The sequence below is a fragment of the Haemaphysalis longicornis genome, unplaced genomic scaffold, assembly GCF_048455015.1.
Source record: "Haemaphysalis longicornis isolate Haplotype H1 unplaced genomic scaffold, Haemaphysalis longicornis Haplotype H1 scaffold_4, whole genome shotgun sequence".
In the NCBI taxonomy this organism is placed as follows: domain Eukaryota; kingdom Metazoa; phylum Arthropoda; class Arachnida; order Ixodida; family Ixodidae; genus Haemaphysalis; species Haemaphysalis longicornis.
Window position 1 is genome coordinate 78,589,413 of NW_027526361.1, and position 535,487 is coordinate 79,124,899.

Below are 535,487 nucleotides of genomic sequence, written 5' to 3' on the forward strand. Positions count from 1 at the left end.
TACACCTGTGCAGCTATCGTCAACTCCAACAGGTAGACTTTTTACAGAGCGAGCTTCTGCTGACCATATTAACCATACTTAAGGGGTCTCTCGACATCGTCGGAGTTTCCGGTGGTTGAGGCATCTACGGTCGTTCCCCTATTAGTGACTATTCTACTTGCCCATTCATCCGCACTCCCATAAACCAAGGATGCGAGGACTAAAATTGAAGCTCGTGGAAATAAGCTGAGAGTAGTCATACAATGCAGACCTGTTTTATTTATACGACCTTTCAATACCAATTTCCATATGCGATTGATTATATACTTTGCATCTCCTGAGCATCTTTCACAGGATTTCTTCTAATTACGGTGTGAAATTAAAATGTCGTCACCCGTATAGCACACACATTACCGACCTCAAAAAACGTACGCTCTTTCGTGGAATTGTTTCCTTATTTTGCGTAAGTCGCTAGCTGGCACCACTGCGGCAATTAAGAAAAGTTCTGTTATGATTCAGCGTCTAAGCGTCCAACGACGCGAAATATCTAAGGAGACGAAAGGCCCAACAGAGGATCTTCCGTCTCGGTGGATTTTCTATCTCATTAGACGTTCAGTCTCGATTGGACCTTCTGTCTCAGTGGATCTTTTGTTTCGGAGGATATTCAGGCTCGATTGAATCTTCTTTCATAGTAGATCCTTCATCCCTGGGGATATTCAGGTTCTCCCGTATTATATGCATGTCAGAAGCATTCTACAATCACTTTAACTGCCTAATTAAGTAAAATAATAGCGAGATCCTCTGCGTTTCAGATGCGAATATACAACTTCACCTAAATACACGATAGTTTAAATTTAAATGCATTCCCGAATTACCCTTTCCACGCGGTCAGGAACTCTAATTCCGAACAACCACTTTACAAAGACGAAAAGACAAGTTTACGAGATATACGCTATCACTCTCGTATCGACTGGGGAAAGCCCACAACAAAAATTTCTGCGCATGCGCAAAGTTCTCCTTTATGCCTGTCTGTGCGTCTGCGCGACCGTGCGAGATGTTTTATTTACCCCTTAGCCAGAACGCGCCAACCACCTATCTAAAATTAATGTTGTTACGGGTGAACTCAAGGCCGTTCTCGACGCATTCACACGCTCAGTACTTCAGCAAGCGCTACTGAAATCGGGGAACATTCACTTGCTCAATTGTGTACGTTGCAATCTTAATATATAAGTTAGGTGTCTTTGCGGAAGTGCACAAGTCGCCTTTAAACCATCAAGGTCATTTCACACTTTTTACGTGGGAGCCTAAGTATTTATAACACTCAGAAATTGTCCCATTCTACTGTGCAGCCTTTCGATCCCGCCCAATACTGTGCGCTATACCGGCCTTACCAGAGTGAATGGATAAAGTCTCGAAGTCTGAGTTTGGTTCTTCGGTAATTGTTCACCTGTTTTAAGGAACTCAGCAAGTTCAATAAGGGCGGGAGTTTGACCGAAAGGGCGACAGTGCAGTAGAGTTATGCCACCCTTCTACAAAAGCGTTGCTCTCGGGCCTCAATTTCCCAGCCATCGACCATTACGGTGCTGGTACGGCTTCTCGGGGAGAGCCTATCTTGTTCTTTATAGCAGCTGCAAGACGAAGCTTCGCGAATAATTTCTGCGCACTTCGTGTAAAAGCTGAAAGCACATATATGTGGTAGGATTGGGGCAGTGCGTTTTAAGGGGTCTGTGGGACGTCAGAGCACGTATAAGTGGTTTGACGGGCAGCGATACGGGCGCGAAAAGTGTTCGCCGTGATGTTGGCTGAGGGTTGCAAATAACGCCTAATTATACAAGCATTCAATGTGACGAAGAATGTGATTTATTTGGAGAAGAGGAGTATGCATTCTCAACAAAAGGAATGACCATAAACATATGCTGTCCACCTGTGCCGTTGTGCCATACACATCACCTTGTGTATGGAGGTCGAATAACCTTTAGGGACACCGAAGTGATTTGTAAACGTGGATGGATTACTCGCGCAAATTGTAGTCTGAAGACCCTAGGACAAGTTTCGACAACTTTGGGTGCGCTTACGCGCCGATATTTACTAGAAAAGTATATTTCAAAGTGCTGTCATAATCTCTGCATCTCCTTTGCCGATTTTCTATGACGTTTCATATAAGGCATACTCTTGTAGGCTTAGCTTGACTGCGCTTACGGCGGCTAGCCGACCCTACGAGTCACGACAGTCCGTAGCCTTCCCACGGCGGGTCGTCGCAATTCATTCGGTCGGTTCAAAATAAGCCACGAAACGAATATTGCTCGGAAGAGTCTGGCTTTATTGAGTTAGTTTGTAAGAAGTCGAAGGCAATGTATCTCGACGGTTGGGCACATAGAATGCGTATATTATATTCCGACGCTTCGCTGAGTTCGCTTCACTGTAGCTGTAATTTATTTACCCATGCAACAGGTACGCTTGTAGATAATGTAAGGCCTATAAAAAGTGGAGAGGATTCAGTGAAGTTATTGTAGGCAATAAGCGAACAAAATGAACCAGTACTCTTTTGTATAGCAAGATAAGGGGAATATTTTTAGTTCAGGATGAGCTAGCACAGAGGTCAGCATCACGACCGCGTATTTGCAACCTTTTTTCCCGCCTAAAGTAGGCAGTCGCTAGTGATAAGATATTTGTGGGGGTTTGGGGGACTCAAAGAAGTTTTTCTTTTAGCTGCCTACATCAAAACTCTCACTGAAAATATGCTTGCGTGAAAAAGTAATTTATATCTCTCGGTAAGACAATTGCCGCTGGTATAAACAAGAAGCGTAATTGTTGCTTTGTTTCGTGCTGGGATGTGGTGTTTTCTGGAATATTTCGCAGCGAACTGTTAAATGTGTACTACATTTGCACCATGCGGTTCTTGTCTTTTTGAGATACTAGTGGAGCGCCCCATAGTATATTTTTGTGATGGGATTGTAAAGTATGTAGAAGTGCCGCATGACTGACCAGAATGCGGAGCCCCCTCACCCAACTAAGACCATTTATTGCGAGCAGGCTGCGTTGGTGTAGAGCATTTAGGCGGTGAAAGTGACCAAGCAGAGTGACTACACCAGTTGGACACGTGTGTCTGCTTGCTGAAGTTTTGATGGGTGCCTTATTGTAGCTGATACCGTGTTATTCTTCTTGTGTAACTTCTAGCTTTTGTATTCTAATATAAGTGCAAGTTTTACTGCAAAGCAGTATACCTTTACGAGCCAAGGCTCATGTCATGAACGTCGGTGTTAACAGAAAACTCTCGAACAAATAAAAGAAATTGCTGGTACCGCCAGGAAGCGAACCTGGACCCGAATGGAGTAACGGAGCCACAGCCCGTCGTCTTACCAACTAATTTACATCCACACGAGGGGAAAGTAATACAAACGATGCACTCAAGGAGCACAATGGCTGGTCTACCTATAGAAACTTTACAAGTCATCATCGTTGATGCCCCGACATCACCATCATCAATGCATTCAAGTTCTTGCTCCAAAAATGTCATAAGTTGTTTGAAGTTTCTCTCGTGGACGTTAGTTGGTATCGAACAATCATCATTGAGATGGTTTCCCATAGGAATCTTCGACCTCTGATGAAATCGAAGTACCAGATCTCTTGGTAGTGTCCGGAGTAGAATTTCTCGTAGCATGGAGCAGTACGTTGTAGGGCTCGTTCCCAGGGCTTTTAGGCTTTGGCAAGGAACGTAAATCTCGTCATAGAGTTTCCGCAATCTCTCCATGTCTGAGCATCAAGCGACCGGTTTTAATTCGATCAAGGCTTCCATATGATCTCGTACAAGGACTGCCTCATCTCCGCACCGTTCTTTCAACAGTGCTACCGCGTCCTTGTAGCATTCCTCTTTCGGAGGCATTCCTGATACTGCGGAAGCAGCTTTTCCCGTTAAAAGGTTGATTACATACTGGAATTTCTCCGTAGGTTTAGGTTCGGGGTTCGTATGAATCGTACTCTCAAACTGGTTCCAGAATTGGAGCCATTTACGTCGATCGCCTTCGAATTTGGTCCATTCCAGGGTTGGTAGCTTCGCTCGCGTGGCTACAGGCCCGGAGGGCGGTAATCTTGTCTCAGAATGTATAATACCAGACTCACCGCTCGGATGGTCTCGGGAAAGGAAGCAAAGCTCCGGCATAATGTGTACGCTTTTGTCGTTGAAGGCTGCTTCTTCAGGTGTTTCCGCTGGAAAGAGGTCGTCGGTGGTGTCGAGATAAATATCCTCGTCGAGCTTTTGGATCTGTCGAAAGAGGAATTCTACCCGCTCCAGAGGAATAGCCATGTCCATCTGTGTGGTAAGGTGTCCATTGCGGAGACCTTCTTCGACGTTCCGAAATATGCCATCCAGCTTCTCCCGCATCGTGTTTCGTCGGCGTAGCTTTCTTTCAATAGAGGTCATCGTGGGTCCCAAGGATCTGGTCCGCCGGAGCTGGAGTCGTCGTAATCAGGTAGCGGTCCCACTGCTCGTCGTCTCCGACGTCAATTCCCGGGTTTCGGCACCAAATCGCGGGAATCTAAGCGAAAGGCAGCAGAACGATATAGTATCATGAGCAAAAACGTCCATGTACTTCTACTGTACCGCATGTTGATATGCATTAGGCGTCATAAATAAGTCCGTATGCATTCCTCTCCCTCCCATAGCTGTCCTCCAGTCCTCACTGCATCTTTTATTTGGAAATCTATAGTTTCAATAAAATTGAACACTTTATAAATGTTTGTCACCCATAGATCTCTCTTCACCATTCGCCCATGTAACACTCTACAATTATACAGTAACGGACAGCTTTACTTGAAATGGCGGGCGAAAGAATGACAAGGCTCCTTGCCGATTCTGCACAGATTCAATTATTGATTCCGCTATCTCTCGAGCGGCTTTTGTCGGCACGTTTATTCTCATCTAGCTTATTCCCATCAAGCTTAACTGGAATCAAGTTTTGTAGTGCGCTGGGTAATTCAACAGGATAAATTATGCGTTGATTTCAAATAGCATGACTAGTGGAAGAAGTTTGTTTTTCTAGCCCGTGGGTAATTAGCGAAATGTGATTTTCTGACGCCGATGATCCCGTGTATTTAGTGATGCGACCAGGCTGTGTGTGAGGAGGAACCCAAACAGATTACGCCCTGACGAATTGCAGTACCCGAAAGGAAACTTTATGGTTTGTTTTAGTGACAAATGATATTGCTGAAATTGACAAGAACACAACGGTTCAATGCGCGCACGTGCAACAGATTGCATTTTCAGAAAAGTGAGTCCTGTATCCATAAGACTAACGAAATGGTCAAAACGGTCAGTTAAGTTTGATGGGGACAATTGTATGTACCTGAGCCAAACCCATCGCTATCCGGTTTATCCGAGTGATCACACTAAACCTATATTATTGTTGGACCTTCCGTCTCGGTGCACGTTTCATCTCCATGGACATTCAGGCTGGATTTGAATTTTGTCTGGATGGATCTTTCTTCTCGGTGCATACTCAGGCTGAACTGGATCTTGTGCCTCGGTGGATCTTTTCTCTGGCTCATCACGTGACCGATAAGGTCTTCCGACTCGGCCGATCTTAGGCCTTGTTGAACGTTCAGGCCATAAGCGTCCTGATAACTCGTATAGCGCCGTATTCACATAGTCCAATGAGAAATCTTTCATATATTTATAATAAATTAGGCGATATCCCTAGGAGCATAACAGCTGAACATTGGTAACTTTGTCAGAAGGCCGGAGTTTGGGGGTGGGGGTATGATAGGGGTAATATCAGTGTGGATATCAGTGTACGTAATATTCCGCTCTTTACATCATGTAAGACTTTCGCTATTGTCATTTTTTTCGTAAACTGTAGCAAACTGTCGGCGCGCTTTGAAAAGCTTACACTTCTTGGTACACATAACATTGTACTCTATTATTGTATTCACAATTTTTGTGTCTCAACGCCTTGGGTAAAGAATTGACTTGCGTTCGCGATCTCACTGCCATTAGTTCACTATTTCCATTCACATGAGCTCCGTAAATGCCGTAAGTTTTGCACACTTACGGAAACATCGAGTGAATGTCGAAAGTATGTTTCAAGATTAAATTTCTCCTCTAGTAGTGAAAATAATCAGGACAAGATTCTTACTATACTCGAGAACAGTAAACACCACAACATTCACCAAACACCGCAGGAGCGTCGCCAATTTTGTAATTGGTTGCGCTTCTCATAAATTTGGGTTCAACACAGGGACTGTAGGCATTAAGATATTTTATTAATTTCCAAATGTATATTCGCTGAAATAGCACAAATACCTGCATTTTTGTTCTCCTTTACTCTCCTTCGACAACTCCTTCGACAGTGTATCTATGCAGAAAACGTGTGGTTGTTAACAGTACACAAGTGCTTTTGGGCCTCAAAAGCTTAACCGCGCTGCTTAATGTAGTGCTTCCAGGATTTTTTTTCAGAAATTTTCCCCACATCCTGCTCATTTATCCCACCTGCCAAGTGAAGCTACCGAATGCAGTGGCAGCCTCATGACTTCATTTTCTCGCGCCATGGTCGCTCTGTTCTTAACATCAACCCCTTGGCAGGAGTTTAAAACAGGGGTTATTCACCGGAAAGGCGACTGCGCGACGTAGATTTCATCCGCTGAGAAGGAATGGCCATCAAAGCGTTGCCAGCGATATTACCTCCTGGACAAGATTCCGCGAATAATATCAAACGGTAGCTATTCTGAGATGATCTGCTGGCAGATAACTAACGTCTTACATCACAGCAAGCCCAGCAGTGCGTCGCGCACAGAGCTTTTGTAGAAAAATGCTACCGACATTTTGAAAATTATCCAACAATACACCGGCACCCTTTCCAGTCACCCTAACATACACGAACGTCTAATTATAGGGAAAAGCTTTGCTTTATGCGAATCAATTGCCAGAAGACCTTCAATTTGGGGGAAAAGTCAGCAATATTATACCAAAATATGGAGGCCCATATATATATCTATAAATCTCTATGCCACAAGTGTATTTTAAAGTCGGCTTGCCTAATATATAGAAGTGCATTGGCTGCAAACAAATTACCAGGGGCATTACCACAGTTCTGTCTTCAAGTATGAAGGATATGTGAGGCATTTGTTTTTCGAAATGAGCCAGATCTACCCAACAAATTTGTGAAACAAGGGAAAGTTTGTTACCTCAGATTATATGGCTCTTATATGGCTTGTTTTGAATGTCAGCTAGCAGAATTTTACGGCCAGAAGTGATCGCAAATAGGCGGTGAATTTGAACAATATTAGGATGGTAACTTATTTCGCTCGTGCTAAATTACAAGATTCAAGTTAACGCGGCATTCTTGTAAAATTTAGTGCAATCGAATTCCAGGAATGGTACGGTGGAGGTTTTGCAGAAAAGGCATTAAGAATATGCAAAATGGCTTCAAGGACAGTATAACTATGGTTCCTTTACGAACCCTGGTTGCCCAGTGTGCCACCGCAGCGACGCGATCGCCGACCTTCACCACTTGCTGTGGTCCTGCCTCGCCTTGAGGCCGACCAGACTGCGGCACCTTGCGGCGACCGGCCTCCGCGTACAAAACGCCTCCGCATACGTCGCATGGATAAATGAACGCCATCATCGTTCACTCCTTGACTTCATCCGCGAAGCGAACATTTTCATTTTCATCTAATCACCATCACCTCATAATCCCATATGTATGCCCTGTGGCAAAATAAACGTTCATAAAAAAACCATGGATGAAGTGCAGGTGAGTCGTCTTGGCAGCAATGGCATTTATTTTGGAATTCTTCTGTCGGATAGTTTTGTTGGGCAGGCGTGAAGACACTTATAAAGTGAGCAAGCTCTTGTTGGCCTTGGTATAAATTTCGAGAAGGCTTCACAAGAAGGGTGGTCATATCTTCTTCTTTACCTTCACCCTAATGAAGTGGCTCATGTCCACAGATAGGGGGGATTTGCTAGGGCGTATAAGCAGCGGCTAAATAGTAAATTAAGAATATGGTAAATATGGGAGTAAAAAAATACTAACAAACTTGCTCCGACGGGGCTGATGAGATGAAATAATTATTTCAGATCGCTGTTTCATTTCGTTCACTTGTTCATCTGTTGACTAGGTCGTGGACGTCCGGGGACAGATATTTCGCTGATCTCTGAATTGCCGTCTGAATTCATGATAAGCCAGCTCCGAAAAGCAAAAAAAAAAAATCAAAGCACCTCTGAAAACACCCACGTAAAGATCTAACAGACACGCCAAAAGTGAACTTCAATTGGAAAAATGCATTTGGCTTAATTTGACCCGTGCAACAGCAGGATCTGACTCATTTCCGATACGAACTACGATCTGCGTACACGTTTGCAGGGCATTATCTCAAATATTTTCTTTCAACCTGTTTTATGAGTACAGTTGCCGAAACCTTCTTGTCACTGCAGTTCTACTTGACCTTTTTTCAGTTTGTGGATTTGACTCATTTAGAAAAAAATTCCCCCGCATTTCCCCGAGGGGGAGAATGTGAAAGTGCGAATGCACGGTTGTCGGCCCGCTTGCGGCGCTTGCGCTCGGCCCCCGCAGCCCACCGCCTCGCCGCCTTCTCTTCCATCTCTTCCATCGGGTTTGTAGTATCACGTGTACACCACGCAGTTATCAAGCCGCTATAACACCGCTGAGTCGCCAACGCACGCCGCTGACGACGTAGTTTGAATGCGTTAAAGATATAAGGCGCGTCACTAACACTGATATCAGCGTCGCGTCCGTGGCTTGGTCGGTAGAGCGTCGCGCTGCGGCCGCAAAGTCCTCAGATCGAAACCTGGCGCCGGATGCTGTTTCTTTTTTAAATATAGAGGAGCACTGCGGACGCCGCCGCCGCCGCCGGCGGTGGATGGTTTGGGGTCGCTTATAAACTGCATTCGCACTTAAAAAAACCCGCCTGATATGTATGCATACAAATTTAGCGCTATAGACACAACCTTGTTTAAGCTGGCTTCACTGCTGCACGCATTTGAATCGCTAGCGCATCGCATCTGATTACGAGTTTTGATCACAGCGAAAGCGCTACGAGGCAACCTGTGCCGATGTCGGCCTAAGTTCGTGAAGCCCGCTCTGTGTAGGGCGCTTTACGAATTCTCATTCAAGAAGCCTTGTTCGCGAAACCATCTGCATTGTCGAGGATGCGACTAGCTTGCACTAAGTTTGATTCCCAACAGAGCGAAAGCGCAAAGTGGGAAAGCAATGGCCAGATGTAACACCTGTCGTTACCCCTTTTAGGTCAAGGTCGTCAAACGGGACATTTTGGCAGACGTATAATGAGTGTGACGTTACTAGTATAAAAATGTATAAACCAGTATAAATATGTATAAACCAGTATAAAAATGTAGCGTTATACCTCAAAGCGTAGCCTTCTACATACGCTCTGGCATGCAATTTCTAGTTGCCACTGCTAATCTAGAAAGGTGTCATATGGCCACGAACCAGCACATACTGAAAACAGTTTAACGAAAAGGGAGGATCTGCAAAGTGTATGAGAACTTCAGAAAAGGGAATAGCTCGTTTCCTACATGATCATCTTCATTACGAAAAGGAAACTGCTTTTCCTGACGATGATGGTGGTCACTGTTGAGGTGACAGTAATGATGCGAGGTTTCAAAGGCTTGCCTTGCTTTTTGGATTCCTAAACGTATGAGGCAAATGAGTCCTACCTTGGTGCCAGGGTGTGTACATGTCAGCTCCATTCAGTGCAAAACGAACATTCAGACATTTTAGGCAAAACACAAGTGCAGAACGGATGATAGCAATGTTATTTTCTGTAAAACTGTATGTCGGTTTGGTTTTATGAAAGGAAAATTTAAAACGTCATATCTAAGAAAAACCGCATCTAAATGAGGCTTCATATATACCCGCACACAATAAGATGGCTGTCCGGTGCTATAGGGTGCAGGAGCGCTGATTACGTGGTACACGTGAACAGTACAGAAAAAGAGAAACGTTTCTCGCCTTGCCACTGAGCCGTGCACCGGGCATTCTGGATTAGTAGCCCACTGCTGTCGCTAACTGTACTACGCAACTTATTAGTGCCCGCACAGATTAGTATTTATTAACCCTATCCGTGCTTCGCTGTCTTTGTCAACAAAATCCCTTTTGCCTAATTGAAACCTAGTTTTCAAAAGACTCCCTCTTTATAATTTCGCCTCCTATCAAAAGTGCTCTCGAACATGGTGCCTTTGGCATGACAAGCGCTACACACGTGCACACACACGCGCGCGCAATCACACACACTCAGACACACACGCACGCACACGCACGGACTTGCACAGGCACACACACACGCACGGCCGCACACTACCCGCCCAAATTACCTTAAGGCAACGAATGCTACAAAATTAAAGACACCATGTACTGGAAATTATGCTTGCAATATTTTATGGTGCCGCCGTAATGTTATTCAGAATGGCTATGCGCAACAACAGTCGTTTCTTATTTCTAGCACCTAGCCCTCGCAGGCGGGAACCAGTAGTTTTGATTGCGAAAAAACAATGTTGCCGTGGCTAAGCAACATTAAACCAAGTTAGCCGGGCCAAAGATTCGTTTTCGCTCCAAGACCACGCAGTAAACGCATACAAATAGCGCCGCGTTACAAAATACCGACGCTGCTCGGCTCAGTCGGCTCTGTAGGGGCGAACCAGCGGATAACTTGGGTGCATCCAGCGCCCCCTTTTAATATTTTCTGATGGCTCCGGCCATTACTCTTTCCCTATTTCCCCTCCGCCCATCTCCCCTGACAACGAACGAGCGGTTAGACGCTTTCCATGCATAAGCGCACGAAGTGCACGCTTGACCTTGGTCGACCTCTAAGGTCAGATTGACGCTGCGAGGTACGAGTCATTTGCTGCGTTTTTACCCAGGTTAAAGAGGTTCCGTTTTTAGAGCTTCAAACATGGTAATCCTAGAGTGTCCCGAGCAATAAACTACTGAGCAACTCCGAGGCAATCAGACCGACAAACGAAGCAGTAGGCAACAAGCCGAAAATTCGAGTTTATTACTAACATGACAGAGATATCTCGTAACTAGACAAATAATACACCTTAGATAAACAACGTGGACTTGGGCAACACGACTTACCGCCGTGTTTAGAAGCTTAAAAATAGCAATACCGGGTTGATGCGCAGCGACGCCATTACCGTTGTTAACATGGGTCGCTATCACAGTCGCTTGCCAAGTGGCAAGGTCGCAAAAAACAGTTGAAGACGTTAACACTTCCCTCAACAACATGGCTCGCTGCACACACAACTACATCTTTCGCCACGGTTTACGTGGACCAAAGCACAATTCTTATGACCGGGCGAAACTTTAACGTAATGTGCTCCCTTTTCGCACTTTAATGAACATACTGTTGTTGTGTAGTGGAATGACGATAGACACTGCAGTAATTACGCAAAAAAGAGACAGAAATTGCAAAAAATGACATACCAAGGACATACTTACCTTACTCGCGGAAACACCCAATGATTTGATCGTTCCAACGCGTAGAATATTAGCTACCCGTGGTCTAAGGACGACTGCGCTTCTGACTCGCTTTAAACGACCGATACAAAACACGATTCTCTTTTAGGTTATGGCATAATAGTAAGAACCGAAACTTGTTTCGGTCATTCACTCATATTAATTTCTTCCTCAGATATGTTACAACTGAAGAACCTTGTTGCTGGTTTAATGTAGATTAAATAAAAATCTAATTGCATTACACGAATTCTTCATCAGCCGAGAGAATACGAAGCGATGCGCTTGACCTTACTTTATAACCCAGGAATTGCGGTATATTGAGGTTATTTCGCTTTATTCAGGGACTAATCAAAATTGTTAAAATATTCAAAATATCTCTTTTCAAGACGGCACATAGGTTTACTAGGATGGAACACAAATATCTGACGAAATTTCTTCGTCCAGTGCTGCAGCTCAATATCGAAGTTACACTATCTCGATGTAGCAGAGCCGAACAGACCATTTAGTGGCTTCTGCCCATATTGCAGTCAAAGCCATAAATAACACCTACATCTCCCTGGTTTGTCATAAAATTCGCTGAACACATAATAATATTGAAAGCGATGTGTGTTTCATCAGAAACGTTTTAGGACTTCACGTGTTACTTGTCGGTCAGTAAACCGTGCCCATTTAAAACGCGTGCTTACGCATTTCCCAACACACAGCCACCCCCTTGGACGAGCAAATTCGCATAAAAATATTGATCAAAAGCATCAAAGCTCACAATAGCGCTTTTGTAACCATACCCGATCACGTACTCGTATATGGTTACGTACTTTCCACCACCCCCACCACCTTGATTCCCACATGCTTACCAACTGTTTACACGGAGTGAGCGGTATTTCTCTTCTGTTTTTTACACAGCGGCAGTCGCACCACCTTGGTCACATCACCGTGCTTGACTAGCTCGGTGTGCGTGGATGTCAAACATCGTGCTTCGTCCTTACTTTTCACTGCTTTCATAGCCTTTTAGCACTTCGTGCACATTCTGGCTGCTTTGTACTGCTCCTTTTTCTAAATGATTTTGTGCCGCCGCTTGATGGCGTAGCTTCGAACCATTTACAATTAACGTTCATTGTGTCCACGCTGCCTTCGATGTTCTCATATTTCTAGAGCTCCTTGTACAGACAGGGGTAGCATTGGGGGACCATCAGGGTGCTTCATAATGATTGTGTTTTGTGCCGTTGGCTGCATCGCACCTCTTCTCAGGTCTGCCGGCGTGCATCTGGAGTTAAAATCACGTGTGGGCCAAAGAAGTTTCCATTAAATCAACCGTCTCCACCGCTAAAATATACCGTCAACAACCACCAAAAGGGCAAGCATCTCGGTGCCGGCGCCTGTGAAGGAGACTTCTTTATAGATATTTTGACATCATTTGGCGCTTTCCACCGCCCGTTAGCTTTGTTTTATGGATTAAAGTCTCGAAATCATAATGTCAAGTTCACCTTAACGACTCCGTTCACCGTGGTTTCTTAGCTCACCATCTGCTTTAAAATCTGTAGGAGATGAGCCTGTCTGAAAAAACTGTAGCAGTAGATAAAAGCCCTCAATCAAGTGTCCTCTAAAGATTTATACATTGACAATCTTGCAATGTTCGCCTCACAATATGTCTCTGGCTAGTCGTCACGGGCAGAGTGGGTGTCAGACATGTCGGCCATGCATGTCATCACAACTTTAATGCTTAACAAATTGAAGAGTCTGTAGCTGTAGCTCAAAGGGCTCGAAAGTTGCGAACTCGAAACTTCCAAGCCACTTGCCACGCGAACTGGACGCCGTTGCCGCACTGATTCGAGGTCTCGTAGAGGCGAAGAGTCCCCAGGCAGACGCCTCTCGAAGCACAAAAAGTGGTGCCAAAAACACTCACAAGAAACGGTCTTCGGAACAAAATGTTTCCGTGCTTGTGGGCTGTTGAGGATGCCAAGTTCTCAGTGGGCCAGCTTACACTAAGGCAAAGGCGTGAGCAGGGACGCCACTGACGTCGTGAGTGCACTTTGTTTCTTTCTGCAAGAGCACGACGTACGGGGTGGGTCCCGCTTAGTTCACACAATAGTCTGGCGATACTTGAGAGGTGGCGGCACAACAACGCAGTCGCTCACTTCGGTGGTCGACGAGGCCTCGCAGCACAGTGCTGGGGAAATGGGGACGGCGGGAACAGCCACTGCTGTGGTCATTGTTGTCGCAGCGTCCGCGAGCTTGACCCGACTCTGGTTACCATTCTTTGGTTGGTAGTCCTGCGGCGCTGTCCGCCCAAGTATTGCTTTCTGAAAAAAATACAAAGCAAAGAACGAAAACCATGTGAAAAAGTTATAAACGGAAGCAAGACATCGAATGACAACTGGAGCAACGTAATTGATGCTGCTTGTGCAACCCATTGCTTCAGCACAAGTTTTTCGTTGTGTCGTTCACTACTTGCAGTAAGAAGACAGTTTGGTCACTGGTTGCGGGAAGACTAGAAGTAGAATTAGAGCCTTCCTTTCTGAGTTCGCACTTCCCGGGTTATACTGTTTCTGGTGTTGTATTTCTTGCTTTTTGTATTATAGACATTATAAAACTCCCCTAAAAGCGTTAGTTGGTATAAAACTTGGTTATTACAGCTTTTAGACGAAGAATAGTCAATGCAGCATGGATTGTAGGCGGGCCAGTTGGTACATGCTTCTGAGATTAACAGCGCGAAAGAACGGGAAAATAGAGGAGTAGGCTAACACAGCGCTGTGTTTGTCTACTCCTTTGTTGTCCCGTTCTTTCGCGCTGTTAATCTCAGAAACATAGTCAATGCTTGCTACTGCAGAGAGAGAGAGAAAACTATTTTTTGTCTATTATCGCAGTGGTTGGGGTGGCATCCGTCAGCCGCCTCCGTCCAGGCAGCTGCTGGTAGCACTTCGGATGAAGGCCACCAGGTCCCGTTGATCTTGGTGATTGCAGGCGGTAGCCAGCCACTCCTTAGTGTGATGTGTTCTGAGTGCTGAGGTGTTAGTGCATTCCCACAATATATGTTCTTGGTTAAGTGTGGCGTTGCAGTGGCTGCACTGGGGGGGTGGGCTGGTGGTGCCATGCCTTAGGCGGTGTAACCATGCCGGAGTTTGTAGTGTGTTTGTTTGTGCTTGTCTGAGTAGTGTTTGTTCTTCTCTGTCCAACAAAGGATGTGGGGGTGGATACTCCATCCTCTCGTGGAGGTACTGTCTCATTTTGATACGACGTTGGGGGTGAGATTTCAGGGTACATACATGGTCAGCGGGAGCCCGGGTGAGTGCTTCACGGGCGAGTTGATTGGCTCGTTCGTTCCCAGCTAATCCCATGTGCCCAGGTACCCAGTGAATTCTGGCCTGTCCTCTTCCTGTGGCTAAAAGTTGCAGTGCAGATGGAAAGGTGATTCCGCTTGCAAGTAGGTGACATGCCTTCTTGGAGTCCATGTAAATATTTGTAAGTGTTGTGGGTGTCGTCGTTTGGCCAATTGCGAGTGCTATGGCTAGCATTTCAGCTTTTTCCGGAGTGGTGCAGCTGGTGTGCATCGAGCATTCGTCTTCTTTGAGGTTCGTATAAGCTATTCCACACATAGGTCCTCTCTTGGCTGCATCCGTGAATATGTGTTTTTGGTGGGGATCTCTGACAACCTTCTTTGAATAAAATGCCGCTCTAATTTGTCGTCGAGATGGATTCCTTTCTTTGTCCATGTGCCGTGGGATGGGTGCCACCTGTATGTGCTTGAGGATGTCTTGCTTGATGGGGGTTGTAGTGACCTGGGTGGGGCTTGGTTGGTATCCGAGTTCTGTGAGTATAGCTCGTCCCGAGTGAGTGCTGTTTAGCCGTATTAGTTGGTTGTGACGATGCATGGTTATAATTTCTTCGGTGGTATGGAGAGTCCCTGTGCTGAGAAGCTTCGTTGTGCTGGCGCTGAAGGGAATTCCTAGGGAAAGTTTTGTTGCTTTCCTGATTAGTGTATCCAGCCGATTTTCTAATGTTTTGGTGAGGTTTATGTAAGGGGCTTGATATCTGATGCGGGTGGTAATGACGGCGTCCCTGAGGCGGATTAAGTCTCCTTCCTTGAGCCCTTTATTTCTGTTTGACACTCTTCTCATCATGTGTAAGGTCTGCTCACACTGCTGTATGATTTGGCTCACCGCTCTGTGTCCTCCACCGTCACTTTGTATGTGGAGGCCCAGAATTTTTATGGAGGGCTTGGGGTATATGTCGTGGTTTTCGTGGCTTAGGTATATGGTGGCACTTTGGACCTGCTACTGCAGAAAAACTATGCCAGCCGGCATTGGCCAGATTTCGTGCTCAATTCTACAGAAGTTGTGTGGTTGTTATTTTTCTTTCTACTTTGCTTTACTGTCTCTGCAATGACATCACCGCAGTTCGTTGTCCACACCATACGGAACAAGAAGGTAAAGCACGTGGTTATAGAAGCTCCGTGTTTCAAAGCAAAGAAAAAAATCAGTGTTGTATGCAACGGCGTTCTGCGGAACGGCGTTTCTGGAACTAGTTCCTTTTTGGAGGAACGGAGGAACGCCACCGTTCCATTAAGGGCCGGTGGAATTGTAACGATAACTCGCTAGGTTTTTGAAGGAATGAAGGAACGGCGTTCCTTCTTCAAACGTTACATCGCTAGGAATTGGCTGTTTTTGATGCCAGGGCTCGAGTACAAAAATCCACAAGTCGATACTGCATTTCTCTTCCTATAAGCTAGCCAATTTGCCCACCCTTCAGCGGGACTTGCTTTCTCAAAGGTCAAATAAAGAATAACCACGCAGCGGGCCGCAGCTTGTCTGGAAAGGCCAGGATGCGCGTCTGGCGGATAGAATTGTTCCCTGCCGGAGAAAGGGTTCTAAAGCCCCGTTTACAATTACCCGACGAGGGCGCGTTGAGTCGGAATAAACAGGTTTTTCGGACTCAACCCTGCCATGTATAAGCGTACGGGTGGGTCGGAGAGACGTCGGGGCGAGTCCAGTCGACTCGGAGGCAGGGGGTGGGTTGGCTCGTTCGTCGGGCTGAGTCGGCGGGCCGCGGGGAGCAGAATACCGTATTTGCGCGTTTCTAACGTGCCCCCAGTCGTAGCACGCGGATACGTTCGAGCAGGAAAATTCGAAAAAAAAAATTGACACTGACGGTACTGCGCAGATGGAAAAGACATGACACCCCGTACCTGAAAGATGGAGATTTTATTTGACGTGTGCAGCTGTGGAAGCCAAAAATGATTGTACTTCATAAGATTGCTTCTCCAGCTCCTGCTGGAAATAAAGTCATAGCGGGAAACACTGACGCTGTTTCCGATTTCAAGTTCCTTGATCTTCATTATTCTAGGAGTTACGGGCTCATTGCAGCAGCACAAAAAATGTGCAACAGCTGACGAAGGTACGTGACATGCAATTAAGGAATTAGTGCACCGAAATTCACTCACTGCTGATGGATTGTTTGTATTGGATTGAGTTCGATTTTGCGGGGACTCCGTGTCCGTTCCGCATGGCAACGCTGCTGGCTGCTTTAGAGCCTATTTCGGTTTTTGAGCCGGATTGTAACACGCACACAAATATTAAAGCTGCCTTTAAGCAAAGGAGAGTGCGCGTTAGAATTGTGAAAATACGGTCAGCTCCTTTTCCGGAAGCCCTGCCACTCCCCTCGCCTCGATTCTTTGGACGTGGTTCATTTTAACGCTGGAGGGGTAGAGGTAGCTGAACCCGCCCGTCGACTCTACCATTTCTCGTCGAGTCCATGTATCCGGGGCTAAGTCCGAGCGGCGCGTTAGGTACCTTGTGGAGCCACCGTATATTGTCAGGGGTAATTACCGCATTAGTGCACGCAAGCCGTTGCTCTCGCTGTGAGGTCATTCAAAGGGTCACCGGGATTGCAGGGTCACTCACCGGGTCTTTGGGAATTGTTTGGGATTGAAGGTTTAGGCCCCTTTAAGGAAAGCGCAAGCTCGTTGTCGCCAGTTGCTTAATCCCGATGTTTATTCTATCATGGATCCCATACAGTTCTATGCAAGACAAGGCGACCAACGACATAAAGACAGGGCTGGCTGCACTGAGGGAGCCATCCAGCGCAGATTTTGCCGCCTCGCCTGTGCCCGAGGACTTTTTTTCCTTTGAGCAGCAAACACTTTCAGCTGAGGCGAAGGATAAGCTGTCGCGGTACCTGCTCGTACCAGTTGACTACCCGCTATCGCAGATGAACTTCGAGGGACTGACCCCACTTCTCTTCAGGTACAACCCGTCAGTACCCTCAAGAGCTTCCCTGGAACGGCTCTTCATTATTGCCAACGAAGTGTTGACGAAAAAATAGGTTCGTCTATCTGGCTCCAACATCGAGATGCAACACTTGCTGAGTTCAAACAAGGGGCTCTACTTAGTTGCGACTATTCTCTTCCACTACAACACGTCAGTACCCTCAACCGCTTCCATGGAACGGCTCTTAATTATTGCCAGCGAAGTGTTGACGAAAAAACGGGTTCGTCTGTCTGGCTCCAACATCGAGATGCAATACTTGCTGAGTTCAAACAAGGGACTCTAGTTAGTTGCGGCTATGCGTTCGGGCAGTTTTTTCCCACTAATTGTTTTCACATTTTTTTCATTCATTCTACATTTGTGTTCTCTTCTGCCAGTTCCTGTAACTTTGTTATTGAGTTAACTTTTTTCTGCTTGAAGAACCAAAGAATCTGTCGTTTCTGTACCACGAAACGTGTTTTCTTGTTTTGCCATTACTTTTGATTTATTTGAGATTGTTTAAGTTATTTTATAGTGTCACACTTTGTGTCCGACTGTGGTTTCTACAGTGTAAATGCTCTAACGCGCGTGATTAGGCTCCTTGTTATTTCCTGTGCTTTCCCCTTATGCGTATTTCTAACCACTGCAACTGATTCGTGCGGTGGATCGACATACTTGGCTATCTTTGGTTGATTCCTTAATCTACTACCATGATTGTGTTCGGAATAATTTGTAATTCTTGTGCGTAGATTTTGTGTGTGACTACGCTGTTGGCTTTTCTTTATTTTTTTTCTCGTTATCGTTTTCGGACCTAAACTTGGATTGCGAACCTCGTACTCATTACTTTTTCTGCTGGGCTTTGTTACTTGCAAATCTGCGCTGTATGATCCTCAAAGCGTCACCTTTGTAACCTCCTTACTGAATTCCCTGCAAATGGGCTTGTAGGGTATTTTAAACAAACTATAATATTAAATCAGTATTCAATAAAGGCCGATGTATTGTACCTTTCGATGTGGTTTCTAGTGCAAGACATTTATTACGTTCCTGCATGCGAGTAACTTTCTACTTGCATATCTGAAGCCCAGTAACCTCACTGCACATTTGTAAGACCAAAGTGGGAAGTGTCATATGTGTTACGCTTATAGTATACGAGCATCAAAATCGCAGTTATACATGTGTGGAGTTTGTCCGGTGGTCCCTGGTAAAAAAAATCGTCTAGGAGCCTTTCTTAGGATTCTTTTTGTCTCCAGATCAACTGCTGCCGGTGGTGTTCATATTCCTAAAATATTCGTAGTTCAATGGGAGTTTTAAATTTCTCACTTTATTTCGCCTCAGGAATCCGACACCATAGTTTAATTTGAAAAATGAATGGTGACGTTAATGTAACGACACGGTTCAATGTTCGAAGTGCAACTGGAACGCGTTCCTTTCGCATAGAAGGAACTTGTAACGGGAACTCGTTTCAAAATTGAGAAGGAACGAGGAACGAGTTTTCGTTCCTGTTTTAGAGCAGCGTGTACAACACTGGAAAGAATGAAGCTAAAGGGAAGCAGGAATGTCAGCCAAGCTGTGACTTAGTTTTCTATTACACATGTGGGAAAGGCGAACAATTGAAAAAAAAAAACCGAAAAACAGAGGAAGGGTAAGCCCAGATCGTCAGGAAGTGTGCCCAGCGCTACGACACTACAGATGTATTGCGGAAGTCGTCAACAGAAGTTTTAAACAATTTTGTTGCACCTCATGTATTTACACGTACTTTTCTAAACCACCTTGATGACACGTGTACAGTCGCCAGTGAAAATCGTACGAAAGGCCACGGCTGAACAGAGAGAAATGGCTCCTAGAGGAAATGCTGTTACACTATAAACCACAGGGGCGTACCCGCATGGTGCCGAAGCGTGGGATTCTATTCACGTTCATGTTATTATTACACAGCCAGTATTTCTGCGCCTGGGAAAATCGACCACCAAAACATGCAGGCTTCATAAACGTCTTGACAACCCCACCTTACATTCTTTATTCATAATCCCTAGCACGAAGAGGACGTCCAAAGGTTCTACGTAGTATTTTGTAAGCCGTTCAGCCAAGAAACTAGCAAAAAACGAAAAAAAGCTGCTACCATCCACTTAGCTGCTTCGTGCATCTTTGTGATGGCATATACTTCTCCAAACCTGATGACACCATTGCATTGTTCACATAATCGGGTGGCATACAATGACAATAAAAGTGTCACCTCAGAGTGGCAATGAACACAACAATTTGCAGCCGCCTTAAATGAACTTTATCACAGAAGCTACTACAGATCTTTTACAACACGAGGACCCGCGCTAAGGAAGCCGTTCCCATTCGTTCGATGGCTAGCTAATTTTCTGTTTCACGCAGCTTACACAAGGCGATCGTGGTGACGTATGTTCAATATAAAAGCAATTTGGTTGCTGTTGGTTTTTTTTATAAAAGTTCGCGTCTGTTAACCCTTTAAACGTACTTTGAATTTTCATATGAATTAAAAAATCTAAACCGTCATGACATGAATAATAAACAACGCATAAAGTGCATAGCGTGGTCTCAAACATGACGATAGAAGGAATAAATAAGTCTACCGAAGTAAACTAACGAAATTTAGGTGTAAGAAACTCACTTAATTGCATTCCTCCTCGTTTCCTATCTCATTAGTTCAGAAGAACAGCTCTTTTAATCCCCAACAAAAAGGAATACTTCACCGCCTATTTCCCGCTACTCTCCAAAGTTATGCTTCATTACAGCGGATGTTACAGGAAACTCGCCACAATTCGGGTCAACGAAGGTTCGGCGAAGCGGTAATGCTCGCCTACCCCTTTTCGTCCTTTTCTTCCGCATACGCCGCCTTTTTATACTTGTTTCATCTTCGCCTGCATCCACTTTCACCCTCAAGAAAAAGCACGAGGCGAGGCAGCCGCAATCAGTCGCGATCCCTGGCGGCACCCAGACAAACTTCCTGCTTTCTAGCCTCTGCACTCGTCCCGGGTCCAGATCCACCTTTTGCTTGTTTCTATAGACCCAACGTCCATCGAATTCATTTATTCCTGATTTTTTTTTTCATTGTCTTTTTCTCGTTTTCTTACTTTCCCTGCACTTCAGCTTCCATCCAATCTTGGCCTTGGTCGCAAGCTCCCCGCTCATGTTTGGTCGCAACGTTATTCCTTATTTCGACCCCCCTTTTTTTTCTCTGCCCCTGCGCTTCGGAGGCTCCTGTATCTGTTAAGCAGCGCTCAGCTCTCGCTGCATTCGCGTTTGTACCGACCAGCGAAACGATCATTTTGTGCTTCTGAATTCGCCGAGTGCACTCTTTCACTAAATGGTTTCCACTGCCGGACACGATGCCATTAGTCCCCTTCGGGCCGAATGCCCTTCCGCATTTGCCGTCCTGCTGACCAAAGGCAGCACTTTGGTGTTCTTTAACTTGTATGTTTTTCGGTCGGCTTGAAGCTCAAGGCGGACAATATTGATCCTTTGTGTGGCTTTCGTTATTTTCCTTTAAGACTGGCGAATTTCTTTTTGCAAAGTCTCCTTTTTATGTGCCGGAGACTGCTCTGGTTCGACTTGGCTTTCTCGCGCCTTGATTGTGTGCGAATCGCAGCATCTCTTGGTGTACGCGTCAGTGCCTGAGGACGGCAGTGTGTTTCCGCTTCTTTCCTCTTTCTTGCTTTGCGTTCACTCTTTTCGTCTTCAGCCTCCCCCTCTTCTCCTCCCTAATCCTCGCTTCGCTTTTCTTCTGGATCGTACAGTATGTACTAAGGTCGCTGAGCTGCTACAATTGGTTTTGTATTCCCGCCGCACAATGCTTGTTTTGATTGTTTAAATAGTTTAGTTTGTTTCGATTGAGCCCTAAGCTGCGAGGTAACTAATTTGTACCTGACAAAAAAGAGGAAGTTACATAAGCTGATGATTTAACTTAAATGAAGAATAAAAGGAAAGCCCCTGTCTACAGGGCTGTGTGGTGAAATTAATGTGCAATGACTCTTTAGGATCTCGCAACAATGAGATCATTTGCCTTCGGTGTCAATCTACGTACAACACTGATTCCGATAGGCGAGGCCCCATTAATTGCGCACACAGAATCGCGAAATTTCTTTCCTAGTCTGATTATGCGAATACGGTTTTTCGGAGTCACATCGTCCTTGGTTAGGGCCAACGTTGCATGCGCAACGCAAAGGGCATGGGCCGAAGCGTTAGCAAGGATGCACTAAGACTATAGACAGGAAAGCCGGTTCGTATATACCGTAGCATTCATACGACGCACGCCCCGGTTGGTTGCCCTTTAGTTCGCTTGTAAGGTAGCGTGATAAGGGACTGGCGTAAATCCTTCACGTGAACAAGAACGCCCTCACACTCATTTTCATTGCACTCTACTCAAACCAAGTGTGAAAGGTTCGTAATTTGTTTAGATTATATCACAGTTTAATATATTCCATACTCAAACATAAGCAACTTTGTGTCAGAATTTGTATGCCTTCACATCAAAACTCCCATGCGGAGCTAGCCCAGGGCAAAACGTCTTTGATATGCATGAGAATCCTCTCAGTCTAGATTGTTCTACCGGCTCTTCCTCCTTGTTCCACCATCGGTGCTGATGTTTTCCCATCTTGCCGACACTGAAGCCAATTATAAAACAGGTGAGCGGTGCACTTACACAGGAAAACCAAGAAAGAAAGTCGAGAAAAAGTGCTGTCCTGCCTTAATTAAGTGCTGTCCTGTCTCTCCCTCTCTCTTCATCCCTCACTGCCCCTCTCACATCTTTCTCTCTCCGTAGGTTTAGTTCCGGCTTGCTCAACCTATCTTTCTTCCACTTAAAAGCATCAAACAGCGACTCTTGGAGATATGAAAGCAGCCCCACATATGGGGTAATGTTACACTCTTCCATCTTTACTTAAGACTCAAACTTTACTTAAGACTCAAACCTGTGAAACTTAAAGTAAATCCCGTACAGAATGCTTTCTCTACCAGCGGACGTTGATTCGACCAGCGTGTCTAGGTATACACTTTTCCCTTTGGGAGTTCGAAAGTACCATAACCATTCCGCGAGAACACGGTGAACAGATCTTCGAAGAAAAAGGGAGAAAAACATGTAGGACATACTTCGCTTTCCGGGTCGGCCTCGTTCCAACCTTTCCACCGTACGGCCTCCGACGGCCTGTCGTCTTCCTTCAGCCGTTCCTCGCTACCGTTGACATCTGTACAGGAAAGCGCAGAAAGAGCGAAGGAAAAAAACAACACCATCTGGAATAAGCCTCCCTGGGAAGCGGGGAGAAACTTACTCGAGCGGGACACAAGTGTTGACTAGACGACACAAGAAAAGGAGTAAAACAAACGAAACACGGGACAAGAAATCTGTTTCCCACCAAGCACGACAGCTTTTTTCAGCGCTGCTGTCTGTAATTGCGACTGCTGCGGACTGTTCTTGCGCGTCGTAGCATTCAATAAAAAAAACCTCGCCTGCCACATAGCAAAGGATTTCTTGGACCTCGCCAGGCCTCCGGAAGAACGATTACGGAAGATGGACAATTCCTTGTCTTTGTTCATTCCTTCTCTTTGGAAGTTTGGTCGCCTTTTCTTGATCGTTGTAGTTTTAACGCTTTCCGGAAAGTCACTAACTATTGCTTAATTTGTACGCAATGCGATTTTGGTGTCAGGGCAATCAATTATTTTCTCGCTGTAAAGATGATGCTATAATGGCTAGTGTAGTGTGGTTACGGAGCCTACTGCTTATCCTGCCCTTACCCGTTCCCATACAAGGATGAAGATGCCATGAAACCAAAATACAACTTTGTTCTATTTGAAAGCACTAGCCTTTCGTGGTTAATTCAGACTTTTTCTGCCCAAAAAAATTTTTTTTTAATTTCTCACCAAAAGAACGCCTAAATACTACTGTAAAATTCAAATTTCATGCGGAAGTACACGGGGCGAACCGGGAAGGGCTATTCGGTTAGATAGGAAAGTGTCTTCGGACGACGTGCAACCAGCTGCGTGGCTGAGTTATGAGCAGTGAGTGGAGCTGCTGACCAGCTCCGACCTTCCACACCAGCGACGATTGGTGGAGAGGGCACGGATGGCCAGCATAGCCCAAGGCATCCCGGACTAAGGAAGCCTCCCACCGGGCGGGTGCCCTAACATCAGCACCTGGTCTCCAATAAATTTATTCATCATCATCATCATGCGGCAGTGATGTATTCTGGGCAAGAGTGACGTATTAAGGTCCAGCACTAAAGTATAGTTAACAATGTGTCAACTGCACGTTAGCACTCAAGTGATTCGAACAAACGAAACTAGATGCCCCCACTACAATCACCCACTAATGTTTCTTGGCAGTGGTTTACGTCGGCTGCTGCCGACAGCAAAAACAAGATTATGTGACGTCATAGCAACGTCTACGAAAAATGGCTGGGGAGTCGCCACTGTTGAATATGTTTTTGTTCATGTCTCCATTATATGGCGGAAGTTTGTATTAAAATTGGCATAATAGTTATCTGGCCAGAGCAGTCTTTTAAAGAAACCAAAGTTGTGCCTTTTTTTTTTCATGGCCACTTTAAAAAATGCGATTTGGTAGTGCGATTGTGTTGTGCGGAGTCCCCATGACAAGGAGACAACTGTGAGATAAATTTTTTGCCCCTTTATTCCTGGTACGACAAACGTTCGTCTTGGTGGCCAAACTACCCCAATTGTCCGTGCTGCTTCGGGAAGCCTGTAATGCAACTGCTTGAAACTTCGATCACCGGTATGTTTTAAACGCCCCAGTTAAACATGCCGGTGAACGTATATTTATGCGACAGCGACGTTTGACAAAAATCAAGAGCACAGCGGTGTTTTCCACTGCACAAAACCCACTACTTTTATTGAGAAAGCGCCATCTGTTCTTCGGAGGAGTTACACGCCTCTGTGGCAAGTGGCCCCGCGTGCTTCCATTACAATAACCCATGGTTCCTCTCGCTGGAAAGCTTTGAAGTTTCCAAACAAGCATTTCCAGTAAATTTAGCCGCTTATAATGTTTGTTACCACAAACGGCTACCGTTATGCACGCATGGTATTACTTTTTCTTCGTAACGAACTGTAAACATGGCTTAAAATATGAACGTTTATAATGCAGTCCAACATCGTGAACTCGAAGTCCAAGGGGATAAAAAACCTGTTCAAATTACCCGGACTTCGAACGGGCGGGGGTCTCTGATTGGCGGTACAGCGCACGCTACCGGTATTAGAAACGCATGTGCCATAAAGTAGGAGGTATTTTACGTCCTTTGGAGTGTACTTTCCATAATTCCGCTGTGCAAAAGTATGGCATACAAGAAAATACGGCGCACGACAGTGCCCCGCTGGCTCACGAAGCGAGCACGCGTGGCTTATGCCAGCTGTTTCAGTGTACGCAAAGCAAGCACTCGTTTACTCGTTTGGGAAGCTGACGAGGCTAGTGACGCATCGAACTTTGGCCTTCGGCTCCGAATTTCACCAAACGTAGTCTGTGCAGATGGGCAATATTGATCGAAATCGGACAAGGTTCGAATCAGCGAAGATTTTCCCCGTTTCAAGTACACGTCAGTTTGCCGAGACCAATGGACCAGTTTGAATTATCCGTTGGTTCAAATTACGTGACTTCGGATTTACGTGGTTCGAATTCACAGTCTTGTGCTCCACCGCACTCAGCTGAAGTTCTTTTAACTGATTACTTTACTTGTTCCATTACACTGCCTTGTCGAAACTCACTCTAACCAGATAGAAAGGGGATCATTCTATTAAATCAATATAGACGTACGGTAGAGTTGTGTTTAGTATTCAAGTTGTTTAGATACGAGCCTAGGCTTTAGTTACGCAGAGAAACACGAAGGCGGAAAGCTGCAAAATATTTTTTTCTACATTGAGGCTGATGTCACCTTTAGGGTCATTGTTTTGAAATTTAGGACGACTGTTCTTACAGCCGAATGCTCAGCGTTTCTTGGCTTAAAGCACAATGCGGGCGCGGCGCCTTTTCTTCAAATGATAAATGCGTGCGGCTACCATGCTGCCTGTCTGAGCGCCGGTGATGTTGTACTTGTGCGCTGGTTTTATAAACTGCAGCCCCTATCTCAGTGTCTTCCTCTGTAGTTATACCTTGCGCTGACGCAACTCCGAGCACTGAATAAAGCGGTGAGCTACTGCTACCCCGTCGTTGCGCATTCGTCATTTCCAGCCGCAACAGCTTTGGAAAAGCAACGCACCCGAATTTCTTCATTATTTCTAGAAGTACTTTACTGCCAGCAGCCCTGAAACACCACCTTTTCATCTCTACCATGGACTGGCTCTAGATTGATATATGCGTATCTCTCCTCCGTGTTCAGCTCACAAATATACGCAGTCAATTGAAAACGAAAACAAATGGAACAAAGACACGGACGTTCACCACAAAGCTTCCCCAGCAATTATTCAAAACATGCGTTCTGATTTTAATTAGCGGCGCAGCTGTTGAGGCCATTATTATTATCACAAATGTTTTAAGTTTCTTTTTTCTCAAAGTAGAGCGTATTTGCCCGCATTCGCTGCAAAAACTTACCAAGGACGACATCGGGGCATTTTTCTTCGCTCTGAGGACTGCGAAGCTTTAAAACGCCGTCCGGATACTGGTGCAGAGGAGCAATTTGCCTGAAAGAAAAGAAATAAGCAAGCGTGACGGAACAAAATGCGCGGATCATGCTTTTGAAAATGTGCGCTAATCTCGTTATATCCAGAAACAGGACTCTTTTTAAAAATGAAGCGTAATTTTGTCGCATGCAACTCGTAAGACAATGTTCTCCGGGTACCCGTAGCATTCGAATTCTACCTATTATATGTAATTTACGAACAAATTTCCGAGGAAAACACCTGCTCTAGGAGAAGTGACAGCTTTGACAGAAATATTCATTCTGCAAGGTATGGTGCAACGTGGTTGCCAAAAAGGGGATAAGGGATGTCATAGAAGAATGAATTCGAATGTTTGCAGCTAACAAAGTTTTTGTTCCTTATCCTCGCTCACATGTTGGCTGCTTTTGAACCTCCACACGAATTGCCGGTTCGCCTTCGCAAACAACCATCCTACTGTTGGCGTCGTTCAACTTCAAGCAAGTCCGACACGGTTCCATCTGCTACGGTCCGGTGTTAGCATTTCATATCTTCCTCATTACCACTGCGTTATTTGTCAAACTTTTGCCAACAGTGAAGGAAAGTGGCTAAGAGGTTCCGTTGATGCTTTCGTTCGCAGGCCACCCTGTATCTTCCCGTTTTATACAGCGCGCTCCCGCGCATTTGATGTTTAGGAATAAGCAGGCTCTGCACGGACATAAACACCCTTACTTTTATTTGAGTCCCACTTTTTAAAACTGTCTCAAACTATTTCTGTTATAGAGTTTGGGCACAATAAGAAGGTTTGTGCCATGCAATTTTCTCTAAAATTACGCGAAGAAGATGCACGCGCGTGCCTCCGGTGATATACCGTGTCGTCAACTGCTAAAGGGAACACAGGTGGTGCGGATGGCCGTCGCTCTGCAGAGTACCTGCCAAAACTGAGACGTAGAAAATAGCAGACACAAAAGTCAGGAGGCTGTGCCAGAGAAATATGCTCGATCGTCTTTGCTGCAAAGAGGCCGCAGCAAGCATTCTGCTAGCTTCGCGAAGGCGCCACCTTCTCCGTCTAAACGTAGACAAAACTGAACATTATTGCAGACATAACGCAATATAACGGCACAGTGATTCTCCTAACTAATGATTAAAGGTTTTTATGAAAGTTCATTTGCCTTTCACTGGGCTTAGAACATATAAGCACCGTTAGAATTGTGCTTCCCTCTGGATTTTGTATGTACAAAACACTGCCTAAATTTCTTTCGACTATGTTCAGTACCGTAGTAGATCAGGAGAAGAAAGAATTATTCTCGAAATCGTAAACCAGCCATACACCGAAATGGCAATTTTTATAGTTCTTTTTTTGTGTGCGTTTCCAGTTCATAACGACAATAATTCATTGCAGCAAACATGAGGTATTATTATTGGAAAAGAACGAAGGCCTGGTTGTCCAATTCTGTTTTTCTCACTTTTGTTCATCCTTATGTCAGATTTTTTAACTGCTGGTCCCAACGTTAGAAACAATGCGACGATTCACAGAAATATTAGAACGCACACATCAAATGGATTATCTCAGAATTCAAGTTCCTTCATGCAATCGACTGTATACAACTACACTGCAGAGTAAAGACCCAAGTGTCTTTGTTATCAGTGTCGATTCTTTAAGATCTAGGAATCTCGCCACCCGCTGTTTTTTTTCCTCTTCCTATTTTTCATAATTCACATCTCATTCACGTGCAAAAGATTCATGCATCTCGACATGCTTCCATATAGGAAGGTTTCGCAGGAGTGGTCAAGAGAGTTTTGATTCTTTTTTGTTTCGCCGGTAACGTATTTTTGTGTGAAATGTGAAGCTGCGTCTGCATGCAATTTATAAAATGTTGCCCATTTGGTCAAAGTTGCTCACTTCAAATCTATTGCGAACTCCTCACTAAATGTCTGCTGATAACCTGAACTCGCATTCCCTTTGTACCTAAACTCTGCTCTTCATTAAGGGACCCTGTCACACTTCTTAAAATTTTTTTATTCTAAATCCTAAATGCTTTCATAACTTATTCAACAAACACATGCAGTACTTAAAATAGGAGGTGTCAATGTTGCTCAGTCAAAAATTACTGATCTATGTTCATGAGATAGCTCAGAATCTTGCACAAGAAATTTTTCTCCCTGTCTGGGTCTTGGCGTTCTTCTAGCGCTCGAACTAGGTCATTACAACGGTGCATCGGGTATTGGTCGGCTTTGTTTCACTTGCACCAATAAACGCCTTTGGATAGCCACTGGAAAAGCCACAAAAGCAAAGCATAAACGGATGGCGGCTCTGCTGCGAGGAGCAAATAAGGCAATGCTGCTCTGTGCTGGAGAAAAGCTACCACTTTCACAGCAATTGCAGACGCGAAGTAAAGTTGAATGATCCTGTCTTTTTGCAAGTTGTAGCAGGGTTAAGAAATAACGTAAACGATGTTATCATCATTACACATTTCTAATCAAGTTAATATTCGTAAGGAGCGCCTTAACAATGATGAAGAATGTGAAAAAGGTACTTACAGTTCATCGTCCCCCTTGACCGGTTCCGCTAAACAAAGAAAAACAAAATTCATAATAAAACACTGATCAATTCTTGCGGTGCGGATATTCGATTTATTCCCTCTCTCATTACGTGCGAAACAGTGCATAGATTTTTAAATGAAATTTCCGCTGCAGCCCTAGAAGCCACTGAAAATGAGAGTACTTTGTCGCGGAACGAGTGCAGCTAAGAGTAGAATATTTCGCGTAATCTAATAATCTATCCCAAACGTGGGCGAAATATGACTTTATAGTCAGTCTTCGGGAGTCGGGGAACGGGCGCCGTGTGCGAGATAAATTGTTGCTTAATTGTCCAGGATTTTGCAAGTGGTTGCTTGAGGTGTGTCAGGTCTTGTCGGATTTGTTTTATTTGTAACCGCGGGTTGTTTCGCGGCTGTACGAAGTGGTGGCACATCTAAAAAGCATCCCGTGAATAGTTCGCGGAGTAATTCACGGCATCGACCAAGGGACCACGCGAGATCAACTACACACCATTATTGCTACGATGGGCCACACATCATCAGCGCCTACGTGACAGAAGGTTCAAGTTCCGCAGTCATCACCTTCAAAGGCCTGCATGTCCTCTTCTCCTATAACGAGCGCATTATTCTCACGCGATGCCGGCCTTCCCGGAAAACCATTCAATGTTGCTCGGTCCCCGTGAAGATGTCAGTCCGTACCCTGACACAACAATCCATGCGTAGCGTCGCGTGAAGTATCCTGCCGCCGACAACGAGTGGTTGCCGACGTGCCAACAAACTGGGATGACCACCCAACAACAATCCGAGATTGCCGCAAGAAGCTACTACCACCACCGCCTCGTATTGGTGTCCTAGTACGAGGTCTCACCTCGCACAAAAGAACACGCTATTCTTTGAACCACCAGCAGCGACAAGCGCCAAGGACTGCACAACCTCTCGCCCAGTCTCCCCCCGCGTCACCTGGTCGGCAGTCGCCGCTTTATGACTCACTGCTGCCTATGAATTCTCACCCCTTTCTGCACGTACCGAGACCCACCCACCCCTCCCACTGGTGCACAATATGGTAGTCGAACAGGAAAACGCAGAACTCTGCGAGAAACTCAGCGAAAATACTAAGAACTTCGCGCTTCTCGAACAGTAAATAGGTGAGCTCCGTGCAAAAATACAGCCGTCGACACAACTGCCTCAAGAAACCATACCAACTGATCCTACATCTGAAAGCACTACCATAACTTCTGTTGTTTCACCCATGATTGAGGACCTCAAACGATGAGACATGAACTCGTTTCAGAACTGGATTTTTTTTTTGGTTTCTGTGTATGAACTTGCTTCAGAACTGAACACGAAAATTCAAGTTGCCAACATTCGCATTGCTGTTTAAAAAATTACACAGAGGAAAAAGCGCGTTGCCGCACCGGAAATTGCAGAGACGAAAAAGAGACAGAAAACCAAACAAGGCTCTCGCCCACGACATCCCAGAAAGAAAAAAGTACCAGTCAAAGATGATGGGCAGCTTTCTTCCTCTTCATCCAGAGCCTCGACCCCACCCACCTTCCCCGTATGGCAATAAAATTGTCACTCATATCATGGCAACAAATCACCACTCCCTAATTTCATTCAACAACACCCACCTGATATCGTCACCTTACGAAAAAACAGACACCACCAACGTAACCATCTGGGATTATACAATATGCACCACAGACACCTTTGCTCGCATGGCCATCCTCGTCCGCACCGAACAAATGACCCATCAACACAACCTCCCCGCCAGCATCAACTACACCTACGTGGAGGTTACCCCCGAAAAAGACGCAATCAAGCCAAATCGACTAAATACTTACTCTGTAGACCACGCGCTGTCCTCCTGTCAGAAATTGACAGATTCCTCAGAGAAGTAAAACTGCGCACCAACGGCCTTAAACTAACAATACTAGGGCAGCCTAATGTCATCGCATGATGTGGGGCTACCTTTGCAACGATCGATAAGGCAACCAACTTCATGAAGCAATCCAACAGCATCGTATTCATTTGTGTAACTACCTAGACACACCCACGCGTACTGGCCGTAGCGTCTCCCGCGATAATTCACCCGCCCTAACCATACCTTGTAACATCAAGAATCAGTAATGCACCCCCCTCAACGAAACACTAGTCAGCGACAATCACATTATATAACTACGAATACCTCGCCACAAAACACAGGCAAAGAATAGGGACAGCCGGACATACTCATTGGAAGTCCTTCACGAAGGATCACCTACTCAGTCAACAAAACAGATTCGAAAAGCGTCCACTCAACTTATCACGACATTCGCCAATCACACAAAAGAACTTCCTCTCACCGAAGACAAACCAGCCATTGACAATCACCTAAAACACTTACGGGACGTCAGATACGGCATTCTCAAGGGGTGGAAAAGACAAAAGACTACCCAAAACTACGCACTCGTATAGCCCTGCTCACAGCTGAAGCAGACGAAAATGCTTGACAAAACTGGAGCCAATTCCACAATCATGACGCTTGAAGAACCTGGAACCTACTCCCGTGCGCCTATGGGATACAAAGAATAAAAAGCCTCGACTGCGCACAAGCCTGATAGATTAATACATATCCAGCCTGGAAGAGACCAAGACCCTTTGCAAGAGCCCCAGAACTGATTCGAGGCTCAGTCCCTGACACAGTCACAGCTGCTACCCCAGTACACCGGTTAACCGAACCCGGATACCCCTTTCGCCATACAGAATATTAACGCCACAATAGACGGCCTGAAAAGAAACACCACTTCTGGACAGGACAATATTCTAACGAACTTCTGCGCAATCTGGACCCCACCACCGCACAAAATCTACTCACATACCTGAATGAACACTGGATGAACAACACTCTCCGGCCACTGTGGAAACATGCGTATAACACCAATCCTCAAGCCTAATAAACCCCTCACACTCAATACTTTCCCCCTTCTCTCACGTCGTGCATGGGCATATCGGTATATGGGCATATGGTTCACAGTCCTCTCGCCCCTTACATAAAGGGAAACAAGTGCGTTCCAACCACCATGTACAATTATCCGTCCCATCTCTCTACCAAACACACCCTGCTAGAGCTAAAAGAAGACATTATACGGAAACACTAAATAGCACAAATATTTTATTGTTGAGTTCGATATAAAGGGACATTCCATAATGTCACGCACCCAGCCATCCTACAGGGGCTCGTTACTATCAACTGCGAGCACAGACTTAACAGCCACATTGCGACATTTCTTACCAACCCAACCGCCACGGTGTGCATCGGCCATCTCCGATCTGACACTTTTCCAGTCATTCTCAAAGAACGCCTTAAGGCTCCGTTATTTAGGTCTTGCTCTTACCGTGAAGGACATTCCACCACTGCTCCAATATATTGCGCATCTCCGACATGCGTTCTAAGCGGACCACCTCAGGCTATGGACACCCACTGGCTACATTGGAGATCAAGACGAACCACTTAAAATGGCAATCGACACCACCAAGCGATATATGCAATTCAGAGGACTGGAGTGCACCCCCGAAAAGTTCTGCTTACTTACGCTCAGCAAGAGAATTTTCCACAAGACTGCGTGCGGTATATTAGGACCAGACCAGTATACAAATATTCACCCTCTCCCGAACATACCCAACTTCGAATGCTAGGCCTCATAATATCTAAACATGAATCCGGCTTACAAGCCCAGGTCTACTTACACTGCACACTCAACCAACTCGTGCGCATCATCTACTGCGTCTCCAATCTACGGTACGGACTTCAGGGCACACTTTACTCTTGGTTCACGCCGTTCCCATCAACAAGATAGTGTACGGCACACCATGCTTGGCCCTCACAACACAAGAAATACGGCAACTCGACGAAACCATACTCCAGGTTTACAAAACCGCTATGGGCCTACCAAACAGACCGGCAACCAAGAGGCTTTTGCAACTAGGGATTCACAACACTTGGGAAGAAATACAAGTGGCCAAACAAACACATCTCAGATACAAGGACTCAACCTCACGCCCACGGGAAGAGCAACACTTCTTCACCTGCACTACAACGTCCCATTACGACAAGATGAGAAGATTTGAATCCCATTAAACATTCGACACCACATCCGCATAGCTACCCTACCCTGAAATCCGGTTTAAAAGAGACAACGACACACAGCACGAGCTCTTTTATTTAAAAAAAAACTCCCACCTCCCCTCCCGGGAACCCCTGTGTAGATGCGACGCATAGGGGGTTCACGTTGCAGCGTTGGACAGCGGTGGAACGGCGCTGGAACGATGGAGCGGAGCGGAGCAGGCACCGCGTTTGATAGCGCGCATAACGGTGAGGGGACGCGCCGGCGCCAGTGCGTCTGCCGAGGCTATGAGGCAACACAATCCAACACAATCCACTTTAACCCAATCCAATCCAAATTCAATCCAATCCAATCCAATCCAATTGAAGGCAATCCAAGCCAAGCCAATGCATTCGAATCCAATCCAATTCCCCTCGCGAGAGTGTTCGTTAAGCGGGATTCACACGACGGAGAAACCCTCTCTTTTTGGCCCGCGGGACCCGCTCACGTGACCGGTTTTAGGCTCCGCCCCTCGGTGGGGATAGCCCGCGGTGGCTCCGCGAAAGAAAATGCCTCCGCATGTTTTCGCTCGACGGCGGCGGCCCTCGGCGGAGAATGGAACCTGTTCCTCGGCGCTGTCGTCTGCTACTCACTCCGCCTAGCTCCGCACGTGTGGATGCGCCGCCAGGCGGGATAATCCGGTCACGTGCTGTTGACGTCACATATCTGTCCGCCTCCGTGAGAGGGTTTCTCCGTCGTGTGAATCCCGCTTTATGGGAGAGGAGGGGGCTGAGCGGCGGAGAGCGCAGCTCACGCGGCGAGGAGAATGGGGGAGGGGCGGACGCCGACAACAACGCCGAAGCCGGATGCAGGGACAAGGCGAGTGAATGAGATGCAGTCGCTTCTAAAACCATCACCACTTATAATGCACTCGGCACACAGATGCATCACCCTACGCCTCCTGCCCCCTCCTTCCCCCTCAGTAAGCACATGCAGCCCTTGTGGTTAACACACACATTACTGGCAGCGGCGACCATTCTCACCACTTCCCACGACACTCCGAGGAAGTTGTCATCACTCTTGCAGCCAGAACGGGCGAGGAATTCATTACTATCATCACCCACTCTCAAACCGCCTGCAGGAACTTTCTAATTGACCGCATCTCTCAACCCGCACTGTACCTTTTTAGACAAGCTAGACGATTACCAAAACTTCGTATCATCTGTTCACCAGGCCACCAGTAGTCGCTCGATGGGAATGAGGCGGCACGCGCCGCAGTCTGTGCCCTTACTCACCGGGCCATTACCCCAGAAGAAAAACACAACGGGCGATCCACCTCAAAGCCAGCACCACTCCAGACACGCACCGAAATCTTAGCGCACTACAAAAACGACCGCCGGCGCTTCTTATCACCTCATCCACAACCTGCCCGCCACGAAGGAACCACTTTCCGGTGCCTACAAACCAATTTATATCATCATAACACCCTACTAAACGCTATGTACCGCACCCAAAATCCTGCCACCTACAACTTCTGCCCTGTTGCTGGCACCCAATGCCATGTGGTATGGCAGTGTCAATAGACCCCTACTTTAACCCCATATCCCGTATTACCTATGAGCAGTGGTTGGAGCAGCTGACCAGCTCCGCGCTCTCGGACCAACGCCGACTTGTGGAACGGGCCCAGACGGCCAGCCAGTACGAAAGAATCTTGGAGCTAACGATGCCTTTCATAGGATAGAGGCCCTGAGAATATCCTCCTGCTCCTTACTACAATAAATGTTTGTATCGCTCTCGCTCTCTCTCTCTCTCTACCTCTCTACTAAGCTATAGCAATAAGTGTTAATTTCTTAGATTCACCGGTGTTTCCAAATAAATTGCACGTTTTTGCAGACTCCCCAGTATATCTTCGGTCGTCTGATACAGAGTAGGTTTTTGGAATTAATGTTACTGATGCAAACACACAACACAATTATAAGGATTTCCACCTAAGAAGCCACTAAAAGGGTGCGATGAATTTTTTAAGAACTAATTTAACGGACGGAAAAGGATAATAGGCAATACTAACTCCTGGCCAAACTGCTGGCTTTAGAGGTTTCAAAATTTGGGAGTAAATTCCTATTATGATGTGAATAATTGGTATGACTGGATATTTTAAAATTTCATCCCTGACAGAGTGAAAGTGGCTCAAATATTTTTTTATGAACTCTCTGCTTGTGTCGCAGGTCCGTTCCTGTGTCGAACTCGTTTTCACGGCTATGGCAAAGCTTTTGAATGTCTAAAAACTGCTTTTCGAGGTTCTGCCTAACCAACCAGAAATCGGACTAAGTGCGATGTATGGTAAATTTCGTGGTTTTACGGATTCCTCAGTATGCTGCTGGATTGTTCATATATTGAAATTTTCTTTTCCAGCGTTAAGCGCCCCAACGCCCACGAACAAATCTCCAGCTTTCCTCATAACAAGCGCATAAAAAGGCAGCGCGGAAGGCAGGGCGATTTTTTGAAATTGCACCCCTAGGAGGTGAAAAAATGGTTAAAATGTGATATCACTACCCAGCACGGAATGCTGGACCTGCAGTCTTGACCTTTAGGCGGTACATTCCTATTCTGGAGGATAAGCTCAATGTAGCTTTTTCGTTTTACTGGAATTCTAAAACAGCCGCTTGCTTCACTGAATATGTAAACGAAAAATGAGGCTGCAGCCGTCCTTGTCACTTTTTTAGGTGTGAGGCCTAGTAAAAATCACTTTCTTTTTCAAAATGTCACTTTTTTTTGTTTTATCCTTTGTTAGATGTGGAATTTTTCGGACATCATTTTGCTGAAAAAAAAGTTTTTTCCTATATAGTTTCTTTCAAAAGATACATAAAAAATGTAAGCCCACTAGCCGTTTACGAAACCGAAACTGAAACTGAATGTTTTGTGTGCAACACAAAGATGCCCTGGTTTGGAGTTTTTAGCTTGTTATTTACAATCGTAACACGTAGAAAAATGTAATAATGCTCTGATAGTGTTTTTAACACTTTGTTTCTCAATTAAAATCAAACTTCTCGGAAGGCAGATGCGCGATGTTTCGCGCGTGTTTACATTCTGGAGCCTTCGTGTGCGCGACAAAGGCAGTTTGGATTGATCTGTGAATGCTCTTACTCTTAGTCGCTTACTTTTTTACTTACTGTCAGGCAAAGTATGGGGAAGTTTAAACACGAGGACATGCAAAACGAAAAACCAAATACCAGAAACGAATGATCTGCCGTGCATCGCGAAGGCATCCAGTCAGATCACTGACACTGCAAAGCAAGTTAGAAAAAAAGCGAAGTGCCACACGAGCAAAATCAGACACGATAAAGACCCAAGAAGGAAGCAGCTACAAATGTGGGAAATGTTCGCACTCCTGATCATGCTATGTAAACGCGGCACTTGCTATAAATCTTTTTGTTGATTTTCTCAGACATTACTTTTTGACTATTTCTCCACATGCGAACAGTCATAACTTTTTCGTAATACATAATTTTTATTGAAATTTGGCACACATTTTTGTCACATTATTTGGTGTGCAATGAACCTCGAGGAATCAAATCGAACCAAAAGTTTTGATATGGCCACCTTTTACACCAAAGCACGCCCGATTAAAACGTTCAGTTTTTTGGGTGTTTCATCACTATGCTTCGAAGATTTGTCTGATCTTATTACGTTTGGTTCATTGCACAGACCAAAGCCTTCCCTATACCACTACCAAAAATTGTGTGTTTTCATGGAGTTAAATTAGAGTCATGAGTGTTGGAGTGAGAGCCACATTTAATACAATTTTCAAATAAAAATATATGTATATACTAAAATAGGACATAGTTTACAAGGCTCCCATGGGCCTAAAAAAGTGCGCTTTATGATATAAACCAAAAATCTGCGTGGTTTATCTATTTTTAAAAAGCTTGCCCCACCACTAGGCCTCATACCTTAACGACCTCTCGTCTACGCCCTAACACCTGTCATGTTCTTTTCCTCTCCTCTCGAAATAACGGTGATGGGGTTTTCTTTTGCAATTCAATTCAATTTTGGGGCTTGGAACGCTGGTGCGCCATAGTCTGAAAGAGCGCGGGACTCTTTCAAGATTCGTTTCAATGCGTCGTCTTTTTCTTCGCTTTCTACCTTAAAAACCGATGTAACGCATTTTTGGAAGCAATAGAATTCTTGTGCTATTCTGCGGTTAGGTAGTCCAGCAAACACTACGGTCTTTTAAAATTGCTGCCAAGTCGCGATGTAAACGTGGTTGAACATTGAAGCCACTGATATCACGACTTATAACACGTTTGACGAGGCGCAGCGTAAACGTTTTCAATAGAAAAACAGTATAGTGTGCAATTTAAGATTGAGCATTCTTTTTAAATATTCACTACCTCTCGTTTTTCCACTCCCCTTACGCCCTTCCCTCCCCTCTCGTACCTCACACGATGAATACAGTGGAGGTTCTATCAACTTAAACTTTTCTACGTTGGCTTCGCTGGCGCACTTTCAATTGCTGGGAGAGCCCGTAGCTTTTCCAGTAACCCGCTCTTCCTGAAGGAGCCCACGCTATTTGTTTTAAATCTGTGACAGATATAGTTGATTAGGCCTGCCCATTTACTAACATTTGTTTGAAGATAGCCTTAATAAAACACGGATTTCAGCCGTTTCTTATACCAACCCGCTTCTGGTAGGAGCCCCATGTATTGACAGCAGGCTCAAATCCCCAGTTGTGTTAAACTCCACGGTGAAGTAATTAGTACAGGCAAAGAATAACCCAATTTATGTAATACCTATAGGTATATTGGCCCACACGGGTATCGCCGGGTACTATCGCTATTATATATATAATGGTGCTTGATTGCACAAACAGCCAGACGACCCGTTTTCGCACGGACCGCAATTACCAAGTCCGCTTTTTTATGACACTTAAGTCGTTACCAAAAATTTTCCTGCATTGAAAATAGGCGCGTCATTTTACTGAGCATGCGCCTCCACAACGTTTTTCTCTTATCTACAACTAAGCCAAACCACGATTTTTTTTTATCGAACGCACACATTTGGGTAAAGAAAAAATTAGAGCAACCAGACTCCTCAACATTAAGCCCCGAGAGACTCGGATCCTGGGTGCATGAATAGTTCTGCGTGGAAGGCAACGAAAATCCCGTTTTTATTAAGTTACGGCATTCCTTCTGTTATTCTTCTCTTTGGCAAGCCCGCCGACGCACTCGCCACTTGCGGTGTCGTGAACCACGTGGCGGGTAGTTTAGCTAATGTGTTTGCTTTCTCCTTCGTTCGTGTCGCACGCAATAACTCATATCGCCTGCTCTTCAGTGGGAGGATGTTTCGCTGATGCTCCGCCAGTACAAGACGCCGCTGTATGCGCCCTGTAATAACGTGCGCTTAAATATGCCTCATACTTTCAGCCAACGTAATATAGCTACCTGCACTAAGACATGCAGACGTGCTCCCCTGGCAGAAAAAAAGCACTGACAGCGACAAGTAAAGCAAAATACAATTTTTCTTACTGTGAGGGCCACCTCCACGAAACGCGCAGGGCCTACTTACTCAGGCGCACCTTGAGTTGCAACATGTGCACCTGCCGCAGGAATTTTATGTATATATATATATATATATATATATATATATTGTAGAGCGCATGCCACGGAGGCGGTAAAACAGAGACGACTAGACCACGTAGCAAGGCTGGTTTATTCCGAACGCCCTGGGGTCTCTATCTACTAATGCCAGGGGCGCGCGAGCCCTCCGGCGGGTGAGCGCGCCCGTGGGCCTGCGTCACGCTGCTGCCGTTGGCACTGTGGCTTGCCGCTACAGGGCTCCCCCCCCCCCCCAAGAGAGGAGCTGGTGTGACGGTCTGATGAGCCCAACGTACATGATGGTCACAGTGGTGTGAAGCCACAGTGGGAAGACTCGTAGGGTTGATGTCGGCGGCGGTGACGTATGCCGGCTTCAGGCGCTCTAGGGCTATGTTGTCGTGAGAGCCATTGATGTCGATCACATATGTTGACGAGTGTCGCTCTACCACAGGGAAAGGGCCAACGTAGTGTGGTTGCAATGGGCGGCGCACGGGTCCGTACCGCACAAACAGATGGGTTGCATGTTCAAGGTCCGGGAGCACATAAGGTCCTCTGGGTTTTCGTTCCCGTGTAGGCTGCGGTCGAAGGTCAGCGAGGATCGATCTCACCGATTTCACGTAGTCCGCGGCGGAAGACGCTTGAGACGGTACCTCGAACAGCTCGGCTGGTAGTCGAAGCTGGGTTCCAAAAACGACTTAAGCCGAAGAACACGTAAGGTCAGTTTTGAAGGCGGTGCATACGCCCAGAAGTGTGAGGGCCATGCGCTGTACCCGCTGTGTTTGGCAGTCGTGTGCTGTGAGCGCGGCCTTAAGTTGGCGGTGAAAGCGCTCGACGAGTCCATTTCTTTGTAGCCGGTACGCTGCCGTGCGGAAACGAGACGTGCCGAGGAGGTGAAGGAGCTCGGCGAACAAAGCAGCCTTGAACTGCCGTCCGCGGTCGGTGACGATGGATGATGGGAATCCGAAGCTCGCTACCCACGTCGACACGAATTGTGACGCTACCGTGGGCGCGGAGATGTCGGGTAGCGGTGTGGCTTTAGGCCAGCGTGTGAATCGGTCCACACAAGTCAGTAGGTAGCGCTAGCCTTGGCAAGGGGACAAGGGAGCGACGAGGTCGATGTGCACGACGGCGAAGCGCTGATCAGGTTGTAGGAAGGTCTTCGCCGGCGGAACTGGGTACCGGTGAACCTTTGCGCGTTGGCATTGTGCACAAGCGCGGACCTAGTCGCAAACATAAGCGTTCATTCGAGGCCAGACAAAATGAGCCGCGATGAGTTTCTGCGTGGCACGAATCCCAGGATGGGCCATGTTGTGCAGGGCGTCGAAGAGCTCGCGACGGCAGGTTTTGGGTACGAATGGTCGTGGCCTTCCGGTCGACAAGGCTCAAACGATCTGCTGTCCGTCGAGTGTCACGTCTTCGAGCTAAAGCGCAGTTAGAAATGTGCGAAAACGCAGTAGCTCCGCGTCGTCTGCTTGAGATCTGATGACGCGCGGGTTGAGATCTGATGACGTAGTGAAACTTGCGTTCTTGGGAGGCGATGCCAGACAGCGCGAACTGTGACACGGCCTTGAGGAACCAGATGGCCGGGTTGTGTTCCCAATACGGCGGCAAGTGGATAGTCAGGGCGGCGATCTCGTTGCCGACTGCTTGCGGAGCTCGCTGGTCCGGGTCGTTGTTGGACATGGCTCTACAACTTCGCTGGGTGGGATATCACGTCCGGGTCACCAACTGTAGAGCGCATGCCACGGAGGCGTTGAAACAGAGACGACCAGACCACGTAGCAAGGCTGGTTTATTCCGAAAGCCGTGGGGTCTCTATCTATCTATCTACTGATGCCAGGGGTGCGCGAGCACTCCGGCGGGTGAGCGCGCCCGTGTGCCTGCGTCACGCTGCTGCCTCGGGCACTGTGGCTGGCCGCTACAATATATATATATATATATATATATATATATATATATATATATATATAGGAAATGAGGGGCTCCGTGAAATAAGACAGAAAATAAGGGTTGGCAGTCAAGAAAACCTCGGAAAGCAAAGGGGAGGTTTTGGTGGGTTATAGAAAGAGATGAAGAATTTTTTTAGTCGAAAAGAATATATATATATATATATATATATATATATATATATATATATATATATATATATATATATATATATATATATATATATATATATATATATATATATATATATGTGTGTGTGTGTAAACGGGAGAGTCGGAAGTGGACCTGGAGGAGCCCGAATGGGGAGCATAAAATTGAAATGGACTTTATATTATGCGATAACCCTGGCGTCGTGCAGGATGTGGAAGTGCTAGGAAGGGTAAGGTGTAGTGACCACCGTATGGTAAGATATCGAATTAGGCTAGATTTGAGGAGGGACCGCAGCAAGCTAGTACAAAAGAAGCCGATAAATGAGCTAATAGTAAGACGTAAAGCAGAAGAATTCAGGATCGTGCTGCAAAACCGATATTCAGCTCTTAACGATGAAGCCGAGCTTACGACACAGGAACCCAGCGACAACCTTACACTCATTATCACGGAGTGTGCAGTAGAAGTTGGGGGCACTATGGATAGACAGGATACTATTAAACGTTCACAGGAGACGAAAGATCTAATTAGGAAACGGCAAACTATGACAATCTCTACCGCAGCTGACAGAATATAACTAGCGGAGCTTTCGAAGCTAATCAATGAGCGTAAGACAGCTGACATACGGAAGTATAATATGGAGAGGATCAAATACGCTGCAAAGAACGGAGGTAGCCTGAAAGCAGTGAAGAGGCGTCTTGGCGAGGGGAAAATCAGATGTATGCACTTAAAGATAAGCAAGGCAATGTCATCACAAATAGGGATAAAATAGTCACAGTGGCCGAGGAGTTCTATAGGGACCTGTACAGTAGCCGGGACATCCAGGATAATGCCGAACGAGACAGTAGTTCAGAAGAGATAGACATCCCATCAGTAACGACCGAAGAAGTAAGGAAGGCTTTGAAAGAAATGAAAGGGGGCAAAGCACCTGGTGAGGATCAGATAACAGCAGACCTCTTGAAGGATGGCGGAGAAATTGTACTTGAAAAACTGGCGAACCTGTATACACAATGCCTAATGACCGCAAGTGTACCGGAATATTCGAAGAACGCGAACATCATCCTAATCCATAAGAAAGGCGACATGAAGCAATTGAAAAATTACAGGCCGATCAGCTTACTGTCAGTCGTCTACAAGGCACTTACCAAGGTAATCGCCAACAGAATTTCTGCAACCTTAGATTTCAGTCAACCTAAAGAACAAGCAGGGTTCCGTAAAGGTTATTCAAGAATGGACCATATTTACACCATCAATCAGGTGATAGAGAAGTGCGCTGAGTATACTAAACCCCTATCTATAGCCTTCATAGATTATGAGAAAGCATTTGACTCGGTCGAACCCCTAGCAGTCATTCAGGGATTACGGAACCAGGGGGCAGATGAGCATTATGTAAGAATACTAGAGGATATCTACAATGGGTCCACAGCTACCATCATCCTCCATAAGGAGAGCAGTAAAATACATATAATGAAGGGTGTCAGACAAGGAGACACAATTTCTCCAATGTTATTCACAGCAAGCTTACAAGAAGTATTCATAGCGTTGGATTGGGAACAGGTGGGAGCAAGGGTTAATGGCGAATACCTCAGTAACCTCAGATCTGCTGATGACGTTGCCTTGCTAGGTAACTCGGGGGACGAATTGTAAAGCATGCTTTCCGCACTGAACGAACATAGTAGAACCGTGGGCCTGAAAATTAATATGCAGAAAACTAAAGTAATGATCAATAACCTGGGGACAGCACAGCGGTTTGAGATAGGTGGCGAGGCAGTGGAAGTGGTAAGCGAATATATCTACTTAGGCCAACTTGTGACCCCAGATCCCAACCATGAGGCAGAGATAATTAGAAGGATCAGAATGGGGTGGGGTGCATATGGCAGACATTCTCAGATAATGAATAGCAGCCTACCATTGTCGCTGAAGTAGAAAGTGTATGAACGCTGCATCTTACCGGTACTCACCTACGGGGCAGAAACCTGGAGGCTCACTAAGAGGGTTCAACTTAAATTGAGAACTACTCAGCGTGCAATGGAGCGGATAATGATAGGTGTAACATTAAGGGACAAGAAGATAGCGGAGTGGGTCAGGGAACAAACGCGTGTTAAGGACATGTTAGTAGAGATTAAGAAAAAGAAATGGACATGGGCAGGGCATGTAATGCGAAGGCAAGATAACCGCTGGTCATTAAGGGTAACTTAGTGGATCCCTAGAGGAGGCAAGCATTGTAGGGGGCGGCAGAAAGTTAGATGGGCAGATGAGATCAAGAAGTTTGCGGGGATAAATTGGTCTCTGTTGGCACAGGACCGAGGTAATTGGAGAATAATGGGAGATGCCTTTGCCCTGCAGTGGGCGTAGATAGGCTGAAGATGATGATATAATCTTAAACTGGTTATCTCCACTGCTGGACGAAGGCCTCTCCCAAGGATCTTCAGCCTCCCCTATCGGGTGCCTGAAGGGCGATAATGTGATTGTATAATCATTGGGAGGTTTTAGCGAACGTACTCAACTAGGGTCTCTAAATCCTTGTTTGGTGAGGAAATGCTGTTTGTGTCCCTGGAGGCTCACCTAGCATGGTTGAACCTATCTATTATAGCCTCCCGTGGTATCCGGCGGCGTTATATACAGCACCAGGCAGCATTTCCAACCTTGACCAACGCTGCAGGACAGCGCTTTGTGGCAAGTGGATACAGCGCGCAAGGAGAGCAGCAAGGCTGCCCCTGCGCCTACTCTGCCTCGAAGCGCTTATATATATATATATATATATATATATATATATATATATATATATAATAGATAGATAGATAGATAGATAGATAGAGAGAGAGAGCGAGAGAGAAAGATAAAACTCACAAAGCGCGCAGAAATAGGATAAGTAAAGAGTCGGCTACACAACAAGAACAATAAGAAAGAATGTTTACTTAGGTAGCGGCAACGGGACTTGCCTTCATCAGAGTACAGTTACACGATTTTACTGTCACAGACATTTGGAACACATTTCTTATATAGATTTGCAGAAAACTGTGAGAAGGATCGGAAGATGTTTCGAAAACGGAGAGGATGCATGCAGTCGGGCTAAGCCTGCGTTACAACAACAACAACATCAAAAGAGAAATGTAAGAGGGAGAGAAAGAGGAAGGGGTCGTATGTACAAGGCCGCGGTCAAGGTTGCTCCAGGACGGGGCAACGTACCTGGCATAGGCTGCAAGTGCGGAAGACTAGACAATTCAAGACAGTTTTTTAAGTTTAGAAAAATCACTGAAAAGCACAAACGTTCCGAATTGCACGTTTCCGCTCTTGCACAGTATTTCACCACCGCGGTGGCTCCCAGGGGTCTCAGAATCAGAATAACGCCTGCTACTACGGAACTTTCTCCGTTCAACATAAAAACGTGGAAACAGGTACTCGATAAGGCCTATTTTCAATTAACTGAAATAATCCTCAATCACTATGAAACTACGGCGCATTCCCTCCGAAAGAAAGAGGAACTACTCAGTCAGGAACTAAGCAAAAGAGAGTTGAACCTTTTAGGCAGCTACGAATCCAAGAAGGCATCCGCCATATCCCGAAGAAAAGCCCCCAAATTTTACCGAGATGAGATTTCTAACACTGGCCACACGCCTAAGAATCCAACGAGTTCCAGCACTAATAACTTCCCGCATTCTGACAATACAACCGATGATGTCCCTACTACTCTAATAAATGCTTCGACTACTGCACCCCAACAAGCTCTGTTAAACACCAGTACTAACAATTTTCCCTCGTATGTCGTCACAGAAGAAAATCTTACCGGGAATGTAATGAACCTTTCAAGTATAACCCCCTCCCCAGTTCAGATGAACGTATGGTCAAAGGGCCTAAAGTTTTGCCCGGCCACTGGTGGTTTTGAAGAATTTCAACTTTTTAAGGACTTAGATAACTTCGCCAGAAACATGACGCTACGATAATACTTCTACGATCACCCTGCGACGGAAGAAGCCTGCAGCCCCTTACCTAGCTATAAGCACTGGACCCCTCCCACACAGCGTGATAGTTGCCTCGACATGTACATCAAAGCTGTCCAACCCGATGTACGAAAAGCATACCAAACACAGATTTCTTTCCGCCATAACATGACTGTCAACGAAAAGAAAGCCCTAGAGGAACTCGCAAGCTGTCCCGACATAATTGCCGATAAGAAAGGCGCCATCGTAATCCTTGAAAAAACCGACTGTTACCGAGGCCAATAAGCAACTATCAGTATCGACGTCCTACAAAGCACTACCCAATGATCCCACTCAAGACTATAAGCAAATCGTCAAAGATAAAGTAGGTGAACTTGTTAAAAATAAAACAATAAATGAAACCGCGGCTCGTTATTTGATCCATTTGCGCCCAGTAGCCGGTAAATTCTATCTTCTGCCTAAAATTCACAAGGTGAACAACCCAGGGCAGCCCATTGTTTCTGGCATTGGCACTGTTACCGAAAACCTCTCGCGCTATGTCGATAATCTCATTTACGACATCTCAGTGGCTAAGGCGTTGCGCTGCTGAGCACAAGGTCGCGGGTTCTATTCGCGGCCGCGGCGGCCGCTTTTCTGATGGAGGCGAAAAGCAAAAACGCCCGTGTGTACGAGATTTCGGCGCACGATAAAGATCCCCAGGTGGTCAAAATTAATCCGGAGCCCTCCACTACGGCGCGCCTCATCGCCTGCGTTGCGTCGGCGCGTTAAACCCTACAATCAATCAAATCAATCAATCATTTGCGACATTCCGCCCAGCTTTCCCTCCTTCATTACGATACCAATGACTTTATCTCAGACATCTCAAAAATTTAAATTCCTGATAACTGCCTCCTAGTCACCCTCGATGTTGCGTCCCTGTATACTAACATCCCCCATGAAGATGGCATCACCGCTGTATCCCTTGCGTATGAGTAATCATCGTGCGACAAACCTATCGATTCTTCTACTCTCCAAACTTTCCTTAGGCTTATTCGTGAACTTAACAATTTGAGTTTGACGGTGTTCATTACGTGCAAGTAAAAGGAACGTCAATGGGAACTGGAATCGGACCCAACTACGCCAATATCTTTATGGCTGACCTGGAATCAAACTTTCTTGACACTCAAAACTTAAAGCCACTGTACTATAAAAGGTATATTGACGACATATTCATGATCTGGCAGCACGGTGACGCGGAGCTCCTCCCCTTCATTGAGGCATTTAACCTAGCCCATCCTACTATATCGCTTGCTCATTCCTATCCGGAACACAATGTAAATTATCTGGACGTCACCGTTACTACTTCCCAAGGTCGGCTTCAAACTAAACTGTTTAGGAAACCGACAGACACGCAGCAGTGTTTGCACTTCCAAAGTAGCCATGTAAGACACTGTAAGACAGCAACACAGCCAAGCCCACCGTTTTAGGAGACTTTGCACGTACCAAGCCGACTTTGACTCAAACTGTGGAGAACTCAAGACCGCCCCCCTGAATAAGAAATACCCGGAACAAGTTCCCACGTCGCTATTGTGCGAGCCAACCAATTAGACCGTAACGAAATCTGTAAGAAAAAAGCCCCGAATGTTAACCCGCAAACAAACTTAGTTCTAACCCACTCAGCCTCTGCTCCAAGAGTGTCAACCGTAGTAAGAAAACATCACAATATTTAAATTCAAAGTGAACGCTTAAAAAGCATATAACCCGAACCACTACGCGTTGTCTACCGGCGTAATAAGAATTTAGGCGACTTTCTTACTAACTCTCGTATCAGCCGATCGGAAACTACTCGTTGCAAGCCTTGTAATAAACCTCGATGTAACGTATGCCCACACATGACCACCACACAGCGTACCACCAGAACGGCTTCAGACTACTACGTAAATATAAAGGGTAACTTGAACTGTGACTCTGCTAATGTCGTATACCTTCTAGAGTGCACTGTTTGTAGGCAGCAATATATCGGCCAAACTGAAACGCCCTTCCGAACACGATTCGATTGATTGATAGTGGGGTTTTAACGCGCCGACGCAACGCAAGCGATGAGGCGCGCCGTAGTGGAGGGCTCCGGATTAATTTTGACCACCTGGTGATCTTTATCGTGCGCCGAAATCTCGTACACACGGGCGTTTTTGCTTTTCGCCTCCATCAGAAAAGCGGCCGCCGCGGCCGGGAATCGAACCCGCGACCTCGTGCTCAGCAGCGCAATCCGAACACGATTCAATAATCACCGCTCTCATGCAAAAATTTGCCCTTATTTGTCCCTGTCAAGACATGTTAACGGTCCCGGTCATGCATTTGAACATCTTAAAGCAACAATTTTAGAATCCGCTTTTAAAACCCACCATGACCGCGAGGTTCGGGAATCTTATCTCATTTATAAGTTTGAATCAGCGACTCTTGGTAGTATTGAAAGTTCCGGAAAAATAACGTGCTTATCTCTCGATTAAAATTAGCCACTTCATAATTTTTACCACATTCTTCATTAACCCTACCCTTGAGTTTCCCATCAGAATTCGCAGAAACTCCCCAAATACAGCAGCTTTATTACCCTAATCCGACTTAACAATGCGATTTGTCCTTGGGAAGGAGGCGGCGTCTCCCCACGACTTAGAAATGTTTAGCCCTTTGTTATATATGGACCCTACCTATTTAATAATAATAATAATATAATAATAATCTTTATTTCATGTTCCAAGTAGTACATGAGGGGGCGAAAGAAAAAGCTGCTCTTGGCAGCTTGACCACCTCCATCTCCCTCCTGTTCTGTTGCTAGCTCTTGTGCAATGCTCTTTTGTGAACTGTGTGTATTCTGTCCATCCGAGGGGAGCACACCCAAAACACATTCTTCGTTTATGCCTGTATGGATCCCTCCGAACCAGTCTCCCAACCACTTAATACCTTATTGTATACTTTTACCTTCCTTTTGAAAACGCGATTGTCTAGTCTTCCGCACTTGCAGTCCATGCCAGGTACGTTGCCTTGTCCTCGAGCAACCTTGACCACGGCCTTGTAACTACGACCCCTTCCTCTCTCTCTCCCTCTCTTTCTCTCTTTTTTTTTCTGTTGTTGTTGTAACACAGGTTTAGCCCGACTGCATGCATCCTCTCCGTTTTGGAAACATCTTCCGATCCTTCTCACAGTTTTCTGCAAATCTATATAAGAAATGTGTTCCAAATGTCTGTGACAGCCAAATCGTGTAGCTGTACTCTGATGAAGGCAAGTCCCGCTGCCGCTACGTAAGTAAAAATTCAAAAAATTTCTTTGTTATGGTTCTTTCTGTGTATCCGACTCTTTACTATATATATATATATATATATATATATATATATATATATATATATATATATATATATATATATATATATATATATATATATATATATATATATATATATATATATATACATAAATACATAATATTATAGCATATAAACGAAATGGAACAAGCGCTATACAATCTTTTGATGCTTTATCGGCTGATAAAGCATCAAAAGATTGTCTAGCGCTTGTTCCATTTCGTTTATTAGGAATTCCTTTTTCTAGGCCCCAAAGACGTTGCACGTTACATATCGAGGCTTCTTTTGCTTCAGCCATAATCTACTCACACTTCCGCCTTGACGGAGCGGGTGAGAGAAAATGAATAAAAATAAACAAAACGAGTGCCGTCAAAGAATTTAATGACGCTCACGGGAGCAGTCGGATGAGTCGTCCGTATTTCAATTTGTTCGGGACTGTTCCTCTCTTCGTACAACGCTGACTTATGAAGCGGCAAAAGAAAGATGGTTCGGCTCGACGGGGAGAGCGATTTTGAAACACACCGGGGCCCTGCAGCAAAGTAAAGGAATAAAGGCAAGAATAGGTTCAAGAGCACACGAAGCAAGGACGATTGAACGAGTTGAATGATTTGGTTTTAGGAATTTTTTTGGTTTATCCCTCGCAAAGAGCAGGCAGTTCATTCCGAGAACGAGGTTGCGCGTCGTACATCAATGCCAGGCTAACGCTGTTCCAGCCTTGCCGAAGTAGGGGCGCAATCCAAAGCAGCCGGATGCTTACAAAAAGCAGTTGCGAAATTTCAGCAAATTGAAAACGTCAAACTACATTTCACGAGGAAAAGCCTGTTACCGAAATGTAATGACTGGGATAAAACTTACGCAGCGATGATTTGCGTGCTTAGCATGCAGGTAACTCGTAAATGACGAATTTCAGCGCAAAACGTGAGCACGGAAAATGGTTGAAGCGCACACGTCACAAGAAACTTAATTTACTATTTTCTGGTCCGTAAGATCGTAATACTAGAACTTTAGTGAAAGCGTACGGCGCGTGACTAAAGAAATCACGATACTGCATAAACGAGAGTACCGGTATTTCTGGTAATACTCAAGACTGATAGAACATCCTAGGCGAAAGCCGCGAATGAAGAGGGAGCAAATTTTGGAGCCATTCATGTGAGCGTTATTTAACGCTTTACTCCCAATAGCTGTGGAAACTTAAGAAGAATAAAATTTTCTGATGAAATCAGCTGAATAGATACGGATCTTGACTGCCTCAACTTTCGGTTCGGAAAACGCAGACCGTTGCCATTAAATGTGGGTATATTATTTCCCTCAAGAGCAAGTATTCTGAGCAGTTTTGCTGCTAGCTCTGCTGCCGAAAAGAAATGCTTGTACTGAAATGTCACCGGAAATATTACTACCCGTGGTATATCATCCACAAAACAAGCAGTATAAAAAAATTCCACGCAAGCGCAAAGCGGTAACGAACACCTTCAGACTCCTGGGGGCCTACAAATGCCTCAGCATATGAAGCGATTGTTCAGTGTTCTTCTTCTTTTAATTTTCAAGTTTAAATAGATGTTTTTTTCCTCTAACCAAATGGGGAATTTCGCATCGACCACATTATGGTATATTAAAGTTTAAGATCAACATTTAAAGTCACTACAGTTGTTCCTTGGTCAATGTTTGTTCCTTGGTCAATCCTTGTTACTTGTTGTTCCTTGGTCAATCCTTGCTTTAGGAGACGGTGCAAAAACGTGCGCACTTTACAGCACGCCCGCTTTATAATCGTGCCCGATTAGCAGGGTAGCATGCCAGCATGCCGGTGTGCTAGCATGCCTGAGGAATGGTTCTGTAGATTTTGTAACTGTCAATTTTGGCTCGAAATACTTTGCGACCGCACCCTGAAGGTGACGCAGCGGCCTCCTAAAGAATTGTCAATGGGCGAAAGGATTGCATAAGCAACTCGCGCTTTCTATCCCCGCATTGTTCACTGCAACCGGCCACCCACGAAAGCAGTCGCAATGGCAATGCAACTGTTCTCCTGAAAGTATTGGGAAGAAACGGTCAGAACAAAGACCCGTAATAGTGTAAAGGCTGCGGCCATTGTCGAATTATTGTTACAGGTTGCTGCGATTTTGCTGAGAATTCCTCGCGGTCGGTGTAACAATCAACCGACTCTACGTGTTTAAGAACACACTTCGTTCTCTTAAATGAAGGTGATGTTCCATCATTATTCAAGTCCCTGTAGTTCAAGAACAATGTTTACGTTTTAGCAGGTTATGCACGCGTTAGTGTAGTGCAAGCAGTAGTTAAATATTATAATAAGTTACAATAGCTATGCAAAACATCGTAGTGTACATATAAGTACGGACCAACGCACGAGCCGCACACTCCCCTACTTGCAGTGTCTCCAAATTTTCTGAGCATATCTACGTGTACTTGAGGTTTCGGTTGGAATCAATACTTCCTGAATCGCGCCAAGTTGTTGCCCCTGACTTGATAACTGCACGAACATTTTCTAGCAGCAACACTCTTTACAATTCCACACAGCCACTCGGCATATTTAACCGCTGATTCCGGTCAGCCTTGCTGCTGAAGGATGTCATTTGTTCACAAAGGACTCTGGACGTGAACTAGGATTTTACTCTTCAGCACCTACGGGAGCTGAACACTGCAACAGTGGCGACTCCCTGTTCTCCCACGGTTGCCCCTTCGAAGAATACATAGTCTTAAAACATGCAAGTTAACTTAAGTAAGAATGGATACTGACGCTTGTGTCGCTCCTTGGCACTGCGGTAGCGTAATAGCAGAGTGACCAGGAAGGCGACGGCCACCAGTCCAACGGCGCAGGCGATAAGGGCGACCAGAACAGGGCTCAAGCTTCCCGGCCACACGGGCTCGGTGAGGGACTGGGAGCCGGCCAGCGTCTTTGCTCGTAGCAAGGTGAGGGCACTGCGTCCCTTTGCGGTCACGGCGTACAGAACGAGAGAGAGTCGTGCACCGCTGCTCAGTCCGCTCACTGTCCACGAAGGCCTATCAGAGGCGTTCACGTGCAGCACGCTTCTGTTGAACTGGTCCAGCACCTGGGTAGTCGAGCAAGATTCAACTGTCAGATGTGCCACCGAAGATTTGCTCAAATCTGAATTAGAAACTCCTTCACTACTTCTTAATTATTTTTTCCTTTGATGCTCCCAGACAAGAAACGCTGCTAGGTTTTACATTAGTAAAGGACAAACTGTGTTAAAATAACGAAAATTCGCACAGTGCCCGCATGATATCTCATATGGAGTGGCCAGACCTTTTAGTTATTCCGCACATTTTTAGCTACGAAATTACACTCCCTGCATGAAACATTGAGCGAGAACTCCACTTGTAAAAGTCCCATGTGGCCGTTCGTTGTAAACTGTGCTGACTGCATTCTTTTTCTTTATTAAGCATTTTCGCCATTGTTGTGTTCTTAAGCAGGCATGCTAATATTCGGCATTACGAACACGCATTTTCGTTTTCGAATAGCGATGAAGTGAGAATTTCGTACGTTATAAAAGAATTGGATTGGTTCTTTTATTTTGAGCGGCAATTTTTAAGGAATGTGCATGATAATGAAACAAAGGTTCCGGAAGGGGAACAAAGAACTGTCGAGAAGCCAACAGAAAAAATTGCACCGGTCCTAAGTTCATTGTTCATTTCTTCAAACACCCTCTCGTGCACCTAAATTGTTATCGGTTTGACGCAACACGCAGAAAATTTCAATAGGGGGTGTTTCCCTAGCGACGTATTACGCTTGTTTGAGACTTCGCACACGAATTGAGGCTTTTCAGTACTTTCATTGTCCAGACACATTTAGTATTACCCATAGTCATTTTGTCGCAAGAAATGTTCCGCAGTAATGACCTCGCTTGACAGATGCGTAAGCACGTTAGAGTGTGTAGCCAAAAAACGAAAAGAAGCTGAGTTGTTTCGGCCCCAGCGGGTTCATTCCGCTTCTCACCTGAAGTACGTAGACTGGGGGCATTCCGCCGTCATCTCCCGGCTCGCACTCGACTGCGAACGCGCTGGCCGTGCGGTTTTGGAGGCTGCAGTTACGCGGGGGCTCCGGGTCTCGCGCAGGAACCAATCCAAAAACGCACGGCTCGCGCTGAGTGCCGATCTCGTTCGAGGCCCAGCACAGAAGCCGCTGAGCTAGGTCTTGGGGAAAGCGGCGGGGCACCAGCGTCACGTGACTCGAGTGGCCGGAGGAACTGAAGTTGGTCAGCGTTTCATTGTCCAGGCGCCAGTGAAATGCGGAAGGAGCCGGCTCGGACTCCACCTCGCAGTTTACTCGGACGGGCTGGTTGGAAGCTGCTCCGTACACTTGAAGTTGGCCACGGCGACACACGGGGGCATCTGCAAAAGAGTGAGTGAGTGAGTGAGTGAGTGAGTGAGTGAGTGAGTGAGTGAGTGAGTGAGTGAGTGAGTGAGTGAGTGAGTGAGTGAGTGAGTGAGTGAGTGAGTGAGTGAGTGAGTGAGTGAGTGAGTGAGTGAGTGAGTGAGTGAGTGAGTGAGTGAGTGAGTGAGTGAGTGAGTGAGTGAGTGAGTGAGTGAGTGAGTGAGTGAGTGAGTGAGTGAGTGAGTGAGTGAGTGAGTGAGTGAGTGACATACAATGCATTCACGCGCATGAAACTCACACTGAAAGTTAAGGAAGAGCGTGTTGCTGGCAGCTTCTCCTTGGGAATTCGCTGCGGCGCAGCTGTACGGCCCGCGGGCGTCCAGCCGCACCTTCTGAAGCACCAGAGATCGGTTGTTGACGAGTACGCCCCCGGGAGCGTTGGTAAAGAGCTCGCGACCGGCGAAGCGCCAGGTTACTTCGGAAACTGGCGGGTTGGCCTCAACCACGCACTCGAGGTAAACGTCTTGACCTTCGCGAAGCTGAGAGCGCCGAAGACTGGAGGCCAACCGCAGTGTCAGCTTCGGAGGGACTGCATTGATGTTAAGAAAACAGAACAGTAAAAAAAACGTCAAGGCAACCAATGGTATCAAGTTAACCCTCGCTCAATCAGTGAAGGATAGTCTTATTGAGAGCAGTTTTTTAAAACGTTGCATTATGTTACACGATGCGCTGTCAGCCAATATTCGAAAGACATCCAAGTGCATCGGACACTCACAGAGCACCTGGAGTCGGAACTCGGCGAAGATGTCGGATCCAGGTATGAGGTCGTTGTCTGCTCGGCAGCGCAGGAGCTGCCCGTGATGCCTCGCCGTGGGGCGCAGTGCGAGCCACGAGAGCGTCACGTTCCCATCCAGCGACTCGTTCTGACGTGCTCCTGTCAGGGCTTGGTCACCCAGAAGCCAAGTGATGCGCGACCGCGGCCGTGAGCCTACGGCTCGGCACGACAGCCATCCGGTCTCCCCGGCCTCCAATGTCGGGCTCACCGCCTCCACGCTCACCTCCAGTGGGCGGACTGTAATGTGCAGAAGAACAGAAGCCACCTTTAAACAGAGACAAGTACACTGGTGAAGGTTCCATCTCTTGGGAAGAGTGTTAAAAGGATAAATTCATGGCATTTTACCATAAACTGGTATTATAAGGCGTGATTTCCCGAAATATCCCGTATGGCTGTTCACTCGAAAGGAACTGCATAGGTCAGGTGATCATGAACTTGTTGCAGGTTATTGGTATGCTTTTTTGCTATGGGAGAAATCGGCCAAAAAAAGGCACTCGGAACGCGGATTGCAAAACTTACAGTCATTATACTTTGGCCGTGCAACGTCCGAGACCAACAGCTTCTCGAATGCGCTTCGAGTACGCTGAACGGGTTAATTGAATACCAGCCAAACAATGTGATTGTGCTAACTATATAACATACCCAGCACAGACAAGCAATGCACAAGTTGTGACCCCATTGATAGCTTTTTTTTTTTTTTCACGAAAGCTACCACCTGCTATAGCTAGTTCCCGGTTTGTTGTTATCGATGAGAGCATTACACCTGTGCCTGCGGCGGCTCAGTGTCGCTGGTACAGTCAGCTACCTCTTGCAATATATCGGAAGACTTGGGTATGCCACGGATATTATTTTGGGTTTTCAGTAGTCGGACCACCATAACTTATCAATTTCAGTTGTAACAGCAGCTTGTGGTTTCCAATCCTTGGTAATCCTATTGGAAAATATTGTGTTCTAATTTCTGAAATAAACTTTGCAAAATTTGATGAACCGGTTAACAAGAGCGTGTCGTCATGTGTTGCACTAAATATACAAAACTGCAATGAAGGAAGGCACGCAAGAGAGCGTTCAAAGTGGACGCACAAGCAGAGACGTACTCTTATCATCAATCCCTTTGTAGTTACCACAAACACATCGTCGCCAATTAAACACAGTAATCACAGCTGCTTCATAGAACCGGCGGGCGCTTTTCTGCCAAGCCCTACTTGCGAATTCCTGAGAAGCAAGCTCATAGCTTTCCGGCCCAAGACCCACACAGCGTAGCTTCTATGAAACCTTCTTCCTCCTAGTGTTCTTTTCTAATTCATATTTTACGGCGGCAGCTTGCGTTCTTCCCAACATTAGAGCAATGATTATTTTATTGGTGCACAACAAGGTAAAAATTGCCGGATATAAGCCGTATCAGGGACCAAGAACGACATAAGGCGTATATTTTTAAAACTATTATTTACGAAAACACAAATAATTATTACAGTGTACAAACTTTAGGTACACGAAATAGTGTCAGTTATCACATAAAAAACGGCACTGGCGGATAAAGAATGTTGTCGTCGTCTGAGAGAAAAGAAGGGAGCATTGAGAGCAATTACGAAGCTTCTAATGTTTTCGTTATCACTTGATAATAGTACAGTATCACCTCCATTGTTAAATTGCATTTTCTTGGTATACCCAGGATGCTCTAAAATACACAGGTTATAAAAGGAGCGGGAGCCCATGATTACTAGAAAGTACTTTCAAACCTTCGAAAGAGTTTTTTACTTTGGCTTATAACAAAATGAAAAGGCACGTAACATTTCTTTCAGAATAGGTAGCGAACTACAGTTGCGCTCCACAACAAATAACTGTAAGTCACTGGTCAAGCACTGTTCTGCCTGAAAAAAAAAGTTCATAATAAAAAGAACACGTTTATCGCTGATAAATCACTGCAGTGCTCTTTGTCGTGTTAAGTTATGTTAAACTTGGTTATTCATCACGCTCTTTAAATAGGCGAGCAGTGCTTCACTTCTGTTTCTCAACACAAGTTTCTCACATGCCACTTGTGGTGTAAGACAATGACTAAAATTTCTGCTCTATACCCGAAGCATCAATAGCATTTAACCTTTTAGCTCGGATAGAACGTATGGAGAATCCGAATCTAATACATTGAATTCTGTTTTGGAATATTTTTCCGATGAATTCTCAGAACATTACTTGGGCCCATCGCAACGACCAACAAGACGACCCGGGTACACCGCTGCGCTGGCTTGGAAACAAGTGGCGCACAATGGATAAAAAGGAGTGGCACAAAATAGCCACAGAGAATGTGTATAAAATAAAGAAACGTAAATGGCACAAACCGAACTGAAATGAAGGAACGCCAGGAGGCAGTTAAGGATGAAGGTCATGGTCCGATTACCACCAAAGCGATTGTTCAAATCCGACTTACGCCAATCGCGAAAGTAAGAGAAAGGAACTGGGCTGTGCGGTTGGAGAAAGGGCGGGGTGCTGCGGCGGAAACAACATTTTGTTCGTGAAAATCCCAGCATCTTGGCCTTACGTTTATTTCTCTTCGGGCTAGGAACAACTTTTTTTGTGACGCCGGTTGGGTGCATCTGGCGCACGAGCTTTCCCAAACGGACCTGTTTAGCAACGGTATATGAGCACGGTTTTCAGTTTCCCGTGGAAAGTTTTTGTGTGTGTGTGTGCAAGGGGAAGGGGATTTTTCGGAGTTGCCCATTCGCTCCGATGTAATTTTTAACGCGCCACCTCGCTTTTTTGTTGTTGTTGTTTTGCATGACACTTACTGTAGTGAGTTCAGGTTACAAAAGCCTCAAAACACGCTTTACAGTATGCTACAGGAAGAAAAAAATGCGGCAGGGAATTCGGTTCCCAAATTTATAAGAAACACCAAGAAAGAGCGAACGAGCGCAAACATTGGCAGCAGAAGCCGTTACCCTCTAGTGCACCATCGGATTGCTTCAGTGAGGTTTACGTATTGACTGGGGTTATTTTGAGCTTCGCTACCAGCATGTTCTCCTAATGTAAACACATCCCTGTGAGGTGGTCGTCTCAATTTCGTAGAAAGCTGCGAACGCTAAAATAGAAAACATTTGGAATTAGAGTTAGTGTATGCCTTCCAAAATCGGAAAAATTAATTGGAAAGCAATTAGATGATATATAAATATATATATACATGTGTGTGTGTGTGTGTGCGTGCGTGCGTGCGTGCGTGCGTGTGTGCGTGTGTGCGTGCGTGCGTGTGTGTGTGTGTGTGTGTGTGTGTGTGTGTGTGTGTGTGTGTGTGTGTGTGTGTGTGTGTGTGTGTGTGTGTGTGTGTGTGTGTGTGTGTGTGTGTGTGTGTGTGTGTGTGTGTGTGTGTGTGTGTGTGTGTGTGTGTGTGTGTGTGTGTGTGTGTGTGTGTGTGTGTGTGTGTGTGTGTGTGTGTGTGTGTGTGTGTGTGTGTGTGTGTGTGTGTGTGTGTGTGTGTGTGTGTGTGTGTGTGTGTGTGTGTGTGTGTGTGTGTGTGTGTGTGTGTGTGTGTGTGTGTGTGTGTGTGTGTGTGTGTGTGTGTGTGTGTGTGTGTGTGTGTGTGTGTGTGTGTGTGTGTGTGTGTGTGTGTGTGTGTGTGTGTGTGTGTGTGTGTGTGTGTGTGTGTGTGTGTGTGTGTGTGTGTGTGTGTGTGTGTGTGTGTGTGTGTGTGTGTGTGTGTGTGTGTGTGTGTGTGTGTGTGTGTGTGTGTGTGTGTGTGTGTGTGTGTGTGTGTGTGTGTGTGTGTGTGTGTGTGTGTGTGTGTGTGTGTGTGTGTGTGTGTGTGTGTGTGTGTGTGTGTGTGTGTGTGTGTGTGTGTGTGTGTGTGTGTGTGTGTGTGTGTGTGTGTGTGTGTGTGTGTGTGTGTGTGTGTGTGTGTGTGTGTGTGTGTGTGTGTGTGTGTGTGTGTGTGTGTGTGTGTGTGTGTGTGTGTGTGTGTGTGTGTGTGTGTGTGTGTGTGTGTGTGTGTGTGTGTGTGTGTGTGTGTGTGTGTGTGTGTGTGTGTGTGTGTGTGTGTGTGTGTGTGTGTGTGTGTGTGTGTGTGTGTGTGTGTGTGTGTGTGTGTGTGTGTGTGTGTGTGTGTGTGTGTGTGTGTGTGTGTGTGTGTGTGTGTGTGTGTGTGTGTGTGTGTGTGTGTGTGTGTGTGTGTGTGTGTGTGTGTGTGTGTGTGTGTGTGTGTGTGTGTGTGTGTGTGTGTGTGTGTGTGTGTGTGTGTGTGTGTGTGTGTGTGTGTGTGTGTGTGTGTGTGTGTGTGTGTGTGTGTGTGTGTGTGTGTGTGTGTGTGTGTGTGTGTGTGTGTGTGTGTGTGTGTGTGTGTGTGTGTGTGTGTGTGTGTGTGTGTGTGTGTGTGTGTGTGTGTGTGTGTGTGTGTGTGTGTGTGTGTGTGTGTGTGTGTGTGTGTGTGTGTGTGTGTGTGTGTGTGTGTGTGTGTGTGTGTGTGTGTGTGTGTGTGTGTGTGTGTGTGTGTGTGTGTGTGTGTGTGTGTGTGTGTGTGTGTGTGTGTGTGTGTGTGTGTGTGTGTGTGTGTGTGTGTGTGTGTGTGTGTGTGTGTGTGTGTGTGTGTGTGTGTGTGTGTGTGTGTGTGTGTGTGTGTGTGTGTGTGTGTGTGTGTGTGTGTGTGTGTGTGTGTGTGTGTGTGTGTGTGTGTGTGTGTGTGTGTGTGTGTGTGTGTGTGTGTGTGTGTGTGTGTGTGTGTGTGTGTGTGTGTGTGTGTGTGTGTGTGTGTTTATATAGGTATTACCTGGCATAGATATTATAGATAGCACCTCATTACATGGTACGGTACATTAGAAAGCCACATAGGACATGACAGGTTTCTAGGGCAGTGTCATGATGCAATACTTGCGTTGAATAAATAACATCTCATCAAACCCAAGAAACTGTACGAATATGTAATGTCTATGTTGCTTCATGTGTAATGGCGCTGGGCACACTACGACGAAATCGGACGACTTTTGTGGTCATACCCACAAGCGATTCTAGCTGAATCAGGAACTACTAGCACCATTGGTTGTCCTTTTGAACTTTCTTGTCGATATTGAGCTTAGCATGTTTTCTAAGAATGCCTAGATGAAAGGTATTTTCGGTTGCTGTAAGCCATTGCACACTTATTCTTGATGGTTGCACTTGAACCTTACCCGCATTCGAGAGAATTGAACAGTACCTAACAGAAACAGTTGTTACTGAAATTACTTTGTTCCGTGAGAGTGCGTCGGTTCGCTCCGTCAAGCCGAATAGAGCAGTCTATATATTTAAGAGCGCTCACGGCGGAAGCCTAAGCAACACCTGCACAATTCAGAAGCAACCTCAGAAGGCCAATCAAGAACATCCCGCTTGTCGAAAACCAACTAAAAAATAATAATTCGCCTGAATGCCTCACAGCACCCCATAACAGTAGTACCCGTTAATGAAAGCCCGAAATTTTGTATTTTTGTGAACGCACAATACCCTCGAAAATTGCAAAGAAACAATCTTTTTTCTTATTTTTTTTTAGAAATATATTTCAAATTTATTTTGAGACATGAATTCTAACGCGCATGCGATTTTTCGGGCTATTCTTCCGGAAAAAAAGTGCGTGTTAGAATCGGGTAAATACGGAATTTGGAAAAGCATATTTTAACCATGCATTTATCAAACAATGTCAGATATTTTCTTTTGATGGAACAAATGTTTTTGCCCGTAAATTCAGCGCCTGCGAGGACCGGAATAGAGTACAAGTAACGCCCACTGAACGACAATCTTCCCCTCCCTGCACGAAAATACGCTGTACTCGAACAACAAAAACAAAAGGCAAAGGGAAACTTTCCACCGTGCAGGGCTTTTTCGTCCCCAGGTGCACGCTTATTACAAAATCTGTTTTCCCAATACCATTAAGGAATAGACAGCTACTCTTATGAAACTTGTTTTATCGACAGACTTCCGGCTTTTATTATTAGATTTGCATAAAAAACGCCCAAACCAGGTCTTACCGCCAGTGCTGTGGACGGATGTTTTTCGAGATGCTCTTGTAAAACATAAAAAAAAAATTCCCCCGCATTTCCCCGGGGGGGAGAATGTGAAAGTGCGAATGCACGGTTTTCGGCCCGCTTGCGGCGCTTGCGCTCGGCCCCCGCAGCCCACCGCCTCGCCGCCTTCTCTTCCATCTCTTCCATCGGGTTTGTAGTATCACGTGAACACCACGCAGTTATCAAGCCGCTATAACGCCGCTGAGTCGCCAATGCACGCCGCTGACGACGTAGTTTGAATGCGTTAAAGATATAAGGCGCGTCAACACTGATATCACCGTCGCGTCCGTGGCTTGATCGGTAGAGCGTCGCGCTGCGGCCGCAAAGTCCGCGGATCGAAACCTGGCGCCGGATGCTGTTTCTTTATAGAGGAGCACTGCGGACGCCGACGCCGCCGCCGGCGGTGGATGGTTTGGGGTCGCTTATAAAGTTTATTCACACTTAAAATGCTGTGGTTTAGCTTTCGTTGACCCTAGTTGACAGCGAAAGCTTTACTGCCGCTGCACGAGCGACCATCGCACACGGCTGTGCGTCGCACGTGGCGCCCTGGCCTTCCTTCGTGGCGCGCGCTTATTGCGGCGGCGGCGATCTCCTCGTCCTTCTCCGCCAGGTGGCGACACGAGTCCTGCACACGTCTCCGTTCCCTCCTCACCCATTTCTCACCTGCCGCCTATCTCTCCCTGCCATCGGGCCGCTGTTCCATGCCGGGCGCTTCAGGAAGGGAATGTGGTTTGACTTCTAGCTCTCAAGGTCAAAACTCGTCACTCCGCGAAGACTGCCCGAGGTAGCGTAGTGTAGCTTTCGCTACAGAAACTTCGTCTGTTCAGCAAGTCTATACTTGGTCTGCCACGCGACGTTTGGAAGGGGAAGTCTTTGAATAGATTAGGCCTCCTGGGATTCTTAACGAGGTCTTCTGATTTTAATGCCCTCCCTTTTTTTAATTTGTCTCCTACATCACAACAAATGCTTCCGCAGCACTGGGATTCAACGCGGGATCTTATGTAGCGGCACAATACCTCGGCCATTAAAGTTACTGCGGCGTTAACCACCAATTAGCCGGTTACGGAAGAGCGGGAACTTTGAACTTGAAAGAAAAAAAAAACATCTCAAATTTATTTATAGGCAGTAGACGGAAAGTTTTGTAGACATGTTTACACTTGATATAAACACGGCGGTAGAACGACGTGACACTTAGTTGGCCCGAAGTACTTTGAGCACCCAGCCATTGAGTGATGATTGTGAATGCTATTGTTCTACGCGTACTTCTCATAGCTAACGTCAATATTTAGCCGGCCCTTATGACGTTTTGTTATTCAATCTCAGACATTGCTGATACTTAACGGAAATTTTCAGAGTGCTCAGAATTTATTTTTAGCGTTTGTTCTTTGCATTTTCGGGAATAGGGGGGCAGGCAAGCAGTGCAACCTTTGAAGCACTTTAGGCAACAATGTTAAGCTTGGCCTTAAAGGAGTACGTGGCACGGGCATTCAAATGTCAACAAATATTCTTGCACCCGAACCACCTCACTCTCCGCTTCACCTCTCCCATCCACCGTACAACTTCAGTTATTTTTCTCAAGCTCATTTTATACGTGCTTCATGCTTCGTCGGCACGTGGACGCATAATTTCCGCCAATTATCTTATCACATTACTCTTCTGACTACTGGCTGAAAACTTTGAGAGAAATCCTCGCAGGAAGCTGTCGGTAGTTGCTGATTGAAGGTTTAATAGCCCTTTATGTAAGCAAGAAAACGTTCAGACTCTGGTCGGGCGGCCCGTAGCTAGCCGAGGCTATGAGACACGCCGTAGGGGGGGACTACGTATTAAGGTCAAAAACTGGGCTAGTTGGTATACCTTCATGATTAACCAGCGCAAAGTAAACGGGACGAGAGTCGCATTGCTCTAAGCATGGTTGTTACCTTAAGTTTAACCATACAAGTGTTCTGTTAGCACACGATGACACGCGCACGAGATAAATTTCGGAAGCCTTCTTGATAATAAAGAAATGTGACACGTGCATTGGCCGCCCTCGGTGTCACGGCTAGATATTGAAGTTGCTTATCTCAACAGTACTTGAGCTTCAGTTATCTGTGTTGTGGAGAGTGTGTTCTCCCGCGTGGTCTACGTCATGTCTGCGGAATGGAGCCCAGGAAAACATTACACCAGGTTAGCGATGACTGGAATTCGAACGCTCGCTTTGCGTTTGATCTTCGCAAGGTGGAAGGAACCGCAGTATATCCGCTATGAGGGCCATCCTATATTCAGTCACACCATGTATTAAAGACGCACTGTCAGCATTGTTTTGGGATTTACAAGTGGATCCGGAAAATGATGGTTTGAGGGGAATTAAGTTCGCTTCACTCTGAAATGAAATGCCGTGTGCCGATGCCATGATTGAACGAATTGACCATGCCCCTTTCAACCGCAAGAGAGAAGGAGAAGGGACGACGCGTAATGCGATGCGAAGGGTGCTTATTTTCGAGAATTATTAGAAGACTTTCGAGACGGCCCTGAATTAACGCATACTGATTTTTTTTTTTTCGAAAAGTATGAAAGAAAGTAAGGGAAGCGGGAGGGTACAGATGCCGTCAGAAGTAATTGGAGCACGGGAGCTGTGGCCGAACCGCATAGGAGCGCCGTGTAGCTACACCGGCGCTAAACCAAAGGAGCAGAACACGCATGCGCGCCTGCCGACGGTGATAGCCAATCTGTACTTCTCAACAAACTTCTTTTAACGGGCCTCGTGCATCAGCATACTGGTCTCAGCGGTGGCGCTGATAGCAGACGCGGTATCTGGCAGCGTCGCTCACACATTTTTAGCGTACACGAGCTGGTGAAGAAGCGTCGCGATCGCAGGTATTGAAAGTGACAACTTTCTTTTCTAATATTTTAAGGTGGGTCGGGTATCAGTGCCATCGCTGAGTCCATTATACTGCGAACATCACTCGAAGCCGCGTTAAAAGGAGTGGGTTGAGAATAATTGAGGGGCCAACGGCGCGGGAGGCACGCATGTGTGTTCTGACTTTGGTTTACCGCCAGTGCAGCTACACGGCGCTCCTACGCGGTTCGGCCACAGCTCCCGTGCTCTTGACGGCACCTGTACATCGTACCTATAATTGTGCAGGCGAAAGGTAAGCATATTTGAAACATAGAAAAAAGCGCTGTGAATGTTTCCCACTTCAGGCATTCATTCACACACTTTGGCCGTTATAGGGACAATGTAGAGGGCAAGCAATAAGCAAAACAAATTCACAGCATATCCACGGGGTGAATGATGATGAGTGGGCGAAGCTCCTGAGGGGAAATCATCGGTAAAACCGTGACTCTTCAGTGAAAGTTCGCCCACTACATCTGTGTCCGAACGTAACGTCTAGAAAGTCTCGCTTAAACCGCGCGTCGGCACCTTGGGGCTGAGCTCGACTGATGCGTTTTGCAGACGCCTCACGAGCTCTCACTGCATCGGGGTCTGCCTGCCGATACGCGCGCTTTCTCGCCGCTTCCCGTTCTCTGACGTTTTGGAGATCCTCTTCGCGCCGCAGCCGTGCCGCTTCGCGTACGGCAGGGTCCTCGCGCCGTTGCCGTGACGCTTGGGCCTCTCGTTCTCGAACGCTGGGATCTTGGCGGCGTCCTCGCGCAGCCAGACGACACGCTTCGGCCTCTCGCTCTCGTACGGCAGGATCTTGGCGGCGGCGTCGCGCAGCTTCACGGAGCGCTTCTGCCTCGCGGGCTCGCTCTTCTGCAGCCTTATCCATCGGGCGACTCCGAGCGCGCGCCAACAGCGAACGGATTTTATTACAACGCTCCCCGCCATCTAGTAAACAATCCAAGAACTAAACTAGAGGTAGCCACGCCATCTAGTAAACAATCCAAGCGCATCTTTTCATCATATACAAGTACCGCCATCTAGTAAACAATCCAAGAACTAAACTAGAGGTAGCCACGCCATCTATTAAACAATCCAAGAACTAAACTAGAGGTGGCTACATACATACGTCGAGGATGGACAGACCCACGCCTTAAGGAGCTTCGCCCCTAAAAAACCAGAAAGCCATGGATTTAGAATTTGGAACCCTTGAGAAGCAGTACCAATGTTTGCACGGTGTCTGAGATGTTGTAGTCTTGCGGGTTGTTTTCGATAATCGTTAGAATAAGAGAGTAAAATGTGTGGGGCCTGGTATTATTCAATTGGGGGCTCTTAGCTTACGTGAGTTAGAACACCTTCCTTGTATGTTGGACCCAACTTGACTGCTTCTTCCCAGAAAAGCGGGGACGGCCAACCTGCCCTGACTGGGATTATAATCAGTGGCCAATAGCGCGGAAACTATGTACGCCAATGTGTTCCCTATTCTCCACCTCCAAAATTAACGAACTTAGCACCGTAGACTCACGATAATTGAAATTCGGATAATGCACACTTTCGGTTATTTCACACAAACTTCAAAATTTTAATCGGCCCGCCAGGTTTTCAATGTATTTTAATGCAGCCGAATTCAGGCTACTCCACCGAGTAAATTCTTTGAATTGGTATTTCTTGCTTGTTTTCGGCGAGAAATATCTGCTGCGTTAGCACCTCTAGCGCCCGAATTGCATCCTTATATCCGAAAAAAAAAACACGCAGAAAACTCTCGCAATAAAATGGCTGGCATTGGTGGCATCGGAAACTTTGTTTTCAACTGTCATGAAAAAAAAAAGAAGCACACAATCGTTGGTGATTTTTTTTTTCAAAGTGTGAATAGCACTTCAGTATAGTCTGTAAAAGTTCTATTATTAAATATACATGAATGTCTTATTACGCCAGCACTTGGTATATTGCCCCGAGTAATATTTATGAGTACATCTGATATTTAAAGCTTGTGGTAATTCAAACAAAATCCTGGGGTCCCTTCGAGTTCGAATTATCGTGAGCCTACTGTGCCTGTGTTCATATTTGTGGTATCTGTACCTGTCTCAGATTCAGCTCCTAACAGCGATCGCGGGCCATGGGCACGGTTAAAAATCCCGCGTTTAAGGAAGCTGTGATTCGTGGGCATATTGATACGCCCCATCACCGCGGAAAGTAATCGCAACGTTTCTCCAGTGTATGAAGATTTAGTCAAGCGTGACTGTTGGAAAGTAATTGCTCAATAAAGAAGCTTGATTGCTTATTGGATTGTGCACCCGTCTTTTTTTCTGCGCCCGTTGGTCGTTTTTTGTTACGTTCTTTCCCCAGTGAGGCTTAGTTAAACGTGCAACATTGCCTGGTTAACCTCCCGCCCTTCCCTTCCCCTAACAATTACAGCGAAGTTGTTTACCTCTAATCTTTTTTTCATTGTCCGCATGCGTTCATCGGGATGATAGGCGGGACGGGAAATGTCCGCGAACAGAACCTTCCCGTATAAAGAAAACCAAGTTGGAAGAGAGGGCGCGGCGTGTCATCATCCAAGGCGCGGGAAAGAAGGAGGGTGTCCGGCGTGGAACACGACACAGACGCTCACGCAGGCGATCACGTAGACACCCCCAGGAGGTGAGAGGCGGTAGTTTTGTGCACTCCTCCGGGCTTTGCCCGGGTCAACCGTGTGTCGTGAATGTGTACAACCCAAAGACACCGAAAAAGATTCGCTGATAATCCGGCACCATTTGAATGGTGCTATCAACCAATTTTTCCCTCACCGCTTACCACTCTTTATCTCACATAATTTTCCCTGTCAATTTCCCTGTCTCTCCAATCTCTATCCCCTCTCAATAGTGCGCCGACTCTGTCATCTAACCTATGTTTCTAATTCAGTAGCGCGAACTAATCACTGGAAACATTTCCATCCAGTCAGGTCAACAACCCGAGCGTCCGACAAACGTCCACGCGGGAAACTCGCTCTGGCAGTTTGGAGGAGTGTGTATAGAATAAACCAAATAGATCTTTTTTGTGTTTGTGGACCTGCTACTCACAGTTCATGTCGAGCGTGACGGAGGTGGTGAGCGGGGCGGTGAGGTTCGAGTTGGAGGCCTGGCACACAAGGACGGCCATCAGATCCTGGCGGCGCAGCACGAAAGGCCCCAGCGCGCTGCGCCGCACGCCCGGCCGAGGCTCGGAGAGGACGGCCTCAAGGGGCACGCTCTCCCGCCACCAGCCAACGCTGGGCTCGGGGACGCCTGCGAATGGGTGGAAGGGTGATGGTTGGGTATGGGAGAATAAGACAAACGGTGCACCGCGCAGAACGAAGGCTGAGCATTGTAGGGGTACACAAATTGGGCACTAAGGGCGCTATTTGTCTTGCCGAGACATTAAAAGCGTGGACACGCACTAGCTAAGAAAGTCTAGAACAGTAACGATGACATACGGAAAGAACAGCAGAGAATCAAAGACAGCCAATGTAACCAAAAAAGAAACAAAGCTGATAGAAACAAATAAATGCAAAAAAAAACAGAAGCTCAAACGTCGTTAGAGATGTACAGGGCAGATGAATTTGAGTTTAATAATCCCAAGGGCAGTACTTTGCATTTTTAGGCTAGAGCAGATTGCTTGAGAACTCAGAGCTTTGATGGACAGTATCACAATATAGTGGGGTATGTGCGGTCTGTGGAAAATAAACAGAATCTATACAGCACATAGGGCTGGAATGTATGTGTATCTATACAAATCTGCATGAGGGAAATATTAGACTTCCTGAGGCCATAGGATTTGAGGGTAGTACACAGCGAGTTGACGTGAACGGCGTCTAGACTATTAAGAGAAGATCAGAATGCTGATGAACGTAAAGCAGAGAGGTCAATATTTCCTATAGGACAGCTTCCACCTGTAACGGAAAAAAGTATTTTGAGCCTGCCCTAAGAGCAGCGTATAATTAAACGAAGAGTATAAAACATATATATACTAGTTTCTTTGTTAAGATGTCACGTCATTACCCAGTTACAAAAGAGATACCATCACCAGTCATTCAACCAACCAAGATCAGCGTCACTGAAATGATTTAAAATAACACCGTAGCCTCCATGCTGCTCCACCAAGCTTCAGCCAGACTAAACTCTGTTATGCTTTGAAACGAAGGCTCTGCAACGCCATGTCTCGCAAGGCCATTCATTGCGTCGCAATGACCTTCAGCTGCCAGCGCCAAAGTGTGGCAGGTGTTACGTCATGCCACCTGATCCACTGCGGAGGGGTGTCGTAGCTGTGCTAGCTCGGAGCCTCCCCGCTGCGCTGCCACGTGAGCAAGCCAAGGTTTAACGGCTTGTTCGCCGGCGCTCGTTTGCTCAGTCTCGACATAGACCGCGCGCATGCTGAGGCCTTCGTACGTGCGCTTCAGCGCAAGCGACAGGCTGAATCCAATCACCCAGTAGCGCAACCTTCATATAAATGTGTGCATAGTCATTGAAAACAAGTGAAGCAGACATTTTTTTCTCTCCTAAGTTATTACGTTTTCTTCCTCTCCTTGTGCCCTGTTATTTACAGAACATTTTCTGTCTTTCCTTCCCCATTTTTCGGCGAGTAGCATGTTGGTGCTTAAAGCTGCAAACATCAAGGCTTTCTTCTCTGGTGAAGAGATTCTTTTCTCTCTCTCTATCTTCCTCAGTCTGAATGAAAGTGCTCTAAACATTCACTTCAACAGGAACTGTCCCCGTAAAAGAAATTGCTCTTTCTAAGGAGGCTCTCAGAACAGATAACAAAATATTAAATAAAGTAGTGAAACCCCCTGGCTTAGTCCCTCTTTATTAAATCAGGCAGTAAACGAACCATGATGAGAGGTTAACAGTTGAACGGTACGACAAGCTTATTGAAAGGATTAAGGATGCCTTTTTATCGAAAGGATTAAGCGGTACCAATCTTCGCCAATCTCCGTAAGTATGTTTGACGTGACAAACATGCGCCGTAGCCGTAACTAGAGAGTGATGTGAGCAGTGCGATTTCGATAGTGAAAGTGTTGCCACGATTACGCTGGAGTATTTTTTGGGGGGCCAATCTTGGTCAATCTCTTTATGTCGGTATTTTTGTCGTGACAAAAGTGCGTCGTGGTTTTAACTAATGGGCGGTCGCCGTGAGGCACGAACTCCTGTGCGCGCGCTCAAGGGCGCTCTTCTAAGTTTTGTTAACTGCCGGGCGGTTGCCGCTAGGCCCGCACACGTGCACGCGCTCGGCAATTTCTTGTTAATTTTTACTGAGGACGCAAACAAAACTATTTGCTAAACAGCTTGGCTCTGAAAATACGAAAACAATGCTTATAACTTCCAACACAGAAACATAAATGCAGAAAAAAGATCAGCCCAGAGACGAAGCTACGGTGTAGGTTCCACTTGTGGCGCAGCTTCCCTATGTGGTCCAAGGCTTCAGAAACAGCAGAGCTTGCGATCCATCTTCCTTCGTCGAGACCCGGCTGTTGCACCTATGGATTACCAAACTTACCGCCAAAAGGTTTCCATGACTGGCAGGCCCGGATCGTTTTTTCTACAGGCTTTCACATGTCTCCCAAAGTAGACCATGTTAGCACGCGCTATAATCGGCGGAAACGGGCTTCGCGAACTTGGCGTGAACTGGCCAAGACAAGAACAGGCGAGAGATCATGCCATGAAATCTTTCCAGGTGTTCTCGAAGGAGAAGTTGGACGATGCCGGGTGCTCGTCACGAGGCGCATGCGAACGTGCGATTGCTATTTTTTTCGAGACCCCCCCATAGTGCAAACCCACGCGAGAAGCTGGACGATTCCAGGCGTTCCTCACGATACGCATGCTCACTAGCTCTCGGTATATCTCTTCATGTACTGTGTAGCCAAAAGCTTAAACAGCTCTGCTGTTGAGGGAAGCAAAAAGAAAGGAAAGTCTACGGAGAACCGTCCACAGTTCTTAGTTCTTCTACTCTTACCAATGAGGCTAATTTGGTTGTTACGCAGTGAAAAATGGAATTGACCAGCTCAGAACATCACACCCAGCTTTAACTGATTGTACTCGGGACGGTGGCAGCAACATTCAACCGGTACGACAATATGGACACCACCTCGTAATGATTGTAAGACCATTAATTTTTTTTCGTTCTCTCTCAAATTATTCAGCCTGTTTTTTTTTTTTCATTTTCTTTTCTGCAGGGGCATCACAAAATGAATGATCGTCAAGGTTAAAGCAACGGCAGCTAAACTTAGCATTCCTTTATACCGAAGGAGAGTGATTCGGTATCCGTATTTAATGTTACGCCATCCCATATACCCCTTCAAACCTGAAAAAGTTTCCGAGAAAAAGGAAGTGCGCGCTCGTCTCTTATCATTCCCACTCCGTCTCCTAGAATAAGAGGTCGTGCACTTCGCATCACCTGCATAGAATTAAGGTTTTTTTTAATACAACCACAACTCTCGGATACCAATACCTGCTGTGATGGCGTTGAAACGCTAAGTCGCACAGATGGAGTTGCATTAAATTCGCTTTGAGTGAACCATCTCAAGCTGCATAGAACGACGCCACCCAAGATATTGAAACCGCAGCCGCCTTATCCTCAGTCGAGTCAAGCCAGTACGCTACGATAGCCACAGCTATAGTCTGGTTCGCCTGACAGGAACACAGTGAATAGGCAAGTGCTGAGAGAGGTCAGATAAAGCAAATAAGGAGCCATTGAAAGCGCAGCACTTCAAAACACGTGTCTCCTCAGGGTAAAAGGACGAGGCGCAAGACACTAGTGGCCCGCCCACAGTCGTCCCGAGGCCTGTAGGCGGGGAAAAATGGAAAGGCACAGCCCTGACAAGTAGGGCGATGGAAACGCCCAAAAGAAAGACCGGCCGGTGTGACTGGTTGCTGCGGGCGGGAAACAATGGGTAGACGGCTTAACGGGTCTTGCGCCTCGGGCAGGACGATTAATTGCGAAGCCCGAGACGGTGACAGCCGAGATCTATTCAGATGCGGTCCCCGACTTGTGTCCTGCGGTGGCTGAGGGGTGGATCCGTCGGGGATCCCGCGCTGACGTTAGAGCACGCTGGGGGAAAGCACGGGCAGAAGTTGGCAGTGAAGAACCGAGGTAACGGTCTTCACAGTGTAGAAATATAAAAATAGCACAGACCTTTCGCAGCTAGCTACACAGCATTTTACGCCATGGCTAATGTAGGACGCGTGTGGGGGAAGAGAGGAATTACGTAGCTGTACATTTTTACCGCCGTAACGGAGGCCTGTTCTTGAGGAGATGAATGCAGAAAAGGAGATGATGGCAAAGAAAATTATAGTGTGAAGTCAAAATGATTTATAAGGCAGCGAGCAGCCCTCTTTAACGATACCGAATTCTTACGTAGTGTTTACTTTCGAACAGCTTGCTCTGAGGCGTTTTTCTTGTTTCCCTCTTCGAAAAGTCCTCGGGGTGCACGGCGCGACCCTTGCTTGAGGCACTGTAGGATGGGTACGCCACTACCCTTCACGCGCACTTGTCTTTTCCCGTCCCCTTCGCGTCGCTCGCCCGTTCACTTTTAGGCGCACACAGAAAGAACTCACGCCGTCTCCGCCACGGCCAGTTCCGGGCGTTGTGCCGGTCTATTGTTCCTGCCGTGGCAATGGCTGTTGAAGGGTCCCGCGGAAGCTCTTTGTTTCGCCGCAGCCTGTTCAGCTTCTCAGAGCAACACACGTAGAACACTAGCTACCTCTGAAAGGACCTCCCTTCTACACTGCAATTAGCCACGCGGTCACCTCCTCTGCCTCGAGCACCGGCCTATCTTCGTTAACTTTTTATCTCATTTTGCATCGAGGGAGAGTTTTTTTTATATTCTCGAACAAACTGTTAAGTCATACTGCCATAACCAATCGCTCTTTCAATTTCTGAGCATAGCCAAATGGACAAAAGAAAGCAAGGATTATTGGTTTCGATGGTCACCCGAGGCGTTTTAATTCGCAGCATTGTTTACCGAGTACTCCCACAGCCACTACCGTGTAACGTCCTGCATTTCTAAAAAATGTAGATTTTCCGTAAGTAACACCTGTAACTGTTGTAGCAGCGTAATGGAGATTATTGGTTGAGCAGATAAAAAAAAATATAAGAAGAAAAGGAAAACAAAATTTTGCCAAAATTTACGTAAAAATAAAAAATATCTATCTATATCTCTCCCCGCGAAACCTAACAATAAACAAGAAATTCCGCGAACAAAACGTACAAAATACCAGTAAAAAATGGCGAAAACAGTAATAATATGTAACGCCTTTCATTTCCCCCAATCCACAATTGGCGAAAAAAAACCTTGATCTCTATATAGCGTAAATTGAGATAATTGGTTGGCCAGAGTTTTTAAAAGCCAAAACACTAAGAAAAGTGAAGAATAACAGTTTAACGAACATTACCTGACAAAATGAAAAATATGTATCTTATACTTCTTCTCCAAAATCTGAAGAATAAAAGAAAAGTCCGCAAAAGAACGTTGGAACAAGGAATAAAAAAAAAGCGCAAACGGACCAACTCTATAGCACGCCTTCCATCTTCGAGGACAGAAATTTAATTAGTGAAGTAAAGGCACTTTGTGGCTAAAATTGGTATACGTTTACATCATTGGCAAAAGAAACAAAGGAAAACTTAAAAAGAATAAGATTATCGAACGTCTATCGCTACTCATGACCATATTTGGCTGTTAAGAACTCACCCTAGACAAGCGGCATAAGAATGCACCGCATGAAAAGGCAATTCTCGGGATTTCTGCGGATATTTTCTTGTTTAATTGTGCGCACAGGTGAAGAAGGGACTGCTAAGGTCCTGTTATGTGGTACGAAAAAGGCAAACCTTTGAACGCTGTTCAAATTTCAGTTCGCTCGGACTTTTCGAACAATAAACAGTAGAAAGTTCGAACTACTGTTCCAACTTTCCACTCCAGTAGGTTGACGCAGTGTTCCATTTCATGCTCTAGCGCGGCAGAGTTTACATACATTGTCAGTATTGCTCATGTGCCCAGACTTCGGTGAAGCTAAAAGTTCGTCAGGTGTCTTGCACTATTTCTTATCGCTCCACTACTAAGTGCTTCATAGAAGCTCCGACGCGTAGAACTTCATTTTTATATCGTGTCTGTTTTTCACTCCGCCGCTCTTGGGCGTGCAGCTCCGCAAGAACATTTTACATACACTTTAGACACCTATGCATTGCGGCCGTTACGACAGCGCTCAGCCGTAATGTACAAAAATATCGTTTTAGATGCATGTTCTGTCAACACTGCTTCATTTTCTAGCTGTGGTAGATTTTTTTCTCGTCTTCCATAGGTCATTTTTAAGCTACATTTAAGAGCTTCATTTAACGTACCATCAAGATCCTGCGGTCTGAATGGAGACGCCAAGCTTGTGTGCATCGGGAGGTTCTTATTCCGCACGTTTGAAACAGGACACACATCTCCTCGCACCAACGTAAACTGCGTGCCTACCACGTCTCCGCCTACCAAACAACGAAGTTTCACTGGCTGGGGTTGCTGGGAAGATTAAGGACCTTGTCTACGCCGAGGACGCAACTGCTACAACGCAACGTGCCCGTCGTAAGTCAGGTAACTTTGCCTCTGCACGTAAGCCGCGTTCTTTACCTTAGGACAAAGTTCGCGGTGCCACCGAACGAGTCCAGGCCATTACAAGTTTCTTTCGTGCGTCAGGTTTCCCGATACGTTTCCAGCAGGGCAAGTGCAAGATGTATTTCCGATGGTGTCAATGTCTTTAACCAATGCAACAGTGAACGATGCGGCTTCCTTGTTATACGTGTGGCCTCCTTTATGTGCTATCATTCATTCCGTATTTTTCCAGCTAACAAAGAGGAGGGCTTCGCTGTTTTAGCTTTTAGAACTTTTATTTCAAAATCCAGGGGTGCCACCCTGCCGCTTCTCTGAGCGTATTGCTCTTCTGCAAAGAAACTGTGCACAGGTTACACCTTCCCGCTCTTGTGAGGGCAATCGATAAGAGCAAGAACAATTCCTAACACGTCTTTTTAGCGCTGAAACGCAGAAGGTTGACATTCCAATGAAAAAATACGCTTCTTCAGATTACAATACACCGTAAGAATTTGAGTTAGTGGGATTTGGAACTCTGATCCTTTTACCTGCAGTCAACCTATATCCTGCTTTAAGGGACGCCCAATTTGCAAAACATGGCGTATGCATTGGGTCTCGTATCGTGCCGGTTATTGATGATTTAGTACTGGCTCATTTGGATCGTCTCATTCACGCCTTGCTAAGTGACAAGGAAAGTGCTCCGCTTTGTTGACAAAATTTCAGTTGTTTTTAACTGTGATGCTTAAGCCATTGAACGTGAAAGCAGGAAGGTGCTGCATTTGTTTTACGATGACATGTGCTTTCTTGTCCTGGGGCACAAACTCCGAGGCAATGGCCAAGTCATATTTTTAGTCATTTGGTTTCCGTTTAAAAATGTTGGTATCTGTTGGAGCTATGATCCCAGAGCACACACACCACCTCTGCCTTTCAACTTGGCGCCCTTAAACTCGTTAAACGAATTCTAGCCTTGATAGGCTTTTTAAGAATGCTTTTGAAACATATTGCCCAAACTGTGTCACGGAGGCGTTCACCCAACAAGCCCAACAATTGCTGAGTGTCGCAAAACCTCACCACCTCCTGGTGACGGTGACAGATTGCGTCCTGACAAAACTGCGCTCCAAGCCACCACCTTGCAGAGTGCAGACCGAGGGTAGCTGGGATACCCCACGTACATACGTTACAGCACAAGCTGAAAAAAGGTTGCCCAGATGTGTGACGTGAATGTTGTGTTTTCTTCCCCTCACAATCTTTCTAAGCTATGCAAAATCACCGAGCCGAAGCCAATCATCGGCGACCTTTGGTTGAATAAGCAGAAGGCGTAGTTTGCTAAATTCCTTCAACGTGGGGAAAAGTGCCCGTTGGCAGAACCGGCAGATGTGTCAACGATAGGCTGAGGGAGCACGCTAACAATTTAAAAATTCGCGGGAAAGGAAACGTGCGGAAGGGTTCATGGCGAGCCATTGTTTGAACTGTAAGGACTGTTCGCCAGAGTTGCAAAACATTTCCGTCGTTAGGATACCCAAAACAAAGCTGTCAGGTGAAATTGTGGAATCGGAATGAATTGTAACTCTTGGTGAGGCACGCGTAAGCATGGTCAAAATCACATTTTCTGAAAAAGAACTGTTTCTACACATGTGCAGACGAGACACTGGTTTTAGGCTGTCTAGATATTGTGGTTCCTTCGCAACAAAAACCGTCGGAAGTTCAGCGCACTCCTCGTCGAGCCTTGTCGTCCCTTCTCCCTTTTTGAGCTGTTTTTTTCTTCGGTCGGTATAATCATCACCTGTATAATCATTTTTAAGCTCACTACTCTCTATCTCTAAATGCCAGTTTTCTGTCTATATTCTTGCCTTTCCGCCAGTTATAGGTTCAAGCCAACTCTAAATTGCATTCTGTGTTCAATGCTATTTATTCTTATAATTTGCTACCATTTGTGCCACTCCCCTGAGGGATGTTATCGATCTCCAACTTCTATAGAACTACAACAGAGAAGGTGCAGCGCTATGGGTGAATAAATAAAAAAAAAACAAACAAACAAACAAATAAATAAATAAATAAATAAATAAATAAATAAATAAATAAATAAATAAATAAATAAATAAATAAATAAATAAATCTTGCAACAAATTTATGCAACCATTTTTGAAAAGAGCGAGAGCCTGGTCCTTCTACGTCTCAAAATGGCGTTGCGGTATCAGCGTTCTGTTGTGCGCTAGGTAGGAGGTTAAAGGGCATATGATTTATTTATTCATTCGATGACCTATTAATCTTTATTTGGTAATAAGAACAATAAGAACTAAAAGTGTGCAAGCATTAGAAACCACCAGCAACTTGCTAAAAAACCCGAACCCTTTTCTTGAACGTGAACCGTTGTCACGTATAACTTATTGATATGAGCGAGGCGCGTTGATAAACAACCGACTGCAATAACTTATACCAGTATTTGGCAGTAACTAGTTACTAGTAGCGCCTTACCGGTAACTAGTTACTTTTTTTAGTATGTAACTGTAACTAGTTGCTTTCAAGTTAGAGGAACTTGTAACTGTAACTCTGTTACTTTTTACACAGTACCTGTAACAGGAAATCCCTTACAATCACTCCCTACTTTAGAAAGAAAGTATCCAACAGCAACACTCGTTAAAGGCTGATGTAGAGTTCGCGCTTGCCATTTTTTCGGATATTTTTATTTTTTATATCCTCTCCACCTTTCACCTTTTCACAACACGGCTCCCCTCGCGGTTTAGGAAAGGAGGCCGCTTGGAGGATTATCTTCCCTTGAGAAGACTTAGGTAGGAGGCCGGTATTTAAGGTGATTTCTTAAATCTGTCACAGTCTTCAGTCTCGCGAAAACAAGAAAAATTAAAGGAAGTGGCAGTTAGACCTCTGAAAACGGGGAAGCTTTCGGATGTCAAATTCTGTAAACAACTCATCCTAAGTTATTATGGCTTTTGCGGATAAATTTCCCGACACCAAACGTGCGTGAACACAAAGGTTGATTCATCAAAATGAGGTGTACGTAACGATAGTTAGAGTTCGACATGAGTGTGCCCCCTTTCAGGTCCTCTTCGTTAGGTTTTTACAACGCGCAGTTTTTACTACCCGCATGCCCTCGTGCATTTCTATTAAATAAACTCTATCATTTGGTATGTGATAGTTACGGAAAAGTAACGACGTTACTTCTGCACCGTAACTGTAACTGTAACGAGTTACTTTTAGAAACTGCGTAACTGTAACTGTAGAAGAGTTACTTTTTTGGCTTAGGTAACTGTAACTGTAACACTGTTACTTTTTGCTGGTAACGTGTACATGACCCACCTATACTACCGCCCCATTTGTATGCATAGCAATGCACCTTGTGGTCATGACCAGGCTGCTATTCGAAGCGCTATGTTACTTACAATTCAAGTACATCGGCACTTCAGATTGTTCTATTCGTTTTTTTTTATTCAGTGAATAAATTGAAAGCCGCAAAGGTGCGGACTAGCACCTTTGAAAACAAAAATTAGCTGCGTATTGAATATTCTGAGGACCCTGACTTCACGTGATCGAAATAAACAACGTTCATATATACAACGTAGATGTATTCGGCACTAATAAATTCACTGTACTTCTTGAATTATTCATGAAGACTTTCAGCCATACGAAAATTATTAAACGTGCTGTTGCAGTAATACCCCAGTCCACCCGCGTTGACTGTGTTGATTTTCCCACGGACCAAACAGATGCACTGAAAGCAAAACGGATCGGTAGACGATAGTGATTGAAAGGTAAAAAGCAATCGTCAGCATTCGCATGCTAAACCGCTGCTTAGCGGCAAGAATGTTCACTTGAATTTGGCGCCAGCTGCAACAGAATTTCTTTTGAATTGTATAAGATTACAATAAAAACTAGTAGCCCCTGTGTCATTAAAGTCACGTACGGCTTTCCAGGGGTAAATGGCATTGCTCACAGTCTAGAAGAGAGAAAGACTGGCTTTATTGTCTGAGGTGACATCAATGCCCTTGTGGGAAAGCTGAGGGACCTGCGTAAAGGGACGGATTGAAGAGTAATCACGGTTCAAGGTTACGAAGGCGTTGCAAAGTTTCTTGATGTCGCAATTCTCTGGAATTGGCGGACTATTTTAAGGAATTCTCCACAGCAAACGCAAGCAAGTAGAAGTGAGCTTACCGCCCTCAACGTCGCAGACGAGTGCCAGGCTGTCCCCTTCGTTGTAAGGCCCGATAAGGCTGCGCAGGGCTTCCCGATCTCCTCCAGCTTCACGAATAACCGGAGTTCCCGGAGGTTCTGCATTCATGAAATCGACAAAGTCAGCATTCACATAATGTGCTCGGGTGAGCAATTTAAAGCGTGAAATCGTAACGGCATCAGTGATGAAATGTGTAACCCATTGCAATGAATATTCTTGTAATAATCTCAATGCGTAGGAAATTAGGAGCCTATATTTGCTGCGGGTCATTTGCGTTTATTCAGAAGGGCAGGAAGAAAACATTCTCAGTGACCTATTATCGATTATTAGCTATTTGGCATGTAAAGCCCCCCAAATATTAAATAATATAGCAGGAGCGACGACCAATGGGTATATCAGCGCCTTATCACGGTGTTCACCGATAAAATAGGCGAAAGTAAGCGCACGCGACTAAACTACCTGTTGTGGGAGCGTCGCCTGCTCCGCTGTTCTCCTCGGCAACAAACCCCCTGTTTTTGTTATCCTGGAAGGCCGTTTCGCGACGCAAAGGTAGCTAAGCAGCGTGGACCAAAAGTTTTTTTTATTTTTATCAGATTTGTTATTTATCCCATTATACCTCGCAGCGGCGTAAGGCCATTCCGGGCATAAAACCGGTCCTGTTTTACTTTTATTTATCTTTTCAGTGGCATTTCTCACGCTGTTCGGGGCACGTAATTTCCCAAAACTACCGTTTACACGCTTGTGGTCACTGCGCAGACTGTGGCCCCTTTTCTCATCTATGCTCATTCCATCCAACCATTCATAAAGTCCCTCTGAAATAAGGCAGCAGTGAATGCTCGACTGTCTCCTACCACACTCCCACGCGATTTGACCCTCGCATTTTTGTTCCCTTCTTACTATGATCAGCTTTTGGTACTCACACATATCTAGCATTAGATTTCCGTTGAAGTCTGTGTACCCGTCTAGATCTTCAATGTGGGCGTTCATGTCCCCTACCAATAGTTCCGCCCCGGAACTATTCAAATCCTCGATGTCCTTTTTTAGACACGCCACCAGTTTTTCCGTTTGTTCTTTGCTATCCTTACCAGTCCACAGGTAAAACATCCCTAAGCCATCTCCCTACCCTCAACTATCCCTTTCACCCACACATGTTCTTTAAAGCCTTCTTTCACTCTCTTACAATTAGCCCCCTGCCATATAAACATACCTACTCCTCCGCCTTTTCGCAATCCAGCCATCCTGATACAACCTTCCCATACATACTCTTTGATTACCGGAGGTTCTTCCTAGTCCCATAGGTGCGTCTCGGTCACAGCGTATACCTGGATATATTCCTCTTCTAGTTGATTACTAATCTCCATCCACGTCTCTCTTTTCCTGCCCCCCTGCATGTTTATGTATGCGATCTTCAGTTTCCCCCCTCTCTTCTTACATGCCTTCGCCGTCCCTTTCGTTTGCCTGCACCAATCTGCACCGACCCCGCTATCTCCCTTGATCCTTGCATTTGTCTACGCCATCTTCGCAAAGGCCTGCGGCACCCATAGCTCGGCAAAATTGGATGCCACTCACTCACACTCACTCAAAACAATATATTTATACTAAAGCACTCACTCGCACTCACGCTCGCCACTCCGCCCTCACCACTCGCTCTCACTCACACTCACGCTCGCTACTCCGCTGTCACTACTCGCACTCACTCGCGCTCACGCTCTCCACTCGTGCCCAGCACTCACACTCCCTCGCGCTCACGCTCACCCCTCCGCCCTCACCACTCGCACTCAATCGTGCTCATGCTCAAAACTCGTCGGCACCACTCGCACTCACTCGCACTCACGCTCACCACTCCGCTCTCACCACTCGCACTCACTCGCGCTCACGCTCACGACTCCGTCCTCACCACTCGCACTAACTCGCGCTCACGCTCACCACTCGTCATCACCACTCGCACTCGCGCTCACGACTCGCGATTGCGAGTTCCACTCGCGGTGAGCCCCACTCACCACTCACGAGTGCGAGTGCTCTCACCACTCACGAGTGCAGGTGCTCTCACCACTGACGAGTGCGAGTGCACTCACCACTCGCAAGTAGTGTGCCCCGCTCGCCACTCGCGAGCGGCAGGTGCACTCGCGCGATGTTCGCTGCTTACCGCTGTGAGCGCCGACCCTCGAGCTATTCTTCGCAGCAGCTGCTCGCTGTAGTGGACCACCACAGCGAGCGGCTCCTGCGAAGAATAGCCAACACGAGTAGAAGCTCAAGGGCCGGCGCTCACAGCGGTAAGCACCGCACATCGAGCAAGTGCCCCCGCCGCTAGCGAGTGGTGAGCGGGGCTCACTTTCTTGCGAGTAGTGAGTGCACTCGCACTCGTGAGTGGTGAGAGCACTCGCACTCGTGAGTGGTGGGAGCACTCGCACTCACGAGTGGTGAGTGAGGCTGACCGCGAGTGGAACTCGCACTCGCGAGTGTTGATTGGGGCTTGCCGCGAGTAGTACTCGCACTCGCGAGTGGCGAGTGGGGTTCGCCGCGAGTGGCACTCGCACTCACTCGCACTCGCACTCACCAGCCCACAACGATGGCGAGGCTCACTCACCACTCACTCATGAGTGGTGAGTGGGGGGGTGTGTGAGTGCACTAGTGAGTGAGTTTGCCGACCTATGGCACTGGCACCCCTGAAAAAGCCACAGTTCGCGCCGCGTGTCAGGTTCCGATGGCTGCTCCCACCTGCCCGCTGAAATGAACTCTGTCACGCTGGGACGCCCTTTTCCGGCCCACCCATCGGACGTCCCTGTTGATGTCTACAACAGCGAAACTCAGCTCCTTGCCCAGCTCCGGTATGTCTCGGTTTACCCCTACAACTTTCTTTTCCACATGCACCCCTCTCCCAGTGATCTCGGGTACTCTGCTCACGACGACCTGCACATGTGGGCACAGCGCCCGAAGTTCCTTCACCCCCTTTTGTAGTTGCTTGCGCACACCCGCACCCGTTCCCTGCAGAACGTCATTGGTTCCTCCTGCAATAATCACTAGGTTCTGCCGCGGCATGTTCTCCCACATTTTATTCTTTGCCTTTTCTAACACTACCCTGACCGTCTGCCCGGTGAACACGCCAATCTGCACTCTCTCGTCCTCTGTCACCCATCCTCTAATCTCCATCTCTAAGTAGCGCATGTTGGAGTCCCCCGCCACAATCACCATGCGCCTTTCTTCCTTTCCCTGGCTGCCCCTGGCGCTTGTACGGGATCGGTTTCCGGCGTGGCGTCTTTGTCCTTCTCGGGGTCAAGCACTGCCGACACACCTGCCTCGTAACCTACGTCATTCTTTCTCGGGATGTCACCCTTCATCGCAAGTTTGACCTCCATTTGCGCCAATCTCGCTTCGAGCGCCTTCCTCTCCTTTTGTTCATCTTTCAGCTCATCCTGTAGCTCGCGTACCTGAATCCTAAGCTGCCCCTTTTCTTCCTCGAGCCGGTCGAGGCGGGACGCTAGCACACACACTCTGCACCTGAAGTGCTGCCCTTCCGCGTCCTCGACCGACTCGAACCTCGTCTCCTCGAGCGGGTATTCGAGCTCGAACCCCGTGCACACCCTACCCGGCTTCTTCGGAGGCATGGTTCTGCCCGTCTGAAGATGCCGCAAGCCCCTTTTCAGCACATTTAACGAAACGCTAGAACAGGTAAAACAACATAACTACATCGGGCAGGTGTTCAGTGCTAGTCGCAACCACGAGAAAGAAAATAAGTCAATCTTAGGCCACGCTGTGTAATCATTTCTGGCTGAAATGTGTTTTGATGAATGCGTAACTTATTGTGTTAGATAAATTTGAAAAAGTGTGGTGCTTGCCAAAATCTGTTCTTTGCCAGAGCAAGACTTGCTTTGACTAAGACATGCTGTGACAAGCACACACACACTGACACTAAATAATTTCTTGCGGGTAATATCAGCTCGCATACCCTAAATGCAGCATTAGAAAGCAGCTTTGGTTCCAAACTCAGGTATATTACAAGGATATTTTTCATCACCCTCACTTAAAATTTAAAGAATGCAACGTGCTTTGGAAAGTGCACACAGAAGCAGCCCTCCGTTTTTACAATTTCATTTTTTTTGGGGGGGGGGAGGGGGAGAAGAGAAGTTAAATTCTTCGCTCCACAAGAAAGCTCTCGGTTTTCAACGATTGTTCACCACCACCTTGAGGTATAAAACCCCTCCAATCGCGCACTGCTAATCTCGAAAGAATAACCTGTTCCGGAAATTTAGTCCTGGTATTTCTTCTAAACGCGCAGTTTTAAATTTTACCAGGTCCTCTCGCGCTCTAATGCTCTTCCTTTTTGTATGCCGCTATTCCACAGCGAAACCCTCCTAATAAACTTTGGGATAGAACAAAAACCAGAAAAACACGCTGTCTTCTCCGACCGCGCCGTCGTAGAATATTCATGCCTCTAAGCTAAGCCTACCTAAGTCCATACCCTCGGCTGCCGAGGGTGCAGCTCGCTAGTGTCCCTAATGATGTACTTCGCAATTGCTCTTGAACAAGAAGCGCGGTGCAGAGATTGAAGAATAGCCGGGAAAAGATGGCGAGTTCTCATTAAAGAAAATCGTTCTTATGAAGTAAGTCCCGAAGCCACGCTCATCAGGAAGTTGCGCGCAAGGTCTGTTGGGCATCCGCACTTTGAGGCGCGGAGATGTGTCAGTACCAGGAGAAGAAAAATCAGCAACCAAAATTTCGAACCCAAAACTTCCGGAAAATAATGATGCAGAGGACAAAGTGGGGTGGCGAAAGTACCGATATCGAAATCGAAGAAAAAAAAACTGGTGCTCCAACTTCCGGAACTTTGCTGAGAAACTAAGGTTGATTGCTTAGAAAAACTGCGGTTGCCGTTGAAGTTTTTGTTGCGTCCGTACTTCAGGGCGAACTTACTTACGCCGGAAGCTGCGTGCTTCAAGTATGTATGGAATGTAAGGCTTTGTTTATGAAATCTACTTCCTGCTTAGAGTACTCAACTGGGAAGGACTTACTTGTACCTTCTTCTACATATAATTGGGCGTAGCTGGTTTTGTGCAGGCCTGCCATTACAACAAGAAAATCAGAACAATATTATGGGGCAGTTTAGCCTCTATAATTTCAGCTCGAGCACTTGCCTTTTTGCCCAGAGGGATTGTTATTTCAAATTCTTACACCAACAAAAACGAAATCGTTTCTAGTTCGCTGGCGCCACTGTACAAAAACAAATCCACCAAGTTCTAAGATACCGAGTATAAACCACCACCAACTTTACTTTGTCAGGGTATAAACAAGTCAAAACAATGGAGGAAACGTTTCTTGTTAGACGCTTCAAAAGTAAAATGCATATCTTTGGTAAAACGCGAGGTACTACTCGACGCCATCCAAAGAACTTCTTTATGAGGCGTCGTGCAAGAGCACCTTGCTGCTTCAGCAGCAATTCAGAGACGTGCTAGTTTCAAGAGGGCGGCGAACAAGAGATACGTGCTAGAAACCAGAGGAGCCAAACCCGAGCGAGTTAGCGCTCTTCCAAATCACCTTGGGTAATAGTATTGTTTATTGTTTATTGTTTATTGGGTGGTGCCCACCAACAGCACTAGGCCTTCTTGGGTGGTGCACACAAAAAGGACAGGGCGACACACAGATAAACAAACGGTAAAACATGGAGACTGGTTATGAAGTGCAGGGGTCACAAAGTACATAGTACCACCGCACACGCGCGTGCTCGCAGGCACGCACACGCACGTAAGCACGCACGCATGCGCGCACGCACACACACACACACACACACACACACACACACACACACACACACACACACACACACACACACACACACACACACACACACACACACACACACACACATACACACGCACACGCACACACACACACACACACACACACACACACACACACACACACACACACACACACACACACACACACACACACACACACAGACACACACACACACTCAATTTATACATTTAAGGAATTAAGATTACAGTCAGGTACATTAGCACGCGCTGAGACAGGGCTTGTGACAAGGTATACTACAAAGTACATTGGCATACACACAAGTTCAGTACAATCCACCGTCGTGACTTACTGGGGAACATGGATACTGGAAATAAGTAAATATAAAGCAAAATTTAAATGTATGCACGACACATACGCTCGTGAGTGCAAACAAAACATACATACACGCATGCCCACGCGGGTGCATGTGAAGGTGAACAAGTGCAGGCAAATGCGCACGTGCATGCATGCACACACACGTGCGGACACACATACATAGGTACACGGGAGTATGTGTAGGGAAGGGAAGGGAACGGAAAACACGAACACGAGATAACTTCTATACCATACTGAATGGGCAACAGCGGCTTCAAATGCATGCATTTTTCAGGGCGCGTTTAAAAGAGTTAACATTGTCGGAAAAGACGTCCAAAGATGCACGAAAGTCATCATTAAACACACGTTGCACACGGCACACTGGAGACAGCATCTCTGAGGTGGTCACATCGAAGCAAAGGTGGGGTCGGAGAGCTCGAATTGGTGCCCTTAGCCGAACAGCTGCAGCTGCTGCGTATCTGGTCCTAGTACAGAATCGCGGCCTCTACTTTTGTCGCTCTGCTTTACATAGAGCAAAATAAAATCCACGATATTCGTGGTTTTGAGGGCTCTTATACTCATGCAGGATCGATATAAGGGATTCCGCTATATAAACAAGCAGACAGCGTGCTTTTTCTCTAAAAAAGGCAATGAGCGCAATTACGAAACCACATACCTCGGTTTCGGTAATGACCCTTGTGCTTAGGGGTTTTGCGGTGGTCTATGCATAGGTTTAAATCAATATTGCTCGTCCGCGCAGCTACAAAACGGGACTGTCGGGCGCTTGCACTCTACGAAAATATCTCATGGTACGCTCCCCATAAACATCGTAAAGGTGAAGCAAAGAGAGGACGAAGGGAAAGGATGGTCGCAGAGATGCGGCGGATAGGGGACGGTACATACACATTGTTTAAGTGAAGCTTACACCAATTCAAACATTGGTGGCTCCTCAGGAGATACCGAGCAGCCTTAAAACATTGCCTTTGTGACAAGTGAACGGTATCGCATAGCTGTCACCAAAAAAGTAGAAAAAAATTAGTTTACTGAGAGTGCACACGAAATAAGAATGTTTGCCGGCAGTTCTTTTTTTTATTTCGTAAACGCCAAAGATCGCTTATTTCAACGCGAAGGCTCACCATAAAATTGTAGGGCTGTTGAAAATACATTTATATGCGCTGAGAACAACTCCAACAATAAAAATGTCAACTTTTTACGGCAGTTTTGGGCAGCTTAATCTAGTTATTTCTATTTCTTAAAGCTGATAAATATACAAGCTGTAAATAACGTGAAGTCGATTTTTATTCCCCGGGCATATTTTATGCGTGCTACCGAGTATACCTTGGTCCTCTTAACTCCTCTGCATTGATTTGTTTGCCCAGCGTTATGATAATCTGAAAAGTACAATGCAAATTGACATCGATCGATTAGACCCGCCAAATAAGATGGAGCCCTGTTTGTTTTGTGTAAGGGTCACGGGTGCTGACCAGAGCACCGGAATGTGTTCTTTGCGAAATAGCGAGAAAAAAGAATACCATCCAAATAATTTTGCAGTCTCATGCATACACATATTAGCCGTTTATATGTGTTATAGAAAGAAAACAGCTTCAGTGCAGCTGTACTTACTGCTATTTCGTAAAATATAGTTCAACTCAATAAACATAGCTAGTGCCTGTATGGTTACGGCGCACAAAAGGAGTGCGGAAGCGCACAGAAAGAGACTTTCTGAATGAGGGGCCGTTCAAAAAGGGAACTCTATATAGTGCCATTTTTTATTTTCACTGTACGGAACATTCCCGTTGGGCTACAGGATAATACGGGACATGTGAATGGAAAAAAAAAGCGTGAACAATCACAGACCAGAGGTAGATTGCTCGGGAAGATCAAAGAGAAACTAATGTGAGCTCTGCACCGTGCAGGCGAAGCTCTATTTTTTCACCGAACGACAGGAACGCTGGACTTTGAAACTTTTCAGTTTCAAAGGCCACCATAGGCGAAATTCGCACAGCGCTGGGAAGTATTTGAGCGGGACGTCAGTTTCGAAAATTGTCCTGCTCCTTTTTTTTTCGTTGCCTTGGCGAATTTATATTTTGAATCTATTTCCAACAGATCTCATCCCCGCCGTCGTCACAACCCCCCCCTACCAACATCATCGTCGTCATCATCATCACAATCACTACCATCACAGTCATATTCGCTAAAATTACTTGTATTATAATACACATCTTAATAATATTCATCAACAGCCCATTTGTGTCTGTGGCAAACGAAGGTCTCTCTTATATCGTACGGAGGTCTCGGCTGAATACTTGACAAGTATTGCGAGATTCTGGCCTACTGAGGCAGTGCTGTTGTGTCCCAGGGAGCCGTGCTTTTACCTATTTAGTTAAGTTTCACCATTGGCTCGAATAAAGGTTTTTTTTCTCTCTCTGTCTTACTGGTACCCGGTTCTGTTATTTTTCCTGGACCAGGTTGCACTCCAAACGTGAGTGTAAACGCAATCGCACCCACTGCTAAAGGTACAAACAATGCAGCTACGCAATACATTCGATTGCAGTAAAGTTGCAACGGCATATTTGACTAAAAGAGCACAAGTTGTTTGAAAAAGTAAAGTATTCTGCAATGCGCCATTTTCTGATACCTCAAGTTTTATGTTATAAGTTAAGACAGGTGCCGCCCCACTCATGTGCCTGTTTTCGGGAACACCTCCCGACTGTAACAAGCTAGATTGTAAAATTCGTCATTAGAAACACGCGCAGACCGGCGATGGCCTTCACAACATCTAATGAAGCTCCGTGATGTTTGTGGCCGAACTCTGGTAATACTTTTTTGTGTGTAGTCGCGACGCATATACCTAGTATAGCTTCGACCCTCACCCTTGCGGAGTCCGTGGATGCAATGAACTGGTGGAATAGAGAGTTGTGCAAAAGAGATAAATTGTGCAATAGCATGCCTCGTACGGAAGTTTCCCGTAAGACAGGTTTTGAAGTAGTAGAACAATAAGAAGGAACGACCCCCAATTGGCCGGAAGAAAGCACGACAGAAAGTTATGTACCGGTTGCCTGCAAGAGCGTTCTATACGTGGACGTTAGTGAAGCCCAATATGGGTGATAAAAAGGCCCGAAACGTCATCAGGAGACGCAAGGTATAGTGAGCACCTATCTTCTTTATTTCCACGTTAATCAAATTGCACCTATTTCTATAAACGGCACTAGCAGATGGGGCACAACTAACGGGATCGACACAAAGGGCTGACCGGCAAAAAATGGGTTATTGCAAACACCGTATCTGATATATATAGATGTCGCTTCATGTCACCTCGTTCTATCCGCGCTGTTTCTCAAAACAACGAAGGTGGACCAACCGGCAGAGTGAACTGTCTGAATGCTTGCAGGTTTCTTTCGCGTGTGCGCGGGTAAAGAAGAGCCCCCGTCTGGTTCCTAAACGCTGTTCGCGACTAAAAACAGAAACAGAAAACTGTTTGGCACGCTCTCCATCCCGCATAAGGCGAGACGTAGTAATCCTTTTCCCCATGGCATCGGAAGAAAAGCTGAATGACACCGGATCCTATTTCCGCTTCAAGTTAGGGAGGAACGGCTTAGAAAAGCAGCTGTCACTGTGAAGCAAAATTCCACTACGCCGCGTAGGGAGCAACATCTTGATTCCCGTTTTTCCGCGTAGCACTATTACCTAGACAATGGAAAAAAAAACTTGAACTAAATTTTTTATAGTTATCTGAAAACATTTAAAAAACTGCGGAACAACAATGTTAACAATAGCAGAGAAAAGGCTGCAGTTTTCCGGCATAGGGTTTTCCAATTGCAGTACTTATGAGCGCTAAATCCCATTTTGAAATGTCCTCAAATTCAGCATGGCGCGAAACGCCGTGAAAAACACGGAGTGGTAGTGAATGCTCTCTCTCATTACGGTCGCATTGGGCTGTTCCGCTGGTTTAAAAGATAGGGAATGTTAGCGGACCTGAGATGGGAAGCCTCACTCAAAAGCCACAGAATGCAGTGTAGTGGAAGTTGAAATTGTCTCGGCTGCACGCCCGACACGAAGCGAGCACAAATGTTGTTGTTCAGAATGCGCTCACTGCGTGGTACAATTCAGCCAGAGGCGAAGGGTCACTTGTGGCCTAATGTTCCCTTCCCACGCTCACCCATAAATGCGCTTCCGTGGAAAATGTAACGACATTACGCCTCGCAAGTCATTTAGCTCTATTGGCCGCACGTGGCTGGCAGCACTAACATGCGTAAATTGCGGAGCAAAAGTAAAAGGGGCGCAGAACCGAAAAGCGCTAATATCGTGTCGACAAAACGACAGGCAGGTAATAAAAACTATCAAACATGCAAGGAGAAAGAATTCATCGGTGAACCCGCAGACGCCCTGAAGGAATCAGACAAATAAGCTGCGTTGAGGCCCCCTTCCTCTCAATGGTGCTTAAGTGTCTTTTGCTGTGCTAACCGGCTTCCAGGCCCAAAAAGACGAAAACGAAACAAGCCAAGGAAGGCTTAAAAGGCTTCAGGAAACGTCTCTCACCCGGGCGAAAAAAAAAGCGTGTGCGCTCCACTTCCTGAAGGTCGTGCTCAGTGATATAATGAACGCTGCAGGGCACCAGATGCAGCTCTGGCAGAGAAATTCCTCCTACCTCGGCGCCCTAATGGGTTTTGGAACACAATATGCGCGCACGTTAATGGCTTAAAAATTTCATTCAGTGCCCGCTTCGGCTGGCCCAGAACACCAAGCTTCAAACCTCCCTTCCTCTCCCTCGTTTCGCTATCTGGCTACAGCCCCATTTTTTGTGGGTGTGAACCCGCAAAGATTTTGTTCCGCGCTGCGGCAATACAGGTTTCTAAATCGCTTTCCCATTTTTTTCGCAATCTTTTACGTCGACCTTGCGCCATATGGACCCAGATTACAAGCTTTAACAAGGCTTACAAGGCTTATGCTGGCTGGATAATGCACCTGTATGCTTTTATTTGGACGAATAAACTTCTTATCTTCTTATCTTACTTTATCTACAATACGCAGATTGACACCGATATAAAGACGGCCGTTATGCGCAAGCTGTTATGAGGGTATGAGAGAGCAATAAAAGCGGCCTAACGCTTTCATGCAAACGTGTCTTGTGCCAAAAATGGCCTTCCCAGGGAACTTCGAATACGATGGATTAGGGTTACAGCTTTTTCTTTGTTGGACATACGGGGGAACCTGAAACTTCGTATTTCCGTTGGATCGTTAAATGAAACCACTCTGGAGCACGTCGTCCGCCTCTTCATCAATTGCACGCCTCTCGGTAGGGGCGTCTCTGTGAGGTCCCTGAGAGTAAGGCGCGCGGAAGCACGTGTTGTTATGATGACTGACAGTCGACGTACGGCGTGTGACACCTTCGTAACTTTAAAGGAAAAAAAATCACTTGGCCGTGTTGTGTTGCTGCCTATAGCAAGCCCCAAAATTTTCCGAAGTAGTAAAGGCGCAGTGGCAGGAGAAGGGCAGCATCCGTTTACTACAGGCTGCCAGGAATTGGCTAAAACGGCACTGGCAACGACGGGCTAGACGGACTCACCGCCCCCAAGGCATTTGACACAAGGCAAAGAACAAAGTCTTGCCTGGTAATGGAAACAGAGAGGGTATTTCGTGTCATTGTCGACGGTGTACACCGTGAAGACCAGTAATAGACATCGAAATTGCAGAAAAAGATGGTAAAAGTACAGAACAACGTGAAAAGGATGACCGCCGGATAAAAGCATGAAGAAAGCTCAGCATGCTGGGATATTGGTTTGTTCGGCTGCAATTAGTTTATTTAAGAGTTGCTGCAGGTCAATTTTGAGATGAAGAATTAAACCTCGAAAAAAAACTGACCATCGGCACTGCCACAGTCAATGATAGCGTTGTGATGTGAAGGAAAATCCAGAGCCAAGATGTCGTCGACAGAGCATGAAGAGAAGGCGATGAGTTGAATGACACATAAGACGTCCTGCATAAGCACCTGCTCCGTGCGCGCGCCTTCTGGTTTCATCAGGAGCGCTGCTGCAGGGCGTTAGGAGGGTACAACATACTGTGTCGAAACCGTTTTCATACGGTGCCGAATCCTTCGTGGTGGGCGTAAATTTTTCGGAGTGAGACTTGCACACTGCAGAGTCGGTTTCTACAGGTGCATGGGCGGAGACGTCGTCTAAAAGTACGTCAAGCCCTATCAAGGAAAAAAAATTACGCTTTGGTCAGTTCGATGATGACGCCTTTGTTTCCTTCAGAACTGCGGCGCCTAGTATTCCGCTTGTCGAGTCGAGGGACAGCGATGTCCTGGGGACAGGGAACGGCGCCGTGGAGACGGTGAATAACGGCTGGTGGTATCGCAAAAACCGACGCCGTAAAACGTCAGGAAAAAACAGTTGCAGGTGTTGAATACGTTACCGCGACACATATGACGAGTTGCATCATGCTGTGGTGGCAGTAGCGCGCCACATGGCAGCCGTTAGTCAGGAAAAGCAGACGGCGCTGTCGCCCTGCTTGAGCCAGTCTTCGGCGGGGTGTGAAGCTTTAGGACGTGCCGGTAGTTTTTCTCTACGCGGAAGGAAGCTTCGGTACCGAGGTCTTCCTGCGGCATAAGCCTAGTGTCTTCGCACGACTTTGACAATGCGCTTCGTGACGACATTCTCGACAGATTCTCTTGTGATGCCATCAATGCAGGTTATTGGCCTGGAAATGGGCAGTGTCTCCCCGGAGTTCACAAAGGTGAGAAAACCGCTGCAGGTGTTGTGTATGGAATGTTGCCAGCTGTCAGCAAAGGGATCATAACAGCATGTTCGCGCGACCATGAGAGTGCGTCTCCCACTCCCTGTTAAATGGCCTCCTTTGCGAAGGGGAACTTTGTCGTCACAGTGGAACAACGTTAACATGGACACAGTAAGCAGTGACAAACAACATCCCTGGCATTCTTACAGTGTCACGTATTAGACCTGTACGTATTTGAGAAGCACTAACTCGGCCCTTTACCAACCCTCCTGCACTTAACGCCAACCATCGGTGTGTAAGAAACCAGGGAAAAGTGGCGAATGAATTTTCTCCGGTCCACCCTGTGCAAAAGGTCGCTGTGTCGCATCTTGCTCTTTCCTTAGCTTGTTGTGGCCTTGACACAGAGTTCTGTCATCGGAAACCGCTTGAGGATTCTTCACCACCAGCATTCGGAATCAATCCCTGCAAATTCCATTGAAAATGAACTTAATGGTTTCTTCATCCCTCATAGTTACGCTCACTCTCTCACATAAAAGATACATAACATCATCAATGGTACTGCTAGAGTTATCGCCTGCGGCTGCGCCCGTTCTTGCAGATCGTACTCCGTACTGAAGGGCGGTAAGATAGGCAGACAGAAAGATAGGTCGGCAGCCTAAAAGACCAAAGGAGGCATAGGGTTATAATTAGGTTTTTTTGTTCTTTTTGTTTATATATATACATATATATATATATATACGTCAGAAGATGATGCAATGGGCCCAGTGAAAATACCGTAGAGCGAACAGACGAACGGGTAACAAACAAACTTTATTGACGTTTCGGCCTGGGACAGACCTTCGTCTGTCCCAGGCCGAAGCGTCAATTATATATATATATATATATATATATATATATATATATATATATATATATATATATATAATGTAACGTGCTGGCGGGGCCAATGACTCGAACGATGGTTGAAGATGGTTGAAGGGTGAGCAACAATGTATTTACAGAATTTGCAATGTGGGCATCACAGCGCGCGCTGCGACCCAGCCACATCTTCGGCGTCCTCGTCGTCTTCTGTGGTGAGCCATGGCAGTGTGGCGCATTGGCCACCTAGGTGTCCCGTGACATTACCCCCCCGGTCGAGGGCGACCGTCCCAGTCGCCCTCCACCCCGCACCTCCACCACTTGTCAAGAAGACAGCTGACACGCCGGTAGCTGGTTGAGGTTGTTTAATTGCAGGAGCGAAGCCGATGGATAACGCAGGTCTGAGCGTTGCAATCACCAAGCGCGTTTCTGGCGCATGCACTTCCTTGGGTTCATCGTCTTCCCTGACACCTCTTTGGTTCATATCCCCTTTTGTGGGTTGAGCATAATCCTATATTGGCTATGCTGATGAGGCACTTACCCCGATGTCTTGATGGCATGTTGCGTCTATTGCATATGTTCATTACCCTTGCTACAATATATATATATATATATATATATATATATATATATATATATATATATATATATATATATATAGAGATACGGGACGAGGGACTCGGTAAACATACATATCAAGGTTGCAGTCGTCATTGCCAGTGCTATTCGGCTTTTTTCGAAATATTTAATAGGGCCGAATGACGTGTGCTTGTCACGTTTCTTTGATTCATTGATAAATAAGCGAAAATATAAGTCGAGAAAAAATTAGCCGTTTTTCCGGGAGCGGGACTCGAACCCACATCTCCGCATAACCGGTGCGGTGCGTTAACCAATTACGCTATCCCTGCAGCGGCTTCTCTCTCGACTTTTAAAGCGGGGGTTTATATTTTACAAGAGCTCTGAGGCCGGTCAACTAGCGCCGCCCCTCGACTACCGCGGGAGACGTAGAACGTCTTCTTTCCCAGCGGCCGCCACGTAGAACGTGGTCGGAGGTCGGGGTTAGCAATTGGCATATCCGAACTGCTGGAGCCAGTGCCTCGTAATGCATGTAGCAGAACAGAGAGATACGGGACGAGGGACTCGGTAAACATACATATCAAGGTTGCAGTCGTCCTTGCCAGTGCTATTCAGCTTTTTTCGAAATATTTAATAGGGCCGAATGACGTGTGCTTGTCACGTTTCTTTGATTCATTGATAAATAAGCGAAAATATAAGTCGAGAAAAAATCCGCCGTTTTTCCGGGAGCGGGACTCGAACCCACATCTCCGCATAACCGGTGCGGTGCGTTAACCAATTACGCTATCCCTGCAGCGGCTTCTCTCTCGACTTTTAAAGCGGGGGTTTATATTTTACAAGAGCTCTGAGGCCGGTCAACTAGCGCCGCCCCTCGACTACCGCGGGAGTTGACCGGCCTCAGAGCTCTTGTAAAATATAAACCTCCGCTTTAAAAGTCGAGAGAGAAGCCGCTGCAGGGATAGCGTAATTGGTTAACGCACCGCACCGGTTATGCGGAGATGTGGGTTCGAGTCCCGCTCCCGGAAAAACGGCGGATTTTTTCTCGACTTATATTTTCGCTTATTTATCAATGAATCAAAGAAACGTGACAAGCACACGTCATTCGGCCCTATTAAATATTTCGAAAAAAGCCGAATAGCTCTGGCAATGACGACTGCAACCTTGATATGTATGTTTACCGAGTCCCTCGTCCCGTATCTCTCTGTTCTGCTACATGCATTACGAGGCACTGGCTCCAGCAGTTCGGATATGCCAATTGCTAACCCCGACCTCCGACCACGTTCTACGTGGCGGCCGCTGGGAAAGAAGACGTTCTACGTCTCCCGCGGTAGTCGAGGGGCGGCGCTAGTTGACCGGCCTCAGAGCTCTTGTAAAATATAAACCCCCGCTTTAAAAGTCGAGAGAGAAGCCGCTGCAGGGATAGCGTAATTGGTTAACGCACCGCACCGGTTATGCGGAGATGTGGGTTCGAGTCCCGCTCCCGGAAAAACGGCGGATTTTTTCTCGACTTATATTTTCGCTTATTTATCAATGAATCAAAGAAACGTGACAAGCACACGTCATTCGGCCCTATTAAATATTTCGAAAAAAGCCGAATAGCACTGGCAATGACGACTGCAACCTTGATATGTATGTTTACCGAGTCCCTCGTCCCGTATCTCTCTGTTCTGCTACATGCATTACGAGGCACTGGCTCCAGCAGTTCGGATATGCCAATTGCTAACCCCGACCTCCGACCACGTTCTACGTGGCGGCCGCTGGGAAAGAAGACGTTCTACGTCTCCCGCGGTAGTCGAGGGGCGGCGCTAGTTGACCGGCCTCAGAGCTCTTGTAAAATATAAACCCCCGCTTTAAAAGTCGAGAGAGAAGCCGCTGCAGGGATAGCGTAATTGGTTAACGCACCGCACCGGTTATGCGGAGATGTGGGCTCGAGTCCCGCTCCCGGAAAAACGGCGGATTTTTTCTCGACTTATATTTTCGCTTATTTATCAATGAATCAAAGAAACGTGACAAGCACACGTCATTCGGCCCTATTAAATATTTCGAAAAAAGCCGAATAGCACTGGCAATGACGACTGCAACCTTGATATGTATGTTTACCGAGTCCCTCGTCCCGTATCTCTCTGTTCTGCTACATGCATTACGAGGCACTGGCTCCAGCAGTTCGGATATGCCAATTGCTAACCCCGACCTCCGACCACGTTCTACGTGGCGGCCGCTGGGAAAGAAGACGTTCTACGTCTCCCGCGGTAGTCGAGGGGCGGCGCTTGTTGACCGGCCTCAGAGCTCTTGTAAAATATAAACCCCCGCTTTAAAAGTCGAGAGAGAAGCCGCTGCAGGGATAGCGTAATTGGTTAACGCACCGCACCGGTTATGCGGAGATGTGGGTTCGAGTCCCGCTCCCGGAAAAACGGCGGATTTTTTCTCGACTTATATTTTCGCTTATTTATCAATGAATCAAAGAAACGTGACAAGCACACGTCATTCGGCCCTATTAAATATTTCGAAAAAAGCCGAATAGCACTGGCAATGACGACTGCAACCTTGATATGTATGTTTACCGAGTCCCTCGTCCCGTATCTCTCTGTTCTGCTACATGCATTACGAGGCACTGGCTCCAGCAGTTCGGATATGCCAATTGCTAACCCCGACCTCCGACCACGTTCTACGTGGCGGCCGCTGGGAAAGAAGACGTTCTACGTCTCCCGCGGTAGTCGAGGGGCGGCGCTAGTTGACCGGCCTCAGAGCTCTTGTAAAATATAAACCCCCGCTTTAAAAGTCGAGAGAGAAGCCGCTGCAGGGATAGCGTAATTGGTTAACGCACCGCACCGGTTATGCGGAGATGTGGGTTCGAGTCCCGCTCCCGGAAAAACGGCGGATTTTTTCTCGACTTATATTTTCGCTTATTTATCAATGAATCAAAGAAACGTGACAAGCACACGTCATTCGGCCCTATTAAATATTTCGAAAAAAGCCGAATAGCACTGGCAATGACGACTGCAACCTTGATATGTATGTTTACCGAGTCCCTCGTCCCGTATCTCTCTGTTCTGCTACATGCATTACGAGGCACTGGCTCCAGCAGTTCGGATATGCCAATTGCTAACCCCGACCTCCGACCACGTTCTACGTGGCGGCCGCTGGGAAAGAAGACGTTCTACGTCTCCCGCGGTAGTCGAGGGGCGGCGCTTGTTGACCGGCCTCAGAGCTCTTGTAAAATATAAACCCCCGCTTTAAAAGTCGAGAGAGAAGCCGCTGCAGGGATAGCGTAATTGGTTAACGCACCGCACCGGTTATGCGGAGATGTGGGTTCGAGTCCCGCTCCCGGAAAAACGGCGGATTTTTTCTCGACTTATATTTTCGCTTATTTATCAATGAATCAAAGAAACGTGACAAGCACACGTCATTCGGCCCTATTAAATATTTCGAAAAAAGCCGAATAGCACTGGCAATGACGACTGCAACCTTGATATGTATGTTTACCGAGTCCCTCGTCCCGTATCTCTCTGTTCTGCTACATGCATTACGAGGCACTGGCTCCAGCAGTTCGGATATGCCAATTGCTAACCCCGACCTCCGACCACGTTCTACGTGGCGGCCGCTGGGAAAGAAGACGTTCTACGTCTCCCGCGGTAGTCGAGGGGCGGCGCTAGTTGACCGGCCTCAGAGCTCTTGTAAAATATAAACCCCCGCTTTAAAAGTCGAGAGAGAAGCTGCTGCAGGGATAGCGTAATTGGTTAACGCACCGCACCGGTTATGCGGAGATGTGGGTTCGAGTCCCGCTCCCGGAAAAACGGCGGATTTTTTCTCGACTTATATTTTCGCTTATTTATCAATGAATCAAAGAAACGTGACAAGCACACGTCATTCGGCCCTATTAAATATTTCGAAAAAAGCCGAATAGCACTGGCAATGACGACTGCAACCTTGATATGTATGTTTACCGAGTCCCTCGTCCCGTATCTCTCTGTTCTGCTACATGCATTACGAGGCACTGGCTCCAGCAGTTCGGATATGCCAATTGCTAACCCCGACCTCCGACCACGTTCTACGTGGCGGCCGCTGGGAAAGAAGACGTTCTACGTCTCCCGCGGTAGTCGAGGGGCGGCGCTAGTTGACCGGCCTCAGAGCTCTTGTAAAATATAAACCCCCGCTTTAAAAGTCGAGAGAGAAGCCGCTGCAGGGATAGCGTAATTGGTTAACGCACCGCACCGGTTATGCGGAGATGTGGGTTCGAGTCCCGCTCCCGGAAAAACGGCGGATTTTTTCTCGACTTATATTTTCGCTTATTTATCAATGAATCAAAGAAACGTGACAAGCACACGTCATTCGGCCCTATTAAATATTTCGAAAAAAGCCGAATAGCACTGGCAATGACGACTGCAACCTTGATATGTATATATATATATATATATATATATATATTATCATACTCATCATCAGCCAGTTTGAGTAAAGTGCAGCGCGAAAGCCTTTCCCAAAGATATCCAGCCACGCCTATCCAATCCTAGCTCAGTCCATGTTTATCCCCGACATTTTCGTAGCTCATATCACCAACGAGTTCTCGGCCGACCCATATTGCGTTTGCAGTGTATTGGCAGCCACTCTGTCAAATGGACGGTCCACCTGTTGTATTTCATACGCATTACGTACCCAGCCCATTCCCGTTTACTTCGCTTAAGTTGGACTAGAATGTCGTCCGACCTGGTCTGTTCTCTAATCCATGCGGCTGCTTTCCTGTCCCTCAGCGTAACCCCAGCGTACCAACTCGCCCAAATGTTGATCCTTCCTCAGCGTAACCCCAAGCATTGGGCGTTCTATGGCCCTTTGTGCCGATCTAAGTTTCTTCTCAATTCGTTTGGTAGAACTCTAACTTTCTGCCCTCCGAAGAACGGATTGATAAAGTAGAAGCTTTTTGAGTGACAGAGGAAGCTTACCAATCAAGATGATGATGATGGTTGGTGTGTAATGGCGCCAGGCCAACAAGGGCAAAGAGCACCAGAAAATAAGTTATTTATTGGTTGATGAAACTGTAAATACTAAAACATCCGAGTAAAAGAAAAAGTGACGCAAAACAAAAGACAATGGAGATGGCTGGTGTATAGGGCCAGGATGATTACACGTGATATGACAAGAGCTGCAGAAACTTTACCTCAGCTAAAACGTTAAGAGCCCGTTGACTAGAAAACATTGGTTCGTCGGCTAAAAAATATGATGGGTGAAGTGGAATGTGTCGTCTGTATAATTTTTGAAAATGTTTGTGTCGTGTCGTGTCATGTGCCTTGCATGTGATTAGTATGTGGACTGCGGATAGGTCCCTTCCACACCTGCTACACATTAGTCGCGAAGATCAAGTGAGCAGGTGGGAGTGTGGTAAATGTGTGTGTCCTATCTTCCTCCTGGCCAGGGCTACTTCAGCGTGTCTGTTGTGTGAGTCAGTTGTGTAGCGTCCCCTTTGTGATTTTATTACGTGTAGTTTGTTGTCTGTTTACTCCAGTGTAATTTCCATGTGTTACGAAGCTGTCGTCTGATGTGTGAGTTTAGGTCGGTGTAAGGTACTGTTGTTGCGTCAACTGTTGCCATGAGAGCAGCAGCACCAGCCATTTGATCAGCGGTCTCAGTGCCAAGGATCCCACAGTGACCTGGTACCCAGCATATAATTATTTCTAAATTTGAAACATATGTAGTCATTATACCCTTTAAAAGAACATTGACAACATAGTTTTCAGATGACCTTACTTCTGCCATGTCAATACTGCTATGAAAATTCATTGTTTTATTAACGCTAAAATTTGGTCCGTGCGCAGCACAAGAGACAGCAGAAGCAGTTTTCGACGCGGTGCGGAAGAATTCTGCGCTCCTGTAGTTGTCCTGCGAGCACTGGAAGTGCTGCAGAATTGCACTCCTGGGTACTCTATTTCTTTTAGTTGCGTGAATGACAAGTCGCATGATATAGGACGAAGATGCCATAGTGGAATAAAATTATCGATGGGTGCCTTGTGCTTATCCAAAAGGGGCACATTGATTCCAGAAGCCTCCTCCCTCACTCTGAGAGAGAAAGGTAAGGAAATAGATGGCCTGTTTAAAAAGAGTTGCACTTTTGATGTATTATTCATGACAGAATTAAACGGATGGTTGGTGAGATACACGATCTTAGATGGAAACAGCAAGTCAATATACTCCCGCTGGTGCCATAGGCACCATTTGTAGCACTCGACATACAGACTTCCGACAGGGGTAGTGCGGAAAGCACCGCACGAGAGGCGAAGGCCAAGATGCAGCACTGGGTCGAGCAATTTCAGTGCTCTTTTTGTAGCCGACCCATACACGACACTGCCGTAGTCGAGCCGAGACTCAACCAAGGCTGTGTAAAGGCGCAGCAGGAGCAATTTCTCGGCCCCATAAAAGTGATGTGAGAGGACCTTCAGAATGTTCATTGTTTTTAAGCATTTCCATTCAAGCTGTCTGATATGCGGGATGAATGTGAGCTTTTTGTTAAATAAAATACCTAAAAACTTGTGTTCCTTGTTCAAAGGAATCGACACGCCGTTAAGAGTGAAGTCTGGGTCCGGGTGGACCCCACGCCTACTGGAGAACAGAACACAAGAGATCTTTGCAGGATTAAGAATAAAACCATTATTGTCTGCACCGCCGGCAAGTTGCTTGACGCCGAGCTGTAATTTACGTTCGCAGATTGACATATTACATGATTTAAAGGTAATCTGGACGTCACCTACATACATAGAATAATAGATTGTGGGTGGCAATGCCTTTCCAAGACAGTTTATCATACCTATAAAAAGAGTGCAGCTCAACACTTCACCTTGTGGCAGATCATTTTCTTGCACATGAACCTTTGACAGGGCAGAACCAACTCTCACACCAAAGGTTCTCTCCGACATATAGCTACAACGAATGTTCAACATGTTGCCCTCAACGCCGATTGACTTCAGGTCACTAAGGCTGCCGTACCGCCAAGCGGTTCATACGCTTTCTCGCTGTAGAAAAACAACGTAAGACAAAATTGTTATTACATGAAGGCGTCCTTGATATATGATTCAAGAGTGACAAGTTCATCGTTCGTAGATCGCCCCTCCCGGAAGCCTGCCTGGCAGCTCTTGAGAAGACCATTGTACTCCAAGAAGTACACGAGTCTTCTGTTGATTATCTTCTCGAGAAGCTTGCACAGGCAGCTTGTAATGGAGGTGGGTCGATTGCTTGCGGGAGTGGGAGGGTCCTTACCCTCTTTCAAGAATGCAACAACTATGGCCTCCCTCCAAGTCTTTGGAATGTTTCCGAAAGCCATATCTTGTTCTAAAGGTGAAAGTGTGTAAAAAGAGTGTCTGCGTATAAGGGCTGTATCATTGTATGTGTTAATTTGTTAGGGCCTGGAGCTGAGGATTTACAGGTACTCAGAGCACTCCTCAGCGCATGAAGCGAAAACTCGGAGTTATAGGATGGGTGGATCTGTCGCTGCAACGTAGAGGCTTCTTTTTGGCTGAGAGTTTGTGCTTCATAAAAGTGTTTGTGCAGTGTGCTCAACTGTACACGTGTTTGAAGGCGAGTGTGTCAGCCTGGTCTTCCAGTTTGTCCCCTGCTGTACTGACCAGGGGCCGGCTGTGTGTCTGATGTCCTTTGAGTTTTCGTATACGTGTCCGGCCTTTGCGTGTGTCGGTGTATGAGTATATGGATGTTAGGAATGACCGCCAACTATCTCGTTTTGCCTCACGGCGCACTTCTTTTCCGAACGCTTTGCCCATTTGAACAACGGGACGTTACCCGACGTGCGTACCGACTAACGATACCCCACGCTTGTAATGGGCCTCTCGCGCCCACCTACAGTTCTTATTCCGCCACAGCCTCCTGCGATTGCGCGGGGAACCAGAGGCGTGAATAATGGACTTTTCGGCGCCGTCGAGAATGTGCGCCGTGAGCAGTTGAGCGGCTTCGTCTACGTGTAGGTGTCTTATGATTGTGTAATGTAGTTTGGATGTCTCTGTAAATTTACTCCAGTTAGCTCTTGCCACATTGAACCTGTTCTAGGAAGATATACTGCATAGGCCTTTACCTATATCTGTTACTGAGGTGGGGAAGTGGTCACTGCCCTATGGGTCAGTGCCCACAACCCACTCCCGACAAGGAAAGAGAACTGCGGAGCCAATAGCCAAGTCAAGAAATGAGTATGTTGTGTCCTATGTTATAGTATGTAGGATGTTTCTTGCAGAAAAGTCATCCTCCAGAGGATGTTAAAAAATTCTCTATCAGGCGACTTTTGGCATCCGTGCGAGAAGTGCCCCTAAAAGAATTGTGTGCATTAAGGTCGCCGGTGAGGATTTATGGTTCGCGCAGCTGGTCTACCAGCGCCTCGAAGTCAGAGCTCAAACGTGCAAAATCAGGAGGAGTGTATATGGAGCATACCGTAATCAAACTATTAAATATTATTGTTCGAATTGCTACACCCTCAAGGACAGTTTTCAGATTGACAGGGTGGCATGCTAAGGATTTCCGGGCGATTATGGCCACACCACCAAAAGAGTGCGTGCAGCCATACCTGCCCTTTCTGAACACCATAAAACTATTCAAAAAATTTGTTTGCTTGGAATTGAATTGTGTTTCCTGAACAAAAATGAACCTTGGCTGATTTGCATGGAGTATTTTGTATAAACCGTCAAGAGTTTTAACAAGGCATCTGCAGTTCCATTGAATTATGTTTTCTATTCCCATTATGAAGTGTTCGGAGCTACTGGTGTGTGTTGTTTAGGTATCGTCTTTTGGGGCTTGGACTCTCGGAGAGGGCTTTTTCGGCCTGTCTGCAGGTTTGGATGCAGGGACCCGTTCCTTCCGCTGCGAAGCAAACAGGAACGGTCCCACGTCCATCTCATCCTCGGATGTGCCAGGAAGCTCCATAGATCAGGCCCAATGGACTTGGCTGCCGTTCGGGTAACTTTCGTTTTCTGTGCCGCTACCGCCGAAGGTATCGGGACCACCACAGGTGGCACGGGCGGTGCGGTAGAGGTGGTCGCCGATGCGGGACCTTTGTTGTCCATCTCCTCTGCATGCTCCAGTGGAAGCAGGGAGATCGAGGAAGCAGGGGCCGGAAGGGCATAGGTCCAGACGGTGGCTGTTGCCACCACAGCCACTGCTGGCTCAACGAGCGGTGCGGAGGCGGTTTCGGCTGCCCGAGGCAACCCAGGGGGGACCATGGCGGGACCATGTCCGACTCTCGGTACTGGGTCCCCGCCGAAACCAGACGCCGCTCCGCCCCCCGGGCAAGCTGCGTCGGCGTACCTCCCCGAGGGGAACGAGGCGAACCTCTTCCGCGCCTCTGGATAGGTGATTATTTCGGTGACCTTGATGTTGATGACTTTTTTCTCCAGTCAAGAGTGGGTTGCCGAGTGGGCTCGGTGCTGCCGAGTGGGCTCGGCAGCACCGCAATGGACCGAGCATAATCTTCCTCGCTTCTTTTTGGTGCAGTTTCTCGGACTTTGGTGCCTACAGCTCTCGGAACCACCCGGTGTGCGCGTCGCTTGCCCTGCCACGGTCGACACCGTGGGTCTGCCGTTCACGGGCCGTCTTTCGACATGGAAGGCGGACGAAGCGGCAGCTACCCACACCGAAAGGCCACGTGCATCCAGATCTACGCAGCTGCCTCACTTCCACTGGCCATATCTGGTGACATCTTGGCGATGCCGCACCTATCTGGAACCCGGGACGTCCTGCACAGCGCATGCGTTCAACCTGGATATAAAGCTCGCCCGGATCGTCGCAGCGTTCAGTGGGCTCGGCAGCACCGCAATGGACCGAGCTAATCTTCCTCGCTTCTTTTTGGTGCAGTTTCTCGGACTTTGGTGCCTACAGCTCTCGGAACCACCCGGTGTGCGCGTCGCTTGCCCTGCCACGGTCGACACCGTGGGTCTGCCGTTCACGGGCCGTCTTTCGACATGGAAGGCGGACGAAGCGGCAGCTACCCACACCGAAAGGCCACGTGCATCCAGATCTACGCAGCCGCCTCACTTCCACTGGCCATATCTGGTGACATCTTGGCGATGCCGCACCTATCTGGAACCCGGGACGTCCTGCACAGCGCATGCGTTCAACCTGGATATAAAGCTCGCCCGGATCGTCGCAGCGTTCAGTGGGCTCGGCAGCACCGCAATGGACCGAGCTAATCTTCCTCGCTTCTTTTTGGTGCAGGTAACAAACCGCTATTGTCTTTTTGCTAAGCGAACTAGTTACCGTGCCCTAGTTGTGCTGCCGAGCCCACACTGGTTTTGTACTTTTGCTTATGACTGTACAAACGCGCTTGTGCAGCTTATTTTGTTAGCTGGCGATGTTGAGACGAACCCTGGGCCTGACTCCCCCCACTCTTCTGACTCTGACGACGTTTCATCGCAAATGCTCAAGGCACTTAAAGAATTGCAATCTGGTCAGTCAGCTATGTTAGAGCAATTAAAAGCGATTCAGACAACGCTAGTGGAGCATGAAAAGACCTTCAGAGAGATGAAGGAACGGCTAGATAAGATCGAGTCAGACCATGCTTCCCTAGAGACTATGAGGCCGCTACTGACGGGACTGCAGTCGGATGCTGATAGCAATGCTCATCATATAAAAGTGTTGACGGCTCGAATCAATGACTCGGAGAACAGATCAAGGCGCAATAACCTGGTATTTTATGGGCACCAGGATACCCAAAACGAATCGTGGGAAGAGTCGGAAAAAATAGTAATTGAGCACTGCAATCGTCTCCTTCAAACTACCGTTCAACCCCGTGACATTGAAAGGGCCCATCGCATAGGCACGTTCCGCGCCGGAAATTGCAGACCAATAATAGTTAAATTCGCGCATTTTAAAGATAGGGACCATATACTGTCACTTAGCAGTAAGCTTAAAGACACCGACTTCAGCATTTCTCAGGATCTCTCCCCTAGTACTCGCCTTGCCCGTAAGCGCCTAATTGAATTTGGGAAAACTCAAAACTCGAGTTACAAGCTACGCCATGAAACACTGACCGTAAACAAAAAAACCTATGTATTTGATCATGCTTCAAATACGGTTGTCGAAAAGAGTTCATAGCAGCCAACAAATAAACTACGCGGGCCACGTCCTTCCCATCAGTCGTTATCATTTTTGTCAACCAACATACGAAGTGTCATTCCGAAGCGGGATAAGCTATGCGACTTGATAAATTCCTCATCGTCAAATATTGTGCTACTAACAGAAACGTGGCTTAACTCGTTAATCGATGATAAAGAAATATTGCCATGTCTCCCTGACTTTGACATATTTCGCAAGGACCGGGATAACAACTTGCGCGGTGGCGGTGTCCTGGTAGCCACGAAACGCGACCTACGCTGCGTGCGCATCAATATTACATCGCCATTAGAAATTGTTTGGCTCTGCTGCCACGCATCCCACCCGCGCATCTTGATTGGAGTTTGCTATCGCGCTCCTAGTACTGACACTTCTTTTGCACGTCTGTTTCATGAAAATTTGAACCAGCTAAGAACGACCCACCCAAACAGTCCTATATTGTTATTTGGCGACTTTAATTTCCCTAGTATAAATTGGTCTGATACTGCTTCTATGTCATCAAAAAATACCCCCCCTGGCGAGTTTATCAACACGTGCCTCACCTTCGGATTGTCCCAACTGGTCACTCAGCCTACGCGTGTTACCGACCACTCGTCTAACATACTAGATCTTGTCTTAACTTCACACCCTGAGAACGTCTCCCCTATCACCTACCTGCGTGGCCTGAGTGATCATTTGGTTGTGCACGCTTCATTCTCATGCAGTTTTCACACAAGTAAAAAAACCAGAAAAACACTTACGTTGTACGATAAAGGGGATTACGACAGTATGAACCGGGACTTATCAACGTTCTTTGAAAACTTTGCAGCCAACTTTGCGCAGCGCTCACTTGAATCCAATTGGCTTCTTTTTAAATCAGAGATGCAACGCCTAATACGCCTTTATATTCCTACTAAAACGATTTCTGAACGCCCGAGTTCTCCGTGGTTTAATACATCCCTTAAACGCTTAAGCAATAAAAAAAAGCGATTGTTCCGGGCAGCAAAGAATTCTAACACGAGTCAAGCCTGGCAGAAATATTACGCCGCTGAAAACGATTACAAAACCTCAACCGCCCACGCTAAACAAAGTTTCTTCTCTGTCACCTTACCCTCTATGCTACGCACTGAACCGAAGCGCTTCTGGAAAACTATTAATCCCAGTGCATCTAACTGTGTTTCGCTGTGCGATAGCTCTGGACTCCCTACCCCGGACCGTGAAGTACCAGATATATTGAACAACGCATTTAGCGCGGTTTTCACGCGTGAACCCTTGAATGACCTTCCCACTGTCCCTTCTTATGATCACCCCCCCATGCGGAGTGTTATGTTTGAACCACAAGGCATAGTCAAAGTAATTGACTCGCTGAAAAATTCATCATCTGTTGGTATTGATGGTATAAATGCTAAAGTGCTAAAAAACACCAAACACGTGAGCAGCTTGTTTCTCTCACTCATTTTTCAACAGTCTCTGAACACAGGATCGGTTCCCTATGACTGGCGCATCGGTAAGGTCATCCCAGTATTTAAAAAGGGAAATCGTTTGAGCCCTAATAATTACCGTCCGATTTCAATTACCAGTGTCTGTTCTAAAATCATGGAGCATATATTGTATTCGCACATTGCCAAATTTTTGAATTCCGTCAATTTCTTCAATCCTAATCAGCATGGTTTCCGTAAAGATCATTCTTGCGACACTCAACTTGCCATGTTCCTTCATGACGTACATTCATGCCTAGACCGCAACATTCCAACTGATGCAATCTTTATTGATTTTGAAAAAGCATTTGATAAAGTCCCACATAATCGCCTACTGCTAAAATTGTCGCGGCTTAATTTGGACCCATTAGTTTTGAATTGGATAAACGCATTTCTAAGTGACCGCCAGCAATTTGTCCACGCCAGTTCGCATACATCATCACTCACGCACGTGCTCTCCGGTGTTCCCCAAGGAACCGTCCTGGGGCCACTTCTTTTTCTCATATACATAAATGATCTCCCCATAAATCTTACGTCGAAAGTCCGTCTTTTCGCTGACGACTGCGTCATTTATCGCCCTATAAGTAGTAGCTGTGACATATCCGCATTACAAGAAGACCTATTTCGCGTGCAGGATTGGTGCAATAACTGGCTGATGTCTTTAAATATCCAAAAAACTGTGCACGTTTCCTTCCACCGCCGCCGCAATTTTGTGCAACCTAAGTATACTATTAACAACATTGCTATTGGTTCTGCTGACTCGGTTAAATACTTAGGTGTCCATATATCCCACGACTTAAACTGGTCCTGTCACATTAACCACATAACGAACTCGGCTAACCGTGCTCTTGGCTACCTGCGCCGCAATCTTGGCCTAACCCCTCCCTCAATAAAATTACTTGCATACGTAACTTTCGTGCGGCCTAAATTAGAATATGCAAACGCTATCTTCGATCCTTACCAAACTTATTTGATCAACACCCTCGAATCTGTCCAAAATCGAGCCGCTCGATTTATTTTGTCTGATTACTCCCGCTATTCAAGCGTTTCAGCGTTAAAAGCAGAACTTAACCTTCCTACACTTCAATCTCGCCGCAAAATAGCTCGACTGTGTCTTTACCACAAATTCTTCCACTCGCAACAACTTAGAAATCAGTACATCCAACTAGCCCACCGTATTTCCCGTACTAGTCACACCAATGCAGTCTATCCGGAACGTGCCCATACTAATACATTTCAACAATCATTTTTCATAAGCACATCCCGAGACTGGAATGACCTACCTGCTGCAGTTGCTACAATCATTGACCAATCTCGTTTCAAGCACGCCATTGAAGACGTGCCGCCATAATTAGTGTACCCCTTCTGTTGCTGTCGGTACGTTGTTGTAACCCCCCTTTCTAGTGCTGTATCATACCCACCCCTTATATAGAAGTGCCGCTATAGTTACTGTACATCGTCTGTTGCCGTTACAATGTTGTTACCCTTTTTTTCAAGTGCCGTGTCATGCCCACCCCTCATGTAATGTCCCAATGGGACCTTTGAGGAATCAATAAATCAAAAAATAAATCAAGTTTGAACATCTCGCAGGTTCGCGAATATGCGGCGTGAGGTCCGTGACAATTGATCCAGGGAAGTTGATTTGAAGTGCCGCTAACAGTTAGATGATCGTGTTGCGCGCACTTTCCGCAGGTTAGTTAGCCCCGACACGAGTTAGTACCATGCCTGAACCACTGGAACTTGTAACAGCGCCGTGGATTCGGGATGCACGCACGGACGGAGCACCAGATGAAGCCTGCATTGATGTGATCAAGAAGAATGGGCTGGTGAAATATTTGGATTATGTGCCTAGTGGGTATTTTCTGGTTATGTCTTCTGGTGTTAATGCGTCGAACTGCCGTCACACCTTGGTTTCGCAGGCCTTCAAGGAGATCGGCCTCTGTCTCGTTTGCCAGATCTGGCTTCGAGATCATGGCCTGTAAGATGTTGAGGCTATAGTGGGGCGTGACCTTGATGTCCAGATCGGCAATTCGGTTTTGGCTGGGGCGTTTGGTGGCCTGAAGCTAGTTGGTGACTTCCACAAGGACTTCACCAGTGCGTTGTTTCTTAGCTTTGTATGACGGCCCGATTTCACTTTCCAGAAATTTCTTAATAAGGAACGCGGACTGTGAAGTGACAGGCTTTTCTTTTTCGGGGGGCTCAATGACTAGGAAACGCGAGTAGTTGTCAGGTTTAGGAACAGAGATACTAGGAAGAGAAGGGAATGCTACTTCGCTGCGGCCCCTTTTCGTGAACCGATCACGTTTGTGGGGGGGGGGGGGGTTGAAAATACCATATGCTATAGTAGAAAAGCAGGAGACGGGGGTACTTTGTTCGCCCGGGTTACCCTGATACCCAGAGAGGTCCTGGAACTCTCTGCCTGGTAAACAAACAGGAAGCCATCCGCCGGAGCTTGACATGGGCTCCGACAGCCACCGTTTGAGGTTTCTACCCTCCACCTTAAAACTCATTACCACGGTCGATTACAGCGTGAGTATGGGGGCTCACGGTCCGTGGTACCGCCAATACCTTCACCATGATTACTCTAGGTGCCCCGTGCGGGGATTTACCAGTCAAGATGTCGGAGTTCTTAGCAAACGCAGCCCACCCCATGCTTATTTTGCAGGCAATTTCCCGTTCAAGGTTTTGATCAGCAGCTATGGCTTGCCCAAGATATATGTCTTGGGACACTGTTTCTGAGGCTTCATAGCATACCTAGAAGTTATGTGCCTTGGCCTGCTGATTCAACATTACCTTGACTTTTTTCGTGTTCGTTTTTAAGCCTGGAATCATACTTGCTGAGCACAATCGGTATAGCATGCGCTGCAAACCCGTCCTGCTCTGACTGAACAGGACAATGCCATCTGAAAACCCTGAATGGCTGAGGAATTCCCCATGGAGGCACAATCCGGTTTTCCTCCATCGAAGCTTTCTGAACACATCCTTCAGACAGGCTGTAAGTAATTGTGCCAGTATTGTGTCCCCTTGACAGAGCCCCTTTTCTATAGGTAATTTACAAGTTCTCTGACGGAGCAGTATAGTTCCCATACGCCCGTCGTACATAACTTTGAATAGCGCAATGTATGCCTCGCCAACGCCGTGATCACGTGCCGTGTTTATTGCTGCTGAAGTGGGCACTGCGTCCAATGCATTTTTATAATCTACGAATGCCATATACAGCGGTGCGTTACACTCTGAGCACTTTTCGATTACCTGGTTGATACCAAGAATATGATCTAAAGTTATGGAGCCCTGTTTGAACTCGGCGTGTTCTCGTGGGTGTTGAAAGTGGAAAGTGGCACTGCTTCGATTAAGAAAAACCTTGGTAAATAATTTGTAGGCAACGGAGAGGAGGCTCATGGGCCTGTAATTTTTCATCTCTTTGGTATCCCCTTTCTTATGTAGGACAACTAAGGTCGCATTTTCCACTCCTCTGGCACCCTTATGGAGCTCAAGCACTGCGAGAATAGGGCTGCAAGCTTTGTTAGCACAACGCTTGCTTTGAGGCGCAATATATCAGACGTAATCCCATCATCTCTTGCAGCTTTGCCTTTCACCATTGTTGGGATCGCTGTGCTGCGATATATATATCCGAACATGTTAGATTTTTCCTCGACTTTGTTTCTTTATTCCTGTATCCTACAGAAATGACAATCACTGTGATGAAATGCCGGGGGACGACGAGCAATAGGTGACCGATCGCGCAGCTGCAACGAGTGCGTGCAGAGAATAGAATCGGGCCGGGGATCAGTGGACGCCTGTGATGCGCTGGGCTGCATAGCGCTGCCCTGTGATCATGTCGGGTAAGAACCTGGGTCGCAACCGCTGCTGGGTCCGTGAGCTGTCCGCAGCTGATCACGACAACTCGTGGGCTGGCCGTGCCTGGAACTGGTGACGAGCTGGGCGAGAGAGCGCGGGTCCGGATTCACCTGGAGGTGCAACCCTCCGTTCACACACTCTGCAACGCCATCGAGCCGTGACTGATCTGCAAGGTTGACGATGCCTGCCCGATGTCCCGTGCCTGAACGCGACATGGCCTAGAGCCGGTCATAGAGCCAGTTTCGCCGTGACGTCCCCGTGGACCCCGCGCGCGTCGGGACTTCTACACCCCGAGGAGCTGCGACAAAACCCCGCAGGACGTTTTCTTTGATTTCTTGCGGACATTTTCCTGTTAGCCTCTTACCTCTTTTAACGTCTATATCTTTAGTCTCGGGTCCTTGCTTCCGTGCGCTATCTTCTGCTTCTTCTTGCGTCGTGCATAAAGCACCGTTTACTCGCGCACGCACTGGCCACTGACTCGGGACTTTCACTTAAATCCTGGCCAATTCATTACAAAAAGTGGCGAGCCTGCCAGGATTTCTTAACATCCTGTGAAAGGGGTGGGTGAGCCACGAGTGTGCCTGTAACGTTAACTTCACCACAATGGATCTGGAGAAGTTATGGCAGTGGGAACTCAGCTTGGACTCTCAGGACAAGAGCTTAGGGCATGGATAGAAAGCGAACGTGCTGAGCAACGCGCTGCTAAGCCGCCGAGAGAGAAGCCAGCCGAGAAACCGCTGAAAGAGAGAAGGAAGCTGTGGAGCGACCTAGATGCTGCAGAATGGGAGGAGGAGCTACTACTAAAGATACGACTCCAAGAGGGTGGTACCAGCCAACCAAATATCACCCCGGGAGGTGACGTTGTTGAAACGCCGCCTCTAATGAACCCGCAGAAATTACTTCCTCGTTTTGATGAGGAGCGCGATGATTTGCACGCGTACCTGCAATGGTTTGAGTGTGTTGCAACCGGACAGCAGTGGCCTCAGGACAAATGGGGCCTAGCTGTAATCATGTGCTTGAGCGGAGAGGCGCTTACCATCATAGGCCATATGACCGCCGAAGAGTCCCTAGATTATGTCAAAGTCAAACGGACGTTGCTTCAGCGTTTTCGGTTCACCGCCCAAGGTTGCCAAGAAAAGTACAGAAAGGCGAGGGCTGAGGATGGCGAAACCGGGAAACAACTAGCAGCAAGGCTTACTGGTTATTTTGATCATTGGATAGAGACGGAGAATGTGCAAAAACATTTGAGGCTCTTCGTGATCAAATAATCGGAGAACAATTCATCCGCTGCTGCCATCCTAAGCTCGTCATCTTCCTGAAAGGGCGGGACTGTAAAACGCTAAACGACAGGGCCGAGGCTACGGATTGTTTTGTAGAGGCACAAAACCTCTATAGTCTTGGGAAGATTTCCTAAGACGTCCGCGACAGGACAAAAACCACGGCCGATTCGCAGAAGAAAGTGCCACCTTAATGCTTTTTGTGCCATCGTCCGGGATGCCGAGCTCAAGATTGTCGTTACAGCCATAAGGATCTAGCCAAATGCGCTACTTGTGGTCGCCTTGGTCACAAAACCGAAAATTGCAGTAACCGTCCCTATGCCAAAGAGCAGGTTGCTGCTTGTGTTGTGACTGAGCCTCGAGAGCCCCAGAGAAATGCACGGAACTTGATGGGGACAAGCACAGGGGTCGTAGTGTCGGGCCTCCTCGGGGCGTCGCCGTGCAACCGTCTGCTTTCTTTGAGAAAGGAATGCCAGTAGTTGAAGGCCGTCTACTTGTACAACCTGTCACCGTCCTTAGGGCCACGATCAGTAATACCGTCGTTGTTCGACGTCACCTGGTCGCGGAACGCCATTTAACAGGAAAACCTACCTGGGTACTGTTCATTGAAGGAACGGTTAATAAGCTACGCGATGCCAACATCCACGTCGAAACACCTTACTTTGTCGGTGAGGTTAGGCTGCGTGTATGGAACAGCCGAACTATGACCTCGTGCTCGAGAACATTCCCGGTGTGAGGGAACCTCATATGCCATGTCCCGACTGGCAGATCAAAAACAGCGATATCCCGAAAGCAGCCCTTACCGTAAATGCCCCAGAGATACACTCAGACGTGTTGGTGTCTGCTGTCACCAAGTCAAGTTCAGCGAAGGCTGCACCGTTAAAGGTACCCGAAATCAACTGCGCAGACATCACAAGGCAAGATCTGGCCAGGGAACAACACGGGCACCCAACTCTCCGACGTTGTTTCCGCAAGTTTGGAAAGGATTTCGCCTCAAGAAAAGGACAGACATATTCTTCCGTCAAATCAAATGACGACTTGTACCGTCATTACAAGCTTTCCACGGCCAGAGCGTTTAAACAAGTCGTTGTCCCCAAGAAGCTGCGGGAGCTGATCCTTCGAGAGTCCCATGAGAGCATCATGGTGGGGCATCAAGGGGTACGAAGGACGACCGACCACGTTCGGCAAGAATTTTACTGACCTGACCTTCATGGAGACGTACAACGTTTCATAAAATCTTGCGACTTGTGTCAGAAAACAACGCCGAAGGGAAAAGGCGGAGTTGCCCTTTTGGGGAGCCCGCTATTAATTAGAACACCATTTGAACGGGTTGCTGTCGACATAATCGGTCCATTATCCCCCAAGTCCCAGAAAGGAAACCGATACGTGCTCACACTTATCGGCTTCTCTACCCGGTACCCGGACGCCGTAGCTCTCCCAGCGATTGACTCAGCACACCTCGCTGAGGCCCTGATTGAGATATTCTCCCGTATAGCAATCCCCAAGGAAATCGTCACCGATCAACGGACAAGCTTTACATCATAACTTATGCGAGCAGTAAACCATTTACTGTCAGCCACGCTTCTCTGCATTAGTCCCTATCTTACCATGGCAAACGGGCTAGTAGAAACGTTTAACGGAACCTTGATAACCATGATGAAGAGATTGTGCCAGGAGAAACCCCGGTCGTGGGACCGATATCTCGCGCCACTACTTTTCGCTTACAGAAGTGCCCCAAGGCAGCCTGGGCTTCTCCCCCTTCGAACTTATCTACGGACGACACGTACGAGGACCCTTAACGTACTCAAGGAACTCTGCACAAAAGATAACATAGATGGTGAAGTCCGGACTACCTATGAAGACCTTGTCGATCTACGAGACCGAATTGAGCAGACGTGCCAAATTGTCCATGAACAGCTTCAGAAGGCTCGAGAAAAACAAAAGAGTTACTACGATTTGAAAAGTCACCCGAGGAAGCTTTCCGTCGGAAACAAGGTCCTCATCCTGCTGCCTACCGATTTAAACAAACTACTCATGCAGTGGAAGGGGCCGGTCGAGGTTACCGAAAAGAAAAACGACGTTGACTACGAGATCAGCTCGGGCGGAAAGAGGAAGGTCTTCCACATAAATATTTTAAAGCTGTACGAAGAACGGCAGCCCTCACCACCTCTTCAAGCATCAGTTGCCACTAGAATTGATGACGCCACAGATACGACGGACGAGCTTAACGAAGAAACAATTGTCGACATCCTACCCACTCTTCCACTTCATCAGACGCAGTCCTGGAGAGACGTCAAGTATTCACCTGACCTCGATGCAGACCAAAGGGCTGAAGTGCAAGACATAATACACGAGTATAGCCTGATCTCCGGACCTGCTCGGGAAAACAGACCTTGTACAGTGCCCGTGAACTTAACGTCCGACAAGCCTGTACACGTTCCACAGTACCCGCTCCCGCTCGCACTTCACGAGACGATCGAAAACGAAGTTCAAGAACGAAGAAATTTTGGACATGGTTATCATTAAGAAATCCCGGTCTCTCTAAATGCTCCAATGGCAGCTATAATGAAACCTCACGGCAATCACCGGCTTTTCGTTGATTTCAGAGAACTCACTAAAGGCCTCGTCTCTGATTGTGAGCCAAATCCACGCATAGACGTCGTTCGTGCCCTCGTAGGCAAGAAAAAATTATTCTCCAAGCTCGACTTCACAAAAGGCTATTGTCAGGTTCCAATGACTGCTGACCGCCGCGAGAAGACCGCCTTTTCGAGCTTGTCATGGCTGTACCATTTCCGGTATATTCATTTCGTATAAAGACAGCGCCAGCCGTGTTTGCGGGTCTGATGAGGGCAGTGTTACGCGGGCTAAAGTACTTCCAGTCCACCACTACTTCGATGATGTCATCATTGCCACGGACCCCTATAAAGAGCACTTAGACACATTCCGTTAAGTGTTTGAGAGAATCAAAACGACCAACCTCACTATCAAGCCTACCAAGTGCGAAATTGGAAAGCACACCATTTCTTGTTTAGGACACCACATTGGAGAGTCTAAAGTTCAACCCCTCCTGAAGACCTTGGAGAAATCCTGGGCTCCAAGCGGCTAAGTACGAAGAAAGCAGTACAGTCCTTCCTGGAATTAACCGAGTACTACCGGAAATTCGTCCCCAACTACGCCGCCCTAACAAAACCACTCACAGACCTTGCGAAGAAGGGGCAAAGCAACACTGTGTGCTAGGGCGACTAATAAGAACATGCCTTCATAACTTTGAAAAATCTACTTCCGTCCGCATAAATTTTGCAAGCTCCTGATCTTGCCAAGCCCCTCATACTTCGCACGGAAGCTTCCAGCATGAGCCTAGACATAGTTATCCAACAAAGTGGCAACAAAGATGTCTTACAACCTATCGCTTGCGCGAGCTGCAACCTGTTGCCGAGAGAGACGCGCTACTCCACGCTAGAGCGCTAGTGCTTGGCTGTTGTTTGGATGGTACACAAATTTCATCATTGTCTATATGGAAAGCCTTTTATCATACAGTGTGGCCACCAGCCGTTGAAATACTTGCAGTCAGCTAAGCACTTCAACAGCCATGTATTGCGTAGGAGCCTGCTGCTCCAGGAATACTCCTTTACCGTTGAATACATCAAGCCATCCAACAATGTAGAGGCTGACTACATGGTAGAGTTTAATCATCGCCTGACCCCTCTCTTTTGCACCCCTCTCTTTTGCACATAGTGTGTGGTATTGAGTTGTTTTTAACGCGTAGTTGTGGTCCATTTTTTGTTTTAGTGCATTTTTCTATACCCTTTGTGCATGTGCCCTGCGGTGAAGTGTTCCGCTAGGGCTGGCTGTGGTCGTGTGGACTGTTCGCAAGGACTTTTCTATCGGTACAACAAACTTATCCCAACTCCACCCTGTCTTTTTCACTCTTGGAATAGCTCTTGCTCCCCAACAACTTTCTTAAACTTGGGATCATTGTGATGAAGTACAGGTGGACGACGAGCAAGAGGTGACCGATCGCGCAGCTGCAACGAGTGCGTGCAGAAAATGGAATCGGAGCGGTGATCAGTGGAAGCCTGGGACGTGTGACGCGCTGGGCTGCAGAGCGCGGACCTATGATCTGTCGGGTGAGAACCTGGGTCGCAACCGCTCCTGTGTCCATGAGCCGTGCGCCGCTGATCACGACAACCCGTGGGCTGGGCGTGCCTGGAGCTGGTGACGCGCTGGGCGAGAGAGGGCTGTTCCGGGTTCGCCTTGAGGTAGAACACTCCACTCACGCACGCTGCTACGCCATCGAGCCGTGACTCATCTGCAAGATCGATGATGCCTGCCCGATGTCCGGTGCCTGGATGCGACGTGGCCTAGAGCCGGTCATCGAGCCCTCTCACCGTGACGTCCCCGTCGATCCCGCACGCGCCGGGACTTCAACACCCCGAGGGGCTGCGACGAAACCCCGTAGGACGTTTCCTTTTCTTTATTGCGGACATTTTCCTGTTAGCCTCGTGCCTCCTTTAACGCTTACATCTTTAGTCTCGCGTCCTTGCTCCTGCTTCTTCTTGCGTCATGCATAAAGCAAAGTTTACTCGTGCACGCACTGGCCACTGACTCGTGACTTTCACGCCAATCCTGATCCGATTCATTACAATCACCTCATTCGGCGCTATAAAGCACCTTCAAGTACACGAAAAGCACTGGCCATGAGGACTGCACCATTAAAATATATATATATATATATATAAATATATATATATATATATATATATATAGCAGAACAGAGAGATACGGGACGAGGGACTCTGCAACCTATATATATATATATATATATATATATATATATATATATATATATACATATATATATATATATATATATATATATATATATATATATATATATATATATATATATATATATATATATATATATATATATATATATATATATATATATATATATATATATATATATATATATATATATATATATATATATATATATGTATATATATATAGTCCTCATGGCGGGTGCCTTTCGTGTACAGTGCTTTTCGTGTAACCGAAACCGTCGGCACCAAAATAAAAACATAAAAAATGGCACGTACACACGGGGCTGTCGGGCTTATAACCAGACTTTTATTGGAGTGGATCCTACACAGGCCATGAACCACTAGTGCTTCCTGGACAGGGTGGATACAAGGTGTTTAATGGGGGCGGGGGCTTCTGTACGGGGTGTATATACATATCTGATGGTCATCCTCATCATCATCTTCCGTCTCTTCGGCTCGCGGTCTTTCTCTTCATGTTCGGCTGAGCGTGTGTTCCGCGACAGCTGCTACGCCTAATAAACATCTTGAAGCACCTGTCCTTCCCGGTCCTTACAATATATATATATATATATATATATATATATATATATATATATATATATATATATATATATATACACTCGACATCAGCACTGACACCGCTCCAATAACAGGGGCTGAAATTTGCAGTCTGCAGACAGGAACCAAGACCGGAGGAGTCGTTAGGGGCCGACGTGCATACACACCGCCGAAGGGTTCCAACGCACCGTTGCGAGGCTAGCGAAACAGAAATATCGACTAACGCTAATTACAGACACACGTGCGAAAAGTAAACGAAACCCCGGAATAAATTTATTGACCGAGACGGGCGAGCAGTCGGAAGAGGGGCTGGCTTACGGTCAGGAGCGAATGCAGTCCCACTAAAACCATTCTCAGGAGCGTTATTTATTCTGTTCCGCCTTTCGGCTTGGCTCTTCGAAGAACCCTTGAGGGAAAGGAGGGAACACGATTTCCCGTCTGCGTGCATTATATTGGCCGAGCAGCGCGCGGACGAAGGAACCTTTCCTTTTGCTTCCTGTCTTCCTGGAACAACCCTCACGCGCGCAACTAGCACGGCCATCCTCTCCCGAAAAGCTGCGATTTCCACCGGCGGGGAAGGTGCCGAATAAAACCGAGAAACGCCCTTTGATGGATGACGTGCGTGCCACTTTCCGAATCACATTACGGCAGCATTAATCACGAGCCGAGCGAGGTGTTCACGGCATGGATTGCGCCGGCGCGATTACCGGGCGAATCGTCTTCCCGGCGCTTCACAGTCGGCTTGGTCCCTCGGCGGACATCCTTCCGCAGGGGCATCGAGTCTTCAGCGCGGAACGGCTTCCAACCAGCTAACACGATCCGTCTACCCGGTGTGTATTGCCACCAAAGCGAACGCACCGCTCACCATTCAGCGCCCCCTGCAAAACAGCGTTCGTCAGGAGAAAATGCCCGATTAGGTCTGTTCGCAAACATTAGCCAACCATGCTGTTTCAGTCGTGCGCTATTGACCAGGGAGCGATGCCGATATTGAGAGCCCACCTCGTCCTGACATTCGACTATTGCGGTGAAGGGCGTATTCTTTTATACTCTTTGTCACCAAAACCTAATTTCGTTAATGGAATGAATAAACACCGTTGTCATAAACGGTTCTGTTCCGTAAATCTTTCCTGCATTGACGAAAACCCAGAAGAATGAACACACTCCAGTCCCTGCCCGCAATCGAAGCGCACGCACACACACGTACCTGCGCGCCAAAGCTCTCGCTTCAACATGTACACGTGCCAAGTTTGTTGCTTTTACACTTTTTCTGGCGATGTGAATAATAAAAAAGAAATCCCTATGTTGGTTTGCTTTTGTCTCCAGCCCGTGGTTTTCTCGTCACTGTTGCGTTTCTACGGCAGGCGCTACTCTTGCGCGCCGGAAAACGAATTGAGTTCCGTCCATAGTCAATTTTATTTATACACCAGCCCACAAAGCAGATAACCGGAATTAAAAACACGAAGTTCAAAACCGCTGCAACATTGTTCTCCTCCTTGAGTTATACGAAACACAAAGAGCTGCCAGCCGGAGTAGATAGAGGTGAATTATGCAGCTAGGCACTCAATATCAAGCACCATAACTGAATTCGCAAAACACTGGAAGAAACAAAAAGTCAACGGCTTACCACACGATGCTACATTACTTAGTGGGAAGCATTCCAATAAAAAGTAAGACGCACATATTTTATAGCAGGCAGCGAAATGCCGTTTTGTTCGAATTTGGAGACAGCGTAGACAGTTTTTCTGATGAAGAATGCCAACAAGGCCTTGCAACAATACGGAAATTTACGCTGCACTGCTAGCTTCGCTCTTCCCTCACTTCTCCGAAGCCAAAGCCGAAACTAAAACGAACCCTCGCATATAATAAGAACCGGGCTGAACGAGGTCCTTCCATTTCCAGAAAACCTAGGTTCCAGGGAATTTGGCTCAACAAGCTAGTCTATAAGAGCTTTACTTTGGGAAATCATATTCTGAGCCAGTTTCATTCTCCTAGTCTTTCCTTCATGTTCCCAGGAACACCGTTTAAGTGATCTCAGTAAGCACTCCTCGCTACTTCTGACCACAAAAAAACCTATATGCTGTGCCTGTGAAAACTGCGTGCCTGAATGCCGTAGGGCATCCTTTCGCAAAAAAATCTGTATACCACCCTTGTAAGCGCTATTAATTCCGATGTTTCGGGGGACATAAAAGGCACCTCGTGAAAATTATGCCATGGTTCAAAAATTGTATGGCCCCTCTCCCGTTTTTTATCTAAAATAACCGCCAGTGTTTCCACCTTGTCGACATGCTGCACTTGAGGAGCTGAGCTTATCTGTTAATTTTGTTCAAAAAAGAGGCACTTTGAAATTGAAAGATGGGAAATGTTGTTCCTGTGATTACTGTTTCGATTTTGCAGGATGCATTTCACTGAGAAGAACATAAAAGTTTTTGGGTGTTTTTAATGTGGCTGCATTGTCATGTAACCGGTTGTTATAAAATGTTTTTCCATGTCCACAAAGCACATAATACAATTTTCCTACACGTGTTATTAGAAAATGTGCCGGACATATTATTGCGCCAAGATCCTAAAGAGTTAAATAGCAGTCATATTACAAAAGTCAACTAAAGGAGTGTATGTATAGAGAGCGTAGCCATTGCATGCTTAGTTTTGTGTCGGATGTGCGCGGCTTACAAAATTGCAAGGCATTATACGTTAGATGGCAACCAGAGGCGCTTTGTGCCTGCATGACACAAGGACAGGAAAATCAAGGTTGTGTTTGTTCCTGCTACAATGTTTTGGCTGATAATTCTCCAACTGCGCATGCGACTCATTTATGCTTTGATAGATGTCGGTGGGATTAAAAAAAGGAATGTGTTGCAAGCGTGGAACCAGAAACCTCTGATGCGAATTCTGCAGTCCCTAAACTTGTAAATTAGGTTAGTGTTTAGAGTGGGAAATAATAATCCAAAGGAATAAAGCCTACGATTACACGACAATCACAAAGAATATCAAAAAGAAAGGAACACTGTGGGGAAAGGACAGCACACAAATTAAGTTGAGAAACAGCATAACATTCGAGACTAAAGTATTATAGAGTTCACTAACTACCGTCCCACGAGCCGGTTACTGTGAATTACTTGAGTAATGAGCAATGGAGTCCTTACCCCAAACCGGTTAGTGTCGCTTTCTTCGCAACGTGTCTTGTCCGGCGCCATTATCGTGAACAGAAACAAAAAGAATAGAGGTGCACTCTACGTTAACCCGTCGCCAATCGTCACTTTAGTGAAGAGCGGATGACGCAGGAGTCGTCCGCTTTTAAATAGAGGTGTTGGATTTTGCTCACCTCAAGGGCTTAGGAGGAATGACGTGGGTTGTGACGGTGGTTCTCATGACTTTGGGCTCGTTAAATTGCACGCCTCCTTTGTCTGTAGCTTGCACTCTTCGTCATCATGTTTTGTTCCGCTCCTACTAATAATATCACTCCTGTAAAGTATTGCGGTGGCGCATTTCAGGAGGGGAGTAAAAATGACGTCAGCGGGAAACGGGAAAATTATCACAATTATTTGGCGATTGAAATACGGTGAATATGCAATGACGTCATGGTCCGCGTCGTCGTCGTCCTCTTCATCGCCATCATCATCATCATAATCATCTGGAATGCGTCCACTGCAAGACGAAGGCTTCTCCCAAAGATCTCCAGCCACATCTGTCGAGTGCTAGCTGAGTCCACCCTCTCCCCCGAAATTTTTGTAGCTCATCCCTCTACATTGGCCGGCCCCTATTGTGTTTGCGGCCAATTCGCAGCCACTTCATTAGGGATGGTTCACCTGTTGTCCCTCATGAAGTTGAGGTGAGGGACAACTCACCGTCACTGCATTATTATTTGATCGGAAATCGATTTGTGCCATTTATATTTTACATTGAAAGCGTTGGCCCCCTAAATAACTGGTCCTCCGGAGCTTGTATTGTTTTGCTGTGTTTTATAGTATTCCTGTTTTCTTTGTTGTCTCTCATACAGTGCCGAATTTGTCTTGTCGCAAACTTGAATTTTATTGCTTGGTACTTGCACTACTCGCACTTATGGCAAATTTCTGCTGATCTCAAGCTCCGACATTTTCTGAATGAACGCAGCACACTATTTATGGTGCTGCTAGGATGTCTATGGTTCTGCATACTGTTTATGGTGCTCGAGTGACAGCAGCCTGTCTTTCTGCAGGCGACGTACCAGCAATCCAGCATTCTTGGTTTGTTAACAAAGAGCACACTGAAAGACCAGCAAAAATGGGCCGCCTGGCATTCGCCGCCAGTGTTTCACAACGTGATGGGAGAACTGCGTCAAATTTTAGGGTCAGCTTGAGTGAACGTTCTTCGACGTGCTCATCACCCCTACACCTGCGGGCGAAAAGGCCTCGGAACCTTGCTGACTAAGATTAGCCTAGCAGTTTCACTATCGGTTTATCACCCTGGCGGTAGCTTCTTGACAGCTAATTAAGGGTAACCCGAAGAGCGAGCTTTGTAACATTCTTCGTAAATAGGTGCCTTTGCCTCTTTGTAGCTTGGTTACGGGGGAACTATAGCACCCCGTGCGAAAAAAGATCCGCACACTCTAGAGGTTACATGGGTCCGCGGCTCCTCCCCGGGCATGTGAAGCCGTTGATACCGAGTTTTACCTAATGAATGTCGCAGCTACAACAGCGTGTGCTTATTTCCGGAGTTATGCTTCGCCAAGGTATACGCACGTAGCTTTAATGAACTACCAAAACTTCTGTCCTTTTGTAAGTTCAGGCCTACGTGTAAGCTTAAGGACGATCACTTTCATCGACCCGACGGTAATGTGTGCTGTAGCCAGAGAGGGGCGTGAGCCCTGCGAATATACCGAAGAATTGTCTCTGATAGACTCGCTAAGACATGCAAACAAAACAAAACGCACGTTGGATGATGTTGACATTCGCCGTTAAACAGGGCCTTCGTTTTGACTCTGCACAAGTTTTTCCCCATTTCATTCCTGGGGCTTTATACCACACTTTCCGCAGGCCAACTGAATTATAAAGAAAAAGAGGGCCTCTGATAGTCGCAAAGATTTGCACCTAATAGAGTACGAAAGGTAATATTTTTTTTAAGCTATGAGACAGCTTTCTAAAACGAATCAATCTGAGACCTTAAGGGAACGCGTTTCTCCTAAGCAAACTTTACGTAGGGCAAAATTTCATGTGTGCACATTCACAAAGTGGTTATAACGCGTTCAGACAACACTGATCGGGTTTTGAATTCACAGCGCAACAAACAAGGATGAGAGAGAAGACGAGGCACACGGGCGCCGACTGTCACCTAAGTTTATTGATGTGACATTTGGCATACAATACAGCAGTTATTGTGGCAACAAAACTAAGAAAAGGAAACATAACGCACTAAAATTATTCAGTGAAACTGCAACGGCAACATTGTTACCATTCGGTTGCGAACTGCCAAGATAGGTGTTTTTATTTAATGGCCCATAACACGATACAAGAGAAATGTGCATATTTTTTCTTCGTTTGCTATTTTATAAGCCTCAATATACTCATTCGCGTGTTGCTTTTTCTTTAGTAATACGGCGCAATTGAAGATAAGTTCGCGTAGGTTTTGAATTCAGAAATATCAAAACTCACTCTGCGCAACCATCAACGATGGCTCGTTGGTTGTCTAGCGACTTGCAGGTGCCATTTTATTATCAAACTTAAAGCTTGTTAGCCACCAAATGAAGTTTAGGGCAAGAGGACCATGATTAGTGAGAAAACGTGCCGTCGCTCTTCATGTTGCAATTTTTCGTTCTCTTATCCTATGAATAGTCATAATTTTCTCAAGAGTGTACTTGGCTACTGTGTTGGAGTTTTGGAAGAGGGTTCGCATTCAGTGTTATGGCAAATCACACTTTATGAAGAGTTGGCAGAGGCAACAAATTCAGTACCTTCCACTCTGTGAAGAAGGAGGACATGCAAAGCTGGGTGCAGTACAAGAGTTGCAAAAATTAAAACTTGTTTGTTTATAATTTTTGATTGAGCATCCGTTGTAGTTGATTAGCTTAATGAAACCTTTAAGGAATATAGTTTTATTCTGGTGGACAAACATGGGGCTGTCCCTTCCCCTCCCGTAGAAGGGCATGTATTGACACCAGACGGTATTTCACAATATTTACAATTTTATTGTGAACTATGAAATCATTCACGGTAGCTAAAACTAAGCGCAATAATAGAGTCGTTTTCCGTACTGATAATAATTTGCTCTGTTTCGCAACAGTGTTGATAAAACAAGAGTTCAAGCCGTTTTCTGTAACCATACCCCCCTTCGTGGACGGCTATAAATTGACAGCAGCCAGGAATTCTGTGACGCTTGCAACTTAACTGTGAAATAATTTGCTATAACAAGTCAGTAAAACTCGGCGTACCGAGAGAGTCGTCTATCGGCTGATTTCTGCATGATTGCTAACGATACCGAACTTAGAGAGAGAGAGAAACTCTTTATTAAAGAGGAAAATGCAGAGAGGTTTGCCGACATCAGTTGACGGATACAAAGTATTCAGCAGAAAGGCGACTTTGCCGCAAGATTAAATTTTGTAGATGACTTTTTTCACACACCCTCTTGAAGCAGGCAGTTTTCTCCAGAACTTAGCCTATAACAGCTCCAGTGGAAAAAGCAATCAAGTTCTTGGTGCTTACCGCGCCGCAGCTAGACTTCAGCCATGAAGCACGCCTTAGTGGAGTGCTCCGCATCAATTTCGATCATTTGGGGATCTGTAATGTGCGCCGCATTCTTGACGCACGCTCGTTTTCGATTTGGTTTTCTATGCTACTCGTCTCTCTCATTGTGGGCAGTCAGCGCTCAACCTTCTCCTGTGCATCCATGCTCCACTCCCTTCGCTCCCTTGAAGCACCTTCATGATTCGCCGTTACAGAAACCGCTTACCGCGGCAACCACGTGGAATCTCCATGTAGAAGCTGCCGTTGAGAGCATACATTAGCCACGCAAAACCTTCATAGATTTATTTATTTTCTGAAAGTCACTCCCCCGCGAGGACTCATCTGCTACGTTGCACGCGCTTCCAATGGCCGCCAGCCCTTGTAAGGCAGCGCCGTCTGCTTTTCTTGCTTCGTGGCACTGCGGCAGTGGGGGCACCAGACAGCGGGCTCTACACGTCGTTAAATCGCGCGCACCGAACACTGCTTTCATCTAAAGTTTCCTTAAGCTTTTCTTGCTTCCCGGCACTGCGAAAGTGGGTGCACTAGACGTCGGGCTCTACACGTCGTTAAATCTCGCGCACCGAACACTGCTTTCATGTAAAGTCTCGTAAAACAAACTTCCTCCATTACTGCGCATACCTCGAGAGTTTTGCACAGTAACGTGTGTTCTTAAGTTTAAAAAGGTATTGCAGACTACCTTGCGGAACGTTGTGCCCAAGTCTTCCTCACAAACCCCACCCCCTCCACCCCTTGGTTAGAGCAAGATTCTCGTAGTAATTCGTCTGAACGGACACATGATAAAGAACATTAGTGTTTTTTTATTCTAATCAGCTCTCGCTTTCCCGTTCCTGCACTATAGAAACTCATTCATTATATTCCGAAACTCCTTGCAGAGCCCATTCAAAAGTAAAAAATCTGGCTCGTGTTCTCTCTTTCTTTTCGTACCAAATTTCAGAAACTTGCAGGGCAGTAAAACATGTCTCCCAGTAAAAAAGACAATAACAACAGTGTATTCGCTACGACAAATTGATAAAAAGCCTAACAAAAAAAAAAACTTCGTTATCCTGGGATTTCGTGGATTTCTATTCTCAGCAAGGAAGATGCTCTTCTCTCTCGATGCTGAACTATTTTGCTACATGCCATTCAATTTTCTTGAATTTACTTTCATGATACACAAATCACTCTGGAAAAGCGCTGCAGTATCTGACTGTACTGAGAATTGCCTGAAGGTAATTTTTCACCCCGCACTCCATTCTATATGTTACTAACCACGTCTGTACGCGCGTTCGTCTTATAAAAATTATGATAAATGGCGAAGTATTCTCAATAGGGAGAAGCCTGCTCGTTTTTAGTCACATATCCGCTACTCTTACTCTTCCTAATTAACGTTGTTGTTGTAACACAGGACTATCGATTTAAAATGAGAGATATTGATACTGGAGCTCCTACATTCGTAATAATTATATTTCGGAAAACAACCAGTAAACTTACATACCGTGCTCGCACAATGAACACATGCGTGACCTGTGCTCGCAAAGCGCGCTAATTACATACCTGGTAGCGAAAAGCGAAACAAGGCGGGAATTCACGCGCACAAACGCAAGAAAGAAACTGTGTAATTGGTATTAACGACAACGAGGCGTTCCATTACAGGCTTAATGAATCGGACGGAACAAAAAAAAACACATATTACAGAAAGTTAGAGGAAGTGGGGATAAAATTTTAAGCTGGAGGTCATTCAAAAGTGATGGTGGGGAACCGCAACGAAAAAGAAACTAATGTGTTACATCCGTCCCGATTCAGCGGCCAGTTAAGACCGCCGGAATTGATATTCCGTTACTCCGTTTCGTGCCAACAGATGAGCATGTTTGTTGGAAAAATAGCTCCAGGAACTGTAAACCCTTTAGGCGCTTAAACGTATCGCACGTCGGAATTTATCTGTAAAAAAGTAGCCGTCGCATTCTTTTCTGCCGTATTTGCGTAGTTTCTTTCATGTTGCTTCTGTATGGTAGTTTACTCCGCTCAATACTAAACCGCGCAGTAAGTGCCCGAAGAAGACAAAATTCAAACCAAGTGTTCAGGCATTTTGTTCCCGAGGCGAGCCTTGGTAAAGAAGGGGTTGGTACTACCTGTGAATTTTTAAAAGTGGGGCGGCATTCTGTTCACAGGATAGTACTTTGTTATTTGTGGCTGCATCCGACGTGCAGCCGCCGTGTGTCGGGACTCGAACGCCCTCGGCTTTCCGTGTCTTAGTTGGCTAGGGAACCTGTCGGGATGGAGGAGCTAACGCGGGTCAGGGTTGGCTGCTGTGCTCCTACCACGCAATAAGAGAGAGCCAACGAAAAGGAGACCCTCAGCGCGGAACTACAGCCAAGGAAAGGCACTTGGTCTGCCTCTTTCCCCGACTACTTGAACGGAAGAATTTCGGTCTGTCTGTATGTTTCTCTGTCTGTCTGTCCGTGTAATCAGCCAGCCGGCCAAAGTGAAACAGAAGCTGCAGAATAGGTTTATATAACCACAGCCAAACCTGAACGTATAGGTCCGGTGGGAATGTTCATACTTGTCAACGTTTTTGAACAAGAACAGAACACTACGAAAATATGAGGTGGCAAATCAATACATAACTGATACTTGCAGCTTTCCTTTATCAAAAATTCATGAATGCTTGATTTTTGCGCTAGCAAATAAAATACTACATCAGCTGATGAAACAAAATTAGTCCGTCGCCCGCTGTTGCCCACGCCACTATAGCTTCTGGCGGCACTTTAAGCAATCAAACGCCAACCGTTATGAAAGGTTCCACTATATAGGTTCCACATTCCGGCTTTAAATGTCCGTGGAGAAGGGCAGCGTGCTTCTCTAAACGTTGGAGCAGGGCGGCTCGAGCTACGCACGTCTCCGCCGTACGGCAGCGCTGGCATCGAGGCACCTGGCCTAAAGCTATGGAACGCGGTAAAGATAAACTGACTTGAGCAAACCTCTAACGGGTTTACCTTGTAAGGAGCGCGACGAAAGAGGTGAGCGGGAAAGCGAAAGGAGGCATTTACTTGGCAAATGTCGACGAAAGACTATATCAATATCTGCAGGAAAAGGAGCAGATACGGGGCCAATTTTTGTCGGCTGAACACCACGATCTTCAAAGAGTATGAAGCCAAGAGCTAACGCCGTGGACAAAAACAATAAGAAAGAGCAAATGATGTGTACCCTTCATCTCACAGTCAAGATCGTTACAATAAAAACTGTTAATCATGCATGTTTTATACGAATATCGTTCTACAAATTTACCCGCACCAATACATACCATTCTGTTTTATCGCTCATTGGTACATAATTGACCCTAAACCATAAACACTAGGGAAGTAATTCTTGAAGACAACATCTGCTGCGTCTGTGTTACGCAAAACAAAACTATTCGTTGCCTAATTGTGCACAAACTGCGAAACTGTGCGTGGAGCCACATTTCAAGTTTTTCAGCCGTTTCTTTGCACTACATCGGGGAGCCGACAGGGGAAATTCCAGCTCATTCGACTGGCTTTGTGAGGCACCCTCCAGAAATGCGCTTCTCTTGTCGTCGTCTCCGAGCCCGAAGCTCACTCGTCCCTCACTCACTCGAAGCTCACGTTTTGAACGTAGAAACTTTGAGCAGAGGTAGTGACCCTATCAATGAGCGTACATCGCACTGCGCTGTATCCTCTTACAATTTCCCGCGCAATGTCTTTTCTTTTTAAAAAAAACACCAAGCGAACAAAAAGTGAACAACGATGAAAATGATGGTGCAGCGGAAGGTTACGCAACGGGAAGCCACGTGCACCCATTTTGAGCGTCACTGGGAAGACCGTTAGAGCGATCGGTTGGCGAAGCGGCTTTCGGCAAAACTTTCCACTTACTAATGGCATGCTTAGCATGCCTGACTCGTGGCACATACGCCTCATTTAGGTTCTTCAAGTAAATCCGTCAATTAAGATTTTTCGGATTTGAACGACCTAAACAAGCTTTGAGACTCAGCAGATTAGGTTTATACACACATGAAAAAAAAAATAGAGGGAATTTGAAGTATGCCCATTTCGTAATGCAGTGGCAGTCCAAGTGGATATCGAATAGGAGCACACTTTTCAGCCCACTAGCAGCCCAATTCTCTAAAAAAGGCCGTCTTTTCGAACTCATGTGGTAGCGCTGTGCAACCGCAAGTGTTACGGGTTGTGGCGCTGCTTTGAGGGCCGGAGACAGACCAAAAACCATTGTGAGGGCCGGAGACAGAGCAAAAAAAATGACACCACCTTCAGGCGAGGGAACCCTCAGTTGACGCGAAGCATTTCGGAGGTTCCGAAACGTTCACGAGATTGGGTATCCGAATAACGGAAAATAACGGAACTCCGGAGGGCGCAGCGTGACTCAACCAAAGCAGCAACTGAGGGAGCGGCGCGCGGACCAAGTTTATTATATAGAGCAGATGGAGTGTAGAGGAAGAGACGAGAGAGGAGACGCGCATGCGCGCTTATCGCGCATCTGCGATGATGAGTAGCGCGCGCACTATCGTACATCTGGCGTGGAGAGGGTGAGTGGAGGAGCAGCGCGCGTGCTATCGCATAGCTGGTGGGGAGAGGGGGAGAGGTGCCGACGGACAACGGACGGCCGACGGACGACAGAGCCGAGAGCAAGATATGCTTTGCATCTAAAACCACTGAGGGGAGCACTGTGGCAAGGGCGCAAGCCGACCTGCGGCACTGTAAAAGCGACACGCAGTATTGCGTGTCGCTTTGCGCCCTTGCCCCAGTGTTCCCTTCAGGGGTTTTTCCTCTGTCTCCGGCCCTCACAATGGTTTTTGTTCTGTCTCCGGTCCCCAAAGCGGCACCCCAACCCGAGAACACATGCGTTTGCATAGCGCTACCGCGTTGTTTCAAAACGACGACCTCTCGTTTTAGAGAATTGAGCCCTACGTCACTGAAGCACAAATTTAACACCTAACACCACAAAAACGGCACGGGCATAAAGAAGTCAATGGTGCGCCATCATCCTTGACAGACCATTCTGTGGCGTCATTTCTTGGAACGCTGCACCTCGTAAATATGAACCCTGACCGCAAGCACCTGGCGGCGCCAGCGCATTCTTACCGCTGCTCAAATTCGAATTGATCGCTCCCGCACGGGCAGGCCGAATATTGTTGCCCGGCAGTGTTGTCACTGGCCTTCCCAGCGCTGTCACCGATGTTGGGAATCAGCCATCCCGTCACTGTCTCCGCTCTTGGGACTGGGCCCTCTCACCGCAGCACCACTCTTGCGACTGGCCACCCGAGCGCAGTCACCGGTGCTGCGACATTGCCTTACTTCGTCCGCTATCGACGCGGCGCAGAGCAGAGCGATGAAGTACTCGAGCCCACGAAAAGTTGAAGCAACATTTATATGCAGTATTTACAAGGGCAACAAAAGCGTTACATGGCTAGCACAAAGGTGACAGCACGTGTAAACTCGGTGCCTCCGAAAAGTGCCGCCGATAAGTGACGCCTGGTGGTTTTTATACTCCCGGGAGTCCGTTGCAGCCGCGAGCGGTTTGAATCACTCCAATCAGGATTCTCGCTGGCCGAAGTTTGAAATCCGACGAATGGAGGCGAAGCGATTACATCAGCCGAGCCGCTCCGACGGGGAAAGGGAAGGCGACGCAGTCTTCGTCTCAGCGGAGCCGCCTCCAGGCACGTAGCGGCATGTCGGTTGCCGGCCGTTCGCCCGATGCATGATTCGGCCGAGCCGCCATGACGAGAAAAGGAGAGGCGACTGTGCGGCGATGCAAGTTTGGGCATGTCGGCCGCTGGCGGGTTCGTCTGGTTTGTCCCGCTCTCGACGCGTCGCCCCGTGCAACGAATTTGGGCCGGGCGCTCTGGTACAACAGCAGTCGAAGGTTGCACCGCAATCGTGAAAATGTCTCGAGAAGCTGGTCTTTCGGCAACGGATGATGTGACAGCGGGGAATTTCTAGTTAACAAACAGTTTACGCCGAAGAGATATGCAGCTGGGACTCTCGCTACTGTGGCGGCATTCTATTTCTATATTTTCTGGTGTGAATATTTAAACACACTTCCAGCTTTGAAATATCAGGAAGCATATAAAGGTGGGTCAACTTTTAAGACTATTTTTCTATAAACACGAATCAGTAACACTTTTCATATCGGTCATTTCCTGAAAGGAGGTTTCGCATCATTAAACCGAGACCCCATGTGCGGTGCCCTATCACGTTCGCTGCTCCTATACCTAATGCGTAATAGGCTTTACATTTTTTTGTTTGGTGAACTGAATCTATTTCTCTGTGGTGTTACCTGTACCGTTCCTGAATGGCGTTTTCGCCAAGTGCTTCACTGGTTATCAACTTCTGTAGGACAGGATGACACTATTAGATTCTCTCACATTCCCGAGATTAGATAGCTCACCAATTCTCTTAGAAAGACTTTGATTTCTTTCTTTTATACTGCGCGTGCGGTTAAAAATATTTTTGTGAGGCGCACACAATAGTCCAAAAATCGTGAAGTTGCCTAGGTCAGGCAACGTGAGCCAAGGATCCCGTTCCAGGAAAGGGAGACTGCAGTGCGGGGTGAGTGTCGGAGAGGGGCTCTGAGAAAGGGCGAGGGATCGCGCTCCGGGATATGGGAACAGCAGCCCCAAAGGAGGCTAAGCCGCTTCCGTATGTTCAGTACGATCCACCTGGAGAGGTCAAGGCATTGAAGCGAGAGAACAGGATTCTCTTGACGGTTGCGAGCGGACAGAACGAGCATGGAGGGTAATCTCGTCAAGTGTGGACTCACATAAACACGTTTCTTGCTATGGCGAGTGAACCGTACGAGCTCCGCGGGTGCTGTTCAGGGTAGCGGTCAAGTGGTTGAGGGTGGGTTCGAAATTTCAGAAGAATGTCCAAGTGCACACCAACAGAAGTTTTGTCGCCTTCACATTCATAGAAAGCTAAAAGCTTATACCTAATTTTTAAGTGTCTGGCGGCCTGTTCGCGCGCTCCGCACGAAAGTTTCGCATCGACGATGAAGCATTGGAAATTATCGCATTGCTTTTCTCCGCCAGCTATCTTCGCTGGTCCTTACTGAATTCTTGCCGGCCTCGTTCACCCACGATATGACGGACACTTTGGTACACCGAAAGTACAGCTGTATTATAAAAGTCAGTTTATAGGTTCCTCGATGGCAAAGACATGTGGTTTTAAATACCCCTCATTGTCACTGTAGAAAGTTTACTGATATGCCTTATATATATTTATGACTCACTCAGCAAAAGAGTACTGCGTAATATAAAAACAAGTCCTTATAGCCGGGAGAACTGTTTCTAAAACGATATCTGATTGTTTAGGAAGCTACGGTGCCTCAAAAAGTGTTAGTTGAGGGGCAACTCAACATTTTAAGCATTCATATGGGGAGCAAACGAAGAGCCGTCTGTGCGTCTGTAATTCTTCATGTCATAGTTTCGCTACAATACAAAATTCTAATTTTAAAACGCTCTAGGGTCTCCATACTTTGATGTTAGAAGCCTATTTCCACCTCAAAATATCTTCCAAGCCATGCACGTGTGGGGAGTAGTGAAGCCGTATTAAAGGAGCTGGGTGTATTCTTTCATCGGGATACAGGGGGGTCCTATATGGAGGTATTTATAAAAATGGCCTTGCACCATCGTACTTTGACACCAGAATTCTTATACTGCTTCTTAAAATGTCTTCCAGCCATTCATCTGCGTAGGATAGTGAAGCCGACTGTGAAAAGGCTGGTTGTATAGCGCTCTTTAAGGATACCCAAACCTTGATTGTGGTATTTTGATATGACAGCCTAGGGCATTCCCATTTTCGTAAAGGACTTCTGATATTTCCCCCGACAAACTATATTCTCCCCTGAGCACCTATGTAAAGTTGTGAAGGAGATTTTAGTGAGAACGGTATTTTGTATTCTACAGCTACATGTGGACCTGTATAACGCCATGCGGTCTTTATAAATTCTCAATAAAATTCCCTACGGCCTTACTGATTATGTACAAGACCACTTATGTGGCGTATAAAAAACACCCGGGCCATCTCCACTAGCGTCAAACCTTGAGAGGGGTGACGCATGCAGTGTATAAGTGTATTCTTGGCGCCTTGGTGTTTTCGCCAACGGAGATGAAAACGTTGGGGGGTAGAGGTATACAGCTTTTCCCTTTGAAATAGGAAGCTCTTTAGCGCGAAGCGTAAGCCACTGTCCCGGTGTTTTAGTACGTGTAATGAAGCGCTCCAGCGCGAGGCGTAAACAAGTTTCCCGGTGTTTTAATACCGTGACTACACGAGACGACGATTACGACGACCACAGGAGACGCCAACAGTCCCAGGCCCGAAGGGGCATCGCCCCTACAAGCCTATTCCCAACAATGCATCGGCATGCACTCGCAAAGACGGCTTTAAAGGGGCTCGGTGTGCAGAAGAGCGGCTGGTGCTTCTACTCGACAATTCTCCCGTAGTCATCATCATAATTATCATGTCTACGCCCCCATTAATGGCAAAGGCCTCTCCCATGGACCTCCAATTATCCCGGTCCTGTGCTGACTGCGACCAATTTATCACCCCAAAATTCTTGATCTCCTCCGCCCATCTAACTATCTGCTGACCCATGCCACGCTTTCCTTCCCTAGAGATTCACTCTTTTACCCTGTTACTCTGACCAACGGTAATCTTGCCTTCACATTACATGTTCTGCCAACACCCATTTCTCCTTCTCAATTTCTACTAATATGTCCTTAACACGCGTTTGTTCCCTGACCCACTCCGTTCTCTTCTTGTCGCTTAATGTTACACCTATCATATTCCGTTCCATTGCTCGCTGAGTCGTCCTCAATTTAAGTTGATTCCTTTTAGTGAACCTCTCAAGTAAAGTGAAGCGAAGAGAAGTTGAAACCCTCCCGCAGTAAGTCTCAGCAATTTTATTTCTCAGTGAGGGCTATGAAGCGCGCAAAAATAAATGTCCTAAAACTAACTGAATCACGTATAGCGTTTTACACACCACCAAACAACGTATGCATGGATGCTCCAGTGCTAAGAAAAAAACTTTTTATGTACGCTTGGTTCGCGTGCTCTCTATGAGAAAAATCATCCCCTATAAACACCACCCTTGCAAAATGTACATGTGAAGCGGGAAAAACTGTGTCTTCAAATATGCACGAGAACAAGTTGCACGCATTTCGGCTGTGACGCGAGCGGTCCGAGAGGTTGTACTCATTAAAGTATCGGGGTAAATAATATCAACCATTTCTGCAGGCCTCCTAAAAATAACTCAATACCGCCTTACAAGCCAAAGGCCCGGCACCCTAGACCTTTCTTTAACAGGCCATAATTGTACTAAGTCAGCGCCCCTTACCGAAATTTTATTTTTCTTAACATTTTTGGCTGACTTATTAATTACATCCGCTCCGATACGTGCCAGCGCGTTCGCAAAACGATTAATTATAGATTCAGCTGGGAATTCCTACGAAGAGAGGAACCGCTCAATCTTGCTCGCGGTGAAAGCAGACCAGTGTTATACAGGTTTGGAGCGTTTTGAAATTTTTTTAACCTCGTTTCTCGAATTTAACGATCCGGCTTCCCATCCCCCATTTTGGCTTCCCCAAGAAGAAGCAATTTGCATGCGCCGTCGGATACTGGCCTGAGAATTTCTCTTGGAAAGTTGCACGTGCCGAGTCACCTTTTCCTGTTTTTACTCGAACACCGACAGAGTCATTTTCTGCTCCAATAAAAGTTTACCAAAAACCAAGTAAGAACGACTTGAGGTGGCTGCGCCTCAAAGAAAAGTTTTCCGATGATGATTTCTCCCAGTGAACGAATGCTTCATTCGGATTGGTCCGAACTTTTTACACATACATAAGTATTTTTGTCTTGGCTTTCTTTCTCGAATAGCTATACACGGTGCGCGATGAATTTTTTTCTAGTCGTTTACGATGCCGACGGAGCAGGGGTAGCAGGAATCCAAGGCGGCGCTTTAAAACCTCCTTTTTTGTTAATGATGCACACACAGTGTAGGTTAACCAGGGAAGCATATATTTTTCTTTAAGCTGAATGTGCACCTTTTTTAAATAAACATGCTAACTAAACAAGACCGATAGTATATAACTGGACAAGTCTATGCCAAATTAACACCATAATGTTTGATCATGAAGTAATCTAAAGGGCGGAAATTTTCTCGGTGTTAAAAGGTTTTAAATATCTCACAACTTTTACGGTATCCATGAACTTAACTATACCTGATTACGCTGTAAGGAACCATTCGTGTAATCTTTGTGACTGGTGCAGTACAATTCATTAAGAGTGTTTGTGTGTTCTCGTTTTTTTTATGGCAAATGGCAGCATATTTCGGGAAGCCGAACTGGGTCACATGACTGTTCTGGGAAACACCTCCAAATACTTTAAGATTGAACGACGCAAATTTTATTACGTTCCGTGAAAAGTATAATTGCTGCGCAGGAATATTTGTTAATAATATTCTACACGAAATTGTTCTAGTTTAAGTAGTTCGCATTCACAGAAACATTATATTTGTCCATACGCCAACAGTCATTTTTTCGATGCGAAGGTGTCCCTAACCGAGACGCTGCTAATACAATGCGAAATAAGCAAAAGTGAATAGAAAGGTATGAAGGTTGGCTGGGCTAAGAAGCAGAATTTGCGAGCAGGCTGAGGAAGATAAGAACAGGTGAAACAGTGGCAATGGGAGTAAACACATGAACGCACTTTATTCTGTCCGTGGTTGCAAACGCCAGCATCGGCCGGTAGCGTACAGAAAAGGGAGCTCATCCTTTGTTGCCTCTTTACAATGGATTACCACAACGAATGGCCTGAATATAGAACAGAGGTGTGTGTATATCTTCGAACACAACTAAACCAAGCAAGCGAGCGTGCGTAAACTCATTGTACACTTTCTGTATATCCCGTACACCTGCTTTCCTAAAATTTACAATGACTGCAAAACATAAATGAGGGCGAATACTACTACCCATTTGTATTTTGCGGTGTGAAGCTGCCTATGTTGTTCCCCCAAACAAAATCTTCGAGAAGCTTTACATCAATTTTTGCGTGTTCGTCAACAAAACAGCCCCTAACACTCCATGAATGTCGTAAAATACTTCTCCCCTTAAGAAACGTCAAAAAAATCTTCACTGAAGTAGTAGGGGTCAGCTCATTTCTAGAATACAAATACCCAATATATCTATAATTAACAAAAATGTGGCCGACGTGAACTAAAAAACTTACCAATGACGACCAGTGAAGTTTCGTGATTGCGTGTGCGGTCCTTCCGAAAGTCGACCCGGCAGCGGTAGACACCTGAGTCTCCGACGGCCAAAGCTTGAAGCCTCAGGCCCGGTGCGGGCTGCGTCGCAAAGTAGGCACGGGGACCCCAGGCGATGGACGAGTGCCTCGCCTGCGAGACGTCTCCGCGCCGGGCGTCCACGGAGTACACGGGCGTGGGCAGCGCGTCTTTGTACCACAGCACCAGCGCCACCGAGTCATTGTCCGGAGACAGGTCGCATGGCAGCAGCGCCTCGCCGCCCGCCAAGGCCGTCACGTGAGCAACTGCGTGGGGAAAATGTGAAAAATCTGCCGGTTAGGTTCAACACGTCAGTGGTATGAACATGTCTATTCGTGATTCGGTGTTTGCGAAGAAAGAGACGATTCGTAAATGTGATTTAAGACGTTCACCGCGCATATGCTACATGAAACAGCAGTTAAGTCACTGGATTACTAAATAGAAAATTAATATAAGTAAATATGACACATTAAAAGACATTTTTTCACCTGGAACGTTCGCAATTTCCAACATTTTCCACTATACTCTTTGCTCGAAATTTTTTGCTCCCAAAAAAAGACGGTTTACATGAGCTTCATCTTAGATCATAGTATTCCTGTGCGCCTGGCGACACTGCTCTCGGATGAACTCGTAACAGGAATCTCGAAATTTATCTCAATAGACCGTAAAATTATCTTGTGTGGAGGCTGTGCCGCTTGTTCGTTTCAGGCTAACAGTTTTCCAAGTGACGGAGATTAAAACCCCAGCTCCATCTAGCGAACGGCGCTTTGAAAATGTGCTTCGTCAAGCTGACCTGCGGATGCTGATCCTGCTCGTGCCCCGGTCGTGTGGACATGGCTATGCGGCATTGATTGCGTCCCGATTGAGACATTTCTCCTGTATTCCCCACCGATTGCCGACTGTCACTCATTCCGTGTCCTGCGTCTCTCAGCTTTCGTGCAGTAAGGTCGATTCGATGTGGGCCATCGAAGGCACGCACATGCGGTGTGGTCCGGTGTGGTACAAAGCACGCAAATCGGAAAGGCATGAGAACCCTTCACCGTAAAAGGCACCCAAAACTCCCACATTAATAATTGGTGGCATGAGGGGGAGTTAATTGAATGAGGGGAGCTCACACACCAGAAACGTTCGGGCAGCAACATGGCTCCCATACCCCACACCGCAGTCATTGACGCCTCAGGGGCCTAGACGTGGCCTACGCAACAGTGCTCGTCTACAACGTTCATCGTTGAGCTTTCTGCACCAACGACGGAACCTTGAAGGTTAGGGTATACACGATAATGCAAAACATTGAAAGCCGCTTCCCTAAGTGGTTGTGCTCGCTCGCTTTGAACACTCCCTGGTGTAGTGTTCTTGACACACGGTCCACTTAGGGCTGTTACGTAGGAACGAGTTCCTTGCTCACGTAACAATATTTTGTTCTAGGACCTTTCTTGAAAGGTTCTCGTCTTTCACAGATCGACATCACTGATTTAGTTCTTTTTCGGCTGGCGACGACGCATGCCAATATGTTAATACACGAGCATGTTCATTTTTATATGTCACGCTTAGTTGATTTACAGGGTGCTAACATACGCCAAACACGAATATTCACAGTGGGGACAAGTAGGCTTACACGCCAAAGAAGAAATGAATTGCAGATCCATTGGTGGATGTTCAAGAATGCGTGGGCATCTTTTCCCTCTCTCACACGAGCGAACGTGAAGCTCGACCCGTGCGCATTGCTTCGCCTTAGAAGTCCAAAATGAGGCGTTTCTCGACTGAGCCTCGTACACCCTGGTAGCACTGCTTTGCACTCCCACCGTATCTCTGATCACTTTTTGCTCACTTGAGCAGCAGCATTCGCTGCCTGTTCCTCCTTGGGTTGTCCACCGGTATCAAAATTTCGTCGCCGTCATGTTCATTCCGTCCTGTCTTGCTGCCATTCACTGGCTGCATGCACACTTCGTTTCAAAATGCGTACAGACGGCGAGGGGAGTCACTGAACCTGCTCAGACGGCGTTCGAGCGACGCATAGGCAGAGGCAGGTTGCGGGCAATGAATACTTCGACTTGGCGTGCCCCTAACAACGTCGGCCACGGAGCAAATGCAGCGAAACCACATCTACGGTGCCGCTGAATTCGCCCTGTGTTCCCTCTGTTTCTACAGCAAAGCTGTATAGCTCTACCCCCACCCACCCCCAAACGGTTTCATCGCAGTGGGCAAAAATGATCTCTTTGGGCGAAAACGCTAGGGCTCAGAGGCCTAAGACGCCGAGCCCATGCGTCAGGCTAAGCAGGCATGCAGCACAGAGCTCATAATTCGTTTAAGGAAACCACAAAACAAGCATCGAAACCGTTTATGGGTAATAAGGCTCCTAGGAACAATGTAACCTCCGCCCCCCCCCCCCTATGTTCTTGTAAAGATTACGCAGATTGTCTTTGAAGGCCAGGCAGGACTAGTGTTACTAAATAGAGCAGTTCTTGACCAAGACGTGAAGCGAGCGTCAGGCTAGGCAGAACCCAGCACTTGCCGCCGTAGAAGCCGAGCGTAGTGTTAGTAGATAAGGTATTATAGTACCGCCACTGAAGCACGCAAGTCAGCAACGGCGGCCATTTTGTAATTCATAACGGATGCGAGAGTGCTGCATCTACAACGTCGCTGTTAACTTCAACCGGGTCGCTTGTAAACAGCACTACCGACCATTCAGGAAAGCGTCATTTTTGGAGACACTTCTTCTGCTGAAAAGCTGCTACACGCGTTCTTTGATTCGCGTTCAGAACGACGTCAGTCGCGCGCAGCCGGTGTTGCGACCAGGAGGGCCGACCCGAGCCGAGCTCCGTGGCCTCCGACATACGAGTGGTGGCGTGTATGATGCGAGCCGCCAGCCGCTGTTGCAGCCGTGAAGAAGTCCAGAAGCCGTAGGCTAACGTAACTGTTTACTTCACAGCGAGAGGTGAGCCGAAGCCAAAGAACAATGCCCCGACGGGCGAGGTTACAGTACAAGACTCAAGCAGAGTGGCAGCATGGAATCGCTGCTCTAACAGGAATGAGTTACAGCGCTTGGGCGGCTTCTATTTATACCCAAAAGCCGTAACGGTCAAAATGCCAACAAGCGGCAACACGCCACGAACGTCACAGACACACACAACGCTCTTTCGAGAGTTCGTGAGTCGTCGGTAGCCTCGGCGCACGTTGAGTCCGAGAGAGGGGATAGAGGAGAACTTCGCTGAGATCGCGGGGCCTCTGTGTCCTTGAACGGGTTGAGACGCGCCTCGCCGGGCCGGCAACCGTTGAAGTGTGAAATGCGTCGATCGCGAAGCGTCTGAGCCGGCTTGTCGAAACTTGAATGAACATGGTGGCGCCTGACGGCTGAAAGGCGCACGCAGTGGCTTCGCCGCACAGCCGAGGAGTGATGCGGGAAAGTACGGCGGCACTGGTCGATTCGTAACACCGGCGAGCAATGTGGACAAGCTAAGCCTACCAGATTAGACCAACGAAAACGCACAAACAACAGAACGGCGGCACCCACGAACTGTCGCAATGTAAACAAATGTCACGTAGTGCGAACTGACCAATGATCATGACAGCGGCGCAGAAAAATAGTATACAAGATTGCCGGTAATCTGTACCCTTCTCTAGTGACACTAGCCGAGCGGAAGCGACAAGCCCGCCAAAACGACATAAAACTTTCATACCCTCCCCCATCACCATTTTTAGCGGTTTGCAATTGCTTTCCTGGAAATCCACTTTCGCATGGCGGGATGGCGACCACTTTTTTTCTATGTTGTGTTCTGGGGACGGATGGAGTGAAAATTTCCTTCTGCATGGACCACCTGTTGAGCATGCAAGTAAAGGGATTTCGGTAAAAAGTAGCAACTAGGTTTGATGCTAATTGAGTTGCGTCCTTTTTTAGTCCTGACCGAAGCTGTTTGTGTAGTGGTGCAGCCCACTAAGAAAACAGAAAAACTGATAATGGCAAAAAAAACAAAAAAAAAACATTTGGCGAAGCTTGCACTAGCCGCGCAAGGCTTGAACAAAGCGAAGCTGCCGGATTTTTTCTACATGAGCACTGAGTGACGCATCACCACGCATTTGGGCAAGTTGGAAATTGTTAATTTACATGTTCCATCGTCGCTTCGAAGTGTGCCAGTAGTAGTCATCGTCATATGCAAAGATATCGTTGTGTTCCTCATGGCAAGCATTACGCGCGCGGTGGCGCTTCGGGACAGCTGGAGCGCAACGGCGTCGTGTGCGTGCACGACGCATGCGAGGAGTTGAGTCGCGTCGAGGTTCCGAGGAGCAGGTGTAACGCCAGCTGTGGCGCTGCTGGTTGCTAGGCAACGCGTGGCGCTCCAAGGCGGTTTTGCTAACTTTTTTTTTACACCTCCACTTTAAAAAAAAACATTTTAACGCTTTTCGACACAGAAGGTCTCCGCTTTGAGGAAAGCGTATAGAGCCCCAATTGCTGGCGATAAGCTGCTCGATACGATTTTTTCCTGATCTATGATAAAGATGCTTGGGCGATCTGTAACATCACTAATCCTTTCTTTCCCCGTATGAAGCAGTGAGAATACTTTCTTTGATATCGACACACTGCGTTAACAAGTAAATGTGCAGGAAAAAAGCTAGTCCTATAGGTGTCCTCCCGCATCACTAGAGTGCAGACAAAGCAATGTTTCGCTTCGTGTGTTAGTCCGTACGTCTCGCTGCACGAGTTCGCGGATATGTTCAAGGTGGCCACGCACACACAAACATATATTGCCTAAAAAAGCGAACAGAGAAGTAATTCCCCGATCGACGTGTAATCCCTCCGTAATAGCCGAACTGATGGCAATATATAGTGACGAAGCGGGGTTCGTTTCCTGAAACCGTCTCAGCTGGAAATCCCGAAAGTATTGTACAGCGTACACAGACGCCGACTTGTGAGATTGTCGATGGTGTGCCGAAAAGGTCGAGAAGGGCAGCTTCAGCGCATCTCCTTTCTTTCCTCTGCAGTTAGAGAACGTATATAAAAGTGCATTCCTGGATGCAGCTCGCCATTTGTATCGTTTTTTTTTTCTTATCGGTTGAGCAGCTCGCTAACCACCTGTGTATCGAAAGACTCGAGCAAATTGAAGGGTCGGTATGTCATAGGCCACGTGATAAGAATCTTCCCTTCAGTTTGGGGATCATCCGCAATCATCCATCTCCCGTCGCAATATTCCCTCGCTCTTTCTCGTTATACCCCGGTATCGTCGCTTCCCAGTGGTGTTGCAGCCTCGAACATGCCGGCCGCTCACGAAGCGGTGCTTCGACGGCTTTAATAATAATCGAACAGGCTCTTTCGCCGTCGGCGCAGATAGCGTGGTTCCAGCGGGACTAGAACCTTAAAACACGAAAATAAAAAAAATTGCGGCGTAGAGGCTGAGCCTCAAACAGACGACCGTGGAACGAGCTGTAGTGGGAGCCAGAAGGCAAAAAAAAAACGCCATGGAATCTCGCCAGGGGAAGGGAACGAAGACAAACTGGGGAACCGACGGAAAATAGCGTTTTCTTATCACGCCTGGAAATCAGCCTTTGGTAGAATCGACCAAAAACCAACAGAATGCGCACTCCTCCTTCTATCTTTTTTTCTTTCTTGTGAGGATGTCGCCCTTTGGTACGAGCGTAGAACGCCTCGCCATCTCTTCTTCCGTAGTTCCTCTCTCCCTCCCTGCCCGGGCATTTCATCGGTTTCTCAGAGTGAGTGCAAAACCCCGAGATAAATGAGCCGTTCTGGCCTGCTTTGGTGTGGCACGACTTGCCCTTTTCGCGCTGTTTACACTGCAGCTCTTCATGTCTATCTTTTTTAGAGACGATCGAAGGGGTTACGCTTGTTATCACGTGCCGCCGTTTTTGCCCCTGTTTTCGTTCGCCTCTTCATCGACGCCATCCTGTGGTTGCGGAGGGTGTCGAGCGTGCCCTGGTCTTTCAGACGCATCGCTTCGATAAGAACGACCATCCCTTTCCCAACCAACGATAACTTCCTCCGTACTTTTCTGTTCATGGGGCGGCGCGCGTACCTTTTATCCCCATCAAGCGTTTTTGTCAAGCATTGTTTCTCGATTTTTTCACCTTCTTTTTACAGGATTTTGTTCCTCCAATGCGGCCACCGCCAATGGCGAAGGAAATTTTTCAGTCGTGTTTGGGGGCGATCTGTGTTTTATGCTTCCCATGTACCCTCCGATTACCTTACATTTATAGCTGTTTTTTTTTTGTTTTTGTTTTTTTTGGCACTCTTGCGAGTTGGCTGCATACACCCGGCGTCTCGCGCGACACGCGCGGCAATCTGCCTTGCGAAAGGCTGAAAATATGGTATTTTTGTGAAGCGTTCCGAAACATGTAACCGCTATAGAAAAAGAACGTGACCGCGTAACCAAGAAAACAAAACAAGCGCTCAGGGTGTTGCTTCTTATAGTCGAGGGACTTTTCTGAGCAAGATAAACGGTGAGAACTAAGTCGGTTGATTTGTCATCGGCCGTTCGGTCGGCAGGTTGGTCGTCCAACAGTCGGTTTGTTGGTCAAAGGAATTAATCAGTAAAATTACGGGAGACCCATGTGTGGGTCACCACCCTGTTCAGGTTATTCATTCTATCCACAATATATTCGTCCACATACCGTTGCTATTGCGGTGGCGTATCTTTAAACGGAAGATCCTACAACTCAAAGCACTGCTACTGGCGCTGACAACATCGAGTCACCACTTTGGCACATAGTCACCAAAAGCAATACCGCGATCATGATTATGTCCTAGTCTAAGCTATCTGTAGAGTGCATGGCGTGTATGTAATGACCACAAGTCCCATGCTTTAGACGGTGGTTGAAGCTCCGACGCCTGTTGCAAGTCTCAAATATATTTAAAGACGATAGTCTTTGTTGGGCTACCCAAATGCGAAAAACACTGGCCTTGTACCTGCTCGCTTGTTTGCAAATGTCGTTGAAGCGGGATTGCCGTCCACCGCCCTGCCACGTAAATGTCTCTCCTCTCTTCCTCGCTCCTCCAACGATAAACACGGTGGAGGTTTGCTCAAGTAAATTCAATTGCCTGTCGTTCCACTGCTCGCGCGCCATCTATTGAAACCTTTTGTTACTGCTGTACTTGAAACGCCGTCACGAAGTCCAGACTTGCCTCCTGCTCTCTTTGTATTTTTGTGTCCAAACTTTTTTTTTTCAACGCGTGTTTACTATTTGCATCCCAAGGCTCGAGCAAATATTTATCTTCAATTAAAACAGCACCGCGAGTTAGAGTTACGCACTGCCGTTTTGCTTCAAATAAACCTGATGTTTTCTTTTTTGTCAACAATGCTGTCGAGTATGAGGTATGTTTTCCAATTGATTGGTTTGGAGACGTTTTGCCTATATAAACCTCTGGTTCAATTTTTTTTTAATCGTTTCGCGGTATGGCTGAATGGATAGGATCGATGGACGGACAGAAGACCAGACAGGCAGAGAGACAGACAGACAGACAGACAGACAGACAGACATACAGACAGAAAAAAAATCAGATTAAATAACCTAAGATAGACTATCGCCATTATTACTTTGTCTGTCAGTAACTTAGTTCACCTCCGGCCAAAGTAAAAGTATGGTTGAACACGGAGCATATACAGGCAGCGTCCGTCAAACTGCCAAAACTCCTGGCTTGGCTCATATATGTCTGCAATGTAAGGCGCAAAGGAAAATCAGGCATATGAGATGGGAAATTTAAAGTACATAATCAAGGGTCCCAAATACATGTAGGGCTTTTTTTTTACGATACCAAGAACAAAATACGCATAAAGAAGCGGTGTCGAAGAGAGCCGAGTTGAATGCAAGCCCTCAAAGAGAGCTCATCTTGCGCTCTTCCATGCCGAGCGAAAAACACAAATACAGAATAGGACGCGCACTGTTGCAACAGATGTCGCGCGAGCCGTCCAAACGCGCAAAAAAGCAATTGAACAAACTACCATTGCATTCATATTGGGAAGGGCGAAAGCGGAGGGAAAATCAAAAGTGGGGGATGAAGGGAGACAGGAATGCCAGTTTCGTATCAGGGGCGCCAAGCTAACGTCTTTCGACGACATTTGTCACAAAGCAAGCAGATACGCGGCCAACTTCCTTCTTCTCTTCCACTTTACCATCCCGTATGAAAGCAATAACGAAGCGCATTGCATTAATTCTCGAATTTGTGAAAGGTTAGGTGCAGTTTGAGGTGCGAATAAAACAAAGCAGCTTGGACGAAGCGGGAATACCGGTGTTGCGGTAACGATCTTCGCTGCGTTGGCGACGCGTGACGCGTGGTTGCTAAATAAGGGATTCGCAGACAAGTATGCGCGTCAATGCTTCGTCTCCCCGTGCTGCACACGCTGAACTGGCGAAAAGAATGCGCACCATTGCCAGAAACGGCCAATGCGTGAAAAGAAACACATTCCGCTTCCGGCCACGAGAGTGAACGGACGCAGGATGGATGCTCCGTCAGGGGCGGCTACAGCGGCCAAGCAAGGCCGCGGAAACTGGACGTTTGGAAATGGAAACGAGGATTTTCAGGTTACGCTGCCTACCCTGCCAACAGGTCAGAGTGTTGCCAACACTTCATTTTTACACGGAGATCTTTGGGCTCGCCCATATCGGGTAGAAGATTTTCGCGACGCACTGGCTCGTCTGTCGCTGCTCCCCGAAGTTATCGCTTTGGGGGGTATCAGATGAGCCATGTGTGGGCCGTGACGTTTAGCCGCGCTGAAGATGCGAAGAAATTGGCCGTCGAAACGGAATTTAAAGTGAAGGACCGTCGGTGTTTGGTGATTGACCCTATCAACCAGGACGTGCGGATGAAGTTGCACTGGCTACTTCACAATGTACAGTCGGGGACTTAATTTTGCAGACCACGCGAGCGCGTGGGAAAAGCCACCGATGCGCGCTCTGGAGGCCCGGCGCCTGTTGTCGAGACCGGCGCGGCGCGCATGCGCGTCCTGTTTTATTTGCAGGCACGCCGATTTTCTCGCTTCCTGCAGCGGTGCTGCAATGGTCACTCAAGCACCGCATAGCGACGCCTTTGTAGCATTCCTTTCTTCCCGATGGCACATTTGGGGCCTAACGTGAAGATTGCGAGGGCTTTGGCGTAAGTGCTGCTCGCGTCCTGATAAACACTTGCGCGTCATGTTTTATTTGTTTGTTTTGTGCTTTATCGTTAATTGACGATGAGACTAGCGGCTTGCGAACGGCGTCCACGAATAAAGCTCGTACGAAGCACAGTCTCACGGTACTGTACTACCCACGACGAAATGCCAGCTATATGAATAGCGAACCTTTATTCGCCTTGTTTATTGTGTTATTTGGTCACTGAACATATACTCCAGCTCGCTATCCGCTGCCCATAAAGTAGGCGATTTGCAAGTTTGATAAAAGAAATTATTTCGATGTTTCTGCTGCCTACTTCATTACTTAAAAATGATAGATATACGTACTCACATAAATTGTCTGTTCGCTCTGCCCGTCGCATCTATAAAAATGGCACCTCGGGCTCCCATTGAATGCCGTAGAATTATTCGCTACTTTTGAAAAGCTGTTTTTCAAAGGGACATTTTCCGGCTTACTAATAGGCCAAGAGATGCTGTTAGCCGAGGAATTCATTCCTACTGGGATGAATTGCTTTAAGGCCGGAGCAATTCTTCAAGGTCGGCTTGCATTGATTGATTATGAGGTTTTAACGCGCCTATGCTACACACCCGATAAGGCGCATCGTAGTTGAAAGCTCCGGATTAATTTTGATTACCTGGAATGTGTAACATGCACCGAAATCCTGAACACACTTGAGCATTTTCGCTTTTCGCCAACATCAGAAAAGGGCCACCTTGCAGATGCCCAGCGGAGCGGAAGGACAAGGTCAGCAAGAAAACAGGAGGACAAGCTGATTGTTTTTCAGTGGTTAAACACCCGTTCCTTAGTGATGGTTAAACAGCCGTTCATTGGTGACAAAATGCCGTAGGTAGCAATTAATATTACGGCGAAAAGTAGCGAATAAGTTTATGGCCTTCTTGGACGGGAACCACAGGTGCCGTTTTGAATAATGCCGACGCGCCGAACGAACAGACAATTCATATGGGTATTTCTTACAATCATTTTTAAGTGAGGAAGTGGACATTAAAATAAAACAGAGGATTTCTTTTATCAAACTTGCAAATCGCCTACTTTATGGGCAGCGGAGATCGAGCTGGAATATATGTTCAGTGGCCAAATTACGCAATAAACAAGGTGAATAAAGGTTCGCTATTCATATAGCTGGCATTTCGTCGTCGGTACCACGGTACCGTGAGACTGTGCTTCGTACGAGCTTCATTCGGGGACGCCGTTCGCAAGCCGCCAGTCTCATCGTCTATAAACGATAAAGCACCAAACAAACAAATAAAACATCACGCGCAAGTGTTTATCAGGACGCGAGCCGCACTTGCACCAAAGCCCTCGCAATCTTCACGTCAGGCCCCAAATGTGCCACTTGGAAGAAAGGAATGCTACAAAGGCGTCGCTATGCGGTGCTTGAGTGGCCGTTGCAGCACCACTGCAGGGAGCGAGAAAATCGGCGTGCCTGCGAATAAAACAGGACGCGCATGCGCGCCGCGGCGGTCTCGACAATAGGCGCTGGGCCTCCAGAGCGCGCATCGATGGCTTTTGCCACGTGCTCGCGTGGTCTGCAAAATTAAGTCCCCGACTTTACCTGACGAGGATGTCCGGCTGGCGTTCGCTCCGTATCGCAAGGTGACTGAAATAACAAAACAGAGATGGAGGGTGCAAGGCGTGACCGACAAGGGCTCTACAACTCGCACGGTGTCCCTCAAGCTGAAGGCAGGAGTGAATATCGAAGATATCCCACATCAGATTCGAGTGGCGGGGGATAACGCCCTTGTGGTGGTTGCGGGCAGGGCGCCACTCTGTCTGCGCTGCCACTCAATGGGTCACGTGAGGCGAGAATGCCGTGTACCCAAGTGTACCGTCTGTCACCGGTTCGGACATACTGAGGCGAACTGTGTGCGCACGTACGCGAAAGTTGTAGGACCCACAAGGAGCGACGAGTCGTCTGAGTTCCTTATGGACGAGGACGAAGCGGAAGAATCTGCAATGGGGACTACCGAGAATACCATCAAGCAGGAAACGCCCACCCACACTCGTGTTGAGGAAACTCCCCCAAAGGATGCGCAAGCAACCATGCAGCGCCAAGGTCAGCTTCTGCCGACACCTCGGCAGGAATTCGAGGACGCCACATCAACCGCGGGAACCAGTGGTGTGCTCACGGGAACGCCGAGTCAAACTGGGGAAGTGAAAGAAACCACCGGAACAACGACCGCCAACGTTGTCGCAAAACGTCCCCACGGGGACGTGAGCAACGAGGCAAGACGCTCTGGGGAACGCAACACGGACGAGCCACCACCGAAAGCGACACCGCTCAGACCACCGACGCTTCGACACCCAAGTAGGAATGTGCCGCCGAGTAGTCCACCGGACGAGCAGGCCAGGGGGGGTGCACAACCACCGTGACACTCAAGTGCTGCGTAGTTTCGCCGGCTAGGGACCCGCGGACAGACGAGGAACCAGTTCAAGGCTCGAACTGATTGTGAAGTGCTTTTTTTCATCCTTATTTCTACCGCGTTATCACGGGTGTGTGTGTGAGTGTGTGTGAGGGCGTGCGCGCGCGCGAGAGTATTTACGTAAGTGCGTGGAATGGACTACGCCTCAACAGCACGAGTCGGGAAGGCCAAGAACTACAGCCCTACATTGTGAGTCACACGCCAATGCATTTGTTTGTACGGGAGAGGTACCGCGCATTTGGTACAACTAATGACCATGAGCGCTAATTTCCAGACAGCACTACGTGTAGCAACGTTAAACGTTAGGGGTCTTGGGTCTAGGAGTCGGCAATGCCAATTAAATCGTCTATTTCAGGACAATGAGCTACACGTGGTTGCTGTACAGGAAACTAAAATAGAGAGCGAAGTGCATACCGATAGCATGGTGTCGTCTTTCTGTGCACATTATAATGTGCGTGCGAGCCACGCAGTGGGTACCTCCGGTGGTTGCGCCGTTTTTATTAGTAGGGACCTCGGTGTTGTGGAACAGGCCGTTGTGGGCTGTGAATCTGGTCGTCTGCTTGTCGTAGACTTTGAGTTGTCTGCTATGTCTTGGCGGCTAATCTGTGTGTACGCCCCAAATAATGAAGTTGAGCGAAAGGTGTTTCTTGAGCGCATTGAACAATACTTAAATACGGAAAAAATAATTATTGTCCTCGTTGATTTCAATTGTTTGCTCCGCTATAGACCGCGCTAGAAATCGGCCTTTCAAGGACAAGAGCGAACTTTTTCTAAGTGAATTGGCACATGATTATAACTTAGAAGACATCGGACAGGTATTGCAATCCGGCGGGTGACCAACTTTCACGCACTTTCAAGGGGAAAGGAATGCACGGCTTGATCGGTTTTATGTACCACTGGAACTGCTGCCAAACTGTAGCAAATATGACGTAAAACCAGTTTCCTTTAGTGACCACAGCTTAGTCATGTTTGAAATCGGAAAAATCGAACGAAAGGCATGGTTCAACTGGGACTTGTGGAAATTCAACGCTCGGTTGCTGAACGATGCACGTTTCGTAGAAGCGGCTAAAGAAAAGATGAACCAGATACTCACGGCTGAAACGATAACCATCGCGGCTGCATGGGAGGTCTTTAAAGGCGAGATAATGACTTTGGCTATTGAAAAGGGTTGCATCCTTCGACACGAAGAAAGGAAAAAGGAGCGAGAACTGCAACAATTGCAGTTCCTTGTAAGCCTGGAAGGAATTGAGCCCGGTAAATTTAGTAAGCAGATAAGAGAAGTCAAGAATCATCTGGAGGCATTAGACGTAGTACGGTACAGAGCAGTCGCGATAAGAGCGCGTTCTAACCAACTCTGGATGGGCGAGACGCCCACCGAATGCGCTTTAGCTGATGAAAAGAGGTGCGCCACCAGAAATGAAATAAAGACAATATTTTTTGAAAACGAAGTACAATGTGAAAATGACAAGATTAAGCAAGCATTTGTATCGCAATACAACAAATTGTTTGGTCAGAAGAATCGCCTAATGGAAGGATTCGAAAAAGATTTTCTACATTTGATGCCAATTTTGAGTAGGGATATTAAAAACCGCCTTGAAAAACCCATATGTCTGTCTCAAAGAAATAGAGAATGCAATAGACGAGCTGTCACCAGGAAAGTCGCCTGGGGCAGACGGGTTCGGGGCGTCATTCTATAAAACGCTCAAATGCCAGCTAACCATTATTCTAAACCGATTGTTTGTTGAAGCTTATGAGTTAAAACAAGTAGCCCCTTCTTTTCGGGCTGCGCATATGGTGCTAATCCCAAAGACAGATGATCAGGAGAAGCTGCAGACCGTTGAGGCATATCGGCCCATTAGCCTTACCAACGTCGACTACAACATTTTTATGGAGATTTTAGCGAAACAGATGCAAAGTGTGATTAAGGGATTGGTAGGGCCTCATGAAACCTGTGGTATACAAAATCGATCCATAAGCACCAACATTCATGTCGCACGAAGCGTTTTGGAATGTGTTGATGCATTCGCGGGTCGAGCAGCGATGCTACAGCTGGACCTGGCGAAGCCGTTCGACCGAGTGACACATGACATATTATTGCGTATATTGGAGTATGTAAACGTTGGCGACGTGATCCTGCAAGGGGTCAAAATAGTGTACACAGATTGCAGAACACGAATCATTGTAACAATTCCCTCGCAGAACCCATTCAAGTCAGATCGTCTGTGAAGCAAGGTTGCCCCCTTGCCCCGCTGCTTTTCGCTTTATATCTCCAGCCGTTTTGCGTGCGAGTAATCAAGAACGAAAATGTACGAGGCTTTAAACTACTGGCGGCTGAAGTGAAATTGCTTGTGTACGCGGACGACGTGGCTGTGTTTTGTGATGACAGGGCAAGTCTGCTGGAAGTCGTAAGGGTAGCGACCGCATACTGTGACGAAACAGGATCTGAAATCAACTGGCGCAAATGTCTGGGCTTCTGGCATGGCGCTTAGGACTGTACGCCCAAAAAATTTGCTAACATCGAGTGGTCTGTGGTGCCGGGGAAATACCTGGGAGTCCCGCTGAACCATTATCGTGAGAGCAAGCAATACTGGCTCGATGAAACAGAAAAGATACAGATCTCGCCCCTGCCGCAGCTTGGCAGGGGCGAGATCTTTCGATGTTCGCAAGGGCCGCCGTATATAATGTTTCTCATTGCCAAAGTCTGGTATGTATTAACTTTTTTTATGTATGCCCAGAATGTGACTACAAAAGGTGAACCGTGTGTTTGCCGTATTTATTTGGAACTCGAGTTGGGAGAGTTAGCCGTACTAACTTGTTCCGCCGTGTGAAAGACGGAGGGCTCGGTCACTCCCATTTGTTTTTACGGCAATTAGTGTCCCGTTTTTGTTTTGCCAGAGACCAAAGTAATGACTTTCTGAAAACAGTTATACAAGTGAGATTAATGAATTTCATTCCAAATTTTATAGTGTCTTCTGTTAGCGGCCCCCGACAAGGGCTTAATGGATACCTCAAGGAAGTGACAATGGCATTCCAAATGCTACAAAGCCGATTTTCGTTTCAATATTTATCCGCAATTACAAAAACAAATTGTACAGAGACTTAGTCGACACAATGCTACCGGTACGCCTTTACAGAACCGTGTATTCCCAAGCACCAGGGCAGGACGTTCTTAAGCAGGTTAAGAGAATGCCAGTAAGATCCACTGTTAAGACCTTCTTCTTTAAACTCCACACTAACACATTACCGGTAAATGCATGGTTGCAAGCAAAAGGCTTTTTTGTTCCTTGGACAATTAACTGTTCTTTTTGTAAAAAACCAGAAACCATTGAACACGTTTTTTTGGATTGTTTGGACCCAATATTCTTTTGGGACGTGCTGCAAACAACACTCAAAAAAGAACTACCGTTAAAGCCGCACGGAATAAGGTATTTGCCCGTCGTAAACGACGGAGGAATTCCTTATGACATGTTCATGTGGTTAGGCCTTCACAGCCTATGGAAGACTAGGATGGGTGTACGCCATGCTGATCTAAATGTCCGGCCGGTACGCGAGAACCCCATTGAAAGTATGGTGCAAATGAGAGAGCTATATAGTATACAGAGCCATCCGCCTGACTGGGTGGCGTGGTTAAATGACCTCGCTTCTTTGAAAAGATTTTAGTGTGACAATCGTCAGCCGGGTTTCAGCTGGCGACTTTTAACCAGTGTATGTGCCTTTTGTTTGTGTATGTCTAAACGGGCATTTAATAAAAAAAAGCGTGAAAAGGAACACGGCGGCTTATGAATTATCGCGGTAGGTATGGAAAGCTTAGTGAAATGGATCTGCTACTTCTGCCATTTCCAAATTCCCACAGGCTCATTGGGTTTTCGGCTGAAAAGGCTATGTCCTGCATAGTTCACCTTTAATCTTTAGTATTAGTTGATTCGCAGCACACTATAAGCATGCAGGTGATTTTAATAGTGTTTACTAAGTTCCGTGCTTGAATGGTGGAGAACTGCGGACAAGTAGAACACGTTCAGAGAACAAGCTCCGGCATGGGCAGGCAACGTTGACGTGAAGGATGCTGATATACCAATCGCAACACAGTGCACAGATAAGTTGGGTCCCGTTTCTAGGCGAGGTGAGTTGAATTTTGCATCAGCAGATATGCAAATCTTACGTGGACGTCAATCTTGCTTGTTAATCGGGAAAAGATCTACTTTGTTCCCCCGTTGACAGCCCCCGTGCTTAAATGGTGTAACCAGCTGAAAAATAATCTGGTTTTTCTTCAATTGTTTTTTGGGTGCACGAATGACTGAATTTCCATAATTACTTTTAAATAACACCGCAACAATCTGGCATCCACGCGATCATAGGAGGCACCCAGGACGGATTGAAAATATAATTTAACAGCGAAGCTGTTTAGCAAATTGCAATTTTTCGTGTCTGCAGTTAAAAATAACGAAAATTTTCGAGCACGTGCACGTGAGAGCGGGCCTCGCGAAGTATCGACAAGAACTTATTTTGCACCTAACGAATACCCACGCTGTTAGATTCACACGTGCTGCTCCATAGGCCCTAGGCATATTCCAGCACGGGACGACACACAGTGAAGTACAGTTTCAGGAATGGTGCTGAACAAAGAAACTCTTCAGCCACCCTGCCCACTTTGCCCACGAGGCGGAGAGCTCGCTGTTTGATGTATCTAACATGCGGTACAAAGGTCAGTTGGCTGTCAAAGAGCCACCAAGATGTGTCGTCGTTGAAAATTGAGGCGAAGTAACATCCTTAACAGAGTATTTGAAAGGCAGGCAACCGGTTTTGCACGTGTAAAACAACAATTTGCTTTCTCATGCGTTCAATAAAAGTTTGTTCTGTTTGCTCGAGCGACCAAATGCATCGACGTCTTTTTGCAAATTGTTGTAGTAACTGATACACGAAACGTCTTTGAAGGTCTTGATGTCTTCCGCGTAGGGTACAAAAAGTTGACCGCTTTGTATCGGCCGAAACATCCGTGACAAAGAGAACAAAACTGGACATGGAACACCCCTGCGGCACTCTACTTAAGGCAGAGTGGTGAGAAGACTGCTCGCCGTTAATATTTACGTAACAGGTTCGTCCGTGCAAGTAAGTGATTACGGATCAAGAAAGGAGTTATCTATTGTCAGAAAAGGAGTTTAAAAATTGACATGTGGTGACGGACAACATCAAAAGCCTTGCTCAGGTCAAAGTAGGCATTATCGAGCTGCCTTCTACAACGAACCGCTCGTGACGCTTGCTGCATAAAGGAAAGAAGGTTAGTTGTTCTGGAACGACCACAGATGAACCCGTGCTATTCGGAAAGTAGTATGTCGTTAACACTCGAAGACAAGACATCCTGCAAATGACAGTCCAAAACAGCTTAGACGCCGCACAAGGACTCGAAATAGGCCGGTAGTTCATAGCATTATCTTTATCGCTGGACCCGCCGCGGTGGCTCAGTGGCTAAGGCGTTGTTGCGCTGCTGAGCACGAGGTCGCGGGTTCGATTCACCGGCCACGGCGGCCGCTTTTCTGATGGAGGCGAAAAGCAAAAACGCCCGTGTGTTCGAGATTTCGGCGCACGTTAAAGATCCCCAGGTGGCCAAATTAATCCGGAGCCCTCCACTACGGCGCGCCTCATCGCCTACGTTGCGTCGGCGCGTTAAACACCACAATCAATCACCTTTATCGCTGGTTTTAAAAGCATGGAAGAGGGAGTGATATCTTCCAGCCTCAAAGAAAAGTAGCAGATTTAATTATGAAATATGGCCGTTAGTATAGGAAACAAAACTTCCCCAAAAGTGTTTAATAAATATTGCAAGTCAAATGCGGTCAGGGCCGCATGAAAACTACGGTTTGAGGCACTTGTCGGTTTTGCGAACGTTATCCTCACGAATTCGGGTAATGCATAAATTACACGACGCAAAATTGGAGTTGGACAGAAGGTCAACGTCACCATTTAGAAACATAGAGCTAAACGTTTTTGCAAAGGCATTCGCAACATTTTCTATACGGTTTCTATCATCATCTAAAATGTTGACTGCCCCATTACGGCAGATAAGGAACAAGCGTACTGGGGGAAAGTTTTCTGGCTACGTATAGCAGTGATATTTATCCTGGCTATATAATCACACCAATCACGATCATACAGCTCTTTTCACAGGGTGCTATAATACCTAAACTCCCGTTTCGAAGCTTTATTAGGTGCGCCGCGAGTTGGCCTGTGAGCGCGGCCTTTACTTTTTAGAGCCTTTCGCAATTCTGTAGAAAACCCGTCAGGAAATTTAGATTTATCGCAGAAACGTTTTGGTATGAAAATCCCCATTTCTTGCTGAATAACTGAGGAGCGTGTCAACTTGGTCTTCAGCAGAGAAAGCTTAATAAGTAGGAAACATCAACGTTACACAAGTAGTTATAAAAGGCAATGTAATCTCCACCAGGAAACGCAGGTGAAGAATAGTCCGAACCTCTCGAGTGCTGCGACACATACGGCACGGAAATATAAAGAACGTCAAGTTGTCAGGTCGGGCCAGCAATACATCCTATAAAGAAACAGTAAGACAGGGCGCGTTAGAAAAACGAACGTCCAAAACATTACTACAGAGCTTTTCACAACTATTTCTCTGTTCTATACCGGTGAGAGAACGTCTAAAGGTCTAAGCTTTTTGGGCGACGTAGGGATGATTGTGACTAACAGTGCCATAATACCGGTATGCACAAGGAAGAACAATGTCCCCAGAGATTACAAGTGTACTTTCTCGATAAATGTTCGCGATACCCTCCAGCGATGCGATACAGAGCGGAAATTCGGCATAGTGACTGGATGGGGGCGTAAAAAATTTTGCACCACTCCGTAAAACGAAGACGATGGTTCTACGCAAAGCTTTCTAGTGACAAATTCTTTGGATGTCATCTAAGTTTTCCAAACGGTGCAGTCGTGTATACGCCGGCTTCATAAGTGTGGGACCAAGGTTCAATTCCGGCAATGAGAAGCTTTTTTGTTTACTTTCACTTAGACGTTTTGCCGTTACAGACACCTTCAGTGAGAATACTAAGGCTTCGGTTTAAAGGTAGAAATTAACGTGTTTGGTTTTGCGCCCGCCGAAAACTTCTACCCACAATAATTCCACAGTTTTCAGGTTCGCACGACGAAGGGAATTCAACGACTTGTCCACAGCAATGAGGTCTCGAGCACCGCAATTTTCGGACGTGGAACTTTCACGGACACTACGAAAGACAGCATAATTATCAGTAAAATAATCACTAGACGATGTTTCTTTAGGCAGCTACGTTTCAGTGAGGATAACAACGTTGAATGCGGACGATTCTAAAGAGTGAAATAGCTCAGCAGATTGGTCCTGCGACCACGTACATTGTTGATGTTGATGTTAATATAAGCAATAATAATCAATCAATCAATCAATCAACCTTTATTTTCGGTGCCCAGGAACAACCCTAGGGTCTTGGTACTGGTACACCATACAAAAAAAAAACACTAAAATTAAGACAAGACAACACACAAAAACTATATGTATGACATAAACAATAAAGTAAAAATAGTTACAGAAATCTTAGAAAGCAAAAAGGAAAAAAAAAAGAACAGAAAGTCAAAAAAGAAAAGGCAGGCTTAGTGTTGCAAGCCATGCCACTCGGCCAGCGAAACGTTCAGTAGATGTGAAAAATAGGAACTATACAAGCAAATATTGAATCAACATGACATAGAGTATACGTATGTAACCAAGGTTTTCTAACAACATATTAGGAAGTTCAAAAAAAAAAAAAAGGGGGGGGGGGGAAAAGCTTCAGCATTACCAACACTGACACTAAAACGTACAAATATTCAAGCAACACAAAACAAGAAAAAGTGAAAAGCAAGCAAGAACAGTTTGCACATAATACATAGGGTATATAAATTTGGAATGACATAAAGGACTTAAGCTACAACAGTTTTCAACTCATTAGAGAACAAAGTAAAGGAGCTCTGGAAGATATCAAGCCGAACAGAATATTCATTATATGCACATTGTATTCGGCAGATGGACGAGCGTCGGCTATTTAAAGCAACTGGTCTGAAAGCTGGAAATTTTCTGAAAAGTTTATTTGGCAAATTGACATTGATAAGTGTAACCAACTCGTCACACAAAATATTACCATGAAGAAGTTTATAGAGAAAGATAATATCAGCTCGCATTCGTCGACACCGAAGGGAAGGAATGCTTTTCAGAAGAGACATGATGCCGTTTGCGTCGTCTTGCACATGACGGAAGCGGTGCTTAAAGATAGAAAGGAACTTATTTTGAACCCTTTCGATACGGTCACTATTGGACTTGCAAGTTCCATTCCAGACAACAGACCCGTATTCAAGAAGAGGTAAGCAGAGAGCCGAATACAACTTTAAGAAAGGAAGCGGACCTTTAAACTCTCTAGAATACCTGCAAACAGCACCCAGACAACGAAGAGACCGACGGGTAATTTGTGCAATGTGGGAAGAGAAAGTCAGAGAAGTATCAAATAGTACTCCCAAGTCTCGAATTTCAGTCACCCTCGGCAATACAGTGCTTGCAATTTTATAAGAGTATTGCAGCTGTTGAGTTTTTCTACTATAGGAGACAACTTTAGTTTTTGAAGGGTTCAAGATAAGGTCGTTTTTGGTGCACCAACGATGGAATGACGCTATATCAACCTGAAGAGAATTACAGTCCTGAACACTACGCACTTCTCTAAAGATTTTTATATCATCAGCGTACAACAAAAAAGAAGAATTTTGAATGGCAGAAGCAACATCGTTAATGAAAATGGAAAAAAGAAGGGGACCCAGCACGGAGCCTTGGGGTACACCACTGGTTGCTTTGTACCTAAATGATGTTTGACCGTTAACACTTACATAGCAATATCGCACCTTGAGATAACAACGTATAAGACCCACCAACGAAGCGTGTACATCTAACAGAGTGAGCTTTGCAAGCAATAACGAGTGGTTGACAACATCAAAGGCTTTGCTCATGTCACAGTAGACCACATCCAGTTGGCTTCTACCAACGATTGCTGGGACAGCCTGCTCCATGAAGCATACAAGGTTCGTGGAAGTTGAACGACCACGCATAAATCCATGTTGATTAGGAATGAGGACATGTTTAAATGAGAAAGACAAGACCGTATGAAGAGATAACTCGAAAATTTTAGAGGCAGAACAAAGCAGCGAGACAGGCCTATAGTTTATAGCATCAGTTTTTAGGCCTGACTTGAAAACAGGGAATACGCGAGAGATTTTCCATGAGCGAGGAAACGTTCCCGACCGGAGACAGTTATTAAATATTGAAGTGAACACAGGAACGAATATATTTGCATATGTTTTTAGGATTGCAGCAGGAATACCATCTGGCCCACAAGAAAGCGAGGGCTTGAGCCGCTTGATGCTGGTCCGAATGATGTTCTCGTCCAGTTGTAAACAACCGGAGTTCTCGCCCTGGTGACAAGGGGCGCTGCTGTTGTCACTACCACCGCTAATCCCAAAAAAAGAAGAAAATTGACGAGCAAAGCAGTCGGCCACCTTGACAACCTCATCTCCGTTTGAGTCTAGAAGACGAATAGAATCTTTAGTTGTACTAGATCTAGAATTAATGTATTTCCAGAAGGCTCCAGGTTGGTGAGTTGCTTGAGTTTCTACCGACGCCAGGTACGAAGTATGATCACGTTTGTGCAATATTTTACATAGGGCACGTAGGCGCCGGAATTCCTGAGCAAACTGGTTGGCACCAGAGCGCTTCATCTTTCTGTGCGCACGTTCCTTGAGTTTCAGGGCATCCCGCAATTCAGAAGAAAACCAGTGTGGAAACCTGAACCTCCTCGGTAAATATTGCAATAATAATAATAATAGTAATAATAATATTAGTAGTAGTAATAATAATAATAATACTTGACGAAGACGACGGCGACGATGATGATTATGATGATGATTGTGGTGGTGGTGACAGGGATAACACTGTTGTCGTGGTCATGTATCTGTACGATTGCACTCGCCACCTTCCAATATGTTTCAGAGCTTAGACTTTCCTTTTGGTTTTTGGTTTGAACTGTGTTTGGTAGAACCAATGTGCAGAATTTCGGGCTTCTGTGGGCATATAAGGCTAATGAGAGAAAGTTTATTTGTCGTCTTATAAATTATTAGTACTGTTTTTAATCTTGGCAGCACCAGAAGGTCGCAAACCTTGAGGAAAACCAAACTGTTTGTATTAGTACTATTATCATTCATTCATGACGAAATAATGGCGGAAGGGACAGTGAGAGGTGGCACATTATACATAGCGTGTGCCTCAATGGCTGAGATGTGTGATTAAGCAAAGAAACCCGCAACGCCATGATTGGTTTTCAGCTGTTATTTCTTTTTCTGCTTCGCCCGCATGTTGGTTCGAAGGTCTTCAGACTGCAAGTCAAGCACCGAAGAACGCTTCTAATTATATTTCCCGCTCCCGAGAGGACTTGACTCAACAAGGTCAACCGTGTTCCTACTAGACTAACTCTTCAGTTAATGGCGCGTGCGGAGACGCGCCTGGCTTGACTACAAAGCCTCCATCGTTGGCACACACCAGCAACGGGGAGCAACGGTGAGGCAAGGGTGCTGTCCAAGTAAGGAACGGGTCGCACAACGGGGGCCATTGTCCCGCCCACAAAAGCTGTGTGAGTGCACGAAGGCGGCATCACCCTGCCTTAACTGTGTGGGCAGAAACGCACAAAAATCGCGAAAGGTTTGTGTAGGCAAAACTGCAAAACGCACTTCGATCGATCGATGATTTTTCCCGAGGGCCACGTGACGAAGAGTAGGGGGGAAAACAAGGGCCGAGCTGGACTCGTTCCAACACACGAACGGCCTCGTTGTTTTTGTCGCTAAGTCGCGCAGAAAGAGGCTCACCTCACCTCTGCGCCGACGCCATCAAGGCGTGCTTGCTTTCCCTGACACTTCCGCCTTCCACTTTTTCCTTTGCTTCTTCCACTTCTTCCTGTTTTCGGAGGAACGTTCTTCAGGCCGTTACAGGGCGACGCCCCCGTAGGGTGCACGGGACACTATCCCTGCGTGGGTCGTCTGTTATCCCGGAAAAACTTTGTTTTCCCTCAAGACCCTCCTTCCCACGGAATCTTCCTCCGCTTCCATTTTTGTCAGGCTGGTTGCTAGGTTGCAACCCGGAGGAGCTGTGGAGCTCAGGGTGGTAGTGGGAGTCCATGGCTGCTTGCTTCATTCTTCAGTGTTTGCATAACTTGCGATATTAAAATGTCAAACTTCATTCCGCCTCTTTATTGTCAGCTTTCCTTCTTGCGTTTCATATTTCGGGTGAAGCAGGCGATAACTTCGGTCGCTGGTGTAGTTTAGTGTTTCCATCTCTGTCTTTAGCTGGTTGTTCGGCTTGAGGGTGAGAGCCGCAAACACACGGGTAATTGTTTTCGCGAGCTTGCGCGCTTGACATCGCACCCGATTTTAACGTGGCAGCCTTACAACACGCTCGCTTTCTCCCGTGGCTCTGCGAGCGCAACCGTCTTGTGCTTGTTTACGGTGCACGCTATCTTAACACATTAGTCGCGACCTTCGTTTTCAGGGAAGGCGACAAAAGCTTGCAGTTCCATCAACACTACAGCCTTGTCGAAGCGTTTCTAGCGACTCAAAGAGGTCTATAAGAGCCCACGCTTCTTCGCCCTCATTTCCCTACGGTTTATTACATTGAATAAATGTACAGGGGTATTTTTTTGGCTTGTGCATGTCGCCGTGTGGGCAATTGCGACGCATGTGCGGTCGACCACAGATAAAAAGAAGAGAGATGTTGCAGAAGCTGCCAGTTGCGAATTGTCAGATTGTGCGTAAGCATTCTTACTGCAGCTCATTTTGAAAATACCCTCCATAATACGAGTGGGAGGTGTACCTGCGACGTCGCTCCTAATTCGTGAGCTTCTCTTTGAGGCGTCGCACAACCGCACCGCTGCGCGCACACGTCCGCACTGTCCCACACCATCCAACCGAGTAAACCTGGCCGTCACGTGAGAGGACCTGCTGTAGGTGCGACTTCTACAACGACCGTTCCAGCCTGTCTCGCCTTAAAGACGGATGTTCGGACAGGTTTTTCGCAAATGCCAAATAATGCTTACGCTTTAAAACAAAATGTTTTTTGCAAATTTCTCTCAAGTGGGTGAGTTGGTTCATGATCGCTAATAACTGTGTCATCCCAGCACTGTGTCTACTGTGTTCTTTCCGACCTCTCTCCGTTCTTCGTTCAAGGTGCCCTTACTTATGCGTTAGCAAAGTAGGAGGTTTGGCCGTCGAACCCTGGTATTCCTTCTTATGAAGCGGAAATTGTAACCTCTAGGCCACTGCTCCTTTTATTTACGCAGCACATGTAATACCCTACATTTTTTCGGTGTTCATTTTTTTTCGGCATTGTTTTGAAGCATTTTTGTGCTGACGGCGACCGTACTATTCCAACAAACACCTCTGCCATACCACTCTGTACGAGAATGAAAAGCATAGATGCGAACAACTTACCTAACTAGAAGCTGTGGGCGCAGATTTTGCCTATAAAACCCTGTTTATCACCAGGTAAACATCGGCCACATTTGAGGCAGACAAGTGCGTTACCAAGAGTGGAAGCATTGTTTTAATAAGAACTACATCACGGTATTCATTTTTACTGCAAGAAATTCGAGCTCCTGCATCTGGGCTGAAAAAACGGTGTCGGCAAAAGACATGGTTTCTGATGGAGGCGAAAAGCAAAAACCCCCGTGTGTACGAGATGTCGGCGCACGTTAAAGATCCCCAGGGGGTCAAAATTAATGCGGAGCCCTCCACTACAGCGCGTCTTATCGCCTGCGTTGCGTCGGCGCGTTAAACCAAATACGCGAGAAGAAAAAAAAAACAGACAAGATGAAATAAATTATGGGGCAAATAAGCATAACCGGAAGAAAACAGGAGGAGAGAATAAAAAATAAAGAGAATATAGCCGCGGAGAAAAGATAAGAGCACAAAAGAGGTTTTGTCGCTCGCGTCCATCAACATGACAACGCCACGGTCCAAAAAAGTGTGCCGGTATTAGAACATGCTCTCGTCGCATGCAGTCGCCCGAATACTAGCTCCGCTTAACGCAAACTGCGGTTATCAAAAGTTCTGTTTTTTTTGTTCACGTCCAGCGACAATTTTACGCGTGGGTTTATCTCATTAATTTTGCTGGAAAACATGATGCTGCCTCTTCCGTTTATCCTGACGAGCTAAGAAACGAATAAAGCTTTGACATCAAAAGACAGGTATTTTCGGGTGTACACTGAAACCCTTGTAAACCAGCCTTGTCGGACAGCTAGTGTAACATCTATGAAGACTACTTAAACCTTCCTCTCCTCTGACACCATAGGAAACTAGCACGATTAGTTCTACTCCACAAAATTTACTATTACAATCCGGAATTAAGAAGTCAACTTTTCTCTGCACCTTCCTATATATCGTCTCGAACTGATCACCTACATGAATGGTTCGTTCCACAGTGCCACTCTAATTTATTTTTCTACTCATTTATTCCAAAAACCATCACTGCATGGAACCACCTCCCCGGCTCAATTACTAGCATAACCGATTCGTCTGTATTTAAAAATGCTATAGAAAAACACTTTACTAATCCGCATTTTTGTTTTGCTTGGTTTTTTTTTTCGATTTTTCCTGTTTTTGATATCCTTTCCTGTGTTTGCATTGTGTAATTATTCCACTCGCTTCTGTAACGCCTTCGGGCCTTGAAGGTACAATAAATGAAATGAAATGAAATGAAACCAGTTGAAAGATAGCCCACGGGACAGGAATATATCAAACCCTACAATCAATGAAATAAAAAAAAACATGGTAACTGCGCAAGCAACTTGCAAAAAGGCTATGTTTTGCTGTCGACTCGAGCAGCGCCAGTAACTGCACCCTAATGCTTTTGACGGCATACATCCGGTCAATCTAGCCTAATTGACGTTTAACAGCGATAAAAATAACCGCCATCCTGTCCTATATAAGTAGACAGCCAAAAAACTAAGTTAATCTGCCAGTTCTGTGTTATTTTTAGTGCTGCTCATTATCTACTCTTGTCTGTATTTTTCTTCGTGCTAGAACTGTTGCGTCTTGCAGCCGGTAGCGCCCACGTAATCAGCAGCAGGGACGTATGCGCTTCTGATGCCGTTTAGAAACTTGTGTGTTTCAGATGTTCACGTAGTCTTTGTGGCAAAACATTTAAGGATCAGGCGTCCAGCTTTCCTAAATACAAGCACACCCAACGCGTTGATGCATGCTCAATCCAGTCACCAGGGGGTTTTCTGAAGGACGCCAGTGTCGAAGTATAACAGCCGGCACGGTTCTAAGGAGCGTACTCTTTACGCGCGTAGCGCTGCCAGGCTGAGCTGACGCAGCTTAAAGTTCATCTTTCTTGCAAGCCCAATGTTAGCAAGCATAAGAACCACGGAAAGAAGGCGGCCATGCCCCCAAAGGGCAGGCGACAACCGCGGTGACACTGTCCTTGTGTCCACCACAGATCCAGCCTCCATGAAGCCGTGCGCTCAAGTAGCGTGTCCTTTCTCTTGACGGACACGATAAGCTCGTTCTCACTGGACTCCCGAACACGGTGTCGAGCATCGACTCGTGCTTGCCGAATAACGGGACGTTGCCGTCGGAACAGCCGGACTACCTCGCCACTTGGGTGCATCGCTACCAGGCCTTGAAACACGCGGTCGCAGTGAACCCACGCTTTTCCGAGGCTCCTTCAGTGGTTCTTCTTCCGGGAGGTCAGCGCTTCACTTCGTTTTTGACCTTGGGCGGTGCGTGAGGGGCAGCTTCGCCTTCATTCGCCTTCGCCAACCCGGTGGAGGCAGTGGCAGCAGTGGAGCTCAGTGAGGCCAGTCACGTGAAGCGTTGCCAAGGCTACGGCGCAGCTGCGATCAAATGAAGGTTAAATTGCTGGCCACTGCAAAACTCGGCTCGATCAGGTCGGTAAAGCGTTGCTTTAAAATCACGAAAAACAAGGGGCGAAAAGAGGTGTCGGGATGATGAAGCAAAAAACAGCAGCTCTCACGCTCTTCGACTAAGCTTCCTACACCAGTCACGCTGCCGACGTGGCTTACATCACTGCTACAATTTTCTACGTCACATCGTTCGCTTGTTTCGAAACCTGAAATACATTAGCGTTATATCTCCAGAGAAATGAAATGCGACAGAAAATGAAACAGGAAGGACAGTTAATATCCGCGATGGTGCTTCATTTTTCCATGAAAAATTACAAATCAGCGTCCTATTACCTTTCCAGCCCACATCGTAGAAAATTCTTGCACCGTTTTTCCGAACGCGACATTCAATTCAAACTCGCCGCCATGTATGGAAGGCAAACGAATTGAAAAGCTTCTACAAGAACCGGAACACTTTTGTCTGCATCAGCGTCACTGGAACGCGACATTCAATTCAAACTCGCCGCCATGTATGGAAGGCAAACGAATTGAAAAGCTTCTACAAGAACTGGAACACTTTTGTCTGCATCAGCGTCACTGGTACAAAGCCCACTTCCAGGATATCCCGACAAAACAACATCGCCCAAAATAAAAAAAAAACTAATCTATTCCTCGTACAACAGAAGTTTACAAAATCTTTCATTTTCGAATGCATGTCCCCATCCGTATGGTCCCTTGTTCATATTCCAAGCAAAAAGGGCTGCAAAAAAGGATACCTTACACGTCGGCGTATTCGAAACCTTGCTTATTTTCGCACACGCAAACACTCTGCCAGTTTTCATACACAAACACAAGTACAGCAAAGAGCTCATGGTGCTAAGAGTTTGCTGTCCCAATTCACCCTTTGTGAACTTTTGATCAAGTTTTGCTTGAAAATGCACCGACGCTAACATTCGTTCGATTCAAGTTTTCGGCGGGGGTGCACGTGAAAACTCATAAGAGAAAACTTAACCGGTGCACCTGTGGGTGACGTCCTGCCTCCTTAGTTGTAGCGTGAGGCACGAAAATCGAAACGAAAAAAGTGAAAAAGTGCGTTCCTTTTCCGCAACCGAGTGTTTTATGTTGGTTAGATACAGGAACGTGCAAAAAACTAATTCGTTTTTTCATCGTCGGTCTTACTAATGGCCGCAGGGTCCCACTCCTCACGGCAATTTTCGTTTTGCCACCTCCTCCCTTACTCCACCACCTACCCAATTTACTGTTGTCGCATTTGTATTTGCAATTGTTGTCACACGCAGGCCTACTCCTTTCAAGACGAACATTTCGGCGACGTTGTTAAACTTCCTTGCTATTTCCCTTCGTGTCATATCGGTATACACTCAGGGGGATCATCTCGAGCGTTAATTATTTCTATTTAATGCCAAAAGTGAAGTTTAGGCAGGGCCGAAGTGAAGTAAAAAGAAAACTATGCATCCCAAAGCTTTTAGTGAGACGAGTTTCCGCACATGGCAGTCTTTCTGAAAAGCTTTGGACTGAATGTTTGGACTTTAAAGAAGGCGCTTTGAACAGTAGGCCGGTCAGCCATCAGGCCAACGATGTCTTTGAAACCAGCGGCAGAATTCTTCGTTATAAGATTTTCAAACTACGGCATACAACGTCCAGCATCGGCCGGAACCTTTCTGGCCGGCATGCGTGCAACAACTCCCAATATCGTAAACTGGATATAGCGATCGAGCGAAAATGCCCATCGTGGCGCCTGCCACCAGTACCGGGATAAAGCTGGAGCATAGCCGCTTCGTCTCTTGTCAAGCCAAGCAAACCCACTTATGAAGACTGGCCAAGATTGGCCAAGAACAACTCCAGCGTTCGCCGTAATCGGGGCAACACTTGCTCGGAACGAGAAATACACGTCATAGCGTATGCCCCTCCAAGGTGATGTCCAATGATTATCACTTCCAAAAAAACGAAAGAAGCTAACACTTATAGCAGCAAAGATTGAATAAAGGTCATTGCGGCGGCGAAGAAGAAGCAAGTCGGTTGCAATCTTGGACGTGAACCTTCGGGACTGTCGTGAAGGTTGCGTGCAGCTTCTCTACCTTCAGTTCTTACGCGTTAGTGCGAGCTTTCTTCATTTTTTTTTCTGTCGCTGACTGTCATTTTGGGAAATCGTTGCCACGTCCTCGGAAACAAGCTGCAGGAAGTGCCAGAAGGCATTGCCAGTTGCTGGAAGGTTTCTAACTTGCTCAGAGTGTAAGCATGGTTATTATTCTGGTAAACACTGCGCTGGTGTTTCTGAGAAGGCAATGACCCGCAGAGGAGCTTGAAAGCGAGATAAGTGGCGCTGTCGTCTGTGCGTGTCAGAAAAGAGGAAATAAAACGGTGATGATTCTCTGCCGAGTTCTGAGTTCTTTTCAGAGTTGATAAAGAAGGCAGAGTTTCTGCTATCCTTGAAGGTTCCCATTGTATCGCTCCCGTGATGGTTGAAGAGAAAGAGACCACTGACGCCCTACAGAAGATGGTTGAAGCTATGGAGGGCTCGCCATCTTTCTTGTCAAAAAAATATGGCGAGATCCTCACTTCTGCAGCTTCCAGCCAGGCCCCATTGAAATCGCTGGAGCCTCATGTACAAATTCGGGACACCAAGGTCTCGCAGCAAGTAGAAGAGCTTCAGTTTCTTTATGCCACCTTAAATGACCACGAGCAATAACGCTAGACTGTGCAATCTTGAGATTCAAGGCTCCTCCCATGTGTCCAGACGAGGACCTGACTGTGGTCATTCGTGACTTCGCTGGTAAGCTCGGAATTTAGCAGAACGGAGTTCATGTCTAAGCTATCCACCGGCTTTCGGCAAAGCGAGAAGTCATATTGGTTGTTGTTGTTCGATTTGCATCGTTAGAGATTAAAAAAATGTATGTCTTGCCCCAAAAAGACAAGTTCATTTTCCCAAAATAAGGTGATTCCCTTGACTTTCCTAAATGACAACTTGGCGAGCAGGAACATGAAGCTTTTTTAAGAAGCTCGAGAAAGAGGAAAAGAAAAGAGCTACAAGTATCTCTGGGGGAACCATGGAAAATATTCGCTAAGAAATCCCAAACCGCTTCCCATCTTCGTATATACAGTAGCCGCGATTAGACCGCATCATTTAAATATGAATAATTGTTTGTTTTATTGCACTAACATTGACGAGTTTTCTAGTTTATCAACTCTAACCAGTGGGCACCCCTTTTCCTTTTTTCCTGTAAGACTAAGTAGTGTCAGGAAGCACCAAAACAAATTTTTGGCGATCGTAACAATGAAGGCTTTCTACTAGATGTAATAGAGCTAACATAAATGAATCTACACTCAAAGCTTTTTTCGCTCTTCGAACTGAATAACTATTCTTCATATCCATTTACACGCCCAGTAGCAAGGGGTGGAGGGGTACTTGTTTGCGTGCGCAACGAAAAGCCGGTGGTTTACTTGCAGCTCTTTTTTACCGCTGCGGAATGATTGGCTTAGATATTGCTGTGGCTACGCCTGACATTGTGCTTTTAGCCGTGTACAGACCTCCTGCACAAAATGCCAGTGTTTTTTGTCTGGACTTCACAGCTTTATTTAATCAGTTGCTATGAATTCTATTCTTTTTCAGTTGAAGATTTCAATCTTGGCAATTTGGCGTCCTCGACGCCGCTCGTGTGTGAATATCTTAAAAATGTGACATTCAACCTACCATATCCGCATCCACAAGGGAAGAGTACCCCGGTGACAAATTTGTAACGTCATGTCCTGACCATGTGAACATTAGAGCACCAATACCTGACGTCACGGCCGCTGTTATCAAGCAAAAACAGGACGACCATTATTTCGTTGGTTATCTTTTCTGTCCGGAGTGGAATAGGTCACCCCTTACTGCGCATCAGCTGGTTCTCCTTGATATCGCGAAATTTGATAAATCCGTGCCTGGTTTTATTTAGGAATATTTTTTACAGAAGTTTACCTTTAAAGAAGTGCATCAGAAGTTTATGGAAATGTTTAAAGAAATAAAATAAAAGCCATCAAAAACAATGCTAGTAACAAAACGAAGTATGAACTGGCCTTGGATAAGTTATTAAATTTTGCAAGCTATCAAAGCAAATGACGCGCTGTGGCCGCGTTGTACGCGTTTTTGTAATCCCTAATTTCGATATGCGAAATAAAGTAACAGCTCTGTTGATGTCGACGAAACGTTCGTATTGTAAGAAATCATTCTACAAGAATCGATTCTGCCCCAGGAAAGCTTGGATGGCAATTAACCATTTACGGTACCGGAACCCAGAACTATCGATTGATGCAACTATTTCGGAAAACTTCCGCAATTTTGGTCGCTCCATGCATGACTTTAATAGCCACTTTTCGAAACCTCCAAACAGGTCGGAGGTTTCCCCCGTTGCAGCCCTCCGTTCCTTAAATTGCAACGTCTCTTCGGCATACTTACCTCCTTTTTCTTGTGTTGACTTGCATGACATGATATTTAGCCCCAGTTCAATAATAGCACCAGGCATAGACGGTGTTGGCGTAATTGAACTGCTGCGAAACTTCAACGTTATATGGAACGTATTAATCTTCACGCTCAATTCCGTTAAGGAGCATGGTTTTATCCCTAATGAGCTTAGAGTCGCCCTGGTCAAGCCGCTTCATAATGGGGGAACCATTAAAACGATTGAGAATTACAGACCGATAAAGACCTGACTTATATTGCACAAATCTTAAAAAGCATCTTTTTTGTACAAGGAGTACTTTTCTTGAAAAAAACCTTGTCAGAATCTCAGTTGAAGATGTCCTCAGTTAAAGATGTTAAAGAATCTCAGTTAAAGATGTCCTGCCCTCAGTTAAAGGGCAGGAAAGAGTGCTACAACGCTTTTAAAAGACTTTTGTGACATTATTATTTATTCTACCTTCGACAATAATGAGGTCTTCCGTGCTCTGGTCCTGGGTACCTGCTGAGCATTCGACTCAGTTTTTCATTAATTATTGATTCAAAATTTTCAACTGTTAGGTTTTCGGCCCCCTTTTCTTAAACTTTTAACAAACTACTTTCATAAACTGCTGAAATAGCGAGGATAAACAATTTCTGGAGTTCCAAGGTTTTTTTTTGCAATCAAGGAGTGCCACTGGGGTCTATTTTATCACCATTGTTGTTTAACGTGTATGTCAATTATTTGTGTTATGTCGCAACAAGGAGTCGCCGGTTTCAGTTTCAGTATGCAGCCACCGTTCTTGTGTCTAATCACTCTTTGTTATTCAGCGATTCAATCCCTCCAAACAGATGCAATTGCAGTTATGGACTGGTATTCCATAACTATTTGTATAAACACGCACAAAAAAAAACAAAATATGTCTGTTTACACAATCATCACAGTAATATTTACTACACGCCGATTCTACTTCACAAGTTAATGTGCGGAAATTGCAACTGAAATCATTTTCCCTTTTCGGCAAGTGTGAAATATCTAGGTGTATATTCTGTTAGCGGCATGGCTTGGAACACCGAGATGACCTACGTTTGTAACAACCTTAGGAGAGTATCTTGGGTTTTATACAACGTACCTTCCTCCATGCCAGTCCGAATGAGCAAAGATGTTGTGCACTCACGTGCGTACAGCATTCTTAGATATGGGATATCTTTGTTCTACCATTGCTCTTTCGCCTGGTGTTCCAATATAAATTGCATATTAAAAAATGTTGTTCTCAGCGTTGCCTACAATGTAGATATCCCCGTTAACGGTGATTCCTTCACTTATTTCAGTCTGCCTACATTTGATGCTCCATTTTTTCAAACGATTATCTTAAAACTTCTGGTGCAGCTCTTTTTTGCCCGCTTATGTGCCGATGCAAGCGTTCAGGCCGCCTTGCTACCAAGTTTTAGTTCCTATGTTGTAGAATTCATTCTGTCCCCAAAATTTTCAGCTCCTTACCCGAGAAGATATATATTTTTAGTTTAGTCTCTACGTGGCCTAATACCGTAATACCTTACCTGCGTAAGAACGTTTCTGTTTTGTCTCACTAATGCCATTCATTGCGTCTGCGGACTTCCGGGTCCGGCCCGACAAGCCTTGCATCGCTTGGGCTGACGCGATGTTGATTTGTATATTTCAAGATATAAAATAAACAATTACTATTACTATTATCACCCATCTGGTGTAGCAAGCTGAGCATTGCTCAAGGCTGTTCTTTTAGGTGTTATTAAAGAATAATCTCTGTCTTTTTTTATGAACGGAATAGTGCCTGCATTGAACCCTGTCCGTACGCAGTTTTGAAGTCTGGTGACACCGACTTGATGTTTTCAAAACCAGTCTGTGATACCAAAAACCGTGTAATACGCCGCACCGAAGTAATCGTTTCTATAGTTCATATGGATAAGGTATTCGTTGCGAGGAAAACATGTTTTCGTCGACCCCTCTGTAGTTTGGCTACCCTGGTCGCCCAGGCCAGGGTGTGGATGACGAAGCTGGCTCAGTTTTAGTTTGTTTGAAACGTTTATGTCCACGTGGCTTTCGGCTTACGCAGTGCGGTGGAAAAGGTTTCAGGGGAAGGGAAGAATGTTGTGGCCCAGGGACCATCTGGTTCGGTCCGTCAGGATGGAGAACGAAGGCGACAAATGTGCGCAGTGTCTCTTCCTCCTCGCGACGCGCGCGATCAGTGAGGTGAAACCCCTTGCGGAAGCTTGTATTAAGGCCTGAGTGGCTCCCGAGAAAGTAAAATTTGATCTCGAAGATTTCCCTAAACAGGGCACATCCAGGTGATACAATCAGATATCGCCGAATGTACAGCTTCTGGTGCAGTTTTCTTGAAGGGGGTCATCCCGGTATACTTTCTAATCTAAGAACAGCGTTTTTAAGATGCCTTCCTGCTCATGGCGTATGATTACTTATTCCTTGCGGGAGAAGCTGTGACGCGCGCTTCGGTACGTTTTGTTGGGTTTGCAGGTGTTTCAATAAGGACCACCCCTTTCGTTGGTTGCAGGCTTACGGCGGCACTCTCACGAGTATACTGCCGTTGTCCAAACGTCTCCTCGGCTCCCAGCACTTCCCAGCACCCTATATACCTTGCACCTTCCGCGGCTCAACTGCTGCGCCCACGCGACGATCTTCCCAGAGCTGTCTTTACGGTGTCGTTTGCAATGGCGTACGCAAAAGTGAATTTCTTCGGGAGAGGACTCGGCGGACCCCGAAGAAAGAGCAGAAAGGAGATCGAGAAAGGACAATGAAAGAAATAATTAACGAAAGAAAAAGTTAAATCCTGAAAAAATACACAGTAAAACTAAAAACAAATTTATAGCTTCTGCATGCCGTAGGCACAGTACGTATAGCTTTCTAGTTGTTTGGTTTATTTTGTTTTTGTTTTTCTTTGGGGACTTCGCAAAATGGCAGGTCGTACAGCCGGTAAAAGGCTTGTCTATAACACAGCGTTCGTACTCTCAGCCCTATCCTGCGCCGCCGGAGCGGGATTTCAATAAAACTACTGCGGAATTCTGAAGTCTTAGCCTTTCGCTTTTTGCCTACGACAGGTTTGGAACGAGTATGTTTCGGCAGTTTTCGGATGTAGCTGGTTGAAGTTGAAATCGCTGTATAGACAAGCGTTTTACCGGTTGTAGAGCGAGAGCCAACATGGAATACGCCGCTCTTGGTGTGTAGCTTGAAAAAAGATAACTATCGCGAATAGTTCTATGATAGTAGGTAGATTTAGTGGCCTCGGCAATTCTACAACCCCGCCGGGTTCCAGTGTATCAAAAGGGGGTATGAATGAGGTTACGCATCCCCCCGGAATAAATCATTCGCACCAGAGGGTCTAATCATTTATTCTGAGGAACGAATAAAACAAAATAAACGGGTAGTTTTCAGATAAAAGCTTTCAAACTAAATATGGTTACGAAGTTACCCGCCTGTCCCCCCTCTCCCGCTTCCCCCGCCAAGAAAATTAATGTCACCAGTAATGCATGAGCGAAGTTTTCCTAAGATATGATTAACTTTTTTTTGCAATCAAGACTTCCCAAAAACGAGTGGCCGGTTTACATACCTTCGTGAATACCACATAAAATTGTGCAATTCCGTACTATTTGACGCTAAATTTAGCGGCCCTCATCTTTTGAGAACACAAACAGGCCACCTCAGTTTTTTTTTTCTAGTTTGCCGCAGCGGATTTAACTCTATCGACGCCTTTTCTTTCTCCTACACGTCTATGCCTCAACCCTGAGACGATTCACTCTTGGCGGACCAAAAAACTACGAACAAAATGTAACAACCGCTATTCGCGAACAGGCGGAGCAGGCCGTCTGGCGGAAAACGGGAAAGCACAAGACCTGCTCGCCCAAATAACCTGAGCAGACTGTGGGCGTCATGAGTAAGGGAGCCAACTGCTTAGGAAGTCGCTCAGGCAAAGTGCCGGTGCTATTCTCGAGTCGCGAAAGGGCCTATTTGGCCCTCGCCGTGTGCGCTCTTGGCTGATCTTGGCTTGGCTTGTTCTTGGTTTGGGTAAGCGGCTGGGATGGGCTGCTGGCAGCGGGCGAGCACGTCGGGAGCCGAATGAAAGCGAACGTGCAGGGAAAAAAGATGACGCCCAGGTGAATAGCAATCAACTGGAAGACAACGAAAAGAAAGCGAACCTTAAGAACACGTCAGAATACTGAAGATGCAGAAAAAAACAAAACAAAACGCCAACCCACACGCGGCGAAGTGGGTGTGCTGGAAATAAATGATCGATGTGACACGAGGGTAAAGAAAAAAAACTTCTGTGAGTAAAAAGCGTGAAATCAAAGCAGCGGAGACTAACGACCGTTTGACGGTGGGAAATAAACCAGGGTGTAAAAGAACGAAAACATCTATAAAAGTGGTGAATTTTTTTTTACATCTGAATGCTTCGGGTATTTGTCTTTGTAGTGCGGTGCACATCTTACAACTGATCGGGCTGTTCTTAGGTGATGCGAGAAGAAAATAGTCCTGAATCGTGGGAGAGGAGAACCCTTTTCTTGTGGGAATTGGTTTTTTTGCTCCTCGCCTCATTCACTCTTTCTTAGTCGGTAGTTTCTCCTTGACCTATCATACCGCTTCCCCGTCCTTTCTATCGGAAGGAGGAATCGTGGGGTGCTGAGGGGGAGAGATCGGCGCCCTCCAGGGTTGGTAACCGTCTTGTTATAGTGCTGCCCCTCCAGTTTCCTTTGTATATTTGTGTTTGATTGTTTTTGTTCCCTCCTTCTTACTTTCCCAACTGCGTCTTTTTCACGTTTCCTGAGTTTTGCAAGCACTGCGCTCGGGGCCCGAATCGGTTCGTTTTTCATTCACGCGTTCGTAGGCAAATAAGAAGATTGCTCCCCCGGGCCCGGCACTCTCCGCCTTTCTCCGTGAGACCATCTGAAGCCCCGAGCGAAGATGACGGCGTGAGACGATAGAAAGGGGAGATGGGGGAACCGTTAATTCTCAGCTTTCCGCGGGATCATGAGCCCTGGTAGGACAGAGGCGCCGAAGACGAAAGACACGAGATGGGTGACCGGAACCAGGGCTAAGTCTCTTTCTTCTATCCACAAGAAAAGGTCCTACCTTCACTCGGAAGCGCAGATGACTGATATTAAAGTGCTATTACTTGCGTTCTTGTTGAGTACAATCTGAATTGTGGAAGGACGGTATCTCACTTGAAAAAACGCTAATCCAAGAAAAGCAAAGTGTCAGCCATACGTAACCACGGAAATCTATATGTGTTGATTGATTGACCGTACGGTTTAACGCGAAGACGCAACGCAGGCGATGAGGCGCGCCGTAGTGGATGGTTCCGGGCTAATTTTGACCACCTGGAGATCTTTAACGTGCGCCGAAATCTCGTACACACGGGCACTTTTGCTTGTCGCCTCCAAGAGAAAAGCGGCCGCCGCGGCCGGGAATCGAAGCAGCGTCTTCGTGGTCAGCAGCACAACGCCTTAGCCACTAAGCCACCACGGCGGGATAAATAGATTTGTTGCTTTTCGTCCGCCAGCGTTTCGTCCGCCGGCCGCCGGCGGGTCGTCGCAATCAAGGAGGTTAAAAAAAATTGCTTGGTCGCAATTCGTTCGCTTAGTTGAAACGAAGCTAGGACACGTTTGTGAATGGAAGAATGTGCCTTTCTTTACTTGGTTTGTTTGTACACTGTATCTAGCTCCAAGTCAAGGTCGCTTCAGACAAGCGCTGCACAAGCGCACATGCGACGCTTCGCTGACTGGTACGCCAGTAGGAAAATATAAGGCCTCTTGAAGGCGGGAGAAGAGTCAGCGAAGTCAATATAGGTACTAAGGAAATAAAATCAACTGATATTTTTACCGTACAGCGTAAAACTAGGGCGCGGGAAGCACTTTTTTGCGCTGGGCGAACAAGCACAGCGGTCAGCAGCACGACTACGCATCTGCGAACGCTTTTCCGTCTACGAAATGCAATTGCTAGACGTGAGCTACTGTGGAAATTCGGGCGACGCTTACTGCACGATCGCAGTACAACAAATAGTCACCTAAACTGCTTGAAATGCCAAAACTAAATAAAAGTGTAAACCGGCTGTACAATATATACCCTATATTAACTAGGCCTTCGCGTCCCGCTCCGTGGCTCAGTTGTCTGGGGCGCTAGGTATGTCACCGCAAATGTTTTGCAAGTTACGAGTTCGAATCCCCGTGGGTACGTGCTTTTTTTTTTGTAAGTTAACTTTTTTGTTTTCCGCCGATGTTTTCTATATTGAGTTCACCTTTTTTTGGGCCGAAACGTTAGTGGCTACACGAACTAGTTCACAAAACGCGCGCAGGCTGGCACTGGCGCGCTAGCTAGTTCTCGTTGGCGTGCTGTTGCCATAAGCACCGACTGCTTGCAGGCAGTGGGCACAGGCCAGAATGAACAGACCCTTGGCCTGGTGCGAACACGCTTTTTACGATACAGGCATGAGGGAGGCAAGCTCCAAATATGGGGGAAAAGCGCATGACATTTGGGCGTCTGTGTGCTGCGGGTACGCGGAGGGCGTTCATGCACTGCGTAGGTCTGGCTAGTGAATGCTACGACTACAAGCCGTCCTGGGAGGCTTATCTTGTGCATTTTACAGCCGACAACATGGCAGAAGCGCGGTACGATGATTACTGAGATATTGAGAATGCCCATCCAACAACGCCATTGGTTATGTTTTACAGAACCGAAACCGAAACCGAAACTTGTGTGATTGCTAACCTTGGGCATCGTCCAATCACGGCGCCCCTCCTCCCAACGTCACAGCCTTAGTTGGTGCGGCCGCCGCAAACCGCGCATGGTAGTTTTTCTTCTTTCGCGCTTTGTAAAATAATTACCGATTTGTCAACCGGATAAACGATGAAAAGTGTGCTAATTTGAGCCAGTCTACGCAGTTCAAGCAAAAACGGGAGCTTGACAAATTCACTTCAGTGTCCCTTTAAGGAGTTGGGATAAACTTAGAAGGGCTGTGGGCATAACATATGAGTAAGAAAGCCACGGTTCTGGGGAAGCATTATGTTGTTGGCATGAAGGAACAGATTTAGCTGTACTGTGGTTAGTTTCTAAAAAAGGGTGTAATTAGGATCAATATGGATATCTGCCGGAAACCACATGGATCATTTGGATCCCCGAATTTACAAATTTTCGGCGTTCAATAGTTTCAGCAAACGTGGCTCAGGGTGAGGTTCAAGTGCATGGCAAAAAATGGGACATAATGGAGTGCAAAGCACGATGATGCTCTACTTTTAAACCTTCAACTGGGTGCTGCAATAAACGGTTGCTTTGTTAATTGGCAATCGACTAAATACTTAGAAAAATTATTCTGTAGTCGCACAAAAATGTATGTCGTATTGAAATTTACTGGCAAAACTTGGCTTATGAGTGTGGGTGGGGAGAATCTTTCAAGGTTACCATCAACACTGGTGAAGTATGTGTTGAGGTTACTTGTCACTTCAGCCGTAACGTCATCGGTGAAACTACATTTCAGTTCAGTTCAGTTCAGTTTATTTCCCAGAAGCATCTGGACGACTTCCTGGCTAAAAGCTGCTCGAGCAGCTTGACAAAGGCGCAGGAAGCCGTTACAAGGCATGGAGGACGGACCACGTAACACAGATGTAATCATAAGTAACAAAAAAACAAAAACAAAAAAACAAAAATAAAACACGATTTCAATTTAACAAATCAGTTCTACAAATTTCATCAAAGAAAATCAAAATTACATGAAGGAAACACAGATTAGAGAAACAGGCCACGAACAGAAAGAATAGTTTACATTGTCAATAGGAGATTCAAGCACACTGTAAATAAAAATTAAAAATAATATGCTAGAAATATGTAGGAAAAAACATGATTCAGAACACAGTGCATAATCGATTCCAAACACACAGTAAACATACAATAGGACAGAAATACAGAAGTAAAAACCAGTTAGGTTCAGTTACAATAGCCCTATTCCTATTCCATTTGCCCTATTCCTATTACGTCTGTTATGGTCTTCCACAACAGCTTAGTACTGCCCTTCAGCTTTGCGAATACTTCCGGGGAATCCTGCATTTTTTTTTCCTCGTCGTCGCAACAGACATAAATAGACATAAATTAATAAATAAAAAGTCGCAGCGGAAAATGTAACATTTATCCCGGCTTTTCTCACGTTCCATTCGGCAAGCCAGCCCTGCTCACCCGAATCGTCTGCGATTGATGATATTGAGTTTGCTTAGCAGACAACCCCCATCCCATCTCAGTTTTGCCTTTACTAACTGTTTACTTTACTCCTTACTCCTCAATTATCTGTACTAACTGTTCCTTGTTCAATATAGTGGCGCAAAAGTGCAAAGCTAGTAGTAAAACAAGAGTTTGGAGTTTACCCATCGAGTGCAAGGAAATGCAAGTTTTGTTGCGGGCCCAAACACCGCGCAGCGACCGGGTTCTCGTCTTGCGGCTAATCCTACTTATTCCTAGAAACAGTTTCGCATAGCGCGTACCCTCATACGGCACCAACCGCGCGAGTAAGCTTCTAACAAGCCCACACCCGCGTTAATACAAAATCCTGGTTTATAATTGCGGAAAGCGGCATGCTAAGCTGCCCGACTAATGAAATTTTGCTGCACAGTTGCGAAACAGGACGCAGATGTTGAAGGCTGAGTTCGGGGGGAAAATCCACACCAGAGATGGTAAAGTGGGGAGAGAGCGGGACGAAGCCCAGATTTCCACTCTTCATACGCAATCAGGCGGGACACCCGCAGACGGAAATGCGACGCCCCTCCCGGCATGTGGTGGCGGCCGGGAGAGTACAAGTGTGGGCGCGAGAACGACGCCGATTCGGGCTCATTTCTCCGGCCCATTTGAGCAGGGCTATGGAACGCAGAACCTACAATTACGCGCCGGAGGGGAGAGCACGGCGTGCTGTTTCCCCCTCCCAGCACGGGCCGCCTAAGTGAAATCGATCCGACGTGGAACCTCCCTAGCACGTGCGCTGCCGGCCGGGGATCCCGGCTCCCGCTTCCTCTCGGGTTCATTCCACTCGCTACCTTTCTCACCCTGCGACCACTCGTCTACAGGGCGGCACACCCGGAAGCCGCGTTGTAGCATCCCCAGGCTGCATGCATTCTTAGAAGCGTTGGAGGGTTTTTGGCGGGCTGCTGATGCTCAATCACCTCGCTGTGAATGAAACACGCAATTTCATTTAGCTGCCTACTGAATATCAATGCTTCAGGGAGTAAATGGTGCTTTTCTGCCTAAAGAAGCGTCGCGCGTGTAGAGAAATTCCTGAACAGAACAAAAAAAATGTATTGCATTGTGTTGTGATCAAGCCTGATGATTTCGTTGCACCCAGTGAATTCGCTCTAAACGGGTTTACGTTGCTTTGTTGTTTCTTTGTAAGGGGAGTGCGTAGGCTACACTTTGCGGGAAAATCCTCCTAGTTCACGAAAAGAAAATACACCCGCTTTGACAGGGAGATACTGACCAGAAAATTTAACGACGGCGTTTATCCGTCTGCTCATCGAATGCCACAGCCCTTTTACAAGCGACAGAGACGGCTGATCTCCTTGGAGTAGGTGCGGGGGGAATAAGTGAACCCGACGCTTTCGCGGTGGTGTTACGTGGCAGAAATTCGATACACTCGGAAGCCCTCGCCTTTGCGATGCATGAAAATACAACGCTGACGGAGTTGACTATGCACCCGCCGCGGTGGCTCAGTGGCTAAGGCGTTGTGCTGCTGAGCACGAGGTCGCGGGTTCGATTCCCGGCCGCGGCGGCCGCTTTTCTGATGGAGGCGAAAAGCAGAAACGCCTGTGTGTACGAGATTTCGGCGCACGTTAAAGATCCGCAGGTGGTCAAAATTAATCTGGACCCCTCCATTACGGCGCGCCTCATCGCCTGCGTTGCGTCGGCGCGTTAAGCCCTACAATCAATCAATCAATCAGTTAACTATGCACTTGAAAAAAGCCAACGCTAAAAGACCTAGTTGTATAGGAGAGTGGCTTACGCATCTTAAATTGCTTTAAATACGAAGTTCCGCTTCGGATTTAAGGCAATTTTGTTTTCATTAGATAGCTTTAAACACGTTCCGAGGAGGTTTGTCTCCAGGGAATAATGACAAAAACTGCAAAAGACATGCGGCATTTTTGTCTTTTATTCCGCAGAAGTCGCAGCGGGCGCTGTCGGCCGCCTCGGTGAAAAAGGAGTAGATTTCGTGAAAGCTGCTCTGAACCACCGTCAACAAAGTAAAGTTGGCTGGGGCCGAGACATCTTACACATACAACTGTTGAGGAGTAGATCTTATATTAAGAGGCAGGGATTAGAAAAGCCAGGCGTATTTCATTGCTATCGATACTATAATCATACGTGCGAAAGCAGGGAGCTTCCTTACTCCATAAGCCCTTAAGAGCAGCATCAGGTTGGTGCGTACGCTCTCGTGACCTGTCCGGGCAGCATCGCCTAACAGCAAGTTGCTGATGATTCCGCTGTGACTTGGCAGCCACTGGAGTACGATGTCTTGACCATTGAAGGCAACCTGATAGAATGTGCCCCGAATTTTCGTCACCAGTTGGGGGAGAGCGTCGTGGCGCAGTGCAGATCACAAGCTTTCTAGAGCGCCTTTGCAATCTAGCAAGACGTACCACTCTTGAGGAGTAGCAGCAATAATGTAGTCTAGAGCCCCACGAATGGCTACAAGTTCGGTAGCTGTCGACTTCGTGGTGTGGGCCACGCGGTATCGAATTCTGGTGAAATCTGCAGGCACAACCGCCGCTCCTGCCGAACGGGATGGCATTACTGAAACATCTATGTATACACGTTGAGTGCAATAGGCAACATAGAGAAATTCGTTTGAGACGAACTTCTTCCACTGTAGCTTCCTTGCTGCACCTGACTGTTGGCTTTCCGTCCTGTTCCTATGTCGTTTCAACCAGTTTTTCATGGCAGTTATGACAAGCTGCATGCACTGCGCTGGCGTCGCTTCTGGCACAGTTAGTATAACGGGGATTGAGACCAGCTGACTGCACCAAGAAGGTTGAACACACCAGCTTCTGGTGTTCTCCGCAAACAGAATACCAGATGTTGTGGAGATCCTAACGACCTTCAAGGTATTGTGAATAATCCAAGAATGTAAAACTGCCCTCCTTTTTCTGAGGGCAAGTGAAGCGAGCGCTTTGAGCAAACTTTAATGCTCTGAAGAGTTCGAAACCTTATTGTTATAGGCATAGTTTAACAAAATGAAAAAAACTGACGTGTAAAAAAGTGCGAGCGCTTTCAGCAAACACTAAAGCTCTTGAGAGTTTGTCACCTAGCTATAGGCATAGTTTAACAAAAAGAAAAAAAGTCCTCTAGAGTTCAACTATCGTGGCCTCTGAAACTACCACAGCGAGAATATCGATATTTGTTTTCCTGCAAAAACTGAGACGGTTCTCACTGTTCGAGGCCATTCCCTTTCGGTATCAAATAGTAGTCGCTGAAGCAACAACGGATTAAAGTGTTCAAAAATGTGCCCCTGGCGAATATCCAACAGCCATTTTTTTTTTGTTACGTGCACCCGCGCGAGGCGCAGAAACATTATTCTCAAGTTTGCATTGATCGCGGCTGTACTAAAGAGATTTTTATTGTAAGAGGAAGTAAATATAAAGCAAAAATCTTGGAAGGAATAAAGATGAAGTATAACCACAAATGTCACCAGTAAGAGACAGTGGGCTGGAAAACATCTCGCTTAAAGTACGCGTTACTCCAGACGTTTAACCCTAAGAGCAAACGCATTCTGTAGGAAGAAAAAAAAAGATGCTTGGGATCTCACGTCAGTTTCCTTTTCCTTTCTTCGGTAAAAGGCAATACAAACTTCGTATGTGTTTCATGTGCTCCCAGGAGAGTGTGGGGGAATTCACGCTTTTGGAACTTGGGTTGAGAGGGACGTGGGCAAATCAAAATGCCGTGTAATATGCTTCAGGTTATGCATTAGCGCTCATGAATTTCCAGCAAAGGGAAAGTTGGAGAAAAACCTTTCAGCTTGCACTTAAGAGTTCTATTCTGTCTCTTTGTCTCTGCCTCTCTCTCTCTCTCTCTCTCTCTCTCTCTCTCTCTCTCTCTCTCTCTCTCTCTCTCTCTCTCTCTCTCTCTCTCTCTCTCTCTCTCTCTCTCTCTCGCTCTCGCTCTCTCTCTGCGCAGCAGAATAATAAGGTGCCCAGGATAATAACCACATGACCTTTTTGCAGGCGAAAGCTGGGGCGTTCATTTAAGACGGAAAATAAAGTATTGCCAAAATAATTGTCTGAAGAGCTGTTTCCTGTAAGAGATAAGTTACAGTGTAAGCGTACGCAAATTAGGAAGCTGCCGGATAAACTTCCTTGTCTATTTACGAGCCGTACTCAAAATCTCGCCGGTTGAAAAGGTATGCAGACTCTGAAGCCTACAAACGCACAATGGGAACCTGCTATTAAGGATAGACAGGCTGGGCTGGCTTAGTACTTAAAGGGGAAAGGATGATAGAATAGAAGTTTTATTCAAAAGAGCGGTTTCTACCAACACAATGATTCAATTTTAACGCGAAGTGCCACCAGTTAAGCTAGATATTAGAGAATACAGATGAAACACTGCGGGCTCACTAGCCACTTTCGTACCGGGCCCTTATGACGTCACATGGACGTTTTTTTCTGCGGTCGGTGGCCGCCGAACCAAGCCACCGCCAGGAACCATGACTGCGGTTGAAGTGGAAGCTACAGTTGTGTTTGATCGCACCACGTCAACGCTAACGTGCAGTCAACGCACCGGAAAACTCAGCTTTTGGTATTTACCGATTATGTCACTGCCGACGTCGTGACGCACGAAATTAAAAGTTGTTCATTGTTTGTTATTTCTTCCGCGTAAAAAAACATCTATTCAAGTTGGAATGAAGCTGACTTAGTTACAAACAAATGGTTCTTCAGCTGCACTGCAGCTTCATGGACCGTAAACCTGAAGTCTGGAAGATTCATTTGGCAATGCGTCAAACTTATGAGTGTGTTCCGAGAATTGCCTTCGGCGTTTGCAAAAAGATGGAAAAAGTGTTTGCAACAAGTTCAGTTTAGTGCAAGTCACATCAGGATTTCCTTCTATCGGTTCAATATGGTATCACACGCTTATCTTTGTTCGCCTTTGTTATAATGTACTTCCTATCAATATGCTCCAAGTGCTATACCGAGATTAGTCCACAATTTATGCGTTTCTAAAGCATCGCAGTTCTGATACACTAAGGCAAAGCTTCCAAGACGAACGCAAAAAGGAGCGCAAGGAAACTTTTTGAAAAACTTTGGCACCTCTTTAGCCATTACTAAGCCCCTTCTGCGGCACAAAGCACTCATTATATGCAACCCAGACACACTTCATGTTATATCAACTGTAATACAATGTAAGTATTGAGAATAAAACCGTGGAGACAAATTTTGTTTCCCTTGCGGGCTCGAAGAAATAGAAGAAATACAAGCATGGTCATCCTATAATGAACTGTTCCATCAGAAGTACATCTCCACTAGTCGTGGAGATGGAACAAGGTTCGCAATGATGAAAGTATTATTTTCCTTAATATTCGTGCAGATACTGTATTCCACACATGTCCCACGAAAGCTTTTTTTAATAATTATCTCCCTTAAAAATTCTGTCTCGTTCACGCTCAAAATCTATCAATACTTACGGCTTCAGCACTGTTTCAGCACTGTGAAAATTCAGCACTGTTTCAGCACTGTGAAAATTTTATTACCTTCTCGAGATTTACGACTTCTATGTGACTTCTATGTGAAGTGTAGAACTCACTTTAAGAAGTAGTTGTCCTGTACCAACTTTCGAAATGTGAATTTAGATAGTAGTGCGCGTCGGAAAAACGGCCGTTTTGTTGGGTTACGCTACTAACGCTAGTTACGCTAGAATTCAGCGCTAAAATGCCAAAAGAATACGATTTCATCTATTTTTACGACGAATAATTACGAACTGGATATTTAAAAGGAACAGCAAGGAGTTGCCACTACCTAAGGTATTCCAACAGCGGCAACTTGACTTCAGAGAACTGTTGTGAAATGCGGTACAATTCAAGTCTGTTAAAGAAAAATACAGTATGATTGTATGTAAAGTAACAAGATTGTGTTCCCTTGTGGTAGCTCATCTTTACACATTTTTGAAATACCCAGTGCCCCCAGCTACCCTATTGTGATTTAAACGAACTGGACCAGCCATGGTTAATTAGGCAGAGTCACTTCCATTTGCTTAGTTCTGATGCCAACATAGCGATATTTTTGCGCAGAGTTTCTAAATCCGCGATACAGAAGTTTACATCTCAGCTTAAATATATATTTCCTGTAAACACGAGGCTTCGTTCTGTAGCCTGCTTATCAATTTCCCGCTGTTCATCCCCGTGAAATGTCTGTTGGTGGTTTGGTGCTTATCTTAAAATAAACGACATGTTGGACGACTACCACAGTCTGTTTGAGGGGTGAAGCTCCTCTTGCCCTGTCCCATCCCTCGTTGCTGCTGTTAACGGCACCATTATAATGATTGTGGCAGGATCCCCCTAGGGATAGGCCGACCAAAGATTAGCCGAAGAGGTCAAAACGTTCAACGCGTTCGTTGCTACCCAACAACGAGAAGAGGAAGAAGAAGAGGTTGTCGTTCGTCGCCTGCGAGCTCAAGACACGTAGAGGGGGTACGCGACACAAGACGCTCTGCAGAAGGTGACGGCGAAGGTTGCTAAAATGTCACACACTGAATTCGCCAGCTTACCCGTGGAGATTCTCATCGTCACAAACAAGCCCTACATAATCACCAAAAACATCGACGTCGTCGACGGGCTTGTCAACGGAGCGGTGGGATGTCTCAAGCTTTGCGAGAGAGGAGTGTTGGTCTTGACGCCGCGGCGCCCGGTTTCGATCCCACGACTCTCTGGCCGGGACGGGAGGTACGTGGCGCAATTCCCACTGCGCTACAAACAGAGACGCGAGCATGGCTATGAACGCGCCTTATATCCGTCACTCCTTCAGATGGTGCGCTGTCAAGAAGACCTATAACAATGTTTCACGGTTTCATCGATAAGCCTTTTAGCTTCGCCGCTCTCATCATCATTCACTTCGTGGAGATGACGGTATTTTTCACTGGCATTCTTAGAAAGTTCATAAAAATTTCTCAGACGTTCTTATTTTTGCTGTTCGTATTTTCTCTGAAGCACAAATCACGAGAGCGATCCAACAATAAATGCAATCCCGATATCTCGCGTGTCTTCTGGTCCCTTAGATCCAAATGCCTTGTCAACACCACATCAAAGAACCGCAGAAGCCACCAGAAAACTAAGGACGACTAGCGAGGACTAATGACCTTTTGGGATTCAAAGGGCGAAGCGGAAGAAAATGAAAAAGATAAAGGGTACCGGTTCACCAAATTTATGAAACATCCCCCTCGCGAGGGGCACGATCAAATGCAGAGCATTTTCGGGGGGCGCACGACGTTAAGTAGGTTGGGTTACGTTAATGTTGTTGCAGTTGTTGCTGTTGGTTGTTATTGTTGTTGTTGTTGTTATAATTATTATTGTAATTAATGAGGAATGAGGAGTCGTAATTAAGTGGTCACGTGACATCATTTATTATCTGGTTCGAAAGAAATTGACAGCGAGAGCGAACGCCGAGAACCGCCCCATCACGGCACGACCGCGCCACGACCACGTCACGACTACGTCACGATCACGCCACAACTGTTGTTGCTCCCGCGCCAAACTACGACGCATGCGCGCCCCACCTGTTGCTGAATGCGATCCGAGCACGCAGAGAACACGCGAGGAGCAGCGGAGAGCAGGCGAGGAGGAGTGGGGGGAGGGCGCACCTGGAACGGCTGTTGCAGACGAGGCCGCGCGCTCCCGTTTGACTTCGGCGCCGCGGAGCGCAGCCGCGGCGGAGAGGAAGCAGACGACGCAGGCGACGCGCCTCCGTTGTCATAGCAACGCGGCGAATGAGCAGAGAGCAGTGGGGGTGAGATCAAGTGCGAAACGCGAGGAGCAGCGGAGAGCAGGCGTGGAGAAGTGGGGGAGAGGGCGCACCTGGAACGGCTGTTGCGGACAACGAGGCACACCAACGACGGGTGACATCGTGAGTTAAAGAAATGCTCTGCATTTAAAATATGGTTCAGAAATGTTCAGAATTGTCAACAGATGCTAAGGATTCTTTCCAGCCGCTCGGGTATACCATACGCCCTGTTAAAGTCGGCTGAACCATTTCACGAAGCCACACTGCTGCGAAGACGTTTTATTAGAGGGCAAGGCGAGTAATTTGCTCCAAAATAGGGATACACCAAGTCCTTTAAAAGTCGACTTCGCTACTACGCACAAATGTATCGCCCCCGGGAGCTGTCCTGTGGCTCTTGTTTTGCTAATGCGAAACGCTTAAATCTATGTTTAATCGAGCGCGTTGTGAGGTACAAAAATCACAAAGAAATCCAACCGTACAGAAAATTGAGGTGCGAGCCGGGGGGAGCGCGCCGGGAAAGAGAAACAGCAGCGGCGGAGGAGGGTTCTTAGTAAGGGCGACAAACCCTAGAACGCTTTATACGACTTTTGTATACGTCCCGTGCGTGCTCAGTGCTTCATTCCACATCGTTATGGCTGACGACACATCAGGTCCTTGTCGGGAGCGGGGAAGACCGAGAAAGTACTCCATGGCGGGAGAGGATAGAGCATCTGGAAATGCGACTCGTCGTAACCGCCATCGGAAGGAAACGGCTGTGCATGCAGCTTTGGCAGTGGCCGGGCGAGAGCAACATAAAAGCTCAACACAAAGCTCAGCAGCATATCAACAAAGGTCCAACTACGCTTTCGTCTTGATTTTCTCCGAAAAGCACCTGCCGTTACTTTAGTCAAATATTTTAAGTGTACTGTCTTATCAAATCTGAGGCTACGAATGATACAACTTTGTCTAACAAGTATTGAAGGGTTATGTTGGACAATTAGGTTTTTATTTTAGATAAAGAAGGCTTACCGCTTTTTCTGCGGTGCTCTCCTAAGAATGTTTTGGCATTAAAACTACAGCGAAAGGTACAGCGAAAGCGGCCGCGTTAAAGCTGTAAAGGGCCGCTACAACGAGACGTGCTTCGAAATTTCGGCGGACGAGCATGGTAATATCCTAGAACGTCGCAATGAGTGCTCGCACTAATATAAAGGAAAAGGGGGTATAGAAAAAACGCAATTAAGCTAGGGACAAGTATTCAGCGCACGAAAGAAAAATAGCTTGGTGCGCTATCCAGAATATCTTTCAAGTCGGGTGCGCAGCGTATCCTTCCCCCTCCGGGTTAAATCCGCTGCGAGCCGCGCACAGACACGACGGCGCCCCCGCGCCGTTCCGACAGCCCGAGAGCAATAGCGGTAACTAATAGCGGTAACTAATCGACCGTCCAGGACGCGCTCATCAGGGCGTCGCAATTACTCTCCACTTGTTACGTGTACATAGTGCCACTCCATGGACCGCGCAATTCTCGGCTCGCCCAGCGGTCGTCCGAATTCCCTGTTGTCCGTTAGCCAGTGAGCTTTCTGTACAATGTGGGTGAACCGCATTCCACGACTGCTTGACGATGGCGCGAGCGCCCGCGATTTTCGAACTCGGTCCCGGCGGACGACAAGCGCTGATGGTCAGCATTTTTCACTGCGCTCGGCCATAAACGCGAAAGCTCGTGTTGGTGGTAGTGTCACCGTTATGCTTTGAAAATGGCCAGCGTTCGCCCATTGAAGTGCGTGTGTCTGTGAAGGGCATAGTAAATGAGAGCGAAGGGGACGAGCGACGATGGGCTGCGGCTGGAAAACACGCTTTTTGAAACTTGTGAAATGTGCGAAAAGGGTTTTAAACCTGAGATATTATAATTGTACATTTGTGTTTTTAGTAACTCTTTATTTTAGTATTAGTTTTTATTCCTCCAGTCTATGCTTTATCCGGTTTGTTTTCTTACGTATGTGATTCTACTGATGAACTTAAAAAGAACATTTTGTCTATATCTGGCAGCAGGATGGGACTGGGGGTATAACATCCGCCATTGTTTCATGCATCAATGAAGTGGAACTGTGCTTTAAGCGTTTCATCTCCATATGGTCAATTCATATGATCTTTTCCTTGTTAATATCGTTTGAAATTTATCTGCCCAACGCATTAACTTCGTTATCTCCTGGAGGCGGATTTCGCGCTCTAATCGTTCGCTTCTGACAACCTCAGTCGTTATGGCCTTTGTGTTCTCCATCGAGTACAATGTTTTCACTCAGAAACAATGCCCGTCTTCGGCAGGCATTGGTTCAAAAAGGGGCGCATGCGCTGAGTAATCATGCTTTGCTTACTAATCGTTTCGAAAATATGTTCCCTCTCTGTTGCACTGATATAAATCCGCGTTCTCTAAATGCATTTCAACTTCCAGCATTGAGAGAGAGAGAGAGAGAGAGAGTAAACTTTATTTTGCGAAAAAAAAAAGGGGAGGAGCACGTGGTCGGATTCCTCATTTCAGGATCCCGTTGGAGCTTGCTGCCTTCTCCGCACGTTCCACCAGCCGAAGCTGAGTGTCGCTGCTGGAGCTGGCCAGTTCTCTCTCCCACTGCTCATAAGAAGGGTTGGGAATTGGCCGAAAATTTGGGTTTTTCTGGCAGGCCCAGACCATGTGGTAGAGGGTACAGATCTCGCCGCACTGTGAGCATGTGGCGCTGTAGAGGGTGGGGTTGATGGCGTGAAGTTTAGATAGGTGTGGGAACGTGTTTGTCTGCAAAAGCCTGAGTTTATGCTCCTATTCCTTGGTGAGTGACAGGTGGGCAGGAGGATACTCTTGCCTACTCAGCTTGTAGTGCTGTGATGCCTTGGTATGGTACTAGGGGATGAGTCGCTTGAAGCTAGTCGTCTCGCGGTGTCCGGTAGGCTAATTCTCGGGCTGTCGTGTGGGCCATGACATTGCCGCGAAGGGACGAGTGGGCAGGCGCCCAAACCAGACTGATCTTGCGTTGAGGGGGTCGCCGGAGAAGGATTCTTGCAGCTGGTCTTGATATTCTTCCGCGTAGGTAGCTTCTGCATGCTTCTTGAGAATCAGTGATGATTGTATCCGATGAGGTGTGGGCAATGGCAAGAGCGATGGGTGCTTCTTCTGCTTGGGTTTTGTTGATTCCAGTAAGTGTGACACTGGCGACATGCTCGGTGCATGTGGTGACGACAGCTGTCATCGTATCCATGCGAGCGTAGTCGGCAGCGTCCGTGTACACAGTTGAACCACTCGGCCGCATGTGATGGAGGCCGCGTTTCGGAAGAAGTTGCTAGGTCGCCTAACGCTGACAATAGGAGTGGAAGGAAGCATAATACGTTGCCACTCGACATGTGTGTGGCTCCTACAACTGTTACAGCCGAAGATAAAAGCGTAACGGTGGGTCTATCTTTTGGCCATCGTGTATCCGCCTACCTCTATCAAAGTGAAGAGTCAGCAGTTTCACAGCCGGGCATATCTCCGTTCGCAGCCACATGACGCGCCACAGCCAAAAGGGAAGTTAAGCGGGCACATACCCCGCTTTCAGCCAAAGGGAAGTTTGCGTCCAGGTTCTGGTTTTGTGTATGTAATGCTTGTAATGCATTAGATCCACGTATTGCTTGAGCGATGGCGCCATGCATTGAAAATTCCTGGTTCTATTACAGACTGTAATCGAGAGCAGCCCTCCAAAATGTTGTATTTATACTTACATTGTAATTATACAAAAAATTACCCCTGAACTGTACAATCAAATCCCCCCTTTTCCAGGTACCAGACGCGCGCATTATTCACGAAGACCGCCAGGGCTTGCTGCTGTGACGTGGCCGGCTCAGTCACTTCTTGAGCATATTCAGCTGTTGATTGTTCGATTTACGCTGTCATAGAATCTGTTCTTGGCATAATGCTTGCTGACAAGTTGTACGCTACATTGTGCCCTGCTCTGGAAAGGTTCTCTTGCCTAACTAACAAGCGAACTTCTTCTGGAGTGCTTCGGGAACTTAGCACTGGACAACGTGCGGGCTTCGATCGAGGTGTGGGCTGGTGTCCTTGATTTTCGGCCCTTGTACTTGTATTCACCTTAATATTTGTGTACTGTCGCATCCCTTTTCAGCGCCTATCAGGTGACCGGCTATCTTTGAGGCTTGGCACGACATAGCTTGAGATACCGATTCCGTGCTACGTTAACTAATGGTAGACATGGGCGGAGTGTCATACTACGTGCTGTTACTATTCCGGAGAAGCTGGTGGGAGGTCGAGTTAGGAATAAACGAAAGAAAAACGCACGCATTGAGAGCATAAAGCCGTCAGAGGCGTCCCACCGAGGTAGAAACTTTGGTTGATATCACGTTCCGTTTTATTTCCCAGCTCAACCAGTGCCTACGTTGTCATACGCCCCTCAGAACGAGCTCGTCGTTTCAATTCTAGGGCCAGCGGAGGTTTTCTGTGTATACATGGAGCCACTGTCCCTTCTGAATTTTGCACCAAAAGCCTCTGTGTAACGTTGCCTATCGTGTCAGTCGAAATTGGCGAAACAGTCACTTTAGACTTCATATGTGCTCCCTAGACTTCATATGTGCTATGAAGTCTATGGCTAGACTTCATATGTGCTCCCTTCTTGAGCAGTGTCCTGTCTGACAGCTCCGCTTGGCGAAAATCATAACACAATTCATAGGATTCGTCAAGTCTTGGCGAGGTAGCGCTTACATGTCTTCATGTTTTCTCGGCTCGGCCCCCGCCTGTCAAGCTAGAGCAGCGACGTAAGGAGGAACGCCCGCTTCTGCGTGGAATATCACGGATGAGTGTCCGAACAAGGCGTCACTACGGTTTTCATAGAAAACTGAGTGACGCACCAGACAATATTATGCAGGCGGCGTTGCTGGATTTCTTGCCAGTTGGTCGTACCTCATTCCTAGGGCTGGTAACTCAGTCGTGCAAATCTGGGACTCTGCGTTTTTATAGAATATTTGGTGGGTACGTCAATCTTCAACCTGGGACTGCATGCCTATGTCTCAAGCAATGGTGGGCCCTTCTTCAGCACACAATTCCCTGCAGTACCTTCGCACCTTAATGATTTTCACACTCTAAGATATGAGTTTTGTTTTGTTAAAAACTTATTGGTTGGCTTTATTACTATTGTCATTTATTTCCTTGTGTATGTAGGCTAACTCGCGTAAAAGGCGACAAGAACGCTTTTGAAAGAGGCTTCATTAGGAGATTAGAAGACGCGAAACAGGAAACGGAAAGAACGGACTAAAAGGCCGCACTTGGCGGCAGTGGTCACTCACAATTTGGTCGAATATAACAAGGCAGTTTTCAAGGGACAGAAATCCTTAACGGCGACGGTGAAGCAACGGAAGAAAATCAGACTTGAAAGCCGCCATGACTTGTGACATACACATTCACGATCTCCACAAGCAAACAAGAGGAAGCAAGATAACGGGAAAAACAGAAGGTGCGCATTCAGAGACGAGCAGTGTAACATTACGCACAACATCGACGAGCTAGTAAAAGTAGCAGGACCGTTCTAGACCAGGCTATATGCGAGCGACGTTAAACCAGGAGAAACTACTCAGTGTTTAAACTTAGCTTACGACGTCCCACTACTAACTAAGCAGGAAGTAGTAAAATCGATCAAGGGCATGAAAAGAAGAAATGCTCCAGCTGACGACGGTATAACCGTGGATCCTTTAAATGAGGGAGGTATATTGTACTGGAAAATATTGCTGTACTTTCAGATTTCTCAGGTACTCTAAAAGTGCCCATAGCCTGGAAAAACGCCAACAGGATACTGATTCACAAGAAGGGAGATACCAAACACCTTTAGAATTACAGACCCATCAGCTTACTCTCGTTTGTACACAATCGGTTTACCGAATGGTTCACAGCACCAGGCACAACCGGGATTCCCATCAACCCTGAAAGCAGTCTGGGTTTACGATAGGAAACGCAACAATGGATCGCATACATGTGGTTCCTCAAGTAATAACAAAATCCTCAGAGAAAACTAAACCTCTTTACGTGGCATTAATAGACTATGATAAAGCGTTTGATTCAATAGACACCGCAGGCGGGTTGAAAGCTTTAAAGCACCAAGTAATAAAGGAGAACTACGCAAAAATCCGAGACAACATATATGACGGATGTACGGCAGGATAATCCTTCACAAGCAAAGCGACGAATTTCCGATGCGAAACAGTGAGACAGGATACCATCTCATCAAAATTGTTCGCTGCATCTGGAGGGGTATTCTGGAAACTTGATTCGGAAAGAAAACAGGATTACTGATAACCGGAGAATACTTTAATCATTTAAAGTTTGCGGATGACAAGGTGTTGCCGAGTATATCTGCGCAACAACCCCAATAATGATTGAAGAACTACAATCAGAAAGCTTCGCTGTGAGGCAAAAATTTCAATGAGATTAAAGTAGCGATTACAAACATGAACAATGCGCCCCCTTCAGCCTAGGTAACAGAACACAAGAACAAGTAGACGAATATATTTGCGTTTGTCGGGCGGTCAGTGCTGATTCCAAGCACGAGAAAAAAATCCGGTGCGCAATGGGAATAAGCTGGAGCGCATTCGGCAAGAACTCAAAAATAATAAACAGTAAGCTACCTCTATCCCAAAAAGAATAGTAGGCAACCAACGCATGCTGCCGGTGATGACGTATAGAGCGGAACCTTGGTGCCTTAACAAACAACTGGAAAGCAAAATTATGTCGGCGCAACGGGCCATTGGGCGAACAATGATAGGAGTAACACTTAGGGACAGAAAAACAAGCTTCCTGGAAAACTCGAGTAGAAGATGTAATAGTTCAAATTCAAGAAAACAAAAGGACTTGTGCTGGCCCTGTAATGCGACAAACCGAAAATAGATGGACCACGGGGGTACCAGAAGGGATACCGAGAGAAGAGGCCAGAAGGAGGGGAAGGCCGTTAACTCGATGGAGAGAAGAAATTGAAAAATTCGGAGGCCAAGCAGGGTCTCAGATGGTGCAGCACACGATCGGTTGGAAGTGAATGGGAGAGGCCTTGGCCATGCAGTGGACGTAAATATACTGTCGCCGTTGATGATGGGCTAAACCGGATGAAATGCTCAGCAAAAATCACTCTAGCGATCACATTTATTTAAAAAGCATTCAAGGGATATCACGTATCAATTATGTCAGAAAAAACACAAATATACCTTTAATGTAGCACTCGATAACACTTCTGAAAGGGCAGAAATGGCACAAGAACGTGTCTGTTCCTGCAACTGAGGGTAAACCCTGATACGTCAGTTATTTGTTTAAGGCTTCGCAAAAACCGTCGTATGAACCCGTCGTGCTGCTAAGACAAATTTCGTCGTTTTAGGACGTAATTTTCAGTTTTCACGGTCGGAAAAGTTCTTGGCGGCTCATCTTGTGGAAAAATAACAGGAACGTTGCTCACAGAAACTTGAAAGCTTGTGCTAAAGAAACCAGGCGTTTCTCGAAGTTACGAAGAGAGAAAAAAAAAAGGAAACTGAGATTGCTGGATGGAACCATGGGATTGCTCTTGAGTGCTTCGCCTGCTTAATGGACGAACATTCTTTGTCTCTTTTAGTCTTCTCATACGCGCCGCTAGATTTCTATTTGATGTTTTTTGATGGCTCAGAACCATCCGTGTTCGATGTTTTTTTTTTTCCAAGTTTTGTTTCGATTTTGCCCGTTTGCGTTGCATGCTACCTTTAAACTGCACGGGTTTATGTATTGCCGTACTTGGGACTTATTCATGTGCTTTTTAAAGGGAGAACATGGTTTAAGATATACGTACACACGTAGATGAAATAGGGAAAATACAAATGGTGCAGTGGAAGGCGACAGAATATTATAGAGCGCTCTTTTCTTTGCTTCCTTGACGTCCTTATTATAGGGTACAAATATTTCGAGTATTGTTTTTCTAAGACACGCTTGGTTTGCTTCAATAATTTCTTGTTTTTTTTTGTTCTTACCACGTTCCTCCTCGTCCGCTGCGCTGTAAATCATTAACCTGGTGATTTTTCCCTGCAAGCGATTATCTTTTCTTAAACTTTAATGCTCTCTTTTGGATTCGCACCGGAAGTTTTCCTATATGTATTTACTATTTTGTTAAATTCTGTTGATATTCATAATATAAACGTAGCTCACCGGTGACGTTAACAACTTAAAACGTTCTGCAAAGTTTGAGGACGCGTACAACCGCACCCAAAAGAAAACATAACTGGGCGATATGATGCAGGTTCTTTCGTGGTACTTAAGAAAGTTTCGCCTAACTAATTTGCATTATTAGGAGGGTCCAAGTACACCTGGCATGTTCATCTCAACGGGTATGCATTAGATTCAGGATAAATTTGTACTTTTAGCATCATCGGTATAAATGTGTACTTAAAGTACTTATAGAATAGAAGCATTGTACAATACACGTCCGCCGGTACGTGCTAATCTGTGGGTATGAGAGAGTGAGAATAATTTTCATCCCTTGTCCGGCTTTCCTTGGCCTCGACTGGCTGCCTTCGCTGGGGTCACCAGCTTTAGCTGGGTGATCAGGTCTGGGCTAAGAAAGGATCGGCTCTCTACTGCTCGAAGGTGGGGTTAGGAAGCGGGAGAAAATGTCCGCTGCGTTGGCATGCCCATACTTTGCGGTAAAGCCAGCCCCGATGAGGCTCGCAGTATGCGGAGGGGGGATATTTTTTGGCGGGGAAGATGAGGATGTGGCGGGTAGGCTAGGGGTACGTGTTCTTCTGGATCAGCCACTAGTCTAGGTTCACCTCCGAGTGAACCTAGTCTACTCTGTCCTTGTTTGCGTGTTGACTCTTTCATTGATAGATCGATTGATCGATTGATTGATTGATTGATCGATCGATTGATTGAATGATTGATTGATCGCTTGATCGATTGTTCGATTGATCGATTGATCGACTGATTGATTGATTGTTCGATTGATCGATTGATTGATTGATTGATTGATTGATTGATTGATTGATTGATTGATTGATTGATTGATTGATTGATTGATTGATTGATTGATTGATTGATTGATTGATTGATTGATTGAAGTAGTTGAATGATAAAATGGGTTATTTAGAAGCTTTGTGAACGTTTCTAACACACCTGTGCTGGTATTTGAAACTCTGTGGATAAGCAACACTGTGCTTGACTTCAGAGTATACGCGCAATGGCTTCACGCACAGATTTATTGTGGTTGACCCACCTAGTGACTGGGCCCAAAAAAAGCCCGCGAAGTTCCCGCAATGTTCCCGATTCGCGCATTCCGCGAAGACATCCCAGCAAAAAACAAAGTGTGATTACCGCGGTTACGCGACAAAGCCTTCGAAGGAGGTGTCTCAAGAGGAGAAGTGGGTACACTCCTCAACCAAACTGAAGAACCAACACAGGGTCCGCTGACTAGACGTGAAAATCTTTTGTTTGGCTTTTCCATCCACCCTACAGGCTGCGTGAGGCCAAGGCACAAAAAGATGCGCTCCGCCCACGAGGGAAGCGAACAGTTAGACAAAGCAAGCGAAAACCGCTAAATCTTAGTTCACTCGTCTTGACGGAGCGAGAACTGGGATTTTTCTGTCGCCCCAACGGTGCCGCAATCCGCAACGACAAGTCTTAATAAAAGTGCGGTCGATCCCCGCCCACCGTTTCTTTACACGCCCTTTTCCCCCGATCGTGTCCAGACTAGCGCGTTTGTACGTTGGGGCTCTTTCGTTTCGTAGTTTGCGTTTGCTCCCAAGACAAAAGGCTAAGCTGTAAGCGCTGCTTCCCCACCACCGAGAATTTCGAAACCAGGTTGTCGGTAACCACCACAGAGGCAACGACCTCGGCGCCAAGTGCTTTGTTGTTATTGTTCTCTTTTACTGGTGCCGTGCAAATAACATACAAGAGTAAGCACGACGAATTTGCCCGGAACAACACAAAGGGAGACGTTCCAAAAATGCCGCCGACCCCCTCCCCCTCTCACGATTCAAACTGCAGCGGAGAGCGCAGCTCTCATTGGAATTCCGTCGCTGTCAAAAAGTTGTCGCCGCCCCGGTGTGAGGTGGGACGTTTCTACCCGTGTCACGCCAGCCGAGACGGCATGGCAACTCGATCGAGGCTGTGACCATGGCGCTAAGGGCAAGACGACGCTGTGTTGTCCGCCCTCCTTCAGTCTCCCGCAGTACCGCTCGGCTGAAAGCTGCCTGTCTGTCGTTTAAGTCCAGGGCCCTTTAGGGTCCCGGCTTCTCATCGTAGCTCGCTGTCACGCTATCTAGCCATCGCCGTCAAGATGCGTAATAGGCCCAAACAGAGACCCGTGGCGTCACGGGCCCGGCTTGTGGTCGTAGCTCGTCCGCTGTCACGCTATCTATCCACCGCAGTCAAGCGGCGTCACGCATCCAAACAGCTGCTTCAAAAATGTGCCGCGTGTCCCACCATTCAGACTTCCAGCCAACAGTGAAGAGACATGAACAAGGGGCTTATATGAGCAGAACTGCTCGAAACTCCTGGAATCGCTGGCACTGGTCATAGCAGTATTCGTTAATTAGCGCAAATAAAAAAACTGCAGGTACATTTATGCAAAATGTTTGTTATCAATCGGCAGTCCCCGTGTTCATGTAGTTAAGAATGCTAGTTGGGTTGGTTTTTAAGGTAGTACGCGGAAAAACGTGGCTTCGGAAAACAAACAAAAATGACGTGTTCAAAACTGCGCAGCACGTGCGAGATGAAAGCAAGCACAAAAAGAACGAAACTTCCGCTCGCGTTATTACAAGCAGGGGGCGCACAGGCACTGCGAAGGCGGGAAATGTGAATTGCATTTGACAAACCTCCGTTCAATTAATCAATAGAGGAGTGAGGTAAGGAGACGGAGAGCGGAAGGGGTGGTAGCAGCGAGCTGTGGTAGAAGGTGGCGGTGAACGGCGCCACACCCCATTATCGCGAATCACTGCTCTGCCCTTCCGACAGCTTTCACGTTAAGTGTGACGGCTTCATTTTGTTTCGCATCTCTTTCTTACACCGAGCGGAGCGGTTTGTTCAGAGTGTCACCTTCTCGGAAGAACTACAAAGAGATTTCCTCGTCATTGCAAGAAGGAAAGGCTTGCGAAACAGGGGAAGTGTGCCTGCGTGATTGATTGATGCAAAAAAGGTCAGCGGAAAGAAGTTATATATTCAGTAAATCTGAGGAACGACCCCACTCTCCCGCTGCGAACTTCTGTGTCAAGTGAAGCTGATTTATGTTTCGGAAGCACTACTAGTTTACCAACTTGGATTTCTCTTTTTGGCTGTGTGAAGCCCTTTCTCAGCTGGTGAAAGGAAAAAAAACGTTGCAAAGGTCGGCGTCAAGCAAGTCTCCAGTTGGTAGTGTAGCCAATGCCCTATCCCACAACCCCACGCCGACACAGGATGTCCTCTATAATCAAAGCGTTGGGTGTATTGTCTGCGGAGAGCGTTCTGCTACAGGTCGTGCCGCGCGCGATGCATGCTGGCGCATGAGGGGAAATTCAACATTGCTCAAGACTAGAACCTTTACGTTGACTTTAAATTTGGAGCAGGCGTCTAAATGGACACAAAATATTTTCTGGCTGAAAGACATACTGCATGTCATACTTACTAAGACTATTTGTGTAGTAATTAAGGTATTCACGTGTTTAAAACATAAGCTATTTCTTTATGTTGTCCTGCTAAAGACCTTGTAAGACAACAATTACATAAACTGGCTATATGTCTGGGATGCACCGATACCCAGAGTGACAGCCCTCGCCATAAAATATCCCGATGTAGCTATGCACTAGTGGTCACATTTCACCCGTTTCAACAAAATAAACAAAAATCACGTTCTCCAAGTTAAGCTGGGAACGTTACTCCGGGTTATGGTTTAGGGGTTAACGCGCTGAAGCCGGTATGCAGGGCTGAAAAAGTACACTAATTTATTCAGGGCAAATGCGTGCTGTTCTGCGCCGAAATCAGGTACTCGAGAGCGTTTTTGTCTTTTGTTTCTGCCAGCGAGCATCCGCAGCAAAGAATCGCACTTGCGCATTCAAATGCTGTAGCAAAGCACCATGGCTATTACAGGGTCACGCCGAGTGGCGGTACCTAAATAACAAAGCTCTTTCTAAAACTCCGTCTACTCGTAAGCTGCTTCCCAGAAACCGATTGGATACCGTAAATCCCTATTTTGTTTAAACCAAGCATGCGTATCATATGAGTGAGCGTCTGTGCTCGAACGCTATCTGCTTGTCCTTAACAGTACTCCCAAAAGGAACGCTAGACGAACAAGTCATGGCACGTTATGATAACGCAGTCGAGCAGGCAACTAGGGAAGCGAAAACAAACTTTGTTTCTGGTGATGCCACCGGAAATCACATAGGTACAGTGCACCTGCTCCTTAAAGCATAGTGCAATGGCACTCTTGTTGTGCGGGCAATTTTTGTGAACTTTTCTTTTGTTCGCGGAAATTACCGCTCTGTTTCTACAGTCTAATTCCGCTGCGGTGTTTAGATTTTTCCATGTTCTCCAGAAAAGAAATAAAAAATTAATAACGTCGCGAACAAAAACAGGAACAAGAAGAAGGGCCATTTGTTCCTTGCGAATTAGTCTTGTCTACTGGGTTACTTGCTGGTTTGTGCGTACAAATCTTCACGAAAATTTCCTCCTAACCACGCAGCTCCTGCGGTATAATTTAGCTGCCGCTAACCACGGCTGACAGGGAAGAATAATTCTCAATTTTCCTTGCCGGAATCCTCCGACGTCTCACATTTCTTTCCTAGTGTGCAATCTCGGTTGGTAAACTGAGAAGTCCTAGATTAATGCGGAAGAAAAAAATTTTCCGCGCGAAAAACCTTTTTCCTGTTTTTCCGAGGCCATAAATCTTGCAAATCTTGAGTCGCCGTCGTTAAATTGTTTATTTTTGCGCGGAAGTTTTATTTCCAAGAACCGCACATGCCAAGCTATCCAAAACGCCTCGCCTGGAGTCCTTTCGTGAAGGGTAGTTGCTTGAGACAAAAAAAAATGCTTTTTCGGTTTAGACTGGAAATTTGACGCATTATTTTTGTTTGTTTATTTCGGTAATACGGGAAATCTGTGTGCAGCTAACCTTTGTTGTAATGGCATAAGGGTGAAAATGTGAGCACGTTCTCTTTTTTCTGTCTACCTTTTCGTACGTTGGGTGGATACATTCACTTCAAAAACATAACTACATAAAACGCGCAACATAGTTCAGGGTGAAACGTGTTTGCTATGTGACACCACATCCCGTGCCGTGTATATTTTCGGTGCTCTAGACGCGTAGTTCTGGCAACGCCTCGGTGCACGTAACTATAGAAAACAATAAGCCTTCAATATGAAAGAGAAAGAAATATTCGCTATATTTTAACATACAAGTTGCACGTACGCGGCCTCGTGTGTGCATCAGTGGCGACGTTATAAAAGCTGTTTCGGCTGATTTTCGGTCGGTGAACGTTGTGAAGCTCCAATAAAAAATTTACCGTTGCAATTGTTTTTTAACTGCGGAGTTGTTGGGCTGGCCATAATGCGAGCTGCGTCATTAAAATCTTCGGATTACAGTTACTCCCGCCGTTTACCGAGCACGTGAGCACGCACTCCGCTAGGAGCGCCGGCGTCGTCCACGCTTGCGCGTAGCGCTCGCAAAAACATACCAAGAAAACAGTGAACGTGCGTCCTCGCCTCAAAGGGTGATTCCGAGTCACTAGATCCAACGCGTCAGTAGATCCAACGAGTCATTACATCCATTCGTGGACCTACTGACTCGGTGGATCTAGTGACGCGTTGGATCTAGTGACTCGGTTGGATCTCCTAACCCGTTGGATCTAGCGACGCGTTGGATCTAATGACTCGGATGGGTGTATCGATCCTTTGGATCTTATGACTCGTTGGACACGACTGACTCGTTGGACACGATTTAAGTGACACGAATGGTAGTGGTGGCCCGATCCAAGTCCAACAGTTCTAGGCAAGCTCCCCCGAAGCCGGCACCATGTACGCCCCTTCCGCGGTTCCCATGTGCCGAGAGAAATTCGGGGAGGGACAGGTGGCTGACCCGTACGGCGAACGTCCATCGAGATTCAGAATCAAACATTTGAGGAACAAAAAAAAAATAGAATACACATTCGTTTTGGGGGTATTTTTACAAGGCCTTTTCGCTGCATGAATATACGATTACACGCACAGTTAAGCACCCGCATGTTTCATTGCTGATCGATTTCGGTACAAACAGACGTAGGTGATCCAGGAATTGATGATAGAAAAAAAAAGTAAAAAGTTGCAATCAATTACAGATTTTTTTATGTTAATAATATTTTCTTTATCCCGTCATAATCATAAGTGCACTGAATTTCTTCGAAACGAATTCTCCAGTAATTGTGTATTAAAGAGGGTTCCTCAATCGCGTTGTATTGATTTGTCTTTGGGCAGTGTCTCAAAGATTTATTTTTCTTAAAACGTGGTCTGTTCTCTTATTGTAATATTTACGCATAATTATCAATCTGCATATTTTTAAACGATTGAAATTGTAGGTTCGTTCCTAAGGATCGTTCCTCAACCCTCTTTCATTTATTTACCTTTCTTGTAAATGTTCTTTGAATAGCAGCGCTAACGACTGAAACGAATTACTGAAATTGTGAATTTGTGACGACTTAGTTATGCCTTCTGTTTATTTTAATTGCGAAATGAATGCATATATAATTCACGGTTGAGACCTAATTGTGGCCTGTACAAAATCAGTACCACTTCAATGGTGAAAAAATCTTGCATTCAATTCGTTCTTTCTTTCACACTTAGGCATTTAGAGAGTGCAAGTACATCAACTGGTTATTCGTGGATGCTAGTAAACAAAAACAAACCGATGAGCACAACGACCCCCCAATCCCGAGAGATACAAGCACGCGCAGTTCCTCCCTTTGGATGTAATGGCTCGTTGGATCTAGTGACGCGTTGGATCTAGGGACTCGGATGGATCTCTTGACTCATTGGATCAATTGACGCGTTGGACCTAGTGACTCGGTTGGATCTCTTGACTCGTTGGATGTTCTGACTCGGGCATCACGTGACCTAGTTGATCTCCTGACTCGTTGGATCTAATGACCCGTTGGATCTAGTGACCATAAGCGTCAAAGGGTGGGCACGAGAAAACTCGCGCTACAGACGCCCAGTTCGCGAAGGCGGCTGGCGTCGGTTCTACTTCATGCTGACGCGTTCCACGTTAGAAGAAATGTGAAAGCCTGCGGACAAACTGATCCGGCCCCGGCAGTAATGCATGATGAAAACGACGATATAGATGGGTATGATGATGACTGCTACCTTCACAGTAATAAAGTGGCGACGTAACATGTAAATAAACAATTTCAAACCTAATGCAATGCGTGGTGCGGTTTCGTTCAGTGCTTACAAAGAAATAAATGTGCAACTCCGCTCAGATTCAAGCCCGGCGCGACTTAGTGCAACCTTCGCAAATTTCTTGTTCCTGTTTTCAGCTGGATAGCGAAAGTTTTTGTTTCACCTCTGTTTCAATTTATCCTTGTATTTCCTTCGCAAAAACAATGAAAAGAAAATGCTGGAACAAAGGCCTGAAAGCAGCCGGCGTGACGGGGGCCAATGTAGACTTATGAAACAGTGAGCAAGTAAAAAACAAAGTAGAAATATCGCTTTGCACCATGAAGAAGCATGGCTAAAACAAAAAGAAGGAAAACATTCAAGTCTTTTTTTTTTACTTTTAACCGCACAGGGAGAACTTTCGTGGCATGGGACACAGTGTTGAACAGTCATGAACCAATAAAACGCAAACACGAAAATATGAGCCAAACACACAAATAGGGCCATATAATTTCGTGCAAGTGAAATCGTCGCGTGGCAAGGATTGAAAACGTTCCTTCCCAAATATATCCCTAGCGAGCCATTATTTTATCTCCACTGTCCATATTCTTTCATTTTACGTGTTCTGGTTCAGGAGAAGCAGGTGAAACAGTACCTAAATTCAATGAGCGATTAATTCAAATTTGTTATGCATAGTTTTAACCATGTCTAGCCCGTGTTTCGTCCTGCAAAACGGAATCAACCTCAAACCAATACGTGTTTCTGAGGGTACTTGAGGGTACGTCACTTACAATCTCACCAGTGGCCAATTTGTAGCGCTTATTAAAGCACAGCTATATACAGGCATATGATGCGACCTAAACGAGGGTTAGGTTATTGCTGTCATTAAAATAGCACAGTGGTTTAATTTTTTCTAGGGCACAATGTTTGCCTTTTTATCCGGTCTACCTTTTTTCTCATGTGTGTGAATTTTGTGGTTCTGTTTTGTATCACAATAAAAATATTGGGGCATGAACATTGAGAAATTTTCGTGGTGAGAGTATTTGTCGTTCTTAACATTCATTATTTTGCCCTAAATGATGCTGCAAATTTGAGAGACCACTGCGTTTTGTAACCGCTCTGTTTTGTTCAATTGGAAAGCACTCTGTCCCGGTGGGCCGAAAAGAAAGTAACCCTGTTATTGACGTTCCGGAAAGGGTAATACAAGAAAGCCAGATGAGCGCCTGGCCGTAACGCCACTGTTTGGAGGTAATTACTTTCTGGCGCTCGTCTGAACCTCACTCCGAGAGAGACCATGTCATACTATACTTGGGTTAACGTTCCGCTCTTCGTAAGGTTCCGTTTCACTTTTAGTGTGCTTTTGTGTCGCTAGAGCATTTCTGTAGGGAAACTGATCATCCACTTTGTTTTGGGGAACACGAAAATGTATCCGGAAAGTTAAAAAAAGAAAATAAGAAGGCATTCTCCTTTTGTGTGTGTTGTAATTGTTTTCAGCACTCTCCACAACATTCGTAGAAAAGCAGGAAAACGTTGACGTGCTGTTTCCTGTTGTTGCTCTGCTTAGAGAAACACTTTGCCCCAGACGGTCTATTGTAGTCTGAAACAGCATTAGTACTTCCACCGTGCCGAAAAACACAGTTGGTTTGCTGATATAAAAGGAAATGAGGGAGTTGAGTTAGTAGATCATAGGGGTTATCGGGTTCCCTAAATAGATCAACTTATTATTTAAACAATCAATTAATTTTTAATATTGATATTTGGTAATGCAGCCAACAATGCGATCAACAAATAAGCTTATCAAACATTGATTGATAGTAGTGTTTAACGCAAGCGGCGCAACGCAGGCGATGAGGCGCGCCGTAGTGGAGGGCTCCGGATTAATTTTCACCACCTTGGGGTCGTTAACGTGCGCCTAGATCTCGTACACACGGGTGTTTTTGCTTTTCGCCTCCATCAGAAAAGCGGCGGCCGCGGTCGGGAATCGAGCCCGCGACCACCTGCTCAGTAACGCTACGCCTTAGCCACTGAGCCACCGCGGCGGGTAGCTTATCAAACATCAACAGCCTGTTTACGAGCACTCAGGACGGAGGCCTCTCCCTTCGACCTTGAACTGCTCTTGTCCTACGCTGCCCGAGTGTATTCTTTCCCTCGAATGTTTTATTTCGTCTCTTAACCGAGTTGGCCTTCCCGTTCGTGTAGTGCCGTCTCTCAGTATCCATTACGTTATCTTCGTGGTCCACCTGTTGTCCGTACGTCACACTAGACGGCCAGCCCAATTCGATTTCTGTTAACATGAAAGTGCTTTATTCTCGGATACACCAATATTTAGGTGACGTCATATCTGTCACGGAAGTGACGCCACTACAACGAAGCAAGCGGCCAGTGAAAGTGCACCCCTGCACCTGGGGTATCCCTGCGGGGAAGCAACATTTAGTACTAAAGATGTAAAGGGTGAACCCTTGCACACAGTGTTCTTCTTGCGGGGAAGCCACCTTTAGTACTAAACAGTACGTTATACTTATGGTTGTTCCTTTCAGGGTTTTATATTTTAACACGAAAGTGTTTTATGCCGCGATACCCCAAGATTTCCGTGACGTCATATCCGCCAAGGACATTACGCCAGTACACCTTTGCCGAAGCGACCCGCCAGCAGTACGTCGCTCGCCGAGCACACCTAGAAGACAGCCGCCGACCCGCAAATCATGCTCAGCTGCAGATTTCGCTGCACATTTCCCTTTCGTGTTTTACTGATTCCTATGGCAAAGGAATCAACAACAGTTATTTTTCCTAATTTGAACTATGATGCCTTCTACTCGAGTTTGCTCCCTGATCCATGAAGCTCATTTACATTCCCTAAGTGTTGCTCATCATTATTCCTTCGACGGCCCGCTGGGTCCACATAAGTCTGCTTTTTAGTTTTTTAGTAACGCGCCAAGTTTCCGTTCCATAAGTCATCACTGGTTACACGCATTGAGTGTAAACGTTCTTTTGAGGGTATGGGTAGCTTACTTACCAATATTGCAAGTGCTTCCCGTGTGCACCTTAACCTATTCTTTGTCTGCACCGGATTTCTGTCTCGCCTATAGGATCAGAACTGACAACAGGTCCATGTTAGTTACATTCTTCTACTTGTTCTAGTTTTTCGTTACCTATGCTGAAGATGGCGCATTCGGCGTGTTAAAATCAGTGGAAAGCACTTTCCGTCAGTAGATGAGTGGGAAATCGCACAGAAACCTCCCAAATATATAAAGAACAGCACAAGTACCTACGTTATAAAGATAAACAAAATAGTACACGCGGGATCTGGTTGCGTGTGCGAAAAGAATAAAAACGTTGCCGTTATAAAAATGGCAGCATCTCCACTCCATGGATGATGGCGAGGGTGCGGAGTACGGGGACTCGAAATGACATCCAAGTTGCGCCCCGAGGGACATCCGATTTGCCCTCCGACCATCATTAGATTTGAGCAGTGAGTTCCACCTTGATTATTCCCTAGATGAAACTGCATCTCACGGCTGAAATCAAATGTCGCTTGATTTTCGCTTCATGGTGTTGTACGCACGGATTGACGCGGACGGACACTGGGAGGTCCTAAGTACTCCGCAACGTTACACGCCAGACAGTAAGCCGTTTGACTCTAGGATACCAACTCATGGTAGTAGCTCAATGGACAATAAAGAAAAAAAATGGTAGTAGCTCAATGGGTAAGACGACTGACACTAACTCTCTCTGGGTCTATCAGACACAGGCTCGAATCCTGCCCGTGCCTGTGTTATTTTTTGCGATTGCAAATGCTATGCGCACGGGCGCCTACGGACATTGTGCTGTCCTAAAGTGCTCCGCATAAAAAAAAATCCGAGATAATCGTGCTATAGCGTGATTGGACTCACAAGTGAAACGCATGGTGACGGGAAGCGTCAGGAGTAATTTGAGGAACAGCTTCAACTAAACGCACTGTTCGGTGAATTGGTACGTGGCTATAATAATAGGTTTAGAGCAGCGACGGGGACCAGCCCCGTCACGTTACCACCCTTGTCTGGCTGTGTCGAAGGTGCCATGAATACCAAATACATGTTCGGTTCAATTAAAGGGCTGTGTCGTCCTGATGAACAAGGATAGCAATGTTGTCGCGAATTTTAAACAAATAAATGAGGTGTTCAGGAAGATATTCAAGAGTGGCGACTCCCCAGCCGCTGTCCGTACATTTTTCTATGACGTAACTTTTCGGGTCGATTGGCGCCCTGAGGCATAAGCCTTCACCAAAAACAGGATTGGTAGATTGTAGTAGAGCCTCTAGTTTTATTTGATCTTATCACTGGAATGCTAACTTGAAGTTTAGTTGTTGATAAAAATTTCATAGTGCTAGGCCATATTACGTCACAACTGCCAACATGACGTCACTACTGCCCATATTACGTCACTACGGCAACAATTGTGAACCTTTTTGATAGTTACTGGTTAAAAACGTCGTTTGTGTTTGGTATGAAGCTAAGTAATCTGCAAAAACCTAGTGTTTTCTAACTGAACAAAGTTTTTTTTCCTCTTCATAGCCCTTCTAAACCTTTCTTTAGGAAAGACAAATGCGAAGATCGCGAAGAGGAGTTCATATCTTGGAGCGGACGTGTAACACCGAGGGAAATCGTCGGTGATCTGCCACAAACGGTAGAGAAGGTCCCAACAGCCTGGCAGGGAATACATAGTCCACGCCTGTAAGAGTCGTGTGTTCACCTGCATAATTCAGGGGGGCAGTACGCCGTAGAGAAAAATTCATGCCCCAGGTCTAGCCACTATACTCAAGGTACGGCATGGCGGGGCAGCAGAACAAACATTTTGTGCTTGATAGCTAGATGATGATAGATTATTTTTCGGAGAATAAAAAGGATAATTCTGACGAAGATATTTTGTGCTTGATAGCTAGAAGAGGAGAGATTATTACTTGGAAAAAATTATGGATTACGGCCCACGCCTCGTTCGCTACGCACAAAGCGCAGAGCCTGCGCCGTAATCCTAGGTTCTCTCTTTGTGGCATGTTCGTTATCATTGTTAAGTCTGTTTTAGTGGTCGATTAAAAACAGTAGCCCTGCCTCCTTTCTATTCATCAAATTATTTTCTCGCAGTTGAGGGAGAAGAATACCATAGGAAGTTCATATTTGCGAGATTAGGGACGAGCAAAAAAAGGGGAAAAACCAATACGACCCTGTTTTTCCTAATTGCACTAAAAGGAGGCGGTCATTCCTAATAACATAGCAGGTGAGGTAACTCTCATCAGTCAATATTTTGCAAGGTGGCCGACCTGCTATGGCATTGGCCATCGAGCGGACATTTGCCCACAAGCCGGCGTCATCAAGTGTAAGGCCTGTGGCATCCTGCTAGACACACCAGATCAAGAACATTCGTGCAACCTCTGTTGCGCCAACTGCCAGGGGGAACATCCAGCGGACGACCCCACATGTCCAGCCCGCGAACAAGCTGACTCCGCGGCATCCAAGGCGGCGTATCTCAAGAGAGTCCAGGCTCGAAAGAAATACGAGAAAAAGCCCGAAACGTCCCGACAAGTTACTACAAAGGGTGAGACCATTAACAAACACGACAAGTATAGGAGCCAGGGAGCCGGCACATCACTGCGGAAACAGCACACAAGCAGAATGCCGGTGAAGACAACAGCTGTGGCAAGCCATGGCAGGAGTGGCAGCCGCGCCTGCACTAACGGTAACCGGAGAGCACGAAGCCTCAGCCTGCGAAGAAAGCGCCGCTCGGTGAGTCGGTCAGCCTTGCCTCCCATCAACCCCTCAGTGCACAAAAACACACGCAAATACACCACACCCACATGGCAGTCAGACGCGTACAAACGAGTGCTCCTCTGCCCAAAGCCAAGCATTGCTGAGTCATTGAGACGCATTCCCGACGACACACCCATAGCTCCGCCCACTGAGTCGCAAACCGCGGATACAAACATAATGGACACTAGCGAGGTCCCCCCGATCCAGAATAGCGAAGAGGAGTCTCCTCGCCGAACCTCTTTGACACAAAAGCGCGAACTGGACAATCCCCCCAGCAAACGACAGTGCGCTGTCGTCGTTAATAACCAAGAACTCGACTTCTCGGAGCTCAAGACCCAAATCAGTGTAATCACCGCTCAGCTAGAGGCCGCCACGAAAGCGGCAGAGGAGTTGGAGAAGAAAACAGAGGCCCGTTTTATAGAGATTGAGCAGAAAGCCGAACAGTCAGCCTCTCAACTAGCCCTAATGATGGAAAAAATAGAGCAATCGCTGAAAGCCATACAGCAATCGCAACAGGACATCCAGAAACGCTTCGATGGCCTGGAGTCAACACCCTCCTCGGCACACCGTTTTACGTCACCCCGCTGGCATCCCTACGCCTCAGAGGCCAACCAGCGCCAGCGCACTCTACACACCAACAATGGGGACAACTAGACCACAGGTGACCTCGAACATTTCCCCCCCACAACCGTGTAATAACCCATCTGATGATATTCTAGTTTGGCAATGGAACTGCAGGGGACTTTCAACCAAAAGAGGACTGCTTCTCCAACACCTGCAAAATGTTTCACGCAAGCCCGACGTAATACTCCTACAGGAAACAATGACATCGGCACGTGTCCCTGGGCACAAAACATTTGATACCACGGACATACGGGACAACACATGCAAGATAGCCACACTAGTAAACAAATCACTAACGGCCACCGAGGTGCACGCGCACGCCGACGACAGCCTGCACACCGTAAGTTGAAATTATACCGCAGCCTATATACTAAAAAACGGAGTAAGCCGCAGACAATATTAATAACAAACCTGTACAGTCCGCCGCGGGCGTATGGAGCAAACTTCAATCGAATATTTAAGAATATTCCAAATAAGCGCGTTGCGCACCTTATCGGGGGTGACTTCAACGCTCCGCATGCGGCATAGGGGTACAGCCACATCACTGCGAAGGGACGTAAACTCGACGCGCTTGTCAACAAACACGGGTACACTCTGCTCAATGATATCAATCAACCTACCAGAGAAGGAAACTCGGCCGAAAAGGACACAACCCCTGATCTTACCCTGTTCAAAGGACAGTACACATGCCAGTGGAGCAACTCCCACGAGTCACTTACAAGCGACCACAATATTATCGAAACTCGCATCCAAGTAGCCAACCTCAAGCGCCGGAGAAAACAAGTCAAGATTACAAACTGGCACAGCTTTCGCTCACAGCAAGCGGAAGAGTCACCAGTCAGTTTAGACGAATGGATAAACGAATTAAACGAGAGGCTCGTAAAATGTACCACCATTGTTCAGACAACAGAAGAGCACCCGGACATCGACCCTCATCTCTTTCATCTCTGGGAAGCCCGGAGGGGACTCGTGAAGAGATGGAAGAAGAATAAGCACAACCGCAAGCTCAAAGCCAGAATAGCTAAACTATCTGTTGCAGCACAGCAATACGCTCAATCTCTCACACGAAACAACTGGCACTCACTGTGCGAACGTCTCAGTGGGAGACTTGGAATGCGCAGCACTTGGGCTCTCCTACGGGCTCTCATACAACCTAATGAGACGAAGGCGGATGAAACCAACGCCGTCCTCCGTCTCTTGCATCAGCAGGGCGTACAGCCCGATGGGCTGCTCCAACAGCTCGCTGCCAAATACCTATCTGCCGCAGACGCGCCACGTTACAGTGACTACACTGGACTCCAGCCAGACGACCAAGAAATCGAAGCCGACATCACGGTAGCGGAAGTCCGAGCAGCGTTACAGCAGCTAAGGCGCAACACTACTCCAGGTCCCGACAAAATCACTTACAAATTACTCCGCAACCTAACGGACAAGGACTGCGAAACACTAACGGGGTATATCAACAGCGCCTGGCAGACAGGGCAACTCCCCTAAGCCTGGAAAACAGCGAAGGTAGTCCTCATACCAAAGCCTGGGAAGAAGCTTAGCTTAGACAATCTCCGACCAATATCCGAATTCTTGGTAGTGACGAAGCACACGGCGCATCAGAAACAAGAACTGCACATCACCATAGAAGGCAGACCAATTCCCCAACGCTCTCACATCAGGGTTCTGGGTCTCACAATCCAGAGTAATGCCAAAGCAACTATGACCATTCGGAAGTTGCTAGATCAAGGGACACAGGTGATACATATGCTACGCCGCATAGCCGGTCGGCACAGGGGAATGCGACAGGCCGACCTTGTGCGACTCAGCGCAGCGCTCATTGACTCCCGTATATTGTATCACCTCCCATATCAAAATCCCACGAAGACAGAGCTCGAACGCATAAATGCAGTTCGAAGGAAGGCCTTAAAACAAGCACTGGGAGTACCGCAATATACATCGACGCAAGCGCTCCAGGCCACCGGAGTCACCAACACACTGGAGGAGCTCCTAAGTGCGCAGCGCCTAGGACAGTTCCACCGACTCCATAGCACCGACCAAGGCAGGGCCATCCTGCAGGATCTTGGCTACTCTGCGGACCCACCATCATCCGCATCGCAGGAAAAAAGATGCCTCTCCCTTGAACACCGAGCACGCATCACCATCGCTCCCCTGCCAAAGAACATGGACCCCGACCGACATGCTGAACGGCGCCACATCAGGACCAACGTCCTCTCGAAAACGCTGCAGCGCCTCGGCCCCGTCAAGTACGTTTACTACGTTGACGCACATCCTGGGGAAGATGAGGGAGGCATCACGGCTGTCGTCGGACCCCTCAACTACGAACTAGTCACGCTTGAATCAGATGTACATGATATAGACGACCTAGAAACTCGATCTATTGCACGAGCCATATACGCCGCTACCACCCATATAGTTCGTCCGCAAACACCCATCATCATCGTCACCGATTCGCAAGCCGCCTGCAGACAATTGATCAGAAATAATCTGCACTACCGCACAGCCCGCCTTATCAAAGACGCGCTCGACTACAAACCGTACAAGTTCCACATTATTTGGACTCCTGGGCACGAGGGTTTGGCAGGAAATGAGCGGGCACATACGCTCGCCCGAGCAACTATTTACCGGGCACCTGAACAGCTCTCATCAACCTCAAGCGGTACACAGCCGTCCTTAAGTGATGCACAGCCGTCTTTTAGCCCGCGCGAATACCTCGAGTCTTTTCGAGCGCAACGCAAGGTACATCCCTCCCCGCATCGTACACTCACAAGGCGGCAGTCCGTCCTCCTCCGACAGATTCAGACAAACACATTACCCACTGAACATCTCACACATCGCTTTCGAAATTTACCCGGCACCCCTACTTGCTCGTTCTGCGGAGGTTACCCAAACATATTCCACACAATATGGGTCTGTGATCGACATCCAAAGTTGACCCCCATCCCGAATCCAACTCTAGCATCCTGGGAGGCAAGTCTGGCTGACCCCAGCGCTGCGACACAGCTCCTGCTGACGTCCAGAGCGGAGGAAGCCATGTCCACGGCTTCCCAAGACGGCGCCCTGGACTAAGGGTGCTCAGGAAAATAAAGTTTACTTCCTTCCTTCCTTCCTTCTCACATCGCCATTAAAGCTTCACAAAAACTTTAAATATTGCACATAATTACGAAACGATAAAAATAATGGCAGCGGTGCCAAATTATTACCCTAATTGCAACAACGCGCTCAAAAACGTGCAGTAACAAAGATTGAAACAAGGCCTCGTACGCGCAATAAGTGCCCATTATAAACGCCCGTTCCTAAGTATGCGGAAACTAAACCCGGCATGCACTGAACTAATGAAGAAAATAAGAACTTATTTTTAGCAGTCATGAGATGTTTAAATCAGCCTACAAAGATATTGTGGCCGGGCGACGTGCTATCAAAGTCACTGCAAATTTAGCAATACTGTTCTCCTCTAAATATTTTACTGGGATTTCCCACTCAATTTTATCTAGAAACAACGATTACGTTTCATTGAAGAAGAAACAGGCCAAACACCTGTAGTGACGATACAAACCTGCGCAATCTGGATTCAGTGCAAAAACTATCACGAAACTGCGAGAAAAGCAACAGTCCCAAAAATGGCATTACAGCATTCTGCGAGCTCCGTAGAGTAATGAGATTGCTGCTGGCCCGTACGGCCTCGTGGGAACATACTAGCTCCAAGCGGAAAATCTCACCTCCGGGAGGCGAAAGGGAATGCCGTAACACAGTATGGTTTCTTTTATATATATATATATATATATATATATATATATATATATATATATATATATATATATATATATATATATATATATATATATATATATATATATATATATATATATATATATATATATATATATATATTGAAAGGGGGTTTATTGGCTGGTAGGTGCAGACGGTCGCAGAGGTCCAGCACCACAGAGAACGAGAGAGCCGACGAACGCTCACACCCAAAGCCGCGCAGACCGAGCTTCTTCTTCGTTCACACGAGCGGCTGGTTGTCTGCTAGCAACATGGCGATGTCCGATGGCACATAGCCATTACAAGGGATTGTCTCCAGTTCCTAATTATTGCAGCCCGCGTTACCTCATTACAACTACCCCCCGGGGAATAAAGCGCCATCCTGGCGTGTCACGGGGAACACGACACTAGGGGATCATAATACGGCTTCAAACGCTGGACATGAACAGTCTCTTTCCCGCGGCGACGGAGGTCTGAGGAAGTTGTCATGGGCTCTATGACGTAGTTCACCGGTGACGTCCGTTCGAGGACACGGTAGGGTCCGTGAAACCGAGAAAGAAGCTTGGTACACAATCCTGGTGTGGTGGAGGGAATCCACAGCCACACCAGAGATCCTGGAGAATACGTCGGGTGGGTAGCTCTGTCGTCGTTCCGAGATTTTTGATGCAACTGATCTTCAGTCGTAAAGGACCTTGCAAGCTGGCGGCATTCTTCCGCGTACTTGGCAGCTTCAGAAGCTGGGGAGCACTCGGAGCGATCCGGTCGGTAGGGGAGAACCGTATCAAGGGTACATGACGGCTCGCGACCATACAGGAGGAAAAAGGGCGAGAAACCTGTTGTGGCCTGAATGGCTGTATTGTACGCATAAGTCACGTAGGGCAGCACAAGGTCCCAGTCGTCGTGATCCGCTGAGATGTACATCGACAGCATGTCGCCGAGGGTGCGGTTGAAGCGCTCAGTGAGGCCGTTTGTCTGCGGATGGTACGCTGTACTTGTTCGATGGAGAACACGGCACTCAGCGAGAAGGGCACGAATGACGTCTGAAAGAAACACACGTCCTCTGTCGCTGAGGAGCTCACGAGGCGCCCCATGCCGCAGAATGAAGCGCCGTATGATGAAAGAGGCGACGTCTCGTGCTGTGGCGGCAGGCAGAGCCGCAGTTTCGGCATAGCGCGTCAGGTGATCGACGGCGACGATAACCCATCGGTTGCAGGAGACTGTGTTGGGCAAAGGTCCATACAGGTCTATACCAACACGGTCAAATGGTTTCTCCGGGCAAGGAAGCGGCTGCAGTGGACCCACCGAGCTGGAAGGCGCAGACTTGCGACGCTGGCAGGTAGTACATGACCTAACGTACTTGCGCACAAAGGTGTACATGCCGCGCCAGTAATAGCGGAGACGGACACGGTGGTATGTTTTTAACAAGCCAGCGTGGGCACACATGGGGTCGGCATGAAGCGATGCGCAAATGTCGGTGCGAAGGTGTCGCGGAATTACGAGCAGCCACTTCCGCCCTTCGTTGAGGTAATTCCGCCGGTAGCGCAACCCGTCACGAAGCGTGAAATGCATAGCTTGTCTGCGCAGGGCCCGAGGCTGTTCAGTACGGGAGACGTCCGAGAGCAAGGAGATGAGCAAAGCAATCCATGGGTCCTTGCGTTGTTGAGAGGGCATGTCAGTGAAAGAGAGAGGGGACACAACAGCGTCGTCAGGCAGGATGCAGGCATTCTCTGGTGACACTGGAGAACGGGATAAGGCATCAGCGTCGGAATGTTTGCGGCCAGACCGATATATGACACGTATGTCGTACTCTTGTAGCCGTAAAGCCCAGCGAGCTAGCCGTCCAGACGGATCTTTTAGTGTGGACAACCAGCATAGCGCATGATGGTCTGTGACGACGTCGAAAGGGCGGCCGTACAAGTAAGGTCGGAACTTATCTAGTGCCCAAACTATGGCCAAACACTCTTTTTCCGTGACGGAGTAGTTTGCCTCAGCTTTTGTAAGGGTACGGCTAGCGTAGGCGACAACGTACTCGTCAAAGCCTGATTTTCTCTGAGCAAGCACAGCCCCAAGACCAACGCCGCTGGCATCAGTATGAACCTCAGTGGGGGCGTTCGGGTCGAAATGCCGCAGGATAGGTGGCGACGTAAGAAGCTTCCGCAATGTCGCGAACGCGTTTTCGCAAGCAGGGGACCACGAAGTGAGGTCTTTAGAGGTACCGGACAGAAGCTGCGTCAATGGTGCAACGATGGTCGCAAAGTTGCGGACGAAGCGCCTGAAGTAAGAACAGAGTCCGAGGAAGCTCCTGAGGGCCTTCATAGATGTCGGCTTCGGGAACTCCGCAACTGCCTTCAGCTTAGACGTGTCAAGTAGAACTCCATCCTTTGAAACGACGTGGCCCAAAATAGTGAGCTTGCGAGCGGCGAAGCGACATTTCTTCAGGTTGAGCTGCAGCTTTGCGTCGGCAAGACAAGTTAAAACGTTCTAATCGGCGTAGATGTGTCCCGAAATCCGGAGAAAAAACAACGATGTCGTCAAGGTAGCACAGGCATACTTTCCATTTTAGTTTGCGCAAAATGCTGTCCATCATGCGCTCGAAAGTGGCAGGCGCATTACAAAGGCCGAACGGCATCACATTAAACTCATACAGGCCGTCAGGTGTTATGAAAGCCGTCTTTGCGCGATCAGCCTCGGCCATAGGTACCTGCCAGTAGCCGGAGCGCAAGTCGAGCGACGAGAAATATTCGGCACCCTGCAGACAGTCGAGGGCGTCATTATACGCGGGAGAGGGTAGACATCCTTTCTAGTTATCTTGTTGAGGCGCCGATAGTCGACGCAAAAGCGTATCGAACTATCCTTCTTGGTCACAAGGACTACGGGAGACGCCCAGGGACTGTTGGAGGGCCTAATGACGCCTCGCTCAAGCATCTCGTCCACGTTTTCATCAATGGTACGTCGCTCTTTGTGGGAAACGCGATAAGGTCGTTGTCGTAGCGGCGGGTGCGAGCCAGTGTCGATCGTGTGTTCGACTGTTGATGTTTGACGAAGCGGAGCTTTCAAGCAGTCAAAAGACAAGCGAAACCGATGGAGAAGGGCCAGCAGTTGGTCGCGTTGTGTAGGCGTGAGATCTCCATCGATAGCCTCATTGAAAACGTCGGATGCTAAAACCTCTGCTTCGGATTTAGCACTCAATTCTGCGACATGAGTGATAATAGGAGTATCGTCGGGAACATCGATGACAGCACTTGGCTCGACAGGCTCAATCCACCCGATAGTCTCGCCCTGTAGCAGCGAAATTTCATCCGAGGACCAGTTATTAACAAGCATGCGGCTCGTACCAGCATGGGTCGTTAACAGAGCGGACGGCGTAAAAAGCACGGTTGTGTCAGCAGTGCACGCACAGCACAGGGGCACGAAAACCGAGCAGTGCGGCGACATTTTTGCATCTTCGCTGACGACCAATTTAGCAGCAGTTGCCTCATTATGGTGCGGGTCGCAATCTGGTGCAAGTTCAACTTCCGCACGCGCACAATCGATGGCCGCGTGCTGACGAGCGAGAAAATCCCAACCCAATATGAGGTCATGGGAACAAGTAGAAAGCACGATGAACCCTACAATGTACAAAACATCCTGGATCGTCACTCGCGCCGTGCACGCTGCAGACGCATGGACGTGCTGCGCGTTTGCAGTACGTAGCGCAAAGCCATCCAACGGCGTCGTCACTTTTCTAAGGACACGGCAAAGGTCGGCATGAATAACTGAGACGGCAGCGCCCGTGTCGACTAACGCCAATGCACGTCGATCTTCCACAATTACGTCTATAACATTTGAGGGCGAAAAATGAGGCCTTGGACAGTTCGCTGGTAACGCAGTTCTTGCCTCCTGAACTGCGTCAACTAGTTTTCCTCTTCGGTAACGGTTGGTCGGCGGCGCATGGGAGAAAGAGACCGACGACGAGGGGAGGACGAGCGACGGGTAGCGAAAGTGCGGGAGTCAGAAGGTGCAGCGGTGAAGTCGGACCTGTAGGAGACTTCGCGTGGCGATCGGCTGCTAGGGCCATAAGTAGGGGCTCCGATATCGTCGTTGGTTGGCGTCAGGCGTCGGCGGCAGTATCGGGCGACATGTCCGGCACAGCGGCAATTGAAACAGATGGGACGGTTGTCCCACGTTCGCCAGGCACTGCTGGATTGCCGCGGAGGCCGAGACAAGGGCGGCGGCCTCATCGGTACAGGGTGTTGGTAAGACATGGGGACCCGCTGAGGGGGGACACCCACGGCGTCAGCGTACGTGACGATCGGTACCGGAGTCCTTGCGACGCTTTCGGCATACGGCAGCGGGGTGGTAATGCTCAAGTTATGACGAGGAGGCGCAGTGGGAGTCGGCAAAATGGCGTCAGCAACTTGCTCTTGAATTACACTGCGGAGTGTTGGCGCCAAAGTAGACGAAGGCTCCGGGGTGTATGGTAGCAGGGAGAGCTGACGGGCGACTTCTTCCCGCACTATCTGCTTGATCTGCAACAGCAGAGAAGAGTTGTCGGGGTCACGGACCAAGCTCGCTATGGCGTCGTCTTGGACAGAGGTGCGTCGTGTGCTCACTCGCTGTCGACGAAGCTCGTCGTAACTCTGGCAAAGGTTCACCAGTTCAGCAATGGAGCCCGGGCCTCTCGCCAAGAGCATCTGGAAGGCACCCTCGTCGATGCCTTTCATGACGTGCTTGATTTTCTCAGGGTCTGTCATAGATGGATTCAGACGCTTGCAGAGGTCCAAAACATCCTCGATGTAGCTCGTGAACGTCTCGCCGGTCTTCTGGACGCGGCCGTGCAAGCGTTGTTCGGCGAGCAGTTTCCGCACAGCGGGACGGCCAAAAGCAGCAATTAATTCCGTCTTGAAGGCCGGCCACGCGTTTATGCCGGATCCGTGGTTGTTGAACCACACTTCGGCGAGACCGGTGACAGAAAAGCTGACGTTATTGAGTTTCATAGCGTCATCCCATCTGTTATGCGTACTCACACGTTCAAAGGACGCCAACCAGTCCTCAACGTCTTGCTCCTCATTGCCGTTGAACTTGGTAGGTTCACGTTCACGGAGAGCGCCCGCGCAGATGATAGCTGGGCTCGGAGGCACATGGGGCGTGTCGTTACCGCCAGGCATGGCCGTTGGTATGGTGCGGCTGCGTAGTTCCAGGGCTTGGTCAGGGACGCCGACCGACGCGGACCGACGTGATCCTTGAGCTTTAAGGGGATTACTTCAGGAACCCAGCCGGGCGTAGCTGAAGAACCGCAACCTCCACCAAAATGAAAGGGGGTTTATTGGCTGGTAGGTGCAGACGGTCGCAGAGGTCCAGAACCAGAGAACGAGAGAGCCGACGAACGCTCACACCCAAAGCCGCGCAGACCGAGCTTCTTCTTCGTTCACACGAGCGGCTGGTTGTCTGCTAGCAACATGGCGATGTCCGATGGCACATAGCCATTACAAGGGATTGTCCCCAGTTCCTAATTATTGCAGCCCGCGCTGAGTGATACACAACGTTTACCTAAATCACCAAGGATTTATAGAACGTGACGGGTTCGAACGACGTGACACACTCCCATTACTAAGATGGAGTCGTCAGCTAGCTGCGCACTCTCACATGTATGGCACAATCGAATTAGCCTTTGGAAGAATATAGCAAGCTATCAGATTGCGTATGATGGGCTCATACTTTATGGCGTAACGATTCTACGTTTTCGCTGAATAAAATAGCACCTTCCGCGTAATTGTCGTCTCGAATCAAGGTAAAGTGAAGACGCATTATGAGTCCAGTATAGTGCGTGTAATTTGTACTTCTTTCGAATGAACCATATTTCATCTGCGAAGGAATGGCCTGCCAACAACATTTGATTGTCCTTATCTAGTGTTACATATTTTCAATTAGTGGTGTTCGATGCTCATTGAAATACGGCTACCCGCAAAAAATTTCGAATGAATCTTGGAGGTTTACAGGGTACAGCTTACTCTTTAGTAGGTTTTGCGGGAAATAGAACGCGCTGCGGCAAACCCAACTTTACTGCGAACGGTCAGCACAAAAGTACTGCGTAAATTTTGTTTTTTCCAACTTTTCCAAACACAATTATATAACAGTTGGCAGCTCAGAGAACTGTATATTTTCACGGAGTTTTATTTACTTGTCGCAACTGGATAGTTCCCTGTGAAGTTGCAAACGTTACAGAATTCCTGTCTGCTGTCAATACATGAGTACGTACTAAAGGCGTACGGTTACAGACAACTACGGTAACTGTTACTCTACCAAGACAAGAATTATATGTGAAGTGGCCGCTTCGACGATATTACCGTTCCTTCTAGTTTGTTAACCACAGTTCAGTTTGTACCTTCGTCTAAAATTCTGCGTAACCTCTGTGTTCTGCACAAGCAGCGTCTCTGGTCATGAAGCTTCGCAGTGCCGAACAGCTCATGATTTTGTTTAGATTTGAAGAAATCGACTTGCCTCGACGCGAAGAAATTGTGCAAAAGTAACTTCAGAACTGTTGGATTTTCTCAGTTTGAGAAAAGAATGACCGTGATCTTCTTCCCTGAAATTGGCGTTGTAACTCGATCTCTTTTCTTGCAAATATACGGCCGGTTTTTGAAATAGCCATTACCCACTCAGCGACACCAACACTTTGCAAAGGTCTCATTAGTGCAGCTACATTACTTTAAAAAAAAGCACAAAAGCACCCCTTTTAATTCTATGTCTCTATCTCCAATGCTGTATATATACAGAACCAAAACACGAAAGCATACCCTTTCTTCTATGTCTATACCCCCAATGCCTGTAATCTGCAGAACCCCTGAATGGATCAAATATTGAGGGAAATTCCACAGAGCATTCAGTTAAATATCTTGAAGCGTCACGAAACCCTAGTTGCATCATTATAACATCGACTAAAGTCCCCTTTCGTGAAGACGCCAATGTATAAAGGACAACCAAGATTACACAATGCATGCAAAACTTTTGCACCGAAACTTTTCTTTAATGTACATACCGTGGCGGTACACTCACAGATGGATGCGCACTTGATTACATAATTAGGATCGCTGCGACTAAGTTAAATAATTTCTCACATGACCGCTCCCTTCTGCCTTTTCCCGGCCTCAGCTGGGACAACGCTGAATGCACTGAGAAACGCGGAGGCGCTAAAGGGGCCGCTGAGATTTCACGCCCACAGCCGCGCTCACTATCACTAATTATTTCCAGGGATCACTGTCCCGGAAGCCAGACGCCGTAGCTGCCTGCATGCGGCCCTTGGCTTGCGTGATAGCGCGCGCTGGGGAACAATTGCGATGCGAAAGTCGTGGCGTGTGCAGAGTCGCTTTCCACATCACACCAGACCCGAAATGAGCGCCGGCAGGAGCTCCAATGGGCACCGGGGCGTAATGTTAGCTCTAAACTATGGCGCCACGGGCCGACCAGCGTGTGCGAGGCGACTGGGGGTCTGTGGATGGGGAACTGGGCTGCTGGCTGCGGCGGCTGTAGCTTTGATTCAGGGAATCCATTCGCGCCGAAAACTGGACGCGATTCAAAATTTAGACCGCCTATACACTGGCTCAGAATCACTTTTATTCCTCAGTTGGAACGGCTGTACGGCTAATCTATAGACATCTCGAAATATTTGCGCTAGCGTAGCTCAAGCAAAAGAAACATCATACGTATCTGTGGTTAGATATTTCCCACATGTCAATGCATTTGAACTCGGCTGAACGTTCTATGAGGTTGATACACTTTAGAATATCCTGTATTCATCAAGAATGTTAGATCTGCGCTTTAGGACTCAGATACTATTTTCTTGCAGCCCTGTGATATGTCTGAATTCGTGTGGGTTATTTGTGTCTTGGTTAACCTCTTCAATCCACACAGCGCACGCTTCCTTCTAGCCTAAGAGTCTGTTAGGTGCCCATTTGTTCTAAAATATTTTTTCATAGTCCCTCACCTACGAATGGTTACTTCGCTCTATATTAGACCTCCTCTGGCGCACTTTCTGTAGGGCTCCCTAGAGCAATGCACGGGCCTGATTTTAAGCCCCTAGCCCGGCCCGAGCCGCTTTCTGAAGCCCGAGCGGGACCCGGGCCTGTAACACGTATCCTGGGCCCGGCCCGCGCCCGTGTGTCTATAATTCAAGCGAGACCGGGCCCGGCCCGGTCCAGTCGTCTTAAGCTCAGGCCTGGCTTGGGCGCGGTCATTTATTTCTAAGCCTAGGGAGAAACCGTATTTCCGTGAAATGGCCCGGGCTTACACGATGAAAGAAATCTGCTGATTAAGTTTGGTCGAAGGCCCTTCGCAGCGGGCAATCAGACAGCACCCATGAAACAAAATGCGAAAATTTATGCTTCAGCAGTGCATGTGCTTTAGCTTCCCTCGCCTTCAGTTCCCGCCGCAATGGCGTTATATTTATTTATTTATTTATTTATTTATTTATTTATTTATTTATTTATTTACTTATTTATTTATTTATTTATTTATTTATTTATTTATTTATTTATTTATTTATTTATTTATTTATTTATTTATTTATTTATTTATTTATTTATTTACTTATTTATTTATTTATTTACAGATACCTTACAGGCCCTTGGCGAGGGCATTGAGTAAGGGGGACTAACAAAGGCATGAGTACAAGTTTAAGAAATACCACAACTAAATGCGTAAAAGGAGCCAGGAAGCAAGCGCGAAACATAACATGGAAACTAGAAATAAATATCTATAAGTGAACATGACATATTATCACCGAACCACATAAACGTCAACTAAAGGCACACAGCATTAGAAAAACTATACAATATCTGTAACTGGCCTTGACAAAACAATGTAGCATAACAAACACGAAATGTCATAACAGCGCTTACAGGAAATATGAACAGATTGTTCAGATTAGGTTTTACAAACAAAAATGAACCAAGAAAGATCAGTGGGCAGAATGATCAGCAAAATGACTTTCGCAGAGCACAAAAAATGCCATATACCATCAAGAACAAAGTACTAAGACCTTAAGTTATCAACTGAAGTGCAAGACGAATTTGTTGCGGAAGGAAACTGGGTTGGGGTCTGACACCAAGTTATCGGGAAGATCATCCCACAACGTGATGGCTCGAGGCAATGCGGATGCGGTAAAAGAGTTGGTTTTACCGTACATGCGGGAAAAGCTAAGCTGGTTGTGTAGTCTAGTTGATAAGTAGGAGGGTAGTTCAATAGGAAGTCTGGTCATTTTAGTACTATTTACGTATTTATGAAAGAGGCATAAAAGAAATATTGCGGCGAGTGGCTAATGATTGAACGGAAAAATCCCTTTTAAGTTGAGTTACACTGAAACAGAAATTTTAGTTGTGAGAAATATATCGGACTGCCCCATTTTGGACTGCCTCGATCACGTCAGTTAAGTAGTTTGGTAAGGGGACCATATTGGTGAGGCAGATTCGAGTTGAGGTCGGACAAAAGTTTAGTAAGCCAATTTGCGGACGTTAGCGGGGGAAGAATGTAGGTTACGACGTAGGTAGCCCCGAGATCTTGTGGCATTCGCACAGATATTAGTAATGTTACAGGATTATACATTAGAACCCCGCTGTTACGTCCTCCGGACTAATGGCAACCGGCTTCTTACGACGGATCACCGCGGTACCGGCAAACTCCCCATAAAAACAATGCATTAAAAACCTCAATGATATGACGCTCGGGTGCACGCGGTCCGCTTCATACGACGGACCTTGGCGGGGATATACCGATGATTTTATACTTTACACCGCTTCGCCGCCTCGCTAAGATCTTTCTTTTTTCTGAGCCCCCATTTCACGCTGCTTTATGTGCAGAGGCCCACCGGGGGGCCAGGCCACTTGCTAGCAGGCCAGCACTCGTAAGCGGGAGTTCACCTTCGATGGCCCAACGCGGCAGAAGTACGCCAACGCGCCAACCGTGAGAAGTCGAAGTTCGCGTGGCACGCCGACCGTGAATTTGAAGCTCCCATCGAGCCGCCGACGAATCCGAAAACATACGACGCAACCACATGGTCATGACCGAACACGCGCTTTCCCCGCCCGCTCGATCCAAGCTTCTTCCTTTCACGACGCTTTCTCTCGCTAGTTCTCTGCTGTCTGCTTATCAGTGTCTTCCAAAGCCGCGTTGTCACTCCGCTCCTTTCTGTTCTAGGGTTATTCGGTTAACGCTCGTCCGCAGCAAAGGTGGAGAAACGTATACGCTGGTACCGCCATTTTGGGTAGCTCGCTGGTTGCCGCAGAAAGTCACTGTAGCAAGACCGCGCTATCATTTTCACCGCAAAGCAGTTTACTCGCGAACTGTGAATCATGTTATTTAGTTCGCATTGCTAGGTCTTGTGGGAAACGGAAATAAGTATGCGTTGAGTACTTTGACCCAATAGAGGCTGCACGGAACTGTTCAAAGGGTGTCTCCACCCTGTACGGGAATGTCATTTTTGTTTTCATCTCCGCTTTGTACTATCGTTCGTTTCGCTTAGCCTTGGCAGTTCTACAGTCGTTTTTACCCCTCTCAATTTGCTCGACCACTTCGGCCTAATCTCGCTCGCGCAAGGCGCGGCACTGGCGGGCTATCGCCGGACGTCATGGGTGTCTCATAACGCGCGGCGCTACGCTGGCGGGTTAGCTCGTACTCTGTGGAGATAGGGGGCACAGCATCGGCGGTTTTTAGATGCGGAGCATCTCTTCCTCGGGGGGATGTCATTTGTCCGAGCCCTGACCACAGCGCCTCTGATGATGATTGTTGCAGGATGCCCCTAGGGATTGGCCAACCAAAACCTCCATCACGAGATAGCTTCGCGTTCAACCACCGTCGTCATCTTCCCGTAGAGGAACCGCTGAAGAAGAAGCAGAAGAAGACAAAGCTGCGAAGAGGAGGGCGTGTACGTTGCTCTGAGCCGGTGCACCAGCGTCAACAACCTTTACCTCACCAACGCTTACATGCGAAGCATCTCTTGCTCGGGGGCATGTCACGTGTCCGTGCCCCGTCCGCAGCGCCTCTGATGATGATTGTGGTTGGATGCCCCTAGGGATTGGCCAACCAAAAAATCCATCACGAGATAGCTTCGTGCTCACCCACCGTCGTCATCTTCCCGTAGGAGAACCGCTGAAGAAGAAGAGAAAAAGACAAAGCTGCAAAGAGGAGTGCGTGTACGTTGCTAATCCATCACGAGATAGCTTCGCGTTCAACCACCGTCGTCATCTTCCCGTGGGGGAACCGCTGAAGAAGAAGAAGGAGAAGAAGACAAAGCTGCGAAGAGGAGGGCGTGTACGTTGCTCTCAGCCGCTGCACCAACGTCAACAACCTTTATCTCACCAACGCTGACGGAGACTGCCTATTCTACCACAGAGACGACAACATGGACAAGAACATGATTGACGAGTTTCAGCGCCTCGAAAACCACCGCCTACTCACTGTCACACAACAGTACTTGGGTCCCTTTGCCACCGGTGTGTACCCGGACGCGGAATTCCCTCTGGCGCTACTAAACACCATATCACTCAACATAACGGCAACACAACGGAACCATACGGAACCCCCATGTTGCTTCGCATCCTCATCAGGGTTCCGCACGGGAAGATGCTGTAATGTTTTTTGAACTTGGGACTTCACCTAAAGGTTCGCAAATCACGCGATTACGCACTAAATATAGTAGTTTAAATAGGTTCTTAGCCCAGTTTTTCGCGTGAGACCGTCGCTAGGCCGGCATTTACTCGCACCGCGGTCGTACCACATCCCGCTAATACGACGCTTTCTCGCAGTCCCTTGAAAGTCATATTATCGGGGTGCCACAGTAATAGCGCGTTTTCTTACGTCAGAGCCACCATCACCTTTGTTGATCAGATTCTTGGAAGCATGACGCGGTGGCCTCGTGCACAAGTTGGTATGTTGAAATTTTTAATGCCGCGTTTCAATGCACGATTACTATAGGTGCGCTTAAGTGTTTTACCTGCAGTGGTTGCTCAGCGATGCTGTATTTCCAGCACGCGAGTTCAATTCCCGGCCACGGCAGCCGCATTACAATGGGTGCAACGTGTAATTACGTAGTGCAAAGCTACAGGTTGTCTGCAATAACGTCTGCATTCTCTGCGTTGTAATCGCATTTTTGGTATGTCATGCCCAGTATATAAAATCTTGGCGTCGCACATAATATTTAATAAAATACGCGCGCAATGACTATCATTCCTAGCAAGGACATTTTTAAAACGATGCGTACAACAAACATCTTGCAGTGTGGGGAAGTAAACACAGAAAATTTTTTAATGTTCTTTTTTTTTCATCTCACGTGCTAAATATTGCCGGCCAGGCCCATGGCTTCAAGGCCAAGCCCGGCCCGGGCCCACGGCATTGAGTCCGGGCCCGGCACAGGCCTGCCGAAACACGCTTCGGGCCACCCGGCCCGGCGGACTTAACTTCAGGACGTCACATCTACCCGATTATGATTATTTTACCAAGTAATAAACTAAGGCACACTATTACGTATTTTTGAGGGGTGCCCTACAGCACTGCACGGGCCCGCCCGGTTTGACCCGAAAACCCAAGCCCAGGACGGGCCGGCCCGGGTCAGCCCACGTTTTCGGGTCAGCCAGGGCCAGTGCCGGGCTCAAGGTCACCCCTCAAAAATATATAATAGTGTGCCTTAGTTGATTACTTGATAAAATAACGATAATCGACCAGATGTGACACCCTCAACTTACGTCCCTAGACTTTCTCTGGATTACTTTCACTGTTTATACAAAACAAGAGCTTTTAATGTGCCCTGTAACAGTATCTCCTTTACAAAAGAATACAAAGTCACTGCCTCGTGTCGAATTTGTAGGAAAGGCAAAATACTCGTATAAAAGCAACAAAATACTTTTTTAAGTTGACGACAAGCACGCAATTTAAATAGCATTGAGCTCCGATCTACTCTGTAGACCGAGGAGCGCGGGTGCTTATGCGGAGCAGTAAAATATTCATTTCTCGTTCGAGATTACGTCCGGAGGTTTAGCGAAAGCTGCAGACCAGCAGTTTTGCGTTTTTCGCGCAACACGAATTTGGGCAATATCTTTTACTATTTCGTACACAAACAAAACTTCTCGAAATAAATAGTGCGTCTTGTATAGGTTTTTTCTATCTGAGTGGATATTATCGACCAACTTAGGCTGTACGGAAAGATGGAAAGGGACGACGTCGTTATCAAGTATTCAACAAGTTTGAATTTTTTTGCTTGGTTGAGGTTAGCTGGTTTCGCTAGCCAGCACAGTGCGCAACTAATGTAGAAGTCACTATCAAGACAGCCGCCTGGGAAACAGCGCTTTTCGGCCCAGTATTTTTTCCAAAGGAAAGAGGACGGGGCTGTCTCCGCAATCCAAGAGCTGGGGCTACGTAGAAGAAAGACAATAAAAAGAAATGTGTGGGGTCAGAGATTTAAAAATAACTGTTTTGAGACTGCTTGAATTCTCAGCACGCGTGCTATGGGGGCGCCGGATTCTTCGCTGGCGCACTTCTTTTTATCATGATGGGCCGGTACCCTCATCTGTACGTTCCATCTGTTGGGATCTCTACAAGAAATGAGCAGTATTAATTCCTAATTTCAGATGATCGCGCTAATGTGTGCAGCAACTGATTTTAATTAACAGCTTTAGCCATGTTCGACCGTGCGTATGGGCTATTTGTTTCTTCATTCACCTCTAACATTGTGTCTTTCTATTTTCATTTCCAATCGTTTTTTGTTTATACTCGCCCTGAAGATTCGGGAAGGTAGTGTGAACGAGATGTGCCTCTCGGCGTCGTACTTTGAAGCCGCTGGCTAACACCGCACTTGAATTCAATATTGTAACCTTGGGGAGGGAGATAAAGGCGTCACTTGACTGTGCAGAACACCATAAGGACGAATGACCAGTGCCTATTTCAGCTAACTTTGGATGTTGAAACGGTGGTAAATATCGACACCACATACTCAACTCATTTCGCTGTAACGATTTTCCCCCTTAAAGACTAGTTTGGGAGTGCACTTTAGATAAGAGATACTATAGCATTCTGTAGCCTCAGCGAGTACCGTATACTAAAAACAGGGGTAACATTGGTTGCACGAATATATTAAGGCTAGATCTTCACAGCATGTCAACGTATCGGTGTAAATAACATCATAGAAATCTGGGCCCTTAGCACTGGTTATCGAAGTAAGCGGTTTTGGCAAAAACTCGAGCCTGACTAGTGTATTTCCTTTAATTCTGTTGTACAAAATTTTCCCGCCTTTTCGGTTAGAGCAGAAGAAAGTGCCGAAAGGACCAAATGGGAGCTGTCGAGTAAATGCTGAAGCCGTTTTAATATACAACTCCCTGCTGGGATGTCGGCCTAACTATACACAGATTTACATTGCACGGAAAACAGCAGTTTAGCTGCCATATAAGCAGTATGATAATTAAGTTGGAATGTCCCTGAGCGGTTTAATGAATACTTCAACAAATCCCTATATCTCTATACAAAGCGTAATCTAAAAATACCGCAACGCCCGCTTTACTGCTATACACACAAACGTTCTGTTGTCAAAGCTTTTTTCAGAAAAATGTAAGAGATCTCGCACGGAAAATAGGAAGCCATAGATCTTGGAACAAAATACCTTCATGAAACATTATGTACTTTTAAAGAAGGCTATGAATTGATAATCTTTAAACTCTGCTTTGGTGCTGTGCGAAACTGCAACGAGGAGAAGATTTTAGCGGGAAAATTTAAGTTTTTTATCAAAGTATGGAACGCTTATGCGCGTTTTATTGACAGCATTGTCATAATCGGCTAAAGTGCGGCACATCAAGCATCCCAGACGGGCAGGCGAGTTTTCTCATTCAGTCCACATAGCAATGTTAAAACATTGGTATAAAAAGTTCCCCGCAAACCGCGTCGCACGCAGGATTGTAAACCACGCGTTTCTCTTGAGCGAAACGCAGAATAGACCCGCCTGCCGCTCGCAAACACTGCCTTACTGTGTGGGAACAGTGCTTACCTTTGTCTTCAAGGCGAAGAGAGATGCATTGGGGAGCAAAGAGAGAAAAAGAGGGAAGAAGGAATAAAAGTTAGTTCGAGCGCTCAACAGATAGCACTGCTGACTTCAGAACACCTCATTTGTACACAGCATCTCGTAAAACCTTAATATCAATTCGACACAATAGTCAAAACTTAAACAAAAAATAATATTGCCTTCAAAACTTTCCACTGCGATAAATGAAGACACTAACAGAATAAGGCCACAACTCCGTAAGCGCTGTGCAGTTTCCTTATTCTGCCTTCATTGCCTCTGTCTTTTTGGGGAAAAGCAGTGAACGTTAGGTACAAATTACCGACTCCCATGAACGTACACGTTACTATGGCATCAAAAATAACTCGAAAATACGCTTTTTAAATCGAGCTCACACATGGGACACAGGCGGTGCTACGTGCAACGGTCTGTAATAAAAAAAGAAGCAGTTAACACGAACATATTATAAGCTAGCACTGGGCTCTTTATATTGATGGTAATTTAGAATATACAAAGAATAGTGCTCTGAATTTCAATATTTATGTTGGTATTCATTTTCTGCCTGAGGGAAAAATATCCAATTATTGCATTTTTCTCTCTCTTTGTTTATTACCAATTTTGGCGTTCCCCCGCTGTAACTAGTTGGGCGTATTGGCTCGGTACCATCGCCATGTCTCATAAAAGATGTTCGTCTGAGATGTTCGTCTCAGCGGATTTAATCAGCCACAGTATTGGTGCACTTCCAGGAGCCATTGGGTTGGCTACGGTCATCTGCGGAGCTTTTGTACGGTTCTAAAGAAATTTTTGCTTCGATTTTCTAAACGCTGATTGATTAAAGCAAATTTGAAAAAGAGCAGCCACTTTTAAACAGCCACTTCTGGAAGGTTCTCCGTAAACGGAGTCTGCGCTTACGTAAATTTCAGAATTCAAAAATACACAGAAAATTCGTTTCAAGTTCGTTAAGACTTTTATTATTCGTTGCAATGTCTCTCCAATGTCTCTGTGTAAAAGAACCGAAAATGTGTGACGACTGCTTGAGATATGCAATGACACCGCAAACGGCTGTTAATTTCTCAATTGAGCACATCTTGATCATGAAGAAATATATATTGGCGCTTTTAAGTGCAATGCACTTCTTAAGCGACCCTGAACCTGCGTCCACCGGCGATGTCCGCGCACGTGGAGATGGGCGCGCGCAGCCTGGCCGCTGACATGGCACATACCCACGTGGGGGATTGGTCAGGAATCTCCTCGTCTACCTTGGCAACGGGGGGAGATGGGCGCGCGCTGCCTGGCCGCTGACATGGCACATACCCACGTGGGGGACTGGCCAAGAATCGGGCGTGAGAAGGGCTAATGCACCTGCTTAAAGGAGTACTGACACGAAATTTCAAAGCTGAGATCCGCTCTAGCAATCAAGTACAACGACAATACAAATAGGTGTCTGTGAATAAATGCATCTTTCTTTCTTTGTAGTTGTGTGTGTGTATGTGTGTGATCTCTCTTTCGCGAACATTACCGAACCGCGCAAATTCAACTCGTGCATTCGCACTTTCACATTCTTCCCCTCGGGGAAATGCGGGGAATTTTTATTCAGCAGGAGCAGCAGATGAGCTGCCTAATTGAAAACCACACCGATAATAAAATCGTACCGCATTACCGTCGAGCAGCCTATCCGCTTTGTTTTGCATTAAAACATGGCGACTCGTACGTGCTAATTCTCCTCAAGGCAAAATTATGTTAGGCTATTTTTTTCTATATAGCACGGACCTTTGACAATGATATTGCCAAAATAAACAGCTTAAGGGGAAAACTTTGTACCAAAGGATGGTACAAGTATTTTGATGTCGGTTAACATCATGTTGACGAACGTTTGGCGGAAGAGGATTCACGCCATGAAACTTCGCAACAGCTTGCTTCTATCCCAGATTTATCGCGAAGCGTGATGGGATTTAAACTACGCAAATAACGACGAACTGTAAAGCCCGTGCTGTCTATGTCGCTCCTTGAGCCGAAAAATATTTCACTTTCCGCCGAAGCCCGCGCTCTCCCAGAGGAACCTACTGTGCGCACTTGCTGGGCGTCGATTTTCTTTCGTATGCACCGCTCTAGCTTCCCCATCTATGTGTGCCATCACCTACGATGCCACCTCGAAGGCACGTCTCATCAGAACGCACCCGGGCATGCCCGTCGCCGGTTTTCCAATGTTTCGTTTCTCGTTTCTTGCTTTGCCTAAGCGCTTCTATCATTCCGGAAATCGCTGGAGCGCAGCGTTCCTTTCTTGAAAAGGGAGTGGGTCGTCATTCCTTCAATACGAGCGCGCCTGCCATTGTCGAGCGGAAAAGAGGCGACAAATGCCGCGTGTTTAAATGGACGCTTATAAAGGGAGAAAGCAGAAGGGCGTTCCCTTTCAGGCTTTGCTCCAAGCCTGTTTACCAGTTCGATGGAATCGGAAACTTGTTGTCGAAATGCAGGTATGCGCGCTCTTGGAACGAATAAGGGAATTCAAGGGCGGCTTAGGAAATTTATTTACCTTTCTTCACCTTTGTTCTTCTTTTCGCTACCTGAGCTATTGCGATTAACGCACTTTATGCAATTTTGGGTAATTAGGTAAAGCAGTAAACAAGCAGCGTGCGGTGACGGACTGTTCACAGTCTACCTGAATAGGTGCAGTGCAATTCGATCGCTGCGGCGATCCGGAAACTGGGCGAAGGGAGTCAAACAACCCCATTCGTTCTTCAACTAAGCGTTACTGCTTTCGCGTTCAGCACATAGTAAGGAGTGCTTAGGTGTCCTACAACTCTTTTGTTGTGCTTGGCACCACTCGAGCCAAAACCATTTGTTTTTGCTGCGCTTTTCCTCATCGTTTTTTAGACGCCGTTTCTAACTCTTTTTTTATCGTTTTTTTATAAACAAGTTCAACGTGTATTTTTATTAATTTATTGGCTAAGTGCGTTATGTAAAGGGGAGGTTCGAAGTAAGAACAGCCCATGATTTAACTTCAGACAAATTTTTCCTGTGTCTTCCCTATCCGTTGCACATAAATGGCTGCTTAGGTGAGTGTTTCCGAACTGAAGCCCGCCTAAAATACCACAGCATAGCAGAGAAATTCTCTTTCTTTACGAACACACGTTTTGTTTACGTCTGACTGCACCTGTATTTATGTTTTGCGTTGAGTATACCAGGCGTTTCCTTTCCGCTGAGCCAACGCCACCTGCATTAACATTGCCTGACGCGTCGCGCGCTTTTGAATGGGAAGGGTAGGGACGCTTAGTTCAGGCACTGATCCGCTATGTGGCGCGTGCCGGCGGACATCTCGCCTTACGTCACAGCTCGAGAGTCGCGAACGCTGCACCCACTTCTACGACGTGTGTCTGTCAGCTTCCCTGTTGGGCTTCAAGGGCCGTTTCGCTTACATCTTATCCGCGACGGGGCGCTAGTTCTGTGGCGCACTGGGGGATCTCGTTCAACGTGTCGCTCGCTTCATTATTTTGCTGCATTTTTCCAAATATAAAGACGGAGGTGGACTGAAATAGTGTAAGAACATACTGATTGTCGGGTAGACATATAGCTAACAGAAAAACGATATTTTCGAATGGGGCAGCCATTATTTTTCTGATATTTTTCTTTCTAGAGTATGTAGAGAAGAAAAAATTGCGTGCACGTTCTTTGTTCAGGCGCTCACTTCTACGATTACTTCCCAATAATATCACGTGCTTGTAAACTCCAGAAAATTATAGGAAACAAAAGGATAAGCAGCTGGGATCCCGCCACGCTGTCCGGGCGCTTCTACAGTACAGTCCTCAATTTCAGAAGTGCGTACCGATGCGCAGTGCGAACAGCGAAGTCAAAACAATACCTTAATGCGGAGGGGATAGAGGTGGGATGCCTCACTCAGAAAATTTCAGGGCCTGTGATCCGAGTAGATAAGCGCGCAAAGCCGGCATCAGCCTGCGGCAGCGCAAGGGATTTTGCTTCGTGACAAAGGAAGTTTTATCAGTGACAGACCAAGACAGACAGGCATGGTGAAAAACAAGAAGGCGTAGGAGCGCCGCCTCGGGAACGCTAAACAAACTTTCCACTAGTTTCCGAGAAGCGGCGCTGGCTGGCGGACACGAAAGCACGCTGGAAGGCTACGGAGCGGGGAAGGGTAGGAGAGAGCAACAGGAGAGTGGCTGTTTGGCCATTTTTCACTCACGCGTTAGGCAATGTTTATACAGGCGGCGTTGGCTGAGCAATGCTGAAATGCATAATGCACGCACCAGATTTCGTTCGTTTGAAAGTTGTCGCATATATTTGCATCGTGTTCACGTTCTTTGTCCTGCGAGAAATGATTTTGGCAACGGGAACTGGAAATCACTTCAAAGAAAAGCCAGCGACAAAAAGTCAACGCCACAACGGTGAACACAAAAAGGAGACGCAGAAAAATCGATACAAGAAACGTGCCTTTGTTCACCAGTACATGTTTGGCATATACAAGGTTCAACAGCATTTAACTTTTCTTTTCATATAGCTCCCGGCGTCACCTGTTTAGTGGCAAGGCTTTGCAACCCATAATAACATACCCATTTACCATTAACGCATGCTGTCACGCTCATCGTTTAGCACGCCTCTGTCATTAATTTGCAGATCTGAGACGTTGTTTCAGTTGTAGCTCCAATCTCTTTAGAAAAATAGCTAACAACGATTGACGTCAGAGATGCTTCTAGGCTAGCAGAGCACCTTGAAACGGGGCAACAGCGGTTTGTATACGTTGCCTTAATCTTGCACCCGCAATAGTACAGACAACATTTTGTAAAATGTATAAGTCGGTCTTTTAGCGCATAGCATACAGGTGTTGCAGTGGCTGAATTAGCGATCAAATAACCCAAAATCATTATTGGAATTAGGGGGTCAGCTAGACATTTTGTAGGCCAACAGAGCTGAGTTTATCAACGTTTTACACTATATTTGGAATACCTAATACAAATTGTTGTATTACCGGTGCTGCATTCAAGAGCTTTATGGTAATACACCATTCGGGGAGTCAGCGTCTGTACACCGTTCAAATAAGCCCGTGTGAGCTACCTACAACACGCGTCACTGAATATGCTCTAAATGAAATAGCAACTAAATGTGCTCAGTCATTGCTGCAAGCGTTAACCCCACAGTCTTTCATTTATTTACTTAGATTGATTATCAAGTTTAACGCGCCGACGCTACACACGCGATGAGGTGCGGCGTAGTAGAGGGCTCGGAATTAATTTGGCCACTTGGGGATCTTTCACGTGCGCCGAAATTTCGAACAGACGGGTGTTTTCGTTTTTCGCCTCCATCAAAAAAAGCGGCCGCCGCGGCCGAGAATCGAACCCGCGTCCTTGGGCTCAGCAGCGCAACGCCTTAGTCACTGAGCCACCACGGCGGGTATTTATTTAATTTATTTATCAATACTGTAGGTCTTCTGCAGACCCATACAGGTAGAGGGCATACAACATCGCAGGTATCTAATAAGATGCAGGGTCAAAGAAATCAATATTTTTAGAAACGATACGCGGAACAGCGAACACTTCTTCATTAACAAGTACATCAATAGTACATTATCTACGTTGGTACAGTTCACGTACACGAGAAAAAAAGTGTACTAGAAACCGCATGCTACACATGACAAAAAAAGTTGTACAAAAAAAAAAGTACAATGCAACACTGCAAGGCACTTTTCGCGCTATTGTACCGAAGATATCTTTACAGGCTCCGTTAGCTTCTCCACAAAAAAAAATGCTCTATATTTGTGTTATTTACAGCTTCGATTGGCAGCGCATTCCAAGCGTTAACAGCGCGAGGGAAATAGGAGTATTTAAACGCGTTGCTATGCTCACTCAAGGGCCGTATGCATTTATCGTGGTTTGTCCAACTAGAACGGCGGCCAGGCGGATGAGTATTGTAGTCTTTACGAATTTTAATGTGAAAGTAAAAGAGGAGATAAAAAAAACACCAGAGAAGCAACATTACGCCGGCCGAACAGAGTTGCTAGGTGCGCTTGATTGCGCATGTCAGTTGCACTGACGTGCGAAGAATATTTTCAATGGAAAAACCTCGGAGCCCTATTCTGCAAGTTTCTCCCGAAGCTACTTTTGACGAAGGCCCCACACTACACTTCCGTATTCTAGAATGGGTGCGACCAGGGCTTTGTAGACGGTCAATTGAACGGGTGGATATGCTTTGCTCGATTTCCTGCGGAGAAATTCTAGTCGTTGAAATTCCTGGGCGCATCTATTGGTAATGTGCTCATCCCACTTTAAGTCTTGTGCGAATATGACTCCCAAAAATTTAGTTTGTCGAGTTGATTAATATTCAAGCATTTAATATTGCACAGAAAAGATAAAATTCTTTTTTTCCGGGTCAGGCTGATAAACGCGGTTTTAAACAAGTGTACTTCCATCCCCCACATCTCGCACTATTGGGCAATGTTTTATAAAGAAGAATTGAGCATTAATTGACCATCAATACTGCGTATTGTAGTGTACACTAAGCAGTCATCTGCGAAAAGTCGCAGTGTTTTGCTTGGTTTCTCACAAGAAAAGATCTCATTAGGGTAAATATAAATAATGTTGGACCAAAAACAGACCTTTGGGAAACACCGGAAAAAATACTAAGGCAGCCGGAATCTGCATTGTTTAAAGTTACATACTGGGTACGGCTTCATAAGTAAGCCGAGATTCATGCTATTACTTTACTGTTAATATCAGTAGAGTAAAGCTTGGGTATTAATTTCGAATGAGGCGCACCATCAGACGCTTTCGCAAAGTCTATGAAGATAGCGTCAGCTTAAAGTTTGGAGTCAATTATGCCAGCAAAGTCATGTGTTATTTTCCCAAGTTGCGTTACCATGTTGTTTTGGGTACAGCATATTGTTAGACACTAGGTAATCTATGATGGCTTCGTTGAGGATATGCTCCGTTAATTTACAACAGCAAGTAATAATAATAATCAATCAATCAATCAATCAATCATGTTTATTTACGTGCCCAGGAACAGCCAGAGGCCTGAGTGCTGGCGCACGGGTAGTTACATTAAAAACAAAATACAAGAAACATATAGCAAGAAACAAACAAGCGACAAGACACACACAAGTTGAAGTAGTGAAGATGACAGAAATAAAGCACAGGCGGAGCCTGGGTACAGGTAAAAAAAAATGCCTATGTTGTTCTGCCTGTCGTAAAGGCCACACGACAGGCAGAGCAACAAAGTTTGAGAGTAATACACCAAAAACAACGGCAAGAGTGTAAAGACAAATGATAAAACGAACAAATGACAGTTAACAGTTTCAAAAATAGGCAACTATCAGTTGGATAGACAACCGCAGAGAAACCAAATTCCAGAAAAAAAGAACGACAGACATATATATCATAGGTGTTAACATACTGTATTCAATACCGCTGTACGGTAAATTGTAAAGGATTTCTGAAAGATGTCAAGGCGTTCAAAGAAGCGGTTGTAACAATTCTGTATTCTGCGCACAGGAGAATGATTGGAGTTGCGCGCAGCGGTCAAGAACGGGCGATGCGACCTGGTGGGCCTTTGTGGTACACTAAACTCTAAACAGTTAAGCAGGTCTGCGCAAGAAAGGTCACCATGAACAATTTTGTGGAGAAATGTAAGGTCTGCACGCATACGTCTGCAGTTCAAGGAAGGGATGGAAGGGACTACGGGTAAGTCAGAATCAGGCTGAAAACTGTGATTGTGATGACGGTGCTTAAATATGGATAAAAACTTCTGCACACGTTCTATTAATTCACTACTAGATTTAGAGATGCCGTTTCAGGCAACAGAAGCATATTCTAACTGTGGTATACATATAGCGTTGTATAGCATTAGAAATGGATCTGGAGAAGAAAATTCCTTTGTAATCCGACACACATTTCCAAGGCTTCGGAGTGCTCGCCGGGTGATGAGCCTAATATGAGGAGAAAAAGAGAGGGTACTGTAGAAAAGCACCCCTAGGTCCCTAATCTCTTCAACCCTTTGCAGAGGAGCTCCCTCAATACTGTAGGAAAACAGCAGACGGTGGGTTTTCCGGCTGTAGGTGACAACCTTTGTTTTAGTGGGGTTTAAAATTAGGCAGTTTTTCCTGCACCAGACCGATAATTCCGACACATCCCTCTGCAAGGCACAGCAGTCCTGAACACCGCTAAAGTGCCTAAATAGTTTCACATCATCAGCATAGAGAAGAAAAGAGGAGTTTGTTAACACTGTTGACACATCATTGATAAAGACAGAAAACAATAATGGACCCAGCACGGACCCCTGGGGTACACCACTTGTTGCAGGGTAAACACTAGACTTTTTGTAGTTAACATCTACATAAAATGACCGGTCAAGGAGATAGTTGGACAACAAGGCAACAAGGCTTGCATCTACACCGGACTTAGCAAGCTTGTTAATTAATAACTGATGGTTCACCACATCAAACGCCTTACTGAGGTCAAAATAAATAACGTCCAACTGGCCGTTTTCACAAACTGCAGCCGAAGCCTGTGTCATAAAGCTTGCAAGATTTGTGACCGTCGATCGACCCGAGAAAAAGCCGTGCTGATTTGGTATCACAACGTTCTTGACGCAGGCAGCAAGAACTTTGTGCAGAGCTGACTCAAAGAGTTTTGAGGCGACACAAAGGAGTGAGATCGGGCGATAGTTAGAAACGGCTGACTTATCACAAGACTTAAATATTGGAAAAATTCGAGCGATCTTCCATGCACGAGGAAATTTACCTAAAAGTAAGCAGTTATTATAAATGGAAGTTAAGACAGGCACAAAAATGTTGCCGTAAGCCTTCATGAGGGCTGCTGGAATTCCATCTGCACCACAGTAAAATGATGGCTTCATCCGTTGAAGGCTATCATTAACATTTTTTTCATCAAACATAACTGTGTTAAAATTAGAGTTAATAAACGATAGGCGTTCGTCGTTGCCATCTGGCAGTTGAAAGACAGAATGAAAGTACTAAGCAAAACTGGTGGCAACATCCTCAACCTCTTCATCATTGGAATTAAGCAGGCTAACGTGTTCTTTAGATGCCTTAGAACGGCCGCGTACATACCTCCAGAATTCAGCCGGTTTCTGAGACGCAGCAGCCTCTAACGATTCTATATAGAGCTGGTGGTCACGCCGGTAGAGGATTTTACAAAGTGAGCGATATCGACTAAACTCCGCTTTCCACTTGTCAAGCCCAGAACGCTTGGCCTTTTTGTGGGCGCTGTCCTTAAGTTTAAGCGAACTTCGAAGTTCTTTAGAAAACCAGTGGGGAAATTTGGAAGGAACAGGCTTAAAACAAGGGATATATTTTTCCATGCCACTTCTGACGATTTCGGTAAAACGTCGAACCTGTTCGTCAACATCATTGACATCCAAAACACTAGACCATTCAGCAGATGAATAAAAGTGATACAGCCCAGCATAATAACGGTGGCCCAAGTAGTTTTGGATATGGGTCGATGCGCGTACACAAGAAATTTATTAACACTTATATGGATCGGAAATATCCTTGCGCGTAGCCAGTCTGTCGGAACTGCACCAGTTCTGACTGAAAGCATAAATATTGCAATGTTGCCGCAAAACACTTAAATTAACTTCTAGTGCCACACAATTAAGAATAACCATTTAACTGAGACGTTGCCGAACATTTTCATGTCGAATCCCTCTAGTCGGCTCGTTCCAGAAGATCTCGCTGACGTAACTGTTTGCCAGTTCCGGGAATGTCTGGCAGCTGTAGGGTTTCTCAGCGCTGTGATTCTAAATCGACTCATCGAAGTGCGAAATGACGCGAACAAAGCAAATAAAATTTCACGCTTCCGTGAAGCGCAGGCGGGATGGGCTCGGTGGCCCAAGAGCCTTGAATTTCCCGGCGATGAGTGGAACCCTAAGGACCAAGTTTCCAGCCATAAGTGGAAGGAGAAGCCCGCTTAAAATCGGGTAAACGCGCAAAAAGAATCCGCTAGACCGTCGTAGATCGATGGTGAAGACGAAAACGGGGACTTCGGGCCTGTGCTAAAATCTTCGCATTGCTAAAACGGATGCTTTTTTTAGTACGACAAATATCGAAGCTTCTCTGAGGCGGCAATGACGTCACGGTTGAGCAACATTCGCAGAAGTAAAGTTTTCCTCTCTTGTTGCATAGATTCTGCAGGGCGGAACTTAAGCAAAGGAAACTAGGAACTAGGTGCCGGCGATCTGTCTTTCTTTATTCTCAACAATAAACGCATTGATCATAGCCTCAAATTATGCAAATAAACGGAAAAGAGGCAGCATTTCAGGCCAAATGTGCACAAGCGATATACGGTTAAAGAGAAAAAAGGGGGCGCAGCTGGACCACGGACAAAATAAAGGCTGGACACACACGAGCGCTGAAAAGTTTCAGCAGTCGTATGTGTACAGTCTTCATTTTGTTCGTGTTCTAGCTACACTGTCTTTTCCCTCTTGCTCATGACTAACCAACACGCCCAGATAACCGTATTAGTTATATAACGCTGTGTCCTGGTGTAACCTAACGAGGGTATTATGCGTGAGGACATATGTCAGTGACTCAGCTGCTCTTACCCGTCGCGTAACTAGTAACAATGACGTGTGAGCCCATAATCATCCTGCGAACCCCCATGTAAAATTTTCAGAAACTAAACACTTTGATTGATTGATTGATTGATTGATTGATTGATTCATTCATTCATTCATTCATTCATTCATTCATTCATTCATTCATTCATTCATTGATTGATTGATTGATTGATTGATTGATTGATTGATTGATTGATTGATTGATTGATTGATTGATTGATTGATTGATTGATTGATTGATTGATTGATTGATTGATTGATTGATTGATTGATTGATTGATTGCATAGCCGCCCGTATTTACATGCGTGGTGCAACAGCAGTCCTTCGCGAAACCTCATTTTCGCAGAGCCCACACCCCACCCGTGCCATCAACGAAGCTTCCGACAGCCTTATTCATCTGCCAGCCACACTGCTGACAGGCAGCACAAACATAAAAACACAAACTCTGACCACTAGCACAACTCTCGTCGTTGTGTGCGACGACCCTGTTCAGTGACTGTCCAGTGACTGACCCTGGTCAGTGGTGGCAAACGCCACCCCTCCCTCCCTCTATCATCTCTCCTCTCCACCATTAACCTCTTCAATAACCACAAACGGGGCCCACACTATACCTTTGTTTGTAACCCTAGCTGTGCTGGTTTGGCAGGGTAAATGTTTGCGGCCTGGGTAGAATATATTCCCTTGAAAGTATTCCCTACTTCTTTGGCCTACACCGGAGCAAGGCCACTCGGGTAGTATTATTTCATGCCATTTCATTTACTTACTTCATTTTACACACAACGCGCCATGGTGTTCGTACCCGTATCTGTATGACTGGTGTCGGGTTCAAGAATAAGATACGTTATAAAAAACCAGCGGGCAAGTAACAGCTTAACCAAAGAAAAAAAAACATTTAGTATAGAATATCAGTTTGGGCATCACTGATGAAAAAAACAGTATTTTCGGCTGCAGGCAGGGGCTGCTAATGTTTATTTGCCGAGTTAAGTAGGACCAATTAAGCAATTAACACCACGTCGCACCCTGCACTGCTCTGGCAAGCCACTTATACATGATCTCCCGATCAAATGTTTATATATATAGCTTAAGTATTCTTGTCGGTATCCATTGTTTTACCGTTTCGCCATCCTGGCATGTTCTTTTACACGGTCGTGGGTACATGCGTAGAGTCTACCGACAATGTATTTGTTGCCTTCTTTTTGGGCGCGTGCGTTTTTCTCCCTTGAGTCTTCCGTTCAGCCCATTTGTTGAAGAGAGAAAAAAGCCTTCTTCGCACGGCACTGGCATCTGTATTAGAACATTGTAACATCTGCACCTAGCCCCTGGCGGAGGCGGTTCCACCGGTAACATTGTTTATTAATTCAGGTTAAATAAGCTAACCGCAACGATGAATGTACTTCTCCTTCTGTGAGTTTTCCACTCATGCTCAGCGCTTTCTACCAGCTCCACGTTAAGACTTATAATCCGAAGCCGTGTTTCAGGCAGCGATGGACTCTCACATTGGAGAATTTGCAAATAACACTCACTAATGGTTTCACAACAAAACAGTCCGATTCAGCCCTTCCACCCAACATTACGTGTGTCATCAGCTGAGGCTTTGCTATTGTTTCAATTATGACTGGAACACAAGCTTTCTGGCCAGGCTTCCCTTTCAGACTTCCTATGCAACAGCCATGCCCCTAAGCATAGGTTTCACTGATTACGTTCTGTTTAGGAAATTACTGGCAGTTATTCAAGATCACGACTGTACTGACCGGTCCTCTAATTGCATTCTCAGCATGCTCACACAGCGCACTGTCTCGAACGGTGATGGTTTCCGTCGCAAAACTTGGCCAGACTAACATAATTTCTTATATCTGAGCTATAGGGAATGCCACTGTAGCCACCATCACCGAAACAAATGAGAGTCATTCTCTTCAGAAAGCGTTATTTTACAGAGCGTTGGACGTTCACCAGTTCACAGACACATGGCCGCCACTCACTACAAAGAACTGCGCTTCCCTCTGACGGGTCAACAAAGGGGGATTCGAGCGCAGTCCAGACGACGGAATGGACTATTAATCTCGTTTCAGGAGGTGCGGGAGTAGCGGTTGGGATGAGCAGGCTTCGGAAGAATTGATAGAGGAACGAGCCGCATTGGCCCCGTTTGAATCCGACCACCAGGCGGAGAACGACGAAGCTCTGTGAAAGGGAGATGGAAAGAGAGACGAAGGAAGTTTACCGGATTTTGTTTTTTCTTCAACAAGCCCAAAACGCCGCTGGGATAAGACGGCTACGGAAGCGAAGATAAACGAATGGGCTCGAATAAGCGAACGGTTCTTGTGCCGGAAGAACGCGTCCGGCGCTGGAGATGCTTCCATCTCACGAGTACGTGTTCAGTTCAATGAAGAAAAAAAAGGGAGAAAGCCGGACTTCCTAGCTGCCGTCCAACACCCGCTTTCAAAAGAATCCCGGGGCGATTTCTTCCGCCATTTCGCTCGTTCAGAAAATGGCACCGCGCTGATGCGAGCTGACAGGCCCGATCGCACCCCGCCCACTTGACTTACATTGAACCGTGGGTGTCTCCGGAGATTTTGAGTAGCCTTCCGATCCTGATTCCGCAACTCTCAATAAAGCTGCGGGGCTTACCCCGGATTGGGCGAGCGCTAACCGGAAGGGTGGGAGAAGCTGTCGTTGCTGTATACGCAGTCTTGCAAACACACTTCGTGCATTTTATTGTGGGCAGGTTTCTATATTTCGTCATGAAGGTACGCCTCTGGCAAGTACTGGTTTCATAAGAAGGAAAACAAATGGAAGTATATACAGTGTCTTGCGCACCTTAAAGGTAAAAATCAATTTGGTTCGGGATAGCTGTAAGCGGCTGATGTCAAGTGCTTGGAGTGTTTGTTACCAGAAGAAAACGCCGTCATTTTTGTTACCGAATTTGCTTGCCAGAGAAGCGATAGGATGCTGACTATAAACAACTTCGCCGAGGTCGCGTCACTCTCGCGCTCCCGTGCGTCGTCCTGTATTAATGAAACAGACTAGAAATTTTCTGACGCTTGTATAAACTTGCGACCAGAAACGTCAATGCGCACATTTGGGTTGCTTTGCTCCGACCACGTTCAGACGCATTCAATAAAACACACATTGAAATAGGCAGGTTGATATTGCTTTCTGTAAGTAGAACGTCACTGGACTTCGTAAGTTTTTTGAAGAGAACTTTATTATTAGCCTACACAGTGCTATAGAATATTCAGTGAGCAGCCCAGAAGCAGGGAATTGAGTGCCCCCTTTTCAGCGAGTATGGGGAAAGTAAGGGGCAAGCAGAATAATAATAATTGAAATGTTTTCTGCCGTACAGAACGACCACCGCGAAATATTATGCAACGCGCAAGCAGCAAGTATCCTCTGAAGGCGAGCATCTGATGTACGCTGAATCGTTGGAAGACACACCACCGCCGTTTTCTTAGCTGGACGTTAAAACTTACACCAAGGTGTTAGCTAGGGGACCGCGGAAGGTACTACCTTATTATTAGGGTATGAGGACATTGCGACCCGGTTAGGGCCCCGTGCTGAATTTAAATAACCCGGCGTCTTCCTTTTTTAAAACTCTCATAGAGAATAGGTATAATGTAGATTGGGCTCTGCTTATAACCTTAGACGTATTACGTTATAAAGTATATCTTCTCATCACAAGAGGGTTATATGTGACAGTGAAGAGCATTGTTTAGCATTTTGAAATATACAAATGTACAGATACGGAGGCAAGGAGAAGCCGAGTGATCGCTGGGTTCTCATCGCCTTTTTAACTGCGTCCTATAAGCAGCAAAATAATACAGTGCTGAGTATTACTAAGATCCTACTAGCCCTGTTCGAATCTTTAATGAAACGCATAGTACTGCGCGAAAACAGACTTCTAGTGCCCGGTAAGAAGTGGCTTAGAAAATAAAAGCCAATGTTGTTGAGGTAATACGCTTACGAACGGGCAGAGAAGTTAGACCAAGGCATCAGCTTAAAATCAAGAATGCACGTGTGCTTGGTGAACAGAAATAACAAAATATATTCAGAACCTGATTTTTTTCAACGCACTATAGCAACGAAACGAGGATGGAGGTGGAAATGCTCGGAATATATATAAGGCTAGCCAAGCCGTACGTCATTGCCAATTTAAACTGGCATAGAGAGGAGGCGCAAGATGAGATGACTTGCAAGGTCTAGCAGTGTGCTACATTACGACAAAAACAAGGATTGCAGTTGCGCTTACGAATGTTAAGCGCACTCACCGGGCATGTAATTCGCATGGGCAGTGATCCGTAGAGTGTCTTTTCGCACATCAGTGCCAAACACGCAATTGGACGTGTTAAGTTACCGGTCGATACAGCCGGTTCTCTGAACATCCATCCCCGCTTTTCACAGGACGATGAATCAAAAGAAACGGTAAAAAGCCCATCCAGGATCTTCTCCGCCTGTACCCGAACTGTACACTGCCAAGAGCCTCACATCGCCGTTTACAAAGTTACCATAGCAATGTAGTTTGTAGGGCCAGTTGGTTTGGCATGGTTTACGTTTCCAAGAGGTAGAGCAAACTTCAAACTTTGAGTCACACACGTAGACGGAGAGAGTATTGTACGGACTGCCTCTCTCGATGAGCATGTTTATTTTGCGGTTTTAATATTTAAAGCAACCTCTAGGCTTGATGAGACGTAAATAACTGATACAAGTTTTACTACAGATCACATCCACTTCTTAAAAATAAACACTAAAGCATCTACGTCTTAAACAAGACCTTCATGCCATTCTTACAGCTTTAATATTTAAGCATGGAGGGTTGTTTCGGTAAGTACGAACCAACGCACTCCTGGTGCCAGCCCGAACATACCTTATCTATTCGCCCGCTTCCAATCCTCCTCCTCTTTCTGTAGTCAGCGGCAAATAATCCCAATAGACAGTATGATCTATGGGATTGTCTAGTCATCCGGGCTCGCCTCTTCACCTTCCTCCCCACTCAGCTACGTACCCCGCTTCGGCTTGTGTGGCTGCTCGTTTGAAAAACAGCTTGTACTGGTCGCTCATATCACGCGCATGTTGGAAATGAGCAACCCCGTTAATTAAACCATGAAGTAAGCGACTCAAGGTTTTAGAAAAATAAATTACCTCACTCACTCACTCACTCACTCACTCACTCACTCACTCACTCACTCACTCACTCACTCACTCACTCACTCACTCACTCACTCACTCACTCACTCACTCACTCACTCACTCACTCACTCACTCACTCACTGTATGGCGTAGGCAATCATAATATGTCACCTAATTACAACAAAAACTATGTCGTTTAATTTAAGTGTTAATTAGAACTACATTTTAGACACTCCAACCAGCTCACGCAAGTACAGTCATGCCGACACATTTCAGGCCATCCAAGCTGTCCTGGCAAAACTCGAAACGACGTTTACAAAAACTGGAATTTGGACACGAACTCACGCGTAGGCTCCGACCATACACTCAAGTAAAATAACCTCCCACCAACGACTGCAACCTCTGCAAACGGCATGCGAGTTGGATTTCACCGAAATGAGGGCCGGTACCCTGGCGTTTAAAGCAAGTGCAAAACAGAACACGGAAAGACAGCTCCAGTAATTAGCTAGCGCCATTGTGCTCAGCGCCTAACGGATGTCGGCGAAACGGATTACGCATACTGTGGACCCGTTCCCTGTTTCCTTCTTGCCGAGGCATGCTGCGACGGCCTGTCACATCCCTGGAACTACAGCGTGAGCCGAACTACCAGTAACCCGGGATTTCAGAACGTTATATGTTTTATTTAGACCAGCCAAGCATGCGTTGTGTGCCCACGCGCTTCTAATGCTTTACCTTTTACGTTTGCGCTTTCAAAATTGCTTGCCGCGATCAATGCAAACTAGTTCATTTTTGCAAAGAACATAAAATTCCCGCATTGTCGATCAAATTTATGCGGCGAATGGTATACAAGTCGAAATCCTTATTGACAAGTTAGCAAAGTTGCGAGTAACTTTACATATGGGAGAGCGTTTTGGTAATCCATGTGCTTGCAATTTCTTGCCGCTGCAAAATATGGTCTCAGAGGCATCGCAGTAGAAACGCAATATGTAATCTTTACAAAATAACGTACTTTACTTTACATTCCTTCCAATTTTTCGAAAGCTGCTGCTGTGATCTTTCTCGGAAGCGCCACTGAGATTCTTACGACCCCCCCCTCACCGACCCTCCGACCCTCCAGATGTTTCTTGCCTCTACAAGTACCGGATCCTCGCCTGCACGGCAGCGTTTCAAAACGACTGCTACCCACCTCGCAGTCAACCAGGTCAAGATGTCGCTTCCAGCCAATACAGAGGTCCAGTGCATTCTCGATGCCAGTATGGGTGACGTGCCCGTGGCGCGAGTCGAGTATGGGGACGTGGAAGTCACTTTGGCAACACTTTCCATCAATCTGGCAGCAACGCAAACCCAAATTGAAAACTTCATCGCCCCGCACTTCCTTCGGTCCGCACCCCGGGAATGTGATTTGCGGATACGACAGCCGCAACGAGAAGACGACATCGTTGATTTGCACCAGAGACTTTAACTTCGATCACCGAAAGCCAGCCGGGAAATCGGTGGTTACTACTAGCTTTCATGGAAGATGTCGATGACGCGCGTCTGCATAGCTGTCACACTTCCCACTCATCACTTCCTCCTATAAGAACTGGTGAAGCGATAAAGCACTTGTTCGCCAGGTGATCGAGGCGCTGAACGTTCCTGTTTAAGTCTCGTATTGATTAACGCACTCCCGAATGCTTCGCTTCACGTATATTGTCCAGTATGCGTGGTATGCGCCAGTTTAAGCGACGAGTCTTTTCAAACGTCTGTAGAATTTCGAGGTTCAAAGCGAAAGTATTGCATTTCTTTTCTTTCCTGAGGGTACAGGAACGTTAGAATATAACTTCTGTTAGTCAAATGTATAAACGGCGATGGCGTAATTCATTATTCAGACTAAACGATTGAAGCCTACAAAAACCTCCCTGGCGCTTTATAAAAACTTTTGCAGAGAAACCGTTGTTAAAAGCATAAACGTTGAGGCGCCGTTTACAGCCATTTAAATAAACCGAATAACTAGAAGAAAAAAACGGAAGGATGGCAGAAGCTATGGGAACATACGAAGCGAGTTCTTTCTCGGCATTTAAACTTAATGGAAGGAAAACGAGAATTTCGACGCTATGCGGGCCACGGGAAACGTCCGATGGCTGCCGCCCTACAGCTCGCGCTGCCTGTACAAACAAACCGCTTCGCTTGGAAGCCCCGCTCCAACCCATGGGCAGACAGATGTTAAGCGTCGGCTAAAAGAGAAGCAAAATTGCGCCTGCCCCTACCAGGCATAGACAGAGTGAAGTACGACCCAGTTTCTCTTTCCCTCTCGCACTGCTGCACTCAGCCCGGTCTTCTCCCCTTCCTTTTATTTTCATTTTTCTGTATGGGCCACTCCTTGGCTTGCTGCAGACACAGGGTTCTTGCCAGATTACTGTCGGGATGCCCGAGAAGAAAGAGAGGCTGATGTCGGCTCCGCACCGCTTGTTCCACCCGTTCTCTGGGCGCGCGAGCTCATTTCGTGCAGGGCGCCACGAAGCCCGAGAGGGCGACGGGTCGAAGCCAGGCGCGCGCAAAATGTGACGCGCCTCTCTAAACGCGATCCGTTGCTTATTTGCCGGATTCCGCTCATATCTGGGCCTAAAGATGCGGGCGAGGAAGCAATTTGTTGCCGACTCTGATTCCTACGTTTAACTTCACTGCTGCGCGATGAAAATGAAGTCAACAACAACACAAAATGAAACGGAAGGTCCCAACTCGTAACTGAGGTTGGCGGGAAGGATATGATAGATACTCAATAAACTTACGTTACAAAAAAGGAAATACGTTTTCCACCAGGCGCCCGAACATTACTTGACATTTTTGTTTGATAGCGAACAGTGTGGAATAGATGATTTTATTTTTACAAGGAGGCCAAGAAGCCTTGTTTCGGGATATGTGAGCTGGGTATGGGAAGATGGTTAAAATAAAGCTTCTTTACGACAATTCGTGCGTTCAATTGAGCGCGCTGGGTCTGATACGCGGCATACCGCACGCTCGCTGGTAGAAGTGGCGAAGACTCTCTGAGATAGTAATCAGTCATCCAGGAACCATACAAGGCGTGACTCATGAAGAGGAATGCTTGTGGCGCCACAAAAGTTTATGAAAACATTTGCGCTGGTTTTGGAACCCAAATACACCATCAAAAACGGCTGATGATTACTATAGTCCCTAATGCGAAATATGTGCGCAGTGCGAACTGCAGTCGTCTCGGTCACGGCTGCTGCGTCTGAGGAAGCGATCGCGTGATCAGCGAACACATGGCGGCGTGCGCTGCTCTGCCGTTATCTCGTAGGGCGTTGCCGCCGCCGAGCATGTTGTTGTGAATCGTCTTTGAACCTTCCGCTCACATGTCACGTGGTTCGGATGAGGCACACAATGAGGAGGACAAGAAGCACATCCACCGGTTGCCTCACTCGTTGTTCAGCCCTCAATTCTGAGTGCCGTAGTGCGCTGAGGCAGCGCTCACTCGTGGGTTCTTTTGACGGCAGCGATGGTAAGCCTCTGCATCGGCTGCGTGACCTGAGTCTCAGGAAATGAACGTATATCATCGTGGAGCGCAAGACAGCACAAGCTTCTGTGGCCTTATCTCGCAGCACGTCGCCACCGCCCAGCATGTCTAACTGCCTCCCCCTGCATCGCTGCCGAGGAGCCTCTCGTGCGGGCTCAGTATACTGCCATCCCCCCCTCTCCCCCCCCCCCCCTTTCGCCAGGCTTTCCTGCGCAGTTCTCTTTCTGTCTTCGTTCCCTCAGTTACGACACCGACGACGATGGGAGTGTCGACATGTAATGATAGTTTAAAAAACCGGCCGGCGTTATGGACCAACAGTACCAATAAATATGTCTCGAGAAGTAGGTGGTATTTATCACGGGACGGCTAAAGCAGAGGAGCTCACCATTTCTGTTTGCTCCAGAACACGTGCGTAAATGTTCTGACGCGAAAAAACAAATTTTGCACTTTCGCACCTCACATGGATTTCCGAACTTGCCACTGAAAGTTCTCTATGTCTGGCAGGCCCGGATCGTTCTGTCCGCAGGCTTTCACCTCTCTCCCAAAGCGGATCGCGTTAGCACCCGCTAGAACCGGCGGCAACCGGCTTCGCTAACTCCGCGTCTGTAACGCGAGCTATGCGGCGCTCCCTATTTCAGGCGCGGGTGCACGTGAACTGCTTTCTTGGCATTTTTCGCGAGCTCATCAGGTGGCGCCAGCCAACGCGCAAGCCTGGACGACGCCGGGTGCTTCTGACGAGACGCGCGCTCATGTGAGCTCGGTATTCTTTCTTGATACTTTTTTGCAAACATATTTTGCAAACGCCACCGGACTAAGCTCAAGCATAAACAGCTCATCTGTTGAAACAAGGAACATAAGTTGTGTAAGGGACATCGGACGCGGCTCAAACAATAATAAAATAGCGTGTTGCTCAACCATTCTGCAAATCAGATATCATTGTGTCTTCTTCAACTGGGGCTTCAGAAAAATGATCGAACATTCAAAGCTTGTTTATGCCGTCTGCGATTGAAATCGTTGTCCCGAGCTATCGAATGTTGCTGAGTTACAACGTATAGTGGGGCTGAATAACGTATGTACCGGGTGTATACAAAATCGTAGCGCTTAAGTTTTCAAACGAAAAAATTGTCCTATATACAGCCAAAATCAAGACATGACGTCATGGCTGAACTCTGAAGTGAATGTGTTCGTCTTTTCTCTTTTCTTTCTCAGCCTCTCCTTGTTTTAGGTTCTTTTCTCCCCTTTACTGCTGGCACATTACGTAATTTACAAATCCCGCATCGCTTTTTTTTCCCGTTGCTGAGAAAAAGATTTCAGGCAGCGTCAGACCAATAAAGGGAACCACTCGACATAGAGAAGAGCGTTTCTTTTCCCGGAATAAAGCGAAAGGCAGCAACAGCCTTAAGCGTCACTCCGCAAACGCTCGGCAGGAGCGTGCGGCCAAATGTTTCGGAAAAGATTTCCTACCGCGAACTCGAGCAAGGACGGCTAGCCTGGCGGCGAGTCCAGGACGCGCCATTTATTATCTAAGCTGGCATTCCACCCAACGGGCTTCGCGAATACTTGTAAGCTTGCCTTAAGTGCGTGCATTTGTTCCTCCCGCCTCGTGTGATGCATCACGCCGTAAAGGACAAAACCACCAAGTGGTGGTCTTTTCGCGTGTTTGCAACAGCACGAACTGCCCGCTGGGTTTGCATTCGTCGTGTCCAGGAAATATAACTCCGGTATGTTCGTTTGTTTTTCGTTAGAATGGCCTACAGGAGTGGCGCGCTCCAAAGATTGTGCTGATCTCCTCAGGACGAGACCATCGCCCCCGTACCCCCGTTTCAACAAACAAAATGAATCACCAAAAGTAGACACAATGACAATCTTACCGGGTCAATAACGCCAACACAAATCTCTGGCATCCTTTTCCCTTGTTTCCACATTTTCGCCTCGTACGTTACTCGGCAGCAAGTGCAAAACCCACTGTGAGAAAATCACTAGCCACTGAACACCTACTTGGGACCAATTAGGCCTACGCTTTGACGCTGGGGTCGCCTCAGAATTGTGTTTAGTAGCTTGCCCAAGCAACATAACATAACTGTTGTCCGCAGAGTGCAAGGTTAATGAGTGCATTCAAATACAAGTAACAGGCTGAGCTTTCATTCTGAGCGTTAAGTTAGATATCCAAGCGGCGGCTATTGTAGAAATGTATTGGAGCCAGTTGTGGCTCCAAAAGCCAGCAGGCGGCTATAGACCTTATGCAAAAACAGGCGCCCTCTTGCGGAAACCGCGTGTGTTTCCGCCATGTTGGGGGATTCCCGGATCTCCGGATACCGCTGTGTACACGATAGCCCGGGGTCAGCGAAGCGCACGTCGGCATTTATCGTTGTCCAAGATGACCAAATACTGCCGTGTAGCTTGCTGTGCACAAAGATGATACGAGGATGACCACGGAATTAGCGTACACATTTTTTTTTCTCAACGGAAGCATGACCTGAGTGCGTGATGTCGCTGGCGGGTGTCGACTTCCCTTCGCGCAGTAATATTATAGCCAGATCGCTTGCATAGTCACGAAACAAATAATATGTGCAGGACTGAAAAGGTCCCAAAGTGAGCTATTTTCTAGCCGTGTATTTGCCGCGGAGCACTCCTCCCTGCTGGTGCCATGAAGACAAAATGCAAGTTTGTCTTATTCGAAAGATTTCGTGTTTTATAGTGCCCCCAGCGCTTGTCCGAATGCAAACGATGCTTTATTCGAGAAATTAATCAATATAGGTAAACATTTTGATTTTCCCGCTCAATCGTGCGTTTTCGTGGTCACAAATGACATCACAGGAACCGACCGCTCTGCAGCCTATGATCCCTTGATTCACGCATCCGCCGTACAGGGTGGAGACACGTATGCGCTGGCGCCGCCATTTTGGTCCACTCGCTCGCTGCCGAAACAAGTCATTGTATCAAAACCGCGCCAAAATTATCGCCGCAACGGGGTTAACTGGCGAAGTTTGAATCATCGTATCTGTTTCGCGTTGCTGGGTCTCGTGGGAAACGAGAACAACGCTTTGTGCACGTTGACCCAACTGCAGCGGCACGGGACCGTTCAAAGGGTGTCTCCACCCTGTACGTTGGCGCTGGCACTGAGGTATTCGCGCGTTTGTATACGTTGTTGAACCTAGATGGCGCCACCATACCGTGGCGTGTCGTTTTCTGCCTTTTTTCGTTCTGGGAGAAAATGGTTTCGTGAAACATAGTGCTCGCTCGACAAATATGTTCACGTAAGACACCGTCGCGTCAATCAATCGGCCAGTGTCGTCTGAGACAACCCCAAAGCCCCGCAGTTCTGTGCAGCTAAACAAACATAGTGCGCGCAGTACCAACAACAGCAGTACGAAGCGGTACTTCTATGTTTACATGTGCTTTCGTAACTTACACTTACCACTATTCTTACGGCTTTAAAAAGAATGTGCCCTAAATTTAAGCGCAAATAGCTCGTTCGGCAAGCTTGTAAGCTCTGCCTAATTTGCGTTTACTTTCGCCGGCCTCCGCCAATCGCAGAACTGGCTCGAATGACATCATAGGTTCTGTTGCGGGAAATGAGCTAGTGGGTCGTATGGCCATTCCCTTTTTTCCTAATTATGTAGCTTATTCGAGCGAAGTTTACGTTAAAAGTGGTGTCAGTATGATTCTAACGAGGCAAGCTTTTGAATGAACCAAACTTGTGTTTTCTCTTCATGGCTCCTTTAAGGCGCACTGCATCAGTCAGCTCGTACTTTATCGTGAGTCTGCCGTTCGTGCTTTGCGCGCCCGAATTTTCTTTTTATTCTGGACGTTCGGTAGGTTTTTATGAAAGTACTACGCATTCTTTCGTTTGCTAAACGTTACAGGAGATGAGGGATCCGCGAGAGTTGCAACCTTGATGTAGCGCCATGAGTAGCGCAAATAACGTATGTAGTAATTCTGTGTATCGGTCATCTACCGCTTGTCGCCTGCTGTGCGACCGTAGCCCATTTTCCCAAGATCAAATTTTTCGAGCGGAATTTTCTAAGTGGTAGTTTACACCCAGTTTTGCTGTCCACGGCACGAGCAAAGGACGCTAAGCGGTCGCCGCTAGGCACGCGCACACGAGCGCTCGGCATTTTCTAGCTCTTTGAGGTTTTCGCAGTTTTTTTTTTTTTTTGTTAGAGCCTTTGTGTGTACTGGAGATGCTCTGCGGTCGCCGCGAGGTAAGCGCTCACCAGCGCTCGGCAATTTGTTGGTAATTTAATTATTCATCGGCCATTTATTGGCAATGTTTAACGCGTTACACGCCACATACGTTACGCGCTACACATTACGGCCAGCTACAACAGCTCCGCTATTAAAAAATGTCAGGTATGCAATTTAGTTTGTTAAGCGTTTCTTTTTTTCTTTTGCAGGTTTCCTCTGCGTCCCAGAGGATTTTTAGCGTATCGCTATATCGCGAGTGCCCCCCTCCCCTATTTCAACCTCAGGGCAGCCCGCAAGTTGTGAAGCGTTTCAGGAATGACCTCCGGAGAAGCCCGCAGGATACGAATCAACACGGATGTACGTCCGATGTTTGCGTTCTCAAAGCAAAAAAAAAAAAAAAAAAAGAGGGAATAAACGCGACAGCCTCCAACAGCTTCCCTGCGGTTGCCCCCCGTCCTCCCCCCCTTCCGACTGCTTTTTCGATGCATAATGCGTATTTACGAAGTCGCCCGCAAATGTGGGCCACAGAGAAAGGTCCACAGATCACTCGTCGCTCATTTTGCTGCGTTTAAATCAGAATATAAAAGGATCGCCAAGCCGAGAAAGCCCCTCACCCGCTCCGTACCAAGCAATCCCGCAACCGCCATCTCCCAACATGGCGTCGCGTACTCGTTTCGTTTTTCTTCCGGTAGATAACGACACTTTTGCATAAGGTCTATTGTAGCCCACTGTGGTGCAAGCATACTTTGCCAAGCACCAGCGCCTCATTTACCTTAGATGCGCTCTCAACCACCTGTTTTATGCTTTTCTTGTCATGAGCGTACATTTTCTGTTCGACATTACCCCAGGTGGCAACGCTGATGTAGATATTTCGACAACAAAACGAAGCGGGGAAAAATTATGGTTAATCCCTGTGTCATAGGAATCGGTAAAACACGAAAGTGAAAGGCTGCATCGCAGGAGCAGTTGAATGCTAAAAGAACCTCCTTCATGTGCGAAAGGTTCACGAGCCTGACCCCGCCAGACGAAGTGACGCCGACACTCAAGAAACAAAAAACTAGCCGGTATATTCCGGGACAACAAAACCAAAAATGACGTGCACAGAAACAGCAGCTTTAAACACAACGGTCATGGAAACAACGCCACAGCTGAGCCTTTCCTCAATTCACGCGCGTCCCCCGTACACGAAGGCGCTGGCATCGAGACGCCAACTGTAGGAGCTCATTAGCGTCATGACGCGCTACTTCGCTTCGCCTCTTCTAGACGGCCGCACCATCTGAATGAGTCACAGGGAAGGACATAAGGCGCGTTCGTAGAGCTGGTCACTTCACTGCTCATGGCGCAGTCGGTAGAGCGCCACGTTCCTCCCGTCGCAGCGAAAGGGCATGGGCTCCAATCCGGGCGGCGCAGCGTCAATTACATTTTTTCTGGCGATATCACTTCCGTGACGGATATGACGTGCATGAGATCTTGGTGTAACCGGGCATAAAATACTTTCGTCTTAAAAATGATCATCGTGCCAAAACACTCACTCAGGAGATTTTTATCCCGCTAATTCTTGTGCTTTGTTTTTTACTATGATTACCTAGAAAATTCATTATTGCGCATATGTTCATGGCAAATCTGTAAATATATTGCACTGTATAATTATGTATTCTGTCCCTGAAAATATTTCTGCTACACAAACGTTTATTATTTATTAGCCTTGTTTGTCGTATTTTTCACCTTATCTACTGTACGAGCGACTGCATCTTCTGTACCTTTTTATATCAGATATCTGCGTTTACTAACAAGAGGTCCCACTACAGTGTTTACTATGGGACCTCTGTTTGTGTATTGTGTTGTATGACATTCATCAGGATCCAATAAACCTTGTTTCAATTCAGTTCAAAACATTTATCCTATAGCTATGTGTTGTCTAGATGTCTGTAAAGACAAGCAAGGATTACATAAATGAACAACTCTTGTACTCGGAATATTGAGTTCCACAAAGGAGAGTATTTTTGTTTATACAGACACCACACTCGAACATGTTGCAGAATATGGCTCGGGAACAGAAAACGCAATAGAGCATTTCAGACACCCTAAATATTGCGAGCAATGCACATTAGAGTGCGTAGTGTGCGTAAACGTTAGACTGAACTTTATCAACAACGGCCACACGAACGCAGAAGAAAGCCTTGAATAAACAATGGTTCACCAAAGGGGCTCTCATTCGCGTACACACCCCAACCACGACCAAACTGCTCTGTTACACTTTTCATAAATTCGTATACACGTGCGCATTCTTGGAAACTGGCGTCATGTTTTCTGGCTGAAAATCTCAAACGAAAACAACAACCCGCAAAAACAAGCAAAAGGCTACAATGTGAATAACAAAAACAGATAGCAAAGGCCCTTGAATGGCCTAAATCCACTTAGGGAGATGTAGGAAACCACTCAGATCCGGCAACATTGAGTTTCTCGCGGTTGAAGTCGCATATTTGAGACTCGTGCCTTCATACTGTCTTCATCTTAATGGGGCCGGAGAGGAAGCCCACCCTGACTTCAGCACGCAGCTTGGAGCATACGGAAACACGTAGTATACTGTATAACAAAAGATGGACAACATGCGCTGGCGCCGTATTCTATATGCGAAACCAGTTCGTGTCTCGCCTGACGCTGGCGCCCACTTGGCTGCCTCCACGGCCGAGGCTTCCTCTATTCAAGAGTGGCCGCTTGGTGTTTGAGGAGGATGCTTTCCCTGGAAACTTTACTCCGCCGCTTCTCCCGCTATGAAACCTAGGCTCCTTCAAAGCGCGCGGGTGCCTCGAGTACTAAAGTGAGGGAGTGGGGAAGTGTGCCTTATATAATTGGCTTCATTTGTGAACCAAGTAAGACGAGCTATTTGTCATTTTGAACTGAAGCACCCACGTTTATCCGCCTTACTAGAGCCGAAGTTTGTAAGGGCTTCTTAACGCGGTTAACGCGGCACAATTTCCGGCGTTCATAGGCTTCCATGTTAGTTGCGCGAGGCGTCATATCACGTCGAGTTAGGTTGGAACGGCAAGCGGTGGCAAACTCTCGTCCCTCAATAATCCAAACGCCCGCCGGGCTGATTTGCTCGCGAAGAAAAGGAGCAACGCCTGGAAGAAACTTCCGCGAGGATATGAAAAGGGCCCTAGCGTCGTCGGAAAAAAGTTAAAGAAAAGTAAGCAAAGCGATGCAGTGACGATGAAGTTACAATATAACAAAACAAAAAGAAATGGTAAAAATGGTAATAATGTATACCTTCTTGTTCTCGTCCTGTTTCGCTCAACCTTCCATTTTACCTCACTCCTTCACGCGCCCACGTGTATGCTTTGCACGTTTGGAGAACGCGCGTGGCATGTTTGCTTCCCCTGGGTTTCGCTCCATCCCACCCCCCTCGCCTAGTGTGTGTGCGGGCCTCAGGGAAGAAAGGCCCCCGAATCCGCTGTGCATTCCCTCAAATTCTCGCGCCTGTGGAAGCTGGTCGCAGACTCCGCCACCAGCAGCGTAATCTAATCACGCGGCCACGTCTTGCGTGCGCGTAAACTGTAACGAAGGCCCCAGCCTTCTAAGCTTTACGCGAAGCAAGAGAAGTGAATGAGAAAAACAGTCGCCTGTTACCTTTGTTTGTTTTTGAACGAATGGATGCACACGAGGCGTCGGGCACAGCTGCCCTGCGCGATGCATTCCTGAGGCACGAAATTCGTCACGGCGTCGGAACCAAGAGAGAGGTGCATTGGTAATGACGGTATGCAAATCAGCCTTCCTCGCATTCGGCGCCAACAATGTTCTAGCCCGAAAGGGGGTTGCGGCAGTGAACCCACGCGGGACATGTGGAAGACAATGATTCGCTCCGAAGTCTGGCGCAATAATCACTTAGGCCTGAATTTTCCACTTCGCAGTGGTGTCTTACTCCGTGTGTTAACGGGTACTTACAGGTATTCCCGTTCATTTACTGGTTCCGCTATATTTAGCGGAAGTCGATTCACCCCGCTAATCTAAAGTAGTTTTCATACGGTAGGACTTCGACTACCAATCACTAGGGCGAACAGAAAGACAACCTATATAATATTCTGAAATCCGCCCAATCGAAGCTTTTGACCCAAAGTGAGCTTATCTGCGTTGAGCAAAGCCTTTTTGCCGGAAACGTAGGTTTTCTAAGTGCGTAAGCACCAGCAGGGTCCGTCTGTTGTAGTTGCCACGCCGCCGGAGCGGCGCGCTTTACCTACGCAAGACTGGATCGCACTAGCAGAAGAAGCTTGGAGCGCAGCCGAAGCACAACATAACGAAATACATGCCTGCTCACGCTCGCGACTAGAGTGGGGACCTGCAGCCTTTTTCTTTAAAAAAGCCCGCCAATTCACCCTATGAAGGTGCGAAGCCGTACAGGATACCCACAACAATTGCCCATGCGACGTCACTTGAATTCCCACAGGTGGCTCTACAACCAGTGAAACCAGAAGCAAGTCGAATGCACTTAACCACTATCTTTATTACTTCAAAGAGATATCCTTTCCTAAGGTTAAATAAATGCACAATTCATTAACGGTGCTTGGTTGAGTTTTATTGGTGAAGCACATGAGTGAAAAGCTTTTATTGTATAAAAAAAGTCAGCTCAAACCCGGTGTTAGACGATGTCACTTCTCCTCCGTCTGTACCGCCCCCGACGGAGGCGACGAGATCGGCGACAGATTCGGAGAAGTGCGATGCCATGCGTCTGTGTGAGCTTCCTTTGATTTTTATAACTCTTAGCGCATGCGGAAGGCGCGCACACGGCCGCTACTCGTGCCGCGGGTGGAGCGCACACCTTCGCGAGAGGTCGCGCGACGCTATCACGTGGCATTCAGCGAGAACGCAGCCGGTAAACCCGCAGATGAGTTCGATGAGTGCAGCGTCTGTCTCCCCCGTCTAAATGTGGGCTCGTAGCTCAATTGGTAAGACGACGGGCTCTCTTTCCGTTTCTCTATTCGCTCCAGGTTCGATTCCTGGCGGCGCCAGTAACTTCTTAAATTTCTTTGCAGAAGTTTTCTGTTGACACCCACGGTCGCGACAGAACCCTTTGGGGGCAGAAGTAAAAAGCTTCGGTTTAAAAGAGAAACATGTTGCGTAGTCAACGGGGCCACCGTCAATAACAGCTTCGACGTGGCTGCGCCGAAGTAACCAACAACTACGCTGCACTGTCCTTGTGCATGACTTCGCGAGTTTTCATAGACGCTACTTCTCAGGTTACTTTCGTCTAGAGTTAAAATGGACACGTAAATTTTTGAACCGCTTACTTCCGTGTCCATGCTAAATATTCGCCGTTTAGTTCCCGTAAATTATTATTTTGCTTCCCACTTTCGAAAGTAATCTGCTAGTAGAGGAGTATGTACTTCCGCGGCGAAAACTGTTTAGTGGACTATTAGCGCCTCACGCGACTACCCAAAGCGGCGCCAATTAGAATGCTTTTTTTTGTAGAGTACACAATCATATTTAAAGTATTGGGTTCTTTACCAGCACCACGCTCGCTTTGGTCCTACACATGAACCATCAAGAATGATCATTTCACGTTTTCTGTGGATACATAAAAATTCAGCTCATTTTAGGGGAAATGTATAAATGGTTAATCAGTCCATGCCATCCCCACGCCAGACCCGCACTGCGTTATTCATCGCTAAGTGCATGAAAGGATAGAGGAAAACATGGGGTAGTTCACACTGAATATGCGAGTGCTCCCTCGAAGCACGTTCCTTCCTCCATGCTTTCTGGCTCCTGTCGTCCCGAAGCTGCGCGCAAAATCTATTCCCCACACCCATTAATTACTGATGCGTTTCGCATCTATGGCTCAAAAGCAATTCCTTCTAGCCAAGAGGTCGGTTTGAACCCCGCCAACTTCCCGAAATACCACTGTACATGAATTCACACATCCACCAAAGTCATACAAACTCCTTCAGAAATCTCTTCAAATTCCCTCTCAAAGAAGAGTTCTGGGGGAAACTTTAAATTCAGAAAAGAAATCCGTACAGAATTACAACAACGTCTTCGGGCGATTTAATCACGACGATCCCTGTCGCGGCACCCTTCGCGGCTATTCAATCCTGCTTAAGAATTTTTGGTGAGCCCATTACGTTTACAGTTGCGTTAACTAGTGTGTATGAGCCGATGAGTTGACCGTTGCGCTAGACTGTGAAGCCCGTGAGTTGCCTTCAGCCCTTTCCGTCATCTGTCGGCAGCGCTTCCAGAGAACATTACGTGGCCCTGAAGTTTCGCGCTCGGAATTCTTTAAAACCTACTCGAGAGGCTTTCCCATGTATCCTAGAGAACGGTTGCGAAAAACCCGGCGTGTTGCCATGACGACACGCACGTTAAAGATACCCAGCTGGTCAAAATTAATCTGGAGCCCTCCACTACGGCGCGTCTCATCGACTGCGTTGCGTCGGCGCGTTAAACCCTACAATAAATCAATCAATTAATGGCACCACGGCAAGGTTGCGCGCCCTTTAACAGGCACGTTGTTAAATGGGCACGATGCGAACGGACATACTGATGAAAACAATAGTCGATCGTATTAGCGACAAAGTAATAGGGTTGAGTTTATATTTATTTGGTTTTTATTTTAGTTTAGTATGCCCTAAAACACAAGTCTATAACGCATAGGTCATACAGGGGAGCAAATGCGGATTGTAAAGGATAAAACATAACAATACATGACTGCAATACAATACGATAATCAAATTACCCACTGAAGAACAAAGCTGATGACTGCATTGGTTGGCACAAATGCATGGCTGTACTGTGTACATAAAGACAACAATATGTCTGTGAAAAACCCGACTGACGATCTTCTATAATTTACCCTACATTACGCGGAAAGCGCTTCTGAGTCAGTCGCAGAGCGTTAGTATTTTAAGTGAAGACATTCACTTTGATGAATTGATCGGTGTTAGACGAAAGATAAAATGAACGGTTTACAAACTTCATGTTCGGTACTGCATGACGATGATGTTAGAGAACCTACAAAGTCCAAGAATTTATCTACGCCTTTCGCGAGGTGGTAAAGAGATGGTACTTTTTATGGGCGTAATGCCCCCTGGGCGGGGATAGTTAGGCGAAATTCAAGGGGAGTTAATTATCGCTGTTTCGAGTGAAGTCTCTTGGATTGAATATGGGGGGGGGGGGGGGGGTGCAAAGAATAACGTAAGTTTAGATTTTAATGCTGTGAGGATCTCTACAATATCAGATTTAAGGCTGTTGGTGACTTCGATAAGTCGGCGCGTGCGTAGGAAAGGGCGCAATGGCCCTCAGCAATTAGCGAGTATACGTAAAAATTTCACCTCCGCTCGTTAGTTATGTGCTCACATATATATTTGTTCGACGTTACGAATCGCAGCTTAAGCGTTGTTTCAAATATACTACCCAATCCTCCCAAAAACATGAGAATCTCTCGGCATGCGCGTTCACTCACTTTTGTTGTTATTTCCGTTTGTCATCGTCAGTACCTAGTTGCAGTCCTATATATGTTCATTTTTATTAGTAATATGTCCTTATCGCTAGTGATTTAATGGCAGATAACGCCGCCATCACCAGCCAATAAATGAATGAATGGGTCAGCCCATGCTGGCAAGTGGGTGCTATAAATACGAAAAAAGAGAGAAAGAACAAGGAGTGAGCCCTGCGGCATTCCTATTCGGACTGCTGTGACCGGGAAAGTAGAATTATTTCCACACCAGTACTCAGTGCAATTACCAAGAAAAATATCGGATTTAAGTTAGTAACTTCAGTTCATTGGACCCCTGTGCACGATTAATCCGGAAACAACGAAGCCAAGCCTGAGCACTTTATGGGTGCCTTTCCCAGGAGGGATTACAATTCAGAAGGAAACGATTTGCAGGAAATCCTGCACACCACCTATAGTATTTAATCATATCCTCGCATTCTTGAACACTGTGCCACCTATTTTCTCTCATGTGCGCATTTTATTTCATCGTAACACATGCTACTAAATTAGAAAATGTAACTTAAAAGCACTTTATGTTTCAATAATCGCTCGAAAGGCGTGCGAGTAAGAACGTTTATAGAGTTACCCGTAATTATCGGATTTCATTAAATAAAATACGCCTGATATGATCCCTTCAAAGTCAATTACAAAACTAAAAGTGTTTCAAGGCGCATAGCTTCGCTGGGCACCATTGAGCAAGACATTGTAAATAGCTGGAAACGAGAGGTAAATGCTTGCGTGCTCCCGGCCATTATGAGCACGGGGTATCCGTTAATTAATTGGGGCATATGTTAATTACGGATACCCCAATGACTTATCCCTTGGTATTAGTAACGCTTGCCTGGTTGTAAAAAAAACGAGGTTAAAAATAATCCCGTAACAAGATTAAACAAAGGTGTTTTTCCTCGAGCTTCGCTCAGCTGAGCAGTATAACTGAAAGCTAGAAAAATGTAAGCTCGCTCTGTTTCAGAATTTTTTACTCGCTCTATTTCAGAATGTACCGCTTACTCGGAACTCGTCCAAACACATCTGCTTCTGCTCCGGACAACTGAGGTATTCGCTGTCTCTCTCAATAAATACTTTACAGTTTATATCTTACTCGTCTCATCTCCCCTACCACAGTTCGCCTCTCTCTCACCCCCTATCTTTCCCGTCTCATTCAGCCAGCTTCATTAAAGAATCTCAATTAAGTAAATGACGTAGATAGTCGTCGCAGCTCTTCCCGTTTGTTTATTTTCTAGATAAAACGCTAAACAGCAGCAGTAAAAGCGCACGCCATTAACAGCCAGGAATCTCCTCCGAGTGCAGCGCTTCACAAAATCCAATGCGCCCAAATAAAAAGAAGTACGCACAAAGTGAGGCTAGAGCACGAAGTATAATGGGAGCGGCAGAAAGCAGATCCCCAGCACCCTCATTAACACCGCTTTATTGCCAGCAAACAAGCGTGGTCAAAAGCGAGGATCCGCGCTCCCTGCGCGCACGCCACATTTGCACAGAAACAATGACGGTAATATTAGAAAGCTAAACAACCTCCAGGAGGACCGCGGGGGCGAGCGTTTCGTTACAAGGGAACCAGGTGCGCTGGCCTGGTGTATACGCGGCGTCTGCTGGCTGAAACAGTGTAGACGAGAGCGGGCTGGTAACACCGGGCCGGCAAGGATGCATGAATAATTAAAGCGTTCATGACGCGGTCGTTGTAATTACTGCCGAGCCTGGGCCGGCGCCGACCGTGATAGCACTGAAAACGCCTCTTCTACCCCATGGCTGCTGCGTCAAACGGGCTCCGTTGGCCGCCGGATTCTCAATACTGCCACGGCGACGTTGCTTACTTTTACAATTACCGAGAGTCACGCTGTGATTGAGACGTAAACAGCTACATACTGGACACAAAATACAATCCAGACATCGGTATCCCGTCGTGGTTACCGTCATTGTGACATCTATAGGAATAACAAGTTTGGTCGTGCGCCTGGGGTTCCCAGGCAAAGGAAACGTAATACATGCTATCGAGCCACTTGCTACTGGATGTTACGAAATGAAGTAGTAAGAGGGAAGCACAAGACGACTGCTATTGAGGGCTGAATTAACGTGAGAATGAAGATACTACTTCTCTGCTTTCCTTGGGGATAGTTTCAGCGCTGTTCGAGGTATGTCGGATTGATGCGGCGGCTTCGAAGCTGTATCTGTAGGTGTTCACAATTTCCTAGAGTAAGCGAGGAACAGAAAATAAATTCTGCTGAAAATATCGCCAAAAAAGATAGTACTTCTTATCAACTTACTTCCAAAATACTTAAAAATCGTCACCTCCAAACAGTGCACTCGGGGACTATAGGATTGGGCTTTCGTCTGAGAGACAACAGAATTTTATTATTAAATCTCTAGTTTTTCTCTAGCTTTGACAATCAACAAAACAAAAACAGAAATAGAGAAAGGGTAACCTTGAGTAAGAAAAAAACTACTCCCCTCAGACCCGAAAACATGTCCGTGCAAATAAATGTCAATCTACTGTTTCAACTATTCTGCCAGTGTATTGTTCCAAACATAAATATTATCAATTTTAAAACTCAATACAAGCTACAGGGTCTTGCGTGAGGTCAACCAATTCCCTCGCGGCCAATGGTGTGTTTAGACCTGCTATTCAGCTTAGTTCTTAAAAACGCCCCCAGTCAAAACTTCGTAGTATTATGCTACATTGCAATCGTCGCCAATGTACAATGTTTGTGTTGGTGTAAAATAAATGCGGCACGTTGTGCAGTGCTATTTTCTTTATAGTTAGGTCCATGTTATTTTATCGCCGCCAGAAAAATAAGCCTGCAGTGTTGGGGTAATAAATAGCTTTGCAGTACTACAATGCTGGCGGCCTTTCTGGGCGGGGAGGGTAGAGGGAGTGAGGGGGGCAAATAATTGGCCATCGTTTTGCAGGCTTTTTTTTCCAAGGTTTCAAATGTAAAGATAAAGACACCCATTAAAGCGGTCAGTCCTAAACACCGTAATTTTTTCTCTTGCATAAAGAAATACCCAATGAAGCGAAAATTTCGATGGTGAGACTAGCGCAACTGCACAGCTACAACAAAGCATGATTTCACACGCACGCACGCCCATACACAAAAACAGTCAATGCGTACCGCACCTGCTTTTATCCCGTAACATACATGCACTGGGCGGGACGTTTGGTGTTCCGGGATCGAGGTAACTAAAATGCAACTCAATAATGATCCAAAAAAAGTGCTCTAATGTTTCGTTTAAATTGTTTTCGTCGTCAGATAACACCAGGTTTTGGCCTGCCAGAAACGGTGGCTAAATAATGTCGCATTTAACTGTTGCTTCGGCATTTGGCCGCCACGTGGGTAGCCGAAAATGTCATTGGATGATAAATACGGGCACGTTGTTTTCTGCTTAATTCCTCTTTACTCAGTAGATGAATCTCGAGAAGAAACGACAGCGCTCCCCCGCCGGGCAAGAATAGGTACCTTTATCTCCTTCATTACCTGTAACGAACGGGGAGGAAATTATTTCAAGAATGCACCGGAGATCTGTTCGTCCAATGATTGAAAAATTCAGGGAAGGTTACCCTCACGCGCGACAGTTTAATAGCGAAGCTCTTGTAGGTGTTCATTGACGGAAACAAAGTTGAGTTCTATATCGTTGCGGTGTAGTGGTTGACGTCGGTTGCATGGCATTTCAATAACCTTAGGTTTAACAAGGCTAGCGTGAGCTCGCCGGTTTAGTCGACGTTTTCGTACGCCACTCTGCAAGCGGGACGTATTGTCTCTAGCGGATGCTCTGCACGCCAAGCCTCTCGAAGCGCGGCCTATTCCTCGGACATGATAACTATCCGCGGAAGGGCCATTTGGATTCAGTGATGACCTACAGCAGCTTCGACATTCAAGTCGCGGCTCTTCTACGTACACAGAACGCATGCACACGGCGACACGAGGGCGAACGAATGAGGGGCGTACGCTACGACGTATCTTTCTCGGTTCGAGCAATTGTTGTCATGATAGAGCGGACGCCGAAGTTATTTTTTTTTGGGGGGGGGGAGGGGGTTGGGGGGGGGGGGGGCGAGCAATGTTGGACCATCTACCTAAGTCGTTACGCTTGGCTTGACGAGCGTACGCCGGAGGCAAGCGTTCACGAGCGCCTCAAATTTTCTTGGTATCTTTAACTGCGGACACCATATACAAACGATTTGCTCAACAGCATCGCTGTTAAAATACCAAATAAACTAAACAAAGACTACCTTCCTTTTTAAAACGAAGCTTTCTCCTTCTACCCCCGAAGGTTTCTGTCGCGACCGTTGGTGTCAACAACAAAGCTCCGGCGTACAGGTAAAAGAAGTCACAGCACCACCAGGAATCGAACCTGAAACAAATAGCGAAACGGAGCGAGAACCCGTTGTCTTACGGATTGAGCTACGATCCCACGCGGAGACGCGATAGGCAGACGGTGCACTCACCGAGCACATCTGCGGGTTTACCCCCCGCGTTCTCTGAATACCAGGTGAAAGCGTACAGACGATGTCTCGCACCGCTGTGCGCTCCGCCCAAGGCACGTGTAGCGGCCGTGTGCGCACCTTGCGCATGCGCTAGAAGTAACAAAAATTAAAGGACGTTCACACCAATGCATGGCATCGCACTTCCCGTCCGTCTCTGCCGCCGATCTCGTCGCCTCCGTCGGCGACCGCAGAGACGGAGCAGAAGTGAGAGCTTCTAACACCGGGTTTGAGCTTCCTTTAAACTTTCGACTCATGTGCTTCTCCAATACAACTCTACCAACCACCGTTCATGAATCATGCATTGATTTAGCCTTAGCAAAGAATATCTCTTTGAAGTAATAAAGGGTGCGGTTAAGTCCGTTTCTCTTGTCTCTGGTTTCACGCTTTGTACAGCCACCTGTGTCAATTCAAATGACGTCGCACGGGTGATTGTTGTGGGCGTCGTTTACATCTTCGCTTTCTAACAACGTTCACAGGGTGTATTGGTGCGCACTTTTTTCCTAATACCTATGCGCCATTAGAGCCCACACTGTAAAGTGCACTCGATCAACGTAGTAAGAGCCCTCCGTCAATTTTGTTTCCTCTTATCCTCAGCTTGGCCGTCCGTCACGACCGGGAATAGAAAAAGCTCCCGGAAACCTGTCCGGCTGACCGCTGCTCCGTGCCGTTTTCGTCAAGAAACGCAACAAAAGGGGAGAAAAAGCCGAACTCTGCTGAGCTGGGTGGACCGCTGTCTTTTGTGTCCAGCTCTATGGCCACTATCCAGCTGCGCGTTTGGAGCTTTGATATCTCATTGTAGTTTTCTTGCCGGGTCTCCTTGACCTGTATGCCACTGCAGAAAACCTTCGATTGGTACTAAAGCGAAAAGGAACTGCTTGCCTCGTTAACAACCTGAATGTTGGGCTTTTCAGCAGTTTCGTACCTTTTTTAGAGCACTGCGTCCAGCAAGCTAGGAGGAAACCGCGTTTTTGTAAAGAGACGTTCGTGCTGGCGGGCACCCAAAAACAACGTTCCTTCCTGGTACCGTATAAAGGTGCGAACCTCAAAACCTACTACAAAAAGAAATGAAGCGAAAACAATGATTGCACTACAAAAATAACAAACACAAAATTAATTAGGGACGATGAACTGAAAAGCTTGCAAACAAACCATAAAAAACTGCCTAGCTGGCATTGTGTTATAGAAGCGTCACCGGAACTTTGCGAAACTTATTTCAGTTTTTATCTTACCTTGGCATTATAGACAGCTCAGGCAGACTCAACATAGCCGGTATTGAATATTACATTGCACTGTACCCACCATATTCCTTTTTTGTTTGTTTGAGAATCGCTTTGTGCGCTACTTAATTAAATGGTTGTTCTATCTTCGTTCTCCCTGGAGGTCAGTTCGGCACGCAGGAAGCGCTAGCTATCGCCGGGCCCTTCGCAGATAATTATTCCGCCCCTCTCCCAACAACAGCAACGCTAATACAGGCACGAAGCGGAAAATTTTCAAGAAATTTAAATTTTAAGTTGTATTGCGTTCTTGAGGCATCGGTGGCCTTGCGTAATTATAATAAAATAATAGATAGTAGTATAGTAAATTACCTCACAATGGAGGCACTCTTGCATACATGAGCAATTAAAGGCACGGGAGATTGTGCTCCATATCACAGTTTTGGAAAATGTAACCCAATGTTATAGGGAAGAAAGGCAGATATTATTATAAGTGTACCGATAATGTTGCCGCGAACCATTCATTCTGTTCGTAAAGGTTTGTTTTGTTTTCACCATCCGGCGGCTCCCGGCTGTGTTATTAGCGTTTCAAACAAAGTTCATGGATCCGTTACTTTATTTTGAATGCAGCACGGGCTATCTTATTTTGATAGGAAGAATGTTTGGTCCTCGCGTTACTAGCCTGGAAGATTCTTCTTTGATCTCCAGGGTTGTCGTTGTAATTTGACGTTTCGAGAAACAATCGCGCCGAAAGATTAACACTCCCAGGGCAGCCGCCGCTGTATTCGAGTCACCGACACTCGCCTGCGCACGTCCCTTTGTTGACTGCTGCTTCGCCGCCTGTGTATTCTTTGAGTTGTCAGGGGAGCACAAGTTCGCTCCAATAAACTTGCTTTTCCTTCAAAAGACACGTGCGTCGTCTTTGGCTACGTGACAATATTAACATTGACTTTGGTTATTTTCTTTCTATCTACTCAGTCTTATCTACTGCCGCTCTTATTCACAAAATGCCATCAGCATTTCAAAAGCATTCTACTGGAAAGAGAAGGCACTACCAGCATGTGCGCCTAATAAGAAGTCATAGTATACAAAAACAGTATGCATCGAGTCCTGACGTATAGCGAAAATTATTGCGATTTACGCAAGACAGTAAAAAATTAGGGTTTTTCTCCGTCATCTAATGCTGATGAACTAACCTGTGTTATTGACCTTTCGGAACATCACAACAAAAACTGGTGCGCTAAACATTTTTAATTTCACTTTCACAGGAGGCAGCTGGAGGCGGTAAATCAGTGCACACGTCACCAAGGCAAAAAAGATTTAGTCGTCCATAGGGTTTACGAGGGCATATTTACTGCCCAGGAGCCGGGGCTGTAAATATGGCCTAGGCTTTCATCTCTCAGGAAGGTCGGACTCCATCAGCGGGAGTGACGTTTTCAGAAACCCAAGGAGCTGCTTTACGCGCAACGAAAGCGTAGCACGGTAGCGCAGGCATAAAAACGAAGTGAAGGCAGCGTTTGTTTTACGCCCGTGATGGCGAGCTGGGCCGCATCAGTGGCGACGCGATAACGCGCAAACAGTGCGTGCCTGTCAACGCTCCCTTAACGTTTACGACTGTCTGAAAAAATGTAATGTGCGCCACCGCTTTCTCTCCCGTCACTTCTTGCGATACGCGTTTCTGCTAGACTATGTTTTACGCCACGGATATAGTATCGTCCGGATAACGCTTGCAGCATCGGCGTTCGCTCGTTTCCATCCTGCCCGAGACGCAGCCGCTGTTTCAAGAGCAAATAAAACGAAAATAAAATAAGCGGCAAAAACAATACTGCGTAGCAAACACCGGCATTGTCATATTTTGCAGATCTGCCATAAAAGCAGTGGTAACGGAAAAGGGCTGTTGCGAAAATACAAAGAATGCTCTCTATGCAGTAGGAAGGCGGGAGATCCCGATTATCATAACGTTGGGAGTACTCCGTTATAAAGCTACAAAACGCGCACGAACAAAGTACCACATAAGTAGAAGTTACTACGGGGGCACTATCGTGCAAGGAAGATGTTTGCTTGGCGCAGTCAGTCAAGTCAACAAAACGTGTGGCGGCATCGCGGACGGGCAAGGCACACATACGTTTATTTACGGGAACTTTATTAAATAACTTGGTGTGGATTAAATACACTTTTACGTTACCAAATGCAGGCCGAAACATTCTGCCCCCGCACAAAGCACTCGTGTCAAGCAGGTCTTCCTTTTTTCCTCTGCGTGCTTTCCATTGCAACTCCAAAAGCTGTTCGAGCTGCAGCATTAAATTTTTATATAACAACACCTCCTTGGAACTGGAAAAAACATTAGCATTTCTCAAGGCGCATTCCGGGGGAGAAGCAGGAGTTGCTGTTGTGTATAGAATAACTATTGAGTCATCGGGGCTTTTTTTTTTTCTCACCTTGCCAATAGCGAAGAGGCTTTCTGTATATTCGCGGCGGTCGCTTTTCTGATGGAGGCGAAAAGCAAAAACGCCCGTGTGTACGAGATTTCGGCGCACGCTAAAGATCTCCAGGTGGTCAAAATTAATCCTGAGCCCTCCACCACGGCGCGGGCGCGTTAAACCCTACAATCAATCTTTCTGTATGAATATTTTGTTTATTTGCGATGCACTTAAAGGTCACCCTTTCAGTCAGTATGCTCTATTTGACGAGAACGTCTTGTGAAGACAAATGTCAGTAAAATTTGGTGTAGTCATTCTTATTCTACAGATTAATTCACAATACTATTTTGTGAGAAACAGTTGACCTCGTTTGTCGATAAAAAACTCAAAGGGTCTATAATATTTCAACAGCTTCGTTTTCGCAATTGTCGCTGGTACTATTTACCTGTGTGTGGCGGTTGCGCAGTATTGGTTAAATTCGTCTCCTGCATTTTCCCCCTAACACTTATACTTAACAGGCAAACACTCTTTACAGAGAGCCAATCTAACCTCTCCATGGCAAGTCGCAGTCGCACAACCGAGTGAGTCTCAGGTGTCACATTCTTCTGAACCTCAGAAAAGCAGAGCTTCCCAGTTACACTACAAATGCAATAACCAATTCGCGGTATGTTGGTCATCGCTTTAATACTGAAAAGACGGTTCCTTCTTTGCTCCCTTGCACGGCGGACAGGCACCGTTTACAGTGTACACTGTAAACGGTGCAGTGTACACTGTAGTTCCCAGAACAAATACGTCACCTTGAAGGGCCCGCGATTTCATCCGATTATTTTTAGTTTTGGATGTACTTAAACATATATTGCTAGCACCATTTTTTTTTGTTGATAAAAAACTTTGCTGACTGTTCTATTTGTTTTTAACATTTTGGAGGGTAAAAAAAATAGAACAGTTATTGCTGTTCACTTATTGTTGGTTCGTTTGTATTTCATTGATCGAACTGCTGAGCATACGATATTTGTCACTTGAAAGTTATTATCTCTTGCAGGCACGGAATGTGGTTTGCATGATAATGCTGATGAGAATTTTTCTTAGTAAGTATATTGTTCCTCAATGAGAACAAAATGAAAACTGAATTCCCAACACCCTGTGTTTATTATTAAACGGGAAGAACGAAAACGCCCTAATTCTTTTTTACAAATTCTCAACAGGGCTTAAAGAGTGAAACCGAGATATTTGTTCGTAATTAAACAATTTTTCACTAGTACTAAGCTCATTAATCTTGCCGAGACAGCAATTTTTCAATCTCGCTCTTTCTTCTCTTGAAATTAGAAAACGACCGCGAAACCAGAAGATTTATTGAAGGGTAAAAAACCGGTGCCCACGATGTTCGTGAAAGTAATTATTTTTAGGAAGCATATAATAACTTAATTAGCGCAGCCAGTAAGACAAGACAGATTCAACATTTGCTGTTTTTTATATATATATACTGGCGATGTTTCCAAGACATTTTATTTTTGGCATGTAAGCATATGTGTGTCGAATCTTCCTTTGACGCCTATTATTTAAGCCCACCTAAATTCACGGGTTCCATTCAGAGCGTTATATGGAGGCCTGTACCACTTCGGGCAATTGCACGAAAATAATGACAGCCCTACAAAGCCGTCCGCCCCACAAAACCCAGTGGAAATGTTCATATATTTCAACGTGTTTTTTTTTATTGGGCCGGAAATCGTAAGCTTGCTAACAGTTAGCATGAATCCTTATTAGTTGCATGCCAGAGAGCCACAACCGGAACTTTAGTTTCGTCTTTTATTTGTCAGCAATGCCTACCTGGAGGTGCAGTTTTGGCGTAGATTTTGGGAAGCATTGTCGAGATGATCCAGGTAAATAGGAAGCATATGGCTGCGGCAAACAGTTGTTAATCTTATGAACATAAAAATGTTTTAAAACAATTTACCTCTGAGTTGGCTAGCATGAGAAATCTATAACCACGCTCGTTGAGTTGTGTTTAGTTGTTTCTCACCTTGAAAGTGCCGTTAGTTCACCTTGTAAGACAGCTAAGGAGATCTATGCATTCCGGTTGCAAAAAAAAAAAAGAAAATCGAGACGTAACTGCCATTTCCGGGAATTTCCTTTAAATCAATTCTCATACACGTTACATGTCATAATGATACAAGGCCCCATAAATCGGCCAATGGAGTATACCATGCAGCTCACGGTTGTGGCGCCCTTATATCTTTCATAAACTCTTGTTCTCTGCGACAGTTCCCGTTAGTCATCGTTTCAAACTAGGCGTTTACAATGACAGACAGGGATCATCCTGTTTCCCCCAAAAAACCAACTTGCCAACTGAATCGTCTCAGAAAGTCAACAAAATACAGGTGTATGAATTTCAACGTTGATTCAATGCAGAGATGACTACGGGCATGGTATGAAGTGCTAATCAGCAAGGCAGGCAGGACGAGCATATCTCTCCCGAAAACCGCATAACTTGAGTCATCGTAACGACGACGTAAGGGCATCCCGCGCCGCCTTGCGGACAACTGGAGGAAGATAAAACGGAGATGCATAAACAGACAATAAAAGAACAGAAGGTAGACAAAAGAGGTCAAGACCAAAGAAACTAAAAGAACCGCACAAGCGCCCAGGCGCCGCCAGTGACATAAGACCGTCTGGCAATCCTCCTTTGGAGATGGCCACTCCACAACAAGGCGGCTCGGAGGACCGTACTGAGATATTGGGGATAACGAGGGGCGGGAAGAAACGAGACAAGTGGCGCTCCGTGTGCACTGCATTTCTTCGGCGGACAAGCGGGCTGAAGAGGGACGATTCGTAGGAAAACCGGACCGTTCCACGGAGCGGCCAAGACGATTTGCACGATACGGGGACGGGGAAGTTGCGAAAGGGAATAGGGGCAGCGACCACATGTGGGGCTGCTCGTGCTGTCGTGTGCGGCCGTCGTTTAGGGACCCGCGTCACGGTCCCAATAATGGCGGGTGTAGTCTCGACAGGCCACTTGTGATCGATAGCTGAGGGTCCACTCCGTCTTATTGCCTTTAGCTTTCCGGCCTGCGATACGTTCGGCGGTCAAAAAAAAAAGTAAAAGGTGGAGGTCAAATGAAAACGATAGGAAGGCCTCTTTCAGAGTGAATGACCGACGGAGAGCCCGGTCTATCTTTTTTCACCCTTTTCTCTGTGTATGTATCTGAGGCTCCCTTCAATTCCTCCACTCCTACACCCATCCTTTCCCGAAGTGGTACGCCTCTTCGCCATCCCATGTGGTCTCTGCGCACATGATCCATAAAGTCCAGGGCTCGAAGCCGCATTCGGAAATTGTTTGGAACATGAATAACTGTTGGAACAATGTTTGGATGTTCCTCGTGTCGGTCGGGTGAAGCGAGAACAAGTAGTCCACAACTGACAGAAAAAAAAACACGCCTTAAAGCAACGGTATAATATGAGGGACAGTTTTTGAGCCAATCTTGCATGGTACAGCCTTTTTATCCACATCGATAGTAACGCTTACATAAATATATATTTGACGTAATAAATCTTAGAAAAACGCGTCAAAAGAAGTAGCATTAGGAAAACTGAGAAATCTCCCCCCGGGGTATCAGGCAATGTTTGGCGCATTATAACGGAATAGTTTATGTCCAAAAAAATCACAACTTCATCATCATCTCCATCAGTGATCCAGCAGCAGCGTAGTGATAAGGACGGGAGCGACGAAAAGCTTCACCGCACATCGGGAAGAAGGTGCTGCTGCGACACCAAGTGTGTTTCCGCTCAGCATGTACAGTCATAGACAAACGAAATGCGAACACGTAAATAGGAACCAGAGCAAGCAAAAATCTTACCTTCTCAATAAATAAAAATATTTGCTCTCTCTCTCTCTCTCTCTCTCTCTCTCTCTCTCTCTCTCTCTCTCTCTCTCTCTCTCTCTCTCTCTCTCTCTCTCCAAATAAGCCATGCGTCCAGTTCATTTGCATAAACCTAAATCCAAAGAAATGGAAACAAATTTGTGTGTTCCAGTTCATCATTTTGTTACAATGCTTTCTTTTTGTCCATGACATGCAGTGCGAACAACTGACAATCGACGTACCGCCAACGTAAAAAATTTCTACTGGCAGACGGCACTGGAAGTCCAAGACAGATGAATGAATGCAAGGATGGGATAAGAAAATTTGGCGGCAAAGAGTGGGTTCGGACACAGGTCCGCACAGGATGGGAAAGTTGTCGGTCCATTGAGGAAGGTTTGTCTGTGTCCCATCATCCCCATAGTTACGCCGTCTGCCTTAATAATGTGTACAAACGCATTCCCTCACTTATTCAGCCCGCACGCACGCACGCACGCACGCACGCACGCAGGTGAAAATCGGGTTTTCTTCGAGACGGATTTCTTCGAACATTCTCTACCAAGTACCCCCCCAGCCACGACCGTATAACACCCTGCATTTCCACAATAATGCAGATTTCGCCAAACTTCCACCTGTAATCCTTATAATAACGTAAGTAGAGATAATTGGTCTAGCAAAATTTCGTAAAAATAAGGAATAAGAAAATATAAAAAAAAACATACGGAAAATAGCGAACCGAACCCGACCAATAATGCAGATTTCGCGGAAGTTCTGCCTGTAATCATTGTAATAGCCTAAATGGAGATATTTGGTGCGACGATATTCTGCCAAAATAAAAAAACGAAGAAAATAAAAAAATACTCAAAACAGCAAACCGTACAACGCCCTGCATTTCCACAATACTGCAGATTTTGTGGAAGTTCCCCTTGTAATCGTTAAAATAAGCGGGAATAAAGATAATTGGTTGGGCAGAATTTAGAAAAACCAAGAAATGAGCTCTAAAGAACTCTCAGTCAAGACAAGCGGGATAACAACGCTATGCACTACTAGACAATTCTCTGAATTTCTGCGTATTCTTGCACAGAAGTCAACCAAGAAATAGTGCCCGCCGTTCTCGCGCCACGATTTGTATGACCAGTTGTATTATTCGTATATCGCACTAGTTATTACTGCACTTGGCACGAGCGTGGGCGACAAAATGTCACCATAATAAAATTTACCAGTTTATACGCCCAATCCGATGACGACCAAGCTGAAATAGTATCAGCAAACAATGGATAACGACCGGAACAACTAGGGGAAGCTGATTTAGAGCAGCCGTAGACTCGATGAGCGGGCGGGTCCGTCACCCACTTCTCTTCTGTCCACACCAAGGCTGTGTGTCATTTCTCTGCACGTCGAGGCCCGGGCTCAGGAACTCATCATCGCGTCGGGAACGGGGCCATCGGTCAAGCCCTCCTCTGCCCTCGCGAGGCAGCACAGCAATAATAGGGATCCCTCCCGCTCTGTGCAATACTGAGATATTGAGTCGCCGTAGTGATGTATATATATAGTACACTTAATTCGAGTCACGCTGGCTACTACCCCCAAGCGCAGGAAACAAAATACGGTAACATGAATACCTGAGAAAATAAAGGGAAAATAGCCCCGCCGGTAGCGTAGTGGTCATCACACCAGACGTGTATTCTGGAGGTTGTAGGTTCGGATCCCACGCGGCAGGCATTTTTTCTCCCCTTGATTTCCGTCTTTCAAAATTCTTCACCTGTTTCAATGACCTACTGCATTATCCCATTTTCTTCCGGAGGCATTCTTGACTGCCAACGTTTTATTTCTGTCTTAATTCAACGAGCCACATTCGGAATGCTATGCAAAGTGGAAAAGAAATGTAAAACCTACTTTGGGTTTAATTTCGAATCGTGCGAACAGAAAGTGGGGAAGTGGTGAGCGTTTCCCATTCGTAGCTCACCTTCGCGTATTTCATCAAAAATAATTGCTAGGAGGTCTCCTGTAACACTGTTCTCTCTGAGTCTCTTATGCGAAGTTGTCTCTGAAACATGTCGCGAACCTTCAAATAGGCCAAATGCTTTGTTACGAAAAAGAAAGCTGTACGGGGAACTATGGCGCGACGTTATAAACTTATCGAGTGCCTCAAGTCTTGGGGGCATCTTCAGCACGAACATTACGAAAAAAACAAGCTTTCTCGATACCTGTCAACATTGTCCAACTATAAAAACACCGCTCACTCATCGCTTTCCGCGTAACAGCTAAAAATTTGACTCATCAGTAAGAGAAAGTGCATGCATGTCATTGCCGTGCAATATATTGATAAGGATTTTATAGAACCTTTCCCACCTTTTTTGACTGCACCTCGGTCTCCCACTCATCTTATTTCCTCGTATATGCTTTTCCTCTGGTTAACCTTCTCGCCGCCCTAACTCCTCTTCGTGTCCCTCTTGCACTTCCCTTCTTCATCTGTATTTCTCCATTGGCCTTCCCTTTCTCCCTTCATGGCTGCATTTTTCTACTTCTTAAATCCCATTCTTCTGGTTCGGTTTCTGCCGTCTGTTTCTCACTCTCCCTCCTATTGTTTGCTTCTTCTGAACCATATGTATAAAAATTTCAATTATGTAATTAAAGATAAAAATTAAAAATAAAAAAAAAATAAAAAAACTGCAATTAAAGATGAGTTTTCTTCCGATGCAATTCCTCCAGGCATATCCTGTTACAGCTTTCGTTTTTGCAAATTGGACGGGGCGTTTTCGTTTTTCGGTTGTGAACCTGGCCATTTTTCGTGCATGAATATGCACTCATACAGGACACTGGGACTCCTTGGATGAATGCTAAAAAGTCCAAGCACATCGAAGCACGTGCACGCACGCACGCACACACACAAATGCATGCACGCACGCACGCGCACGCGCACACGCATAGTAAAAAGGGGCGCACTAAAAACATGAGCAATTTAATTCGATGTTTCAAACGGAGACCATCCTTCTTCAAGAATGAGTAAGACATCGTACATTACAGCATGGTTATACACAGTTTTGACAATGGAGGGAAAAATGATAAACAGGAGAAAAAAGTACAGAGAGAAGGAACGGGACGGAAGTAAAGCGCAGGTCACAGCGAAGCGGGGAAATTCGGGGAGTTCAGCGATTCTTAGGAGCAAGGGCGTCAAGTTGATCAGAGGTTAAATCCGCCCAGGTAAGTGCAACCCCAATATATGTTTCAGATTCATGTTTGAAACAAGACACACTTACGATCTCAGGAGGCCGCTATTAGTTTCTTAACTAAACCAACCATTGCTTCGCTTCCCTTAACCATCCATTTTTGACATCTCATTTAACTTTGTTCTGTTCTTAGTCACCTCAAATGCTAGGTGGTAATCCTGCATTTGTGCTTTACCTACACTCAAGCAAATACGGTATTCCTTCATCGGGCACCATGCGTTATCATAAGGCGGTCTCTTGAAAAGTGTTCCACTGGAACCTGGCGGGTTGCGTCACGAAAGTTTGTTTCTTTCCTTTCGCATTCTTTTCTCATTTTCTTCTTTTAAGTGCAATGCACTTTATAAGCGACCCCAAACCATCCACCGCCGGCGTCGGCGGCGGCGTCGGCGTCCGCAGTGCTCCTCTATAAAGAAACAGCATCCGGCGCCAGGTTTCGATCCGCGGACTTTGCGGCCGCAGCGCGACGCTCTACCGACCAAGCCACGGACGCGACGTGATATCAGCGTTAGTGACGCGCCTTATATCTTTAACGCATTCAAACTACGTCGTCAGCGGCGTGCGTTGGCGACTCAGCGGCGTTATAGCGGCTTGATAACTGCGTGGTGTACACGTGATACTACAAACCCGATGGAAGAGATGGAAGAGAAGGCGGCGAGGCGGTGGGCTGCGGGGGCCGAGCGCAAGCGCCGCAAGCGGGCCGACAACCGTGCATTCGCACTTTCACATTCTCCCCCTCGGGGAAATGCGGGGGAATTTTTTTTTCCTTTAGCACATGTTTCAAAAAAGGCTGTCGCTGTATTTTTGTAACTTCCGCCGTCTACACTACCAAAAGAATAAAATTGCCTTCCTCGAAAAGGTCATTCTTTTTTCCCTACACCCTTAAGCTGAAATCAAGTTGAATAAAATTTTAAAACTAGGGAAGCGTTATTACGACATAGATAAACTTTAGCGGGAATTGTAAACACCGCCAGTACGCGCTCGTAGACGTACGGGGTTATTCCCCTTTCTTGCGTGCACCTAGCGGAGATTTGAAATGTGACAGTTTCGGAAATTACATGTCGTCCCGTCTACAAGGGTCCATATTTCACCTGTCAGGTAAAAGAGCGCCCACGACAGTGATCCTGCCGCGTATGCCTGTGCAAGCATGGTTCACGTCAAAAGGCAGGCAAGATATGTGTATTAATCATCCGACTTCGCTGCGTTATCGCACTTGCACTGCTCTGGTTGTGCAGCGGTGTTGGCAGTAAGCAGAAGAAAGCGGATGAGGTTTAACGGGTTGAGTTCGAGGTATATAATTCTGCGGCGAAATGAAGGTTAAATTCTAAAAACTCAATTCCGCGGTGCCGCGGCTGATTGCAGACGCCTCGCACTGTTCAAAATAAAGTACCCGTACCGAACGTGTGTGAGGTTCACTTCGACATTTCTTTGCTGATTTCTATCATTTTGTTCGCTTTGTGTATGAACGCGTTCTAGAGCTACGCCTCAGCGTTAAAATTCCGCATGTTTAGCAATTTATGCTGGGTGTACGCGCGAAAGTTAAGAGACGCGCCAAAGGTTAGAGATAAAGAAAATGTCCAGAACAATACGAGTGTTCTAACCTCGTTGAGATCGCTGAAAGCGACGGCTGCACTAACGGGAAAACAACAAATAAATATAACGGCTATATTAAATTGATTTTCAAAGCAATGTTGCTGTCAGTTCTTTACAAACCCATAAAAGAACCCTAACAGACCACGATATTCTGACGTATTCTTTATCAACTTCAGTGCGCCCTGTATTCATTGCTTTGAATGATATTGTCAAATGTTATTTTATCTTTGATCGTTTGTCAACCTCGTCTGCTGTACCGCGAGAGGCTCCTCTGAAGCCTTTATATTTTCGAGAGAATTCCGGATGTTTTTCTTTCATAGTGGAGCAGAGAACTACGAAAGTGACTGCCGAAAAAGTGATCAAATTTATGATCACGCTTGCTTAAGACTAAGTCAATAGCTTCAAATCGCGAAAGTCGCGACAGCAGGCGCTACTCTACATTGGCCATGCCTCGCAGGCAGTAACATATCTGTAACAATGAGTCGCTATCTTTCAGCAGAGTGTTCGTAACGGCCCTGCGTCTTAGGTACATAATCCTCAAGAATAACCCCTAAATGATAAAAGGTGTAGCCTTCCCGAACTGAGATGGACGAAAAAGAAAAAAAAAACGGTAACTGCACGTACCATGGAAACGCTACAAAGTACAAAGGAAAATAGACAACCCAAAGCCGCGTGAACATATCGCTGGAATGTAAAAGGAAAAACCAGGTCCCTTCCCGGTCTTCTAATATCGCAGAGCATGCAGGCGAGGGCTTTAAGCCTCACGGGGGACGATAAAGGAATACTGGCTCGTGCATAACACGATATTATCGTTTTTTTTTCCCTCTTCGACGACATAACCAAACACAAAGTATAACTTCCAGTCCGAGAAAAACGAGGTAGATAAAAACGAGAACCGGAGAGTGATAAGGGGAAAGTGACCAAGAGCCCGTGACGGCGGCATAAACCAATAACCAAAGAAAAGGCCCCGGAAGGAGGGTGCAGGTTTTGACGGTTGACTGCGATGTTGGCCTGGAAAGAAGAGAGAGTGAGGGCGGAGGGGGACGAAAGGGGAGGGTTTCGGCGTAGCAGCGCGAGACATTAATATTGGAAGTCATCGGCGTAAGATCAACAGTGGGATGAGAAAGGGGAGGGGGGCCGGGAGTGGTTAGGGCCAAGGGGCCGTGTCCTCGTAACGAGCTCCGGTCACGACAGCGAGTCCCGGATGGGCATGGCCAGACAGCTAGGATGAAGCGGGGCCCAAGGAGAAAAATATACCGCGAAAAACGTGGCGGGAAAATAATTCGCATGCACAAAAAAGCGCGCGAAGATGGTGGGAGAAGGCAAAAGCGATTGCGCATCGGCAGCGCGGAAGGATGTGTGAAAAAGGAGCGAAACTTGATGGGACGAGGGAAAGGGAGATGGCATGTGGTTGCTTATGGAGGGGCGTAGGATAGATGCTAGAGGTTGAAATTTCCGAAAGGGAGGCAATGGATTACGCGGGAAAGTAAACACAAAAACGGACACCAGCGGTCCATGAACATTGATCAAAGAGCGCTCTTGATACTTTCGGTTTAGTGACGCACCGTCAGGTGATTAATGTTGTGCGCACCCGCCACGATGGCGGTAGCCTTGTTCGTAGAGGAGCGTGAAGATGTTACATGGTTAAAACAGGCACCAGCAAGATGTTGCGATAGCCTCCCTTCGTCCCTTTTGGCTAGTTTGTATCAAACGCGCTTCTATTCATGCAACTGCAGTTCGCGACTAGACAATATCGATCACAAAAGTGATCGCGAGTGTTAGCAACAAATATGTTAGTTTCTGACGAAATTATTTTCGTAGTCTAGCGTGTAACCTATTGATGCTCTTTAGTTCGCCCACAGCGCGTGTTTTATTGCTTGTTCGATCACGCTTGCCTGAATATTCCACGGAGCAAGGAATAATTCATGTTGTGTTATTGCTTTCAAATACGCTGAAATAGTTCGTACCAGCCGTGGTGGCAGAATGCCTAAGGCGTTGTCACTGGATCGACCCCAGGCTGCGGTGAGCATTTTTGTGAAGCAGATAGAAATCAAAAAGAGCCTTGTGTCGAGATTCCGGGACACATTAAACAATCCAGGAGGTCTAAAATATTCTCAAGCACTCCACTGTGCCACGACTCACACATCAGGGGTAGCCGCCGCGCTTAAACCCAATTGTAGCTTTTCCAATACTTCGCCAGAAGCGATGAAACGGTGTCTGGAAAGTTATACACGAAGAACCGAAATTCAGAGGGAAAGTCAAGCATTATCAGCGTCCTGGCACGCGCCCTGAACCATCAATTCAGGCCGCCCAGAAAACACGCTAATGTTCGACTCTTTCTCGCTGTCCACCTCGAAAGTAATCGAATGAAGAGGAAAGAGATACCCTCGTTACACCGTACCCTATATTTGCATCGGGCCAGATAATACCGAAGAAAGTAAACGCACTAACACACCTGCATTCTCTTCCTTGCTCGCGTGTCTCGGCGCATGGCGATAACTCACACACGCACGCACAAAACAGTGTTAGGCAGAGTCTGACTTCCGCGCTAGGCAACAGGAACCTCTCGCTTGTGCCACCTCTGCCCAAGCTGCCAGCGCTTAATGGAGCTGGCGAATCTCGTAAAAAGAGAGGAGAAAAAAGATGAGGGGTGCACAAACAAACGCAGGATGCATCTGAGAGGCGTGATAAATGAATGCTCCACGTTGCTTTCTACGCATTACGGTGTTTTCCCGTTCTATCGGAAAGGCGTATATCACCCGTTATCACGACCGCTTGATGCCCGTTGTGCAAGTCTCGGCGGGCCCGGTTGCATGTCGCTGCGCTGGAAACTACCGCAAGCGCCGCATTATTCCTGGAAGCCAGAAATAAAAACCTAACGAAAAGGTGTTTTATTTGCGCACACGCGACTTCACCGATCCGAGCACAACAAAAAAAGTAAGGAAGCTCACAGTAACGCGTAAGACTTGAAGATAGTGAAGCCGTACGCAATCTTCACGACCATCACAAAAATGTAAGTCCACGCTTGCAGAAGATTTGCGTCTTCGCTTGAGCAACGACCGTTACTCATCATTGTAGCTATATGTGTAAGCTTCTTTCATTTTTTTCGGAAATGATAATTATTTAAAATCACCTTGGACGAGCGTACGCTATGACGTGTCTTTCTCGTTCCGAGCAGGTGTTGGTATACGATTACGGCGAACGCTTGAGTTTTTCTCGTTCCGAGTAAGCGTTGCCATGATTGCGGTGAACGCTGCAGAGTTTAGTTTTACCAGGTAAATCTTGGCCAATATCCCTAAGTGGTTCCGTTGGCTTGACAAACGTGCCCCGGGATGCTGAACGGTCCCCGCGAGGCACGCACACACGAGCGCTCGGCATTTACTAGGGGTTTTTTCCCCTACCGGGCAATCGCCGCAATTTTGGCCAATCGGCCTAAGTGGATATACGTGGTTTGACAAACGTACGCAGGCGATGCTGGTCTGTCGCAGATACGCACACACGACCTGTAGGCATTTTCTTGGTTTTGTTAACTGCAGGGCGGAAGCCGCGAGGCTCGCGCTCGTTTGCGTGCGCTCGGCAATTCCTTGGTATTTTTAAGTGCGGAAACGGAAAATTAAAATTTGCTAAACCGCTTCGCTGCTTTAAAAAAAGGAAACGAGAAGAAGGATAAACCCGCAGGCTGCCTCTGGGTGCGTCGTTAGTTTCGAAAATAAGTAACCTTAGACTAAAAATTCGATATGTTTTGACTAGCATACGTTAGATTGGAAAATCATGTGTTTACATCGGAACGAGTGGAAATGTTTCGTTACATTACCAAGTACATCAATTATTGTATTCTGTCTGCTGCAGTCATTATTATGTACCGCTCGTCGTACTGGGTTCACACGTGCCGCTAAACTGCTAAGCAAATCAATATACAGTGGCCATATTTTACTGTGGCTAGGGCTTCTTAACTTTTATTTTGTTGCCGCTATACAAATTTATGCACAAATTTCCGCAAAGCCCTCACGAAACTGACAACACAGCGAAAGGGTGGATGCGCGCCATTTTGCGGCGGGCCGCGCATGGTGATACTCACTGAGCATGCGAACACGTGACCTTCAGATCTAAGCAGCGTGCTTGGGAAAAAACACAAAGAGCAGTTATGTGCGCAATGTTTGAACACGGAGCTCTGCTTTGGGGTCTTTTAATTTTGGTGCACTATCTTTTTAACTGGGGAAAATCTACATCGGTATACTTTTTCGCTTGTGGGAGGGAGTCTCTTGCTGCCTGCACGTATTGGAGGCGGCGCAGTATAACCCATATTTTGTTATTGCGGCGCCCTCGTAGTTTGGTTATCTTCACACAAATTTGGCTTGTTCCACCAGTTAAAGGTCGTTTGAATTGCAGCGAACGTTTCGCGAGAACCTCTTCTACGATTTTTATGTTCGCTTGCGGGTTTCGGGGGAGTAAAATGCCGCTGCCATGTGCGCTGCCATGCACAAGTATTTCAACAGGCAACAAGCACTAACATCATATTTACGCGCAAAGCGACAGGAACAAGGGCGAGGGAGATTTGTTTATTAGATGTTTTTCAAAGCCTTTCACCCAGACCTTTTTGTCGGAACAGAGAGGGATCAGGTAATTTAACAAAACTTGTTGGAGGGCTAGTTGGTTTATGATTCTTAAACATATTACGCAAAAAACCAAAGACGGTACATAAGAACGGAGGCAGGACGAGCGCCACAAAATAGTTCCTGCGTTTTTGCAGCCGCCCCTTTCCATAGGGGCGACTTCCCGCGCAAGCCGGGTGAACTTCCCAAGCATTGTAGTACCACACAAGGGCCGAGCGCGAGGCCGGGGAGTCGCTTGTACCTATTTTACCGGTAGGTGCGCGGCAGCACCAAGGCACACGAATGCACATGCTACCTTCCGCCGCCAAGGTGGACGCTCAACTTGCAACCGCCTGTGGTAGGACATGCCGCCAGACTCTCACCCCCGGCAATACCGCAACGCGGCATGGTGGCCGGGGGCTCAGCCAGATGAACAAGGGTCAGGGGCACTCGCAAGGGTAAAGACAGCTTTCCAGGCTTGGATTCCCCTTTCAAGGGTCTGCACTCGACCAGGGACGCCTGTACCCGTCAAAGAAACCGGTGGGTGCCCGGCGGTACAAGGATTGGAACCCAGTAACTCCCGCATACGATGCGAGTACTGTACCTCTGGGCTATCGCTGCGGTCGTCCTGTCTCCTTTCTTGTGTACCGTTTTTGGTTTTTTGCGCTAAACTTATTTAAGGGAGGAAGAAGTGGTCAAGCGTCGATATTTCACGTTGAAACATAACCTATGTTTGCATCATCGTCTCTTTAGTGAGTGGCGCTGTTAACTCACGAGATAAACCTTTTTTTGCTGACTTTGCATTCTGGTAACAGAAGACGCATGTTTCTGTGGACGACATTGCCGCGTGTCTCCCGCCTTTTTTCTAAAAAGAAGCAAAGCAGTAGGTGTAAGAATATTTTAACGATTATCTGTCTAATCAGAGACAGATTAATTGTTTTTCGGAGAAGTAGTAAACGAGAGAATAATGGTTAACATCTTAACCACTACCCGCAATATATCCAAAGTTTTTGAAGGTGACTCGTCCAATCAGAGCGTGGCGGCCAAACAGGGGTGTCATGTTTCTCAGTGGGGGTTCGCTCGGTCGACGAGCCCTGCAGCTCCCGGGCAGCGGCCATTAGCGCCGCTGCTCTCGTTTCCTCACCATCAATCAGAGAGCTGTTGCCGGGTCAGCCGCCGGTATAAACGATACGGTTCACGCCGCCAGCGACTGATGACCGATTGAACGGGAGAGCAGGGGCGAAGGCACCATTGGAAGCGCAGGTTGAAAAACGCTCCATTGAACGACGGGTGAAGAAAACGACATCATTGGCGAGTTTTTAATGCGAAGCAATATATGTGTAACCCCCCCCCCCCCCTAGTTTTCCTTCCGGTGACGCCGATTTACTCGGCGCCGCTGTAGCGATCCTTCTCGCCAACGTCGTTCCCGGCTTTCACGATTGTAATTACTCTCGCCACCTCCGATGCATCTTTCTCAAGCTGCGCAAACGGATGATAACGGCAGTAGCGCCCTTACCAGGCGTCACCAGAGCTACTTGCCTGCTTTAAACACCGACGTGAGCCCATAATTCTTTTTCAGCATAAAAGGCTTTCCGCGCGACAATTTGGCTCGTGTATTTCACGCCTAAGCACGCACCCATAACGAGTTGCTGCTTTATGCGTGCACTGGTTGGGGTAGAAGCAGGGGGCCGTGCATGCCGCTACCGATGACATGAGCGTTGTGCAGTTCGGGTTTGGGTTGGTGTGTTACATAGACAGCCTACGACGCGGGACGAAAACGGACACCCACATGTTTGTCCACTAGAATAAAGCTCGAGTCCCTCCAGGTTTTACCTTTCTATGGATAGACGCGTGTCGTTCGCTGGACAGGGGAACAGCCGGAATCGAAGGAGCTTCTGCCTGAACAGAAGCGCCAATGGGTGCCAAAACAATAGAAAGTCGCTCTCGCCGCCGCTTCCACCTCAAGTTCCAGCTCGCCGAGTAGCTTGGAATCTCTCCCGGATAAGCAGAAACGTCGACGCGAGCCACTATTTCTTGTTCAGTTTGAACGGCTTTCAGAGCGACAATTTTGGCGGTGCCTTTCCCTTCTAAACACTCGCACATAGCTGGTTGCCGGTTTACCGGACACGAGTTGGAAGTGGACAGAAGTGTGGTGGGGGCGTGTACGCCCAGATGTGGGCTTCATGCCCTCACTGATGACATGTCCGTTGTGCTGGCGGGAGGTCTAAATGTGTGTGTTTACCGCGCGAATGCGAACCTTCCGGTGTCGTTAGGGGTCTAGCGGATTGGGTTGGTGTGTTACGCAGTCAGTAAGATGCCCACCACGCAGAACGGACACAGACAGCTCCATGTTTGTGCACTAGAATAACCATCGAGCCCTTTAAAGTTTCATTGGGCTGAGCAATTACAAACAAACGGGTTTTGGTTTATGCATTTTGTGTACTGGGTCCAGATTCGCAGGCCATCCTTCTTCACAGAGTAGAAGGGCACTAAGTTTTTACGTATACTTTTCTCTTATTTTGCGGGGAATTTCTGTTTTTACAGGGATTCCATGATCGGTGATTCATCAGCGAATGTTGATTAGCAGATTTCGTATCTAGAACCATGCCACTCCAAAAGCAGCTTTCAGCGTCGGTGCACTGCCCTGTACAGTCGTAAGGCACACATAAAAAGGAAGCCAAATTGTTGTGTTTGAAGCGTCGAAGATGCCTGAGCTATCGGAAACGCGGTATTGAATGGCACCCGATTAATTTTTACCGCCTGGAGATCTTTAACGTGCCCCGAAATCTCGAACACACTGGCGTTTTCGCTTTTAGTCTCCATCAAAAAAGCGGCCGCCGCGGCTAGGAATTGCACCCGCGTCCTGGGGCTCAGGAGAACAGCGCGTTAGCCACTGAGCCACCGCGTCGGGTAACGGAACACAAGGTGTACATTCGATTTGTGTTTTGTGGAATAGCATTCAACGTTTGGGTTTGGGTTTGGGACTCGTTTAGCAACCTGGATATCGCCTCCGTCTCTGTGAAGCTAGTGAAAAGAAAAACAAAGTACATGCTGCTTGGCTGCGCCATTCACGCAATATACTGCGAAAGCAGAGTACCTAAAGCGTTATACAGCATTGCCCAAAATTCAACCGCACGTATGTCCTATTGTGTCCGTAGTATTTTGATACATAGGCTGCACGGTGCACACGCAGTATTCAGAGTCAGGGCGAACATTCTCTTGTAGTCGACATTCGTCTACGTGCGTTCTAAGTAATTGATTGATTGTTTTCTTATTATGTTGAAATTGTTCTCTTCTATTAATAAAGAAAAGATGGGGAGGGTAATCGCACTAGAGACTGCCTTTTAACGTTCTCCGCTATGACGCAATGCCGTAGTGCTTGCGCGCTTGCATGCCAATATACTGCATAAATAGCACATTTCAAATCAGAAAGAATCGCGTGAAGAATAAAATTCGCTGGAAGCCCCCTAAACGTGCGGCCTGAGCCTCTACAACTCGCAGAGCTCAGAGAAACCGCGCCACCCACCACTTCCTCCTTCTCCGAGCATTCTGTCTGTGCGAGCGGAGTTCGTGGCCGCTCGAGCGCGGTTCGTTTAGAGCGCTGGTCACGTACCGGCTAAAGCGTCGTCCATTCTGGCGCCCTCGGGCCCAATGGCCCTGAGAGAGATCGCCCACGAAAATAGAGCCAACTTGCGATGCCGCCGTGGATGCGTCACGTCCGATGGTGGCTTCGCAAGCTCGCCTTCGCTGCTCTGTCATTTCGGGGCGGACTGCCTCGATGACGAAACGACTCTTCGCGCGGACAGCTCAGCCATCAGTTACTCGCCGTCGACGAGTCGACACGGAAAGGGAGCTTGTACCGCGGCGCAACTCACTCTAGAAAGGCGTCGTCGGCGAGATGATTGGCGCACATTCGTTCTTGGAGGCAGGAGGAAAAAGCAAGTGGCGGCGATGAAAGGGCGCCAAAAGGTGAACCAGGTGGAGCTCTCACTGAGAGAATATCTTTATGACATGGAATGCTTCCTGGAAATTTATTTTAACACCTCCAGCTTTGCTTCGTGTTGTTATTGCGGCGGTCCCCTTTCCTCTGGCACTAGTACGGATGTTGAAATTTTCGACCATGCAGGGTAACGGTTAAATTTTAACCTGTCTCTCCCTCCCTCCCTCTCTCTCCCTCCCTCCCTCTCTCTCTCTCTCTCTCTCTCTCTATATATATATATATATATATATATATATATATATATATATATATATATATATATATATATATATATATATATATATATATATATATATATATATATATACATATAGGGAACGAGGGGCATTGAAGATGGTTACCAGAGAGAAATAATACTTTGGAGAAGGTAGCGGCCTCAGACCTCTGCCAATGTTTCGACAAGGGGACTTGTCTTTTTCAAGGCATCAGGGTTCATCTCAGGCACACTGTTTTATAGATCCAGATTGGATCTATCTGGATCTGTAAAACTCTGGCAGCCTTGATGCCAAGGTAGCATAAGAGGGTTTCCCGCCAGTTACCCGCTCATGACAGGCTGTAGACGTTCGAGTCACGCCCCGGGGTTCGAAAAGAAGGTCCCTTTCTCCCCGTATAGTCTGAGTGGCGCTGGCTACCACCCTCAAGCGTCAGATACAGTTGTAGTAAATAAAAATACCCCAGAAAGTCAAGGAGAACACAGTTGCCCAGATAGCCGAATTGGTAAGGCATTCGAGATCTAACCGGAAGGCGTAGGTTCGGTCCCCATTCTGGGCGCGTGTTTTTCTTTCTTTCTTTCTTTTTATGTAAATAATAAAAAAAATATATCTTCACTAACCGTCAAAAAAATAGTCTAACCATTCCCCTATGCCTCCTTTGGCGTTGTAGTCTGCCGGCATTTCTTTCTGTATATGTATATATATATATATATATATATATATATATATATATATATATATATATATATATATATATATATATATTGTAGCTCTTCTGGTTCAATGAGCGGATGATGTCTCGAAGGGTTGTGTCATTGGCCATACTTGTTAGGGCGCCAGCAGTACCGGACGGAGTGCCGTTCACGCGGTTGAACTGCCGGCATCTCTCTTACAGGGATCGCTCGATGGCTGTTGCCTCCCTCACGAAGTCTTTCACCGTGCGAGGAGGGTTTCGTACGAGACCTGCGAAGAGCTGTTCTTTAACGCCGTGCATCAGGTAGCGCAGCTTCCTCGGCTCCGACATTTCAGGGTCAGCCCTCTTGAACAACCGCGTCATGTCCTCCGTAAACATAACCACAGTTTCATTGGGTTTCTGGATCCGCGACTCCAACAGCCGCTGTGCAAGGTCCCGACGGTCTGTGGTGGCGAAACTTTCCAGAAGCTCCTGACGGAATTCTTCCCACGTAGACAACCTCGCCTCGCGGTTCTAGAACCACGTCCTTGCACCCCGTTCGAGCGCGTAGTAGACCTCACGAAGCTTTTGGCGAGCGTCCCACTGGTTGAACGTTGCGACCCGCTCAAACTGCTTCAGCCAGTCCTCGACGTCCTCAAACACCTCACCGTGAAAGATGGCCGGAGTACGAGGCTGTTGGAGAGTTACCTGGGGAGTAAGTGCTTGCTCCATTACTTGAGCTTCCGAAGCCTGACGTCTAGGTGCCGTGAAGTCAAGGCGACCGTACTCTGGAGATAGTCCGCGCTTGCGACGGCTAGCCCGATGGACAGGTGTGTGGACAGGGCTAGGCCGTTCCGGGCTGGCCGAAGGGGTCCTTTGCATGGGGTAGTCGTACCCCGCACCTACACCAGTGTCGCGTACTATAAACACGCAGATGCTGAGCCGGGGTCCTTGAAGGAGACGACCGGGTCAGTACAAGCAGCCGGAGTCTCTTTAGTGGGATAGCTCGAGTACAGGGTTCCACGCGCAGCGCCAGAGCTCTGAATGACGATGATGAGAGAGCACGCGCAGTCAACCACTTCTTCGTCCTCACAGTCGTCTCTTGGCGCCGATGAAACACGTGACAATATACGATAGAGAAGTCACATTGAAAAAATAACAATATTTATTCTAACGTTTCGAACGGGGGCCGGCCCCTGGTCGAAACGTTAGAATAAATATTGTTATGTTTTTCAATGTAACTTCTCTATCGTACCGTTAACCGTATAGCCAGGAACTTTTTCTCTTAACTATATATATATATCTATATATACATATATATATATATAGCTGGTTCATAGGAGCGCATGGGCGATCATAAAACTCTTCTATCCTTCTCATGTTGCAGCTCGGCGAGACACATTGCCTTGCAGTAGGCCTGGCCTCCGAGGTTTAAGAGCGAGGAATAATATTTCCCCAGGAACGTTGTTGCCGCCGGTCGCCACTGCTGTAGCAGCCATAGGCCTTATACAAACCTACCAACACGGAGCGGCCATAGTAGCTGCGGCGCGAAGGAGGCAAAGCACCGTATGGAGAGGAGCAATATCGCGCTCGCGAGCTCCCCACCGTGTCTGAGCCGCGGATGCGGACGGGAACGGTGCTCAGGCAAATTAGCTCTCCTAGAGCCAACGATTCGGGGCGTCTCGCAGAACCCGAATAATCGCTGCTCGTTTCGCGATACCCACGCCGTCGGACGCACATAAACGCCACAAACCGCGCCGGACATCTTTTAGGCTTGTACCCTTTAGCGGCGCGCGCGAAACACCGCTCTGCTTGCCGGCCTTGTCGGCTTATGCGTAAACAGGCATAATGTAAATGCGCCGAGACCGAGTTAGTTGGAGGACATTAATTGTCCGAGTCGGTTTTGATGGTGTAGTAGACCTGCTGTTCAGTGTGCTTAAATGTGCTGCGGGGCAGCGCCAACGCGTCGGAAATAATTTTGTTTCGGCGCTCCGGCAGGGCGCCTCACTGAGCAAGGTATTAGTGAGCGCTCAAAGAGGGAAAAGGCGGGAGTTAGTCATTATTGTCCCGGCTAAGGCTGCTTAAAGTTAATAGGTAGATCTGAGCTTACATGCATCCCTGACTTTGAACAAACTTTCACTTTCACCGGCTTTCAAACGACTTTCGCCGGCTGGGCGAGAACCCAGTCGGTAGCTCCCCGAAGACACCGTTTCCACCTGCCTCGGGCACCCGCCACATCAGTCTTCTTCGCTTCTTCCTCTTCGCTGGGTTTTCAACGCGATCTGCTTCCTGGCCACCCCATGCGCACTTCGTCCTCATCGCTTCTGGGCGCCGACCGCCGTCCCCGTGCCAAGCGCCTCCTCACACTGGGATCTTTTTATGCAAGATCTATTGTGAAAAAACGCGGGTGTTGTTGTTGCCTGGCGTCTAGAGTGGCTATTAAATTCACATTGGTCGCAACGCCTTCCATAGCCAGTCGTCAGAAAAAAAAAACGCGAAGAACAGGTGTCCATCCATTAGCTACGACGAGTCACATGGCTGCGAACTGAACACAAAGAAACAAGCGCGCAATTCAATGAGAAAGTTAGAGGCGAACTGGTGACAAGAAAACACGAAGTAGATATTTCGGAGGCACAACGAGCGCGAGGAAACTACCAGCACCGGCATGGGTTGGGTCGCATCAGCAGAGCAATGCATACGAAAGGACGTTTTGCGGGAGCGTACTTTGCTGCTGTCGTTATCGCTACTTATTTAACTATAACGATTTCATTGCCCTCGTAGGCCACACCTCGTCTATAACACACGCTTCTATGTCGAAGTAAGCAACGCATGTGCTTCATCTACCTTAAGCCAGCTAGAACAGCCGAGATATGGTGGCGTTGGGAATGCATTCCGGGGGCCCTGGATTTGACTCGCATCCAGAACAAGATTGGTCGAATTCGTCTTTATACTCAAGTACTTTATTTTTCTTCCCTTTGCATCATCTACTACTTTGGTGCCATTTCTCGCTTACATGAGCCACCGGTCTTTCGGCATACCAAGACTTCTAAGGCTGCCGCGTTAGAACAGAAATTCTCGTCTTTATCCCCTAATAATGATTGATGGTGGGGTTTAACGCGCCGACACAACGCAGGTGGTGAGGCACGCCGTAGTGAAATGGCTCCAGATTAATTTTGACCACCTGGAGATCTTTAACGCACGCCTAAATCTCCTACATACGGATGTTTTTGCTTTTCGCCTCTACCAGAAAAATGGCCGCCGTGGCCGGGAATCGAACCCGCGTCCTCGTGCTCAGCAGCACAACTTTATCAGGGCAAATTAATAAACCAGAATTCGTTGTCACAAGTTGCTGGGTAAACGACAGGGCAAGGGCTTTACAGCCAGATTCAGATTTAAGACTCCGTTGGGTACACTAGAAGCATAGTGAGACACAGAGAATAAGAATGAGTTCTACATTTAGTTACGTTGAACTACTATATATTTGGCAGCCTTTGAAAAATCCCCAGGGGACGACGCCAATTTTTCTCTATTTATTTTTTCTGTAGAGGTTGGCTCGAAGAAACGACTTAGCGCTCCATTACTTCCGCACTAAAGAACGCGTCTCGGCGGATTGAGGTATCGCCACTCCGCTGCACTCTGCCCGCAAAAAAAGCTGCCTGGCAACGCGTGATGACAAGCTCACCTCATCAGCATTGCAGAGCAGTGACGCTGGGAGGCAACAGGGGCAGCCTTCGTGATCGTCTCTGCTATTTTTATCTCCCTGGCCGTCTGCGATATCCGCTCCTCTTTGTCTTTTTTAACATCCTTGTCAGGGAGCGTGGGCCGCATGACAACCAGCGCTTGCGCCTCTTCGTCACGCTCCAGTGCAGTCTTTTTCCAATTTCGTTTTTGCAATATAGTGTACACTTAGAAGAAAACACCGATTTACGAAAGACATTGGCGCGTTTGTAGCGTAGCTGACTGCTCCTTATGCGCAGTTCTATTTGCTGTTTATCCCCTCTATGTATGCTTTGTATTCAGCATTTCCTAAAATTGCCTGTGGGACGTGCCACGATGCCCTTCGTATACAAGCGGAAGTTGAGCAGAAGCTCGACAAAATTCTTTGCGTTGAATGTTTTCAATTTCTTTGTCGAGGAGAAAATTCCAAATAATTGCATCGATTCCCGAAGTTGCTGTCTGAGTGAATTTTTAGCGTTCTCCGCAAGCAAATATAGGAAAATCTGAAAAATACAAAAGCGTAATGATTTGGCGCAGCTCGCTATTCTAGCGAGGGAATGTGGTTAAGACAACATGTGTTGGTTTTTTATTCCGATCAAACCATTGTCTAAAACCAAATTTGACGTTAAACATTTGACCATTTTCACAAAGCTACTACGCCAGGGCTGGACGTTTGCTCAAGTGTCTGGGATGGCAAATTGATCTAAACGGCCCACGGTTCTCGTACGAACGAATTTGAAGCACGTCAATTAGCGAAGCATTAGGCAAGATCAGGTTGGTCAGCCAGTTTATACAACAAAACACTACGGTCACGCACAGTTACGTAATCGAACGCCAATGAACAGCTCCCACAAGCTGGTGAAGACAAAAAATACCAACCAACTGTGATCTTCTTACTGGCGAATGATACGCAAAGGAAACAGAAGAAAGCGCCCGCAACGAAAGCGTGACTGGAAACAGAAGTGTTCACCGATCGAGACAAGCGCTACGTTCTCAAAAATATGGGGCGCCGCTTCCAAACGCTTGTGGCAAACTGTTCTAAAGCAATCAATTCGTGTTATCATTTCCTGAATATAAGCTCTGAGGCTCCAGTGACGATTTAAAACCATTCTAATGCGTACGCGCCCCTGTGTTGGCCACGTTCGACACATCATTAGAGATAGCGTTTCCAAAATCAAATCTGAGCACATTTCGAAAGTGTGAAACGGGCTGAAATTTGCTGCTAAGTGCGACCTGCCATTTTTTTCGACGTCTAATAAGGTACAGGGGCTGCCGAAAACGTATGTATTACCGGGAGAAACGTATGGGCGCTGTGTATACTAATCTGTTTTTTTTTTTAAAGACAATAGTCTTTCTTGGGCTACTTAACCCCAGAAATTTCGGTCTGTCTGTCAGTCTGTCTGTCTGTATGTCTGTCTGCCTGTGACTCGATTCAGCCTCCCGGATAAAGCAACGTAGATATTGCGCAATAGTCTTACATACTCACAGCCAAAGGTAAACGTCTGAGCCCGGTTTATATGTTCATACTTGTCAACTTTGTTGAACAAGAACAAGATATTAAGCAAATATAAGACAGGAAATTAGTACACAAGGGATAGTTAGTGTTCCTTTATTTAAAAATTCATAGATGCTTGGTTTTTCGATAGCAAATGATATTCTACATCTACTGCAGAAAACCACCGCCTGCTGTTGCCACGCACCCACGCACCCACGCACCCACACGCACGCACCCACAAAGGAGTATTGGCCAGGGCTAAATCGGTTGTTCCACTAGCCAGGTTCCACGTGGAGCACGGCCACGCGGTTCTATAAACCTTGAAGTCGGCCGCCTCGATTCACGCGTGTCACAGCCGTACGGCAGCGCTGGGCATTGATGAACCCGGCCTGTAGCAGTGGAACGCGGTAAATTCAAATTGCCTGGAGCAAACCCTTGGTGTATTTACCTTGAGATGAGCGCGACGGTACAGGAACAGCATGATAGGTGAGCGGGAAAGCAAAAGGGGGCATTTCCCTGGAAAATGTCCACAAAGACTATCGTCTTTTGACGACATTTGCAACGAAAGGAGCAGATACGCGGCCAATTTTTTTGTCTCGAAAGCAGTACCGAAATCTCACAGTGCACACCCAGATTTTACAGTACTCGTTCTCGCGAAATACCGAAACAAAACACTGCTTCGGAATTTTTTGCTTGAGAACAAAAAAATTTTGGGGTTCTGTGCTCAAATTTAATGCAATTGCGCGCACCAGAAAATGTAAAACTCGTTCATCACTTGTAGTAGGATATGCCTCAACCGTGAGAAGAAATAGCCATAAAATAAAAGAATTTGCCATAAAGATGCGGAAATTTATCCTGTGAAAACTCGAAAACTAACGCAACATACACATGACGGACATTGGCTAAAAGAGGGGCCAATCCCAATTGGTTGATAAACATAGCTGGCGGACATTTAATAAAAACATGACTACTTTCCCCTAACACATGGGCGTACCCCCGTGCGGATTTGGTAAGAAATAAACAAGGGCTACGCTTACCACGTTACCCTTAATTTTGCTGTTGTTGAGATGATGCATTTTGTATATTGTCTGGGAATGTTCTGCTTACGAACAATGGAAGGCGGGATTTTTTGTGCTTTTTTTTTTAAGTTTCTGCGGATGGTTTAATTAAACGGCATCCCCAGCATTCTCTCTACCATGAAGTTGGCTTTCTTTCACTGGTCGTCTACCAGCAGTGAAGCACGCTTCGCAGGAACCTCAAAGTGGTGTTGGAGAGCGTCGCAGACGTGGGAGGGTCGTGCTTAGAGTAAGTTTATTATACATGTTCCAGAATACACGCGTGCGCAGCTCATATCCAGTGTTCATGCGCATGCATGGGCTCTTTAGGCTCCAGTTTTCAATTTCACGCGAATGCATTAACCGGTTTATTGAGCAAGAAAAGCCACGTCGCCAGAAACGCGGAAGATACATTTTCATTGGCTGGCAAGAGCTGGCTCGTAAATTGTTTCGGCGGCCATGAAGCTCCCCTTGGCTAATGAGAACGCTGGTTGATGTGCAGCACAGGAAGGGGGGACGCGGGTATGATATAGGGAGCCCGTGAGCCCTCAAGTCGACCTTTAAGGTTTAACGTCGTCATCGGTACGCAAAGCTCGTAGAAACGGCGGTATGACGTTGCTTGGCATGTCCCTAGGCTCGACGCTAAGGGTTATTAACATTAAACCTAAACATACACCGTTAGGCTCAAAAGCCCACCTGGACGTCTATTATTGTGAACAGTTGCCTTAAACGTACAGTCCGCATGATATTGTTTGGCACGTCGTTTCGCTCGACTTAATGTTAAGCCTAGGCATACGACGTTAGGCTTAAGGGCATACGTTGACGTATAACGTCGTAAACCGGTACCAATCGGAAAAATATCACGGGAGCTTGCACTCACGCGCAAGAATGGCGAAGACGGTAGCAGGTGAGCCTTGCCGGACACATGTTTAAGTTTGAGTATCGTTGTTTATTTGCCTAGTTTCGGTGCTACTAACCGTCGTCATATGCACAAAAGTTGTCGTCGTCTTCTTCGCCGCGAGTGGGGGATTCCACGTCATCCTCAGCTTTGTAGACTTCGACTAGCTCTTCGTCATCGACTCGATGCAGCGGTGCCGGGATCTGCAAGTCGTCTCGGGAACGATTGGCCCGGTCGTAGCCATGTCTCAAATTACCCATAATAGCTTCCAGAGAATGCGGCGGCCGCGGTGACCTCTACCAAGGAGCGTGTCTTTGCATCTTTAGCAATCGAGCTAGCGTTTGGTTTTTATACGCGCTTTAGCACTTGACAAAAGCGCTGTAGTTTTTCTTTTTTTTGCTAAAGCCAGTGCGGGAACCGAGGACTATCAGCAGTCCCCGCGGGCAAGCTCCCAACAGTGTTTGCACTTTCTTGGTATATTTTCCTGCAATACCGAACATACGGCTTGTACAACGGCTCCGCTGTTTAAATGAACTCATTTTTGTTCGTGTACTTTAAGCTACAGGTACTTGTTAACGTTGCATTGCCTCAAAACGTCCGCAAGGCCTGAGCTCGTGAGCGCTGGCGCACCTACGACAGGTATTGTTGTTGCTATGGCAAAGTCTAGCATGTCCACATAGTAGCACGTAGTCGCAATGGTACATTGTCAATGGCTTTGTAAGAAATATGTTCCCTGTACTCTGAAAAATTACCCAAAGTGAAAATGATGATGATATAGAGAGAGGGCCGCAAAATGGAAGGAGAGTACGTCATACGGAGTACGTACTGCGTCAAACGGAGTACGTAGGTGTCCTGGGAGTTTTTTTTTTTTTCTTTTCAAGTGACATCGTACCCAGCGCCAAAGAACTCAAAACGCATGGAAGGCTTCCAAAAATAACGTCTCAGAGCCCCTTTCTTTGACAGCAATGAGATGCACCCATAACGATCTTTGTATTTCGTACTTTGTTCTCTGCACATATCCTCCGTACCCTTTCCCAGACATCAATTCTCCAAACTTTGATCGCGGGTCATCTTTTTCCGGATTAAAAGTAACACAACTAGTTTACTATTGTCTCTTCCTGCCTGTCCCCACTTCTCTTCATAATGAATTGGGAGTTGTGTGGAGGACGTCGTTCAATCAAAACAGAGAAACGGAACGCTCATGGAGAATTAAATGCCTGCAGAGGTTCCAGCATTCCAAAATCTGTTTTACAGAAGCGAAAATGCGAAGAAAAAAAGCGGGGGTCTAACGAGCGCATATTCACAAAAACGAAAAAAAAAAGGAGACGAAATACAATTCGGCGGAGGCAACAAATCGCACAAGTGCGGCTGCAAAGGCTGCATCGCAGCGCAAATCGAGCTTATGAGATAAGGCAAACCCATGATAATCAGCATGCTTGCCCTCCACTCGTTCCTCGTAGTTATTTGCTCGTCATTATTTGTAGCGCCACTGCGTCTTGTTAGTTGCTGCTTTTGTCACGCGTTTCGAGTGTCCGAAGCAACAGAGAGCCATTGTTGGGGCACCAAGCAACGCTACTATAGAGGAGGCTTCTGCTGATTCTTCTTTTCAGATTTCTTTTTCAGTTCCCTCTGTTGAGCACTGAGCCAAGGCAAGCCATAACAAAAAGAAGAGGTGGGGTGGCAACTACACAGGAAATGAGCGTACGCGAGTACTCGGTCGTTGACGTCCACACGACCGCATAGAAGGAATTGTTGCGGCCTGATTAAGCTGCTGCCTAACGACGTTGTTACACGAGGCTTCTCTAATTACTCTCTTTCTCCCTCCATCGGACCCAGCCCGGCACTCTGTCTCTGACTTGCGCCGAAGCATTGGGCTCTTTCAACCCGAGCGCGAGGAAAAAGGCCGTGATAAAAAAAGAACTTGAATCGCGAAGCAAGAAAAGCCAAGCTAATACCTAAGCGCGCAGGATGACAAAAGCTAAAGGAGGCGTATATACACAAAGGATAACGAGCAACCAAAGGAAGTATTGGAGAACGAGAAGGAAGAACAAGAGCAGAGGAGCGGAGCATCGATAGAGTGGGTTTCTCTTTAGAGGCACGAAACCCGATAACAGCGCGTGTTCGGCCGCCTTTGTCGATGCGTGACGCGGGGGGTTATTATTGGCAGGTGGCGCCTTCGATGGAGCTTGGTCGCCGGTGCTCGCCCGGCCGTTGGCAGAGAATAGCCCTGCGACAGACCTACCGGCCGGCTGGCTACGGGCGGGCAAAGAAACAAGCTCGCGGCGTTTCGGACGTAGCCATGTACCTATTGAAGGAAAAAAAAAACACTGGGGAGAGAATAAGTCCCTGGAGAGTACCGGGCACACGAGTGTGCGCTCAAGCGCTGCTAAGGAGCGCTGTTTAAGGTGCTTTTTTGAAGACCACTGTCAGTAGGCGAAACCACGGCGTGCTTTTACACCGAAGTGGCATTTGTTTGCGTGCGCAACACGGCTTCTGTTCCACCCTCCCCTCTCCTATTCGCGCCACCATCACCTCATTCCGGGACGTGCGGGAAACACACCTCCTCCCCCCTGCGCCGAGCCGTTCTTCGTCCAAAGCTCGTGTGGCAGCGCGTGGCCGAGCGAAACTCGTTAGCAACTCAATGCGCGCTGGTCGTCGATGCTTTAGCGCGTTTGAGCCGGCAGCGATGAAAAAAAGGCAGTATGAAGTTGGGCGAAATAATAAATTCAACAAGCAGGAGCTGCGGTGACAAAAGAGGAGGAAGAAGAAAACAGCGGAAGATGGTGGAAGTTATTGAGCGGAACGATCGCAGTCGGGAACGAAGGGGGCGTAGTAACGACTGCACCGCAAAGAGAGAGCGGGAGAGAGAATAATGTAAGGTGCGGACACCCTCATTACAACTGATCGATGCAAGTAGAACGAATGCTGCTACGTCAGAAGGTGAAAGGAACAAGAAATGAGCCGCGGTTCGATGCCACGCTGGTGTTGCGCTGCAAGGGAAAGGCGGCAAAGGCTCTCCAAGGGCACTGCTAACGCGGAAGAAGGAAGAACAGTATACACACGCACAACATGCAGTCGTCGGGGGTTCACAGGGCGGAGGCAGCGCATTCGGGCGCATATCTTAAAACGTTCAATGAACTGACAAGTAAGCCTACGGCCGGTGAGAAAAATCAACGAGTTAACAGAATGTGAGGCTGCCGCGGGGCGGGTAGAAGGCTGAAATAGAGGTATACTTGGTGCGCATTTTGAAGTATTCTGAATTCTTTTCCTTGAAGAAGAGAGAGAATGGCTTCTGCCATTATGTTTCCGTCACACCATGTGTAAATTTAGGCACGTAGTTTGTTTACTACAGTGCACGAACTTACACTGTATTCCACATTCAATGCGGCAAATCTGCGGTAAATTTGCAGGTTTTGGGGTGGTGCTAAAAAATGAACCGGCGAAAGAAATACAAATACCGTACAAGGAGAGCTACTCCCTACTCCTTCGTGAAAATCTTGGCTTTGCACGTTCAGCACAGGTGCGCTTTTACGGACCGCAACTTCTCTCTTGCGAATTGATTTTTTCTGACATGCAACCTTGCGGTGTGCATATTAAATGAGATGGAACCGGGCCCAACCGTCGGTGATTGCGAAAAGAGAATAAAGTGTGGTTACAGCGAGGTGCTGGGGTAAATCGTAAAGCGCTAGTCCTGTCCACTTCTTTTTTATCGTGTCCCTGTTAGTTCGCGCTGTTCCCCAAGCTGCAAGTACACCAACTCGCCCAACTCGCTACCCTGCTGCTGGGGTAAAACAAAACACCTATGAAGGGCAGGCACGAAAAAAAAATAACAACATGAAACCGGCTCTTAATGTTCCGAAAGGCCTGTTCCGCACCAAGTACTAGTCTATTGCGAGCCAAGAAAAATTGGATAGAGTTATGTTGGTTTTTTTTTGTATGTCGTAGATGTCTTGATTAACAGATATAACTAAATTTTGAACAGATTTTCGTATAATAAAAACACATTATACATCAAATTGCTCGCAGTGGGGGTAAGCATGTGAACTGTTGGTACTTTGTAACTCTTCCCAAACCTCTAGAAATACTCCTGGTTGGCTAAAGACACAATTGATTTTATTCAGGGCGATTATTGTTCATTCTAAAAACAGGACATCCCTCAATTATAAACACTATCCGCTCGCCCATCCCTTTGGCTCGGTTTAACTGAACTAACCCACCTCCCTTTGAAACCAAGAGGTTGGGGGTGGTTGCTGGTAATTGGATTGAATTGGAAAAACTTTATTGATCCCTGCAGTGCGCGCTTTCGCGCGTAGACTGGGCCTACGTTGTCGTCGTGGCGGGCGTGTGGCACGAATCCCCGCTTGCCGTTTCCGGCTCCCCGGTTTCCTGGTAACAAAATTTCAACATCATATAAGGCTAAAGAAACGCGCACACAAAGAAGAGACATATTAATGTTTCCTTTATGCAAGAGCCTGGCGTGGGGGATTGAGCAAAAAAAAAAAAAAAAGCCGTTCCACTCAATGTGAAAGCTGTCGGAAGTGTAGAGCAGTGATTCGCCATAATGGGCCTTAGCGCCGTTATCCTCTCACTGCTACCACCAAATGCAATTCAAATTTCCCGCCTTGGCAGTGCTCGTGCGCTCCGTGCCTGAAAGTGCGCCAGTGAGAGTTGTGTTCTTTTTCTGCTTGCTTTTCATCCCGCACGTGCCGGCGGTGCACTGCCGCTTTTTTTTCGCATACTATCGTACAAACTAACCCAACGAGCGTTCCTAACTAATTGAACTCGGGCGCTGCCGGTTAATTACGTATATTTTGCCGAAAGTTTACCTACAGTTTTTTTTTTTTTTGCAATACCCAATGGGGACATGACAAGTGCCAGCGGTTCACGAATTTGGAACGCTTATGACAATATAAACTGCTTGGCCTTCGAAGCCTCTGGGTTACGTCGCGACGACAGCCGCTACGTCGGAACGCCGTGTGTCTCTACTTGGGTCCAGCGAGCGAGCTACGACGATAAGGCGAGCTCCTAAAATGCTCTGCACTTAAAACGCAGGTGTTGCCGTTGTCTGGCGTATAGAGTGTCTCTTAGATTCACAGCGGTCACAACGCCTTCCGTAGCCCGTCGTCAGTAAAAAAAAAAACACAAAGAACAGGAGTCCACCCATTTGTACTCCTGTTCGCATGTGTCCTGTTCGCATGTACGCGTGTGAAACGTTGGTACTTTGCAGCCCTTCCCTAACACGTGATTTTATTCAGGGCGATTATTCTTCATTCCAAAAGCAGGACATGCTTCAAGTATCAACACTATCTGCCCAGGCCCATATATTTTGCTCTGTTTAACCCAACTAACCCACCTCTCTTTGAACTCAAGAGGTTGGCGATGGTAGCTGACAACAAAATTCCTACATCATATCTAGCTCAAAATAATGTGAATACAAAGAAAATACAAGTTAAAGCTTTTTTATTATTTTAAGATACCACGTCAAAAGGCACGTCATCACCATTAAAGATCCAAAAGAAAGACCGCGAATAATTCCTGTGCTAATTCAGCATGATGCGAAAGCAGAGTTTTTTTAGCCCATCTTGGGCGACTGAACGATCATGTGCGGCTGCATCGCATCATCTGCGTATCGTCGGGTCCTCCTCGTCAGTTAGGTCTTTCCTGTCATTTCTACAGCTGATTGAGTAATTAATTTTACGTTTTAAAACGCCGGCGCAACGCAGGAGATGAGGTGCGCCTTAGTAGAGGGCTCTGGATTAAATTTGACCACCTGGGGATGTATAAAGTGCGCCGAAATCTCGTATACACGGGCGTTTTCGCTTAGTGCCTCCATCAGAGAATCGGGCCCCGCAGCCGGGAATCGAACTCGCGCCCTCGCACTCGGCTGCACAACGCCTTAGCCACTGAGCCACCATGGCGGGTCATTTTTACAACTGACCTTTGCAGCATGTTTCATGGCGAGGGCGGAATTACTAAATGGTAACCATGGGAAATAACTCTAAGCCCACGGTGCTTGTACCCTCGGAACAGTGAGTATTGTTGTCAAAGAAGGCGTACCGTTATGCCATGGTAAGCGAGCGACCATCATAAGCTTCCGTAAGGGCCTTCTTCCCTGAAATACGGCATCATAAACAGACGAGAATCGGAACGACCACACGGAGACTCTTGGTAACGGATGGTAGTTGGGCGTAGGCGATCCGCCAATTCTTGCAAGAGGAGCAGCGGGTATAACAGACACACGTGACTGTGCCGAATAAATGTAATTCAGCTGAGGCCACGCCAATGGACACCGCAGACATTCCTCCCTTTCGTCTGTCCCTTCCCTCCGCTTCTTTTTCTATTTTTTTTCTAAGACGGCCATTCTACTGATTGCCTGCGAGACCACGAGGAAGTGCGGGATATTGTGAAAACATAGCAGAAACTACAGAGAAAATGTCGGCGCGATGGTCTACAGAAGAGGTCGCGGTCCGAGACACCATCGTCGTACTGCCATTTATTTGGGCCGTCTTCCGGAACCACTTTTACTGCACCCCATTATCTATCTTCCCCGGAACGCACCGGGCAAGCCTGCATCGCTCGTGTCGGTTGAGGCAGAACTTTTTTTTTTTTTTTTTTTCGCTGCGCCGTCTTTGGCGCCTCGCCGAAGCCCGCTGCTTCAACCCATGGAAACGCGTTCACGCACTTGCGGACCGCCCTGCGTTGCGGATACGGGCTGCCTGCCGACATCAGGAACGTTGCATGGCAACAGAAAATGGTTGAGCTAGAAAAAAGACTGAACCTGGCTGGAGAAATCGCTGAAAAAAATTTATGTTGCATTGTTCTCCCGGTAGCGGATGGCACTGCAGGGTATGTAAGCGTTGCAATGGTGGCGTTATCGAGTCGGCGCCTTCGTACAGCACTGTCGATGCGAGCGGGAACAGGTTTTAGAAAAACGGGTTATGATATTGTGGGTACGCGAAAACACTTAGATAAAATCATCATCATCATAGCTTTGAAAGATTCTGCGGCGGCACCCAACACTACCGTTACCGTGCTGCTGCCGTAAGGCTTCGATGCTTGTCGACAATTCCTTGTCAGGGCTAATTGCCGTCGGCCTCTGGTCAGTCGACTTTACCTCTCTGTTTCATGAGATTGGCCTCACTCTTACGTTGTCCAATGAGAGAACACACTCTTTTTGTAGGTTTGAGCGAACAGATGCTTCCTGAAAGCAAGTCAGCTAGAAATATGCCACATACCCAAAATGAAGCTGTATTAGCGCACGTTCGACTGATAAAAATTCTAACACGAACCTCCCCCCCCCTCCCTACCTCATCGAAATACAAAAGCTAAATTGCCAAATATGCAATATTAGCGTACTTTTTTGGAAAATTCGGCATGATATCCTCATACCTCAAAAGAAAACAATGTGAACAATACGTATATATACAAAATTTTTCCACACATATTCACAAACAGATCGCCGAAATGTGACGTCCTGGCGTACACAGATTTCTTGCTGCGGTAAATTCCATCAAGCGGCGTGCGTGTGGGCGAACCAGTTCTTCGTGAAAGCAGACCCTCATTGGGCGACCCAGGTGGCCACAGAGCTCAATCCTACACTCGATGCCTGACTTCATTCTTAAGCGTAACAATGACCCTCGTTGTCGAGGCCGCACCAGGTCATGCCCAAATGACACAGACAGTTCACAAATTAAAAAAAAATCAAAATCAATTTTTGTGTTGCTAAAACAGCCAAACCAGTTGCTAAGGCCAGCAAAACCAGGAAGACGATGAAAGCTGAAGTTACAAATTAGGTATTACAGTTAATCAAGGCTGGTTCAACGCTTTGTCCCGTCTTCCTTTCGCGGTTTTCATCGTATGCTTGCGCTGGAAACCCTTTCAAGCGATGCTCGGTGTTCTTATCATCATCACTTTCGATCAGTGAATTCTAACAACCTGTCATTTATTCTCGGGGTTACTGATTCCAGTGTACTCGTAGAAATCAACAGTGGATGCAGCCGGCTCCCGCGGTTTGACATGTTCATGAGCACGGAGGCCTTCGTCTCAACTGCGACGCTCTCCTGGCTCTCGTGTTCCTGCAAGCAGTTTGAAAATTCCCGCCCCACGAAAGAAAGCACGCACTGCACAGATAACTACTAAACCGCTCTCTCTAAACTGCAGATCAGATAATGCGGCAAAATTATTAAGCGAAATTTTCGCACCCATTTTCCCCATCCATCTTAACCCTCCTCGCCACTCTTTCCTCCTTTCTACTTTTGTCGAGACTGCCCACAAACCTCTGCGAGGTGGTTTTGCGAAGTGAGACTACTACATCTAGCGCAATGGAAACAAAATCAAATGTTGGCGCACCAGTGCATTGCGGGAACGGAAGCTACGGTACGGAATACACCATATGAAATCCACATGAAATTCTCTTTCTCGGAGTCTCTCATTGATCAAAAGGAAGAGAGTGAAACAGATAAAAGGAAAAAGCCGATAGATCTGAAAACGATGCTACGTTGAATTTTCACAAGCAGTTCTTCTTTTTTCATGCCTTCCTTATACATATTCGACCTGACTTTTTCAAGCATTGTTCAGGGAAAGTATCTTATTTGAAGCCTATTCCAGGGAATGAAGAGTTCATGGCATAAGTTTTCGTGCACGGCGTATTAATATGCAAGGCAAACGAAGAGCGTCTTGCCTGAACGTCTTCGGAGACTGCGGTGCTTTGATGGATAGCCGCGTACGGAGCCTATATTTTACCGTTAACTCATGTTCCACCAACGTTGATGAGGAGTGAGTTTCAAAGCAGTTTATTTTCGCAAGACCTCCTTTTTATCTTTCTCCTTTTCTGTGTAAACTTCAGGCATAACGCATGTGCCGAAGAGAGCTTCTGAATTATTTTATTGCAGCTCTCCGTTTTTATCGTATTAAAATAAAGCCCCGTGTAGAAATATGCGGCATTACCGCTAACTTAAATTGCTAAACTGGAGGAGCTCTCCGACATTAAGGGGGATATTATAGGGTTAGGCGAAGTTAGAAGGGTAGGAGAAGGCTTCATGGAGCTCACTAGCGGACACATTCTGTGCTGCCGAGTGCCCCAAGAGAACAGAGAACAAAGAGTGAGATTTGTAATCCACACAGAAATTCCAGGAAACGTGGAGAAGTTTATCAGCATCAGCGAGAGAGTCGCGGAAGTTTGGATGGAGCATAACGAGCTATACAGGTTAAAGGTAGTGCAGGCTTATACGCCAACAACCAACCATGATGATGAAGCCGCAGGTAGCTTCTACGAGGACGTCGAATCAGCAATGAAGAAGGCAACAACACAGTTCACGATTGTGATGGGAGATTTAACGCAAAGGTCGGTAAGAGGCAAATGGGGGGAATCTCAGTGGGAAGCTGTGGCATAGACAATCGCGACAGTAGAGGAGATTCAGTGGTGGGATTTGCAGCGAGAATTAACCTGACGTTAATAAACACTTTATTATACAAACGAAAGAATAGGAAATTGACATGGAGAAATTCGGATGCTACAACAAAAAACTAAATTGACTTCATTTTAAGTGACAACCCAGGTATTGTGCAAGTTGTAGAGGTGCTAAGTAAGATTTGGAGCAGCGATCATAGGATTCTTAGATGCAAGATAAGCTGAATCTCAAAAGAAAAAGGAGGAAACTTGTGATAGCTAAGACATTCCGCATAGAGTCAGTCAGGACGAGATAACGGGAGTTTATACAAAACACATTTACGCTTCTAGACTAGCAGAACGAAGTCAGTGTCGACAAGATGAATGACAACCTAACATCGGCAATCAGTGAATTAGCAGCAGTTGTGGTAGAAGAAACATGTAGGGATCAAACTGACAAACTAGCTACGAAAACGAAGGAACTAACAGCGAACGTGAGAACATGAAAGTGTCAAGTACTGCAAATCGCATTAAATTAGCCCAGCTGCCGAAACTGATTAACGGAATTAAAACGAACGACATTCGTGCATATAACATGGCAGTGATCGATGAAACGCTGCGAATAGGGGGATGCTTGAAAGCAACAAAGAGAAAGCTACCAATCGCAATGACAGGATGCATGCCCTCAGAGCCGAGTACGGTAACATTACGCACAACTTCGCAGAGATAATAAAGGTAGCACAACGGTTCTACACCAGGTTGTATGCCAGCGTCGTTAGACCCGAAAAAACAGCTGAGAGTAAAAGATCAACTTGCGATGGCAACTAGTAACTAAAGAGGAGGTAGGAAAGGCTCCCAAAGGCATGATAAAATGAAGAGTCGCAGGTGACCACCACATAACCGTGGAACTTTTGAAGGAGGATGAAGATATTGTACTGGAAAAGCTTGCGGCACATTTTGGAATGTTTGCAAACTCAAAAACTGCCCATAGCCTGAAAAACGCCAACAATATTCTGATTCATAAGAAGGGACACCCCAAGGACCCCAATAATTACAGCCCCATCAGCGTACTCTCAGTTGTTTAAAGCTGGTTACCAAAGTTACAGTTAGTTGCAAAGGTGACAGCCTGGATTGCCAACAACCCAGAGAGCTGGCTGGGCTTAGAAAAGGATACTCAACCATGAATCATATCCATGTTGTCAATCAAGTTATAGGAAATTGCGCACAGGGCACTAAACCCCTTTACATGGCATTTATATACTATGAGAAGGCGTTTGATTCAGTATTCACCGCGGCTGTGCTAGAAGCACTAAAATACCAGCGATTAGAGGAAACCTACATAAGACTTCTGGAAGGTATATATAAGGCATGCACGGGTAGGATAACCCTCCACAAGTAAAGCGACCAATTCCCGATCCGAAAGGGAGTAAGCCAGGGAGATACCATCTAGCCAAACTATTCAGTGGCGTGCCGAAGCGATTGAATTGTGCATAAAAGCTGAGCATGAATACTCAGCCCGGCTCTAGGAACATTGACGCCTCTGTTATCGTCCATGAGAAGCGGGAAGAGGCAAATTACGCCCACAGAACTATTTGGACGAGAACTTCGGCAGCGAGAAACCTTGACGTTTACACTTGGGGCGCTAGGTTACAACCACTTTGCCACGCATTTACTTTAGTGCGTGAGCGCAAGGTTGGTCAATAACACGAAAGCTGTGTGCGTACTCTGAAGCCTAGCGAGTATTACATAGTCCTAAAGGAGCACATACGCGGACGGGTACATTCGACAACATATTCTTAAACGTAAATCAATCAATCAATCAATCAATCAATCAATCAATCAATCAATCAATCAATCAATCAATCAATCAATCAATCAATCAATCAATCAACCAGTCAGTCAGTCATTCAGTCAATAAAGCAATATTTTATTCAATTATTCAATTTATAGAATCTTCAATGATTCGTTTATTGAACTGATAAATGATTAAACCTCCCAATCAATCAATAATTTTATTAGTGTGCGAGAAATAGTACCGCCAAATACACCAAAGCTGTGCGCGTACTCTCAAGCCTTGCACAGTTGCATCGCTACAGAGCAGTGCGGTAGCGCACACCTGCGGCACTTCATCAGCAGAACATTTAGCTGCGAAGCACCTTATGACCTCGCAATGGGCGTCCGTCATCCGACGGTGTCTCACAAGTTTTCCGTTCTTCATGCGCAGTGACTACAGTGAGCTACACGAGATGGCGCTACGCGAAGGCACGAGGACGGCGAGCTGCACGAGCGCGCTACGCGCAAACACGAAATAACATTCAAATCACGCAAGCCGTCGTTTCACCGTTTCATTTCGAGCCAATAATCACACCATCCCCACGCCGTGAACAATGCTGAGGGTGTGAAGCACTGGGACGCGACTTGTCTTGCGTGTGGCGTTTATTTACAGTGCACTTACTGCACCCCAAATCATTTAATAAACTTTGAGGGTATCATCGTACACGGGCGATAAAACTCATTCACACAATACACGCAACTTGCATCCCAGTGCTTCGAACCCTCGGCATCGTTCACTGAGTGGATATGGTGTAATTTTTTATTGAGTCTGGTGCACACGCGTTCAAGAGAACGCGTAAGATTCATTCTGACCCGCTTAGTGACATAAATGAACCGAATGAGTGCTTCTTGGGCGCCTGGAATGTACCTGCCTCATATGTCCCATGACTTTTTTTCGTTGGATTTATTAATGCGAAGCTTTATTGACGTCACTAATGCCCTTGTACGCCAATACGTCCTGCAGGAAACCCAACTTACTCTGAAGATAATGAAAGAAAAAACTATTCCCCTGGCCGAAATCGAACACGGGTGCCTGGCGTTATGAAGCCGGCATCTATCGGATTGCGCCATTTAGGCATGGTCGAGTGGTTTGGAAAAATCAGAAGACAACCATAGAGTCCATTTCGAGAAGAATGGCGTTGCAATGAGTGACGTAAGGCTGTTGGCTCCAAGACATTAGGCCTAACTTCCCATGTTGAGTTTTTGGACGTTAGGTTGCCTAACATCATATCCTGAAGTTTATTACCTCAAACCGGCACCAAATCAAAAAATTGCTCACTGAACGCCAAGCAACAGGTGCCGAATCCTGCCGTGCACCCCAAACCCAAGTGGTAACATTTCGCAATGTGGCCTGCGCAGCACACCCGAGAGTTTCTGTGGGTATTCTAGGAAATGGTGCGTGTCTCCAGAGTAGCACTACTCGCAGTGCTGCATTGGCCGACTAAATAATCCATCCCACGTTGTGACGTAAGGCCCAACGTCCTAAACCTCTAAATGGGAAGCTAGGCCTAATGTCTCGTGGCTAACAGCCGTACGGCACGGAGAGCAATTCTATTCTTCTCATGGGCGATTCTTTCGTTGTCGCCTGAGTTTTCCAAACCTCTTCGACCATGTCGAAATGAAGAAATCAGATGGACGCCGCCTTCATAACGCGAGTGACCCAAGTTCGATTCCGTCCGCGTGAAGCGTCTTTTTTTCTTTCACTTCACTCATGGCCATTCATCATCATCGTCAGAGAAAGTAGGGTTTCCTGTCGGGCGTATTGGAGTACAGGCACGTGACCTTGACCGAACGAGTGCGAACGCGTCTCACCTCGGCTCCGTGAAAATGCTTTCTTTTGGTGAGGAAGAATTTTGCCCAGGCATCTAAATTTGTGAGTACTTATTCAGTTAAGTCTCCGGCACCGTCCGGTGAAGGAATTTTAAAATTCCGACCATTTTTTGGCATTTTACGCCAGTTTAAAGTTTTGAAGCGGTCGGCCGCCAGCTAACCCTATCGAGGCCGTGAGGCCTAGCGACGACTTCGGCCGCCATGCCAGGCTCCACGATGGCGGAGGGCGACTCGTCGTCTTCGCCGAATGCACCGAGTGACATGGAACTGTCATCGGACGTCAACCGCGAATTTGTGAGTTGTGGCGCAGGCCGCACTGTGGTTCGGGTGCGCGGGACTTCGTGCGACGAGTCGACGTCGGGTCCCTGCGCCGGGTGGACGGTCGCCACGCGACGAAGCCGTCCCAAGGAACGAAGCCCGCCTTCCTCAACAACAGCATCGACGCCGGCTAATTCGCAGCGAGCCGCGCAAACCGGTAAGCGTTCCCATCTTTCGAGAGTGCAATTCGCCGAGAAAGTCAATAAGACCGTCGCAAGATCAGCAAGGATGCCGCGCATGCCCGCCGAACATGAGAATTTTCTCATGTTCGTGGTTAGGCCTAGAGGCGGCATGGTCATCAAGAACATCGAGCCCCTTGCGTTCAACCGGGCTATGGCGGCCGCCGCCAAGGTAGACTACAATGCATTTAAGACGGATACCACATACCCGAACGTCGGACAGAACATCTTGGTAATCAGTACCCCCAGCCAAGAGCGAGCAGTGGCCTACGCCAACGTCAGAGCCATTTTCTTGCAAGGCAGACAGTATGAAATTTACGCCTACAGAGCGGCACCGGAGAACACAGCGAAAGGCCTAATTTATAACATCTCGCAATCATATTCCCAAGCGTAATTAGAAGAGTGTGTCATAAATGAGGCAAACCCCACGGCAATTGCAATCAAACGAATTGGAGAAACGAGAACGGTCGTTGTTCTCTTCGAGGGCCAGCGCGTCCCCCAATTTGTGAACTTCGCCGGCTACATGTCGCGCTGCAAGTTATACAAACAGCACCGTGAAGTCTGCCGCACTTGTGGTCAAGTAGGCCACCGCAGAGATGTCTGCCCGCGCCCGAACGTGACTATCTGCTTCGCCTGCAAAATCGTCAACCCCCCCCCCCCCCCCCCCCAAGATCATGAAGCACACTGCCAGCCCAAGTGCAAGCTTTGTGGCGGGCCGCACGCTTCGGGCACGGGCAATTGCCCAAACAAGTACAAGACTCCTTACATCGAGAGGAAGCGGGAACACGAACGCAAGATGGAGGAGAGCAAGATGGCTGCCAGCAAAGGCAAGGTCACCTTCTCGAGCGGAAACTTTCCACCGCTGGGAAAGCAACAACAAGGACAACCCGGTCAAGGCCGCGATAAGAGCAAGAGCCCTGGCCGGAGCAAAGAGAGAGAGCACAGCGGCACCAGAAGACCTCCTCTCTCAGGAAAGTCATGGGCAGCCCTGGCTGCAAATAAGCAACGTCTGCGCACTGCGTCAGCCGACGCTAAAGGTCACCAGACGGCGAGACATCCCTCCTTCCAGAGAGAGGGAAAGAAGAACAACACAGAAGTTGCCGAGCTGAAAGCGCTCGTCAACCAATTGCAGGGGACGATCGCAACTCAGCAGAAAATGATCGAACAGCTCGTGCAAGCTGCAAGGACACCGCAGCTGCAGCAGCAGCAACAACCAATCTTCGGTGGGGCAAAATCCGGAGGTTGGCAGCTGGGACAGGTCCCACAACCCTCAACTCTAACCCCTCCCAAGACAACTGCGCCGGTCAATCTCCAACCACTGGCCAAAATGAGGAAACGCACAGTCACCAGCCAGCAAGGTGACGAAGAAAGCGAAGACACCATGACGTCGGAATGCGGCAACGTCATCAACGAAGGCCGCGAAGATAACAACATTAATTACGGCGCCCGGATACGCAAACAAGGACAGCGTGTCGATAGGCTCGCGGGTCAGGTAGATAGGCTCGCGAGCCAGTTCCGGGCCCTCGATGCAAGAATGACCACCCTCGAAGATAGGGTGAACAAAGGCTTCGCCAGATTGGAACAGCTCATTGTAGAGAGATTAGGCGGCGCAAGCCCCGGGCAACAAGAAGAAACAATGTCTCCTCATAATGGCCCCTACGCATAATCTGGGCTCCATTAAGATATGGCACTGGAATGCAAATGGATACCTTAACAGACGGGCGGCACTGCAATTACTGATACAATCGATGATTTCACCTCCAGATATCATCATGATACAGGAAACACACATGGAGGAATCTCCAAAATTGCTCGGTTATCGCGCTCACGCGGTACCCCCCAGCAAGAGACCGGCCGCCAAGGGCGCCGCGCAAGGCGTGTGCACTTTCATCAAGAAAGGCATCACCTTCGTCGAGGGCGGCGACCTCTTCGCCAAGGAATCAATCCTAGAATCGTGCACCACCGAGACCGCTGTCGGCAAGAAAAGAAAAGGCACCCTTCTCGTGGTAAACGCATACAGCAATCCGCAACACCGCAGCCAAAGATTCCGCACCATCTTCCAGAAAATACTCCAGAAGGCAGCGGGGTCGCCCGCGGTCGTGGCAGGGGACTTCAATGCTCCACATCAGGAGCTGGGGTACCCTCGCACTACGGCCAAGGGCAAATCACTCCTCGAAGAAGCAGAAGCAATGGGTTTCACCTTGCTCTCAAATCCGCAACAACCGTGAAGAATTGGCACATCCACCGCCAGAGATACCACCCCGGACCTGGCCTTTGTCCTCCTCCCGCAAGGCGGCAACGTCACCTGGGAGAACACCGGCACAAATCTCGGCAGTGACCATAACATCATTGAAATTATCGTGCCCCTGGGCATGCCGGTATCGAAGATCCCGCAGCGCAAACAGCGCCTTACTGTCTGGAACGCCTTCCGATCGCAAGCACTGGCGCCGGAAATCGAGACTTTGGACGAATGGACCAGCCAACTGGCGACAGCCGTGGCACGGGCCACTGAAGAGATTGAAGGAGATGAGGACCTCCCCAACCTGGACCCCAAATTAGCACACATCATAGTAGCCCGCCGCTCGCTGCAGCAGAGGTGGAGGAAACAAAGTCAGAACAGAACCCTGCGCAAGCGCGTGGCCCAGCTCGGTCGAGAAATCGATAAGTACAGCCGCCAGCTATGTGCGCAGCAGTGGCGTGCCGTCTGCAATGAGATGGACGGACAGCTTCACGTCAGCCGGACGTGGAAGTTGCTCCGACACCTCAGGGACGAAACGCAAAGCAAATCATACCAACAGCACCGGCTGTCGCAGATTATGCACGCCGCCATCAAAGAACACGGCGAGAGCGACGTCTGCAGACGCCTCAACGACAACTATCTCCCGGCCACGGCTCAATACTGCCACCCCGAATATCAAGGACCCGACAATCTGGACCTGGACGCTGACATACAGGAGTGGGAAGTGAGGCAAGTGCTTCAGGACCTCAACTGTAAATCGGCAGCCGAACCAGACAAAATCAGTAATAAGGCGCTGCGAAACCTCAACGACACGGGGATCGCAGCGCTGACAAGGTATTACAACCGCTGCTGGAGAGAAGGATTCGTGCCCAAGCAATGGCGCACGGCCCTCACGGTTCTCATCCCCAAGCCGAACAAACCCCCGGGGATCGACAACCTCCGGCCAATCTCCCTCACCTCCTGTATAGGCAAAGTGCTGGAGCACGTACTGAACCGAATGCTGGGCTTCAGAGCGAAGCTCAGCACGCAGGACGCGATGCTCATGATCCACAAGGACTTGCTGGAAGCACCCAGCAAGGTGGATAACCGCGCCATCCTCGGATTAGATGTCAAGAGTGCTTTTGACAACGTCCTCCACTCAGCCATCCTCAAGCAAGTCGAAACGCTCGGTCTGGGCAAACGCACGCACGCTTACATAAGGGCCTTCCTAACTGACAGAACCGCGCGGCTACAAGTCGGCGAACTGCAGCTGGAAGAACGCAAGCTAGGCAGCATGGGCACACCACAGGGAGCGGTGATCTCGCCCTTCCTGTTCAACCTAGTAATGATTCCGGTGGCCCGCGCCGCCTCAGTCAACTAGAGCACGTCCGCCACACGATATACGCGGACGATGTGACGATCTGGGTCAAGGGAGGTCCGACCGGCCGCATCGAGGAGTGCCTCCAAGCTGCCGTAAGGCAGGTAGAAGAAGGTCTCCGAGGCACCGGCCTCCACTGCTCTCCCCAGAAGTCAGAACTACTGATCCTCCCCCCATCGGGACGCAACCGCAATTCGGCCGAAGCGGAAGCTGCGAAGATCAGCGTCCAAACGAGCGACGGCGCAGACATCCCCCGGGTATCCGAGATCCGGGTCCTAGGTATGCACATCAACACGGGCACGGGTAACCACGCTGCCCTGACCAAGATAACCACGAAGATCGGAATCGCCTCCCGGCTAGTCAAACAAATCACCTCGAGGAGATCCGGGTTGAGGGAAGAGAACCTTCTCCGACTTCTTCAATCCTTCGTGGTCAGCCACGTTGCCTATGTGGGCGCCTTCCACAGATGGCAGCAACACGAAAAAGACAAGATCAACGCCGCCATCAGAAAAGCCTACAAGTCTGCCCTCGGCCTGCTGGGATGCACTAGAAATAGTGCCCTAGCCGGGCTGTGGGGTGCACAACACCTTGGACGAGATCAGCGAGGCCCAGCGCATCTCTCAGCTCGTCCGCCTGGGCACTACAACGACGGGCCGGAGCATCCTCCAGGCTGCTGGCATGAACCCGCTAGGAACCGCGGAAGACGCAGACGGCCCCCCTCAAGGGAAGATCGACCGACAGCTCCTTCAGGGACTGGTCGTTCATCCCCTACCGAAGAACATGCACCCCACCCACGACGTGGAACGACGCACAGCCAGGGCCAAGGCGCTGGCACACACCTACGGAGACGACCGCCATGCTTACTTCGTGGACGTCGCTCGAGTTCCTCGCAGACGACAGACGTACGTGACTGCTGTCGTGCGGGCCAGCAGCGGACAGCTGGTTAATGCCTGCAGCGTGGAAGCAGATTCGCCGGAGCAAGCGGAAGAAGTCGCCATTGCTCTGGCCCTCAAGAGCGCAAACGGGATAGGGACGATCCTGAGCGACTCGAAATCGGCAATCACGAACTACGGAAGAGGGAGAGTGGGCCCGAAGGCGCTCAGACTTCTTCCCAGGGGACTACCAAGCCATGTGTACCTCCGCTGGTTCCCGGCCCATATGGGCCGTCTTCCCGGAGGAGTACCGAACCGGAACGAAGAAGCGGACGTCGCCGCCCGTGAGCTCGCACACCGAGTGGCGACACCCCCCGATCTTCAAGTACGGGACGGGCACCTCTCCCCCAATGACGAGGAAGATGCAGAAGAAGACCAAGACCCTGTGCTCAGCTACGGTGAACTATTGCGGTGGCACCGGGAACAGAGGAGGACCTTCCCCCCTCCGCACCCGAAGCTCACCAAGCAAGAAGAAGTGACGTTACGCCGGCTACAGACGGACTCCGTCGTTACCCCGGCCCTTGCGAGACACGTCGATCCCGGGCTCTACAAGAGTGATCTGTGCAGTGTATGCAAGACGGTTCCCGCGACTCTCGGACATCTACTGAGTGAGTGTAGTGATAGTGACACTAGCAACAGCAGTGATGGCGTGAGGCCATGTGTGCCGGATGAAATCCCGGTGGACTTCATGGGCTTGCTTCGTTCGGGTAACCACGAACTGCAACGTGCAGCCATCCAGCGGCTCGAGAGGGCCTTGGCTAGGCAAGAGCGAACGGAGGAAACTCCTAGTAGTTCGAGCCCGGCCGGCATCTCTTGAGGTCTAGCAAGACAGGGACCCCCTGCCCTGCGCGGTTTTGGGGTGCTCCCGCACGCAGGGATTATGAATAAAGTCTTTTCTCTCTCTCTCTTGGAGTACAATGGCATCAGGAAAAACAATAGAACTTCGCTTTATGATTTCCTGCAAGCCACCTTATTATGGCCGGCTCTTGGATTGCACGTCAACCGCGATTGTACGAAAGATATGTAAAATATCTCGTTTTCTGGTTGAAGACCACATCACAACGCGTCCGATACATCAGAAGTCACGTAAGATGAGGCCTAGAGTCAGAGGTGGCTCGTTTTCACGTTCTCCGGTATCTGCACTGGTCGTCGACGCAGTACAAGCTTCAACAATGAGTGCTGTGATTTCTACCAGGCGCGTGGTCTGGGCACGCTCTCATCACTGGCGATGCCGGAGATTCTTCTCCTCCGTTGATGCTCCTCGCCTTGTCTGGGTCAGAACACCACCATTCGGAGCGTGAAAGCGGCCAGCCGTCCCCTATTCGGGGGTAGCAAGGCGCGCTCCCTTTTATTTGAGGCTCGCCGACTCGTGGAGTGTTTTGGGGAGGGGGGGGAGGAGCTGTTTGCAGCGAGCAAGTACATCAACGGGCTGTGAAAGGGTGGCCCAAACTGGAGAGAGACCATCGATCCAGAGGAGGCATCATGCACCAACGCGTGGCCCAAACCAAAGATGAACAGCGCAAAAGAGTGGCGAAAAAAGCGGCAACATCTCACAGGCGCAAAGACGGCAGGAAAATGCACACAAACGTGAAGCGAAAGAAAGTATATTCTTGGCCCTGCGCTACAAGAATGGACGGGCCAGAGGCGCCATTGATCGAACAAAGTGAATCGCGAGCACGACAGATGATAGCAGCGCTGCACTCTCCGCAAGATGACTCCGCGTTCCACGAGGAAAACGGCCAACATACGAGACCTATTCGCTGCCCTTTCGTATCCTCGACCGTCCGTTCGGTTGCGCTGTTGTTTTGCGCACGGAGGTTTTGCGATTCGTTTCCCTAGTTTTCGTATCGGCCCGGATTGTTGAATTTTCGCGAACGCCAATCTGTAAACGGGCATCTAGCTTATATTGACGACGAGCCGTGGACTCCGTGCATATTCGTCCTTCTCGAGTGAAAGGTGCTCTCGCTTTGATAAATACAAGAATATAAATTGGAGGCAGCTCTAGATAGTGCTTAACGACCCAATTGATTCTCGATTTAGCCGGCGTGCAGTGCATTTTGGCACGATCTATCGGGCTAGCCTGAATAATGGCGCTTCTCTGACATCCTATGGGCGGGAAATGCGCAGAGTTCGCGTAGAGCGGTCACATAATATCAGCTACTGTGCGCCAGAAAGTCACAATCAGCAACAACGGCTGCGAACATTTATCGCAGCGCTGCTAACTGTTGATTCCAGAAGACATGCTAATTCGGACTCATTAGTAAACTTGGTACGTCGAAAATACACGGTCTATCTTTACCAGGAGATGATAGACAATAAGGCTTATGAATGGCGCAAAAATGGGCGATGGGTCAAAGAACAAACTATAAGGCCAAGCAAGCCCTGTATTGCCGCCACATTTGTGTATTGGCGCCACAGAAACGTTTTTAGGGACATTTTCTCTTGTAGATGAGTAATTCCGGCACGATAAATGAAGGATAAGTGAGCTGCAAAGCACCTTTCTGCAAAATGTGCTCTTTTATTGATGCTTAACAGTAGCGCCATCATGCGGCATCAGCAGAAACTTGTGATCAAACGGGGTCCCCCAACAAAGAACACGACAGCAGTGTAAACGCGGGTATGTGTCGGCCTGACGTCCGGCCTGTCGCTACGTTTTGAGTTTACCGCCGTCAACGGGCACCCACAGGGAACGTACAATGAATTTCTCGTAGTCCGGCATGTCGTAAGGATCAGCGTTACGTCTACGTAACGTTACTATATTGGCCCAAAAAGGCTTATTGGCCAAGTCCCTCATTTATAATAACAGGGAGAAGCCAAAGCAAAGCCGAAGCCGAAACCGAATGATGATAATACATTGAGGACGCATTCTGTCCGGCACTATAGCTTTCGAACTTGCTCGATCATAACATGGCCTCAGGTTCTCTCGAATTTTATTATGATAAAATATTACGAACATCACTGACCTATTAACAATCAAGCACAACATTCGAATATTCTGTGTGACATGAACAATGTGGCATATTAATTTCGAGCGATATATCTTCACTTACGTTGACGCGCAAGTCTTCACTCTATTGTCCCAATAGCAGACATAATTTGCCCGATAGCCTCACTCAACATTTTTTTCGCACCAATTGGACGTAACTTCGCGCATTTGTGTTCTCACGACCTGCGGTGCACAGCATCGGGTGTGGTAACGTTACACATGCATCGCTTGCCGAATAAGGCTCCTCGCGCAACGCCATGATAACCCAGTTCTCTTGAATATGATCTGTAATCCTTTTAGTTATTGCCATTGTTAACGTTAGGTTTAAAATGTTACATATCTTAAAACACTTTAAGATATCTTAAAGATATCTTAAAACAAATGTGATGTATTCTCACAAACAAGACAGGATTTTTTTTTCCTTTGAGGCGTGGGCTTCCTTGAGTGCAGCGGCATTAGATATATAATTCTGCGGTTTCAGCAAGGGCGGTCAGAATTGTAAAATGTACAGTTTGGGTCCAAACGGCGCAGGCCACTACGCTCGTCCCCTACTCTGGGGAATTCCGTCATAACCTCTCAGTGGCAGGTTTCCCAAAGTCGTTCAGTATGAAAGAAAGATTGTTCAGCCAGTTTTCTGGCAAAAAGTATTTACTTGCACTGGATATTTGAACCCCTGCTTTCAATTGTTTGGGGCCAAGCTGCAGTCGCCATGGACAGAACTTAGAACCAAAACTAGGCATGCGCACATGGGCTGGTCAAGGCGCATTCCCCAAAGCGTACACCCATGAAAGTAACTGGTGTCAAACAAATTGCCTCGTATCTTCAAGCACACATCGTACAAGCAATATGGGTTGGTTCATCGCAAACACGGACCGACATGAAACGTTCGAAGACTAATTTCAGTTGCCCACGTTCAGTTGTTCAAAAAAAAAAAAAAAGCTGCAGCGAACGATGAAACTTGCTCCTTTGCCTTACAACTCAAGAACCGCGCACGTTTTGATATATTCATCGCTAGCTGTTTTACAGGGGTTATTTAGTATATTTAGAAAAGTTGGATGCATCCGTGATGATGATGAATGAACGTTATTGGTTTGAATCGAGGTGCTGATATGGGGCGCCCGCTTGGTTTCAGGTTGGTATGCGTGAAATTTTGAGAAAATTTGGAACGAAGGTTTACTTGTTTGCATGCTTAATTTTAGTTGTTTGCATGTTTAAGTTAAAACGTATTGATGGTTCTGCTCTTAGATATTTGCATGGGAGACCTTTAGAAGAAAAAATTCCTGCGATAACGAAGTGATTGTTGAGAATGTCGATAAAGTAGTTAAATTAACCTGAACAGCCTACTCTCAACTTTCGACTGCAAATAAAACAATGCCGCCTTATTGCAGCTTCCCACACCCCTTTCCCGACGCACGAGAGGAGAGTGGAAAATTTGCAGGTCGAACAGTTTGAGCGGTACGTCAGTCAGTCCGCAAATTTGTATTAATAACTTACATTTGCAATTGCTATTTACCTGCTTGAATGCCCGCTATTTGATGTAGCACCAGTTACGACATTCTGAGGCTTTGTTATGCAGTGCTTCTGTTTAGCCTTTGAACTCTGGTGGCATTCTTTGCAGGACGTCTGCAATTTGGGGGCAACAGCCATATTGGTGAAATTTCACGGCATCACCGATGGTACTAACGCAACTGTGTACCCCGAGGCGGTTTTTCGATTAGGGTCAGACGTAGAGGTAACGTCTGCTGATTTTTAAAACTACATTGCGGTTCCGAACCGTTGGCAGAAGATTTCCCAGCTAAAGCTACTTAGGTCCGCGGGGAGGTTCCTGCTGGAAATCCCCGTGGCTCCGTACTTGCAGGTTTCAGCACCACGTGACGCATCAGGACGGGGAAAGAACATTTGCGGCCCGTGCTCTGTCCGTGCAAGACTAACGATGGACGGTGCTGAAACCTCCATAGGGTCGTGGGGCTTTGCACCATGTGCGGGAAGCATCTAAATAGGCGATTTTTGGTGACTACACCAGGCAATGATCCTGCGTTGTGACCAACTTTGCGCTGCGAGGGAGGTTCAAGCGACGTGAAGAGGCAGAATACCGGCCTTATGCAACCTGTAAACCTCTTCAACTTTATTTCTGTACACCTCCTACGCTGCAATTTTGAGCCCCTGTTTGTCCGGCGCACTAATGATGCCACTACTCTACCTAAAACTTCGCTATTCACGGGTTCAGAATTAAGAGTGCCTAAAGCCGGCGTCTCCGGAAACTGATCCTTCGCAGCGTCGATACACTGCGTGAAATGATTCTTTGAATGATTATTTGCGTAGCGTCTATACTCGGGCACATCTTAATAATGGCAACGATGATGATAATGATGATGATGATGATTGATGATTGCTATTGGTTTCCCCTTTGTAGCGGGGTGATGACGTGTCATGTTACCAAAACCAGCGGGTTGATGACGTTTCATCTAACCAACGGCGCCGGGGCAACCGAGACTCCGCCGGCGCCTCATCACCCGAGCTTGCTGTTCCTCCGCGCGGTGCAAAGAGTGCGTTACTGCGACTGTTAAAGGAAGCTTTCAATGTATTATTGATGGCGTCAATGTCCGAGTATAACGCACCGACCGCAGGAAAGCCAGCTTACGCGAGTGGCTTGACAAAACAATAATGATAATGGAAGGCACATGAAGCGCATAAAAAAAACTGTGGTTGATGAAATGTGAAATTTGTGGCGAAATCTGAAGCTGAATATGAATTGGGGGTCGGCGGCTGTCTTGTGGGGGTGCTGGCGCGCGACGCCCCGCAGGCAGGTGGCTTCGGCAAAGGTATACTGGCGTAATGTCTGTGACAGATATGACGTCAGTGAAATATTGGTGTATCCCAGCATAAAAATCTTTCGTGTTAAAATATAAAACCCGAAAACGAACAACACTAAGTATGACGTAGTCTTTAGTACTAAAGGTTGCTTCCCCGCAAGAAGACCCTGTGTGCAGGGGTGCACCTTTCACAGGCCGCTTGCTTCGTTGTACTGCCGTCACTTCCGTGACGGATATGACGTCATGGAAATCTTTGTGTAACCCCGAATAAAACACCTTCGTATTAAAAACGCTTCCTGTGGTCAAAATGGTACCTGGGTTTCTACCTTTATGAAGCCGAGGCCTATCCGATCACGCCTTTCCGATATCCTCGAAACAGCTTAGATTTTGGACTTATACTCAGCTTGCACGGGAGAAAGCTTTGGTTTTAACGGTCTTTATTTTAATAGAGGTGCTTTGGTTTTTTTTTCAGCGTTACCAGGGACCTTTAAGTGATCCATGGAGCTTAGTCTACCTACAAATTCTTGCACAAAAACTAAATGATAAAAGCACATCATGTCTAGCATTAAGCACAATCCCATTCTAAACACGCGCGAGTGTTGACGTGGCTAGTTGGCGGCTTCGGCGGAGTGATACTCTACATGTGCTGTTGCCGTTCTTAACTTGCACGCGATTTTTATTTTACTAAAAAAGCTGCGCAAGACATTGTGGCAGGGAACATACCCACTAACAAGATCTACACAAGAACTGAGGGCACGTGACGGGTCCGGTATTGCAGGAGGCTTACCCTAAAACACTTCGATCTTTACGTAACCAAGCCATCCTCGCTGATACGCTATGTGCTGTTTATCTTTTTCCTGTTTTTATTTAAAGAACCACACCAGGCACTGGACGTTGGAACCATCGGGGAGCCTCAGAGCTTGGGGACATCGATGCGTAGTCTAAGCCGTGCGATCAGCTTTTCCAACGGAACCTCGGTGGGTCTGCTGTAAACAAGGTTCACGTTTTCGGCGAATCCGCTCGCCTGGCCTCAGTAAGGCGCCGCATAAGCCGCTTAGATTGCGCGACTAGCGAGACAAAGGCAGAAGCCAATGAGCAAATCCTCGAGGGGAGACGGGGATCTCGAAATAGGAGGCTTTCTTTTTCGGATGGCGTTTCTTTTAAACGGCAAAAGAGTACTGAGAGGGGACCAAATTTTGAGCTCCTTGCTTTCTCAAGAAAGAAAAGAAACTAAGGAGAACCAATGGCCAGAGGTAGTCGGGGGTGCGGCTTACACTTGCGCAATACTTAGCTCTGCGCAACAGAGTAAAAACAGAAAACAGAGCCGGTGGTGTCCCGTTCAGCACTGCGCTAAGCCACAGCTCTCTAATCATGCGAAAAGATCAATCCCCAAAGGACCGCTCGGATATACTGAGCTTAACACTGAACAAACAACCTGGCTAAAAAAAAACAGAGGGAACTCGGGAGAAGTTGTATAGGAGAATCAAGTAAAAGAACGTTTTCCCTGACTTCTATCTGCCTGTTATTGAAGAGTTGGTTTAGAGCGTGTTGTTTCACCAACCAGACCCTCATACATCGCAAAAAATGGGAAGACACTCCTTTACTGTATATTCTTGCATCTCTCACGTGCTATGCGTTGACTTCTTTTGTTTTTTTAAGGGCAAACAGCGCATGCGACGTGCTATGTATTAAAGGAGTTCAACTCTGTAATCTGACCATTAAAGGTAAGAAAAGCGTCGTGGTGTAATCTTCAGCAAACCGAAACAAAAATACAGCAGGACTATCGTTGTTAGTGCTGCGATTTTCAGCGTCACCGGTTCCCGTATACCGTCGTCGTTTCTTGCTCCGTCTTTTCGCGACGTTTTGAATTTCAGTTTGCTGCTTGAGCAACGTTGCCCACAGCTTTGCTGCTTGAGCAACGTTGTAGACACAGGTAGCTTGACTATGCCCCCGCACATTTCTATTGCGTTCGGTGAACGCCGCCGTTGCCGCCCCGCTGCTTCTTCGGGCGCGACCGGCTGAGCCTCCAAGTCGAAATATTGTTTTGTGTCCGACAGAAGGCGGCCATGCTTTGCTTGCTTCATCAACCTGGTGTTTCCATGGTCCGTTAGAAACACGGCAGCAAGGGTTTAGCTACTTTTTAAGAATAGATCGCAAAAACGGCTTCGGGTTTATATTATCAGTTCCTCTAACTATTTACTATACATTTATTGAACAAATGAGTCACCCGAAAGCAATCTTGTATTCGTAGCCCCCGGCGCCGGATCCACTGTGATGATTCACCCATGATTTAAACGCTCGCGTGTTTTTCCTCAATTACGAGACAGCGAACTTACACACAAATGAGCTGAGATTTGAGTTGTGGGTGCGCGTGTGCGCAGCTCTGTGCACAGAAGCAGGATGGTTATGATGCGCGTAAGAGAGAGAGATGGGGGGGGGGGGGGGGGAGAGAAACGTTTGATTGATCCGCTGAACTGGGAGTGGTTCCCTAGTCCGGGAGCCCTTGAGGGGAGCAGAAAGCCATCGCTATAGATGCCAGGAGTTGCTGCACGTCCAGATGGCCGCTGGTCATCGGGTTCTGGCCTACCTTGGGGGTGGGAAGAGGGGGTCGGAGACGAAGTGTGGCATTGGGTTCACACTGTATTATAATATGAGGGAGAGGTCCGGGCTGTGAACAGATCTGGCATTCAGCATAGTATTGACTTGAAAACATACGATGCCAGCTAACTGGGTGAGGAAATGTAATAGTTGGTGGTACGAGGTGAAGACACGCGTGATGACAAGCGGGTTTAAGCGAGAGCGTCTCTTCCATACTAGCATTCGGCGTGTTGCTTCCAACTTTGCGTGCCGCTCTCTTCGCGAGGAAGATGCAAATTCACGCGATTTGTTTTTGCCGGGGATTACAGTAATTAAAATGGACTTTAGATTTGTAGCGGAAAGTATCCACAAAGGTAAGACAAGAAGGAGTATTCTAAAAGCTTTCAGCCTAATAGCCCTGATTTCCCACTACGTGCTTCTGTTATTTTCCTCGAAAACCCTTCAACATTACGATAAGTGCTGTTTCAACCACGGCTACTGCCCGGGTCGCGATAAGAAAAAAAAAATCAGTGGCGCTTGCACTCACGCACAAGACTGGAATGGCGAAGCGTTTATAGGTGACCACTAACGGACACAAAGTTGTGTTTTAGTATTGTTGCCGTGACGTGGTGGCCGTCGGCAGCATGTCATTTCAATTACCTTATGTTTAGCTAGGCCAGACTGACCTCGTCGTTTTGGTAGGCTTTTTTGCACGCCACTCTGCAAGCGCGACTTATCGTCTCTTTGCCCACCGTGCCTCTCGAAGCGCGGCCTTTTCCTCGGCCATGCGAACTATCCGCTGCCGGGCGACGAGGAGTCATTGATCTGCTGCAGCAGCTCCGACATTCAAGTCGCGGCTCTTCTGTAGTACACAGCGCATGCGGACGACAACACGAGGACGAACGAACGAGGGGCGTACGCTACCACGTGTCTTTCTCGTTCCGAACAAGTGTTGCCATGATACGGCGAACGCTGGAGTTTTCGTGTGGCTATTGTTGGCCAACCTCCCTAAGGGAGTATGCTTGACTTGACGAACGTGCGCTCGAGGCACGCGGAGAACGCTGGAGCGTTTTCGCTTTAGCCAATATTGGCCAATCGTCCAAAGTGGACATGCTTAGCTTGACGAACGTGCGCTCGAAGCATGCGCGCACGAGCGCTCCGCATTTTCTTTATTATTTTTTTTTATTGTGAAAGTTTGCTCTGCAGCATAATACACTAACGATTTGCTCAACATCTTCGCTGTTAAAAAGAAACCGACTGCAACTTGCGTTAAATGGTGCCCAATGTGCAGTTAAGTGCGAAGTTATCTGTTAGTTCTCTAAAACGTTTAAAGATACTCCCCGCCATGTTTTTCAAACCTTTTGTTGCCCTTCTTCTAATTCACTTTATAGTGCATTTTTTGCTCTTTGTTCTCATTTGTGTTCTCCATTACGTCAAAGCTCTTTCTACGTGTGATCTTGAACTGAAGCGAAATACATCAGGAGCTTTCGTGCTGTGATGGCGACCGCCTAGCAATCACCAACGACTTCATTACTGCTACACCCTGTTAGCGTCTCTTCCTCCATTTGCGTTTATTCGTATTTTTGCGCGAATTACGCTTACAGGCAGACTGGCCGCAGTACACGCGGCAGCTTCCCCACAGTCACAGCTTTGCTTCTCTGCGCATGTTCTAGTCACGGGCCATCACGTTCACCAGGCTACTTCTCGTTGTCCCTTACACATGGTGACGATTTCGCGCAGTGGTAACGCATTTGGGAGCGACCAAACCCCAAATGAGCCTTAAGGCCCGTTCACACTTGCGACTAGAGCGAGAAAAGTGACGTGCTTTCTGTCGCTCTTGTCGCGTCGCTCAAGTCGCTGTTGTCGAAGCGACAAGAATTGGTCGAGGCAAAACGACAAGAGTGACGGGAGCTACGCGACAACAGCGATTCCGAACAGCGGCCTCAATGGGTTTTTGTTTGTTTATTTACTTTATCGCTACATCGGCACTCATTTTGTTCCTATTTGTGTTCACGACGACAACGGTAACGTTTTTGTTTGATGAGACATCTATAGCTTTGACCTTGGTAACTGTTTCAATTTCGGCTCTTTTCTTTTTTACGTTATTGGCCGTCGCTCTTCCAGGCGGAAATGCCAGCTTTCGCGTACGACGCAGCAAGTGCAAACCGATATGACCTCCCCTTCAGACCCCTTTGACTCTAACGGCTGCTGTCGGAGGAACACAGATCATTACGTTGCGGCAGAAAGACGTGTAGAAAGGTCATTCAAACGGGTGGTTACGGGCAGCGGCAGCTGTGGGTAATGAATCGTCAGTGCGTCAACTCTTTCCGCCCATTTACATGACGGCTAAAGCCCTGACCGGCTGTACCTAAGTTCACTTACCCTCTAGTTAACGTCATCTCAACATCCCACGTTCAGAGAGAGAAAAATGGCGCCAACTAGACTGCAACTATAGTTGCTTCTTATTGCTCCTTCATCGTCGAATTTTTGAGCCCAGCAAGCATTACTGTTTCCACTTACTAGCTGTGTTTGCCACAATTTTTCCACTCGTAATTCCATTTGCGATTTCGGTATTGCTTTGACTTTGGCGTCGGAACTTCGAGACAGAACTACGTGCATGGTCGCCCTTCCGCTTTGTTGTTGACAAGTTCAACAGGCTTACATATGAACTCGCAGTGAACAGGTGTTGTGTAGACAAATAAATGGGCGTCTCTGGGTGTCAGGTGGCATAACGCGGGAGGTAGATTTAGTAAGATGATAGGGGGAAAAGCCATGCCAGCTACGGAGAGAATGCAACCCCTCAAAATGGTTTGTGTACCGAATAAATCTCCGTTGTGTCAATAATGCGGGCTCCGCGCATCCGGTAAACACGAGCAAACTTCAAAAGGAAACGGAAGACCGAGGAAAGCAATGAAACAGGAGAGGCTGTAACATGATGTTCGGGCAAATGTTTCCACTGACTCCGTCTCAGGTTTCCTGTTTCTGTGCGACCGATGCACCAAACATCGACCTAAAATAGAGTGACTAAGCTACATCCGTACCTTTTGAAAGATACGATTTTATGTGTGAAGTGCGGAATTTGTATAACACACATGCTTCAAAGACCGTATCTGCGTTTATGTTGGCGTTTTACCAGTTTTCTTCCCGTTAGTATTTAGTTAATCTACAGCCTCTTCGATGGACATGCTAGTTTTTCGGTGATTGCGTAATTCCGTATCTGACCATCCCATTCTCTTGTTCATTGTAGTCCGATGGCTGACTGCACAACTTCCGCTTAGAACTGTTTGTCCAATGCTTGTTGCCCTCAACCAGTGCCTTATGCCATCTTTCAAAGAATCAGTCGTTCCGTCATTAGTACCGGTGCTCACTTAGACGATTAGGTGCTATTCTGGCGATCACGTGTTCTAAGCGAAGTTTTTTCCAACGTGCTCTTTTCTGGGTGGCCCAAGGCATATGCAAATAAATATGCATATTTTCCTTGCCTCGTTTTCTACCAAACTGAGAACTACACAGAGGATAAGGCTACAAGGCATCTTCCTCCCAGTACGTTAGGAATTGGAAAGAAGAGCAGTTGGATCGTCTAGATGCGACTCGTCACTTCATTAGAAACTGACAGGAGGCCCGAAGACGTGATCTTCCTTATTCCTTGGTATCTTTAAGATTTCGAGCAGATAGCTAATGAATCGAGTGAGGAGTTGGGAGACGAGTCCGGAGAAGAACGATGGATGTACAGCTACTATATTAAAAAAAATGGACGTTGGGTAAAGTTTGGACGAGCAGTTAGTGGGCGTTTTCATGGCCAAGCAATGCTCTTGTGGAGAAATGTGCAAGAGAGTAATGCCTAGGCTACACGGCAACTTTCGAGTGGCAGTTGAGCGCTCGCCGACAAGTGCGCCCTACGTATTTACAACGGCTAACTCGATAGACCTTTGGTTCAACAGCGTCCCGAAGCCTTTGAAACGACCATGTAGCACAACTATGAGATGAATCCCCACCATGATGATTGTGCCACAAAGTCAGTCGTAATTTCTACCCCCTCATCAAGCTAAATTAGCAATTTATGAATAAAAATTAATAGAAACGGTTTGTCCGTGTTTCTGCCAGGGTGCTGTGAAGCACCATGAGAGAAACACGGACAAAGCATTCTTACAACATAAAACGTCACGAGGGATGTTTAGAGCTTTCTAACAATGTGAATGTGTAAGCGTACTAGGACCTCCTGCTGACCCGCTGTTGCACTTTCTGGCGATTTTACCGGCCGAACCCGTCACCACTGGCGCCACCTGTTCGCCCCGCGGGTACCTTTACCTGTCATGGCTGGTGGTTTTGCACGTGTTGCAGCGGCTTCCCTCGTCCAGCGAGCGCTGCGTAACCCTTTCTCAGATACTCCATCCGCCCCTCCTGTGAAGCCGCTGTTTCCTGTCGTGCGATATACCTAGCTCAGGCCTCATGCCTCGCGGTTTGATTTTCTGTGAGATTGTGTATACCCAACAACGGTTTTTACAGATAAGTTGTGTATGGCTAGGGTTCGAAGGTCTTGAACCAGCGGGAACAATTAACTCGGCGGCATGTGTTCAGCGTATGAAAAAGAGGCACGAAACATTAGAAAGGTCTTAGTTTCCTCATGTCTTGATAAAACACGGCTTCCATTGCCCTGAAAAAATTGTCTTCCCATCAATGCCCTTGGGTTTACAAGTGAAGCCGGCTGAAAGCGGATTGGTGTAATCTCGCTCTTCGGCCTTTTAAAATGGCTTTCCCACATTGTCTTTTAAAGGCTATCGACGGAGGGAGTGTGGCTACAGCCCCACTTTATACTCCTCTCCACCGCCGTCACCTCTTTCCCAATCCATGTACATTCCTTGCCCCCTGAAATCCGCGCCCTCTTCTGCGGCCACCTGTGCAGCGCCCTAGAGTATGCGCTGTGATTGGCGGATTCGTGGTATAATAAAATTCCATTATGTCTACCCACCAATATGGTGTGGCCTTAGTCTGCGACGTATGAACGGGGCGCCATGGTCCTTATAATCAAATGTAGCAAGTCATACATTAAAATTAAGTGCCCTACTGGCTGACTGACTGAGTGACTGACTGACTCATCAATGCCCAGCCTAAACTTGTGGACCTACAGGCTTGAATCTTGCGGCGTATATTTCTGTCATGGCGTAGGGGCTCACTTAGGGGGTATTTTTTACAAATTATGCCCCCAGCATAACACATGGGGAAAGTACGTTTACGTTAATTAATTATATCTCCCTTGCCCGTTCAGATATCGAAGTGTTTTCTGCTGGTATATGTGGCTGGTAAGTAGCTTTACAATTTTTCCCAAACCAGCCGTGCGAATCTTCATTTGTGATTAAAGTGGGTCTTTTTAAAGATTCTGCGATATTCTTTCATATATTCATATATCCAATCGGTTTTTCCTGATAAATGTCACTCATACCAATGCAAAAAATAAAGTTTAAGGATTTTGCCCTGAGATACCGCTAACTAGGCGAACAGTTTTTTTTTTCTTTTTTCAAATAACGCCTGTCATGGGCATGAAAGGCCTAACAGGAGATAACAACGCCCAGCCAAACTGCTGCTTCTAGTGGAATCGAATTTCAGGAGTACAATTTAATTATAGTGTACGAGGTTTATATGGCGAATTTGTTTTTAATTGTAGCCTTCAGAGCGTGAAAAGCACCAAAACGTTTTCCACAAACATTTTTATCACAGGCTCATTTAGATATCGAACAGGTTCTTGTTGATATAGGTAAAATATTCAAACGTCTAAAGACTGCTTTACAAGAATTCTTCGATAATAGCAATTTGGTAGGGAGCATCAGAGTTTTAGGAGAATTAGGACGCTTTTACAGATTTCTCTTAACTATTCAGTCCGTTGACGGAGTTATTTCGTTTTTGATTACAAATGCTGCATGTACAAATCTCCAAAAAAGAATTTCAAGATATTGTCATGGGACACATAGGTGGGCAATACCCCACAGCGTCATTACAAAAGACGAGTGACGACGACAACAAAGAAGGGGCTGGCGGACCCTGCGCTGGCTATCCGATCGGCGCCATGTAAATAATTTAAATTGTGTAACGTAGCGGCAGAGCAGATGAGACGAACCATGAAGTTGAACAATCAATTTACATTTATTACGTGGCGCCGATCGGATAGCCAGCGCAGGGCACGCCACCATCTTCTTTGTCGTCGTCGTCGCGGGTATTTTGTAAGGACGCTGTGGGGTATTGACCACCTATATGTTCCGTGGCAATATTGTCCTCATTATCATATACTGAGGCGAGAAGGATTACTAAAACTACAATGCTCAGGAAGTCATACTAAGTTTAATTTTTGCGCGTTCGAATAGCGCACGTCCTCTCCGTGCACTCTCCGTCACCACACGACTGCCGCAGGAGCCCATGTTATTTAATATTCAGCTCCGAGTGATGTTTATTCGTCATTCCTACTGAGATAACACTTCTCATGGGTAGGACGAGAGAGAAAGAGATAGAAATAAACACTACTGACATGAAGGATTAGAACGCGTAGGGCGCCACCCTAAGTGCCACGACGACTTCAGCCGCCTGAGTAACGATCTCCGTCTGGAGCTGCCGCCCGAAGGGCCGAACGCGTCCATCCACTATTCAGGGAAACTAATAGGGTGAGTGGGTCTTCTGCACTAGCCCACATTTGGCGGAGGACGGTTGCAATTTCATCGTAGTGACAAGGGCACACAGTCGTTTGAGCACACTATCTTGGAACAATCTCTTTCAGAATAGTTACAACAAAAATAAAATACCAGCTCCAGTCAATTTTCGTAACCGCATGCATCCGGTAGAAACCGTAATATTTACAGCAGGCTGGAGTTCCGAATTGTGGACACATCCACTGTCAGCTAATCAATTTTAACAAGTAAGAAATAGCTCCTCACGTGTCACACCCATTGGTGTCATTAGTATAGTGGCTTACCCGGGGCTCAGTGGGTAAGGCGTTGTGCTGCTGAGCATGAGGCCGCGGGTTAGATTCCCGGCCGCGACGGCTGCTTTTCTGTTGGAAGCGAAAAGCAAAAACGCCCGTGTGTACGAGATTTTAGAGCACGTTAAAGATCCCCAGATGGTCAAAATCAATCCGGAACCCTCCATTACGGCGCGCCTCATCACCTGCGTTGCGTCGGCGCGTTAAGCCCTACAATCAAATCATCAATGGCTTACCCTGGCAGTGCCGGGTACTACCGCTAGACCCCTACATAGCTAAGCCCTAACATAGTAAATCCAACCAGAACCGCAGCGTCGCTGGACTTGGCTCTTCACAAGTCAGAAGGGCATGATATTTTTTTTTGGATCTCGCGCGTTCCATGAAACATGAAGATCTAAGACTTTTCCTTTAAAAATTTCTCGCATACGGCTAGTTCTCAAAATATTCGGTCAGTGTCCGCTACCCGCTGGTTTCCGTGCTTTGGTGCTACGTGGGACGAAAGTATCGTAGGCTCTGCACGGCCCCGTTTCCTTCTCCTCTTCTTTCCGGACCCCGTTATAAGTGGTATTTGGCAGCAATAATTAACCTAATTGGCCGCGTACTCGGTATCGCTTTTTCAATTTCTTTGCCGTGCGAATGCGTTTTTGTGGAAAAACTTCAGCAGGAGCAAGTAGCAGATTTATGTGGAGAGAGCTTGAACCGATTCCCTGCGCAATGTGCCTTAGAGGAAACTTTAAAAATAACAACAAAGCAGGCTTAATTGACCAGGGCTACTGTTAGCGTAAATGGGATTCCCGCCCGTGTTGAACGACTGTCGTTCTGTTCACCCGCGAGGGAAAAAAAAGAGGATGGCAGAAAACCTACCAGGGTAAATTCGCTGTATTCTCTTTCGGCAACATCTCTCTGCTACTGTCCTTCGTGCTCTTGCTCGCACATAACACCGCCTCTGATAGCCCAAAAATGGAACCGAACCTGACGAGGGGCGGACACGCTACAGAACTGGGGCGACTATCTCCGACGAAATTGTGATTGATCACCTCGCGCCCTGTCATCCGCCTGTTTCTTTTTGGCTCCATTTCTCTTTGCGCGAGCATTGTGTTGTTTTATTGCGTGCTGGGTAGAAGCAACGTCTTGTACTCTCGACGAAAGAAATACTGGAAAAAGTAACATTTGTGCTTAGCAGCAGGTGTAAGCAGTTTCAATACACCGAGCTTTTGTAGCAAGAATAAAATAGTCGGAAAGATCGAGACCCCTCGCGGTGGCTTAGTTGGTATGGCGTTCTGCTGCTGAGCCCAAAGACGCTGGTTTTACCCCTGCAGCGGTGGCTACTTTTCCGATGGAGGCAAACAGCGAAAACGCCCGTATGTGGAGATTTGAGGTTCAAGATCAACGGGTAGTCAGCATCAAGCCGGAGCCCTACCCTACGACCCGCCTCATAGCCAACGTGTATCTGCGGCGCGTTAAACACCTTAGTATGAGACAGGAAAGATCGAGGCAGAATTCATCCTTAGGCATGTTCATGTTTGCGAATGCGGTTAGTATTGTATTCACGCCGGCGGATGCGTACGAAATGACGTTACCCCTACTTGACCCCTGAGGTGGAGTCAACCATGGGGGATAAATGACAACTTCTGTGCAGAATTAGGGGTAAAAACTCCCACTTCGTATTTTACCCCTATTTAACTGCTGTTGCGGCTTGAACATCATACATGACCACTAGAGGTGGCCGCCACTTTACCCGCCGGGGATCAACGCTAACAGCAGAATTTCCAGTCTCGTGCGAGTGGAAATGCTCACACAGTGCTTGATACTAACGGAGCATTACATAATTACAAAGGTGTATTTGTAAACGCTTACTCCCTGGGTTCTTTTTTTTTTTTTCATGTCGTGCGAGTCCCAAAACTCGCACAGTGTTATATACACTGAGCGAATCGCACACCCACAATGGTGGATTGAGCAGCCTATCCCTAGTATTTTCTGCTGTTTGAGAGTCTCCAAACTCACAGGATATGACGAATATAGCAGTAAGCGCCTATAGCCGCTGATGATTGTGCCAGAGGTCAATGCCAACGACTGGGCCACTGGCTGATATCTGTGGTGCAAACACCAGTGACGGAATGTTAATCCCCACAGTCTGCATCATCCCTGGCAAATAGAGTTCGACATCTTATTCCATACACACTTTGTATGGATGAGGCAAGATCGAGACACAACAGTTCTTATCGTAGGCGAATTTAATGCTGACCCTGCCAAACACAATCCGTAGGTCTGGTTTCTCACTTTTGACCTGGATAATTTTAAACTCCATTTCACAACGATACCCAGCCATCCACACAGTCAGCCAAGCTTGGATTTGCTTTTGGCAAAAAAAAAAAAAGAAAGCGATTGTCACTATCTTCAATTCATATCAATAAAGCATTGCTAACCTCCTTCACATGTGTTATGGTATTGTAACAGATTCACTGGACATGGATTTCGCAAAGCTGGAGTGGCGTTTAATGTTTTCTCGTACTCTTCAATATTTTTGGCGTCGACGACAACAAAACGCTTTAGCCCGGCCACCGCATACTGCTACGCCTGCAGAACTTCATTGCCCAACTATGGCAAGCGAGCGAATCAGTCATTAGTTTTGCCTCATTGTCTTTACATTCTACTGCGTCTGACTTGCATAAGAATCGCGCTTTTATGTGACTTTTTTACACAACACTTCTGCTCCGCAAGAAAGTCATACCCTCAATAGGTTTGAGGACACCTTTTATAAAGACAGGTGATGTACGCTGACAGTAACCATTGATTTGACCATGCGTGACGTGCCAAAATCTCGTTGCTGAAGTTCCCTAGCATGCGCATTTTAACTGCTAAGCTGTTCTTGGTGAAGGCTTTCAATAGACGAAATGTTGTAGCGAGGTCACAGCGGTGGGGAGAGAGCATGCCCTAGCCAGGAGGAGGGCAAGCACTAAGCACACACGCGGCAAGTTAAAAGAATGCTTGAACAAGAAGCCTATACAGGCAAAACTTATCTAAACTACTACATCTGGCGGCAATGTTTGTACTTGTCAACGGTGTTGAGCAAAAGAAAACATCAAGTATATTTGTGACAAGACAGCACTACATAAAGATATTTGGATGGCTCTTAAATAAAGATGCTTGATTTTTGCGATAGGAAATAAAGGCATGCGCCGTTATAAAAACAAAAAGTTCCCGAGGCACCACCTGGTGGCAGTGTTTCAAATTAAAAATTATAAAAAAGGTTTTACTATAAGCGCTAGCAGTGGAAAACGGCAAAAACGAATTAGCGCGAACTGGAATCGATCTGGCTTTGGGAGGTTCTAGGAAGCTTAACTTTGCGATTAGGGAAAGCCACGTAACTTCGCTGTTAACATCAGCGTTCGCGACGTTAAGAAAATAAAGCTGGGCTATTTTTGTGTGCGTGGAAAAAGACATTTCTACCACAACAAAGCCGAACTAACAACAAAAATAAGAGGCTTCAGGATATTTTTTTTTCTTTGTAAGGGTAGGTGGCTTATGCCGAAAGAGGCCGTTCCAATGCTCTAACAATACGTGACGTGTCGAAATCTCGCCCCTTCTCTTCACCGCAGTGTCTCCGACCTCATTTGCAAGCCGAGAGAGCGCCTCCACTCATTATCATCCAAGATCCCTATGCGGTAGGGCAAAGCAAACTCCATTATAATACAACCTCACACAGGGGATAGCCATTTGAATATATCAGTTAAGATGGCGCAATGTACGTTGATTGCCTTACACGGTCTGCAATGAGCGATTACGAGCTCTAGGCTATGCATCTTAGTTCATTAAAGACAGCCCGTTCGCATGGTGGTTGTGCGCACGGGCCGTAAGGTGATTTCGAAGTGGTTGACTTAAACGAATAAACTGACAGCTATTATACTCCGTTTAAACACTGGCTTTCAGCTGTCATAAAGGATTTTTAGTGCATTCAATGCCGATAAATCTACTTCCGTCCTAAGGCAAATTTCACCGCGGCTCCAACGGTTTAGTCCTCAAATGCCTAATCGGCAGCAGCTGATTTGTATCCCCTTTTCTAGGACTCGGGGACTCGTGATGAAATGTGGGACTTTCGAACTTGCTTTTGTCTGTAGGCGGGGCGAGAAAAGAGAATGAAGCAATTCTATTAACCTAGCAGAAGCAGAGTCACTCGGCTACCTGTGTAAAGAAGGCCACCATGCTACTCTCAATCTAGAGTTCATTTAGTCAGTCAGTAAACTTTATTGATGGGAAAGAGGAGGGGGGATGAAACGCTGATTCCTTCTCCTTCTCTATACCTTTCGTTTATGACGATACACAACTTTGTGAGCGGACGGCCTAATTGCTGTGATGCCATCAAGTTTGCAGCTAAAGGGAACAAGAACGATTTGGTGAGTTGCTCTTACCTCATTGAGCAGCAGATTTGAGTAGGGGCCTTAATCATCTTGGGGTAGCGCAATAGGAAGAGGATTTGACGTTTTTTCGCCTTCCCGTCCCGTTTCTTTTTTCCCCAGCCCGATTTTTTCTTCTTTCTTTCCTTAGTAATTTTACTCAAACCCAGCACAAAAAACATTCTACAGTTCCTTTTTGCCGTTGTCTGTTATCTCACCTTCCATTGTATCGGTCATTGCGAGGTAACCAACAACAATAAATTTTAATTTGCTCGGCAGGAAGGTTACGCGAGAACGAAAGAAATGCCTCTTTGTTGAGGAATAATGGTCCCCAAGATGGGAGTCTCCTCCTTTTTTAATCCGGCTAACGCCGGAGGAAGACCTCCGAGCAAATGAGAAAAGATGGGCACTCCCCGTTGTCACATCTCCGAGGGGCGTGTGCTTTCCAGCCTGCACGCAAAGCAAGCAAACACTTCGCCCAGCGGAGCGCCGGAAAATTCATCAGCATTGCGAATGGCCGCAAGGAATAGCTTTTATCAACTCCCCGCCCTCTCAGCTTTTCTAATTGCTTGACTTTTCGGTTAGAGCAATTAAAAGAGGGGTCATAACGAGAAACACAAATCGAAAGGCAGCGAAACTCGATTTGTGCATTTGGGTATTACGACAAACAAGAAGATTAACAGAAAATCACATTTTTTGCGCAAAAAAAAAAATTGCGAATCATCACACTGGTCCTCCATACATTTCCCGAACATAATTTTTTTTCCTCACAGGCTACTTTTTAATTATGTACAACTAAATTGCGGCTAACCTTATAATACCTCGTTCATTTTTGAGGAAAATAGAGAATATTTGTTTAATGGCGACGGCGCTATTCCGTGTACGTTGAATAGATCGCCCAGAACATTGACTTTCTAAAGAGTTATTCCTTGCACAACGCATTTGATAATTAGCTTCAATTCCGCGCGGCCACCCTCCCTTACGCATTACGGCGTACCTCATGTTGGTATTCAGATTTTTCACTCATATTACAGCTCGCTTCAGTTCACCCTTTGATTATGGTGTACGCTAATTTGTACACGCCAAGCGATGGGTATTTTAAGCGCGAAGCACTTTAGGGGCCCGGGTTGTGGTCGTAGCACGGCTGTGGTATTGGCATCTAAACACCGCGGACTCGCGGCGGTGCGAGCCGAAACAGAGGCTTCGGGAAAGATCCCCGTCGGGAAAGATCACCGCTTCCCCTGGTCGCTTGTTATATCCAAAGTGTTGGGGGTGATGTTTGCGCTCCGCCGATGCCATGCAGGCTGAAATAGCTATGCCGCAGAAAAAATAATATAAAATACACAGATACAATATAATATAATAAGATATAATATAAAATACAAACTTTAGGATACACAAAAATATAAAAGAAGAAAAAATCATGAATTAACGCAGTGATTCCCGAAAAATAATGAAAACTCAATTCAATGTCCATGTATAGGCTATTTCAGGGGCTTGGACGCTCTCTTGACAACTTTGGTATCAATGCCAGGCTGATACTGAAACCACTCAAGAGAGGGGGCCACAGCCCCTATGGCGAATCACTGCTCCGCACTACAGCTTTCACGTTGTGTGAAACTGCTCTTTTTTTTTTTTTTAACAGCCGGCCAATACTCCAAGTAAAATGACAAATGGGTGCACCAAGCAGCGAAAAAATTTGATGGGCGATGAAGCTTCGCCTTTAAGCGTGTAGCGCGATAGCACTATCGGGCCCCGTACGCATTGTATGAAAATTTTCCGAGCGGTGAAAACTTTTCCCTCCTGCTCGCACGCCACGCACACTGCTCAATTCATGCCTTGCGCTGTTCTCGCAGGGGGGACTACATTTTTTTTATTCCAGTCGCATGCTAGGCCTTATCGTTGCAAAGATAAGCACATTTGGTCGCGCTGATTCGTCGCCCTGATGCGTTGTGGTGTTCGATTCTGGGGGTTCAAGCGAGTGCCGCGAGGTGGCGCCATGAGCGTTCTTACTCACCTCGATTTTTGGTCACGGGGAACACCGATAAAGACGAGAATTTGTTGCGACAGATTGCACTTAACACTACGCGTTAAAACCTACGATAATCGGTTGTGAACCAATTGGCAGAGGCACGCCTAAATTCCAAGGATGCCGCTGTTAAACATACCTTAAGCGTTCCCTCCGTAATTTAGCCAGTAATATTACCCACACAATTGGTGACTGGTTTCTAAATGAGGCATAACGTGACCCAGGCCCGGAGTCACTGTGATTGGTTCACTCACCCGTGGGCTTGTTGTTCCATTGTGCTTGATTGAATGGACCCACAATTTTTGTAAAATGAGTAGAATCATTTAGGGAGACGATTTAAACACACCTTCAATGCCTGACACCCCATACATTTCAGGAGGCGAATAAGCCAGTACTGTTAATGAAATCTTGAAATTTCTGTACGTGTGATATTGCTAGAATGATAGAAGAATTACAAATATTGCTCGAGTTTGTCGTGCCTCTCGTCTTTCACGGAAACCGTGATTGCGTAGTGGTGTTAGATAGTGACAGTGTTATGGTAAATGTAAGTGATAGCCGTATAATTTTACAAGCAACAATTCTACAAAGTTCACACAACAGTGCTTCTCGCAGGTTCTATAATGCCAGCTGATGTAAGGCCACCTGTGTCACGTTGCTACTAAAAAAATTACTGCCCTTCCACTCTGTAAGAAGGTTCACCTGCGAAGCGTCCACGAAGTGCACGAAAGAAAACGTTTGTTCGTAACTTGACATTGAGCATACTTCCTAGCCAATTAGCTTGCAACTTGGAAGGATCCGAGGTTCAGTCTCGTGGACAAACTAGGAGCTGTCTATTTTACTTCCACTGAGTAGGCATCTAACTGTTGTGTAACACATCAACCCAATTCGCTCGACCACTGGAAGAACACCGGAGAAGTTGGAATTGGGCCATTTGATGTCCACGTTTGAACTTTCCGTCAACACAACGAATGTGTCATCAGTAAGGGCATAAAATTTATAGCTTCGTGTGCACGCCGGCCACCGGTTATATGCACGGGCTTAGAAGTGACCAAAAAATGTCGAAAATGTCGCTTTAAAGTCTCATTAAGCTGAACAAGTAATATTGCCCCAAGTCGGCGTTGAAAGCGTGAAAGTTGCCGTTTATCCGGGAGGGATTCGAAGCTGCTCGACGAGCTGGAACTAGAGGACGCAATGGCGGCGGCAGCGGCTTTCTATTGTTTTTGCGCGTACTCATGCATCTGCTCGGACCGACGCTTCTTCAGTTCCCGCTCTTCCTCCCAGCGAACAACATGAGTCCGTCCGATAGTGAGTTAAAGCAGGAAGGCCTCGAGCTTCATTCTAGCGGACAAACATGTGACTGTCCGTTTCCCTCCCCCAGCGTAGCCATCTTACAGTCAGTACAACACACCAAACCAGAACACGACCACTCGATTACGGAGGACAGCGGACAATACGCATTGAGCTTTGAGACTTATACTTTTGAATCACGAACCAGCACAACGGGCATTATCAGTAGCGGCATGGCTGTGTGTGCACGCCCCACTTCTCCTCCCACCCCGCAACCCACGCACGCATAAATGGTCAACCTATGATACGCGCGGAATACACCGGCAGAAATGTCGCGCGGAAAGCCTTTCAAGTGGAAGAATTATGTGCTCACGCCGGCGTTCTCCCCGGGCGAGTCGCTCTTCACATTTACTCGGCGAGGTGGAATTTGAGGCGGCCACGGCGGCGGTGGCTTTCGGCCATTTTTACGCCCATTCGCGCTTCTCCGTGTTCCCCGCAATCACCTGACAAAGGCGTGGCGGCCGCGATGACTGCGCAACTTGTGAAAGAGTCGTTGGTGGCGGCGAGGGGAATAACTGTTGTGATAACAATTGGGAAAGACGGGTCGGCGGTTGCGAGGAGTAGCCTCATGGCAGCGCCGAGTAAATCGGTTTCACCGAAATGAAAATGAGGGGGGGGGGGGGGGGGTAGAACAGAGGGTGCCAGATAGTTCCTCAATTTTCAGAGGCTGCACACAACAAACACATCATTCGAGATACGTCGTATTTGGCCGACAACAAATTCAAATGGCATCAACGGGAGCAGTCAGTGCATCCCCGCACTGTTCGAGGCTCGCGGACGCATAGCCTCATGTACGACGTCGTGGAACGGCGTGTTTATAGGGGCCAGATGGCTTTCGACCCTCTCGCTTTGCAGCACTTTCAGCAGGCTGCTCGGTGATAACGGAACGACCAGCGTTACGGCAAAGAAGTGAGAGAGTAGCGGCTCCGAACAATTAGGGGAGCCATAAAACGCAATATATACTAGCACCGCGCATCGAAAAAAGGTTCTTCAGAATACCTTCGCAGTATGGCAGGTATGAAAACTGCGTACGCAACCTTTTATACTATGTGACTTTAGCGCATCCTTAAGAAGGCCAAACGCGCTTCCGCGTGGTACACTCTACCAACTCCGCGGAAGTAAAACAATAGACCGAGCAGACAAAGGTCACGCTTGCCCCCATTCTCATTTAACGACTCTTGTAACGGGTTATCCGCCTCGTATGACGCGAAAAACAAACACTTCCGCTGTACAAGGCCACGCGCCGGCCTCTGGTCAGTTGAGCGCGCTGATTATTCAGTGCACTAAAGTCCAAGTTAGGTCATGCCCAGGAACGTCCTAACAAGAAACGTCCCTTAGCGTTCCTTTGCTAACTTCTATTTGTCGCAAACGAATGCACCTGCTTCGCATTTCCGTGAGATGTCTAGCTAACGTCACCAACGGAATTTGGCGGCGTATTTCTGTGACCACGCATTTTGGGTGAACTTTTCCTTTGTCTGCATTTAGCCTGTGTGCCACGGAGTGCTGCTGTATTTTACAAAAAAATGAATGTCGGGAACCTCTACTTGCGAAAACTTGCTCGTCCACGCCAACTTAATTATTTTTTTAAGTTTATTGACACCACCATCGAAACATCTTACGGTAACGACATCTGCTGGACAGTTCCTTGCGACAGAACCTCATAAATATTTACGCCCACAACTGATCGAAAGCCTTTTCCTAAAAAAGGAGGTGCACACACTCTTTGCAGAGTCACTTTGCCGTATATTGTTTTGCTTTTTCGCCGTTCACGACTGGTGTTTATAATCAGGTCCCAAGCTAGTCAAAGCTCGCGCTGTGTTTATTATTGGTCAGACTGCATGTAATTATGCGGTGCTGTAAATGACGCCCGTTTGTAGGCAACTGTAACGAGCCAGGAACTGAGGACGGGCAGTGTACAAGGGCTGTAAACAAGGTTTGCTTGCAAAGCGCGGCCCGCTGGCGTCGGCATGTTTTTGCGAAGGGCCACATGCTTATTATATGTACACGCACTGAATAACAAATCATAACTTAGCCATACACGCTAACGCGGAGGTCCCGCAATACGTGTTTATGCATATACACGGTAGGGGTTTGTTTACGTACGTGACTTTCCAAGCAAATTCGCAGCATGGGTGGATACTGTTTGCTGGAACAGGGTAGCGCCTCTTGCACGAGATAGCGGGGGGAGAAATAGGGTGCTTAAGCTTGTTCGCCAGATTTTATGCAAGCGAGCCTGCACGACTAAACGTTCTTCCCCAACTCCAGTGCTCAAAACACTGCATGTAGATGTTGCCTCGCCGTGCTCGAGAAAACATGGCATAGTGAATTAGCTCGCTAGTAAATGTTCTTACCCGCAATAACATTTGCAAAAGTTAGTCCTTCATGCTAATTTGTATCATATCGCTGGGTGGATAATATCTAAGTTGAGGATTTCATCAGCCGTTGTGTGAGGAATGACGATATTCAGACTCAGTATATAACTGCTCAATACCGATCCCCATAAAAAAAATACCCGTAACTCACGAGTCCTGCTTGGTGGTTATAGTAACATCAACATCGGCCCACCGTCCCAAGCAGAGATCGAAAGCAAGCCTTATACTGAGTTTGTACCGAATGAACAGCAATGCGCAAGTTTGAAATGTAAGATATTTGCGCAATCTCTCTGCATTGCCTCTCACCCAGTATCGGTATCCGGCACAGTAAACAAACAGCTAAAGAGCCGCAAAATTAAAGGGACCCTGCAACACTTTTGATAAATGCTTTCACTCTTTTCTTCGCGTCTGGAAGTACTGCGAAAGATATAGCTATTGCCAGCACGGAGTGGCACTGCGTGATTTGCTCGTCCCACCAGATACGCGATCCGTTTCTGCTTTGTTTTTGTTGCTTTATTTTTAAAGTTGCTGTGGAAAAGCGTTCATTGCTGCAACTGAAGGAAAACCGGCCAACAGCCGCTACATGGCCTTAGTGACGTAATTCGGGCGGTCGAAGAACGTCAAGACCAGGACAGAGATAAAAATCTTTTGAGCGAGTTTCCTAGTTATCTGAAAGGCATAGAGCAGTAATTATTGGCTGAGGTACTTTGCGATGTCCTAATCTAAGTACTGTGTGTTTTGGGTGACTACGTTCTGCAAGCATTTAAGATTTAAAAAAAAGTTGAGAAAGTGTTGCATGGTCTTTTTACAGTGCGAATGGGACCAAAAACCATTTTCAGAAAACTGCCAAGTTCCAGCTTAGCCACACGTTAAAAGGCCGCGACCGCTCAATGTTTAAAGGTATACAGTGACAGCCAGCCTGCATGAGATGGACGATTGGAATAACTGGCGGTTCCGTAAATGTCTGTTCTCCACTGTATAATTGAATCGTGCTGACATAACTCGATGATGCGAATGGGCTAGCGCGGGAGCCGTAGAAGGGCAGAGATGTGCGCGAAACAAACTCTAAAAGCAAGAAACGCAAACAAAAACCGACATGAAACACACGCACACGAACACGCGGGCATTGGCGCGCAGGTCCCACTTGGGAACGCGGACAAGCTGTCGTACCGGACACACTGACCGGCACCACAGCGCTCATCTTAGTGCCCCATATTATTTTCGTTTGTGTGATAAATTCTCTAACGTTCAATTTCAAGCGCCAAAAGCACCTTGTGTTTCCATACTCCTCGCACGTGAAACGATGTCACGTCAAGGCCGAGATGCGGGCAACATTTACATGCGACGGGTGCGTGTACGCGTATAAAAGAGATAGAGAGCGAACTGAACGGAAAGATCATCTTGTTAATGTTTGTTCGGGTGATCCCTGGCATCTGCTTTCGGAAGTAATTAACCGCCTCCGAATAACTTCCTTGAAAACTGGTGGGTACAGCACTTGAACCCGAGGATGCAGTAGTGGCTCTCATTTGTGGAGGTGAAAAAAAGAAAGTCACAATATTGTGGCGCTAGTTCTGACCACAAAATTTCTATGCCATTCAATATCAGTCGTAGCCCTCCGAACAGGGCGTCGGTCATGCATCCCTGGTGCAGCTTCGTGGCGTTGAAACACAATTTGAAGTTTTTTGTGGTTGGTTCTTGATGCGAACCCACTGCTTCGCGCAGGAATCCTCCGCATCAATGATATTCTGTGACTGTTCACCATCGTTTTATTCGTACAGAAATCGCTCCGTGACAGCTTCGTGATCCTTCAGATTTAAAGGCTGAGCTTTCCTGAGCGCGCATCACATTCGGGCTGCCAACTGCAACTCAGCTTACGAAAAATCAAATATTTTTTTTCTCTCTGATAGTCGTTTCTTGTACACCTCATTTCACCACTTCATCACGCTCCTGCGACTAACAGTCTAATACCGATATATTAGTCTAATCCACAGCCCGAGATCCAAACCCTTTCTTCATTCCCACTATGAAAATGCCCTTTGCAATTACAACAAGCAACCACTGCAATAAGAAAACCTAAAGAAATTCTCCAGTTTCAAGCCTCGCACCGGCGCAACGAATGATGCCGCAGATTTACGTTCAGAATCGCGTCTACATTGCCGACCACTTCCCTGCAAAAGCTAAGCCATCAGATTCCTTGCACACGTTATCATCCTCTTTTCCTCTTTTTAACGTTCGCTGCATCGCGGGTTCTTCTTTCCCAGATACTTAAACACGCGGAAAGCGTGGAACCATCCGCGGGCCTCTAAGGGTCAGCGCGAGCCGTAAAAGCCTCTTTCTATGGGAACTCATAAAAGAGCAGCGAACCTTGTATGTACAGCCAGAATCTGTGGGGTCGACATGGAAGCGGTTCCCCCTGATGGGATAGATAACGTTGGCCACACATATGAGCCTCCTCTAGAAGTAAGCGGTCAAGTGCTTCGCCCTTTCCGAAAGGAATAAGGAAGAAGGAACCTCTGGCAAGAACCACAGCACTCGTTCCAGCCCTTCCGCCTGATAATATAGGCCAACGCGAGTATGTGAAAAAGCTACAGCATCACCCATCCTAAGCTTCGTTATTGCCCATTTCTGGTGTGTTCGCGGTCCTTTCCTTCTTTCTTGTTCTATAGGGCTAATCAGGAAGCTTCAGGAAGAGAAAAACCGCTCGTAGAAGCAAGTGGGATGCGCATTTTTTTCCTTTTCTGCCCCCGCAATCGTGCTCGGCTGCATTCCGTAGTCATTTATCACTTGCGAAGCTCGGAACACGGAGCTGGGGGCTTTGCTAAAGTGGCAACGTTAGCAGTGTAGCTGGGAATAGTTGACGGAACGCTTCCGGGCTACTAAAAAGCACATGATCCTGTATAAAATTGGACGACAATTGAACTTCTTTCGAACGGGATTTCGGGGGCTGCTGTCAAGCTATTTTTATTGCGATGACATATGGCTGGAAAATAACCCGAAAGCAAACTCAATTGCAACGAAAATAGGAACTGGCTGTGGAGTAACCATAGGAGTAACCTCTGGAGTGGATATATCGGGGGGGGGGGGGGGGGGGGGGGGGGGGGGCAAATGATTTTACGGCGCTCTCTTGCCAAGTTAAACCGACATCAGCGCAACCATAAAAGCGAGCCCCTCCCATTCCTTCTACAATCACGGTCTTCTCCAAGCCATAGTTACTGCACCGGGTAAGCTGTAGGCTCCACGATAGAATGAGCAGTGTCGATTAGCTACCTCAGACTGGCCTTCGCATATACATCTCTGTGGTTCCTGGTTTTCTACTCTAGGTCTCTCAAGATTGGTTTAGATTTCCCAACTAAAGCCCACCTGAACGTGGCTTACACCCCGACGTTCTTCGACAATGGTACTTTCTTAATGCTGCAGGGCGAGCGGCGCACTGCCAGTTTTGTGACACATACAACATCCTAAACTTGTGTGACTTTATCCACAGGTGCCCTGCTTTCCCTAAACGACGTGTTCCCCTTAATTCCCAAATTCAACCCCTCTTCAGATCAAGATCATCTCGACCTACACAAATAGGAGCCCTCCGCCCTTGAGTGTGTAGCGAACTACACGCGATTGTGACTGACCTATTCGAGGCAGGGAGATGTGGGCTGCTACTACGTGTACCCGGACACAGATTAGTAAGGAGGGTTACAACAATGACTCAAACTGTGAACAGCAATCGTGAAACCTTATACATTGTTTCTTTCCCACGGCACCCACCCCCAAACTATCCATTTAATGATTAATCTATTCTCCGACTCACTTTTTCTCCCGCTGCTTCCGTTGTACTTTAATTCGTTCTCCTCCACGTGATCACTTCGCTATTACCTCAGTTCATTCTCCGTTGCATTCCCCCTTTGATCACTTTTATCCCCCTGAAAAGATGCATCCTCCGATCGGTTAAGCCAACGTTGCAAATGGCAACAACGCCTCCAACTGCCACACCGGCGGCTAATAGCTGTGTTCTGAAATAAAAATGCTGTCTTGAATATGGGACACCTGCCCTGCTATGTTGTTACGTTAGGCACCACACCTACCAATGCGGCCTAATCAGCTCTGCTGACCTGCCAGCGAGGCTGAACAGAAGAGCGCGAGGTTGCGCTCCCGCTGGAAGTCTTTCGTCTAAGTACCGCTGTAACATGTATGTGTCGGTGGTCATATACCAGACCACATTTGCGTAAATAAATGCTTGACGTAACAGTTTCCTGGGTGTGAGGGGTAACGCCGTGACGGACCTCCAACATTCTTGCTAGAGGCGACGTCTGGCGGGTTTGCGCCCGCTACCCCATACGATGTCTGAAGGCAATCACACCGAGCAAGCGCCTATGGCAGGCTGGCATCAAATTGAGAGCACCCCGCACCTACAATGGAACGCCGCGGGTGCCGTCAATAAGTGGCTTACGTTATCAGCCACGGCCGAGTCGGTCCAATCGCTGGGATGCCACTGCTCAACTCCCGAATTTCGTTGGGGTATTAGCGAGCACTGCCCCAACGTAATTTATAAACCGTCAAGACAGGTTCACAATTTGAGAACGTTATGTGGAAGTCATCTCACGCTGGTCACGGTGATTCCGTCACAGGGAAAAGTATGCAGAAAAGGTGTTTCTCCAGCGGACGCGAATGCAGACGATGTATCGAGGAACTGACAAGGTTAGTCGAGCTAGACTTTCTCGTCATGTGGATGGAGGGGCGTGAAAATTATGCGCAAAAATATACGAGTACTCACCCAAGCGGGCGCGCACAGATTTGAATTGTGGTGATTTCATGGAATGGGGGATTACAAGCAACGGAGCATGACAAAACGAAATTTAGAAAGCGGCTACAACTCGTGCCTTAAATAATACAAGCTTGCACGAACGTTTGAGGCCACGGTTATAACTTTGGACTTACGGCACAGTCTTGGAGATGCATCAAACGAATCATAACTCCTTACAGAAAAGGGCCACTCGATTCTGGACGTGGGCTAAAAGTACCCCCATAAGGGAGGGCAAACGGAGAACTGACCACGTTGTTTGTTGTTGTTTTCGTCATCTTCATCGACGTTGTCCTTCTTGTCGTTCTTGTTGTTCTTGTGTTAACTGTGGTTATTGTAGTCGTCCTCGTCGTCGTTCTTGTTGCTGTTCTTTTTGTAGCTGTTGTTTTTCTTGTCGTCATCGCCATCATTATTGTTGTTGTTCTTAATTGTTGTGATTGTTGTTATTGTTTTTCACGTCGTAGTAGTTTTTCGTGTTGTTGCCGTTGTTGGTGGTGTTGCTAATGGCGTCGTCGTCCTCGTTAATGTTTTTGTTGCTGCTGTTCCCCTCGTCTTCGTCGTCAGCTTCGTTGTTGTTGTTGTTGTCACCCTCGTCGTCGTCATTGTTCCGTTGTCGTTGTTGAACGCATTTTCATTTAGAAGCGAAAGCCAGATGTATTGGGTGCTCATGGCCGTAAACAACCCCAGGGCCACCGTCGCAACATCTACTGCGACGGCGACAAGAGCAAGGTCTACGAGATGACAGTCGCATAGCGAAAGGTCTATGCACTCGCGAAAATTGCTTCTTTGAATCGCTGATTCCCTCGGGCCTTGCCTGACTAGTGACGCCTTTCTTACATTTCTCTGGACGACAAAGCCGAGGTGGAGGAGAAAGACGACAGAACGATTTTTCGGAACTATGCGAGGGGAAAACAAAATGCGTCGAGAGCACCTCTGACAATGAGAAAGGGGAGAGAATGAACAACAAAATAGAAAACAAAATTGCCCCGCCCATCCCGTGCTTACGCCGCGACTGCTTGAGCTTAAGAACTATGAAGGCCGCGGGGTGCTTTAAAGTTATCCATTTTATATCTACGCGGGGACTTTTTCTCTCCGCTATTTTCGCGTATCTATTTTCTTTCTATTCAAGAGACCTCGAGAGAATGCTCTGTGGAGTCCACTTGTGTCTGAAGAAGGCTGGCTGAAGTGAGCGCGACGAACAGTGAGGCTTTTGAAGCCAAGTCTGGCTGTTATTTTTTCTCGGCTTCCTGTCCTCCCTTTTTGCTAGTACGAACGTTTTGTGCGTAGTAAAAAATTACAGAAAGGAAAGTAAGGCAAGACAGGAAGATTGTGAGAAGGACGAGAACATTTCGCAGGGACGGTTCGTATGGAAAGGGTGCGCGTATTAGATTCTCGAAAGCGTACGGATTCAGAGATTAACGTCAAAGTGGAGGCCCGGATTCCCTCGTCTCCTGGGGCTCTTCTACACTGAAGAGCCTCTTCGGCGCGGAGAAGCCCAGAGTACATTGCCTTCGTTATCGGCTGCGGGGCACACTCCCGTAGCCTTGGCCCGTCGGCGGGCTGCCTTTGTAGCCTGGCAGCCAGTCTCATGTGCGGATTGAAAGAAGTCGAGTTTGGCTTGTTGATTTCAAAGCCGCACTCCTGTTTTGGCTTTTGAAGCATCACCGCATCTTCACCCCATCGCGTTTTCTTATAGTTCTATGTTTGGGGATGCCATTGCCGCATTGAGGGGTTCCAGAAGAGGGTCGTTTTGTCAAAGAGTACGCACTAACGCGATTAAAAGGCCCACTGTCTGCACGGCTCAAAAAATAAAATGGCATAGTTCGTTAATGGCGTTCCTGAGTTAGGTTTTCTTTTGTGCATTTCACGAATGACGTTTGCGTTCTGGGCGCGATCATTTTAATGCTATTCAGAGACGGTGGAAGTAACAAAAGTAAGATTCTTATGGATGTAAGCGCCTGAAAAGCGGGCACATGCCGCACTCGCTGAAGAATCCCTTTGAGAGGAGAGAGCTCGCACTTTTTTTAAAGCCGTGGACATTTTCGTTTAAAGAAACGTTTTAAATATAACGGGTAAAGATAGAAATATTTAGGGGTATATGCAAATTTAAACTATCATGACCAACGTTAGCAAAACGAGGGGATTACACTGCTCGGGGTTTCCTTTTTCTTTCATGTAGATGGTATTTCAGTTTTGCCATTTATTCCGACGATAACACCACTTTTCACAATTCTGTAAAATGCATCGTTCGTGAGTTCCTTGTTGGATAACATTTCCCATTTCCGTCAACCATGTTAAACTATCACTTTGTTACATGTGTAGCCAGCCTGTTAACCACTCGATGTATTTGTCGAACAGAGACCTTTAGAGAACAAAGATTTATATTAATCTGATAAGTTGACAATTTGCCAGAGCTAATCACGACAGACAGATGCAATGTTATTAATTATAAAGCCTCTTCAAACAAGCGTCACCAACACAAAAGAAGGGGCCACCGGACTGGTTCGGCTTCTTTAAGCTGGTTATCATGCTCGTGAGAAGTTGAACCATTTTGTCTTCTTTTTTGCTAGTTTCGTAGTTTCGTCTATGTCGTAGGTTAGTTCGTTTCGTCTATGACTTTAGAAAGGTTGGATCTCTGCAGAATGCTGGGTCTACAGTAGATATGTTTTTTAAGGCCGCCCGGAGTACGCCCCAACAATTGAGTGGATGAAGTTGTCCTGCGATGTATATAATTGACGTTAAATAGACTTCAGGAAACTAAGAAAAGAATAAAGGCAATTACTGCTTTAGAGCAGCCGAAGCGTCCTCTTACATTGGGTGGACACAGGGACCCCATCATCGTTCCTTTCGCGCCAACATCTTCACGCTCATCTGATCACTTTTCCTCGTCATTATCTGACCATACATTTCAAACTATTCGCAGCATCAACATAAATCATTAAAAAACACGAATGCTCGAAGAAGTCCAGAAGAAAACACCGGCTTTAAGCTGGATGCACATTGTGGATGTATAAGGCTATACACAAGCCGTACTAACAAAAAAAGAAAAAAATGCGCCGTAGGCGTGCTGCGGATAAAAGTTTGGCCAAGCTCAGCTGCAGCCCCAACCCCGAAGCACCCTGTATAAACTCCGAGTTTGCGACTGAAAGCGAACCACCAAGCCATTCAAGACCCTAACCAAAATAAATGGATGCTCGTCACGTACAGACATGTGGGCCTTCATCGATTCTTGGTGCGACCATGGGCATATAAAAAGGCTCATAGCCATAGCTTTATACAGCACGTTGCCAAAATGACAGCGGAAATGGCAGGTCATATTGCCGATAGCGACTCAGCTATACCTAAACTTGTAGCGCAAGAAGGGCCCTTCCTTACAGTGCAGACGGCAGCTCAATGGCTAAGCCAAGGTTAATGCTATGGCGGCAGCCCCAAAGAAAAACCTTCTTGGGCGCCTCGAAATGAGTTTTCTGTCGTAGTTTCGTGCAAGTCTCTGATGCAATTCACATAAAGGAACGCGCGTGTTCTTGTTTCTCCTGGCCGCAGATCCAGCATCCGTGTGAATGCATAGGGCATCATGACCTGCCTGCGGGTACATTCTTTTCGTCAGGCGACCTTGCCTGTACACTCTACCATGTTCTGCCTATTGCAGGTACTGTAATATATCGCCGTTTCTTCTAAGGCCTGAAGCCTTCGGCCATCTGCCGCACAACCCTGGTTTAAACGCTGTCGTATGTGCGGGCCCAAGGCGCTATATATAAGCCCTCAAATAAAGGGACGTCCAATTGCATTTGCTTGCGTAGCGGTGAGTCAATTTCGCTCCGACCCTCATCTAACCTTACCTAATCTTACCTAGCCGAATATAACCGAACCTAACCTAACAAACAGAACCAGCCATGTAAATCTTGCCAGGCAAGCCTTAAGAACACGAACGCCGTCAGACAATGCTCAAGCGATGGCTGTGGCGCCGGGCGGGAACGCTGTCCAATGTCACTCCATACACTGCGCTGTTTAAAACAAAATCACTGGCATACAGACGCAGAGTATTGAATATGCTCATTTACAGAACTTCGGTCTAGATAACCTGCTTGTCGTTTAGTTTTAACAGTGGTGGCATTGTTATAACTAATTTGGCCCTCTGTCTTCAATATCGATGCAATATCGATATTATCGAGGCAAAATGTACAGAATGCGGCGTTATTGGCACTTACCGGACACTATAGCAGCTACTGAAAGCCGGTGACTCTATCCTTTTGTGTGTTTAAAGAAACTAGAAACTGATCGCTGCAAGAAAGCATTGATACATTTGTATTGTGCTCTTATGCTTGAGGGCTCGCTGTGTTCGAAATGCCAGAATGGTTTGAGCCTGGCAATTGTTTGCGAACCGCAATCATGCTGGCGGTTAGCGCTAGCTCACACAAGACGCAGCAGGGGCCGGCATTGGGGTGTACTGGGTGCGCAGCGTCTGCGCACACAAAGCAAAACAACCTCCGCTCACATCTCAAATTTAGGCATGCCCAACTGTGCAACAGGATAGCCGAAAAGGCCCCCAGAATGTTCCCGAGAACGGGACATAGTCATGCAAAACCCCAGCAGCAGTGCAAGGTAAACGGTCCGTGACAGCAGCCTGTCGTTCGTGTTTGAACAGTCTGTCTTCCCGAAGGCCACGCCGGGGAGACAACAAGCTTCCTCCGGCACGCTTGCTTTGTTTTCGAAAGTATATTTTGTCCCATGTTTACCCCCACTTTCTTTCTCCGATTTGCGTTTTCCACGCGTTAGGTTTTCGCCGTCATGTTTGAGCAATGGCCCGAGCAGCTTTCGACTCCCCACAAGCCCACGGCGAAGCTTTCACCGATAACGAGAGGCCCGTAGGCTCCCTCTCGCAGCTTTGCCATTTTTAACCCTTTTCAACGTCTTCCCTCTTCCTGTTTAGCCTTTCTGTCTCGTACTCATCGCTTAAAATTGTAAACTTCGCACTTTCTAACGACAGGTCTTAAGTAACTAAGGAGTAACTTTTCCTATTGGCCAGTTTATGGACCAAACGAAGCAGGCAATGGCAGCTGCCCATCGCATCAGCGCAAGAGTACACAGGCTATAGGGGCGAGTGCGGTGCTTTATGTTTCCTTGCCTTCGCATTTCTTGTGCTCCCTCGATGAATAACTTCCATGTCAACCCACTTTCCTTTTCGCTATAAGCATGGGCAGTTTGCTGCCTCACCTCCGCAGGCCTAGAAGGAAAAGAAACAAGCGTTGCCGTTCATCATTAAACCTAAGTTTCCCTAATAAGCCATTTTTATCGAACTTCCATCCGTTTCTTCGAAAGCTTCGGCTCCCACATTTGTGCTATGTCTTCTGCTTCACCGAAATATATTGAGAGAAACCGAAAAACACAAAAATTTCTACCTCCAATTCAAAGTTTTTTTAATGCGTAGTATTCGGTGCCGAGTACCCCCACAGCCATAACTGTGTAACGCCCTACCGTTCAACAAAAACGCAGATATGGGGGAAGTTCCACCCTTAATAGTTATAACAGCGTAAATCGAGAAAATTGGTCAAACAAAAATATGAAAAACCAGAAAATACGAAAAATAGAAAAAAATAGCGTAAAGTGGTGAACCGTTTATCGCCCCCCATTTCCACAAAAATGCAGACTTGGTGGAAGTTCTACCTGGAATCGTTATAATAGCATAAATGGATATAATTGGTCGCACAGAAGTTTGAAAAAACAAACAAAAGAAAAAATAAAAAAAAAATAGCGAAAAGGGGCGAACCATGAAACGCCCTGCATTTCCATTAAAATGCAGATTTTGTGGAATTTCTACCTGTAACAGTTCTAATAGCGTAAGTACAGATAATTGGTCGAACATAATTTTGCAGAACCAAGAAAAAAACAGAAAAATAATGAAAAGTGGCCAACCGTGTGACTCCTTGCTTTCCACAAAAGGCAGATTTGGCGGAAGTTTTGACGGAAATCGTTATATTAAGTAAAATAGAGATAATTGGTTGAACAGAATTTGTTAAAAAAATGGCAGCATCTACACTGTCTGGATGATGGCGAGGGTGCAGAGTACGGAGACTCGAAATGACATCCAAGTAGCGCCCCGAGTGACATCCGATTTGCGCCCCGACCGTCATTCAATTTGAGCCGTGAGTTGCACCTTGATTATTCCCTAAATGAAACTGCCACTCAGGGCTCAAATCGACTTTCGCTTGATTTTCGCTTGATGGTGGAGTGCGCACGGATGGACGCGGACGGACACTGGGAGGTCCTAAGGTACTCCGCACCGTTACAGGCGAGGGAGTAAGCCGTTTGACTCTCGGGTACTAACTCATGGTCGTAGCCCAGTGGGTAAGTCTACTGACACTAACTCTGTTTGGTCTACGAGACAAAGGCTCGAATCCTGCCGGAGCCTCTCTAAGATTTGACGATGGTAAATGCTATGCGCGCGGACGCGGACGGACATTGTGCTGTCCTAAGGTACTCCGCACCTAAAATTTGGCTGTAAAGACCTCCCACTACACACGCGGCCTAAGAATGCCACACATTAGTAAACAATGCTCTGAATTTATGCAATTTTTTTCTAAGCGTGAGAGCCAAGCATGCGTCTTTGGAAATTCTTCTGTAAGAGTCAAGCCCCACCGCCATTGCGTCGGCAGGGCTCTGAATTTTTTGTAATCGCTTGGGCGTATGCTTAAACATCGCAGATAAGAGGAAACTAACTTGCTACTGCAGGGCTGCCGTTCTAAGTGCTCTAGTTGAATGTTGCACTGCAATCTTATAGTGGGGACTCTCACCGGGACATCAGAAGAAAAAGTTGAATGGGAGCAGACATATAAGGCATTCATCTTTCCCAACAAATCAACCAGAAAAAAAGGTGTAGTACGCCCTAAATGAACTACTACTCAGCGGTACACAACTTTCCGACATGTGACTATTTAAGCCCATTTATGATACTGTAAATTATACGGTATTTAACGTGGTGTTGAAGGCATGCCTTTAATTTATTGTGGTAATCACAATGACATCGCTGGAAATGTTCTGCATTGTTACGGCTGAAGTGACTTTCGTCTGAATAAGAAAATTCGTCATAGTCCGTAGGAATATTACTTTCCCGAAATGTTTGAAAATTCGTGGTGTTTGTAACTGAGCTTGCTTCCTCGCAATAAATGCTTTTCTTTGTAGCTAGGCCTCTTTTTGCACCGGGTAGGTCAGCAAGATAAGTTGCCCTGCTACTGTTGCGATACTAAGGGCTCCTAAACACATTATTTACAGGGTATGTCAGAAGCAAAATTCTTGAAACTTCGAAGAAACCATGAAGATAAACTAACCCTCCTGGGTATTCGCAAGGTTGGACAGTTAAAGCCTCACCCCCGATTCGTTCTACGGCACGGCCTTCGAGTTATGACGACGGTCGTCACGCTTGAGGGGTTATGATATCTTGCAGGGTAGTTATTTTGAAGGGATGGATTGCGACTTCAACGAATTTCTTCCTCCTTTCAGGCGGCAAAACTCGCTAGCTTTTCAACTCTTAGCGCCCTTGAAGCCTGAACACTTACAGTGATCGACTTTTAAGAACGGGGCATGGTTTATTTACTTTTCACTTTCAAATGCTATCACGCTGTGACAAGAAGAACGCCGTAATGGCGCAGCGTCCTGCGTGCTCATTGTGCTACCCTCCAGCTGACATTGGTTTCCGTACCTTTTAGCGCTGCAGTGATTGGCTGAAGGCATTTGGGCCACAGAATAACTAAGTTTTTAACTTCAATATCAACGCATTGGAACTGAAAGCCAAAAATGCTGCTAGAATTGCTAGTTGCTTTCCAGGGCCAGCCAATCGCGCAAACTATTACGGAGTCACTAGCCAAGTGCGAAAAAGTAGATGGTGGGTCTTTGCTCCTGCCTCTTCTATACCTTATTATACTGCTTGTTTGGATTAACTTTGCGCTACAATCGGCATGAGTGTCATTTACACTAGGCGAACTTTCAAATGCAGTGCATAGTTACTCAGTATAAGAACTCGCACAGCAAATCTGATCTGGACGTACAGTAATCACGACGCAGCCCTCGTTACGCGGATTTGCGTCGACACGCGCCTTTTTCGCAGACACCTTCGGCTCAGAGGTACTTCTCACCTCCTTTCTCTCTTCTTCTCTTTACAGTTCGAGCTGAACCTGTCATGTGGGAACACTCACTCCCATATATATCCCTATTTATTAGGGCGCACGAGGCGAACCACTCAGCCCCTAAATATTTCCCGCGCTTCCTGAGGCACCGCTTCGGGGGCTTTTCCGTCAAGCAAGTCGGCGGGAAAGCTCTCCCGCCGCCTCCTCATCTCAACTTCCCGGATCCCCTACAGCCTCCTCAAACAAGACGCAGCTCCCAAAAGAAGCGAAAGTGCAGCTTCTTCCATGGCTGGACGCGTTTCCGCGCATCAGAGGCGCCCATAAAAGGCTTCCCACTCCCTCGCCGATGTACCCGAGTTCACTGCGCGAGCAGCGAACCAGCCAGTCTTGCGAAGGCGTCTGCTGTGCATACACGCACACACGAGAGTCTCTCAACGGTTGCTCTTGTGCCGCCGTCCTTTAAGAAGGGTGCTAGAGCGTGACCAACCGAGAAGGATTCTCGCCAAAGAGGCACAAAAATTACAGAGGTACGGTGACATCGTGGAGCAAAAGGCCGGGGAAAGAGCGCGAAGTTTACGTAAGCGCGTCGAGCATGCAGCTCGTGAAGGGAGAAGAAGAAAGGTTCTAGACTAAGTGCTTGAAACGTCACACGTTCATCGGGATGCACTGGAAATAAGTACATGTAAGAGGAGTGGTGGGGAGCGCACGAATGCCTCCAGGGTGCATAATTACGCGTCCGGGCTTACACATTGCAAGACCAATTCTCGTGCTGATGAAATTTCAGCGAAAGTACGCTAATGCTCTCAAACACCGTTTGCGCTTAGATCTAGACGGGGTGTCGTGTGTGCCTAAATCAGGCTCATCAGGTGAACGCCAGAAGGAGGGGAAGGTATACACCGAGTCTATGCCGGCATTGCCAGGCGTAGCTCTTAAGCGCCGTTTGCTGCAGTTAAGTGTCATTTCAATACACCGAATGCGAGAAATAGAGATGAACAACGGAATGAACAACGCAGAATGAACAACGGTGATAGTAAGGTTAACGCGAGAAGGAAAGCGCAGGAAGGTGCAGCGGAAACATGGAGATGAAAACAGAAAACACACCTCTGCATGCCTCTCTGCGACGCTTAAAAAGGCGATTAAGACAAAGGAGAACTCCGTTTAATTTCAAAGAACTAGGCTTCAGTATTTCGTTCACCTTCATTGCAGCCGCGAAAGGTGTTTTTCAACCGAAAAAAAACGCAAGAAGCATCGAAACATTTTCAAATTTCGCGCTACAGGAACGTGTTGTGGTCAGGAGTAGCGTCATGTGGAGCGGCATCAAAACACCATTTTCAGTGTATTAACTGCCCGTTAGCATTCAAGTTAGGCGATCCAATGCAAGTAGAGGCCTCACTACCATCGTCCAGTTCCGTGTTTAACGATGGGTTAGTTCGCCGTCCGCCAATTCCACAAACAAGATTCTGATACGTCATAGAAATTGCCTAGGGACTTGTCACTGCTTGAAATCGTTTCTTAATACAGTCGAACCTCGTTATAGCGAACACTGATATAGCGAATTATCGGATATAGCGGTATAAAAAGAAGTTTGTTTAGTCGCGCTTCATTTTTATGCACCTATTTTTTTTATAACGAAGCCGAAACCTCGTGAGCCGCGTGATATCGGCTATGACGAAGAAATATTTGGTTTCCGCGACGCTCAAAACTCGACAGCTACCATATTGAAAGCAAAATTTAAAAACGAAAAAATGTCAGACAGAACAACCATCTTTAGTAGCTTAAGGCGCTTTATTGCATAGACACTGAAAAACTTCATTCCGCTCATACTGTGAAAAGGCACAAGGCGAAGGCCACATCCTCGTTCAAGTAAACAACAAGGCCGGCCTGTTTTGCCGAAGGAACTTTGTTCTGTTGTAATTTCACGTTCTCACATTCCGGTCTGTTTAGTTTGAAGTGCCACAAGGGTACAGATAATGAGTACCTCGCTTAATGTGGGTTCCAAGCTTAGAACAATGCGTTTTTTATCTAGGATGGTTCCGCAAGCCTGATTGCCGATTTACCCGCCGCGGTGGCTCCGTGGCTAAGGCGTTGCGCTGCTGAGCACTAGGCCGCGGGTTCGATTCCGGGCCGCAGAGGCCGCTTTTCCGATGCAGGCGAAAAGCAAAAACGCCCGTGTGTAAGGGATTTCGGCGCACGTAAAGATCCCCAGGTGGTCAAAATTAATCCGGAGCCCTCCACTACGGCGCCCCTCATCGTCTGCGTTGCGTCGGCGCGTTAAACCCTACCATCAGTCAATCAAATCAGATTGTCGGTTGATTATAGCCTATTTTTACCTCTACGGTTATAACGAATATGGGATATAACGGACTTATTTACTGCCCCGATAATACTTCGTTATAACAAGGTTAAACGGTGTCTTCATCATTTTTTGTCTGAAGTTTGCGATGAAATTGGTATGATTGTTATCCGCACAAAGTCACCTTTGAGATGAACTAAGCTTTCATTTTTTTTTCTACATTGCCCATTTTCGAGAGATGGTGCCCGAGTAGCGCGCCGCCTTCCGTTTCCGAGCGGAGGTCTTTGTGCGGCGACTGCTGTGAAACACCCACGCGTCACCCGATCGCTCACAGCCGTGGCCTCCGTGCTGGCGAGACAGTCGCGCTACACTCCGCTCATTTTGCCATGTGGCGCACAACACCTGCACGCGCCAGCCAGTCACGCTACTCACATTGTTCTCTTAATAATAATGCAAGAAGAGAGTAGGGTGTTAGAGTAGACATATGCATCTCTTTTTCGCATTTTCTGCCTCGATTTAGTGCACCTGCTCTCAAGTTCCGCAATGCAGTATACCGTAATCGTCAGTGCCCTTCCGTTGTTTGCCCGATTTGATTTCACTGTTTCTTTTAATGCGTAGCATTCTTTACCGAGTACCCCCCCCCCCCCCCCCCAGCCAGGACCCTACCATGTAACGCCCTGTAATTCGACTGAAATGCAGATATGGCGGAAGTTCCACCAGTAATCTTTATGGTAGCGCAAATGGAGATAATTGCTCAGATAGAACTTTTGAAAATCAGAAAATAAGAAAAATAGAAAAAAAATTGCGAAAAGCGGCGAACCGTGTAACGCCGCGCATTTCCACAAAAAATGCGGATTTGGTGGAACGTCCACCTCTAATCGTTATAATAGCGCATATGGAGAAAACTGGTCGGACAAAATTTTGGAAAATAGAACAAAAATAGGAAAAATAGAAAAAAAAAGTGATAAAAGGGTCCAAACCCGGTGCGCCCTGCATTTCCACAAAAAATACAGATTTGGCGGAAGTTACACAAGTAATCTTTATAATAGCGTAAATAGAGATAATTTGTCGACCATAATGTAAAAAAAAAAACACAAAAATCTGGCTGTAAGGAACCCAGACTCGACAAGCAGCGGGAGCGTGCGGTGCATTAGTAGAAAATTCTCTGAATTTCTGCAGATTTTTTTTTTACTTTTTTATGCATGTGAGCAGAATTCGTTCTCATTTGCTGAGCTTATATTAAGTTACAGCCACTTAAGGTATTATATTTCGCAAGATTCGAAAGTTAAGTCTAACACACCAAAGAACGGGACACACCACACAGCCGCGTTCTGCCAAGTTTTTTTTTTGTAAATCACGTTCGTCTGGCGCACTAGCAATGCACTAAAAAAGACGCCGTGCGGCCCACCCAGCTGTTTTGCAATGGTTTCGCGTGTCCGGATAACTTGTAACCTTGCTATTCCCTCCCGTGGGCTAAACTTCCACTCCAATGTCCATTCTACACACAGGAAAAACTAAAACGGGTAAAGCCTCTCGGTATTACGTTTTCTCCAAAGCTTGTTTTTATGAGACTAAAACACCAGGCTCCCTTGGTCGTCAATGCACCCCGAGGGGGTTCACCGACGCTCCTTGAGCTTCAAACTGGCAGTAGACCAAAAGAGCTTTCGCTGAGGCAGTGCGAACTCTTCCGGTATCGATTCCCACGTGACGTCAACGCCCTTTAGGCGGGAGGAAAAGTGGCAGCAGAAGACGGTGTCGCCGGTTAGAATTGTTCACCTTGCGTGCTCTCTAGCGAAGAGACCTTCGCTGCCCTGAAGCCGTTTTCAATGTGTCGGGTAGAAAACAAAACAAAAAAAATAAACTGCTCTATTTGGAGCAAGGTGAACTTGGGACGATAAAATCTGATAAGACAACACTCACGTATCGTCCTGAACCAACTCGCGTAGATCTCATACATTTTACTCACGGTACACACTTTTACTCACAGTAGACACAAAATTGCGGTACGTGTAGTACCTAAATTCTTTTTCCAAAAAAAAAAAAACTGGAAGAGTTTGTGCCGAAATAGCTTGACAAGGCCGAGGACGGCTACAATGCGACGATACGCAGCGCAGCCACTGGGATAAAACTTTCAATGCAGTTCCGATGCAGTATCTATGTCGCGACAGTTTTTTTCTCATGGCTTAGCGTTTTCACGAGGGTGCTGGTTTGGGCGTGTTGGTAGAACATGGCAATTTATTGAAGCGCTAGAACCACGGGACAAGCGAGTCGACACACACAAAGCGCTCTTGTGTGGGTCGACTCGCTTGTCCCGTGGTTCTAGCGCTTCAATTCACTAGCCTTTTCTTTGTCTCATTATCTCCCTTTGGTTTAACTACCTCAAGACAGCCAAATTAGGCACATTATTCGCCCTGAGAGCTGCGCCCCCGACCTCAATATTGGCGCTGTGTGCACTTGTATCGCTCAGCTTCACACACCCGCGAATCGAATATGCTAGGTTAGAGCATATATGTTCATACGTAAATTTGCAACTTGATTGAAGCAATTTTGTTGAACTTACCCGGAAAAGAACCGCATCATTTAATCTCCCTCTAAGTAACGCAAGGTCTACTTTGAACACCCCTTATTCTCAAGGCCATAGATCGGGCATTCTTACTAACCACGACTTCGTGCGACGCGTTTCTTTAAAAATGTACAGAGTACACTTTGCACGTATGAGACGGACGCAGTACCGACATTGGGAATGAGCACTCTTTTTTCCTTTCACAAAAACTAAATTCGAATGTCTTCCACTGCACGATGGCTCTGAAATAGCCGCCAACCAAACAGAATTGCACGCCCTGTCAGGCAACGTGTGTCGAAACGGACGGTGTCGAAACGCAGTCTAGAGATTGTATCCACGGATATAGACAGGACACTGAAAGCGTTTCCCTGTCTTGCGTCGGCGCGTTTTCGACGGGCTGTCATAGCCATGGTCCAACCTGCTGGGCACGTTCATGCCACATAGGTCAATATGCTCGTCGCAGAGCGTGCGTCAAAGTCTGCGAAAGGGTGCCAGACTGTATTCTAGGCAGGGTGTCGGAACGAAACGAACACCGAAACCGCGAAACAAAAACAAAAAAGACATTTTTGGCCGGAACGAAAACGTAAACCAAAACGTTATTTATGATGTCGCTCAGAAGAAAACCGGAAAATTTTCGTTTCGGTTTTCGGTTCGAGTTGAAAGATCAGGTTTTTCAGCATTTATTTCCGTTTCCGTGCCGCGAGGTGGGAGATTGCCGCCGGTTTGGTGGTATATAAATTCGCGTTTCATTTCGCTGGCAACAGCTTTCTTTCGGCAGGCCTAGTGCGTGCTTCCCTACCCTCTCCGACTGTCGCAATGCTCTAAAACTCTCTAAAGCATTATACGTCTGTCACGATGGTCAGTGCGCAGCTCTCCGCGTGATCTCCACCCGCAGCTGGCTGCCCGTCAGACGTCGCGGCCGTGATTATTTATTGTTTGCTTAATAAATATTTGTTTGCTTGTTTCTTCATTCGTTTACTCATTGATATATTTTTATATTACTAAATAATTATTGGTATAGCGTCATGCCCCTAATGCATTCTTGTAAGGGGGTGCTATAGAATAATAAACGCACCCGCCGCGGTAGCTCAGTGGCTAAGGCGTTGCGCTGCTGAGCACGAGGTCGCGGGTTCGATTCCCGGCCGCGGCGGACGCTTTTCTGATGGAGGCGAAAAGCAAAAACGCCCGTGTGTACGAGATTTCGGCGCACGTTAAAGATCCCCAGGTGGTCAAAATTAATCCGGAGCCCTCCACTACGGCGCTCCTCATCGTCTGCGTTGCGTCGGCGCGTTAAACCCTACAATCAACCAATCAGAATATTAAACGCAATAATTCAGAAAACGGCGAAAAAATAAAAATGAAACAGAAAAAGCCAAGTTTGGGCCAAGTTGATTACAGCAGCCTAAACTGATTGTAGTGGAAACAGCAGATAACAGCGGCACAATCAACGAAACCAACTACTGGTCATTCCGCGCTTGCACGCAACTGGTGCCAGAGAGCAGCGGAAACTCAGTTCTAAATTTTTCTTGAGGGATACTACGATACTACGATATCGTTATGTAGCATTACGAAACATTACGTCTTAAAGACGATAATCTTTCTTGGGCTACTAGAACGGCGAAATTTCCGACTGTCTGTATGTTTATTTGTCTGTATGTCTGTTCCTCGAATCAGCCGTCCGACCTAAGTTAATGCAGTGGTTGAACGACATGCTTATATACTCGCAGCAATTTTTAATCACTTAAGTCAGGTAGCAGTGTTCATACTTGTCAGCATTGTGGACCAAGAACTAATTGTTACGCCTATCTGAGTCAGAAAATCAATACATAAGTGCTATTTCCACTGTTCATTTATTAAAAATACTAGGATGATTGATTTCATGAAAAATACAACCAGGAAAATACAAATGCGGTCACCCGCGGAACCCCCAGCGGCATTCTAAGAAGTCAAACGGCAACAGTAGCAAAAGGTTCCGATAGATGGCGCGATGAACGCGCGTGGTGTAGGGCGGGTCGATTCGCGCGCGTCTCCGCCGTACGGCGGCGCAGGCACAGAGGCTCCCTGGAGCAGTGGAACGCGGTAAATTTAAATGGAGTTGAGCAAACCTCTAGCGGGTTGATCTTCGCAGGAGCGTGACGGGAGAATAATAGCGTTAGAGGTGAGCGGGAAAGAGAAGGGGGCCACTTCTTTGGCAGAGGCGACAGACTACTACCGTCTTACGACGATATTTGACGCTAAGTGAGCACACACGCGGCCATTTTTTTTTTCTTTGCCTTCCGGAGCTGACCCGGAACAAAACTTTTATTTATGGAACGAAACCAAAATTGCAACGAAAAACATTGCGTTCCTACACCCTGATTTTAGCGCATGAACAGAACTTCGAAACACTATCCAGGAACAAAAAATACAATAAACCGCCGCAGTGTTCGTATACTGAGCAGTTATAGGACCAGCTTGCACTTTGCCGATGATAGTGCAGTGTACCCGGAAAGTAATGTTGTAGCTACAAAATTGCAAATAACTAAGAAAACGTCTTGGGAAGGTTTCAATAACAATTTCAATCTGCTGTCAGATAATCACTGGCAAACGCCCCCCTTCCCGGAGTGAGTATGCCACCGACGAGATCAGATGCTGTTTGTGCGTGTGCAGAAGTCGTACTGAAGATTCCATCCCTCATGCCTGGCATTACTGACAGGAGAGTGAGTGAAGTTCACTGCAGGAAACAGCGCTAATGCGCCATTTACGAATTCGTTTCAAACAAACTCTGCTCTGCTGCTTATCACAAGCGCAGTACGGCCATAGCAGGTAGTTTCGCACTACAAATTGTCTCCGGTACTGGTGTAAGGTCTTCACAAATTTAAGAAGGGTGTAGCCAACTCAAAAGGCAGCACCGGAGTAATCACTGCCGATAGCACTACCCCCTACTTATGACCCAGGCTGTGATACTTGGAGGATGAAACATGGGCTCCTCGGCAGGTATATAAATACACACCTCAATGCCGTTCTTCCAGTTGTAGTTATATGTTCAGCTTTGTTAGAAACGCTCGATAAAAAAGAGTGAGCTTTAAATCGCCTCTCGGGTATACCAAAATGGGAGGCTGCAATGTCGGGCAATCACTGCCACTTCCCTTGTTCGATCTCTAATGGGACCTCGAGAGATAACTACTTTGATAAAGGCACTTGAACATTACATTGTTACATGTGCTACAACTGATTTGTGACGTCTTCCCCAGTCCCCTTTTCCATCCCCTACCCACATACTTTTGTAGCCTCCTCTCTGCAATAAAGCCATTCATTTATTCCTGCTTGTTCGATCGCGTGGTCAGGCAACCGCTACGAAATCCTCGGCATTTCCATCGTCGGGCTCTTAGACATCAGAAAATAGTTCCGCAGAGAACTTTTTAACATTACAATTTCTTGAGCCGCCTTCACCAACGCAGGGCGTCAGTACCGAGAAGAATCATTGACACTTCCGTAGTCATCTTTCTCAACGCAGGACGCTGGGTGAATCAGGTGAACCACTATAGTGGCGGTAGGGGTGGCGGATAAACTTTCATTATTAGAAGGGCGGACAGGGTGATGGGTAAGGAAGAGTTAGATCAAGGGCAGGCCACGTCTGGGGGTTCCGAAGCTGTCCCCACACCTACTCCCATACTACTCGACCAACATGAGCTGGTTTGAGAAGGACGAGCCGGTGAGGGCCACCTCCCAAGTCTCGTGAGTAGTGTCGTGCGTGTCGTTGTTATTCCTGCGCCGTATTTCGTCGTAATTGTTACAGCTGTTTTTGTCAACGCTTGGGAAGTCGGCGTCCGAAGCAATCATAGTGATTACTGCCATTGTATTGGAAGAAGCACGCTATTGGAACAGCGACTTCGTATCATACGCATGTTTTCTTATCTTCTTGTTTTCTTGTTAAAAAATAATTGCTGTTGTCATTGATTACCGTATGAAGTCCCCTTATGTCCCCGAGGCCCTGAATGTAAATAAATAAATAAATAAATAAATAAATAAATAAATAAATAAATAAATAAATAAATATATCATTGCCCAACGCGGCACCAGAGTATTGTGAAACAACCGCTACGCTTCACCGCTCGCTCTCCTTTCCGCGTGGTGGCCCCTTCATCCGATTAGCCGGTACCATCCGATTAGCCTGTACCGCTAGACCGTGACGCAGGTTGCAGACAGCAGGGATTTGTTTCCCAGCCTTCACAATCTAGTGACGTCCGATGTGATATCCTTCGGAGTGAGCAACGTTATGGAAGAGTGACCAAGCTATAAAGCATGCCTAGCGCTCTCGCGCTAAAGCCGGCGACCTGACAGGCACTGTTATACAGCCGCCATTATATGAGATGACGGAAGTGGCCACATAGGTAAACGAAAATCTATCATAATATACCCGTATTCTTTGTGCGCGGCGTTTGACGTGGCTGTGCAACACACAGGGATTGTGTTATTCCGGTGAGCGACCTTGGACGCGCGGTTTGAACAAACGTTCAAATCGACGATAGCTGCACTGAAATCCAACACGTGCGATCTCCCGGCAACCCGTTAGTCTGCGGACAGTTGTTTTTAATTTTTCAACGCCTACCTTATGCACCACCCGTGGTGCCATACTCCACTAACCAGCAAGTCCGCACCCTAGCATTCTTATTTTCCGTCCGGTATGTGCGTATGCTAGAGACCGGTACTACTAATGAATAGATTGAACGAAGTGTGTACATAGGCTACCTTGAGGTAGTGCCATTGGTTTGATTTCCAGCTCTTAAATCCTGTGTTAATATCAACTGTTTGTGATCTTATCGTGCAGTCAAGTTATCTATTCTATTATTTTGAGTTTATTTTACACAATTGATTGTTATCTGCTGTGTTTTACATATACGAAAATTCTCTGCACGAGGTCAAAAGTAAATTTGATCGGCTCAGCTTTAAGCCTGACCTTTATTTCTATGAAAAATTGTTGACTTACTGCATATACCAACGACCAAGTACCTAACCAGTTGAACAAATAGGTATTCGTATTTAAGAAAATGAACATTTATTCACTCACAGATTTCAATCCATAGCGTAGTTTTACAAATCACTTAACCCGAACATGCACGTATTTTTGGCCGCCTTCTTCCGCTTATTGTTGCCGTGTTCTAAAAACAGAAAAAATAGCGAAGAAGAGATATAAAACGGGAAAACGTTCGACGCTTACCTAGGCGTTGAGTAAAGCTAATGGAGTAAATTTTCTTCTACATTCGAGCAAGGGTGTCTGCTCAAGCACGTACAATCCTAAAAACTAATTTATTTCTCTCTGCCAGTTTCTGCACGCACATCGATCAAGTAATCAGCGTCGGACCGCGCTCGGACATTCAATTTCTCGGACAACTGACCCCAAGGTCCACGGCGAAGTCGCTTCAATCAAAAACAAAAAAGAAAAAAAAAACCTGTGGGGTGCGGGCCTCGGGAGGGATGAATTATAGCTGGCAAGGAACCATGACGAAATTTGATTTCCCGCTCTTCCTGCGCGCAAATGATAAAATAAAGAAACCGTAAGATGAAAATATTCAACTCTAGTCATTGGGTTTACGATATTTAGCGCTTCATCTACAACACGGTCTGTGTGGTTTTGTAGATGTTTTTACGAAGTTCCGCGCGTTTTCTTTGCCGAATACTGGTGAAACGAAAGCGTATTCGAGCGTACGGGGTATCTACACGTCGTTGCACTAAACGCGGCTCCTACGGAAGTATAGAACCGGAAAAGATTAAAGCTGAGGATGTGGAAAAACGAAATCCTAATACAAATTAAGGCGTTCGCGTGGAGCAGCCCAAGACAAATAAAAAGACGCTCGCTTAAAAGATGTTTCGCACAGGGGCAGCGAAATCGTCGAGAATAAAAAGCATTAGTTCCTCAGACGGATCCCCTAGCGACCCACACGCACGAAAGCACCAAGAAACACGCAGAAAGTAAAGGTAGAGCTAAGTGAAAACGAAAACCTGGCCCGAAGAGATTAAGGAGGGAGTGAGACGAAAGAACGAAAATAAAATGAAATGTTTAGGCGTCCCGCGAATAGAGGAAAGAGGAGGGGGCTCAAACGACAAAGGCGCGTGGGGCTGAGCGCTCATTCGCCGACTTTCGTTTTTCGCGCCATGCAAATTAATGCTAATTTGAGAACTCAACGCAAACCTCTGGTCCAGAGTGTTTCGCATACGGCCATCTGTCTTTGTTGCTCGCGAGTCCCACTTCCGCACCAAACTGGTGTTGTTGTTTTTTTTTTTTTTTTTGTAATCTTTCCGCTCTACGCGTCGGCGAGGAGTCTTCAGCAACGAGCAGCCACTACAGCGCCGACAGCAGTATGCCTAATCTTCCAGAAGTTGCACCAGTGAGGTGGCTTATCGTTTCCACCACGAACACCGGCAACCAGTCTACTCGCGTACCAAGCTAATTAGCCCCTAAATCCCGCTGCCCCGAAACCTTCTTCACTTTTTAAACGGATTAATTAAGGAAGCATTATAATGCAGGAAAGGAATGTACAGCTTATTTGAGGAGCACTTAGTATACTTACCATGCGCGAAGGGACGATCTGAGGTCCGAGTTGGAAGAATGGATTATTAGAGGAGGGGCACGAGGGTAATTCCAAGGAAGATATTATCTGCTTCGGACATAATTCTTCCTGGGTACTCTTAAGAGGTTTTTATTCGGATTGGATTAGTCTTAGTCGTAGCGCTGTGTAGAACTAGCATCCGCAGCACTCTCCTATGCCGCGTTTAGGTGAATACAGGGCTACTTTCTGAACTGTGTGGGCATCCAGTTCATGGTAGTTTACATGAGGGCGATATCCATTGTCATTGGAGGGCGGGGAAAATTTGAGGCATACCCAGCTTTCTCGCTCAAAATTACAACCTCTCGAGAACCTAGAAAAACCACATGAGGAACATGATATTTGGCATAAAGCTAGAAGTCAACGTGAAGACTAAAACGCTAAAAGAAAATTTCAGGTTTCTGAATATTTTTTTGTGTTATTCGCTGTCAAATCTGACTCGCCATGCATTTCTATGGGATAGTTCCCATGGCTCAGGAACCCAGTCGCGCAACGTGCGCGACTTGAAACTGTGCACAAAGCAAGTATTCACCCCAAATATTAGCTGTGCAAAATAACTTTTCATTTCGCTAAAAAATTGCAGAGTAACCACTGTTGAAAGGACTGCCATGAGCGGGAAAGCTGGACATGTAAAATCCAAGGTAGAACCAGCCTGGTAAGATGGTGGAGCTTGGTGAGCGTGCAGATTTGACAATCGGAGCAACGAGGAGGGGCGTTGTGTGCAAACCATCTATTAAGAGCTTGTAGTTTGCAGGCCCCTTCGGCAAATACTTTATTCGTAAATATTTCTCCTGCTCGAGGAAGCGAAAACAGGGCATGCGAAGTGGCCTGTAGTGGGCACTGCGTCAAGGCGATTTTTTAAATTGTTTTATTCCCCACACGCACCAAACCGTTGCGGTTGTTGTGGACGTGTAATAAGCGTGCCCTTCGAAATATGCAGTGGCTTTCCCCGCTGTCTTGTTGTATTTAAAGCAGGGAAAAAAAAGCCTAGCAAATGATGGCCTCACCTTTAACACAAAAAAAGAAGCAGGCAGGAGGAAAAAGGCAACACCGTACACATAACTACGCCGTTTGAAACGCGATACTGATGGTGCCAATATAGTCACTAAACTTGGAGGAGTTTGATAGTTTGAAACAGCCGCAGATGCTGCCGCCCCGCGTTGTGAAATAAAGTTTTGCGGATGTTGGTGTGTCAACTGATTGGTTGGGCTGACATACCAAAAATATAATACAAATATACTACAAGTAGGTATCTTGAGATTTATGCTTTTTTTTTTCTGTAGAGTAATCAACTTAGTGAGGTCGAAATAGTTTTACATGTTCATAAATTGGTAGCACTGCTGCGGACGCAAAAAAAAAAAATCCTTGAGATTCCACACAACAGCGTTATGTTCGCTGGTTCACACCCATTCCTGTTTACGCCACTCATTCTTGTTTACACCAGCCATCTTCATTGCATTTCGTTTCCATTCCACGTTTTATTTTTACTGAAATGCTTTATATTTACGGCCGCTTCAGACTCGTGAAATGACTTTTCTTTAGCACTCTTTGCCATTGTCGGCCTTGCGCCATAAAATCCAATCATCATCATCACCACCAACACCACCACCACCACCACCACCACTACCACCGCCATCATCACCATCATCATCCTTATCATCATCATCGCCAGCACCAGCATCAGCATCGCCATTTCAAAATTCACTGTTTCAAAATTTATTGATTCTTCCAAAATTCATTTTTCCACGAACTATGCCCGAGTGAAACCGATTACCCGTCAACTTGATAGACTGCCGTACCATTGCATCATTTATGAGCATGGTTAAGGAAACTTCGGCATGCGCACGGGCTTACATTTTCTTGCTGATATATTAGGCGTGTTTCTGGGTGAACTTGGTGGACACCATGTACTGTAGTTACGCTTTTTCTCCCGCTTGCTGTGATCGGTCAATTTACGCGTAGTGAAATTACGTGTTTATATATGACTGGTGCAGTTTTTTCCGCACATAACGTGCGCTTGGCTGCTACTGTAGGCAGCACTGCTTTACTTTTTTTGTTGCCTGTGTACTATCACAGAATGCGTTTTCGTTTGTGCAACACTTATGTCCGACAGTTCTTTCGCTAGTTTTTCGTTGTTCTTTTTGGTGCAGTCCCATTGTAGCAAACTTTTTCTAGGGCCGAGCGGGCCATATGTATTCCTGTCGCGCGTTGTATTATCACCTTGTTTGTCTGTTCTTCCACTATTGCCTAAGCCAGTGTTTCAATGGCGGCCATAATAAATAAATAAATAAATAAATAAATAAATAAATAAATAAATAAATAAATAAATAAATAAATAAATAAATAAATAAATAAATAAATAAATAAATAAATAAATAAATAAATAAATAAATAAATAAATAAATAAATAAAAAAATAATTAAATAAATAAATAAATAAATAAATAAATAAATAAATTCCAGTACGCCCAGGTGCACATGTGCACAAATTTACCTGGTTGAGACACAAGCCAACATGTTGTTAAACTGCTTTATTTCACGACGAAGACAGCGCGCTGATCACCCCCCCTTGGTGACCACGGCTACAGTTCGACTGTCATGTACCACGAACTCTGGAGCAACGAGCCTAGAAGGAAGGGTGCGAGATAAGTGTTTACGTCATATTTTTGAACATTGTTATTGGATGTGTCTTTGTTTATATGTCTTTCATGGCGTACAAAATCAGTTGTAGCTCAGCGCATGCCCTGTCTTGTCTTCCTTGTGTGTCGTCGTCTTTGTGCCCTGTTAACCCCTTCATGACGAACTCAGAGGTTTACGAAATGGATCTTGCAATTTTTTTTCTACTCCGTCTTGTGTAGACACAAAAACAAAATCAATCCAAGCTTGCTTATCTTCTCGTACCACCAGAAGCTACCGTTTTCATAATGTTGTTATCCGAGCGTGCTCATCAGACTCAACTCACTATGATGGCATGGCTTGATATAACATTCGCTTTTCTCTTATATGGCTCCCCAAACATGGCTTGCTCGACTCCTTACCATCCCGGGTAGTGAACGTCTACGACGCTTCGTGTCTTCTTTCTACGTTGTTAGGAAAATATACTGCGGAGACAGTTGCTGTCGAGCCGGTAGTGAGAGAAACATACAATTTCTAACTATGGCTGTGTGCAGTTTTTGCATGTTCTTGATTTAATTCGTCCAGAACGACCTCCACCGAAGTGCCGACAAGCCGCGCAAACGGCAGTCTACGGCAGACTTGCACTGATCAAATCGTTCACGTTTTATGGTTTCGACAAGGGAAGAGAAAGTCTTAGTTCTCTATGTTCATTTTGCGCGCACGTGTTCACGCGACATTGGGAGAAATTCTCATCCGGGAGTACTTGATTTCTTGTCGAAATTTAATGAGGAAATCCCGTTGCCTTGGCTCACAATAGGTAAGAACGCCGCAGCCGCTTTTGTTTAACCGAAACGCAATAACCGGCCCTCTGTCGACTCACTTTTGGGGAATGCTTTTGATAATAGCTGGTAATCGGTTCATTTTAATTTTAGATCTTTATACGAACGCGTTTTATATTTCCTACAGCACATAACACATATTTGTAGGTTTTTCTTTCCGGCTGCTCGTTATTTGTACGTTAAGCCTTCGTTTTTATTTGGGGGGGGGGGGGGGGTAGAGATATCGATTTTGAGCTTGTTCCTGTATCTGTTCGCCGACGTATCCCTTCCGACGCGTCTGTCTGCCTGTCTGTCCCTCCATTCAGCTACCCGGCCAAAATGAAACCGATGCTGCACAATAGGTCGATATACCCACAGCCAAACATAAGGGCTAAGTCCGGTGGCAATGTTAATTCTTGTCGACATTGTTGACCCAAAACAAAATCTTGCGCTTACCTGGGGCAAGACATCAATGTATAAGTTATGTTCGCAGTGTTTTCTTTATAAAAAAAAACACCGATGGTTGATTTGATGAAAGATAAGTCCAGAAAAATACAAAAAAAGCGGTCGCCCGAAGTTTCCCTAGCGGAATTTTAAAAAAATCAACGAAAAGTTCCACTAGATAGTTTTCCCTTTCCGCTTAGAACAAAGGTCGGGTAACTAGGGTGCCTAGATTCCCGCGCGTCTCCGCCGTACGGCAGCGCTGGCATCGAGGCATTCGGCGTGGAGCAGTGGAACGCGGTACATTTAAATTGACTTGAGCAAGTCGTTAGTGTGTTTAGCTTGGGAGGATTGAGACGGAAGAGGAACAGCATAAGCGGTCATCGGGAAAGAGAAGGGGGACATTTGCATGGCTGGGGTGCCAGACGACTATCGTCTTTTGTCAACATTTGCAACTTAGTTAAAAGAAACGCAGGCATTTTTTTCTTCCTTTCTTGCTTTTTTCTTCTCCGCATATTAACGCATCAACAGGTGACGCCAATATTAACGGATTCGTTGTGGCAGCTTGCCCTATACTCGCAGAATCAATCTTCGGGACGTGCTTTTCGAAAACGTTTTCCCGCGGAGGAGGGGTCTAAAAACCATATTTTGGGTATCCAGGAGTCGGCGGTTCAATTTGACATACGAAAATGCATTTGGGTTCATTATTATTAGTACGCTTTATTACTGACTAATAAATAGCTTATCGGCAGTACGCTACTAAACAATTTCAGGGTTAAAGTGAGCAACGAATGTTCGCAGCAGTGAGGTCACAGTGAAAACTGTGTCTGTAAAACACAATGCCAATTAGAATTAGAATTCCTTGCGTCACTCTCGTTGTGGAGAGCCGAATAATCTAATGCAAGTTCGTGAGGTCAGGTAACACAAAATATTCGGCTATCAAATTTCGTTTTGTCCACTTAACCGCGCTAAAATATCTACGGTAAGAGTGAACGCTCGTTTCTACCCTCGGTATCGGGTGGATTACATAATAAAAACGGCACTCAGAACCTTCTTTCCGGAGGGTGTTTTTAAAAACTTGGGTAAAAACACGCATAAGGAAGCGTCGTTCTGAGTCCTGCACGGTCAATATTGCTCAGAAATTCAAGCCAACAAAAGAAGTCCAACGGGTTTGGCCTCAAGACTTTTCTTGATTCGAATTGAATAGCTTCTGAAGCTAGCAAATCGATTTAAAATGGAAACGTAAACCTATAAACTCATCCGTCACTCGAAGTATTGCTGCACGTTGTGTATTATGCATGACCTGTGCGGCCAGACAATCTTTTGCACTCCTTGGAATCCTTTCAGGAACCGCTATGTTTCTACCAGAATGCGATAGATAGTGAGACGCATGAAGTTACGTTGCAGAAGATATAACAAAAGAAGACTAGGAAGAAAATAGCTACAGAGAAAAAAATATTGCCACCGTCTGGGTCCCACGTAAGGAGGACAGGTGCAAGGAATCCCTCTTCCGCTGACGTAAGTGGTTTCGATTCAAATTATTATTTTTCTTTTTTAAAGTATTTCCAGCTGCCGGCCGAAAATCGCTTCAGGCTCGGTGCCAATCTCATTTCTGGACTCGTGAATGTTTCACAAGCTTGACTCAATAAAAAGAACCTTCCAACGAGCACTTCTTCATTTTTAATGAGGAACGAAATGCGTTTTTATTGACCCTATCCTGCGTTTTAAAGCTTTCTTCGACAAATTTTTTGGAAATTTTGATTCGTTCCAGGTTACGGGACGGCCGTTTCGTAATGTATTCTGGGCCTTCTTCCGGTCTTTCAATCCGGCGTGAGGATGAAGAAATTGGGAATCAATATTTGAATTGTGAGGCAGGTTTCTAGGGTACAGTATCAGATGACTAATTAAACAACCGTGTAGAATTGTACAATCAGTGACCCTGACGAGAGTGTAGCCCTGCCGTGATGCGAGCTCATTCGCAAAATTACGACATAAGACCGATTTATTCTCTCAATGATTACATGATACTAACGGCGGGCGCTAAGTGTTTCACAAATAAAGCGTCTGATTGTTGACAACATTAAGAGCATGCGTCTTCCTAATGAGAAGCACATATATATTGCCACGCGAAATGCAGCGCTTATTTATTTCTTCCTCAATTTGTTAAGCATATCTTGTTCCGTGCAGTGCGCGTGAGTAGTTAAACAGGTTATGAAACAGCCCCTGTTGACTCTTTGTTGCACAAGGGGATAAAGGGCTAAATAGCAGGATATCTGGGGCACAGTTGCGGAGCGCGATGGGACACAAGGCAGTTCGAGGGATCAACTATCGCAGCAATGCTATAAATTGGATCCGGGTTAACGGAGTGGTGTCGTTTCAATACAGCATATAGCACATATTTATGCGCTCTTATAGTTTGCTCTTCCGTACATGTAGTTCTGCAGCGCTGCCTGGGGAGGATAGCCGGGATCTACATACGTATGTTGGCGAACAATTTCCGGTTTAAAGCCCTGATCGACTAGGGTGCGTCGATGCGCGTGCTTCGACCACTTGATTGACTGAAGCCATAAAAAATAAGGCGGTGTGTCCATGACCAGAGCGAGCCGTTTATCCTAGACCAAGGAAGCCTCTCCATGGGTGGAGGCACGAAGAACATCCTCCTGCTCACCAGTATAAGAAATGTTTGTCTCTCTCTCTCTCTCTCTCTCTCTCTCTCTCTCTCTCTCTCTCTCTCTCTCTCTCTCTCTCTCTGATTAGTCAACAGTATACAACGGGATCCTGCGGGCTTCTATGAGTTCGTGTTCGAGGGAATCTGAGGGAAACGCGAGAACAACCTTCGTCGACACAGGTCTTTCCTTTTCTGGAAAGGTTTTGTGGGGACGACTGGTGTGAATTCCAGTGACGTTAATTACAATGACTCCTGGCGCTCAAGATTCGTAAGTATCATCGCTTGATATTTGATTTGTGAGTATTGGACAACTGTCCGACTGCTTTAGCTATGTTAGCGCATTGAGGACGAGGCGACGGGACGGTGACCTCGCAGATGAACAACAATCCTCCAGTTTCCTTCTCGCGTGAGCGACGCGCCGGCCTAGAGCGTGTCCATGGCCGATATCCTGGCCCCAGGCGGGATGAGAGATCGGATACTAGACACGACACGCGGATACTAGACACCCCTCGTCTGACGCAAAGAGTGTCTTGTATGCGCCGGTCCTTAGAAGAGCGCGATGTTTTCGCGCGCGATTGCAGGCGGAGGCCGCAGCGGGTTCCCTCCAAGAATCGGGATCGGGGTCGTGTAATTGAGTGGAGAAGCGCAGCCCAGTTGATACACGTTAACGTGAGGTCTGGCCGCTATTGCGTGGTATCGCGGATGGAGGCCGAGATGTTTACTTCCAATTTGGGTCCGTCCAGCATCATGCACTGTGGAAGAGTAGGGTGCTAGGAAAGGGGGCAATTAATTGAATGCAATATTTCTTGAGTGGAAAGAAGGCGGCAAGCTGTCAGTCCCGGTAAGGTCATGATTCTTCTCGGGTAAAGATGTGCGGAGAACAGGGTCAAGGAGGGAGGGCTACACTTTGTTTCGTAAATATCTGCCAGCCAATTCGCAAAGGGTAAATATACCCCAGTTTTCACCACAACAAAACTGAACAGAACGCAGCGCAGAATACGCAGGCACCAACTATGCACAAGACCATCAAGTACCGCTTCCGAGAGGGGAACTTGAATGTTAATGGCTTCAGACATAGAACAGATATTTTTTCTCCCTTCGTCTGATATTTCTGCCCTCTTAGCATGGCTCGTTCCTTCCCCATCATTACCATGCCATCGTTAATCGATTAGTGGAAGAGAAAAGGAAATAATGAGCTTCCATTGACCTCACTGTTTCAGCACTGTACTCTGCGTGATCTCACAAATAATCAGTCCTGGTATCTCATCGTAAACAAAACGCCGTACGTTTATCTGCTCTTTCGGGATCGCTATGCGCCTGGGCAATATGAACGAGTGTGTTTGGGAAGAGACGTGCGAGAAAAGGTCGCGCCCTTTCTGTATATCCAAGATGGGAGAAGCAATAGGATAGCTCCAGTTTCGCCTTGCGAGGTGCCGCGAGGGGGCTTGACGGACGGCCGTGTTGCTGCTTGGTGATGGGATCCAGGGCCGTGCCCTCGCCCTACATAAAATGACACGGCCTGCGTAGTTAGCGACGATGAAAATAGAGTGGGCTGGCGCATTCGTCCAATACGCGCGTGCTCTTGGCTTCTTATCTTTCGCCCGGATCGCTCTTAATTGCTTTTTTGTCACTTTACGTTCAACTGAAAGTGTGAAAACTTTATTTAGCCGCGTCCCTCCTTACACGTGCTGGAAGGAGTGTCGGGGATATCATCTCTGTTTGGCGGGTGAAGAAGCGGAAAGGTATTTGTTTTATAGGTCGCACGCCTATTTTTCCTCCGCCATCTATGGCCATGGGAAGGAACCAGGCTATCATCGCGTCTCTTCTTTTGCGGCGGTTATGAGTGGCACTCAAGGCTTGGCGAACGTAGGCTTATTGGCGTGCTTTAGCCGAGATTCTATAACGTTGAGTTCCTCATATTTTTCGTTGGGATATTGAAAAATCTCATTCAACGCTTCTTACTTAATTCATTTTATTCGCCCTCCTATTCATTTTCAGTGTATTTCCCCCCTTTCTTTGCTTTTTTCGTCTCGCTATGTTCGCCCTATCTGAAGTCGCAAGACCCGCCGTACGTGGGGCGAAGCCCGTCAGCATTCGTTAAAGCTTTCGCTGGGGGCAAATATGTTTGCGTACAACGTATGACCGCTAAAATGAATTTAGCGTGCCTGAAAATGCCGGGGAAACCCTTATTTCGTACGCGTAATAAGCAGCGTCGGGGAAAAAAAAGCAACTTTGGTACTACCGACCCGCCATCGCGATGCAGCAAAGAGCTCGTGTCGGAATAAACAGGTGGAGTTCCCAGTGCAAAGATTCCGGTTATATTCATACATGGGGTTGTTTTGTCAGAAACTTGATTTGCCGACGAGGAAAAGCCCGGCGAGAGAAAAAAAAACATGGAGTTACTGAAAAGGACCGCAACGTTTTAATGGGACGCATATCACCGCAAACCAGGGCAGGTTTTTTTTAAATAATTTTTCCGCGTCCGCTTTCGGCGTCTATACATTACTTTGAATCTTTTTCAGCTGTCATTGCAAAATCACTCCTGCCATTATGAAGAGCGTAAAGACGACGTATTTATATAAGCCAAACCTCTCGGCTTTCTTCTTAAATAAAGAGCTTTCTCTTTCTCTACAAGCAAAACTTTTCCAAACGACTAAAACTGATGTCATGGCTCTTAAGCGTCAACATCGTTCAGCGCAGAGTTAATATTGAGCATACTAAGTGTAAAACACAAGCTGACAGACCAGAGCATAGCAGCGCTCCTTTAGCAAAAATAAATATAGAACGTTTTTTTACGAAAATAAGTAAAAAATTGCACAGAAATGACGTTGATGAGAGACTAGATATAAGAAGGTTATCAACAATCAATGCCGGCGTGAGCTGCGCCTAACACAGCAAAAATGAAGGAAGCATACACTAGTGCGTAGGACTTGAAGGTAGCGAAGCTGCACGCAACAGTAGCGTTTTTTCTTCTTTTTCGCCTCACGGCGTTGTTTAAGCCACACTGGTGTACGAAGGACCACAGCTGGATGTTCCTCTTCCTCAATCGCACACGATTCTGCATCGCATCTGGCCTTGTGGCCTTCTTTCGTGGCGCGCGCTTCCTCACCTTCCACTGCCACGTCCCGTGGACGGGTCCCGCGCACGTCTCCTTTCCTTCCTCGCCTATCTCCCCCCTTCCGCCTGTCCAACCCCAGTGTCGGGCCGCTGCTCCTTGCCGGGCGCTTGCGGAAGGAGGTGTGGTTTGACCTCTGCCGCTCAAAGGCAAAACTGGTCACCCCGCGAAGACTGCCCGAGGTAGCGTAGGGTAGCTTGCGCTACAAAAAACAACAAAAAAGGTCCCAGTGCACCTAAGTCTTCCTACGTCCTTTCAAGGCGGGAGCCTATAGCGACTATCGAAGACTTATTCACAGGTACATCGTACTTGCCTGTTTCTTTTTTGGCGCAGGTTACCCCGACATACGAGCTGGGCGCAATACACCCGACAATTTTCCCACAGTGAGAGCGCTCCTTCGCGTTCACCAGTCCTACCCCCCTGACACCCCCCTGACACCCCCCTGACACCCCGTTCACCCATCACTCGGTGCGCACCAGGCTAATTCCTGTTTCCCCTAGGGCAGGGCCCCGTTTTAGCGCCGTGGTAACGCTGCTGGCTACTGCTTCCAGAGACCCGGCTGAAATCCCACATGATCCCTTTATTTTCTTTTTACCGCATCGGCCGTTTTGGGGCCATTTGTGCCGACGATGAGGACGACTACGACAATCACCTTTTGCGCTTGATGAGACATCGAAGTGCTTCGCCTTATTACACATCAAATGGCTCGCGCTGTCCGCTCGAGCCACGTTTCGCAGGTCACCCCACTACCACCAGGCGTGGTGAAGGTGGCCTGCGCAACTCGGTGTAATTCGCTCACTGCTGTAAGCAGCGGCTGTGGTCTCACTGGTCAGTTGTTGGAGTTGCTACAGGCGTTGCCCAGTTTAACTTTGTTGTGCTTGGCCATCGACACATGAGCATGGACATGTGTCGACGTGTGTTGGAGCTCGTGGAAATGAACTCATAGTGGTCATAGCATACAAGTTCATTTTAACGATCGCTGAGGGTAGGTGTGTTTCTGCGAATCCATTAATTGTAGGCTTCGCATCCCCTGAGTAACCTTCGGAAGGGCCTCTTCTAATCATAACAAAGCTGGTATCCAGTAGGCACACACGGTTCGTAGGATGCGGGTAAGCGCTAAAAATTTGATGTTCCGAGAAGTAAACACTTCCGAGGGAAAACCGCAAAGATTGCGGAAACTTTCAGAGGTGATTAAGCTTCATTAGCCAATTAGCCATCGACGCTGTACTATTGCCTCAGCATACGTTGTGACTCCTGCACATGGAGCAGCGCCATGCATTGCTATGGCCGAAAACCTTCAAACACTGCTCGGAGAAAATGAAGCCATCTGGGTATTTCACGAGTGTAGCCTAATCGCATATCACACTTCTGACGACATGTTGTCGCTATTACCCTAGCGTCACCTTTCAGTCCCATGCCAAGGATGAAAGCAGCATCCGCGGACACCTAGCGAATCGCGATAGCCCCTCTTTTAATTGAAGCCTTTCACTTGACTCGGAAGGTAGACAATCCAGCCTACAGAATAGGCAAAATATGGCTCACTGTTGCCGACAGCGCGAAGGAAACGAAAGTAGCGTAATTAGGTAAAAGAAAATGGGTAAAGTTCGGTCCTATTGGTTATTGGACCTTAGGACTCTGAAGTTCAAGACGGGCACTCATTCGCAGCGTTACCATAGCACGATGTCTCTAACTGAATAAAATGGGGAGTTTAGTGATTGTGTTTTCGCCTTCAACATAAAAACGTGCGTTAGAGACATAAATAAAAGCTCACGTGAGCAACTTGACCATTTTATTATAGAAGTAGCAATTAGGCCAGCAGCCACCTACTTCCCTGCTACCCTTGCTACAACATCTTCGTAGCTAAGCGATTCGAAAGTGAGCACGTTGCAACCTACAATACCACCAACGGAACGAAAATCTGCAAACCACTTAAAGTGCAGCCATGAGGCTACACCAGGGAAACCTATACAGCTTTCTCAGAAAACATCGCAGTTAAAACGAAATTCGTCTTGGTAAAGGATGTATGTTTTTCAACTGCGAAGTTTTTAGGAAGGCTGTATAACTTTCTATGGTTGCCGTACAGCTGCATTTGAAGCGGATGTCAGAATTTCCCTCCGCAGAAACTTACTTAAATCTTTAAATTTCCCTTAAACTGGTCGATTAGTACTAAACCTAGTACTTTGCGCGTTTCCTTGTTTTTTTGCAACGTGGGCGCGAAAAATAGCAGACTTCGAAAGAAAAAAATTATGGCTAACTTATAAAGAATGACCTCTGTTTTCTTGAACTGATCACGCAAAACTGTTGTGGTACTGCAGGCGGCAAGAAATATTTGATTAATTATTCACAAGTAGTCGAGGCCCTTCCGTGCCTGTATAGAAGTACACATTTAAAACAAGTCATACAATACAAATGCTTCGTAACGTGTTCAACTGGCCAGACATGATGTATTTAATTAAAAACACTCGAAATTCAAATAAAAAAGCATACAAGCATCGGAATACCGCACACTTTTACAATGTACGCAAACAAAACAATTTTTCGAGCAAAATAACGAATTTGAGTTCTTTGACACACTTTGCTAGCACACAAGAAAGTACCACACCGCTGTTGAAATTTGGAGCAACCTAGTCCCCCTGTATTTAAAGTTTACTGGACCCAAAGCCCGAAATTCTATCAGGTCATGACGACCCGAAACATCGGTTAGTGCAAACAAAAAAAAAATGGGTAAGTGCAAATCGGTAAGTGCAAACAAAAAAACAATTTCACCTGCTTATTTCTCTCCGGCCAGCCACCTTTGAGGCCAGAACTGGAGCCTCCGACACCCTATAATGCCTGCAGCTGTTTGGGACAAAGAGAGAACAGCGGAGGGAATCCAAGCTCTGCGCGCACATGTACGAAAACACAAAAATGGCAGTGACCAAATGAGCGAAACAAGCGGCGTGCGCCCCGGGCTCCGCGGCGTGTCGAAGCTGGTTTCTCCCGATAGGGAGCCTACAAAACACGGCGCGAAAGCTCCCAGACCACAGGCAGAGCAAGTGCCAGAGGACATCCGGACAGCGACCACTCCATCGCTCCCCGACACAGAGGAACGTATCGATCCTCCCTGGACGCCGCAAGCTACGCGAACGACGAGCCGCCAGGGTGGACAAAAGGTGCCGGACATGAGCGGTGGCCCTTGGGCAAACCTCTGAGAATCTGACCATCGGTGCACCCGCTATCCTGCATCGGTGGAAAGAGGAGTCTAGGAATAATGCATACAGCGCAAATGGAAGCAAGAGCTTATTGCAGAAGCTTAGTCAGCCCGCCGTGGCTTGTCGCCGTATTCAGAGGCCGAAGAAAAGAGGTATTTCGGAAACAAAATGCGGGAATTCTCATCATCGAACGTGACACGCTATCGCCTGTGGAAGCATGTATGCATAGTCGTGCCCACGACTTGTTGCTGGGACAGGAATTGAAAAAGGGAAGGGGGGGTTGGGGCTAGGGGGCTCTGCTCGTCGAATCTACGCATGGGCCATGAGGCGAACCACAGTGAAGGGCTATGAATTATTCTATAGAACCCGAGCATTTTAACGTACAGTCCAGCCTACACACTACCGATCTTGTTTCTTTTCTTGCTTACATCAGAACAATATTTAAGGTCGTTGCATAAACTGATTGCATGTGGTGGCGCTCGAGCGGTGGGAGCGGCTCTTGCTTATTCCTGCTGATCTTGTTCCTGTGTGCTTCATTTTATTGCTCTTTTGCACGTCTCGGCGTTAATTACGCCGTTGCGTAGCTCGATGACCACTAAGCCGAGCATGGATATCAGTAAAAGTACTTGTCCCATCTATTCTCTGAAACTGTTGCACGACAATGAAGATGATAGAAGCTTTACGCCTCACCAAGGCACGGAGATAGCAATAGAGGGTCAGGTATGTCTGCACCCTCTGCAGCTACATTGCTTTCGGTAGCTACATGCAGCAGCCGCTACGCCTAGCATGCACGACGACCCTCTGTAACGGTATCCTATCCTAGAAATACTCCTTTTTTAGGGGTGAAACCTGTCACGGGCTGTGCCTGTCGGCGTCTCATGTCGTCGCAGCATCACGTAGTTACGGTACTAAAAGACGGGGACACTCGTTTGCCAACGCCTTGCGATAGAACGTAACCTGTACTAAAGGAACACACCGGGACACTCCTTTTCCAAAGCCTCGCGCTCGAACTTTTCATCTGTTCGGGAAAAACGCGTATGAAGGGGACACACCGCGACACTCGTTTTCCAACCCCTCGCGCTGGAACGCTTCGTGCTTCAAAGACACGAGACTTACAGCAAAGTTTTATACCTCTACCCCACAACGGATTCATCTCCGTTGCAAAAAACGTCAAGGTGCCAGGAATTCACTTATAAACCGCATGCTTCAGCCCTCCCCAGGCTTCATGTTCGTGGCGATGGCCGGGATTCTTTTTTGTTTTTTTATTGATCGCCGAGCAATCGTTTGCTCGGTAGCTGTGTTTCGCAGGTTTCACATTATGAAAGTACGAAAGAGGGCGTGCTTCGATGTGCTTCGACGAGCACGTGCTTCGACCACAGCGCTCTTGTGCTAAAATGACCGCACCGCGCTAGGAGTTGAACCCGCAACCCCGCGCTCTTTTAAAAGTGAATTTCTTTCGTGAGTAAGACCAGAGTCCTTCAATGCCTTTCTGGTCATGAACCTTCGCCGGCACGCTATGGGAGAGCTTCGTACGCTGCCGCGCCGCGACGCTGGTGTTGATCGGAGGGCAGCCGGGGGCGTGGTCAGAGCGCGTTTGGCAGGGAACAGACCACGCAGTAAGATAAAACAGGCGGTCGCCGCCTTATCAGCAGTGTGCTTTCGCTTTATGTGTCGTGGGCCGCTCAAATGGACTTATCATTTTGTGAGTGGCGAAAAAATTTGGTGCGAACGGGCATGCTGTACTGCGTTCCTGCCTGCCGGTCTGGCTACAGAGCAGCGGCGGCCGCCCGATGCCCTCCGAGATGCGGTGGCGCCACCAACGGTAGCCTTTGTCCCCGTACAAAACTTGGCCGGGAGTTTCATGACCAGAGAAGCATTGAAGGACTCTGGTAAGACACTGCTGCGGATAGAATTCGAAAGGAAATTGCATGCTGGCGTAAAAGAAGAACCGTTCGGAAGAAATCTCAGGACATTAAATTAAACTCTTAACCCAAACAAGTTAGCATTCTTATATTAAAAATGAGGGGCAATTTTGCCTGCGGCAAATATTTGCTTTTTGGTGTATGTACGGTCATCGACAAAACAGACGCAACAACGAACATTTCATCAACAACACACAAATTTCTCAATTGCATTTCTTCTATTCAAAATATTGGGTGTGTCAGAGACAGAAATAAGGTGCCCTTATATCTATTTTGTAAATGCACCCAAATAAAGCTAATATTTTACCTCTACCAGACTAAATTTCCACATTTCGGAAGTGCGTGCGTGCGTGCGTGCATTATCGCAGGTTCACATTGAGATGGTCCGTAATAACGCCAGCGGCACAAACCCATAAAAATGGTATTCGCAGCAGCTAGTGTACTAAAATGCGGAACATTTGAAATGAAATTCCATTGAAAAAGCAGCTACTCATAATCAATTACGGACCAAAACATTGAGCGATTGCATGCAATTTCGCCTATCTCTTTCTTCGACACGCTGGTTTTTTTTTTTTTTTTTTTCTGCTGATAGAACGCGGGTGTTCGAAAAATTAGGTCGTATATTGAGGTAATATCAACCCATTTTTCTCTAGTATGAGCCGCGTAATAGCGGAGCTGCAGCTTCGAACCGGTAATTAAGCCGCAAATTAGGCTCTCTTTTAGACTGCAGACGTTCCGCGTTCAATCTTTAACACTCTCCCATTTCATCAACAGTTTCTTTTCATTCTCGAAATACTGAAGATCTGATTAACCGGTAGACAAAAATTGCAATAAATAAATGTTCAATTTTGTATCAGTGAACAAAGTAAACTGATTTTAGAAGCGGCCACTGATTCTCCCCAGCGTCGAAAAAGTGATGAAAAAGAAACCCTATAGAAAGTTTGAGGAAACAAAATGCCGGATGCCGGAAATTACCCTACGGTTCAATCAGTCCGCTCCGCGTCAGGGTTGTTTCCTTTATCGACGCGGAGATGCGACAAAGTTTGCAGGAAACGAGAATGCGTACTTTCTGGAATGCAGCGAGAGTAGAAGAAAAAGCAGAGCTTACGATAAACTCAAAATTGAAAACTTGGTCGGGTATGCGGTTGAATAATCATTTCTGAAGCCACCGCCGGAATAAAACCGCACTGTTGGAAAAACGCACGGTGAAAACAAATTGGGTTGGGGAATGGAGGCGGCGGTATGATAACCACGACACGCATTGATCGAGAAGGGGTCATTAGGAAGCGCACCGAACCCGGATTGCGCGCTAGGGCGAAGGCGCGTGCTTTCGGAAACAAGAGCGACCGTTCCCTCTAGGGTATCGGGCGCCACAAGCAGGCGAATTCGGTCGCCGTTGACTCAGGGCCCGTCGCTATGCGACAGAAGCGAGTGACGTCGAACTCAGTTCGGTCGACGCCAGGGCAGCGAGCCGCTAGGGAAGCGGATGGCGGTGTTCACGCTAGGCCTAACATCGCGATAACAAAATTAAAGCGTTATTCATTGAGGAAAACGATGGACGACTGGAATATAGGTGGTTCGGCTTCAGTTGAACCTGTTATTTTGACCAGCTGTGTCTCCAACCGGTGTGTGAACCAGTCGGCTTAGTTATCCGTGGTTGACGAATGGTGCCGACGCATAGGATTGATCGCACGACTTGCGAACAAAATCTTAGTTTGCTGTCATGACAGAAATAAACGCCCCTTAAGTTCTAAGGTGTGAAACTTGTGGAGAAACGGTGAAGCCCCGCCCTGCTATTTCGTCGAAGAGGAGTAAAATCGGTTAAATAGAAGCTTGAGAAATATTATAAGTTAACCCTGCGGCCCCGAGGCAACGTGGTCATGCTGTTTTCAATTTTTGCAGCATAACTGTATCCCAGTCGGAAAGAACGACAAGAAAAAGTTCTGTAGTTGGTCGTATTTTTGCGTGTCGTACTCTTGTCTTGTCGTATTCTTGTCGTGACGAGATTCAGATGTTCTGTCGTGTGTCGTACTCCTGTCCTGATTTTTATGTTCCGTCGTGCCGAATTCCTGTCTTGTCGTGACCCTGATGTTCCATCAGTAGTTGCACATAGCTTTAATGTTATCGCCAATTGTGACGAGTAGCGTAAAATGGCAGTTCTGTTCTGACTACAGGAATGTTTGTCGTTGAGAAAATTGACTTTGTCGTTACGACAAAATGTGCGTCGTAACAACAGATGGCTTTGTCGTAACAACAGGACGTATGTTGTCCCACTAAAGCCTTTGTCGTACGACAGGAATTCGTGTTAGGTTTCTGCGGTATTCCTGTCGTGATTTGAGATAGAGCTTTGTGTACAGAATAAGCTGCTATTACCATTATAGGGTGTAGCCGACTTTGCACAGCACAATGAATATTAAGATGCCTTGCTCCGATCAAATAGAAATTTTCGCTTTGCGTAGAAAGGCCGCCAGTCGTAAAAAAAAAAATGAAACTTCGCAGACAATGTTTACGACAGATTATAATCGTAAAGACAGGGGAAAGACGCTACTAGGTTTTATACCAAGCCTCTTAGCACCGGTAAACTTTTTTCTAACCTGTTTCATGCCCTAATTGTCGGACCTGTATCGCCGAGGCAACATGTGAGAAACTTTGTCCCAAATAGCTTTTCCTTGCATTTAAATCGATTGATTCGCTTAGACCAATTTTTCTATTATGCTACCAAACTGTTTCCACCAGCTTATGCTATCGCAAACAGGCGCACTAAGGCAATCCTATGGGTCAGGATCGCCACAATACACTCGATTGGCCAATCTATGACACCAACAAAACGCCTTCGGCGAAGGACAGCGACGATCACGCAATTCTACTTTAAAAAATGCGCATAAATTCAGAGAATTGTCTACTAATGCTTAGCATTGTTATGCCGCTTGTGTACAGCGTGAGTTCTTTACAGCCAAACTTTTTGTTTTTGTAAACTCTGTTCGACTAATTATCTCTATTCACGCTAGTACAACTATTAGATGTTTTACTTCCACCAAATCTGATGGCGGCAAAAAGCAAAAACGCCCGTGTGTACCAGATTTAGGCGCACGTTAAAGATGCCCAAGTGGACAAAATTAATCCGGAGCCCTCCACTACGGCGCGCCTCATCGCCTGTGTTGCGTCGGCACGTTAAACCCTACCATCAATCAATCAATTACTTTCACCAAATCCGCACTATTGCGCAAATGAAGGGCGTTACATGATTCGCCATGATCAGTATTTTTTATTTGTCTTATTTACTGGTTTTTCATGGTTCTGTCCGACCAGTTATCTCCAATCACGCTATTATGACCATTCAGGGCGTTACTTCCCCCCAAATCTGCACTTTTAGGAAATGCAGGGCGTTACGCGGTTCGCCATTTTTCCTCCGTTCTTCTATTTTTTTTTTGTTATTTCTTGGTTTTTCAAACTTCTGTCCAACGAATTATCTCCAATTACGCTATTATAACGATTAAAGGTGCTGCTTCCACCAAATCTGCGCTTTTGCGTAAATACAGGGTGTTACACGGTTGGCCATTTTCGCTAATATTTCTATTTTTCTTAATGTTTCAATTTTCGAAATTCTGTTCGACAAATTATTTCCATTTACGCTATTACAACGATTAGAGGTCTTAATTCCGCCAAATCTGCATTTTTGCGGAAATGCGGGACGTTACACCGTCCTGGCTGTGGGGATACTCGGCAAAGAATTCTACGCATAAAAGGGGACCTGCACTGAGGCACTGCGCCACGCAGAACACCCCGATTGCATTGCGCCGTGCTACAGGGATGAATAAACTTTGGATCGAGTCTTATCCTTAACGTCGTCATTCGACAAGATTTCGTTGTCGGTGGCTTGCATTCATCAATAGAGGGAGTTGTGGGAAAGCTGAACCACAGGATTGTCTTAGAGAGTGTGGCGATCCTCCTGATATACAGTAACGTTAAACAACACTGTTTGTGTTACGGAACCTCTTTAATTCGTTTAGGCACCTACTCGGCTTTAGCGCCTTTAATTAGATAGCGGCGTAGACAAGCGGCCGCCCAGGCCCATCTTCGTGTTCGAACTGTTGTCGCGTGGAACTGCTGACGCTGGCCGGCAAACGCTGATGATGATTGTGAAAGGATGCGGATGATGATAGTGGTGCCAAATGCGGATGGTGGTGCCGCCACTACAAATCTATGAGACGCTTATTCTTCGTAGTGTTTTAGAAAAAGCCATTTTCTTGGAATACCTCACTGCAAACCTTAACAACTTGAACGCCGACAGTGTGTTGGCCGCCCTAATGGGCGAAGTTAAATTCCACCCACAGTTTTCTATGCGTAGCAGCTGCAACAGTCAGGCATTGAAGCTCATTCCCCTAGCAACGCCAATTTACGTGGTGGCAGGTAGGTTACCATCCTACCTGTAATACTGGCTCTACTCAAATCTAAATCAGTCGCAGGATTACCTATTATCCCCATCCCTCTTCCAGTGATTTCTCTTTCTCGCGTCCTGCCCGCACAAGTGAAGGAATAACACAATAAAAAAGCGGAACACTTTCTACGACCAGCATTGGAGCAGGGCACATACGTGCCATCAGATCTAAGCCCATCACCACCACCATGTAACAAAACCGCCTAGCCGAGTAAGTAATTGTGGAGGTAGAATCACCTTGGGGAAGTTGCGGGCAGCTCTTATCATTAGCAGTTCCGAAATATCACGCCCTACCGCGGAGAAGATGGAGGTCACGTCCCTCCAGTTTGCTCATCTGGCCTGGTGCTTCCCCCGCAAGTTAGCGGTCAAGACAAACGCGGGAAACAGCGCAGGGACTACGTGGCAGCTCTCCTAACCCAGGAGGAGCATACGAAAAGCAGGAAACAGCAAAGATCGACTTTCTTCTGGACGCAGGACTGACTAGCAGGAGCGTCTGATCCCCTTGGGCAAACTATGGACGTGCTTACCGTACACGCAGGTGGCCTGCTCTGCCTGATGAAGAGATGCTTTCGGTTATCTTTGTGTTTTCAAGAGCGGCGCCAATTGTTATGGTATGTTGATTATCCGTCCCTCTGTCTCGTAGGCTGAGACACGCCCATGCTAATAAACGAGCAAAGGCCAAAAGGTGCGCGTGCACGGATGATCGCACATTACCAGGCAGTAACGAGGCTAACAGGGGGAAAAGAGGATACAGGGGAAGCTAAAAGGAAGTGGCAGCGGTAGGATGTGGCCATGTACCGAAAAGGAAGGCAGAAAGCAGGCCGCCTAGCCCGGGTATCACGAGCCAGAAAAAGAAACACGTCACGATCACAGGCTGAGGAATTTATCGATCTTAGTCAGACTAGAAACAAAAAAGGAGATGGGAGCAAGCCAGGCAGCGATACGGATAAAAGGATAGTGTCCTCGCTGCCGCCTCTAATTGGAAGCCACGGCTGGTGGGATCATTACGGGGGTTCTTTTATTGGGTGCGATGGATAGCCGCACGGCGGAGACCAAGGAACCTCTCAGCGCCATTTATCAGGCATTGGCGCCAATGACGCAGCCGAACAGACAGGTGGTGGAGAAACAGAAAGAAAACACGGAAACGCTGAATTAGGCTTGGGAGAGCACTCGACTCGGTCTCTCCTCTTTATTGCCAAGCGCGACCAGCAAGCCACTACCCCTTCCTGCCAACGCTTCCTGTCCGGCCGATGGTAATGATCCGTGTTGGAACAACACAAGAAATGCACGCGGAACGATGTACCTCCTCGCGAGGCTGGATGAAGGAGCCGCTGAAAGATAGGGAGATTGAGAACGAGAGGGGAGAGGAAGGGTTGGGAAAGGACAAAAAAATTCGGGACCGAACCATTTGTCTCGAGCTCCGTGGTCACGTGTTCCGCATACAAAGGCGCCGAAAGGGCGCTGGGTATGGTTGTGCTACGGTTGACAACGAGATTTTCCTTTGCCTCCGTGCAATCCTTGTACTGCGGGACCCGGGGAAGGAGAGGAAAAAGAAAGCGATCTCAGCCCCTCGCAAAAGACGTGGTAAGAGAAAAAGTTCGAGAAAAAATATATGTGTGTATGTAAGGGCCATATTTCTTCATTTCCTCCCCTAACCTCTCCCGAGAAGCAAAAATCGAGGAAGTAGAAAGGCAGCCCCGTTCGCGTCGTTAGCGGACGTTATCGCTGGAATTCCTCGGACCTTTTTCTGGTCGACGCACTTAAACGTTCCTCGGATCTTCAGCTCTAATTAGCTCGAATTGCGCGCGTTTAACACGAAACACGTCGAATCTTGCACTGGCTTTTCTCGGGATGTCTTATCACACTTTTTTTGTCCGCCAACCGCTCCATTCACAGACGGTATTTAGCGGCTAGCTCTGCCAAGCGTAGATAAATTTGTCTCAAGGAGTTCTGCTGTCCAAGGGATTTAATTGCATTTGACACGACAATGGGAGCAGCCTATACAGGCTGAAGGTTTAAGATTCGAGGAAGGTTAAGTTCTCTCACTTCTTGTTTTATATCAGACCTGGGTATGCCAAGTAATTATTTAGTCCTTTTGTGTACTTACTTCTTTTTCTCAGAGCCTTCTGCATGGCCTGATAATGTCGAAGCCTGTTTGCTTTACGCTTGCATATGAAAAATCTTTCCCTTATGTTACTAGCTAAGCGCAGCTTGCCTTTGCTACTTAGTAGCGTGTGCGATAAGAGGGCGCTGGCATCGGCGCAAAGTGAGCATGTTTCCATAGCCGGCAGATGGTAGCGGAACAGGGTGGGTAACGGGGAAAAAGGGGGGGGGGGGGAGGGGGGGGGCTGCTGAAAGTTATTCTCGATGCAAAAGTAAAAGTGGGGATTGGGACAACATGTTTTGAATTATCGACCTCATCAAATTGGAAAGAGTATCGATTACATGAGCCAATTTGTTCCAGAAGAAAGGGGCGCCCGCCGGACCCATCTGCGCTGCTCGGCATGGTTTATTCAAACACCTCGGGAAAACTTGGTGGATAGTGGACGGCCCCGCGAGCTTATAAAACAGTTTAAGGCGTACAAAAGCGGAAATTCCTGTAATAACCAGAGCAACAAGCTCGTATCGGCCGTCGTATAACAATTACTCGGAGTTCTTTTGATCACCTCCTTAAGCGTTCACAGAGCCATCATGGCTGTCTGCTGCGGAATCGATGGCCAGGCTATTTATCTGCCCTTTGAACATTCATACGTCACTCATCCGCTTCTATTATCGGCAGGGTGCGAATTCCGCAGCAAAAAAGAATGTTCCTTCTAAGCCGCAAGCACGCAATTGGAGGGGGGGGGGGTCGCATTGTTACGTTTTATGTCGCGACAAATGAAGAAAAAAATGGGGGTTGTTAAGCCACAAACTGTAACGTAAAAAAGGAGCACCGCCTCAAAGAGCGCGCCGCTTGCACGGAGGCAAAGTAAATGCGGCTTGATCAATGAACCAGGCGCATGCACTTGAAGCAGAGAAGACGAACGGCGCACTGCGCCCCTGAGAATCGGTGCTACATCATCCGGCGCACTCCATCAGCTGCATCCCCTCCTCCAGCCTTTAATAGCCCGATGGGAGCTCGCTGAGAGCCAAAAAAAGCTGTAAGGAGCGCGCAGGTGGGTGAACGTGTCGAGGCAGCGGACTCGGGCTCCGCTTGATTGACACTTGCCGAAAATTTAGTTCGTGCAAAAGAAATATCCATGAAATCGAGATTAACAAGTTGACACGAGAAGTCCGTAGACAGTCACTGAAAAAATGTTTTTGTTTTACTGCTAAAACACTGAGGTGATGGTACAGCCCATTTACTTGGAACAATTTTCTTAGCCCGTGTGAGGAGAGAGACCTTGTGGACCAAAATTGGGTTTTTGAGTAGATATAAATTGGCGCTCAATATAATGTTTTGATTCCCCCGCTAACATGCTGTCTCGTGCAGGGTAATGCGAAATCAAAGGTCTAAATATTGCCACCAAATTTAAAAGTTTGAGAAATGGCGGTGCGTATATACAAACGTCTCGTTCACTATTTACTTTAACTTTCGCCGGGCGGCTGAATCGAGGGAGCGACACACAGACAGACCGAAATTTCTGCGTCTAGGTAGCCCGAAAAATATTATCGTCTTTAATAAGACGCGGGTTAAGTGCCCGCACAAATTAAAAGAACACGTACTTGTAACTGCGCGGTGCGGCAATCTGCTGGCCAGAATATGTAGTGCGAAAACTCGCGACCAATGCTTACTCAGCGGCATCTAGCGGCGCCGCCGGCACATTCGCGCACCCTCTTGGCAGTCTGTTACGGGGGCTTGCTGTGGACTATGGAGGTACCCCGTCTCCGGTTTCGATACTAAGAGCCCGGTTTCAAGTTTGAGCGACTTCACTTTTTTTTTTAATTTTTGCTGCTAAAACCGTTTCCCACATGATACATGCTCAGGTATGACACCCTTAGATCATTATGCTATGTATCGACGATGTCAGCACGGGGATTTCGGGGGCCGAGACGGAGAAAAATCGACCATAGGCGCCGGTACTAAAGCAAAGTTCCGGCGTCAATATCAACTTTCCTGTAAATGAACCCAATTTCAATGCAGCGACGTAACAGGACGAAAAAAAAAAGGAGCGTTTCCAACACGAGTGACGGCAATAAGCCGCGCTGTGGCATCATATTTCACCCGTTCCGGGATTTTGGCTCTCTTGATGGCGTTTCCGGTGTATATCATTTGTCTCGATCTCGACACTCCCGCTAATTTTCGATTCAGCAGGCCTTCAGTTATAGTTCATGAAGCTAAGGGACGCAGAAGTGGGTGTATATTTATAAGTTCGACCAGAGCGAATCTATTAGCGCGTGGTCGTAGTTGACAGCATTGAAATTCCCGCTTACGAACGACAGCTGTGGTGAAAAGCGATCAATTTTGACACGGCCACCTTTTTATCGGTAGCCGTGTTTTTCGACTTCTTCATTTTAGCGCGCAAAGAGAGAGATACATGCTCGTTTATAAACATGAGCGTTGGCGATAGGAATATGTCTCACTCCAAGCAACAAACAGCAACACCTCGGCAATCCTTCTTATGGTCAGGTACAGCATAAATGGACCCTTTACTGAAGAAATCGCTGAAATTCGCTGCTCGACCGAGAGCAAGAGAGTTGTATTGGTTGTATTACAGATTATTTCATATTAAATTCGACTGGTGTGAAGAATGGACAAACACTATTCAGCGTTTTTACATAAAGCATCGCAAACGTCGTCCCACGTATAGCATCTAACATGCGTAAACCAGGTGGTTCCACGAAAAAAAATGTCATAAAGTCATGAATTCGATAATAACGTGCGCTGCATATTTAGACGGGGAACACGGACAGTGAAAAAGACGAAACCATACGATGGTTTTGTTAAGCTACTTTAAAGCGGAAGTTTTGGTATGTCCCTCGATTCCGACGCCCGGCGAAGGTTGAAAAGGACGTTGAACAAGACGTTTATATAGCCACAGCCATTTCTAAATATCTAAATCTCGTGGGAATGTTCACAGTTGTCAACATTGTTGAACAAAAACAAAACATTCAGGATATTTGAGGCACAACATCAATACATAGGCAAAATCAGGAGGCGGTCTCAAAGCCTTCAACCCAGCGTCCGGGCTAATTGTGGTACTAGCGCCATATTCTGCCCTGGTGAGCCTGGGGACACATTATTGCGTTATTATTACCATAGCAACGCCGCCGCCATGTTGGCCTTGAAGGAGTTATAATTGTCATGGCAACAATGCGAGGGGGCGCAGCTTGCGTGGAGGAGAGGTGATGAGAGGAGTGGAGGAGATGCCGCTTTGATTCCGCCCCGATCCTCCCCCCCACCCACCCATTCGCTCCTGGCAAATGCCGCTCCGCTGCCCCCGGAGACCGGCGCGCAGCCAGCGCAGCTACTCTGCCCGGGGTACGCCGCTTGGATAGTAACGACGCCAGCTCGAATATCACTTGAACACTTTATTCGCCTTACGTGCGCGAACGCGACGTGCGGCGAGAAACACCGGTGCCCAATACAATACAGACAAGGTTGTCTGTCATCAAGCATAGTACACGCACGACACAATCCTATCAATCCTTCAGCTCAGCTTCACGGCATACGAACGAGGTTCTCACCTTTTGCTAACAGCACTCAAAGAGACTTCGCGTTACCATTCATCCTGGTGTTCTTGGCGTCCTTTTGCAGCACCGTAATGTCCGAGGGAGCACACACGAGAAATCTTTCACTACATCACACACCCTGCGGCCTCGCCGCCTCGCCGTGCGGTAGCAGCAGCTGCGGTGACCGTTTTCGCGCGTGCGCGCCCCCAGTCGCGCCGGAGAGAAGCGGAAAAAAAAAAAAAAATGACAGGCGGGGGGTTTTCCCAGCGCCACTGCCTCTAGGAGCGCAATAACAGAACCGAAACTAAAAAAAGTAACATAGGCCTGGTAATATTTACAATGTCCTTTTATGAAAAATGACATGGATGCTTGGTTGTTGCGATAGCAAATGAAATACCAGCCACTGTAGGAATGCAAAAACCGCAGGGCACTCGGATAGATAGATAGATAGATAGATAGATAGATAGATAGATAGATAGATAGATAGATAGATAGATAGATAGATAGATAGATAGATAGATAGATAGATAGATAGATAGATAGATAGATAGATAGATAGATAGATAGATAGATAGATAGATAGATAGATAGATAGATAGATAGATAGATAGATAGATAATACGAGGATATGGTGGCGCTTCCTGGCAGTGGCACTGGGCGCGCAAATCCGTGGGTTTCTTAACGCCACTGCCTGGTGGCGCCACCAGTCTCGCCGGAACTATCCAAAGATAATGCCGGCGAGATCTTCAGGGCCCGGATTGTATCCCATTCTGATGTGAAATTAAAGCTCTTGATCGGCTATTGTCTTCAAATATCCAGAGTTCTCTTATCGTCAATGGCTTAAAATCCTTGGTCAACATAGTCAATTTTTCAAATCTTCAGCCTAAGACACAAGCGTTGAATTTTCATTTCATATACCTGGTTCCCTCGATTAAATTAGTCGCTAAAAAGCTTCATAGTACCATGTTTTATTGTCAGTTGTCTTTTTAAGTGCAGCGGTCGATCAACCTTATGTTTCTGAGCGTGTTATTCTCGCCTGCTCTAGCGATGAGCGACAAGGATCACATTTCTGCGTCATTCGCAACCTAATCAACACCTGTCGATTTGTTTTAATATAGAATCTTGGAGTGTCGGACAGTTAATCAGCAGAATAAATAGTTAGGAAAGAATCTGTGGCTCTTTTTGAAAGCCACTGAACCAGCGATATGCTATTGATGTTCGGGCCACATCGAATGAACGCATTGGCTGCTTGTCCCCATTGCCACATGTTTTACTACACAAATGAAGTTATTCGATTTCCATATTTTTGTATAGCGGTCTACCTAGCTTATCAACCGCACTGTTTTGTATATGGCTTTTTCTTTTCTTTTTTGCTAGGGCACAACTGAATTAGTATGTTGAGGTGCATTGTATGTTTATGTTTTTGTTTTGCCCTACGCATAGGTCGGGTTTTAAAGCATGTGGGCAAGTAGCAGCGGGTTAATTGTGTTGGCATTTACTTTGGTGTTGCTTTTAAATGCGGAGCATTTCTTAGGCTCGCCTGGTCCTCCGTCGTTGATGGCGGCGCCGTCCATACTCACACTGCGCATGCGCAACTCTCCTCCTTACACCCACAGCTCCGCGATACTACACTATAAAAAAAGAAATAGTTAGCGGCGCCCGGTTTCGATCCCACGACTCTCTGGCCGCAACGGGAGGTACGCGGTGCTCTCCCACTACGCTACAAATCCGGGACAGGAGCAAGTGCTACGAACGCGCCTTATGTCCTTGACTCATTCAAACTGCGTCAAGAAGCTACTGATACAACGAAGGCACGCGAAGCTTAACGTCAACGGAAACGACGAACTTAAAACTTTAGAGGGGGATGCTGAATTTCCCGTGGAAAAGCTGTGGCGGGAAGCGCCACGCGCCTTGCAGCTCAACCAGCCCCGTCCGCAGTGCCTCTGATGCTGATTGTGGCAGGATGCCGCTAGGGATTGGCCAACCAAAGAATCCATCACGAGATAGGTTCGCGTTCAACCACCGTCGTCATCTTCCCGTAGGGGAACCGCCGAAGAAGAAGAAGAACAAGAAGACAAAGCTGCGAAGAGGAGGGCGTGTACATTGCTCTCAGCCGGTGCACCAATGTCAACAACCTTTACCTCACCAAAGCTGACGGAGACTACCGATTCTACCACAGAGACAACATCGACAAGAACATGATGGACGAGTTTCGGCGCCTCGAGTACCACCGTCTACTCACCGTAACACAACAGCACTTGCGTGCCTTTGCCACCGGTGTGGACCCGGACGCGGAATTCCCTCTGGCGCTAGTAAAAACCAGATCTCTCAACATAACGGCAACACAATGGAACCACACGGAACCGCCACGATGCTTCGCATCCTCATCAGGGTTCCCCACGGGAAGATGGTGTAATTTTTTTGCTATGATTCATACGTTTTTATTAACAATTTCGAAGTCACTTAAACCTCCATGGATTTCTTCAGTCACACCTCTTACCCTCATTAGTACATCAAGGAGCGTTTTTTTTTTTGCGATACTATCTTTTTTTTTTTCAGTTAAAAAAAGGACTCATTATGAAGCCCTATCACATTCCGAAAGCCAATAATCTGAAATCAAGACTTGTTCTTAAGCATGGTAAGACCACCTTCAGTCAACAAAAATGTTTTAGAACACTGCCATAACATTTCCGTCCGCTCGCCTTCATTTAGATAACAAAGCCATTAGCCTGCCGGCAATTGCCAAAAAAGTCCTGCGTCAAGGCAAACTAAAACTATAATGTAAAACTCGTTATCGCGGCATGTTCATGTTCATGATGAAACTCTTGCGTCGGCGCACGGCTCATAAGTCTCGGGGGATAAACCTGGGCCTAGCCAAAAAACGATAGCTCGGCGTCCTGAATTAAACAGCGAACTTTGGTTTCTTATCGCAACACTAACCTGAATACGTAAATAAGTATTAGGTGATGAAACGAGCACCTTTCCTTGCTTGCTTGGGTTGTTCCGAAACTTGTTATGCATATGAGCGAAGACTGGGAGTCTCTGTTGCGCAGGAGAAAAGGTCATTTGCGTGCGACGTTGCATCTAAGAGCGCCTAACGAAGCCGTCGTTAGGTGCGCTTTGAGTGGCACTTTTCGAGGCGAGCCCTACAAGGCCCATTGTCGCCTGGAAGTTGCCAGCTCTTTCATCATCGGCCTATTCACCGCTGCCTAAACCAAGGAGGCGTCTTACCACCGCGTTTCTCGGTAGTTTTCCCCCGCTTAGTATGTGACGAACGCTTTGCCTCAGCGCAACAATCTGCTGAAGGACCGCTGTAATGACCATAGTGCAAATAACTTTTGAAGATGGTTGTTTTTTTAAGTGAAGGAATGCAGGTATACGAGGCTATTTTGTGCGCTTGAAACTGACTAAAGTCGGTAACTAGCTAAAGCCGTTAAGTTGAACTCAGGTTTCCCGAATTTGTAAGTGCTACTTTTGTTATCCATTTTGAAACAACATAAAAAATAACGCTGTTACAACTCCCAGTGAGGGCACGTTAGGCTTACGGTGCATACAAAAAGGAAATTGCAATAGCCGAAGACTGATATGAATGCAATTATCAATCGTTACTTTAATTTGCTTGGCTAATGAAATAAAACACATGAGTGTCTACAGAGATGACGCGGCTTAGCTGAGCAATATTAATTGGCATCTTTTAATCTCATGCTAATTGCGGCGGGACTTTATTGGAGAGAACTTTCATAAGCATGGGATTTACGTACTATACAGTAAAAAAATTAACAAAAAATAGGCGCTTTTGTCCAATCGTCATCAATTTGATCTTCAAAGCGTATTCGGAGCATTTGTGATTGGTCTTTGAAACGCCATCGAATCGAGAATAAGCCGGATGCTTTCATTGTGTTCTCTTTGTAGTTCTCCCCGTGAAGTCCGCGGTGTTTACTACGCAAGGGGATTGCGTAAGAAAAATCGACTGCCGTAACGGAGTGAGCATTTTTGAAGTTCTCACGCTCAAAATACGCTATTTGCACGATTCTAACGCGATCCCGATTGTAATGCGCCAGAATATTTACTTGAAAAAATTTGAAAAAAAAATTGGTTTGATTGGATTGAATTGAATTTTTTGTGGTGTTCGTGTACAAAGCAATGCTGCTGGCCATTTCGAAGCCGGTTTCGGCTTTAGGGCCGATTTCAGCGCGCGCACAAATTCAAAGCCAACTTTCAGCCATAAGAGGCGCGCGTTAGAATCCTGCGAATAAGGTACAGCAGTACAGTTTTAGAAAGAGGCCGAATGAAACAGTTGTTTCTCAAAAACGGCGAGTTCCGCAGTTGACAAGACAATATGTGTCGCTCAAAAGGTTTCTGCTTTGAAGCCGCTTCACTTACAAGACTGTCTCCAAATTTTCGCTGTTGAGGACTAACCCCAGTTTATTGCGTTTAAAAATGTCTCAAAATTTATTTGATATTATTCTCTGATCCCTGCATCATTCGAGTTGAAAAGAAGAGCGCTGAACACATGAGTGGAGACAAGCGAGAAATACTATCTCGCAACACAACATTATATTTACAAATTATTAAACACCCCGATTTCTCAATAAAAGCTTGCAAAAACAAATTGATTTGTTTTCGTTGCCCGTCAGTATGAACAAGGGCAAGGATGAAAGCTAAACCACCTTGCTTTGTTCCCGTAATCCTCGCTGCAACCGCTCCAATAACGACCAAAAGTTGCTCCTAGAAAAAAAAAATTACCCCGCCGAAAACAATCAATCCGAAACTGGGCCGGCGTTACCCAGTCGATGACGTAAACAGCCTGAGCATCATTAAAGATTCCTCCGCGTGCTGGTATGTGCGTATGAATATTCATGAGCGTCCGAACAGCACCAGCAGCGAGGACGAATGGAAGAGAGCAATGCATGCCGGGGTGGACACAGAGGTACGAGTTCATCCTGTACGGTTGGGACCGAGCACGATCCCATAACAAACAGCTCCGTAATGAGGCGCGTCGGACCTGCGGACACAATGATAAGCATCGGAATCGGGCGTCCACGCCACTCTTTTTTACGGTAGGGGGCGCAGCCAAGGTGTCGTGGCGAAATACGCAGTCGCTTATTTCATTAACGGGATAATCGCATGAGCGTCGAGTTTTGCCAGCGAATTTGTGCTGCATACCGATGGGCGTTGCGGACGTTTGTGTGGTCTAGTGAGTCCCTGCTGGACGGCTCCCAAGAAACAGAAAACCGACAGTTTTTCCCGCTTTGGTTTTTCTAAATAAAATGATGAAAGGAGCTAGTAAGTACAATTACACGTGGACAGGGCTTCGGCGAAATCGCAAAGATGGTGAGATGGCCAAGACGGACAAATAAATAGATAAGGCGGCACGTGTACAGGTAAGCAGACGAACAGCCTTGTTGGCGATGATTCAATTATCGAGCAACTTGTCCTCAAGTGAACTGCGCCGTTTATCCTGATAATTGATTATGATTCGTGACCTCGCGTATGGCTGTGTTTGTCCATCATGGTTTTTTTTTACCCCTCTTCTGGGTGGCACTTAGCACATCCCGCCATATTTGTTCACTAAGCTCCCCGTTACAAAACAAGGACTATGAAATCCCGTTTGTTATGAAATGACTTGATCAAGTAAATTTCTCGGCAGGATGGGGTGCATGCAACTTGCATAACGGCAACATTGTTTTATTTAGTTTACATCCGAAGCTCTTTCCTCTTTTGTGCTTGCGTTACACGCAAAGGTTTGTGCTTGAAGCCTTAGAATAAGCAGATTTTGTTACTAACCTGCACCAATTTTCAATGAGTGACCCATGTGGGGCAGACAAGGTTGAGTCTGAAGGTTGCACCAAATTGACACAATTGAGCAATACGAGCAAAAGTTTGAGCGAGGCCGATTCCGGATTGGCATGACACGGGTTAGCAGATACAATGAACCAAACAAACCGATTCTTACGGGACCACATAACTCGAAAAGATTGCGGCTATTTACACTGTCATTTTCACTAAAGTATGCGGCTTATTCAAAACAAAAATGTCACGAGATCTTGATTTTTGACAGCTAAAAAATAGTACTCGATTTCACCTAAAACTAAACCTCATCTTTGACAACATAGTTTGCGGTACACTATAAAAAGCTCACCTAGACATTGCTTGCTCACAAGAAATGTTGCGTTAACCTCCTTTTACGCGTCGCTTCATCCAAATTCAAGGTTATGAATTAGTTGTCTCTAATAACTTCAAGTTGACTTCAACCTTTTTTAGAAAATGTAACGTCCTTTATGCACGCTAAACAGTTATCATTTACAATACAACGCAATTAGCAAACACCTCTGTATGACTGTTCCGTTACCTCTGCATCACTGCAAAAGTAAGGAGTGAAAGCTATTCTGCGCTCTTTGATTGTTCTGAAGACTAGAAAACGTTGTGTAACTCGGCAAAGTTCGCGTCAAAAAAGAAGCTCGATAGAGCGTGTCTGCAGCGGCCGCTTTTTTGATGAAGGCTAAAAACGAAAACACCCGTGTTTTTGAGTTTCGGCGCACGTTAAAGATCCCCAGGTGGTCAAAATTGGTCCGAAGCCTTCCACTACGGCGCGCCTCATCGCCTGTGAAGCGTCAGCACGTTAACCATCAGAAGCAATGACGTAAAGAATGTCTGTTCAAACGGAAAATACGTGTAAGGCGTTTGGGAATCTTACATCAAATTATGTAACCAAACTTAACCCTTGCAAGAGGTACTCAAACGTCCATATTAATAATATCTGTGTACTAGTTAGATCGAACAACATTCCCAATCCTTGTTTTTACATTTATTGTCGCGCTGTATGAAATGCAGAACGTATAGTTTTGCAGTTCACGCGTTGCCTTTGTGGCTGAAACAATGCTCAAGTTATCAACAGCGATGTTTGAAAGTCGAGCGCATGATCAGTGCCTTGCGCTGGCGCTCGCAGATGCATGAAATGTCGCCAGCGTCCTATCTCTCAAGCCCGGGCGTGCAGGCATTGGCGTGGGAAGAGACGACACAAAGAAAATAGGGCAACTGCCAGATCGAACGGCCGCGTCCGCAGGATGTGCCCTGTTGGGCCGCGCAGAAGCGTCCTCCGCTTCCCCTCAAGTTGCGAGAAGATACAGTCGCATAGTGGCTGTCGGCCCACTATTCTGACGGGTGGCAGTATGTGCCATTCCTGGATTTTATTTTTCCCGTTTACCTGCTGTACGTCTGACCTTAACCGTACGAAAGGTGCTCTGGCTGTACACGGTCATATAGTTCTAAACTTCACGAAAACAGTTTTAGTGCTTCCTCTATCCTGTGCGGTAAAATGTGGCAACATACACTTAAAAAAAATTAGGCCTGCTTATAACATATTTTGTGTTTCTGATGCATTGGGAACAATCCCAATGCTTCCTTTGAAGACAAAATCAAGCTCTGCGCATGCCGTATGGCGAGCTTAACGTGGTAGGCAGTGGATCCCGGTGGCGTTTGGTTTATCCAAAAAGGCCCTTATAAAAAGCAAACTTAATTGTTACGGGCTTACTTGCGTGAGGTCACGCTATTCAGCTTGTGAAACGGGAACTCGCCAAGAAGTCCCATGCTTAAAGGCTTTTACGAGATCCTTACTCGTCCAATATTAGGCTGCCTTTGTCGTTTGAATTTGTGAAAAGGAGCTCTACTTCCTGGCTTACACGAGAGAACAATATTTACCTAAGTTATCTGGAATGGGTATCACCATGAAGTAGGTATGTATTTAAATGCATTTAGGCCTTCGCCGCCCCCAGACGAGAGCAGTCAACTTTTGTTGTCTATGACTCGCTGCTTGGGACACAGGAGTCAAGTTCAACTTCAGTGTTTGGAGCATTGTACATGGTACAATAACAAGGCCTGCAGTTAGCGAGGAGGAAGAAAAATCGTAAAGATAAGATTATTTGTGGCAATAACTGATCGCAGAATATCACATGGTCCAAGCCACCAAAGTTGGTCAGCCCTTCCTACTGAAGTGATAATGGCGACTTGTAGCTGCTAAACTTGAGAGGCATTTCTGATACCTGTGGAGGATATACCGTGCCTCAAACTTGTTTAAGGCGTAGTAGGAAATTATGAAATAAATCTAGAGGTGGCGCACGCTTCCTCACGTGCTCTTTTATTGAACCCCATAAGTCTGATGAAGATGTAATTGAGCTCTCTATTGAGAACAGAGTTTGGAAAGAAATGAAAAGGAAATACGTGGACTGAATTTTGCGAGAGCTGCTCGGATAACCTCGCTGTTGTTATGGCAAGATTTTCCGGCTGCTTGGCTCATGCGTTTCCCTTTTGAATCCACAAATGCAGCACGGTAAGTTGGGTCAAGTAATAGACGGGTCTCACACACCGTACACGGTACCATTGCCCATATTGCGGAAAAAATACTTCTACGCTAGGACAGGGGATTCATCTTACATTCTCGTCTTGTTACTAAGCGTCAATGACACACTGATTCCTTTGCCATAGAGCACAGCCTGTAATCAAGAGGATTATTGCTCTATTATCGCCTTCAATAAAGCTCTTCGGACTTGTGTAGACTGTTGCCACGGAGAACAAAAATTATAACCCAACGGGATCTCGACGCTAAATTGCGCCCATTTTCGTATAAATCTAAGCGGAGTAACATAGTGATATTTTCTATGGTTACAGTTTTATCTGAGAAAATTAACGCTCTTCAATTCGTTTTGAGAAGCTCATATTTATTGACATGCGCTTTACAGCCATTTGCTGAACGCGTGGCGGCTGTGGAGCAGCGGCTTATTATATAAAACAACGGTTTACTTATCTACGATAATCGACTCATGAAAACGCATCTCAGTTATGGAGCCGTCTCAGCGGACGAACTTGCTGTCTGTAATCCGTGTCAGTGTATGCACCGTTATACTCGAGTTGGAGCAATTTTCTGACAGCGCCCCCTCTTAGGAGCCCATTTAGTTGAAAGTGGCAAGTCAACCGGGACCTGAGGCAATTTCACCGTTTCAGTGTGAGCCAACCATTACGAAACCTCATGTCAAGCTTAAAACAATCGTCCTCAAACAGCGGCCCCCTTTCTACTGCGCACTCGACCATGGACACCCTAAGTTTGCATAGTTAATGAACTGGAGAAACGTAATTTGATTTGAGATACATATATTACCGAATGTGTCGCAGACGCGGCATAGGACAACGGTCATCGCCGAACTCGGTAAACAATAGCTCTCGTTTATACTCAATGCGCTCGAATTGTAGGCGTGCATGGCCAGCGTCGTTATATAAAGGAACGATAAATATTTCTGGTTTACTTGATCTCGGCGAATTCAATTTTTTTCAGGGTTATATTCGTTATGATCGATGTGACAAGGCAAGAACTGTCATATATGACCTACTAGCGACAGCTCTTGAGGTACACCTACGCAATCACAGGGATTATTCGAGGCGAATATTTTCTGCTATATGTTCTCTAGTTGTAATTTTATGACGAAAGAAGAAAATACTGAGCGTGGGCATGCGCCGTGTATCCGTATGCGGGTATTTGCTTGGGAAAGGTGTACCTCTAGATATACTAGTAAGGTCCAGGAATGGCCATTTTTGATCAATCCTACGTGCTGACGTGTGCCACAAGGCATGCATGGGTTCGCAAGTATCTAGCGCAGTAACGGCCGGTATTACTGGGTTTCCATTGACAATTGCAAAGAAACCTAGAAGACATGATAAATTTCCCCTCTGCCTCCTAAGCCGAAAAACAGGACACAAAACTGGAATACAGAACTTGCAGTTGACACTTCTATATCGAAGTGGACTCATGACCGAGTGGATATGGTTTCCGTTCAGGGGCAAATAGGTGTGGTTTTCAATTACTTTAACTTCCGAAGTGTCAAGAGAATTTGCATTTCAGATTTGCGCGCAGCAGTGCATGCGTCCGTATGCTGGTGACGGATACTCGGCGAAGGACACATGTCATGCACACACCGTCACACACGCGCGCCGAGAGGAAAAGTACCCTGTGTAATATTTAATGAGCTGCTACCCTAGTAAATAAACTTAACAATAAACTTTTGTACCGGCGACTTACGCTAAAAAACGTGTAAATTAACGACAAAAAAATCCCGGGCAATCTCCACTAACGTGAAACCTAAGGAGGGGAGAAGCCTGCAGTGTTTAAGTGAATCCTTCGCGCCTTGGCGTTTTTGCCCACGGATATGAACCCGTTGGAAGGTAGAGGTATACAGCGTTGGTTGGAGCACGAAGCGTTCCAGCGCGTTCTTTTAGTTCTTTTAGTGCGTGCTACGTTCTAGCGCGAGTCGTTGGAAAACGAGAGTCCCGGAGTGTTACTACCATGACTCCGACAACGACGAACGACGACGACGACGACAGGAGACGCCGACAACCCCAGCCCCTAAGAGGTTTCGCGCCTAAAACTATTCAGTTGTACGGTTTTGTTACCTGCGAAGTAAGTATATTGTTACGTTTTTTATAGCAAACCTAATTACCCAGTACTGAAGACACGATTTCAAAGTAGTACCTCATGATATTACCCGGATTGTCAAAAGCTACATCGCACTTGTGCTTTAAATTCTCGTTATTCTCTCAGCAATAAAGAAAAACAGATCAATAGTACGTCACTGCAGTCAATCAGAACTACCAAAGTAGTACGTCGCTGCTAATTTGCCTTTCACAAGGCGGTCAATAGCACCTTCGGTAACGAAAGACAGTATTCCTCATTGAAGGTGATTTCTTTCTGTTTGTGATTTTACGAATATATTTGTGAGCATAAGAATAGGGTCCTTATTGCTTAGCCAAGAAGGGTGCAGGTTTGTTCCAAAAGCAAGCCATTGGTTTGATGTATGGTAATTTTTTGGCAGGATTCATTTTACAACGTATTTTATGGCCAGAGGGCACCACAACTACTTATGAAACACATATCTTTCATTGGCCCACATTTTTTTTCTTCTTTATGATGTCCTTTCTTTTATCTCCTAGGGCAATGCTGATTGGCCCCACTCAGCCTGCACCACTTGATGAAAGCAAGGAATCTCTATAAACTAACGCAGGAGAAACAAACCGCAATAAGACCCCAGTGCTTCTTTTCCCGTGCTTAGTTTGCGCAACAAGAACTCTTCCCGTTCATTGAAGCATTCTTTTGGGTAAAAAGCAAAGCAAAAGAAGAAACTGCGCGCCATCGAAATTGCCCCGTAATTTACATCCCCTTACCACTGAAAATAAAATCCCCGCATAAAAAAACACCAAGGACAGAACAGTAACTTTCGTTCATTACGTTTTCATCAAGGGTTCCCTTCCCCGAGGTGACAAAATAACCACGTCGTTAACGAGCCCCGCAGCGAGAGTAACCGCAGGCTCGCGGCAGATAGCACGAACAACCGAGTCAAATAGGCGCCTTACGAATAATATATACGCACGAAACTGCGGCTACCCTGCCCTGACTCTGATTATCGCCCTCCATCACGGCCTCTACGCTTACTCATTTTCCCCCCTCGTAAGTGTTCACCCTAGCCACCGTAGCAATAACGGATGAAGCAATGCCGTGATTTTTTTTGTCACCCAACTGAGTTTGCGAATAAGGAAGCCTGCCTTCCACCTCCCCCCCTCCCTTCACTCTTTCGTTCCCAACAAGACCGTGTCTACAACCTAGGTCTCATAGCTAGTTCCCGTGCGTGCGTGTGTGCGCGCCTGGACCCCATGTGCGAGATATCCAAAGAGGAAGCCAGAGGAGGGAGCGTGAGTGAGGGGGGCAGATGTAGCGGAAAGATTCAATTTCGGGGAATAATTCCGCACCCGGCTATAGTAAATAGAGGGGGAAACCGTGCCAGGATGGAGCTCATTATGCAGTTCTCGGGGTAATATGCGTCCTCCTTGCACTTTCCTTTCTTGGTCGCGGCCTCTTCCGGCCTCCTCCACCCTGTGGCGCGAATGAGACTGCTAAGGGAGTAAGAAGAGATGAGGTTCTCAGCGATGAAGAGAAAGAGCCGCTTATGGCTCCGCAAGGTGTCGCGTAGCTCGCTAGCGCCCCCGCGCGCGGCGTGGTTGAAGGCTACGCAGAGCGAACGTTCAGGAGAGCGGACTCTGGCTCGACAGCACTGAGTGCTACGGTCGTAGCGGTTAAACTGCGTGGGAACAAGCTATTCACGCGCCGCACTTTAGAAGATTGGGTGAAGCGCCCCTTTTTTTGTCTCAATCAGCTTCCTGAGGGTGGATAAGGAAAATAAAGTCCCTTCACTGTCGAATATGCATGAAGACGGAAGTGCAGAGGGAAGTACTCATGGGGGATGGGCTCATTAAGATCCGCCCATATCTATCCTTTATTACTTGACTGGCGGTTCACTCTGAAATCTCTGTGGGTTAACGTCACGTCGTTTCTGTGAATGATAAAGCGCCCTTTCTGTATATCAGCACCGCTATCGCGATATTACCTAAATCACCAACATCTACTTTTTGCACGAATTGTCGGATTCCGCGCACTCGAATTCCTACTTTTGTTGGTCGATAAAATATAAACGTCTGACGGTGCACTCCAAGAAACCAGTAGGGTAGGATCGGTGCTGCGAGCTTTCTTCTTGCGACTGTTTTGCCCGGCCCTGAAATGCTATTGCTACATGAAACGCAAAGAAGGGAATGCGGAATGACCAGGAGGGCAGTTATGGAAATGAGGTGCAGTCCAATTTGGAAAGTAATGTAGGGAAAAAAAGGGGGCTGACGACGGAGAGAATACACGGCGTTAAGTTCAGAAACCATATTTCTACCAAGATTCGCTAATGTATAAATGAAACCGAAACAGAAAATAAACGCCGAGCTAGGCGCAAATGATGGCCTGAGAAAGCGCGAATATTGCGGGGGTCTTGCTCGGATGACTACGTTGAACTGCTTCGAGCTTAACGATAACGTCCCGTTCAGGTTGCCGCGACGAAACCACTTCATTAGGTTCGAAACCAATTTCCTCCGCACCTGGGCCTCATCACGTAGAAGAGCTCCACCACCATGACGGAATCATGGCCCGATATCGATTTGCGCGCGTCTTATTTTGAGTGATGCCGGGATGCGTTAAAAAAGAAACTAGCACTGCGGAGCTCCCTGGGCCCCGCTTTCAGAAAACCTGAGTGTAATTCGCTTAGTACCAGCTGGCCCAGTGGTGAAACTCGTGTGTGTGTGTGCTCGTTCCCGTAATGATAATGATCATTCCCAGTAATGATAAGTGAAACGAACACATGAACGAGCCGTTGAGTGATTTTTATGCTACTTTATCCCCTAACCTTTCCAAAGCGCTCACGAGTTCGCTGGCAAAAGGACATCGGTACAACGCCGGGGGGTGGCCGAGATTTCTGCAGCGTCACCCAGTGCCCTAGCTTTTGTTGCGAGTTTGCAAGTTAGCGATTGAAAGAAGAAAAACTGCGAAAGCAGTTCGGGAAATGTATTAAGCGGTTGTATACGGCCGCATGTATTTTGTATCGCTTATTTCTTGTATTGCGGCACTTGGTTCAGACGGGAACCATATGAGTATTATCCGTAGCCAGCGTGGCTTCAGGTCGGGACAGAGTGCGCGGCGCAAAACGCAATGATCGTGTCAGTGGCTAAACTTAAGAAAACGTGGTCTCTTTAGCATGCAAATGCATTTAGGAGAACCCAGCTGATCTGCTCATTTTTTGTACCCGTCTTTGGACATTATAAGCACGGATCTCAAAATGAAATGCTTCTGCCAGTTCGCAAATCTGGTAATCAAGCCCTGGCTCTCGCACTTCTGAGGCAGGATTCATTAACCCTCAAACCGAAATTCTTTGCTCATAAAAAGTTTTAAACTGCTTGGTCTAGTATGCCCAAGTCACGGGGATCGTCATAAGGTCTAAGCAGGCGGAAACACAGTTTATTATGGTAGTACATTTTGCTGCCACTGGAAAAAGTAACACGTGAAAAAGCAGCAAGTATTGCTGCCAGAGGCCCATGGTGACACAACCACAAACAAGTACGTGACACGCTCCCATGTGGGGGACTGGCCAAGAATTAATGACATCTGCACGCAACATATAAATGCTGACCTGTTGTCTTGCTTGGTAACTCCATTACTTGCTGTATTGCTCAGATCAAGACTGCATTTCATAGTTCGTACAAGTCGACGGCTTTCGTCCAACGAAATTTCTACTTTATGTCCTTCTGGCTGTCTCCTTAATATCGCAGATTATCCGCTTTGATCCACAGAACCTCACAGTCCTGCGACAAGCCAGATCTGTTGCTTAACGTCACCACAGCCTTTTCTTGTGAACCATCTCCAGATTTCTCAGCGCTCCTCCAGATAAGAGCATCAGATGAGTGTACAGCCGTTTGCCGTGCATGTGGCTCACAAATACGACAGATACGCTTCCTTCATGCAAGCCATGTAGGAGTATCAGCGAGTGGAAGGTTAACGACAGACACGGAGAGAGACTAAACCTAACTTCTGGGTGAAATCAAAGGGTACGCCAATTCCCACCAGGGCTGGGAATTCAGAGATGGGTCCGAAACCACGTTGACGTGAACGGGTAGAAAAGGGGACGATAGGTGTTGGACAAATAGTAAACGGACGGGGATGGAGAGGGAGGCGAGTTGAGCGACCAACCATTTCAGCATTTGGGGTTTTGTAGGGATGTGTACGCGGGTGGAGGAGCGGATTAGTTTCTATGTGCCTTTTCATTAATTGTTTCGTTACCGCAGACACAGCTAATCTAGTGCTCTTATCTAATTGATGCGACGTCATCTAACAGTGCAGGGCGCTCTTCTGAGCCGCCGTCTTTTAAAGGTGCGGATGACGCACCTACGTGTCCTCCGGCTCGGCTTCTACCTTTCACTCTTAAAGGCGAAGCACAGACATCTATTACGCTTTTATTTTATTTTATTTTCTGAAGGAAATGACATTTGCGACAGAAAGCAATAGCGGGACGGTGACACTACACGCATCAATTTCCACCTACTCACGATGGTTTAGTACCCAACCAACTTCTGCACACACGTAGCTTTTTCTTATAAGAAAAAGCACCACTAGCATTCATGAATCGAATCAACGACCACGTGCTGCACATCGCGAGGACCCAGCACTAAGCAACCAAACTGGGGAATACGGAACATCAATTTCGAATGCTAACGACACGGGCAGAAAACATCGAGCGCTACAAAGCGAATGAATCGGCTCGTTTTGTGTAAATTAATTTATTCCCGAATGCAAGGTAACTCGCTATTGCAGCGGCCCTGCTTCGGTTGGCTGCGCCTCCGTTTTAAAATATGCGTCGGTGCTTCGGCCGTGAGAGAACTAATGACCGAATCAATGTTCTCAAGGAGAAGCAAAGAAAAAAAAAATAGCCGTGACCATCGATGTGCTAACAAATTTAATTTAATTACAAACACACAGAAAATGATTTGCATTTCTCAAAGTCGAGACAGAATCGCCATTCGAGCTTGCCCACGGGTGAGAATGAATCATTGAATATGCTCAGTGGTACAGATCGTCCCTGGGGTCAAGGTTGCCGCCCCCACTCCACCTCTCCTTTTCCCGTCTCTGCGTTTAAGTGGATACGCTAACAGATAAGGTACTTACAAATTCTGCAAGAAAAGGGTATCGCACTCCAAGTCTCAAAGCCTAAGGCTCATTCGTTTGATTTTTCTTTCTCTGTTTGTATCCTTTCAGGCTCCGCGCATAATTTCCCTGCAGGGCCTGGTTGTTCCGGTGGTTTCATTTTATGCTTACTTGAGCTTCTCGCATGGCGTGGGGAACAGAATTATCGGCTTCAGCGAGCCTTCGTTACGGTGAAAGATTTGATGAAACGCACAACGACAACGCATACGTTAGCGCTATGGAACCTACCAGTAGGAGGCTGCCATATGAAAAATACGTAGCTGAACGCTCCGAAAACATATTACATTGTAGCCGAGTGTGATTTCGGCACGGCAAGTAATGCGTGCTCAGCCAACACGGGCGCCAACTTTTCTCCCCTCTCGGTATTTTATTTTCTCCCTTTTCTCTAAATGGCACCTTTCTTGTCCGCCGCAACGTAGCATTCTTTCAGGTGGATCGCCCATTTCTCCTAGTCCTCCTCGTTCTTCGTCTCTTTTCTTGCCTCTTCTGGAAACCACATAAAAGTTCACCGATCCATTCGTGTACTCTCTCTTTTTTCATCTTTCTCCCCTCGCCACCGACCTCAATTTGAAGGGAGCGATTTGTTTCGTCTGCCGGATCCTCCCCCCACGGTCTCGCTTCACCCGCTGCACCCGGCTTGATTCCTTTTTCGTCGTGCGTGTGTGGCCAGAAAGAGCATTGATTTCAGTTAAATCGATACGCAATAAAACCCGGACAGAGGACGTCTCCCCATTTTTCCCATTTCCCTACATATAGCTTCGCCGCTGGATCTCTCGCTGCCACCACCCGGGAAGAAGCAGCAGCGCCGGGGGACGCGCGCAACAAGAAACGGGCGAAGGGGAAGAAGCAGAAGCGGGGAAGATGTTCCGAGGAAGAATGTTTGGCGGGGGCAAAGGGGAAGAGGCGGAGGGTTTCGTATATATTACTTTTGCGCCATGAATATGCGCTCGGGGGAGGAATACGGCGCCTCCCCGGTCGCCCCTGTTATTCTCCGCTTAGATCTATCAGACCGATTGGGAGGACGTATATTCGTGGCGCGAAGCTCTTTCCAGCAATCTCCTCTGCGCACGAAACGAGGTCGCTGCTCAGGTCTTTTGTCGCAGTTTCAATGCCTTCATTTGCGCCCCCTTCGTCTGGGATCAGCAGGGTTAATCTCTGTATACCCACCAGCCTTTTTTTCTTCCCTTCATAGGCCCGGGTCTACGTACATCTGTGTTCCTGGAGTGAAAAAAAAAGTTTTGTTTCTACTTGCCAGTTTTGCAAACGAGATTTGAAGGTGCCGGAAAATAAGGTCTGGGGCCAGGTATTGGCGGAAAAGGCTGTACTATCTGTCTTCAATTTCCAGTGATCCAGTGTGTGACCATAAGTGAGTGTGCTGTCACACCGTTTCATCAGTAATTAAAGATTGCTTCAAGAATGCTTTTGAATATTACAGTTTTTTTTCGGGGGAGGGGGCTATGTAAACATGAAAATTTTGGCCTGTGTGTTTGTCTATGTGTCTCTCTGCCTCTCGGCTTGCCTGGCACGGGACTTTACATGGGAAAAAGACAGTTAAAAAAAACGGATCACCCCGAACTACAAATGGTCAAAACAGTACACGACTACTACACTTCAGCCAGGGCTCCGCATGCCCACATTATTTAGCGCAAAAGAAAGCTCACCCATGTATGAGACAATATAAAAATACACAACTAAGGTTAATAACGTTCTTTTGTTTACGAATCGACGTTAATCAGTTTTTATGGTAGAAAATTAAAAGAAAAGCTCGAAAGAGGTGTCGAAAAAAATGGGGCAAACACCATCGTTAAATCAAAAGAACTGGAGAGCAAGTTTGTGATGTGCCAAGAAAAGAAAAAAAAATGTCCCAACAGATGTTGCGTGGTTCATGAGAACGAGGAAAGACGGCATTGTTCAAAGCTCCTTTGCATACATCGTTGAGAGGATCGAGTGAGGAGGAGAAGAGCGTGAGGAGTGGGAGTGGGAGAGAGAGAGAGATAGAGAGAGAGAGAGACAACTTTACTACGAAAAAATGTGAGAGTGGTTCCTCAGTGCAGGAGCCCATGTGCTGTCCAGGCTGCGTAACCCTGGTCAAAAGCAGGAGCTGGTCCTCAGGTCGACAGCTGGACAGCAGTATCTCCCAATGCTCATGGGAAGGGGACGGGCTCAGGAGCGAAAGGTCGCAGTTTTTTTTTTGCAGCTGAATAATATGTGTCGGAGTTCCTTGTTCCTGGCAGAATTGACACTTATCAGAGTACTGTGAAGGAAAGGGTCAATGCATACGGATGAGGCGGGGAAAAGTGCCTTCTTCAATTTGTGTGAGTGTGATTTCTTGGCTTTCGGTCAAAAATGTGTGAGGACTGGGGGAGGTCTGTCTCCTGGTTCGGTAGTATTGGGTGATTTCTTGGTAGGTGAGGAGAGGTGTGGAAACAGCCCCGGTCTCAGCGGCTCGGTGAGTGAGGTGTCAAGCCCGTCGATGAGCAAAATTATTGCCCGTCAATGCAGAGTGGGCGGGAGTCCACACAATGTCCACCCGATGGGCAGGCGGATGTTCTTTCAAAAGTCGGCATGTGGCGGGGGCCACCCGTCCCGACAAGAGCCTGCGGCAGGCGGCTTGCGAACCGGTCAATATAATCTTGGAGGTGGTTTGAGTAAGGGCGAGGGACCCGCCGCGGTGGCTCAGTGGCTAAGGCGTTGCGCTGCTGAGCACGAGGTCGCGGGTTCGATTCCCGGCCGCGGCGGCCGCTTTTCTGATGGAGGCGAAAAGCAAAAACGCCCGTGTGTACGAGATTTCGGCGCACGATAAAGATCCCCAGGTGGTCAAAATTAATCCGGAGCCCTCCACTACGGCGCGCCTCATCGCCTGCGTTGCGTCGGCGCGTTAAACCCCACAATCAATCAGTAAGGGCGAGCGCAATAGCTAATTCTTCAGCGTCCAGGGAGGAAGTTGCCCGGATTGAAGCGGTGGTGATGAGGGCGTTCTTAAAGGTTACCACTGCCACCATAATTTGGTCATCTCGGTAACTGGCCGAATCTGTGTAAATTACCTCGGATTGGCTGGTGTAGAGCTTTTTGTGAGCTTTGTTTCGGGCTTCTCTACGACCAGGGTGGAGGTCCGGGTGCATATTCCTCGGAATGGGGCGCACAAAAATGGACTGGCGCCAAGTGTCCGGGATGGTGACCAGGTGGGTCGGGTCAGGGCATGACCATTGAATATTTTGAAGGACCGCCGCGCGGTCTGCTTTGGTTTGGGCAATTCAAGGCGTTGACTGGAAAGGTGTCCTTCGATGAGCTCCTCTATGGTATTGTGGAGCCCCATGCTAAGTAGTTTGGCCGTTGACGTATTCATCGGGAGACCCAAAGCTTGTTTTGTTGCTTTGTGATGAGGCGATCAAGTTTGTCGGTGTCGGTTCGAGTTGGGACAATATATGGCGCGACATAAGTGAGGCGGGAGATGACAAAGGACTGAACGAGCCGAAGAGTATCTTTTTCTTTGATGCCTTGGTGCCGGTTGGTGATGCGACGAATCATATGTATTACCTGATCGGTCGCTTTACTGAGGTTATAAAGTGTTTGGTCGTTTCTACTGTTGGCTTCGATAGTAAGACCCAGGATTTTCAGGGCTCTAGCCGGTGGAATAGTGTGTCCGACGAGGGTAATAGAGATTTGGTCAGGGTCAGAGTTGAGGCTGTGCTTATAAACTATAACAAATTCTGACTTTAGAGGAGAACAGCGGAGGCCATTGGGTTGGGCATACGCGTTCACTGCGTCCGCAGGACGTTGAAAAGTTTCTTGAATGCCCCCGAGGGAATCGGTGCCCGTCCACAGCGTGATATCATCCGCATAAAGGGCATTTCGAAGGTTGAGTATTTGCTCTAGGGCAGCGGGCAGGCCAATGAATAGGATGTTAAACAGGAGGGGAGACAATGCAGATCCCTGGGGCGTGCCGCGTCTGCGGAGTTGGATTGGTCTAGAGGTGGTATCCCCTAGTTTAAGGATGGCTCGGCGATCTGTGAGAAAGTCGGCGATGTACCTGTAGGTTCGTTCTCTGCAGCCAGTCTGATTAAGCCGACAAACAATCGCCGCGTGGGTCACGTTATCAAATGCCCCTTTAAGATCTAGGGCAAGGATGGCTCGAGGGGAGTGACGGGTGGCTGGTGCGATTATTTCTTCCTTAAGTTGAAGGGGCACATCTTGGGTGCTGAGGTGTTGACGAAATCCCTACATGGAGTCTGGTATCTGTCCAGTATCTTGTAAAGGCTGCTGGAGTCTCTTGAGGATAATGCGCTCCAATGCGTTTCCAATACCGGAGGTGAGTGAAATCGGTCTGAGGTTGTCGATATGTGGGAATTTACGTAGCTTGGGTATGAAACGTATTTCAGCAGTCTTCAATTGCGAGGGAAGCTTCCCAGACGACCAGAACTCATTGAAATGAGTGAAGAGGGTCGCTTGTGCTTCGTCCCCAAGGATGGTGAGGACCTTGTTAGTAACCTGATCGGGTCCAGGAGCGCTGTTTTTCTTGCGTTCTTCCAAGGCAGCCCTGAGCTCATAGAGCTGGATATTATGATCAAGGGACTCGTTGGTGGTGCCTGTGTATGCTAGCGGAGAGTCAGCTGTATCTCTTTGTAGGTATTTCTTTTGAAGGTCCTGGATGAGTTGGTCGGGTGTGCCAGAGTACGCGTGTATGGTGCGGGCCATGTTTCGGTTCCATTCCCTTTTGCTGGTGAGGGGATCAATTAGGTGGCGTCGTAGGTGCAACGTCTTGCGGGTAGCAAGAGTGACTTTCAAGCTGTCGCACACCTGGAGCCAGTTTTCTCTGCTCAACTTCTGAACGTACTCAGCGGTTTGTTGTGAGACCAGTGAAATCTTCGTACGAAGCTTTCTATTATGGCGCTGACGCTTCCACCTGCAGGTAAGGGCATGGCGCGCTCCCATATGCGAATGAGCTTTGCGTCCATACTTCGGGTTTGGTAGGATGTGGCTACAGTCTGTGTGTGAGCTTTAACATAACGCGTGAGGTCTTCTATCCATTCCATAAATGGTTGGTGAGGGTCTGAGGACTGAATTAGGCGGAATTCCCGAAATGCATCCCCATTGATTATACGGGCGAATCCGATGCGGGCTTTGAAATCCCGGTGTCGGAGGAGGAGGTGGATAATGTCGTAGTCCAAGCCCAGATTTATTTTAGTATTATTACATCTAACATCACGTTGTCCCGATAACAAAGAGAGGTGTGGGCTTGTGTCACGACATGTGCTAGTCCCTGTGCGGGTCGGCGTGTTGGGATCATTCAGGACGGTGAGCCTGACGTTTTCGATGGCTGGCACCCCACGCTGCCTTTTTCTTGTGTTATGCTTGTACCCCCAAAGCTGGTGTAGAGCGTTAAAGTCCCCGAGTACAAGTAGTGGACACTGCGTAGCGAGGTTTAGTGCTTCCTGAACTGTCCTCTAGATCTCGGGTCGCCTGGTGGAAGGGCGACCGTAAATGTTAAAAATAAATAAATTAGATGCTTGATGGAAGGGGAGAGGATCTCCACAAGCGTGTGTTCACAGCCGTCTTGAAGCGTGAGATGCTGTATGGCTGCAATAGAGTTACGAGCTAAAGTAGCTGTAACTTTCTTTAAGGGATCTTCATAGGAGAGGTACCCCGGGAGCTTTGTGGGTCCATTTGCTTCCTGTAATACTATAATATCTGGTTGTGGGTCTAAAGTACGTATGTACTGTTGTAGAGAGGCTGTTTTGCCTCGGTAGCTACGGCAATTCCATTAAAGGATCGCCATGGCTTGTTTCTTAGAGGGTGTCGCAGCTATCTGGAGGCGGGTGGCAGGTCATGCCATCTACTGCTCGAGCGTATGGTACTGCGCTGCGATGGGGACGGGAGCCACAACCTTCGATTCTGTCTTGTCTAATGGTTCCTGCGTCTGTAGGGGTTTCATAGAATATACGCCAAGGGCAGCGGCGCAGATGATAGTATCATCTTTCCATGATCTTTGCAGCGAAACATGCAGATACGTGGTCAAATATGTGCTTTTTCTATGTCCGTGTCATATGGCAGCCAACAGAAGGCAAATGAAGGACACGGCAAAATGCTAAGCAATCGTGATGCGTGCGTGAAACGCTCGCTATTCGCAGCCTTACTCGCGTGAGACTGATCCGGACATCTTTTGTTTTTTCATGACAAAATAAAGCCAATTCCGGGGAACACCAGCTTTGAAAGTCTTAAATGTACCCGTTCGTTGTCCCTCTTCAGTGTTGCGGTGAGCTCGGTTATCTGTTAACACCAATCTCAAAATTTCCACAAAACCGCTGCGAGCTATTTCGTAAGAATACTACGCGACACCCTCCAAGCCGTGGCCTGGAGATTATGAAGAATGTCCATTTCCCCGTTCTGCAGTGGTTTTAAAACAACGGATATTAGCAGCGCCACCACAGTAGCGTGAGCAGCGCGTTGGGTGTGTGTGTTGTCAATTTGGCCTGCGAGCGCCGACCCCGCTTCATCCAGGACCGTTCCTTCCCCGTATACGGCATCCTTTAAAAGCCGTTCTAAGTCGCTGTGCCGCGCAGGGAACAGGCACAGTCCCCAGACACGCTGGCGTATACCGGCTACGAACAAAAGCGTTTCCTAGTAGTGAGTGAGGGAATACACTTAAATTAACAAGCGAGGAGGGGCAAGCCGCGAGCTGTGCAAAAACCCCTGGTGCTAACTCTAAAAGCTGATACAAACGCATAAACCCTTAATAATCACACTGAGACGCCATGCCAGAGCCCCACACTTACTCACGTTGGTGAGTGTTTTCGATGACAATTTCATGTTTATATTATACTGCCCATATACAGCACCTTATTCCTTACGCACATAGGAGATAGTGAACGAGATCAAGGACTTTAGTCCCCACCCATATGCTTTCATGAAGGGGTCTGCAGCTGCCGTAGGGGCTTCAATATTAGTTAATCGCTAGATGCATTAGTGGTCAGGTATTGCGTATGCCTTGCCACTTTATAGCCTATATAGTCACGACGGTAGTCATGATCTGGATGATGACCTGCTTCTAAGGACACTCTTTACGTCACTGAGCAGAAAGATGGTGCAGCAGTGGCCGCAAAAAGGAGCGGGATCATGATGCAAAATCAGATGCCGTTATACTCCTACTCGCGGTAACGAAAAATATATCAGCTCCTCATCGAGCTCGCTACTTTAGAGAGCGGTAGGATATATACCACTCTCGTAATGCATCCATTAGTGCCAATCACACGAATCCATTTATTGTTTGCGAAATCCCCATGTGATGTTTCCCGCATCTCCTACGCGTTCTCCTTCGAGAATTCGAAGGCGCTGTTGTTTTTTTACACCAGAGAACAAATAGGATTACAATATTTTGTTGCTTCTAAATTACGGCGTTTTTCTCAAAACTGGCGCAGCTGCCGAATTCCAAACACGTCCGCTGAAATCTGAGTTGGCTAAAATTTGTGAGAGCATTGAAATAGATGTCGCACCATAAAGCTCAGAAGTGCACTTAAAATGTGCTAACGAGATATGTGCTAGTTTGAAAGAGTTTTTATTTGTGAGTTAGTATCATTATTGTAGCGCTTTTATGTAATAATTATTAAACTTAAAATGAAACTTATACTGAATACGTTTTGTTTGTTTGAATGAACGAGTACTAGACTTTCGGTCTTTTTCTGTAGCGCGTACTTTGTCGTTTTCTATATTGTTTTCTTGATCTACCACGAGCATTCGTATTGTACCAACTCATAGCATAATCCAAGTTTTTTTTCTTTCTGCACAAATAGCACGTGCCATCTACTACAACTCTCGAACAAACGCCCAAGCAAACTTTGGGGGGAGACTCCAAGAAAGAATAAAAGATAAGGAAGAGTTATGTATAATAACGATGCATAGGCGCACACAGCTTTTCTTTTTGTCTAATTCGCAGCGTAAAACAGTAATCAATCAGTCTCGTGTAGCCCCGTCCGAGACCCTTCAGTGTGTACAACACAAGGGCCCTCGAAATGCTGTCGCACGGGGCCAGTCAGCGTGCGGATGGTACACAGGGAATTCTAATCTCCCCAATCAGGGCCCGCCGCGCTAATGAGCTGGCAAGGCGGTTCACGGTAGGCCCTAAGCGGCTGGCGTATTAAAGGCTGCAGCCTCGTCATCCCTGCTCGGCCGCCGTGGCTTCGTTACAACGCCGCGCGGCCTTGCAGGGCGGCACTCGGGCCGATAAGGGCTCTCAAAGGAGAGCCGCTGCGAGCTGTAGATCCAGACTCTCTCCTTAGCGAACAGGTGGCCGGTGGGCTGAGATTCCCAGTGCTAAGACGCTCTGCGTAGGCGCTACGTCTGCCATCCCTGTATAACTATACATCCAGATTTTTTTTATTATCCTTTCTGTTCATGAGTTAAATTGCTAAAGCACGTTTTCTAGATCCATATGCAATACGCGGAAGAAAAACTGAGTGATTAGGGTATTATACTAGGGAAACGAAGCGTGTTAATCAGCGCATAAGCCCGTCCTTTCAGACATAGCGGTTTGGCAAAGCCTTTTGAAATTAAACCGTCTGCGGGGCATGTAGTTTTTTTTAATAAATTGAAGCTGACTATTCGACGTCACTTTGCACGCCCAAATGAGTTAGCGTCTAAGACGTTGCAGAAATAGTGTGTCGTGGCTCCCGGGTTCTTTCGCGTGATTTAAAAGCGATCGCAAAATTTAAAAATGCGGATATTTTCGAAGTTCAGTCCTTCGTGTTTGCTCCGCAATGGTTAGGCCTTCCTTTTTTTTTACCGCAGAATGACATAAAAGCGAGTGCGCCAAGTATTATGGTCTTTCAGCAACTTTTTATTACAAGTGAAACGTTTTCAAATTTTGGGATTTAAAGCGCTATCTTCACCAGGCCTATGAGGCGCGCCCCAGTGAAGGTCTCCGGATTAATTTCGACCACCTGGTGATCTTCTACGCGTGCCGAAATCTCGACACACCGGCGTTTTCGCTTCTCGCCTGCATCAGAAAAGCAGCCACGACAACCGGGATCGCACCCATGTTCTTGGGCTCAGCAGCACAATACCTTAGCGGCGAAAGGGAAGCATCATCATTGCGTACATTATTTTGTTTGATTTCTAGGACTAGATTTAGTCTACCTTTAAGATATGTTCTTTGCAACAGCTTTTTGTTTCTGCCTGCATTTTGTGTTTGAATGGGACGACGAATTAAAATGCTGTTTTTCGGCCGCGATATAATGGGTCCGCGGAAAACACAGTGTCCCAGCAATACCAAGCAAAACTGATCACTCCCGCGTGCCCACAAGAATTATTCGTTTTACTTTTTTGTTCAATGCGCAATAATTTACGAGAGAGCCTAGACCAGGCAAGAAAAATTTTAAAAATATTGCTCATTTTACAAACAAAATCTCCCCTGGACTACAAGTTGAGTTGAAGTGGGTGGCTAAGGAATAATTTAGACCGCCCGAGTAAGTCCAATGCGCGCCAAAATATCGACACACCTCAGTGATCCTTTCTCCTTTACATCAAAGAAACAGTATCCTTGGCTGTAATGAAACCCGATGTCTTTTGGGCTCGGCAGTGCAACTTCTTAGTCACCGAACTGCTTCGAAGTATACAGGAGTGAAAAACGGAGTGGAAGTCCGTGAGTTTGCACATGACATCTTTTTTTATTCCAAGGTGAACAGCATAGCTCTTTGGATGTACGGTAAGTCCGCAATAGCAGATAACGAATCAACCCGAAAGCAGCATTCTTAATGCGATGGGATCATGTTTATTACATGCGAAACTCGGTATCAACAATGTTCTTCCCACGCAGTTGTGCAGTCGCTACCCACCCTGAGGGCCCGTCGAGGGTTCGTATAAGTTTTGGCGGCAGCAGCAGTAAAGAGCTGCAAGAGAATTCTGCGGTGTACAGGATTGTAGCGCACACTCAAAAGTGGAGGACATGTCCCCGGGAAGGAAGAAAAAATATATGAGCTGATATCAAAGGTTGCGCAATTGATTTTTTAAGGAAACGACATAGCATAGCCCGCCTCAGAAACAAGTGTAGGAAAGGATATCAAAAGACCGATTTGAGATAAATAAATGAATGCCAAATAAGCGCATTATCATATCTATCGGATATAGTAACACTTACTTTACCATGCAAACAATTATGTGCCTACAACTGCAAGGGCACATGCGAGGAAGCTAGAATTCAGTAATGTGCATTAGAATTATTTCTAAAAACTAGCACAAATCTCTTCAGGCAATGTCAGAGAGAGCGAGTGTGCCACGCTCTTTAGTAAAACTGGTGAGACTCGTCCAGCAAAGATCCCGGGCTCATGTTATCCGATGGATGATAAAACTGCATATAAAATTATGATGATGATTATGATGATGATCGTTATTATTATGATTACGATGATAATGTACACCTAAGAGCAGAAGTCTAAGGACCACGAAAGCAGCAATTTTGAGTTATTTCTCTGCCGCACGCCATCCCGGAGTACTATGTGCGGTAGTTTCCATATGTTCAATACTTATACAACATCTCGCATGCATTCGACAGTTTGTCGGGCTGCTATAGGAAAAGAAATAACCTAAAATTTTCATTGCCCTGGTCTCTAATTTTTTGAGCGTGGCTGTACATGCATACGTAGAGTTATTAACAGCAACCGAGCCAGTTATGCACTTCGCAGGAAAGTCAATAAAGCTTTGGTTCAGACGCTTTTTGCTTTCACTTGCTTTTTCACAGAATTTCCAGGCTTCTTGCTTTCCTCAGCGCTGCACAACGGAGGACGGGAATGCACGAGACAACCAGAAGTTTATTTGATGCTCTGCGCTGGCAATCGGTATACGAAAATAACACTCTGTAGCATTACACAGTTCACCCACGCACTGCCCGCAGTGCCAGTCCTTCGCCGTGACTTTCTTCGTAACTTCATGCGCCGGGATAAAGCTTTGGTTCAGACGCTTTTTGCTTTCACTTGCTTTTTCACAGCATTTCCAGGCTTCTTGCTTTCCTCAGCGCTGCACAACGGAGGACGGGAATGCACGAGACAACCACAAGTTTATTTGATGCTCTGCGCTGGCAATCGGTATACGAAAATAACGCTCTGTAGCATTACACAGTTCACCCACGCACTGCCCCCAGTGCCAGTCCTTCGCCGTGACTTTCTTCGTAACTTCATGCGCCTGGATAGACTGACGCTGCGCCCGTCGTGCCAGCCAAAGGAAACCTCGCGCTTTAACAAAGATCAAAGCAGTATTCCCAAGTCGGAGCAAGCTGCGAAATCAACGGAGAATGCAATTCCGGATCCCGTGTTTAAGCTCTTGAGAGTACAGCTCCTGACTTGTTGTATTGGGAATTGGGGAACAGCACAGACATGCACTTCCAAATGTTTGGCAGCAAATGCTAGTGCCTCAACTTGCAGTGATGCTCAAGAGACCCCAACGTTCCCTTAGAGAACAGGAAAACCTACAACGTCTGCATCACCTTCTGAGGCTGGGCTTTGCTCTGACTACTTCAAAAACAGCGCAGAAACGAGGACGTAAGAAGTGACAAACAAAAGCGCTGTTTGTCACTCCTTGCGTATTCGTCTATGCGCTGCTTTTGACGTAGTAAAAATGTGCACCACTTTCTAAAATGATTTACACCGTTTTTGACTATAACTAGCACCCTTACACCCCAGAAAAAAAAAACACCAGAAAACACGCTTTTAAAGGGAGTTTTCTTGTGCTTCCTATGGTTTAAGGCTGCAAGTTAGAGGCAGTAAAAAATCCCTTTAAGGATGTAAATCAGATTACAGTGCAACTAGCGCAATATAAAGCTTTAGTACTTTGCTCTGACTATACCTATCAGAGGTGACGTGGGCTACATCGAAATGGCTACACTAGTGAAGAGGCGCCTCTTGTCTTGTTAGCTTTTACCACATCGTGAATACTGTACTCCTTGACAGAATACTGAAAAGAAGATTAAATTTTGTTATCGCCATTTTATTTGCGTACAGTTCTTGTGAACCCTATCAGCCATCTGTTGCCCACAAAGAAAGCGCACCCAGCGTACAAGGGAATGTAACTGCTCGTTCTGTGTGCTTCTTTGTCCACCCAGTTTCACCACTCATCATTGGTTGCATGATGAACTGTTACCAATGTACAAGTTTACTCGACAAGAAGGGAATATGCAACGTCGATTTTGCAGCATCTTCCTAGATTTGTTGACATGAAAATTTTTCCTCTTTTAGGTTAAGTTCCAATGTTGATCAGCCTTCCGGTGAAATGATATTCAAATTTCAACATGCCCTCTTACCTGGCTAAACAGGAGTTGACCAACGCGCGTATCTATGAATCGTATCTACTTGCGGATCTAGGTGTGAATCTTCTCTACGAATATACGTACGTATCTACGAACACATCGAACTTTGCGTGTTTTTGCCCGGATATCGAAATAGCAATTACTAATAGCATCTTACTTAAGCGATGTTGCAGTGACTTATAAGTTATTGTTACGCGATAATCTCACTGCTTCGATTTCCGGCTCTGCAAGCGGTATTTTTCAATGAACAGAGAGATGAGAGAAGTCATGTGTGCAAAATGTGAGCGTGCAAAACAACGGCATGCCTCATAGCTTCGGCGAAGTTTGTTCCATCTAAAGCAAGCGCAAATTCTGAGGCACTCTCATGCTCACAAATCACCTGCAATTTCTTCGGAACCATGCGTTTACGCAAGCAAACAATTTTCGCCTAGCAAATAACAATAGCATAAACTATATAACAGCAAAACAGAGCACACGCGTAAGGAAAGTTTAAGTCAACGTATTTTACTGCAAGCCAAAAAAGAGAAAACAAATTATTAGTGGCACAACGAATACAGTAGGGGATTTAAACATACACCGGCTCCTCCACTTGGGGAATATTAGGGCGTTACTGGAGGATGAATAAAAAAGTTTTATGCGAGCCTCTTTACGCTTTCACATTGAGACAAATGACGCCAAGCGCGAAGCTTAAAGGAGTGAATGCCAAAGGGAGCGGGTTTACTTAGGCTGGGCTTAAGTGAAAAAGTCCGCTTTATTTCACGTATTTTCTAAGAAAGCAGCTAATAAAATCATACACCGCCCCCAATAGAGTGTTTGTGGAAATTCACCGCTGTGCGTCTGCCGTCTCCGTCTGTAGATTCATTCATCGTACGCATACACTGGCCATTCTTGCAGGCACGCACAAGGACACTCGCATGCAAAGAAGACACACACACACACGCACGCACACACACACGAACGCCAACACGCCTGTTGCACTTATTGCGGGGAGCCGAAATTGTGACAAATGGAAGACAGCCGATATGCGGCTGCAGCAAGCGGGGATTCGTGTGTCTTCTCTCGCGCGAAGGCCTTCTCCTACAAGACTGGCCACTTTATCCGGCGTGGATTCGGCCACTCAGTTTTGCAACATCAGACTCTTTCTCAGGTTCCCGTAGCTAAATTATTTAAGTGTACAGGGCTTGCGAAAGCCAAAGCGAAATGTAAATTGGGTGAACAAGCTTTAGTGTTTTTGCGAAACAGTTAAAAATTTGCAGTGAACATTGGACGAATAAATCCCACTTTAAGCCGGCGGGGATGCGGTGGCTACGAGCCCGGATTTTGCAAAGACTCGCCGCAGCGGCCACCGATCACAAGAACGTGAGTGCAGCTATACGCCACTCCAATTATTGCCGTTGTCTGGCAGGAATAGGTAAATAGACCAATATGGCTGCTGTTTGTAGGTTTGCGGCAAAAGTTTTCGTTTCTCCGCGGCTCAGATGTCGAATGCAAATGTTCAGAGACCTCACATAGCGCTAGATTGTGTCTCAGAAATAAAAACACAAACTCGTTTCGGTTGCTGACGCAACGTCTGCGTATGCGCGTAGATTATGCGGTGTTTGCGACAGCAGTCATTTAGCGTGCGATGGCAGCCACACGTGACTGCATCTCTGCTTAGCAGTCCACGCCAGCAAACCGCAAACTGTGTATGGGAGCACAATAACTCAGGAAAGAAAGCGAACATTAGTCGCAGCGCAAAATTAAAAGGGCACATCAACTGCACTTATTTGGAGGTCAAAGCTTTCAAATTTATAAATACTTAGAAGCACTCAGGTGTCTTGAATTATTCTTGTTAAAACTTGCTGTTTTTATTGCTATTTTTATCGCGGCGGAGACGTTTGTCGCTAGCGATCATCCACTATGCCTCGATGGAACACCGAATCATAGCAGCAAATTTAAAGACCAAACTAACGACAACACTCAGATCGTTGCGCAGACGTCTGGAGATCTGATGGGTCATACGGTATTTTGAGCAAGACGACAGGGTTTTCCATAAGCCTGAGGTTGTAGTTGAGGGAGCGCTTACAAACGGGTGCTATTTGAGACTCGACCAATCCCGTTTGGCCAGCGCTCATGCACCGATTCAGGTAAAATTCTCTGAGCTTTCGACATGAAGCGAATAAAAAAATAGAACCACCCTTTCTTGAAGAAGGTTGGTTTAAAGGCTCCTTATGGGCGAGGCACAACTACTACAAGAAAACACGTTTGAAATGACCACTTATAAAAGGACCAACGCGGAGTGGCTGTTCTTTTTAAAATATCATCGGATGTCTCTGAACTTGAAAGAAACTTCTGTAATAGCCCCAATGAATGAATCAACGAATAGATTTCGTTGGAAGAGGACACTCAGAGACGACAAGACCTTTCAACACAGCCTATCACAATCTCCGTGTTCTAACGGCGCTTTGTACACTCTAAAATGAATTGGTAGGGTCTTTGAAGGTATGTTTACTTCCCTACTGACGGTGGTTCTCGGGAAAATGTATGCCGTTAAAGCCCTCAACTATTCCCTAGAGGGGTTACGTGTTTGGCGATAGAGTAAAAATTTGATTTTGTTGCACAGAGGAAATTGTAGGGTATTTCGAATAAGGTCCAACAATCCAAAAATGCGCGATTCTTTTCCTACAGTGCGGCTGGAAAACAAGGGAGAATCCTTTCGCTATTTACAACTCAAATACGCGCATTTATAGGCATTCTGGGACAGTTGAAAACCAGGAGGCGGATTCAAGCAAACCATAGGAATAAAAATCGATTTAAGCTTCCTATCGGACCTGGCAATACATGGCAAGCAAGTGGAAGGAGCCAGAGATGCCTCCAAAGTGAGATACTGGCCGGTCAGAACAGAGGTAAGATTGAATTCGCTGATTGTAAATCACCAGCATGGCATCGCTTACTGTATTCCTCCCTGTGAACGGCATATTGCGATGGCCGCAGCGTTGTTTAAATCTCGAAATATTGGGTGAACAAGCCGGTGCTGTTGGGAGCAAGTTCGTCAAACGCCTGTATTTGCAGTGACATTTTCTCGCGCTTCAACGATATTCTCCGTGTGTTCTCGCCAAAGGCGCAATCTGACGCGCCTAGTTCCATATGAAAGCTTGTTGACATACTTCTCCAAACAATGTTATGAGTGACGTTTCCGTATTCGCACTTTATTTCTGTGATTTTTGTATTGCGAGAGAAGCTGGGTGCGGCTGTGGGAGACATTTATAATGCACAAAAACTAACAATCGCTTTATCCAGACCGCTATTTCGAGACCAGCATCCCCTCTCACCCAGCTCTGTCATCTTCCGTAGATAGATACTATACCTGGGATGCAAAAATAAATGAATAAGATAAAATGGATAAGGTATGCGATTAAAATTACTCTCCAAGGCGAAAATTTCGTGCGGTATGATCCGATGCTCCAGCGTTAAAACGAGAAAAAAAACCATCAGCAAAATGTGCCAAGCTCCATATGTGGGATATGTCGACGACCTTCCACAAATTCTGGTAAGATTGGGTGGTATTGCCCTTTTCGGTTAGTCTCCCGAGAAGGTATGTATCACGTGTCACGCGCACGTCGGCGTTGGTCGAGAGCAGCCACTGCGTGTATTCTGATGTTCCAACTTCTTGTCCCGCCGCAATACAAAGCCTATATGAAGTTTTCCTTTGGAGCCTTGGCTTTCAGACAGAAAACAGTCCTTTACTACAGAAAGCCGCAAATACAGCTTATAATCCGCGCTGACTCGTGCCAAAGGGGTCTGGGTGGATCCCTAGAACATCTTAATGGCGCATTCGGTTGGCAGATTTGATTGATTGATTGATTGATTGATTGATTGATTGATTGATTGATTGATTGATTGATTGATTGATTGATTGATTGATTGATTGATTGATTGAATCTTTATTAACATTTGTCACATTATTAGCATTAGCATTTTTATTAGCATTTGTCATGTTCAGGAGCGCTCTTGAAGGCGCCGCCGTGTACAGGTTGCCGAAACTCAGCCCACCAAGTACGTTCGAGTGGGGCGGCAAGAGCATCAGCGTCCGACTCGGAGCGCCGCCTGCCGATGCGACTTCGAAGCGAGAGCGCAGACAGGCCAGAGGATCACGTGACACCGGCCTCATCGTAAAAATCACGTAGTGTTTGTAGTGGCCGGGCTCTCTGCGCGGTGGTGTAGGGTGCCCACTAAACTGATATTGTGTAAACCGTTCGGTTGCGGAACAATATCTCCGGCTCGGATCAGGAGTGGCCTCCGCATAGACCATACAGGACCAGAACGGCCAATCAAATTGCCCAAGCCGCTGATGGAGGTGAAAAGCGAAAACGCCCGTGTGTTTAAGATTTAGGTGCACGTCAAAGATCCTCATTTGGTCAAAATTAATCCGGAGCCCTCGACTACGCCGCGTCTCATCGCCTGTTTAGCGCGGGAGTGTTAAACCTCATAATTAGGCAAACAAGTATGGGGAGACGTGTGCTGGTCACCTACATGTGCGCCCGTCATTGCGGCAAAGGAAACACGACGACTGATATGCCGAAAAAAAGTAGTACAGCTCTCCATGTCAAAGAAGAGACGAACACAACGAACAAGTTGGACCAAGCAAGTGGATGACATTCTTTTTTTACTTTTGCGGGAAAAACCTGACTATACCATTCATTGCTGAAGCTCCCAAGTTCTTTAGGAGCATGGTAGGTTGTTGGTGCATCGTTATTTTTTTTTATCTAAATACGAAAATGCAGTTTGTTGATAAACCGTGCTCACGAATTGTTTTGAGCGTACCGCCTGATCAAGCACGAGCATGGTTGGTAGCTGGCCTGGACAAGAAACAAAAGCGCATGGAAGCGTGATTAAATTTCCCGACGACGCAAGACGCGTTGAAAGAATGCGTTGCTCATGCTTATTGACAGCTACTTGAAAGAATGAAACATTCTTTCTTAGAGCGTTGATTTGGTGTTGAGTTTCCTAAACTTGAAACAATATCTTTTTTTTCACTGCTTTAGTCCACAGGCACTTATGTGCAGTTTTAAAATATTTCTTTTTCGCGAATGAGTAATGCAGGTGGCAAAGAACAAGAGAAATAAAGAGAAACCTCGGGTAATCCCGGATCAAAAAGGATCCGATTTCAAATTCCCATTGCCACTCAAAAACTCCATTCATAGGAAAAGCTGAGTATTTTTTTTTTCATCTTCGCTTCTTTCATGCCTGGTTATGTTCACCCTAACCATTATAAACTTACGAGTATAAAACACAAATCCTCTTAACCCCTTATATTTTTTGGGTGTCGAAACCGGCCTTTCGAGCGCCTGGAAAGCAGTTCAGGATAAAAAAAAATGGGGGTAGAAATTCAGCACACAGCGGCCAGAAATCCGCTGCTCCGTATATTCAAATACCATTCGCAGAAAACCTATAACTGGATGTTAGCGTTGCAAACGTCATCTGCCCTCAGGCAGCTTTCCCGGCGCCTACCAACAAAAAAAAATAAAATTAGCAAAGACACGTCATTGCGATAGCCTTTAACGCTCCCCTTCAGCCTCAACGTTTTACCGGACAACAGCAAAAAACAGGCGAGTCAGTAATCATGATTTTGCCACTAATAAAATAAGCAGCTAATGATGCCAAACTTACGAATTGTACATGAAGAGCGATACTTCGGCGGCGGTACGTTCGCTCAGTAAGAACAGTTCTAGCTTTGTAAAACGTTTCTTTTTTGGTGCTATAGAAAGAGAAGACTCAATAATCACAGGCGAAGTTTGTAAAATGCGAAAAAAAAGGAACCGTTGTTTAATAGTTCGAGTGGGCTGGGATAAATCGTAGTGGTTGGCCAAGTACTCTAGACATTTTTTTTATTACAGGAGCTTCCTTTTATTGTTACCAAAAAAAGGAAAAAAAAGAGAGAAGTGCGTTGACCAGCGGTGTTTCAATGGAAACTTCTCTAAACATTTACCTCGCGGAAATTTTTTTAAAACATTCCTTGTTACCTGTAACGATGTAGGTCTGCATAGCCTATGTTGTTATCGCTAGAACGTCTCCGAAGTAACCGAATAGCTGGTCACCCTTGATGCTCCTCTTTGAATTAATTTCACTTCATGCCTCCGCCTCGATTCTTTTTTTACGTCGTGTCCATCATTCTCAATGTTCTCGCAGTGTTGGTAGCTACGTTTCAATGTTAACAACTAGATGTATCTGTTCAGGCATGTCTAATATATACAAAGATCCGGCAGGTTTCGTAAGGTCCGGCAGGTTTTTTTTAATTAGGTTGTCTAGCATTGGGTGTTTCTTGCCTGCATAACGTTTTGGCGTGCCATTTTTGACGCGCATTTTATGTTCCAGAGTGAGCGCTGTTTAAACAATTATATTTGTCACCGAATCGGGTATGAACACTAGGCACATTGAGGCTCAGAACTTTCCCCCGTACTATCACTGTGGCAAAGTTCGTGCATATCAACTCTGCATAGCACGAAAAACTCTTTTTACACGTTGATAAAAAACACAAGTCCAATGCGAATGTTAGCAGCTCTCTCTTAATTAAAAGTACAAAATGATTTTGTATAAACGAACACAATATTGAACAGCCCTTCACGCCTATTCAGATTTAGGGGTGCTGTGTCGAAAGTGGGCATGGTAACGGCAGAAAAAGTGTCGATGAAACCATTTCTCACTGTTTGAATTGCACCTCGGGGGTGAACGGCGGCCCGCTGTTATGCGCGTGGACAGATTCTTAGAAGAAAAATCAAGATTTTGATTTGGTGATATAGTGTGGTTAAAAGTTTGAGAGACGAACGTTCGTAACGTGCAGTTATGAATCAGTATTCTGGAAACCGTTACGTTAGGAAAGATCTGGTGTATCGCTCTTGCCCATCCATTGCGTGAAGGTTAAAACATTTTGAACTGGGATAGATCCGATTGGGGAAATTACCGCTACAGCGTCTTGTCGCACCGGTCCAGCAGCGGTTTCAGGTAGTTTTAGATCCAGCAACACTCACACACCGAACGTACGCGGCCGATAAGAGTGTCTCTGAACAGCCAATTTAAAGTATTTATTGCACCTTATTGCAACTTATTATTAGCGAGCCTTGCTCTGTGGTTCGCTTCCATCTGGGTTGCAGGAATGACAGGGTCCTCACCCTTCACACCATTCTGCTTCCCGCCCTGCTCGCGCTAGCTTCCCTATCGTGTACTTCCGCCGTAAGCTGGGCCCTTCGTTCGCTCCGGCAACACACTACATCGCGTAAACCGGGAGCGAGAGCATAAAATATGTGCTTAAAAGAGGCTGTCACGCTCTATAGGCACGAATCACGCTGATGACCTCCCCTTGACGCTCCCGATGGCACTGCCATCACGTAAAGGGCCATGAAACCAAAATACAAAATAGAACTCTATTCAAGTTGAAAGAATGAGCGTTTTGTAAGTAGTCAAATCTAGTTATTAAAGGCTATTTTTAACTAAAAAACGCAAGAAATATTGGGCAACTTTCACTTTTGCTCCACGATGACGTAATAAGGCAAGGGCGACGTATGATCGGCCAGCACGAAAGATATTTGCGTGAGTGCTTTAACTGCACCTTCGCTCATTAAGGTGATATGATGAAACCAAGCCAGATGCCTGATACTACAATCGACCAGTCATATTTAATAGTGGACAATTGCACAAACAAGATTCTGTGAGGCCATAGAAAAATCGCCGGAAAGGGGCTAGGAGTCGCCACTGCTCTGTTTAATATCTCGATTATTTGTCTGAAGGTGGCGATAAGACTGGTATCATTGCTATAAAGACAAAGTGGCCTTTTTAATAAACTGAGATTATGTTTTGTCTTCAGGGCTCCTTTCGCTGCGCAATCTTTCCGAGTAGTTTTGGTCGCCTAGCTCCTGTCTAGTCCACCCAGTCGACCACTTGACAAGTGCGTCTTGTTCGCTGTAGAAGGATGCTTTCAAAGTAAGTAAAAACGCATGCAAATAAAGTCATACTACTCACATCATGCATACTCGCTGTACATCAAACGAGGCAAACGATCCCACCTAGCGAGTATATTCACGAAATTCAAGAAGTATATGCTTCCCATCACTTGAACATTCCTAGGAGAGGCCTATGTTTCCTTCGCGTCATATGCTAATGTCGCTCCAGGAATGGCTTTATTGTAGCTCACGGCACAAAGTGTAGCTCTTACCTTATTCTGCATCCCTACAAAAGGCAATACCGTTGTTTCCACTTGAAGTCGAATTGCAGCAAAAGTTTCGACTCCTTGGAAATACAAGCTCAGTATAGTCTGAGCAAAACGACTTGAAGTAGCAAGATACCACATCTGAAATTTCCGCCACAGCACTGGGAAGAGCGATCGAAACACGACGGTTTTGCAACCGTAATTTGGGAAAGGGCAGCCATTACGGCCAAGAGAAAGTGACGTCACAGAGGGTGCAGCGGACGGCGCAACAAGCGTGCGCACGCGTGCGGGCGCACTTCAATAAGCGCGCAGTGAAACTCAAGCGGTTCTCAAGCCGCCTGCCCGTGCGACGGACAGGGCCAGCGGCGGTGTCTCTTCGGCTTCAGATGTGCTGGCGCGTAACGTCGGCAGTTGCAGAGTCATCTGGTATGGAGCTTTTTTCAACGTCTATAATTTACTAACTAGGTATTTAAAAAACCAATTATACGTGCCCCTCTGGATTAGAGGTACGTACGCGTGTTCAGAATAAATGTCGCCAGTGTGACGCTTCCCAGTAGTTCACCTCTAAGTCCCTATACATGAGAGTATTTCTAGGGCTCAATATTGATGTTTTTTTTAATTTGTTGGAAAAGAATATGTTGGCGAGGAAGTTGGCACTCGCTTAAACAAGACATACCACGTGCAAAAATTGACGAATACTCCCCAAAACATAAGTAAGGTCTTCATCTGTTTTTTTTTGTCAACTTTTGCCCTGTATAGCATGCTTTTAACTGCAACGGTGCTCCTTCAGGCACCACACATAATAAAAAATAGTTGATCAGTACTTGCAGAGATTTCAGAACTAAGCCGTTACGCAAGGCGGGCTTACAGAAAAAAAACCTTACTAGCGAAGATCAAAACGGCTGCCCGCTTCTATGCGCACAGACAGGTTCTTATAAAAAAAACCAAGGTTTCTCATGTTTCTGCCTGACAGAGGTGCAATGGACAGCGCGCCCGAGTATGATACTGCTTTCAGACGTCTTTTTACAACACCCTCATGCATCCCACGAGCACGTAGCAAGTTATTTTGTGTGAAAGCCGTGCCACTCCCTCCTAGACTCAATGGCACCACTATGGAGACGTTCTTCCACGGTGTCGTTTTTCCAATACGACGGAGCTTCGCAATGCACACTCCTTATCAAGCCAACGGTGCGTGAAGATGGTGTATCGGCATCCCAGCCGGGCAACGCAGTCCATCCGCTGTTGCCGAGGTAACCTCGGTCCCGTCATTACCAGTTATGTTCCGTACTAGGGAGGAAAAGTCCCATTTCTAGGTTTAGAAATGTGCTATTTTCAAGAATTTTCCCGCAGGTTTCTCATGAATTCTCTGCAAATTTATCCGCATTTTTTTTTGCGTCTGCCACACCTTCACTGCGATTCCTGTTCGTTTTCGGGTGTTGGCCAGCGCCGGCTATGTCTACTTGACACAGATCTCCGGACGATATGCCGTTCTGACCAACAAGGTTTCAGCGTGAACTAGTTCCACTGTATCTGCTGCTCAACAGCATTTGACTAAACATTTTACGTTTTGTGCCAAACAGCATGCTTACTTTGCATGCTAAAGTAGTTACTTAAAACTGCCCGTATCAAAAAGAACGAGAGGTTGCTTTGCTGTAGCGATAGTTCTACCTCCGCGCCGGGACTGCTGGCGCCATCTCTTGTTGGTAGCACGCGGACTAAGGCGCACCCAAAACACTTCTTGTATATTGCCCAGGAATGCATGAGAACAGGTGAGCCTTTCAGCCGCCGTCACTTCATGCTCTTACTCATGAAGTATTCTTTTCTCTATGCTCCCTTCTGTTTTACGAACTGAAATGGAAAGTCTTCGGTGCTTGTGGCTTTCTGCACATGACTTCGGTTATTAGAACATAAATCCGTCGAAGTGTTCACGGAAATTTTGAAAAGAAAACAAAGTAATAAATGATGCGAGGTCCGGTTTACTGACCTATTTTTTTTTTCTCCCCGACTCTCATAATTCCCTGCGTCTATTAAAGATCTCGTATTTCTTTTTTGTCCAGACCTACAGCGGGAAATTCTCTAGAAGAGAGAAATTCCCCGCACCGAACAACACTGTTATAACCCAGCGACAGGAGTTCGCCATCATGCGCACAGTGTGGCATGGCACGGACTTCTCTTTTTTCCCCATCACAGTGGGGCGCCGTGAATCCTTTCACATAACGGGAGCCCAAATTTACTACCTGCACCCACCCCTGCTCCCCTGCAGTATCCAATTTCACATGACAACAAGCCTTGCAAATATCTTCTGGCGCGGGTTTGAATCCTGAAATTGCCTTCCGCCTTCAAACTAATAACGGCAGAATACCGCGCCGCAAAATCAGGGCGTGTCTACTGGCTGGCTGGGCAGAGATGAGGTGGTGGGCTGCATTGACAAAGCATGACGGCAGCCGAGCCTGCCGCCTAGCATTCAATACCCGTGCAGACGGCATTGGCCGTAACAGTGAAAGTTTTCTTACGGGAAAAAAGATGTACCAAAAGGTATCCTCCCTTTAAGTGCCTAAGCCTGAAGCTACAAATACTTAAAAATGAAAATGGACTTGCGGGTATGTGCTATTGACGGCGCTGAGCCTTTAAAAAGCAAAAAAAAAGCGTCCGTTAGAAGTACACATAGAAAGCAATCATAAACGTTGCGGTATGAGACCATCTTGCTCCTGTACAGCGGGAGAGCCCAACCTCCGTGGTTTATCTCCGTCTTCATACACAATTGTTGGTCTCTTGGCTTGCGAGAGACATTCGTGATAGGTTTTTGCAAATCTATAAACGCACTTCTAATTGTGCCGAATGGTAACTTCAGCCAGACCATCATTGCTTAAAATTCATAAACATTTTTCGTACACACCAACAGTTATTTTTTGTCTTTGTTAACCACTCGTTCTGGATAGAAATCTACTTCGAAGTCGCAGATTATAAATCCATCGGACGTTCTTCCGCGACAGCTTCAAATACTGACAAAACTTAAACGGAAAGACGTTATGCACCACGTTCTTTTCGGTAAAAGTGAAAAGCACATTCACCACACTCACACCTAAACTGGACGGTACTGTGTCCAACAGTGAGATATTAGGCTTTTAATTATTAGTTTGCAGTAAAAAATATTTCATTCCACCACTATGAACACCGAAAATAGCAGTTTGCAGCAGCGGAAGCTAAAGCACGCGAGAATTCCAATCGATTAACGCGTTTTCGCACCGGCTTTAGCAATCATTTAGTCGGGTTGGTACAAAAGGGGTTATTATTTAGCCGTTTCCGTTCAGGTTAAGGTGGTCCACGCCCACACATTGTAAAGATAAACAGTCTTTGAATGATTACTGCTTCGGAAAATTAGAAATTAACACGAATACTCATTCTAGGGGAGCTGCGATGCTTTATTTGCAGTAAAATTCGCAATCATTTCCGACCGAATTCTGATTTTTATACGTTGGTTTTTCTATATAAATTTCCATTTTAGTGAATAAGTGGCACATAATTGCTAAATTCTTTAGCTCGTAAATAGGTTAGGAAGTGGAAACACTTATCAAATTATTGAATAGCGCAAGGGTGGCATTTATTTATATATTTGGCACCCCGTATAATTCCTTTTTACCCCATGAACGTATTCGTTAGTTCCGTCCACCAATAGTATTGCTTTACTTCTCAGAAAGAAAATATACTACACGCTTGGCAACTTCAAGAAAGTTCATCGTGATCTCAATCTGAGAGCCAAGGCGTCATGAAACCACCCTTTGGCCCAGGCATTTTTCATGCCCGCCCATTACATCACATTTCAGCACCCTTTCTTTTCCTACAACCGTTTCACGATCGCGTAAACAACGCAAAGGAACGTAGCGGCAACATAAACATCAACAATAGCAGGCTGAGAACGCTACCTTGCGGTACACCAAAAAGAAGCAGAAATGCGTCTGTGTCGTCAAAACGCAATTGAAGAAGGTCTCTCACCGGGTGAAGACGCGGCTGCGGCGATGCCAGCGAGAAGCGGCAGCCAGCAGCAAAGATGTATCCCCGAGTAACTTTGGAGCATGGTATCCCAGCGGAACGCGCACAGTATCCCGGCGTCGTGTCGAATGAGCCCGGTGCGTGCTAGCGGACGACGGCGGTCGGCCGCCTGGCGGACCGAAGACGAACCTGGGCCTTCGGGGGCCCGCGTTGCCGCTCGGTTCGAAATAGCGCCACCGGCCGCGCCAGCCGAATTTGTGGGCCTTTCGCCGGCATCGATCTGACCTCTGCCGGCCAGAACTGGAGACTGTACGGGAGCCGGTTGACTGCTCCTTTTTTTTGCGTCACTCGAAATTAAACTTTCGGTGGTTGCGCCTGCTTTTGATATGGCAATCGTGTAGACGTCCCCAAAGACGGGGAGGCAAAAAAATTTTAAAGCGAGGAAAGAAAGAATTGCACCACGCGCCGCCGAAAGAATATCGCATGTCGCGCATTTTCGAACTGGAAGTGTGCGCTCGAAAATAAGCAAATAGGAAAATAAGCATGTCGAAAATGTATCAGAAGAAAAGAAGGGGAAACAATGCAAAACATAATCAGGATTAACTGTCTAGACAGGTCGCTTTGAATTTTTAAAGGGGAAATTTCAATAAACGGTGAGCGAAGAATAAAGTGGTCTTACAAGGCTTTAAAACGAAGTTAATGCACCTCTGGCAGCATAACAACAAAAGCCAGAAAATTTAGCTGCCACTGAAAAAGAGAACTGAACTTTTCCGCGTTTCAATTAGCAAAATCAATATGCAAATTTTCGCGAAGCTGCTGCCACAGGGTTAATTACGCGTAAGCTGCTGCTTTGAAACAGGGGAAATGCAAAGGAGTTGATGGCAAATGCCGTTTAGCCTGGCAAAGTACTTCTTTATTAAATAAACGTGCAATCATTACAGAATCCCATTTTAAAACCTGTTACAAATAGGTTCCGGCAGTATAGTCTGTATGGTTCCGTCAGGACAGCCGGCACCAGATGGGACGACGGAAGCATTGAGCTCCTAACATTACTTAGAAAATAACTTTCGAAAAGCTTATTCCTGCACAAAAGAAAATACACGGCCGGTGCGCGAATACTTACAATGAACACAGGCATAACTCGTAAAACAACATTTTGAGGCAAAAAACGACGAAAGTGAACAAATAAAACACGGTGTTTTGTGACGCGCTGTTCCTATATAAAAATGTAGAGTGTTTTTACATGCCTGAAAAACGTTCGAAATTGAATTAGTATAGAATATATTCTATCCTTATTTTGGGCGTACTGGACTTTGTGATATAAAAGAAGTTCAAACCTGACCGATGCTTTTGCCAAATGTTGCATTACGAAATATTTTTTTGGAGCCGTCGGCATTCTGCATCCCTATCCTACTCCTCTGAGGTCCACTGGAACGCACCCATCGATACATTCACAGCCCTTCCACTACTGTGAAGACGGAAGACCACTGAAGCTATCTATATTGGTGGATAGGTTTTTTGAGTCAAGCATGGTGGCTTATAATATTGATCGAAAAAAAAAAAGACAGATACACATAACATACTCAGAATTAGACCTAAATTATTTGTCGTACTATTCGTTTCTTGATAGTTTCGGGAAAACAAGAGTTACAGCCGATTTGTGTAACCACACAGCGTCCGTTGACGGCTATGTAGCCAGAAAACGGGAACTCTGTAACGCTTCTTCACAGTGAACTAACTAATTACGACAAGCAAATGCAACTCGGCGTAATGACACAGTCGTGATGGTAGCTAGTATCAGTACAATTTTATTTACGAGATGCCTTCATTAAATTGAGAATTAAAGAGTATATTGCACTGTGTACCTACGCGCGAAAGTGAAGTTTTGGAGCGAGAGCGTGCGATTCTTTGTCCGCATGGCCCGATAGACGCATGCAATTTCGGTCAAAACCTAGCGCAACCCAGGTTTGCTGTGAAAGAAATTTCCTAGTGACTGCACTTCACTGTAATGTGAACCTGGAGCGCAGATATCGAAATCCCAAGGAATCCCGTTCAACCGCACCAGCATAAAGCGTAGTTTCTGTTTATACGTAGTTAAGCCGACTCCCCTACTCGGTTTCCCTTTAACCTAATGCATTCAGATAAACAGTAGTGTCGTTTAGTACGTACATTCTTCGCATCCCGGTCAGGTGCGTTTTAACAAGGTGTCATTTTATGTTAATGTGGAGCCATTTAATAGGCCATTGAGGCAAAAACCCTGCGTCGGCGTTAACGTCAGAAGCTCAGAAAATCTCCCACGTGACTGCGAAACGTTGTGTAGCCTGAGCGCGACACACTACCTCACATCCGATGGAATAGCTTTCTCCACATGCCAAACCCCCTATCAGACTGGCCGGCCGCCAGGTAGTGCTCTCTTACCGAGCTGTAGCGCGCCATGATCGCTAAGGCCCGCAGGTGTCTCGAAACACTGCCTACCTAAGCCTTTTCAGCAATAAACGTCTTTTCCCTCTCTCTTGGGGGAGCTGGGGCTACAGCACGCATAAGGCATCCCACAAGATAGAAACATAATTCGCAAAGGTCTCGTAACATCTCAAAAAGACACTGATTATATCAGTATAATCATCAAGTCACAGCCAACTAGCGCATTTTCGCGTCTATAACCCGCAACAAAAATGCGAAAATTGGAGGACTTAGGTAGAGGTGCTGATTACATGCGAGGTATTTCCTTTGGTGCAGCTTCCCCGAAATGCGCGTTGGGCCGTGACGCCCCTACAGCAGTAACAGCGACTAAGCCACTGTTACGCCATTGAAAGTGCTTATTTCGCTCACAGCTCTACAATATACCAACCTGAAAAAAATGTATGCAGCAGCTCATCTAGTTACGTAGTCAGCTAGGTAAGTTCTTCTGTATAAAAAATGTATTATATTGTTTGTCTCTCTGTCTCTCTCCCGGTCTGTTTGCCTCTCTCTGTTTGTCTCTCTCGGTCGGTCTCTCTCTCTCTCGGTCTGTCTCCCCCTCTCTCTAGGTGTGTCTCTCTGTCTGTCTCTCGGTCGCTCTCTCTCTCTGTGTCTCCCAGCCTGTCTCTCTCCATCTCTCGCTCTGTCTGTCTGTCTGTCTCTCACTTTCTGTCTCTCTCTCTCTGTCTCCCTCTCTCTACCTGTATGTCTGTATCTCCCGCTCTCTCTCTCTCTCTCTCTCTCTCTCTCTCTCTCTCTCTCTCTCTCTCTCTCTCTCTTTGTGTCTCTGTCTGTCTCTCTGCATGTATTTCTCTGTGTCTGTCTGTCTGTCTGTATGTATGTCTGTCTGTCTGTCTGTCTGTCTGTCTGTCTGTCTGTCTGTCTGTCTGTCTGTCTGTCTGTCTGTCTGTCTGTCTGTCTGTCTGTCTCTATCTGTGTGCGTGTGCGTGTGTGTGTTTCTCTTTCTCCAATCCAAATTATCATCGCGCGCGCACAATGAAATAAACATACAAGTTAAGGACAGCTCTGCTAGGTATCGCGTGGAAGCACGCGCCACGCTGGCCGTGCACACCGGTGTAACAGGCAGTGTTACCCGCAGCGAAAAACTGGAAGAACTCAGCGGCGTTCAGTTCGACAGGAATTCTTTCGCATTCACTATTCAAAAAAAGTGATTAGGCCTGGTGATTTTTTTATTGCTATGCTATTACACATTATGACGGAATACGTGGCTTCAAATGAATTTGAACCAGACGCAACAACAACACAAAAATTGGTTGCATACCTGCTCCCTTCATTGCAGATGTCGTTGCCTTCTGCCACCCCTGCCACGCACACACCTCTTTTATCTGCCCAGCCCACCTCTCACGCTGCTGCCTTCCCGTCTCGCTCTTCTCACGATAAACACCGTGGAGGTTTGTCTAAATCACAAGTTTCTGGCATTCCACTGCTCGCGCGTTATCTATTGGAACCTTTTTTTACTGTTCAACTGGGTCTGCAGCCACGAGGTTTAGGTTAGCGCGCGAGATCTTGTTGTATTTTGTTGACAAAGTATTCTTTTACAGGCGTATATTTATTTTATCACAAGTATCAGGCGCGTATCGGCTTTTAGTTAAACATACTGCCTAGTACTGATTACTTATTGAATTTTTGCCCAAATATACCCAATGTTTTCTTATTTATTTATTTATTTATTTATTTATCTATTTATTTATTGGCACTGTCAGCAATAAACCAAGACAGTAGTTCACATTTTGAAAGAAGGGAGAGTGACATCATGCAACCATATTTACAGAGAACAGGGGAAAGAAAATGAGAGGCCATTAAAAAATTGAGAATAGGCACGCAACAGACCACATCATCAGTTCAACCACGTGTGCATCCATGCACTTGTCCTTACATAATAAAAAACAAAAAGAAGGCAATATTATGTGGCTTGTGTGTGTATGTGTGTGTGTGGGGGGGTGTGTAGCACATCACCGAGCGCAGATTGAAAGCACTTGACGTCACTGAGATTAATGACTTCGTTCGGCAGCGAGTTCCATTCTTAGATCCCTTTGACGAAAAAAATTATATTTGAGACAATCTGTTCTATAGTGACCATGCTATAGTGACCACGCAATCACCATGCAACAAGTATTGAATATGGTACCAGATCCAATTGAAGAGTTTTGCTTATATAAGGTTCTCGTTTCATAATTGTTTTATCTTTTGGCGGGTGGCTGAATCGACGGACAGACCGACAGACAGGAACACAGACCTAAAAATTTTCAAGTCCAAGTAGCCCAAGAAGGACTATCGTCCTTAATAGGAACAGGTGATGACAAGTAACTGCTCCTGAATCCCCACATTGAACTGATGGATTCCTCCCTCCCTCTCAGTTTCCACCCGATGTCCAGTAATTCTTTGCCGCTCACGTGGCAGTGAAGCACCGCGGCGTGTTGCGCACATATTTGCTTCGCATCACCATGGCAAAGAAGCTCTTCCAGCCTCCTCCTGTAAGCTAGAGCTTCCTCGTAACTGACTCACTATTGATCACCAACGGGTAACCCACCGGACAATCTCCGGTTTTACATTAGTAAAGAACAGTGATGGATCTCTAGAAAGTTGTGCGCTAGCGAGCCGCCCGGTAGTCATCACTGGTCGGTAACCGGTGACCAATACCGTTGACCCACGGGAGTGTCTTCTTCGGGTACCGACCAATAGGTGGTATTTATCACTGGTCGGTAGCGGGCGATCTACCCTTGACCAACTGGAGTGTCTCCAGCCAGTAACCAGTGTTTTGAATCAGAACCGTACAGGTACAGAAAACCGTAACCTAACCGCTATTTTTGCAGCATGTCAAACCCGAACCGGTACGGAACCTGAAAAAAAAAAACTGCTGCCGGTTCCCGGCGGAACATTTCAGCCATGCTGTATTAAAAAAAAAGAAGAGCACAGTGACTGCCATTTCGTGGCTTTGTCTTTTCCTCACCATTAACTTCGTAATCGCGGACACGTCCCCCTTCCCATCTTCTGCGTTCAACCGGCCGAATATCTGCGCTCTCTTCCCAATGACAACGCGGGAAAAGGAATGCCGTTTGCCGTGCTAAAATGCTAGGAAAAAGAAATATCACCAAGTGCAGCCAGCAGGCGTATCATTAGCTTTGTCCGTAACAAGGCAAAGGTCACACTCTGATTAGTCAGTTCGAAGCAGGCGACAATTTTAATGCACTGCAAGTGAGCGAGGGACTGCCCCCTTTAAACGCGTGTTATTTTATTTCATAATTTCTTCGAAAATGCCACACACTAGGAAAGTGTAAATGTTTGATAGTGTTTTACGTGGGGTAAACGAAAGGTTGAGGCCCGCATGCTTGAATTTATTTATTTATTTATTTATTTATTTATTTATTTATTTATTTATTTATTTATTTATTTATTTATTTATTTATTTATTTATTTAGATACCCTCAAAGCACATAGGGAGTTGCAGAGGGGTAAGCAACAGCATTTTGGAGCCCACAAAAGAGGAAAGAAAAATCAAACACATGAAAAAGAAATGTCAGAAGCGCACAGAACGAAAACGTCAAAAATCCACTAAAAACACAAACAATAGTGAGTTATCACTGCCTTAAACAACAAAGAGTCTTGAATGGTTACAATGAAAAACGGCCCTCCTCGCCTGTAAAAAGTCTTGGTGTTATACGCGCATAAATATTGTCGCGAAGACAAGAACGATGCAGTTGTCTTGAATGAGAAACACGTTTATTGGAGCGAACTTGTGCTCCCCTAACAACTCAAAAGAATACAGAGGCGGCGAAGCAGCGGTCAACAAAGTGACTTGCACAGGGGAGTGTCGTCGAATCGAATGCTCCGGCGTCCGCACTGCAGGCTTTTTATCTTTCGGCGCGCGTGGTTCTCGAAACGTCGATTCACATCGAGAACATAGTAGATCCAAGAAGATTATTCTGGGCTGTTCACGTTAGATCGGAATGTTCTCCCTATCACAACAGATAACACATGCGGCACAGAAAGAAAGAATGGAACACGCGCTTCCCTTGGCGCAGAGATAACACAGACCGGCGCAGCCGGGCGGTAAAAGCAAAACACAAATAAACAAACCCAATGTATGGTTCGCGGCAATATGCGTATAACACCATGTTTATACGCAAGGTATCCGAACAGGAATAATTTATGCTCTATTTTGCACCGTTAAACCGTCGAAAGAGCACAAAACCAAAATAGTGGTCTCGCTATAAGTGCGCCTTCCTTTGACGGATCTCTTGCATTACCACACCGGTCGTCATTGCGAAGGTAGCCCGTCCCGTGGTGTCCAATATATTCGTTGGTTTTCGCGGGTGCCTAGTAGAGCACACAAATCCGTGTTTTTGTAACGTAGCCGAACAAAGAGATATAACCAGAAATAGGGTTCGTGCATACAGGACGATCTTTCTCCTTTCGACAAAACTTCGAGAACTACCCCGTTATCCTGAAGGCACACAGTAATCCGACTTCTAAAAAAAGAATAGCACCGACGTAGAGGCAACAGGCAAAAAGAAACGCTGGAGGGGCGCGGTCGCGTTTACCCACCGCATGCCCCGCCTGTGTTTATGCTTGTTTGGTTTGCCTGGGCGCCGTTGCATTTTCGGTGATACAAATTTACCGAGAGCCCAACTAGCATCTCTGATACTACTATCGTTCCAGAGTGGGCGCGGGTGTTCTCGGCAAATTAATGTCCCCCTCTCAAAAACGGTCTCCGCGCTCTGCTTCCAGCGTTAAATTACCCCTTTGAGTTCGTCGGATAATCTGTTGTTGAGTACCACATTATAGATAAAGGCGTAATGACAGGTGTTAGGCGAACAGAGACGTGTTGACTCGCATGCCCAAGTTGGCGATATTCATCTCAATACACGCGTCTGCGATCAAGGCCTTAACACAGTAGCTGCGCGGTTAATGATGCTTGTTTTAATCAAAATATTGTCGTACGCACTTCAGCCGGTAAAGGCGAACAAATTATTCTAAGCGACCAAACAACGTCATCGCTAGCTTGCGCTCGTGTATTTTCCCCAATAAATTTTTTGTGTAGTGCTTAAGCGTATTAAAAAAAAAATGCTGGAATCAATAACCACCGCATCCTGATTTAGGAAGGCGATACGTTAGTCGTACGCCCAGCTTGACGCGTGATTTCATAGCGATGACTGGTATTTCAATGAGAAAGGAAACAAAAAGAAAATAGCGCGACGGATAATTGATTCTAATTGCGAAACATCTCGAGTGAATGAAAGTGAATTGCAAGAGAAGAACAAATCGCTTCTGATAACTCCTTTGACATAACTTCTGGGACACTAAAAGCAACATTAAGGAACGCTCCCTTAGCGGCACAAGTTGACAAGCCACTCCACAAGCTTTGTGTGCATGCTTAAAGAGACAGACAGCCGATTTTTGTGGAATGCAAGTGGTCTAGATCATATGAAAGCCAGTGTTTTATAGAGTGACGTAGCCGCAAGGAATTTCAAAATGAACAGGAAGAAGTAGTTTTGGTTTCGCACTAAAATTTTTGACGACTGAAATGTGGCGACACGTAGTGTCTGAAGGTGACACCACGTTACGTATCCAAACAACTCCGTCGGTATCAACGCGTGATTTAAACATTGCACGACGGAATAGAATAGGAAAGGTTGCGCATGATTGTAGTTTTAGATGGGGACAAGTTTTAAATACCTCCATCAATATCACGTGCAGTTAATTAAAAGGGTGTTCCCGCACGGCTGACTGTCATGGTTGCCAGCATTAGTTTTTGCGAGACACGTATGGTCGGTACATCTAAAAATTCCAAGTTAAGAACTTCTCGGGCGCTATAAGCAAAAAAACGTTTCGGTTTAGGGTGTTTCAACTAATTCCCCTTCATTTGGGATAGAGAAAATTTACTCGAAAAAAATCGGTTTTATGTCTCTTTAACAACACAGAGACAGTGTCGCAGCTTTCTGAGTTTCACAAGTTACCACGTCAGACAGATGACATCCCGTTTCAAGATCGGTACAATCCCAGCACTTCCTGTAGGCACCCACCGCCACGTACTCGTTCACTTAAAACACTCCTCTTTTTTTTTTTTTTTTTGAAGAACTCCTAAAGAAACTTCGCATTTCGATGTGAGTTTCATAGGGGAAGAATCGCATATTTTGGAGTGAACGGCATCGAATTTAGCACAAGAAAGTCTTTTTTTAAAACCGGCATATCTTTGCTGTAGAATGTTCCGTCGGCTCAGTACTATTCTTTTTGCTAGTAAGAGCGGTTTTATATTATTGAGGCCAGTTTAGGAGCAGGGCACGGCATTTCAACGCGTTTAATTAACGCTATGCATCCCACCGGAAGTTCCAGGCTTGCACCTAGCACGAAATGGAATATCGCTGCCAGCCACTTGGTGTTTCATGGGAGGCTGGCAAGTCTACATTTGGTTTGAAATTGCAGTTGCGCTAGCCATGGCGTGGTCAGCCAACTGTGACACCGAAATACCATGTATTCAGTCGCTAATCTCTTTGGCTGCAGCATTGTATCGCCCTGCACGGTGGAGCGACTCTAGACACAGCAGCAAGAACACTGCTTATAAAGCGCTGTCCAATGCACCACTACGCCCATGCATTGATCTGTTGATACGTGACATTTCCCTAGAATACAAACAGTAACTGTTCGATGCTCAATTGAGATATAGGTCCTACTCTATGGGTAATTAACACTTAGATGAAATAACAGAAGCAGGTGACGCGTATATACCATAGCTTACGCACAACGTTTTGCAGCGGGATCTTGCGATGTCGTACAATAAGAGTACTTTTTAAACTGCCACCGGTGCACGGCCTCAGACCTCTAAGCACGACATTAGGCCTATGACCTATGTTAGGCTTAACGTCCGGTAACGTTCAAGTTGAGCCTTACGACGTACCAAGCAACATCATACTCACTGTACATCGAGGTGCAGGTGCCTGTTGATGAGGTTAGACCGTTAACCGTGACATAAAGCCTAAGGTCGGGCCATATTGGCCAAGGCCGTCTGTCGCCTGTCGCACTGAGGAACCGGGTCCAGTCAACGGCTCTTCAGCGATTTTCCCGGTTTCCTTCGCGTGATGTACCTACTTTGTCCAAGAATATACTTATATTCCATTCCGTTTTATTCTATTCTACTCTATTCTTTTACATACCGTGTCGCCTCCTCGGTGTCTCAGCATCAAGCTTCACGCAACCGAATTATATACTGCAAAATACGAGAGGTTTCATGAATGAGGCTTCAAGAATAAGGCTGCAAAATGGTCACGCGGAATTGACCGATGTAAAACAATAGTGCCCTCCGAGTCAAATTGGCTGCCAGATTTCAGCACCAAAATTTTCATCGAAACCGCTCATTTACTAGAAGACTACTGATGTGCATACGCCCGGTTACTTCAAAGACGGTTACGCCTAGATTGTTGTTGTTTAGTTAGAAGTTAGGAGATTGCTGAGTCGCCTAGCTTCTTAAGCTCCGCTTCCTGTCAGCTCTCTTTCGAGTATGCACGAGCGTCATTTTCAACAGCCAGAAGTGTAGCCCGATTCACTTCTCAAATTGAGAAAAAAAAACCCTTCCGGAAACACGACTAGGATTTTGGCATCTAGGCGACGTTGCAAGACATCACTTTCTTCCAACGGGCGAGACGCGCTGCGTAAACATATTCACACTCACAACTCGTTACAGGGTAAACTAAGGCGCATAGATATACAGGTTTGCCTACACGACACGAATCCGAGATAGGGCTGCCGTCTGCATGCATGGCTCGGAACGCTCATCAAATATTCGAAGCCACACCAACCGACTCCAGGCGCCGCCTTTTTGGCGCGTTTTCGAACGGTGAGCGCGAACACGTGGCACGTCTACACTAACACAGCGACTCGCATTCGAAGTTCTCCCCCCGTTCGCAGCAAGTTGATTTGTTTACTCGGTGGCTGACTGTTTCTTTGTAAATCCGTCGCATTCCCTTGTCCCTACGCTATATTGTTCTTGCGTAGTCGGTTTGGATGGCAGCTCTTTTTTGTTGTTCTTCTGGTGGCTTGACTTTCCGCAACTGGCGATTTCCTCGCGCAGTGTGTATTCTCAAGCATTAAATAATGGCAAGATATAAAGAAAAAAAGCTCAATATGAGGAAGGCAGCGAACTCCTGCAACAAAGACAAAGGACGCAACGAGTTGGATAGCACTGCTTGAAGACAACCGCCTTTTGAAAATAACGTATGTGTGTCACAAATTCGCCATATCCTGAATTATCAACGGTAATCACTCTGCATTCTGTTTTAGTGATGAAGGAGTCAGATGTGTAAAGTAAATAAAGGAAGCGCATAACCATCGCTAATGTGAAAGAGGAAAAAAATGCACCCCTCCCTCTAACGACGAGGTTGGTTGAACGCAAAGCTTTCTCGTGGCGGATTAATTGGTTGTCGTCTGAGTTTGGATTGCGTTTCGAATATACACAAATGGAGCATACTGATAAACGCCGGCTTCATAACGCGGGGGACCCAAGTTTGATTCTGACCACTGAAGCATTTTTTTTCTTTCCCTTCACCCAAGATCCTTCATTACCATTGTCAGTGAAAGTTGGCTTTTCTGCAAAGCGTTTTCGCGTTGCAGACGTCATCAGTGAGAAGACTGAATCCTCGCATTAAAAAAACAAATTATGAAAACGTTGGCAGGCCTTCTAGCTTCGGCGGTGTGAAGAAAATGACGCAGGCGTAAGGCGATACCGACAACGCTACCTGAGGTCCCGTGGTCGCCCGGCGAGAATACGCTCAGATGCTGCGAGAGAACGGGGAGTGAGTCCATTATCTATACAAAGCCGACGAGCGGGCGCCCTTCGTCCTCCGGCCGGCGGCGGTGTTCTCGGGTCATGGAATATATTTCCATACGGAAAAACAACACCACCCGCCAGGAATCGTGTTCCCGGGGCACCGCCGCTTCATACCGCGCTTTTTGCCGAGAAAGCGAGCAGGTACGGAGCGACCCGTCGGGGAGCGAGAGTGACGCCGAAGAAAAATCGGCTTCGTGGCCGCACCGCTAGGCCGTGATCTGGCCCAGCACGGCACGTCGTCGCACCCTAGCCTCTTTCTTATTCAGCGCATGCGCTGCTCCGCACCTGATCAAGGGAGGGGGTACGGCGCAGGAGCTTTAGGAATGCTCTATACGTCGACTGGGTTCGATCGGCGGCCTTTGTGTTGTTCCCGTGCTATTGTTTCCTTCATGATATGCCCTTGATGTAAACCGGTAATTTCGTTTGGGCGTTTTTTTTACCCTCCTGCTAAAGCAGCGTTAGAACAGGCCGCAAAAGATGGTGAAGCTCGAAAGGAAACTTCTTTTGTGGGAAATAAACGTTCGCGCGAAACTCCACATCGTCTAAAGAGAACATGGTCAAAAGGAAGATAAAGCTGCACACAACTCCTTATCGAAATCATATACGGCCCACGGGCAGCTACAGATACAGCAGAAACCAAATTTAATGATGTATTTATTTGTTCATTCCCTCCTTCTTCCATTTATTTATTTATTTATTTATTTATTCTTCTAATCGCACGTTTCTGTAAGATATTCTCCCACAATCACGCAGCTCGCATAAGTGCAGCTTCCGCGGAAGTAGAGCCGTGAGCTGCACAGGAATCAAAGCAATTCCTACCATACGCTTGGTTTTCCGCGTGCTATTCATTGTATTTCTTTGTTGGCATTTTCTTCTCTCTCTGTCTCTCTCTCTTCCAAGAGCAGCTGCGGCTAGAGCGGTGGCTCGCACGTGTGTTAAAACACGCGAGTTGGCTGACTCACGAACGCGGCCCTATAGCGCGCAGAATCCCCAGCCCCGCCTTCGTACGTCTTTCCGGCTAATGCCACGGCCGTCCCGGGAACGGCGTTCACAGACCTCCTCCGTGGCGTGACTTTTCGTGCTTGAGCCATCGGCCGCGAGGCGGGTTAAATAATAGGTACGGGAAGGGCAAATAGGGCACGCCCCGTTCTTTGCAAGTACTCGTTTCTGCCTCGCGAGACGGAAAGGCATATTCTGGAAGCCATTTCTCGCAAGGCTTGGGTTTATAATAGCATGCATCCACTCGTGGGCGCATGCTTTTTAATGAACGGTTATGACGTTTCACGCCTTCAGGAGGCTGGCGATGAAGCCCGATTTTGTTTCACACATATACGTTTGTGCGTGCGTGGCTTTTGTCGCATTTGGTGGCTGCATGGTCGGTTCCATTCTTAATTTGGTGGCTGGTTTTGCCATCCTCTTACAGCTATACTTACGTTCCAATTGCGTACAGTTGCTATGTTTGCATTCTCCTTCATTTGCGGTCTCGTTTACGGCAGCATGAAGGCACGTGCGCTGAAACACGAGGAAAATTAGCCTAAGACGAAAGTTTTCAGGTAATTAGTCTTGCGTGTGGTTACATAACGCTTCATTCCTTCGTGTAGCTGCTCAAAAGACGTGAGCTCAATAAATTCAGTGCCCTTCCACTTTCTGAAGAAGGATGACCAGCGGGGCAGGGCGCAGACCAGCAAGTGCATGAAACAAGCAGGTTGTTTGTAATTTGCGATATATAATAATTCGTAGTCAGCTAGCGGTATGAAACTTGGGCGGGCTAGCGTCTATTCTAACGGACAAACAGGGGGGGAGGGTGGTGTCTGTTTCCTTCTCGTAGAAGACCATGTAAGGACAGCAGACAGGAATTACAGAATATTTACAACTTCACTGTAGTGTTAGAGTCGTCTCGGGGACTAATTAATTTCATATAATTTATCTCGGGACAGTTTCGACAAAGCAAGATACAGGCGTTTTTTCTGTAAGCACTGTCCCTCGGTAGAAGGCCAGGTATTGTCATTACCAGCATCATCAGCCTGTGTACGGCCACTGAAGGGCAAAGGCCCGTAGATCTCCAATTATCCAGGCCCTGTTGCAGGGATAATTGGATAATAAACCTCGACCAATTTATCCCCACAAACTTCTTTATCTCATCTGCCCATCTAACTTTCTGCCGCCCTCTGCCCCGCTTGCCTTCTCTGGGGATCCCCCCTGGAGAAGGCATTCTCTAGTAGATGTATTTTCCGCAGCGGGTAATTCTGTAACTTTTAAAACATCTCTGTATGGTAAAGATTTATGAAAAGTAAATGAAACTTGGCGTACCAACGAACCATTCCTACTGTACTAGCGGTCTATTGCGGTATGATGTTGTGTTTAGGACATTTATATTTGATTGAGAGCTACAGAGAATTTACCAGAAAGTTTCTTTTGGGCAAGATTCTATTTCGTTGACGTCCACTTCGTCTACACACACTGTCGACCAAAGAAGTTTTGATCAGATCCTTGCCTATGACTGGCTCGATGCAAAACATTATGAAACGAAAACTGCCTGGCACTACATGAAAGTAAGCAATTGGCATAAATGCGAATCCCAACGACATAGAAACACACAAAAACATCGGTGAACTTCTCTGTGGAGAAGGATGAACTGAGAAGCTGAGTACAGTGCGAGTAGTGAACGAAACAAAAGAGGTTTTTTTTTTGTAATTTGCAATTGAGAATACTTCACATCTAATTAGCTTAATGAAACTTGAAGGGCCTTGAGCTTTATTCTAGCGGACAAACATGGGGCTGTCCGTTACGCTAGCGCGTTGTTAGAATCTCCCTGGCTGTGTAACAGATACAACCCATTGCCGTTAGAACCCGTCCCGCTTGAACACATTCCCAAAACGCCCTTCCCGTTTGGCCGCTTTCTGTTTCAACCCGTTTCCAAAACACCCTTCCTGTTTCAACCGGCTTTCAAAACGCTCACCTCAAAAGTTCCGATAAGCTTCGGAGCTCGCAGTGCGCTTTTAGGCATCCAAAATTGTGCTGGGCAAAGTAGTGTAGGATACTGAGTAATGATTACATAATGTTTTACTCATTTCTTGCCTAAATATTTAGCGCGGACGGGCAAATTTTTTTTTTAACCTTGACTCTACCTCTACTCAGTAGATGGCCTCATCAACCCGTTTTCTTTTTAAAGCTCCACAGGTGATGGCTGCAGTATTTTCAAAATAACCAGAATTATTGTGAACGCTTCACCTGAAAAGTGAAATATTGAAGCTACTTCAAATGAAAGAAAATACACATGAGCAACAAAATTGCGCGTGATTTGCTTTCGGACGAATTTATCAGATGTCGCTACTTGCGCCGCGGCGGCAGGAATACGCAAACCGCAAACGGTGTGGTAAAACGTGTGTGCTACCGTTTTCAGAGCAAACGGAAACTCCGACTCCCGGTAACACAGTAAACGGTGACGCAAACACGGTACCGACATGCTAAAACGTTGTATTATAGACGCATAACTACCTAAATGTTTTGGCTTTTCCACGTACTGCGTGCCCACCTATGTGTTATCCGTAAAAAAAGTACACGCAAGAGAATAGAGCTTGGGGTGTTCTTAACGCCTGGATGAAAAATGTGTGCAAACTGTTTCATTCAAGCAAAAATTTCAGTTTTAGACTTCAATGGCCATTCTTTTACAGAAATTTGCATATAAAGTGGCCCTTAGCCACACATTAAATTGGATCGTAACACTGGCTTGGCCCATAATAGTTTACGCTTTCATATAATGCGTTTTTTCTGTAGTTAGCTAGATTTGTTAAATATATTTCGCGATATCTTTTTCCTGCGTAAAAATAAACAGTAGCCCTGTACAACCGCTATAAATTAATATTTGCATTTGTTAAAACATCCAACTTCATTCTCGGCAAGAGCTTCTGACGCTACAAACTGGCACTGCGACCGCGGAACCATTTTATTTTGTTAATTCTCGTCCTTTCTTTTTTGTGTGTGTTGTATATGAGTGCATGTGCATTTGTATATGCAACCGTTGGGACTGGAACCATCATATCTGCAGCGGAGTACGTATGCGAGCAACACGTTTAATACCGCTCGACCAACGCAGAAGCAGACGGAAGGGTGTGGTTTCAGCTGCAATTCACCAACGCTGTACCGGGCCCGACCTAACGCAAAAACCTACGTGTTGTTTTTTTATTCGCGCCGGCTATCGTAAAACGGACCATTGCAGAAAGGTTGCAGGTTAGTAGGCCACCTTCATATGGTGGCTCCGCCAGCCGTAACGTTTTTGTACGGTGAAATACATTTGATGTAACTTCCATTTATTTTTCAGGTTACGGCGGACGCAAGTAGTAATATTTTACTTTCGGTTACGTCGGGCGGAACTGAATACATGAGGTTAAAATACAGTCGGCCGCAACTTTAATTTCAAAAATCGCACGCCTCGGTCCGAATCACCCGAGTCGGAACTGGGTTTGTTATTCCGGGAACGGGTGAAATGGGAAAGGGCGAAAAGGGAAGGTCATTTTGCGCTGGGTTGAAGCGGGAGGGAACAATCAGGAAGGATGAAATGGAAATGTGTTCAAACGGGAACCTCCCGTGTAACACACCAGCCCAAACCACTCGGCCACGGATATCAGCGGTAAGGTCGCATCGGGCCGTGAAACGGCCTCACTCTCATACAAAAGGAAGCAAAGTGACAGCAAATTGGGACCAAATACAGCCTTTGGTCTTCGCGGACAACCATTCATCTTCAAGTGGAGTAACTGCTGCAGAGTGCGTGCTGTGTGCACAAATACGGACTAAACGTTTGTACCGCCGATCTACAAAGAGCAATGGCAAGGCTAAACGCCATTAAGTTTTGTTGCTGCGTCACTAACCCCTATTAATGGCGTCGTCATTGGCGCATATGTCTGTGGATAGTTTTATATTTTGAAAACACAAGTCATTGCAATCAATATGTCTTTTGTATGACACTATGTAAGAGAATATCAATTTTAGTGGTAAGAAAAGCGCCTAGGCTAAATCAAGAGACGGGTCATGGTAAGGAGAGGCGAAGCGTGACGGACAAACGCTTCTCGGTGCCGTAATGCTACTGCGCTCAGTTCCATCGAATTCGCGGGCGCTAATAAAACCTCAATACGAAATTTTAAGCGCGTCACACAATGCGACAGGTACTAGTGAAAGAGCTAACATTGCTCGCTGGAAGCCCTTCAAGCGGGACGAAAAAGAAAATTCCTGCGCCTTCCCGCGAGGGAAACACGAGTAAATGCAGAGCATTGGGGCCTCAGTACTGATTGAAGGCAGTGTTGCTTCCATCGCTTCTTCCGTGATGCTGGAGTAGCAGACACGAGTAAACGTGGGCACGAGCGTCAACCAAGGAAGGAAGGAGCAACGCAGTGACTGAAACACGAGCGACCGCTAGCCGCTATATTTGCAGCGCGCGCAGTAGAGGGAGAGCAGAACGGAAGGAGGGGGGGGGGGGAGAGCGCGCATGCGCAAGCAGTGCGCGCCCTTCCAAGCCCCACCGCGCTGCTATCACGCACCTGTTACGCCGAGACCGCGACGGAGCGAACGGGCTGACTACGACGCATGCGCGCGCCAGCTGCTGTTGAGAGAGAGGAGGGAAGGAGAGGCGCACCTGCTGCGGACGCCGAACTGTTGACACCGTCCGACGCAGGAACAGGCGAGGCTAAGAAATGCTCTGCATTTAAAAACACGGGCAAAAGTACCACAAAATACGAGAGGACAAAACTTAATTTTGATGTTTACTGGAGTTCCTAGACTTCACGAAAAAAATACACTGAACACTACATCTTGGGTGGGAATTGTTTGCAGTATATTTGGAAATTGATATACGTGAAAATCGAGTTATTTACAGCTTCGCTGTAAAGGCGAAGATATCCGGCAACGCACTCCTCAAAATCGTTCGCAACAAGCCCCAACGCCTGCCGAAATGGCAAAGATAACGACACGGTCTTTAAAAACAGGCCCGAATCTGTTGATCGTGAAAAGTGGCATAAAACTGAGGTTTGAATAAACAATGAAAAAAAAAAAAACAGAGAAGGAACAAAGAAACGTTCGTAAAGATGTGGGCAAGGAAATAAACTACTTCGCTGGAATGCGGACAAGAGGAAATCAGTTTTATTTGAATATAATTTAGCATAATTACTGAGAGAAGAGAGAGAGAGGAGGCTCTTTATTGGAAAAGCAGAGAGTGTTGCCGGCATTTACAGACGCCTACATGCTTCTCTGCTGTGGGTTAAGGATGGGGGAATAAAAGGCCCAAGGAAGAGCTGGGCAGGAAAGAAAATGAAAAAAAAAAGAACTGTCGTGTACTTGGCGCGGTAGCGGACTTTTGTTCTGAGCTTGGGCCACATAATTTACAATATTGAAATTAGGCCAATTTCATCCAAATAAGACAATAAACTCCGTAGAGCTTGGCGCTGCTTTGGCGGATGAATCCATGGTCCTAAAATATTTCTGAGAGTAATCGGTCCCTGTTCTAGACGTTCCATGCTTTCGAGGAAGTGGGATCTCGGTTCCATGTAGGCCACACATTCTAATAAAATGTGTTCAATTGTTTCGACTCAACCACAATTGTCGCAGTGCGGATTTGGCGTCGCTCCAAGGCGAAATAGGTAGCTATTTGTTTAGGCACAGTTCAGGCGTAGACGATGGTACAACGTTTCCAGGTTACGAGGAAGCTGTGTCGGGAGTCGTGACTTTAATTCTGGGTCAATAGTGTGCAAAAAGCATCGAGTATTTTGTAAGTTGCTCCATAGACGGCTGCAGTCACCGCAAAGTGGTGAGTCATGGCAGAAGCTGCTGTTTTCGTGAAATACACCTTGCGGTATTTTCGGTAAAGAAGGCCCTTGCGGGCCGCTTCGTCGGCTTTTTGGTTACCTTTGATGCCGCTGTGCTGTGTCCAAGTATCCACTGCATTTTAATGTTGTGTCCAGCAGAGCAGGCAAGATGGTGAAGGTAGGATATATCACAGGCTGCGATTTGGTGGGGGGAAAATCTACTTCTCCTACATAGAATTTGCAGAGCTGCCTTGGAGTCCGTGAAGATACTCCATTGGTGCGGCTCATGGCGCAGGATGTGAACGATTGCCTCCTCCAGAGCGTAGAGCTCAGCCGCTGTCGAAGATGTTTGTCGCTCAACCTACGCACCTGTCTTGGAATTCCGAAGGGATCTTCGAGCGTTGGAACCATGGCAGAGGCACGTTGTTTGCCTTTCGAAGTTATTAGCAACAGGAGACCCTCAGAGTGCACTTGAGGCATCGTCTACACGCAAGAAATCATTTCCTAAGTCGTGTCCCCTAAGTGCAACAGCTCCAGATTCGCCCAGACCATTCAGAGCATACCACTGTCTGTTCCAGCCCAGCCCCCACCAATAATTCCGCCGCATTTCCCTCCGTGGAACCTTGCTCCTCTACAAATTGAATGTGGTATCCCAGGAATTGGCCCCAAGAAGACTATGCCTCAGTCAGAAATCCTCCACATAATTACTGAGCGTTCCTTTCCAGCACTATCTGTAATGCAACAAAACTGTTGATGTTGAGCTGCTTCTCAGACTATGCACTGAAACCATCATTCCTGTTTTAGTTTAAGATGTCAGATAATATTCTTCCTACTTTTTGTTGCGCTAGAGGTTTTATTTCTCGAAAGATTTTTTTCTGTGGAGCGCTCCTCTGTGTGTGTCCTATAGCTATTAAAGTCTCGCGATACAATTAAAGCCCAGTACGCCAAATGACCATCAACTCTATAACTTTTGCAAAGCTGCAATCACATCAAACGAGACATCCTTTCTGGCTGTAAAAACTTGCTTCCCAGTTCAACGAAGCCGGCAGTTGTACATTCTCTAGTAGGTTCTGACATGCTGTCACTTTAATATTGTTGCTTTATTTTGCTCCGTAGCGCTTTTAGTTGTCGTTGATCGACGATGCTGAAGCCTCTATCCGACATCGTTTTTCCGGCCACGCCGAGTTGGTCGAGCGCCGCTTGAAAAATGCATCAGCGTCGATAACTGGTCCGGACACGGGCTCTTCCCAGACGACGCAGCGCCGATCGCCTGTCATCTTCCGCGCCGCTACACAGCGCGCTTCGGAGGCGCAACAGCTGGCGGTCATTTGGTGGCGTGGTCTCCTTCCGCCTCCTCGAACGCTCTGCCGTGCCTCCTCGGAGTGGCGCAGTGGCAACATCTTGAATGAAGGGCTGCACTCACCGGCAATCGGTCGTGTGTAACCGTTGCAGAAAGCACCGCTTTCAATTGGTCGTCTGCCGCAACAGCCGTTTGTAGCCATCGGAAATGAACAGTGGTGTGGTTGTTGCACCGAGTTGGAGCGCTGCTGTCGCCTCTTTCTTCCGCACCTTTATACTTGAAGGAAAAGAAAGAAGTAGGATGCAAAAAAATACGCCTATCAAAAGCGTAAACAACAGTTTGAGGCGATCGCTGAAAAAGGCGGCTTTGTTCTGGTAGGAATCGGTACCGTTGTTGTGAACGGCCTCCTGGGTTTGGGACGAAGGGTTTCCTCCGCCCCTTCAAAGCTGCAACACTCAAAGTTTTGCTCTGATCGTCTTTTGGAGATCAGTTGTCCAGGAAGCTTTTGCAGTACCGTATCGATAGAAAAATGCTAATGCGGGATGGCCTATGTTCTACACTCTTAGCGGCGTCTTAGTAGTCCACCATCTGTTGCGTGCGACATCGTTTTCAGTGATCGCGTCCGCAAATGGCCCAATTGCAAAGATGTGCTTCCGTCTCTGCGGAACGCAATGCTTTTATCGTTTTCAAGAGGCATGGCACAGTTTTCTTTTTGCCGAAAGGTGATAAACGAATTCCGCCCACAAACAGGGCGGAATTCGATTGATTTTTAAACGAAAGCGAAACACTCTTACCCTCTTAGGGCTGTGGAAGAGAGGCTGATGACCAGTGCAAACTTGAACGCTTAGCAGCCCTTGGTCCCCAGAGCCGCGACAGCGGGCATCCCATCGTGTCCTCAAAGGAGAGACCACTTCCACATCATCAGGCTGAAATAAACGTTTTTCTACGAGTGTGTGCTTGTCGTTAGGCAGGTTGGCCTGGTTTAAGAGGAAGACCAGAAGCAAACTGCCGATTTGCTAGCGGCGCAAGTAGAACAATCATGTGGCCATATGTCGAAGCTTTCGTATCTCTTGGGTAAAAAATAAGCTAGTGCAACTCATTATGACAGCGTCCTCCACGGATGGCGCGCACTTTACATCTGTTCGAAATGCGCTGGTGAAGAAGCAATTATCTTCGTTTAAAAAATACTTAAGACAGTGCACTTATTCTAGTTATGATCCTGATCACCACGACTGTCATTGCCGCTCACTTTATTATTATTATTCAACTCTGTTAAAGAAAGAAGGTCCAAGCCACATCAAAAGAAAGATTAGCTGCACTAAGATTAGAGTGATTTTGCTGCTTCTGATGATGATGATGTCCTCCAATATTTTTCTGCTTCTGTGATGGCGTTCGAGAGTTCCTCGTCTTCCTTCTCCTTCTTTCGTCGGCTCATAGCTTCCCGTCATTTATCCACTTCTTCATTTCCTTTAGAACTAAGTGTGAACTGTGAAGTGCGAAGTGCGAACTAAGATCATATTCTATATACCCCCCTTCCCATCCCAACCCCAACCACCCCCTCATTGGCTATGGCCTTCCTTTCAAATAAAAGCTTCAACTAACTAACTCATTTCCTTTACTTTTCTCTGTCAGGTAGAATACAATGCAACAAGCTGTCCCCTAGCACTATAATTTGAATAATGCCCAAGAGAGAAAAGGACGATTTACGGGCCTTCCAAAGATGAATGATTGCACCATGTCTTGCGTGATTATGACTGCCACCCGTGTTCCTGCTCGCGAGCACCGTACGTTGCACCCCTACCATACGCAGTGGAAGGAGAGAAGGAGGGGAGAGGGGGAAGTGGACGACGCCACTGAGTCTTCCTTTTATCAACTAAAGACTCCCGATAATTATTTTTCTTCCGTAGTCTACGCACCCAACTTGCACTGCTTTGTCACCTGCCTTCCCCGTGAGAAGCAGCCGTTTTGCAATTCCACTGCAAGAAATGAACCAAAAAATTGGAAGAACATGCCTCGTACGCTCATACAGTCGGCACTTTTTATTCGTTTTTACTTGGGAATAGTTTGCTTGTCTAAACTTTTTTGTGCGGTTCCTAGCTTTTTCTTCCTTTCATCTTCCTCTCCATTTTCATTCACATTCTTCCTCGCCCACCCTCCTCCCCAAAAGTTAATCTCGCATACGATAGCTTTACACATCAAAATATCTTGACCTATTTTTTTGTAGTATTTGGTGATAGAAAAACCGTTCCGCGTATATTTGCAGGAGATCAAATAGTGCTGCGTGGCTGCTGTTGAGTGCGAGATCTTTACACTCGCTGTCATAAAAAAAAAAAACGTTACGAGGACAGCTAAGTTCCGCTCAGAAATATTTTATTGAGCTTGGAGGTGTTAAGGAAATAACTTGGGTGGAATTTTCGTTCCAGGGCCCCAGAAGCTTGTGCACCGGGCCAGACCCACTTTGTCAGTTTGCGATGGTCTCCCGAGGCGTCGCTGGCCATGGGTGCCTCCCATTCACCCTCTTCCACACCTTATGGAACTGCTCAGTCGTTTGGCAAACCGAGAACAATACAAACCTCATTATTTAAAAACATGGGAGGCGACCCTGGCCAGTGCGTGTCAGTGCGTGTCTCTAAGTCCGTTTTCGAAATCAAAGGCCACAACGAATTAAATAGGTCCACATTTATCCTTTTTCCTTTGCGCCTTTTTCTTCCTGTCTCTTTTGCGCTGACCCGGCGCATACCGGCGTTGGCATCGCCCAGAAAGGAGGACATTTAGCGGAAACTACCTTTTCTGCTCGCCTTCTTACTACGTCTGCCATTAGCAAGCCCCAGTTTCTCATGGAAGTCCCAGTACATGCTTTTAAATGATGTTGGCCAGATGGTCAGACGGCATCTCGTCAGGAGACGAGAGGCCGTTTGGTCACATGAATCATTCGTCATAGGCCAGTTTGTCGCTGAGGAAAGTTCGTCGCAAGGGTGCAAGAACGGAGTTGGCTGTGTTTTTTAGCTGTGTATGAGCGGTGATAAGACACCGCTCGTTATATCTGTTACACGGTTTCTGCGTAAAAAGTTAGAAATTTTAACTAAACTGCTGTCTCGCTAATTAAATAACTAGCTCCAGCAATTCAATAAACCCCTAACAAATGACAGCTGAATTGCCCATGATTACACGAGAAAAAAATTGTAGCAGCCACGCACTAGTGGCGCGAAGACTACATCATGCAATCGGAATGCGACTGTCGTTACGATGGTCGCCACGAATAGTAGTGCGCGTGAATTTGATACACATGGTCAGATGCGTGCGCGCGATGAGTCGTCGGCGTCGCTCCGCCCACTGTTTTCGCTCCGTGGTTGCCTCCCTGTTTAGGCGCACTTGAGAGAGAGAGAGAGACAGACCTCGGACGGTATAGATACGTGCAAGAGAAATCTGAGCAGGAAAACAAAACATTTATCAACTTAAAGTAAAAATGAGTTGTGCTGTTACCTTATGCATTAGATTTTATATGTTCAGCAAAGCGGCGTGGGGTCGTTTAGCACCGACGATTCCGCTCGTCCATGCTGTTGGTACCGCTTGCAACATGTGTCTACCAGGTGTCTGTACGGTCGGCAGAGAGCGCGCGAGTGCGTCCCCTGCTAGAGTTCCTGTATATAGCTCCCCTAGGGGAGCAGAGTTGCGCGTCCATCCGCCATCTTGAGTTCCAGGTAGTGCGGGAAAGCTACTCGTCTCGCATGTACGAGCTGCCGCTGGGCCGCCGCGCCAGCGGCAGCGGCGAGGAGGAGTGACGAGGAGCGGCGCGGGCAAAAACTGGCGCACGATGCTCGGCTGCTTCTCAGCTGAGCGCCCGCCGCCGCTACCACAACCGCTGATGCCCAGTTGGGCAGAACTGACTGAATACGGGGTGTGGTGCGCAGCACTGAAAGTGGGCTTTCGTGTTGAACTGAAAACCGCGGCATGTGACAATCAGACGCGCAACTCTTGCGCTTACCGATATACAGGAACTCTATCCCCGGCTTCTTTCTTCAAAATACTGATGATGATTGGTGGCTCTCCCTTTGTATCGGGGCGCCGGCTACTAGCAACCGACTTGCCTGTTTTATGTTTCACTTACTTGCCCTACTCCCAGCTAACCAAATATATTTGCGTCTCCGTATGATTACTCCGCTTGCGTACCGATCCCTTCCCTACTTTTCCTCCACCACCATTCCAGCCGCCCATTCGTCAACTCTATGGCCTTGAAGTTGATGCTCCCCTTCAACCCAAATCCCAAAGCCTCCGTCAACGTCGTTTCCCCCTCACCCCGTGGTGGTCGTATCTCTGTGCAGTCCCTGACAATATGGTCTAAAGTTTCCCGATCACTGCTGCAGCATGCATGTGTTTTATCCGGCTGCCTGTAATACCCGTGTACGCCCAGATTCTCAGGCACCCCGCCCATGCTTCGAAGAACAATGCGCGGCCTCTCGTATTGCCATAGAAACCTTCCTTCCTGATTTCTACTTTCTCTGTGCTCTAAACCTCCTGGGTTTTTATTGCTTCCATTGTCTGTGCCTACTTCGTCGTCTCTGCGGCCTTTACCTGCTTTTTAACTGTCGTGTGTACCCCACTTTACCCTACGGACTTTCCGGACAGCTTGGTCAGCTGTCTGGTCCTCCGTCTCCACCGCGTGTCCATGCTCCTCATATGCAGGTACTTAAACACACTAGCGGCCAATGTTTCGTCCTCCATGTCACAAAGTCGCTCCTCAAACTTTATCGTGCTATGCGCCTCTTGTGCCTCAAAGTACAAGCAGCCCATATCCCCCTGTACAGCTTCGTTCCCAGTTTCAGTGTGGGCCCCTAGGGCCAGTCACCCTACCGCCCTCTGATTTACCTCCAGGCCTGCAGGGGTCGCTGGTTTCATGCGCACAACCAAATTTCCGAAAGTTAATCTAGGTGCCATGACCCCTTTCCAGACTCCCCTTACCACCTCGTATTTGTTGTAGCCTCTGAGGGTTCTATGCTTCATTAGCCGCGTTCCGTCTTCCTTTCACCTTAAGGTGAGCCTCATGCGCCTACGTGTAACCTTCGCTGTCGTTCAGCCATAATTCTAAATATTTATACTCCTTTAATAAACTAGATTCAGTGAGCTTGGCTGGTTTGGAACGGCAACTAGCCCTTCCTCGACGCTTTGAAAGAGACTTTCAAAGTGACGCCATTATGACGACACCTTCGGGCTCTCATTGGCTGCGTTCGCATGGTGGTCGAAACGACCGTACTATTGCATCTGGCTCGCCAAGCGCACGTCGTAAGCCTCCTCCAACGAGCGTACGACGCCAAAAAACTGACCTAACGACCATTCGTAACGGTCAGTTGCATGCCAATCGCATGCTCTAGACGCGCATGTGTCTCGCGCTTAAGGCGGTGCAGGCACGCGGGATGACATCATCGCTAGGCGAGGTTTTCTTGCCCGAGGTCGCCGACCCAAGCGCCTGCTTAAACAGCATCGCTGTTAAGACATTTATTAATCGAGCTTTTCACTACTCAAGACGCCATATTTCTGGCGGCTACCCGGAAGAAAGAAATAACGTGCGAAAAAGAGAAAAGATAGAGTCGGCTATTGGGTCTGCAGTTCTCTTTCCGTGTCTTGAGTGAGTGTGGGCACGGACCCATATGGTAGTGAGCACTTCCCCACGTCACTAACATAAATGCGCAAAGGCATAAGCAGTCCATCTTCTCAGAACAGGTTCAGTGAAGGAAGAGCAATCAGAATATATTAAGACAGACATCTAAACTACACCACACATCCATAACACACATACACGTAGATGGAGCCGCCCAACTCCTCACGGCGCACATCCTCGACGCCACCGAGAAGTCCATTCCCTACGCCTCTGGTGCCCTGCGCAACCAGAGAAGGCCGTGGTGGAATGAGGACGAAGCCTTCATTCCTTCGTTGGTACCCCACGTCGGGTAACCCACTTTTGTACAAGCGGGCAAGGGTGCTTGGAAAACGTGTGCGCCGTGGGGAAAAACGAGAGAGTTGGCGCACCTTCTTGACATACAGAAACTCATACACTGACACACACGGAGTCTGGACACGTATACGAGAACTCGAAGGACAACAAATACACCGCCTGGCCCTGGTTAGTACATCCGAGGACACACTGGAAGACAAGGCTAACACATCGCACAACACTTCCAACATGTGTTGTTCAGTTCAGCACACTGCACGAACACTTTCATGCAGCGCAAGACATACTGTGAAAACAAGTCCTTGCGTGATAATAATGAGTCTAACACCTCTTAAAACTCTCCCTTTTCACTTCATCAGCTGAAGATAGCTCTCGGCACTTGTAAGCCTTCAGCTCCAGGCGTAGATAACATTACGTACAGAAGTTTACAACACCTACACGCAAACACAATTGAAACACTCCTAAATCTCTACAACAAAATATGGCTTTCGGGGCACATTCCAAAGTCTTGGCGCGAGGCCATCCTAGAGGCTTTCCTGAAAGACGGGAAGAACTTTACCTCTCCCTCCAGTTATCGACCCATTGTCCTCACAAGCTGCCTGTGCAAGCTCCTCGAGAAGTTGATGAACAGGAGGCCTGTGTACTTTCTTGGGTACAACGGTCTTCTCGAGGCAGGCTTCAGGGCGGGGTGATCTACAAATGCTCAACTAGTAGTATCAGAAGCCTACATTAAAGATGCCTATCTACATAATCAAAAATGCTTGACGGTGTTTTTTGATATTTAAAAGGCATATGATACTGCATAGCGCTATGGCATTCTTCGAGACGTAAAATCTTTTGGTATATGAGGTAACATGCTGAACACACTGTCTAGTTACATGTTTGAACAAAAACTTCGTGCCAGAATTGGGTCAGCACTATCAAGCGTTTATATGCAAGAGAATGGTGTGTCCCAAGGTGGCGATTGGAACTGCACCGTGTTTATAGTCAAGATGAATTCTGTTCGGAAGGCATTGCCAGCATCAATCTCTTCTTCTATGGATGTGGACGACGTACAGATATCTTTTAAATCGTGTAATATGTCCCTATGTGAACGACAGGTCCAGCTTGGGGTAAACAAGCTTGCTCGCTGGCAGACCGAAATGGTTTAAAGATTAATCCTAGGAAAAGTACCTGCGTCGTGTTCTCAAAGAGGCGCGGTATCCAGCCCGACCCTGAAATTAAACTGAATGGTGACTTGATTCCTGTAAAAGAGGAACACAAGTTTTTGGCGCCATCTTAGACGAAAAACTCACATTCATTCCTTACATCAAACAACTAAAACAGAAATGCCTCAAAATAATAAACATTCTAAAAGTACTTTCCCACCAATCCAATGGCGCGGCCAAGGAATTGCTCTTACGTGTCTTTACAAGCTTGGTGGAGTCCCGCTTGGACTATCGAAGTGTGGTATATGGTGCGGCAACCAAAACAGCGCTGAAAATGCTAGACCCAGTGCTGCACTTGGGGCTTCCCCTTGCGTCGGGCGCTTTCCGCACCAGCCCCGTACAAAGCCTATACGTCGAGTGCGATAAATGGTCCCTAGATCACCAGCGAACATACATGGATCAGGTCGCTGCGGAATCGCCGGAAACAAGACAGCGGGTCAAATGGCCGCTGCTGCTGCACTAAAAAACTACAGTTAACATAAAATCAATACCTTAAACTGACCTTTAGTCACACATCAGATAACACCTTCGCAAATCAAGGCAGGCATACTGGAATGAACAGGAAGACATCAAAAAACACGTTATAAAGCCACTCTTGGGAGCATACACCACTGACACATACAAAAGACACAATAAAATTACCCTGGATCGAATACGGTTAGGCCACATCCATGCAACACACTCCCACCTGCTCACGCGATCTCTAAGACCCCTGTGTAGCAGGTGTGGAGATGGCCTATCGGTGATCCACGTGCTACTTCAATGCAAAGCACTCCACACAACCCGACACAAATACTTCTCCGAACGCTACAGACAACACATCCCACCCCACCCAGCGTTCTTTCGGTCTGACGATCCCATGTTTTCTGTCAAGCGCGTTTTTAGCTATTTAGCGGAAGAGAAATTTTTAGACCTAATTTAATATCACGCATAATCACAACCTGGACCTCTACACCAGCCATCCTTATGGTCTGCAAACCATTTTAATTCTGTTCTTGCTCACCGGTTTTAGTGTTTACGTCTTCCTCTGTCATTTGTAACAACGGTTTCACCGCTCTTTTCACCAGTCGGCCTTGCGCCATCAACACACAACCGTCATCATTATTACCACTTGCTAAGGTGCCTGGCCTTTGTGGTAACCGGATATTGTCCGCTAATAGTACTAATAGTCAAATACCCTTTGCAAAATTTCTTTTTTTGCTGGGTGCCTCATATTTGTGACACGAATGCGCACTGCGTATCCGTGCTTCGTAAGCTTCTTTTGCAAAGCCCTTTTATTTTGGCACTTTCACACATATGTGTCGCAGATTGCTCAATATCGTCAGTTTGTACGACGGCATTTCCGTTAGGAACGCCCTGTCACAGAAAGAGATATGTACTTCTAAATATTCGTGCACAGCGTGAGCCCCAACTCATTGCATCCACAGTGCGATCGATAGTGCCACCGGGGTACGCATCCAAACGGAAGAGTAAAACAAGCGTCCAGAGACCAGAAAAGAGAGGGCGCGAGTGGCTGTGGAATCGACGTTCACTATTTCTCAACTCTTATGTCTTTCTCTGCCCGGCATCGCAGCGCATTTCCGACAACACTGTGTCCTCTCCACCTGCCCGCGGAAAACAATAGGGGGAAATACTTTTCCCGCGCGATGTTCCGGGACAGCGCTGCGACCGGCCCGCAGGCAGCAGGCCACACCACGCGTCCTCTCATGCGGAAATCTCTGCAGGCGAGAACGACAGCGGGGACAGCGGGACAGCAGCAAAAGTGCGCGCCTGTGCCGCCGCGCTGCTACTGCTATACCGCTACTGTGCGAACAGAGCGAGCGCATACCGAGAAGAGCGGTGGAGGCAATCAGAAAGAAAGGGATGACAAATTGCGCTCTCTTACTCGGCCGACGCCGCGGTCGTCGTCGTCGTAGTCGTCGTCGTCCCGAGGGAAGAGAGAGAGGGTGAGAGAGAGTACAAGCCATAAAGAAGCGAAAACCAAAGCCACGAAATTCCCGCCCGTTTTGCTTCTTTCCCGGCCGCATGCGCGCCAACTTCCCTACTTGCTTCCTTCGTGCATCCACACTTCCGCTTCTTTCTGGATGAAAACCAAAGCGCGAACTCGAAACACGGCGCAAAGCTCCTTTGCTACTCTCGCGCCGGCTTGGGGGCGCCGATGTAGTCGCCTGTTCCGTCCTTATTGCATGTTCCGGGAGCGTAGAAGCATAAGCAGGGAGAGGGGGGCGCACTGCCGAACGCTACGAGAAGGTTGAAATGACCGGAAAGAGAGAAATGCCGCCATTCTCATATCGCATCGCATTTTTTCCCCTTCTCCTCGCCACTTGAACAGGGCCTAAAGAGAGCGGTGTACTGTGCGCGGGGAGTGACGGAGGAGCGCTTTACCAGAACGAAGCCCACATGTCCTTTGGCCAGCAGGTGTGCTGCAGTGTAACGCTAAGATGAAAAAGCACTGCTTAACAACGAAAAGAACAACGGGAACTGTAAGGGGAAAACGCTAGAGGGAGAAAAGGGAAAACGGAAAAGGGAGAAACAGGAACTGAGCGACGCATGGCCGTTTCCATCAGACAGAACCGGGCAAACAAAACCCGAATTCGGCGACACGTGAGCTGAAGAAAGTTGGCCGCTCGCCCTGCCTTCGGCAGTGGGCGAGGAAGTCAGTTGTTGAAAGCCCCCGCCGTAATACGTCCACCACAGTTCTCGCCGGCCTGTGCGCCTACCGACACAGAAGGGGAAGTCGGTAGCAATTTGGCCCCGGGAAAGATTGGCTACTGCGTCCCCCTTTTATGCGCTCTGTAGCTGTGTGCGTGCGTGCGTGCTACCAGCGTGTCGGGGTGCTTTAACATGTATGTGCGCAGTAGCCCTTTGTTGCTGGTGACCTGTGCAGCAACGTGCGCGGCAAATGACGTTTCCCTCGAGTCCAGTAAGCTTCCCCTTGCTCTGGTTTCACTGCTGCGACAAAAAAGAGAAAGATTGCAAGAAGTGGCGCCAAAGGAGAACGGTTCGAGGGAGGTGTATTTTTTTTTATTTCAGGATTTCATTGTCTCGTCGCAAAGGTGTTTGTTTCTTTTTACATGCGTAACGTCTTGGCGGAGGAGGTATACCGCCCATAGAGCATCCACGAAAGGTGTGAAGGTCATTTCTTAAATTAAGTTGGGCCGTAATCGAAGGTTTGATTTTAGCAGACTCCAAACGAAGCAAACCAAGCTTCCATGCAGCAAAACAAAACGAAATTACTTGGCTGTTATCATTGCTGTTTTAGCGTGCGAAGGCACCGGTTCCTTCATTTTATTCCTGTGCTTAGAGCGCCCGTTAGACGACACTTCAATTAAGTTTTGCCCGCACGCGCTTTCAAGCGTTAGGTATATTTCACGCTGGATGGCTGCGCGCAAAATACCCTTTACAAAAACGCTGAATGTAATTGAATATCACAAACTAAAAAAATCATCAAACCAAAATGTAATATAAATATCATGCAAATTAAATAAAAAGAAATAAACAGAAAACTTGTGGACGGTGAACTGAATTTAGGCTTGAGATCTATTTAGGCTTCTGTTATTAGGTATTTGTTCACGTTAATTAGGCTTCCCTTCTACAAACGTTCACATGTTTTCTGCTGACTGGACTGTGGAATGATGTCAGCAACTATCTTTACTTGTGCTGTCCGTGGGATGACTTAGAAATCTGGGGTGCTGAATTTGCATTTTTTTAAATTTGCGTAACTTCATTTCTGAACTTTCTGAACTTGAACTTATTTAGTGGACATAAATCTGTTATAGAAGTTATTTCAGTTAGCAGTTAATCTGTCATTTAGTGGTTTGCATTCAGTGCTTCTGGTAATCATAGCTAAGAGGGTAATCCATTTGAATTGGTGTTAAAATGGAACCGCTTAAACTTGTTCGCAAATATACCAGGAATTCTTGTTCAACCGCGAAAGAAAATGTTCATCGTGAACTTATAAAGACAATGAGAAATTTTAGCTTATTTGGTTTCTTTAAAACTACAGGGGCAAAAACGATAATTCATTGAGGGGGAAAGTGGGTGGCTCTCCAAGTCCAGAAAGCCGCAAGCTATTGCACCAGCCTCGACGTGAGCCTTCCACCATGAGATGGTCAGCTGACGCTCCGACTGGAGTAGTTTTTTATTTTTAAATTATCGTCGTATATTGCGAGGTTCTCAGTTAGCGCTAGTGGGGAATACAAATCATACAAAAGTTAGCTTTTCCAGAGACCCCCTGCCGTAAAAAAATAATAATCATAATCTCCCGCTCTAGCCCTCTCCCTATCTTCCCCCTCTCTCTCTCCCTATCTTCCTCTTCTCTCCCCATAACTACCCCTCTCTCTCTCATAACATAAGTTACAATGTAAATCTGTAGTGATAACAAGTTCCTTTTGCTGTTTAGCTGTTCCATTTATTTTGTACAATGAATTCAGTGCGTTGAGTCGTCTTGAACTCACCTGACTCGTTTTGAATGCTCAGGAGTGTTATTATAAACATTGTAAAAAGTTTTGGAGTTTCTATACTACGCAATATCGTCAGATTTCGCCCGAACAGGCCATAATTACGTAATTTTCTAGCTGAAATTTTCGTATCTTCAAACTTGCGGTCAGCAGAACCCAGTCCGCGCACTGCGGGAGAAAAAATTCAGGCTGGAATTCTTTGTCACGAAAATTCTGGCTTTTAAAGGGAGACTTGATTTATGGGCCTTCATGTATTACCGCAATTGAAAACTACCACGCAAAGCCAAACGAGTAAATAAAAAACATCACTGTTTTTAATTTGTGATTTATACCATTTGTATGTTAATTAACATAATGGCATATGAAAGGACTACATTTTTGACCCAACACACAAAAATGTGGCTACCAATTCCACGAGGGCTTTGTGATACTACTCCAGGAGCATCACAAAGGAGCACTGTAGCAGCGGCTTCATTTTAGTTGAATGAAAACTGCGAGTGGTAAATATTCATGATACCTGCTGAGATAAAACTTTACATTATTATTTACCCGTTTTAGCAGTTTTAGCAGTTTAACTTCACATAGTTTGCTTCAGGATAGTCTCGAGAAAACCAAAGTTGCAGGCGTTTTCTGTAACCGTACAGCATTCTTTGAAGCTCACGCATTGAAAGCGTTTGAGAAACACCAATTGTTGCCAACCCTATGGCAAACTAATTATTTATGACAAGTAAACAAACTTCATTTAATGACGGGGTTGCCTCATCGGCAGGTTGCAGTAAATGTTTCTCAGGGATATCCAGGCTGTATCGAGAACTACAGAGCACTCCCGAGAAACCTGGCTTTGCCGCAAAGCATTGCAGTCAGCGGACTCTTCCCCCAATTGAAGCGCTAGGCGGCAGCGGCAAACAGCGTTGCTGTAAAGCTCCCGAGTACCCACTCATGGTGAGAGTCGTCGCTCCTTCAAGCTGAACAGACGCCGTTGCATAACGGCCTGATTAAGAGGACTGGAAAAACGTCGCAGTTTCCCGTTCAACCGTTTCAGATAATGTCGAGCCGGCCCGGCGCAGCACGTTTCGGGGCTTCGTTAATTTGGACGAGAAACCCATGCTTATCCTCTACGCGCACTCAGGATGGGGTAGGTAGGGTCGTTGCCAGCGCACTCCTATGATTTGCAGCGTCCGTTTTTCCTATTAGTGGAAGCATGTCGCGGCACTTGTCCGCTTGCGCGGGTTCTACCGTTTACAGAGCGTGAAGCGGCTGGCTTAGCGCACTTGGTCACGCGGTATGTGAAGCGCCAAGAGTGCCTCATTAAATATCATGCTGCAGCGAAATAATAAAGCCTTCCTTTGCGTGTTCGCTGTCAAAGTGATAAATTGTCGAGCTGGGCCGGGTTTTTCAACCGTGCTCAGGGCGAATCGTAGGAAAAGCGCCCCTGGTTGGTAGTTCACGGAGCAGCGGCGCTTGAACACGTACGCGATTCTTTCCACGCTTTCCGAATGCGTTTAAAGGTTGTTCACGTTGGCGTGAACAAAGGAGAAAGTGCACCAAATAGCGTCCATAATTGTTAAAAGAAGGAAAGGGTAAAGTTTTAGGCACAAAACACAGTTGTTTTAAACGGCATGCAGTAGATACAATTTTCAGAGAAACACCATCGCGATAAAGGATCAGACTGATATCATTCTATGTAGAATCTGCGGCAACTTAAAAAAGTGGAAGAAATGGTCTCGTGAAGAACCATTGCGGCTGAATAGTTAATGTCCACACATCAAGGCGCAAGAGGAGCACTTTTAAAGGGAGGGAAGCGTGTAAGCACATCTGGAGAAAAAGAGGGCATAGGGTGGGTGGAGCTCTGTGGTGGCTTCATGACAAAAGATCTGGATTTGTGCCATGTAAGCCCTCTTTCCCACAGCCGTTTTTCACCCCGTCACGTCACCGTCCCGTCACCGTCTTCCGTCATGGGCGCCGTTTTTCGACCGATTTCTCGCCGAAAACGGTGCGACGGTGACGGGAGGCCGAGCTCTACGTTTCCGTCACGTCAACGTGACGGGACCATGCCCCGAGCTAACCCAGCTAAACAGAAAACAAATTTTCACGGCTAAATTTAGCGAAAAGTGAGCCCAAACCATTTTCTTTACTTTTTAGATTAAAAACGCTCAATTCTAGGCTAAACTGAGCACTAGGCAGACGACCCTGTAATCTGACGGAAAGCTCCCGTGTAGATCCAGTCTGAACACTTCTCCGTTCCGTCAACGTCGCTTTTTGTTGACGTGACGGTGCCGTGACGCAGAAGGTGACGGCTGTGTGAATGAGGGCTAATGCGGCACAACCGCTGAACCATCCGCAATGGCTACCACGGGATTGTAACGATTACGGGAGGGCCCAGAGGTCGATAGGGATGAGTTAGGAAAATTGGAAGGCAAAGAATGGACAAAAAAAAAACACACTATAGAAGTAACTGGAAATCTTTCGCGAAGCCTTCGTCCTGTAGTTTGCACACGTAGGATGATGAGGAATAATGTTTCGGTTGTAACAATGCTCCTGATGGGGATAATACTTCCATTCTACGTGGGTTCAGGATGTTTCCGGGAGCAGGTTTTCTCACAGCGTACATTATATATATATATATCGAATTTCAGCCGCTTTGGCCAAAAAAGGTATGCAATTCGAATGAAAATATAATCAGCCAATGAATTGCTGGAGGTTAAAATAAGGCGGAGTAAGTGACAGGTTGTGGGACGACGTGAGGTTGAGGGGAGGCCAACGCACTTAGCGCATGCTGGGGTGCGTTTACCTACCCGAACCTAAGCCTCAACTATTATTTTCAGATTGATGTGAGACCGTGAAAGATGATTTGTGTTTGAGGTGAGGTCGATGGTGCTAGGATGATTTGCCCACCTGTGTTATTAATATAAAGATCAATAGATGTATTTTTCTGTCGCCCGGAATAAGTGGTTATTCGCTTTGAAGTGTATTGGTGACGCCGTTATAGATCAGGGAGCATAAATCGTTGGTAACTTCCTGTTTCTTCGCCACCCGTACTGCTGCCAGTCAAATCCTCTCAATTCTATGCAATCGAATCACGCTCTCATCTCCACTATTCAGTGCAAGCGGCGCGCGCGGCAACGGGCGATGAGCAACCATCGTCCCCTCCCACTTTGCACACACGACACGTCCCGCTCCTCGGCACAGTGGATAGCGTGCTAGCGTGACGATCAGCTGTAATCCAATCAAATTTCATCCGAGAAAATAACACGCTGATTCACAGCGTCATAGCACTTGCAGCTTCTACGGCAACGCCCGACGCGCAAGCATTACCTTGCAAAGACAACTTCCATGCAACCGGGCATATTCCAAATTACGTGCTCATCCAGCACCATGTACTGCGCCTCACCAGCCCCGGCGTGAGCTGCAGCGCGCGAACCCCAGCCGTCATATGGAACATGGTACACATACTACACACCACAGTTCCACTTCCGCGGTTCTGCAGCTAGCCTGATCGTTCGATGACGAAGGTGTCCATGGTTTGGACCCAGGCTCTGCGTCCTCGTTGTGGAAGACAGCGGCGCACAGCGGCAGACAGCGGAAGACAGCGTTGTGGTCGGCCATCCCATTCGGGAAAGCCGTGAGCTATGGAAGCCGCTCTTGCTAGAGACACAAAATTGATCTACGCCTCTGGCAGACAGCTGGCCAGATGGAACTCTCACTATTCCTGGGAGGATAAGGGATGGCGTCAGGGCGGTAGGACAAGCACCATGGAAGGTGGTAAGTTGTACTGGGGGTTTCACAGGATGCGCATTCCTAAGGGTACATGGTTGGAGATATGTTGTCCGCAATTGTTTTTTTTAATACCGCGTACCCCCGACAATACGGAGCACGTACGTGCGTGCCGACACGAAAGTTCTAGATGAGTAGCCTTAAAAACTTTTCATGTATCAAAACTATGTCGATCTGCTCTGTGTTGACATGAAGACCAGATGTCTACGGCGAAGTTCGAAAGAAAAAGTGGCACACAAGCAATGTCTCTGTAAGTCCTCTTTGCCAAATCTCTACAAATGACCAATAGATCTCTACAAAATGACTACGTGCAGGAATTCGGGAAATAACCAGGTCTAGCTACGAATTGGCCAAGAATTGGTATCCGCCTCTAAACAGTGCGCAATGCGTGGAGTAGTTATACCGTAAAAAAAATGTCCTTCTCGCCTCAGTTTTAGATCACTTAAAATCTCAGCTGTCCTGAAATTCTGACCCCTGCCGATTTTCTGCGGGCTTAGTTTAACGCGAGCGCAGCTATAATCAAAGTTCGAGCGTGATCTGAATGAACACCCTAGGCGTGCAGCCTATCTTGGGTGGTCCTATTTTTTGGTGCTGTATTTTTTGCGTGCATCCTGCCATCTTCATGTAGATGCCCCAACTCTTGACTTCGCAATGCACAAATAATAAAGTCGGGGTGCATATTGTGAAGGAACACCGGAACCGACGGAAGACCTTTGCTCAATGCCACCGATGAACTTGAGTAAAGCTGCCTTCAGAAAAAGGATGTTTCGCGCAAATGCACCAGGGTAAAGTTTTTTACCTTCTTTTCTGGAGCGACTTTTGAGCGCCTCGCGATGGTTTACCTTCGGTTCAATAATGCAAATTATGTCTGCAGCGGTCGTTTGCATATACATTAACGAAAACTGCGCTACGGGGGGAAATATCCGGTGCGTCGACTCCCTCGACGGTGTTGGGAAGAAGCGTATCCGTGTGGAGCCGAGATTACCAGATTCAGATTTCAGGCTTTGAAAAGAAGGGCTGAAAATCCCCGAGGTAATTAAGGAGGCAAGGATCGCACTTTGCTGGTGTAAAGGTCGTTGTCCGAGGAAGCGTCAAGTAGTTTGCATCTTGAATGGCTCTTTCAATATGCTAACGAATGCCGTTGTCTGGCCATTGTGCTGTACTAAAGGCGGTATTTACGGGATTTAAGGAAAGCCCACCGGGTTTCCTTGGCCATTCACGGCGCAAGACTACAATAATGAATGAAGCGGAATACGAGAGACTTCGTTCAGTTATTCCCCAGCTTCTGGCGTTCAGGCGTGGGTGAAGCAAAATTTTAAGAAAGTGTTGGAGTCGTTTCCCGATGCAATTTATTTGGGTGAAAGTTCGCCAACCGAGCTAAAAAAAACAACACAGACACAACAGGCACACAAGACGAGCGCTGTCAACACTGGCGTCACCTGATTCTTGGGTCTTTCTTTGTTCTCCAGCGGTGTTGCCAAATTGTCACCCGGTGAATTCGTGGTTAGCGACAGAGTAAGGGGCTGTCCTTTGGTGAGTCGGTGATTCTTGAGCAGTGTTATAGCTATGTTGAATGTGGTTGCAGGTACTGAATTCAGACAACATTCACACAGCACACAATTTGAGAGCCGCCACAGCGGTGAATACAGTGGTAATGAGAGGCCTGTAAACAGCCCGTGGTTGCTACGGGTTTAGAAAGGTCTAGTAATGCTGCGGGAAGGTTAAGTAAGGTTGTTGGGAGGTGTGGCTAGTCTAAGCGAGGCGTCGCAGAGTTTATCCGCTTCCTGTTTTCCTGCGATGGTGACATCGGCGAATTCACGTTGCAATTGCCGCCGCTGCTGCTCCGCTCCAGCTCCAGAATGGCTTCCTGCCCCAGGATCAACTGCCACGAATGCTGTGTCTATAAGATAGGTTATAAGGTTATAAGGACCTAAGGTTATAAGAATATAAGGTTATAAAGTTACAACTTTATAAGTTCTAAGGTTTTAAAGTTTCAAACTCATTATAAGGTTATACATGACGTTATAAGGATCTGCTCGAAGCTTATACAGTTAAACCTGGATGTAGCGAACCTTTATGTAACGAAATCCTGGATTTAACGAAGTTTGTCAATTCCCCATTGCTAGCCCCATTGAAACCCATGTGTTTGCGACCTCTAAACAATTTTGAGTTCCGAAAAGAGCCAATAACAAAAAGGTGCCCTTTTAGCATACGTTTAGTTCTTGAAACGCCTCAAGACAACAAAAAGTGCCAAACGGCAAAACTGCAACTTCATTTACGTTTGCGAATACGGGGGAGAATGATATTGGTTTTTTAGAGTGCCGTGAAGTGGTTAAGCTTAAGGGAAAGCAGCACTGCCAATGACGCCGTTTTTGACGGTGAAATAGATTCTTGAAGGGTGAGTTCACCGTCAGTCATGTTTAACATATTGGTTCCGTTTCGGCTTCTTTCACGCTAGACTTAACTCGAAATCCGCATGTAACAAAAACCTGCATGTCGCGAAAACTTGCGAATTTTTGTCAACTCCGTTATTTCCAGGTTTAACTGTATACGTTGTCCAGGGCACACTACTCGCATCGCCAGTGACGTCGAGGCAATCCGAATGCGGGCAGATGTATTTCGCGCCTGGCATAAGTACACGTCTGCAGCGGCAGGCAGAGAAAGCCAAACGAGGAGTTAATGTACCTGGATGTTGCCTAGGCAACACCAAGGCATTCTTCAGCACAGCATTGTCTAGGATAGGATGGGAGCTGTTGCTGGCTCGCCGTTCTTCTCTGTGGAATTTCGAAGCCAAGCTTGGGCCTCCATCCCCAGCAAAATTCATCATCCCTAATAATCCTCGAAATTAATTTTATTATGCCCACGCACAGGACGGGCCTTTGCAAATTGCAGAATTGGCGCCGTCATGCTGTCGTTCAATAAAGTCTGCCGACGTTCTAAGAAGTCCGCGAGAGTTTTGCTGCCCAACAGAGGTTCACTGATGCTGCCCCGTTGGCTGGTAGAGGCCGCCGCCTAAATCATGTCAGTGATGCGCACCAGTTAAGATGCAGATGGCGCATTGGACGTCAGATGGGTGATTACTCTCCTGACAAAGGATATACAGGGTGTCCAGCTATCATGCACCAAGATTTAAAAAAAGGACTAGTGGCGTTACTCGAAGAAAACCTAGTGCATGATGTTTCCAATACTGTAGAGAAGCGGACAGTAATTTTTTTTGTTAATGAGACTTAATAAATTGTAATTAATTATCTAACTCGAGAAGTATGGTTCTAATCACTGAAGTGTCAATGAGGCCATGAGGGGCATCCAACTGGGGTATTTTCACCGCCGAACTAACTGCGTACGCATTTAACCTGACTGATAAAGAAAACACGCGAAAATGAAAAATACCTCGGGACGGCGCTCCTGCGCGCCTCGTAAAGCAATGCCCTAAAACAGGTTTCCTATAAGTTAGTGTCACAAACTCGAGCGTACGACGTCTAAAAGTACCGTATAAATTTTTCATTTTATTGTACAGCGCCTAATTCTTCTTACACTCGGTTCTATTCGCCCGAGACAAGGCTGGAAGTTTCTCGAACGAAGAGGCGGTAACACGATCTTACGCCGGCTGGCCGGCCAGAAAACAACAAAAATAAAACCTCCGCCGCTCCGGTTTCGTCGAAGCTTCCAGTACTTTCGAGGAGGTGCGCGTGGCCTTGCCAGTGCTAAAGAGCGGCGATGATTCTAGAAGGGAGAAGAGTGAAGTTATTCGCTGACGGCGGCAGGCGCGTTGTGTGTTGTGCTCTCCCTCTCGGCGCCGGTACGGTTATAAAAGAGAAGCCGCGCCTAAGCAAGCCAGCTACGTTTGGACGTCGTGATTGACAACTGCACCTGCCAGTTTGTACATCACACCATCGGCGACCCGCGCCCTGGAGGACTCCAACGTGCTCCCGGGCCTCGGATGACCGTGATCGTCTCGGACGGCCTGGACTACAGCGAAGCCACGCTTCCCAGGTAGCCGACTCGCCTCCGACAGCGGTGCATCGTCCGGCCCGGTCGGTGAATATGCAGGGACTCTGTCTCTCATAAGCATCGAACTGTTTGTTTTCTTTTTAGTTAACTGCTCCGCTTAGTAATATTCCATTGTTAACGCTCCTGATTGTATAATTTTGCCTGATATTTAACTGTTGCTTGATCTAGAGAATTCGATCTAAATTGTCTGTCACTATCGATTCATTACCTCGTGCTTGTACAGTACTTTGCCTGTATAAATATAAGTCGTTGTACTGTTTTTTTTTTTGTTCAAGGCTCTTGCTCATTCTTGCCGCTCTGGTCGGCGAAAGCCGCACATCAGACGGCCACCCCCTTTGTCACCTGTGCCCTGTGGATTCGGTGGGGTTTGTTGGCTCTCTTGAGTCGACTCCCCATATCTTCTGGCAGTGCACCCTAATTTAAGGAAACGGGTGACAATTTCTGGCTTCCGCGACAGGACCTCTGATGTGAGCGGTAGGGAGGAGAAAGAGCCAGGAACTTTTTTGGCATAGGTTGCTACTGCCTTTATAAGCGGGTGCTGTCGTTAACATTTCTCTGCGTAGACATACCTAGCTAGAGGCTAGGGTATCGTAACTCGACTGCGATACATTTGCAATCATGGATTCAGAGAAAATTGTAGCATTGGGCTTCAAGCTGGGCCTCTCAGGGGCCGAACTGCGGAAGTGGGTAGCTCAGAAAGAAAAAGAAGAAAACGAGAAGGCTGAGAGAGCAAGACAGGCAGCACGAACAGAAGCTGAGAGGAAACGAGAGAAACAATTTCGGAGACAACTTCGGTTGGAGCGAGAGGAGAAAGCAAGCAAAGAGGAGCTAACAGGAGCAAATGTTGATGCGCAACGTTTGAAGCTCGACTGCTCATCAGCAGATCGGAGCATAAGAGGAGAGAATAGGCGCCTGTGTCTCAATACCAACCTTGAAAAGGTTAAGGTAAATTTCGGAAACGCGCTAGCGGACCGAAGTAGGACCAGCCAAAAACCCCCGCTGAAATGTTACTCTTGTAACAAGTTTGGGCACATTGCCAAGTACTGCTGGAACAACTTTAAGAGAAATAGTGCTTCCAGATGTTTTAAGTGCGGGCGGGCTGGACATAAGGCTGCGATATGCAGGAGCAGCCACGATGAAAGGCGCCAGGATTTGCGCAAATGCGCACCTCTCAGGGCACCCAAGCAATACGATGTTACTGATGGCTCTGAGGAGCGTAAAAAGGGCACAAAAATTCACGTCGTGGGTGCCATTACGGCAGTCGGGTCGAAGACAGTGCCGGTGGCTGAGGGAAAATTGTCAGGCAAAACCATTAACGTTTTGCGCTCCACCGGCACCAGCACAGTTATTGTGCGAACGGACTTAGTCCGAGAACAGGAGTTCACTGGGGAAACAAACTTAGTGTACTTCATGGATGGCTCAATGCGAGAGTTGCCGGTAGCTCAGATCGAGGTGGAGACTCCCTACTACACGGGAAGCGTAACCGCCCTTTGCATGGAGAGGTCCATGTACGACCTCATCCTCGGCAACATCGACGGAGCCAGAGATCCCGACGACCCGATAACTTTAACTGCCCCAGAAGAGCCGCCACCCGTGGAGGTGGAAGAGCCACTTATTGAGGAGCCACACCCCGATAAGTCGGCTGGAGAGGCAGCTGTGGCTGCCGTATCTCAAGACATGGATAGGAGCACAGAGATTGTGCGAAATGAGTTCCATCGGAAAGATGAACTCAATGATGAAAATTCGAGAGATGAGAATAGTGGCCAAAGTACTAACCATGAGAAGGCAAGAGAATGCCAGGATAGCTCCGGAGGCGAAGAGGCGGAAGTATCCGCAATCAGCAAGGAGGAAATACCTCCAGAATTGTGCGAAAGCGCACCACTTCATACCTGGAAGGACGAGGATCCTACAGGTGATGCGAAGCTTGAGGATGGAGATGACATCCCGGTTGTGGATGCCATCATGACGTCGGGGCCGAACCCTCTAGACGAAGGGGTACCCGATATTGCGGGGAGAGTGCCCGAGGAAACCGTTGTCTTTCCGAAAGACACGGGTAATTGCACTCATTGTGCAGGAAGACCCAGTTCGAGACTGCGAACTCGCTGGGCAGGCTAGCGCCGTGAGCGTAGCTGACAGTTCGAGGAGTAAAGAGACTGACTCTAAGGTCAAGTTTGAAACCCCCGTGCGAAGCAGAGCCGCACTCCGCGGAGGGAACGCGCCGTACATAAGCGTCGGCGACGGTCCTGTGACTTCAGCGGTGGGAGAGAAATCACCCGCTGTTTTGAAAGAAGAACCCCGATTCGATGCTTCGGAGAGAGGCGAAGCCGTGCTCGTCGTAACGCGGGCACCGGCAAAAGGGAAGCCAGCACAGTTCCGGCTCTCAAAATCTGCGGCCGCTGCGACTGTGCCGCTTAGAAGAGAAAGGAGTGCCGAAGGGCCTGTAAAAAGCAAGTCAATGAAAACCGGCCTCCCAAAATTGTGCAAGCAGCCGGGCTGCCGAAACAAAGAGGGCAGGTTTGGGCACAAGCCTACGAGCAAACGTGTGCGCCGGCATTGCAGACAGCGGACAGGTGTAAAGAAACACCGGTAAGTTACTGCAGGAGGAAAGGCGAGGGAAGGCCAAGTCGCTAGGCGCTCCAATGTTCGCCAGACGAAGGCCCAGAAACTGAAGCATTTCCGCGGGCCCAGTATCGCGGCAGACACGATAGACTTTGTCACTTCGCGCGAAATTTGGAAAAGAACTTCTCCGCAGAGAAGAATTCCACAGGCGCAGTTACACAAGCGCCCGATAGACACGGGCTAAACATGAAGAATGCAAAATTTAGGTATGCACGTGGGATATCAGTGGAAGTGTGTAAGACAGAGTTGTATTTTCACGTCGAGTACTGTATACCTGAACATTGTATTCATTGTTTCTCTGTCGTACTGTACGCGAAGGTTGTACTTATTTTGTCACTCTGGCTGTACAGTGTATATTCACGTACTATTCTGCGTAAATTTTACTTTCACTATTATACAGTGCACATGCCGTGTATTGTTAGCGTTACTAGTGGTGACATTCGTGAACGTTGCGGTTGCATGTTATTGTTTGTGTACCGCATATTAGTTATGTTTCTTTTGAGTTTTATTGTACCAGTGCATTGTATGTATTTCTGAGTACTGACGTACACTCATTGTATTTGAGCCTACGAGACTTTCGCACTGGAGCGCACGCTGTATTTTCATGAGTTTCGCACTTGTAATGATTACTGGCCAGACATTTATTATGGGCACTGGCTTAATTCGAACGCTCGAACTTTATCCTCAAACTTATGAGTTGTCCCTATGTGTATTTGTTGAGAAATCTGCGCCAAACCGCTGCTCCCAATGCGAATTCTGTACCTGTCATTATTCTTAGGAAGAACATTGGGCTGTACTTGATTTTGTGTTAGTAGGCACAGCCTCTTTTGTTCACTAACTGTGAACGACGCGTACGCACGACTTTGTGAGTTTTGGGAATATTATTGCATAATATTCTGAAACTGGGGGGCTGTGTCACAAACTCGAGCGTACGACGTCTAAAAGTACCGTATAAATTTTTCATTTTATTGTACAGCGCCTAATTCTTCTTACACTCGGTTCTATTCGCCCGAGACAAGGCTGGAAGTTTCTCGAACGAAGAGGCGGTAACACGATCTTACGCCGGCTGGCCGGCCAGAAAACAACAAAAATAAAACCTCCGCCGCTCCGGTTTCGTCGAAGCTTCCAGTACTTTCGAGGAGGTGCGCGTGGCCTTGCCAGTGCTAAAGAGCGGCGATGATTCTAGAAGGGAGAAGAGTGAAGTTATTCGCTGACGGCGGCAGGCGCGTTGTGTGTTGTGCTCTCCCTCTCGGCGCCGGTACGGTTATAAAAGAGAAGCCGCGCCTAAGCAAGCCAGCTACGTTTGGACGTCGTGATTGACAACTGCACCTGCCAGTTTGTACATCACACCATCGGCGACCCACGCCCTGGAGGACTCCAACGTGCTCCCGGGCCTCGGATGACCGTGATCGTCTCGGACGGCCTGGCCTACAGCGAAGCCACGCTTCCCAGGTAGCCGACTCGCCTCCGACAGCGGTGCATCGTCCGGCCCGGTCGGTGAATATGCAGGGACTCTGTCTCTCATAAGCATCGAACTGTTTGTTTTCTTTTTAGTTAACTGCTCCGCTTAGTAATATTCCATTGTTAACGCTCCTGATTGTATAATTTTGCCTGATATTGAACTGTTGCTTGATCTAGAGAATTCGATCTAAATTGTCTGTCACTATCGATTCATTACCTCGTGCTTGTACAGTACTTTGCCTGTATAAATATAAGTCGTTGTACTGTTTTTTTTTTGTTCAAGGCTCTTGCTCATTCTTGCCGCTCTGGTCGGCGACAGCCGCACATCAGACGGCCACCCCCTTTGTCACCTGTGCCCTGTGGATTCGGTGGGGTTTGTTGGCTCTCTTGAGTCGACTCCCCATATCTTCTGGCAGTGCACCCTAATTTAAGGAAACGGGTGACAGTTAGCCAGAATGAAATAATCAAAACAAAGAAAGAAGAAATCGCGACCGAGTGTGCGCCTTATCTGCCACATGCATCCCGAGAAACTTCGCTGCTCCTTCCATGCATGTCTTTATCAAGGTGGTGCGCTGTCGGGTAACAAGTGAAGCAGGTGCTTTCAGTCAAGTTATTTAAGGGCGGTGCGTTACGAGGCGCGCAGGAGTGCCGTCACGTGGCATTTTGCGTTTTCGCTGTTTTCTTTATCAGTCAGAATAAATGAGCACGCAATTAGTTTGTCGGTGAAAATACCGCAGTTCGATGCCCCTCGTGGGTACCCATAAGTGCCTCATTGACACTTTAGTGATTAGGTCTGTAATTCTCGAGTTAAAGGATTCATTACAAATAATTAGACAAGTCTCATTAACGCAAAAATTTTTGTCCGCTTCACCACAGTACTGTAAATATTTCCCACTAGGATTTCTTCGACTAACGTCATTACCCTTTTTTTTTAAATCTTAAAGGGTCCTGAAATGCCTTCCGCCGATGCATGGATGTACATGTAACCAAATAAAGCAATGTATTAGCAATCTCCTCCTGCAAGAATTTTGTTAAAGCGATGAGTATTAGCTGAGAAATCGTAAATCAAAAACCGCGAATTATCGTCGCGCCGTATTTCCTCCTCCTTTCAACTGTTTCTTCGCTGTGGGCCTCCCCTCCCATGATGCTCCGCTCCTCAGCGGTGACGTACTTCCGCTATTGCGCTCCCACAGACTGACCTGACGTTCAGGAACGGTGGACGAGCCCTCCTGCGCATGCGCCAACTAGACATCAAAAAACAAAGAAAGCGACTTTTTTTTTTGCCGGACGTGACGTCATCGTTTTAAAAAAATGGCAGCTGTTGTACGGTTACCTCGCTGCGATCTTCTCGCCGTGATTTTTGTCTGCCGTTGCAGCGGTGCATAGGTGTTCGGCTTGCGATTGTGATAAGGGCCCTCTCGAAGAACTTCTGGAGAGCACTCACGGTGGTGTGTAGCGTGTGATTGAGACGCTGAGTGTGTGCGGCCGCCTTATTTGCGCGTTGTGCGTTACGACGGTGAACACGGGCGTTCTGCATCAGTTGTGCCGCCTCGATTTGCGAGAGTGATGAGTGCGCTCGCGACAAGCTTCTGCGCTGCATTTCATTAGAGCACCGTGTTGAGGCCGCTGGGCGTTTCGTCTCCGACGTGCGAGTGCGCGTGGGCCTTCAACTTCAAACGGCGGTGCTATCATGGCCAGCCGCGAACGATCGTTCGCACGAAACCCTTGTCGCTCACCACACCACACGGTCATTGAATAAGAAATATCAAGACAAGACTATTGCGACCTACAAAGGTGATTCCTGCGCGTCGCTTTGGTTCGTCGAACCCCGTGTCTTGTAATCGCTGCGTGCTGTCATAAGCTCCGGGACATTATATTCAGGAGGTCATGGTCCTGCTGCATATTCTTGTTAAATCATTGCAGAGGACTCTTGGCGCGCAGAAATGAAAAGTTTGTAATTGTAATTATCCGCGTTAGTTTCGTTGGTCTCCAGAGGGTTGCTTTCCTGACGAGCGTATTGATGCGTATATCGCGGTATGGGAGCTGTACAAATGTGTTGACGGATGTGGAGGGGCACACTTTGTTGCTGTTCTTGGGGCGCTGGATATACGAGGAGTTCAAGGGTGTCTCGTCTGGTAGGTGGTTGAGGCGGGAGGTTTGGGAGTGATGGTAAGCTTCGTGCAGTTTAACTAAGGTATTATGTACTTCCAGTTCGACCAACTTGCACGTGGGTGTCGAGAGGGCACTGTTCGGTCTGTGAAAATATTTATTTCGCCTACCACCATATTTGGTGCCCGTTTGTGCTTCTGCTATCAGCCTTCGTCGTGTTCTGCTTGATCCTACACAGTGACAAAGTTTGATAACCGTAGCGGGACCCCACACGACATGCGGCAGTGGGCCAAATTAACATTCTCAAATGCTATTTCCATAACACTGTTGGACACGAATTCTTGTAACTTTGTTCCTCCTGTGGCTACACAGCCCGTCACCATGATGCACAGCATATACTGAAAGTCACATGGTTTGTTGTTCCTATTTCAATGTATCTTGATGGTACATAGGGCAGAGAAGGCCCTAACAGGCGGTGGTGGGAGCATGCCGCATTGCTGACGACTTGAACATAAACTGATTTGGTGCTCCACTCCAAGACTCAATGCACGCCAGGTGGCTGCATGCCAGAATTTGATATGACGAGAGTGCTGAAGTTGTATGGCACAAAACAGGAACTAGAAATCTTTGAGGCCTATGTGATAAAGGCGGGAGACAGATGCACTATAGAATACTGAATAATTAGTGTGAAGTGTGCAGCAGCTGTAATTGCTTTTTACATGTGGTGTTAAAGCAGTGTCACATAAGGGTTTTGTTTACTTTGTAATCACTCTCAGAGGGAAATGAAGCTTCGTTGATGAAGCTCATTCCTGTCTCTATCCTTTCCTTGAGTCATGCCTGACATTTGACCAAAATTTCCAAGATGAAGTCTCAACTAGCCTGCGTAGCCACCTTCATTCAAGTTCACTGTTTTGATGCATATTTAAGCACAAAACCCTGGGACGTCTGCCATTAATCACTCATAAGAAACCCTTGATTCCCGCCACACTCACCACTACCACTTCCACAACTTTGCAAAAAACAGATGCAAGCATAGCCATGACAGATTCCACCGTGCTTCCCTGTAAGCATGTCCCTTTATCAAGAAGGATGCATCACACCTCAAATACACTACGACGCATACGAAAGCTAGTGATCATCTACCTCATCTGGAATTCACGCCTTTCTACAAGGTAATGAGGCGGCACGCACTGCTGCCCTCAAATTTACAAGCCACGGATTCGTAGAAAGCAGAAAAGACTTGCCAGATTCCCTCACCAACCTCTAAGTCCAAAGCCGTTTTACAGATGCCTACAAACCCACACATACTATAACACAACATATTACCCAACACGTGCCCCTATGAATGCCCACCCTGTAAAGGAAGGAAGGAGAGGGAGAGAGAGAGAACAAACACTTATTTATAAGTCCAGGTCCTAATTTGAAAGTTAAATTTACCGGATCTGCGTAGTACTCCTGAATGCCTGGTCCTAATTTGAAAGTTCAATTCACTGGATCCACGTAGTACTCCTGAATGCCCGTGCGGACCCGGTGCACGTGTTTGTAGAGAGCTTCCTGGGCAGCCTGATGTTCACTGTCGGCGGGGGAGACAGCCAGAGCTCCCAGGAAGTGATGAAAGTGAGGAATTGGGTAAGAGATGATGGGGTGAAGTCCCAATTAGAATGAGGGATGGATGGATAGGAAGACCACCTGGGGCAGGAAGGATGGCCAGGGCGCCGATAGATGCGGTGAAGAATGTGATGGGAGGGGAGTGAAGAGGTTTGAGCCTGTCGAATGAGGCACGCAGCCTCACGAGTTAGGCGGGAACAGGGTGCGTACAGGGTGCGTGATAGGTGTTGAGTGTGTAATTTGTAATGGCGGGAAGCGCGGTGTTGAGTACAAACCGTCGGCGGGTGGTACAAGGTTGGCCAGGACATGGACGAACCCGGGAAAGGTACTCGGGTAAGCGCGTCTGCTAAGGCATTTCCGCACATGCCAGCGTGGCCAGGAACCCAAACCAGTGTGAAGCGTGGCCGAGGATTCGATGCAAGTATCGGAGTGATGAAATCAGTGGTGTGTGGGTGGGTCTCATGGTTAGCGAAATTACGAAGGGCTGACTGACAGTCGCAGAAGATATATACTGGCGTGGTGGTAGGAACATGAAGAGTAGCGTGCTCTATTGCAAGGGCAATGGCGTATTCTTCGAGGGAGGTCGAATCCGGTAGAGAAAGAAAGGAAAGCATAGCAGTGTCTAAAGAAGGGAGTAGGAGAAATGAAGCCATGCCCGTTGAGTTTGAGGGGATGTAGGAGATAGTACAGGGAAGACAGAGCGGTTAAGCATCCAATCAACTGCACCCAATGCTTATCAGCGATTTCAAATAAATGCGTCAAACTTGTATGAAACACCTTACTGCATTTTTAACTCCCATTCATGAAATTATTTGTGTAAATTATACACTTATACTGTAGCGTCCAGGCAGTATATTTGAAGGTGTATGAACATTCGCAACTTAGAATACTGTGCGAGTACTTTTTGATATTCGATTTGCAGCTCTGTTTCAAATATTTGAAATTTACAAATAGTAGAGGAACGAATGTTTGCTCTATTTGAAGACGTGCAAACTTTCAAGCTTCACTACATGGTAAGACCTTGCGGGTTGGTTTTTCTGCATGACACCAAAGCCATGCCAAAAGCCTAATGCAGAAGCCTTGCACCAAGCAAATGTTGGCTAACTGTGGTGTATGTTAGGTCAAGTGCAACACTACGAAAGCAAAATTTATAATCTAAAATAGATTTCCTATAAATATAATAGCAGAAGTGAGAAATAAAACGTTATTGCTGGCTTATTGGTGAGGTCCCACGGGCAACTAGCATGCCCAGCCTCCTTCCAATCATTGAGGAGACTGGAGGGGGGGGGGGGGACTGCTGCCTATCATATTAAATATACCTAATATGCTTAGTGTGTTCACAGTATTTTGAGGAACCCATACTTCTTTATGACAATGTATGCAAAATTCTTTTTGCACTGATTTGCATGTCTGTTTTATTTTCTCTGTTACATTAAATTTTTTGTATGTCAAGCGCAAGTACCTGAACAGAGATGTGTCTAGTTCTGACTGCCTAAGCTGTCTTTTTTGGTGTAGTTATGTTTTATACACTCTAGAAACACCAAAAAAAAAAAGATAGTGTGGTTTGAAAATATTCAATTCGCAGCCAGCTTTTACTGTTCGTATTCAAAAATATTTTATTGAATTTACAGCCAAGTTTAACTTGTATTCAATTCACAGACGCAAAGTTGATAATCACACACCTCTAAATATATATACAAAAGGTAAGTTGTCATTTGTAGTGACAAAAAACTCTCAGCTGCAGTGGCGTCGCTAAGGGGGGGGGGGGGGGGGGGTCCCTGGGCCCCGGGTACCAGCCCCTCGGTTAAGTGCCACTTGTGCCTCTACAATGTGTAATGCTGACGTCGAAAACTGGAAGACAACTGTAACGAGACCGCAGCTTTGGCCTGTTCAATTTATGTCCCCACCAGTCTATTCAAATTTGTTTCCTGGTACAATGGAAGAAAGCGAGGAGAATTTTGGCATCCAGGAATGTCGCAGTAGTCGAGGATGGGTGCGACTTGAGGAGTTAATTGGCTGCAGGGTGAGTGGAGGCGAACAAGGAACGATTCCTGGAGAGGGGGTGCGTCGGTATACGACTGTGACGCTCGGAGGGGTGTAGCGAGCGAGCGAGCTTGCTTTTCAATGGGAAGACAGGGGCCTAACAAAGCCCCTTAATCACGTCCAGAGCCACTGTTGGGGTGGCAGACGAGATCAGTAGGGAAGAGAAGTGAAGGGGGAGGCATCCAAGCCTACGAGACTTTGGTCATGTGTCCTCAGCGGTTATTTATCTGACTTTTTTTTACGCACATGAGATGTTGTGTACGGGTCATGGTGAATGTTTAGCATTTTCTGGAGTCTTCGCAGTGACGCGTCGGCGACCGTGTACCCCGGTCCGGTTGTCATATTTTCAGAAGGAAACCAAGGTGAAAATGACCTGAAAAAAAATATGGGGAAGATTGAATCTTGAGGAAGCGGGGACTGATAATTAAAACGAAATGAAAAAAGTGTGAAACATGCAATGAAGGTTGGTGCGGGGGAGCTAACTGTACAAATTAAGCCTGTGTTGGGAGGAGGGGCGCAAGTGGAAGAGGAGGGGTGGGAGCTCAGTTGTCCAACATTAGGCGAGACAAATGGGTTGTCGCGATTTCCACTTGGTTGCACCAGATTCCTTCAGTGCTTGCACTAACCAACCAATTTGCGATTTAAGCAATCGCGAAGGATCTGATATCGGGTGTTGATAGCTCATATTTTTTATGTCGTTGACTTTCCTTCATCGTGCCCAGTGACGCAGCCAGCACATGGCAATTGTACGAAGATGGCATTATATGGAAGGGGCGTATCCCATGCGGCCCCGTGTAATTAAACTAAAAGAACAACGGACGAGTAGCTTGTCGAACAAATTATGCAAGAAATAGAACAGTTATGTAGGCATTTATTTTATTTACCTAACTTTTAATCAGGTAAATCTATGTTTTTTTATTTCATTCCCCTGTAAGTTAAGAGCAATATAAATGAGTATCTGCGTTGCGCACATAAATAAAGCGGATAGCCGTGTGTTCATCTTCTTTCCATTTTATCATGGTTTTCGTGTGGCCGTCCCAAGGAGTTCTAAGTGAAGAAATATTTGAAGCTGATGTTTTGCTCTGGTAGGTTCATCTTTCAAGGTGGAGGGTGAGAAAAAAAGGACAGGACAATGAATTAAGTGCATAACAAAAAGATAAACACCAGGCACGTCACCCACTTTCCATCATTAGGCATTCGATCCGCTGAGTGCTCCCATCCCGGAATATGGTCGGGAGACCCCACCATAATTGAGGTGGGAGTGAGGGGCAGTTTCTGTGTTAGTGAAAGCGTTCTGCTGAGTGCTTTGTGAACATTACTAGAAAAAAAATGTTGAAGACTGTGCGACAAAGGACAGGACGCCCGGTGTTGTATACACGATTTTTGAGCTGAGTGCCCCTCCCCATGCATTGGGGAGGAAAAATCTACTGGAACGACTCAGGCAGCACAACAACGACGTCCGGATGCAAAACCGTCGCCCAGTACTGCAAAACATCAGACCGCAAAAGAGACTTCGGTGAAACGCTCCAGAAGCGTGACCAACTGGCGGAAAAGATGCAAAGAACATAAATCCTTCCCTCCAAACCCTCCCACTTGTGTACATGCGGGCACCGCGCTCCACAGCGAGGCACTTTGTGAGTGACCGGCGCTACGACGCGACCCCAGTCACCCCTGAAAGAAGAGGGAATTTAGATGGGTCCCAAACGTCTTGTTCTTGGTTGTTACTTTTGGTTGGAGAGGGCGATATTATTTCCTCAGCTACTGGGAAAAGGTTGTTTCATCTAGGATCTGTCTTGAGTTACTCGACTGTACAACGACGTCAATGAAATCATCACCAACACATCGGGATGGGCGCGACCGAACGGTTGTGAGCCAGCGTGTGGCGCTGATACACTCGGGCCCGTACGAATCTAATATTTTACTCAAGAGTTCTTTTTTTATCGCTTCGTAACCTCCTTCAATTCAGATTTCCTCCTCTGGCTGAATCACTGGTAAGCCCGAACCTCACATTTTATACTTTATACTGTGTTCGTTTTCCCAAGACGCCAATGTCAATTAACTTATTTGCAAATGTGTGGTGGAATCTTTTTACAACGTACGAAAGGAAACGACAACATTGTCGCAGACAAACATCCACACGACTAGCCGTGCACTGGCCGCTTAGACGACTCATGAACGGCCAGTCGTCTCTTTCAACGCTAAAAGTTCCCTTTCTATCTGCTTCCATTTTCAGTAATGACATAACCATAGAAATAAAGAGACCCGACAATGTATTTATTTCAAACGTACTGAAATTCTCACTTAGAGAAATTTCCAGCAGTTGCATGCTGCCACAGAGGCTGCCTTTAGTGACAAACGGGCAGGCGCAGGCAGTTATTCCCAATTTGTGGGGCGGCCGTTTCTTTCACATTGTATACCACTTTTCCTGCACAAACTTGGAAATAGCTTTTTTTATGTTCGGCTGTTGTTTATTTGCTGGGACAACTTCTATTTCTCCCCCAGCCTTCTTTCACCAGGCTCCGCCTGTAATCCTTCAAGCATAACTTGTTCAAGGTGTGTTCCTAGACACAGGAAAATTAATGCGAATGAAGCGACTATTTGTCTTGCATGTGTTGCCTTTAAACAGCCCTATCATTGCTGGCCACCCTCCTCCATGCCCACGGGACGTCTGCATGATTTAGTCGGCACAGCGGACTGGAAAGCTTTCTGAACACCTCTGGCGACCACCTTATAGTGTCGTTTTCTGACGAGGCCCGAGACTCTATCACACCTCCATTGCTCTTGCAGGCATCCATTTGCTTGGTATCGACTGTAAGATGTGGTACTCTCACACTGCTGCATATCAGCCTTCACCTTTCCCCTACCCTACTTTGGTTTGGCGCATTACACCCTGTGCTGCTGCAAGTAGCTCTTGGCCACTCCTTTCTCGGCTGCTAATGGTGTTTTCGTGCTCGCGAGTGACACACCATGATGCTCCTTACTGTTAGGATTTTTATCGATGCCTAATTCAATGAAAAGGTCGGTGTTGTGTATCAAGATCTGCACCAGAATCGTCGTCTGGGGTTCTCTAAACCAAGCTCGTGTAGCTATTATTGCCTAAATAACACACGGCTTCTTATTTTGCTGCTTACTTTTCTAATACTATATTGCCAGTTCTTTATAAATAACTACACATCAAGTATCCTGTGGCTTCATTTCGCATCGCATGTCACATATTATGCATGCTTGCATCGACGTTTCGAAGCCCATGCATTAAGTAGCTGTAAAAAGTTTTTTTTACATTGGTATCCAAATGAAAGACACAAAATTTGTCGAGACCAATTGCTCTTGTAGCGCGATGAGAGCAATGCCGAGTGACAAGAGTGACAGAAATCGCTTTTGGTAGCTCCAGTCGCAAGTGTGAACCAGCCTTCATATGCTAACAATAGAAGACATTAATATTATCAATAATAACAATAACACTAGTTTTATTATTAATAATTGTTTTGTATATGTGAGGGGGAGACAAATTTTCTGGGCCCTGGGTGCAAGTTTACCCAGCAACGTCACTGCTCAGCTGCCATTGCCATCACTGCTAGAGAGAGAAAACTGACAAGCAAAACCTCATCCCTAACTAATTTCAGTTTTAAGTTGTAGTGGTACTTTTGTGCTGTTCGACAAGCAATAACTTATTTGCGGTAAGATTGCTGCAGACAAGTCCTCAGTCACGCTAAACACAGAAGAAATGAACTTGAAAGCATTGCACATCATAAGATCTGTTCCTAAAAGTACCAGCTGAAGTACCATATTGTTCTTCGGCATGTGACAGCAGACATCAAGGACATAATGGGTGAACTGTCCAGCATCTGTTGAATGCATGGCATTATACCAGCTTGAACGTGCCTTAGAAGGGATAATTTTAAAACGGTAACTTGAGAGGGCCCACGAAAAAAAAATGCTTCGGCACCAGGGCTAAGTGCAACTAGTTAATATTTTCTCATTCACTACTTGAGGCCTGGATGTATATTATTAAGGCTTGGTTCCTGGTAACAACAACAACAAAAAAAACCTTTGTCCTGTGCGCAGCCCTACCTCCCACCGGGCTGCATGTCCTATTATCATCAACAAAGGGATTAGCAGACAGATCATGGTAGTTACTACACCTTCGCAATGGTGAACATTACCTGCCTGCCTCACGACTCCCAACACACAATTATACCTTCGCACAGGTTAACTCCGTTGTACTGGGACAAAAACACAGCCCTGTGGTCTACGTAGAAGTGGTCTACGTTTGCAGTGGCTAGCTTGGTTACGATGGGAGCGGTCATGCGCCATCCAAGGAGGTTGGCGCCATCCCAGTGCCCTCGTCTGACCAGCGTTGCTGCCTCTCGCCACGGCACGTAGGCGGCGAAACGCCCAGCGGCCTCAACGCGGCGCTCTAATAAAACACAGTGCAGAAGTTCGACGGGAACGCACTCATCACTGTCGTAAATCGAGGCGGCAGAACTGATGCAGAGCGCCCGTGGTCACCGTCGCAACACGACGGTCGTGGTCGCAACGTACTACGCGAAAATTAGGCAGTCGCACACACTCAGCGTCCCGATCACACGCTGCACACCACCGTAAGTGCTCTCCAGAAGTTCTTCGAGAGCACCTTCATCACAATCGTGAGTCAAACACCTATGCACCGCTGCAACGGCAGGCAAAAATCACGACGAGAAGAGCGCAGCGAAATGACCGCGCAACAGCTGCCATTTTTTTTTAAACCATGACGTCACATCCGGCAAAAAAAAAGTCGCTTTTTTGTTTTTTGATGTCTAGTTGGCGCATGCGCAGTAATGCTCGTCCACCGTTCCTGAACGTCAGGTCACAGACTGCCGTCTGCTACGGGCCAGCTCTTTCGGCTTTTTCATTTCTGTAGACACCATGGACACAGGCTGGAAAAGCGAACGAATGACCTGGCCGCATGTGTGCGGCCTGGCCTTGCCCTTTCGCGGTGTACGTAGCTGCAGGGCTGCAGTTGGTATCGGCGGCGAACTAGCAGCCGCGTGGGGAGAATCGTGCGCTCGTTCCCTTTGGTGCACCGCGCACTGTTTATCCAAAAAGCGCGGTCTCAGATGTGGCCCCGCTGGTGCCGGGTGTTATTTTGCGGTGGTTGTAATTCCTACTACCGGCGGCATGTGAAAAAAGACATTTTCAACCGATACAGAACCCGTGCACAAAACGCGCCGGATCGGATCGCTTTATCAGCGGTGATGAACGTGAAGGCGAAGAGCAAACCAACGCTGCACTCGATCAGCGAGAACCCGTGTTCTGACAAGCTGCACCCATGTGTTGCATTCAACACTGACGGGAAAGCGTTTGTTTGCACTTGTTTGGATAGTCGTAAAATGTCCAAACACTCCGGCACTCCGCTAGCAGATCAGCCGGCGAGACATTTCGGAAAACATTTGACAGATGGCGCCGTATGCATTAGTGTGTCGCTACGCAAAACTGATGAGACGCTCTACTAAAACTCCCATCGCGGTGTCACGTAGCGGGACGCAAAAATTTAGCGTATGCAAAGGCCACAAACGCTGTACTAAAACTCTATTAGCAGCAAAATAGCGTGCGTATGTGAAACCGCTTGCGTTTACAAAGCTGCACGCCGAGCGCGTACGTTTCAAACCTAGTGACATCGTTTAAATACACTGGCAAGCACACTGTAACGTAGTCAGATATCAACCGTATGCTCAGGCGACAAGCAAGAGCTTGTTTTATGTGGGGCGGAGATTGCGCATAAAGGCCCGTTCGCACTTGCGACGAAAGCGAGTGAGAGCGGCAGGAATTCCGTCGCTTTGTCGCGCGACGATCGTTTTTGTCGAATGGTCGGGACAAATTTTGGTTGCGCGACAGAATTCCCGTCGCTTTCGCTCGCTTTCGTCGCAAGCGGGAATGGAAAGTTCTGCCGCGCTGCCGTCTGCTACGCAGCTCGGAGGTAACCGCGCGATCTGCTCGGGCCGGATGAACGCGCACACTCCCGCACGGCAGCGCCCCAAGCGGCAGACGGCCGCGTACATCGCTCCCGGCGCCCGCTTGGAGCCCGCCCTCGGCACACTAGCCAGCATATTTCAGGCACTATAAGGGAGGAAAGATTTTTTGCTTCCGATGAACCTAGTTCTTTGCCCCTGTGTTTTTAAATACTTGAAGTGGTTAGCACGTCGTCCTCACGCAGCTCTGTATCGTCGTAGCATCGCTGATTGTCCGAACGAAGCTTGCAGCTAAGCCAATGCAGCGACCGAAGCTGTGTGTGCGTGTGTGTGTGCATCACCTCCTGTGTGTTGTGGACGCGTTCGTTTCGCGATGAAATGCGACATTGTACTTCTGCGGGTGGATAGTGCTTCCCATGGTCTGGATTATCTTTCTCGAACGACGTACCACTCAACCTCGCATGGGGTATGTGCAGTGTGCCTGGCTAAAAGCCTTCTCGCTTGCGCGCCAGAGTTGTGACTTGCTGCTCGTCCCCGCAAACCGGGTGTGAGGTGAGTGCCGTATTTACGACGGGCAGGAGGAGGCAACTCATCGTCTGTCAATCGCGGTTCAGACTTGCAACGCATGTTGTGACGTTGCGTTCGTTCGAAACGCATCTCTGGTTTGTTTTGAAGTTGAATAAAATGTATCCGTCAAACCCGGGCATTCGGCTCAGGGCGTTCTCTGCGATTGCACGAAAGAAGTGCCACGGGGCTTCAACGCTTTCTTTAGGGAAGGTACTCAGGTAAGAGAATATCCATGTCGTGTTATGGCCGTGTTGCATTCAATACGAACGGTTAAGCGTTTGTTTACACTTGTTTCGTTTGTCGTAAAATGCCCAAGCACTCCACTCCGCTGGCAGATCAGCCGGCGAGCCGACGCTGAGCAGACGACTCATCTCTTTACCGGAAGTGCGTGAAAAAGCCGCCCAATAGCAGGATGTCTAGCTCATGACGAACATATGGGAATCGATGATGTAGACATGTGAAGATGGCGGCGTCCAAAAACACGAAGGGAAGGGTGAGAAAAAAGCGACAAACTTTGCAACAAAAGTGTGAGCTTTCCGCTGCGCGTAAAAGAGTAATACTTGGCACAGGTGACGTTGGCGACCCAACCTAGCGATTGCGCTAGTTCATTTAGTGTGCTCAAAATGCCTTTCAGGGCCCCTTTAATGCATGATAGCTGGGACAACCTGTATACTACAACTACAGCTTAAAAGAAGATGAAAAACATAAATGAGCAAACACCGACAGGTCCTGAGTCTCAACTGAAAATTTTAGTGAAAAACGAGACAATTCACACATGGGTGGTAAAAGATTATGCGCGAAAGAGAGAGAAAAAAATTACGCGAAAAAGAGAAAAAAATGTGAAATCAAAAACAGAGTAGCATAAAGAAAAAAAATCATGATAACCTCAATGCTACTTTGCCCACGGTAGAAATGAAACAATTTGAAATATACACTATGAACATAAACCGATTATAGAGTAATGGTGCAAATATGAGCGGTGTAAGTACAAAAGTTATTTACATACAAAAATGACAACAAACAGCCGCGAGCTGTTCTGGGGCGGTATTCTCGTAACTGTCCCGTTTTGAAAACGTCCTTTTTACGTCCATTTCATCGAGACGTATTCCGGTTAAGCAGAGAGCCTTTCATAATACCGTAACTGTTTTTACAAACGCAATTTAAGGAACTGAGACCATATTAAACTATATTTTATGTGTTTATTTGATGGTGTTTTGAAAATGTAATTGCGATGAGATTTTTCGGCGCGACGTTCAAAGTTTTAACCTCAAAGCAACGAACGTCCAAAGATGGCAGCTGCAGCCCGCTGTTTCCTTTGACACTACAGTGTAAACAATGGTATGGCTACTAAGTTTTTTTTTTTTTGCGCTTGGTCCCCGTTTTGAGGTCGGCGACAATTACCGTGCATCAAAATAGACCTCCCGTTACGTATTTCGGCATCGACGCACTTTCGGCATACTGACGCGATATTTTCCAAGAACCTCGAATGGTGTGTTGCGCCATTGACATCGTCGTTGTGCTCTGCAAAGTGTGCAAGTGGTGAAGATTTTTGTTTCTTGACGACTTACCTGTTGCGCGTGAAGCCTACAAACGTTAAGATGGTATGTGTAATCGTCAAGTACCAATAAACGGTTATAAATTTCACGCCGAGTGCTTGTGTAATTTAGGTCGTCTGCTCGACAGCTATCGAGATCGCAGGCGATCGTTTATTTCACTGCGTGATGGCGTCGGCGTAGATACACCGGCTCGCGGAGGGAGCTGCGACAGCGATATTGTTTCTTCACTAGCGACGGCTGAATGAAAGCCACCGGAGCGAAGAAACAAAAGGTGAATATTGCTTGGTCCTCGATACTGAGCCCGCGCTGCAGGCGGCCAAGTTCGTCCTAGAGCTCGAAGCAAGCACATGGCAGTCTCCGAGAGGCGGAAATGCTTTTGTAGGCATTTTTTCGAATCCGTCTACATTACTTCTCAACCGCCTGTTCCGCCGGCGAGCCAAAAACAAGGCGATAAATGGAAAATTCATGATTCACATTCGCCTTTTCAAATTCAAATCGTTTGCTCCCGAGAAGCCGTGAACTAGCTCCACCGCGCGTACGTTAAGTCACATCCGGTTCGCTTTTAACCAATCAAGACTCGCTCAAATCAGACACTTTTGAAACGGACACAGAAGGGACAAATCATGAGAATACCGGCCCTGCAGCGCTACGCCAAGGTCAACTCCGGGCCGTTTTCGTGGAAAAAGTCGGCTCCCTGGGCTGCCGGAGTGACACGGTCTCGCGCGAACGTCATCGACACGCTGGAGATAAGATCTGTGGCCTTTAGAACAGGGCCGGATCTGTTTACAACAGCGCCCGCCTGCGATAGAGCGACCGGAGACAAAAGCGAAACTCACCGGCGCACACCTGGTGATGGTCCGGGGCGAATTGACATCCTTTCGCGGTCCGCACTGAAGTATGAGGAATCGAAGCCGTTTTCCATGTCTCTGCTGCTAGGATCATGCACAGATTCAAGCTCAGATACACCGGAATTTGTCGAAATTCACCGTTCGCGCGAAGCATCGGCGGGCGGCGGCGACGCCATAACTTAAACCACGTAAGCCACGTAAGGTCGACACCCCGCCGGCGAAGGACATTTAAAAATGCCCCCCCCCCTCTACCCCCGCATCGGAAAAACAAAACTCCAAAGCAAAACTGATAAAATACTTTCCCTTTTACCATTTCAATTGCGTTAGCGGTCCAAAATTACGCGCTCGAAAAGCGCCAAAATTGGAATTTGTATTCATCGATATCATGCTATCGATAGGAACAGGCGCGGTCACGAATGTTTAAGGTCGTGTGTGGAACCATTCATAGAGAAAAGTTCGGAAATTTTTCTGCGTGATTTTTAAGAAGCAACGCCTTCACTTATCGTATTAACTTTTTCCCATTTCTAACTAGCCCATTGTACCCATAGAATGACGGTCTTGCCGAAAACCAAGCTCAAATATATATATTTGCCCAACCTGGGAATGTAGCATGTATGAGGTATCGGGAGGCAGCTGGACTGCCCCAGTTAGATATATGAGGTGGAATGTTGCAGCATTTCATGTATCTGCAGGATACATACAGGGCTGCAGAGCTTTTCAGTGATGCGTGTAAACTTTCACTGCGGTGTCTTGGGTTGCGCATGAATTTCAAAGCAGGTAGAACCATGAATTTAAAGACAAGTATTTTTACGGCAGAAGCATATGGCATTTTTATGGTTGTAAGTCACATAGTTGAACATCATAGTCTTATGTCCATTATCTATACAGATTCGCTGAGCATCGTCCGTACACTGTCATCCGGAAAGCCATGAAAAAACCAAGTCGTTAAACTTGTCTTCAAATTACTTATGCTAGCTTATTCTTCAAACCTTGAGGTGACTGTGTGTTGGGTACCAGGCCCCTCTGGAATCGGTGTAAATGAACTGGCGCATGAAATTTCCGCCAGTGCTGCACTCCGAAACACAGCATACATAATAACAGTACCTTACACAGACCTCAAGCCCCACATCCGACAGCAACTCCGTAAAATACGGCAAGGAGACTGCAGCGAACAGACACACAAACTACATGTTATAAAACCACACTTGGGGCAATACACTACTGACTCGCACAACAGACCCATTGATGTTATTTTAGCTAGGTCACGGATAGGTCACACTCATGTAACACACTAGCACCTGCTTACTGAATTTCCACTACCCCAGTGCAGCAGATGTGGGAAGGGACTACATGAGACGCATCCTCATTCAATGCAAGGCACTCGACATTACACGACACAAACCCTTCAGAGAACTCTACAGACAACATATATATTCCATTACATCCGTCATACTTGAGACGATGCCATGTTTCTGTTCAGCGCACCTTAAAGTTTCTGTGAGAGATTCACTTCCTATAGCTTCTCTCATACCACCCATAATTTTACCCCTGGTCCTATACACAAGCCACCGTATTTATCTTTTAACCACTCTTGGTCTTCATTCTGGCCCTTTACACCAGCCGTGCTCATCACCATTAATTAATTTTATTCGTGTTCACTCTAACCAATTTTAATAGCCGCCTATTCATCAAAACACTTTCTTGGCGCTCTTTGACCTAGTTGGCCTTGCGCCCCTAACATATAAACATCATTATCATTAGATACCCGAGGTGGCAGTCATTCGTGTAGTTCATGGTGCCTGCTGTGGCATTTTGGATGTGAATTTGTGATCAACCAGGCCATCATCCGGTCACTTCCGAAGTGCTCCCAGACGAGGAGGTATGACTGAATCTAACGCTGGAAATCTCCATTTCGTCTAGGTAGGGTAATTGTTTCGAGCTAAATGTACCTGCTGTATTAGCGCTTACATAGACACCGCAGCCCTTTCAACAGTGCACGTTTTATTTGCAGTCGGAAAGCATAATAAACTTGAGAAAACATTTACGAATACAGAAGATTTTATGCCTGACGTGGTCTGCTTTCTGATAGCGCTGCTCAGAAAGACAAATAATCAATCTTGAAAGCGGCCACTGTCGTTTTCTTTTGCATTGGAGACTGTTTTAGTGTTCAGCCTGCGACAGTAGGAAAAATTGTGGACTTTTTTTCGCCGCCTCTTATATAATACCTTTCCTGCAACTCCTAAGGAAAGAACGACTTTTTGTCACTGCAACAACATTGATAATTTTTACATATAACGTGCAAGGTAAATATAACTGGTAGCGAAGCTTCCATAGAAGCCCATACGTTCAGAAAATGGCGGCTCTTAAGCTACTCATGGGGCTTAGCGCCATCTGTGTGAGGAGGGAACACTTCCGGCGGAACAAAAAATAAACAGGATGTGACGCAAGATCCGGTCCAAAAGTGACGTCATTTTGGTGGTATTAGCGGGAAATTTGACTTCAAAATAGCCTTAGCAGGACTTTGATCGCTGAGGGCTCATGTCATTGCCGTCTGACGCAAGTTGGCGAGCCCTTGGCGTGTGTGCTTCAAGTCAACGCCAGCTTATACTCGTGACTAGAGAAACGCACTTTAGCATACTGTCGTATGATTCGCCTCGGTGGTTATAAAAGCATCTTGCATCTTCTCTGAACCTTTATTCTGTATTCATGCCTTCCACTGCTGTATAAAAGCAATCGGTGGTTTATTTTGATTGCAGCGGGTGGCAAACGTACACCCCAACCCCCACCGACCGGAATTTTTTTTCTGCCTTGGGATACAGAGCCCAAAATGACACTTGACCACTCTCCCCGTCCCCCCTTTATATAAGAAACGTGCCCACTCCTTTCCCCGATACCAATTTCTACCAACGCCACTGCTGGGTTTAATTGCGTAGCACATACGCAGGTTGCGTGCGTGCCTTAAGTATAGATCAAGGTTATATAATGCTTGCTCAGTTTGTGTACATCTAAGAGAAGAAATAACGCATAGTCATGCTATATAATCAAGACATTTGCATTTTATTCCAGGATAAACATAAAACAAATTTACCACACTGCACAAAATCAGCACGTATACAATAAGTACAAAATGTTTGTAGGCACTACATGCATTATGATTTTCCTTACGCGCCGAAAACTGGAGTTCACCCGTAACACATAGCATTATGAGCAATAAAAGCGTCAACAGCAGAACTACTTCGAAACAAGAGAAAAGAACTAGGCACTGCACCTTGACGTAGAAAACAGGGCCGCAGGAATGCCGATTCACGAAAGTGCAGCGAGCACACTGCAGCTGTCCCGGCGTCTTATCAAGTAGACAAGGGTTTCTACAGAAGTTCACTCAGCATTCACGCCTGCAATTTCCTGGTTGCATTATTAGGCAAGTGTTGCAACAGATAAGTAAAAAGAGGAAAAATGGATCAATGCAAACGAAAGCGACGGCAGTATGTAAAAGCACATAGCAGGAAAGATCTGGCAGCAGCGCAGCACGGAGCAGCACAACACAGTACTGCGATGGAAATAATGCTTGCGCATACAAGTGCGGGAAGCAACGAGCACTACAAGCGTTGTAATGCAATAGAGAAGACACTGAGATAGACAATTAAAGCGACTCGTTTAAATTCGAGTGGTACTACGCCGAGAAGTCCTAGAGTAATTGATACAACTTGCTCCGAGCCAGCCTGAGGTGAAATCAAGAGATAACTGTGACATAACAAAGCTTTAGACCCATTTTTTTTCGAAGCACCACCACGTCCCCTTACACAACCCCCGTGCACATATTAACAGTACAATAGTTTCGCGTTACCTGTGGAAATGAGAGGAAAATGGTGCAGTAAAACGCCAGGTGTACGGGAGCTGCTGTTGCAACTTGTACAGCACATCGTTTCTGTAGGTACCGACGAAATCGCTCCGCTCCAACCGTTGGCAGCATCGCCTCGTAGTTCACCGTGCCTGCCGGGCACGGTACTACACGTGTTCACCGACGATACAACGCACCTCGCAACTCCACGCACAGCAAAATTAAGTGCACACCAAATTAACAAGGAAAAACGAATGCAAATGCGCACCACCAAAACACGCGAGGGGCGTTTCCTAGCAGACGAACTTTAGGAGCGCCTTTCTGATCACTACAAGGACTGCATCACAAAGCAATGACATGTGCCATTCTTCAGAGGGCGCTACAAAAAAAAGGTTTGTGAGAATGAACAGCATTTTCATAAATTATTTACACATTGTGCCTAAATAAATGTGGTTCAGAAATAAATATTGTTCGTAAAATAAAAATGTTCTTTTATTGTTGAACAAAACTTGGTTTTTTGTTACTAGTGTTTGTTCCCTCCTCACCAAGTCGCGCTTCAATCGCCACTCCCATAAGCCCCCATGCTGATGTCGCTGGCAATAGGTTCTGAACCGCTTTTTGCCCGAACCTTCGCTACCATTTATATTTACCTTGTAACGTGTGCGTATCGTGCATGTATGAGGGCGCTGTGTGTGTTGCTGCACTTGTAATTTCACGCTTTGTGTGCTGGAATACGCTCAGCGCTTGTGAACATAATCCACGTCCTTATCAATTCCTTGATAAACAGAGTTAGTATTCAGTTTTTCGGATTATGTCTTTATAAAAATGGTTGCATGTGCCTTGTGAAGCGTCACTCAAGTGTGTTGCTCTTTTGCAACAACAAAATTTCTATATTTGTGATGTTTTCTGAAGTCTTCTGGCGTATAATTCTGCTTCCAAAACACATTCTGCTCAAAATGTCAAGACCGAAAGAACGGTTAGTGGCTTCGAAACGAATGCCGTGAAGTTTCAGCCCCAGATAGTGCAACAAAGTGTGCTCATGGTTAAAATTCTCGTGGCCGAATTCGCATCGACGGGTTTGCAAAACCAATGCAGCTGCTCTCGCCCTTGCATGTACTAGGATTTAAGGGAAATATTTCATGAAAACTGCCTTCTTTCCTATCGCTTTCGACTGGGTTACGAGGAGAACGCGCACCTTTTATCTTTTGAGACAACTTAGCTAGGCACTTATCGCCGCAATTTGGTTGGGATTACCCGACTGGTGCGACAAGAGTAAGTATAAAGATAACCGTAGCGCGCCATCTTCAAGGATGGGTCAAGCTATTCGGCTGGACGGCGCTCAGTATCTCTGGATCGCCCGCCTTCACAATGCGTCGCTTCCGCGTCACTGTCGCCTAAAGCATTGCATTTCGACGTCGAAGACAGCAGCGGCCAACAATGGGAACCACAGATTGCGAACTCAAAGCACTTTCGCCAAACCAGGGCATCGACGTCCCCTTCGAAAAAGGTAACTACGTTAAACTACTAGCAAGGTTTTCTTAAAGCTTTTCAGCTTTCGGCTACACTGTGGTAGTTACCGTGGGTTCGTTATGCAGGCGAATGAGATATATAGGAGTGAAAGAGAAGTCATGGCACTGACATGTCGAATTGGTCACGACAGTTGGAGCAAGTATTGAGATACTGGGTCACGAACACGGGATCATGCTTGTCGTAATTTTCACGCTGACAAAATGTAAAAATACTGTGTCAATTCCTGGGGATCTTGTAAGAAAGGTAATTTCTTCTGGTTAGTGCACACAGAAAACTGGCACTAGAATTGGGACCTGTCCATATTTTCGAGAAACATTTTATAGCGCGTGTTTCTGCAGATCAGATATTTGTGTAATTCTGTTGAGAAGTATTTTATCACTCGGTAAGAAAAAAATTGACGCGTGGTTTGGCAGCGCCGAAAAAACGGAACGACATTCGAACGCCACACATATTCCTGTGAAAGGCATGGTCCAATACCCTGTCGCTGTTGTGTGTAGATCTGTGTGTACCTTTCTAGACTTTGGAATACGCACGTTATGCAGATTAAGGGCAGAAATTTATTGTTATTGACCCCCCTTGTGCTTGCGCGTAAGTAATTGGTCAATTGGATCACTGAATGCTTAGTACATGCCCCAGCACTGCGTTTAGCAAGGTATGCTGAACCAGCATACATATCTCTTTTTAAAATGTTGCCTAATACCGACGGCGCGTGCGTTCAACAATGTGGGCATTTATCGCTGTGCTAGAATAACAACCGCAATGGCCATGTGCGGGCCGAATCAATGGCATTGAGTGAAGTTTTGAGATGCTACGGTGTAAATCTGTACCCGGAGCTTCAAAATCGACGAATACAATGGGCACTTTTTCGTGAGGGTACCACTTGACCATGTTAAACCTCTAAGCGGGACGCTGGCCAAACGTGCTGTGTTTAACGTTGCGTAATCTTGAAGTTCAGCCTGACGACAAGCCAAGAAACGTCATAATCACTGAAAATGGAGCTGATTCTGCCTGTTGATGATATTAGATTTCAGGTGTGACGCTGGCTCTAGCTTAGGGCCGTCACACTTTTATTTCGCCCCCTCCGTGTACGGTGCAACAACATTTGCGCAACAGAGCTATAACAACGAATATCTCGAAAGCGCCACAGGCTTCGCCACATTTTTCTTCCGTAGAATCAGCCGAAGCAGGCTGACGGGGCTTTCGCGTCTAAATATCTGCGCTGTGAGCGGGGTAAAAGATACAAAGCTTCGGAGTAAAGAATTTTGATTGCACGGAGTTGATTGGCCCAAACTCAGTGACTATTCAACTGAGCCAATCAGTCCAGGTTTTCTAGGCCTTGAATTAGGAATCTAACTTCTGAAAAGATAATTAGGCGATACCAGAAAACCTCAGACAGCCCAAGTACATTTTAATTGCACTAATGGAGCGTGTTCGCCGGCCTCCTGAAATAATCCGCCGTGGTGGCTCAGTGGCTAAGGCGTTGTGCTGCTGAGCACGAGGACGCGGGTTCGATTCCCGGCCGCGGCGGCCGCTTTTCTGATGGACGCGGAAAGCAAAAGCTCCAGGTGCCGTCAGAAGTACTAATTTGAGCACGGGTGCTGTGGCCCATAGTTTCTTAGTAAGTATACTAGACTGTAAGTATACTAGTATAGTAGGTATACTGTGCCCCGTAAGCCATGTCGTCGTGGGGGTTCATGGGAAGACCCCCCTTTCTGGCTTAGGCTTGGCATGAAAGTTGGATACTTAAGCGGTTTTCGGGATTTGCTTTCTTCGCTATGCATTAACACGTTTACGAGCTACAAGGAAGCCGGAATCCTCCGGTTTCTGTGCTACCCGTGTTCGGTGAAACAGCAGGCAATGCGTGATCGCAACTGACGTTGCCCATGCCGCGGTCGAAGGACGCATGAATGAGCGGGTAATATGCCGCCGCGAAATTTGTAGCCGACGAAAAGAAGAAACAAAACGTCCTTCGACGAAGACAAGATACGGCAGATACGGGCGCTTGTATGCGTCCTATCTTGTCATTGTCGACGACTGTTTAACACCACGTTTTCATTTTTTTAAACTAGCCGGCGGTCGCGGTGCACCGGTTCACCACGAAGGCAACGCTTTCATAGGCACGCTCAAAAAACTTTCGAGACTCTTTAAACAACTTATTATTTTAAATAATGGTAAAATAAATAAAATCACAGTCTCTAATGAGTTGCCCCCAGATATTAACATTGTTCGTAACTACAACCTTGGCCTGCGGAATAGCGGGCACAACCGTTCCGGCAAAAATACGCTTTACTTCTTTTTTCCTCAGTTTTAAAACAACCTGTTTTTATTTTCCACTCAAATAATTGGACACTATTCTTCGCGTTTTTTGTGGCATTTTGTTTAAATTTGCGGTCACTAAAACGTTTCAATCCAAGCCAATGCTGAAACTAAGGCGAGCGCGATCTATAATGGCGGTTCATGACGACGCAGACGACCTTGAAATGAGCCGCATAGACGATAGCGCCAGATTCCTCTCTAGTGTATACTGTAAGAAACTCTATGGCCTCAGCAATGGCGCTTATAGCAGAGGCGGTATCTGGCAGCGTTGGCCCCCACTTCTAGCCCACGCAAGCTGCTGGATCGAGAAACGTCGCAATCGTAAGAATCTAGAGTGACAATTTTTCTTTTTTAATATTTTTAGGAGGGTCTGCTATCAGTGCCATCACCGAGGCCAGTATGCTGCTAATGCTCGAAGCCGAGTTAAAATGAGGTGGTTGAGAAGTATAGATGGGCTATGACCGTCGGCAGGCGCGCATGCGTGTTCTGCTCCTTTAGTTTACCGCCGGTGCATCTACACGGCACTCGTATGCGGTTCCATAGAGTTTCTTACAGTATACACTAGAGAGGAATCTGGGGCTAGCGTCTATGCGGCTCACTTCAAGGTCGTCTGTGTCGTCATGGGCCGCCATTATACATCACGCTCGCCTTAGTTTCATCACTGGCTTGGATTCAAACGTTTTAGTGACCGCAAATTTCAACAAAATGCCACAAGAAACGCGAAGAATTGTGTGCAATTATGTAAGTGGAAAATAAAAACAGGCTGTTTTAAAACTAAGGAAAAAAGAAGTAAAGCGTATTTTTGCCGGAACGGTTGTGCCTGCTATTCCGCAGGCCAAGGTTGTAGTTACGAACAATGTTAATATTTGGGGGGTAACTCATTAAAGACTGTGGTTTTATTTATTTTACCATTATTTCAAATAATATGTTATTTGAAGAGTCTCGAAAGTTTTTTGAGCGTGCCTATGAAAACGTTGCCTTCGTGGTGAACCGGTGCACCGCGACCGCCGGCTAGTTTAACAAAAAAAATGAAAACGTGGCGTTAAACAGTCGTCGACGATGACAAGATAGGACGCATACAAGCGCCCGTATCTGCCGTATCTTGTCTTCGTCGAATGACGTTTTGTTATTTTTTTCGTCGGCTACAAATTTCGCGGCGGCATATTACCCGCTCAGTCGTGCTTCCTTCGACTGCGGCATGGGCAACGTCAGTTGCGATCACGCACTGCCTGCTGTTTCACTGAACACGGCTACCACAGAAACGGGGGGATTTCGGCCTCCTTGTAGCTCGTAAACGTGTTAATGCATAGTGAAGAAAGCAAATCCCCAAAACCGCTTAAGAACCCAATTTTCATGCCAAGTCCAAGCCAAAAAGGGGGGTCTTCCCATGAACTCCCACGACGACATGGCTTACGGGGCACAGTTTCCACTCTAGTATACTTACTAAGAAACTCTATGGCTGAGGCTGCTATGCTGAGAATGATTCTCGAAGTCACGTTAAAAGACGGGGGTTGATAAGTATACATGGGCTATCACCGTTGGCAGGCGTGCCGGCATGTTCTGCTCCTTTCGTTTATCGCCGGTGTATCTACACGGCGCTCCTGTGCGGTTCGGCCACAGCTCCCGTTCTCCAATTACTTGTGACGCCACCTGTACGAAATTTCGGCGCAAGTTAGAGATCCCCAGGTGGTCAAAAGTAATCCGGATCCCTCCACTACGGCGCGTCTCATCGCCTGCGTTGCGTCTGCCCTTTAAACCCTATATAATCAAATCAAAAATCAATCCTGAAATACTATGTGAAGAGCGAAACGGTGGTAGTACTTCAGATTTCACGAGAAACTTCGTCAAACTGCCGCTAGGCAGTTGTGTAGGATATGTGGAACTACTACAACACGGACGGGTCACGATAAAAAGATGGATTAAATGAACCGGGTCACGTTCTGGTCGGTGTGTTGTGTTGATGGCAGCAGAACGTTTTGAAATGAAAGAACTGAGTGGCTCATTGAGTATAAAAGCCGGTGTTGCCAACACGGCACCGTTGACCCCCAAATTCGAGCGATAAATTTCCATTTACTGTGGCGTGTTGAATAGCGTGTACCTATCAATAAAGATAAAAGGAATTCGTGGCTCGTTGCTTCATAGCATGTGACTATAGCTGTGGATAGCTACGCGGATCTGATAGCCATGAATGTCTAACCGTAGAAAACTACTGAATTACGCGAAGGAATCAAAGTAAGAAACAAGATATATCAAATTTGCTGCAATCTCGTTTACCCGAAGATTAAACGGCGTTAAAGCATTACCGCAACTAGCTTACGAAACTGCTTCAATCAGCGAGGACCAAGCATCGCTCCACTTATCCTGATGTAAGCTGCGGCCGATTGAACGTGTTGTCGTTCAGAGTCCAGAATAAACACAACAATACATCAAGGTCATTAGAATCTCAGAATTGCAAGTAAACGCAAAGGCTGCGGCGACTTAGGGTTGGACGATGCATTTAATAATTTTTTTTCACCGTCACGGTAACAAGGCAAGATGAGCTTTTTCTGATGCTTGCAAATACATACGAAATAATACGAAATACGAAATAATCAAAATTACTTTGGAAAGTACAGTCTGGTTTCTTTTTATGCCCATGCTGCAAAAGTCTTCGCAAAACCTTAAAAGTTTAGGATTTCACGGCGCTTTGATAAATATTCTTTTTAAATCCTACCAATCGGTTCTGATCAAAATAGATCAGTCGAATTTGCATTACTGGAACAAAAGGATTTTCGAAAGAAAAGCTATTCACGGTATTTTCGTTTATTTTTGTCATGCCTTTTATACATAAATTCGAAATTCTTTTCGAATAATTATGAATATATGAAACTTCGGCTGAAGTGCTCTGACTTTTGCGATCTTGCTTACCAAACAAAGGGCGTAAAAACTATTTCTCTTTATGTATCAAGATGGTATTTTGTGGAGTTGCGAGGACCGTATACTACGTCATTTGTTATCAATCCTTTACTTGAGGGTTGCAAGGTGTAGATGAGTTGAGAGCGGATGGCTTGGTAGGGTTTGGTGCACTGCCTGGAGCACAATAATATTGTGAATATCATCCACGTAACCGAGCACAACACTTATGCTGGTTATAATAAAGGTATTTTTGTCGGGCTATGCTATTCACGCGCACTTATAATTACGTGCACTGGTACAATTAAAAGGCAGATATAAGGGCCACAGCGAATTTTTTGCGTATAAGAAAAAAGAACTGTCGTTTTCAGGCCAAGAGATAACGTGCTCGAATCCCACCATTTGATAGTCTAAATGAGTGCGTGATTGTAGGTTTTAACGCGCCGACGCAACGCAGGCGATGAGGCGCGCTGTAGTGGAGGGCTCTGGCGTAATTTTGACCACCTGTGGTAGTGGAAATGCTCGTGGACATAAAACTCTTGAACATTTCGGATGTGTGCGGGCAATTTTTTGTGCGGCATGATATCAGCTCATTTGTTAACATTTGAAATGTCCACGTACTATTTTTTCACTGGCTTGACGTGAGATAATAACGTCTAATATCTTGGAAACAAAGCAGCCCAAGTAACCCGTACAACCAGCTGATTTAGTCGTTAAATAAGCGTTAAAAATGAAAAAAAAAACTGCTATCAATATCAATCATTTAGGTCAAGGAACAAAAACAAAATTCCAATCATTCGATAAACTACTGCTCAAACACTAAGAAAGTCATCCAAGATAAATATGTCAACGTACTTTAAATACTGCGTACGTATTAGTAATTATAACTCAGTTTCACATAACCACACAGCGGCAAAAATCCGCCGATATGGACTGGCCATTATATTCTGCTTCAATATAGGCACAAAGACCGGCAGCACAGCGTAAAAGATAACATCATGCTAGTGTTCCCTTTGCTCACTAGCTGTGTGCGGATGGCTCTGCTGAGGGTTACTAAGCGGTGTACCGGCGAAGTAAAAAGACAATAAGAAGAAAACGAGGGCAAGAAAAACTCTCCAAGCACACCACGCCTGCAAAGCCTCCTGTTGCAAAAGGGTTATTAGCAGGGCGAGTTGCTGTGATAAAAAATTAACACCAGTGCAGAAAAGGTGCTTGTAGAAAAGGAGGCAAGACGTCCGTCTTGCTGGCCTAAATTGCCCCCCTGTCTTCTCTCAGTGTTGCTGATGTGAGTTTGCCTTGTTGTCGTGCAATCTCGGACAGTCATGTGGCCGAGTTTTTTCACAATGCACAGGATAAACTAATTCACGCACCCAACTATAAAATTTCTGCAAATGACGATGGCGGGTGTGCGATTTGACCGAAAAGTGTGTTTTGCCCTGCAGGGTATAACGCAAATCAACGATTACGTTGCATATTGGAAAAAGTGTTTCAGGATCAAATGGTATGCCCGTAGCTGTCATTCTCCGAATGTGCTTTGTTGGCAGCATTTATTTGTCCCTAGAGTGCATTGCGGTCAATGTAAACGACAGGATTGCGTTAACGTTACTTTTAAAGTCATGTAATGGCATAATAAAATAGGAAGAAAGAGGGCCCCCAGCGAATTTTATACGTACAATAAAAAAACTGCCGTTTTCAGCCATAAAGAGAGGTACTTCAATAGGACCATATGATAGCGATCAATGCATGTGGAATTCAAACTGTTGAAGAATTCAAATGTGTGGGTACCATGCTTCGCCAAAAAGGTCGTGGTATAGCATAAAGCCTTGTTGCAAAAACGATAGTTAAGGCACCAGGTATAATCGGCAGGCTTAGATGTTAGTCAGGCGGCAAAAAGAGAACTGGTGATAACTTATTTTCTTTAAATCGGCCGACAAGACCAACAAATAAAGACTTCCACCATAAATCAACTTGTGGCACACTCAGATACCGACCGGCTCTCGACTATAGGCCTGATAGGGTCGGGTGGTCGGTCGAAGCAAGAAAAGGCATACTTACCTCGTGCCTGGGCCTTGTTTATCCCCAAGGACGACCCCCCAGTGCGAGGCGCGGGCATTTAACTGCCTTTGCGTTTACCGTGGCCACTACCCCAACCTGGGACAGATGAGGATGCAAATTGCCTAAATACGGTTCAACGCAACAGAGGGCGCCACGGCATCAGCAAACGCGCGATTGCTCCTCCCACCGGCGCTTCTCCGGCCCCCAATCAGCGCGCGCCGTGTGGCAAAAGAGAGACAATCTTTTAATACACTTATACACTGCCTGCTTCGCCCCTCCCCAGTGTCCACGTTTGTGGAGATGACACGGGGTTTTTGTATTTTCGTCACTCTCATTTTATACTCTGAATATCGATAAGATAGGCTGAATCCACAGAATATTACTATCAAGCAAGTTGGCGCTAGACGAGCGCGCATGCGATAAAAAACGCGCTATACGTTTTTGTCCAATGTTCTGTTGGCATTGCATGCTTATTCGTAAACGCAAGCTTTATTTTCACAGCGTTGGGCAGTATCGGAAAGATTCAGTGGTCGTTGGTTATATAGAACCATTTTTCTGATTGAAGCTTCCTTGTTTGAACGGGTTTCCCGTGCAAATGAGTAGGAGACATCTTTGCGTGAAAATGTACTCGACGGCTTCCTCTTTCGCCTTCTTGATTCAAGGTCCTAATAGCGTGATTCTGAGTCCAGGCTGGAAGTTATACTCAAGGGGCTATGTCTGGAATAAATTACTCAACAAATCTTATTACCAGAACCAGAAGAGTGTTTGAGGAGTGCTTGCCACTTATTTGTGGGGAATTGGATGCATAGCGAAGTGATTTGCAAGATTTTCCTCTACACAGAGTATGCGGAGTTATGGCAAACAACCAACGAAAAAATATGTTAGAAGCAGTTACTGAAACATGTATGTTTAGCTGCGAAACCTGTTGAACTTCATGGGCATCCAGAAGCCGACAAGGCGTGGAAATGTACCGCAGTAAAATGTCTATGGTGTTTGTGAGGTGTACCCAGAGACGCCAGTTGTGTTTGAACAACTTGCAGGACTTACAGAGAAAAGAATAAAATGAGATAACTGCATCCTGTTGTTGTGTGTTGTTTATTGGTGTAAGCACTGCTTGACCAAACAGCGCCCAAGATAAGTTCAAGCTTGCGTTCACTTGGGAAGAAGGCTTTGCTCCTTGTTGCTAAGCACGGTACTGGAGAAGTAAAACAACAACAACAACAAAGACAACCAGAAAGGCACTTCTACCCTTTAAGCATACCTCGTCTATATACAAAGCCTTGTTTTGTTTCCGAAGGGTGATTGACCGCGAGAGTCTATTGCTGTCAAGGAAAATCAACAACAGTGCAAAAAAAGATGATTGTATGAGAGAAGCTGGCAAGACGCTCCCCTTACAGGACAAAATTGCCCCCATATGCTTTTCGCTGTTGGTACGAGTGCCTTGTTGTCATAGTAAAAATTTATAACCTAACAACTTGTCAGAATAATAATAATGGTATGAAGTGTTAATATTTTTAAAAATGTTGTTATTAGGCAAGCAATGTTCTCTTGACCACTGTTTAGACCATTTCCTGAACTGGGTTCATTTGAAGCTCATATATGAAAACATTGCTTCAAAGGCTTGGTTCTTGCGTCATTCATAAAATTTAATGAACATTGCTTGACACATGTATGAAATAATGTATTTAGGTACAGGCGGGGACTTAATATTCCGGACCACGCGAGCGCGTGGCAAAAGCCACCAATGCGCACTCTGGAGGCCTGGAGCCTGTTGTCGAGACCATCGCGGCGCGCATGCACGTCCTTTTTTACTCGCAGGCACGCTGATCTTCTAGCTTCCTGCAGCGGCACTGCGATGGTCACTGAAGCACCGAAGAGCGACGCCTTTGTAGCATTACTTTCATCCCGATGACACATTGGCGGCCTAATGTGACTATTGCGCCTGCTTTGGCACAAACACTCATCGCATCCTGATAAATGCTTACGCGGAATTTTTTTTTTTCTGTTTTGTGCTTTATCCTTTATACGGGGTGAGACGAGCTGCTTCTGAGCGGCATCGCCAAGTGAAGCTTGTATGAAACAGAATCGCAGGGTGCCGTGCTATCGACAACGAAATGTCGGCGAGATGAATCGCGAGCATTTATTCGTTGTCTTTATTTTGTGTGCTACATGACCACTGAACTTATCTTTCAGCCCGATTTATGCTGCCGCTAAAGTAGGCACTTTGCCAGATTTGTAAAAGAAATTATTTTTGTTGTTGTTCTATCCTTACTTAAAATTGTTCTAGAGAAATATAGTCCTATGTATTTTCTCTTCGCTCTGTGCCCTTCGGTATTTGTCAAAGTGGCACCTCGGGTCCCCATCGAAGAACGTCGTCATATTCACGTAGAGCCTCCCGAATTTATTTGGCATTAAGTAGCGGGTCTTCAACCACCACTGCAGCAAAAATCAGCTTGTCCTTCTCTTCTGTTTTCAACCTTGACCTTCAGCCCTGCTGGCCATCTGCAAGCCGGCCTTCTTAATCCCTGTATACATGACCTGCTCGGGCAACATCCCTGGACCTATTAGTAAGCCCGCAAATTTCCCTTTGAGGAATGCCTACTATAAGTAGCGAACAATCTTAGGACGTTCTGCGATTGGAACCCGATGTGCTATTTTGACGAATGCTAGCTTGCAGAGCGAACAGGCAATTAAATAAGTATCTCTTTGGATCATTTTTAAGTAAGGAAGTAGACAGCAAAAAGCGACATCGAGATGATTTTTTTAATGCATTTGAAAATTGCCTAATTATCGGCAGCGGAAAGTGAGCTGAAATACAAGTTCAGTAATTGAGTAGTATACACAGTAAACAAACTGAATAAAGGTTCGCGATTCATCTCACTGGCATTTTGTTTTCGATATATCGCAGCAGCGCCCTGTGATTGTACTTCACACACGGTTCATTTTACGACACCGTTCGAAAGCCCTCAGCGTGTATGCACGATAAAGTACAAAGAGCAAAATACCAAATAAAACAATCCCCGTAAACATTTATCCGAACGCGAGCAGCACTTGCGCCAAAGCCAGCGCAATCGTCATAATAGGCCGCAAATGTCTCATCAGGATAAAAGAAAGGCTGCAGAAACGTCGCTCTGCGGTGCTTCAGTGACCATCGCAGCACCGCTGCAGGAAGCGAGAAAATCAACGTGCCAGCGAGTAAAAAAGGGCGCGCATGCGCACCGCGCCGGTCTCGACAACAGGCGCCACGCCTCCAGAGTGTGCATCGGTGGATTTCGCCACGCGCTCGCGTGGTCCGGAATATTAGGTCCCCGCCTGTACATTTGTTTTTGCCGAAAAACAGTCGTTGTGTCAGCAAAGGCTTGACACGTCGTGTTAAACGTGAAAGAGATGTTAGCCAGTTTTGCTTTTCAGATATTTGATAGAAAACTTGGGTTACACGTTTGACATGTTGCAACGAATTGGACGTGAAATAAAATTTCAAATTTAACGTTTCAAATTCTTCCGTTGAACATACAACACTTCAAATTAGTTTTGAAATAATTGATGCTTTTGATGATTGCAGCTATGTATTTTAAAGAGACAGGAAATAAAGTGAGTACGGTTGCATTTGCATATGCATATGTAGCTCGTACGAGGCTATGTGCTTGAAAGCTGAGTTCTAGTGATCTTGCTCCGTGCTGTCCACAGCCAATGATGTTCTGCAGAGACCTCCGGAAGGGGAATACGCCGCCGAACAGCGCCTCCTTGCTCCTGCCAGCGTGCGGCTGTACTTCGCAGTGTTCACGGCCTACTTGGCTTCGCTGAGCTTCGGTGCAGCATGTACCTACTCTTCCCCTACCTTAGAAGAATTGAGGCTGGCGATGAACTTTGCGCCAGAAGACAGCAGCTGGTTTGGGTCACTGCTGAAATGCGGCTCTATTTTCGGCGGTGTACTCGGGGGTACGTATACCATGTAGCAAATATTTATTGCCGTCTACTTTAGTTTTTTTTCGTGACTTTTTTTTTAGTTTTTTTCGTGAACTGACTGACAGACTGACTGACTGGACTGACTGACTGATTTTGCAAAGTCCAGCCAAATCTGTTACACCTAGAGACTTGAAATTTTGGGAGTGCATTCGTGTCATGACGTAGGGGCTCACTAAGGGGGGATTTTCAGAAATTGCACTCCTAAACAAAGAAAAGGGGAAATAGTGTTTTCATAAATTCGTCATTATCTCGCTCACCCGTTCGTATGTCCATGCTATTTGCTGGTCTGTGTAGCCCTTACGAATATCTAAAAAGTAGTTTTACGGTTTTCCCCTTAACGGCACTGTTGGGCCGATTCTTCATTTCAGAATAAAAAAGGGTGCTTGAATGATTCCTCAATAAACGTTTCACTGATTGAGTTATCCGAATGGGTTGTGCTAATGATTGTTACAAATACAAATGCACAAAACCAGTGTTAAGGACTTCGCCCGGCGATGCCGGTAAAAGGGCGGAAAGAATTCTTTTAGATGTCATGCATAATGACCCGAAAAGCCCGAAGAGGAGATATGAACGCCTAGCCGAACTGCTAATTCAAATGGCTTCAAAGTTCATGAGCACATTCTCATTATGGTGTAGGACCTCAATATTGCTGAAATCGTAAAGAGTTACACACGGGGGAGAGTGAACAGCGCTTAAATAGTTTTTTTTTTAATTTTTGTATAGCAGGCCAGTTGTGTTATTGAAATTGTTTTTGTTAATATAGTTTGCTTAGGGTATTTAAACACTGTTTCACAAGATTTTTCGAAAGCCCCGCCACAAAATGGGCGCTCAGAATTTTGGGAAAATTACCTGTTTTAACTAACTACTTAATAACTAAACAGTCAGCTGGTACTAAAACCTGCTCTGACGCAATCACTGGTCTGTGTCATCATAAATTAACTTTTTCTTTGGCGCTGTTTGCCCTTGTTGGCCTTGCGCCATTAAACCCAAACCGTCATCATCATAACTCAGTCACTGGGAACCCCGAATTATTTCGTTAAATCGGGAACTTCGTGCAATCGCTACTGCCATATTACAAGCAGCTGATTCCGTAATTTTGATGTCTAAAGGAGGCGCATCCCAGCAGCTAACGTGACATCGTAACTGCGGCTGCCGCGGCGCTCGCCTGCGAACATTTAGCCATGCGCTAAAAGTCCGCGGTGAAATAATAAGCCAGCCAGGGTTCACCCTGAAGTCATCGTACCCTGGCATGCGCACAAAACACCGAGGTTTTTATTCTGAGTTGCGCTGACCCTGAACGTTCCGCTGAGCGGGACGTTCTTGGCTCTCATGTCCTTGAACCACCTTAACAGGGCTTCCTTCAACTTCTTGTGTGGAGTGGGCTCGAGGTTCGTTATCTTAGATGCAATTCCAGACAAAGTGGCGTGAACAACGTCGTCCTTTTCCCTTCAATACAGTGGAAAGCGTGCTAGCCAAGACGCCGTGGTCTGCGGCAATGGGAATGCTGGGTTAATCTCGCAGAGCTCCGTAAAAAGAAAAGTGGATGTCTCGTTTTCTTCCTCTGACATGGCGTTATAATCTTTGTGGCGGTTCGACGAAATACATTCGAAATCGCTCCATTTTTAAATGTCTGTTTTGGGAAATACTTAGTTAATTTGGAATAGTGATGAATATATCTCGTTCGTTGGAAACCATAAAGGAATTGACCTGTATAGGCACCTGCGGGGTAATCCAAGTTTGTTCGTTAGATTGCGAATTTCGTAAGATTGAATTTTGACCGTATCTTCAATTCGTTTTTGCTTACAAATACAGCCACATACAGTTTTCTAAAAAAAAACAATTTCACGATTCTATCATAACACGCGTATAAGCCATTTCCAGCGAGCAGCTATGCCAGCCTTGGCCAGATGGCGTCAGAGCCGCACTCGCCAGTACTGGCATTTTCCTTTTCCGGTTTCGCAGTAGGCTCCCATTATGCGCTCGAAGTGCGTCGTAAGAAAAATGGGGTACGCACAAAGGAAAGTCATAATTTAATGTTGTGGACACAGTTGAAGTCTATGTTGGTTGTCGCGAAATGGAACAGAACATCCGCGGAAGCGCTTCAATGTACGGAAACATGCGAAGTCTGCTGCATGGCACCACCAAGCGTGATTAATTCATTCGCTGCCAACAGCTTATGTTTCCTCCATAGGCCCCGTGTGTCACACTTATTACGACAGCTAAATCAGACGAAGTAAGGAAAATCAGAGAAAAAGCTCGTTATCGATTGCAGCTGTGGCTTAGAACGTATGCTGAGTCTGCGTCCTCAGCGAGCGTCACGTACCTCACGAACGTCACTTTCGAGGACACCAGTATCTGAAATCTTGAGTGGTACACTTCGCTGCCAAGCCGTTGAAGTAGATTTTTCTAACGGTACGTTTACAGCGTAGTTCGATGCAGAGACACAACTGAGGCTGGCCGAAATGGAAGTTCGTCACTTCAACTCTCTGTAATTAAATCCTATGTTGGGTTTCAATCGGTTGCATACATGGTTATCGCAGTCAAGTCATTAAGTTACAGATAATTAAAACTTGCTGCAGCAAAGCTCATGAAAGTGAATACCAGAATACATAAGCAAAAATAAAAACAATGGACACATTCAAAAATTGTCATGTCGCGTATGCTACCAAAACAATTATGTAATGCATAATATCAAAATAAAAAATACTCACATCCGCAGCCTTTTAGTCAGGTCGGGAAATATTGGTGTGGGTTAAAAAGGCTTGATACACCAATTTGACCGTTTATAAGATCACTGTACGTGCTAAATACTATTTTGAGATTTTCGCGTGAGCGCACCCAATGTTCTTGGCCACGCATATGCGATCTTGCCGTCCAATAGTAAGCGCTATATGGCCGTTTTTTGGCAGTTTTAACATGTGTGTTTCTATTGCCGCAAGTTTACATTTACCGAACAGGCAACAGCTGATAATGCGGAACATTGATATACCAGGCAGACCTCGTCAGCTGTATAAGTTCGCTGACAATTATAACGCTGAGCGTTGCAGCTTTTTTATCGCACGTCAAGACATGAAAAATTGGAAAAGGGGTAATGTGCAACTTCCACACCCATGCAGTAATATTTTGTTTTACAGCCTTTCTTATTTATTACATACTGCGTGCACAGAAAACCATTTTAGCGCAGGCCGGAAAGGAAAGCCTTGTAAACAAGCTTTGGAACGTTGTTAATGCATGCAGAATTATGTTTTACCGCACGATGTTACTGCTCTTAAGCTTTTGTTTTGTTAGTCTCAGGGCGTGCGTAGAAATAGAAAAAATAATGCAAAGCCATCCGACAGCTTTCCTTGGACGAAACGTGTAAACAGAAAACTAGGTGACGAACGCCAATCATAACAACGTTTAATGAACGCTTATGTGGAATTTTTTGTGAAAAAGTAATCTGTGACGCGCTACTTAATTTCACAACAAGACCCCATTCATAGCAACAGTAAAAAAATTGCTATTTTATCCATCGAGCCGCGCCGGCCCTCGCCGATGCGCGCGAGCACGAGCGAAGGCCGCGGCGAGAAACTCACACTAAAGGCCAGCCATGCCAATGACGTCACGCCGGCCAGCATGGTCGCGGCCAAGGCGCCGCGCTGTAAACCGTCTGTAAAGACGTGAGCGGCATTTTTTAGCCCACACATGCCTGAACGTAGAATTCAGCTCAGTTTTCCCGCATTCGTATAGCTCTCGCCATCTATTGGGAGTTACCGCAACCACGCGCCTCCCTGTACCAGCCAATGTTGTTTATAATAAAACTCTGACTGATGAGTTCCCTTCAAACCTACTGAGATAGCACTTCGCATGGGTAAGTGGTCGTTTGAGCGCGCCATCTTGGTACAGTGTTTATTTTGGGAGAGTTCCAGTAAAACGCGTGTTCCAGCCTTTTCCCATTAACTGACGTCCATGTATTGTAGACTCCCATGTATCGACGGCGCGCGGGAGTTGCTAATTGTGTACAATTTCCTGGTGAACTGCCTAATCATGACCAGAAATACCTATGTTTTGCCTATTAGTGTCATTAGTAAAGTGGCCCACCAGGGCAACGCCGGATACTATCGCTAGTCGGTCGCTAAAGCAACGTCGTCCCGCCGCTTTACCGATGTTCCTGGACTGGTCCAGGGAACTCAACGCTGAAAATCGGGCATATAGCGCAATAAGCAACGACAGGCTCATATGCACAACTGGGTAATACCTACACAGCGGCAGTAACAATCAAAATAAAAGAACAGTCAATTTCCTTCATTGATACTGAAAATAGGAGCTACTTCTGCGGAGCACAAGTCAACAGTGCCCTCTCAACTGACAGAAAATGGTCGCGTATATGTCCCTTCTTAGCAAATGACATCGCTCACGCGTTGCGTGTTGGAACCATGGGACTCTATATCGCCGCGCCTCGACACTGCTTTTACATTGTTTTTTCGCGGCTATCGGTAAAATGAACACAAAGTGTATTACGAGTTAAAGGAATGCCGGCACTGTGGGTCATGTACTCATGTTTTGCCTGAAATATTCTGGAGGTATCCCTTGCAAATAACAGTGTGGATAAAGAGTGAGGATAAGCCATGGCAGCAGGTTCATTTGCAGCGAAGCAAGCTGACACGCGGCAAATCTTTTGCTTTCGCGGAGAGTATAGTTTACTCAAGTGACAGACAGACAGACAGACAGACAGATGGACGGACGAGACGGACGGACTATTGTTTCACAATGATGCCTCAGGAAAGTGGTTGTGGGGATAATATGCGAAAGCATTAGGTGCCCCATGAGACTAACAACCAGCCTTGCGATCCTTAGCTGGCGTTGTCTTCCACTGGTATCGGAAACAGAAGGCGTGCCCTCGGGTTCTGAAGGCTCATAACGTTTTTTTTAGATGCAGAGCATCTGATTCACTCGCCTTGTCCCTCCGGCGTCGTCGTCGTCATCGGCGTTGTCCGCCCCTCCCCCATTCTCCTCGCCGCGCCAGCTGCGCTCTCCGCCGCTCACCCCCTCTCCTCTCCGATAGGGAACACTCTCTCGCGAGGGGCATTGGATTGGATTGGCTTAGATTGGATTGGATTGGATTGGCTTGGCTTGGATTGGATTGGATTGGATTGGATTTGGATTGGATTGGATTAAAGTGGATTGTGTTGCGTCGTAGCCGCGGCACGTTGCGGCATAGCCGCGGCAGACGCGCTGGGGCCGGCGCATGTGCAGTACTCTCTCTTCCGCGGTTTCCTCTCCTTCGGGCGCGCTGCGCATATAACTGGTGTGCCGTTCTCCGGCGAAGCAACATCCACGCTTGGCTCAAACACCTAGAGTCCACGCCGCTTTACAAGTACGCCAACGTCGTCATCGACTGGGACCGGCTTACGCAGTCCCCTCAACGTTATGCGCGCTATAAAACGCGGTCCCTTCGCCGCTCCGCCTATGCGTCGCATCTACACAGGGGTTCCCGCGAGGGGAGGTGAGAGTTTTTTATAGAAGGTTCCAGTGGGGGTCTCACAGCAGTATTTAAAACTGTTCGTTCCACATGTTTCAGAGTTCGTTTTTGAGCTTCGAAACATTTGTAATATGTTATAGTATGGTGTCACGAGCAACATTTTGTAGCAAAATAAGCTAATAAATGTGCACGCGCACGTTAATCGGGTTTGGTGAAAAAGGAAGGAAAAGTTACACGCCGAAATCTGCTGCGACAGTCATGTTTAAGAGAAACATTCTTTGGCTTGGGCTAAATATTGCGGGAACTGTGTGTGTGCGCGTGTGCGGGTCCGCGTGTCTGTGCGTGTGTGTTCCTGCGTGTGTGAGTGCGTGAGGGCGAGTTTGCGTGTGCGTGAGTGACTGCTGCGCTCTGTACGCTGTTGACAGCTATTATGTTTATGTGGCATAAATATAAATCTGGTATTGCCGTGGGAAACTTCCTATGGACGCTAGATGCGCCTATCCCTGGCAGCGCGACGGAACTTTACTCTTTTTCTTTTTTGGAGACACCGGCCACGTCAGCACCTGTGCTCGTCTTATAGCATTACCTTTTATGTAATCTTATAACCTTTTTCGATGCAGTGCAATAACCTAAATGCGATCGTATAAATTGATTTTCGTAACAAACAGCCCAATGTCTGTAGTTCTTTAATAGGAAAGTGTTTGCAACGGTTATGCGCAGGTTTTTCCTTAAATACGCGCAAGAGTTTTGGTATGCGCTAAATAATGATGACATTGATAAGCCATGCCAGATGTTATTAGTTGAGAAACTTATATGTTTCTACATGCTTGCATTAGGAGGAAGCAGAGCCGGATAGTTTCGCTATCAAAACATTTGTAGTCACATTATTGCTTATACGAAAACAGTACGTTCGTGACCTGACGTCTGTCGTTTGCGTTTCTTCCAGGGCAACTCGTAAACGTGCTGGGTCGTCGTCCAACCCTCTTCATTTCCTGCGCTTGGTTTCTGGCCGGCTGGATGTGCATCATTTTCGCCCCATCCACTCTCCTACTGTTCGCCGGGAGAGCCCTTACAGGAGTAGCCGTGGGCATTGTGACCCCCGCCGTGCCGGTATTCATCTCTGAAATATGTCCCGCGCACAATCGGGGCTTACTCGTCGCAGCGAGCAACGTAGTTGTGTTTAGCGGTATGCTGCTCACATACATTCTAGGCAAGTGGCTTGGCTACAAGATTCTTGCCGTAACACTAATGATGCCGGCTGCAGCGATGATTTTCTTGCTGTTATGGACAAAAGAGTCGCCTCGGTGGCTGCTGCAAAAGGGGCGACGTGAAGCAGCGTTGCAATCGGCTCTTTTCTACCACGGACCAAACGGCAAGAAACTATTCACCGCCATCGAAGAGAGCGTTTCCAATACGGAAAGCTTTCGAATTCAGGAGCTTGCACTACCTTACATCTACAAACCTTTTCTCTACACCCTCATGGCCATGTTCATCCAGCAGTCTTCAGCCTGCGGTGTCATCGTCGTTTTTGGGAACGACATCTTCGAGGCAGCACAAACACCCATTCCTGCGTCTGATTGTGTTATTATAATGGGTGCTGTGCAAGTGCTTGTGAATGTGGTCACCATGCTCTTGGCGGACCGCGTCGGCAGGAAGATCTTGCTCCTGTCCTCAACACTTACGACTAGCTTGAGCCTGATGCTGCTGGGTTACTCCTTTTACTTGAAGCAGCATCACGAAGAGACGTTCCTGGCTTCGTATAGCTGGCTACCGCTTGCGGCGATGGTGCTGTTTTTTATAACCTTGGGAACAGGCCTCGGGCCTCTACCCTGGGTTCTGTTGGGAGAGTTGCTGCCGCTACGTGTTAAAGGATTTGCTACGGGTTTCTGCACGGCCTTCAGTTTTGGGTACACATTCCTTCTAATCAAAGAGTTCTACAGGCTGCAGGAGCTTCTGGGTGTCCCTGGTACCTACTGGCTCTTTGGCGCGCTGCTTGTCGTAGGTTTTGTGCTTTTTGCGGTGTTCCTACCGGAAACTAAGGGCAAGACGCTAGAAGAAATAGAACAACTGTTCGGAAAAAAACTGGACAAGCCCACCTGCCTCCCATTAATGAAGGAGCGTCGATGTGTTATAAGCCCTTGACCTCTGCGGAATTGAGTTGCTGTTAGTACAATTAGTTGGAACCACAGTATTAGAATTCTCGAGGCATGATAAGCATGCCTCTGTTCTCGAATTTCAACAGACGAAAACTAAGGCGCGTGGGATTTCCGAAGCATCCCCGAAAAACATATGCGAAATACTGCTCCCCCGATGCAGTGCCTTTTACACATAATCTACCCATGGAACTCGATCTTTCGCTATTTTATCATTCCGGTTCTATGAAGCACTTTTCCTAATTTCGAAGATAAGGAGCCAACTTTTACGGCGTTACCGGACGCACTCAATCAAAAATATTCTGTAATCTCAGCGGCGATAACCCAATTGTAAAGCCTGATCTCAAGAATTTAGCTAAGAATACAGTTTGTTGCTCAATGTAGAACATTCATCAAGCGTGTGGGTGGAATTCAGGGTCTACTACCCCTCTCAACTAATGAAATAATATTCCAAGCAAAACTTCACACCTATTGCCTATACAGCAGCTGCCTTGTAAACGTTGTTATTATTTTAAGTTCGTGTCCTGCCATTTACAATTAACCGAACTTCACTAAATATCTGCTATTTATCTGCTAAATATCTGCTAAATATCTGCTACTAGGTTGCACTTTCATAGGTTTTGTTATGGGGTTTTGGGATCGTATTCGAAATTTAATAAATTAGACTTCGGAGTTCTAGCAGGCCTGCGCTGTTCATCGACTTTTTATGAACCACAGTGGACACGTTGGCACGAATATGTATAGGTATTTTTTGTGTATTGCTGTTTTATTGTGACCACGTAGTTGTGGTAGTACCCGTTCAACACTGAATATAGTTCGTACAAGCCCCTAGAAATCAGTTATAAAAGCTCCGAATGAGCGGTAAAGTGTCATTTTGGTCAAATTCTTAGTGGCTTCTTGAGATACGAAAAACTTCCTTGTTTCTGTCAATAGATAGCAGCAGATATGCTATGCATAGGTTTTATATAAGCAAAACTTCAGTGCTCAAGAATTTCAGGTATAGCCTGAATTACCATTCCACACACATCCTTTTGGGTTTTTGAAGCAGGAGGTAAATGAAACAACCAAGGTTGTCATGCAACTAAGTGGTTCCTCACAAAAGTAAACGAACAAATCATAATTACTAATTATTAATGCTTCTATATTAATACTGCCTTAAAAAAGGAAGGATGAGATGCCACTGTTAGCAATTCTTTATTGTACATTCAATGTACCCGTTTGAGCTTGCCGATGACTGGTCGTTGTACTGTTGTTCGTTTATTCAGAGCAACACTATAAATGTTTATTTATTTATTTTCTTATGTTTTGTATATGAAACGTTTTGTTTTTCAATGTTACCTTTTTTATGCTCAGTGAGTATAGTTTCATACAATTATTGTCTATAATGGTATACATGTAGCTGGTGAGCATATTTAGCCAGGTTTTAGGTACTTCCCTGTAGGTGGCGCGTTTGCTCTGCTATTGGCGTTTTTAACATTGCCCCTCATACAATTCTCTGTGTATTGAGGGTAAGTGAGGTGAATAAAAACATATAAAACCCAGCAGTGCACATTGCCTTACTGAAACAAGATCACACATGCTAACAGCTTATTATTAGCACGAGATCAGTGTATACCTTCTTTTGCTCTTTTGGGTGCAATGAGACCTCCATATGTCTCAGGAAAGTGGCCACAAAGGAAGCACCACAATCCTTTTCTGCACCTTTACGTCTGCGGTAGCCTCCTCAAGACGTAACAAATCATTGTACTTAGCCACTGCAGTGGCGGTATGTCACGCTAGTGATTTTTGCCAGCAGTGATCAGGAAATCAATACATGAAATACATTTACTGCGCGTGGGACATCACCCAGATAATTTTGCAGGAACAACAAAAATAGTAACAACACACTAAGGCGAGAATTCCTGAAGGAAAACAGTATCTCTTGTGCTTAAAGGGCACACAGTTTTCAGTACAGGAATAAGGAGCTTGATATAGCATCATAGCCATCATCTCTGCCAGACTTCTTTTTTTGCGTAGACAACAAGCCAATTTTGAAGGCACATAGCCATAGTATGAAATAATTTGGACTGATACCTATATGAATAGTTCGAAAATATTAATCAGTCAAGCTGAACAGCTTGCCATCAAGCCTGTGAAGTGAAATGCTCGAATAGCTGAGCGAATATAGCAACCTTAGGAAATTATAAGTGTTTATATGAAAAGCAGGAGAAACGAATCGACTGCAGAGGTGGGTCACAATTGGAAAGTATGGCGTATAAACTGACTGTATTCATCGCTAAAAAGAACGACGAACTTGCACAGCGCTTAAGTCTGGTGCACACAAGGGATTTTATTTTCAGTTTTGCAAAACACCGAAACAAAAGTTTAGTCAGCTTCGACACCAATCGAACTATCCAAGCTATTTCTAAGGCATGCGTTATAATGCTTTGCGGCGCTTGCACCAGTGCTTTTTAGGAAAAAGCCCTGGGTGCCCCATTGTACGAACGACCGGCGTTGTTGTTCTCTGGTAAAGAAAGTGGCCGCCACAACAAGGAGTAGATAAAAAGATATTTGAATATGTATGGAAATCGAACCCGGGTCCTGAGAGTAGTAGCAGGATGCGGCACTAACACACTACCTCAGCATGGTACCGGCGCGGGTCGAGAATTCACCTTGCACTTGCAGCTGGACACGTGAACGGGAAGGCATAGAAGTAGAACATAGCTGCACGCTAAACATCTACGACTCTGATTCTGGGGAAGCTGTGACGCAAGGTGTCACTAGTCTGCCTGTCGCAGTGATTTGAGGCAAAAGGGGTAAAAATGAAAAAAACGAGAGACTTAAACACAATGTAAATGTAGAGAAGTCTTTAATAAGCATCTCAAGGGAAGCCACAGATCTTTAACCTAGACCACAAGCGGGCTTAGGTGTACCAAGTAAGTTTTTCAGGCCTCCACCCCCTTTTCCCTCCTTACGATTTAAAACCAGGAGTTCCTGATCTCTAGGGCCGGAACGGCTGCGAAGGCACGTGGCGTACCGGACTCGGATGGCCCCTCCAGTTCGTTGTCTTTATTCTCTCCTTCCCGGTCCCATTTATTTCCCTAGACGTTTTCACCACCACCACGACCATGTAATGAATTCAAGCCTTACCAGCTTTTTCAAAGGATCAACCATAACGTGTGCCCCTTTTAGCTCTAAATTGAAGTGCCTGCCCTATCAAGTAGTTTCAGTATGTGTGTAAAGATAGTGTGCGCTTTCAATAGTGGCTCTAAGTTCGGCCAAACGGTGCATTCAGTAAGATTCTGCAAAGCGCCCTATTACCCTAAAGAGTTCTAACATTGCGTGGTTTTCGCCCCTATCATCACCCCGCACTCCAATCCTGTAAAGATTAATCTAATTCCTGGTGTAATTATTTCAGGATTCCAGGAAGAGATGATTATCGGGGTATGGAGCGCCTTCCAGCGCTTGGGTTTCCTCTTTTCTCCAATATGTATAATTAACAGACATAACTTGGACGTAATTCTTACCACCCTCATAACAACCGTTACCCTAGAAGCAGAAACGTGACGTCGAGTGACATTATTTAGCAACGCCAGACGAACAAGCTACGGGATTTGTAAAGCTTCCGTACACGGGATTCGACTGGTAATTGTAGTAGTTTTAAGCGCGAATGCACTTTGTAAGCGACCCTAAACCTTCCACCGCCGGCGGCGGCGGCGTCCGCAGTCCTCCTCTCCCTAGCAACGGCGTGGAGCGGAGAGGAGCGTCGGTAGCAACGGCGGGGTGACGTCACTTCACCACGTGACCGCGCTCGCTCCGCCTCCTCGCCGTGGCTGCGCGGGTGCGCGCCGCTCCCCGCACCGCTCCTCGCGCCGTGACGTCATGGTATGACGTCACAGCGCGCCTCCTCTCCCCAGCAGCTGCCGCGCGCCTCTCTCTCCACCGTGACGTCACACTCTCTCCTCTCCCCCTCGCTCGGCTGCAGCTGCCGTGCACCGCTGTCCCTCTCCCCTTGCGCTCGCCTCCTCTCTCAGCCACCTGGCTCGGCGCGCTCGGCGCGGCGTACCCCCCTATATATGCAGCGATAAACTGCCAGACCTCCGTGGGTCGGCTCGCGCGCGCTCACGGGCGAATGCCAACGGATTTTAACTTTACTCCCCCTCATAGCATCACCCCGTGCATTCACACTTAACCATGTTCACCCTCGGGGAAATGCTTGGGAGTTTTTTTTTTCCACAGGGGATAATAACGTCACCCGTTTTCGTGTTTGCCTGCACGTCCGCGATAATAAGTCCAACATTGTGTGCAAGTTTGAACTATGTGCCTCATTTAGCTGCTTGAGTACACACCCGCCGCGGTGGCTCAGTGGCTAAGGCGTTGCGCTGCTGAGCACGAGGTCGCGGGTTCGATTCCCGGCCGCGGCTGCCGCTTTTCTGATGGAGGCGAAAAGCAAAAACGCCCGTGTGTACGAGATTTCGGCGCACGTTAAACATCCCCAGGTGGTCAAAATTAATCCGAAGCCCTCCACTACGGCGCGCCTCATCGCCTGCGTTGCGTCGGCGCGTTAAACCCTACAATCAATCAATCAATCAATCAATCAATGCTTGAGTACACTGGGAAGATCAACCCTGGTGGGCCATTTTACTTGAAATGTGAACTTCATACAGCATTTCATGAATATTTCATGCTTCTTTCGTTCCCCTTTAACTCTCCCCCCTTCATAAAATTTTACTGTGCCCCACATTTCCTGACAGTTCTAACAGTGTGCCACATTTTATTCTTTTAGGTCAGTGAGAAAAACATTCCCCGCTTCCTATAACGAAACTAAGTAGGGCAGGAAAGCGTGCATATATTTGTCTTAAAGCGCCCAATTAACCGGTCAGTCTTAAGCCTAACCTAGCTGCACATCACCTCTAACATTCCCTTTATTCTCTCAAACACTAATCTCGCCGCGCCGTTAGTTATACGAGGTCCCTGAAAAACTTCTCACAACGCTTAGAAGCACATGCATTAGGGTTTTCTTTTGAAACCGCCGAAATTTTCTCCCGCACTCAAAACTTTGGCCACACATGATGCATAACCCGTCAAATGTTCCCTGCAGATTTCAACTTTATGCTTTGTGTAGTTTTTTTTTATGAAAGCGGGCAGACGATCTGTGAGCTTCGTATAACCACTAACTAGGACGAAAACGCCGCCTTTAGTCATTTTCTCCCAGCAGCGTAATTAACGCAAAATCTTGAAAAGCTTACCGCACACTAACCGTGCCATTTCTTTTGGTATTACATGTACTTTTAATAAAAACCCAGTGCAGCGGACTAATTTTCCCAGGACACCGGAAAACATGTGTGTTCAAGCACGCGTATTTGTATTTTTCGAAAAAATGAATTCAATCCAATCCTTTATTCAAGGCCGCAGATGACGCATGATATGCCCTACATTCCCGAAATACATGAGCTGTCTGAAGTATCCGCTTCCTTCATCATAGTAGGCGCATGTTACACGCGCATTGTACCGTGCGGTTAAAATACGTATTTAGCAATTTTCCCAACGAACCACAATTAACCTACAAGTCTGAAACTTTCCACGCACATGTACCTACACCCTTTCAATCTAAACTCCATGCACCATTCTTTTATCGCATAACACCGGAAAACACGCACACAACGTCATCGAGGGCTCCAACTAGCCCAAACAGCTTTTCTGTAAAAGATCTGCAACTGGACGTGGACATACGACATAACATTAACAAGGTCCCCGTCTCCAATTGGTAGCAAAGAACGCACCAATTTTTACCACCGAAACAAACAAAGTTTTATAAAACAAGCAGGCACGACAAATTATATGGGTTTTAACGCTGACGTGCCCAAATTTCCGGGAAACCTTTCACGAGTGGCTCCACTGGCCTAGAGTGGACGTTATCGGATTCCCAACCATGCAGCCTGTAATACTAAGCGTGTCCAGCCGAGTCCTTCTTCGCTTTTTCTTTTTTCGTGCAGTTTGTATCTTCCAAAGGAGATGGAAAACACTCAGAGCCTGACGTCTCATCACCACAAACAACAACGCCGCTGCGCAGAAGTGCGCTGTCCCGCCTCAGATGGTTCAGTCGATGGTGTCGCATTACTGCCCTATTTAGGGGAATGGGCCCTACTCGGAGAGGATCCATATGATACACGCTGCTCGGGTCGTCGAAGGGAGTTTGTAGGCTTCCCTCGTGTTTTCAGACTGCGCAGATTCAGAGGTGCAATGCAGACAAATGTTTGCTTCGTCAAATGACTGGTTCATGCCCATAATTATGATGCCAACATTATAGCAAACTTCAAAAAATAATCTAGATATGAAGGAAAACCGATGAAGCAGTGCCGGCTGCCCAGGCCATAGAGTTTCTTAGTAAGTATACTAGAGAGAAAACTGCGCCTCGTAAGCCATGTCGTCGTGGGGATTCATGGGAAGACCCCCTTCTTGGCTTGCGCTTGGCATGACAATTGGATTCTTAAGCGGTTTTTGGGATTTGCCTTCTTCACTATGCATTAACACGTTTAAGAGCTACAGGGAAGCCGAAATCCTCCCGTTTCTGCGGTAGCCGTGTTCAGTGAAACAGCAGGCAATGCGCGATCGCACCTGACGTTGCTAATGCCGCAGTCGAAGGATGTATGACTGAGCGGGTAATATGCCGCCGCGAAATTTGTATCCGACGAAAAGAAGAAACAAAACGTCATTCGACAAAGACAAGATACGGCAGATACGGCCGCTTGTATGCGCCCTATCTTGCCATCGCCCACGACTGTTTAACACGTTTTCTTTTTCCTTGTTAAACTAGCTGGCGGTCGGTGCACCGGTCCACCACGAAGGCAACGTTTTCATTGGGACGCTCAAAAAACTTTCGAAACTCTTCAAACAACTTATTACTTGAAATAATAGTAAAATAATAAAATCACAGTCTCTAATGAGTTACCCCCAAATATTAACATTGTTCGTAACTACAACCTTGGCCTGCGGAATAGCAGACACAACCGTTCCGGCAAAACTACGCTTTACTTCTTTTGTCCTTAGTTTTAAAACAGCCTGTTTTTATTTTCCACTATCACAATTGCACACTATTCTTCGCGTTTTTGTGGCACTTTGTTTAAATTTGCGGTCACTGAAACGTTTCAATCCAAGCCAATGATGAAATTAAGACGAGCGCGATGTATAATGGCGGCCCATGACGACACAGACGACCTTGATGTGAGCCGCATAGACGCTAGCGCCAGATTCTTCTCTAGTGTATACTGTAAGAAACTCTATGGCCCAGGCCACTTGTTCTTTACGGCGCCACGGAATATTGTTTGTGGGATTGGCGGCCGCCTCTCGAAGCCGCCGCCAAGCACATGATTGCACGATTGTATGGGGCCCTCAAGTTCTTTTTGATCGTATGAATGATAACAATGAGGGAATCCACTGATAAGTGTTTTTAGTGTTCCCTCTACTGCGTAAGTGCTCTCGCCATAGCGTCACTGCTGACGTCACGTAGCGCGAAATTTCAAAGTGGTTAAATCTTCCGTTTCTCTTTCGGTTGCAAAACGGCTTTCGTGGTTGGATTAGAGCTTAGTTACGGACTGCTTCAGTTCTTTCAAACGGAGCAATGTTTCATTCTGTCTGCATGGTACTTTTAACGTTGCCTTCTCGTATTTTGTCTACCTCGCAGAAGGAAGAACACTAGTAAAATTCTCGCTGAAGAAAAAAAACTGCATCTGAAGGGCATCGCACTCGGCTTTGTAGCAGCGGCTTCCGGCCGGGCAAGAGATGGCTTTACCCACGGCAGCACCAAGGAAGGCGAATCCAGCAAAACTACACGAAAGGAATTCGCGCGAATATTCGGCCATCCGCATTTTGTATTATCGCCTAAAACCAGCCAGCTTTCCTCGAATCGTGTAACTATCCCATCTTTGGTACGTTGGAAGGCTGAGTGATATTGTTTCGTCTTGCTTTTGCGAAGATGTCAAGGGGTGCCCGCCATTGATTAAAGGCTTGTTCGCCGCCACTTTACATCGCACCAGCTTGTTGTCATGGCATGATAACAGTATTTTGTTTACCTGGTTCATCCACTTGGTGTGCCACCAGCGTTTGTTGGCAAGCCTCTTTCGGCAGCTCTTCTATACGAGACGGTACATTCCGGAATAAGGGCTTCCTACCTTGTGGCTTGCTCATTTTCTTGCTCATTTCTTGCTTATTTTCAGAAACCCGTCGCCTTACGAAACGTTCTCTTCTTTAATTTTTCTCAAGTGATACCTCTGAACGGGACACCAAAGTGATAAATTTCCTGAAAGCATAATGCGTGTGTTGAGCAGGCGCCAGAAGGGGTATTACTTGCATGGCCTAAAATAGTTATATTTCATGCAAGTATGCGGAGTTTATCAAAGATCACTTGGACTGTAAATTTCATATATGTCAAGTGAATCAATGAACAGGCCACATTCCCCTCATTTTGTGATCGGAATTGTAAATAGGTGAAATATCTGGCAATTAGATAAATAGCCTTCTTTCTTTTGAGAAAGTGGTCAGGGAGAATTCCTTTAGTACCTCACTTTGTGCAAAACTGCCATTGTTGACCGGTCAAGAAAATGGCTGCTGCTGCAAAGGTAATTTTTTGCCGTCGAAATTAACAAACATCTTCTAAAGAGATAATTAGAAAAATTTGTACATAACGCAGGTTTCTGCAGAATTTTCACCAATTTATGAAACAATGTTGCTCGCCGCATATTTTATTGTTACATTTTCTTTGAATATGTATATTTATTTTTGTTTTCTGTGGGCGTGATGATTCCAGCAATTACGCGGAGAGTAGACGCTCTTTCCGTGTCTTATATAGTCACAGGTAAATCTACCCGTCTATGTCCGGTGTAATGTTCATACTTCTCAACATTGTTAAAGAAGAACAAGACATTACGCAAATATGAGACAACAAATCAATGCAGAAGTGATATTTGCAGCGTTCCTTTATAAGAATTCAAACATGCTTGACTTTTGCGAAATTAAATACTTCATCAATTGCAGAAAAATAATTCACTCCGCCGTCGCCTGCTGTCGCCCGCGCCACTATAGCTTCTGGCGCCATTTTAAGAAAGCAACCGGCAACAGCTACGCGAGGTTCCACTATATAGGTTCCATGTTCTGCTTGCAAAGCACGTGGAGTAGGGAAACGCGGTTCTATAAACGTTGAAGTAGGGCGCATCGATTAACGGGCGTCTTCGCCGTACGGCAGCGTTCGCATCGAGACGCCCGGTTTGGAGCAGTGGAACGCGGGAAATTTAGAATGATTTAAGCAAACATCTGGCGTCTTTACCTTGGGAGGAGCGCGACGCAAGAGGAACAACATGAGAGGTGAGCGGTAAAGCGAAGGGAAGCATTTACTTCGCAAAAGCCGATAAAGACTATCGTCTTTTGACGGAATTTGCAACGAAAGGAGCAGATACGCGGCCAATTTTTTATTCCTCGACTTTTCCCGGTTCTATGACAGATTATTTCATTTATAGGCACAAACATTCTTACGAAACCACTATTAGTTTACACCAGCCTATTTCGCGATATCGAAACGTGCTTGCTCCGACAAGTCTCCCGGATTTTCCAGCATACAATTCACCTGCGCAAACGTTGATGTGCAGCAGAAAAGAAAGCGATGCGCGTATCCAACGCCCCGATGTTCCATCGAGCGGCCGTGGCACTGGAAACGCGTGGCCACCACTCATGGGTGGTGGCTCAGCCTCAGCACTCTCTCTTCTGGAGATTGTCCGTTCGCCACGCAGAAGACTACCCAGCATGCTGGGGCGCAGCTAGAAGGTCCAACATCGTCATGTGGTACCGAAGCTAGCTGGTTGTACAATTAGAATGATGTTGACTGGCCCATCGTAAGGCTAAATTTGAAAATAAGTAGAGATAGGCCTAAGCATAGGAAATTATGCCTAACGTTACGGTTTCTGGTCAAACAATAGCCAGTACACATGCATTAGAGAAAATACACTTTTCTCGTCACGCTTCGGTACAATTTGATGTCGTAACAACGTCAAAGCGAAATTTTAGGTCTGGCTGCGGCGCATACCCAATATTTGCTACAGGTATTGTGAGAGAGAGGGGGAGAGAGACAGAATTAGCGTTTAATGGAGCAAGCGGTGGTCGCTGAGCCGTCACTCGATGCGGTGAATTCACCTCAGACCATGTGCCCTTGGGCCGTGGCTGCAACCGTGGCACGGATGACCAGAAAGATTTGGTCAGCGTGATGGGAGCTGTTCAGCAGGCCATCCTATTACTCGGGGAAAGCGTTGGGATTGGGGGTGAGTGATGATGGGTTTTGACAGGCCCACATCTTGTGGTAGGTAGTATTAGAAGATTGATTGGTTGTAGGTTTTAAAGCGCCGACGCAACGCAGACGATGAGGCGCGCCATTGTGGATGGCTGCGGATTAATTTTGACCACCCAGGGACCTTTAACGTGCGCCGAAGTCTCGTACACAAGGGCGTTTTTGATATTCGCCTCCATCAGAAAAGCGGCCGCCACGGCCGAGAATCGAACCCGCGACATTGTGCTCAGTAGCACAATGCCTTAGCCACTGAACCATCGCGGTGGGTGGTAGTATTATAAGAGGAGAGGACGTGACCTGTGAGGGGCTATCGGGTAGTCGAAATAGAATGGAGCATTGTGCACACTAAACCTTTTTACACCTTTTTATCCCAAAAGGGTGCTCACGGCATAAACGCTTGGGCTCACACTCTAACCAGCTGGAAAGCCGACTTCACTGTTATAATGCACTATCTGTGGTGGTGCACCCTTTACAGGTGCCGCAGTTCTTTTTCTTTGTATTTTTTGCTAACACCACAGAAACTAGCTCATGCTTAAATCGCTTCAATGGTAATAAATTATGCCAATTCATATTGCTTTAAACATCGTAAGGTACAAAACACCCCCCGCTTGTAGAAAATATTCAGTCCACCCGTATAAACATGTACAAAATGCCTTCAAAGTTGGAGGTTTCTTAACCTTTTTTCTTATTGGGCAGTCTTTTCTTACACCTTTTTTCTAACAACCATTTGCTTTACGCCCTTTTTCTTAGTTTCGAACACCCTAATTTGTAGCTTTACACCCTTCTGAGAAAAAGGGTGTTGAAATAATGAGAACCTGTTTTGAAGGGTGTTGAGGTGGCGAGGAAGATTTGTTTGGTATTTAATAAAATTCTAGCTGTTATGGAACATAAGAACTTCCTCGTGATTAAAAAGTTTTTGCCAATCCCCGTGTTGATTTGCATATTCTTAAAGTAAAATCAATAGTTCCAAAATTAGCGCAAAAATACCTGCTTTTTGCCACACGCCCACCGACTCGATCGGGGGCTTTCCTCTGCTGGATATAAAGGCAATAAGACCACCTGTATTACTAAGTAAGTATGCAGTCCCCGTACCGCTTGCATCCCGTCGGTTTTCTTGCTCAATTCTTTGCGTTCCAAGTGTAAATTGTGCGTATTGACTGTTTGTGTTGAATGCTGCGGGCTCTGCCGAGTTACATTGCCACGCGTAGCTGCTGCCTTGGCCCCACCCTTATTTTTGGGTGTTGAGCAACCCTACACCCTTTTTAGGTTGTTCACACGAACACCCTTTTCTCATCCGTACACCTTTTTTTCTCCAAAATACCTTTCAATGATTTTTTCCATGGGACAAGATTCTTACACCCTTTTCGGCCAAAAAGGGTGTAAGAAAGTTTAGTGTGTGCGTTTTAATAGGTGTTTGTAAACAACGCCATATCATTGCTTTCTCCAGGGTTAGTTTAGGGTGAGGTTTTGGCAAGGTTAGGGGAAAGTTGAGAAAATGGTGGAGAATGTAGTAGCGTTATAGAACAGCGGGATATGGAGGAGGCTGGTCCGTTGGTTCTGACTGTAAAGAAAATGCCCCGTGATGAAAGGCTCGGGCAGCGGGGTGAGCCCTCTCATTTCCCTCAAGGGACGAGTGGGTAAGGATCCAGACGATGTAGATGTTGTGCAATGAATTGATTCATGCTAGTATGCGTAAGGCGGGAAGTGCCATAAGTCCACGTTGAATGTTACGGCAGCCTTGCTGAGGACCGGTAATAATTGTAAGGTAGTCGGGGTCAGTGGTAGCGGTGATGGTGGTGACAATTTCTTCGGCAGTGGTTGCTGATTTGTAGAGGGTCATGAGGGAGGTGAAAAGCGTTTCTTGAGAGTTTACAAAAGCCAGAGCATGAGCCTGACGTCAGGAATAGAGGGAAGCATCGGTATAGCCGGCACCGCGTGTGAGTGGAGATGGAATCGAAGATGTATAACTCTGTAGAGTCGTCTACTTCAGTGTATTTTGGTTCATATTGTTAAGGATATCCGACAGAGTAATGTGAGACCCGATTGAAGGTAGAATGCGTTGAAAGGCTTGTGAAGCAGGTGGGGTCGTGTAACCAGTCCCTGGAGATCGTGCCTGCCGGCAGTGGTAAGGGGTACTCTGGTGAGCTGGCTGTTGCGTTGAGCTTCCAGGATTTCTTCGAGAGCATTTTAAATCCAGCATTGAAGGAAATGAGAAGTAAAGGTTTAAGCGGTGAGGCCAAGTATAGGCTTTTCAAAGTGGTATGTCGACTTTCTCTTGTTCTTTGGGTTTGAGGGCGATGTATGCAGTGGAATATGCGATGCAACTAATTAAAAGTGCTTCAATTAGTCGTACAGTATCACCTTTTTTGAGGCATTGACGTTGCTTTGTGATGCGTTTGATGAGATGGATGAGTTGGGTAACAGTGGCCTCTAGCTGGCGAAGAACTGCGGCGTCAGAGACATCTTGATAAAATTGGACTCTCAGTATACGAAGGGTGCCCACTTTAGGAATGGGGGCAGAATCGATTGTTAGCACAGGGTTGCATGTAGGAACTGCACGTCGCTTCTTGGTGCGGAAACGGCGGATCAGGAATAATTCGATGCCATAGATATGCGAGGATAGTGTCATTGGCTTGTTGGAGGATATCTTGTGTGCCAGGAGATCCGGTAGTGGTCCAAGAAATGAATTTATAAACGTCTAGGGCTTGGTGGAGATCAGGAACGGTTTGATGGAGAGGTGGGAGCTTCAGGAGAGCGATATAGACGAGAAGGATGTGACCAAACCTTGTGGTGTTCCTTTGCGAGGTGTGTGAAATGTCAGGGTGAAGTGGTTCGATGCCAAGGGCAGCAGGGCGGTGGGTAAGAAAGGCCCGTGCATAGTTGTATGTGCATGCACCATATTGGGTTGCTCGAAGCCTTTCTAAGATGTATTTTTGTGTGACGTTGTCGAACGCGCCCTTGAAGTAGAGGGCTACGATGACGCTGAGAAAAACTTTGCAGAGGTGATCTATGACTTGCTTCTTGATCTGTAGGAGAACAGCTTGAGTTGAGAGGAGCGGAAGCCCAACATAGTGGGGTAATGGGTCGTTGTCTTCAATGGAGTACTGAAGCGGGTGTGACGCATGCGTTCGAAGAGTTTGCCTAGACAAGAAGTGAGGGAGATGGAGCGACGGTTGTAGAGCTGGATTCGCTCATTGGGCTTCAGTATGAGTGATGTCAGCGGTGATGAAGAGGCGTCTAGGCATGGGGAAAATAGGATGTATGCCCTTAAAGACAAACAAGGCAATGTCACCACAAATAGGGATAAACTAGTTATAGTTATAGTTCTATAGAGATATGTACAGTAGCCACGACATCTAGGCTAATATATCATTATGAAGTTGTTCAGAGGATATAGACATCCCGCCAGGAGCGAAAGAAGAAGTAGAGAAGGCTTTGAAAAAAATGCAAGGGGCAAAGCACCTGGTGAGGATCAGATAACACCAGACCCGTTGTGAGGATGGCGTGAAAATTGTACTAGAAAAACTGGTAAACTTGTATGCACAATGCCTAATGACCGCGAGCATACCTTAATACCTTAATATTGGAAGAATGTGGTTATCATCCTAATCCATAAGAAATGGGACAAGAAAGGACTTGAAAAATTACAGGCCGATCCGCTTACTGTCAGTCGTCTACAATGTACTTACCAGATAATCGCTAAGAGAATTCCTACCACCTTAGATTTAAGTCAACCTAATCAACAAGCAGGGTTTCATAAAGGCTATTCAACAATAGACCATATTCACACGATCAATGAGGTGATAGAGAAATGCACGGAATATACTCAACCCCTATATATAATAGAAATAAAATTGCGCTACAAGGACTGGACGACAAAAGAAGACACACCACACAGCGCAGACTAACCAACTGAGTTGATTTCAACGCATGTATACTTCTGTCAAGTAGACACGTGGAACAAAGAGAAGTTTAAAATACAAAACTACAGTAACACAAAAATATTGAATAATATAAAAATACATAAAACGCGCACTTTCACCATGACACATGCCGTCTCAACCACATTAGACACCATCAAGAAACGCGATTTCTTTGCCCAACAACGATATTGAAACAACACTAATGGAAGCATCCCCCGCACGCACAATTTCACGGGCCTCTATTATATCCCGCGTTAGCGAGTCACGGCTCCTAGCGAACGCATTAGTTTTTCAAAACATAGAGCACACTTACAGTCACGGCAATGAATGCCAAGATGCCCGCTTATCGCGCTACTAACATCCGTTTTGTGCTCACGGAGTCTACCATTAACATTTATGAAGGCTTTAGATAGCCTTCATAGATTATGAGAAAGCATTTCACTCTGTCGAAACCACAGCAGTCATTCTGGCACTGCGGAATACTAGAGGATATCTACAATGGGTCCACACCTACCATCGTCCTCCGGAAGTAGTGCAGTAAAATACGTATAAGAGAGGGCATGAGAAAAGGAGACACAATCTCTCTAATGTTATTCACAGCATATTTACAACAGGTATTCAGAAAGGGGTCCGGACAGTTTATCGAACGCCGTTTTATCGAACGCCGTTTTAACGACGGACGTTTTATCGAAGCCGTTTTATCGAAAGTGTTTTCCCGGCCTTTTCATGTAACGAAATTTGCAGTCCATTTTTAGTTCCCTCCTAGCTATGTAATTTGTCAATTTTGTCTGCACAGCCAGCCTATTAACAGAATTTGTCGTCTCTGTACTAGTTGTCTTTTATTTTCTGCGTGCATTTTTGTGATTCGCAAAAATGGTCTCAAGAATTTTTTTATTGTGTTTATTGCGCAGGTGGTACTGCCATACGAGTCTGTTTGTTCCTCTAGTCCACCCTCTGATCCGAAGCATATCACGGCATAGTGGCGTATAGACTAGAATGCCTCGATATGCCTCGTACTTTTTTGTATAAACCGCTTTTGTGACGACGCACAATCTAATTAGTTCACCGCGTATGTTCTACATCAGAAAGACAGTTCTTGGAGCTTGTGGGTCCAATGTCAAAAACCTAACTGGAACGCTAGCAAAAGCCTCTTTTGATTTCTTCATTCGTAATTGTTAATGGGCACTGAGTTCAGTTGCTAAGAGGCTACCAAGCCTCATCCTACTGTTCTCGATGCTCTGTCAGGAACTAACTATAAAAAAGTTAGTTACAAAATTACTCACCTACAACAGGTTGGTTTGTTTTCATCCCTCCCCCCCCCCCCTTGTTGCACCCCAGCATGTCTGGGGTTTTAGCTCATACTCTTTTACCTTGTTATTATAAGGCCTAAAAAACTGTAAGATCGAAATAGTAAACACCAAAAATAAAGAAATAGTGAAGCTTTACTTAATACAGCGCCGTCATCCGATTCTCTGGAAATAAAAATGTAAAATTGAAAAAAAATGAGAATGAGCAAACGAAATCTATCCGTGGAGTTAGCTGAAATTCGTGCAATTAGCTGAACAAAGCACACAAAAAACCAACAAAATGCGCTGTCTGGTCTGGCGTGTTCCTCCAAGGCCTCCAAGCAAACGTAGGGTTGGTGAATCGATTCAGGGGCGCAAGTGTGTTGACGCATTAGTAGAGAATCATACAAAATGCTGTGTTCTTTTGATTTCAGCATGATTAACGAAAAAATAAATTGTGACGAGATCGGCAATTGCCCAGTTGTCTTCGGTTACGAGTTTCAATAGTGCGAGATGACCTATGACGAGTTGTCCTACTTGACGAGTTCACCTATGAGGAGTTGGCTGTGACGGGATTCCTTGTGACAGTTCTCTTTAGGGCCTCACTTTCCCTGTCGGACACCGCCTGTTTCATTCGTATAGCACTAATCTTTCCGAAGTTCTTGGCACAATATTTCTCCAGGTGCAAACAATGTGACTATATCGTCCGAGTAGGAGTCGCATGCAAACCACGTGGCTGAAAAAAATTCGGGGAGGACAAGACTTTGATCACGCAATGATGAGCCATGGTGCAAGGTATATATTTGGCAATACCAACCTAAATACACCGATACACATCTAAGGAATATTGTGCACGGGGTTAGGGTTGCTACTATTCGCACTTTCCAGCGAATATAGGTAGCGCGACGGGGTATCCAAAATGGAGGACGGGATTATTATCGAGACATCGCGTAAGCGCGCGCGTCTTGAAGAAAAAGCCGGTCCGGGCCCATTAGTGTCTCTTCATACCATCTTTTTCCTTGCTGATGAGACAGGAAGGTGCTTTTTCGAAGGCGAAGCAGTTTATAACGCCAGTCACAGAGTGTTTTGCGGCATCAGGGAGGCCACTGATGACATGCTGAGAATCGAGGGATTGTGCCTGCAACCGAATGGCGTCGCGTCACAAGCACTGCGTGAACGTTTGTTGGCACTGCAGGTTCTATAAAGGATGCTACACTTCCATTCATGCTCGCGAAATTGTTCAAGCATACTTTACAAATATTTATTAGGCTCCAAGCAGAGCTCGGTAGACGCAACCGCGCAGAGCATTTTGTTAGTGCCACTTGCGCATTGTGTCGGGTTAAGTGCAAATAATGCAAGTAACTTAAAATATTGTGCACTGTTCTTACAAGGAAAGATCCAACGGCGTTTATGCAGGTTACAGGTAAAAGTAAAAATACCGAAACTGAATATCAAACGCTGACGCCTCTACGGCAGGGTTTGTTACATCCGATGTGCTGTGCTTTCAGCGCGTTGTCGGAAACCACGATGCCGCAGTAACAAGTTTTTTTATTTGTTACAAATACCTACATCGCCCATTCCTGACGGGGGTTTCAGAAAGAAAAATTACGCCCACCTCCCCTCGCGGGAACCCTGGTGTGATGCGACGCTGAAGGGGGTTCCATTGGCGTCGCATCAAGCAATCGTCGGGTACGGCAAGACAGCAAGCGCAAGCGCAAGCGCGGACGACCGTCGACTGAGAGACCGGCCGGAGCGCGGCACTCCGCTTCTATGCGCAGCGCGCCCGAAGGAGAGGAGACCGCGGAGAGAGAGAGAGGGTACTGCACATGCGCACAGTGCGCAGCCGCGCGCAGCACGACCGCATGTGTTGGGAGAGAGTGTTCACTATCGGAGAGAGGAGAGGAGGCGAGCGGAGGAGAGACGCAGCTGTGCGGACGCGGACGACGAACGCACGCAGGACAGGGCCACCGGCAAGAGATGCTCCTCAGCGTGGCATCTAAAAAAAGCAGCAAGTTCAAAACAGTAATCACACATAATGCCAAAAAGAGAACGAAGCACAAACAACCCAACAAAGCACAAAATACAACTGGAATGCAGTATGTATTAACAAAAACCAGAACATTAATAAAAGAACAATGACGTTCTCCTGTTGGTTCTGGCTTCACTTTCTTCTTGTCCGTGCGCATACGAATGTTATGTGGCGGCAAGGCGGCTTTCTTCAACAGCGGTTTCAGTGGCTGCAGACCATCTATTAATAAATGACAGAGTCAACTTGAACAAAAAACACACCGTCAATAGCGAGAGGGCGAACTAAACGTGCGGATATTCTTGCAGTAGAAATCAGCTTTCCTGAAGTGACTGCTGCAAACCCCATTGTGTTGCTGACACCTTTTCCAATGCGGAGAATTATTCAAACCTTTCGGGCTTTTTTATCTCAAGGAAAGGTATGAATGGCTTTTCCCGGCACTGAGCGATTTCTATGCAGCGGTACATCGCACACTCGATTGCTTTTTGGTTTTGCGTTCTCAATCCCCACGTCTCCGAACGCTCCGGCTTCCTCCGCCCTGGACGCCGATCATCTACAAACAGCTTCGGAAAAAAGGCGCGCGGCCGCGCCACCATTGCTGGAAAGTGCGAATAGCGGCAAATTCGGTAATAAAAACAATGGGGATTTATACATGCTTGAATTCAATCAATGAAGACAAAAAAAATTCTACTAAAACAAACGTGATCGAAAGCACAGGAAAAACGCGTCAACATATATAGGCAGGTTTTTGTATGTAATGCACTGCAGAGACAATGTAGAATTAAGCTATCATCAGATTAGGTTAGTGCGATGGCCAGTTAAACAAAATAAACCCAGAAAATTACAATGAAAGCCGCAAAACCACACTTTCAATAAAACGGACGTAGGTGGTGCGATAAAACGGCATTCGATAAAACGGCTTTCGATAAAACGGGCATTTTTTCGATAAAACGACGTTGGATAAAACGGCGTTCGATAAACTGACTGGGAACCAGTCAGAAGATTGAATTTGGCGCAGGTGGGCACAATAGTAACCTCAGATTTGCGGATGACTTTGCCTTGATAAGTAACTCGGGGGACGAATTGCACAGCATGATTACCGCACTGGAGAAGCAGAGTAGAATCATGAGCCTGAAAATATTATGCGGTAATATAAAGTAATGCTTGATAAACTCGGGAGAGCCCAGCGTTTTCACATCGGTGGCGAGGCAGCGCAAGTGGTAACCGAATATATCTACTTAGCCAAGTTGTGACCACGTATCCCAATCATGAAGCAGAGATAATTAGAAGGATAAGAATGGGGTGGAGTGCATTCTGCAGGCATTCTGAGATAATGAATGGTAGCCTACCATTGTGCCCAAAGAAGAAAGTGTATGACAGCTGCATCTTACCGGTAATCACCTACGGGGCAGAATCTTGCATATACTCACTAAAAGGGTTCAATTTAAACTAAGGACGACTCAGCCAGCAATGGAACGGCAGATTATGCGTATAACTTTAACGGACAAGAAGAGAGCGTAGTGGATCACGGAACAAACGCGTGTTAAGGACATATTGATGTAACGTAAGGAGAAATGTGTGTGGGCAGGGCATGTAATGCGAAGGCCAGATAACTGTTGGTCATTAAGAGTAACAGAATGGGTTCCTAGAGAAGAAAAGCGTGGCAAAGGTCGGCAAAAAGTTAGGTAGGCAGATTAGATCAAGAAGTTTGCTGGAATAAATTGGTCATAGTTAATACAGGACCGGGATAATTGGAGATCCATGGGAGAGGTCTTTGCCCTGCAGTTGGTGTAGATAGGCTGATGATGATTATTAGCGATATGTTTGCATGCCGCCATTGAGAAGGGAGGGTGCCGTTTGTCCAGTGAAGGTTAAAGAAATCTTGTATTGTTGTTTGAGAGTCATTGCCAAAGTTATGGATAGTTCTGTTGTTGATGCGGTTGTGGCTGGGCGTGTATTTAGAGTGATACAAGAGGGGGCTCGGTCAACTTCTTTCAGTGTGAAGGGCATTATTAGGAGTGCCGGTGTAATCAGCGTGGCAGAAAGAATAGGTGTTGCTGTCGGGGCTAAAATGGGTAGTGTTGAGCTCGTATAGTAGTGGATCGTTGGAATGAGGATATTTGCCAGAAAGATGGCGGACCTGATAATGGGAGATGTGAGCATATTTTATACGTAATTATTTTTTACTCTGCTTAATGTATAGAAGATTTCAATGCCGCTTAAACGTAAACTTCGCTCAAGTAAGCTATACAATTAGGAAAAAAGGGAATGGCTATGCGACTCAATAGCTCATTTCATGCACTAGAACAGATTACATAATATGCGCAGCTGTGGGATTGGCTGAGGCCGGCAAAAATAAATGCCAGTTATGCAGGGCTTATAGGATTGCCGACCGAGGTATTGGCGCTTACATTTAATGCAAGTTTATTTTATAACATTAGGAATAGAGGGGTAAACAATGGAAGGTACGAAAGTACAGGTAAACATAAAAGTACCAGTTCGTACGGCTGTTGGATCTGCCCGCACTATGCTTGTTACAGCTGTAGAGCAATCCGGCGCGTTGGGGTTGTACGATTAGCGTAAGTGACATTGTTCTAGTGGACCCATTTTGTCGACCTATGCAATGTTTCTTGAAATGATTTCTTCCAACCGTAACAAAAAATTACTCCCACCTCCCCTCGCGGGAACGCCTGTGTAGATGCGACGCATACGGGGTTCCGTTGTTGTTTCCGTTAGGTTGATTCTCCCATCGCGTGAAATGTGCCGTGAACCCCCCGCCGCGGCATGACGCAACGTGGCGCGGCTATGACGCAACACAATCCAACACAATTCACTTTAATCCAATCCAATCAAATCCAAATCCAATTCCATCCAATCCAATCCAATACAAGCCAAGCCAAGCCAAGCCAAGCCAAGCCAAGCCAATCCAATCGAATCCAATCCAATGCCCATCGCGAGAGAGTGTTCGCTATCGGAGGGGAGAGGGGGTGAGCGGTGGAGAGCGCAGCTCGCGCGGCGAGGAGAATGGGGGAGGGGTGTGAACGGACAACGACAACGCCGTATGGAGGGACAAGGCGAGTGAATGAGATGCCGTCGCATCTAAAACAACCCAGGTACACATACGGTCACGAGCAAAGCGAGGGCAGACAGAGGTCATGCGCACTATAGTGGCGCAATTTGGGAGGATTGGCGGGAAAGAAGACATTGCCAGTCCGCTGCAGGCTAAACGGCGTAACCAAGGTTTCTTTGAAGACCTGTCCTTCTTAGTCATTAAAAATATTACGAAACACACAATTTGGCCGGAAGATCAAAATTGTTACTCACATTTATAAATTTTTCTGTCAATACGACATCGTTTGCTGCCGTACAAGTGCTGGGGGCACTGAAAACAACAAATCTTTCGAATAAAACGAAACTTGTGTTTTGTCTGCATACTTCCTTTAAGCACGTTCCACTGCTTCGAGATCCACAGGGAAGAAGAAGAAGAAGCAGAAGAAGAAGAAGAACGGGATGCCCGGCCAACATTTCTTGCCTCCCGCAAGAGCAGTTTTCGTTTGGTTTCTGGGAATTTTCTTCCTTTCGCACGGCATGACCTCGGGTAAGCGTGGCCATGCACCTTGTGGGTACCTTTACACGCAGCAGCGCATCTGCAGTTTAAAGTTCTGGCGTTTTGTAAGATGCACCGCTGTCATTCATGCAAAGCTATGGAAGTGCTAAACCTCCACTTCAATCCAACTAATAATTACTCTCGTTATAACTTTTTCGTGGAACGGTTTTCACTTTGGTGTCGATATTTACGTACGTTTTGTTGCTGCAGACGATTTTTGTTAAATTTACGTTGCCGCGTTGGGCAATACTCGTGCAGGGCGTGAAAGACCGTTGTACTAAAATTTATTTGTGTTATGTTGTTAAAAACGTTATTTTTCAATGTGGTTTGTGCGTTTTCGTTGCGAGAGTCGTGTTCTCTGTTCTTACACGTTCTTATTATGGTGGTGCATGCTTCGTAGCACCTTCAAAACGCGGCGAAAAGCAGTTGATATTAAACTTTTTTGAGAAACAGCAGCATTTTTTTTAAGTTTATAGGACGTGGCAGTCGAAGTAAGGCAGGGTGTTTCGCAGTCACTGACGTAGCAAATATGGGAATAGTGGATTTTGTTTTCAAGTATAAACTGAGACTGTCGAGAGGCGTTGTCCACTCAGAGGGAGAAAAAAACGAAACTGACCGTTATAGCTCTAATTGCCCCGTAAAACGGAAAATTACAAGAATGTATAAATTTTTTTAGATCTTTGCATCTAATACATTGTGGGTTGAGCAACCAGCAGTAATTACAAAGTTTGAATAATAGTGGCGTTTACGTCACCCAATTCGCTCCGAGTTTCATTTCTGCCGCTTTGTAAAATGAGGCTCTGAATGGTGCCAAAGATTAGAGCGCTTCAAACATAGCAATTAAGTAAATGTTCTATGCTCCATAAGAAGACAGCAAACTTCAAACAAATTGCCCTAAATGAAGCTGAAGTTACTTTAGGTTAATTTCAAATTGGAAACTTTTTTAGACACTTTTTAAAGAAGTTTTTAACACTCAATCTACTATAACTTATACTTTCTACCCTTCATCAAGAAGACGAGAATTAAGATGGGGCTTAAAATAAACTTTTCCAAATCTATTTCGGCGGCTGATGCCACTCGAACAGATAGTTCTCAGTGTTGACTGTCATTTTTTGGAGAAGGTATACAGCAGGGACAGAAATTCTGTTCGTACATTTACTGTAACCGCCGTGACAAACGCTTTAGAAACTGACAGCTATATGGCTCCATTCTTTCAAACGGGTGCACTGCCGTAGTTACTCATAGCGGATATTCAGTCCGGCATCTATCGAGCCCACTCTCCATTCTCACACCTGCAGTGAATTGTATAGACCACCAGGGGTCGGCAACCTGCGGCCCGAGGGGCTGTCTTCTGCGACCCCCAGAACGTCGTCAAAACTGCCCCCCCCCCTCCAAACCTCCCCCGGTCACATCCTATATCTGAAGGCGGACAAGCCAGCTTTGACTACAATTGGAGTTAGACAGGGAACTAGAACGGAGAACTCATTGCTTCCAGCCAGAATTGTCACCCATCTTCCCATTTAACCAGATTATTGTAAGATATTGTCAAATATTATTGCCAGTTCGCTGAATTTTTTTCCTTTGCCTGCAAAGCCCCCTCTACCTCCCCCCCACCCGCATTGCCGTGCGGCCCTCCAGGGAGCCAGCTTCATACAGCTCAGCCCTCCAGCCCAAAAAGTTGCCCACACGTGGTAGAGCGTTATCTTTCATCGTCGGGTGTTTAAGCCCTGCGTAAAACCTCAGATACTAAACTGCATGAGGAGGTGGCATTCACAGAGGCTTTGCATTAAGTTTTCTGTCCAATGAAAAGCTGCATAAGCAGCGGGCTTTTAGTGAATGAGTGCAGCCGTGCAAGCTTCACCCCAACTCGATTTCCCTAGATCGGTATTTTATGTAGTTCGATAGGGCTTCTAACCCGGCTCCACCATTACATTTACCCCATTGTTCAAGTTTCGAATGACACTATGCACACACGCTGCTTGACGCAACCCGAACAACGGGAGGCGCAGAGGGCGGATAAAATTGCCTATATTATGTGACCTTTCTGCGTTGTTAAATATAACTTTGAAGAACAGCCCGTAACTATACAACATTCTAGTTCTGCCGGATGAAATGTGCAACCTTCGATGGGCCAAGTATGCTCTCGCATGTGTAGCTTTTATGGAATTGCCGGAGTACCGCTAATAGGTTTCATAATTCGTCAAAGAAATGTAAGAGGGCCTGTCCTGACTCAATGTGTCTGGTTTTGTTCACCTCCAGCGCGGGTGCTGAACCGCTACATTCGCCACTACGAGCCTCTTTCCTACCGACCGCTCACGGACCTCGGAGGACGACGACCCAAGCGGTCTCTCAGCGCACATAACGACAACGAAAAAGTCCACTTCACCTTCAGGGCCCTCAACAGGCGAGTGAGATCTACACTAGTTGTTCGCGCGGCTTCTGTGGTATATATTATTACTCAATATGACTTGGGTGGGATACTACTCGGGTTACATGGTGAAAGAAATTATTCGTACGACTTATTATTCCTGCATCAAGGCTTAATCCTACCGGATAATGCTGATGACAACTCAAAGCTGTGTAATGTTCTGCTGTTGTACGCGAGGCCGAGACTCTAGGCAGAGCCACTAAAGACGCATACTTGCTGAATGTCGGTACCGTAACCAGTTATACGCCTCCAACACCAATTGTATGCTTTGAGGCGTTCACCGACGTCTCAACCACACTTAAACTTCGTTCCCAGTTTTGGAGAACATAAATTTTAGCATGAATGGTGCACAGGGGAGAACTAAGTTGAATACTTCCGACCACAAGTAGTATTAGTAGCAGAAACAGATGAGATGTCTCTGCTGGGCAGGTTTGACCGAGAGAGAGAGGAGTGTCTGCGAAGAACGGCTGGAAACGTATTTATGCAATTGACCCGAGTCCCTTATTCCTGATCATATACATATATACACGCACATCATGGAGTGTATGCATTTACTATTCCTGGAAAAGGAAGCAACCAGGCGGACTTTTTTTCTTGCTCAAAAACACTGCAACGGGTGGACCGAGAACATAATCTGAATTCACAGGGTAGGGCTCAAACCGTCTTCCCACCAGCCATCACTTAGTTTTCGCAATTGCGGCATTAGTTATGTAACCAGCACTTGTTCATTTTTGGCCTCTTCCACTTCTCTCTTGTTTTTTACAAATATCACTGCTGAAATCAAAGCACGCGCTGTTTGAGTGAAATTGAGTGCTGAAATTTTCTGTATACCTAAACCTCGTGAGATTTTCGGTGAGTGAAGTTAAAGCTCTGATTTGGGGAATCAATACCTAGGGAAAATGGAACCTCGTTAAATTCTGAGAAGCTTTCAAAGACGATTGTCCCCTTTTCTAAGAGCTATGAGCATGAGGATTGTAGCGCGCTAAAAAGACCCGTGTTGCTTTATAATAAATTGTTCACCTTACTAAATTATGTGTCGATAAATAAGGGCTTTGAATCTTCCATGGAAAGTCCCGAATTTAGGGTTTCCAAGGTGTAAGAAGGAGAAGTGGCTGAACGGTGGTGTCGTGGCGCGGCCTGGTAATGCACGGAGTTCTCCCGTCCGCTCCCAGATGGCGTTACAAACTTCGGCCCGCCGCTCCGTAGCAGCCCCGTAGATACGGCTAGCTGTGCCGCTTGCTATGCTGCGAGTAAAAACCATAGTAAAAACCACTGAGGGCTTAAATATGATCGGGCATTTCCCCCTGCACAGCTGAGGTAGCAACAACGGCTTCCTGCACAGCTAGTTCTCGAGGTCTCGCTAACTTCTGGCGCTCACAAAGACCGTCTGCACAGTCACGATAATGGGCAGTTCACAGCACCTGGCATGGTTCATGTGGCTTCCGCGCTCGAAACAATTATTAGGCTGCATCATAAATCTGCTAAAACCACCTTTTTACGTTTATAATACGTATTATACCACTAGCGGGTTCCCCGGGACACGCTTTTGTTGTTTTCCGGGCCTAATATTACCAAGAAGAATCAGCTGCATGTACTTCCTGAAAGTTAGCAAGTAATGTGACTCAGTCATGAGACAAGAGCATCTTTTGGGGTTCTAGTTCTTGGTAATGCAAATAACAAATGTTGGGCATTCTCCTCTAACATAAACCTGGGGAGGGGCGAAGAAAGCAGTGTTAACGCCAAGGCGTTATGAATACTCTTATAGGTGGATTCATGGCGCTTTGGCGTTTTTGTCCACGGAGATGAAACGGTTGGGGATAGATGTTTACAGGTTTGCTGTAAAAGTCTCCAGTCTTTGAAGTACGAAGCGTTCTAGCGCGAGGCGTAAACGAGCGCCGCGGTGTTTTTATTAGTACGCGTTACGAAGCGTTCTAGCGCGAGGCGTGAAAAAGTGTCGGGGTGTTTTTTTAGTACACATTACGTTCTAGCGCGAGGCGTAAACGAGCGTCCTAATGCTTTTAATACCGTGACTACATCAGATGAGGCTTACGACGCTGACATGAGACGACAACAGCCAGAGCCACAAAGGGGCTTCGCCTCTACAAAAGAAAAAATCATAGGCTTTCCGCTCCATATTTTAAGTGGTGTTTAGATAATAGGACATATTGTTTAGATAATAAGACATATTTTCTCAATAGTAATTGGCTGTTTAATGTGTACTGCAAAGCAAAAATAAGGTCACTCCATAGCACAGAGCAACTTAAAGAAGCTTGGACAGCTTCCTCATTTCTTGGCGTTTCTTTGCCTTCTTTCATGTGTGCTGCTTCGAGTGCCGCGCCCGGTCTGGTTTCTGCAGGGAGACGGGGAACAAAAAGGGATATGTTAGCAGCACATGATTGGGCGTACGCATTATTGTTGCTTGGCTGTTCTGACAACTCCTTCTCTGTTGCCTTAAAGGTGTAGCTGTGGATAAACGAGTTTCCACGGGTGTTGCAATTTTCCAGATACACGTCTGCAATGTCACAGGATACGTCTTGTTTAACGAGTCCATCCCTGCATGTTGCACATACTATCTTGTTACCAATCTTTCTGCAAAGATAACCAGTGACATACTCGATTATACAACCGACACTATCTGTCCTCCGGTCGTCATGCTCCAGGACATCTTAACATTCCCAACTTCCTTCCTCCATGAGGCCGTCGAGTCTTTCTCTAAGAATTTCAAGCCTGTTCGTTTGCTGCTCATGTTCTAGAAAATCTCGCCATTGTCACGCCAAGAGTGACGCACGGTCTCTGCTCTTCGGTCATTACGGAGCAATTCCTCAATTTCTGTGGTTTGCGGAGGATGTATGTAGCAAGCATGCGATAAAGCTGCAGAAATGTAGGAAACATGGCGTGATCGTTTTGGCCTCCACCTTGCCGACTCGTTACAAACAAACAGTGGAGGCGGTCTTCATTCATTTTTGCTGTAAACACGTGGTCAAAGCCACACTCAGAAGATATGAGGACAGTTAAACAACTGCGTTTAACGTCACCCTGAGGCCTCCTGCAGTGGGCGGGTTAAGAAAAAGTTCTTGCGAATTGTTCGATTGACTATTTAATCTTCCCATGAGTCAAGCCACTGCATTGCATCTTTGATGACTTGGAAGTCCTTTCCACCAAGTCGAACTCACTCAATCGGAAACTGACCATTTGTGGCATCAACCGAAAACCGACGATTTAAGGCATCAGCTGATTGTTCATAAGTAAAGCAAACTGCACAGTTCGCTCCAAATTGTACAAGCGGGGCGCACCACGCTTGGTGTAGAACTGAATCCCCTTGGCAACAGACTCGCTAAATATCTGCGTTGCAAGCTTCACCCTCATATTCAACATGCTTCACGGTTGATGTGATTGCATGAGATCTTTGGGCATCCTTTCATCGTACGTACTTCGTGTCTTCGACACATAAAGCGTCATATCATGACCACCGTATACACTTCCCATTCATGTGGAATACCTCCTTACTGTAGAGATGGTTTCTAATGCATTTAAACCGATGCGCTGTATCAAAGAGCATGTAAACTCGTCTTGAACTGTCAGATGCGTCCTGAGAAAGAGCATGTAAACTCGTCTTGAACTGCCAGATGCGTCCTGAGAAAGAGTTAATGCACATTCTAAAGCACCATAAACTTCGAAGTGTTTCCACGTGCTGCCATTGGTTGTTGCGCCATCAGAACCTACTACATGGATCTATATTCCATCTTGTTCGTGTGTTAGGATGCGTCGGAGCGGCACCTGTGAAAGCACAGTTCTTTTTGTTCGTCCTTTTGTCGCATAAACTGCAACAAGCTGGAAATCATCATCATCATCATCATCACCAGCCTATCTACGCCCACTGCAGGACAAGAGCCTCTCCTATTAATCTCCCATTATCCGGGTCCTGTGCTAACTGCGCCATATTTATCCCCGAAAACTTCTTGATTTCATCTGCCCATCTAACTTTCTGCCAACATTTGCCTCGGTCGTCTTCTCTAGAAATCCACTGTGTTACCCTTACTGACGAATAGTTATCTTGCCTTCGCCTTACATGCCCTGCCCACACCCATTTCTCCTTCATTTGCATCAATATGTCCTTAATACGCGTTTGTTCCCTGATCCACAACGCTCTCCTATTGTCCTGTAACTTTACTCGTATCATCTCCCGTTCCATTGCTCGCTGAGTCGCCCTCAATTTGCGTTGAACTTTTTTAGTGAGCGTCCAAGTTTCTGCCCCGTACGTTAGTACCGGTAAGATGCAGTCGTCATACACTGTCTTTTTCAGGGACAATCGATGGTAGTAGCCTACCATTGTCCCTGAAATTTATTATCTGAAATCCTGCAGAATGCTCTCCACCCCATTCTCACCTTTTTAATCGCGTCTGCTTCATGGTTGGTATACGGGGTCAATACTTGCCACTAAGTAGATATATTCGCTCACCACTTCCACTGTCTCGCTGCCTATCTCAAACCGCTGTGTTCTCCCGAGGTTAGTAAGCACTACTTTAGTTTTCGGCAGATTAATTTTCAGGCCCAGGATTCTACTCTGCTTGTCCAGTGGGGGAATCGTGCTTTGCAATTCGTCCCTCGAGTTAATTAGCAAGGCAACGTCGTCCGCGAATCTGAGGTTACTTAGGTATTCTTCATTAACCCTTACTCCCACCTGTTCCCAATTAAATGTTCTGAATACTTCCTGTAAACATGCCCGTGAATAACATTGGAGAGATTGTGTCTCCTTGCCTTACGCACTTCCTTATAGCTATTTTACTGCTCTCCTAAGGATGATTATGGCAGCTGTGCACCCATTGTAAATATCCTCTAGTATTCTTACATAGTTCTCATCTACACCCCGGTTTCGTAATGCCTGAATGACTGCTGAAGTTTCGACCAAGTTAAATGCTTTTTCATATTGTATGAAGGCTATATATAGGCGTTTAGTATGCTCAGCGCAATTCTCTATCCCATTGTTGAATAGCATTTACGGAACCCTGCTTGTTTCTTAGGTTGACCTAAATCTAAGGTTGCAGAAATTCTGTTAGGGATTACCTTTGTAAGTACCCTGTAGACGATTGACAGTGCGCTGATCGGACGGTGGTTTTTCAAGTCCTTCATGTCACCTTTCTTATAGATTTGGATGATGTTCGCGTTCTTCCAAGAGTCTGGTACACTCGCGGTATTGCGTATACAGGTTTTACCAGTTTTTCAAGTACAATTTCTCTGCCATCCTTCAAGAGGTCTGCTGTTATCTGATCCTCACCAGGTGCTTTGTCCCCCTTCATTTCTTTTAAAGCCTTCCTTACTTCTTCTGTCGTTACTGGTTGGATGTATATCTCCTCTGAACTACTTTCTTGTTCGGGGTTATCCTGGATGTCCCGGCTACCCTACAGATCTCTATAGAACTCTTCCACTTCGGCTACTATGACTATTTTAACCCTATTTGTGATGAAATTGCCGTGCTTGTCTTAAAGTGCTGATTTTTCCCCACACCAAGACGCCTATTCAGGGCTTTCAGGCTGCCTCCATTCTTACCTGCATATTCGATACTCTCCATATTATACTTCCGTATGCCAGCTGTCCTACGCTTATTAATTACCTTCGAAAGGCTAGAAATACCTGGAAATACTTGGTCAGGCTGGAGATACCTGTCAGCAAATAAAGCGAAGGCAAATACAAGTCGCTGGTCGGCACCCTCCTTGGAGTCTTCATCGTCCTGGGGATGGTCAACCAACCTGGAGTATGTCATACTCTTTGTATTCACGGCCAGTTCTATCATGACGAATTTCACCAAGAAGCAGCATTCTAATTATTCGTTCCAAAGGTCTCTTGGTTCCGATCTTGGCTGCGAGGGGTGGCAAAAACGGCTCACCATGCAAGGTCACACTGAAGTCCCATCATGCCGATGTATTTCCTGATGGTGGTGATGCAGAGCAGCGGGAGGTAGTCATTGTTTCTTAATGACGAATATGTAGAGGAGCTGCTGATATAATGGAGGAGGCACAGTAGCAGCCACCAGTCGTCGGTGAATTAACGGTTTATCTTCATTATACATTTTGCTGGATAAGGACACTCTAAAATGAGAAGCACCTGTGCTGACGGGATGTCATGCTGCTGCAGGTGGGGCTGGAGGCCTTCATTTTAACCCCGTCATGCCCAACCAATGAAAACAATAGATTAAAATTGTAATCCTTTGTTACATTGCAGTTTGTGACTGAATCAATAAAAAATTCGTGAAGAAAAATTTTTTTCTCCGAGAGTTTCAAAATTACATAGTGTATCATCAACGCATAAAGAGTAAACATATATATACCTACATAGATAGTGTAGGTATATAATGCAGCATATACAAATCTACATGTAGGTATATGTATACCTACATATAAAGTGGGTATATAATGTATCATACACCCATTGAATGTAGGTGCAGACCCACCGTGAGTGCTTATGATGGAGGAATCCATCTTGCAAACTACATTTGGGACTCAATGCGGTGAGTTGCGAAGCTATAAATGATTAAAAAACGCTTAGGAAGTATCAGAAATGATACTAGTCGGCATTTCTTGGTGGTCGAAAGGCCCAGGGGCGAGTAGAAAAATCCGAAAGATGGCGTATCTTTTATGATACATTGGGCATTACCGGGGTAATTTGAATTCCTTTTGTCTTTCGAATGCTTCCGCTGCTTCAACACCTTGTTTCGTGCCAAAAGACGTACCCTTGATCTTCTTAGCGAAGTCTTGACGCTGCGGAGTGTTTCAATATTTTCCCTTTTGTTAGGCTGTACTGGTATCCTAATAGAGTCATTAACCCTGTGTTACTTTTTTCTTGCCATCTGACGAGACTTATGGGTGTGTAGGATGTCCCAAAGAGAGCTGCAAGTCTTTCAGAGACTTCCTTCGACCACCGTTATTGTGCACCTGGAAATCGGTCATTTTCCTTGAGAATCGCCATAGACACACTCAAGCTCCGCTTTGGAATTATCCTTAATGCTGAGACCTTCTGCGGAAAACTTGAGTGCCTCTACCGTGTTCAATACTTGCTCCATATGAGAGACTGTCGTCACGCTCGCACCTACCGCAACAGAGGCAGGTTTGAGAAATTTTCCCAGCAGAACGATTTTCACACTCATGTCCTTTTGATGCGCCACCGGCTTGAATATGTAAAGAGTCGGTGCCCCAGTCTTGCTTCACAGCAATTGTGGAGTATACAATATCTCGAATGGCCAATAATGGCGTACACAATGCCCAATGGAGTACACCAGTTTTTCTCAAACGGGGGTCCGCAGACCCGAGAGCATGCGAGGGGTCCGCGAAGCCTGCCTGAAAACTTTTTCCCTCGCCATTCTTTCTCGCTTGTGACAGCACTTGCTTTCAATGCAAAAAGGTGGATTCGCCGTATTATATGCAACTTTAGTTTCTCCACGTAGGACTTATATTTTAACATCTACTTTTTGCACAACCCGCCAGCTACAAGAAGGAAAAAAGAAACGCAGAAAAGGCAGCATATGGGTGTTAGAAGGCTTAGATTCAAGAGCAAATTGTTTAACATTATGACGTGCATCGTCATTAACGTCAAGCAGAAAGGCGGGCATTGGATAATTCTGTGGGCGGCGTAACTGCAAGTGCAGATGCTTTGACATCATGACGCCTATCAACTTTTGTTGCATAAAGGGGTCAGCCATCACTTGTGGAAGCCCAAATGGGGTCCCCGGAGCAGTCATGGCTGAGAACCGCTGGAGTAGACAACACAGTCAAGCCCGACTATAACGAACCAGTGTAGAGCGAATTTTGCTATATATCGAACAAAAGCAAATTCGCGGCGAAAACCCATGCGAAGCATATTCCGTATAAGGAAGTTCACATCGAATACATCGAACTCGGCGCGCCTACAATTGCCACCGAAATGCATGGTCTCGGAGCAGCTATTGATATGTTCATTGGCCACGATTGAGATGTTGAGCCTCGCATGGAGCGACGTGACGCCTTACATCTTCCGTAACTGTTTCCGACGCACGGTATTCCTGACAGAACCCTCCCAGTCAGTGAGTCCGGACCAAGATGGCATCATCGGCGAGCTACGGGTAGAACTCGCCAATGTTCCGGATGCTGTGCCGAAAGGAGTGTCCTTTGAGGATTTCCTGAGTGTCAATGACGACTTTGCCGTCAATTTAAGCCCCTCAGGCCTAGACAGCGTCACTGATGTCATGGCAGCTGGTGCTTCTGAAAGCACCGAAGGGACTGAAAATGTCGCAAGGGACACCCCAGTCTCTTCGGTTCTTTAATGCAGGTTAATAAAGCGCTTTCGCAAGTTGACGTGCTCTGCCAATATTACTTCGATATTGAAGGAAGTGGACTTGAACTGGTGCAAGCGACGTCTCCGCCAAAACGAAAGTGAAAACAAAAATCACCGCTCTTTTGAGAAATAGGCAGTTAAGGCGGAAAGTAGCTTTATTACATGCAATAAATTGATTTTTTTGTGTAAGCTAATGGCATGAATATGCGTTTGTTTCTCTACGTGGGAATGGCAGGGGGTACCGCCTATTGCGAACTCGTAACGGAAAAATTCGTTATAAACGGGTTAGGCTATATCGAACTATTGGATATATCGAACTAAACGCGGGGCATATTACATTTCGCTATAACCGGGTTTGACTGTAAATTCGTTTCTTCTCTCGGTTGATAAGTCAGACGTGTTGTCATCACCTTCCGGTGGAGTGTTACGGGCTCCAATAGCATTTGCTGCGCTTTGACTGGACTCTTCATTCCTGAAAGGCACGCGGCGTGACTTCGCTGGCAGCTGACTGATGTTGGCTTTCTGCTTTGGTGGTCTACTCGAAAGCTTCACTTCGTGAGGTACGCCGGGCATCCATCAAAAAATGATGGAACTGCGTCCTTCGCTAACGTGGCTATACGGCCACATTGCATGAGGACACGCCTGTTGAACTCGGCTCTCAACGTCTTTACCACGAAATATGGAGCAAAATGCACCCCGCACACAAGGTTTTTCCGTGGCAGCATACGGTCCTTGGCGTCTCCGGGTGGCTTGAACAACGAGAATATCGGCTTGCAGGACTTGTAGCCAAAATTGCGATTGGGAACGAAGCACTTCCCCATGTACCTGGTGCCTCATGACATCATAAACACGCATGTGGGTGTGATAAAAAAAACCTGCAGAAATTCAGAGAATTATCTACAAATGCATAGCATTCTTATGCCGCTTGTCCTGAGTATGAGTTTTTCACAGCCAAAGTTTTTCGTCTTTCTGAATCCTCTCCGACCAATTATCTCCATTTACGCTGTTATAACGATGAGAAGTGCAACATTCGCGAAATATGCATCATTGTGGAAATGTCATGTGTTATACGTTTTGCGATTTTCCGTATTTTTTTTTTAGTTTTTAGTTTTTTTTTAAGTTTCGTCCGACCAATATTTTCACTTACGTAATTATAACCATAACATTTAGAACTTTCCGGAAATCTGCATTATTGTGGAAATTCGCCAGTTTCCCGATTTGCCAGGTTCCGTAATAATTTTATATGTTTTTATTTTTCAGTTTTTCAAAATTTCGTTCCATCATTTATTTTGCTTGACGTTATTATAACGACTAAAGGGTAAACTTTCACGAGATCTGCATTGTTGGGGAAATGCCTTGGTGCACCTATCCACAGTTTCCGTATTTTTTTTTTAATTTTCTTATTTTTTTACTTTTTCGAAATTGTATCCGACCAATTATCTCTATTTACGTTATTATAACGCTTACAGTTGGAGCTTTCCCTAAATATGCATTAGTGTGGGGAAATGCAGGGCGTTACACGGTTCGCCAGTTTCCGTAACTATTTTGTATTTTCTTTAATTTTTAGTTTCTAAAAATCTCCATTTACATTACTATAATGATTGCGGGTGAAACTTTCTCGAAATATGCATTATTGTGGCAATGCAATGCGTTATACGTTTTGCATTCCCGTAACTTTTTAATATATTTGGATATTTTTCAAAAATTTCGTCTTCCCAATTATCTCGGTTGACTCTACTTACAGGTGAAACTTTCGTGAAATCTGCAATATTGTGGAAATGCAGGACGTTACACGTTTCGCCATTTGCTGTATTTTTTTTTTATTTTTTAGTTCTTCAAAATTTCGTGCGACCAGTTATCTCCATTTACAATACCATAGCAATTACAGGGGGGGGGGATTCCGCGACAGCTGCATTTTTGTGGAAACGCAGGGCGTAACGTGGTCCCGGCTGTTGGGGTACCTCGGCAAAGAATCCTACGCGTTAAAATAGAGGAAACAAAGCAATGAATTCGACGCTGTTGTCCACGCTCAACAAGCGGCCGTTCGCAGGCACCAAGGTCTAGAGCCCGGCTCGCCATCTGGCGGAGAGCCGGCCAACTGCGATCTTCCGGAGTACACTCGTCGCGGCTGCAGGCCGCTGTCGTTCGGTCACCTCTCATTCTTACAGAGTGGGCATTTCCTTAGGACGGCGCTTTAGCCCCATCTATCGCACTGTGAAGGAGAAAATGGGAAGGTAATCGATTTTTTACTTCTCGATTCTCCCGGCAGGGGCCGTTATAGGCCCGAGTTAAATAAGGCGCGTTAAAGTTAAAGGAGCAGGCAGCTCCGTAGCCATGCGAAAATATAGTTTTCTGCACTTTAAATGTTATCCGTTCACCTTGAATTTTATTATGATGTTTTTGGTTTACGCTGAATGTATCTCTGGCGTTGGTATGTATTGGATATTGGCGGTGCTTAGAGATTAAAGTTACGCAGGAGGTACGATTTTCGTCAATTCCTTTACTCACTTTGTCCTGCTTTTAAAATAAAAAGATAGCAAATGTTTCACATCAATATTATTATAGTAACAAGCAAAAAGGAGTGGGCATGCTTATTGATTTGGTTACCAGCGAAGCGAAAGCGCTAGCGCTTGATGCATTTCGCTTGCAGTCCTTTGCCCAGAATTAAGGACAAATAAGTACCTATTGAAACGAAATGGCGTTCAATTGATTCCAGAAGAATCGTATTCCCCAGAACCGTGATGTCAAATTTAAATAAATTGGTGTAATGATATTTCAGGCAATAAGGTGTTGGCAGTTCGCAAAACTACAAGGCCTCACTACTTTACTTTGTGGGATTCAATCTCGTATACTCGGATGTCGCTTATAAAACTAACCGCAGGATAAAATATCTAACACCCGGGTAAATTAAAACCTTCTTACTAACTTGCCGCTCTGAACGGTCCAATGAGGAAAAGTTGCACGACACTACTACGGTTTATGTCTCTGTGTTGTAGCTTCAACGGAATGTGTAGCATACAGTAAAAGGTCATTTTTATATCTTTCATCTATTTTTATAATAATTTTATTAGAAAATACCGGAAAGGTCTTCTTGATGTTGACAAAACATCAATCCGCTTTATATCTTTAAGCACCCCCCGGAACATATTTCTTCAATTCGGCATGAACCGCCCAATCGGATGTAGCTGTTTACACATTTTTTATTGTTCCTCTGTTTTCTTTAATTTTTATTGGTGGCGGTTCAATTTAGCACTTTTTTTGCTTCCGCGCCCTGCTGTTTTAGTAGTTGGTGTGGTAGAACCGTCGAGCAGCGAGTGCTTCGGTTTTCCTTCTGCCTCCTCTGCCATAGTGAATTACTGAAAATAAAGTTCCACTGGCTATATATCGCGTCGTAGTGGGGGGCTTCAAATTATTTTCGCGACCTGAAAATCTTTAACGTTCGTCAAAAACGCACTCCAAGGGCATTTTCCCTTCCGCGTCCATCAGAAGAAAACAACGGCCGCAGAGGCCGGGATTGCAGCCCCGTCCTTGGGCTCAGCGGCTGCTCATTTATGGTACCATCCTGTGGACGGCTGTTACGCAATATTTACTCCAAGCTCATTCTCCTTTTTCAGTTTTGCGGAGGCTTCAAGGCCGAACAGATAAAAGGCTGCGGTGCCAAAAGGTGCCAGTGATTAGATAAGCAATGGCGGGCAGACAGAAACCAGACGGATGTTATTGCACACTCTTGCAGCTGCCTCACGTGAGCTTCCTCCAAGTCGTCCGCGTGACCTCGACAGGCATGCCGAAAAGCATGGCTCCTGTTTGCATTCTTTGGCTCTAAAGGGGAATAACGCCTACCTGCAGGTATAAAACGTTTTATGACTGGCAAAACGTTTTATGACTGGCAATTACGCACGTACATGCGAGGTAGTGATGTTTAGCGTTTTTTAAAATATTTTCAGGGCTATGCAAGAATTAGGCGGCACGTATTTTTCGTTTTCGCAGCGCATAAGAGTAAGGTTACATGCAGGAGTGGGTTACAGGGGAAAATACAGCATTTTTGCGGTAATGCCCTATCTCTTCCAATGTATTCGGCTTCACTACTACCCCAGGCAGCACAGGACTGTTCGGCCTAAAACAGGCCGGTGTACTTTGGCCGGCGATTTTCTGTCCGGCCGTTTTCCGGCAGCCATGTTCGGCCCATGTCCAAATGTGGGCCTTTTGGCCGTATACGGCCGTACTCCTATGGCTGTCCAACGGCCAGTGTCCGTCGGCCAGTCGACCGGCTTACGGTCATACGGCCAGATTCCAGCCGTAGGGCTCCGGCCATTCCAAAGCCACCCGTGTACGGCCGAAGTACGGCCGCCGGAGGACAGCCGAGATGCGGTCGTCGGACTCCAGCCGCGCTAAAGCTACCGGAAATACGGCCGTGCTACGGGCATTGGAGTTCAGCCACAGTACGTTAACTGTACTGAGGTCGGTCACTGCATGTCGCGCAAGCAGATGACTCATTCGCGCAGTGCAGAAACAGCACAAACCCAGCATTTTGGGTCCAATGCAGCCACATCAAAGTGAGCTCGCGCGCAACCACCAGCCGTCAAGCTTTCAGCGCAGCCTTGCTTAATTACCAGCCTCATTTGACAGCAAAATTCATTTATTAAACAGTGCTCACAAATTGTCGTTCCTTTAATTGCTGTGCCTCTTTTACTGCCGAACACAGAAAATATTCAGTTCTTTGTAGAGCTTGAATAGATGTATTGTCCAGGTCCTGATATCCTCTGTGGGGCGGCTTGCCTGTAATAAACGCGGAAAGAGGAGGGGGGGGGGGGGGGACGCGGCGGAGGGCGCATACTTTAGTGGGTTGAATTTTAGAGAGATAAATTGCGCCGCTTTTAGCCAATTTCTTTTAGGGCAATATTCCGGAACACTTTCATGCTATGACTACATAAATTATTTTTATAACAGTTGCTTGACCAATTTTGCTGTATATAAATCCGGCGTTAATGCCTTTACAAACGTTTTGGTTCTCAACAAAACACTCAGGAGCATTTAATATAACTCCTTCACAAAAAAGTATGTCCAGTTTTTGCCCATTTTTCTTGCAAAGACATTTTCTACTCGATCAACTTTTCTGATAATCTTGCGCAGGGATGATCCTAAGAAGGAGCAAACAGGTACTTTCGTTTTCAATGTAATTTAATTTTGTTTTCATGAGTATACGTCCACACCACTTAATAGTACAAAAGAACTTAATTTTATTCTAATGTCATACTACGTTCAAAAAATTCTAGACGCGTTGCGAATGACGCCCTGCTTCAGGTGGCTGCAGTTGTATCCCTCTGTGTTCACGCAAGGAAAGGCGTAAAATTAGAGTTACATAATTTGTTTCAAACCAATAACATAGCAATGGTAGCATGCATACAGGAAACCTTGCATACTGCAACGAATAGGGCAATAAATATTTTATTGGTCAAGGTTGAAGCGTAGGGTTCTCAACCCGTCGGAGGCAAACTTGCGCCTCTGGAAGTTTATTTATTTATTTATTTATTTATTTATTTATTTATTTTTATTCATTTATTTATTCATTGTTTTATTTATTTATTTACTTATTTATTTATTTATTTATTTATTTATTTGATGCCTGCTTGCCTTTGCATGCATTACAGAAGGGAGATACATAACACTAAGCATTAAATATGAGACAAACTAACAAAATAATTCTACAAAGCGCGCTGAAAATCGTCAATATAAACAGTTAATGCAATCATACGTGGAAGATAATTACACTGCAGTATTGATGTAAAATAAAATGAATCGCGCAAGGCGTCACCTTTAAAGGAAAGTTAATAATTTGCTTTAAGCTAGCGGTCCCACTTTGCGATATGTAGAATGGCGCTTGTACATACTTCTCCCCTTCTACTCCAGTTTTCGAATGATAGATATTACGAAAAAAGTTCAACCTGTGGTTTCGTCTGTGATCTTTCACGTCCTGCCATTTCAGTTTACTTTTACTTTCTCTCATGCTAAGTTGAGCGTGCCAATTACCTAATACGAATCGCACTGACATATTCTGTATGTTTTCGAGCGTATCAACCAGCTCTTTGGTGTAGGGTTCCACGAAAACACATGCGTACTCCAAGATTGAGTGAACATGAGTGAAATAGGGTTGTTCTTTTTCA

The 535,487-nt window shown here is 46.5% G+C and overlaps 3 protein-coding genes across 3 annotated transcripts; 2 read left to right on the top strand and 1 right to left on the bottom strand.

Moving 5' to 3' along the window:
- Positions 1 to 10,997: 10,997 nt before the first annotated feature.
- Positions 10,998 to 415,797, bottom strand: LOC144178937 (nephrin-like). Its single transcript, XM_077707093.1, has 12 exons — positions 415,681 to 415,797; positions 131,002 to 131,322; positions 75,692 to 75,808; positions 65,010 to 65,213; positions 53,020 to 53,316; positions 52,543 to 52,833; positions 51,867 to 52,261; positions 50,649 to 50,961; positions 28,853 to 28,880; positions 26,268 to 26,356; positions 22,826 to 22,920; positions 10,998 to 13,771 (listed from the first exon to the last, which is right to left on the bottom strand). The coding sequence occupies exons 1-12, from the start codon at positions 415,760 to 415,762 to the stop codon at positions 13,550 to 13,552; spliced, it is 2,454 nt and encodes an 817-aa protein (XP_077563219.1). The 5' UTR covers positions 415,763 to 415,797; the 3' UTR covers positions 10,998 to 13,549.
- On the top strand, positions 99,786 to 106,557 carry LOC144178683 (uncharacterized). Its single transcript, XM_077706701.1, has 2 exons — positions 99,786 to 100,655; positions 106,429 to 106,557. Exons 1-2 carry the CDS (start codon positions 99,786 to 99,788, stop codon positions 106,555 to 106,557), a joined length of 999 nt encoding a protein of 332 aa, XP_077562827.1.
- A 62,550-nt stretch (positions 415,798 to 478,347) lies between the features above and the next one.
- On the top strand, positions 478,348 to 497,704 carry LOC144178938 (solute carrier family 2, facilitated glucose transporter member 8-like). Its single transcript, XM_077707094.1, has 3 exons — positions 478,348 to 478,574; positions 489,548 to 489,799; positions 496,234 to 497,704. Exons 1-3 carry the CDS (start codon positions 478,505 to 478,507, stop codon positions 497,427 to 497,429), a joined length of 1,518 nt encoding a protein of 505 aa, XP_077563220.1. The 5' UTR covers positions 478,348 to 478,504; the 3' UTR covers positions 497,430 to 497,704.
- Positions 497,705 to 535,487: the final 37,783 nt, after the last annotated feature.

Coding starts and splice junctions, on each gene's coding strand:
- LOC144178683 (XM_077706701.1), top strand. CDS start 99,786: ATGGACCGAGCTAATCTTCCTCGCTTCTTTTTGGTGCAGTTTCTCGGA. Junction 100,656..106,428: donor GATCAAGGCGCAATAACCTG/GTATTTTATGGG, acceptor AGCTGTCCGCAG/CTGATCACGACAACTCGTGG.
- LOC144178937 (XM_077707093.1), bottom strand. CDS start 415,762: ATGCTCCAAAGTTACTCGGGGATACATCTTTGCTGCTGGCTGCCGCTT. Junction 75,809..131,001: donor AACTTCACTGGTCGTCATTG/GTAAGTTTTTTA, acceptor TCATGAATGCAG/AACCTCCGGGAACTCCGGTT. Junction 13,772..22,825: donor AGGCCGACCCGGAAAGCGAA/GTATGTCCTACA, acceptor TATTTTTTTCAG/AAAGCAATACTTGGGCGGAC.
- LOC144178938 (XM_077707094.1), top strand. CDS start 478,505: ATGGGAACCACAGATTGCGAACTCAAAGCACTTTCGCCAAACCAGGGC. Junction 478,575..489,547: donor CGACGTCCCCTTCGAAAAAG/GTAACTACGTTA, acceptor TGCTGTCCACAG/CCAATGATGTTCTGCAGAGA. Junction 489,800..496,233: donor TTTCGGCGGTGTACTCGGGG/GTACGTATACCA, acceptor CGTTTCTTCCAG/GGCAACTCGTAAACGTGCTG.